We start from the raw sequence: 549101 nt of genomic DNA, 5'->3' as shown, positions 1-549101 counted from the left end.
TGCTACAGAGACACAGAGAGCACCTGAAACAGGAACAGAAAGGACAGAACGTGGCACTGAAATATTTTTTATTTCAAGCCATAATCAAAGGGGGAAAATAAACAAAAACAAAAACACACAAAAAAAACCCCAAGACAGAAACAGAGGTAAAGTTTACAACAAGCGAGCACAAAGGTTTAGAACAAACAGACCTAATTATGCTGTTTGTTCTCCAACCTGAGATAAAAATAATCCTTAACATATTAACAGGACTCTTCAGTGATACTTCAGATATTCCTCCCAGCAAATCGCTTGGTGGAAGTATTTTAGGAAAAACAGCTCCCACCCAGGTTTCCTTGTACATTTAAGATGGAGGGGACACGGAGAAAAATGTATTTTAATAAACTTCCATCTGAATTTACAATTATATGCTAAAATAAGGAAACCATTTACTGTACAATTATTTAAATATATTTCTTTACAATATTTGGCAGACAGCATGAGGTCACATCTTCTGTACAAGCACAGATAGCTGAAGCTTTAATAATGACCTGCCCTAGGAAGGTGAGCCAGGTTCTGAATGGAAACAGGAACAAGTCCCAGCAGGATGCACAGACGTCAGCCAAGGTGACTGCTCCATTCAGAACTGTCTCACTTGTATTTTGAGAAGTGTTTCACTTACATGAGCCACTGCTCCACCCCGGGCAAGCCTGATCCCAATTCAATTAGTCACTGGCAGCAGCAGCACTGCAGTAAGTAATTACCCTAAGTATCATCTCCCCTTTCCCAGAATGTAATTAGGATCACCTCCCCTCTCCCAAACAGGGACATCCAGCCACATTTCAGCACTGGGCTCTCCCTGCTCACCAACAAGCTGACCCCCTTGAACAACAGGCTGTCCAAAACACAGAGAACACATAAAAGAAGTACTGATCTTAAGGACAGCCAGGTTTTACTGAAAGTTCTCACAGAAAAGCCTGACTTGGCCTGTTTCCATGTTCTGAGAGCTCAGCTGGACAGGCAGCTCCTGTCCCAGGTGTTGGAGTGCCAAAACAAGACACAAGGTGGGAAGGCTCCCACCTTTTCTCTCTCAGCAGGTTTTGTAAGAGGCAAAGGCGAACTCTGGCACTGGGGCTCTGCTGGTCCTTCCGTCCTTAGAGCTGGCTTGGGCTGTGAGTTGTGCACAGAGCACACAATCCTTAGGGACAGGAAAACCCTGGAGCTGCTCCAGCCCAGCCCTCAGCCCTGCAGGGCACACACAGGGAAAGCAGCACAGCAGGGCAGAGGGAAGGAGCTCTTCACCCACAGTCTCACAGAGCACTGAGGAACTGGTCAGAAACACTTTTACACAATCCTTCCAAAATTTCTAGCAGGCCCTTAAAAAAAGTGTAAAGCTCTTTTAAAATTCAGCGCATAGTAAAAAACCCCAAGGAAGCAGCAAGGTCCCCTTTGCTTCCTCACCTTCTTTTCAGGCCAAAACACATTGCACTGACATTGGATTTTGGCACGGCAACATCTAAAAAAGTCCTTGACGAATATAAATTCCTCATCAAATTATATTTGATGGCAATAATAGGCATCTTCTATTTTCAGTCCTAGGAAAAAAAAATCAGCAAACCAACATAAAGGCATTTTACATCCCCTGAACTCTGTGGCCCCCACTTTCTTATTAAGAGGGTTTGAGGTTAATCAGTTTAAAATTGCATTGATTTATATAATCATTTTGATTTGGTGAGGGAATAAATTGAAATGAATTATGAGGTACATCTTAAGTGTGTGCTCCATTTTGCTGCTTGCTCAAGATTTGGATATAATACAAGGGAAAGTAACACTTATCCCACAAAATTCTTATGGATCTATGGCAGTCCCAGTGCCAAAGATGCAAAGCAAAGTCTCTGAAATAATATTTAAGACTGAGGGAAGATGTCAAAGAAAAACTGAATTTATCAGCAGTTTATAAAGAGAATTAAAAAGATTAAAAATTAATACAATTCCTCTTAGTCCTGTTGTGTTCAGTAGTGGAAGTGAATTATCCTGGCACTACCATAATCCTCCTCCCACAAACTTGTACTCTGAGATCCCCTCTCTCCCTTTCAGAGCAGAAGTTATTCTGGAGAGTCTAACTAAAGTCCCACTTAAAAGCTGATTTTAATCAGCTGCTTTGCTAAATGGAGAGGAATTTGATTAAAGCTTTTTTAAGCTACTCTGGGGTAGTACCTTCATAATCTCTTCAGAGGATGGGACTGACTGGGCTTTAAGGTCCCTTCCCACCCAAAGCATCCCAGGATCCTGTGAACTCTGGCTGCAAAAGTTTCTGTTTCAAAAAGCAGAATATTTTTGGTGTGCTTACACAAACATTACTGCAGCATAGTAAATCCAGAAACATTCATTTCTTTGGAATTAACACTAATGGCAGTTGAAGACAAAGACTTTAAAGATTTTAAAAAGGCCACAAGTGACCCTCACTCCCAGCATGCCGGTACTGCTTGAAAAAGCCTAAATTATTTTCCATATGCCTCGTGGCTGTATTTTCTCATGCAATTGGAAGCTTTGAATTTCATTGAATATAGATCCCAGTCTGACTTTTTTTTCCCATCTGCTTTTATTTTGGCATCAGATTGGATTCCTGAACAGACACAAACACAGCACAATCTGGTCATTTCCCCAAGCCAAGGCGTACCAGGGCAGGGAAGCTGAAGTCCCTCCTGGTGAACACCTTTACACTGACAAACCAGAACCTCCTCTGCCCTCCTAACTGGCTTTGGTCTCTAAAAAAGAGCCAGCACACACTGAAAGGTTGCAGAAACAGATTATATTTTTAAAGTGCAACATATTTTTTCCTCTGATTCAAAACAGCAAATGTTAAACTTAAAGACTCTTCCTAGTGCATGTTAGTGACAGGCAAGGCTCCCAGAGGGGTGACTGCCTTCAAAGACAGGTAAATGAGGGCCCATATAAAACAGCCAAGTATTGATGTTGTAGTAAAATTCAAGAAAAACACATTGGCAGACAAGTAAATTTGTCACTAATAATTTAATGTAATTTCCCTAAAATGGAGGTAATAGGTACTCAGGGAATACACCTCCAGGGTTTACATCAAATGTGCCGGTGGAAAATTGTGAAATAATATTTTTTTTAAATGTAGATGCTTTGGCTGACATGTTGGTTTATGATGAAAATCACTCTCCTGAAATGATAAAGGGGAGGGGAAAATAGCAGCTCCCAAACACACCCAACCTGTATCTCCCCACAAGAGCCCTGGGAGCAGGCAGGACCTGATCCTTAATTTCAGCAAATGCAGAAAGCAGAGGTAGAAAAGATAAGGTGGGACACACCTTGGTGTTTGTAGGAAGGGAAGAATTAGGCTACGGATTGCTTAGATTGGCTTTTCCCCAGTTTTACTGTGAAATGACTGAAGAGGGATCAAATTCTAGAATAAAATCTGTGAACATAATTGGAAAGAACCGATTTATAGTCCCACAAAGTGATAAAAAAACCAAGCAAGCCCCCGCCCCAATTCCCTCCAAGCCCACAAACAGCAGCTTTCTCTCAACATCACAGTGAGCACAAAGAAGGCCCCAGATGATCGATCCCTCGGCTGAGGCAGCTGTGGGCAGTGGGAATCCCACTGGAAGGGGAGCAGGGCTGGTGCTGATTCCCAGGCAGCACACACAGCACAGGAGCAACCGAAGCCCTGAGAATCAATGGGAATTGAAATCTTCCTCTCCCATTCACTGCCACTGACTGTGCTGTGCTGCTCTGTTTGAGCACAGAGGATAACTCCAGCACCTCTCAAACACAAAATACCCACTAATTCCTGAACAGACAGAAAAAACGATATTTTTTCTCTTCTCTGTTGCTATTTCACTTTGGAGTATTGAAACAACAAACAATACAGAGAAAATTCCCAGCTGTTTTGGTGAGAGCAGGGAAACCAGACATCCAGATTCAAGAATTTTTCTTCTTCTGTGAGAAAACGTCTCTTTAAAATTGCATTACTGGCATTTATGATTCATTCTGCAAATAGTGAGACTTCCCTGTATAAATCCGAAATTCACTTCAGATATTTTGAGTTTAATAAGAATAAAGGCACCCCATTTTTCATAACAATAAAGAAAGATGCACCTGCCAGGAGCCTGAGCAGGAACGGACTGGGAAGATATTTGGTAAAGTTAAAACCAGAAAAAAATATGCATTGATACAAAAAAGAGAGCTCATCTGTCATTTCATACCAAAAGACGCATGTCATATGATGAATTGAAAACAATAAAAAAACCTGTTGTTTTTGCTTCTCCAGCTTGGGAGAATCAGTGGAGCAGCAACAGAGAAGGGATTCTGTGAGCTGTGATAGGCGACGAGGGGCAGCTCAGGTGTGAATGGGCCCTGCCAAGGCTCTTGGCCAACAACCTTTATCTAACCAGAAACTGAAGTGTTTTGTAAGAGTTCATAAAATATTTAATTACATTTTTGCAGCAACAGATTAATTAGTCTTAAATGTGACTTGCCCTTTGCGTCTTTCACCTGCTGATTTTCTCTCCTATTTCCCTGCTCTCCTGAACAGTCTCTCTTGCAGTAACTCCCTGGAGCACATCACGGGCACCCACATCCTTCCCAAACCTGCAGTCCCTTTCTGTCCTCCCCCTGCACCACCAGGGCCATGGGAGCACTCCAAATTCAGAGTAAATCAGAGTAAGGCCTCCTCTGCCAGGAGGCTGAGGGGGAACACGCCATCATGATACAACTCCTCAATACTCAAAGGCAAAGCAAAGATAGAAGAGATTATAAACTCGAATTTTAAGTAAGCCACAAGTGACGAGCCTTTTGCTTACAGCATTTCAGTTTCTAAATTTTGTTGCTTACTCAACAAAACATTGAGGCAATTTAGGTTAATATGAAACTTTGTCGAGTATTTAATTTCTCCTCTGACTGTTCTCTAGTTTTCCATAGTATTTTGTGTATGATTCCTTCCCAGAGATGAAGATTGTGCAACAGCAGCCTTTGAAACACAGAGACACCAGCCAGGAAATTGGAAGTCCAGGCTGAGCCTCGTCCTTCATTTACACCACAGCTGAGAGGGGAAAGCAGAGACACCGAGCTACAGACAGGGAACAGCTTAACTTTTAATTTCCTGGATGTTATCATTTTAAATAGGAGCCTTGCTGTTATTTAAATCTGTCAGAGAGAGGCAAAGGGAGCTAAGAAAAAAGAAATAATATGATTTCTTTAAGCAACAGGAGTTGGATAGTCCAAGTCATTTGCTCCAGAAGAAAAAGCAACCTGCAAGCCAACCAGGCACAGAGGCCAGCCCCAAGGGGCACTGGTTTGCTGGAGTTCTGCTGGCCGAGGCCAGGGGGTGTCAGGCAGCAGCTGCCAGCCCTGAGAGGGAAGCTGAGTGCCAGGTGGCACTGCAGGGACACCCAGAGACCTCCGTGCCCAGCCCTCCTTAGCCAAGGGCCTGCTCACACTGCTGACAGCCCTGACTGAGCCAGCAGCACATGCAGCACCTCTGCTCAGCGTTCTGAACAACACACAAGCCAAATACTGAGCAAACACCCCAGACAGGAGCCAGCCCTTGGGAACCCCAGTGTGCTGCCATCCCCCAGTGGATGCTCACGTTCTCATAGGAAAATCTCCACTAATGCTGATGTCTGCTCAGCAGCTGCCCCCAGCTAAGGTGCCCTGGTGTGTGGGCAGACTGAGTGACCACCAGAGTCATTTGCTGCCCAGCTCGTGATGGTCTGGCCTGAGCAGAGCTGAAGGCTCTCCCATGAAAACAGCCCATGTGTGTTTAAAACTCTGAGTAGTTGTTACTCATCAAGGGTTTCAACACCCCAGACTCACAAGAGAATGAAGGATGTTCATTTGCAAACTAAACAGTTACAGAAATTGTCTCAGAAAAAAGTGCAAGAGATTTTAAAGGGAAACTTTTACACTTGATCACTGCATTTACAAAGTGAAATAAGGAAAGCAGGAAAAAGGGAAGGAAGCCTGACCAGCGTTGCATGGACCTCACAGTAGCTGCAGCAGGTGAAATGGGACATTGGAGCGCCAGCACAGGGAGATAGTTCAGGCATGGCTCTGATTTATTTCCTTCTCCTGCACAGCAGTGCTGACATACATCTCAGAGCACATTTGACATATGAATGTACACTAGACCATTTACTCCACAGGTAATTGTACAATTTCCACTGAAGACAATCCTTGAGACTTGGTGAAAGGACACTTTTAGTAATGGATGACACCTGAATAATTAATTATTCCTCCCCATTCTACCTGTCTCAGATCCAGGAGCCAGTTTCTCCTCGAAACACTTCCTGGTATTTTTCAGAGTTCATCTTTGTTATTAAGTTGATTTTCTGGATCCTATTGTATAAACATAGTATCTTTCAAAGGGTAGGAATGTTTCATGTCCTGAATCATGAGAACATGGAACAGTCTGTACTTCTGTCCAATAAAATGGACATGGAGAATGGCAGAATCCAATGGCAATAAAAGCTCATCAGTGTAGCTCTGATGTGGCTCCTCTACATCAGCCAAATGAGAAGTTTATCAGGAAGACTTATATCAAGAAAATGTAACAAAAATCATCATCCCACTTCGCTATGTGGCCTTTGATATTGCATTTTATTCTTTGTTTATCAGCAGCAATGGGCGCACAGAAAGCTTGACTGTGGAAAGAAATACAGCATGTTATGTGCAGAAAACTAGTTACACCATCGTGGTGTCACCATTGCTGAAAAAATGCACGAGCAGATATAGGAAAAATGTCCTTCCTTGCTCTGCACGTAGAGAGGAGAGGCAGGGACAGCAGGGATGGGAAGGGATAACAGGAAGGTACGTGGGAGCATCTGACATCTCACACTGAGAGAGCACGAGCACTTGAGGACTCCAGCCAGTTCAAATCTCCAACATCCATGCTGCAAAGCAAAGCTCCCAGACATCTCCTACCACTCTCTTCCTGAACACAGAAAAAAATGTTTCCTTTTCATCTCCAAGGAAGGTGATGCCATCAAACCCTTCTGTGCCCCTTTTCCAAACCACCCTGGTGCTACTGGGTCCTCAGTAGAGTGAATTGGTGTGAAAGGAAATACCTGAAGTGCCACTTCTGAGAAGTGACACTTCTCTGAGGACAACGTGTGGTGGAGAAAAGTGACCCAGGGCAGAGCCCAAGGACAGGGCAGTGGGAGGGGTGAGCTGGAGCAGCTCACTGCATCACTGCATGGCAGGTAACACAGGGAATGACCCCATGAGAGAGGGGGTGTGTGCTGTGCCCTGACCCACCCCTGCTGTCCCCAGCTCTCCCCAGGGCTGCACACGCTCCCAGGACACCCACGTGAGCTGTCACCAAGCTGCACTTATGACCTAAAGCAAGTCAAACAGCAGCAGGATTTCTGAATGAGCAGGATGACGACGATGGGAACATTTGTCCCTAACAGAAGGCAAACTCCCCCACACACCCAGCAAGGTTTATTTCTACCAAGGCAGCTTTAACTGGCACTTCAAGCAGCACAGCCATATTTAGCTCCTGGCTTTGCACTAAGAAACACTGTCCAAAGGAATTGGCATTGGAGAGCAAAGACAAACCATAGAGCGTGCTTGGAAAACCTCAGCATCTGGTTATAGTAATAACCTCATCAAGAGAGAATTTCAATGACCCGTTTCCTTCCGTCATTCCAAACATGAAGAGCAGAGAGATAGATGTCACCAAGCCTTTTTTAGTCCTTGAACACCAAGGACCCAACGGATCAATGAGGCACAAGGTCCATGTCCTCAGCTGCTCCCTGGGAACGGGGGGCACAGCATGGGAAAAGGGCTTTGTTGGCCTCCACCAGGGACTTCTGAAACAGAAATGACAACTTGTCCTGATCATCTGCAGCATTCAGCCTCACTGGGACAGTGACATGGACATGGACAAGCAGGAGGAGAGCAGAGCCAAAGCTCCTTCCCAAGGACACACAGCCCCAGCTGCAGCAGCCACAGCTGCCACGACAGACACTCCTGTACAGACTTTCTTTCTTAAATACATAGAAAAGGATTTCTAAACACACCTGAGATTTGCAACACTGGGGTTCCCACCTGTGGCAAAACATTAGAGATATCAACAATTCAGAGAAATTTTCCAGCAATAAGGAAAACTGTGTGCTCAGCTCTTGTCATAGCACTGCAGCACCCCTGAGGCTGGGATTTCAGCAACTTTTTAGCATTTTAAATGTTAGTGATGGCATTCCCAAGAAAAACAGCCCTTTATTTGAGAGCAGAGGCCAGAGACTTCACAGCCTGAGAGCTCAGGAGAATCCCAGGGTACACAGCCATGGGGAGAAGGTTTCTCTTTTCACGCACAGAACAATTAAGTCAGTGGTTTTTATTTAAAAATAAGTCCTGTATATTTTTCAGTACCAATTTTACAATAAACACCTATGCATAATTTGCAAAGGGGGATTCTGTGCAGTTACTAGGAAGTCCAACTGCTGTTAGCAACATTCCTAGAAATTTGCTTTTTTGTATTTTGATGCTCTCCACCTCCACTAACCCTGTGTTCACCAGCAGCATTTCCCTGGTTTCTGCTTTCACTTTGAAAGACTCAAGAAATTGAAGACTGCTGGTACCTAGGAAAAGAGTCAGCCCTTTTAATATTGTCTGTCTTCCACAGAACCGTGAACAAAGGAACCCATGCAATAATCTCTGCACCAAATGCACATTTCTGCTTTAGCTGTTCCAGTGACACAGGAAAAAACCTTAAAAATATCCAGCCTTGAAATTCCAGGCATCCAGTGACAGGGATCACAGGATCTCTAGAGCTGCTGTTTTAGCAGACAAGGACACGTGCTGCAAAAAACACACATCTTTTATTTATTTACATTATACACAGACCAGGCTCCTACTCTTTTTCTATTTTCACAGCTTACAGTTCTTTATTTTTTTTTAAATGAGTGCACAACTTTGGATTCTCAAGTATTAAAATTTACATTAATGATAAAAGATGACCTTAAAAATTATTTGGGTTTGTCACTAAAATGGACCTGGGCCCATCATTACTTTACTTTACAATAAAAAAATAGATTTTTTTATTATCTGCAGGTTTGCACAACTCTTTCATACCTTTATGATTAATGAGTTGACTCTTATGTGATTCCAACTAGACCACAACAGATCTAAGTTATGGGCTTTTTTCTTTTAAGTTTTCTATGTTCTCTGTGAATTTTAGAAACAAAGAATTAGTTCCAAAATTAAAACTAAGAATTTAAAATTTACTAAGAAAAGGAAAGCAATCTCAGTTGGAGAATGATGAAATAAAGAAAATGCCATAAGGTAAAATTCTGATCCAATCAAAATCAATGGCAAAACTTTGCTCCATTAAGGTGACAGAACCACCCCACAATTCCTTCCCTCCATGTCCCTGGCAGAGTCCAAAGGCAGGACAGGCACTCAAAGGCTTCACTGAGATCTGCTCACATTTAACCCTGACAGTTACAGTGATTTTTCATTCTTTAATTTAAATATCTCCTTTTTTTTCTACCGATATCAACCAAATAATTTACGTCTCCCTCAGGACTCTGTACAAGCCAAGTGGGAAAGTTCAGCTTTTTCTGTCTGCATCGGTCCTTTAAACTGATTTTTTATATTTTAATGAAAAACTCCCTCCACAAGTTAATTTCTGGATAAGGGTTTGGCTCTCACATGAAAGGAGCAGCTCGGTGCACCCAATAAGGGTCCGTGTCATCCTCACAGAGAAATTTTGGACAAGGAACAGAAGATCTTTCTGATGTACCATGAATCTTCAAAAGCGGATCACAAAGGAAATTCTTTTGAAACTGTAAATTCCCAGGTACGACAAAAGAACAATGTGCATTTTCTCAGCTTGTCTGTGGGCAAAATAAAAGCTTTTTATGAAACAATAAATTCTCAAGACAATTCTTGCACACCGGTTTGCAGCACAGAAAATACCAGAATGTGAGAATATGCACATCCTTGGTACTGGGCACTGAGGGATTCTCAAGAGACTCCACCAGGTTTTCCAGCAATGATAAATAAATGGGATTTTTTATATGTTTCTCTATGTATGTGTGTCAAGAGCACACCCACCCACAAGTGCTCTCTCCGTGCAGAAAAGCAGGACTGCTTCAAAAAAAAAAAAAAAAAAAAAAAAAAAAAAGAGCTGTTTTTTCTTTCTGACAAACGGGCATGAAATAAGAGGCCGACATCTGCCTCTGCAGGTCATTGCAGTCAGGCTGCTGCGTGTCACAATTCCAACTGCTCCATCCATCAATGGCAGCCCAAAAATTAACGCAGCCTGGAAACTCTGCAGCAAGACAGTAACAGCCCAATTGAAAGGCTGACCTTCGCAGAGCGCCGGGCTAAGATGGAAAAATTATTTCATGCCCTGTACCAAAGCCAGCACCACAGTTCATAGGGATTTGCAGTTAATTTTTTTAGTTAGAAAATCTGGTTTGCTGGTGAACAGCAGGGAAACTGCAATACCAGATAAGGAAACTGTTAGAAAGGCTTTTAATTTCAAAGGCATTATCAATTACATCCACAGAGATGCACTTCCGTGCCGTTCAGGATTTTAATTTCTCTGAATTACTGATTAATATATTTTTTTAAAACATAACCTACTCAGTGTTATAAACAACACTATTTTCTCAGTGATTGATTGGGTAAAAACTATAGTTGATTAGCCTGAAGAATTTGATTGAAACAGGTTGCAATTTTTGCCAAATACACACTTTCAGGTCCAATTAAACCAACGAGACAATCTGTTTTAAAATAAATCCTCCAAGTTGCTGTACTGAGCTCTTTTACCCAGGAGTCAATCACAGAAGTTATTTAATAACCAGAGACAAACAGGTCAGCCCTGGGCCTTTACCCTCCCAGGCTCTACCCCAGACCACGGCAGGGATTAATCCTCTGTTAAATCACCTGCTAACACCCTGTTAATTGCTCCATAAGCTAATTGAACTGGAAGCTTAATAACACACAAATAGCAGAAATACCATATAGCTTAAAACTTCAAGTAGTTCAATAAAATTGAACCAATTAAAAAGAAAATTCAAATAATCCAATAAAATTGCCAGATCACATTTTAAATGTGCATCCCAAACTTTAGAAAGTAATTTATTTTTCCCAGCTCTTTCTCTGGAGATCATTGAAATAGCTTACTGAGCGTTTTCTTCCCTTATAGAGTTTTTCTAATGTTACAAAATATTTTCCTTCTTACACAGGTAGGTAGGTAGTTCTGCAACAGCATCAAAGGCACCAAGAAATCCGGATGATGTCATGAAATACTAGGACAGAACAGAGAGCCTCAGTGTCCGAGTTTGTCAAAACAATGACACATGTATATTTTGTTTTATACAAAACAGAAACAAGTACTATCCTGTTTAGACTGAAATATATTTAATGGCAAACAAAGCCCCCAGAGTAGTCACAGAGCTAATTTCTTTCACCATGGTACAATGATACAGAAGAATTCCAGGATTTTGAACGACAACAAGCACCCAGATTTTAGCTCTGATGAGATGACAGTTTTGGTTGACAGTGTTGGGAAGGACAGAATGAAAGCTGCTCCCTTACTTTTAGTACAATAAAAGATTTCATTAAGCCATTTGCACAATAATGTGCAGAGGCAGAAAGGATGCAGAGCTTTGGCCAGAGCAGCTGGGGCTGCCCCTGATCCCGGGCAGTGCCCCTGGGCAGGGTTGGGAGCCCCTGGCACAGGGGAAGGGTCCCTGCCATGGGATGGGATTTAGGGTCCTTCCCACACAACCCACTCTGGGGTTCTGTGACAACGAGCTCACTGACAAATCTAACATGTCCTGGCCTGGGAAGTGGAAGAAACTCCAACACAAAGATTTCCTCTGCAAAGTCTGAATGGTGAGGGGAGAAGAGCTTCTCCTCCTGGAAACAGCAGCAGGAGCTGAACCAGCACAGCATGGGCTATTTAAACACAGAGTTAAGGCTCATACAGAATTAACAGGGCTCATTTTAATGGCACACACGAGCCAGGATGTCAGGTTAGATGGTTTCACACTCCTTCCAATCTATAATCAATGAAAGAACCCATCAGCTGCACTTCAGAGCTCCTCTCATGTTCTTGTGAAGGAGCTGGTGGCCAGAGCTTCACTCCCAGAGTGCTGCTCCCTGTTCCTGAGCAGGGAACGAGTCCCTCCAGAGAGCAGAGGGGGCTGCGGAGCTCACTGCAGAGTTCATCACAAACCATCAGCAGAGCTGCTGCACACACTGAGAAACTGCAGAGTTCAAGTTACTCCAGGCCATCTGATTAGCAATTACTTTCCACATTCTCTCTTCAGCTGAAAATTGTTGGTTTAAGCATTAAAAATACCTAAAAAATTAAAAATCAGTTGTTTTGTGCAACAGTTTTAACGATTTTCAGTGACTATGCAGACCTGAGAAAACCTTCTACTTTAATAATTATGATTGTTTACAGTAGTAACAACCATATGGTGTTCCTTATAGTACTCTAGAATATTATTCTTCAAATAAACTGTGTAATTATAACACACTGGAAAAACTCTGCCGTTATCTCATTTCCATTAGACTAATGGAAATTATTTACTCTTTTTTTTTTTTTCCCCCCCACAGAATTCATGCACATGATGAACTATTTTTAACTAGTCTTGAGACTTAATAATTTACACTCAGTTCCCAGATTTCTTGCCAATGAATTTGATTAATGAAGTCCAGCAATTTTAAGGGGAAATGTTTTTAACAATCATTACACCAAGGGAAGGTATGTGGAACATCCCCTGCTTCTTTTGAAGTGACAAAAGCTGCAGCCAGTGTCCTTTAAAGGAAACTCTCCAGACTTTAATGTAACTGAGTAGGACTATTCCAAAGCAAGGTTTCCTAGCTTATCATACCTGAGGGACCCTTCCCAGAGGAGCCATGGGAGGAGCGTGTCTGGCTGGGGAAGCCCCCCCAGTCCCAGACCAGGAACAGCCTCACATTTGCTCTGCAGCAGGGCAGTAACCCAGGGCACAGGCAGGGAGGAGTGGCTCAGGGAGACCTGCAGAAGGGGTTCTTCTGTTGTACTGCACGTTATTCCAGACACAAACAGGGATGCATTCATTCCAGGGAGAGCAGCAGAGCCCCGTCTGTCTCTCCCTCCCCGTCACACATACACTAACCCAAGTTTATATGCACCTTCAGTAATAATTACAGCTACATACACTAAATGTTAGTGGTATTGTGACTAGAAACAGGGTTACAGATAATTGTTCTTTTAATTGGAAGTTTGGAGATTGGGTGGGGGAACAAGGGAGGCTGGTTTGCACTCAGTATCAGATGGGAGAATTCCTGGGCTGCATTATGGTGAAAAGCAGTGACAGCTCCCAAGTGCAGCAGAGACAGAAAGGGCAGAAAAGTGCAAAGACCCAGAGGAACACACAGGGAAACACGGGAGAGCTGCCTTGGCACAGCTCCTCCATGGCTGGGTGCTGGCTGCCCCGCAGCCATGGCCCTGGCTCAGCACGAGAGCTGGGTGCCAAAGGCACCAGGGCAGCAAGACAGAGCTCCTGGGCAGGGCCAGGGCAGGGCCCTGCTGCCCTGGGTGTGTGGGCACTGCCCATGGCCAGAGCAGGGCCCTGCTGCCCAGCTGGGTGTGTGGGCACTGCCCATGGCCAGAGCAGGCCCTGCTGCCCGGCTGGGTGTGTGGGCACTGCCCATGGCCAGAGCAGGGCCTGCTGCCCGGCTGGGTGTGTGGGCACTGCCCATGGCCAGAGCAGGGCCCTGCTGCCCGGCTGGGTGTGTGGGCATTGCCCATGGCCAGAGCAGGGCCCTGCTGCCCTGGGTGGGTGGGCACTGCCCATGGCCAGAGCAGAGCCCTGCTGCCCGGCTGGGTGTGTGGGCACTGCCCATGGCCAGAGCAGGTCCTGCTGCCCTGGGTGTGTGGGCACTGCCCATGGCCAGAGCAGGTCCTGCTGCCCTGGGTGTGTGGGCACTGCCCATGGCCAGAGCAGGGCCCTGCTGCTCGGCTGGGTGTGTGGGCACTGCCCATGGCCAGAGCAGGGCCTGCTGCCCGGCTGGGTGTGTGGGCACTGCCCATGGCCAGAGCAGAGCCCTGCTGCCCGGCTGGGTGTGTGGGCACTGCCCATGGCCAGAGCAGAGCCCTGCTGCCCTGGGTGGGTGGGCACTGCCCATGGCCAGAGCAGGTCCTGCTGCCCTGGGTGGGTGGGCACTGCCCATGGCCAGAGCAGGGCCCTGCTGCCCCAGCTGGGTGGGTGGGCACTGCCCAGGTGGCCCCAGCGTGGCCGTGGGGCCGTGCCAGCAGCCAGGCCGTGGTGCCACCTGCAAACCCACCCTGTGCACTCTGAAACATTGCAGTGTTTGATTGTTCCCCTTGACAGAGAGCAGGGCTCCACTGAAAGCTCATTTAATAAAAATAATGCAATGCAAATGAACCTGAATCAGAAAAATTAGATTGATGGAAGTAGCTCGGTCGCTGTAATTACACAAGGTGTATTATTTCTTAAATTCTCTTTGCATTAAACATATACCATACATTTATCAAACATAATTAGCAGTTTAGGTGACAAGGATTTGATTTTTCTCCTGCAACAAAAAAATCCTTCTACGTGGGTATATACATCTGAAACAGAATATGAACGTTTCCACACTATCATCGTTTGCTCCTCAAAGAGCACAAAATCAAAGAATCAGAGGGCAAACACTGTGTGGACTTACAAAGCAGAGGATGAGGAAGATGGCCAGGTCAGCCTTCTGTAGATTTCATGAGCATAAAACAAAATTAAATCAGTCCCGGCTTTTAAGGCTGTTAGTCAAATAAATCATATTTGAAATCAAAATAATTGATGACACCCCGGATTTCCCTTCTAATCAACCTTTACTTTTTTCAATCATCTAAATAAATTGATGACAAAACAGCAAGATAAACAGAAGCTGCAAAAGAAAGTTGACAAAGTTGAATTTCCAACACAACTAAGATAATCCAGTTTTTCCCTCTCTCAGTGTTTCTTGGGGATTTTGGACTAATGGGGGGCTTTGTTTAGGTTTTGGGTAGTCTGGGGTATTTTTTAAACAGCTTCACAGAAAATAACTGTATCAAAATAATGGCAGAAAGCACTTTCATTTTTTTCTCTTCAAATCCCCATGGACTACGTGGGGACCTCAAGTCAAAAACCTTCACTTTAGAACAATAAATAAATAAACCTGCTAAACCCTTCCCAAGGCTGGTCAACTGTAGCATAAGTAATGCAAGAGGCTGAGAGATGCCAGATAAATTTGATTACTATAAAAGATGGGAATATGTTTCTTTCCTCAGAGAATTCACAAAAAGGGGTCAAAAACAAAGCAGCACTGAAAGCCAACAACTTCATTTCTCCAGCAACTCAAGGCGAAAATACAATACAATTCCACGGGAACGTTTTATCACATCGGTGCAGACACCTCCTAATCTTCTATTTCTGAAAAAGGGAAACAGCAAAGATAGAGTCCAGGCAAAATGGGGCTCTTCTTTCTTTTCTGGAAAAGGCACTCTAATTAGTATATCAATTTAGCAAAGAGTTCAAGAACTGTTTTCCTCTTTCACCTGCTACCAGTGTCATAGAGGCTCTAACACATTTCAGTTGGAAAAAAAAAAGTAATCTTACACTTCTTGTTATTCTTCCAATTCGTCAGATTCCCAAATCATTTATCTCAAATGCATTCAGGAGCACCATCAGGAGAAATGACCCATCGTCCTTTCCTTGTTAAAGGAAAACAAAGTCCTGCCTCAGTGTTAATTGTTCCAGCCCTGAGTAATGGTGAGATCCAGAGATCCCCCTGCCCTGTCCCCCAGCTAGGAGACAGTCCTGATTTCACATTTTTCCTCTGGAAATAGATGAGCTGCTGTTACCACGGCACCAGTATTTTGCAAACCTCTCTGGAATTACTTTTTCCTTCGTGGGTCTGAGAGTGGCACTTGATTTTTTCACATTGTGTTGGTGGCACAGCTGTACCTCAGTCGGTTCCTGGCTCCTCCTCCCAGAAACAACTACCTTTCCAGCCAGCAGAAAAGCCATTCTTACTTGAATCTATTCAATTTCACCTTATTTTCATCACTTCCTCAAAGTCATCCAGTTCTTCCTATTTAACATCCCAAACTCCTGCTCCATTAACAGCATTTCCTAGCACTGGTTCTTCAGCCCAGTTCCAGTAAACCACAGGTAACTTATACAGAACAGTTACAAATAATATGTAGAAAAGAAGGTTGATCTTTGAAGAACAAGTAACTTCCAGACAGCCTAATAAATTCACTTTTGTCACACAAACTTCTTGCACAACATATCTTACAAGCAATCTGCTGCAAAAAGCATTTTCCACAGGCTGACAGCACCAGTTGCCCTACAGGATTCAAGAAAGAACAGCTTGCAGCACTTTTTTGTGGGTATATTCTTCAGAGACTAAGATCCACACCCAAATTTGGTAAAACCTGTTCAGATTCAGTATTAAGTGCTTTGCAGTAATCAGAGTCCTTTACTGTGTCACACAATTTCAGTTGAAACAAAAAATTACTATCTGGTTTATTCATGCTATGGCTTCTTATTTTATCATGGTCTACTACATAATTGCTCTGCAAACATCATGTAACTCCTTATTTCCTTTTTTCCATGATGTATGCGATCCAAACCCCTCCATTTCAAGTAAAGCAAAGTCTAATTAATATTTGTAATAACACATACAAAAATACTACCTACAGTAAATTATCATAAAGGTAACACCTTCATTTTCAACTTCAAGGCCAGAAGATGCCCATGGCCAGGAAGGAGGAGCTGTTTGCTCAGAAGAACCAACCAAACACCTCAGCAAAGATCCCCAACGCAGAGGCCTCCCCCAAGCCCCCCGGCAGGACCCCAGACAGGCTGGAAGCAGCCAGGGCCAGGGCTGGGCTCCTGGAGCACACCTGGGGACAGGGAGGAGCTGTGAGGGCACACCTGGGGACAGGGAGGGGCTGGGGAGCTGTCAGAGCACAGCCAGCACCAGGAATTCAGGGCTTTCTTCACCACTTCCCTGCCTCTGCACTTCTGCTCTGACAGGACAGCTCACCAGCAGGGAAATTCAGCTGCAGGATCAGTCAGGCAATTCAGAAGCCCCAGCTACTGAATGAAGGAAACAATACTGAGGAGCTAAGAAAAGGGCAACTCTGGCTATCACGGCAACAAACAGATCAGCTGCCGGCTTTAAAAGCCATCTATATACTGCTCTCTTATCCTTTTTCTTTCTGACCACTCAAAAGCTTGCTTGCATCAGCACAGCGCAACAGCAGAGTGGAAGGAAGTCTGTGCTTTTAGAGAGCAGAAACACAACATGAATGCGACAAAAAACCCAAACCAAAAACAAACAAACAAACAAAAGAGAGAAAATCCACCAAAGCAGGATTTATGAAAGTGTTCTCAATTTCTTCAGACACTGTGTTGTCCTTTCTAAAGAACATGATGGCATAATATAAAAACTATTTCTCTTCCACTATTGTTTTCAATAAAAACATTAAAAATCCTGACCATCAACAATTTAAAAACACAACAAAATCCTCTGATAAGAGACTTAAATATGCAAAGACTACACAGAAAGGGTGCTGAAAGGGCACTTCAAGAATATCTACAAAACTAAAATGCAAAAGTATATGCAGTCACCTGTGCACACATTCCTTAAACTCTCACAACTCCACTTGCAGCCTGGCACAGATGTACCAAACTCCATTGCCAGGAAATGCAGATGTGTGACTAACCAGGATGCGGCTGCTCTGGATCCCTGTGCGTCTGCTAGAACTGAAACCACCTTAATTCTCCCTACAGGAGCCACACCATGAGATGCAGGAGAACAGTTTGGGTGACTAAGCTGGAACCAGAGACTGTTCTGTCTCATTGCTGCCCTGCAGCTCCTGCTGGGTCTCAGCCACACAAACCCATCCTTCCCCAAACCCTGCACTCCTGGCCTTTCAGCTCGTACTCTGCTCCAGCTCCTAAACCCACTCTACCTCTCAAACAAACCACTGGGCTCCTGATCTTCAATCCCATCCTTCAAGTTTTAAAATTCTCACTTTAGGACAGTTCAAAGCATCCTCACCAGCACCCTCACACACACGTGGCATTCTGTAAAGTAGTACTGCTCAGGCTCAGAAACCCACACAAACCTAGGAAACTGCCTCAGGATATGTATTGATGCACCATCTTGAAAGCTTTTTCTAATGAATTTTATTGCTGTGAAAGACTTCTGCCTTTCAAAAGTAGAAGAGTTTTATTAAAAATATTAAAAGTTGGCATTTCTGAAATACTATTAGAAAAACTTGAACAACCTGGTCTAGGGGAAGGTGTTCCCATGGCAGGGGGGGGAACGAGATGATTTTTGAGGTTCCTCCCAAGCCAAAGCACCCTGTGAGTCTCTGAAATAGGCTCTGCAGCAGCGATTTCACAGACATCAATGGCTCTCCTCGCCCTGTGCATCAGACAGGAATTTTTCATTTCATACATCATTTAAAACTCACTGCAGTGATTCCACAAACCTGTCTACAAGCACCTTCTTCTCTCCCAGCCCCCTCCAATTCAGGGCATTTTGGCCAAAAGTGAACACACAAGCAGACTGCCATAACTCTGACAACAGAGAAGCAAAGCAGCGCTTAGCACCAGATAACGAAGAGAAAGATCTCATTCTCTCAAATAATATCGCATCTTCTATTTGAATACATCAAAATAAAATTACACTGACTACACCATCAGCAAACTTACCCCAAACATTCCCCAGCGAGCAACTAGCATTAGCACACAGGCATTTCCGTATTTTTAAACGGAGATTTGCATTTATATCACATTTTCAGAAATCTCTCTCCCAGGACACTGTAAGAGTGTGGACAAAACCTTCTCTTCCCAAAACCACTTGTTCAGACCTCTGTGTTCTGGAGCCATTCACACAGACAGATCATTGACTGCTGCAGCTGCCCAGATAAAATAATAAGATCACAATTACTGCTACATTTATTCGTTCTGGAATAGGCCTTCAATGCTCAAATATAGAGATAAATTCTGAAAATACAGAATGCCATAATCTCCATTCAAAGACTTCAACTCACACTGCGGCCACAATTCACAAATCTCCAGACTAAGAGCTGAAAATCAGACAGCTTTCACCTAAAACTCAGTGTGGAAATCCAGAGAGAGACGGTTACTCACCATTTCTGAAGGACTTCTGGACTGTAGCATCTATCACAGGACACTCACTGCCTGGGTGTTAGTTCAGTAATTCCTCTTCTTGTTCAGGATAAATCCAGAAAGTAGCTGGCACAAAGAAATGGAAAACACACATTTAGCTGGGGTTGGATGTGAACAAACAGAATTTTGTCTTGTCCACATGACTAACAAAAAATCTTCCATAACATCCTTCTTTTTAGTCAACACCAAAACATTTCTGTAAGCACCGGGAAAAAAACTTTGATTTAAAGTAAATTAAAAGACAAGGTACATTGATTACCTGAATATCCCTAATACTTTTAACATGCTGGAACACATGTGAGTTTCAAAACGTGGTAAGTCCTAGCACTCAAATGTTCTTGAGCCAGGAGAATGTTTGTGCGTAGCACAGCATGGGAACACAAGGAATGTTATAAAATCTAAGACCACTCAATGACAGTTTCTGGAAAGCTTCCCAAATTACTTGTCCCCACTAACCACCCACACAATGAGAGATTCTACTAACCAGGAATAACCACAACGGGTTCTCTAGCTGCATTTGTGCAGACAGCGCGTGAAGGTGCCAGGGTGGTGCGGGAACGTGCCAGGGCAGTGTGCGGAGGCGCCAGGGCAGCGCGGGAAGGCGCCAGCCTGTGTTCCCAGCTCAGGACCTGCAGAGGCAGAGCCAGGCCAGGGCAGAGAGCCCCAAGGGCACCTCCAGCCCTGCTGAGGCCGCCAGAGGTGAGGCAGATCAGGGAGCAGCCTCTGCTGCACAATCCCTGCACAGCTCCCGCAGGCTCTGCTGCACCCTCAGCCACAGGCTCCCCACCCTTACACACCACAAAGTAAAGATCCATAGCTCTAAACTGTTCCACTTCATCATGAACTTCTCAACTCACCAATCAATACAGTATTGAGCAATAAACAACAAGCCAGAAATATTCTTGAACAGAAAAACCAAGCCCACCCTTTTTCAGAACTGTGAATTGTGCAGCTCACACGTTTTCCAACATAAGTTCAGGAAATAAAAATCTCATTAAAGCTTTAGCCAAAATTTCTAATTCATCAAAGGACCATGTTTTGAATACCAATGAATTTCATGAAAAAGAAGCGCTTTTTTGTCTTGTCTGCATGTCTGTAAAATCTCTCTCAGGTTACAAAACCAAATCTGATGACACTGAAAAGTCTTTCAGGAACAAAGACAGACGAGTTAAACAACCACGAGATCTCTTTAATTCCATGCAAAAGTGTCAACAGCAAAATCACTGCATCTCTGCCATAGCAGAATATTAAATAGTTCATTAATATCCATTTTCCCTTCTTCTCTTTTCAGAGGCTACTAAAATTGTTTCTGTTTGATTTTACATGAGTGAAACTCCTCCCAAATGAAACAGGTACAAGGATCTTGAAAGAACACTCAAGTGCACATCACTCAAGCCCTTGGCAGGCCCTATCTCTGCGAAACAACAATAGCATCCCACTAATAACAATGACTTGCTTAACTATTCATTTTGGTAAATAATGGAACTGAAAATTATCTAGTGATGGATTTACACTTTTACAATGCATCTCGGGGATGAAAATGAATAGGGACAGAGAAATTATGTGTGTTACAATGGCTGACACCACAACTTGAGATCCAGCCTCACTCCACAGAACAACACCAGCTGAAAATGTGGCACTGCAGTTTGGAGCATTTTACCTTTGTCTAGTTCTACTGTGAGACATCCTATCTATATTATTTGTATTACAGAAGCGCTTACAGATGCCAATTAAAACCCAACACAGCTGTAGTAGGCAGAAATAGTATGAAAACTACAATAGGTGTCATAGCCATTTTAATTCCAACCACAATAAATCGCCCATTGCTCAGATAATCCTTCTTTTATCAGTTACCACAGAATTTAACACACTATATGTTATGAGGGAGCACTAACAGAATGGCCTAGGCAGCCTTTCTTTTTTAAAAATCATACTAATATTTCCAGTGGAGGCCCAGAGGGAGAAAGCCTGGTGACACAAGGCTCACTCTCCATCACCTTCCTCAAGAAGCACATGGAACTCCAAGACCATGTGGACCATCAAGTGCAAAATAAGAATATTTGGAGGCAGGAAGCTGACAAAGGCAACAACTCTTCTGGAAGCGTTTCTAAATGAGAAACGCTAAGTTTCTCTTTAAAAAGTTAGAGATTACTTTGTGTTTAAGTTAACAAATGGCAAGTGTTTACCTGTGACTATTAGTTCTCTCCTAGGGAGTTTATTATAAACAGTATTTCAAACACAGGACTTTAAGAGACAATGTATAAATATTTTAAATGGTAAAATATAGGTGCTGGCTTTTTTTTGTACTATGTCCAGAAAATTTGCACAAACACATCAAATTCTCCACCTAGGGAATTTACTTTATTGTTAAGTTTGCATTTAAAACAAATGTACATGACCTATTTTGGGGCTAATATAACTAAAAGGAGCCTATTTGTTGTTTATTATTTATAGAAGATTCACTTCAGATTAGGCCTCTTGCGGACGTGTGTATCTGTGTGGCATCACAAAGCATCTCCAGATCTCCCCAGCACTAAAACACACGAGGAAATGACAAGTTAGGATGTATCCAGTACATAGAGTGTTTTATAAAAGCCAAGATTAAAAGCTGGTTTTTCCCTCCTCAGAAAGGCCACATGAAAGAGCTGCTACCCTGGGTAATGCATTGACCTTCTGGGGCTGATAATGACAAGTTCAAGTTCCTGGAGTTGGGCAAGATGTGGAACTAAAGTAAGTGCACTCAAGCAACGAGTCCATCTGCTCTGTTAGAATCCCACTCACAAACCAGCCTGTGCAAAGAAAGAGGAAAACAGTTTAATTTCTTTTATTTATATAACCCAGGAGTTTTTCTACACCATCAGCATGGCTCAAAACTGCTTTCTTAGAGGCTTCACTCTAAGGCACTGATTATTTCTTTCCATTTTAATAGAAAACTTGAAATTATTTCATATAAAAGGTGTCAAATTTATGAAAATAGAGATGCAAAATTGCCACTCGTCTAAAATTTGGCATTTTCAGTTTTTTCTTGTAAAAAGAAAAAGAGTAAAACACAGTAAAATCATATCTATTCTGTAAGAGATAAAACGCCTCTTTTAAAACTTCTAGAAAATTAGAAATGCATTTTTATACAACAACTAAGAAAACCCAGAGCTGACCCAAAGGCCCTGCTCTGGCAGTCATTGGTGGTGTAGTTTTGTGGGTCCCAGTGCCTGGAGCTCTGGGGGTCAGAGTAAAACTAAAACTCCCCCACGACGCTGCAGGCAGGACTGAGGCACGGCAAAGCAGCTCCAGAGCTGCAGCCCCTCCACACTGGCACTGCTAAGGGTGCATGTGCTGCTGCTACCCACACGCAACTCACTGCGTGGTAGCACATTCTGCATTTTCAAATATTTATATTTCAAATTACACAGAGATATTACAACCTTTACATCTTTGTTTAAGTTATTTAAGACAAAAAAATAAAGGCTAAAACAAATGCTATGACTCCAGTTGGTGTAAATCAACATGTACATCATCAGGTTTTAATCATCAGCTCATGCCAAATGGTTTACATTGAAAGATTCCTGCCAGGACAGGCTGTGAGCGCAAAGGGAATAAAATCGTTCCAAAATAAATTCCCTTTTAAATTTTGCTCTAAAACAGTATTTCTAATTTCTTTCTCCTCGCCCCCAATTCAATCTCATCTCAGAAACATTAATTTATTTAGAAAGAGAAATTAATCACAGGCATCTCTAAAGTCCTGGGTGATTCCAGTCCAGTGAATTTTTGCAGATTTTTGCCTCTCCTTAGAAAACACGGTGATATTAAATACAAAACCCCACACATTGAAAGAACACTAACACTTCTGGAACAAGGTCTCGAGCTGAAGTTAAGAAATTGCTATAATTAAACTTGTCCAGGAAGACAGATTAAGGTCAAATATGTCTATTAATTTTGGGTATCCAGTCTAAGCCACCTTAGACTTGATGTTTTTCCTTTGAAGCAGAGCGTTTCCCAGCATTTAACTGGTTGCTGACTGATTTCCCCGGGGTGTTTTCCAGCCCCAGGCGGCGGAGCGGGCCCGGGCAGGAGCGCTGCGGTCCTTGGGGCGCTCCCGACACTGCTGTCCCCGGGCGCAGCCCCGGCTCGGCGGCCCGCAGCATTCACTCCCTGCCCCTCCCGCAGCCCCAGCACGCCGTGGCTCTCTCCCTGGCCGGGAACTCAATGTCCCCCCTCACGGAGCCCTCGCGGCGCTCTGAGAGCGCCGGGCCCCGACAGCGGCACCGGAACGGCCTCGGCTGGTGGCGACAGCCAAGGGAGTCAAAATTCAGTCGCAGGCAATGGTTTGGGTGGGCCTCAAAGCACATTCCATCCCATCCCATGCCATGGCAGGGACACCTTGCACTGCCCCAGGCTGCTCCAGCCCCAGTGTCCAGCCTGGCCTTGGGCACTGCCAGGGATGCTCTGGGCACCTGTGCCAAGGCCTGCCCATCCTGCCAGGGAAGGATCCCTTCCCTCTCTCCCATCCATCCCTCTCCTCCGGCAGCGGGAGCCATCCCTGCAGGCCCCGAGAGCAGGGACACGAGGCTGCGGAGCCACAGACGCTGAAGGGAGAGCGGCAGCTCCCGGCGGAGGGGCCCGGCCCGGGCCGCGCTCAGCGCTGAGCCGGGGAACGACCCCGCACATCGCGCTGTCCCTGAGAGGGCAGTGACCCCGCACACCGCGGTGTCCCCGTGCCGGGCAGTGACCCCCGTGCCGCTCTGTCCCGGGGCCGGGCAGTGACCCCCGTGCCGGGCAGTGACCCCTGTGCGGGCAGGGGCCCCCGTGCCGCTCTGTCCCGCACCGGTGACGCGCTCGGGGCCGTGGGGACGCCCCGCTCTCCTCTGGTTCTCATCGCGACCTTCTCGCTTTGAACAAAGGCGCCGCTCCCGCATCCCGCACCCCACACAAAGGAGCCAAACGCGGCACCGCCACCGAGGGCAGCCAGGGGTTAAAAACCGAGCTCGCAAACAAATGTTTCCATAATCAACACTTACCGCAAGCAATGCTCACAAAACTACAAGTAAAAGAATAATTTTCTGCAAATAGCAGAAAAAAACGTTTTCTTCTTCAGGGTAAAATATCCCTTTTTTCAAGTATGTCTTAACATTTTCTATTTCAGGTTAGCTTGGAAAACAGAAAGGGCTACCTTGAGTTTTATTTTTAATCTGACGCATTAAAATATGAAATACCCCTCTGAAAATCCTAGAGCCTGTGGCATAACTTCTTCATTTAGATAAATTCTAAAGTAGCTGTTATTTACCCAGAAACCAAAGAACAATCTGTGTTATTAAGATTTTTTTCTAATACATAACATTATTTGTTAACATTCCTAAATGTTCATTATAGGAACACACAGCCTTTAAAAAGCTGATTGTTTTTTCATTAAATTTGGATACTTGGGAGGATTCTGTACACCAGTTAAATAAACAGATATCTGGCTAATTTTCAAGTGAATGTTTAAAATACAAATAGTATCAATCAGGACAAAGGCAGGTGCTCCCTGTCTCAGCCCCTCGGGGAGCCCACCCTTCCCCTCCCAGCCCTGCTGGACCTGCAGGGAGCTCCTGAGTTCTCAGCAACTCTCTCAGAGGGAAAACAAAAGAATTTTGCTGGTTCGGAATCTTTCCTTCTTTTGAAGTTCCATATCCGTTTTTTTTAAGTCACACCCTCCTTCCCCCATCTTTCTGTGACATGGAAAATGTCACACTTTGTCCAGACACAATTTCAACAATTTCATTGATATCAGAGGGTGCTTATTAGTACATTTATTTCAATCAGATACTTATCTGCATTCAAAGTTACTGCAAAAAAATTAAGTACCAGAAGATTAATACAGTGCCTTAATCTGAGCATAGTAAACTAGTAAACTCCAGGAGCTGATCTTGAAACTCATGCTCTGAGTTTACATGTTGACTTTCTACAACCATACACAAAAATCAAGTAATTGCAAAAAAAAGAGAAAGGATATATTTACAGCCTGAGCCAGACTGTTCCTACCATTTGTAGGAACAACTGCTGAGTTCACACAAGAAAATAGTATTTAAAAACAATGTCTGAGCCTACATCCCTTCCTTAAAGTAATTTTTAATGCAAATGAGTCCTTCCTAACCTAGATGTGGTTTAAGCCAAGCCAGAGCTGCTGGCCACCGTGCAAACCAGTCCAGCAGAGTTTTACCGCCAGAGGAGATCGGGTCAGAGATGGCTCCTGGTGTCAGATCAGTCACTGACTGCCTCAATTACCTTTGGCAAACCATTTAACCTTTCTGTATTAATGGTTTCCTGCCAGTAGAATAGTTCTTCATCATGGTCAGGAGGAGTTTAGCCCATTAATTAATAAAAATAACTATAAAAATACCCTTTTTTTAAATCCAGGAGCTATCTGTTCTCAGAATAATACTGAAACTCCAAACTCCTTTGCACATTAGGCAGAAATGAGCTATTTGTAGGTAAGTGGGTGCTATTTCAGAGCAGATTTTCAGCATCCACACTCTAATGGCTTCACAAATTATGAAGAACAAGGCTCAGGGTTTTCTTGCAGCTCGTGACTAACAACAACAACAAACAGCAGTTTGTCCTGAACTAACAACTTGCATGGTTTAGAGCACTTCCCTGAGTTTTAATGAGCTAAATGAGTTTAAAAGGTATCTGTTATGAAAATGGCCTTGATCTGAAAGCTTCCCTGCCTTGTTTCAGTCCAAACAAACTTTGGTGCCTGGAGAACAGCCCTGGCAGAGGGAGCCTCGCAGGGAAACAGGGACAGCTCGCAGCTCCACTGCAGCATCCTGCCAGGGACCGCTGCAATACAGTCTACTCCAGAATCATTTTTCTTTTTATTATTTCATTAAGTTGTATCTCACTAAAGTTCCTCCTAGGATCTCTCTACAGCACCAAATTTTTCATTGAGAAAACTATAAATCATAGGCCTAAATTACAATTTAATTATAAACGCCTTCCCTTCTAATGCTGCCTGGGACCTTTTACCCTCCTACATAATTCTAAAAAATGACCCCTGTCATAATTTCCTTCACTAGAATAATATGCAGAGATCTAATCCTGAATCCTGCTGTCTTATAATTTAATATAAGAGGTAATTATTATTCAAAAGATAATGTTGCAGATATTGAAAATATTCTGAAGTTTAAGTCTAAAAAAAAAACCTTCCCTTGGTATGTAAAATCCTCTTATTTGACTCTTGTAAGAAAGGAAATAAATAAAAAGGTTTTAAGACTATGCAAAATGTTAGTAATATTATTTGTAGCTGAGATTTGTCAACTATAATTTCTATAACCCTTGAACTACAGAGAAAATACTCACATGCAGCAAAAGCAGGAAGGCACCAGACCATTTATTATTGATCTCTGCTTTTTGCCATAGGTTAGACAGACAGCTCTGGACTGCTGATATCCAGCTGAAAAATACAGCTCAGGTGGCTCCACATTTTGGAACACAAGGAAATCTAAGGTGAGCCAAAGTCAAAAGAAACCCAAATCAAACAAAACCCACCATCATGAAACCACCTTCTTACAGCTCAAATTTTATTTCAAATTGATCACATCAAAGGCACAGTTACATTTATTCAAAACACTCCTGTGAAGAAGTTAAATTATAATAAAACCTTAAGGAATTCGTTTTCCTGGTACATTTTAGTACTAGGAATTAGTACATTTTTCCCTAAGTCAGAAAAGCAAGGAGTAACACCATTATGTCAGTTCATCTTGCACAAGAGACGTGGATTTAATCTCAGCCCAGGAACACGGCTGTTACTGCCTGGCTGTTCCCTCTACATAGGAAGGCTTTGACCTTAAAGCCCTTTTCTCTAAAACTGGGATTCATCAATAAAAATGTGTTTTCTTTCAAGTTAACTCTTAGGGTATGCAAGAATATCTACCACAGAGGGGAACTGAGTGCAGCTGGAGCAGGAAAAGGTGAGGACAAACACAAGGAGAGAGAATTAACAGAAATAATTCAAGTATAGTAGAGTAAAATTCACAAAACTGGAATGTTTTCCCTGTTTCAAATTCAGGGAACAAGCCCTATTTTTTCAGGTAAATGAGATATCAAATGAGCTTTATTGCTTCTAACCATATCCAGCTCCATCAGTGAGAACAAATAAAATCCCCTAACTGACAGATTCAACATCCTGAAGAGGGAGAGGCCGGGGAGGTTATCAGAAAATGGGGTTCACAAGCGGTAATTATAGCCTGTGCTCACCCTGCTTAGGAGAGGCAGAACATCACGATACAGCTCCATAAAAATCAAACTATATAATGCAGAGGCACCAGTTTACTGCTCTCTTTGGTTTTGCTTTGGGAGCAGTTCATTTAAGACATAATAAATTGAAGGTTTTTTCTTCCTGTCCCTCCATAAATCCAGGGACAGTGCAAATGAGGAGGTGCTCATTATGGACAAAGGAAAGGGGCTCCCCAGACAGTGACACGAGCTGGGAGCACTGAAGCTCTCATTAAAGGGAGCCCTGTGCTTTTTTGTAATAAGGAATATTACTTAACAACACTCCAAGCATGGTTCGCTTCATACTGCTGAAGTGAGCTTTTGGGGGGCAGTGAAGGGGAAAAGAGGGAGCATCCACAGTGCCACAAACATAAAAACAGAGATGGAGTTTTGCCTGTAACAAATTAATAATAAGTAAGGAAGTGTCACTGACTGCCTGTAACTGAATGGCTTCATGCAACACACAGATTCAAGGATCCTAGGGGGAGTCATGGAAGGTGTTGGACTTTACTCCTAAATAAACAAACAAAACCACGCTAGAGGGACGCGGGTAGAAAAGTTAAATTCTCAAAGCACAAGGATTAAAAAAGTTTGAAGCCACCACCAGGGCAATTGGCCAAGAAACCACTACTATTAACACATTACATTCTTTGTGCACATGACCAACTTTCCCTAAGAAGATCCTGTGATTGTCCCTACAGAATTTAATTCTGGTTTTGCCAAACCATCACTCCCACCTGTCAGATTACTTTCAGTTGTGCAGCTATCACTGAATGCAGTCACTAGCTCAGCTTTCTGTTGTCCGAAAGCTCAGTAAATATATTTCCTACTCTGTGATTCAGCTCATTAAAGCAAACACTGCTGTGACCCAGGGACAGGGCAGACCCCTGCCAAAACTCAGTGTATACCTCCTTACATTCTCACAGTCATAAGTTTGCTCTAAATATAATTCTTCAACCTGTTCTACACCACTCATCTCAACCAAATTTCCTGAGCTTGCTGATAAATAAAGTTGTGTGAGGAGTGTCAAAAACCTCCCTGAACTGGAGATCTACAACAGCAAGTGCTCCTTCCCTGCCCACACTTGTTACTGTGCTATAGAAGTTATTGTGTTGCTCAGACAATATTTTTTCTGTCAAGTCTGTGTTTGTTATTCATTCCCTTGTCATCTTCCAAGTGCTCACAAATAGTTTGGTTGCTTTTCCCAGAGTTTCAGCGGGAACTGGAGGTTACCTGACTGGTCTGTAACTCCTGTCTAAAGTCAGGACACTGAGCTGTCTTCCAGCATTTCACCTTCCCTGCACAAGTCTTCAAAACAAGCCACTTCTAGTTCTGAATTTATTTTGGCTCTACATATTCTTTTAATGAGTTTTGAAACCAACAGTTCTGACAACAGCTCTCTTGGACACTTCAAGCCGTTTCTTCTCTCTCCAGGACTCAGATCTCACCCCTTTGGCAAGGGCATTAATTATGGTAACTGCTGTCCCATGGGCAGCTTCAAAAGAGATGATACAGGAACTTTTGGCTGTCTCAAAACTCTCTTTGCTCTCCACTGAATGGTGATCGTACACTTCTCTTTATTTTCCCATTCCTCATGCTCTTAGCAGCCTTATTCTTACTATTTTGACCCATCTTGCATTTTATTTGATGATTTGGCCTCTCTGGTTTTATCACTATGTGCTCTGCACATAAGTATTTTTATACTTATGCCAGTCTGCAAGGTGGTTCCTTACACCTGGCATCCATCCTCTGCACTAGAATAGTTTGATATAAAGGTCCCATTTGATAATAATTTGATAAAAAGGTCCCATTTATGTAATTATTCAGATTTCGGGTCTGAATAATTCCCAATAATTGCCACATTAGGTGTCCAACACTGTCACTGGTTATTCTTAGCTTTAATTGCCTGCTAAACTCAAATCTTGCTGCCCTTTGGCCTGTGATGGCCCAAGCACTTTTGGCTTGGCCTTCTGCCTTCCTTTGGCACACCTGCCCTACGTTCCAGCAAGTGTTTAAGTTTTTTACTCTACTGGTATATGGGGGACTAACAATATTGTCACTTTTTCCCTGTCTGTAACTGGAGGCCATGACAAAGAGAAAAATCAAGGCCAAGCTTGCAGTCATTGCTGCTGGCAGCACTCACTCACGGTCCAAGAACATGCATTCCTCCAAGTTTGCAGCAGTACTTTTGCAAATGGAAGCCAGCCCCAGCACATTGTCTCTCCCGTTTAATAGGCTGCCCTAAGAGCACGTTTGCTCAGTCCCCATCAAACACGGGTAATTGACAGCTCTCCACCCCCAGCATCCCCACTCCGAGAGGGCCGTTTCCCCAGGAGCCGCCTCAGCCAACCTCAAACACTTTATTACTGCTCAATTTGGGTCTGCTGCCCACTGTAAGTGGCAGTGCTGAGGGTCTCTAACTCTCTCTTGTCTGGCTAATCAATATAAGCAGTCACTTCCACGGCATTTCCCTGCTACTCAGCAAGAAGGACGAGAGAGTGCCACGGGTTGTAAATAGCAGAACAGCCTCAGTGCTACATCACAAAGTTAAACTTCAGAAACGGGAGCCTGCTTTTATTTTGGACTTTTGGGCTTCTTTTGGGATTTTCTCTGTTTTGATTCTTTCCAGGCAGAGCAAAGCACCGCACTTGGTTTTATGCCATTCCCACTAAGAGCCTCCTCGGTGGGGAGGGTCACAGTTACCCTCCCAGGAACAAAACTTCTCTGGGAGCAGCACGTGGCTGGACACAGCACCAAGAAATTCCATAAAGTGCCAACCACAGCTTTACAGTCACCGCGTTACGGGTATGAGAAAGTCAGGATTAAACAATTATTGCCTGGAACTAAGGCAGTAAAATTTGTTTATGAGGTAAATTTTAACAAGAAACAAACAGTTAGTGTTGTTTATAAGCAAACTCAAGCTGTAAAATGCAGGGAATGCTTTGTAAATGCCCGTCCATGGGCCAGGTGAGGTCCTGGAGGGAAGCTCCCTGCTGCTTGCAGCTGGCTCTCACACACACAGTGTGACCAGCTCCAGGTGACATCAGAGCCAGTGGCTGTGCCCAAGGATGGCAGGGACAAAACCTCCACTTGCTGCTGAAGGTATTTCTTCTCACACGTCTTCCCTTCCACTGCACAGAACGAGCTCCCTGTCCTGTCCGTACCCGAAACAGCCACAATGACTATTCACAGTATTCTGGTGTTGTTTGGGTTGGAGAAGGCTTCTAAGCTGCTCAAGTCCAACCATTAATGCACCGCTGCCAAGGCCAGTGCTAAACCATGACCTTGCCAAGAGATGGAAGGGCAGTCTGTGACCCAGCAGCAAGCAAGCCAAGCAGAGTCTGCTCGAGGTCCCTCTGGCATAGAGCAGAGTACTTGGATCCAGTCCTAAATTCAGTACACTCTGGTTTCCCACTGCCACCTTGGTTAAGAGGAATTGCCCATAATTTTACTGAGCACTGCAATGTAGTCTGTTTTAATGAAATTATTTCCTCAGGCTGAGCCCCAGGAGGACTCAGGGTTCCCCTGCAGTGCAGCCTGACCACACCAGTAACACCAGCACTACAACGAGGAGCAGCCTCCCCAAGCTGACTCCAGTAGCAGGGCAGCAGAGATGGAGCATCCACACTTCCACAGCCCAGCACAGCATGGCCCAGGGATGCTGCAGATGTGAAAAGTAAAGACCAGCCCCCGAGAAGCCAGAGCCAAAGGCTGCTGGGGAACGGCAGGGACACAGATGTAGGGCCAGAGCAGTCCCTGCACCTGGCTCCACAGCACAGCCACCCTTCCACCTCCACGGCCACCCAGTGAGCACACACTGCCTGGGCACTACGCAGGAATGCTACTACTTTCATTAAAATCCTCTTGGCATACTTTGAGGAAGGAAGTCCACCTTTGCTGGTCCCACTTTACTCTTCCACAACAAGAAAGAAATAAAAAACCCGGGGGGGGCGGGGGGGGATGTAACATTATTCTTTTTACTGCACGTACACACGAAAAAAAATCTTTTAAAGTGAGTATCTGCCTACTGCAAAGTATTGAGGTGAAAAGGGAGGTGTTATCATCCCCGTTCCCCCAGGATCTCTTAGAATGTGTGTGTTTCTGTGGTGGTTGGCTTGTGGTTTCGTTGTTCACTACAGTTTCCCAGAGCCCTATATTTTACTGAAACATAAGTACAGGCCCACCAATTTGCTGACAAGCTGATCTATTGGCTCTAGGACACTGAGGGGAATTATGCTCCTGCTGCCCTGATGCTCTCCTTTGTTTAGAAAAAGAAGAGAGAAAGAGAGAGAGTGAAAAAAAAATCCTCAATCGTTTAGTACAAGTCATTTTACATGCTGGGATAATGAAGTATAAAAATGCCTTCAAAGGACTGATTTCCTACTTTTAACTCACTACCAGCCGAGCTCTTTGTGAGGCCCTCTGGAACATGCATTCCCAGCCCCACTCAAACAAAAGAGCTGCGAATTCATTAAACTATTTAATTATGCCTTTTTATTTTTCTCCATTAGCAAGCCCTGCCAGTACAAAGTAAATAAAGCCACCATGGTCTTTCCCCAGCAGACACACTGACTGTTTTTATTCTTTATTCAGTTTACAATATAAAGGGCTATTTTTCCCCCCTCCTCCTATTCTTGGCGAGTTTCCTAATACAAGCCCTACAAACAGAAGCATCCAACTGTACATGCGACGCATGGAAGCCAGGAGCAGCACTCAGCATTGCGAGCACATACCCCAGACAGCTTTCAAAGTAGCAGCAGCCAACGGCAGCCTAGCAGCACTTTGCAGCCAACGCGGAAAAGATATTAGCTTTTTTTTTATACTCTAGTAAATTTGCTTTTTACATCTATTTCTTTTCAGAAGGGCTTGTTATTGAGCTTACTGTCCACAAATTCCATTGATCTCAGGCTGTGACTCAATCCATATGCTCACGCTTTGACACCAGCACAGCAAGCAAGCGATACAAATCCTGTTCAGGCTACAAACTTATTGATTTTATAGATTTCCCCCAAAGTTGTGATAATGATATATCATTGTTAAATTTGGTAGAACAAACTGCTTTCCCAATCTGTCAATGCGAGCATGAAAACCAATTCACAGCCTTGTTTAGAAGGCTTTCCCTTCAGAAGAATAACTACTGCTGGCGGAGGCAGATCACCAACACCCTGCCGCTGGCAGCGGGGTGATGGATGTCACCTTTCCAGTTGCCCTTTCCTGACCCACAGCCCGCTGCGTTCCCAGACTTGCCTCCTGGTTATGAGAACCACCCTTATTTTTCAGAAGCCTTTCTCAAATTCATTATTTAAAACTTGCAGTAGATGTAAACCGTAATAATAGCTTTTAAACATATTTCCTTTAAATATTTTAGATGCATTAAGATGACATGAGAATTATTGATTTTAGCAAATCACTTTTGCTTGTTCTGTTCCTGGGCTCAGATAAATGGCAAAGCCGTGCTTTTCCCTTCCATGAGAGGGAGACAGAACACTGGCTTAAAGAGGAGTGGCCTCACTCCCTGCTCCACCATAATTCCTCAACCTCCCAACAGTGGGAACAACGGAACATGTTCCTTCACAGACTGCCCTGCCAAACCCACTCGGGCGTTTTCCTCGTGGCATCCCACTGCCAAAGCAGAAACCTGATCTGCCACATCTCCCAACCAGCAAGCACGGGGCCGTGCCAGAGGCATTAGGAAGACGAAACTCAAGCTGTTTCTCAGGTTCTGAGAACGCGACATGAGAAGCTCATCAGTCCTTCTGTGCTTATCACAGGACAGAAAGGCTCTCATCAGCACCACATCTGCAGGGTGCAGGAGATGGACACAAACTGTAAACAGCTGTTGTGTTTTTAACAAACCATGAAATAGCTCCAACAAAACCATTTGCTGGAATGACAATGTCAGCTTTCATTCCCACATTCTCCTCCAGCTCAGAAGCAACTATTAGGCCTCCAGAAGGACACCTAGAAATCATGAACAAAACACTTGCCAAAGAAACGGAAATTAATAAAAAGGCAAGACTTACTAATTTAAAAAAATAAATTTAGGAAATCCATGCAAATAAATAGTTTCTCTTGAAAACCACCTCTTTTCCATCCCAACCTTTCCATCTGTTATTTATCCATCTTCACTCAACATCCATCTCTTAGCACTGGAAAAGCAGCTTAACTCCTCCGACATGATGTCACAGTTCAACATGCCCCACACCGTGAGAGCCTGACTGTGCTCTCCCCAGCCCTGCTGGTGACACATGTCCACATCTGGCAACACAGCCCCGAGCATTTCACCGTGTTCCTGGGACAACAGCTCGGAGACACATTTGGAAGGGCTGAACGTCTCCCACCAGTGCCTATCCTTTCACTTCTGATTTAATTCAAGGTGATAGGTGCTGAACTCTTTTACCTACCATGGCTTTTTCTGAACTTGCTGAATGCCCTTTCCAAATATGTCTTTGCAAAAAGTCTTTCTGAACTTCAGGGCACTTGAAATTCAAGCATCTGCCTGCGGTTTCTCTTCTTTGTCTTCCAACTCTGATAAGAAACAACAACTCTGATATACTTCTTATTCATCTGTGGTATTTTTACTGTTTCCTCACTGAAACAGCAATGTCAGGCTAAGAGAAAGGTGACAGGACAGCACAAATTCAGATATTTTATTATCATGTCACTGAAGAGCTGTGTTTCATGCTTCTCTTTCAGAGCACAAAGGGTCTCACAAGAACAGACTGTCTATTTGCTGGGCAGAGGAGCTTCTATCAGTAACAGAATCAGCATTCAGCTATTGCTGTTGGAAGAAATGAAGACCTTAACCCAGGAAGTGTCATCATGAACTCACTCGTGTGATGGGAGAACTGAGACTTGGTGAAACTGTAGGGCTTGCCAAAGGCCTCACAGGAAACCAGTGGTAAGGTGGTGCCCAGAGTTGGAGACCCTCACCCACTGTATATTACACCTGTTCTGGATCATGTCAGCACATGTCTTCTTCAAGAAAAGAGATTCACAAAGGGAATATTCTCTCATATTCCTCATTATTCCTTGTTTACTGGACAAATAATGACTTTACTCCAGCCAGTCCATGCAGTAGTACAGTCATCACAGGCTCCTCCTACATGGTTCCTGATGACCCTCTATACCACTTGATATTGAATTTATATGATCCCCACAATAGGAGAAACCTGTTCTTGGTGTTCCCACTCAGGGTAACAGAACATGGGGGAGGATTAACATTGTGGTTCCAGATGACGACAGAAGGGAACTGCTGTCTCACAAAAATTTAAGTCTGAATGTGTAACAGGAATCTAAAGACATCCAAAGAGTACAAGTACTTCCAAAATTATCTTAATTCCTTCCTTGCTCTGTGCCAAAGCAATCTGTTTGGACAAGCCACAGAATCTCTGCCTTCAATTTACACTTCTGGAAAAATAAGTCTTTCCTTTCTCGCATCCCTCTCTTTCTCACTTTCCACCCCCCCAAAAAAAAGGGAGAGAAAAGGGGAAAAAAAGCCCTTCCTGATAATTGCACTGGTCCAAATGTGCAGGGCTTTCATACAGAATGATGGCTTCCCTTGTCTCCTGCATTTGTTCATCTCCTTTGGGAGGAGCAATTTACAGAAAGCATTATCGATTTTTGCCATAATAGGTACAGAGATGCCTCACTGTCCCCGCTCAGCCAGCTCACTCTCTGCATCACAACTGTCAGGCCAGTTTGTGAAGACCGTCATTATTTTTTTTCAAGTAAATCCATCACAGGAGTGGGGGAAAAGTGATGAAAATAAAATTATTTTCACCTTGCCATAAAAAAGAATGGCCGTGTTCCCTAACAGAAATAAGTGCAAATGCTGTCAACTAAGAGAGCGGAAGGGAAATTCAAAGCAAATAAAAGTGGGCTGGGGGGAGGATGGGAAGGGGGGTGCGAGGAGCCATGGCAGGAGCTAATTTACTTTGAACACATTCTGGAATTTTCCTGTTAAAGCCGCTATTTACAACTCTTCCAGTTGTTCTTCATGTTCTCATTTCTCAGGAAGTGCTGAAATCTATACTTTGTACAGATATTTACTTTGGCTTTTAGTGAGTAGAGGAGATTGCGGGTTTGGGGATGCAGTTATTAAATATTATTGGTCTGGGGGATGAAATGTGCCGTGAAAGCTCCCTGTGAATGCAGACCACCCACCCGCCCTGGGATTACCACTGCTCTCGCTCCTTTGTGCGGGGCTGGGGGCTTCTCCCACTCCCCATTCTCTGGGGCAGGCTGAGGCCACCAAACTCATTCTGTCCCTGATCAGCATGTGAATGTTGTGGGACACTTACTTCAAATATTTCTGAAGCTAAAAAAGCCTTTTAGAAATCACATCTAAAAACAAACAATTCCCCCCTGCCCCTCGCCTGCATTACTGACTCTCCGACAAGCCCTTTGGTATTCATCCCTCCTCCTTGATTAGTTTTTGCTGTACCCTTCATGTTGGTCACTTATCTCACATCTTGAAGGTCACACTCTGTACTCCCCTATTCCACCAGCCCTGGCTTGCTTTTTATTCCTGAAGACAGCCTTGTTTTGGGCTCAGAAGGTTTAATCCAAGAATTGGCTCTGGATCTAATTCCCAGATCCTCAGTTCATTAGCCATGAAAAGTGATAGCTGCTTAAGATTTTTATGAGCCATTGTTCCAAAGCGGGCCACAGAAACGGCACAATTACCCAGTGCAGTGCACAAAGCCCTGGCTGCCTCTGGCACTGACACGAGGAGCTCGATAGCAATCAAACAGCTTAATGAAAAGCAGCAAGTTTGCTCTCGGTAAGGAGTGAGGGATCTGTGAAGTTTGTTTCCACGTGGTGCTTTCTGTATGGACACTTGTTAGGACAAAATTTAAATCACCCTACCCATCCTTCAGGAGCATTGGTGCTAAAGGAGACACAACTTGCCTTTTTGACCCTTCCACACAAGCACTTGTGAACATCACAGAATCCTTTGGGTTGAGAAAGGATTTAAAATCATTAAGTCCAGCTGTTTCCCCAGCACTGCCAGGGCCACCACTAACCCATGTCCCCAAGTGCCACATCCACACAGCTGTTAAATCCCTCCAGAAATGGGGACTACACCACTGGCAGCCTCTGTCAATGCCTGCTCATCCTTTTCATAAAGAAACTCTGCCAGATGTCCAACCTGAACCTCCCCAGCACAGCTTAAGGCTGATTCCTCTTGTCCTGTCCCTTATTCCCTGGGAGCCGGGAGGAACCCAGAGAACAACTAGATTTCCTATTACCTCCAGCATTTAAAGCTTATCTGTCCTGTCCCTCTGGAGTCTGAAGCAGATTTACACATTAATATTGAAACTTGAATTCATTGCAAAGGGATGTCCCTGTGCCTGCATCTGCCCCCGCCCCGTTCCCCTAGGACAGCCCCTTGGTCTCCAGCACATCCCACTCGGCTGCAAACCAAGCCAGCTGCTCCTGGCAGAGGGAAGGTCCCTGCCCTGGCACTGCCCACCCAGAGAACCAGCACCAGGCCAGCTGAAATCCACACCTCAGCTTACTCCAGAGCGACTTCCCCATGAGAGCCCTTCAGGACTGAGGGCAAGCAGCAGAGCCTTGGCACCTTGTGTCCTTGGACCCACAGTCATCACAGCAACAGCTTTGTGCTCTGCAGATATTTCTGGTCCATTTCTCACTAGACATGTTTATATAAAAACCCCCTACATATTAAGAAAATGAAACATAAAGCAATAGCTGGGTCATCCTAGCTACACATGTATGAACATGAGATGATGCTGCTGCTCTCAGTAAACAGCCAGCACCTTTCATGGTGGAGCTGGGCTGCAATGATCCTTGTGGGCCCCTTCCAGCTCAAAATACTCCATGAATCTGTGATTTCATGGGAAGAAAGGGAGAGCTGGCAGAGCAGCAGTGATGGGGACAGCAGGCACAGACAGGCTGGCAGTGCTGCACTCTCCCTTTGGAGCTCCACCACCTCCAGACCCCACAGTGACACCCCACCCACGGGCTTTGTATCTGCCTCAGGTATCTATGGGAATTAAAATCCTGGCTTCTCACTAGAAAGCAAAAAATAAACTTTGTCATACAGATCAAACATATCAGGACAGCTTTGCTAGTTTATTAATTGTATCTCACACTCTCTGCTGTGCAAACAACAGGGCAATCCTGTCAATGAATTCCCATCTTAGACAAAACATTAGTTGCAATTAGTTTAGTTTGTTCCTTTGCTCTAAAGAGCGCATGTGAGATTGTAATTGTTTCTAACTCTCTGCTCACTCTGCCCACACCGAGGGCCATGTCAGGGCAGGTGGCCACTTCCTGGCTCTGTCATTTAGCCAATACTGAGCTGCACTTCATTCCTACATATGTTGAGACACAGCCATCCCCACCCGGAACAGATGTACCCACACATTCACACATATGTGGCTGCTGGTTAATGCAACAAGCACAGTAAAAACAGGAGGACTGGGAAAATTTGGAAAACAGCCTGCAGAAAAACAGCTTTCATTTAACTTTTTAATTTTAAACTATATTAAATTAACCATGATCACAGGAGGAGTAAGTGCTAAAACCAGACGAGTTCAGGGGTTTGATGCCAATGTTTACATTTGGGAACAAATGGGATTTCACTGCGGACATGGAACACATGCAGGCCCACCCCTCTTTCTTCCAGCTGGAGCATTAAGTGTCGCTTTTCTTTGAAAAATCACAAGAGACATGGCAACTTCATACTCAAAAATTCCCTCCCCATGTGTAAACACTGTCAAGCCCATTGACTTTAGTGACAAAACAGCTATTTGCCAAATTTTTGTGATCCCACGTCATTACAGATAGTAATAAATGTATAGCAGTACTCATGTCAAATTCTCCATGTTCACTGAGCTCTCATCAGTTCTAACTGAAGGGGCAAAGAGAGGGACAATGTCCAGTTCCAAAGACACACTCACATGGATCTTACCAGAGGTGATCCACCTGCACCAGTGCTTGTTTTGGCCAGACAGTATTTGCTGGCATCTCCCAAGGCTTTTCTTTTTCCATTTTTTTTTGTTAAGAGACAGAGAAATTAACTTCTCACATGTCCCTCCACACTCCCTGGGTTTGTCACTGCTGGCAATCCAACTGTTGTCAAACCTGTATTTTAACAACTTTGTTTCTTTTCATGTTTTGTTAAGTCTGGCAGTGTCATGTCAGACAGTTCTCACCTACACTTCAAGCACGCTGTTACCATTAAACAAATAAAATATAAAGAGAAATTAGCAGAACTGCTCATCTTAGAGTTAAATAGAACTGGGTATCTAATTTGAATGGATATTTAAGTGAGCAAATAGGGTGAGTGATGTGCTCTCCTTGCAGATAAAAACACATGCATCAAATTTCCATGGGTTTGGTGGCCCACAGAGTAGAAGTTGGAAGGAAGAAAGAAATATCTCTGGTTTTTGGGTGGAATTAAACTAGGAAGGGAGTACATAAGAAAGTGGGTTATTTGTGGAAAAACACTAGGGCAGAAATTGAGTCTGCTGTGCTGCTTTGTGCTCAGCCTCTGGCTGTCCAGCTGGTAACCAGATCATGTGGAACACAGGCCTCCGAAAGGTGGAAAAAGATCTGAAATATGAAGCACTGCTGTTTTACTGCTAATTCAATAGGGAAAAAACCCTATAAAATATTAAAGAAAGTATTTAAAAATATATTAAACACAATTTGTACCATAATAGCTTAACCTGACATCAAAACACAGCTTACAGCTTGTTTGTGCTGAGTTCCAGAGTGAGGCTAACGGAATCACAGGCGGAATGTTCCACACAGCCTCCAGCGCTCGACAAAATAGGATTTGGGCTTCGTTAAAACAAATTCCAGGTGGAAAATTGGGCATGCTGATAAAAGCAGTACAGGAAAGAGTGTTAGCTCTGATAGGGTAGGATGGGTATTGAATTCACTCTTAACATTACAAGACTTAATTAAAGAGGTTGACCTGAGGACCCCAAGCGGCGCCGAGCTAAGAGAGCCATTCCTGCTCCAGCGTGGTGCTACCAAAGTTAATTCTCGTTAATATGACTCCAACTGGAACGTGTAGAGAAACACCCTAATCCAGGAGTGAAGGCTGCATCACTGCTCACCAACAGAAATAAAGAACACAAAAATGCTTCAACAGCAATGTATTCAAATGCAGTTATCATCCAGGGAAGACTAATTTTTATTTCTGGATCAGAATGTTACGTAATTTCCCACGGACATAGACAGCATTTTCTTTCAAATGACCCTTCTTATTCCAAAGGGGACCAAAAGGATAGCATGAGGGCTCAGGAACACCCTTGGTCTTGGAAGCTGTGGCTCGCTGTGATTCAGTGATGCTGACTCTCAGCAGCAGCCAAACTGGCTGCCACAGCATTAACATTATTCTTAAAGAAAAGTCTAAACTAATGGGTATTTTTGAGACAAATTCTTCTGTGATGAATTTTTTTTTTACTGAATGTCAGTCATGCCAACAGCCATGCCTGTGCTGGACATTGGCACCTGCTGTCCCTCACACCTCCTTCCACTCACTGTCACCCATCGCTGTGCTCAGGGAAACCACAGATTCTTCAGTAAGACAAGGAGAGCAAGAGACTTTTGAGAGGGGCAAAAATCCTGGGTGACAGGAAGGCATCCCTGCCTTCATGCCAAGGGAAGATGAACTGTTGAAATTCTGCGTTTGAAGGCCACCAGCGTCAGACCGCACTGGGCTCCTAACACACTTCCAAAGAGGTTGTTTTGCCCTTGGTTGTGCCTGGTGTTGGGACAGGAGGAGATGGGATCAGAACACACCCATGGCCCCTTTCTCACAGGGATGGACCTAGAGCTAGAGATGACATTTTCTGCCAGGGAGAAAATTTTCAGCTGAGAACATTCAGCTTGTCACCCATCACCTCTGCAGACCCAGGATATTTTATTTCACCAAACTAAAGCAAAGATGTGCTGAAAATGTTGGAAATCATAGAACTCACAACATCTGCAGAAGTTAAGGTGCAACAAAAAAATTTATTTCCTCCTTTGAGAACTTCCTCATGCACCAAACCAGGCCCCCATCAAAATCTACAAAAAGAATTTCTGAACAAAACCACAGTGAGCCTAAACAACATCTGGCCAATCAAATTTACAACAATAGAAAAAGTGCAATAAAAGTTTACTTCTTTTGAAGAAGAAAGACTTATTTTTAAAAGCTTTATATACAACCCTGAAATTAAGGTTTCTAAACCAAGACTCTCTTCAGCTGCAGGACTGGACAAAGACAAAGAGCAAATGAGAATCAGCCTCTAACTGTGCTCTGCCCTCAACGTTAAAACCTTCCTCTGCTAATCCTTGGAAAGACCAAGATGAAGAACACTGCCAGCAAATTGAAGGCCATTTCTCGTCACGTGCCAATCCACAGTGATGCTCTGAGAGCCTCCTGGATGGCCACCACCACCACTGTGATGGGCCACCTGGGGCTGGGGCTAGAGCCCAAGGAGCTGTGAGCGTGAGAGCGTCATCAGATCTCTGCTGTGATCACTCCAATTCATCACACAAACAGCACTGAGCTGCAGCTTTGCTCTCCCAAAACTACTGCAGGGAGGAGAGAACACCAACAGTTGCCCTGGGTCCCTCCAAATGTCCACTTAGACCCATGTCCAGCATCCAAGAGCCTTCAAAGATGAGTATTTACACTCCTGGAGGAGCGTAAATAGAGCGGGCAGGTGATGGGAGAGCATGCGCTCCCCTCAGCAGGCTGTGAGCCATTCCCAAGGGAGCTGCATGGGAGCTCACCAGGAGCTCAGCCATTGCTGACTGAGGCTTCAGTGGGCATCGAGGGGCTCAGGAGAGGTGAAAGGAGGGAGGGCCGTGTCTCTGGGCACTCACGGTGCTTTTCTCACCCTTTAGTGACAGCATGGGAGAAGGTGCAAAAACACTCATCAGAAAAATGAGTAATTGAAAAGGATGTGGAGGGTGGGCCCCCACCTTGAACCACACCGGAGAACTGAGCCCTGGCAAAAGCGCGAGGGGATTGAAAGAAAGACAGAGCTCTGCTGGGTGCAGTGGAGCCAAGGATGGGCTTAGCCAGGGCTGTGACACCGCTGCCCAAGCAGATCTGCAGCGGATCCCAGAGCCGCAGCCGGGGCCAGGAGCTGGAGCGGGCGATGGCTGCCCACGATGGGGCTGGGCTCCAGGAGCAGGGACAGTGCCCAGCCCTGACACAAAGCAGAGCCTGTGGCTGCTGGGCCACACTTACAGCCACACTTCCCATAGCACCTGGGGGTGTCTCGAGAGCAGAAACAGCCACACAACATGAACAGTGCATGAAGCACCATTTGGCACAAAATTACCACCTCTGCTTTACGAGAACATCTCCTCTCCCCACCCCTTGTACCAATCACCTGGCAGTTTCCATTTGTCCCTGCATCCAAGCAGACAGGAATTTTCTGCCCACAGTCCTTGATCCCTATGTTATCTGTAGAAACACAGCTGTTAACCACACACTTTAACCAAGGCATCAGATCACACGTTTTCCATATAGATTTGGACCTTCTTTTGTGGCTTGGAAGCACACACAGGTATTGGGAGCAAGTTTATTCCAGAAAAAATTCACTAGCAGCTTAACTCTGAAAGATGACTCCCACTAAAAAGATGTTAAATCTTGTACCTTAAGTTCAGTTGGTTTTACAGAAGGTCCAACACCATAAATTTTCTAATCCCCAGTTTTGGTCTCTTCTTTCAATCCTCAATCCTGCTACTGACTGCCCATCCAGGATTTTCCAAACAATTATCCTTCTCTCAGGCCTTTGCAAATGTCTGGAGAGCCCAGATTCCAGCACGGACCCTGCAGGACACACTGTGCACCAGCCCCCTCCTTGAGACAGCCTGAGCTGCTGCCTGAGGCTGTTGGAGCTTCCCTGATCTCCTCTGAGATGGGCACAAAGCACACATCATTCCCTCTTTAAGGGAACCAGCTGCTGCAAAGACAAGGGTTGGTCCAACCCCTGTGACTGCTGGTTCACCTCGTGCCTAGCTTCACTCCTGCACTTCAGCAGAGGGGATGAGGTTAAGAACCAGCTGTTTCCTGGCTCTTGCCTCTCTGATGTTCACAACTCCCTGACATTCAAGGGTATAAACTTCCATTTAACGCTACTTTGAAACAATTCCTTTTTCAGAAATGCTGCTGCTACCCCAGAAGCACCAACCTCCCACCGGCAAGGCGCAGCCAGCACACCCCATGGACACGGATATTTACACAATTGCTTCAGAAAACAAGCAGGAAAATATTAAACATCTTGGGCTTTTCAGCCTTGGGTACAACAAGTCAGAATGAACTTCCATTTTCCCAAAGAGCCTAGTGCAGGTCAGGCTGCCACGGGGCCATAAAATGGTTTGGCTTAGGAGGGACCTTAAACCTGATCCTGTTCCACCCCTGCCTTGGGCAGGAACACCTCCCACTGTCCCAGGCTGCTCCAAGCCCTGTCCAACCTGGCCTCAGACGCTCCGAGGGATGGGGAGCCCACAAACACTTCGCAACCCAAGGGAGAGCAGCTCACCATGGGAACACTGGATTGTCTCTCCTCTCAAAAAGAAACCCAAGCCCCACACCAAGGGCCCAGGGAGGAGCATGAGCAGGTACCACCTGTGAGCCAACCTGTGCCACCCTGGGCTCAGCACAAAGCACCTCTCGCTATAGGTGTCGCTGTGGACCCATCCAGCACCTGGAACGCATCTGTGTGCGAGGGGAGAAGAATGAATACTTGAAAATTAATGATGTCAGCCTGTCTTCATATATCAAGCTAATTTGAAAGGGCTTTAATTTTCTTAAAGGATAAAAAAAGGTTTCTTTGCTAGATTAAACTTGCAATTGTCATTCATATATTGTTTATAAGGTACTCATCTCCTCACTCGCTATTTTTTTGTTTTTGATTTTGTATACTAGTTAGCAGTGAAGACTTGTCTGCGTGTATCAGAAGGAATAAAGAGAGAAATGTCCTTAACTGTCAGTTTTAATAAGAGGAGTCAACATGCCTCTATTCAGGTTAAATATTGCCCTGTCACATTTCAATAGAGTCAACAGATTTTTTAAAGAAAAGTCAAAAGCACTGTGTTTGCAAAAAATAATAATAAAAAACCCTACCCCCCACCTCCTTGTCATAGAGTGTCAAAGCCCTTCTTTATTTGGGGGGGCGTGGAGGTAGGACAGAAAATTCTTTTGTAAAATGTGAAAAATTACTACTCATAATTGGCACTGACATGAAAAAGGTTGGGGTTTTTTTGTTCAAAAAACAAAGAAAATCTCTAATTTAATAATCACCTGCAAAGTGTTATTGTGATGGGAACAAAAAACACACAATCAAAGTCATCTCTTTTAAGTAACTATAGTGTTTTTAAGCAATCACTGTGCTTTACTGCAGCTCACACACATAAACCGATGATGTGCAAAGTATAACACGACACTCCAAATTCCTCAAGTAAAGTTTCTCAAATAACAAGTGACAACCTACACAGAGGAAGAGCAAGAAAGGATCTGTCAGGTAAAAGGCAATCACCAAAAGGATGTAAAAGGAGGAGATTCCACAGCAATTGATTCCATAAGAAAACGTGCAAGAGTTGACTCAATCGCCTGGGCAGAGCCTGCCCGTGCCTGCAGCCTGGTCAGGAGGGTCCTCGTGACCTTCAGATGCAAACTCATGTGGGCTCATCCTGCCCAGTCAAGACTGGTCTAACCCTGTGGAGGAAGATGAGACACAAAGCAGATGTCTCATAGAATAAAATACAATTTCAGAGTTCCTTATACACTTGGAGTGACAGTGTTTGAAGCTCAAGACCATTATTTGGAGTTACTTGTCTTTACTTCCTTTGTTGATGAGAAACATTGTTTTAGAGCCAGTTCTTGGTATCTGCTGCCTCGATTGTTCACAATCACTACCTAACGACAGTCATAAGTCAGCAGAGCACACAGACCTAGGGAACTCACAGAGCCCCAGAACTGCACCAGCAGGGATGAGCACAGAACCACTCCCCAGGAGTGTGAACTAATTCACAAGTCACCATCTGTCCTTGTGGTCACCCAGGTCCAGGGGCTGTGCAGGGATGGACAGCTGATCCCCACTCCCCTCCCATCGGACCCCCACAGTCTCAACCAAGGCAGCTGCTCAGATGAGCTGTGAGAGCCCCATAAATCCTCTGGCTGCATGCGAGCCTTCTTTTTCACGGGGCAATCACCAGGGCGACACCACGTCCTGCATTTGGGGAACACACAACAACCTGGACATCTGTAAAACTGGTTTCACGTGAAGTTTCCAAAGCAAAGCTCACACAGGTCAGCGACACCAGAAAGCCTCCTCTCGGTTCAGGTAACCCACACCCCTAAAATCCAGGTGGTTCCCAAGATTTTGTTTTACAAGCCATCTACCAGATGCTTACATTTCATTTTGCAGGCTGTCTAATTTTCGTGCAATGGCCCCAAGATTTATTCAGTGAAACCGAACCCTGCTGTGCGCGGAGCCGGGTGAGGCTGAGCACAAAAGCAGAGCTCGGCTGCTCCGTGTGCTCCTGCACAGGCACGGGCCCTGCTCGGGATGGCTTTTCCATCCTGCCTGCTCCCATGTTTACCAACCCCATAAGCTGCACCTTCCCCTCTGACTCCTGCCAAGAGAAACCCTGCAGGGGCCCAGCAGCCTCCTGCAGCTGGAACTGAGGACAAAGGCTCAGCCCAAACCATCCCACCCCTCCTGTGGGACACCAGCCTCAAACAGCTTTGGGCACAGTGGGACAATGGTCCCATGGCACGCTGCGCCCCAGGAGCACAGGGCACTTGGAAATACCCATCCCAGCTGCCAAGAGCCAAACTGGGACAACCAGGAGTTTCAAGAAAAACCCAAATAATAGTCAAAAGAAGTGTTTCATTAAAAAGAAATAAACTAAAAAAATGAGTGGAAATTGATACACCAATGTCACACACAGATCATCAGTGAAAAATCCTCCATCAGTAGAATTGTCTTCCCATGAAAATAACTTTTTTTGAACTATCCCCAAGTTTATGGAAACATGCACTAAAAAAGTATTGGAATTTCCAGTGAAAAGAGCTGTTTACCTGAAACCAGTTAACAGTTCAAGTAAAGCCACCAGAAAGTCAGAAGATGGATCTATCAACACCAAGATGGGGTGAGGTTGGTGGCTCTGGTGTTCAAAGAGTTCTTCATTAGAACACTCACTGTAATTAGACTGTCTTGCTTTACAGCAACTTGTGGAGAAATAAAAAACAACTGCTTATCATGGAATCATAAAATGGTTTGGCTTGGAAGAGACCTTAAAACTCATCCAGTTCCACCCCTCTACTGTGCCCTCTTCCACTAGACCAAGCTGCTTCAAGCCCCATCCAACCTGGCCTGGAAGACCTCCCAACAATGGGGCAACCACAACTTTCAGGTTTTATTGGTTTTTTACATATTCTACTTGCTGCCAAGCTTCTCCTATACACTGTTTTCAGCTTTGTATTTCCTGCACATGAAGTAAATCTGGTGGAACTGGCAAGGGTATCATCCTCCTGCTTGTTATCTAACGTCTCCCAGCAGCGGAGGATGTTTCACGTCAGAACGTTTCCCATTCCTGCAGGATGCTCTGTCATTCCTGAAATCATGACCTGATGTCACAGGAAGTTAATTTTTCTTGGCGTTTCATGTTTAAATTCAGCCGCTTGCACACACTGTGCTGAAGTGGACAGTGCCAGTGTGACTTCATAGAAACAGACAACAAATATTTCATAAATTAATCTTTGCAAGACAGGGTTCATTAATCTGTAAAAGACTCTGGTTGTGTGTGAACCCAAAGGGCATAACACTGGAATTCTGTGATGCCTTCTGACATACAAAAGTAGTTCCAAATTTGCAGTCATTATCCAAATAAGCCTCTTGATAAGTCACAGAAATCAGACACTTGGTTTGGGGAAAAAAACCACAAAGAAATTCCACTAAATCTTTATCTTCACAGGTAAAACACATTTAATTGCACAGCCTCACAAAGTGGTGTTTAATCACCATTTGGATTTTTGCTCAATGTACATGGGCATTCCAACATCTCTGGCAAAGCCCACAGTGAAACTGCAGGACCTAAAAATATTGAGTATCCAGTCCTGAAACTCTTCCAGAGCTACATCCTCAGCAATTAAAAGATGACACAAAGGATATCCGAGTCCTTCCACTTGTTTTATCGGAATTAAAATGAAAAATGGCAGAAAACAGCCCAAAATTTAGCTGAACATCAATTAAATCCCTTACTTGCAGACGTGCCCAATTGGCTTGCCCATGGCCCACATTTGCCAGCCACAGGATGTGTGCCAGTAGTTTCCTCTGTGGTCACTGCCTGGGGATGCCAGTGAGCCCAAATGTTCCCTGTGTGGGTGCCCTTAAGAATCCCATGAAAATCTGGACCCTACACATCTAAAACTGCCCTGTCTCACAAAGCCTGGAGCCTTTTCCTTCCCATGCCAGCACTGTTCCCCTGAACATCACCATTTTCCCCTTTTTTCTCCCCGCACATATCTATTTCTAACTTTGGAGCAGTACTTTCAACTCTTGCAGGAACCTAAAATGCTTCAGCAGGAACAAAACTTTTCAGTGATTACTGTCCACCCCGGATTAAATCCCGCAATCAGGAACTCAATTTGCATTCTCAAAGTGAAATCCATTGTTATAACCACAGCCACAGTTGACACAGTAGAATAAGCCATTGTTGAAGTAATTCCTGCAAAAGGTCAGACACTTAAAGCCTTCAATTTTACTTGACAACCTCTCAGAAAAGAAAGGCACAGCTGCTCTGGGTCCAAATAAGCCACACTGACCACCCTGTTTACTTGAGCTTGGACTGTTCTCACCCATCACAGGCTTTCCTGGCTGTAAAACATGCTTTGGGACATTTGGGAGACCTCAGCATCCACAATCCTGAGAATATTTCACTCTCTCGAGGACCAGCACACAGCAGTTCTGCCTCTGCAGCTCTGAGGGTGCCATGCAGAAGGGATGCAGAGCTCCCAGTTCTGCGCTAGAGCATCACCATGGCTGGACAGCATGACCTAAAGGCCCTTTCCAACCCAGATCATTGTCCTATCTGCTCAGTGCAACAAGAGTGTGTCTTGTCCAAACCAGGACTTTTGCCAGGCTGGTTACCCACCCTAACCTGTATTTTCCTTATGTGGGCTGTCTCTGCTTTGGGTGGGGAGGCCCTGGCACAGATTGCCCAGTGAAGCTGTGGCTGCCCCAGCCCTAACTCCTGTCTCAGTAAAAAGGCTTTTACTTTTTTACATTTTTAAAACCATCTATACTGTATTTTACACCCCTTTTAAACCACCATTTCTGATTGCTTGGTTGGGTTTGGCTGATGGGTTCATACAAAATTCTATTTGGTAGCAAATGCGATGTGTTTGTGGGTATTGTTGTGATTCATACAATTAACCTTTTTATTTAGCATAGCTTTAGTCAGTAAAGTAGAGGAGAATTTCATAGAATATCTTCAGTGCTGCTACCATGAGTAAATAATGTTGTCAATAGCTTGGAACTTAAAGTATTTTTGTGAAATTAATATTCCCTCTCTCCAGAAAATCTGACTAACCTTGCCAATGCTGCTCCTTAGTGCAGAACTATTGGGTTTAGGGCCACACCTGCTGGTGTTAGTCCCAAAGTGCTTTAAAGCACCCTCGTGTATCCCCACTCACCTTGGGCCGGCTTCACCCCCGAGTGGGGAATCTGAAGGATTTCTGTTCCCACTCAGGTCTCACCAATCACAGAATCCATCTCACACTCGTGTGCAAGTCAGAAACCAGAGAGGCTCAGGAACAAACCACAGCCAAACCTGGCTGGAATGAGCCAGTTTGTAACAGCTGAATTTGGGGATCGGGCAGTCACAAAAGACAAAACTCTCTAAAGACTCAAGGAAATTATATTTCATCCAACTAATACAACTTTAATTATATCAATAAGCAGAGAGAGAACCAGACTAGTTTTTGGGATAGGATCTAATGTATGCATAATTTTTTGTGCTATTTCTCCACTGCTTTTAAAGAACATCCAGAAATTCAGTATGAGCAAATCCTTGAGGCAGAATTTTAATAATGTAGCAACATCATATAATATTTAATGTGTCTTTCCTCAATGAGGAAAACAGTGGTCAAGCATTGGGCATTTCTTCAAAACAATTTCCCACTTGCAGAAGATTGCCCCACTTGGATGAAACATGCTTTTAGGTATAAACTTCCCAGAATGCTTGAATTAAATAGGATAATTTTTTTTAAGTCCAAAGAAATCCACAAATGGAATGCAATTAAAACATATATAATGTAACTAATAGGTCTGAGTTAGGTGTGTAATTATAAACAAACTCTAATTAATTTCCTACCACATCTTGGCTATTATCCCTGTTTCACATGAACCCATTTATGTTCATTTGCAAATGAGGAAGGGAAAATAGCTGATGCTCTCTAAGGTGTTTGTTTTGTTGTCTCGTGGCTCTGCCCCCACACAGACTCAGCTCCACCATTCCTGCTGCCTCCCAGGGACCTTCAGGGAGTGAAGGCACCAATATTTGGTACCAAAATCTATGTTCTCTGTCAAAATGAATATAGTCAGCCAACCAAAGAGAAGCCCAGCTCCCTCAGCCACAGACTTTTCCACCGGGGCTTGCTCTGAGTCTTCCTAAAATTCAACCCAAACTTGGAGAGAATGAGAGTAAGAGAGATGCTCCTCACCCTCCTAAGGAAAATACAGGTCCAAACACTGGAGCAGCCACACTATGACCAGCCCTATGGCCCCTGCAAGTTTTTTGAATGCTCTCACTTTTATTTATTACACTGAAATCAGGTTTTTTTTTTTCCATAAAGCTTCAATGGATGAGAACACAGGATTTATTTTCATTTATTTTCTCAAGTGATCAAAAAGTAACAGATTATTCAGTCAGTGCACATGGGGAATATATTTACTAGTGGATTAAATGAAACCATAAAATTTATTAACCATTCCTTAGCTGCCACATGTCCCAGGCAGTGGAAGCAAATGGCACAGAGGGAGAGGAGAGCTGCCCCAGCCCTGGAGCCACGGCCCTGAGCTCCCTTCCCTCGGCCAAGGAGCTCAGCACTTCCCAGGGGATCCATCTCCTGCCATGCCTCCCTCTCCCTGACACACCTTGGACAGGAGCACACACCAGCACACCCACACAGGGAAAACCACTGACACTGTGATTGCAAGGGGATGGTTTGATTGAAACCCATGACAGGCCCTTTTCTGATTCATTCCTTTGGGCTAAACATCATTTTTGTACCTGAAATAGATTTCTTATTTCTCTGGGCTCCTAATTGCAAAGTTAGCTTCTGACCCACTAGAATTTCCTATTTCTGATTTTAAGGCCAATCTCAATTATCCCTGTTCGATTTTTTTTTTTTTTTTACTAGAATCATGAACAGTTTGAGTTGGGAGGGACCTTAGAACTCCTCTGGTTCCAACCCCCTGCACTTCCACTGGACCAGGCTGCTGCAAGCCCTGTTGGGGTTATCAGCCTGGTAGCTCCAAAGGCAGAGCACAAGTTTTCCTTTGGAGCTCCTTTGTTTTTGCCATTTACCAAGAACTTCCATCAATGGACCCAGCTGCTGTGAGTCCCAGACAAGCTGTGAACCCTGATAAATCAGAATAGGAAAACAAAAACCAGGATGGACCAGTGTCTCCAATATTAACAACATGAATGTTTATCAGGTATTTACATTTTAGCTTATTCCATTTCCATGCCACACCAGGAACCCCCAAACCCAGATGTTTGCCAGCACTGCTGGGTCCTGCTGCACCTGCAGCATCTCCACTGCTGCTCCATGGGAGCTGGGTGGATTTACCTCAGGATGTACAAACTGATCCCATTTCTCAGCTCAGGAAAATCAGATCCTCTGCCTCCAAACAAAATAAATAATTGCACTGTAAGCAGCACGAACATTCCTGTGCAACCAGGAGGTTTAAGATAAAAGCACTCAAAATAAAGAAAAAAAAAGAGTAGGAAATAAAAAGGCATCACTCCCAAGGACACCCAAACCCAGCCCCACATCTTCGGGGGGAAAATAAAAATCTATAAGTACAACTGAGGCTTCTTTATTGCTGTCAAGTGGCAGGAAGGAGGCTTTTTGGATTGGAATATCATCGAGATAAAGAGCAGCCTAGAACAAAAGCTTTCTGCAGCAAAGGGCAGTGTTTACTCTCCTGTCTGAGTGCTGTCTGAGCCGATCTCCCTCACACATCACCACCCCTCTGCACCCCACAAAGATGTTTTTAAGGACACTGATGCCCAGCTGCCTTTTCTCCACTCTGCTGGACCCTTGGGCAGCACTGGGTGGGGCAGGAGGGGCCAAGAGGCAGGATAAGGTTTGATGCCCAGTGCCCATGTTCAGCCTGTCCTTTCCACCCAGGAAAAGGCAGCAATGCTCTGCAGCACCCCCAGCTCCAGGGGCTGTTGGCACAGCAGGGCCATTCCCAGCCGGGCTGGGACCCTCAGGAGGGATGTGCTGATCTGGGCTCACCAGAGCTGCTGTCCCTGCCTCGGCTACCTGGGCTGGGGCTGCACTAAGCCCCCATTGTGTTCAGGCAGCAGAGGAGAAAAATAGGGATATTAACCTCTAACACTGATGAAAATAATAGCCACAATAAAACCAGATGAAAGCCACAGTGGCAGTAATTATTCTGCTCTCATTTACCCAGGAGCAAGCAGAGCCTGTAGGAATTCCTGGTCCCTCTGGCCACGCACAGGGCACAGCAGGGCTGGGGGACCCTGCCCTGCCACCCACGGGGTCAGTGCCTCCAGCTGCTCTGTCTGGCAGAGCCCACTGTGGAAAACCTCCTGGGCTGGATGTGGGAAACCCAACAGCAACGGGCTGAGTGTGCTGAATTCTTGCTTTTGAGTCGTGCTTTTAAATTCCTACAGACCTGACTTAGCAGACAAGGGGGGGCCATAAAAGCCAGCCCGTGAAAGCAAAACAGACCTTTCAGGATTTCCCATGTGCACACAGCAGGGAAACCAAAACTCCTTTTATTTGTTCACCCCTTGGTGCTCCTGGTGCACCCGCATCCAGATCATGGATAAGGGCATAGAACCAAACACCAAAGACAAATTCCCAAGGATGGTGTGCAACACAGGCTTTTGTGGGGACAGCTATAAGCATTGCTATTTAAAAAGCAACTGTTTCTTCTTTTCTTCCCCACACACACTTTTTTTTTAGATTCTCCATGTCTGTAATTAATTTTTGACATAAATAGCACAATTCCTTTCTATGAGTGATCTTAGTTATTCTCAGGTTTAAATGTCACTCTTTCTGTGAAATCTTCTCATTCAATAATCAAGTTGCAGCTAATAAAAAATTCAAAGATGCATCTAATAATAATGAAATAATAGCAGCAAAAAACATGCACCTGTATTTATGCCAATGAACAAGGGATAGAAGAGACAAAAATGTAGGGAAAAAAGAAATTAGAGGGAAAATCATGATATTGCTCAAGTGCTGCTCTCACACTAAGACCAGGGGGATTGGGATAACGCTAAAGTTAATTGCATTTCCAGATGACAAACCTCTCACCTCTGAACTGAATGGCTCTTTATAAAAGCTATCAGTAATAAACTGTAAATCTCAGCTATGATTGCAAATAAAGGTCATCCCTTTCATGCTGCCACTTTCCTGGGCCTTATTATATTCCTGTCTGAACCTTTCTTACTTCTTAAGGTGTGCTAGCTACCCATATAAGCAATCAGGGAGGCTTTTTGATTTTATTTTGAAAGACACAAGGCAATGAGATTTCCATTCTGGCACTGCACTGATCCAAAATGGAAAATCACTGAATTCTGACAAGCAGACAGAATCCTGCTAGCAGAATTAATCTTCATCTTATATTAATGCAAAGAAAGGCAATCCCTTCCCCTCCTTCCCTCCACTCCTGAAATCTGTATTTCCTCCTTCACCAGTACCAACGGGCATCTCCAATTTTCCCTTAGCCAAATGTGAAGATTACTGTGGTAATACCCAGGGGCTGAGGCCACCCTGCTCCCCATCCCCAGCAGCTCCTGCTGTCACTCAGCCCATGCAGGTGCTCCTGGACTTGCCTCACCAGACTCTGCAGGGATGTGTGGGATGCTGGGCCCTGACTGCCTATTCAGAAAGCAAATTCTCCATCAGAGATAAAATTTACCTCAGCACAAACTCTCCTGAGTAATTTTTGTCTGCAGAATACTCCATATTTGCGAGCACTAAGATTTCTGATACAAAAGAATCCACCCCTCAAACCTGCTACTGTGAGAACACAGCCTGTTCATTACAGAGGCTTCAATCCAAGCAGGAAAAATATTAAATAAAGAGTGTGATGAATCTGGGAACATCATTTCCACTCTGTACCATCAGGTCACCACAACAGTTCGTTCCTCACAAGTCCTTTTTGGATGGCTTGGTGCTGGCAAGTCCAAACAGCAGGAATGTCAGGGAGGGAGGGAGGGCAGCCCATGGGACAGTGCAGATCTGGCTCTTGTTCCAGTGCCCCGAACTCCCGGGTCAGAATGCAGAAGCCAGTCCAGGCACTGTGATTTCAGACCCACAGGGAATGTTCTGCACGACCCTAAAACACGAGGATGGTCCTGTGGGCCTCAGAGATGGGACAAAGCCAATGCCCCTCTCCTCCTGCCCATCCCACTGAGCTACACCACAGCCAGACTGAGCAGCATCTGCCTCATCAGCCTGACCACGCTTAGGGGACACTTGCTACATCTGTCAAGCAGGATGGGAGCCCAGAGATAGCCAGGGACCAGCACAGCACATTCATCTGCAGATCTGTGAGGTGAATGGGCACCTGGGGAATCCAGGCAAACTTAGCTTTACCAAATGTTTATGTTTGCAGTATATGCAAATAGGGAATCTATTTGAGCAGCAGCCTGGAGCATCTATTGGACCCTTTAAATAAGGAGAAAAAAAAGGAGATACTCAAATTGCACAGCAACTGGTGTAAGGAACAAATAGACTTGTCTATGGGATGGGATAATTGTCTTCCACATCTTCAGGCTCTTGGAAAATGTGACAATGGCATCTCTGAATGAGGCTTCTGACAAGTCCCAGATGCAGCCAGGTTTCATTTAGTTTCGCTTTTAATTTCAGCTGCTCATTTGAAAGTGATACACTGATAGCTCTAGTCAGAGGCAGGAAGGATGCACTTTGGTACAGCACCTCAGCAGCATTCCTACTCTTAAATTACACCAGCCCCAAAGCATCATCCCTCCAGCCCTACATGGTCCTGCCAAGGTACCACACTCCTCATCCTTTCCATCCCTGAACACCAGTCTTGGAAAGACAAAAGAGAGACCTGTGATCAAAGGACTGCTGCAGCATACACCCATTTCCTATGTGTTTTGTTTGTTTGGCCATTTTTACATGCACTGGGTAATTTGTGCAGAGAGAAGCAGCTCCTGGTGAACACCTGGCCCCAGCTGTGGCCCAGGGTGGGCACAGCCCCCCAGCTCCTGGGGCACAAGCTGGAGACAGCCATGGTGCTGCTGGGGACTCAGTGCTATTTATTGTTTCCACTTTTTCTTTGATCTTTAAGACAAAGCCCTGGGTTTTCCCAGCAGATGGTGAGTGGGGAACCCTGAAGTGGCACTGTGTGGAAACAGCAGCCTCATGCAGCCAGAGGCAAATGCCTTCCCCCATCTCTGCAGGCCCCAAGCACCATCCACCACGTTTCACCTCCTGTGTCTTCTCACAGCCAGGAAGTCACATCTTGTTCCACACTTCCCACTCAACCTTCTGTCTAGATGCCCAGAAAAATCAAGCAAACCTTGTGCAAATAATGCAAGGCATTAACACTCTGTAGCACATGATAATTACCAGCCTTCCTCGTGTGGGAACATCCCTACCCTGGGTGTGCTCTCCAGCTGTAACCCTGAGGAAGAGCTGGGTTGTACAGAACACATTCAGTAGCAATTCTTTCACAATACAGCTGCTTGCAGGAGATCTCCTTCAGCACCCATGCAGATGCTTACTCATCCCAGGAAAAACAAGAGGAATGTGGTTTGGGAATTGCCACTTGACTAAGGATGTAGGATTACAGCTACACCAAGTTTTCAGGGGGAACTGGAGAGTTAAAGGAGGATCTACTCTCCAGACATCTCCTGAGCACATGGTGCCCATGCCAACCGACCCTGCCCCAGATTCCTGCTGGGAGCACCCCTGGGCAGAGGCTCAGGCAGGGATCAGGCCTGGGGGCTCTGGGAGCGAGCCAGGGCTCATTCCTGCTCAGCACAGACTCGCCTGAGGTCCTTCCACTGAGGACAACAGGACGAGCACCTGGGCAAACAGGCTTTGAAACCTGACTTGGCAATGAGATGTGACTGTCTCTGCTGTGTCTAAGGCCAAATACTCTTGACATGGAGGAAAATTAATTTGAGGTCTTGCTGCAAGAGCCACAGCCTGAGAGGCTTCTCCTGGCAATCCCTGTCTTTCTGCACGTTTGCATCCTGAGGATTAGAACAGCTCCCAGGCACCACATCAGCTGCAGGACCTCCATGGTGAGCTGGGCTGGGTCAGGATCACCACACCGTGCCCAGAGCCTGGCACAGTTGTGGGAGCAACCCACACATTTCACCCTGGGCTGCACCAACAGCACCCAAGGCAAAGAGGAATCATTGCACATGACAAGATCAACTTTGACTCCAGCAAAAAAGCCTCAGAGAAGGGTCCTGCCTGCCAGGTCCACCTCCCTCCCTCTCCTTGGGATGAGGCCCACAGAGGCAGGAGGAGCTCCCTGTCCCCACGGCACCGATGGGGCTGACAAACCCTGCAGGGAGAGGGCACTGGGCAGCCCTGGGACGCTCCCTGGGCAGGAGCAGGGGGCTGCAGGGACTCAAGGGACCCGGCACCTCTGGTCAGTCCCCAGGACCAAAGGGCACCTCTGCTTTGACACTGGCTGGGCACATCATCCAACACATGTGCAGCTGTGTTTACTGCTATTATTAAAAATAACTACAGCACACAGCAACCATGTAAAACTGAACTAATTGCTTGAAATAGAATAAAAGTTCCATTGTGTGGATAATGCACACACGTTACCAAACCTTCTGAATTCATGGGATCCCAAAGAATTATTTTAAAATTGCTGGTATAATAAGTATATATCAAGGCAGCAGCATCCAACTCAAATGCTGAAACAATCAGTCAGCAGAATATTTTTTTAAGGTTAAAAATACTCCCTTTCTTGAAAACGGACACTAAACCCCTAGGCAATGTAAGCACCGCGGTTTTACTACAAAATACATTTCAAAAGAATGGCTGAAAGACTTAGGAGCACAAGAGATGAAAAAGAAGAAGTAAACAAGCCTTATTCCACCATTAAATGATAAATTAAAAGCAGTATTTTGCTGTTCTGCCTCATTTTTTAATTTTTTCACAGGGCTCTAGATATGGTGGTGTGAGCTCTCATCAAAAAGCACCTTTTACTGAAGGTTTACAATTTGACATAGCCATCATCTGTCCCAAAAAACACACAGCCAGGTAAAAACCTCATTCCAAACCTAAATTTTCATTAAGTTTTCAGAAAAAGCACCACAGGCTTGACATTACAGGCAGAGCCACAAATGCCCCTCACACATGCCCTTTAAAAATTTGAGTAATTTCAGAATGCAGGCTTTCAGAATTTTAAGAATAATAGAGGAGATACTGGATGTGCTGTTGTTGCTATCAGATAAAAAGCTAAATCTTAATCCTCCCTGCTATCTTGCCTCGGTGCAGATTATGCCGCAGCCTATCTCTGCAAAATGCTGGAACAAACACCAGCCAGCCACTTGCCTGGGAAAATGGAGATTTACAGAGTGAGAGGCAAATGGGGCTGGCTTTATAGTCTCTTGCTCATTAATTTGTTTACTAATTAATACACAATTTGGTTTTGGTCCTACTGTAAATCTGTAAGAGAAGTACCAATGAAAACATCTGGAGCTGTAAATCCATTCCTACATTTTTGTAGGCAGACATGATGTGGGTGACACCCAAAGGCACTCCCAGCCCCCAGCAGCTGAGAGGACCTGAGAGTTTCCTGCCCATCGCAGCCACTCTGTGACCCACCATGGCTCATCTGCTCCCTTCTGGAAACAGCCACACCTGCAGGGAGCACTGTGAGCGCTGCTGGGAGTGCCAAGGTTACAATGGGAATCAGTTAGAGCCAACACCCTGCCCATGGCAAAGTGTTGGAACGGGATAATCTTTAAGGTCCCTTCCAAACCAATCCACGATTCTATGACATTTTGTTCACAAAGTGTTCTTTTGCTTTTACTTCCCCCAGAATAAATCATGGAAATGCAGACTGGTTTGGATTGGAAGGGCTCTCAAAGCCCATCCTGTTCCACCCCCTGCCAGGGGCAGGGACACCTTCCACTAGCCCAGCTTGCTCCAAGCCCCGTCCAACTTGGCCTTGAACATTTCAGTGATGGGGCAGCCACAGCTTCTCTGGACAAATCAGCAACATTAAATCACCGGAACAATGAGAGGTGAAAAAGACAACTGTGGACAAAATAAAAAGTAAAGTTCTATTAACACTAAACACACTTTCCCCTTTTGGGTTTACACTACTGCTCCTGTAACTGTTTCCAGATGGTTCAGCAGCTGTCTGAGCAGCAAGCTGGGAACGGCCTGCACCTCCTCAGCACCAAGGGGCAGAATCCTGCACAGAAACAAGATTTATGGTTTTGATAAGCTCAAAACAAAGGTAAAGACACACTGAGATGAGCAGGAAGCAAAATTTAAAATGCATTCAGAAAATAAGCCTCTGGCAGCTGAAGAGTTAAGCACAACCTTCTCCCTTTTAACACAGCCTTCTGCAGTAGCTAATGAAGGTAATGAAATATGACATGTAGTTTGGCCCCTGACCACAGCGAGCACCTCCCTCCCCTCTGCCGGCGAACAAAGCCAGACCAGATGGAGCTGCTGCGGCCGGGCCAATGGCTGTGCCACGGAGCTGAGCAGCGGGCACGGCACGGGCAGCGCTGCCAACAGCCAGAGCCGCCCCGCAGCGCCAGTGAGACCTGCACTGCCTGCCAGCCTCCTCCACACCCAATTCCCACACCCAATTCCCTAACACCCTGCTCCTTCTGTGCAAGTAATCAACGTGCAATTCTAGTGGAAGGTGTCCCTGCCCTGGCTGGGGGTGGAACAAGAGGGGCTTTTAAGTTCCTCTCCAACCCAAATCAATCTGTGATTCCATGAATATGGGTTTTATGTGCCCAAGTAGTTCATCTACTGCTAGTCTAAGTATAATTTAGCAAAATAGCACTACCAGTAAAAAGGAGAAGACAGGGTATTGCTTGGGCAGGGACAGGCTTCACGTCCCAAATTATCACCCTCCTACCTCAGGGAAGTGACCCACCACAAACATGGCACTCAGCATTTCATTAGCACAGAGCCAGGGATAGAAAAGGCATTTTTAAACACTTTTAAAAGAAGAAGTTATAAATTCACAAAGTTCTTTCCAAAGGTCCTCACGCTGGCTATCAGGCAACAGATTTAACCCTGCATACTCTGGGCTGATGCAGCTGCCAGGAAATAACTTTGAGCAGGTACCAGGTAAAAATGTGTGCCAAGAGGTACCACACAGACACCTCATCATCTAAAGATTGGGAAGCTCAGTCACAGCTGCTGGTTAATGGCAAATACATGGATAATGATCCCTGCTGGACCAGTGACATCAGCGCCTTCTCTCCCTTGGCTAAGCAACAGCTGCACCAGGGATGTGTCGCTCTTCAGGGTTGAGGTCACCCATCTATCCATCCATCTCCCTGAGCACCCAGCAGGGTTTGGGGGCACAGAGGGGTGCAGGCAGGGTGGGCTGCTGTCCCCACTGAGACACCCAGCTCCTTGGGAAGTCTGATTTCAGCAGCCCCTGCTCGGTCACAGGAGAGGACCATGTGGCACAGGATGGCCAAGGCCACAGACAAACAGCTCCTTGGGGAGGGGCAGGCAGTGCCCTGACCCATCTGAGCCGCTCCCTGAGAGAGCTCATCTGTGCCCACACGGAGCCCTGAGCGCTGCTCAAACAGCTGCACCCAGCTCCACTGGCAACAGACACCACCCAGGTGGCACCTGCGCCCTGCCACCACCCCTCTGCCAAAGGACAGGCACCCCAACTGCTCAAACTGCCAGAGACCTGAGACAGCAAAACTCCAAACACAGCCTAGGAAACAAAAGTGTCTGGGGATCATGAAACCTATAGACACAGCAGATGAACAGAAAGTGTTCTCCAGCCCCACAGCTGATGGGCCAAGCCAGCTGAATCAGCCACCTTCCCAGCATCCACACTGGGAAGGTGTTACCTCCATGGTAACCACTGGCTTTTAAGGCTTTTAAGGCTGCCCCCTCCAGGAATTATGCACAGTGTTTATGTAAAAAAAAAAAAAAAAAAAAAAAAAAAAAAAAAAAAAAAAAAAAAAAAACCCACAAAACTATATATAAAACCTTTAAGTTGCAAAAACAAGAAAATACCATCATTAAATTTACCTATTCGCCCTTAATTTGTCCCTGTGTTACATATGCACTATTACATGTGCCTGAATTGTATGCTAATTTGTTATCATTGGCCAGGAGCCTGACCCCATTTAATGAGCACAGCAGGGTGTGCTATGGGGTGCTGCTGAATCACCAACCAAGTTCTCTGTTGGTTGCAGACATGCAGCCTTTTTCCAACAAAATTCAGGTACAAAACTCCTGCACAGGACCCTAACCATGGCAGCTCTGCTGCCTGTGTGCAAAAAGGGCTTAAAAGCAGTTTATTTTGGCTTTATACGATATGATAACAGTATTTCACAAGGAAGTGTTGAGGGTATTTTCCCAACTAAGTCCAATGCCACTCAACGGGTGATGAATTGAGAAGGAAAGAATAAATTTTGGAGCCTGTGTGTTGTTCAGCTTGTCTACATGACTAACGCAGAGGCAGGAGCAGGGGGGAAGGAGAAGGTGGGATGTTCCCACCATCAGCACCTGTGTTCCCTGTGCCCACATCAGCCAAGGCCTCCCCAGGAGGAGCCCCACAAACCAATGGCATTTCAGGCTGGGTCAGACACATCCACTCAGGGAGGGCAAGTCAGGGTTTTGTGCAAAGTTGAGCACTTCCAAAAATTTTCACTTCATTGCTTGATTTTGAAACCTTATTGACTTATGGGCACACAAAGCTTTGAACAGTAACGTGTGAAATCAGCCCTGCAAAGGAGTTTCCTGGGCCAAGGGTGGTGCCACTGCCAGGCTCCACTCACACGGCAGCTGCCCCTGGTCCAAGGCAGGAGCCAGCAGAGCCAAAAGCAGGGCCAGGCTGGGAGCCAGGAGGGATCTGCTCCCTCCCAGGCCCAGGGCTCGGCAGCAAGGGGAGGCAGGGCCCTGGGAAATTGATAGCCTGTTCCAGGCATTATTTATCATTCCCAGCACAGACACTGACATGTGCCTTTTGAAAGGGGATACTGTACCTTTAACCTTGACTCTGAGTGTGTTGGTAATTTGGGATGCGAGCCCAGGTTCAAGCGGGGTGACCTTTTGGGGGGAGGGGAGGGACTGCATTTATTTATGAGGCAGTTGGAAATTTTTGACATCACATGCTAGTCCCATTATTCACATGTTACATGACACAAGATTGGCCCTTTTAATGCAACAACATCACATCAAAAAATTTGATTTTCTGCTCTGACAGCAGGCTTGTCCTCTGCAGCTCCCCAAAATGTAATCTGTAAGGGTTAAAGGCCACAGGAAAGTGATTTAAAAATCGCACAGAACGTGGAAGAACAGGTCCTGGACCCTGAGCGAGAGCAGGGATGCTCAGGGGCTGGAAAGAAAGTCTGGTAAGTGCAGAAGCCCAGCTGTACCCGAGTGAGGGGAGGCTCCTGGTGTGACCCTGGGATGTGGTACCTGGGGGCCTCAGCCCAGCCTGGGGGGTCCCAGCATCACTCCCCTAAGGCTGCCCTGTGGGGAAATCCCACTTTTCCTCACTCTGTCTCCGCTTTCCAGAAATCCAGCCTGGGCAGTATTATGGATACACACACAACACAGCCACCCTCCCAAACAGCAGGAAAAGCCTTTGCAGCACAGAACACCATGAACACATTTAGAAGAAAAAAATGGAGTTCCCGTCATTAAAAAAAAAAAAACACAAACAAAAACCAACAAACATCTATTAGGTTATGTTTTAATTTTTTAGGTTTATTACACTGATAATTTAATTTGGTAATAATTGTGTTTTCTATGCACAAACTTCAAAACTTCCCTTCCAGGGCTGTGCTATATATACACTGAAGTGTTTGCTAATCCAACTCTGGAAGAACGTGCCCACACTGTGCAAAAAGCTCAAGCTCAAAACTACACTCCCATTTTCATGGAATTTAAAGTATCAGCTAATGCACTTAAAGCTAATGAAATATATTTCACAATAATGCATCACAAAGCACATATATTAAATTACTCATCAGCTAATTCCACAGAGAGAAGAAAAGAGTTTATATGTTTAATTTTTCTAAATATCCTTGGTTGAGGGCAGGCAAAGAAGGAATCTTGATTTATATCTGGAAAAGCTTTGCTAAGATTGCTGTAATTTCTTTTCAGAAATATCACATGATGGTGATGATGAGGCTTATACTAAAATAACATGTAAATAAAACAGGCTAATTTTATCAATATTTTTATCAATTTAAACACAGTGTTTTCTACTGTGTTCATGCAATGAGAGCAACAAAACCCAAAAACACCCAGGTTGGATGGACGGGGTTTGGAGCACCCTGGGATTGTGGAAGGTGTCCCCAGCCATGGCAGGGGGTGGAACAGGATGAGCTGTAAGGTCCCTTCCAAAACCATTCCATGAAATTCTGTGATATTAAGAATAAATACCTGTCTCTTACAGACCCAAAGTTCATTCTACTCTTGCAGCAGAATTTCAGGTGCATTATTCACTTCAAAGGAATCAAATCAATGGCAGGACGGGCCATCCCCAGCCGAGCCAACAGGAGGGGAAGGTGAAGTGGGCCAGAGCAGGCAGACCTATGAGCCAAAGCTCAAACACCTCCAGGAAAACCCTCCTCCAGGAGCGGGAGGAAGAGGCTCCTAAGGCAGAATTACATTTTTACAGATTTATACGGGTTTTGAAGCCAAGTCCCAAGACTGGCAGAACACAGAGGGGGAATTATTTTCTTCTTATTAAAAGAATGAAAAGACCCACCATTGATTTTGTCCTTCATGACCACACAAAAACCTTCCCAAGCACAGCGAGGATGACGGTCTGGATTATCACAACGCCGTAAATCAAAGTGAATGTATTTATTAGGTCGCCTCTCTTTGTTGCACATGTGTGTGCTGTTTGTTGGCCCATACTGTTATTATTTTAATTTACGGTTTGCTTTTTCCACTCTTTCCTCTCCCTCACAAGACTGGAGCCTGTCTACAAGTTCTCCTCATGCCAGTTAAAATCAGCATAATGAAATGTCACGGCCAGATCCCATCGCTGTGCAAGGACGGCCCAGGGATGCGGCCCTGAGCCCGGCGAGCTCCGCCGTGCGGGGCCGGCTAACGAAGCCCACAGCCCTCCCCAGCTGCTCGGCAGGTCTGCCTGTAATTAACTGCGCTAAGTTTAAGCAATTTGCAAATCCCACCTCATGTCTCCTCCTGTGACAAGCCCGATCTCTCTCCAAGTGAGCCGTGGTGCCAGGGAGCTGTGCCGGGCAAGGGGAGCTGGGCTCAGCACCACCTGCCACCCCCAGCTGGGGCAGCCAGGACAGCCCCACCGTGGGATTCACCGGGCACACAGACACTTCCAGGCATGCAAACTCACACCTGGGTGCCTGGAAAGCATGGGATTCCCCCCAGAAACACCCACTTCAAGATTCTTATCTAAACTTCTGGGGTGATTTGTTTTAATCCTTTCTTGCAAACCATGAAATTTTAGGCTCTTTTCCAAGAGTCTCTGGAGAACTGCAGGAGTGGACAGAGCAGAGACCAAGTCAACTTCCAGCTGTTGGAGCCATGGCAGCACAGCTCAAGGGCTGGATGGGAAGAAGACCCTGTTCCTTCCCACTTCAGAGACCTAAAGACTCTGGAAGTATAATATCCAGAGGAGTCAGAGAATCATAAAATCATTAAGGTTAGAAAATACCTCTGAGATAATCAAGTTGAACCCTCAGCCCAGCAGCACCACCACCATGTTTAGCACCAACCCATATCACAAGTGCCACATCTACACAGTTTTTGAACACTTGCAGGGATGGGGACTCCAGCACTGCCAGGGTTGGACAGCCCTTTCCATGAAGAAATTTTCTCCAGTACCAAACCTAAACCTCCCCTAGTGTAACCTGAGCCTGTTTCCTCTTGCCCTGTCACTCGCAACCTGGGCAATCCACAGAGCTGTGAGAACAGAGTGCAGGAGTTCCTGTCTGCCAAGGCTTCACTCAACCTTTTTAATTAGAAGCTGGAGATTGTACCAGTGTGACCTTAGGGTGTCAGTCCATGTGAGCTGAAGGACTTGATCCATCCCAGCCCTCCACCCACACTGAGGACAAGCTGAGAGTAAGAACCGACCGGGTGTGAATAAAAAGCATCTTTGGGGAGGAGAGAATTTTCAAGACATCCGAGTAAACACCAAACTGAAAGAGCAGCACAAAGCAGCGCAGGACGCTTCATCCCCAGTATTACTGAAGTTCCTCTGTAGGTGGTTGTGCCTTTGGTGTTCTGTGGGCTTGTCTCAGGGCTGGAGCTCCTCCCCTTCCCTCCCGCCCCAGGCTCGCTCCCAGAGCCGCTAATCCACTCAGATGCTCCACGGCAGAGCCTCGAGTTTTCACGGATTTATGCCCTGCGCTGCTCCCAGCTCCATCTGTTTCACGGTTATTGTTCTCACCAACTCTACTTCATCATTTAAATTATTAACAGCAGAATTACACCAACTGAGAGCTGGAATGGGCAGCTTTAACATACAAAGGCTTGTGTGTAACATGTCAGTACACATCCGGGGAACAGAGAAACTGGGGGAAATTCAGATATAGGGGTCATTGCTTCATTTCACTGCTGATCAGGGGGAAGTTAGGATGAGAATACCAGTGAAAAAAGCTGGAAAAGCTGCTTTAGGTGGTCACCCACAGATTGACACTCATGTACCTTCACTCAGTGAGCGGCCTGGAGCTGCCCAACAGAGGACACATCACCTTCATTACTGCCCGGACCCTCCAGGCAGTTGGGGCTGGGCAGGTGGCCCCAACACCTTGGAACAGCACAAACCTCCGACTGAGAGGAGCATGGCTTCCTCCACCAAGTATGACAATGCTTGCAAAGCACACACCTTGTACAACCACAAGCAGCAAAGATGTAAATTACACACTGGTGTAAATCAAACCCCCAGAGAGAAAACCACAGTGACTCCAGAAAGTGAGAGGAGAAAAGCAGGACAGGAGCAGCAAGAACTTTGTGGGTTCCAGCTCACTGAGGTGTTCTCCTTAGGAAGACAAAATAGCTTCCTACCTGTTACACCCCTACTGCTGTCACTAACTATTCAAAAAAGAAAAATCTAGTGTCATAACTGCATGAAGTCTCAGTAAAGCACAAAATCCCAAGCAAAATCACTTCTCTCCTTTAACTGCATTTTTCCAAACACAGCACATGGGAAAGGGTGATGGTGAAAAGCCACTTCTGTTCCAAACCCTCCAAGCCCCACCTGCTGCCCCTCAACTACCTCAAGCAGTTCTTCCTGGCCACCAGACGCTGCATTCAGGGGCGACTCCACATTGATCCCAGACTTAACAATATCCATTAATAACAGACCAGACAGTGCCCATGTTCAGCCCAGCCATATGGTTTGAATCCAGGGAATTTGCTTTTCCCATGCACTGCATTACATATTTATACCAAAATAAGAGCTTTTCCCCCCCTTCCCACTTCTGGGGTAATTGGCAGATGGATCTGATTCCAAAAAGGGTAATCAATGCACTCAAAGTGCCTCAACCCATGCTGCTCTGCCCCAGCTTCAAATGCTTTATTACACAAGGGTCTGTGGACATTTTTTTTAAAATTAAAGTTCCTGCAGCTTTTCATGGGAGATTTTCTTCTAAAAAACTCCAGCCTGCTGCAGCAAGTCTCCCTGCAATCAAGTCAAAAACCCAACACAGCTTTCACAGTATTAATAATGAAAGTCTTATGTGCACAAATAAGTTCCTTTCAAGTAAAAACCATGTGTATTTTTGTTACATCATATACCCAAACCTACAATATTCCACTGGACACCCAGCAGGAGCTGCAGCTGCACACAGTTCAAGGTGGTTTCACAGCCACCAGGTAAGTGACACCTGAGCACATAGCCTACATTTCAGACAGCAACAGTGAAAACAATACCAGGAAAAAATCATAACTGCATGGGGAAGGAGACAAAGCAGGAGCTTGAGGGGGACTTAGTATCAAGATCTGCCAGGATGTGCTCTCTCACTAGAACAAGGCTCAAGAAATCTTAAGTCCCAGCTGCCCTCAGCCCCACCACACAGGTCTCCCGATGCCTCCTCAACACAGGGACCACAAAGCAGCACTTCAGCACTCCAAACACAATGGACAGGCTGGCTGAGAACAGCAAACTCCAGCAGAACCTTCCCTTCTCAGGTTACTTACATTGCACAAGGGCATTTCATCAGAGACACTTAGAATTAAAGTTATCCTGTGACTCCTACAAGTGCAGAGAAGCTCAACCAGCAAACCAGAGCAAGAAAACTCAATGTACCTCAACTCCTCTCAGAGCAACTCCTTCTCCCAGGACTCCTCAGAGCTCTCACCTGCTCTACCCTTACATATATCCTCTCCCTCCTGCCCACAGGACACCTGTGCTCCCACTCCTGAGCAGGACTGGGTACTGATGCCACCAACGAGCCACAGCTGATGCTCGTATGGTCACACACAGGGACCAGGTGTAGCCCGTTACCCTCACTCTTGAAGCAGCCCTTTGCAATTAAAAAAACCCTAAAAGAATCAGCAATAAACCCAGAGGAATCCTTACAGCCCTGAGTCCAAAATAAGCTCCTTTATCAAAAGGCTCCCACAGCAGAAGTGCACCAGAGAGGCCTTAAACAGGATTCTTTCAGAAAAGAAGACTTCCCTTTCCTCATTATTCATAATTAGACACCTGACCCCAATGACCAACCCTCCCCACTCAGATCTAGCAGGGATGGGCTCTGGCTGCCTCATGGAGCTGCAGCTGGGCACAGCATTCTTCCTCCTAAGGCAGAACAGGTCCTGATGACACTTCCCCTTGGGAAGAGCTGGCTCTGCTTCTTGGAATAAATCAACCCCGAGACATGATGCTGCAAAAAGGGGACTACAGGGTCACAGAGCCAAGGTTAGAAGTCATGTCTGCAGATCATACAGTCCAACCCACCTGCTCCAGCAAGGCCACACAGAGCAGGAGTCCAGGACCATGTCCAGATGAAAATCTCCAAGGATGGAGATTACACAATCACTGTGAGCAGCCTGTGCCAGAGTCTGACTGCCCTCACAGTGAAAAAGGTGAAAAAGGCTTCTCTGGTGTTGAAATGGAGCTTCCTGGGTTTCAGGCTGTGCCCCTGCTCCCCATTTGAGGGCTCACCAAGAAGACAGGACAGGTGTAGCAGCAGATCTCCCCTCCATGGCCTGAGCACTCCCTTAGCAGCAGCTCCCAGGCTGGGTTACATTTAGTACTACCTGGGGAGAGCTGAAGCTGAACAATTCATTTTTGTCAGCCAGACCTGCTAAGGGCTGCAGAAGCTGTTTGGTACAGGCAGGATTTTATTCAAACAAGCATCGCCACACAACCCTTCCCCAGGCAGGTGGTTATTGTATGGAAAATGTGCTGGCGATGTTGGTAGGCAGCCACACAAGCACTGGCTGGGTGTGAGAGCTTCACACATGGCAAGAATTCACCATGAGAAGCATTTTGAAGTTTATCTGTGTATTGTTCCCTTTTAGATCAATTTTTTCCCAACAACACCTATAACCAGAGGGGTGATAAGCAGTCAAGACACATTAATCCAGCTAATGTTCCCTATACTCGCCATGACTGTGAGTTCACAACAAAAACTGTGCCTGAGTTGCAGAGGGGAGGTGACCTCAGCCATGCCCCTTCTGCCACGGCCACGTCGCCCAGCCATGTCCCCCTGGCACATTTCCCAGCCACATTGCCACACTGCCATGGGGGCCCTGCTGCCACGGGGGCCCGTCTGCCACGGCCACCTCCCTCCTGCCTCACGGGCTCTCCCAGCCCAGGATCACCACAGAAAGCATTAGACATGCTCTGCAAACCCTTTGCCCAGCTGCTCATTAGGACTGCATTAGTCTGTAAACTCGAGCACAGAACGCCTAGTTCAAGTTGCTCTTTCTTGATGTACTTGAAAGGTCCTGGGAATTTATGGCAGGATAATGCGGAGCACAGCACCTATTTATGAGTTGATCATTTGTACAAAACCCCTCTCAAAGCACCGAAGGTTACCATTCGACCAAGAGCTGCACTTAGCTGCTCAGAGGGCAAGAAAGCCAAGTATATGAAAGTTAAAAGCATTAATAAAAGTGTGACTTATAAATTACTTCATCTTTGTCACCCTTTTTGAAATGGGGTGAGAGAGGCCAGGGTAAATTTATTTTTTAAGTGCTTTCTGAGACCTGCAAGGGTCAGCCCTGAAATGCTGTACTCTATAAATCATTCCATGTGTATCTGAGAGATGCGAGTGCATCATAACATTAACAAATATTGATTTATTTATCATTTGCAACTGTTTATCGCTAAACAGCCGCCTTTATACTCTTGGTAGGGAGAAGAAACTTTAATCCCTGAGCATGCAGAAGAGAAGCTGCCTTGGCTGCAGAAAGAAAGAGCAGCCCCCATTACCCTGTCACCCAACTGCCGGCTCAGTGGACGTGTTACTGTGGGATTATGAAACCAGTCATTTCACAAAATGACTGAAATTTCCAGGCGTTCCAGGGAACCGCTCGTGTCGCTGCTGAGAGACAAGCGAAACCTCGCATTAGGGGCTTGGCTGAGTCACAGCACAGAGGCAAAGCAGAACCAAGGATGCACAGGGCCAAGGATGCACAGGGCCAAGGATGGACAGGGCCAAGGACAGACAGGGCCAAGGACGGACAGGGCCAAGGATGCACAGGGCCAAGGACGGACAGGGCCAAGGACAGACAGGGCCAAGGACAGACAGGGCCAAGGACGGACAGGGCCAAGGATGCACAGGGCCAAGGACAGACAGGGCCAAGGACAGACAGGGCCAAGGATGGACAGGGCCAAGGATGGGCAGGGCCAAGGACGGACAGGGCCAAGGACGGACAGGGCCAAGGATGCACAGGGCCAAGGACGGACAGGGCCAAGGACAGACAGGGCCAAGGATGGACAGGGCCAAGGATGGACAGGGCCAAGGATGCGCAGGGCCAAGGATGGACAGGGCCAAGGATGCGCAGGGCCAAGGATGGACAGGGTCAAGGATGGACAGGGCCAAGGATGGACAGGGCCAAGGATGGACAGGGCCAAGGATGGGCAGGGCCAAGGATGGACAGGGCCAAGGATGGGCAGAGCCAAGGATGGGCAGCACCAAGGATGGGCAGGGCCAAGGATGGACAGGGCCAAGGATGGGCAGGGCCAAGGATGGACAGGGCCATGGATGGGCAGAGCCAAGGATGGGCAGCACCAAGGATGGGCAGGGCCAAGGATGGACAGGGCCAAGGATGGGCAGAGCCAAGGATGGACAGGGTCAAGGATGGACAGCACTAAGGATGGACAGGGCCAAGGATGGACAGGGCCAAGGATGCACAGGGCCAAGGATGGACAGGGCCAAGGATGGACAGAGCCAAGGATGGACAGGGCCAAGGATGGACAGGGCCAAGGATGGACAGGGCCAAGGATGGACAGAGCCAAGGATGGACAGGGTCAAGGATGGACAGCACTAAGGATGGACAGGGCCAAGGATGGACAGGGCCAAGGATGGACAGGGCCAAGGATGTACAGGGCCAAGGATGGACAGAGCCAAGGATGGACAGGGTCAAGGATGGACAGCACTAAGGATGGACAGGGCCAAGGATAGCCGTTCCTCCCTGCTGGAGCAACCTCCCCTCCTGGCACAGCTCCAGCCAGCTGTGCCATGCCATGCAGCCCTTCCCACTGCCACCAGCACCCCTGGCCCCAGGCTTCAATGACACAGGAGTGAGAATCAGCCCCTGGAGCCCTCCAGGCTGCCCAGCAGGCACTGAGCACCATCACTGTCACTGGTGTCCAGCCACTGCTCCACAGCAGGAGGCTGGAATTAGATGATCTTTAAGGTCCCCTCCAACCCAAACCATTCTGTGACTCTGTGACTCTATGAACTGACCTCACATCATCAACCCTGCCTGGTTCTAGACCTGACAAAACATGGAAGCATCAGCTGGTCTGTGTTCTCCTTCATTTAATATTATACAGTGGGTTTTAAATGCAAGGAAGATACCTGGAGCAACAGGAGAAGGTTGGAGAAAATTTCAATAAAAATCTCATTACCCTAATGAGGGAGACAAACTATCTGGCAAACCTCTTCCCAATGCTCTACATCATTACGTATTAGGTACAAACCAAACCCTTTTATTAAGCAACTACAATAAAAATAGGTTGTTTTCTCTCCCCTCCTTCTTTTCAACTCTCTGATTTTCTTTATTTTTGGAACTAGGCTCAATAACTGATTTCTCCACAGAGCCACCCACCAACAAACTTCACTAAGTGGAAACTTGCTGCATTATCTGTGTCCACACACCCTCACTCACCAAAGCTTCAGGGAGCTCCAAATGAAGTATTTGGTGATCTCCCTGAGAGAGGGTTGTACTTTATTTGCATTTCTCCCTGTCTGTAATTAAACACTGGTAAATTTGCAAAATCCAGATGTTTTATAAGTCTGTTTTTCTTCTTCAGGCTTAGTTCCCAAACCATTCTTGTAATAAAGCAGCAAAATCAAGTGCTTTGGAACACAGAGCAAAATCTGGAGGTGCCACAAAGCACAAGGACATCCATTCCCCACCTGGCTGGTGTCTCCTGAGAGAGCATCCAGGGGCTTCTGAGCAGCAGAATTAAGACCTGGGTTAGATCTGAACAGCAACTCTAGATCATCTAGAGATGGTTTCCTCAAGTTCTATCTCGCTCTGCTTGAGGAAAATGGCAGCATGAAGTGACGGCTCCATGTCTGAGCTGGACCCCCAGCAAAGCTGGAATTACCATTTTCCTCGGAGGCCTGGGACTGTTGCTGGCACAGCAGGTTCTGGGAAGGGCTGTGGAGCTGGCCCCTGGGCAGGCAGAGCCCTGCTGGGCCGGGAAACTCAGCAAGCCCCACTCTTACCAATTACAGGGCGTCAATATTGACTATCTGAGGGATTTCCATGCTCAGGAAGCAAATTAGAAACTCAATACCTGAACTATTCCTAAATGCAGTTATCAACTTCAGAGTTTTATCTCATAAAACCAATTCAGCTTAGAGTTTAATTCTATTAAATTAGGGCTTAGAAATAAGATTTGCTCGGAGAATGAATGCATCATTAGTTTTAAAATGCAATATAGTGAAACCCAAAATGTGCGGCATTACAGTTTGAAGAATAAATGAGTAGAGGTGGCACCCAAATGTACTTCTCCCTAAATATATTTACCAGAAAAACCCACGCACTCATTAGGACAGTGTTTTGGTGTGGGAAACATCCACATTCCTTTGGGAATCATAATCCTCTTGTGTCTCCCCTTGGCACAAGTTTTTTCTTTGTTCTTAAAACCTTCTTATTTCAGCAGCTGACAGAGAAAAAAGAATCAGCATCCTCTTTCTTAATAAAAATGCCACAATGAGACCCTGTCGGGCCTGTGCCAGGCGTGTCAAAGGAGCAGGGACTAATACAGGAAACCTCAAGAACTCCCCGTTTTGTGCAAGTTACAGTACAGGGAAGAGTCACGTAGGGCTGGGTTTTAAATCAGGTTTCCAATAGATGAAAAGCACCCTTCCATGGGGTGCATGTAATCTCTGAATAGGGCCCTTAGTTTCCTGTGGTATTGTATTAGAAGGGATGTTTGATGCAATAACGTGGGGATAGAATATGCTCAAAGAGGGGGCGGGGGCCCAGCCCCGCGTTCCGAAGCCGGCGGCTCTTTGATGGCCGAGCCAGCCCAGCCATACCTGCAGCACCAGCAGCAGCCTGGGGCTGGGGAAAGGCCACAGAAAGGCAAAGCCACGGCGAGGCACGCCAGGGCCTGAACAGAAAGGAGCCCTTTGGGTGAGCCGCGTTTGCCGCCGTTTCCTACTCAGGATGTGGCGGCTCTGACGGTCCGATGAGAACAGCAGGTGCCTCTGCAGCCAGGCCGCACACTCAGCATCTTAAAAAGCTCCTTTTGCAAAAGGAAGCTACACTGTCCCCAAACAGGGCTGCAGAGAGAGTCACAAACTGTGAGGTGCCGCCACAGCATCGCACAGTAATTGGCAGCCCACTGTCTCTCACACTGATAGGCTGGGTTAAAGCTTTAAAGATGTATTTTAATGTGTGTTAATTTCCTACTTTTACTTAAGTAGACTATAAGAGTTTTGTTCTTATTAGAAGTACAAAATTAAAACCAATTGAAATGATCTAATTATAATTTTTGGGAGCAGAAGAGTCATATGGAACAACCCAATTGACTCTATCAAGCCTAAAATACTCCCCAGTATGCATTTTAATGTGCCAATTCCCTTGAAAATGCATGCAGAGCTGTGGGAGAGCAAAGACTGGAATGACAAATGTGAGATATGTCCATGTCATTGTTGTGCAGCAGCTCTGGGGGTGCTGCCCACACCCTCACCCCGTCTTCAGTCAGAGCTTGATTTTACAGTCATTGAATTCTCATATTCAAAAGGGAGACAGAGAAGCACAACATGGTCAGATGCTTGTGGTTTGCCATATGATCTTCCTCTTCCTTAATTTTTTTATTCTATTTAGGTCAAAACAGTTCTTGTATTTTTCATGAATGCAAGCCTCAAACTTTCCCTTTTCTATCCCACCCTCAAAAGCAGAGAGGCCACCGCCCTGTGTGCCAGGCCACAACTACAAAATGTTGTAGTTTTGCTACAATTCACGTTTGCTTTTGGTTTTCATTGAGTAAAATGACTTTATCTGTTCCAAACAGTAAAGCAGAGCAGCTCAGCCAAGATGCTACAGGCCTGCTGACATTTGGAATGCTATTTTCAGTCCTATTTTACATATGCTTTCAAAATGTATCCTATGAAAAATAAAAGTCAGATACAAGAGGGGCTGATTGGTGTCTCTGGCAAAGCAGATGACCTACTTCCACCATAAAGGTGGGGAAAACTCATGGATATTGGCAGGGAAGGGAAGGGAAGGGAAGGGAAGGGAAGGGAAGGGAAGGGAAGGGAAGGGAAGGGAAGGGAAGGGAAGGGAAGGGAAGGGAAGGGAAGGGAAGGGAAGGGAAGGGAAGGGAAGGGAAGGGAAGGGAAGGGAAGGGAAGGGAAGGGAAGGGAAGGGAAGGGAAGGGAAGGGAAGGGAAGGGAAGGGAAGGGAAGGGAAGGGAAGGGAAGGGAAGGGAAGGGAAGGGAAGGGAAGGGAAGGGAAGGGAAGGGAAGGGAAGGGAAGGGAGGAGTCAGTATCAAAACCTGTGCAAATGTCCAAGGAAGAAAAATCCAGCCTGGAATGGGGCACTGGAGGGAGGTGGTGCCAGCATGAGGCCATGGACACTATGGGCACAGCAAACTCCCTTCTTCCTGATCCTGGCAACAGACAAAAATAAGCTGGGAAACAAAATGGTTTGGTAAGTGTAACCCAAGAGGGAACATTACCTTGCACACCTTTTAACACTGAGATTCCCAAAAATTCAGCATGCTCCCTCAAAAGGGGGAACAGAACCGCAACATTCTTCAAAATGGAAACAATTTTTTTGCAAAGAAAACCAGAATGAATCAAGGCACCACCTGAGAAAGCAGATTAAAGGGAAAAATAAAATAAAAAGCTGTTAAAGTTATTAAAAATACCTCTATTTGAGGCCAAAGCAGCACCTCTCAACTCCTCCCTGATACTTCCCATTCCATGTGGCTCTTTCTGCCTATAAACAAATTGTAAAAGATGGCAACAGCTAATTTAAAAAATAAAATGCAAAGTGTTGCAGCAGAGTCTAAATTGAGTCTGACAACCAAGGTCACATAACTTTTCACTCTTATTTAAAGGCATTGCCTTGATTACTGAAAAATATTGCAAGATATATAAACACAAATCTGGGGGGAGACCAGCCCGCCTCCGAGGACTACAGCCACGGCTCCTTATTCTTTGCTTGAAAAGGAACAACAGGAATAATTTTTTAAAATGGCCAAATGTTGTGTAATTATCAAATTGTAGAAAATTTTCAGAAATCATCGATATAATTTTTGGAATTATGTTTTCAGTGTAAGCAGTATGTCCTAACCTGTCCTGTTATACCTAAATAAATTTCAGTTATTTCTGGAAATTTTAAGAAATGTTTGCTGCTTTAATTCCTGTAAATGCAAAAGCTTTCATTATGCCTTTGATTTCTTTTAATTGCATTTGTAGCGTTCTGGGCCATTTCCTGTGAGCTCTGAGCAGACTCTGGTGAGCAGAATCTGGTTCTGAGTCTGGGGAGGAGCAGGGAGGCTGCAGCACCCGGGGCTGGCTCTGAGGGACCCCAGCTCCCCTGGCAGCCCCCTGCTGCCCTGGGCCCAGCAGGGCAGCACTCACAGCTCACTTTGAGAGAAAATACCCATGGATTCTGAGGAGAACCAGAGCCTGTTTGATGTTCTGCCTCTGTTGTCTCCAGGCAGATCTGAATGAAAGCTTGGAATTAAACTGTCTTTGAATATAATTTTCATTGCAAGTGATCTAAAATAAAACAACCTGGTTTCCACACCCAGGTTTCCAGAGCCAGCTGCCACATTCCCCTACATTCATTCACAGGAATTCCTAAGTTATATTATTTTAAAATTAGCATATAACTTTGTCACAGATTTTTTTATTATTATTAATTAAAGACAATAATCAGCCATTTTCCTTTCCTTTGTAAAAATTCCTTTCCAGGACCCAGAGGTTTCCCTGTCGCTCCCCCACTGCAGTGCCCAAGCACCCTCAAATGTTCACTCCTGCTCTGGTCTGTGAGAAATTCCTGATGAAGTCATTTATATTGCCTTTAATTAGGAAACTAATGTAAGGTCACTGATATCAAGTGATTAGAAGCACACAGGTGGACTGCACCAGTTCCTCACTGGAGCCTCAAAAGTAAGGACCTAGACCCCTTGGAGTGAGTTCAGAGGAGGCCACGGAGCTGCTGCAGGGCTGGAGCCCCTCTGCAGCCAGGCTGGCAGAGCTGGGGGGGCTCACCTGGGGAAGGGAAGGCTCCAGGCAGAGCTCAGAGCCCCTGCCAGGGCCTGAAGGGGCTCCAGGAGAGCTGCAGAGGGACTGGGGACAAGGGATGGAGGGACAGGACACAGGGAATGGCTCCCAGTGCCAGAGGGCAGGGCTGGGTGGGATATTGGGAATGGATTCCTGGCTGTTCGTGCTGCAGGAGGCTGTGGCTCCAAAACAGGGGAGACTGGGAGTGTGGGGGGAAAGGGCAGAAGAACCAGCCCTTTCTTCATCCTTTATGGTCTACCTGGAATTTAGTTCACTGTAAATTTTATTTCAAAGACAAAAAACCTTGTGCCAAACTCACCTTGGCTAAATATAATTAACTGATTTCTAACAAAGATCTGATCCACTTTCACTTGCAAAACACTTTGTCACTGGTTTATATGCACCACTTCCAAAGAAAGGAGAGAGAAAGGAGAGATTTTTAGGTCAAATGATTAAGGAGAAAAGGGATTTAAACCAACAATTTTTTTTAAGTTCTAATTGTTTGCTTATTGACACCAATTTACATGGAGCCACTTAGTGAATAAAGGTTTTCACAGTACATGGCACTTCTTTATGTCAGTTTTTAGCCATCATGTCACAGCCTGGCTTGAAAAGAAGAAATGCTGAAAACTCGTAGGCCAGAAATGAACAGCCTATTAAGATCTGAAAAGCTGTCATCCCCGCTGAAAAGACTTGCGTCAGCCACTGAGGATATATTTTAAACCGCCTGTCCGCAAGAAAACTTTAATAATGCAGCCTTGCTCTAATGTCTTGTGAGAGGAGAGGCAATTTTACTTCTTCTATTAACCCAACGTGATTACAATGGCTTATTTCATGGAATATTAAGTTCAAATTCTGCTCCCTAGGAGGACAATAAAAAAAAAGAGTGTGCTTATGACATTGCCCGAAATAGCCACAAGGACCGCAACTCCTTGGTGCTTTTAATGCATCCAAGCCATAATCCACCTTAATTTGCTAATGGTTACGTAAATTAGCAACAAAATAATAAACCACAAAAAGGTATCGACACAGGAGCAAAATGCTTTCCTCTCAAAAATATTAAAATAACAAATTAATGTTTTCCTAAGGATTGTCGTGGCCTTTCAGTCCTCTCCCTCCCCCTCCAGCCAGCTCAGAGAAAGCAGACTCCTTGTGCCGGGCGGGCTTTGGCCATGGGGTGATCAGAAGGGAAGGGGTTTGTGCCCACACCACAGCTGGGGTGGCTTTGTGCAAACAGAGCCATCAACAACCTGCCCCAAGAGCCCTGCACAAACACCCCAGAAATGGGGTCCCCGAGAGCGGGGTGCTCGGCTGGGGGCACAGTGCTGCTGCCATCCACTGCCTCCAGCTGGCCAGAACATGGGCATGCCTGTGCCGTGGGGCACCTCTGGGCCATGGGGCACGCCCGTGCTGTGGGGCAACCTCCCATCACCCAGCAGCACCCCTGGGCCATGGGGTATTCCTGCACCACAGGGCCTACAGATGTCAGAGCATTGTCAGTGCCCATCGCCACCTCCAGGAGGCTACTCTGAAAGTGCTGGCTTTAAACACCATTTGCAGGCTGCCCCTTTTTGAGCACTTGTTTAGGCCTCATCCTGACCATAAAAACCAGCATTAGAAAGGTGAATTAAAGCTGCAAATGGCATTGCCACTGTCGGTAATGCCAGTGCTAGGGGTGCAGAGACTGAGACCAGCACAGCCCTGGCTGTGGCTCTGTCAGCCCTGGCACTGACTTGCAGTCCCATAGCTCAGGAGCTCTGCACTCGGCACTGGAGCTTGTTCCATGGGAGAAGGAAGGGGAGAAACAGCCCAAAACCCCAGCAGGAGAAACCTCAAACACACATTTTGGTTTCAAACAGATGTTGGATGCAGAAAAGGCCTCCCCATTCCCCCTTTCTGACATGGCCTTCCTACACCTTTTTTCCTTTTTTATTTTTCCAATGTGGAAAAAAAAAGGAAATAAATTTTTCTTTTAAAAAATTAATGCATGCAAATATCCAGTGAAATTATAAATAGCCACCATTAATTTCTTTTTCCTAGTTCCAAAGCAAAAAGGGAAAAACTTAAATAAATACATTTAAATCTCCTGCTGTGTAATAGTAAAGAGACTCCATAAAACCAGAACAATATTTATTTTTCCTTTTCGGAGCAGCTCCCTGGTTTATTAGGCCCGTGCTCCCAGCGATCTGATAAGCAGGAGCGAGGCTAAATGGCAAATGGCAAACATCCCAAATCCCAACCTGATGTATTTCCACAGCCCTGACCTTCAGATAAAAATCACACAGAAATCTGCAAACCCACCAAATATGCAGCACCACACGCTTGTGCTCAGACACAACAGTCGGGCAAAAAAAAAGAACAGGGAGAAGGGCGTTGCTATTTCCAGCCCTGAGCCTTCCCCTCCCTTCAGATCTCAGGATCCTGCTCAGATCCCTGAGTTCGAGGGGACGGGGACACACCCCACCAAACCCAAGGGTTCCTCACACCACCCAGGGCTCGGAACTGCCTGGCTGTGACCGTCAGGGAAACACCAGAGAGAACAAATAATCCCACTCCCACATTCTGTGCATATTTAGGAAAATACTTCAAACAGAAAAAAAAAATTTTTTTGCAGTGTGAAATTAGCTACAATTATGACAACTGCAAGAAAAAAATTATACGGGCAAAATTTGGGGCTGCTGGAAGAATTCTTTGATGTCTGGATTCCAATTTAACCCCGACTGAGTTCTGAGAATCAAATGAACAAAGTCTATCACACACCCCAAGTCTGCTTGTCGGTGCAAGGCATCATTCCCGCTCCATTCTTCCCAGGCACGCGTATTTCCAAGCCCCTTGCCGACATCTCCTCCCTCCGCACTGCAGACCGCCACTTGCCCGACACATTGGAGCCACAGCCCAACGGTGTATTTCTTTATCCATTAAAACACAGGCATTAGTATCAATAAATATGGATAACAGTATTTCCCTGCACAGGCCGGGGCTCAGGCTGGGGCTGTGTGGGGAGCACAAAGAAATAGACCATATTTCATGTAAGTATTTTTAGGCAAAAGACTGTCACAAGCACTGTCCCTGTACCTTTACATCGCGGCTGGGGAGAGCAGGAGTTTATTAAATAAGACTATAGGTGAATAATAAGGCCCTGATAAATGCCCATGAATATTTGGCGTAGCAGAGCAGGGAGGTGCTGCTGTCGCTGGCTCCGGGAACGTCACCTCTATTTCATACCGGGGCGTCAGCACGGAGCCTCCACGAGCCACACGGATCCCAGGCTGAATAAATAACATAATCCCCACCATTGGGGTGCTTTGCATATATAAAAATCACTTTTTCTTCAGGTACTGAACCACTGCATCGTCTAAACCTGAACCGAGCTGCCGGATTTTTGAAGCAGTTGTAAAACATTAATAATATATCTGGGTTGTTTAAAGAATATTTCCAAATAACATGAAATATTTAGTCCATTCCCCCCCTCACCCCACCCTCAGTGCTACCACCACCGTAAAAAGATAAGATTTATCATGAAATGTTTGAGGGGTAATCAGCCATTTTTGGCCAATATATTTTAATATTTATATACCTGACATAGCTGAATATAAATGATACATCATGATTTTCCATAGTGCATGGAATTTATACAATTAACGGAGGGATCCAATGGCTTTAGGGCACACAAGGTGCAAACAGTGTTACAGTCGGTTGCTGATTATTGTTATAAATCTCACAAACCATAAAGACATTAAGGTGCATTTTGTTTACCCCATTTGTTTTCAAATATTATGTACAACAATATTATTTATCATTAAAAGAGTTACACTTTCCCAGTGCATTTATTTCATGAGATACATTTATAGAACTATTTTAAAAATACAGCTGGCAAAATGCATGGCTGAAACAGGCAGGAAAATGGGATCATTTTCAATTTTTTCCCCAAAGATGATGGCTTTTCATTCTAAAATCGAGAAGACATTTAAGCAGCAGCTATATCTGCAATGTCTCATTGGAAAAGCCGCTCAGACGAGGACGCTCCCGCGCAGCCCCGCAGCCGGCGCTGCCGCAGCTCCGCCGTCCCTCCCGGAGCCGCCGCCGCTCCCGCGCACCGGCGGGGCCGGCGCCTCGCACCCCGAGCTGCAGCACCCAAACCAGGCGCTGGGCAGCTCACTCTGCCACTTCCCAGAGAAAAACACTGCCAAACACGCAGCCCTGGATCCTCCTAGGGGAGTCAGTACTTTTCCTGGCAAGAGCTACCTCCCTGCTCCGTCTAGATGCAGCAGAACTGAGCGAATATACTCACAAATACAAATTCCCCCAAATGTTCCCAAGTGGGTATAATGTCCCGGGATTGTTTCAATTATTCCCCTTTGGGCTGGCCGGGTTTGAAGTGCCGGTTTGAGCCCCCGAATGTGAAACGTGAGCCGGGAGCGGGGCAGAGCCCCGGCAGCGCCGGGGTGTCCCCGGCAGCACAGGGACCCGAGCGCTGCAGCTGCTCATCAAATCAGGTTTATGTTCCTGAAATGAGTTCCTGCTGCTGAGCCTGAATTCACAGACAGTCGGGGGAAAAAAGAGATGCATACAGCCCCAAACAACCCCCCTGGAAGCACGTCCAGGGCACGGCTCTTTGTGCCCCAGTGGAGGCAGCTGGGGGGATTTGTTTTATACCGATGGAAACACGACGTGCCAGCTCCATGTGTGTATCCTGTATAGAAAATCCCCCAAAAATACACGTTAGAAAGGCATTTTATTTGCTTTGCCAGAAGTAAATGAGTCCTTTCCCTTTCTCTTGCCTTCCTGCAGCACTGGCGAGGAGGTTTCTCAGCGATATTTTGCCATCCAGGAGGTGCAGCATCATTTACTGAACATGATCCCATTTCTTAAATTTATATTATTTCAGGTAAACCAATTGGAGAAATAAAAAAAGTCAAATTTTACCATTTGCTGCCCTTTTTCCAGCGCCAACAAAACCCCAACCCAGGGAGTTACCCAGAATTTGCCTTTGTCTTTAGGCCCGCTCAAAGGTTGCTTTCTAAGGTACATAAAATAGAGAAACAGGGGGGAAATGTGGGAATGTACCGAACTGGCTGTTGACTTCAGGCACGGGAAGTGTTTTGTTGAGAATTCGCAGGTGCTAAAACCTCATCAATGAGTGGGAAATGGTGCTAAATACGAGCTCTGCGAACTTTATTTTTAATGATGACTTTAAAACCCGGGGATCAGCGAGGTGAATGTAAAAACTGTTAATCTTAAATTTCTACAAACCCGAGTGTCAGGGCAAGCATGTCTGGTGCATCAAGCATAACAAGATGAAAACGAGGAGGTGTGGGTGAGGAGGGGGTCCGAGACACTTGCTTTTCTTGAATCCCTCTGAATACATTTCACAATTCATCAGTTTTTGTCTTCCCTGCCACGAGTGAGGACAATCAGACCAGACACCCATTAGATTTTTCATGCAATTTTTTTTTTCTTGTTCATGACATGTTGGCAGGGAGGATGGCAATTCTGAAATCTTACCAAATGAGAAAAATGTCAGAAACTGAACTGACAGCTGGTGGTTACTATGGTGATAGGTGATATTGAAAAAAAAAATAAAATAAGACTCAGTTAATTCAAAAGGAATCAAGTTCAGTATTTTTAAGCCAGTTGATACAGATGAAAACTTAATCCCGATACTGGGGTGTTTTCCTGTTTAAGTTAAGAGCCAAAGAAACCATTTGCTTGATTAGATAATTAACTAGATAAAGCTAAATATCCAATGAAAATTATAGTGAAACAAAAAAAAAAATTAACAAATAAGCAGACTGGGGGAAATCTTGTGTTTTTGTGTGTGAGCAATCCAGAATTGTCCTCTCCACAATCACAATTACCGACACGGGTCTGGTTTTCTGCCATCGGTTTGAGGGAGAAAGAGTAGCTTCGCTCTGTGACAAAGACAAATCAGCTGGAAGGGAGGGAAAGCTGCTGACTGATGGCTTCAATCGAGGGAAGGCTGCGCAGGCAACTTCAGCAGGAACCTGGATATCTCCATATTTGTGTTTATGTATTTTATGGGCTTTTTAAAAATTCCCAAGGGATCTATTTCTGGGGCCCGAATACCGCGAGATCTGGTGTTCTCCTGGCATTTCCATCGAGGAAGTGAAATACTAAAATACCATGAGAACATCAGATCTCCTGTTATTTCGGCTGCATTAATGGTTCCCTCAGGTATTAACAAAGCCCCTGAAAAACAAACAGAAATATTTGAGGCAGAAACAGAAGTGCTGGAATATCTACCCCCCCACCCCCCCAGCAACCCAATGCACCCACACAAAAACCACCTCATTTTTGTGATCTCACACTTCGAGGAACAAATTGTACAACCATACACGTATAGAATTAATATTATATGGAAATTATTTGGCCACCACCTCTGTCTTTGTGGCAGGAATTGAGTTTGTTCCCCAACAGCCCAGAGGAGGATGATCTCCATATAAATGCAGGTGGGGTTTAGGGATATTGTTATAGAACACAACGTTTGAATGCAAAAGTCTCCAAACAATTTGAGTTGTGCCCGTGCTCCCTTGGGCGGGGATGGCAGAGATGAAGTGGGATGGGATGGGATGGGATGGGATGGGATGGGATGGGATGGGATGGGATGGGATGGGATGGGATGGGATGGGATGGGATGGGATGGGATGGGATGGGATGGGATGGGATCCCAAGGGCCCGAGGCGGCCCCGCAGTGCCGGCCCCGCGTGTCGGACGCTCGGGAAGGCTCCGGGCGCTCCCGCCCCACGCGGCCGCGGCGGAGCGGCTGGGGGGGGGGGCGAGGCGGCGGCGCTGCGCGGGCGGCACCGCCCCCTGCCGGGCGCGGCGGGAACGGCGGGGAATGCCCGACTGCGGGAATCGCCCGGCCCTGGCACCGGGATCACAACACCGGGAATCGCCCGGCCCTGGCACCGGGGCCACAGCACCGGGAATCGCCCGGCCCTGGCACCGGGGCCACAACACCGGGAATCGCCCGGCCCTGGCACCGGGGCCACAGCACCGGGAATCGCCCGGCCCTGGCACCGGGGCCACAACACCGGGAATCGCCCGGCCCCACCATGTGCTCCATGCTCTCTGAGGGCTTTTCCAACCGAAAAAAATCCCAGTTTTGGTAACAATGCGGGAAAACCATCCATCGTTATTTCACAGATGGGGACGCAGCTTCTCCCAGCTCCTGGACCCAGCAGGCAGGGCCTGTCCGTGCTCTGTGCAGCCAGGAGGCTGCAAGCACACAGACAAGGAGCTAAGAGTCACTCAGGACCAGGGACACCACTGCCACCATCCATGGCCTTGGCCACCTCACCTCCCCCACCTGCTGCTTGCCCACCTCCTGCAGGAGTTCATCCCTGAGGCCAGGGCGGGACAGCAGGAGGCAGGTCAGGCAGGAGAGGACACACGAAGAACTCCACAGTGGGTCATGGTGCTGGAGGTGGGATGGGATGGGATGGGATGGGATGGGATGGGATGGGATGGGATGGGATGGGATGGGATGGGATGGGATGGGATGGGATGGGATGGGATGGGATGGGATGGGATGGGATGGGATGCGAGGGGATGCGAGGGGATGCGAGGGGATGCGAGGGGATGCGAGGGGAGGCGGGTGGGTTCCCTGGGCTGCAGCTGGGCTCTCTGGGCTGCTCCATCCCTGGGCAGTGCTGAGGGTCCCGTGTTCATGGCAGGCAGATGCAGCTCATGCGGCTGCAGGAGGCTCTCCGGGCAGGGGAGGTGATGAGCAAGGCCAGGATGAACAGAAGTGGCTCTGCTGCCCTTGTCCCACACAGTTCCATGCATTATCCCGGAGTGAGAACGCGGCCCCATTGTACCCAGAGCAGCCCACACTCAGTGATTATGTCCCTAGTGCAGCAAACCTGCTTTCTGCTCAAAAACACAGGACAATGTCCACAAAAACAGTGGCCTATAAACAGAAATTGCTTCTGGAACAGTTTAAGCCCAGATCCACGACAGCAAATTTCACTGCTCCTTACAGGAACGGAGACAGTGCCTGCTTGTCTGAATTCCAAGCATGGGAACAGACAATTTGGGAATCTTCCCCGTTTGACTGCACGTATTGCAGTACTGAACTGCTCTGGGGACAGCAGCAAAACAAGTTCCTCAATACTCGCAAGAAAAAAAACTCTTGTCTAAACAACACGATTATATTAAAAGTAAAAAATTACCATTTTAAATAAATACAATTGCAAAAAAGGCTCTGGGTGATAAGGGAATGATGAGGTAAATAAAGCAAAACCAAAAGACTCAGCAAACCTCATTTCAAGATAAAAACCAGCATAAATAACTGGCTTGGACTGTTTAAAATATTGTTATAAATTACACCTTCATTATATATGAAAAGTAGACACTGTTTAAAATCAAAGCCTATTGAAACAGTGTAAAACTGCTTCACTATATATATTATGTATAACTTAGAATATGTTAAATTCAGTGAAATATTGAATTCCACAGGGTTTAAAAGAAGTTTGTCTTCCAGCCACCACACCAGAAAATCTGTAAAATGACCATATGTAAATACCCACAGATCCTGAATCTACTTTTATATGTATTTCTACAAAAATCAAGTTTCTTTTTTTAAAAATGTGGTTACAGTGTCCTTTGTACTGGGCACGGAGGTGGGGATAGCAGACAGCTGATGTTAACTAATAATACAGACAACTAAGAATAACACCCTTCATTCTTGACCCCTTTTGCCTTTTGAAAAACGTTGATAGAGAATTAAATTGTGATAAAATTTCCAGTGGTTAATGGGATGATTGTTTGTCCCCGATATTTTCAATCAGAAGCCTCCCGGTGCGTTTTTGTTGCAGCACAGAGCAGAGCTGGGGCTGTGGAGAACAGGAGCGGGCGCAGTCTGTGGCTCTGCGCGTCCCCCAGGATGTCCTGCGGTCCCTGCAGCTCCCCTCAGAAACAAGACGGGTTTTCAGGCGGGTCTCAGCACACACATCCCCTCATTCCGAGGGGAATGAGCCCTGCCCGGGCTGTCCCTGCCCATCAGGGGCTGCACAGCTCAGCGCGGCGGTGCCCGGGCTGCGGAGCGGGGAGCGCTCGGTCTGTCACACGGCCACGGAAACTCTGCAAGTTCGCCTTGGCCGGCCGAGCGGCTCCGCCGGGCTGCTGGTGCGCACCCGGGACTGCCAGGGGCACAGAGGGGCTTTCTCCCTGTTTCATTTCGGGAGAGAGGCGGCCGTGGGCGATCCCCAGCGCGGCGGAGCTGCCGCCGCCGCCCCAGGCTGTGCCGCTCCGCAGCCGCGTTCCAGAGCTGCCGGCCCCGCTCAGGGCTCGGGCTCGGGCTCGGGCTCAGGCTCAGGCTCAGGCCCGTGTCGGGGACACTGCTGGGCCGGGTTGGTCACACCTGCAGCCCGGGCAAGGCCCAGCCCGGCTGTGCTCGGTGCCCTTTGGCTGCCAGCCCCTGCACAGGGGCTGCAGGGAACACACAGTGCTGCTGTCCCTGTCCCCGAGCCCCGCAAAAGTGCTTCAAACAAAACCGCCTGAAACACCCAACTCTAAAAGTTCTGCAGAAACACCATCGCTGGACTTCACATTTAGGAAGAATTAAGCTTTTAAAGAATTTTTTCCACTGAAAAAAAGCCTTTAATGGGAGTTATCCAGGTGGCCCCTGGATTTATTGTTGGATTTCTCTTTGACTGCTCTGGGGTTCCCAAGGGGACTATTACGTCAACAATTTCTAAGGCAACATTTTATTCCAGGTGAAATTCCTTAGCAGATGAGAGCTTTGGCTTGGAGATTCTGGGATCCCATTTGAAATCACTCACACTGACTACAGAAGAATTTTTAAAATAAATTACTGCATTGCCTCCTGCTTTCAGATGCATCTATCATCTCTCTCTATATATATGTATAAACATTCTTTATAGAACAATTTCAAATGTAATTCTCCTGAAGCTATTAAAACTCCCTATTTAATTACATTCATAAAAAAAGTTGTCTGGAATACAGTCAAAACTGACCACTTAATTCAAGGTGTATTCTATATTAACATACTTTCCCATTCTGAAAAATTAGTGATAGGGGCTGTTCTGTGCATGGAACTCCCATCAGAGTCAGTCAAGAGCCTTTATTTATAAAGTCAGGGGGCTTCTGAAGTCTTTAATGACTATTTTTGGTCAAACTTGAAAGAAAGAGACAAGACACAAAGATCTCCCAGTTTCCAGTGTAAAAAGAATCTATGACCAGTAGGAAAAGCTGAGTAGGGCCTTCGATCCAGACTAAACAAATTTCAGCATCAAATGATAAATGAATCAAGGAACTTGCACTCTCAGATCCTAAATTATATTAAGTCACCAATTTTATGAAGCCAGCAAAAGGTCATCACACGATACTTATGAACTATGGTAAATAACTAAAATTTATGCAGTAGGATGATTTTAATCATTGGTATCCTTAAAACCTTAGAAATAGATACAAATTGTAACAAATCAGAAAAGTTAAAGGGAAACTATAATTGTTCCTTTTAAGACCTATTATGTGTAATATCCATTGGCCATATTTGTTCCACAGGTCAGGTACAAAAATAAGTTTACTGTATTTCTTGCATTTGATTAACAGAAAGAGCTTAATGATACGTGTCCACATTCCTGTCTCTGTGCTAGTGTCTATTGGGGCTTTCTTGCCTAAACTGAAAACCATCTGTCATAAATACAATAATGGCTTTTAAATCCGCCCCACCTAGTCCTCCTGCTCACCAAAAAGGGGCACATCAAGCATGGGCTGCTCCTGAAATATTCCTTCCAAGTTGCTAAGTGGATATAAAAGAACACAGACCTAAAATAATCTGCAAATAACTGTAACATAAGCCCTGAAAAATGCTTTTGGAGCCAGCGCGAGGAGGGAGAGACGGCGTCCACTGAGCCGAGGCCAACGCAGGGTCCGGGCAACCCGGGCAGGGAAACAGTATTGGTCACTGGAATACTTTGTAATTGTGAAAGATTATTACAGCTCTTATTGAAATCAGGTTTCCTTTTGAGTATTTTCATCTAATTGGACAAGTGTTGAGCTTGCCAGGCTGTCACAGCTGTTACAGGACATGAACCACGCTTACAGTAACAGCTTTCGTTCCACATTTTTGTGGAGCAGTTTCCATAGCACTCAGATCAGGGCTTGCATATTTTTATACCACTTGCATATTGAAAATAAACTCTGATGTTTAGCTTGCTTTCTCCAAGTGCATGTGGTACTCAAATTCCCTGAAAAACAAGCTGGCAACTCTGATTGAAGCCCAAGCAGGCAGGGTGTGACACCTTGGTAACTTTTAAAAAGTTATTTTCAGCCTTCCTTTCCCCTAAACTTCATAGAAAATGGGATGATAGAGATGGGAATCTGGCATTTATCTTAACTGCCATTCCTGAATTTAACATTGGGGCAAACTTTTCCATTGACAACAATATCCAAGATAACCAGATACTCTGCCTGTGAGGATGTGCTGAGGAATTGCCTGTGCCTCGATGAAACGTTTCCCCCGTTCGGAGCAGATAAAAGGAGAAGAGCTCAGGAGCTGGAGGGACACAAGCTGCAGGGGCCAGGTGGCCCTGAGGCCCCTGGTCCCACACCAGGGGTGAGGCTTTCAGGCACCCCGGAGCCCCGGGCAGGCAGAGCACGAGCCCGTTGGGAAGTTTATTCTTGGTAAAAGAGTCACTTTCTAATGAGAAGAATAAACAGGATGTTATAATGTGGGATTGCAAAGTGCAGCCAGTCCAAGCCCTCTCTGGCAGCGAGGCCGGGGCTGTGCCTGGTGCCTGCTGTCCCCGCCGGGCCGTGGCACTGGCCAGGCTTTGTCCCACCGAGCCTGCCGTGTCCCCGCAGCCCCTCACCTCCTAACCCCCTTCCCAATTAGCAGATTGAAAATTAGCAAAATACAGCCCCTGCTTTGCACTTTAAATTTTAATAAGAAACAGAGACATCTCTCTCTTTCTTCTGCTGTTCCTCTCTCTCCTCCAAGAACAGAAGGCTGCTGGTGAAAGGAATGAAAATCTGGAAAGAATTTGGGGTGGACTGGCCAACCCCCTTTCATTTCCTTCAGATGTTTACAATCTAGCACCTTTCTGAAGACAAAGATGGGAAAAAAGCTATTTTTCCTTTTGACTGAAGGGTGAGACAGGGGGGTATTAAAAACTGATCAATGTAATTTTTTTCACAGAAGTATTTGCACATCTGTGAAATAATGTAATTTATGAAAAAAAATCTTTTTATATGACATCCATGATTATAGCCTGATCTGGAGAATTATTCAAATATAAAATTAAATACTCAAAAACTCGCTGCGCTGTGGATGACTGAGCTTTTACCAGCTGTGCATCACACTTCTCTAATTCTATTAAAAGTATAGAAGTGAGGCTTCCCAAGGATGTCTGAATCCCTTGTAAAAGGAATGTTACATTTCTAAATGCTTTATGATCAGTTGCTTTTTGTTTTTTCTTGCTTATCATCCCAGTTGTTGGATGTTTTATCTGACTGTACCAAATAAAAGAAGAGAGGAGGAATGCATACCCGTGGAGAGTGCTCTATAAATTATATTGTATTTTATTATCACAGGGCTTAAGGAAAAATTGGCTCTTAAGAAAGGTTAAAAACCGTTAAAGTGAATTCTTCTGTTTGGTTAAAAGTACTTTTGATTTAATATGATCCATCTGCAATCTGGGCCTGGCCTCCTCCCCCTTGGGGAACGGGGCGATGCCCACGGGACCAGGACAGGGCAGCGATTTCTGCCTGAACAGGACGAGTTTGGGTCACCCCGTGCCATCTTCCCTCCCAGCAGGGGACCAGCTCACTGTCTCCTCAGACAGCAATTCCCAGATTTTTAAACAATTCATCCAATTGTTGGGAAAATGAGCGGGCACGGCTGCTCCTGGGGGTAGTTTCACAGCCCAGCGTTGCTCCGCAGGAGCAGCCTTCTGAAGGGAAAGCTCAATCCTATTTTCCAAGCTTAAATGGAAGCTTTGGTACAGATCCTGCACTGCTTGGACATTATCCACAGGTTACAGACGGAATCACCGCGAATTCGCCGTGCCTCCCCCCATGCCACAAGGCAACACTAAACTCAAAGGGAAAATACAATTCCCCAAACCAACAGAAACACCACGGTACAACCCAGCCACTGAAAGAGCCCCAAAACAGGTCACATTAGTAAAAGCACGTTGGAGTTTAGCAAAGAGGGAGACAAAATAAGGGCTAAGCCATTGTTTCTGCTGCCGAAGACAGACGGACTTTAATAACACTTAACAGAATGATGCACATTAACGATCTCAGAAAGCACTTCTTATGCCTCATCCATCATGCGGAGGAGAAAATGAAGCCTTCGACAGCATTAGGAATTATTCTAGATCTTGTCAGTAATTCGCAGCTTCTCGGTAGTATCGTAACACAAATTTGTGTGGATGAGACACTGACCATTAATCTAAGGGGGTTTTTTTCACTCGCTGCAGCGTGGGGAGAATGTATCAATTGTTTCATGGAGAAATTTTACAGCTGAAACCTTACTAAATAAAACAGGGGTGAGGAAAGAGATATAGACAGAAACATAAACAACTGCAACGTGGAGACAAATCATTATCTTTAAAACAAAACCTACCATAAAATCACCATATGTGTGCTTTGTGAATGGGCAGTGAGCAGCCTCCTGCTCTGAAAATCCTCAGAACATGCTGATTATAAAGTTATGTTCGTACATACAAACACACTTAGATTTCATTTTCTGGGAGGCTTTTTTCCCTTTTTTTTTTTTTTTTTCTGGAGTATAGGCAAAAAAAGCCTGATTTCTCCTCCCAAGAGAGCCTTGTATTTTTTGCAAATAGTAGCAAAACAAATTTCAAGACAAAATGCCACGCAACTAAATAAACAACAGCTTTTGGCAACCTCTTCCCTAAGTCACAAGCTGCTGCTCGTCGTGCGATAGCTGTTGCCACTGGAATCTCTACTACAAAGGAAAAGGTCCATAAATATTTGTACAGCAAACTCCACAGAAAAAAAAGCCTCCCCAAGTGAGCTCAGAATTCATTTCTATACGTGCGATGTAAAGATGAAAGCTAATGAGTTCTGTGGAGTTTATGATAAATTAAAAGTGCGGGGCTCCCCACCCCAGCTGCGTGTTTACACGGATCTGATCCGCTGCTCCCCAACAAAACACTTGTCAGACAGAATGAGGCGAATTCGCCTCCGGATGTGGAGGAGCTGGATTGTCTCAGGGACAAAAAAACAGATAGGATTTGATCAAATACTAATCAGGCAGCAATAATGTGGTATCCTAAAACACACCCTACTTTATCTCCAATGAAATAGTGACATCTATCCAAAAGTCCTCAAAGAAACTTGGGTTTAGGTAATATATTGTGATTGCAGCAGATAGGCAGGATTAAAATCAGGCTTGATCTTCAAAGAGAATAAGAATGCATAGTTCTGTTTACTGCACACATATTTGTATATAAAAGATATGACAAATATTTCGAGTTCTTTAGAAACCTGTATTTCTGTATTTTGAATTTTCACAGACCCAGTGCTGAGAATGGGATTTGACAGTCCCAGGTAATAGAGGCAAATTAGAGATTAAACTCATTAGAAATTATAAACACTCATATAGTCTGTTAAACCCCCTGACAAAACCTGGAAATTAGAAATCCAATAACACAGCATCAATAGGGTCTTTAACGGCTGGACAGATGTTTAAACTGCGCGATGCTCATGTGAGGAGTGAGATGGAACAGTCGGAATCAAGGTTTGCATTAAATAACACGGCATTGATGTCGGATCAAAACATTCATGTGAACTGGTTTGTTCCCCTTTTTTGCCATTTATTTCCATTCTCCTGTTATGGTCTAAATTCATTATTAATTTTGCATAGTATAAAACATTTTTCTTATTTGTAAATATGCAGATGAGGGAGGCAGCTCCGGAAGGCACCACACAGAGCAGGGCTGTGTCCAAGGGGCCACTAACCCCTGGGGCTGTCCTCCAAATAAAAACACTTTGAAAATAAAATATTATCCACAAGCTTTAATTTTTTGGCCTAAATAATTAAATCACAGAGGGAAATACTGTGAAAACAATCATCTCACTAAGCACAACTCAATAAATCCCAAGGAACGGGCACTGGGATAGCAAAAGCAAAATTGTTTGCGTTCCCAATGTTGGGTCTGACCTGGAAAGGATAACAAAAGAATCTGGCATGAATATGTATTTTTATAGGGAGCGCTGCTGGTAAACAGAGCGAATAAAAGCGAGGGGATTATTTGAAAATAGTTTCTCCTAAACTCTCAATATGTTTAATCTGATGATATGAAAAACCATCCATAAAGCAGAAACACAATCAGCCCCCACAAAATTCTGTACAGAGAAGTGAAAAGGGTTTCAGCAGAAGAAAACAAACAAACAGCAGCAATCCTGCAAAGCCGCGGCATCTCCCCACGCCCGCCTGCTCTCCAGCGCCGAGATAAAGACCCAATCTGCTCATCAAACACCTCCGGGCTCGGCCATCTAATAGGAACAAATTGGCAATGACTGCCCAAGCAAGTAACACAGGCCCACTGATTTGTAGATTGATACTGATGCCTAATGATCCCCTTGGGCAGATCAATAGCAACAATCCTCATCCCTGCCTTTCTTCTTTATTGGCACGGCGGAGCGAGCGCGGGGAATGGTGTGTGCGCGCACGGCTGCAGGTGCCGGCCGAGGGCCGGGCACCCAAAGGGCCCCTGAGCCCACACTGCCCTGCCCTGTCCTCGGGGTTGGCCTGCCCACGCTGCCCCTCGGCAGCCACACGGTGCCCTTGGCACTGGGCTGTGCCAGGTGTACCCCAGAGTGCGGTGCAGCCAGGACGGGCCTGCGCCACAGCGAGGGAAAGCACAGAAACTGGGATAATGAGAGAAAACCTTCTGAGAGCTGAAGGCCAGTGTGGCATTTGGGTGGCAGGGCCATGCGGGACACTGGGCGCGCTTTGGAGAGCAGGGCACGCAGGCAGGTGGTCTGTCCTGCTCGAACTGGGTTACACGTCTCTCCTGCTCCATCTCTCGCCTTTTCCCTCTTCTCCCCTCAGCTGATTCCTTGTCTCTTAGTGCACTACACTATGATCAATCAGGCACTATCAGCACAGGGGTTTTATTCAGTTACCCTGGAGTCACTTCCATCTGCTGCTTCCAGCCCCACATCTCGAAAGAATTAGGGATTTGCTATTTATTTATCAATCTAGTGAATACGGTTATCCCATTAGTAGATCCTTTTAAAGTCCCTGGTAGAACCTAAGAAAAACTAATGGAGTTGATTTGCATTTGGTTTTTTTCCCAGTGAATTAATGCCAGTGATGTTCTGCAGAACCACACATGGTCACTGCCACCTCGGGGTGCTGGCAAACATCGCCAGCAGCACTCCACTCCCCTGAAAATCACTCTCTGCATGGAATAACCACCTAGAAACCTAAGACGTGATCAGGCGTACCCAAATCACGAGGTCGGCAAACAGAGGGGAAGGAAAAATGTCCCACAAAGTTTGTGCCTCCTGCACATGAAATATTAATTTTGCATTAAGGTGTGTGTCGTCACCGCAGCATCCCCCAGCCCGGGAGCACAGCTGGGGGTGCTGCCCGTGGCCTCGCCAGGCGCGGGGAGCACAGGCACCGATTTTAAATCCTATTCAGATTCGAGATCTGCTTTGTTCAGCAATCACCTGGCTACTCTTATTCTTCGTGGCTCTTTTATTAAAATGTGGATAAAGCAAAAGGCAAAGGATAAAATTAAATTCCATTGACTGTAAATTTCTAAATCATCCCTCCAATAAAGGATTTTCCTTTAATAACAAAAACGCCTTTCCCATCTTTTTGCCGATCTCGGCGTATACTCGCAATAAAACAGGGCTGCGTGAAAACCTTTGTAACTCGACCCTTCCAGTGCATAAATTAATCATTTTCCAAATCCTGTATTTTCTTTCCTTAAGTTCCCGGGCGCGGGGGTCGTGCCCCCGCCCAGCCTTGACCATCGCAAGATTCAAATTCCCACTAATGATGAGTGTAATCATCGCAATCACCATCACCATCATCATCGCCAGGAAAGCCGGATCCTGTTGGCCCCTGACATCAATCAGCGACGGGGGGGAGCCAGCCCCCCCCCCCCCCGCCGCCCCCCGGCAGCGATCGCGTCCGTTCCCCGCGTGTCGGAGTCACCCCCGCTCCATCCCGGCCTCGCACCTCCGCCGCCGCCAGGGCGGGACGGGACGAGCGAGACGGGACGGGCGGGACGGGGCCGGTGCCCCCGATGTCCCCACGTCCCCCCCAAGCCCCGGGTGGGAAAGGAGCGGGCGAGGGAGGGGAGCGAGGGGAGGGGGAGCAGCCGCACGTGTGACGCGCCCGGCCGCCCATTTGCATATTCACATCAGCGCCGCGCCCACTTAAGCAGCGCGAGGCGAAGGTGTCTCCTCCACCCACCACCCACCCACCACCACCCAGCTCCCACCTCCACCTTCCCTCCCGCTCCCCACAAGCCGCGCTCCCAGCCCAAAAGCGAGGGCGCGGGGGGCCGGCAGGAGGGTGGGCGCGGGCTGCCTTACCTCCGCTCCCGCGCTACCAGGGATTCCCCGTGCTTCCGCCAGGAATTTTGGAGATCCATCCTTCAAGGGTTTTTAGTTCTGTCTTTCTCTCTCTTCCTCCTCCTCCTCCTCCTCTTCCCGTGTTGTGACTGGGTTTATAAAAAAAATAAAAAAAGACAACTCCATGTAAGCTCGCAGCCAGGGCACGGCGAAGTCTGGGGCTCCGGGGGGAGGGAGCAGCGGAGGGAGGGTCACAGCTCCATGCCTTACAAAAGGCAACCCAAAGCCTGGATATTTTTTTTTAATATCGTACACAAAACGCCGCCGCACATATACACGTAACACAGGCCCCAGACCTGGCGCTAATTAGGTTTTTGCCAAAAACTGTCGAGGTTCAGCCTATGACACGAATGAACGCAGCGGGGCTGGGACTTAGGAGCCCTCACCTGGCCCGAGCCCCCCAGCGCTCAGCCCTCGCCTGCCCGAGCCTCCCGGAGCGGGTGCCCAGGAGGGCGAGCGTTTATGGGGCGCGTCGAGAGCTCCCACGGCGGCGGGGACCCAGGTCAGCCGTAACCACGCGGCACCGACCTGGACTATTTCAACCCGAGTGCTGTTCCAGGGGTATTTTTGCACAAATTAATTTTACTATTTCACAGCTCCACTCACAGTGGGGAAAAGGAAAAAAAAAAATAATAATGAGGGTTGTGTATCCCCTTGCAAACGTCACAGAAGCAGCATCGCGTGTGCCGGGATGGGTCTCCAGGAGCACAGGCCTATTGTTCTAAGGACACGGCTTTTGTGAGCGGGGCAGCATAGCCGGGCTGGAGCAGGAGGAGGAGGAGGAAGAGGGGAGGGAAGCCCTTGCACAAGCACACCGTGCACCGCAGCACTGTTTCACACCCTCGCAGTAGATGTTTGCTGAAAATACACGGTGCACACGTGTGGCACTTTTTTCCAAACATGTCATTACCGGGAATGATTAAGGGCTTCGTTGCTTCCCAGCGCAAGGTCTCGGCTTGGATTGCTGACTGATGACTGAATTCCCCAGTACACCTGGCAACATGATTTTAGTGTGAGGACGGGGGAAAAAAATGCACTTTCTTGACTGTTTTTTTGTACGTGGAGTATTTAGGAAAGAGTCGATTTTAAATTTGCAATTGGCAGAAGCAAGTGTGATCCTAAGCTGAAGCGTCGAAGGCATGTTTCACCCCGGAGTACATTTTACGGAGAAGTTCCACGGCCCTGAAATAGGCATGTGTGTCAGAAAGGCTGGGATGCTCAGCCCGGGCTGGGGCGTCCGTGCCCCAACTCCATGAGCGAGGGGAGCCGGGGCCGAGGCAGACAATGGGAGCTGGAGGGGGTCTGCCCGGCCCCCCCGGCCAGGAAAGCAGGTCACTCCTTATCAACTGGGTAAGCAAACGCCAAAACAAAGCGTGGGGCTGGATTTTGACGAGCCAGACACGTTTTCTTACAAAAAATAATTTCCCTGCCTTTGTTTCTCCTCTTCTCATTCAAAGCAAGGAGAAGAGCAGGCTGCTGTGTTCACACTGGCTTTCCAGGGGAAATAAAGATGATTTTTAAGAATCTGTCCGCCAAGCATGAGTTACTCGTTCTCCCCCCTCCAAAAAGAAATAAGAAAAAAAAATCCTCAACAAGACTCAAAGGATTCCTGAAATGAAGAAGAAAGAAAAACATCCAAAACATTAGACACAGAAACATTATATTTCAATATTATCATATGAATTAAATGTAATCCTTGAAGCGACTCGTCCCAGGGGTCACATATTACGCCATTTTTTTCTTTTTTTTTTTATTTAATAGAGGTCACCCAGGCTGAAAAGCAGAACCCAAATGAAAAGCATCTTCAATGTGGTTATAACATGAGCTGGACGAGGTCAGGCAGTGTCTTGTATGGCCTCATAAAAAATACATAACCAGACAGCCTAATAGTATTTCTTTGCATTCATTTTTGGATGGGAGCTGGCGGGTGGGGGAGGGGGCCGGGAGAGGGCCACAACCGCCTGTGCATTTCCATAATGGGCAGCTTCTCCTACGTTCCAGTCAGGGAAAAAATGAACATTCCTTTTAACACATCCCTGGGTTAGCTCACTTTAAAGAACCATCCTACAGACAATTGCTGTGGCCTCGAGAAAGTGAGAGGAGTGAGGCATCGCCCATCTCTCTGCCTCTCTCTCTCTCTCTCTCTCTCTCACACACACACACACACACACGCACACACACGTGTTCACTGCAGACATGCTACCGTCATGCTTAATTGGGAGTGCAACCACCTTGGGCTTGCTTTCATCAACACTGGCTTATGGATGTTGTTATTTGTCCATACACACGCCCAGGCTGATTAATTTGAATTATTTCTCTTCTGAAGAGAAGCAGAGGAGCCCCCCATTCCAAGGAGTCCCTCTATCCACACTCACCGGGGAGGGGTTTGCCCACCACCAGGATTTACACAGGTTTTGGGTGGCAGAGGGGGTGAGAGAAAGGCAAGGAGTAAAAGGGGAAGGGGGGGGGGGGGGTGTTAATAAAAATAACCAGTGCTAAAAATGCCGGGTGAGAAGAGAATCTGTAAATCTCGCCTCCCTTCCCCCTCCCCAAATGCCGCCTGGAGCCGGGTGACCCTGCGGGGAGCGGAGCCGCAGAGGTGACCCGATGCTAACCAGCCTGTTAGAACTAATAAGGTGTGCGCCTAAGCCAGGGGCTGACACTGGGGCATTGTGGAAATAACTCTCCTTGTTATTGCCCATCCTCAGCTTGAAATTTACTGCTCCTTTGCATTATTAAAGAGACAGCTTGCGTGCGCGATGGGGGAGAGGCTGGGCAGGAGGAAGAACCGCGCACGCTTTTTTAATGGTATGTTTGTGCTCTCTCTAGTCTTTAGATTCAGATTCGGAGCATTAAAGCATGCTGGGTTAATGGGTTGTTATTTATTATTTGAATGAAATCTCGTTTAGAAAAATAAAAAAATACTATTTTTTCCCCCACTATGGGCAAACGGTCAGAAAAAAGGAAAGGTGTGAAACAGTTAAGATCAGGCTGAGGCCTTGTGGGACAAACTCTTCCCCAAACGTTTCCAGTAGCACTGCTCCACATTTACATCAGATGTGAGCAGAGTTGAAAACACCCAACATGGTGGATAACAGGGACTGCATGATGGAAACACAAAAGGACCTGCTGCATTGTGGGGCCATCCTCAGCAGGGCCACGTGAAATGGTGTCAGAACACCTGAAATCATTGCAGGATTCTGCGTTCTGTAAATACAGAGACATTGGGTACCTTGGGGTAAAGATGAACACGGTGGAAAAATTTACTTTGTCTCGATCCCTGCTCCCACTGCTCCTGCAGCACACACCCTCCACCCTCTGAGCTGATTCCCACAACATTCCCAGGATAACAGGTGAGACACCCCAGAGAGGGTCCCCGCCAGGTCCCGCTGGGCAGACACACACCATACCCATGATGTATGTTGGCACCTGAGAGATCACATTTTACAGAAACTGAGCTGAGCTGCTCTTGCAGATGCGCTTGCCTTCTCTGAGTCAGTTTTTACGCACAGGCATTTTCACCTTGACTTCTGAGGGTCTGCAGAGCCCATCTGGCACCAGCAGGGCACAGGCAGAGCCTGCAGCTGCTGCTGCCAGGGGAGCCCTTACCAGAACTAGGACTCAAGTATTACTAATTTTCTTCAGCAAAGCAGCTGAATGCACATGGGAGACATTGCTGAGAACGGGGATCAATGATAAATAACATCCTCAAGGTAAATACAGAACAGGATTGAGCCGTTCATGGCAATTGGCCGAGCCAAGGGTGGCTTCCACGGAGCTCAGCTGAGGGGGTGGGTGGTTTATGGTCAGGGATTCACAAAATCAGCTACTGGAGGGATTTGAGAGAATTCTTAAGAGCACACGAGAGCCACAGCAATTCTTGAGCTGTCCAAGGCAACTGGGCTTTCCTGCACATTCAGAGACATTCTTGCTAAAGGTTAATGTGAGCAGCTGTTGGTAAGGCAGTGGGAATCAGTGAAGGAAATTTCATGAGATGCATGTAACTGCCATTACACACTGAAACAATGTAAATTTTATACATATAGTGCTGAACACTCATGGATCAGAGGTGGGGCTTGAAACGAGACCCTCAGAGCACACCAAGCTCTCTCTTGGACAGCCAGCATGTCCCACAGCACCTTGAACAGGTCCCAGTGTGAACATGTCCATTGCTTCTATCCCACACCATCCTGTCCCCATCACAACCAGCCAGAGTCAGTGACATCAGTGCACAGGGAAGGCTGAAATATTTACTAAGCGTGGTGGGGGAACAAATCACAAACAAAAAGCTTCAGAGCAAGGGGCAACTGTCAGCTAAGGCAAGGAAATTAAATCTAGGTGTTTGAAAGGCACCAAATATAAACAAGGAATTAAAGCTGACACCTGACAAAGAGGTAGAAACAAAGCAGAAAGCCTTGCTGCCCCCTCCCAGTTATTCCCTTTCTGGCATCCTGATTTTGTGAATCATCTGAAGTAGCCAAACAGGTCCTATCAGCATCTGAACATACAGACATTTCCAACTCCTCCATCCCCAAAGGGTGAAGTAACTTTTATCAGTACATTATTATGTGGCTGAACTTGCCTACACTGTACTTGATCATTTTTGCATACACATGTTTTTAATCCTATCCCTCCTATAAGTAGTAATAACAGCAAAAAGCATGATGCTCCACATTTCAGTTGGAATATCCAAATGTTTTAGGGTTAAATCAAAGGTGTGGAGACTCAGAGGACTGTGTTAAGCAGCTCTTGTGCTCAGCCTTCAGGTGGTAAAGCTTAAGTAACAAGAGTATTCGAACCGTGACAACACTCTACTGGATTTAAAAATACAATTTTCAGAACTGATTGCCAAACTCTGATCTCATGTCCATTTTTTCAGTTCTATCAGCTGATCCCATATAAAGTACTATTTCTCCTTAGGAACCCAGGCAAAGCCAGGCTGCCAGAGAGGAGAAGGTGGATTGGAGGGTTTCTAATCCCCTGCAGCTCTCATAGCAATGTCCTCCTGAATGGACATCAAAACCACACAGAAACAAAAGCCCAAATTATTCCCTGCGTAAAGTCCCCCCATAAGGCCCTCTGGTGTTTACCTGCCTCACTTCTTGAAACTCTTCAAGGATTCTCTTGCCATTTTGGATTCTCTGGATTATAATGGAATCACAGAATCACAGATAGTTCTGGGGTGAAAGGGCCTGAAAGCCCATTCCATCTCACCCTCTACCATGGGCAGGGACACCTTCCACTATCCCAGGGAGCTCCAAGCCCTGTCCAGCTTGGTCTGGGGCACTGCCAGGGATCCAGGGGCAGCCACAGCTGCTCTGGGCACCTGTGCCAGGGCCTGCCCACCCTCACAGGGAGGAATTTTTTTCCAGCATCTAATGTAAATCTACTCTCCTGCAGCTGAAAGACATTTTATTCATTTGCTATTAATCTAAAATCTGCTTCTCCTGCCTTTGTGGTGTCTAACACACTTGGAATTGTTGGTTGTGAGACCACATTGTCGCTATGGTTTTGCACTGGGCAGAGAGCAGGTGGAAGGTGCTGGGTGTCACCTGCCACTGAATTCTGCTCCAGTTATCAGTACATCCTGAATAAGCATGTTCTCATTCCTAAATCTGTAATTCCATGATGTGCCCATCCACAGAGTCCCAACAGGCAGGACCACAACAGGTAGGAGGCACTGAGCCAACAGCCCCGTTCTGCCCCGGACTCCCTCAGCCTTCTGCCTGAACTCTGGTTCTGCCCTCCCCTGTTCCCAAATATCCCAGCGACCCACAGCCACCTAAAACAGCTGCAAAATGCCAGAAAATTCTGCAACTAATCCTGGAACTTCATTATATCCATAACAAATATACAGGTGCATTTTAAGGCATTCTTTTGGGAAACGGAAAACAACCCAACTGTTGTACAGAACAAGACTCGCCGGCTCAATTTTCTAAGCTGTATCATTCTCAGTTACTGAAAAGCAGCTTGCAAAGCTTTTAGCACCCAAAACCTGATACTTAAATATATTAAGCCCCTGCATGTGTCCTCTGAAAAGTTCTGAATGGGTTTGGGTTTTTTGTTCATTCTGGTTTTAGTGTAGAACTGGTACAGAAGGCCAAGGTTCCTGTGCTGAAGGTGTGGTTCAGGCCCTGGACACCCCACCTGCTGCATTCTGGGCTGTGAATGGTTCCTCAATGCTCCTGCAGCATGAGGACAGCAATTTTCCCCAAGTCCCATCTGTTGTAGCTATTTAAACTAAAACTCCACAAGACAGGGAGTGAAATTTTAGCTCCTCACAGCCCAGTGAGTTTGGCTCACTCCTTATAAACACACACGGTCGGTTAAGCAAGTTCAGGTGTCTGTGTAGTGAAACCCTGATCTGGGCTGTGGTGTCTCAGTGCTTTTAGAGTGCTAAGAATAAGAATGTGATGGTCTATCCAGGACTACACTGCAGCCACAGAAATGCAGGGTCTCCGTTTTCAGTCATCTGAACACTGCCAAAACCATCTACGCAGAAAAACACCCAGGCAGCAATCCAGGGCGGGTGATCAGGGAAATGCTTCCTCCTCTCCACTTACAGCCAGCAGTGCTGCATCCGTGTGGAAAACAGAGCAGGAAAGCAGAGATCACAACTGGGATTTCAACCCCGCAGAGAACTGCATTAGGAGTGAGAGCTGCAGAGAGCAGTCTTTCAAATGAGGCTGTTCCAGGGGGAAACTGTGCCATGGGACTCGAGGAGGTGAGAACAGAGAAGCCTCGGGGTGTTTCAATGTCTGCATCACCTGGTTCAGGAGAATCCTCTGCCTCACAAGAGGCTCCTCCATGAGCAGCTGGCAGTTCTGCATGGAATAGAGAAGGTCCTGGAGAAGACCATGATTCCCACAAAAGGACACAAAAGGAAGCCTATGAATCATTAAATAAATCCCCACACGTGACTACAACTGAGAGTGATATGGAGGAAGATGCTGAATTTGTCTCAGTGATGAAACTTGCTCCATTTTAGACTGATTCTGGGAAGATATTTCAGTGCCTAAAATACTTTGTTCTTAGGGGAAAATTGAAAATATTCAGCTTTTTTGTTAAGGATCATGCTACAACTCCAAGCTGTCATAAGCACAAAAATCTGGTTTCTGAACATCAGAAAAATAGAAACTCATCCCCCCCTCAATGGTCAGTTGATGCAGAATAATGGCATTACTTTTTTATTGCTGTTGCATAAGAACTTCAGAATCATATAGTCAATATCGCAATTTAACTATTAAGAAATTGAATGAGTGTGCCTGTCTTTCAAAATTGAGATCTAAAATATTCTACATCATCTTAATATTTGTGTCATTCTCATTTCTTAAAGGGTGTGGCTCTGCACTGTAAGAGGTGCAGAGTAATTCTGATTGGATTTCCTTAATGAGTTGGGGGCCTATGTTAATAAAAACCAAGGCATGAACTTTAAACATACTCAGTTGTAACTCCCCAGATGCCCTTAACTTGGAATAAGGACATCTTTATTTTATTCCATTTAATGGTTCTTAAAGTTGGGACCAAGAAACCACTGCCATTAGTGGAATTCCTTCGAGTCACCTTGCACAACCACACAGAGCTGACTCATTCATAAATTTTACTGCTTAATGGAATTCTAGAGACTACAGTTAAAGAGCCAGTGGTTTGGAGAAGTTAAACTAAGCCAAAAAAGCCAATTATTCTGGATGTAGTGATCATGAGTAGAAGTATACTGGCACAGGAGGTATAACCTTCCTGCATCAACAGGGCCTGAACAGCTCAACTCCTCCTGAAGCTCAACGGCCTTTGTGTTCCTAAACTAGACATTTTTGAAGAGATATGCATCCATTTGAAAAATAACAAAATAAAAGTGAAAGAAATAAAAGATTGTAAAATTATCTGGGTGAAAATTTGGAGTATGAAGCCATGAAACTGAACCTACATGCTTCTGTCTCAAGCTTGCTCCTCACCTCCCTCTGCCAGGGACTAGATATATATGACATAGGGAATAAACAAAATCTCTTCCAGAGGGATCAAGAAAGGCATTGTAAGAACACACAGTCAATTAAATATTATCTGCAATTCTTGTGCCACATCTTTAAACAAGAAAGCACAAAGCCCATTCCCTTTACCAGCAGCTTACTCATGTAAGTGCCAGCTGACAAGTCTCATGCACGATGAAATAGATATTCCTACTAACTCCCTGATTATTCCTGGAATTGTAAATACAGGGGGTGTTGGCACTGTGACTTTAACAAAAACCACAAACTATACACGCAGCACAGACGTTCTGCTGCACAGTTTAGATTTAATCTCCAAAGTCGTGGCATATGGTGCAGGCAGTTTTTATACAAAGACACAGAAATGTACACAAAGAAAATGTACTCCAAAATAAGGCAGTGCAGGCCCAGCCCTACCCAGGGCACGTTTGTGTTCATTAATTGAGAGAGAATGAGCCCAGCCCAGCTGCCCCTCAGTGACTCCCATCCATGGAACGCAGATCTGGGGCCAGCTCCAGCGGGGCTCCTGCGCCTCGGCCCCGGGACCATGACTGAGACCTCTGCATCCAAAGCCATCAACTCACTTTGGAAGGGGTGATCTTGGAGGAACAGCTCAACTGGACGCAGCTAATTATAACTTAATTAGGCTTAAGAGAAGTTTTTCCTTCAGAAGAATTAAAAACCTCGGCTGGTTTTCAGCAGAACTGTGGATTTTGCCAGGTGAGCTAAGCTTATCCCTCACTCAGTCAATCAAAAACTCTGCTTGTGATTCCAATCCCACCTCACCACCGCCTTTGCTCTCTGCAATGCCTCTGGGAAGGAATTATCCCAAATGTCACCATTGCTCTACTTGATATCATCAGCTCAATCTCGCAGCAGGAGGCAAAAACAGCTGGACTCTCAAATAAGATTTTGAATTAACAAAATTTAATTATTTGAATTAAAATCAGTCTCTTCACATTTTTCTACTCTACATTTCATTGTTAAATTCAGATCTGAAATTACAGTTTCCTTTGCTAGTTTTATACCCTTCTTTCTACCCTAAATTTCAGATAAGCTATTCAGAAAGGAGAATGAGTTTTTACAGAAGGCACACAGAATAAAGGATACATGGTTTAGCACCAAATAATTCCCATCTGGAAGTCTAAAGCCAGGGCTTCAGGAACTTTCACCTTTTATTTAACCTGCTTATGCTGATCACAGTTCCAAAGTACTTGGACATGGTATTTCCTAAAGCACTGAAAACTGATCATAAGGAAGGATTTAGGGGGGAAACAACCCAAACCACAAAAGAAACATAATAAATGTCTAAAAAGACAACTGGACAATGAAGAAAGGTGACAACTTCAGCTGAAAGGAATCTTGGTTTATTAGTGGTATAAAGTCAGCAATTAAAATAGAAAACCCAGATGACAAATGGAAACAAGGGCAATAGGTAATGAGTAAAATGAACCAGAAGCTGTGGGCAGCAGCACGTGAGTGGTGGAGGCTGAAGAGAGCAGGGAAATGGTTACAAAGTTGGGATACTCAGCTCAGCTACTCAGCTTGTAATTCTAGAAAAACACACAGAAGTCATAGTTCTGATATAAAACCACAATGAGATGATGATGGCAAAATGGAAAATATGAAGTAGAAAATGTAGAAATCTTCACAGTTCTTACTTCACAGAATGGATTTTGAGAAAGTTACCAAAGAACCATGAAGCACTTAAGAGGTTCGTAGTGCTGAGCTCTGGTGAAATTAAATAAGGCTTTAGCAACTGGAAGGAGAATATTGGTCAGTTCTGGGCAGAGCAGATGTTCTCCAACACCCACAGCTGGCTGAGGGTCAGGAGGCTCTGGAGGGTCCACCTGGGAGCAGTGATGGTGGGCAAAGAACTGATCCCTCCATGAAGAGCACAGACCAGCGTCTGCAGGACTGTTCCAGGCACAGCCTGTGGCAAGAGTTTAAGAATCCTAATAATAATAATAACAACAATAATAACAACATTATTGATGGTTAAGATTACATAGAAATCTCAGAATCAGAGAACCACAGAAGGGCTTGGAAGGGACCTTTTAGAGCTCTTCTCATTCCACCCCCTGCCCTGGACTTGGACACTTCCAGGGATCCAGGGACAGCCCCAGCTGCTCTGGGCAATCTGTGCCAGGGCCTGCCCACCCTCACAGAGAAGGATTTCTTCCCAACCCTGCCCTCTGGCAATAGGAAGCCATTCCCTTTGTCCTGTTCCACCAGGTCCTTGCCCCTCTATGTCTTGTACTTAACTGTAGGAAAAACAATGATCTGGTGATGAAGTTAGAAGACAACTCAAAGGAGAATCAGAGGATACACTTCTCACCACAACTGTAATTAATTTCTGCAAAATGTTTGGGTAGGAGGGCCTGATTCTCCATGGGACAATTCTAACCCTTAATTCAGTGCCATTCTTGAGCAGAAGCCTAGTAAATGTCTAGCTTTGGACTAGAAAAATCAGTAATTAAGAAAAACTCAATTTCTAGAGAGGTTGTGCAGCCCAAGACTTCTGCGGCTTTACATTCCAAGGTGGAAAGAAAAGGAAAAGGGAAAAAACCCCAACCCAAAACCACAACAACAACAAAAATGCTCTCAGAGTACCCTTATCAAGTCAAGCCCAACCATTCTAGTGTCAGCACTCTCTTGCACTCGGGGTACTTCTCTGCCCTTTTTCTTGGCAGTAAAGTGGAGCTGGCCAGAAGCGCAGGGTCTGGAGCATTTCTGCTCTTTCATCTGAAGGATGAAATGAGACTTTTAACATGTTTGTTTTGAAGCACAATTTACAGCAAGGATTTGGGCTGAAACCACATCCCTGTGCTGGAGAGGGATGAAAGGCCCAGCAGGGAATAAAGCAATAGAAATATCATTACAATACCCCAAAGTCCAACATGGGCAGTGCAGTGCAGGGCAGCACAAGGCATGTGTCCCTCAGCAGGGGCACACAGGGCTCACGGGGCATGGCCCATGTTCTGCCTTCTCCAAAGCACCAGCTCAGCCTGGCTGCTGTCCTTGCCACTGTCCCCAGTGGTGCCCTGTGCCATCTCCAGCAATCCCAAGGCCGTGCACACAGGTCACATGGGACAGGATGGCCCCTTGCCCAGTGACCCCCTGCCACCAGGCAGCTTTTCATCTCTGCCCCTTGGAAGAGAGTGCAGGGAGTGAGAGCGCACAGATTTGAATTCATTTTCATCCTTATCAGCTCTGAAAGATGCAGAAAAAGGAGAATTTCTGGGGAGCTTTGTGCTTGCAGCCACCACGCAGGTTGGGTAAGGACACGCTGGTAAACGTCTGCTGGAATATCTCTTTTTAAATTAGGAAAAAAGGTGGGGGGCTTGGAAAGCAGGTTTTAGTGTCCCAATGAAAGCACGACAGCAACAATTTATAATTTTCTGCTGTCCAGTTCCCTCCATATTTCTCCCTGGCTGCGCACCGCTCCTCTCCGCTCCCCCCACATCCATCCTCCATTTCCCGCTGACTCCTCGGCACACACTCCAGCCTCTTGTGAAATGGTGGCGTGCAGAGGCAAGGCAGGAAGAGAGGGAATAAGAAAGGGGCTACGGTGGGGAGGGCAGGGGAAAGAGATTGAGAGAGACAGAGAGAATGTCAAAGCTCAAATCTGGCATTTGCCTATTTAAATTCAATCACGCAGCCCTCGCCGAGCTGGAAATGGATGGCCTGCGTTATGAATTTCTGATCAGACGGCTGATAGGTTATGAGCGGGGACGTAATCCCATTGAGGAAGGCTTTTTCCCAAGCAAGGGCAAGCAATAACTGCCCTTCCGAGATGGCTCTTTGCTTTGCCCTTTTAAATTTTTTTTTCCTTTCCTTAAAAAAAAAAAGTCCAAATAAGCATTTTTATGATGATAAATGTGTAATAATGATTCACTGTGCCTGCATCTGAAATGGGAGATGCCTTGGTGAAGCAGACATGCGCTCAAAATAAACTGCCATATTTTTTCTTTTTTAAACCTAATCAGAATTCTGGCCTTCGCTCAGCTCATTTTGTACCAACAGTAGTGATCTAAAAAGAAAGTGAAAGGAATGAACACGTGCATTGAGACCAGTATTTTTAATACCCTGCAGGGTTTTTAATGTTTTATAGTTTGCCTTTTTTAACACAATGTGTTTACATAAAAGGATACAAAAAAATTTTTCTTCAACTGGCAAGAACTGCTGGCACACAGTGAGGCAAGCCAGAAGTCAGCTCAGAAGATGTTTTCTTACATCTACCCACGTGATGTGGTCATGTTGTACTGAACTAATTGAAATAGCTGAGGACACTGGCAGATTTGCAGTAGCCAAATTCACCAGGCAGAGAGAGAGCAGCAACCAAGGTGGTGTGTGCCCGCCCCAGGGCCTCCACCATCTCACACACAACTTTCGTACTATCAAAAGCAGAAAACAGGGAGTTTCCTACTTAAAATTCAAGATCTATGGGCTGAAACAACACCCATCCCAATGTGCAGGGACTGGAACCAGTCCTGGGGAGAAGGACATAGGGTTAAGACTGCACTGACAGGGCTGGAGCTTCTGAAAACAATCCACAGAGAAAAAATACCTTCTGCGGGCACAGGGGAGGAGGAGAAACATTTCAGGGTTAGTGCTAAGCAGGAACTTGCTCTTGGAGTTGCATCTCTAAACATGTTTCAAAGTGCAAGGAATGTGGGATCACAGAATCCCAGAATGTTTTGGGTTGGGGGGACCTTAGAGCTCATCCATTCCAACCCCACCATGGGCAGGGACACCTTCCCCTATCCCAGGTTGCTCCAAGCCCCCTCCAGCCTGGCCTTGGGCACTGCCAGGGATCCAGGGGCAGCCACAGCAGCTCCAGGCAGAAAGAGTCCCCTGGAACCTGGGATTTAGCAGCCACCTCCCATCAGTCAGGAGCCAAGTTTAGGCTCACAAATGCAGCTCGTTCAGAAGATCACAGCTACCAAAGTACAGACTTTGCATGGTTTTCCTCATTTTGCTCAAATCATCATCTAAAAAGCAGAGTGTTGTGGGGAGTGTCCCAGGCGTGCTGGGCCAAAGCACCACATCCTGCCATAGTGCAGCCCCTCAGGTGACCAACATCCCACCCGTGCCACCAGCACAGCCAGCATGGGCCCATGGGGGAGAGGCTGGGACAGCTTCTGACACAATAGCCTAATTTTGTCTTTTAGGACATTACATTGGGATGAATTTGCCTGTATTTAATTGCCAAAGCTCTATGCACAAAGTGAAAATTGTTAAGCAGATGCATTAAAGTGATTTTTTTTTTACTCTTCTGATGACATCATAACTGCAGAATTTCTGAATTTACACATACCAGAAAGGAGGATCCCAGGAAACCCTGGCACTGTAAGGGACTGTTTTTCCTGAGGGACATAAAAAGCTGATGATTCAAGTGGTTTCCAGCGTTCACATACCTCAAATGGTTAATTTTGCTCAGTATCCACCACAAATGGGCCAGAAACCTGCAGCTGATAATTATGAAACACAATGGCCACAAGGGAGTTTCCTCTCCAGCACCATTGGTTAGGGATCATCATATGTCCTGGAGCTGTCAAATTTTGATTATTTAATTGAAATTACATATATTAGCATGGATGTTCTCATTAGCCATAAAATAAAACATCTAATATTTTCCATCTTGTTGCATCAACATCTGGTGGTGATGAACTCTGAGAGCTGGAAGCCCAGAATGTGAAAACATCAGTTTTTAAATTTGTCACCTTTTAGTGTCACTGGCTTCTTGCATAAGAAAAAGATAAAGGAAAGGGAAGGAGTGGGAAGGAAGAATTGCATAATATTAGCCTTCTTTATTTTCTTTTATATCATAAGCAGAACAAAAAATTTGCTCTAACTGAGGTGGAATTGTCAGTTATCCAGCATATCACAGAATTTATTTGCAATTACAGTTTCTAACTATCTTCCATTACCAGATCTTAAACCCAAGTGTTGATATTCTTCTTCAGTTCACAGGACTGATCAGTTCCCAGCAACCAAGTGAAACTCCAGAAAGATTGTTTTTTTATTATCTGTGTTCTAATCAAATACAGGAATTCCTAAGCTGGTGATTACAGCAGTGCCACTCGTATTTGCAATCTCCGCTTTACATGTTTATTTAGTAAATCAAAAATAGATCACAGATGAAGAAGCAGCCTAAAATAATAAAGCATCTTCATGCAAAAAGCTTTGAGTGGTTTCTCTAACTTATCATTAAATTTAAACTCATTTTTCCCGGTTTCCACTTCTGCAGTTAATAACTTTCATACAGCCATCCTATAATTACATTAACAAAAAAGTAAATTTCCCCCATTTCTCACTACATTACCAGTATTACAGCGTTAAAGGCAAATTAACCAGTAAACCTGCAAATTAAGTCAACTCATCTTCCTCTGATAGGGCAGGAATCTGTAATTTAGGCAGGCTGGAAGTTTTCAGTGGGTTTTTAACTATTGTCAACCTTCTGCTTTTCCCAGTGTACCAGTGAAAGGCACCCAGGGGCCATTGCTTTGTTCTAATCACCACTCAGCCCTGTTCAGCTGTCTCCAGAAGCAAGGCCAGCACGGAGGTGTGGAGAGAGAGTGACCCGCGGCATTCCGCCCTGGCACACGCCCGGGGAGGTGGGGACACACGCGGTGCCAGCAGTGCCCAGAGGCAGCGACACCCCAGGGCTGTCCCACAGAGACCTGCTGAGTGCTGCCCTGCACCGTCCCTGTGCAGGCAGGGCACACGCTGGAGTGCCAGTCAGGTCCCTGCTGGGCTCTCCATGGAGCAGCAGTGGGAGCACCTCCTCCTCAGCACGTGCAGCCCTGAGCAGCAATGACAAAGCCCTCAGTGCGGCACAGCTTGTGGAACACCTACTGCAAGGAATCCTGGAATGAGCTGGGTTGGAAGGGACCTTAAAGCTCTTCTCGTTCCTTCTCCACCATGGGCAGGGACACCTTCATTTGTCCCAGGGTGCTCCAAGCCCCCTCCAACATGGCCTTGGACACTTCCAGGGATGGGGCAGCCACAGCTGCTCTGGACACACCAGAGCCTGACAGGGAAGGATCCCTTCCCAATATGCCACCTATCCCTTCCCTCTGATAGTGGAAGTCATTTCCCCTTGTCCTGGCATTCCAGGCCCTTGGTACATGTCTTGTATTTCAGCTCCAACTATGGTGTGTTGGGATCCTCGGCCAACCTTCCGTGCTCCTGAGCCAAGAAGGAGAGGGACAACACAAACTTGGCATAAAATGAACAGAATTTCAATAACAGCAAAGATACATCTTTGGAATATTAGATTTATGCAGTGGAAAGGAACCATCAAAACTGTTCCATTTCAGAAATATAAAGGCTTCCTGAGCTAGTGAAGCACAACAGAAACACTCAGTGATAAAGGACATCACAGCTCTTTATAAACTGAACCGGTGGTTTCCCAAATTTAATATGCATGAACACTGCATGTGAGTCCTCTTAAATCCAAGTACCAAACCCTGCCTGTTTAATAAATCTCACCAGTCCTCCACTATTAGACAGGGGATTAAAACTAATCTATCAATCCCAAAACCAAGCACAGAGTGGATTAAAATGCAAAACACATGAGAGTATGAAGATGCTTAATGCTAAATAACAAACATTTCAATCACAGAAATCATTTTTATCTTCTTGTTCATGCTAAGTAGATACTATTAGGCTTAATATCTGTATTAGCACAAGTGGGGGAAGAAACAGTTTTAAGGAGACCTAAATACTTGAATGCTACTGGATTGCTGTGAGCAGAAGCTCTCGTGGTAGAAGTGAGCACACCCCAGCGTTTGAAATCATGTTTACTCTCTCAGGCCAGCTCAGTGGTGCTTGACCTTTTTCCTATGTTTTTAACCCAAAGCAGAACACCCGGAGGGTCCTGACAAAGCCAGAACTTAAACCTGCTATTTGCATTAGACATCTGAATATCCCTTTACCCCCATTCCACTGTTGCCACAACACCGGCCTCACACCCAGATGCTCAGGGCTCGTTGTCACCCCTCTGTGCTTTGGGTGTGGGTTTTTGGGGTTTTTTTAGGAGTATGTGAAAAAAGCTCATCCTACCATAAGAAAAATTTAATAAAAGATGGAGCTGTGTGTGCCTGTATGACACAGGGAATGACCAAATGTGAGTCACACAACAGCTCCCAGTTCACCCAATAATTCACTTTGTCATTGTATCTCTGAATCCCTGCAACAGGATGATCCCCCTTTCTGGCAGGAAGTTATCCATCTACATCTGCACTTGTCTATCTGCCAGGCAGAGATAAGGATTTGGGAACACTGCACCCAGCTGTGGCAGGAGAAAGCACTCAGTGTTTCCTTCACGATTTTAACTGCTGGGAAATGCACAATGTTTGCTTGGACTCACATGAGAGCATCCCAAAACTGCAGAGCTGGACCCTCTTCCTTGGTATCCAAGCAAAAACAATGCACTGAATCAGAGGAATCATAAGATTTGACATGAAATAATGTCCACCAGAGATCTGTGTGAGGCCACCATCACCCACATCTCGCTCACCAGCACATGGGGTTGGGGGGGATGTCACACACCAGACATGAAGCTGCTGCATTAACCCCTGCATTGTCCCAGCAGAATGGTTAATGAGGACGGGGGGCTGTCTGGCCCAGCACAGATGTGCAGTGGCCCAGCACAGATGTGCAATGGCACAGCACAGAGCACCAATGCCTCGCTCCACAAAGGAAGGCATGTCCAGGCAGCACTTCTCCATGTCCCTCTGCCCTAGGGAGGCTCAGGAGCTGAGTGTAGAGGCACGGCAATGTGCCAGGTCCTCTCTGTCCCCTGCGGACACCACAAGCCTTTCCTCTGCCTCTCTTCCCATTCGTGGTCAGTATCATCACTCCCCAAAGGCCCAGAGTGGTTCAATTCTGGTCTTTCCTGGCATTTCCACTTTCCCTACTTAATCTAACACTCAGCACCCAAAATGCCAAGGAGGAGGTGAGAAGTCAGGATCATCACACTTTAACAGCTCACAGGTGTTAGCAAAAGCTGTGCAAAATAAATAAATTACTTTATTGTCAGTAATTGTGGAAGCACTCATTAAAATGCCATTTAGAAAAAGGAAATACCTTGGACAAAGACAAAATACCTGGGGAAAAAATTGGTCTGTTGCAGGGTGGGACTCAAAGAAACATGTGGGCAGGACAGGAAGGAAAATGGTACAGAAACTATCTGAACTCAGGGAGCAGCTTTGTAGCAATGGGAAGCATCTAAAGACCCATCCAGCTTCTCCCAGTCTGGAGGAAAAGCACGTGTGTCTGGGGAACAGTCATGTTCCCCTCTCAGTCTCCAACTTCCACCTTTCTGTTCCTGCATGTGGCAGGGGGCTCAGCTGCCCCACAGGTGTGGTTTGGGTACCACTGTCAGGAAAGCACATCACCACTCAGAAATCACCCACGGCCTTCCCAGGACCCGGATCAGCCCTCCCTGCACTGGGCTCCCTCTCCCAGCCAGGGCTGCCCTGGAACAAAGAGGGGCAGCCGGGCCCCCGCACCACTGTTTGATGGATCAGAGCCCTGCAAGTGTGGAGAGGTTTATAAGATTAATTCTTATCTCTCTGGGCAGTGGGTCAAGTCAGAACCGTCATTCAACGAACTCTGCGGATAATCTCCCTTTATTACTTTCAATCAAACTAAGTGTCTGCAATCTGCAGCATGGTTACTAATTTAGTGAAAGAAATTACCTGTAGAGCTCGATTATATAAGAGATGAAATATAAAATAGTCCGGGTAAGCAGCCATTCAGTTTGTACATCCCTCAGTGCAGAGCAAAGCTGCTCCAGCCTGGCTGCATCCACACGGGCACCTGCTCCATGGGGGAAAACACCCAGAAAGGAGTGGACAGTGCATTTGTCCCCTGCCTAATTAAACTAAGAGAAAAGGAAACTTAGGGCTTACGGCTACACTTGGCATCAAATCTAAAAATTTGCTGCTTGCGAATATTTAACAAATGCGTTTTGTGAGAAATCAGATTTCCAGCCTATTCCAGTTAATGGAATTCTGCTGCAGCCTCTGGACAAAACAATGTAAAGCTGCCTGGCTTGTGGAAATCATTCTCCTCCAGTGATGGATAATATAGCATGAGGTTTGCCTTGGTTTGATTAATTTCAGAATATTGCAGAGAAGCTGCATAATCCCTAAGATAGCAGAGAGAAGGAGCAAGACACGATGGAGCAGGATAAAAGCGCGCAGCAACGAGCACAGGCAGTTTCATACATATATTATATAGATATTAGAGCAAGGCTCATGAACTCAGGGGTCTGGGCAAGTGGTGACCACAATAAGGGGCAACACTAAAAGCAAAAACCACTAAACATTTCTCTGGCTATGACCAGAGACAGAACACAAACAAGAAAATTCCCATTTCCTTTTTCCATTCACAACAGCCATTATTTATACAAGCCCTGAATATGAAAAAGGCTCTAACAAATTTACTGTGGGGTTTGGATGGATGAGGATGACGAATGATGGATGAGGGAGGTAGAGGATTCCCTTATTAAAGCATCAAATCTTTCCCTAAATATCAAACAGACATCTCAGCCTCAACCACTCAGCTCAAACCAAAAATTATGCAAACCAAAGAAGCAAAATATTGCTTCTTGATAAAAACTGAGAATTTGTCTTCCATGTTACAAAATTTTCACTACGTAACTTTGCAATTTTTATGCTGGGTTTTTGAAAGATTAATTAAAAAAAAAGACAAATGTGACAACACAAAACCCCAAAACATCAATGAATTTCAGTACAAATCAGGCAATTGGCATGATTACAAAATTGCCCTGTTTGGCAATCCAGGGAAACAGCTCCAACACCCAGTCCCCAGCAGCCTTTCCCAGTGTCACCAGCAGAGCCACCACGACAGGAGCATCTGGTCGGAACCTGCTGGGATCCTGCTGGGCACTGGGCAGGCAGAGCCACAGGCAGGGCCTGAGCCTGCAGCCCCATCCCATCCACACATAGTGGAAATTTATTAACTTCCACCTATCTCCGTGTTGTCTAAAAACCCAGCCCTTCCCTTTCCCTTCTCCTTTCCCTTTCATTTTCCATCTGCACACATGAAGACACAAAAAAAGAGCTGCAGTAACAACAAAGGAACACAGTGGTGGAGCCAGGGCTGCCCAAAGTTCTCCAGAGAAATTGGCACTGGCAGCAGACTTTCCCTGTCACCATCACAGATGCTGGTGGCCACGTAGCCCTGGGGCAGTGCAAATCGGGAGCAAGATGGAGAAAGAGCATTGCCTCAAATCCTCCCCTCTGCGGCGCCCAGCCCGTGGGTGAGCATGGCTGCTCTGACTGTCCAGCGTGTTGCTGCTGCGCACACGGCAGGCGCGGCCATCCCCACTGTTCCAGGAGACAGAATGGAGAAAGGAGAAGCAGCCTGAGTCCTTGAGTGAGAAGAAGCTTCCAGCACTGCAGAGCAGCAAACCCAAGGTTCACAAGGGAGAGAGAGGAAACAGAGCAGGAAGACGACCAGTAATACAGGAATGAAACGTAGCACATGGAAATGCAATATTTTCAGCTGCAATGTACAGTAGTGACCATCCTACTTCCAAAATCATATTGCACAATTAGAGATGATTCCCAGCAAACTGCCAGGGATGATCAGGGATATGGAAAATCTCTTGTACGGACAGAGTGAAAGATTTTTTCTCCTAATCTTAACTAGGCAATAAATAAGAAGAGACATAACAACAGTGATAAGATAATGAACAACCTACAGGGGGTAGATCAGCGGCTTCTGGGCCATCTCATAACACAAGTACCTGGGCATCCTCCATGAAATTAAAAGGCGGTGCATTTGAAACCAGTCAGGGGAATTTCTTTCCACAAATGCAAGTCAAACCTGGGGACTCCCTGACACTGAACATGCCAAGCAGAGGAGCACAGACAGATGCAAAAATGGAGTGGACAGTTCTGGTAATGCTAAAATAATATTTTAAAAATCCAATTGTAGTTGTTAATGACAACAATTTTAAAAACCCAGCTACCTCATACAATTCACTTTCTAATTATAGGGAATCAAGATGAAAAACACCTCCTTCATCTCTGCAGTCCCACAGCTCCCCAGGAAGTCTCACACTGCACCCACCAAGCTGGTTGTAGATGTTATTCTTTAAAATGCCCCAGTGTTTCCCTCTTCACTACAGAGTAAATGCATTGGATGAAAACCCAGACAGCTCAGGTCCTAGGCTCAGCATCCCAGGAAATGGAATCCACATGAGAAAACATCCCCTTAACTGCATTTTTATTAAAGCTTGTCACAAAGCGCATTCTCCCATTTTCATGTGGGAAATAAACCCACCCCAGTACATTTCCACAAAGAATTGTTTGACTCAGTTTAATCAAAAAGAGAAACTTTTTTTAAAAATCTGCTTTCAAAGATTAGTTGGTTTTCATGTTAAAAGTCCAAGATTTTCAATCAAGACAGATATTTAGGTGAAAAATTCCATTTCCTTACTACATCATTTTTAGCTGTGAAAAAAGGGCGAGTGTAGCTTTTTTCAAACATGTCTTGTTCCTCAGCATAATCAGAGAATCCCAGAACAGTCTGGATTGCAAGAGACCTGAAAGCTCATCCTGTTCCACCCCCTGCCATGGGCAGGGACCCCTTCCACTATCCCAGGCCCTATTCAAGCCCTGTCCAGCCTGGCCTGAGACACTTCCAGGGATGAGGCAGCCACCCTTCTTGGGACAATTAATTAGCTTTATGTTCTTTGTCCCCAGGGTTCAGCATGGGACAACAGCAGCCTCCTGACCCCCACACCACAGTCACTGCTCAGGAACTCACTGTGGGAAGGGGAGCCACAAGCATCTGTAGGGATGGGACACTTGGACAAGTGTCTTTGCACTAGAATTTGGTCAGAGCTTTACTGAGAAATACACAAGAAAAGCCAGGCAAGAGCTAAAACCTACTCTCACCAGTTGCATGATGGTCTGTAGTCCCATTTTTGCATCAGCTGCTAGAATTCCATGCAGTGTGTGTTTTTTCCCAGTGAATGCAATTTTTTAGCCCAAAAAAGCAATAAATAAATAAATAGTTGGGTAAAGCTGCATTTACATTCAAAGGAGAAGAGGATCAAAGTGAGGCAGCACCAGAGAAGGCAACAGCCACAACCAGATTAGGCTGCAAACACCTTTAACTCTTTCTTTATTACTGCACCTGTTAGATCAATTTTGAATGATTTTTAACCTTGTAATTTTATATTTTAAGTCTCTAATAAATCACATTTCCCTGCCTTGGGTGAGGCGTTTTGATATCGGGTTATTTATTCACTTTAGAGCCTGAGTGGCTGTGTGGCAAGGGAGGTGCTCACTGGGGGCACCGGCACTAACACAGGAGAGCCGGCAGCACCAAACAGGAGCCCAGAGTCTCCGGGCCACTGAATCCTGTTTTCTTTCTGGAAGTGGTAGGGGCTCAGTTGATGCCTCCGATTCCCTTCCAACCACTGCATGTGATTCCCACTATCTCCTAAAGCTGAGGAGTTTTAGTCCTCATTTAGTCCTTCAAACAGGTTCACGTGACCACAGAGCAAAAATGATGGGCTAATGTTGTGTTTAGGGTTCAGAGGAAAAACCTTACAGCCCTGAAAACAGGACACATGTCAGCACAAGCTCTTCAGGACAGCAAACCCTCAGCTGCAGCTCCAGGTTTTATTCTGGATGTGCTCCAAGGACACAGCAAACCGATCCAGCACAAGTATCACAGCTTTTCAACACACAACACATCCAAAAAGGCTCCTAAATGCAGGAAAACAAGTCTATAATTACATAATTGAGCAGATGCACTGCAAGTTTTCTTTTTTGTTACTCTTTAGATTTTTCAAAGGCAACAGGACAGCACTGTGCTAAAAAGCAATAAAGCATGGGTAATTTAATACGAAATTACATCCATATTGAAAAGTTTACATGAAGTTGAGAGCAGGCAGAGGTCAGGTTTGCAGCGGGACTGTCTTTAATTGTGGCCATCAGGTTTAGCAATCCAGATCTCTGGATCAAAGACAAATAGAAGGCGTTTCCTCACCACTGACTAGTGAAAGCCGACAGTGAGCACAGCACTGTCTTGCACCAAAAGGTCATAAAAATGATTATCTGAGGGGGAACACGTCTCACTGTTCAACACGCACCTTCACAAAGGCACTGTGGATTTTTCTAGCAGATTTTTCAGCAATTAGGAGCTTAAATTAAAATTTTACTATCAGTTTTCAGATGTAAAGGGGTTTTCTTGCCCTCTAAAAAATGTTTCATCTTTGTGTAGGTCTTTTTTAATATTTTTCAGTTGCTTTCAATCATCCTCTCAGCCCGGTGAAACAATTCCTCCCTCCTTAGGGAAGAGATGTGAGCTGAGACACTGTTTCCTTTCTAAGGTGGGGGGAAAAGAAAAGGAAAAAAAATCAAATGAGGAGTAAATTATCAGCAAATCAGATAGAAACAAGCTCCCCAGATCTGCAGATCCATTGTACAAATGAAGCAATTTCATCTCAGCTCGCTCTGGGGGTGGGATTTTAAGTGGCCAAGGGGGACTGGAGCGGGATGCTGGCAGCCGAAGCATCACAACATTTGCATGCACAGACCACTCAAATCTGCACCAGGAGACTACTTGTGAGAATCCATCTTTTTTCACTTAACAAGATACAAAATATAAAACACATTTGCCTCTTATTAAGCCTCTCTTGTAAGTGGTTCCAGGTCCACCATTTTTAAAGAGGGGGAGAGGGGAGCCTGGATGCTCTCTTGGGAATTTCACAGGAGTGACTGGAGATGAGGTACAGGCTGGAAGCCTTTATTACTCTTTCTTTTTTTTTTTTTTCTTTTTTTTTTTTTTCCCTTGTCTCTAAAAGCACAGAAGGAATAACATTTTAAATCATTAGCATTTACTTTAAGTAGCACTTTCTTCAACTCAGCTTCCCTTCCTGGCCCTCACCCTGCTCGCACGGAGGAGCTGCCCCGATGGAATTGCCTTCTGGTTTTGGAAGGCAGAAGGTGCTTTTTTTAAAACTCTGGCCTCCAAACTGAGGCAGCTGTGAAAGAAACCCTAATCTTGTTTTTCTTTAAAGTGTATTGAGAACAGAGTTCTTGTGTTTATTAGCACCCAGACCTGTGAAGCATTTTGCCTCTTAGATTTCCTTTCGTGTTCTTGGAGTGGTTTCTGTTTTGGTTTAAAAAACAAACCAACACAAAAAGCAACAGCAACCTCTGCAAAAAACAAGGATTTTTAGCAGCCTCAACCCAATTCACAGTCCTATGTCACACATACCATAGCATTTTCATCGTTCCTATGCTTGTTAAATATTAGATGTAATATTAAAATATTGAAGAGAAAAAAGAAGGCTGATGGCAACAGCTTGAATTTATAACCCAGAAAAAGCAATCGGCACGGTGAGTTATGAAAGGAGTTGTGGATCCTGCATGTTTGATCACATTACAGAACAGAGTTATGAAATATCCCTCATTCAGTGTTCAGAAAGGAAGAAAAAACAAGTGGCTCCTTTACCTAGAAATTAGGTCTTAATGAGAGCTCTTCAGAGGTAAAAATAGTCTAATTTTCACTGCAAAACAGACTGTGTGTTCTCCCTTACCATTTGTCTGCAAGGAAAACTGGGCACAGGTGCTTTGTCTTGAAAACTGAAGATTTCTAAGAAAATGGCCTGTTTTTCAGGAACGGGGCGAGAATTTCCACATATAGGAGGAGGCAGAACTTCTGCTGGAAAACAGCAAAAGGGATGGGAAACAGAGCATCTGTTGGAAGAGGAAAAAACACTCAAACCCTCGTTTGTATTGCATTTGGAATCGAAACCCTTTAGGTATCTCCAACATGTATTTCCCAAGTCCAGCAGTTGCCACGTTTCCCCTAAATCTCCCGATTTGCTACTAAAGCACGTATTGAAGAAGCCCTTGCGTGGTGAAAAGTTCAGTCAGCAGGTTCAGTCCCTGGAGCAGCTGTGCAGGCAGTTGAAGGTTGGGCCCAGCCGTGGTTTGGGGCAGCCCAGAATGTGAGAGAGTCTCCAGCTGGATGCACAGCTCACAGCAAGGGATGCATTGGCACCACAGGGTCCTTGGGGTGAGGGGCCTGGTGGGGCTCGCAGGTCCCAGCTGAGCCCTTCAGCAGAGTGGTGGCACCCCCAGCCCAGTCCCAGAGATGCAGAGGCAGACAACAAAGGCTGCGAGCAAAGCACAACCTCTGTCACTGTGACAGCAGGAGAGGGCACACAGGTGACTTGTCTCTCACCACTTCAGCACACACATTCATCACCCAACACTTGGCCACCTTGGCTGCCCTGCAGCCAGAGGGGACACCCACTTTTGCACTCCAAGCCTCTGAAACACACTCCCCAGCATCCCCTATCACCACCACCAACCCTCTTCCAACCACTGTCCCTGGGCTGACACTGTGGTAGGACGGGAGGCAAGCCCAGCTCTGACCATCCCAGCAACAGCCACAGCTCAAAAGGTCCCTGCTGAAAGGTGGTGTCTACACCTTCTGCTCAGTGAAGGGACCTCCCAGGCACTCCCAGGGAAGGGCTGGTTTCTTTAATGGTTACATCAGGTCTCAAGATTTAAGAGACATGAAGCCTGTTACTAATCACTAATTCTGGTGGGACATTTCATCTCCTCTGTTTGTAGGTTCTATGGTCTCTGTTCAGGAAAGTCCCCAGTCAGACCATTCCCAAGACTCCTGAGCAGTCACACTCCCAAGGCCAGAGACTTTCACTGCTGGGACCAAAGCCTCTCCACAGTGGTGGCTCCAGTGACCCGATGGGTTCTGCTTGACCTTGATGAAGGTGGTAACTAATGGATAAAGGAACAGACTCCAAACAGCTCAGCTGCCCAACAACTGTCTCCCGTGTGTCATCCTCAGAAGTGCCCAGGACCTCCTCTTGTGATGTCACTGAATCATCAAGGCTGGAAGAGACCAGCCTGAGGGATAAGATGGTCCCTCAAGACCATCCAGCCCTCCATTTTTGGCGTGCTGGCACATCTACGGATGTCCAAGGTTTTCAGACAGGAGGACCCTGACCTGGGTGGAAGATACAGGGCTGAGGATTTAATCTCTTTGTACCTCAGTCACCTAATCCATAAAACAGGTACAATAATGCTTGCTTATCTCAGAAGGCTTTGATTATTTGTTATGATCATCAAGAACTTAGAAGGAAGGCTTTAATGACCTGCAAAGTCTATTAATTATTTTATCATCATTGCTGACAAATTGTATGATTTTCCTCCTTTCCTCCTTCCTCCACTGAGTCCTTTAGCTTGGGAAGGTTCAAGGTGAACCCCTAGGCCACAACACAGCTGAAGTCCTGGGGTATTATTACAACAGATAAGCAGAGCTTTATGGGTAAATTCTTCAGCCCAAGGTTTCTGTCCTTCTGTTTATCTCAGAGTTATGGAGAAACAATGAAAACAACCTGGCAGAACGCAATGCTGTGGTTAAGGATGAGGAGTGAGGAGGCGCTGCACTAAAACAAGGTACAGTGAGGAGAGTGCAAAGTCAAGCAGTGGAGATCCAACCACGTCCCCAAGTGAATCCTAATGAGGCATTGTCATAAAAACCTATGGCTGTTTATCACTGCTAATACCATGACAACTGCATGTTTAATAATGTAATATATGGAATCATATTCAAACGTGTTTGTCTACACATGAGTTCACTGATATTTTCTTTAATTCATTTGACCCAAACATCACTGTAACTCACTGTAATAATGCTCATTCTTTATGCTCAAAGTCTTGCTAAAGCACTCATCAGGCAAGTTTGGGTGGTAAGTTTCTCACCCTGTCCAAGATATAGACAGTGTGGGACAAGGAGTTCACCAGCTTTTTTGGGAATTTCTTCCAGTGGCTAACTGGTATTAACACATCTGTGTCATATTCCCTGTTGGAGTTTGGTGATTAGAAGCTGAGCCCACTCCACAAAAAGGGCTGACTTCTCTAATGTGCTTTAGGTGGTTCCTTGCATTCCTACTTTTTTGCATTTTTTAGACGCAGAGAATGAGTAAATGTTGCTTGTCAGCAAAGCCAACCCCGGGCAGGACTACTCTGATGCTCTAGAGTAAAGATTTTTTATAGAATCACAGAATCCCAGAATAGTTTAGGAGGAAAGGGACCTTAAAGTCCATTTCATCCCACTCCTGCCATGGGCAGGGACACCTGTCACTATCCAAGGTTGCTCCAAGCCCCAGCCAACCCAGCCTTGGATGCTTCCAGGGATGGGGCAGCCACAGCTGCCCTGGGCACCTGTGCCAGGAACTCACCACACTGACAAGGAACGATTTTGCATGATTTTGGCAGTATTTGGTCAGACCTGAAAGATTAAACTGTCTAATATCAGTAAGGAGAGATATTTCATGGCTGGTGTATTAGGAGGAAGAACATCCTGAATTACCTTAATTCACATTTCATCTTTTTACCTCACAGGTCCCAGCTTCTCAGAGCAATGAACATACAGCCAACTGAAATGGTGCCAGAGCACAAAGGGAACACACTGGGACTGGGACCAGCAGTCTGCATGCACACAGATAACCGTGTGCATGGATAACCATGGAAGGCTGTGGGCAGGGAGGGGAAGAGTTCCTTTTGTTATGGCCTCAGGACACTGAGCTAGAATCAGTCTAACAGGAAGGTGAAAGTTATTGAGCCACAAGCTTTCTCTCAGATGGTTTTCTCTTCAGAAGTTTACTTTACCTTCCAAATTAAATTTTTAGGTAATATTCAATGCCTTAAAAAAAAACCATCAGGTTGTAGAAGTGTGTCCACAGTTATTTATTACCTGCCTCGTGGTCTGAACAAATATGATTTTGTTATTCTATGTTGTCAATAGAAAAAGCACATATGGTTTTGGTTGACAAAATTATGATAAAATTCACTGTATCCTAAAAAATGATTGAAAAGTTTGCAGATGGTTTCTGGGCATTCTAGGGAGGGGGGAGGATTGAATTTCAACAAAAGACGTGCCAAATTTTTTTCTCTTCTTACTGTTCACCCTGTTTCCACATCCCAGTTTTCTCCTTATTAGATATGAGGGTAAAGCAGGTATCCAGCCCAGAACTCATGTGTTTCTCTTTAGCTTTTGGCATTCCATCACACTTGGTCATGTTCACATGATGTTATACCCAGGTCCCTTCACAGATAAACATGAAATGACATCATAAGTCTCAAGTCCCAAACAGCAAAACCCAATTACAGTAATCTAAAGAATTTTGCACACCAAAAATTTCATGTTTGATGAATATTCCTGATCTGAAGGTTTTCAGTTAATCTGAATCTTGTGATCTGCTTTTTTTTTTTTTTTTTTTTAACTAAGTTCTGATCTTCTCAGTTCTTTTACTCCCCAAGGGACAAAAAATTGGGGAAAGGGCCAGAACTGCCAACCCAGATTGGCAACTATCTTGTTTGGTTTGAACTGATAACCCCTTTTCCTCAGCGCTGTTCACACAGGCAGGGCAAGCCCTTAGTGGCTTCGCTACAGCTGCTTGCAGAGCTTTTGCACGTTCTGTAAAACAAAAGACCTGTGTAAGCTCCACTTTGTGCACTCCATCTCCAAAGTACCTGTAAAAAGAGACTTCACCCATCATTGCAGAAACACATCTTCCTTCTACTTCATCTCTCTGGGAAAAATACTAACTTAACTTTCTGCTTGTCCCTAGAGGCTGCAGCGACAGGAGTCCTGTGCTAGCTGGGTGGGCTGGCAGTGGGACAGACCCCTAGGGTGCTGAAGGGAGGAGGGCCTGGCAAGCACAGGCTGGAGGTCTTGAATTAACCCCCACGCACTGGGACCAACCTGCTCTGCGAAAACAACTGGTGGGGAGCGCCTCTCACCTTCTCATGCTTTCCAGTAATTTGGGAACAGACTTCAACCTGTCATGGCAATTTTTCTCTCCATGATGCTCATGGTAGTTGATGATCTGCTACATCAACACCTCTAACAGCTGTTACCATGGTGTGCACACTCCACAAGGTGATCAGTAGGGACTGGAAGAACACAACCTGGGCAGGAGAGTCCGCTTTCCCCAGCAGAGGGTGAAGGGATGGTGTCCTCACTGTGTCTGAACAAGAGGCGAGTTCCAAATTCCATCCCCGCTCTTTCTTTTGAGCCACATTAGTGATGGATAACCCAGAACACTCGGAATTTATTCAGCTTGCCAGAATATTTCCACCTCTGCCAAACCTGTCAGTGGCCTTCAGCGGCTGTCATCCCGCCTGCCCAGGATGTCCAGGGAGTAGCAGGCCAGCCTGGAGCAGATGGATAATTATTGAAGGGAGAACATCTGGAAAGTGTCACCGGAGTGTTAGTAGCTCTCCCTGTCTATGAGCTATGCCCAAACATGTCGATAAGTTTCCCAACATGGAATTCATTTTTTCTAACAGGATACATGTGGAAGTTCACGTTTCAGCAGTGGCCAGAAGTGGCTTTCTTCCTCTTCAAAAAGATTTGTGACCTCTTCTTCAGGCTACTGTAATGTGATTTATTCAGGTCTCCTCTCAGAGAGCACTCAGGGGGCCCAGTGGAACAGAAGGCAGGAGCACAGGCTCCCAGCTCCGAGTTACAGGGAGCTGTGCTCCCTGACTGCACCCCTGCCCACGGGCCACGAACACACTGACACCGCACAGGGGGTGCTCCATGCCAGGGGCCGTGTGTCCGGAGCCACCAGGATATGCAGGGCAGGCCAAGCTGGGTGAGGACAGCAAGACTCCGGTGCAGAGCCAGTGTGGGACTGCAGGACACAACAGAGGGATGTTTCCCATCCCACACCTGCACTCAGCAGCTGCAGCCAGCTTTGGGCACTCTCTGTGCTCTATAAACATCTGCAACATGAGGGAAAACAGGACATGTGCCTGGTACAGCATCAACCACAGAGACACAGGTGTACAACAGTGCCTCCTTCCTAGAGCTGCTTTGATGCTGGAGGGGATCCCTGGGACATGGAAGGTTCCAGCCCAGCACCCAGAAATGTCCACACCCACTCAACTGTACCTGTTCAGTCCAAGGTCCCTGTCCTACAGTGCTGACACACCTTCTCCATGGGCAATAACTGCATTGTGCACAGGAAAGATTTTGCAAAGCCTTGAGCAGTGACCAAAGAGGGAGATGCTCCCCATGCCTACACCTGCTGCCAGCTGAGAATCAAATCTTATCTAAAACTATTTTCTCATTCATGATGTCTCCAAGCACGTATTAAAATAATCAGTTTAATGATCACAATGACCCCAGACAAACACAGCAGCTGGAAGATCCATAGCAACAACTCAAACAACATCCTTCCAGAACACAGCACATCACGTGGCTCTCCCAACACCACACCTCTGAAAGTACTTTCTCAAAGCAACCATGGGAACAGCTTGGACAGAGAGCAGCACACTTTTATGCCTTGTCTGAGCTGCCATTCTCTGCCCAAGGCCCTAAGAGGCAGGCTCAGCACTCTGCATCACCGCAAGTCCTTGGTGTGATGCTTAAACCTCTAACCCACCAGTTCAGAGGGAAGAATTCTACCCAATAAAGCTTCCTGACATGCAGTAAAATAACACATTTATTTACTTGCTTGAACCCACCAATATGCTGCTCATTTCAGTGATTGATAGAATTGGGTTATAATAAGCATACTTTATTATTGAAAAATTTAATTTAAGGTTTAAACATAAAACAAATGGTATTTTCAAATCTATTTTAATGGAGACTATCAAAACCATTCCATTGCCATAAGGGAAAAATTCTGTCTCCATATCTGTTATGTATATATGCATAAAATCTTCAGCCTACAAGTCAAAGTCGCCTGTCCTTCTATCAATCCATCATTTTGAAAATAGAATACAGAAAGCCTTATTTTTTCACTTAATTTTCATTAGATTCTTGAGGGAATTAAAATAACACAATAATGGGCAAATGCTGCCACCACAAATCCAAATGATAGCAATGAATCTACTTACGGACAGAATTCGGCCAAAACTCCAGCTTAGAGCGCCAAGTACAGAGCAGCCACCCATAAAAGTACCCTTAGAGCTCGACTGTGTCAGGTAGGTAAATAATCTACTTCAAATCCAGACAAGAATACACATTCCTTCAATTCCAGGCTGGTGTTGCCTGGTGCTCACAGCGACAGACTCACCACGTCCATCCTCATCCAGGCTTTCCCTGCCCAGGTGTCAGCTGGGCAATCCTCACAAGCACCGTGTCAAAGGACCCAGTCCAGAAACCTGCCAGGACACCTCTGGCCCTTCAGCAGGACTGGAGAGGCACCAGGTGTGTGGGGTGACTCTCCCTTTCTTTGTGCATCTTGTGCCATTCACCTCTCCCCACAGATACACTTGGAAAGATATTTGACAATGTATTGAGAGAAGACCTTCATAAAGCTTTTCCCTGGCACTTTCCAGAGACCTCTCCATAGCCAGTGAAGACCTCAATAGGTCCCATCTTTAAAAGAAAAAATTGCAAAAAGATATTGTCACGGCAGCAGCAAATCCTGAGCTCCTTCCCTTCTCCTTCCCCTCTCCATCTTTCCCCATGGCTGCAGGTGCCTGCTGTGTGACAAGTTTCCAGCATGGTCTTTCAGCTCCGTCCTCTCAGCTGCCTGGCTGGAAGGTATCTCTGCCCAGCTGGTGGCCTCTGAAAGGCTCCCCTGCAGCCCCAGCCAGGCTCATACCCTGAGCTAAAAGCACTCAGGGCACCACAGCTCAGCAAAGCACCATCCTGGGGTGGGGAAAAACAGATGCCCACTGCTGACTATGGCAGCGCCACTCTCCTCAAACCCTTGCTCTATTCCTGTTGTTTATTTGTGGACACAGGCATCATGTGTTTTAAATTTGAATACATTTAAATAAAGTGCAATGTGGCTGCCAGCTTGTTGTTGACCAGCAAGCTCAGCTGCAGCCACGTGCTGAAGCTCAGGTGGAATTTTCTCACTCATGTTTTCCTTGCATTTTCTTAAAGCACCTCAAACCACAGCACCACATGAAAAGGCACAAGGTGTTGACTGGATTCTTTTTTGATAATTTTTAAATTACTTAAATGATGGTCTATATTCTAATGCGGTTTGCCCACTGCCCTAGTAAGTCCACAGCTTCACCTCTTCAACAAGTCAGACCTTTGATACATTTTGCCTTGCTGCAGGAAAGAAATTTATCTTTTGCAATGACTTATTGTTTCCCTGGATGTTCCTTTGATGCAGGTCTATTGTTTCAGGGGAAAACAAATTTATTCCTTTAGCAGGTTTGTGCCTTCAGTGGAATTTGTCTAAGGAGGTTCCACTGCACAAACACAAAAAGCCCTAATAGATGCAGGTTGGGGCTGCCGCACGCAGGCACATGTCAGGTCTGATGACTGATGGTACTTATACAGATTTACACAACAAAAAGTACATTAAAAGGACGTTAAGATTGTGAACCAATGTCACAAAAGCGTGGAAATTCACATTTCAGGATTTAAACTTCCAATATTGACATGGAATGCTGAATATTAAAACGGGCTCCCATTAGAGTGAAGGCACTGAATAATTTTTAATATAGACTATTAATTTCCTGAAATTTGTTGTTCTCTCTGCCTCTTAAGGCTTTCACATTTTTAATTAACTTTTTGTTGTGTCCTTGTCTTGTAATTTCTGAGTTGCTCCTCCAGTATAATTACATAATATATGCGGCACATGTGATAGCTTAATTGGAAATATTAACCACAATATGCACGGAAATCATAAAAAGCTTCACAAAACTTTGAGAGTAAATGTTTCTACAGCTTTAGTGAGTTTATAAATGGTTGCTTCCAGTATTATTCTCTAATAAAAACAATTACACCTAATGCCAGCCCAACCTGCAGTAGAATTAGGAATAAGAAGAAGAATAATTAGTACCTACAGAATCCCTATCACCACAGTGTTATTGGTTTCAGGTGGAAAAACAGATTTAAGCACAGACAGCCAACATTAACCCCCCCCCCCTTTTGATCCCCTGACCCCCTCCCCCTGGGTCTGGCATTATTCCTACAAACCCCTTTTGGATCCAAACCTTTCAGATGTTGAATTGCTCTTAGGAGATGGGGAGCATTAAAATAAATAGGAACCAAAGGTGCTTAGAAACGTGTGCAGCCTGAAGGATGCAAAGCTAAAAACAGAAAAGTAAATTGCATTTTGGTATTTTTTTGAAGCATTCAAAAAGATTATTCCCAACTTCATGCCAGGTCTTATCCTGCTGTCAGCTCTTACAGGCTATTTTACAAGACTTCCGAGGAAAAGCGCGAGAAAACCCAATGTGCTGTAACTTTAACTCGCAGCCCTGCTGCAGAAATACGAAAGTTAAACCACTGGATAAAAAACTCTCCCCATAATGACTACTTGCTCTGCTCTGGAAAGGGGCTGGGACAGAGGGAGGGAGAGGAGGACAGGGAGAAAAGCAGAGTGCAGTGAGATAAAGCAGAAACTGCTATTTTGAATACAATTTATGTTTGCTAATTCCATTTCTATCCCTCCAGAAGTGAGGCTCCATCTTAAAGCACACTGCAGCCATTTTACCTTCACCAAAAAGGAACAGAAAATAGGATTCTTCCTCCAATAACCCAGAATACTGGTTCATGGGCTGATGGGGCCTAAGCAATGGCTAATGGATAATTAAGGCTGGAAAGATTTAAAACAAGGAATTTTCTTAGTATCTCAAGACAACTCTGTAACTCCAAGGCCAAAAGAGCTGCCTGAAGTCCTGTCTCCAGAAGTGCCCCCACATTTTGGTGTTAAACCGGAATTGCAATTCATCAGCCCTTAGACCCATTATTTCAAAATACAGTCGTTTATTGGGTTCCATATTTGTTGAATGTGGTTTCCTGCCTGCAGCAGCTTCAGTTCAGATGAGCACAGTGTCTCCATTCCCTTTCAAAGGCAGTGCCTGGGAGCCTGCCATCCTGTCAGGGCACCGAGCGGCAACACCGAACACGGACCCCAGCACAGGACAGAGAACAGGGAGGCAACACATGGAAGACAACACAGCCCAGGGGAAATGAATGCCTCAGTGGTCAACAGCAGAGAGGCAGAGGTGGGACAGCATGTAGAATATGAAACATGTCTTGCAGAGAAATGTGTCTGTAATGCAGGACATTACAGAGGCTCTCCAAGGTGCCGGTGAAAGAACCTGCACCAGGCACATGCTGTCCCCACAGAGAAGGACATCACTGGCACAGCCCCTCCTGACATTGGCCGGAGTGTGGCGAGGCATTTTCCAGAGCCTGAGGAAAAGCATGTATACTCATTTATCTGTGCCCTGAGTGGATAATGAATGTACAGGTCTGATGTACTCCGGAAAGAATCTCAGGTTCTGACAGTGGCTGGGAGCGCATCAGAGATAAGGCTGCTGGTAAAACAATGGACTTTTCTGGCCATATTTCATGTCCCTGGATCAAAGTCCACTATTCTTTTTCAGGCCCTCCTAAAAGTGGGGATTTGAGAATCAGGAGAAGATCATTTCTACTGAAGGGAGTTGTCTAAGGCGTATCTCAGGTGGTTGAGCATTTTTGTCCCATCAGAAAGTAAAATGGGGTTATTAGAAGGAATTGTTTTCCCCCTCATAGACAAAACTACACACACTGAAATTTGGACACAAGATAATCCAAGATGTGACAGAAAACAGACAAACACTCCAACTAGACTGTCTCATCACTGTATGGCCCTGTTTCCTTGGAAGCAACCTGCCAATCCTGACCTGAGCAGCGCCCAGAGCTGAAGCCTTTAAGGGGTTTGAAATTTGGGGTTATCCCAAGAAACAGATTTCAGCCTCCACTCTGACTAAAGCCAGCGTTACCAGAACAGTGGCAAGTGCTCGTCATAGTGAGTTTCAGCAGAAGACTACTATCAGTAATGCTAAAAGCCATGCTGTATGAGACAAATTGTTATGGCAGAGCACAGTGGTGTCTCCCAAGCGTCCCCACACTGTCCAGCCCTGCGTTTGGCTCCTTTCCCACACCGCCTCCGTGTCCCAGCCGGCAGACACCAAGTCGTCCTCCCCTGCAAGGCTGAGAGGGGCACTTTATTCTTTCCAGGTGTCCTGCCCTGGTTTATTTATGGGCTCACTTTCTTCCCTAGTGTGAGAAACCAGCTGGGAAGGATTGGCAAGGCACATTTGGAAGGGGAAAAAATTAGCAATGCTTTTTTCTCTCCAACCTTTGCTCACCTTATCAGTGGGGAATTTTCCAGAGCGTCAGCATCTGCCCCATGAGCAACAATGCACGAAGGCGTTGCATGCTGAAACATGGTCACATCTGATAAACCTGGGCTTTTGGTTAGGATAAACCTCCCATGAGGAACACAAAGGAAGCCAGACTGGTATTTCTGTTCTCCAGGGCTTTGGTAAAATCACAGCAAGCCCTACACAGCCCAGGAGCCATCACACCTCTTTCAGGCCTGATAAAGTCACCTTCTCCTGTTCCCAAGTCAGTGTGGTGGGGACAGAAAGGAGAGATCCCCTTGCAGTACCACATCAACCCAAAATAACATCCAGCATCTCCCAACAGCCCAGGAGCCTAGTAACCCTCCAGCTGGATGAATCTCATTTTTCAAATCAAAATGGCACAACAGAAAGAACCAGTTGTGCATCACCAATGGCTCCTCCAGCTGTAAATTCACACCAGCAGCAGGGAGTCTTTTTTTTTGCTGGGAAAGGGACACAGAGAACGTGTTGCAGCAGCTTCATGAAGCCCAGAATTCCTGTGGGACTAAACAAAAGTGAAGTTCAGCGGTGTTGGACAGAGCCCGCAGGCCCTGTCCTCATCACTGAGCTCCTGCCCTTGGGTTCTTGGTCATCAGAAAGGTGATGTGGGAAACGTGCCAGGAGCTCAGTTTTGAAACACAGAAGCATGAAGACCCTGGAGAAGTTGTTTCTTGAAAGGAAATTAATCTGGGGTTTATCAAAATGAAGTGTCAGATACCTTTATGCTGATGCGAGAAAGATCCTACCCTGCTTGGTTAATGGCAGGTTATTCTTTTTTCTATGCTGTCAACTATTGTTACTGATTGTTAATAGCATTAATATTTCCATCACTTAATTTATTTCATTAATCCCATTCAAGTTTACCATTCCCAGCATATGAACTGTAAATAGCAATAATAATGCCATCAAGGTTAATATCAGTGATGCTGAAGGGTATTATGTAAAACACAGGCTGTGAGCGGCAGCAAGACAGGCGCCTATAAAACCTGCCTACGCTAGCGGGGGGTGGGTTAAACAAAGGTCTCGCGCAGATTTACGGAATTGCGTTATCTTCTGGAAGAGGTGAAGATTTAATACCCAAAGCCTCCCTTAAATTTCCTATAATGTTCCTTTCTATCCCTTGACTGTAAAAATACAGCCAGAGACATCCATAAGGAATGGCATTTTTAGCTTAAATTATTAAAAGTCTAATAGTGGTTTCAGTTTGCTTCTAAAAGCAAAGGCAATGGCAACAGACAGTCTTTCCCCTTTTAAATCCTGATGTGCAGGTGTTGAGGTGACTCCAAGCAGTGCAAGGAAAAGGTCTGTAACAGAGCACAAACAAAATTATGGATGTCCCCTGAAAGCCAAATGCCAGGTGGGAAGGGGGAGGCAGCAATCAGGGGACCCTGACAAGCAAGGCACCCACTGTGCTGGCCACGGGGGGCCGGTTGCTGGACACTGTTCCCAGACAATTCCATGACACAACAAAGCCAGGGTTGCCCTGAGCACCGCACATGGTTGACTGAGAGAAGCAGCGATCCCATCAGCACTACCATACCTGCAGTATTTATTACCTCAAAAATGAAAATACCTCTGCTACCTAAAGGCTTATAAGCAATTGAAAGGCTAGAATACTTCTACAAGAACAAGCGTTCTCACAACTGGAAGGCTCGCGGCCCCAAGGGGACACGGGTCCTACGTGCTCATCACCGTCCTATCCAGGTAACCCAGCACGTCAGTGCCCCTTTTCCCATGGGGGCCAAGGCAGGAAGCAGAGGGGGACCCCCCAGGGACATCCCTGTTACAGAGCCAGCAACCTCAGGAAATATTTGCTAATGCTGCTTTGGAAAAAAAAGGGGTAAAAAAGATTCAAGAATGAGAATTTAAGTCGTACAAAAATTTTGGGAGAATAAGGGAGCTGCTGGTAAAGAGACCACGGAAAACAGGGGCTGAGGGGAAAGTGGGGAAAGGGCTCCTTTTGCCCCTCTGGGCAAATCCATCCTCTGGGATGGATTTCTGGTGACAATGAACACATTGGCTTCCTGCGCCCGGCCAGTAGGATTGAGTATTCACACCAGTGGATTTGGGAGGAATTTGTAAAAGAGCTGGAGCTATAAAATACCTTTCTGCTCCTTTTTCATGGGTGCTGCTGCTGAGGGTGCAGGAGTCTGCCAGGGCAGGGAATGGAAAAGGATGTTTGCCATGGAGGACGGCTTCGTCCTGTGCTGGGAAGTGGCCCATCCACACAGACCCTCCTTTCTTTGTTACATCTGCCATGCCTTGAAGAATTAAATTAGATATACAAGGGGGAAAGAGAGAGGGAGAGAGGGAGAGAGGGAGGGCAAGGGAGGGAGGGAGGGAGGGAGGGTGAGAGGAGAAAAAAGGCTCAGGCAGGAATATATTTCCTATGTCTGGATAAGGGGAAGGATTCGAGGTAATTGCTTGCTTTTCTCATTGTTCTCAGCTGCCAAGCAGAGATTCATAGAGTGTCTGCAAAGATCTCTCTCTTTTTTCTTTTCCTTCTAATTCTTCACCCCCCCGAACCCCCATCTGTCCCGATCCCTATCCCTCCCCTTCCTCCTGCTTATTCCACCCTAGGAGGAAGAAAAAAAAAAGTAATTTGTCTGTTTTATTTATGATGCAATGAAGGTATGCTGAACGCATCGGGATAACCTGACACTGGTCAAACTATCTGTCAGCAAAGAAGAACTGCCTTCATACTCCAGCGAGTGCATAATTTAACCATTTCTCTCCCAGAGGCCAATGCCAGCCCATCCATTCCCAACACGAGGGTTTGTCACTGCTCCCTCCACGATCAAACCCGGGGTTGTTGGCAAAAACCAGCATTTGACATGTTTTCAATCAACCCTTTATCTTCTCATTTTCGCTAGTCATATACAGATTGTCTGCATGTAATAAAACTTCTCCTTGGAAAAACAGAAAATTATTTAAGATATTCAGATCAAAGCCAGGTCCCAAAACAAGATGGAACACACAAATCTGCCAGCTAGGAAACCAATTCAGGATGGATTTAGGACCCAGATAGAGCCAGACAATTGGATGCTGAGTATGGGGAAGAAACAGTAATGCCTCAGGTCTGAGAGAAGTACAGCTAATCCTTTCCTCCTGATGCACGGGGAGCAACGGCTTCAGCTCCAGGAGAAAATGCAACCCATCCAGTGAGCAGGGTGAGAGGGAAACGGGAGATAAAGGAGGGACAAAGCCAGAGGGAAAAGCAGAAAATATTAGCAAATAATATTTTGGAAGATTAGAATGCAAACCCAGAATAAAAAATTAAAAATAAATAAAATTAACTGCATATGGTTTTGGTTTTTTTTAATTTTAAAAATTCCAACCAAACAAAAATAATCCACACATGCCCTGTTGAAATGGGATGAAGCAAAGAGGGGAAGGGAATTACTACTTTCATCCCACCATTATAAATTAGTCCCAATATCTTTCCATGACTCCCAGTATGGCGATGTGTGAGCACGCTGGCTGAGCCAGTGCCAAAGGGGCCATTTTCCATCACAGACTGTGCCGGTGGTTCCCATCCCCACCAAAGGGATGGGGGACTCCCAGGCAGCTCCCTGTAACCCCTCTGCTTTGCCAGGAGTGAGGGCAGCTCCTGGTATGAGACAGGAAAGGACTGGGTGAGTTTGAACAGATTTTTATATCACCATAACCACGGCCCTCAGGATTCAGCCCTGGCCGCGTGCTCCCACAGCAGGAAGCGCTGCCAGGAGGCACTGCCTGAGCCCGGGGCTGAGCACACCCGCAGCATTCTGATGTTTAATAAACGACAGAAGAAAGTATAAAATAAATAAGAAGAGATTTTGCCCTCTAATGCGATGCATGCAAGAGGGATCAGGGCAGAACTCCAGGAAATGAGGGCTTTGACGAATAGCTGCTGCTCGGGATCTTATTTATTCCTGATACACCCCAGCCCTCGCCGCCACAATCAGGAAAAGATTTTATGAATGGGAATATCTGTACAAGAGGGAATGTAACATGGAAGGGAGATAATAGAAAGGGTCAGGTGAAAGCCAAGAGGCGGCTCCTGGGCTGGGCAGTGACACTGCAGGACACCCCAGGGCCACTGTCCAGGCCACTGTCTGGGGCCAGCGCTTCCTCCAGTGGCCAGGCTGCTCACAAGAATCTATTCGGGAAGGAGGGATTGCAGATTTCAATTCTGGGTTTATTCTGCATCCCTGAGAAAACAGCAACTGGAATTCGCATATATTTTCCTTTGTGAGATTATTTAGGAGTCAGTCCTTACAGCTATTTGTGCACTTACCTATCAATATACAAGTATGAAACACACATTAAGATAAAAACAAATATATTTGGCAAAACATACAAACAGGCACTTAATTTGTTTATGGGGAGGCAATTTATAAAGGATGAGATTCTGCAGCAGATCTATCAAAATCAGGCACACGTGCTGTTTCTCCTGTCATTCAGGAAATCCCACATCCACAGAAAAATGATGAACAATCACATTTTTCACACAAAAATTGCTCCCTAGTAATTAGTATATTTGGGGATAGAAAGGAAGTCCTTTTTACTTTCTTGTTCACCTGTATTATTTCACTAGGGAACAAAGAAATACCATGAAATTACAGGCAGCCACACTCCTTTTCATTCACGATAATTTTAAATATTAAAATACAAGTGGAGGTCAAGCCAGCAGGCACAGATTTTATTGTTAAATCACAACTAAAACCAAAATTAGTTAAAACAATTTAATTTTGTTCAGAAAAGGTACAATGAGACTGAAATACTCTGTGCCAATACAGAATATTTCTTAAGGCTGAGTCCTAAACCTGTGAACAGGATACCCATATCTAGCACAGTTACATTAATGTAAAGGCAGGAGCCCCAATAACATTATCCTAATTCCAAACAGGTTGAGTCACCTCCTTAAGTCCGCAGGTAAAACCTAGAAATAAAATTCCGAGTCTTTTCGACTGACAAGGAACTGCACCATTCTGAACACTGATTTCTGTTTGGGATTTGGAAGTGTTTGGAATTTGTGTTGGCCAGACCAGCCGGGTTATTCCAGCGGGGAGATGAGATCTGCCTGAGGTTCCTACAGAAATCTGACAACCCTCCTCCACGAGCCCCTCATTCAGGAACTACTCCACCATCTGGGGTTGCTTCTTCACCTGACTTGGCTCCACAGAATTCAAACCATGCATTTAAAAATTGATTGGAACATCCCGAAACAAAATTTGTTATTAACAATAATTCTCCCATCCGTCCTCCCCATAACACTGAGCACAGATACACCGATAGGAGAAAATTTACTTAAAGCAGTAATACTTTAACCAGTAACTTAGAGCAAATAAAAATCATACTTCATAAAAATCATACTTTGTAAATTATGTTTGTTTAAAATGTTTTGTAAAAAATCATCCTTGGTAAAATAGAAGAACTCTCATTCCATTTCAAAATGATCGATTTTTTTAAAAGAAAAATAGAAAATATTTGCAGAGAAAAAAAAAACTAACAAAAAAGACTAAAACAGGTAGCGAAAAGAAACTTTAAAAATAAATTCACAATTCTCATCAGCAATGTAAAAATTCTCTGGAAGATGGATTTCTACGACATCCAGACCTACATTTGCAGAGCTGGCTCTGAGGATATTTTTGTTTACGTGCTCCTTTGCTGTAATAAAAGCAAATAATAAAATGCTAGAGCTATTTACTGGAACACATCCATGGGGGTTTTTCCACCTCAGATGAGTGATGGCATAGACGGTGCCAGACCATTTCTACCCGGGTTTAAAATAACCCTAAACAATTTCTATAATCTGTTTTCAAGGGCAGCTTGTTGGTAATATGAGATTTTTTTCCACAAACTCCAGAATATTTAATTCCTAAACTGTTTTATCGTTTGGCTGCTGAGTATTTCTTTCTCAGAGATGTACTTCAGAGCCTCGCACGGAGAGATCCCAATACTTCCCTGGCTGAGCTCTTTGTAAATCTGTCCCTTTCCCATACAGAAGCATGGAAGAAGCATACGGAATAAAGGCTGCTTCCCAGCGCTGTGACAGCCCACGCTTGGGGCTGCAAACCAAAAATAATTCCCTGTATTTGCCCCACTCTGTTGGCTTTTTCCTTTCTGGGATGTTGCCTTAATTAAGGTTTTTTCCGCTCTCATCTCCATTGCTAATAAATTTTAACCCAGACACGCAGCTTTTCCTTTTTCCACCCCTTTTATGATTCACGTTACTGCAGCCCCTGGCCCCCCACGTCCCTCCAGCCTCTCGCTCCCCACATTGTATTTTTTCCTCCTTAAATCTCAGGCTCTTCCCGCTGGCCTTGTGCACTACCAGGGAATCATTTGCTTTCATAATTTACATTTTTTTCTCTCCATCTCTCAGGGTTTGGCAGGGGATGCAGCCTCGCTGCGGGTGCTGTTCATGGATGGCGAGTGCCCTCTGCAGGAAAACACCCCCAACCAGGAAAAACCCTTGGAAATCAGGGCAAACAGGAGCAAAGAACTCCTGCTTGATTATGATTTTTACTCATTTCATTCTTACACATACCATCAGCACTGCTGGTCCCTAAGATGAACTGCCCCAAGCAGCTCCATCCCTCCCAGCCCCACAGCCCCATCCCAGCCCATTCCATTTGGAACCAGATCCAAGAAGGGTTTTCCTTTCTCAGGTAATGTTTTCTGGCAAGCTCTAAAATCTCTGTCATATTATTTCAGAACACAGACGTTCCTGCTTTTGCTGCAGCAAAGCTGTGCAGGATGGATTCTTTATTAGTTTTTCCCCAAAAATAAGCTCCTTAGGAAATTCCAAATAAAATCCTGCTCAGACCCTGTCCAGAATGACAGCCTCTGCTGTGGGTGCCCTGCCCGCTCTCCTTCTTAAACAGCAAATTCTGATTAGGTTTTATATATATATTGATAAAATCAATGCAAAACATTGGCTGGGAGAGAGCTCAAGTGGCAGATTAAAATCAAATACAAAATAAAATAACAGTTTTAAAAACACAACAAAGAGAACACTTTTAAAGCAAGTCTCTAACGAGGGCCTCCTGAAAGCCTTTTAATCAAAGGCCAGGTCCCACACAGGGACGCCACTGCCATGGCCATCCCCAGCCATGACTCCATCGCCAGCCACGACCCCAAGCCGTGTATCTTGTGGCAGAGGGTGGGATTAAGAAAAAAGCCCTTCTCTAAAGGAAAAGCATTTTGAAAGACCTCGTCCTTTCCAAGAGCTAATAATGCCTGTGCAGCACAATAGGCATCGCTCACCGTGCCACGGGCAGACTCCCAGGCTCCTTTCTCTGTCTCCCCCTTTTTTAAGGATATCACTTATGCAAACCTCACCCGGCCTCTGCCTCGAGATTGTATATCAGAGCAGCAGGGGGGCTGATGAAGTGCTCATTTTTTTACATCAGTCTTATAAATTGCTCTCCCCATTAATTGTTTCCATGGAAACAATACATTTGGCTTGGATGGGGATCCTGAAAAATTTTTAATGGGATTCTTAAAAATGTGCAGGAAGCAGGTGGGGGGTAGAGGAGGTGCTCCTCAAACACCCTCAAAATAGATCCAGCCTAAGTTCTACTAACATGTGCTGCTAATTACTTGTGGCCCAAAGCTGACGAGCCTGGAGTCAGTTGAGGATCTGAAAACATTATTCAAATGACCAGGAAAAAAAGCACCAAAAGGGCAAGTACAGATTACGTGACAGCAGAGATGAGAATTTCCAAACACCTCCTGGCAAAACACAGCCATGAGACCATGACCAAATAACAATTCTTTAATGTCACAGCCTTAACTAATAATTTAAGCATGAGCAGTCCTTGATAACCCATCAGATCCTCCAGCGAACGCGGTGCTGCACGCAGAACTGCCGTGCTGACAGGGACAGCAGTAGTGACATGGCCGTGCACACCCACCTTCCCCTTCCCCACTCTTCCTACGCCTGAGAGGATTTTTCTTTTAAATTTTTTTTCCCCAGCAGGGAAAGTATTTGTATTACAGGGTATGAAACTAGTCCAACATGCAAGCTTATTTAATTTGGAAAATGTGTGGCTAAATGCCACTTGTTATGGGATTAGTTAACAGCTGCAAGTCTGCTACTGTGGAAAGAATTTTTTTCAAGGAAAAAAAAAAAAAAGAGAAAGAAAAGGATTTAACTGCAAGCTGCTATGTGCTGTCTCCCAGCGTTCTGTTTGGATTTTTGAGCTCCATCGGGTGTCTCAGCTCTCGGTGGGGTTGTCCTCACTCCACTGTCAGCTGAAGCCATCTACACTACTAGCTCCTCCCAAGTAGCTCCAAGTGTTAGCAGCGAGCCTGGAACCCAACGCCAGAGCTGCCCAGCATGTTCAGAGGAGCCAGCCCAGCCCCACGGCGTGATCAGCAGCAGCTCTGGCCTCACTCCGGCTCAGCCCAGCCACCCTCTGCCTCCAGTCACAGACACCCACAAGCGTCAGGTTACTGGCAGCTCTCAAGTTATACCTCCAGCTAATCCCACAGTGCAGACAGGCTCTAAATTACTTGTTAAAAATCCTGTCCTCGCCCTAAGTGTCCTCTGGTGTCCTCCATCAGAGTGCTGCTAATGAAGGAGCAGATCATCTTTAGCACATCAGTCACACAAGCCAAACCCACCAGTCACTTTATTTCCCATGACCTCCCTGCATGACCAGAACAGACATTTCTATGCAGATGCCAAGAAGCAAGTTCCTAAATCATAACTTGCTCTTCCCAGTCCCAGAGGGCTTCTCATTAGTATCCCATTGCTGTCCTCTTTCCTACTCAGGAATACCTTATCTTAGAGTCATGGAATGGTTTGGGTGGGAAGGGACCTTAAAGCTCATTCAGTCCCACCCCCTGCCCTGTGCAGGAACACCTTCCACTATCCCAGGCTTCAACCTGGCCTGGGACACTTCCAGGGATCCAAGGGCAGCCACAGCTTCTCCAGAGCTGAGGCCCTTTGTCAGCCCCAATTGCTGAGTATTAACCACCAATGTGGGACATGGTTCCATGCTCAAGGAAGGACACGGAGCCACTCCAGGAGCTGAGAGGAGCAGCCACCTCCCAGGGAAGAAGCCACCACAAATCCTCGCCTTGGAGAGGCGTGAGGAGGAGGATGGCTGGGAGGGGAGGAAATGCACTGCTGAGCACAGCGGAGGCTGCTCAGACAGTGTCGCTTCCCATTCCAGGCTCTGCATCTCACTGCCGTTCAACTTACAGCGCAACAGTCCAAAAGGACTTCATGGCAAAAGCTGCAACAAAGGAAATAAATCCGTTTGTCACCTCCTATGACAGATGTGACCCAAATTATCTTTGCAGAAGATGTATTCTAGTGGATCTACTGCTCGGGGGGCAGGAGGACTTTGTGCTTCTGGGCACAAAATGCTCAAGGCATCCGAGTAAGCCACAGCAGGGAGGGGGACAAAGGGGTTGGCATCAAACCCCTGAAAAATTGCCTGTGCCTGCAGCTGTCTCAGATCAGTCATCTCTGAGCAAAAGGCAATGTGTGCTTTCCCAAGGCTTTGGGGGGCTCTTTCCAGCCCTCAGACCTCTGGAAGTCCATCTCTCCACCTTAGAGCTTCTAATAAAAATGTCAAATGTGGGTTTCTTCAAGAATAACTTGAAGAAGGTGCTTTGCAGCCTGTCCTTGCAGCAGAGGAGAGCCTGTACAAGGCCTGAGCTCACCAAACCCCATGTATTAGCTCCAGCCAGTCTCTGCAGAATTGGTGCTACATATCCTAGCTGAAATTGTTTCGATCCTGTATTTATTCCCATAATGTTGAAACAACACAAAGATATTCACATCACACGGCAGGAAAATTCCTCTTTGGCTGTTTCTTTTGGATACCATAACCCAATTACTTTCATGTCACATGCACACAAATGATCACACTGTGCTGACACACACCCTGCAATTATGTGGACACAGATGGATGTCACGTGGCATTTTTCTGCTGGAAGTGATACCCTGAAAGGGGGAGGACAGAGGTAACTGGACCGTTTCTTAAAATCACATTTCTCTCATACCAGTACCAATTCCTTGGCCACAGCCTGAGCCAGTGTGCATCTGCTCAGCACAACCAAGAGCAGACTGTGCAGGAAAAGCTTTTTACTTGCTGAAGATCACCGAACCTGAGGTCACAGCCAGGCTCGCCGGTGGCTGCACACTCCTGAAAGGGAGGGAGTGCAGGATGAGGGGTGTGGTGGCTGCCCTGGCAGCATGTGCAGGCAGAGGCTGTGCCTGCAGCTTTGTGCTCAGCGGCCCCAGCAGACTTGTAATACTGATGAGCACGTTGTGCTGAGACAAGGTACCAGCAGAGGGGCTGGGAAAGGCCTTTGAAAGATCTTTAGAAAGCACTGGAGATAAAAGCTACACACACACTTTTTAAGTGTATCAATATCTCACTCACAGTGATGAGCAGCAAACTAGCCCAGGGTTCCTGGTACTTTACAGGGCTACATAAGCTGGATTTGCCATTTCAGTTAACAAATATAATCCCCCCTAATAAAATTTTAAATAAGTGGGGTATATGACTCTTCACAAGCAAGGCTCCCAAAGTTACGTGTGAGTGTTCACGCAAGCAGCCCCAGCCCTGTGCTCCTGGGTACGTCACGGCACAGCACAGACAGGGAGAGTCTCTGTCCTGGAAAGAGCATCAGCAAATCAGAACTTCAGGCACATCCCCCGCTCCACTGGGACCTGCATGCTGCAGATGCTACAAGTGGAAAGCAGCATGCAGAAGAAGACTGTTATTTCCTTCATTTCCTTTATCTTAAAAGGGCCCAGACTTGGTAAATTCCAAAATTTTAGTTTTCTGTGATTCCTTTTTAAAAATGACAGAACAAAAATCCTTATTTCCAAATCTGGAAGTTTGCAGCCTCCCTTCCCCAGGTGGGGCTAGTGAAGTTTTTTTTTCCATTTGTCCACATTTAAAGCTGGGTCTACTTTAAGAGAAACAAGTGAGCATTGGGTTGTACCATTTCAAAAATGAAAGGTATTTACCCTCAAGACAGTAAAAGATCTTTTAAACTTTGCTGATGCAGGGGAGGAAATGGGAAGTTTACAAATGTAAAGCTCCAGCCCTGCGCAACGAGCCCCGCTCCTGTTTGGGTGTAGAGTGAAATTGATAAAATTTCTCACCAGCACAGTCACACCTCAGAGTTCCCTATCTGCATCTTTTATCAATGCAAAAGCTGCTTTCAAGAAGAAAACATTCTTCACAGCAAATTCAAAGTTTGCCCAGTTTAAAAATTATTTAATAGAATCATGGAATGGTTTGGGTGACCACACAGCCCACCTCATTTCACCCTCTGCCCTGGGCAGGGACACCTTCCCCCATCCCAGGGTGCTCCAACCTGAGCCCTGTTCAACCTGACCTTGGACACTTCCAAGGATGGGGCAGCCACAGCTGCTTTGGGCACCGTGTGCCAGGGCCTCCTCACCTCACATGGAAGAATTGTTTCCCAATAACCCATTTAGCCCTGCCCTCTGGCAGGGGGAAGCCATTCCCTGTGTCCTGTCCCTCCATCCCTTGTCCAAAGTCCCTCTCCTGGAGCCCCTTCAGACACTGGAATGGGCTCTAGGGTCTCGCTGAAGCCTTCTCTTCTCCAAGCTGAACAATCACAATTCTCTCAGCCCTTCCTTGAAGGGAAGGTGTTCCATCCCTCTAAATATCATGGTGACCCTCTTTTCTCCCACCTCCTGAAGTCACACAAAGCAAATCCCAACTGCTCCCCAGAAAAAAACAAGAGGTATTTGCTAAAGCCCTGATAATGTTTAAAAATATATAGTCAAACATCATGCTAAGTGGAGGTCTGATAAACGAAAGTCCATCTCTTACACTAACCTTCAAGGTAAAATTAATAATTAATTAGTAAAGGCAGGACATGGAATGATTGCTATCAATATTTTAATGCTTTTACTGCTAATTTCATTCTCCCTCCATATTCTGCTGCTGGAGAAGCAGAAGAGCTGTGTGTGCGCTTTCAGTGTGGTCCCTGCCTTAGGGCCAGTGCTGGAGGAGCAGTGTCACCCACAAGGGTGCCCCCAGACGTCCTTGCTGCCAGAACCCAAACCCAGTGTCCATGCTTTGTTACATGCGTCCCGCACCAGCCTTCCACAGTATCAGCTCCAAGCCAGGGCCACTCCCATGCAGCGAGCAGGCAAAACTAGCGGGGGTTTAATGAAGATAAGCACAATTCAACTGCAATCTTCCCCAAGCATTAGGAATATCTATTCTCTTTCCAACAACACAGCAAGGAAAACTCTGGCCCAAGAGGAAAACTGCTGGGAAAGTTGTGAGGAGGTGACTCCAGGCGGGTGCCAGGGCCCTGGAGCCAAAGGAAGGGAAATGAGTGCTGCCCTCACTACTGGAAGGCAAAGTGTGTCCTGCCTGCTTTATTTACTCTTTATTAGTCTAATGAGGCTGTTTCCTGGGAGTTTAATTACCATAATAGAGACAATTCCTTTCCTAACCCTCTTTACAGCCTGGAAGAGAAAGAGCCTGTGACAGAGGAATGTGGAACACGAGCAATGCTGTGTTTGCACCAGCCCGAGCAGAGCCCCCAGAGCCCCGGCAGCTCAGGCACGTGGCCACAGACCTGCCCCCGTGGGGGGGTCCCTGCCACGGGGGGGTCCCAGCCAGGCTCCAGTGCCCACCCTCACCCAGCACGCCGTGAATGGCCGAGCTGCAAGGCAGCACTGCAGAGCTCTGCTGCAGAAAAATTAAGAGCACATGATTAATGCTACTTAAAATGTGTGGGTTCCCAGCCCTTTGAAATCATACCTCTTCATCATTTCCATTTATAGTTTACTAATGAAATTAGATATGGTAAAGGGTTCCTTTCTTTCTTTTTTCCCTTAAATTGACTGTACATTTTTTTAGAGTTAAATCAACATATTTTCCATTCCATATTCAGCAAGAAATCAGACAATTAAATGTGAGGGGTTTTTTCTGCTGCTGCTAAGAGATATTTCCATGGTGTTGCCATAATACATACACCAATTTACTGTATTAGACTTACATGTCTGTTACTCTGCACAACAGAGACAACAGATCAGATTAGAAAAAGGTAAAGAGGCAGCAAGGATGAAAAGCACCAGACCTAAGAGAAGAAAACACACAGGCTCTGAAAAGCCACAGCAGAGCTGTGCTCACCCAACCACAAGGCTCTCCCAGCCCACTTCACACACAGTTACACAGTCCAGACAACACACTGTAAAAGCAATTGCTAAACCCAGAATAAACCCGTGCCAGAGTCCAAAATCCAAACAGAAAGCCCCTGCCAAATTTTCTTCTAATCCAGCCTCACAGAAGGGATAAGGCATGAAGTCCTGATTCCTGGGCAACACGGCGTTGATGACAGGAAGCCATTAAAGCATCACTGCGAGGTCACAAATTAAATGAGGCGGGAGACAAGGGTCATGCTGGTGTGACACGTGCACAGTGTCCAGGAGAGTTACACACGTGCTGTGCCCAGGCGTGTTACACACGTGCACTGTGCCCAGGTGAGTAACATGCTGTGCCCGTGTGTGCTACACAAGCCACGGCCACTGCAGCCCCAGCTGAGTCCCTCCCAGCACAGCTCTCTGGCATTGCTGGCCCCTGGGACCACTCACTGAGCACTGTCCAGCTACCATCGGCAGGGAATTCTCAGATTCTGCTCTTTAAAAGCATGGGGGGAACGGGTGTTTACACAGCTGTTACCTTAACTAACACTGGAACTGTAAAATGCAGGTGAAATGAAATAACTAAAGGCATTTCCCCTGAAATCCTCATTGCAGAGTTGGCCTGAGAGCAACAGGATTTGGGAGCCCCGCATTCTGATGCCACATGTTTGGATGAACACTATCTTTTCTGCAGTGCAGTTTGAAGGTTTGGGCTTGGCAGTAAGAAACTGCACTCTCACTAAAATTCATCCATGGATATCCCCTTTGAACGCTTCTTGGATGGTTATTTTCACTAACATTGTGTTTATTAGCAGAACAGAGGGAGGACTGTAAAGCAGGATCACGGGAAAGTTTGATTTCCAGGCAGTGATGAATGGCGGGGGAGGCCAGGTCACCCGGCCGCAACATCAAAGGGGCGACTGAACCAGCAGCACACTTGAAGTTAGTTAAAATGCCATCACCATTTTCTGAGTTTTGCTTTTTTCTTACATTTAAAGAAATTATATTCCCTAGTGCTGGCCTCAGTCATTATTTCCAGGTCTCTGATGATACCCAGGACTCTATAAAGGCATTACCTGCTGGTGTGCCAAGGAGGATTTGCCACATGGTTTAATTGTGATACAATGCACTCCTGTCCTCGCCATGTCATTTAAAGAGCTTCAACAACGTGCTTTATGCACCTTCCCGTGGGCCTGCCCCATCCTAAAGCACCAGGATTAAACTGCCAAGCAATTTGTGTGGGTCTGGCTCCTTTTGGACTAAAACTGCTCAGATTCTTTCAGAGCTCTGCCCTTCTCTGTTCCTCTGAGTGAGGAACCAGGTGTTCTTGGGGTAGCAAATAGCAAGAAAGGCAAGTCCTAAGCCTTGGAGCTGAACCAGACACAGGCTAAGGAAATACAGTTGTCTACTGTATACACATTTACAGCTAGCAATTTGATGCTAATCACAAGATATGCCAGACTGCTTTGGGTCGGACGGGACCTTAAAGCTCATCCAGTCCTATTCCCTGCCCTGGGCAGGGACACCTTCCACTATCCCAGGGTGCTCCAAGCCCCATTCAACCTGGCCCTGGACACTTCCAGGGATGAGGCAGCCACAGCATCTCTGGGCAACCGGTGCCAGGGCCTCAGCACCTTCACAGGGAAGAATTGCTTCCTACTACCCCGACTAACCCTGCTCCCTAAAGATATGCATTCAATATTCCTAAATAATTAGTATGTGCATTGAAAGAACCAAATCCTCAGTGAAGTCTTATTAAAGGTGGGTGGAACACAGAAAAGACCTGTGATAGATCACACACACCTGCTGGGGCCTCTCCTGAGGACGGCCCTTTCACTGGCTCCTCCGTCTGCCGACGCTCAGCGGGGCTCTGGCTTTCCCTGGCGGGTCCTTCCTGCAGAAGTTCTCCTGCCCTGGAGAAACGGACCCGTCCTTAACGTGTCCATCTTTTTCCATCGTTACATTTAAACTGTAAACGTCGGTGATATTTGTAATTAAGCGGCTCTTTGCGCCACGTTCCCACCGCACCGAGCCCGCTCCAGCGCCGACCGCTTTGGGGCGGCTCGGAGCGCAGCGCGTGCCCCCTCACCGAGAGCAGTGCGTGCCCCCTCACCGAGAGCAGCGCGTGCCCCCTCAGAGAGCGCAGCGCGTGCCCCCTCACCGAGCGCAGCGCGTGCCCCCTCAGAGAGCGCAGCGCGTGCCCCCTCACGGAGCGCAGCGCGTGCCCCCTCAGAGAGCGCAGCGCGTGCCCCCTCACGGAGCGCAGCGCGTGCCCCATCACCGAGCGCAGCGCGTGCCCCATCCCCGAGAGCAGCGCGTGCTTTCCTCATCACTCACACACACACACACACACACACACACACACACACACACACACACGCACATAGTGGCACACACACACGCACTCACCCACTCACCCAGCGCTGCGCGTGCCCGCGCTGTGCGCTGGCGCGGGGGCACCAGGGGGCAACCTCGGCCCGGGAACCGGCGCGGCCGGGCCGGGCCAAAGGCGGGTGAGACAAGCCAGGATGAATAAACACGCAGTAAACACACGGGCCCCGCGGCGGGCGGCCGGGAACGCCCCGGGTGAACCATGCGCACGGGCACGGCTGCGCCCGGGCGGACCGAGCGGAGCGCTCAGGGCCGGAGGCTGCGGGGACCAGTGCGGCATACGTGGGATGCTTCAAGGAACGAGGGCAGCGGGATCTCGGGAAGGGGGGGAACGCTCGGCTCTCTCCTTAATAAATTTTACCTACTATTAATACATCAACAGTATTAGGAAGGAAAAAAAACCACAAGTTTTTAAAACCCCAACCTCCACTAAAACGGCTTTGAGAGTCTCAGAATCCCAGAATGGTTTGAGTTGGAACCCAACCATTAGAGTTAGGTTAGATTTCTTCTCATTCTACCCCCTGCCGTGGCAGGGACACCCTCCACCATCCCAGGGTGCTCCAAGCCCCCTCCAACCTGGCCTTGGGCACCGCCAGGGATCCAGGGGCAGCCACAGCTGCTCTGGGCACCTGTGCCAGGATTTCACCTCCCTCACAGGGAACAATTCCTTTCCAATATCCCATCCAACCCTGCCTGGAAGTGGGAAGCCATTCCCTGTGTCCTGGCACTCCAGGCCCTTGTCCCAAGTCCCTCTCCAGCTCTCTTGGAGCTCCCTTAGGCAGTGGAAGAGGCTCTGAGGTCTGCCTAGAACCTTCTGCTCTCCAGGTCATTGCAGAACCCACCCAGGAACAGGCTGGGTTTGCCCGGAGTGCTCTGCTTCACAGCGGGTACATCATAGGGATGCTGAGTCCTGTTGGATCACTGGCTTTCACGGATCACAGGGGGAGCACAAAGTCTAGAAGACGTGCCCAGGCCGTGGTGTAATGCTGGACATTCCTGCGAGTCAGGCTTTCCTAAATTATCTCCTGGGTAAACAACCTAAAACCAGCCTCTGTGCTCTGACGTACACCGCCTTGTTTCCCTGGGCATTTTGCCTCGGCGAAGAACCCGGGCCTTTGTCCCAGATTTTTATCTGAAGAATTGCATATATTTATCCAGGCTGGTCCAACCTGACCCGGACTACAAGGGCCCAGCCCTGCCCCTGCAGCCAGACCTTCCCCCCTTCTCCTCCCTCTCTGCAGTGACAACAAATCCATCGCCACCGTGTTCACCCAGCATTATCTTATCAAACAGAGAGGGGGCATAATATTGATCCTTTCCTCCAATTTTAAAAAGAGGGTGAAGGGGAAAAAAAAGAAAAAGCCCAAGAAGGGGAAAGCAGACAAAGAGAGGCGAAATCAAACCCATGAGCAACAAAGGAAGAAAACCAGGTGGAAGACGGGAATTGTTTTCTGAAGGCCAGCTAAGTGGAGAATTGAAACGAGAGAGGCTCCGCGAGAGGACTGGGGGATGAAAGGGAGCAAGGGTAAGAAACACAAGGGCTATATAAGTCTGAAAATGGCTAGAAAGAAGAAGGGAGAGAGGAGACAAGAATGAAAACCTCTGATGTTGGCAGGAAATGTTGTGATTCTAAAGATGAAACAACTTGTGGGGAAAGAAATTGGGAAAAAATACCCCTGTGTATTTCCTAGGGTGAACTTGAGCAGCAAATGAAGCGCGGCAGAGGCAGCTGCCGGACAGCGCTCTCCTCTGAAGGAGAATTCAGGCTTAGGAAATTACATCTCTTCACAGGGCCAGGGGTTTGCCAAGCCTGCTCCAGCTGCAGCTGCAGATGTGGCTTAAAAGCCCAAGCAGGAGGCCCGTCCCCTGTGGCAGGACTATTTATTCCATGGCCACAAGATTATGGCCATGAGGGGAATAAGGAGAGACAGGGCTGGAGAGATCCTTAAAACTGCCAGACTCATCTGAGAAGCGTAATACGGGACATACGTGGAGTCCAGGAAGAGAAACCCGAGGGCTTTCTTACTTATCTAGGAAATGATTACAGAAAAGTTTATCGTGCGTATTTCCACTGTCCCCTGCATGTTGGGGGCTCTAATTCCGCTGGACGGGCGCCAGTGTGTTAGGAAAAAAATGCTGGGGAGAGGGAAGGAATAGATTTACTAGAAAAAAACTGCATTCCTTCCAACCTTTCTGCAGCTTCTTAAAAACATACAAAAAGCCTCCTTCAAGCTGCTCAGTGCCATACCAATTTCCTGTGTAGACCTGGATATTAGTATATGTTTTTCTGTGTCTCCGAAGTTTCCCAAGTTACCTAATGCACGCTCAGCATGGAGCATTTTTAAATGAGTTAGTCTTTATTGAATTATGATTTCCAGCAGTCACTAATAACAAAATTCAAATTGCTCCAGCAGACGAGGATTTGAAGAATGCTGAGAAGAAACTGAGTTTTTAAGAGACTCTAGAAGAGCCACCCACTGCTTGTGTATAGTAACCGTGAGCCTCTCAACGGAATACTTCAAATAGTTAATTAGATTTGCTAAAAAAATAATAAAAAATCAGTCATTAGGCGTTCCCACTCTGGAGACGCTGAATAAAGGCTGTTACTGGCACACCTACGGCTCTGGCAAAAAATGAAGCTAAAAATAGGGGGGGTTTTAAATAAAGTTTCAGGTTTTCTTCACAGTGTCCCTGCAGTGGGCATGATGCAATTAGCAACACATCTAAAGGAGAAAGAGGAACTTTTGTTCCATTAGGACTTCTTTTTTACCTCGGGAATTTCTTCAGGCTGCTAAAGAGGCATTTTTCAAGCAAGGAATAATAGGGAAGCTCGGAGCCCATCCACAGCACGCGGGGCTGGGAACTGCAGCTCACCTGCAAACTGAATTTGCTCTATTTTGTTAACCATTTATTTTGTCTTTACTGGCTGTTCAAAGGGAAGTGTGATAATCCCACTGTTCCTCACTCGCTCAGCGGGGAGTTTAATCTAATAAAGCTATTACAGCCGAATGGATTAAAGCAATGTGAAGCATTAGTAATTTGAGGAGCAGTTAAAGAATGTTAACGCTGAGCCTCTGCGCGGATTCTTCTCCAAACACGATCCCAGAGATGAAAGCAGAGCTGCTACTCAATATGTCATTTTTCAGGCACAAAATTTGATTCTTTCAGCCTCCTCATCCAGATGTTTATAGTGAGGAGCAAGAGCCTGCCCATTACTGATCAACTGCTGAAACCAGAGGCTGACCAGAATGGGAAGGCTTTCAGTCAACCCAGTTTTCATTAATCCTTCTGTTACAATAATACCTTTTTTATAAAGACAGATACATGACCAAAGTCATCTGATATGATGTATTAGGATGAGCTGCAGTATTAAAAGCTGAGGGACTTAATAATGTTCCCTGTGTCACCCCCGTGGTGCAACAGACGTGGAGCATCACTGCCAGGAGGGCTGAGAGCCATGGCATGGCCAGGCAGGGATGGGATGGAGGGAGGGATGGATGGATGGATCTGGAAATGGAAATTAATACATTCAAAATTCCTCTTCTGGTCTTCTTTACTGTATTTCCCATGAAAAAACCCAGCTCCATGATGACATATGCATCAATACATAGCAGTAAGATAATTTCTAGGAAATTCAGAGGGAAACTTGGAAACTGGACTTGAAACATGAAAGTAGCTAGCAGCTTAACTATGAAAAAATCTATTGTCTCTACGTGATGCAAGTTCCACTTAATTCAGTCACTGGTTAATTTGTTTCTTTGTTTAATATGATAGAAACCCCAGGGATCGAATAATTCATAATAAAATTATATTAGTACTTTATTTTTTGTCATTTCTGATTGCTCTGAGCAAGCATTATTGAATAGTTTGATCGTGGGATACAGAAAGTTACCATTTAATTAATATGAAAGGTGCCTAAATTTTGAATAATATTGAAGAAAAAAAGCCTTAGGACGTGGCAGGAGACTCAGTGTGTTATTAACTCTCTTGCTTTCTGTGCCGTGTTGGCTGTCAGCTTTGGGTGCCCTTCGAGTCAGGGATTTAATCTCCAATGCCTGGAGTTGCTCAGGACGCTGCGGTCAGCACCCAGCAGCTGGAATGACACGATGGATCAGACAATGGGTGTGAGTGTGGGTGGGTGCCAGGGGCCCCTCCTGCCCCTCGGGGTCCTTGGATTTAGGGGTCACTCATCAGTGACAACCAGCTACCAACTGGGTGAGCTCAGCAACCATCAACTTGTTCCTGAGACTGGCAATAACCACCAAGGCTGGGGACACATGGTCACACAGAAAGTCACACAAAAAATTGGGGTTTTTTAAAATTGAAATCAGCAAACTCCACTTGCCTGGTGCTACCATAAGGCAAAAAGAAATTTCAGGACTTAAAGGGGCTCTGGAAGCTCCCTAAGCAGAAAAAAAAAAAAAAAAAAAAAAAAAAAAAAAAAAAAAAAAAAAAAAAAAAAAAAAAAAAAAAAAAAAAGCCCCAAATTTGTATGAAAGAAATGAAAGAAGGAACAAGTAAAACCTGGTCTATGGAACATTTAGCCAGGAGGTTTCACATCATTCCTAAATCTGTGGCCCACCTTTTAACACTCATATAGTGGGAGGCTTTGTGGGACACCCTGGCCAAGTCGCCCTTGGCACACAGTAAGTTTATGCTCTTTAATATGGTTGGTAGAAAAGGTAACAGTTAATTAGCACAGGAGAGGATAGTGAGGAAAAAGGGGAATCACCAACACAGCTGGCAATGAAAATCGATGTTAATAAGCAGCAGGAAATGTATACTAGAGGCAAAACTAATGTATTTATAGACTCAACAATATCCCAGATCAACAGGGTCAAAACAAAACATGTTTCTGTAACACATCCTGTTGGAGTATCCCAAAGGAAGTCACTGCAGACACCAACACAGCCAGGTTAAATCAACAAGATTTCCTAATTAACTCTAAAAGGGTTAGAATGATATTTTAGAGTAGTACCCCAGGGTTTCTGTCAGTCTTTTACTGCTGGAGCAAATAAGTGACACATTTTGGGGCGAGACTGTGGGGCACCAGTGTCCTCTGAGATTCTTGGGTTTTCCCCTAGAAGATGCAAGAACCCTTACAGCCAGGGATGAGGAAGAACCAACAGAACAAAACAGACTCTGCTTTCCCTCAGCACAAAGTCACATTAGTTTGAAATCCCAGAGTCTCTGATTCAATTTGGGAGCTGCACTGGCGTCCCCTACAACGCAGCTCATCCATCTTACACTGTTTATGCTGCTGAGCCTCTTTGTGGCTGGTGAACCACCCAGCTCAGCTCTGCAGCCTTCCTCTCGCTGTGCACACTGCCCAGGATTGCACCACACAGGAATATTTAAGGACACTTTCTACTCATGTCTTTGAAAATGAGGCTTTCTATGCACACATCCAGATATTGTGATTTGACATTCCCACAGAAAACTCAATTTTCTCCCCACAGGAACAGGCCACTGACGGTATTTATAAAGACATCAGAGCTCATTCTGCTGCCTTCTGTAAAGACTGCACATATTCCTTAATAATGTTTAGTATAATAATTTCAAATGCAAATTATTGGGTCTTTGTTGATATGACCACAGACTGGGAGCTGGGATGGAGCCTGAGAAGTTTGCATAAGTTTCTTTCTGTCATCACTATTTCCAACATGCAAAGGCTTTTTCGTTGCTGGGAGTAATTGAATAAATGTTCAGGTTATATCTAATCAACCCAATCTCCATTTTCAGTTCTTAAGCAGCTCGCCACTGCATTGGCCAACAAACACAGGATGTTGCCATTCTCCTCCTCTCCTACCAGACGCAGAAATGCTGCTTGTTATCAATCAGCTCCCTGAAGAGAGGGTTACAACTTTAATAGTTCTCATTTCCAAATCCAGCTGAAGCATTTTGGAAAGTTCCTGGTGCTCATTACCCATCACTGCCCAAAGGCCATGGATGCCTGCTCTTCCCAGACCCTCTTTAACCCAGACCTGCACGCAGAAGGTACTGGAATGGCACCATGAGAAAACCCAGGACAAGCTGGTTAGTTCAATATTTCTCTTGGGACAGTTTATCCAGTAGTCCCAGTGGATTAAACAGGATCACCACCAAGGGGAGTTCCTGTTTGGCTGCAGGAGGCTGAGCTCCTTGGCTGATTCCAACATTGCCACAGCCTCCCTGCAGCCAAACATGAACCGGCCACACCAGCGCCGCGTACCTTACCAAGGCACATCTTCTGTCAGCTCCTAGCACCCAAGAGCTGGGACACCTCCTGAAACGTGAGATTTGGATGCCCTGGAATGTGTATTTAATGCGTTTGGGAGCATTTAAGTTATTCCTCCCAACATCTCCACTTTCTTGCTTTGCTGAAATGTTTGGCTCCAAAGCCCCTCAGGACACATTGTCTCTGGACAGAGGGAAGGTGAGAAAAGAGCTGGGGCCGGTTCTCTTCCCCCCTCCTCCCAGACCTGCTATTCCTCCAAGACCTCCAGCACCATCCAGCAGAGTGTGGAGTCAGCCATGTGCTAATTCTGCACTTACTGCTGGCTAATTTAATCGCTCCATTTCCAGCCCTGTAGCCAGCAGAAGTTGTTTCTCTCCGCTAGAATAACCTTCCTGCTCGGCCTGGGTGCAGCACAGCTCCGGCAGCACTTGCTGGGCTGTCCCGGCAGAAGGGCAGCCACCGGGGAGGGCAGCAGGGACCAGGATGGAGCCCAGGAAGGTGTGTGCTGCCCGGGGTGCCCGCAGGTCCCAGAGCAGCAAAGCCTTGGCAGGCATTAAAAACACATTATTAAAACATTTTAATGATGGGTGGCCAGCCGAGAGCAGGGCCCGTCCCAGCGTGTTCAGCATCCCAGCTCTGGCTCCTCTGGCTCTCCCTGGGCCTGGGGCAGAACAGCTCGATCTTCCAGCTCCTGCTGCAGCAGAACTTTGGCTTTGATCTGTGCTCTGTAGGGTGATCTAATATAGATCATCTATCTAATATAGGACCATGGGAAGAACCCACTTCACTGCAGAACAGGCACCGAGAATAAACCTGCCTAAAGTGATCCCTTTCCGCTTTGCCCTGCTCCAGCGTTACCTAGACCCTCCCCGGGAGCAAATGCCTTGATCTTATCTAAACATTTCTTTTGCCTCTTTCACCACCTTCTGTAGCCGTGCATTACTTGTTTGGCAAGTGACCATTGCAGCTTGAACAAGTGCAAAAGCAAAACCCGCCAAGCACCTGCTGGGAAAATAAACAGAAACTGACTGTGTTTGTAAAACTTTTCCTCTTTGTTTTGCCAGATATTCACAGCAGGGGATATAACTGTCCTCCTTGCAGGTCCAGCATAAACAGTTCTTTTCGTCAAAATTAAAATAATCAGTGTTTTTAATGCCTGTCAAGGCTTTGCAAGTACAAAATGCTGGAGGCTACAGAGGACAAAAAAATAAGTCTACAGCTGAAAACATATATTATAACTGGTCCCTTAAACCCTGGTGTGGGATCCTTTTATCATTCCTTCATTCCAAGGTTAGTAGGTTATTAACCTGTATCCTGAGGGAGAAAAGATGCACATCAATTATATCAATTGAATAGACAAATGAAAATCAAATTAAAAATTTAACACGTGCCACCATAATTACAATACAGACCTACTATGAGGAATTTCAGCTGAGGAATGAAACAGAGAAATGCTTCCCAAATGCAATTTACAGGAGCAGGAAAAGTAGCCAGAGACGAGAATTCTACTGAAACTAAAGCCCAAACAGGAGGAAAATTCTTTTCTAAATCTGCCACCCACTGAGAACTTTTGATTGCAATTTTAGGCTAGGATGCAAAAAAAAAATTAGTTCATTTAAGCAATTAACTGTGCTTATATTGTGTAATTATATGTATTGACATTGGCATATTGAAACAATTAAATAAACAATCTCAACACTTCAGCTTTTCCTGGTATTTACACAACCCAACAAGTTGCAGCCCCATGAAGCTTCCAGCTGGCAAAGTCCTTGTGGGAGCACGGGATGCACCAGGGGTCCCTGGCCACAGCCAGGCTGTCACCTCCTGTGGCTGCAGGGGCAGCTGGTGGGGAAGAGACGAAGGGAAAGGATCCATCCAGCATCCCCAGGGGATGGCACAGGGCAGAGGGGAGGCTGGACAGAGCAAAGCACCTGGAGGAGGACAGGCAGGGGGGGAGGTACCAGCGGTGAGGCAGAGCCTGTGTCTGATGTGTCTGTAACACACTCAAAGGCAGCCTTTGGCCACATCCCAGGGACTTTTAGTCATCCCAGGGGCCTTTGGCCCCATCCCAGGGGCCTTTGCCCAACATCCCAGGGGCCTTTGGCCATCCCAGGGCCCAAGGATAACACAGGATACAGGTCCAACAGCTGCTTTAAAATGCTACAGGAGCCATTCAGAGGTTGTAGAAAATCTCTGCCCAGGTTGCAGCAGTAAAGCTCTCCAGGCCTCCCTTGGGGCAGCCAGAGCCTTCCTTTGGGGACAGCCCTGGCCAAGGCCCTGCGTGCCCAGCCCTGCCTCCTCCTCGCTGTGCCATCAGCCAGAAACACCTTCCTACCAGAGCTGGGGGAGGCGGCCTGTGGCTCTGCACATCTCTGTAACTCCAGCACTCCATCACTTGTGGCTGAGGCCAATTCCTCGGAATCAAACTGGGAACAAAGGCGGCGCCGCAGCGCAGCGCTGCCATTTTAATGCTATTTCTGTCTGTATAAAATCTTCTGTAATTTGTTTACGACTACCACATTCCACAATAGTGTGCAAATGCAAACCCACTTATGTTAATGTCCTCTCTCGCTCTCTTCCTCAGATCAGATTCTGAATAAAAATTAGGTAAATACTCTGTTTGAAAATATATAAGATGAGAACTGGTTGGGGAGGGAGCAAGAGAACCTCCAAATGCACCGTCCTATCAGCCACATTATTTTTTTTACTTAATAACTTAAGTGTACTGTTAGTGAAATTACAACCTGCTTGTGACACAATAAATTTACAACAAAACTCATTCCATAAATTATTCAATTCGCTGACTCCAACGATGCTGGGAAATATCACCATGAGCAGATGATTAGCATGTGAAAGGAAAGCCATCTCCAGCCTGAAACAATCACTGTCACACCTCCATTTGAAGATGCCTGGTGGAGTTTTGTAAAATTACCATTAGGAATACACATTTAAGGCTTTGTAGTTTCTATAAAAGCATTAAGTATTTGATTTACATTAGATTCATTTGTTCTTTCTTCAACTGTCTCTTTTTCCTACAAACCACAACCATTTGGATAAATGCTGGCTCAATCAAGTGTGCATTAAAACAAAAGAATTTAGGTTCAATAAAAGTGATGAATCAGAACTAGAAGCCAACCTTTCCCTTCCCTTCTCTTCCCAGGCCACAGGATTGCTCCAGCAGGAGAAATGGGCAGGTTTGGGAGCCTGGAGAGCAAAATATTCTTGTCCCACATGGACATGTGTTCCTGAAGAGATAACCCAGGCCCTGCACCTTTGGTGTGGAGTTGTTGGATCAAATGCCAAATCCTGCTCAGTGGTGGGAAGGAGAGAAGGTTGGGGATGAAGAAATATTTCTATGCAGGCAAACAGTGGAGAACTCAGTGGACAATGTTGGCATTTCCCAACCTAACCTCAACCACAGCTTTTTGGGGAGCCACCAAATGAAACTTTTAGCCAAAATTCAGCAGTGATGTCAGCACATTCCCAACTACAGGGAATAAGACTACTCAGTGTAACAGATGCCCAAGCATCAGCAGCAGCTGCCACAAGCATGAGCAAAACCACTGGAAATGTTCTTCTGCAGCCATCCCTTAAAACTGTTCTGACAGAGCAAGGAGAAGATGAAACCCTCCCTCTGTGCTCTGCTTTTAGCCTAATTGTCTGAACAATGGTCTTTATTCCTTCTGTGGCTCTGCAGACACGTGTGACCACTGATGAACAATCCACACCCAGCCACGGCCACGCTCCACCAGGGAGAGCAGGCTGAGGGGGGAACTTGCAGCACAGTTTTCTCAGGTGACATAGATGAGTTACCAAAATGCCTCCACACAAAAGACCCTTTGGATCCAGGCCCGGGTAATGTAAACATCTTACCCATCAGAGGTGTTGAAAAGGCTTCCAGCATCTTCTGCCTGCTGGATTTCCCAGGCAGAGGAATTCAAGGGGCATAGGTAAAGAATTTCTTTCTCTAGAAAGGAGGAGGAAGGAGTCTTCTTCTTCTGGGAATCAAAATGTTAAATTTTCATAAAATACTTTAAAAAAGAAGTCCAACAGCAGCAACTAAATGATTCAAGAGTCAGTGCCATGAGAAAATCCTCTTCCACAGACCAGAGTATTTTGAAATAAGAGCTGCTGGTTTTAAGCTGCATAATGACACCACTGCGTCAACTTCCTCACCAGCCCTGCCCCTTGTATTACACAAATCAAAGATTGTTCTAGAAGCAGCGACTGCAAGAAAAGGAATTTTTGCTCCTTTACCAAGAAACTTTGTTGGCTGTATGTGTGGCTGCCCTGCCCCATGCAGTGACAAACTGCTGGTTCCGAGTTCATTACCAGCACTCAGACTCATTCCCTAACTCCTTCCCCAAGCCTCTCCCATCTGAAAGCAGGAGCTTACATTATTCATAAGGATAATCAGAAATATGCAGGGAGCTGTAGCCATGTAATGGAGAGGCTGGCTTGCATCCCATCCAAATTCCACGCGCTTCATGGAGCTTATGACTTTCCCATAAATTTTTGCAGCATGGGACTTACCTCCATTCTCAGCCACTCCAGCAGTCCCAAAGCAGGGACAGCTTTGGGAAAAGTTCTCATGCTCCCCCATGGAGTTTTATTACTTCTGAAGGAAGGAAATCAAGTGGAAATCTTGTGCCACCTCCCTGTGGGTTCTCCAGGGGATGTGTTTGCCTACACACACTGACTGCACAGACAGAAGGCACAAACAGTGCTCTGCTCTGAAACAGCATTCTGGAAATTCTGTGGAAATAAATATTTTCAAGACCACAAGAACAGCAAAATCGAGTTACTGCTGTTTGCACTGCCTCCATGAAAAGGCAGGGAAGGGCAGTGCCTGCTCAGCATGGGCAGCTGGCAGCCAACAGGAGGGCAGGTCCTTAGGCAGCTTCTGAGGGACGGTGATGTGGAGACATTTCTGTCTCATCTGCCTGCAAGAAGCACCTGAGGCAGCCACAGCAATGGCTGTGTGAGGGAGAAGGGAGACGTCAAAGTCCAGTCAGCCTCGAAGAAGAAAAGAATTAGATATGTCTAACTCTGGGAGTTGGAATGATGTTTGCAGGAGAGATTATGAAATGAGGACAGATGGGAAAGGTGTGGGACCCTCATAGCAGTGCTATTGGAAATATCCCTACTCCTTTTAGACAAGATTATTAAATATCAGTAATAAAGTAATAGATTAAGAAAATGGAGGTACTTCTAAATCCCTCAAATCTAAGACCAAAAAAAGATTCTTTCCCTTAAGCTTCAAACCCATCCTGAGCAGATCCATGTCATCGGAGGCAGTCCAGTGAGGAAGCAAGAGACAAGGCATTCACAGCCACATTAACAGTAATAACTGTAACTTCAGCAGAAGACAGAATTATGGAGACATTAATAAGTGATGAGATCACAAAACATCTGGAGAAACGTGAGCTGATACAAAAAGTTGCCAGCAGAGTCTTATAAAGGGCAAATCTTGTTTGACAAATCTGCTGGAATTTTTTTAAGAGGTAACACAGACTCCAGACAGGAAGAAAACATGGGACATAATCTATTTGGATTTTAAAAGGTTATTTGACACATCACAGCCTGCAGGCCAGTGTATTAAAGTACATCAATCAAAAAATGCACCAAGTTGGAATGGAGCAATGAAATGAAGGAGTTCACAGCCTGGTGGAACCATCAGCACAGACCAGAGGGAGCAAAGCGGAGCCAGCTTTGTTCTGGGCATGGAAGGTGGAGAAGAAAACATCATAACACAAGCATCCCTCCAGCTGGATCACATCTACCCACGACATGGAGGACATCAATTAACCCACTGTAATGGCCATGGTGTTCATTTTAACTGGGAAATGGGGATTTTTCATATTAGAAGCCTTACATAATGGTGCCTTTGGAAGGAACTGGGAGAACCTCTAGGAATAGCTGCAGAAGGTTTCATGATGGGCAGGAGGCTGACAAGACTGATGGAGCCACACACAACAGGGAAAACTGAGCCCTGCATGGACAATGCTGTGGAGAAAGAGCAGCCCCCACTCCTGCATGGATGGCCAAGGCAAGGACTGACCCAAGAAGCAGCCCTGGTGTGGGTCCTTCTCAGGTAGCTCCCTGGCAGGGAGGGAGATCTCCAGCCTCTCTGGACACTGCAAATCAACAGCAAGCCAAGCACTGACCAGCCAGCAGCAAGGAGATGTCCTCTTCAGCAGCAGGTTCCATTCATCTCTGACAGAGGGGAGCCGTTCCCCCTTGTCCCGGCACTCCAGGCCCTGTCCAAAGTCCCTCTCCAGCTCTTTTGGAGCCTCCTTGGGGTGTGACCAAACTGGTCCAGAAGTGCCATAAGACACAGCACAAAGTAGGAGGAAAGCATGACAATGGGAATGTGCACCCTGGAAGGGGAGGCAGGACCTTATTGCCAAGTATTAAATGTTTTCTAACTGCAATACAGAGACTTAAAGTAATTTCTACATAGGCTTTCTGGGTAAAAAGCACAGTCAGGGAAAAGTTACACTAATTTAAACAAAATTAATAAAGAAATGTTCTGCTTCTTTTTATCATCTTTCTACCTCTCATCATTTATCATGCAAATTAAATTGCAGTAATAGAAAATGTAAAGAAAACAAACTCTGCAGTATATTGAAACCTCTATCCAGCAAGAGATAAGGTTGAGTATTAGAAGGAAAGGTGCAGAAAATTAGCTGTCCAGACAATAACTGGGAGGGAAACTGGTTTATTTAGCCTGGAGGGAATTTTGTTGCAAACTGACTAAATTAAAATCCAGACTATTATACCCAGTATCACACCAGAAAACGCCTTTTCCTTGCACTTTTAGATAAATTTTCATTGATCTCATTTTATGCATGATTACATTTTTAATGAGATGTACAGTATTTCGAAGCTAATTTTAAATGCCTTCTCCCTCTCCTTCCTCTGCTCCCCTCCCTCCTCCCACCACATACACACTTATGCTTGTTGGATTAACATTTCTGATAAATTGCTCGGCCAGAAAGGAACATTACCGAGAGGAAATAAATTACTTCCATCTTTCGCAGCTCCAGCATAGCAAAGTAACCTTTAAAATGGCCACTGTCTCATTCTGCCACCTTGCAGTTCCTTCCAAAAGCGATCATTCTATTCCATGGAATGTTGTATTTGTTGTTGGTCACACTGAACAACACATGGAGCAAGGGAAGAAGTCACTTCCCTCCACTGGCAGTTCTGGCCAGAGGAACCAGCAATGCCTTGAAACTCAAAACTCTCCTGAAATAAAGAATTTTATTGTCGGGATCTTTGACTCTTGTGAATAAAGTACAAAGCAGGTGGAGGTGGGTGAACTGGCCTAGTGCCAGAGCATGGGGGTCTCGCCTTGAAAATACTGGGCAATAATTGATTTTCAGCATGGAAAACTTGGCTTGCTCCAAGAAGTTTTCAATTTTATTTTCTTCCTTTGACTATTTTTGGTAAAGTCACACCCTGTAAAACAAAGGGGGAAATTGCAGGGACAAAGTATGAAATAAAACGCTGCCTCCAGCCCATCATTAAGGACCCAGCAGTTTATTTCCCTCTTTGATTTCAGGCTGCTTTTTGTGAAGAGGGGCCTGACAGTCCTGCCAGTTTCTCTCCAGTCCATGCTCAGGAAGGGAAAATAAAGGAATTAGTAAATATGGAGGCTTGGGTGTTTCCTAAATGAATTCCAGCTCAATTTGCAGACGTTTTGCAAACCCTCCAAGGTTGTTTGGAATTGCTGCCTTGCCCTCCAGAGGAAGAAGAGCCTCTCCCCTCCTTCCTCTGCCAGCCCTGGCACTGCTGCATCGCTCCCACAACCCATCTGCATTTACCAGAGTGCCCTTTTGTGCCTGCCCTTGTGCCCGAGCCTCAGCAGGGGCCAGGAGCATCCCTGGCACTGCACCTCTGGCTCTGCACCTCTGGCACTGCATCCCTGGCACTGCACCTCTGGCACTGCACCTCTGGCTCTGCACCTCTGGCACTGCACCTCTGGCACTGAACCTGCAGCAGGAGCTGTCTGGTGATGGGGAGGAATTGGGGCTGCCAGGTGGGACAGCCCAATAAAGCAGCAGTGGAGAGCAGGAGAAAACTGGAGAGGATTGCAGGGGAAGGGAACAGGGCTGAGATGGAGCCTGGGCTCTGAGAAGCACGGAAATGAAGGAGCAACGGAGCAGTATCAGCTCCAGCTGAAGCATCAGGAGAGGGGATTAGGAGTTTAGACTTGGGACAGTGGAAATGAAGCTGAGTAAAGTGTCCCACAGACAATGGGAGCAGGAAAGAATCTTAAATGCAAATCCACGTTTCACAAAGGATTTATCGTTATCCAGCAGTGCTTTGAGAATTAAGTGTTTCCATCAGAATTCTTGTCCCAGTGCACTGACACGACGGACGGTGTGAGCCTTTCCAGATGTGGCAGTGCAGATGGGCTCACAGCCCACAGAGCACAATCTGCCCCCTCTCCCCAGATGGATGAGTGGGGCTGCTGCACAGCCTGGGAGGAATTATCACTGCTGAGAAAACAGCGCTACAGGAACAGACAGTGGGATCCCCAGAGCAGAATCCATGTGTGAAAACACACAAAACGGGTCCAGAAAGGCAAACAGCTGAAGAGAGGAAATATAGATCACTGAGCAAAATACAGCCCTCAGGCTGCACCCCCAGCTTTTATTATCAGAGAGCCAGAGAATCCCAGCCACTCTGGCTTGGAAAGGACCTCAGAGCCCACCCAGTCCCACCCCTGCCATGGCAGGGACACCTTCCACTATCCCGGGGTGCTCCCAGCCCCATCCAGCCTGGCCTTGGGCACTGCCAGGGATCCACAGCTGCTCTGGGCACCTGTGCCAGGGCCTGCCCACCCCCCGAGGTGGTTAAATTGTGTAATTATTAATTTGTAGGTGTGACGGTTAAACAGAATCAGAGTTTTCCATGAATAAATGACAGGTCTCTGTGATGAAATAAAAAATGTAACATTTCCACAGCTAAATGACAGCAAAGAACTGTTACTCCAGGTCAGTGGGTACCTCAGGCGAGCACAAACCCTCCCCACAGAGAAATAGCATTTTAGTGTTTCTCCCACCAAAAGGTTTTTCTGGTCCCAGCTGCACCCAGAGCCAGCATTTTACCCCACGGCAGGGTGGATCTCAGACTGGGGCTGCTTTCAACAGAGCATATTTTCCAAATAATCCCAGATGTTTGACAGGGAAATTGCCAAAGCTGCTTGGAGGCTGGATGTAACTTTTAACACTTTTAACACACAAGGCAATTCCTGCCTTGGTTTCCCTGGCTGTCCAGAAGGATCCCCTGGCAGTGGGAGAGCCTGCACCACCCCAGCATTCAGGAACGTGAACTCCTGGGCAGGGCTGGATGGAAGGCTCAGCCCTGGGCTCCCCTGCACAGAGGGCAGCCCCTGGCTGGGGACAAGGCAAATATCACACACAGAAACGCCTTCTTGGGACCAGGCTCAACCAACTCCCCCCTGGAATTGCTGCTACTGCTTTATTAAAATGCATAAAGCAGCCAGAAGCAAAGACACCAATAAATTCTTCTGTAAAAGCAGAAATGTTTTTTTCAAATGGCTCCCCTAACACTAATAATCACAGCTCTCTTATGTGTACTTGACTCTGGTTAACCTTTTTCTGGCACTTTTTAACTTCTCCAAGTCAGGTACTAATATGGAACTAATGTGGGGTTTATTTTCCCTGTAGGAATAGCAGAAAGAGCACTGCACATTAGCGTAATCACGCCGGCTCCTTGCAGAAACTGCAGGACTTTACATCAAAGCAGCCGCATTATGGCACAGGAAAAGAATTTAATAACAATTGGGGGACTAAGCATTTTTTTAATGTTAAGGGGGTTTTATTGAATATTAATCCTATAAAATGCTCCTGAAAGTTGGCAGAAGGAAAACTGATGTCCCAAATAGTTATCGTGGCCTTCCACAGCACCGGCCTGCAACTGCAGTGTAATCAGAATTCATCATGCCATTAGCAGAAGGACAACAGGAAAGGAGACACTTCCTCCTGCATGCTGGGGCTTGATCAGCCAGAGCTGTGAGAGCAGGCTCAGCATTGACAGCCAAGCCCTCAAAGCTTGCATGGTTTTGGGTTCAGAGCTTGCAGTTTCTTTCAGTACAATTTGATATTTGCACTCTCGATTCTTTCTTCTGCTAAAGATTTCCATTATATTTTCCTCTCTGAGGGTGTCAGAGGTGCTGGAAACAGGTCTGTAGTGGAAAGGAACAGGAAGCACCCAGAGTATTTTTCCCCCTATTTGTAAGTGCCGGATACTTTCCTTTCTCTTTTCCTTTATTTTTTTCCAGGAGGAGGTCACTCCACTGCCCGGCATGGCCGCAGCCATGCTCCAGCCACATTAATCCCTGCCCTGCTGAGCTGCTGGAGAAACAGGAATTCATCTGGCACCAGCAGGGGAAAGACAGAAGGAAAAATGAAGGGGGGAAAATGAATAAATAAATAATTCAGGCAGAGGATGAATACTTGAACAAAGCAGGGCCTGTGTGCAGGGGAATGCCTGGCTGCTCTGGAGCAGAGAAGAGCACAGCACACAAAGGTGAATGTTTATCCAGCAGAATCAGTGCTCCTGAGCAGAGCTGTCCCCACACACACCGTGCCCAGGGTGGGACCTGCCCCACCTTGGAGCTGAGGGCCTGGCCCGGACCCTGATGTGGGCACATGCCCAGGTTGGTGCCAGCCAGGCCAGCTGCCCCTGCACAGACACTCGGCACAGCTCCTTTCCTAAGTGTCTCACGGTCCCCATTCAGGCCTTGGGATTTCCAGAGTGACTTCTGAGGGCTGGGCAAAGGACCCACATGTGGAAAGGCCCTGTGCTTTAACCTCCATCTCAAATACCCCTTTTCTCTCCTCTTCTCGAGCCAGGTTCTGAGGGGGTGGTATTTTCCCACTGCACATGCCAAAGCAAGGTCAGGAGCACAGAAAGCACTTGTGCAGATCCTGGTGCTGGAGGGCAGGGCAGCACAGAGCCCACAGGGCCCCCCACACTCACACAGTGCCCTAAGACACACTTGGTGTTAGTTCCCTGCTCTGGAATGCCTCCAGCTTCTCCTTCACTGGGAAAGGAAACTCGTTCATTATGCATCACAACAGTGTGTTAACAGCTCAGGGCCTGACATGCAGCAGGTGCAGAAAACACTTTCATCACCGTTTGTGTCTCCATCTCCTCAGCTGGGACTTCCCTGGCACTCAGGGAGGCGTTTTCCCCCTGTTCACCAAACAGATACCCACAGCAACGAGAGGAAGAGTGGCTGACCAGGTGCAGTGCTGGGGATGAGAGTTCCCCCAGTCCTGCAGCCATGGTCAGTGCCATGAGCCACTGCTGTCACCATGAGCCCTGCTCACCATGAGCCACTGCTGTCACCATGAACCACTGCTGTCACCATGAGCTCTACTGTCACCATGTACCCTGCTCTCACCATGAGCTGCTGCTGTCACCATGAGCTCTGCTCACCATGAGCCCTGCTGTCACCATGAGCCCTGCTGTCACCATGAGCCACTGCTGTCACCATGAGCCCTGCTCACCATGAGCCCTGCTGTCACCATGAGTCCTGCTCACCATGAGCTGCTGCTGTCACCATGAGCCCTGCTGTCACCATGAGCCACTGCTGTCACCATGAGCCACTGCTGTCACCATGAGCCCTGCTGTCACCATGAGCCCTGCTCACCATGAGCCACTGCTGTCACCATGAGCCCTGCTCACCATGAGCCGCTGCTGTCACCATGAGCCCCGCTCTCACCATGAGCCCTGCTGTCACCACGAGCCACTGCTGTCACCACAAGCTCTGCTCTCACCATGAATCCTGCCATGGTCCCTTTGAGCAGCCCTGCTCCCACGGTGCTGACTGACCTGTCGGGAGCATCGAGGCCGGGGCACGGCAAAGAACACATTAATAAATCTTGGTATCAGTGTTTTATCTATGTGGTCTTGTAAGTTTACGAGCATTTGGCTTTGTTTTACACCAGACAGCTCCACGCTGCTCTGGAGCAGGCTGCCAGATGTGCAGCATTCCCCTCTGCAGCCTCATTGCTTGTGACAGGCCGAGTCCAGCAGGAGCCTCCTGGCTGCTGCCCCTGCCCCACAGCTCCTCTGGGCCCTGCTGTCTCAGCAGGCTGACCACACTTGGGACCTCTGGGAGCTACTGAGCAGACAAGGGGCTGCTGCCACCCAGCACCTGGGCCTGGGATGCAAAATTGTGCTGGAAACTTCTGAAAGCCCAAGGAGGAGGGTACTGCAGGGGGGAGTGAAGGTGTGAACTCCATGGGGATCCCAGGAGCTGCAGAGCCATTTCCATTCCTATGCATGTGCAGTTTCTCAAGATAAAAATGTGAATCTTGCACCCATGCAATATCAAAAAAAAATCTGTGTGCTGTCAGGTGCCCACAGGAATCTCTGCACATTTGGCATTTGGGACTGGTGGGAACATCAAATGGGTTCTCAGCAGCATCCAGCAACCCAAAGGCAGGCATGTTATTGTGGTGGGGAAAAAATCATCCACAAGGTGATTGCCATCTTGGCAATCTGTTACAAAACCCAGCCCAAGGGAGAGTTCCTGCCCAAGTCCCTGTTTCATGTGCCACACAGCCCAGCTGAGTTACAGAAACAACAGACCTCAAAAGCTGCCGACAGCTGAGTAGTTTAAAGTTGCTGTAAGGCATTTTTTTGGCAAGTGGTCATATAATTGTTTGTTCTGGACATCTGCATTGACTGCAGGAGCAGTGAACACAAAACTGTAGGAGTTTTGCTAAAATGTGGAACAGAAGGCAGTGAATGGCCTCTGTTCCCTAGCAGTCTGTCCCAGCTTGGGCTCAACCACAAGAAATCTCTATTTTCAGAAATAAACTTCAGTCTTACAGCAGGTGGCTTAAGGCAAAAGCAGGTGCTGACTGTTGCCCTTTTCGTGAGGCCTCCAGAGATGCCCAATGCCAGGCTACTGAAAACCTCACGGAGAGGAGGGGGCTCTTGGGTTGGCACATGCTGTGAGCAGAGCCTGGGTACGGGCAGGGAAAAGCCTCCATGGATATCTGCATCCATGGAATGCCAGCATCTCCAAACTGCCCTTTCCAAGGACTGCTCTAGACCAACTTCTGTTACACCTTTAGTTATACCTCCTTAGGTTAGAAGGAGAGAAAAGAAACAGGATAATAGAGTTGTGGATGTTTGAGGTGTCAGTCAGACAGAAGAAGGCAGGTATCAAAGTCTCAGCTGCCCAGACTTTGTGCAGCAAGGAGTGTATTCGATGTACTAGGACCAAAAGAAATTCCAAGAACTGGTTTATTGTTGGGTGGATATGATTATATTATTAATAAAGAAGCAGAGACAGGGCAGAAGTGGTCAATAAACATTTTGTTCGGAAACTCAGCCAGTGCACTCAAATCAGATGAAGACCACGAACCCATCAGAGAATTTCTAGGCACAGGGAGCATTAAACAGTCTGAAATCGAAGAGCCTCTGGGTGCCTCGTGCTCCTACACTGTAAGAGAATTGCCAGGAGAGATCCCTAATCTGTCAATAGGAATGGAGAAAAGTTACCAGAGCAGGAAAATCGTGGAATTCTGGAAATGCTGTAGATTATATCCCCACTCAACCACAGCAAGCAGGACGTGTAACTACAGGTTACTTAACCTGACATCAATCTCAGCAGAAAGTCGGGGAAGTTAATATAGAATTTGATCAATAAAATATTAGAGGATGGGAATAAAATTAACTCAAGTCACAAATGTTTTGTACGGAGTCTTGTTGAGCAAACATTGATTTCTTTTTTTAGGTTTCATAGTGTTGTTTCAATTGACTGACTCAGAGTCAGAGCCTTTGGGCAAACAGGGCAGCTCCACACAGCAAACTCCTCCCAGGATGTTCCCTGCCCTGGCCCCAGGTGAGCAGGGACAGCAGGTGACTGTCCCCAGTGCAGGGGCTGAGATGTGGCCACCAGACAGCATGGGGCTGGGTTGTGGCTGGGTTTTCTTAAATTTAAGATCATTTTCTGATGCTGCAGGGTTATACAGTCATTTAAACCACAGCTCTTTCACTGCACCCACCATTGCCAGTCTATCTGTAAATTATTTAATAATAAAAAGAAAAGAACTCCTCTGCAATCTCCATCCCTTCATTCATCCCCTTCACCACCAGCCTGACACAAGACACCCACTCCCAAACAGGCACAAACCCCCACAAAACGAGATCCAGCAATTGTAGGATTCAACTTCAAAGGCATTAAGAGACATAACATTTTATTTGCCTTCTGCTTTTTAACTTTTGGGGTCCACTCAGGTAATGCTTTTGAATTTTTAATTAAAAATAAAAGCAAAGCTGCTTCTGCTGTCATTTCACTTTGAAGTTGGACATTTAAATATAAAATCTGTTACCTGAAGACTCTGCTAAAGCTATGAGTTTAGGAAAACTGCCCAAAACATATGTCTCAGCAGATCTGGACACTTATTATGGTTTGAGCTGGTTTTATTTTGCCTAAAACTCTTCCTGTTCATTCTTTCAGCAATTTTAAAGTGATTTTGATTTCCATGCAGTTTTTCTTTTTGCATTTTAAATTTCAATCAGAATCATAGCATCACAGAAGGGTTTTTGTTGGGAAGGGACCTTAAAGCCCATTCCATGTCCATGGGCAGGAACACCTTTCACTATCCCAGGCTGCTCCAAGCCCTGTCCAACCTGGCCTTGGATGCTTCCAGGGATGGGGCAGCCACGGCTGCTCTGGGTACCCTGTGCCATAGGGAGGGATTTCATTACATTCAGAGCATGAATTTGGTGTCATGGGGATGATTTGCCTCCATTTCCATGCAGTCCTGACCCCCTCCTCGCTCAGCCCCTTCCCGCTGTCACTGTGACAGCTCACATGTCCAGGTGGATCACTAAGGAGACCCCAGATGGATCACTAAGGAGATTCCAAATGGATCACTAAGGAGGCTCCAGGTGGATCACTAAGGACACTCCAGGATGATCACTAAGGACACTCCAGGTGGATCACTGAGGAGCCTCCAGGTGGATTCACTGAGGGGACTCCAGGATGATCACTAAGGGGACTCCAAATGGATCACTAAGGAGACTCCAGGTGGATCACTAAGGAGACCCCAGGTGGATCACTGAGGGGACTACAAATGGATCACTAAGGAGACTCCAGGATGATCACTAAGGAGCCTCCAGGTGGATCACTGAGGAGCCTCCAGGTGGATCACTGAGGAGACCCCAGGTGGATTCACTAAGGGGACTCCAGGTGGATCACTGAGGAGACCCCAGGTGGATCACTAAGGGGACTACAAATGGATCACTAAGGAGACTCCAGGTGGATCACTAAGGAGACTCCAGGTGGATTCACTAAGGGGACTCCAGGTGGATCACTGAGGAGACCCCAGGTGGATCACTAAGGAGACAGTTCCATTAACACCTGGGAGAAGAGCAGGCCCCGGGGCTGTGCTTTCCCCACACCTTGGCAGCCAGGTGGGATCGGTGCCCACCCTGACAGAGCCCTGCAGGTCCCGTGGGCCCTGCCCAGGCCAGCAGGGCTGCAGCTGTGGCTGTGAGAGCGAGCACGAGCCCCCAGTGTTCCTGCTCCCTCCCGAGCATGGCAGCACCCCGCTGTAATGGGATCCAGCAGCAAAACCCTCATTCTGCTGCAGGACTGCTGTGTTTCATTGCTGAAAGAACTCAGAACTTCTGAAGCCTCTCCTTAATTTTCAATGAAAAGCATTTGGTTGCAGGGTGACAGACGAGGCTCTTAAGAGCTGTTACCACCTGAGGTAATTATAAAATGACGGAAGAGAAGGGGAGAAAAGCAGGCGAGTGCCAGATTAACGCTCGGTGTGCTTGTGCAGGGCTACAAAGGCACTTGCACGGCTGCCTACAAGAGCTGGGCCACAACAGCTTCCAGTTGGAAAGAAAATTGAAGGAGGGTGGAAGTGAGGAAAGAAAAAATTGCAATTAAAAACTGAAATGAATTCCAAAGTAACATATGAACTGGAACACTACAAAATACTTTCAAAATAGAAAAAAAAAAGGAAAAAGGAGACTTTTATAGCAAACTGAAACCAGCCCAGATTGGAAAGAAGCGTCAAAAAAACTCTTGTGCAAGCTTTGGGCTGGCTCAGGCCCCAGGAGCTGGAGGAGGGCTGTCCTCTCCCTGGGAAGCAGGTAAATCTCAGCAAATTGGAATTTCACTTTTGACACTTCACTTAATATACTCTATGTATAACTAGGGGAAAAAAAATAAAGCTAGACAAAACCAGGCAAACAGGCTGAGCAAAGCCCTATGAAATGAAATGGTTCCAGCAGTAATAATTAGTTCTTTAACTACAGAATCCCAGAATGGTTTAGGTTGGAAGGGACCTTAAAACCCATTCTGTCCCACCCCTGCCATGGCAGGGACACCTTCCACCACCCCAGGCTGCTCCAAGCCCCTCCAGCCTGGCCTTGGGCACTGCCAGGGATGGAGCAATGTGGTGAAACCCAGTGAAGCAAGAACACACAAACCATACAAAGAACATCATGTAGAGGCACAATTCTTTGGAAAGAGATAAAACACAGCAGCTGTCAGTGGGGAGAGGTGAGCCCAAGGTGGGACCGTGCACTGAGTGACTGAACGGGGCAGAAGCAGCAGACAAGGGGCATCACCAGGTTCAGTAGCCTTCAACTTTGGATACCCTGCCCCTAAATCTAAATTAAACCAGAATAAAATGCAAGGTTACTAGCCTATAGGTCCACATAATAAATTCCTCCTGAGTTCTGGCTCCTGCCAGCAGTGTTTGTAGCAGTGCATGTGGAAAGTTTGGAGGTTCCGTGTTGTGAGTGGCCTCGCCCTGTGCCAGCCCCAGTGCCAGGGACACCAGCTGTGCCCACCCAGCCCAGCCCAGAGCGGTGCACAGGGGCTGATGGCAAAGAAAGGGCCTTTAATAAACCAGCAGCATAATCCAGGACTCTGTCCTCTTTATTTTTTAATAGAAGCCTTTCACTATATGGAACTAATTATCGCCATCTGCCGTCCCCGGTCTTATATTTCCTCTCTCACAGCTCATTCTTCAAAAACTCAGTAGCTTCCTCCCCTTACATTTGTAAATGCTGTTGACTATGGATAAAATCCATGTTTACTTTGTATTCAGGGCCCATAGGAAAGCTTGTTTTAATCATCAACAGATGTTACATTCTGCTCTACTGTGCTTGGCACACAACTTCAGAGGGAAATAAAAGAAAAATCTTTATTTTAAATTTAAATTGTAGATTGTTACAGACTAAATAAAATGCCAAATTGTTATTGGAAACAACATGGCCACTGTAATAACTGTAACTGACATTTACTTTTTACAATTAGGGTTTTTTTTCTGGTGCTGTATAACACAAGATGGTTTCCACATTTTGCAAAGGACTTTCTTTCCCTTTGCTCTGAAATGATTTGCAATCAAGCCACAGACATTTGTAATTTATTTTTATTTAATACTTTCCTACGAGCTTATGAAATACTGGGATTATTATGCTATATACAGTAGACAGTTTTTGAATACGCACTCTCCCTCCGGACTCATATTTCAATACACATTATCCCCTTGAACTCATTTATAAACACCCATTATTCCCCCAGACCCCGCTATAAACATGGGATATCTCCACGGACTGCTCCAGCCTTATGGTCCTTTTTATCTCTGGCTTCTTTCCTATTTCTGTTCACCTTTGATGTGTGCTCTGTGCTCCCCTGGGGGACGCGGTGCCCTGCGGAGCCGCGGGCAGCGGGACCCTGGGTTTGGTCACTGCGGCTGCTCCCTCTGGTTCCTGCCCCAGCTCTGGCTTGGGCACCTGCTGCCCGCCTGGGGATTGGCATTCCTGCCCCTGGCATCCTCTGCTGCCTGCCTGGGGACTGACATCCCTGTCCCTGGCATCCTCTGCTGCCCGCCTGGGGATTGGCATCCCTGCCCCTGGAATCCTCTGCTGCTGTCCCATCCCTGTGTGAGCAGGGGCAATGGGATCCTGCAGCCTCCAGGCCTGAGCGTTCACTCCTCACCCAGTCACCAAACCGGTGCTTTCTTTGCCTGTTAACTTCTCGTTTCAGTTTCATTTCCACACCACTAATTACGAAGTTATTTAGGGGTTTGGTAACTCAGAAGCAATGGAGTAAAATGTTTGAACAGGAAAAACTGAAATATTAGGCAGGAAAGTTCTTCATTGTACCTTATTATGAGAGTGATTGCAGGGGGACATCTTCCACTAGACCAGGTCACTCCAAGTCCTGTCCAAATTGGCCTTGGACACTTCCAGGGATGGAGAAGATGGATTTCATGCAAAAAGATGTTTTAAATGCAAGCTTTGTGCATTCAGGAGCTTATCCATCAGTGTGTCCAGGAGTTTTTAGAGCAAGTTTGTAAGGGAGCAGAAGGAGCTGTGCTAGAGCTGGATGACATGGTGGCACTACTGGGGCTCTGAAGGATCAGAGTTGGGGGCATAGATGTTAGAGAATTCATTTACAAAAACACAACGATGCACACCAAGGGCAGATGTTGCACATATTTGGGCAAATCTTAAGCACAAACAAGTTTTTAAAATTTTCCTCATGAAACTTTGTGATCTAACAAATAAATCTCAGGAGGAAATAAATCCTTTTCTTTTAGAAATTGCAAACTCCAGCACAATGCAAACCAGCTTGGAAAGCAGCAGACGGCTATTTTACATCGCTGGCGAATACTGTTATGAATTAACAACTCATTAAGAAAAAAACCTTTGCAAACCATGAATCTCAAAAGAAAGTCTAAGAAACTGTCATCTGCAATCTCCAGTGTGTGAATAAATCTAAAATCCATCAAGGGACGGAGCTCTTCCGAGAGCCAAACAAACAGGTGTCCCCTGGCCTCCCGACCCCAGCATCAACAGCGCAATAAAACTCTTCCCAGCCCAGGACCAGAGCATTTGGTACCAGTACTTGGGATAATACCTGCTCCTTAAAACACGGAAACACGGATAACAAATGCCTCCAAAGCCCCAGAAGAAACAGAGACGTGCACTGTGAAGTATCCCCCCAGGAATCCTGTAAATCATACCCAAATTTCACTTGTCCTGGAACAGGTTTGGAAATCTGTTTGTGGTTTCTCCTACATATTTTGAACTGTATCTGGTCAGTTCAGAAATGAAAGAGTCCTTCAAACTCCAGTGGAAAGATCTCTGTACGTGTTATTTTAAAATAGCCTTAAGAAACTGCAGACAAATTTGTTCTGCAAACTCAATTATTTTTATGGTTTTAAAAAATTTACTCTTTTTTTATCACATTTGATTGATCTGTACAGTCAAGTGCCATGACTTCCTCCATTCATCCCTCTGTGCCAGATTTGTTCCTGGTGGCACCCAAAGGGCAGTGCTAGGATGGTCCTGGGTTATTTTCTGCTCCTGAGCTCCAGCATTCCCAGCACAGCTCAGATCATCTTCAGGCAGCTGAAAGCACCACGAGCTTCTCCCATTGGCTTCCATGGGCCTGGTCCCATCTCAGCACCAGGGGGATGAAAACCTCTGCTTAGGCAGATGGTGACCCACATTAATTCCTGTGACGGCCTTGCCACCCATCCATTGATTTCTCTGCCCTTGAGATGTAACACCAGCTTGGAAAGCTCTCCCAGGAGAACCTTCAGTGCCACTTCCAAAATCACTCCAGCCCTGTATCACACCACGTGTGACAAGGGGTGCCACCAACACATAAAGCATGGGAGATTCAAGAGAAAAACAGATAGGCACATGCAAAAAGGCAGAAACATCAAGGATTTTTTTCATTATGTTTTCCTGACAGCTCCTCTCATTTATTTTCTTTGTTTCACCACTGAAGAAATCCCTGTTCAGACAATTCACAACGATGGACCAAAACATCATGAAAAACTCAGGCTGGTAGGACTGAGATGTTCAAGAAAAAGGAAATTATTAGAGATGTTGTTTATTGAGAAACAAAAGTGCCTTGTTAATCCACCAGACTCAAGGTAATGTGATTATTTGATCCAATACTTTGCATAATACAGGCCACTGGAATTTTCTGTATTACTTCCAGTTTAAAGCTTAATAGTTGCACTTGAACTACAGATTTAGAAAATCATCTGCTCTTGATGCTAAAATATCCACCATAACACCATTAAGTTGTTCCAGTGATTAATCACCTTCCCTGACTAACATGTACATTATTTCTAGTCAAATTTTTGTCTACCTTTAATTCCATTCACTAAATCTCTGTATTTTTTTCTTCTACTCTTAAGAGCTCTCTATTTGCTAATTCTTTTTGCCCGTGTAGGCTCTTATTGACCAAGTTCAACCACCTCTTTAGTACCTTTCTGATAGCAGACGAGTTATTTGAGATTATTTTTTTAATCTGTCACCATAAGATTAATTTTTCACTTCTTTAATTCCCTTTGTGCATTCACTTTGAAAATCCACTTTGTGGATTTTCAGTGCATCTGTTTCAGTGCCTTTTTCCAAGTGTCAGGCCAAGAAATGGACAACAGCACATGAAGGCACCAGAGGAGCTGCAGGGACTCCCAAGATTAACTAAAGGGAAATTATCACCATACAAAAACTTTTCAGCAATTATTTTTAATTTTTCAAAAGAGCCATGTACTTTTAAAGTGCATTTCAAGAAAAGGCAGTGTCGTTTGTTTTATATAAACAGACAACTTTGAAATGCATTCTCTTTAAAAATTATACCACTTCTTCACATCTTAATTAATGCCAAAACTTGATTTTCTTTCTTAGCAGTGTATTAGAAAACTGCTATTAATGTAATTTAATTTTTGTAAGAAGCAGCATTTGTTTTCTATTTTAAAAAAAATAGGTGGTTCTGAAATGTTGGTCTGTCAACATCACTTAGAACATTCTCATTCCCTGCCTCTATGTAATAAATTAAATCAGAGTTTTAATTGTGCCCATGCTTTGTGGTTCCTGGCAGTACAAAAAGATCTTCTGTGAATTCACGTCCCAAAAAGTCCTACTGAGTGATTAATTACTGGTCTGGAAGATATAAATATGCTTTTCAGGGAAGTCAGTACGGACTGCTGGAAGCTTTGGTCTTATGTACGGCTGTAGGTGTCTCTCACCAGCAGACATCCCCCTAATTCAAACAAGATTCCAGTTCCAATATGCACTGGCAGTACAAACCCACATGCCCTGTTTAATTAACACAAGATTATAGATCTGAAAGCGAGGAACACGAGGTGTGTTTATTTCCCTTTCAGATTTCCCTGAGTTTTCCTCTGCCTCCAGCACGGTGTCCTCAGTCCTGCATGTTCAGGACAGTGACTCTCCCCCAGAGCACTGTTCCATCAGCACGGCAGCAAAGCCCAGCCCGGCTGCTGGTCCCAACCCTTGGGTCACTCTCCTCCCCACCACTCAGGGCTGTCACAGCCGGTGGCCTTGCTCTCTCCTCACACTCTGTGTGCTCCAAGTCGTGGCTTTGCTCTCTCCTCACACTCTGTGTGCTCTAAGTTGTGGCTTTGCTCTCCTCACACGCTCTGTTGAGCTCCAAGCCATGGCTTTGCTCTCTTCACACGCTCTGAGTGCTCCAAGCCATGGCTTTGCTCTCCTCACACGCTCTGTGAGCTCCAAGCCATGGCTTTGCTCTCTCCTCACATTCTCTGAGTGCTCCAAGTCGTGGCTTTGCTCTTTCCTCACATTCTCTGAGTGCTCCAGTTGTGGCTTTGCTCTCCTCAACCTCTCTGAGTGCTCCAAGCCATGGCTTTGCTCTCTCCTCACTCTCTCTGTGAGCTCCAATTGTGGCTTTGCTCTCCTCACACTCTCTGAGTGCTCCAAGTCAGTTCTCAGGGCAGCCCATGGAGTTTGCAGTCTGCTCCCAGAGTGCCATACACCAAGCACACAAGGAGAGGAGCTTTATTTTCCTTCCCAGCAGAGCACCATCAATATTGAAACCAAAACCATCCCACCTGCACATCTGGAGCGAGTCAGCGCCACCTCAGCCAAACCAAGGGGTCCAGCTGGAGCTTCCATCACCCGTGGGGAACATCTCCCAGCAGGTGAGGAGCAGCAGGAAGGAGATCACTCAGCAAAGGGAAAACTGATCAAAACCAGCAGAGATTTGAAAGGACCTGGAACCACTAATGCGACACTGAACTCCTCACAGTCGGGCCACCACCACAAGCGCAAGCAGCCTGAGTGCAGATTACTGCCTAATGGCCTGGCAGAGGCAGCTGAGGGATCACAGCCCAGCTCCTTGCTGCAAGGAACTCCATTTATGTCCCTACAAGCAGGAACACGACAAACAAAGACAAACAAAGACTGACTCCATCCTTCCTCTTTGAAAAGGTCTGTCCATAGTCAAGGAACAGAGTGAAATGTGAGACAGAAATGTGTTCCTGTTTGGGGGATAGAAGACAAGAGCTTTGCAATCCTCTGAGCACCAAAATTCACTGAAATCACCAGGGCCATTGTGATTGCTCATTAACAATACACATCTTCCAGCTGACATTTTCCATTTGGACCTTGTGAAAACCACAAATCAAACATACATAAGAAGGTAGCTAACTTCAACCGAGGAAAGGTCTTTAAAAAACAAGAAAGAAAATAAACCTTTGATAAAATAATTGCTTCTACTGTTATTTTTTTGCTATTGCTTCAAAAACAATTTCTCTTTCTTTCTTGTTCATCTGTCTGGTGTCCTGCTGGTGTGCAGATGAAAGGTCCAGTCTCTTTAAAATTTCATGCAGGGCTCTTCAGAACATCTCAGTTTTAAATGCCCATGGCAAAGACAACAAAATGTACCAGTAAATGGAAGCAGATGAAACCCCTGTTTGTACACTCGGTAAAGGTAGCGTGTGTGACGGGGACTGTTTTCACACCCACGCACGCTGCCAAGAGCCAGCCACAAAATCACTAACCCACGTCCCTACACTCACCAGTACTGACCACAGCTCAGCTTCCCAGAAACTGCCTGGGACTCAGCAAGCCCAGGTGGGTACAATTCCATCACCTGGTAAGGAAAGCTTTTTCTCTTTCTGCCCTCCCAGTACCTGACAGAGATGATTACAAGGAGTGACAGGACCCAACCAGAGGGCAGGGTTGGGTGGGACATTGGGCAGGAATTCCTGGCTGTGAGGGAGGTGAGGCCCTGGCACAGGGTGCCCAGAGCAGCTGTGGCTGCCCCTGGATCCCTGGCAGTGCCCAAGGCCAGGCTGGACAGGGCTGGGAGCACCTGGGATAATGGAAGCTGTCCCTGCTGGTGGAACTGGGTGAGCTTTAAGGTCCCCTCCCAACCCAACCATTCTGGGATTCTGTGGTATAAATGACATTTCCTTCCAGTGATTTTGCCACTCACTAAGAGCGTGTTCTGACCAAATTCAAGACAACAGATTCTCGCAATGTACTTCAGGTTCCTACGGCTCATGAGCCAGCATGGTAACCCCCACAATTTAAGGCTGCAGCGTTCAAGTCTGACAGGTTTGTGTGGGTTTGTAGCACCTTTTTCCATCTAATAAGTCTAAAGTATTTTGCCAGAGCAGTCACTGAATTTCCAGCCGGAAGCCACAGCATCTGTTTCCCATATCTCTGCTGTTGCTGCTCTCATTTACAGTGTTCACAACTCCGAGCACTCATGAGGAGACATTTCTCAGCTCACTGTGGAGCTGAAGCAGATGATTCACATCTGTGGTGCTGAGGCAGCTTGGGAGAGACCAGTGGACTCCCTGCCCAAAAGTGGGAATATGTGTAATCAAAAAAAACCAGAATAAAACACAAAAAACCCATCAGAGGACCCAGCTGTCAAATACTGAGACACTTGAGGAAGAGCAGAAATTTATTGACTTTTTTTCAGAGAACTGTTCCAACATCTCATGGCAATCTAGATTCCCCTTAGGAATAGGGTAGTTTTAGGTGCATAAACTCGTTATGAGTGGAGTTATGTTTTGTACACTAACAATGAAAAAAACAAAAACTGTGTCAGAGTAGGTGAGATGGAAGGTTTGGACTCCCAGCATCCTGACACAGAAAATCTTACCCTGCAGGAGTCACTTGTTAATCAAAGCACTCTGGTGTGATCTGCACATTGAGAACAAAACCCAACCACTCCGTGGGCCCAGTGTGTGATGGGGATGGCTCAAGGTGGGGATGATTCAGCCACAACCCATCTCTGCTGCAGTCTGGAGGTTCAGTTTGGAGAGCCCTGCGCATCACCCACAGGAAACTCCCCAGCATCTCCAGAGCTGCTGTCAGCAGGCTCGTCCTGGATTCCCTTGTGCCAGGGATGCCAAGGACACGAATCCAAACCATCAGAGGTTCAGCCCTGTGGATGGAGGGCGGTATCAGAGACGCACAGTGAGTCACTGCAGCAGTGAGTCATGGCTCAGGGAACGGGCTGGCTCCGGCCACATCCCTTTGTCACTGCTGCTAATGAGACCAAACCCCCTAACTGCATCAGCCACGCAGAGGAAATGACAAAACTCCTTCAGCCAAGCCTGAGCTGCTGTCCAGAACAACGCCACCCCAGGCTACTGTACAATGAAGGTGAAAAAGCCCAGAGAGCCCCAACTGGGAACGAGCCCATTGTGATCTGCTCCACAGGATGTAATACACACAGGTCCTGCAGAACCATTCTCAGGAGGCTCTGCCCCAGCTGGGGTCACACACTTCACTCTGGGCTTTTAAGGCTGAAAATAACACAGGTGATTTGACATGATAATCAGAGAACTGGTGCAATATTTCCACCCAAATGGCATCTGTATGACCACAATAGAAGATGTAAGTGAAAGGAAATCTCTGTTACTCATCCCAGAATTTAATCAAATCAGGATAAACTGTGTTTTCTTTGACAATCATGTCTATGGTACATGACCTGCTGTCACACCAGAACAACCTTAATACACAATGAAGAACTCAGGCTATTTTCTGTAAGTAGAGAAGTAACTTGGGGTTACTTTTAGCTTATTCATGCCTTATGGACTTAATAGCTCAGTCTTGGTTCTTCATATGTTACTATTAATTGGACAGGGTGTAGGCAGAGGCAGAAAGCAATCAGAAGCAGCAGCAAAGATCCAGAGTCAATGTGTCCCCTCCACAGGGCCCTGCTCATTCCCAGCTGGACCCTCAGTGCCTCTGACTGCCCAAGGGACACCCTGGCCATAAAATCAGTACAAAACCTCTGCTACCTGGGCAGCCTTGGGCCAGGAGCTCACTGCCTGCAAAGCTGCTGCTCTCTCTATAAGGGAGCCATGCCAGCAGCTGTGCCTCCAAAGTCCCACAGCTGCAGTTCTGAGCTGCACATCCCAACCAAAAAAGGCTTCTCTGTCCCCACTGCAGCACAGCAGCATCCCAGAGGGGTGTGAGCCCCAGCAGGGCCCTGGTTTTGGTATTAAGGGTGGGCCCAGGTCTGCAGCCCATCATTCCCCAGGGCACAGAGGGACAATCCCCAGCCTCGGGACACCACAGGTGCCGCTGGAACCAGAAGGGACCATGGTAAAATTAATTAATATGTATTAAAATACCACAGACTCCATCCTGTGATCCTGAGCTGTTCCATGGTTCCTAGTCAGACTGTGGCACCAAGGACCAGGCCAACGCTGTGCCAGTCCCTGTGCCCAATCCCTGTGCCAATCCCCGTGCCCAATCCCTGTGCCAATCCCTGTGCCCGGTCCCTGTGCCAATCCCTGTGCCAATCCCTATGCCAATCCCTGTGCCAATCCCTGTGCCAATCCCTATGCCAATCCCTGTGCAAATCCCTGTGTCAGTCCCTGTGCCCAATCCCTGTGCCAGTCCCTGTGCCAATCCCTGTGCCAGTCGCTGTGCCCAAGCCCTGTGCCAATCCCCGTGCCCAATCCCTGTGCCCAATCCCTGTGCCAATCCCCGTGCCCAATCCCTGTGCCCAATCCCTATGCCAATCCCTGCGCCAATCCCTGTGCCCAATCCCTGTGCCCAATCCCTGTGCCAATCCCTATGCCAATCCCTGTGCCAATCCCTGTGCAAATCCCTGTGCCAGTCCCTGTGCCCAATCCCAAGCCCCAGCCCAGGGCTGGCAGGAAGGCAGCAATCCAGCCCACCTGGGACAGCCACCTAAGCCAGAAGCATCCTCATTAGAATCCTCATTAGCTGCTCCGTGTAATTAGCTCCAGGTAGTTGAAAGCACATTTTTGCTCAGCCTTCCTACATCTGTGTTTTACCCAAAGACTTAACTACCTGGTTTAATGCTCAAACACTAAAACTCAGCTCTCCTTCCATAAAGTATTTTAATCTAAAAATAATTTGAACCATGTTTATTTTTAAGAACTTTTACTCTCCCAAAAATAATGTTTAAAAGAAAGCAACTTCAACCATGAATACAGAGTAAATAATTGCTGTTGCTTTCCATACAAATAAATCACTTTTACTCTGATTTTTTTTAAAAAAGATCAAAAGTAACATTAATCATGCTGGCCAGGGAGCAAAAGGACATTCCCAGACATTAACTGCCTTCCAAATATGAAAAACATATTAAATATCTCTCTAAAACAAGATGTTTTCCTCATGTTTCCTTTGAGGGAAGGCTGCTGGGCACATTCCTGCTGGGTTGGCTGGGGGCACCTGCAGTGTGGCCCCCTGGGCACACCTGCCCACAGGCCTGGCATCAGCAGGGGCTGGATGAAGGGGTGGAGGTGCCCTGGTGGCATCAGGCCTCCTTGCCTTTGCACAGGAATTCTGCACTGACCCCTGTCCTGACTGTGCAAATTGATTTGTTCCCAAACTTCTGCAAGACAGCACACACGTGGAAACTCCCCCTCATGCGGCTGCCACCGTGGCACACGTAGATCAAACACCCCAGACTGGGCATTTGCTGTGATTTCTGCTGCGCTGGATGGGAGGCACGAGGGAGAGAAGCCCGCCTGGGCAGGGTAGGGGAATACGCTTGATGTCGGTCCCCAAAACGACCAGGAGAGCTGTTTTCCCTCAGCCTGGCTGGCCCAGCATCCCAGCACAGCCCCAGCAACCCTGAGCCAGCAGGAAGGGGCTGGCTGAGCCCACAGCTCCTGTAGGAACCCTTAACCCCAGAGCCTGGGTTTGTCACTGGGCAAAGGCAGGGGTGGCACCCAGGGCTGGGCATTGCCCGTGAAGGGCACCACTTCCACAGAGGGGTTTTATCCTTCCCCCTCCACCTCCAGAGGCTGTTTAGTGCTTTAAAGGCACATTTAGAAAACAGGGGTGCTTTATTCCCTGAACAGGGAGCTGAGTGTCCAGTGCAGCCCCAGGCTGGGACACAGCAGGTGCTGGCCCCAGGCACTGCCCACGGGAGATGCCACAGGCTGGCACAGCCACTGCCAGTGCCATTCCAAACCTCAATGCCCAGTTCCTGGCACAGCCCCTTGCCCTGATCCTTGGAGCAGACGCGTGTTAGACCTGCCAGGCTGCCAACCCACACCTCCATGGTGAGCTGCTCCTGTTCCTGCCCCCAGAAACAGAGCTCTGCCCAAAAGGACAGGGATGAGCTTGGTGCCCCAGCAATAAAGGCTTCCCAGCACCTTCAGTAACTCCTCTTGCCCTCATCTCCCTGCTCCCCCCCACAGCAGGAGGGACACACAGACAGGGAGGCTGCGGAGCAACAGCCAAATCTCTCGTTGGATTTGCTGTCTGGGTTTCTTTGTTACTGAAGTCCCCCTAATTACTTTGAAAGTCTGTGGATTCTGGTCGCAGCAATGAGGGGTTTCTGTCAAAGCAATTTTCCAGAAGAAGCTGTTTCTCTGGAATAAGCTTCTCATCTGCTAATCCACCAGTGCCGCAGCTGCTGGCTGGCCCAAAACAAAGGAGTAAGGTTTTCCTCCCAGATACCCTAAGGAAGAATTTTATTAGCAGCACATATGTATGATTAGAATAACAGAAATAAGAGTTTATTTATGAAAGAGCTGACATCAAACCAATACCCAAGTCCTCTGAGGACAGGGCAGATGCCTTTGAGCAAGAAGCTTTTAAAAGACTACCAAAAAGCAAACAGGTCCCTCACTTTTTCCATTGAGTTTCTTCTCTGTGTCTTACTAGTATCCTTTTCTTTTAAAGCAATAGTATTTGAACTGGTACCAACTCCTAAAAAGTAGGATTTTACATGTTTATCATCTCTCATAGGAAGAAATTCCCACATATCCAAGTGGCAAGCAGCACACAACACAAAGCGATAAAACTTGGCAGGAAGTTCATAACTGAATCTTTGAAATGCTTCAGGTGAAAGAGGTGACAATGCAAAAGCAAGCACAGTGAGTGAGCACGCCAGGACTGGTGAATGGAAGCTGTTCAGTACGTGATACCCAGCGTCCCAGGGGCTGCTGGAGCAGGAATTGGCTGTCCTGACTCACCTGCTGTCCAGGCGGGCTCTGCTGTCCCCGTGCCAGGCGGTGAGGGCGGCACCGGGCAGCGAGGGCGGCACCGGACAGCGAGGGCGGCACCGGGCGGTGAAGGTGGCACCGGGCAGTGAGGGCGGCACCGGGCGGTGAAGGTGGCACCGGGCAGCGAGGGCGGCACCGGGCAGCGAGGGTGGCACCGGGCGGTGAAGGTGGCACCGGGCAGTGAGGGTGGCACCGGGCAGCGAGGGTGGCACCGGGCAGCGAGGGCGGCACCGGGCAGCGAGGGTGGCACCGGGCGGTGAAGGTGGCACCGGGCGGTGAAGGTGGCACTGGGCAGCGAGGGCGGCACCGGGGCTGCTGCAGCTCTCACAGCCTCCAGGCTCCCTCTGCACCCCCTGTTCCCGCTGCTCCGGGTGGCACCCGTGGACCTTGGGAGGTGTTTGGGATCTCAGCAGCACAGCCTGGCAGTGCCCGTCCTTGGCTGGGTGAGAGCCCAGTCCCGAGGGTCCAGCCCAGTGCCCGGGCTGCTGAACTGGAGCACCAAAAAAGGAGCCTACAGAAATTATTGTTTTCTGATTCACTCCCAGACTAACATTCAAAGATATACAATCTCAAGTTGTTTTCTAAACTTCAGGAGTAGAAAAAACAAATATTTAATAAATTGATTAAACTTGTGCTGAGCAAAAATACTTCAGAGCGTACCCTGAGCTGTGGGTGTGTCTGGGCCACCCCCAACACTGCCAACAGACCTTGTGCAGAATTGGTAGAGAAAAAAAAAAAAAAAAAAAATATATATATATATATATAAAAACATGAGGCTTCTCCTGAACCTGTTTTCCTTTCCTATGAAGGAGACAGTTATCCCTGCTCCAGGAGGACGGAGATAAGCACACACAGAATGCCCACAGGCTACAGTTTTTCATTTTCCTCTTGGCCGATCTACAACTAAGCTGCCAAAATAAACAAACTTCGCCTTCCAGTCAGGCTCAAAATGAACCAAACTGAATTTTTATATCATAAAAGGAAGCAAAAAAATAAGCAGGAACAGTAAAAATGCTTAAAATATCAACACTTTTTTCCAGAAGGGAAAATAAATTTCTGAAGACAAGCTATTAAGCACTGATTTCAGACACTAATTACACCGTCCCCAACACATCCAACGCAGTATCTCGGTCACAGCTGCCTTCCTAAAGTCAATGAAGTGAGAAAGTTTGGCCTAATGACATCAGGGACCAAACCCAGACTCTTTAGGTCAGAAGAGGACCAAGCACATATTTTGACAGCTACCTCATCTAATTTTTCTTTGCAGAACAACAGCTTCATTAAATGACAAGTTTTTTTGAGTGACATTTTTGTGGCCCAGTAAAAGCTCCAAAAAGAACTTGGAGAGAAATCCAAAGTTTAGAGCAGTGGGGATGCCCCAGGGTCACCTGAGCAGCCAAGAGCCAGCTCAGAGTGCTGGTATTCATTTTCTCTGGAGACACTCAAATTTTTCTGGAGGATCGAGAATACTTTCAATTTTAGACCTAATATGAGCTTTAAGTTATTAAATGTTTCATTGCATGCTGAAGACCTGAAGGATGAGCTTTTCTAAAATGCCGAAAGCAGAATGAGCAGTGTGAAGAGACAGACTCAGAGAGGACCCACAGGCGTGCCATGCTGCCATCAGTGCATTTCCCAGGGCTCTGACCCAGCTCTGCCTCTGGCAGCCCAGGAACCACCAGGGTCAGGTACCTGTGCTGGCCACTCCAGCAGGATCTGAGGCACAGACACCTCAATCCACCACAATGCTCCATTAAACAGTGCAAAAATACCTGTTTCAAAGAAAAGCCCATTTTGTGACTCACGTAGACAAAAGTACAAACCCCAAGTACCTGCTGTGTCAAGCAAAATACATAAAGCACAATCAGGAAAAAAAAACACTGAAAAATGTGCATGCCACTCAAAGCAGTCTGGAAGAGTAACTTAAAATGACTGATGGGCTGCTTGTCACTTTTGTATGTGTTCTTACCCTTCTTCCACTCACCACACTCATTTCCCTTTTTTTAAAACCTGTTCCCCTTATACACTGTCTTTGATCCTTTCAGAGCATGATACAACACTAATAACAGAGGTAGACAAACATCCAGACCAAAACAGAGCACGTCATCTATCACACTTGGTTCCTCACAAAAGTACAAGCTTCACCTGGAATTTGTGCGGCCAGAAAGACTGAATTATCAAATTAATTCACATTTTGCAATTATTTTTCCTTGTTATTGTAATAGCAAAAAAAAAAAAAAAGAGAGAGAAATTATTTCACAACAAACATCTTATGGCAACTGCAGATCCAGACCGAGAGCGTGCCAGGAGGCTGGGGAGCACCAGCCTGAGAGAGCAGCCCCACACATGCAGCAGTGGAGCCATTTGAAGAGCAGCCTCCCTTGTTTTTGAAGCAGGTGGAAGAAGCAGCAGTGGGAGCTGTGCCAGGAGGGACCACGGTGGCTCCTCAGGGGTGTCAAAAGCTTGGAGTCGCACAGTCAGGATTATTTCCTATTTAATCTCATGGACATTCCAACTGACCCCTGCTCCTGACATTGCCATAATTAGAAGCATTTGACATTACACTTTAACAACATTCTTCTTGGTTGGCATTTTTGTGGGCAATTAATAACCTCAACTAAAAATAAAATGTATGTATATATAGGCTGCGCTATGGAACCCACAATATTTTAAGACGGTGTTTCATCTGAATGCCTTCTTGTGGTCATGTGGAGCATCCACCTCTTTATATGGATAACTAAAGCAAAGAGGAATCTGTCGTGATAACATGCAAATAAGTACGGTGCATTCATACGAGACCAAACGCCAGAGTAATAAAAAGGAAGGAAAACTACACAGCAGGACAGATATTTCCAGCATTAATGTAGCATTTTCACCTGCTGTGCAGACACAAATTCTGTGTACATGAATTAACACTTGCTCTTATTTGTTTTCTCACCTTCTTTATAGACTGGAAGCCCTATGTGCATCTTTACTTTCAACTAATATTAAGAAGCATCCATGGCTGCAAAGATTATTTCCATTTATTCATGTGAAAAATGGGGCTGTTGTGTACACTTCCTGAAGAAAAAAATTAAAGAGTTATGCCAAAAACTAAGACAAAAAGTCTGTTAGACTCTCATCATTTATCACCGAATACCTTTAAAAAATGACTCTTCCATCCAAGCAATGGTCACTCTGTTGCCAATAATAAGGACTAAATCAATTTAATCACAGAGCTTCCGTGCTTTGCTCGTTGAGCAAAGCTCAGCAGGAGCTCCTGGGCTTCATGGAGGCCGAGACTGCCCTCTGATTTCTTATCTTAATGTTTTACATTAACATTCTTTTAATATTAACAGGAGCCTGAAAACTGTGTGTGCAACTGGATCATCTGCTTATTTCCATCAGTGTTCCTCTCCCAACCAGCTCCTTGTAGATAAAATTTCTAAAATAATTAATACTTCCATGGAGCCAGCTATGTTTTAGTGTCAGAGACACGCAAGGAGATGGCTCTGAGAAAAAAAGAGTCATCACCTAAACAGGTAATTTTTACTGAATTGCTGAGGGGCTCCAGCGCACGGAATTCCCTCGGCTGTGCTGCATGTTTGCTACCAGAGCATACACACCTCACTCAGCTTGGCTCATAAAATCCGAGTGTGTTAAATCTCTGGTGATAGAACAGTCCTGATTGCCTTTGTTCTGCTAATTAGCAGGGAGAAAACCCCTTGGAACAAGTTCTTCCCAGTGAGTGCATTAGGGCACACACGGTGCAGTAATAGCACCACAAGAAACTTGTGTAACAGAGAATTCTGGCTTCCTGCTTTCTTAAGCCTGACACAAAGCTGGAATAATTAGGGTGATAAAGTCGAAGCAGCCCGAGTAAATTCAGCTAAATCTGGTATCACCACAGTTGGGACACTTATTTGCATGTTTAAATTACTCAAGTGACTAATTTCATAATTTCCTTTTCAATTGCTGAATGCCTTACGTCTCAAACGAGTCCCCTGGGAGGCAGAGGCACAGCACACGGTGTGTTAAACTTACGAACTTGTTATACTGCACCAGATTAGCATAATATTGCATACGTTATTCCTTATTTAATAAAAATTTAATTGTGCATATAATTTGATAATTCAATACCAATAATTTGTTATACAAATCTGGAATGCACTCGTTTGGTTTCTTCCTTGGAAAAAAGTTACCTCTGAGTTCTCTGTGGCTAAACATTCTCACTACAACTCCCAATTTTGCCATATTTTACCTGCAGGCTTCCTAAACAGGACACAGCTCAGAGCCAGGGAAATCAAAGCCTTTTGCTGGCACTCAAATGTCCTTAAATGCAGCCCCGGGCTTTGTTTGTGTGGAGGATGCAGAACAGTGAGGCTGTTCGGTTTGCCATGTCCTGGAGGGACACGGTGATCTTGGGAACCTCCTGATGAGAGTCAAACTCACTCAACGGGATCACGGGAATGACAAATTCATTCTCTTCTGTGGAAATTAGCAGAAAATATCTGTCTCAGGTGTTCTGCTAACGTGTTACTCCTTCCCTGTTTTCCAGCTTGGCGCTCTGGAGCTCATGCAAAGCTGCTGACACCAAAAGGAGGGCAGGCAGCAGCTGTGCAAGCCCAGGGCATCCCTGGGCATTGAACACCCATCCAGCCACCCTCTCCCCTGGGTGCCAACGCCGAGTCCCAGCATTTTAATTGAGAGCAGTCACTCTGCTAATAGGGGAATGCCAGAGAATGCATTCCTCCATTGAAAAAAAGTCCTAATAAACAACACCTCCACACAGGTGTTAAACCCATCAACCCCACAGCTGAGAGAGGAAAGGATTCTTTCTCTGACATGAAAGCAAACTTTTGGAGAAGGCACTTTATTTTTGTCAGAGCTGCATTACCACCCTCCCACGAGGGTGAGTGCAGCTCAGCCTGGAGCCTGCTGAGGAACCCTTCACATCTGCCAAGCCTGTGTGCAATCTCAGTGCAACACACAGGTCACCTTCCCAAGCTCCTCTACCTTCTCTACCTTTAAATTATTAGTATCATTTATTTAAATTTCCAACTTGCTGTGGAGTATTAGCATATTGAAATTAACTTTGCTGGCTGTAATCACTTTAACTTATAAAACAACTTACTAAGGCAAATTTGATAAAATTATAGTACCTCCTTGTGGTGTTACCTTTGTGCCCCAATATAACACCTTTTTAAATTATGTTTTAAAAAATCCTTTTATATCAAGCTCAGTGGAGAACTAATTAGCCTTTTCTAGAATGCAACAGGAGCAAAGGGAAGTACAGGGACTATCACTGGAATCCAAGGGTGGATGAGCTAGAACGCCACTCTTCCCTGAGCCAAGGGAGTAATGTTTACTAAAACTGACTCATTTTTACATCAACAAATGCAGCTTATGACACTTTCATATGAAAACATCACTTGGGCAATTGTCTCCCTGATGTAAAATCAGTAAAGAATGATTTCCATTAAAAAACCACCAAACTCACAGCCAGAACACTTCAGCCCAATCAGCTTACCAGTTAAACGGTAATTTGGGAGTTCACCAGTGATTATACCCCAAGGAAACGCCCCCCAAACTGTCCACACAAACCTCAGGGGTGCCTCCTTATAGATCCAGAATATCCTGTACCACTGCACTGCTGCTTCCAGCTCTATAAAAACTCATGTGAGACAGCTTCAGTGCCCAGCAGTCCAGAACCTGACAACATGGGAATGTGGGAGCATCCAAGAGGCTGCCAGTGGAATTGCACAGGCAGGGAGCCTTGCTGGGACAGCCTGGGCACCACTCACAGCTACTTTAACCCACCACCCACAAGCACAGCCACAACCTTCCAGCACAACACTAAATGTTCCTGTCTCCTCTTCATGACAAATGGAGCTCTGCGGAAACAACCTTCCCAATATTTGGCTGCGGTCTAAGAATGGAAAGGAGAGCAAGTCTGGCAGAAATACACCTGAGGAGATTTTATTCAGGGAAGGGAGGGCCTCCTGCTTCACACACACACACGAGCCATGAAAAAATTTACAACCAAATCATACAGAGCGTGTTCCTTCTCCCTTCCAGCAGCCCTGATAAAGGAGCCTGGCTTGGGCTGGATGTGTTTCCTTCTGCTCCAGGACTCAACTCTGCCTTTCTTTTTCTTACTGCCTTTCTGAAATTCTGGAAAGCCATTGTTGTTAAACAGCAGTGAGTGTTACTCTCCCAGCAGCACACACTCACAATAATTCAGCCCTGTGTCAGGGGAGGCTGTGGGTTCCTAGCTGAATTTATTTGAAAAATAAAGTTTGTTCTTTTTCTCCAAGATCTTTCCTTAAGCCAGCATGGAACTCTTGTAAAAGAAAAGTGCCTCTAAGTACCAACTACCCAAGAAACAGCCTTTTTATTTTATTTTTTTATTCCTTGCTCACCATGACAACATAATAAATGAGCCCTGAGAGACTTGCAGTGCTTAACTATTTAAAATTGTGTATTTTATCTTTCACTGTAGGCTTCCAGACATAACATCCATGATCTATTTTCAAACCCTCTTCAGTGTCTCTGAGTGAAATGCGCCAATTTCCACCTGCAATAGGCAATGATCAGAAGGACACCTTGAGCGGGGACTCTGGTAACACTCTACAGAGCTACTCTTACAGTATTTTTGTGATCTATTAATAATTACTCGCTCCCGTAAAAGAAAGGCAACAAGGCAATAGTTTCACCATCTGCTTTTTCCATTTTTGTTTGGAATTCTGCTGGATGGCTCTGTATTCTTTCATACATGACTAATAGGAAAGATACAAGACTAATAGGAAACACAACTGCAACTTCACTTAGGGTTGGTTTCAGTTAACAGATGGGCTTTAAACTATCCAACATAAAAGCATTCATTTCAGAAAAACTGACCCCAAAACTGCTTCATAAAATGAAGTATTTCCATTTTTTTTTCCCCTCAAAGCTTTAGGATCTTTCATGACACTACAGTATAAGAGGCCCCTGGGTTAAAAAAAAAATAGCACACACACACACAATTTCTGACCTTAAATATCAGAGACTAAAGGTTTTGCAATAAAAGCATCAGCAGTAACATACACGGCTCTACAAAAAGCCTTCAAGACCACAGCTTTTCTTGCTAAATTTCAAGTGCCAACATAAAATTACAGGAAAGAGATCTCCAAAATCCCTTTTTTTTCTGTCAAGTGAAGCTCTTGTTTTCCACCAGCCATAGAGCAGCTGTGGTGGGGCTTGGTGCTGTTGCAGCAGCACTTCCCTGTGGATGGATGAGTGACTCCTGTGAGGCAGCCACGGATGGACACGGGTGGACACGGGTGGACATGGATGGATGGATGGATGGATGGATGGATGGATGGATGGATGGATGGATGGATGGATGATGGATGGATGGATGGATGGATGGATGGATGGATGGATGGATGGATGGATGGATGGATGGATGGATGATGGATGGATGGATGGATGGATGGATGGATGGATGGATGGATGGATGGATGGATTGACGGACACGGATGGACGGACACACGTACTGGGGCAGCAGAACCAGTCCTGCTTCCAAAGCCCGGGATGTAGAGCATGGCTCATGGAAAACTGCTCATCCCACACACCCCTGGACTGTTGGACAGCCTTTACCCAGCATTAAAAAATAGGTTTGTCCAGATCCCTGGACATGCCCGAGGCCAGGCTGGAAGGGGCTTGGAGCGACCTTGAAGCCCAGTGTGATGCCAGCTTCAATCCCAACCTGGAGCCTTCAACACCGGAGCTTTCCCAGCCTCCTCTTCCTCAGGCTCTGGCTCCAGCCCAAGCCACAGCACACCACTGGCAGCAGCTTCACACGGGTTTACACTCACAATTGAAGGTGTTCAGAATTGTACTCTACAGTATTTTTTGCGACTCGGTTCTCCTGTTTTCTGCCCAAAGGAGCCAGCACAGCTCCCTGGACTGCTGCAGCTCCCCAGACCTTCCGGACAGAGCCCGCAGGTGGCGGCATTTTCCATTTTCCATTTTCGTGTGGAAAAACCAGAATTCCCTTTTCTACAGGCACTGCACAGGCATGTTCTGGGCCCGTCGGGGACAGGCAGAGATTGTCCCCATCAGCTCCTGTCCCCATCGGGCTGGGCAGGGCCCACAACAGCAGCAGCATTTCCCTCTGGACAGAAGCCCAGCTTCTCTCTCCACTTCTCTGAGGAGCAGCATCCCAGGAGTCACCAAGGCACACGTTTGGAAGCACAGGAAGCAAGTGAAGCTTTCCAAATCTCACCGTACCCCATGAGCATGGCTCCTCATTTTGAATACTTTTATTACTTCCTAACCAGAATTCTCTGAGCTTTGCAGAGAGATATATAGAATCACTCAAAAAAATAATAAAGAAAAAGAACGCGCCAAACAAAACTCCTTAAACCCTGTAGTTTAAAAAAGGCTGTTAAAATTTCATACAAGAATTAACAATGGGGAAAAGTTAGCAAATAGGACAAAGCAGAAAGTAAGTTCCTGTGTTTCCAGCAGTGGCTTTGCCAGATGCATCATCACATCTGCATGTGAGCGATTTTTCATTATTTATAAATGCATAACAGGAGCACGGCCAAGCTGCAAACCAAGGAGTCCAACACACATTTAAAAAAAAAAAAAAAAAAAACAAAAAACTCCCAGGGAATGTGTCTTGGTTATAGAACAAAAGAATTCATTTTATCACTTGGCTTTAGCGCTGCAGAAAATGGCTCCTGGTGCGCTGAACCCCGTGATGAATGTGCCCCCTCCAGATCTTTATTGCCCCTGTAAATCACCGCACTGACAGCACTTAATAAGAAAGCTTTGGAGTGGGTTTGAAGTTTTGCTTTGTACAAATAAAATCTCATATTAAAGAATTTGCTAGTCCTCAAGGTGTGGAAAAATAAGTATGACTAGAACCTGTTGTGCTTGCTTTTTTTCACTGTTTGTTTCCACTATTATTTTTTAAAAATATCTTTGTAGCAAAGGGACCAGGAAAACGGTCAGTATTAAAATAAAAATTAGAGCCAGGACTTAGTTATTAAAACCCCATATTTCTGATGTTTCTATATCCTGTGATGTCTGGACAGGGCAACAAAATCAGAGGCATAGAATATAAAACATTAAATATCGTCCATGGTGTGATATGACATGTTGACAATTCTCCTGGTTTTTAACTAAAGAAGGTGAGGATTTGATGTCCACAGTTATCGGTAAAAATTGCACTCTTTGAGAGAGGGCAGGATTATCTGAGTCACCTGCTGCCCCCCAGGCGGGAACAAAAGGGTTTCAATCCCTTGGCAGCAACTGCAACAAAATTCACAGATGTGGTCAGTAACGACTTCCTCATTGATATATATATGTATATATATATAATTTTATGTATTTATACACACACAGCTTTGGTCAAGCACCCTATGGGGATACAGAGAAATAAATTACTACACCACAAATATTTAAAGTTCACATCAGAAAGTGAATAGACTAATCTATAATTAGAGATGGCATTGTTTGCTTTAGAGATGACATTCTAGAACAGGTACTTGAGGGGGGAAGATGCCTATTTGGAGGTGTTGAGAAGCAAAATGCAGCTTGGCTCAGGCCCTCATGCACTGATAGACAGTGTCAGCACATCACTGAATGACACTTTAACCAAAATAAATCACAATTCATGTGGTGGTGGTGGCTTTCTGTTCTGCTCCCATGACTTGTGTTATCCTTGCTCAGTTCCAGGCAGCATCATTCCCTCTAAACCAGTTTATGGTTCACCCTGGCTGAGGAAATCTTAACAGGAAACTACAGTTATTTGGACAAAGCTAAATGTATTTATAGGGAAATAAATGTATTTCCTGTTCAAACTGGGAGCGCAAGGGTATTATGTGACAGACTATCAACAGGTCTGGAGGGTAAAGCACATTTGGGGAGGTACCTCAAGGAAAATACACATAGTGGGCACGGTCTGTAAGTGCAGGAAAAATAAAGGAAGATTTTTCTAAAAACAAGCCCAACCAGTATTAAAGCAACACATCAGTAAGAGTCGTTTAGGATTGGGATGCAAAGTATCAGGGGAAGGGAAGGGGAAAGGGAATGGGAATGGGAAAGGGAAAGGGAAAGGGAAAGGGAAAGGGAAAGGGAAAGGGAAAGGGAAAGGGAAAGGGAAAGGGAAAGGGAAAGGGAAAGGGAAAGGGAAAGGGAAAGGGAAAGGGAAAGGGAAAGGGAAAGGGAAAGGGAAAGGGAAAGGGAAAGGGAAAGGGAAAGGGAAAGGGAAAGGGAAAGGGAAAGGAAAGGAAAGGAAAGGAAAGGAAAGGAAAGGAAAGGAAAGGAAAGGAAAGGAAAGGAAAGGAAAGGAAAGGAAAGGAAAGGAAAGGAAAGGAAAGGAAAGGAAAGGAAAGGAAAGGAAAGGAAAGGAAAGGAAAGGACTGCAATCCCTGGGAGCCGGCTCCATGTACTCCTGCATACACAACACCAACACCCCAAACTCCCTGAGAATCCAGAGAATCCAACCCCAAACACGCCAAGCTCCAGAGTAATTTCAATAAAAGCCACAGTAGGTCATTCCAACGCCCCTTAATCGTGCCTGCACGGCTCTCGGAGCTGCCCCTGCCCCCTGGCCCCGCGGGGGTTTTGGGGCTGCTCCGGGACAGCCCCTGGCCCCGCGCCCCCCGTCCATCTCCCCCTGCCCCCCGGCACTGCCCGACATGATTTAACAACTCTAATCCCTTATTTAACGATGTCAAAGGTTTTTAGGAAATTGACTGTATTTCACCAACGATATATTTCTTCTCGATGACAGAGTGGTTAAAATGATTTTTAAACCAAGACAGCAAAATAAAGCAGTAATAAAATCAATAAAAGGTGCTTAAAACATTCCTTCTATTAGGTAATGGCATTTAAAATATCCGTAGCTTGTAATGGCACTTAGGATATGCCCGAAAATCAATGAGCTAAATTACTTATTGAACTAGTTAATTTGAACATTGAGTTTTATATGTATATTGATAAAACAAGTTACAAGAACCCTGGCTGTGTTCGAATTCCACGGTCAGATATCTCCCTCTGCCGGGAAAAAAACTCAGGAAACTCCACTAGAGACTTTTTTTTTTTTTTTTTTTTTTCCTTTTTTTCTTTTCTTTTTTTTTTTTTTTTAAGCAGGAACACCAAAGGCTGTAACAACTGAAAACTCCACGAGAGGTCTCAGACTCTGCAGGTTTTGCAGGGTTTGGAAATTATTGTTGTTTTTGCCAAAATCTCCGAAGTTTTATGATGCTGAATAGCAACACAAAACCTTCAATTGCACCCAAAATACCATTTGGTATTTTGAAATACCAAAATATTACCACTATGTACAGAAATATACAAAAACCATGTGGGAACAGTGAAAAAAACAAGGGGATATAATAGCGCTTTTAAAACTGTGAGATCACCCTCAGCAACTTTGATATTTTTCATATTAGTAACTCCTCCGTGTAGACTCTGAAGTAACAGCCTGGTGTTCCTTTTTTCACTTTTTATTTTTGGGGGGGTTTTTGCTAGAAATAAAGGGTGAAAGACAAGTTCCGTGCCAGCTGCTGCCCCTGAGGTGCAAAAATGGGGAGGGGGAAAAGGCGTTTTAAAAAGCGAGGAAAAAGAGGAGTTAAAAAAGGGAGGGGAGAAAGAGCAGAGAGGAGCGAAAAAGAGAGAAAGGGGGTGAAAAAGAGGGGAAAAGGGGAGGATAAAATGAAAGAAAGGAGGAAAAGGGGAGGGGAAAAGGAAAGAAAGTGGGGAAAGGGGGAAAAGGCGGGCAAATAAAGATAAAAGGGAGGAAAAGAAAGGGAAAAGGGGGGAAATAAAGAGAAAAGGGGGAAAACGGAGGGAAGGGGCGGGGCCGCTGCTGAGGGCCGCCCCTTTCCCGCCCTGTCCCCGCCTCAGGGCGGAGCAAGGCCGCGGCCCAAGATGGCGGCGGCGCCCTCCCAAGATGGCGGCGGCACCGTGACACGATGGCGGCGTTACCTCCTGAAGATGGCGGCTGCCGCGTCCCGCCGTGGCCAATCGATCTCCTCCGAGCATGGCGAGCGCGCCTTCCCAAGATGGCGGCGGCCCCGCCCCGCCGGCGCGGCCCCGCCCCGCGCGCTGCACGCCGGGCTCGGGGCGGGCTGAGGCGCGGCGCCGGTCGGGCCTGCTGCGGGCGCGGGCGGTCGGAGCGAGCGGGGCCGGGCCGGGCCGCGCAGGGCGGGCGCCATGCCGGAGCTGGCCGTGGACAGGGTGGTCGTGCACCCGCTGGTGCTGCTCAGCGTCGTCGATCACTTCAACAGGTGCGGGCGGGCGGGAGCGGCGCCGCGGCGCTGAGTCACGGCCGGGCCGGGAGCGGGGCTGGGCCGGGAGCGGGGCCCTGGAGGAGCCCGGGGTCGGGAGGGGACCCGGCGGAGCGGGAGCGTCCCGGGGCCGGGAGGGGACCCGGTCCCTCCGGCACCCCCGGTGACTGGGGCCTCATCCCGCTCCTTGCCGCCGATGCCGGGCGCTTTTAGGGCCAAAAATAAATCCCGGATCCCCGGAGGCGGCCGAGCCCGCGGTGGGTGACACTGGGTCGGTCGCTGTCCCCGTGAGTGAGATCGGCTCGTCCTGGGGACACGCTTTGGTTCCGAGGGCAGCGGAACGCCCTTTTGTGGCTGTAAACACAAGCAGCGATAGCACAATCATAAACAACTCCCCTCTGCCATTCCACCCCCGCTGTGTCACCTCCGACACGGGGTGCGGGCCCCTGCTCCCTCCTCCCCGTTTGTGGCAGGACTGACAGTCGTCTTTCCTCTTAGGATAGGAAAAGTGGGAAATCAGAAGCGAGTGGTTGGAGTGCTGCTGGGCTCCTGGCAGAAGAAGATCCTGGATGTGTCCAACAGTTTTGCAGGTGAGTTGGGGTGTCCTGCCCTGCTCCAAAGCCAATGAATGATTTAGTGGATGGACTGTGTTGTGGGTTTGGAAGAAACCCTTGATCCATCCATGTACAAATCACCTCATATCCACCAACAAATGCAAACTGCTGCCAACACCCCTAAGTAAACCTCACTCACCTTTAGCAGCCAAAAATACCCAGATCCAGAGCATTTCAATAAACATTTTAATTCAGGAAGTTGGATTCTTAAACGTTGGTGTTTTGTTTTACTTCCAGTACCCTTTGATGAGGATGACAAGGATGATACCGTGTGGTTCCTGGACCATGACTATCTGGAGAACATGTATGGAATGTTTAAGAAGGTCAATGGTGAGTTGAAATCTTCTGATAGTCAGGGATACGCTCCCAAAAACTTTCAGGGCTGTGGAAAGGGGAATTCCTATCAACCACAGAATCCTTAAGGCTGGGAAATACCTATAAGATCATCAAGCCCAACCATCAGCCAGCACCATGTTCTCCACTAACCGTGTCCCACATCCACATGGTTCTGAACACTTCAGGGATGGGACTTGCACCTCGAGATGTCAGATGTGCAGGCTGTCAGACCCTGAGAGCCACACAATTAACAGAAGCTGTTAATTACCAGGAGAAAAGCTGTGGGTCAGTAATGGTCAGTGCGGTCACTGCTCGAGCCGTGGCCTTGTAATGCACTTCCCTCTCCCCCACACAGATCAGGCTCTCCCCCTCCATCAGCCCACCCAGTCTCTGCCCAGGTGTCTCTGCTGGGGCCTCCCCCAGTTCTGATTCCCAATCCTTTCTGCTTTTGCTCAGCCAGAGAAAGAATCGTGGGGTGGTACCACACGGGCCCCAAGCTGCACAAGAACGACATCGCCATCAACGAGCTGATGAAGAGATACTGCCCCAACTCTGTAAGTGGGGCCACCTTTGGCCTGTGGGGTTGTTCTTGCCTCTCTTTCCCTAAAAGGGGCATCTGGGAAACCTCGTCCCGCACCTTTTTTGCTGGTGACACAGCTGTGAAGTGATTGAGGAACTGGGATCAGGAGTTTTTTGAATCATTGTCTCAGTGCCTGAGGTTACACCTCTGAGCAGCCTTGTGCTGGTGCTGAGGAGGGAAGAGCTGGCTTGGGTATTTTTTTCCTACTCCTCGACTGAAATCCAGTTCTCTGCATGTTTTCTTTCTCCCCAAGGTGCTGGTGATCATTGATGTGAAGCCAAAGGACCTGGGACTGCCCACAGAAGCCTACATCTCCGTGGAGGAGGTCCATGATGTGAGTGTTCACTCTGAGCTGGGAACTCTTGGAGGCTGCCCCTCGTGGGTGGCACTGGCTGCAGGTGCTCCCAGGTGTGCCCAGTCACTGTGGGCCTGCCCTGAGCAGCTCACACAGACAAACAACACCCAGCAGTGACTCACTGTAATTGTGGCATTTAAATTATTCTGGATGTGTATAAAATATTGCATCTTTTTGCGTTTTTGAGGCCTTCACTGCAGAGCAGGAGCTGCTCTCCCAAAGTACAATGAGGTTGGATCAGGGAAGAGAGAAATAACTGTGATATTTAGATTTTCCATTGCTCCTCCCCTGGGCACAGATCAGCAAAATGCAGAAATGGGAAGTCAGCCAGAGCAAGAGAGATTGCTGGGGCAGTCAGTGACACTGATTAAATCAAGGAGATCCCAGCTCAAGCTGTTCCTCTCAGATCCTTGTGTAGGGCTGCTTTTCTGGTTTCCTCAGTGCAATCCCTCATCCCCTGGCTAAAATCCCCCGTTTGTGTGTCCCTTCAGGATGGCACCCCGACCTCCAAGACCTTTGAGCACGTGACGAGCGAGATTGGTGCTGAGGAGGCCGAGGAGGTGGGAGTGGAGCACCTGCTGAGGTGAGGGGACAGCTGTCCCGGGCCCTGCCACGCTCCCCGCGGCGTTCCCACTGCCCGAGGAGCACATCAAACACATGGCACAAATCCTGGGAGCCCGGGGGCCATCAGCCCTGCTCACACGGCTGGAGAGGCACAAGGGCTGAGGTTCTAATCCCCATTCTCTCTGGGTTTCAGGGACATCAAGGACACCACGGTGGGCACGCTGTCCCAGCGGATCACAAACCAGGTCCATGGCTTGAAGGGACTGAACTCCAAACTTCTGGACATCAGGAGCTACCTAGAGAAAGTAGCCCTGGGCAAACTCCCCATCAACCACCAGATCATCTACCACCTCCAGGACGTCTTCAACCTGCTCCCAGACGTGAACCTGCAGGAGTTTGTCAAGGCCTTTTACCTGAAGACCAACGACCAGATGGTGGTGGTGTACCTGGCCTCGCTCATCCGCTCCGTTGTGGCCCTGCACAACCTCATCAACAACAAGATTGCCAACAGGGATGCGGAGAAGAAGGAAGGACAGGAAAAAGAAGAAAGTAAAAAGGAGAGGAAAGATGAGAAGGAGAAGGACAAGGAGAAGAGTGATGGCAAGAAAGAGGAGAAAAAGGAGAAGAAATAAAAGGTGTAGCTTTTTTATTTGTAAATTAAAAATCTTGTAAACTAAATCCCTGGTGCTGGGGTCTTGTATGATGTGCTCAGCACTCTGCTCCTCCTCACCCAGGCAGGGTTGGGGGCAGCCATGTGGAGGCTTTTGATGTGATTATGCTGTTAGACAGCACTTCTCCTTCCCCCAGTGTGTCTTTGGGGGTGTTGAGTCCTCAGCTCACGCACACTCTGCTCTCACTGAGCATATTCCCATGTTCCAGGGCTAATCCTTTGCCATCGGCCAATTTTGTGCACCACAGCCATCCCCGTGTTTAACTGGCTCTGTGCCCCAGCCCCTCGGGGTGTGGCACAGCTGGGATGTTGTCACTACTGTCACACCTCTGTGCCTCCCTGGGGACAGTGCTGGTGGCCCTGTCACCCCTGGCCAGCCCTAGGGGCTGCAGGAGCCTGTGAGCCTGGGGAGGCACTGGGTGCCTGACACAGAGCAGGCAGGGACAAAATCCATGGGATTTGTGATCCCAGTGCTGAGCTCTGGATGCCATTATGGCCCTGGGGCCCCAGCCCTGCACAGACCCCACCCTGGGAGACACACACTGACCCAGGATGTGCTGACCCGGGGCACACAGAGGGACCCAGCACACAGGCACACCTCGGCAGCTGCTTTGTCATTTATTGCACACGAAGCCGCGCGGGGCCGTGCGGGACCGGCCGTTCCCCGCCCGGAGCCGTTGCGGGTCCTGTCCCCACAGCCCCCGGACACACGGACACAGACACGCCGGGTCTGTCGCCCGCACACACGGGGAGGGACACAAGTGACAGCCAGGTGATCCTGCCCTCGCCGCAGAGGGGACACAGGAGCGTGGGCAGAGCCCAGGATCTGAGCAAAGGCCGGCAGGGCCCCGGCAGTGCCCGGAGCCCCCGGGGCCGCTGTGGAGCACCAGCTCCGAGCAGAAACCACATCCTTTAAATACAACTGCCCAGGGGCCACGGGCTGCACGTGGGGACACGCCAGGCTCTGGCTCCAGTGGCTGCGGATCTGGCCTAGCAAGGGGCTGTCCTGGTGCTCAGATGGAGCACAAGAGCCCCTCAGAAGCATCGTCTTGGGGGTCCCTGTCACTGTTGCTGAATGCTGGCTGCAGGATGGGGCCCAGAAGTCAATCTGAGTGTCATTTCCCCCTCACCTGCCACTACCAAAATGCCATGAAAAGGCAGAAAACACGAGGGGGAAGAAGAGTATCCACCAAACACGTAACTGTGTCTGTGGAGAGGGCTGGGGAGCCCCGGTGCTCCCCGTGCTGCCCCCCAGCCCCTCTGCGCCAGCCCGTGCAAGCCAAGCCCTCGTGTCCTCCTCTCCATCACAGCTCGGATTTCCTTAGGGAGGGAAACACAGCCCTGTTCCCCCGGGGCCGTGTCAGTGCAGAGCTCGCCCAGGAGCAGAAGCCACAGTGTCCATAGGGAGCACACCCCGGGCAGGGCTGGGCCCTGGGCACCGGCCGGCAGCGCTCCGGGAACGCCCCACAGCTCCATCACTCCTGTCCAAAGCCTTCCGTCTCCTCGATGGCGTAAAGCAGCTTCTCCTTCAGCTGTTCATAGCTCTTGTAGGGAGGGAGATCCAGGCGGTTGAAGCTGGGGAGAGAGCCGAGGCTGGGCAGGCCAGGAGCAGCAGTCCCACCCCATGGGATGGAGCCCCGAGCAGCCCCGCAGAGTCCCCCCTGTCCCCACACTCCTGCCAGGCCCAGGGGCAGTCACTTACCACGTGTGACTCCGTGGCAGCCACGTCTCTTTGCCAACTTTATCGATGCAGAATTTCTGGGGCCCGTTGCTGCCTGTTAATGAAGAACGCAGCAAAGCTCTTTACACGATGAGGAGCTGAAAAAGAAACCCCTCCCACACACACTGAGATCTACCTCATGGCCTTACGATCCCAGGGTCACACAGGGCATAAATCCCTGGCAGCAACCCCTGCCTGTTTGCAGAGAGGATGTTCAAAAAACAGGAGAAAGCAAAAAGCAGCACAGAGAGGCAAGAGCACCACCTCTGAACACGATGGTTCCATACCAAGTGCTAAAACTCATTGATCTGTAAACCCTGAGGATTGTGTGAGTCCATCCAAGAGTTTTAAAGGACCTGGCACAGCAAGTCTGAGTCACTGAGGTGGCTTTTTAACACAGTGGGAATGCTGGAGAGATTCCAGGGGGTGGAAAAAGCTAATATGCCAGCAAGAACAACTGAGTGGGTTAAGCAAGCTGGTTGGCTTAACACAGATGCCAGGAAAGTCAGGGAAAGGCTGGTATAGGCCCCAAAAAGCAGTAAATTAAAGGAGGAGTGGAACCACACTGTGGTTTTCTGAAAAAGAGGCTTTGTCGCACAAGAATGAAAATTGAATCAGAAATCCAATCTCATTCAGACTGAGATCACAAACCAGCCCAACAAAGTTAACCCTGGTGGGACCCTTTGGTCACGGCCAAGGAACGTGTGTGGAAATGGCACAAGACCAGAGCACCATGCTCAGATCTCACAGCTGCTCTGTGCTGCCGTGAGCTCTGTGTGGGGACAGGGACAGGGACAGGGAGGTGCCACCCCCAGGACACACCGATGAGCTCAGCAAAGCCCCCAACGGGCAGGCGGCAGGTCCCCGTCACGAACTGCAGCAGCCGGATCCTCTTCTCGTTGTCCATCTCCTTAACCACCTGCAGCAGGAACGCAGCAGCTGAGTGGGATCCTGGTCCCACCCTGCAGGATGGCTCCTGCCCGGGCACCCCACGCCCTCAGCTGGACTCACACTGACCTGCCAGAACCACTGGATCTGTTTGCTGTTCTTGGTGTAGTGCCTGTAGATGGTATTTTTCTGCCAGTCGTTCATGTCGATCTCCTGCATCCCGCACAGCATCAGCTGGGGACAGGGGACACTCAGCAGGGGACAGACAGAGCCCTGCACCTGTGCTCTGAGCACCAACCCCTCTGGTGCCAGCCTTCACCTGGCCCAGGTGCCAGCACTGAGGTGTCTGGCACTAATTCCTCCCATCCAACGGGATGTTCTCTTGCCAATGGACCCAATGAGCCACCCCAGACCCAACATCCGGGGCTGTCATCAGCTGATGGGCACAGAGCATGAGCAGGGTCACCACGTGCTGCCTCCCACCCACACCCCCAGCCCAGGTGCCAGCTCACCTCCAGCTCCTTCTCGTCGAAGTAGCGCAGCCACTCCAGCGGCACCACCTCGTTGAAGCCGTCCAGGAACGCCTTGGTCTGCTCCTCCACGCCCCGAGTGAACCTCCAGTCCGTCAGCAGCCTGGGGAGGCAGAGGGGTCGGCACAGAGCCAGCACCGCTGGCCTGGCCTGGGGAAGCCCAGGGTCCCTCCCACCAGCAGGGAGGGCCCCGGGAGTGTGGGGAATGGGAGAGGGGCTCCCTCAGAGCACCAGGGCTCCCCTCAATTCCCACTGCTGGGTTTCTGTCTCTGCCCCCAAACCCGTGAGCAGCACTCAGCCTCGAGAGTGGCCTTAGGAGCTCCTGGGATGCAAACCACATCCCCTGGCTGGAGCTGAGCTGGCCCTGGCAGCCCCCAGGCAGGCAGGGGGAACAGCCACGGGATGGGAAAGCAGCCTCAGCCTCTCTCCCCTCTCCTTTTTCCTGAAAGTACTGGCAACTGCCCAGCCCTCAGCAATCCAGACCGCAGCAGAGCTCGGCCAGCCGCGCCAGCCCGGGCCTGTCACAGCCACGTAGCCCAGGGAAGCAGCCACGTCCCAAGGCCCACGGTCCCACCCCTGCAGCCGCTGGGGGCGGGTGCCTGACAGGTCCCTGGGGACAGCCACTCACATGATGTACTCCTCCTTGTTCTCCTCCGTCACACGGATGCTCTCACCGCCCTCCTTCAGCTCGTGGGTGGTCACCTTGCCCAGGATCTCCATGTCCTGGATGAAGTACAGCTCCAGGCCGCACTCCTCCAGGCTGTTCTCCCTGGGGGGACACTGGGATGAGATTTCTGCTGGAGGCACCCAGCAGCAGGGAGGGGCTGTGGGGAGAGCTCTGCAGGAGGGAGGGCAGGGCACTCACTTGGTCCACACGATGGAGTTGTAGAACTCGGGGTCGATGGACTCCAGGTCCTTCAGCGTCGGGCGCTTGTTCAGCATCCGTTTGTAGAAGGGCAGCGTGAAGCCGGTATCGATGAACTTCCCGTGGTACAGAGCCTGGGCAGGGAGGGGACACCAGGTCACGGGGAAACCTGGGACACAGCCCTGGGGCAGACAATGCTCCACCCCAGGCAGCCGTGGGGCAGAAGGGACTCATGCAGGGCCTCCTGAGCTATGGCACTTGCTCCTGGCTGGCACACACGGAGGGCAAGGGTGGGCTGCCCCCACAGCACTTCCCAGGCCGGGTGGGCTGCAGCCACTCTCCCTCCCCACGGCAAATTCCACTGCATCTCCCTCTCCCCTCACAGCTCTATTAAGAGCACTTGTTTAAACAGAGCTGTGCTGTGGCTTCCCTGAATCCCTGGCTTCCAGGAGCCCCGAGGCAAAGGCAGCCAAAAATAATGCAGACGCTTGTCTAGAACGGCCCAGCGGTGAGTAATAGTCTGGGGTTTTATTGGTATCCTGCGAGGCGGGGCAGGGCAGGACAGCGGGGCCGGGGCCGCCCCCACACACACCCTGCCCGTGGGGCTGCGGGCCAGGGACCCTGCCCGGCCTGGGGGAGCCCAGCAGCCCCCCTGCCAGCCCGGGGCACACTGGCCTTGAGCAATCCCACACAAACGGGAGGAGCTGCTCTGGAGCTCGGGCAGCTGGAAAATCTCACACTGCTGGGACTAAAAATAGTCCCTGGAGCTGCAGACCCGACAGCACCTGGGGTGACAGCCAAAGACCTGGAGCCATCCATCCCCGCCACAATCCTGGGAAACCAGGTCTCCTCTGGCCCCACAGCCTTTCAGTGGATTTAAAATGCACCACCCCACGGCACCCCCTTAAAGGCCCATCTCCCACTGCTCCACACGTGGGCAGGAAGGGGCTCAGGGAGGGCAGCAGTGCCAAGCCCAGCACAGCCACGGCACACAGAGCTGCCCCATGCCCTGCTCACCACCCTGTCCCCTGCTCTGCAGGGGGACACAAATCCCTGGTGCCATCTCCCTGACACACCCCTGGTGCCATTCCCCCCTACAAACCCCTGGTGCCATCCTGGTGCCATCCCCCTGACAAACCCCTGGTGCCACCCCTGGCTCTCACCATGGCGATGAAGCGACCGATGAAGCGGAAGTAGGTGAGGTGGTCGGGGTTGATGGAGGAGGCAGGGTTGATCTGCAGGCAGTAGTTGTTCTTGCCTGCATATTCAAAGAGGCAGTACATGGGGTTGAGCACCTCGTGGGACAGGAGGAAGAACCACTCCCTGGAAGGAGACAAGGGGAACACGGTGACAAGGAGCTCAGGGAGGGGACAGTGCATGTCCCTGCACCAGTGGGTGCCCACCTCAGGCAGGTGCTGGGCACTGGTGTGACTGGGCGAGGCTGTTCCCCTCCCCGGGGTGCTGTGTGGGGTTTCTGAAGTGTTTCTGGAGATGCCAGCTCGCTGCAGGCCCCACTCAGAGCATCGGGAACCTCGGCAAGTGCCACACACAGTCCCAGCTGGGCTGTCCCCCACACACACACACCCTGAGTGCACCCAGTCCCTCCACACGCACTGCCCTGGGAGCCCCACGCCAAGCTCGGGCCAGCACCATCCTGGCTTTGCTCCCCGGGCCGTGCAGGCAGACAGGAATCCTCAGACGTGGAGGCAGCCCCGGCATCCTGTCCGTGGTTCTACCCTGTGGTAGAACAGCATGACGTAACCTACCATAGGGTAAAACCACTGGCAGGACACGGAGAGAGGTGGAGCAGGAGCAGCAGCCGGGGTAGCAGCCCCATGAGGGGCAGCAGGTGAGCGTGGGGTGGCAGCGGGCAGGGACACGCCAACCCAGCTCCAAGGAGATGTCCCAGGTGAGCCAGAGGGGGCTCACAGGGACACAGGATCCCCTCTAGCCAAGCCACAGCCCATGCCCTGTGGTAACATCATCAGGGCAACAGCAGGGCTGCAGAAACCACATCACACCCTGTCTGCCCTGGCACACACTGACTGTCTGGGAACACCAGGGCCTGTTTGCTGCAGGGAGACGAGGCCACTCAGCCTATTGCCCCCACAGCTGGGGGCAGCAGGGGAGCCCCAGCTGGGGGGCCTGTGCTCTCACTGCAAGGGACAGGCTGGGGTGATCCTTTCAGGGTGTTCCACCACTCCTAAAAGCCAGTGCCCATTTGAATGCCCCTGGATTCCTGTGCTCCGGGGCTGGGAGCCCTGAGTGCAGCTGCCTTATGCTGCCCCACAGGATACAGGGCACAGGCAGGGCTTGGCCCTGTGGCCCAGCAGGCCACGCTCACCTGGCGATGCCACCGTAGTCCAGACCCTCCTCCCCGCGCATGATGATGTACAGCCGGCGCCGCAGGTCGTACGGCTTCATGTTCATGATCTGGGGACGAGCAGGGCAGTGTCACCATGGCTGGGGCCAGCTGCACTCCTGCAGGCCAGCTGCACTCCTGCCCGGCTCCACGGCCCCAGCACCTCCCTACCTGCTGGAAGGAGTCCTCGAAGAGCGTCTGCCGAGACACGCTGATCTTCACGTGGCTGGGCAGCGCGTTTGACTGCAGGCAGGGCAAAGGGCAAAGGGCTGTGTGAGGCTGGCACGGTTCTCCTCACCCACACCTGCCCACAGGGCTCAGGGCACCCACACAGCTGCCCACAGCAGCTCTACTCACGTGGCAGAGGAAGCGGAACTGGTGGTACTTCCAGCGAAAGCTCCGGTCGTAGGCGCCCGGGGAGCCGCCGTGCTTGCTCCTGCCAAAGCAGCAGGGCCCCGGTCACACCCCGTGCTGCCCTGCCCCGAGCAGCCCCCGTCAGGAGCCAGGTGGGGTGAGGGTCACTGGGGCGCAGCTCTCCTCGGTCAGAGCCCACAGGAGCCCCAGAGGTGCTGCTCAGGGCTTACCCCGACTCGAAGCCTGGGCGCGGGTCCTTGAAGGTGGTGGTGCGGGTGTTGTGGTCCACGAAGTAGCGCACGCTCTCGTTCGTGTACTTCATCTCCCAGCCCGGCGGCAGCGGCGGCTCCTGGATCATCCTGCTGGCAAGGGAGGGCTCACCAGACAGGCCTTTGGGGCCCTCCTCAACTACAGCTCTGTGCCAGGCACAAGGCAGGATCATGGCATGGGACTGGGGAGCGACTGTCCACACCCCGGGAGAGGAGTCCTGCCTGGGCAGCACTGCGGCCACGGCACTGTCAGAGCTTCTCCCTCCCTCTGTGGGACACATGGCCTCAGTGCAGCCAGTCCCTGGAGAACTGCACCTTCCCAAACCCTGCTTCCCCACAGCCACCTACCCCTGCGTGCGAGGGTCTTCCCACTGCGTGGTCCGGGTGTTGTGGTTCACGTAATACACTCGCCCATTGTCCTGTCTCTTCTCTAGGAGAAAAGGCAGAGAAAGCGTTAGCTGGAGTCCTGGGAACAGCCCTCCCCTTCCCAGCTCAAAGGAAACTTGTCAGCTCCCCCATTCCACCTCCCTGGCTCATTTGGAAAAGGCAGGATAAACCCCACACTCCTTCTGCGTGCCCGAGCTGCCTCAGCCCGGCAGTGCCAGCGTGCAGGAGGTGCCAGGGCAGAGGCCAGCGCTGCCACCGTGCTGCCAGGCCAGGGCAGGGGCTGTGCTCAGCCACACACCCTCATGGCACACACAGCCCCTCCTGGGACACGCAGCAGTGTCCCTCACATGGATCCAAAGGTGCTTTCCCAAACTGCCTGCATGGCCCTGCTCCAGTGCACACGTGTGTGAACACACACACTCCCTCCTTGTGTGCACACAGGCACAAAACAGCTCCAGCACACACCCAGCCACCCCTGCACACACCCCCTGCCTCCCTGGCACTGTGTGTGCCCCACACCTCCTCCTCGTCCATGTGCTGCGTCACTCACCCATGCTCAGCCCCGCACCATGCAGGTAGGGACACCCTGTCACCTCCCTGTCCCCTCCTGGCCAGTGCCAGCCCCTCGCTCCATCTCACTCCTGGACTGTGGGCAGCAGCCCCCAGATTATGGCCAGGACTGCACCCACCCCAGGGATCCCATCCATCCTGGGAGCCCCCACCCCACGGTGCTGTGCCTGCCCAGCTGGCACTGGGGACAGGTCCCTTCTCCTCGCTGATGGAGAGGGGACACCCAGCAGGGGCTCCACCACCACCCCCATAAAGACACTGCCCCTGCAGACTGCCTGAGCAGCCTTGGCCCCTCTGTCCTGCTCCTAGCTCCCACAATTTTAACCCTTCTCCTGCTCTCCCTGGCTCAGCACAGCCCAGCTGCACCCCCAAGCACCCCAGCCTGCCCTCTCCAGGGATGCTCTCACTATGGAGGGGTTCTCTCTGTCCTGGGGGTGGCACGGGGACTTTTCAAAATGTCCCAGCACACAATGCTTGGGCCATTTGGGGATGACCAGCTCTGCTCCTGCCAGCTCCCAGCCCTGCTCCAGAGCCAGGCAGAGCATCCCAGGAGGCAGCACAGCAGAGAACAGATCCCTGCTCATCAGAGGTTGGGTCCAGGGACATGCAAGGACTTCCACCCCCAAATTGGGGATCTTCCCCATCCCAAAGAACAATCACAAGCACTTCTGCATTCAGCAGCTGAGAGAGGCTGGGAACTCCTCCAGGAAAAGGGGAAGGCAGGGGAAGAAAAGCTGAATTTCTCATAAGAGATCATGCTAGTCACAGGCAGAGTCAGTCCCACGTGCAGCCCAGCACAGGAGTGCTAGTTCCATGACCACTCTTCACCCTTCCCAGTACCGCAAGGCACGGGATGAGGGAGCTGCTGGCATCCCATGGGACGGGCAGGGTCCTGGTCCAGTGACAGGAGTGTCCCCGGGGGCCATGCAGGGCCAGGTGAGGCAGAGCAGTACTTACCCCAGCCGGGAGGAAGGGGCCCCAGAGGATCATTGTCGGACGGGGCTCCGGAGGACTAGAGAGAGCAAAAACACGGAATAAACCCCAGAGCCGGGATGGCTGGAGGAGCAGAGCACGGAGGTGAGCCGGCCGGCCCCGCTTCCACTCGCCTCTCCTTGGCCCACTGCTCCCAGGGAACTAAAAAAAAACTTGCACACTCAAGGGGGGTTAAAAAAAGAAACAAAAAAAAAGCAAAAGCAAATAAAAAAATAAATTGGGGGAAAAAAAAAAAAAAGCCCAGAAGCTCAGCCTAAGCAGGGGCTGGGCAGCCAAGGGGCAGCGGGGCAGGGGCAGGGGCTGCGCCGGCCGAGGGCAGCGGGACGGCCCGGAGGGCTCCGGACGTGCGCGGCTGCTCGGCGTCCCCTGCACATACACCTCCAGCCTCCTCCAAGAACCACACACAAGAGGGGAAAAAATATCGCAGGCCTTTCCAATGAAATCATTCCCACAAGCGCTGTCCACGCCCCGCGCTTCCTGGCGGGCCGGCGGCCCCCTCCTCCGCGGGCCGGGCCGGTGCGGGATGCGCCCTCCGAGCCCCCGCCCGGCCCCACAAAGCGCCTTTCTGGGGCACCGGGACTGCCCCGGCCCCACAAAGCGCCTTTCTGGGGCACCGGCCCCACAAAGCGCCTTTCTGAGGGCACCGGCACTGCCCCCGGCCCCACAAAGCGCCTTTCTGGGGCACCGGCACTGCCCCGGCCCCACAAAGCGCCTTTCTGGGGCACCGGGACTGCCCCGGCCCCACAAAGCGCCTTTCTGGGGCACCGGGACTGCCCCCGGCCCCACAAAGCGCCTTTCTGCGGGCACAGGCCCCGGGGCTGCACACCCCGCCCCGGCCCTGCTGGGGATGGAGGGTCCCCGGGGCCCGGGGCAGGAGGGGGCTGGAAGTGTTTTTAATGGTTAAATGAGAAACGCATCATTACCCAAAAGGTAAAAACCCATCTGCTGGAGAGGGGCTGTGTCCCAGCTTCCCTCACAGGGATGGATCAGAGTCACCTGGGCACAAGGAATGCACACACAGCCAGACCCAGCCCTGCTGCCTGCAGCCCTCGGGGTGCCAGGGCCCCCCACTCCCAGAAAGGCACCAAAGCCTGGGTGGGTACAGCTCGGGGCAGCCAGCACCCGGAGGATGGCCTGGCACAGTTTGTGCCCCTCTCCAAGCTCCGTCTCTTGTACCAACCCCCTGTGCCAGGACTGGTGTGGCCAGCACAGCTCAGACTGGGGCAGTGTCTGCTCCCTCCCTGCCAGGACAGGCTGCCCACACAGACAGCTGAGTGTGCCATGGGGTACCACCTCACTGGCACCTCAAAACAGCTAATGAAAGCTACCAGGGCAGAGCTCCTGCTGCTCCCCACAGTCCCTGGGAACAACCTGTCCCTGTGCCAGAGACTCTTTGTGCAAAGGATGTGGCATCTGCCGGGAGAGCAGTCCCTGGTTCCACCTGAGCCCCCCAAATTGTGCCTTTCCCAGGCTCTGCCCCACTGCTTATCAGCCCCCTGCCATGCCCTCCAGCAAGGACAGAGGGATGCTGGAGGCAGGACCAAGTCAAGCAGAAAACCCCTGTGGGGCAGGAGGCAGAGCAGGAGCCATCACTGCTGGCAGCAGAGCTCCAAACAAAAAGTACAATCGTTTCATCGGGCTAAATTTGGAGCCTGAGTCCCTCCCTCGGCGGAGCGTGGCCAGGGCGAGTCGCAGAGCCTGGAGCAGCTCCAGGCTGGGCTGGCAGGGAGGAGGGACAGCCCTGAGCCCTGCTGGTTACGGTGGGAGCCCTCCCAGGGGAGCCCCTGGTGCAGGCAGGGCCAGCACAGCACTGGGGTCCAGCTCTGCCTGTGAGGCTTGGAACGGTTGGAGAGACATCCAGGGAGGGACAGGCAGGGGACAAGGGGGCTGAGCTGGCCCTGGCTGTGTCCCACACTGACAGCACTTTGCACTAATCCCTTCCCAGAGAGCAGCTGGGCTCCTGGATGGATCCCACTCCAGTGCCAGCTGGGACTCCTGGCTTTCTCTGGGGAGGTAAAAGTCAGTGAGAAGTTGGTCCCTGTACACTGTCCACCTTCCCTCACAGCTGTTCAGCTGCCTCTGGCTCGAGTGCAGGTTCACCCCTGCATAGAGCCGGATCACTGCTCCAGGAGGCAGAGCTGCTCCAGCCTGGCTCTGTCCCAGGCACTGCTCTCCCTGCAGCCCACAGACACCAGCACCACACCACATCCATGGCGAAGGTATGGCCAGGACAGGTGTGGTCCCTGCCCAGGAAAAGAATGGCTGAGACCATTCCCTGAGCAAGGAAATGCAAACACTCAGCCCAAACCAGGAATGGGGGAAGCAGCAAAGGAAGCAGGAGGATGGTGGCAAGTCCAGCTCGTTCCCTGCACTCTCTGGTCCCTGGCTCCTGCAGGCCTCTCCACTTGTACCCCGGGCCTGCAGCTCCAGGACCCAGCCAGGCTGTCCTTAGCCCAACAGAGACCTGGGGAGTGATGAGCTCAGGCCCCAGAGCCTCCTGTCCTGCCACACACCAGGCTCCCTCAGCTCCCTCATCTCCAACAACAGGTTCTGCAGCCCCAAAGGTCAGCAGCAAGGCTTGTCTGATGGGAGCCACAGCAGATCGTGTGGCTGGCCACACTGGCACTGGAGAAACCTTGGGGACAGGCTGCTGAGGACACCTCCCACCACCCTTCAGGGCCATGCAAGCTGGTTTATAAAAAGCAGCAAGTCACTCCCCCGAGGCCTCTGCAGGCAGCTCAGAGCCCGTGAGCTCCCACCCAGGCACTGCTCTGAGCTCACACAGACCCCACAGAGCCCAGCGAGCGCCTTCCCCGCCCCGCGGCTCCCAGGCAGGTGAGAGCCTGGCCCTCACCTGGTACAGGAACCTCTGGCTGAAGTGCTGCATGGCCCCTTGCAGCTGGTTGCGCTGCGACTGCCACTGCTCGTAGTTGCGGACGTACTCGGCCGTGGGGCGCTGCCATGTGGTGGTGCGGGTGTTGTGGTCCACGTAGTAGTACCTGCCCCGAGGATCCACACGCTTCTCCCACCTGGAAGCACCAAGGAATTGTCACTGTGGGGCTCACGCCGCTCGGTCCTGCCACCCTCCGACACGAGGGCTCCGTGCCCAGCTCCACAACCACTGCTCTCACACCTAAAGGGGCTCTTCCGGACCAGGACCCACCAAAAGGAAACACACAGCATGAGTAACTGCTCCAGTGGCTCCTGCAAGGGCACACGAAGCCTGACAGGGTGCTGGGACAGCAGTGGAGCTCCCACCAGGATGCCATGAACACCTCTCTGAGACAGCGACCGAGCCGAGGCCTGGAGCCCCCAGCCCCTTACCCTGGAGGAAGGGGTCTCTCCCACGTCGTGGTCTTGTTGTTGTGGTCTACATAGTAGACTCTCCCATTCGGCAGCTCCCGCTGCTCCCACCTGCACGGAAAACAAACTCATGAGGCGGGGGTACTGCTGGCACCAAGAACATGCAGGTGCTGCCCCTGCTGGGTCAGGGAGCCCAGGCCCTCACACCTGATCTGGCCTTTATCTGATAGCTCTGCACGGCACGTTCTCCTGGATGGAGACTGTGAGAGGGGCTGCAGCACTCTGCTTCCTCAACAGGCATAACTGGAGCATAAACTCCTAATTTCCCCCAGAAAGGTCAGCACAGCATTTCACAGAGGGTCAGTTTTATGCCCTGTGTTTCTGATGTTTTTGTTTGGTTTCTCCTAATACATCTTCAAAGGGGAGTGTTTGAGCTGAGGCTGGGATCCCTCCCTGCAGCCCTGGGCTTGCTGCTGACAGCCACAGCTTAAACACATGTGTGGCCACGGGCTGGGGTGGCCCTGAGGACAGCCCAGGTGACAGCAAGCCTGGCTTCACAGGGCCACGCTGCAGCCATTCTTTGTGTGAATTCATTCATGAATTCTCCCTGGCAAAGGTGAATGCTCTGTGCAGCCCATGCTTTCTTGTCAGCTTTTATCCTGCAGCAGAGGAGGCGAGCCAGCAGCTGCTGACAGATAAAGTGTTCTCCTGCCACACTTGTGCTCCCACAGGCTCTCTCCCATTCAATCATCTGTCTCAATTAATCACCACAAAAAGCTCTAGGAAATTAATACACCAGCTTCTGTGTGGCAGCAGGGGAGCCAGCCCAGGCTGGCAGGCAGCAGGCAGCCCTAGGGATGGAGCTGCTCCCAGTGCTGGTGCCCCACAGCCTGGGCTCATCCCAGCTCAGCCCCACAGCTCCAGGGACAGCAGTGCCATCACCACAGCTCCAGGGACAGCAATGCCATCACCACGGACAGGAGAGCAGTGCCATCACCATGGACAGGACAGCAATGCCATCACCACAGCTCCAGGGACAGCAATGCCATCACCACAGGACAGGTGAAACAAGAGTGAAATCTCTAAAGGGAAAATCAGCACAGCTGGGGTGCCCTAAGACATGAGCAGGTCTGCCCCGTGAGATGGATGGCAGAAGGTGTCCAGGCACTCTTAGGGCAGGGGAACTGCCCTGGACAGCCCCTCCAGTCTCATTAACAACAGATGCTCTGATCCATGCAGCTCGGAGGACTTGGAAGGTACCATTCCCGCAGCTGTAGAGACCAGAATTCCCATGATGGGAATTCCTCCAGGTTTCTGGATACCTCTGGGTGCACTCACGACTGCAAAGAGCCACGTGGGACTGGGGAGAGCTGCTGGGGGTGGCAGCTACTGCCTGATGTCCCCTGTCCCCACCTCACCCCCTGTAAAAACACTGATGAGCTGACAAAGTGCTCACCAGCAGCTCCTGGGTGATGTGAGGAGTGAATCTGCTGAGGGCTGGCTCACTCACTGAGCCTGTGGTGATGAACTGTGGTTACTGCTGCCACTCAGGGATGGGGACACTGGGGACAACCCATCCTTGCTCAGACCACCTTGCCCAGCTCCACACAGCCCCCAGCATGGGAGATCCATGGTTTTGGGAGTGCTGGACAGTGGGAGCTCTCCCCACAAGCAGCACCAAGCACCCAGCATGCCAGTCAGTCCCTGCCAGCTCTCCTGCAGCTGCCCACAGGCTCTCGGTGGCCATGGATGCAAGGAGGCACAGGCAGTGGAAGTGGCAGAGCTGAGGCAGCCCTGCAGTCCAAACAAAACGCCCTCCTTACGTAAGAAACCACAGCCCTGGGCTGTGCCAGCAGCATAAAGTGCCTCTTTGTGCCTCACACCCGCGGCCTGTCCCACACGGATCATCCCTGACAGGACCCACAGCCAGCAGCCCCCTCCCCTCCCTCGGTGCCAATCCAGCCTGGCAGCCCAGCAGCTGGGACCCCCAAAGCACCACACACACTGCTGGCTCCACAGGGAACACTGCCCAGGAGATGAGAGGGAGCCTTTGGGCACTGGAATCACTCAGAACTCCTTCCAGCCCCTAGGACAGACTCCCAGTTGTGTGAGGGATGCCTTGGAGCCGCCACACCTGGGGCAGATGTTGAGACACAGAGATCTGAGCACAGCAAATCGCTCGGGATCCCCACATGAACCCAAGTGTCTGTGAGAGCCCAGAATGAGCAGGGAGGCTGGGGCCACTCTCCAGAGTGCTCCCCACGCTCCCAGGGAAGGAAGGAGACACTCAGAACAGGGCAGGGGTCGGGAGGGAGGTGCCTGGCAGCTCTGCAGGGGACTTTGCTCCTGGAGGGGCAGGGCAGGAGCCACCCCCATGGGCCCTGCAGTGCTCTCACAGCCAGCCCAGCAAGGGGCTCTCCTGCAGCCCCATCTCCCAAGCTGGGCCCCAAACCACCAGTCAGAATAATTCCGTGGTGAGGGGAGCCCGCCAAAAACCAACCTCCCTGGATCAGGGCTCAGAACTCCAGCAGCTCATTTACACCACCCCAGGGACACAGTGCTGTGCAATCCCGTTCAGCAAATCCCCGTTAGCCCAGGACCTGCTCTGGCAGCTCCCTGGAAGGGCTTACACGTGGAGACCTCAATGCATTCAACTCCCTGCTGTCCTTCACCTGGGAAGCCCCTGATCTCTGCTGTCCCCTGCCCAGGCCAGCACAGCACAAGCACAACTCATGCTGCCCTCTTTGCCCCTACAGATCCCACAGTCAGCACAGAAGGTGCTAATCAAAGGTGTCTCCAGAGACCCAGGAGCTCAGCCTGGAGAATCTTCACTATCCCTTCAGTGTTCCTCTCCATCCAGCTCCCAAAGCACAACAGCTTTATCCTCCTCCCTGCTCTGACACACCCATTCTCTGGTGTGAGCTCCACAGGAGATGGGCAAGGAGGACAGGGCCACCTTTCCATGTGGCTGGGCCAGGTAAACCCAGGCTGGTGTGTGTCAGAAAGCAGTGCCTGCAGCCTCTGGAACCCAGAGCTATCTGCAGGCTTCCCCGTCCCACAAAGAAACAACAGCCTGTTTCCAACCCCAGGTGGGGAGAAGGAGACCTTCAGTCTACCTGGTAGGAGCAGAAAGGGCCATAAGCTGTGGCTGGAATAAAGGCCTTTTTGAGAGCACTGGACTTTTCCAGCTGCCTGGAAACAGGAAGCGCCCAGGCCAGGAGAACAGAACCCCTCACACTGGTGCATAAAGGCACAGTGAGCCGTTAACCCTAATTACCTGTGACTGACACGCGAGCGGGGCCTGACCTTCCAGGCATCGCCCCAGCCAAAGCAAAACAAACAGCTCCCTTCATCCCCAACACAGCCCGTTCCACCCCCCAGAACGCTCTGACACACGGGGAGAACGGTGCAGCTGCAGCACACGGGGGGCTGAACCAGACCCCAACTGCTGCCCCCCGCCCCCAGCCAGCAGCTCCCACTCCCCTCCAACCCCTTCCCAACGTCCCCTGGAGGAGGAGGAGGATGAGCAGCATCTGCACCAGGGAGAATGAGCGCCACAACTCGAGGGTCCTGTCCCCAGCAGTGGCCAATGCCTCTGTGGTGTCCCCAGAGCGTGTCTGTGCTCTCCTGCTCAGTGGGAGTTCCCTCAAAATCTACACTCAGTGTCCTGTGCGTTTCCCTCTGACTGATCCCCTGAGAGCAGAGGGCTCTGCTGTTCCACGGGCAGAGATGCCACCCCAAACTGTTCAGTGCCCCAAACACCCAGTGGGCACAGGCCAGACCCCAGCCCAGAGTCCTGGGCAGCAGGCAGGACAGGGAGCACCAGCTGTGCCAGGAAAGGGGCACAGGATCCCCAGCACCTGCCCCAGACCCTCCCCGTTCCACTGAGCACCAGCATCTCCAGCAGCTCCTGGGGCAGCTCTTTCCCTCCCTCAAACAGCCCCTGCTCCCAGCACACAGCAGTGCCCCAGGCAGAGCTTACCCGGGGGCAGAGCTTACCCGGGGGCAGAGCTTACCCGGGGGCAGAGCTTACCCGGGGGGCAGAGCTTACCCGGGGGCAGAGCTTACCCGGGGGGCAGAGCATCCAGGGCGAGCACGGCTGCCCGGGCCGGGGGGGCGCTGGAGCCCGAGGCCGCCTCCTCTGCCTCCCTGGAGCCGCTGAGGGCAGGAGGGGCAGGAGCAGGGGAGCCCTCGGCCGTGCCAGGCGCCGCCGGGCTGGGAACGCTGGGCCCTGCTGCCGGCCTGTCCTCATCCATGTCCACGGCAGCCACGGCGTCCCCGTTCACTGCGGAGACACAGGGAGCAGGTCAGCACGGGGAGGGCACCAGGGCTGGCTGAGCTTCCCAGCAAACAGAGCACGTGGTGGGTGACAAGCCAAGCACGGCACTCTCGGCGCTGCCAGCCTGCAGCAAAGGCAGCACCTGCTTCACCCAGACCCCTCTGGGAACCACTGCCATCGCCTCCATCCTAGGATGGTGCTTTGCATTTGTGCCCAGGGTCTCTTCTGTCATTGGAAATATGCTGCATCCCAGATGGGAAATTGGGGAAAGAGCAGGAGCTCCAAAACAGTGGGTACAGCATCTCCCCTGAGGCAGAGTGAAACCCAGGCTCCACAAGTCAGCAGCACTGCAAAGAGCTAAACGTTGCTGGATTCCACCGAACCTTTGGAAAAGGGAAGAGACAGAGCAAAGGAAAACTACAAAGAAAACTGTTGAGGAGGAAAATGCAGAGCAAAAAATTGAAAGAGAATTTTTTAGAGGAATATTTACTGGATACCAAAACCCTGAGACCTGGCAGCCCAGCTGAGGAGGACCTTTGGTACAAGATATCCTGGCTGGAGTGGTAAAACAAAAGCTTTATAAAAATCCACGAACAAGGAACAAAGGAGTGAGGGATGCAGACATATTTACAGAAGCTAGAGCTGAGAAAGGTAAAAAACTGTAAGGGAAGGCCAAACATTTAGAAGCATCGTAGGAAAAAGCAGTATAAACCCTCATGGAAGGGAGAGCAACAGATGCTCTGTAGAAGAGACAGAATGAGAACCACCAATGCACAGGGACAAAATTCCTGGGCACTACAGGATGCATTACGAATCTCAGCACTCATTTTCTCCCCAGTGAATATCCCTGAGCTCTGCCCCCACCTCCCATGGTCACCTGTGCCATTGGCCATGCTGGTGGCCGTGCCGCTGGCCGTGCTGGTGGCCGTGCCGTTGGCCACGCCGTTGGCCATGCTGGTGGCCGTGCCATTGGCCACGCCGTTGGCCACGCCGTTGGCCATGCTGGTGGCTGTGCTGGTGTGCTGCGAGCTCTTGGGCTGCTGCCGGTGCCGGCTCCTGGCACTGGGACTTTGCTCTCCGCTGCCCGCGTTTCCCCGCGCTGCTCCGGCCGCATGTCGGTGCGTCCTGCAAGGGAGGAGCACAGCAGGTCAGAGACATCACATGGGGAACACCACCGCTGCCTTTTCACCTGGGCTCCTGCTGCTTCCACCCAGCACAGCCACCCGTGTCCCCTGGGAAGGCCAGGATATGGTTCTGTGCCTCTGCTCATGCTGCCTGCTCAGACCTGCCCCCAGTCCTGGCACACACCCGCTGGTGGCAGAGAGCCATGGAGGGGTCACCTGGGTGTCACCACCTTGCTTTGTTCACAGGTGGGCACTCCACATGCCAAGGAGTGACCCTGGATGCTCACAGCCAGACAGCTGCTCACCAGAGAGGATCCCAGCTTGCCCCATCCCAGGAGATCCCACACCAGCCCCGAGTCCTGCACCATGGTGAGGACCCTCTCCAGTGCCTCGTGCCTGGCTCCAAGCCTCGCCCAGAGGCAGGTGAGGAAGGTGCTCCCAGGACAGCTGTGGCCTCCAGAAAAGGAGGGAACCAGCAGTCAGGAAAGGTGAGAGCTGAAATCACAGCACGAGTTGTGACCAGCTCAGGTGCAGCTGGCTCCATCTCCTGGGGTCACTGCCACCCTGGAGCTCACCTGCCACCATTCTCCATGGCCAGGGCAGCCCAACCTTCCCTGGCAGAGCACCTGCAGCTCCCCCAAGCAAACTCACTGCCTTGGACCATCCAGGACCCCCAGAGCAGCACAAAGGCACTTCTGAAAAAGCTGGGTTTCACCTTAAGAATTCATTCCTGTGAGCAAGGAAGGGGACAGGGCAGGAGGGGAGATGCTGTCATCCCAAATCTGGGGGGTCTGAGCAGCAGAGGCAGAGCCCAGGCACCTCCAGCCAGGCTGGCAGCCCAGGCAGCAACCACAGAGGGTAGAGACTGCAGGGAAAAGGACATCAGTTTCTCCCAGCCAAAATCTACCTTAAAAGGGCAAAACCCACAGACTGTCCCCAAGTCTCAGGGCTGGTGCTGGGAGGGGACAGCAGCTTGGCAGCTACAGGGCACAGATCAGTCATGCCACTCTCAGCAGCTCCAGCAACTGGAGCCCTCCCACTCGCTCCAAAGCTCTCTCCTTGGGGAGCAGCTCATGGCAGGGCTGGGACTGGGAGGAGACATGGGAAAGCAGGAGAATTGTTGAAAATAGATTACATGAGGGCCACGAGCAGAGCAGGAGCTGCTGTGACCACTTGAGTGAGGCACAGACCCCCAGCCAGGGGCTCCTGGAGGTGCTCCTCAGACAGTGAATTCCCTGAAACCCCAGCTGGCCCCCAGACACAGCTCCGTGCTGGGGTTTGCTTTGGCCACCAGCACCCAGCAACACGGGGCATCTGTGGGGACAGAAGAGGCTCCTCTGCCCCATTAGGAGGTGAAGGGGGCCCCTCACTGCCAGGGCTCAGCAGAGCACACTGGTACCACCCACCTCCCTCCCAAAAGCTGGCTGGGACCTCTCCCCACATTTCCCCCCATGGGGAGGCCGAAGGCAGCACAGCCCCCCGAGCCCTGGCCACAGGAGAGCAGGCAGGTGCCACCAGCCTGTCCCACTGGGAGCAACCTTTCTAGCATGGGATGGGCTGGTCCCTGCCCTCCTCAGCACAGATGAGCTCAGAAGTGTCCAGGGAGTTTTTAGAAACCAAAACAGGATGTTTCCAGGCTGCCAGCCGGCGGCACAGGGTTACCAGCCTGAATTAGCCAGCCCAGCCCTCCTACAAGCGCTCCCATCTGGGCATTGTCTTTTAATAGACACTGGAAACAAACCCAGAGAGGCCACAGAGCACGGCGGGATGGGAGCGTGTGCTAAAACAGGAGCAAGGAAAAAGCCAGGCAGAGCACGGATGGAGCACAGGGTGGGATGGACAGGGGTGTGTGGATGGCAGCCCCTGCCCCACACTGGGGACAAGACCCTGCTGTCCCCCATCGACTCTGGGACCTTGGCTGGCTGCCCCACTGCCCCTCCTGGGCTGGGGCAGATGATGCCAAAGAGTAAAGTGGCATCAGCCAGGTGACATCAACCCTTCCTCTTCCCCTTCTGCCAAGGCAGAGTCCCCTCGCCATGGTGGCCAACACGGGCCCCAGCCAAGAAACTCAGGAATGGCCAGATCTGCAGCTGGGATGGCCAGAGGGTCCCTCAGGAGATGCAGCAGAGGTGGCAGCCTGTCTCAGCCTCACTCAGCACATCAGAGCCCAAGCTGTGGCCGAGGAGGAGGAGGGCAGAGCACAGGCTGGAGCCAGCACTGGCTCTGGGGAGCAGGGCACCAGCTCTGGGATACAACCAGGAGAGCCTCAGTGCCATGCAGGCAGCGAGAGCACAGCCCCCAAAACACAGAGCTGAGAAATTCCCCCTGTCCCTGCCAAAGGGGGGAGGCAGGCACATCCCCCAGCACCCAAATGAGACAAGCATGGAATAGTTTGGGTCCCAAGGGACCTGAAAACTCATTCTCGTTCCAGCTCCTGCCATGGGCAGGGACACCTTCCACCATCCCAGGGTGCTCCAAACTCTGTCCAACCTGGCCTTGGGCACTGCCAGGGATGGGGCAGCCACAGCTGCTCTGGGCACCCTGTGCCAGGGCCTCCACAAACAGGGGCTGTGGCACCCATGGCCCAGCTCTCAGCCAGAGCTCCCTCTCTCCCTGCACAGACGGCTGTGGAATTTCACACCCAATCACCAAGATTAGCAGCAAATCCCAAGATGACATTTGTTCAGGAGAAGAAAGAGAAGCCCTGACCAAGCAATTTCCCTTGCAGGGACAGTGTGGAAATAGCTGAGGAGCAAAGAATGCCCCTTTTCTTCCCATCCTGCCGCTGAGCGACTTTGCCAGCATCCATCACCAAGCCCAAGAAAATAAACACGGCTCTGTGTATAAACACAGCAACCATCAAACAACATTCCCAAGTGCAAGGGACCCACATTCCACCCTGGAGCGTGCAGCTGCCTCCTCTGTGGGTACAGAGAGCAGTGCTCTGCCCCACGGAGCAGCACCACATCAAACTGAGTAGGTATGTCCAGAGCAGCCCAAATTCAGGTAGTACAGCATGGACTGAGAGCTCGCTCAGAGCTTTGCACAGCAGGGCTGCCAGGGGATATGGCTGATGGCAAGCACACCTGGCAGGTGTCCCAAGGTGCCCTGCACAATCCTGGCCAGACCTCACCACACTCAAGGTGACAGCTGAGGCACAAACTCCTCACAGCCGATGGGCAGGCAGTGGGGAATGGGCAACAAGCAGTGCCCAGGCTCAGCCTCCCAAACTAGAATTTTCTTTGCAGGTTTTCTGGCACCTCCTGAGAGCTGCTAAGGGCCTGCCAAGCCCAGCTCAGCCGGGTCACTGAGCACTTCCCATCCCTGGGGAGGCTCCAACACCTGGACAGCAGCAATCAACAGGAGCAGCCACCACAAAAGGGTGTTCACAAACTGTGTGTTCACAAACTGCTCCCGATTCCCATCCCTCTCCCTCCTGGGGTGGGAGGTGAACACACAGCATGGAAAGACAAGGTCACTTTTTGAGCCAAAAACATCAACTGTGGTGTGTGCCCAGCAGATAAAGAAGGAGCAGAAGAGCTTGAGGTGTGAAGCTGGTAGCTGAGAGTGCTCCTGAGCCTGGGCCACGCAGAACCTCCCAGGGACAGGCTGCAGACGCCCTCTCCACAGCCACACTCCTACCCAGAACATCTGCACAGGCTGCTGGGCCACTGCCATGCTCTGGAAATATAAATAGGTGTTAAATTCAACTGCATGTTGACAGTGTGACACGTCTCTCAGTAACCACAGCTCCAAAAGGAGCAGCCTGAGCCACTCCAGCCCGGCAAGGAGGCAGGGCAGGGCAGGGCACGGAGCCAGCTGAGGATGGCCTGCTGCCCAGGCAGCTCACTTCCTTTGGAAGCAGCTGTTATTTCCCTGCAGCTCTGCTCATCCTGCTCTCCCTGGACCTTTGTTAGCATCTCCCTCTGGCCATTGCCTGGAGGGGCATCGAGCTTCCCAGCCTGGCCAGGGCTGTGCTCAGGTGCTGGGGCTCCCATTATCCCTATTTAAGGGATCCCACTTTGCTGGTTTGTCTCATCACAGCCTGCCCTATTCTCAGACAGATCATTTTTTCAGCTGCCAGTGGAGCAACTGGTGGAAACTCTCTGAGCCATCACAGACTTGCTATTCCTTGAGACACCACACTTTAGGAGAGGCTCAGGCCAGCCCCAGCCCAGCTGTACAGTCACTCTCTGCACTCCCAGCTCTGCTGTCCCCAGCACAGCCCTGCCGTGTGCTGTGCGACAGGGGCTCACTGGGAGATCTGGAGTGGGGTGCACAGCACAAGGACAATCCAGACACAGCCACAGCAACTCCCAGCAATGGACACACAGCATGGGACCCTCACCTTGGTCTGCTGCCAAAGCAGTTGGTGCTGGGAGCTTGGTGCCGGCCCTCCGTGGCCACAGCTGTGCTGCTGGGGTCCCGTCCAGGCACCTGGGACCCTGCACGGGGGAAGAACAAGGGGTGAAGAAAAGGGCTGAACCACCTACCCTCCTTCCTTCCCTCCCTCCCACCTCCCAGAAAGGAGCCCCAAAAGCACAACAGCCCCATCCCCTGCAGGACAGATCCCCAGCACCCAAGGACCCCCTGCCTCACACCACACAGCCCGGCACCCCTGGCAGAACACAGGACTCTGCAGAGCTGGCAGTGCCAGGACAGCACTGCATCCACAGCTCCCAGATTTCACAGGTTTTGTTTTCCAGAGACAAACAGAAGGAGCCAACGGAAAGCAATGCACCAAGCCTTGTTCTGTACAAGCTTTGCTCTCCTGGCAACCCTGAGAGATCAGCCACCAGCCCATGACCCCACAGATGCCCTGGCACGGGGAGCTCTCGCGAGTGGATCAGCAGGCACTGACACCATTTCCCCAGCCCTCCCAGCCAGGGAAGGGGCTGATGGGTGTGGAAGGCTGGAGGAGGGCTGCGGAAGGGCTGCTCCTCCCCGGCTGCAGGGGAGGCTGCTGGAAGCCCGTGGCCGCTCCCATTGCACTCCTGCACCAGCGGGAGCCCACGGGGCTGGGCAGGGCCTCGGGGGGCAGAGGTGGGTGCTGGCCCGGGGCACCGGAGCTCACCCTGCTCCCCGTGCTCACACTCACACCCACACTCACCCTCACGCTCACCCTCGGAGCCCGCACTGCCGTCGGGAACAACGGGAACGCTGCCCAGAGCAACAGCCGGCCCGTCCAGGAACACCGTCAGCTCTCCGCCCGACACAACGCTGCCTTTGTTCTCCGTCTGCAGGTCCAGGGTCAGCTGCCTGTTCTCCACTGCCACAGACAGACATGGGGAGAGAGAGACCCCCATCACCACCGGGGCACCGGCCTGGCAGGGGTGGCTCCTCTGCCCCAGCCCCGTGCCAGCCTCCCGGGCCTCCCCATCCCAAAGGACAATGTGCCCACACCCTCAGGGCCCCCAGTGCTGGCCCCACACCTACACACACCTACCAGCCCTGCCAGAGGACCCCGGCCAGTCCCGCCACCCGCTCCTGAGGAAGATCCCTCTGCACCAGCCCTCAGGATCCCTTCACCCCTTTAGTGGGGCTGCAGCTGCCCCAGGGGCCCTGGCTGTGACACCCAGAACCCCATCGTTCACAGAGCCAAGAGCTGGGGCTGCAGGGCAGATCCCAGCAGGAAAGCCAAGGGATTTCACAGAACCACCAGGCTGGAAGAGACCTTCAAGATCATGAAGTCCAGCCCATGCCCTAACACCTCAACTAAACCATGGCACCAAGTGCCACATCCAATCTTTTTTTAAACACACCCAGGGATGGTGACTCCACCACCTCCCTGGGCAGGCCATTCCAGAACTTTATCACTCTTTCCATAAAAAACTCTTTCCTAATATCCAACCTAAATTTCCCTTGGCATAGCTTAAGGCTGTGTCCTCTGGTTCTGTCAGTGCTGCCTGGAGAAAGAGCCCAACCCCATCTGAGCACAGGCACCTTTCAGGAGCTGCAGAGAGTGATGAGGTCAGCTCTGAGTCTCCTTTTCTCCAGGCTGAGCACCCCCAGCTCCCTCAGTGGTTCCTCACAGGGTTTGTGTTCCCAGTCCCTCTACAGCCTCATTGCCTCCTCTGGATGCACTCGAATGTCTCAAAGTCCTTCCCAAACTGAGGGGCTCCTTTAAGATGACACAAGGGGCAAGAGGGGCCCTGCATGGTGGTGAGCATCCCTCCATCCACATCCCTGTGCATTGACTCCACTGAACAAAACCAGCACAGAGGGCTGTCCCCAACCAGGAACACTCTGCTGCAGCACTGGACAGCATTCCAGAAGGTTCTGGAGAGGGTGCCATGGGAGAAGGTTCTGGGAGGCTCCTGGAGACAGCTGCCAGCTCCACTCCCTCCTGTGTGAGCCAGTCTGACTTCACCACCGTGGCTCTGCTGGTCCCTGGGGGCAATGGGGGCACAGCACAGCCCTCAGCACCCACCCCACCACAGCAATGCCTGCCAGTGCCAGCCAGACTGAAACACCGTCACAGAAGGCCAGAAAAACTTGGCTGCACCAGCCTGGGACACTAGCCCAGACGCTTCCTGACTCATTTGCTCAAATAATATTTTTATTATACACGGATTGCTCATGACACAATGGCACCATTTTTTAGCAACCTGCTTTGTCCCGGTGTGACGCGGGGATGGGGTGCGGCTTGGGCAGCAGGAGCAGGAAGGGAGCACACCCCCATAGAGCCCTTGTCCCACCTCTAGCTGCGAGCTGTCCCACACGGGGACTTGAACTTCCTTCTCCAAGGCCCCCCAGAATGCAGTGACATGGGGTCTGCAGCGACACGGGGCTGTGGGACAGGCAGCACTCACGGATCTGAGGCAAGTTTCCAGTTTTTAGTGCCAAGAAGGCAGGTGTCACCTGCACAACAGGGGCACAGCTCTGTCACTGATCACCATCATCCAACAAGGGATCCTGCTGAGCCTGGTCTGCCCCTCTGCCTCACGGAGCGGCACTCCACTTGCTTCCATAGGAAACCGACCTCACAGACAGTTTTAAGAGCCGGAGACAGAAGATGCTACTGAGCACGGCCAAAACCCAGAACAAATCCAGACCCTGTTTCCCCCCTGGCTCCTCCAAGCCGTAGGAATCCACATTTTCTCCAGGGTGCCTCCATCCCCCTCCGCGCGCGCCGCGCTCCGGGGCCGCACAAGCGCTCATTGTGCGGGCGCCCGGCTGGGGCGCAAAGACAAGGTGTCTCCAAGTGGAGGATGTGAACATGAACCTCCCAGCCGGCTTCCTTCTCTCCCCTCCACCCCCCTCCAGCTTTTTTAAAGAAAATAAACACTGGCAGAACCTTCCCCTCCCTGTCCCCGTGCAGCGTGCGGGACGCACAAAGGGACATTGCTGCTGCTCCGACGGCGGGTCCCCCGGAGGGCCCGGCACAAAGGCTGCCTCTGTCCCAGAATGGCAGAGGGATTATTATTATTTTGGGAGGGGGTCGGGGGGTGATTTGGTCCTGAATAAGGTCTCAGTTCAGCTACTTCCAGTGCCCTGCACGCAGCATCAGAGCTCCCATTTAGCAGAGGTGAGCTGGAATTCCCACCCAGCCCATTAAGCGGATTTACGGTTCCACGAAACGAGGGCGGAGCAGCCGGCGTGATAACGGCCCCGGGCTGAGCCCCAGCCCTGAGAGCCCCAGGAACCACACGTGTCTGACCCCAGGGAGCTGCCACACAGGATGGGCAGCTCCTCTGGAACACCCTGTGTGAGATGGCTCCATCTCCACAGCTGCATCCCAGATTTTCAGACAAACAGCCAAAATGAGCTTCCCAGTGTCTCAGCTTCCCAAACCTCGTGCCAAGCTCTTTGCCCAGTCCCACTGGATGCATAGGCCAGTCCCCTTTCCAACAGCTCCATGTGATCATCCAGGTTTTGTCTGGGATGAATCAAAGCTCCCTGGTGCCGAGCAGGTGAAGACTGGCTCAGCCTTTGTGCATTCCCATCCATGCCGTGGCTACAGTCCCTCCAGGAACAAGCACGGGGCAAGATAAACCTTCTACAGACATTCCCAAACCAAGAAGGAACACAGACTTTAGGGGAAGGGATCATCTTTAGTGTCCCATGAAAGCCTCCCCAGGGAAGCTTTTCCTTTGCTGCTGATCCAACCTCAACCACCAGCGGCTTGGAGACAACAGTGTCCCACTCCATTTATCTGCCAGGGATAACCAGGAGGGCCTCATGTTTCTGTACCTTTATTATCTGCATCACCTTTCTTTCCTCTAAAAGGTGACATGGGGTGGGCCCTCTCCAACCCCCCTAGTGACCTATTGGCTGGATGGCCAGTTTTGTGGGATTACACCCTGGCCATGCAGAGCCAGCTCACAGAGCTGCTGGGACATGCAGCACAGCACAGCACAGCACAGCTCCTTGGCATCACAGCCACCATGGGGTGGAGCTGCAGCTTTCCAGAGGCTGGGAATTGCTGCTGGTGTCCTGGAGGACCCCAGGAGGCCACAGTTCCAGCCACTCTGCCTGGGGCACCGCAGCAGGGATCCCTGAAGCCCTGGCACGCGGCGCCACCCAGCACACAGCAGGCCCAGCAGGGGCTCCCCACAGCCCGGGATGCGGGGCTGGCCGGGGCCGGCAGCTCCCGGAGCCCGGGAACAAAGAGCAGCCTCTGTCCAGGGCCGGGGGCGTGCCACGGCAAACGAGCTGTTTTATGGGAGCCCTGGGAGCAGCCCGGCTCCTGGAAGGCTCCAGCCCCTGCCGGTGCCTGAGCCGGCCCTGACCCACCTCCACACGTCCCCGCCAATCCCCGGCAAGGCGGGAGGGGCTGCGGGCCAGCGCAGGGGCCGCAGGAAGCACGGCCGAGCCCCGGCTGTCCTGCACGGCCAGGCTGCCACTCCAGAGCCTCTCACGGCAGCTCAGGCCCCATTGCTGAGCTCTTTTCCCGTGCTCCAGCCCTCAGAGCTGGAACCTTTCCCCCTGCAGTGAGGCACACCTGGCAGGAGGGCTGACAGCAGCAGCCTGGCACACGCTGCCACAGGTGTCACCAGCAGTGAGGACACTGTCCTGCCCACCGAGGAGAGCCACAGGAACCCAACCCAGGGCCACAGCTACACTCACAGATCAGCACCTTTCATAAAGCCTCACCATAACAAACCCAGCTAAGAGGGGTTGCTGCCTGGCAGAAGCTCACTCTTGGCACAGCACCTCTCAGGATGGAGAGGAGGGCCAGGCCCCTCTAGTGACAGGGGCACACGGATTTCACTGCCCTTCACATCAAGTGCTGACTCAGGATGGCTTGAAATCCCAGATGCCTTCTGCCTGACCCAGCCCCTTCCTCAGGCTGGCAGGCAGAGGGAACACACTCCCCTATTTCCAGGAGGACAGCAGCCCCTGAGGAAAGGATGTCCCAGGCTCCCATGGGACCCCCGAGCAGCCTCTGGCCCCCTCAGACCTGCAGCAAAGCCTAAAGGCCCAACATGAGCCCGCAGAGAACAGGAGGGAGCAGATGCCTGCCCAGACAAGGAGGGCAGACAGGAGCAGAGGGGCAGCACCATCCCAGGCAGGGAGGGCAGGCTCTGCAGCTTTAAGAGTCCTTCCTCCCTCCCTCCCAGCCCGCAGTGTCAAGGAAAAATCTGACACGTTTTTTCTGGGGGATGTTAACAGACAAGCTAGAACAGCCAGTTGCCTTTTCCATTCATTTTCCACACAGCCTCCCGGGATGGCTGGGAATGAAAGAGCCAATTGTGCCCCCGTGGCGGTGCAGGTAGGGCAGGAACCGCGGCGGCTGCGGGAGCCCAGCACGGCCCCTGCACACCTCGGGAAATGACGGCTGCAGGGGAGGCTGCCCAGGGCTCCCACAGCTGTGGGGCTGTCTGGCTGCTACACCCCAACAGCGCCAGCCCCAGGCACTCGTCGAGGTCCCCACAGGCCTCGTGGGAAGACAGCAGTGGCAGCACAGCTCCCGTGTGTCCCTCACTGCCACAGCACCCGGTGCTGCGGTGGCACAGCAGGGACACCGGTGTGGCTGCAGAGCTGGCGGCACCAGGGGAAGCAGCTCAGCCCAGCCCCCAGCACTGGGGAGGGTCTGAAGCAGCCCCGAGTCCCTCGGGGCGCAGGAGGCCCCTCTCCCCCTCAATACCAGGTCTGTGTCTCAGCAGCTTTGCTTGGAAGAGACAGAGGCAGCCTTCTCCACCCCGCGCCGCCCCGGCCCTGAATGGCCGCCTTTATGTGGGAGCTGCTGTCACGAGCCCCGCTCTGGCAACCGCAAACGGCGGCGAAAGCAGAGGGGTTTGTGTTCCCAGCCCGCCACGGTGCCGCTGACGCAGGTACGGCTGCGGCACGCCCGGCCCGGGGCGCACAACGGCACCTTGTTCCCTGCCGGGGGCAGCGGCCAGCACGGCCACCACGGCCACTGCTGCCCCGGGCCCTGCTCCGTGCCCTGCCCAGGCCCTGCCCCGAGCCCTGCCCCTGCCCCGTGCCCACACTCACGTTTGCCGCCGCCCTTGAGCAGGCTGCCGAGGCTGACGGAGGCGGCGCCCAGCAGCTCGTTCCTCAGCGTGTGGCAGATCCACACCTTCAGCTCCAAGTGGCTCTGAGCCGTGACATTCCTGCACAGAGGGAAAGGGGCTGTCAGCATGGTCTGCTCCGTGCTTGGGGAGCCAGCACTGCCACAGGCAAGGAGCAAAGGGAGGTGGGCAAGGACACGGGGCAGTGGGAGACCCCCCTCCCAGCACCCTGCCAGCCTGGCTGTCTCTGGCAGTGTCCCCTGCAAGGGAAAAAGCTCTGTGACACCTGAGTGTCCCCAGCCAGTGGCACAGCAAGGCACACTGGGCCGGCCCCTGGCCAGCCCCACAGCAGCGCTCACACACACTCACAGGGTGAGGATCTCGTTCCACAGCAGCTCTGAGACCCCCATCTGCTTCCCCGTCTTCTTGGTCTCGCTGGGCAGCCCGTCACCGGCCACCTCCACGTAGCAGTTCATGCGTGCCGGGCGGCTCTGGGCCTTGGGCTTCACAGACACAACTGGGCAGGGACAGGCACAGGGTCAGGCCTGCGAGACACCCTGTCCCCTGCCCTGTCCCCCAGCCCACCCGTGCCAGCTTGGGGTGCCACGACTCACAGCAGCGTGCCGGGAGAGGGGCAGCAGGGAGCAACGCTCCTGGTGGCAGCGATGGCAGCACCAAGGCCTGACCAGGACTGTCGCTGTCCCCAAGGACACCTCCCTGCCCCAGGGCACGGGGCAGGACGGGAGGGGGCAGCCCCAGGCCGGCGGTGCCCGCGGAGGAGCAGAGCGGGACGCGGCTCCGAGGGGACGGGCTCCGGGCGCCGGGAGCCATCTCGCGGCCACGGGAGCACCAGCGCGGCCCCGCAGCCACGTCCGCACGGCACGGGCCCAGCCCGGGGCACACAGGGCCAGGGCCAGCCCCAGCCGTGCCGTGTGTGCAGGCAGAGCACACACATCCCTGGCAGGGCAGGCAGAGCACACACACATCCCGGGGCGCAGGCAGAGCACACACACATCCCTGGCAGGGCAGGCAGAGCACACACACATCCCTGGGGTGCAGGCAGAGCACACACACATCCCTGGGGTGCAGGCAGAGCACACAGATCCCTGGCAGGGCAGGCAGAGCACACACATCCCGGGGTGCAGGCAGAGCACACACATCCTGGGGTGCAGGCAGAGCACACACACATCCCGGGGTGCAGGCAGAGCACACACACATCCTGGGGTGCAGGCAGAGCACACACATCCCGGGGTGCAGGCAGAGCACACACACATCCTGGGGTGCAGGCAGAGCACACACACATCCCGGGGTGCAGGCAGAGCACACACACATCCTGGGGTGCAGGCAGAGCACACACATCCCGGGGTGCAGGCAGAGCACACACACATCCCGGGGCGCAGGCAGAGCACACACACATCCCGGGGTGCAGGCAGAGCACACACACATCCTGGGGTGCAGGCAGAGCACACACATCCCTGGGGTGCAGGCAGAGCACACACATCCCGGGGCGCAGGCAGAGCACACACACATCCCTGGCAGGGCAGGCAGAGCACACACACATCCCGGGGTGCAGGCAGAGCACACAGATCCCGGGGTGCAGGCAGAGCACACACACAGATCCCCGGGGTGCAGGCAGAGCACACACACATCCCGGGGCGCAGGCAGAGCACACACACATCCCGGGGTGCAGGCAGAGCACACACACATCCTGGGGTGCAGGCAGAGCACACACATCCCGGGGTGCAGGCAGAGCACACACACATCCTGGGGTGCAGGCAGAGCACACACACATCCCGGGGTGCAGGCAGAGCACACACACATCCTGGGGTGCAGGCAGAGCACACACATCCCGGGGTGCAGGCAGAGCACACACACATCCCGGGGCGCAGGCAGAGCACACACACATCCCGGGGTGCAGGCAGAGCACACACACATCCTGGGGTGCAGGCAGAGCACACACATCCCTGGGGTGCAGGCAGAGCACACACATCCCGGGGCGCAGGCAGAGCACACACACATCCCTGGCAGGGCAGGCAGAGCACACACACATCCCGGGGTGCAGGCAGAGCACACAGATCCCGGGGTGCAGGCAGAGCACACACACAGATCCCCGGGGTGCAGGCAGAGCACACACACATCCCGGGGTGCAGGCAGAGCACACACACATCCCGGGGCGCAGGCAGAGCACACACACATCCCGGGGTGCAGGCAGAGCACACACACATCCCGGGGCGCAGGCAGAGCACACACACATCCCTGGGGTGCAGGCAGAGCACACACACATCCCCGGGGTGCAGGCAGAGCACACACACATCCCGGGGCGCAGGCAGAGCACACACACATCCCTGGGGTGCAGGCAGAGCACACAGATCCCCGGGGTGCAGGCAGAGCACACAGATCCCGGGGTGCAGGCAGAGCACACACATCCCGGGGCGCAGGCAGAGCACACAGATCCCCGGCAGGGCAGTCCCAGCGCGGCAGCAGCACCCACCTTTCACGGACAGCGGGGACTTCTCGCAGGGCGGCCCGGCCCTGGCCCTGCTGGAGCTGGCAGCGGCCATGGCATCACCCCCAGCTGCAAGCAGAGACAGGAGACAGCTCAGCCCCGCTGCCAGGGACCCGGGGAGCCCAGACACAGCCCCGTGTCCCTGCCAGGGCTGGGTGAGCCCCGGACACACGGGCTGGGCTCCCTCTCCTGATGAACCCCCTGCACCAAAGGCAGCGCTGTGTCCCTGGGAGAGCAACCCCTGCACGGCAGCACCACGGGCTGAGCTGGGCACTGCCACCTCCAGACACACCCCCTGGGCACCTGAGCCCCTGACTCAGGGCCAGGGCTGCTGCGGGACAGGGCAGCCACCAAAGCCTTGCCCTGGGGGACACAGGCTCACCACACATCAAGGACATGGCAGTGGCTGCACACAGGGAGCTCTAGTCACAGCATGGGCACCACAGGCCTCAAGGGCAGCCCTGGTTTCACTATGGTACCAGATCCCATGGGATCACTGAGGCTGGGAAAGGCCTCCAAGGCCATCGTGTCACCCCCTGGATGAGGACACTCTGTGACACCAGGGAGGATGGCAGGACACATGGCCAGGGCCGGTGCCCAAAGCAGCAGCCGCAGAGCAGAGGGATGAGGTCACACATCCCACAGGAGCACGAGACACCCTGGGCCTGCCCCAGCCTCCTCCTGCCGTTGCCAGGAGCTGCAGAGCACGGGGGCTAAGCTCACAGCCCGGCCCAGAACTGCCTGGCCAGGGCACTGCCAGCCCCCCTCCCCAACCAGGGGAAGCACAAAAACAGAGCAGCAGCTCCAGCCCCTGTCCCTGTGCAGGAGCCTCCCCCCTGCCCTCTCCCACACCCTCCTTGCACCATACCGAGCTCCATCCCACGGCACATTCCCTGTGAAATCCCCTCTGCCAGGGTCTCTGCTCTCTGTGCCAGCCCAGCAAACCTGCCTGGCACCCAGGGCCTGCCTGTGCCCCCACAGCCCCAGCTCTGCCTGCTGGGCACTGCCCGAGCACCGTCCTGGCTCCATCCCGCAGCAGCCAGGGCTCCGGGGCACAGGCCAGCCTGCTGCCCTCGCCCTGAGGGCTCGCTCGGTGTCACACTCACTGCCACACGCTCGCTGTCACACTCACTGTGACACACTCACTGCCACACGCTCGCTGCCACCCCACGGGTCACCCCGGCCTCCCCGAGGCCATCGGGTACCCCTGCTCCTCAGGTCCCCACCCCACCCGGATTCCACCGGGGCCGTGCCCCTCCTGTCCCAGTCCGCGCCCTGTCCCGGCTGGGCTGTTTCCATCCTTCCTCCTTCACATCCCGACTCTCTTCCTTCCCCGTTCCCTCTTTTCCTGACTCCACACCATTTCTCTGTCACTCATCTGACACCCCTGGTCACGCCAACAAACGCCTCTGGCCCCCGGAACCCCTCGGTGCTCGGTGCCGCTCCCCGGGCACAGCTTCACCGCCCGGACACCCACAGCCCTCAGCCCAGCGGGGCCGTGACCGGGCCGCGACCCCCTTGGCCAGGCCGAGGCCTCCCTTCCTCCCCCGCTTCCCGTTTCCGACAGCTCGGCCCGGCCCCCCGGAACACCGGCGGGGCCGCCGGCCCGGCAGCGAGGACCGAACCCGCCCCGGGCCCGGCCGGTCCGGCCCCGCAGCCCCGCACAGACCCGGCCCGGCCGCTGCGGGCACCGCGCACAGGAAGCGGCGGCCAAGGGCCCACCCCGGCCCCGCCGTCCCGGGCCGCTACCGGAACCGGCTGAGCGGCGCCGGCGGCCGGAGCGCCCCACCAGGCCGTGTCCGGCGGGCGGACGGGAGCACCCGGGCTGGGCCAAGAAACGACGCCGAGCCGAGCCGAGCCGAGCCGAGCCGAGCCGAGCCCAGCCCGGCCCGGCCCGGCCCGGCCCGGCCCGTCCCGTCCCGTCCCGTTACCGGCGGCCGCTCCGCTCCCGCTCCCCGGCTCCAGCTCCCGCCGTCATGTGACCCCGGCCCGTCACGTGATCGCGCCGGCCGGAAGCGCTCCCGGGGCACGGCGCCGCTCCCGGCGTGCCCCGGCTGTACTACAACTTCCGGCGTGCCCCGCGCCCGGACCACAATTCCCGGTGTGCTTCCCGCGGCGCTTCGACGGCGGCCGGGGTGGGCCATGGGGCACGCAGACATGGCGCGTGTTCCGCACGTCGTGGCCGACACGGGCGCGTTCCTGAGCGCGGTCCCGCTGCAGGTACCGGGGGAACACCGGGGAGACACCGGAGGGACGGGGAGGGTGGGTCAAAGGCTTACGGGCCGGTGTGACGGCGCTGCCCACAGGACATCGCAGACGCTCTGTACACCGTGCCCGAGGTGCTGGCCGAGATCCGGGACCGGCCCACGCGCCGCCGCCTCGCCGCGCTGCCCTGCGAGCTGCGGGTCCGCCGCCCGCGCCCCGAGCTGCTGCGCCTCGGTGAGTGCCCGGCCGGCCCCGCCACCGCCTCCTTCCCCCGCCGGAGCGGCCCCGCCCGGTTCCCCCACCCCGGCCCGGCCCGGCCCGACCGCGCCGCTGCTCCCCCGCAGTGACCGAGTTCTCCAAGAAGACCGGGGACTACCCGAGCCTCTCGGCCGCCGACCTGCAGGTGCTCGCCCTCACGTGCCAGCTCCAGGCCGAGATCGACGGCCCCGGCTGCGTCCGCTGGGAGCCGCAGGACAAGGTAGGATGGGCGCGGGGTCCCGGTTCCAGCGGCCCGGCACGGGTCCCGGTTTTAGCGGCCCCGCCGACGGCCCGTGCTGCCCCCCAGGTGCGGCTCAGCTCCACCCCGCGGCACCCCGAGGCCCCCCTGCACCTCGCCGGCTTCCACCTGCCCGCCAAGGTAAGGCACGGCGGCAGGGGAGGGGGCTGAGGGGCTGAGGGCTGCCGGTGCCCTGTCTCAGCTGAGGGTGCCCGTGCCGTGCCCCGGCTCTGAGGGCTGCCCGTGCCCTGCCACGGCTGAGGGTGCCCGTGCCAATCCCTTGCTGAGCGCTGCCCGTGCCGTGCCCCCAGCACAAGCCCGCGGGGAAGGGCCCGCACCAGCCCAGTTCCAGCCCGGCCCCGGTGGAGAGCGATGAGTTCGGATCCTTCCTGTATTGGCGGCCGCCCCTGCCCAGCATCGAGGAGGAGCTGCGGGAGCTGCTGGTGAGAATCCTCTGGAGGCTCCTCCCTGCCCTCGCTCTGCCTTTCCCGACCCCTCGGTGCCACCCTGATCCTCTCCTGCCCCCCGGCCCAGGCCATCACCAGCAGCCCCGAGCCCCCTGAGCAGCACCGCAGCTCTGCAGACGGGGCCAGCGCCGGTGAGGAGGAGGAGGAGGATGAGGAGAGCGATGATGATGATGATGAAGGCTGGATAACTCCCAGCAACCTGAAGGAGGCCCAGCAGGACATGGGGCACTTTGACACTGCTCCCGTGGGTGTCCAGGTGGGCTGTGTCACCACGGACTTTGCCATGCAGGTGGGTGCTGGGCTGCAGCCGGGCTCAGGCTCTGGGCCAGCTCCGTGTGTCAGAGCAGCAGGGTCTCAGTCCCAGAGGCCTCCCAAAGCCTGCGGGGCTCTGAGTGCCCCGGCTGGCAGGTCCCAGGGTCCCGCCGTGTCCCTGCTCTTGCAGAACGTGCTGCTGCAGATGGGTCTCCACGTGCTGGCCGTGAACGGGATGCTGATCCGCCGGGCCCGCAGCTACATCCTGCGCTGCCACGGCTGCTTCAGGTGCTGGGGCTGGGGCTGAGCCCGGGCTGAGCCCGTGTCCCACGGCCCCAGGAGCTCTGAACCCCCGTCCCATCCTCGCAGGACCACCTCGGACATGACCAAGGTGTTCTGCCCCCACTGTGGTAACAAGACCCTCAAGAAGGTGGCAGTGAGTGTCAGCGAGGACGGGAGTCTCCACATGCACTTCTCCCGCAACCCCAAGGTGCTGAACCCCCGAGGGCTCAGGGTGAGTACCTGGACAGAATCCCAGACCCACTGAGGTGGGAAAAGACCATCAAGGTCATCGAGTCCAACCTGTGAGCAATGCTCACGTTGTCAGCCAGCCCAGAGCACTGAGTGCCATGTCCAGTCAATTCCTTGCAAACCTCCCACGATGGGGACTCCACCACCTCCCTGGGCAGCACCTTCCCACCTTTAACAACACTTTCTGTGAAGAAATGCTTCCATTGGGATCCCAGGGATGGGAGCCGAGCCTGTGGCTGGCAGGTTGGAGGGAATTAAGGCAAACTGAGAACATTGCCCAGATACTGTTGCACTTGGACCCCAGGGCTTTCAGGCTTCCCTGCTCAGCTCCCCAGGGCATCTGGGAGCCGGGGCTGATCCCTTCTCCCTTCTCCCCGCAGTACCCGCTGCCGGCGCCGCAGGGCGGCAAGCACGCCAACAACCCGCACCTGGTGGAGGACCAGCGCTTCCCGCAGCAGCGCCTGTCGCGCAAGGCCCGGCAGAAAACCAACGTGTTCGACCCCGACTACCTGGCCGGGGCGTCCCCGTTCGCCGAGAACGACGTGCACAGCCGGGCCGCGCACCTGCAGCTGCGCGACGCCGCGCTGGGCGCCGGCCGCCGCCGCCTCAACCCCAACGCCGTCACCAAGAAGTTCGTCAAGAGGAGGTGAGGGCGGGACGGGCCCCGCCCGCAGGACCCACCTGCCCAGGTGTGCTGGGGGCTCTGCCGGGGCGAGGCCTCTGCCAGCACCTGGGCACGGGCCGCGCCATCCTGTCCCCACTGCGCGGTGCCCGGAGAGCCACCGTGACGGCGGTGATGGGGTCTGGGGAGGCCCTGGCACGGGGGAGGGTGGGTTGGCTTCTCCGGGCACCCCTGGACAGGGGCCGTGTCACCCAATAAACACCAAACCCCAAAGCCCTGTGACTCAGTCCCAGTTCTGTGGCTGCCTGTGCCAGGGGGAGCCTTTCTCTGAGCCTCGAGGAACGAGGGAGGGAGGATTTCTTGGGATCGTTTGTGCCATGGGATAATGAGCTCCAGAAGGACAAAAGCCCAGGGCAGGGAGTTGTGTCCCACCCTGGCATTGGGGTGAAGGGGGCGACTCTGGGGTAAAGCTTTGTGGATAAATCTGCTGAAATCTTTCACAGCTGACTCTTGGGCCCAGCTCCTGCTGCAATTTCCCCTTAACCCTGCTGAAATTGTTCAAAGTAAGGAAACACCTGATAGCAGCTGTGGCCCCTGGTGCTGGGGAGGTCACAGGCTGCAGAGTGGGAGCAGGAAGGGGGAACACACCTGGGCCTCCCCAGCCCCGGGGCACTCTGAGTGTGCCAAAGCTGCAGATAAAGGGCATTGGGTAAGCACCCACACATGCTGCTGAGGCCATGGTGACTTCCAGCATCTTGGCTTTGGACTCCTGGGGCAGCCTCTGCCTCCCCCCCAGGGTTACTGGGGTCCCACACCACCGAGTCAGTGTGATTCTTCCCAAGGACCTCTTCCTGCAGCACCCTCTGGACATGCCCTTGGTAAAACCACCACAAGACTTTACAGTGTAAAATGAAAACTTTTCATCGTTTATTCTCGACTGCAGCTGTTTACAGAAATATAGTTGCGAGTATACAAATGTCCCAATAGAAGCAAAATATTTTGTTTTTTTTAATATTCAACAAGTTATCACAGGAGAGCTAAAAACATAGATGCAAATAAAATATCCCCTCATAGACAAACTGAAAACACCAGGAATCAGTGCTTGGAAACCCACCTACGAAAGCCATATACACAGACTGCACGAAGGATATCTGGTGCTACTTTCACACTGCAGGACACACAAGAGGCAGCTCAGCGGTCGAGGGTGCACCCAGAACATCTGGCAGGCAGGGCAGAGCCCACCCGAGGTGCAGGGACAGAGACAGAAGCTCTGCTCTGAAGGGGTTGGAGCTTAACTCAGCATCAGCTCAGGTGGAAATAATTCAAATTGCCTCCTTTTACCCAGAATAAAAAAGCTCCAGGAATGCTACAGGCTGTTAAGGGTCTGGAATGGGATCCCAGCTCTGCAAGACCCAGAGAGCCACTTCCCAACAGGAACCTCCCCCTGGACACGTTATCCCAAGGGGCAGCTCCAGGGCCTAAACAAAGCCAAGGCCATTTCCCTGTCAGGGAACACAGGAGCCCTCCCTCATCCCAGGCCTGGAGCTGCAGTGTCACAGAGGGCTGCTGGTACCCTGGAACCTGAACAGGGGTCAGTGAGCAGGGGATCCCTGGGATCCCTGCCCTGCCCCTACACAGTCAATGTCACCGGGCAATTTGATGTAAAGTGTAACAGCAAAAATGACACATCCCTGCAAAAAGCAGAGTTCAGCTCTGCAAACTCCAAGAGAACAAAGGAGGACACTGGTTCTCAGTGTGGTGGGGGTGATTTAAGGGGCCCGTACCAGGATAACACTGATCCACTCAGGACAAATTCCAGTGGAACACAGATTTGGAACTGAAAGTCATGTTGGACACAATATACATTATTGAATGTATGACCTGATTTAAAGGCTGGAGCTGTGCCAGGGCAGGTTTAGGTTGGATTTCAGGGAAAGGTTCTTCCCCCAGAGGGTGCTGGCACTGCCCAGGGAATGGGCACAGCCCTGAGGGTGCCAGAGCTCCAGGAGAGTTTGGACAATGCTGCCAGGGATGCCCAGGGTGGGATTATTCAGGTGTCTGTGCAGGGCTGGGGTTGGACTGGATGATCCCTGTGGGTCCTTTCCAGCTCAGGATATTCTATGATTCTTAGGGTTTAATTCCTCACACAACCTGCAAGAAAGAAATCAGCACGAGTGGTGGCAGGTTCCTCACAGACAGAATTCAAAGGGAGCTTCACTGGCTTTCAAGGAATTCTCTAGATTTTGATTGTTGCACTAATGAATCAGTTAAAAAAAAACAGTTTACAGACTGCTGCCCTCATGGGAATAAAGAGAAATGGCAGAGGAGCTTCCCCTCCTACCCAGCAGAAGCAGGGACCTTCTGCTAACAATAAGATCCCACATGTGGGCTGCTGTCAGCCCAGCACCACCAACCCCTGTCTGCACAGCTGCTGCCACCCTGGGCATGGAAACGGCGCTGAGGGAAGCCCAGGGATGCTCAGGGCTGCAGGAAGCCCAGCCTCAGCCTGGGTGCCAGCTCTATCCCAAACCACATCTGCAAGTACGAACTAAAAGATGTAAAACCCCAAAAGCAAGGCACAGATCCCAGCGAGGTTCCCAAGCAGAGCAAGTTCTGGATCCGTGTCACCAACAGGACACACGTCTAGGACTGAGAGACAGCTACTCGTGAGTTACTACAAAAACCTCCTACCGAGGAAAAGGAGTATTGTTTCATGTTTATAAAAATGTAAATATAACAGTATTCTAATGCTGTGTCTACTATTTATATATAATAATCTGACTCCTCTATATACATATATATAATCCTAGAATATACAGGCAGTGCATATTTACATCCCTATACAGACTGGGGGAGGAAAAGCCTCTCCTCCTGTGTGACCTCCCAAGTTCCCTTTGGCAGGAGTTCACCCCCTGCTGCATTTCTCCTTGTTTCTAACACATTTACCCCATTCCCAACGCTGACCCTCGGTGCTGTGGCACCACAGCTGGCACAGCTGGGCTGAGCAGGAACACCAAGAGCTCACAGGCTGCCCCAACAGGCTAAACCAGCCCAAATTAAAGCAAAGCCCCTGAACAAACACAGCATCCCTCTGCTGTCTGCTTTTAGCTTCTATAGAACGGAGCTGCCCCGAGCCCCCTGAACACAAACCCCCCCAAAACCATAAAATTCCATTTTGCACTAATGAGCAGTGACCAGTGACCAGAACTCCCTGTTCTTGCCTTCCACCTGCAGCTTGGAGCAGGCCACACAATTCCCTCTGCTCTCTGCTGCTCCCCTCACTCAGATCCATGTCTGTGCTCCCTCTGCTCTCCCACAACGGCCCTGCAGAAGGAACCCAACCGTCTGCCAAGCAGAGGCACAACAAAACAGGAATTAAAATCCATTCAGACCTATTTTCCTTTTAGAAATGAGATTCTAAATCAAAGTATCAATGGAAACTTCAAAAAATAAAGTTCAGCTTATGCAAGTGAGGGGAAGGTCCACTGACACAGCTGACCAGTAAAAACCTGCCAAGGTTTTGTTTAACTGCTCGTGCCTTGTTTTATCTCAAAACTACATGGAAGCAGCCACCCTGTCAGTGATCAGAAGAAATCATCATCACTGATCAGAGAGAGGGGACACCCACTTCAGAACAGCCAGCCTGGAATTATTTCTTGAACTAGATTTGTGTTAAAATAAGAGCAAAGCGTTTGGCTTGCAGCAAGACCGGGCAGTGAGGAGGCAATTAATACCAAAGCTACTGTTAATTAAGCACAAAGCACCAGTGACTCTGCCAGAGATGTTCAGCTCAAGCTGCACCCAGTGTGGCTCTGTGGTGTCTGGGTGGGCTCTGGGCACGCTCAGGGTAAAAGCTGAGGGGATGTGGGGGGGGTTGGCAGCTCCATCTCCCTCAACCCTCACCTGTGCCCACAAATGGGTGCTCTGGGACCCCAGGGATGCTGGACTGACACAGCCTGGCACCTCAGGGTCCCCTCTGTCACACAAAGGGCCCGATGGGACACGATGGGACACAGGGTCACAGAGCAGCTCTGCTGCCCAACCTCAGTGCTCAGAATTGCCTGTTCAGGGTCCTGGGCAGACCCAGCCGTGGCTCAGGCTGTGCTCCCTGCCAGGACACCCTGCAGCCTGCCCTGAGCTCCTCTGGGGCTGCTCCAACCCCTCCGCCCCAGAGCCGCCGCCGAGCACGCGCCAACCGCTGAGCGACCTCTTCAGTCACACAAATACTTCTTGGAACCAAATCACATGTTCAAAGTGTTGTACATTTAAACATTGACCTAAAATGAATGGGAAAATTTAACACGAGGAAAGGAAGGTGTTTCCAGAAGGGAAAACTGGGATAGCACAGCCCTTGGTTGGTTTTTTGTGTATGTTTTTTTCTCTCTTCTCTTCACGAGTGACCTCAAACACGCCCACAATTCAAACATACCCTTTTTCCCTGGAGCTGTGGCAGGCTTGGGATGAGGTTCTCTTCTGGGCACTCATCCTGTTCCACGGAGAATTGGTCCCTGGTGACTTGGCACTGACCCACAAAGGATAGAGCCCTTGGGAACAAGGAGCAAACTGAAGCAGCGCGCGCAAATCCATCGTTCCTGTCACTCCTTCCATGTCCCAACAGCTCACCCTGGGACACACATCCTGCAAACACCACCAGTTCCTTTCCCAGCGAGTGCCTATGGACTTCCACGGCCCTCTGGACGTTGTTGGGTCCATTGTTCTCAGCCTGAGCAGCCCCACACAGCAGCTGGGCACTGCTGTGGGCTGCTGCTTTCGTCTTGTGAACCGTTACAAGATGTTGGTAATGTTTTGTCTTAGCAGGGGAAAAAAAAATAAAATACAGAAAGAAGAAGTCTGGGTCGGGGTTAAAGCAGCTCTGGACATGATGCAGCGGGGAATTCTTTCTGTCCTGATTAAAATTTCCAACGTTTGAGCATAATCATAAATTAGGAGTTAAAACACAGAGGCGCTAATAATAAAATATTAAATAGGCAATGAGAGTGGAGAAAAGCTGAATGGCTCATTCTGAGGGAAACCCCAATATTTCATGTTTTATATAATCCTAAATGCCTCTGGGTTTCCTGGCTAGGCTGTGAGTGAGGGACACACCAAACACAGAGCGAAGCTTCTCGTGGCCAGCTGGACCAACACTGCCTGATGGAATGGCGAGAGATGAACACGTTATTTATGTTGCAAAAAGTACTTAAATACTCAATAAAGACATAACAAACCCCACCCCACCCCACTGTTATCAGACGCCACGTTGTGGTAGAACATCAGACAAACTCACAAATTTACCACAAAAATGTGTGGCAAAAAGAATATTTTATATATATGTATATATATAAATTTTTATATTTATGCCAATGTACTCACTCAGTACAAATAGCAAAATAGTTATACCATTTCCTAAATACAAAATATAGCTTTCCAAAAAAATGAAACACACATTAGATATAAACCATCCAAAACTTGAACGATTGAAAACTGTATTCAAAATTAAATGACCCAGAGCAGGTCTCTTTCTGAAAAGTTCCCTTCATATCGGCAAGAAGCCTTACTACTGAAAACGTAATTCAATGCCTCTCAATGAGAGAGAGAAAGAGAGAGACAGAAAGAGAAAGTGAACGTGGGACAGACCAACAAACGGGGAGATCCAGGAAAACCAAGGAAAACTCTACACGGCTCAACTACGCACACGAGTTAAGGGGAAAACACACAGTAAACAGACTTGAGGAACTTAAAAAAAACCATTTACAGACTGTTCCTTTGTTATTTCAAATAACAAAAATGAAGAATGACGTGATACCAGCTACACTCTACCGAGGCGGAACGGGCGCCGCGGGAGCGGGAGAACACGGATCTCGCGAGGCCGTAGTGAGAGATCACACACTGTCTGGAGAGTTGAAGCACCCAAAAAATCCACAAGCCTCACAATACACCTGCACGGTCTGGAGTGGGTTGTTTTTACATTCGGTAACATCAGTCGATGATTTATTCCTTAATTAAACATGACAATCTAGAAACCAGACTTGGGGCTCGGTGGTAGAAAAAGGAAAAATCACTTCAGAACTGCGATGAGCTTCATGTGCTACAAGGATGCAACAGCTCGGGATGAAGTGACCTTTTAAGAAGGCTTTAAAATGATGCAATTTGCCCCCTACTTGGAGTAAAGCCAAGCTGAAGATTTCCATCAGTCACAGCTGGAAGTGGCGGGTTAAGGGGGATTCCTGCAAATACAAGGTGGTGGAGAAATTGCTTCCTCTCTCCTTACTCCTTGATTATTTGTCAAAGCTTCTACTGACTAAGCAATTTACTGCCAAGGATTCCTAAAAGCTGTTTCTTTAGCTTTAAAGCCAGTAGGATATTTATGTCTTTTTTTAAAAAAACAAAATACAAAACTGAGGGAGAGAGGGAAAACCATGGAAAGAATAAAAGGGAGAAGGCTGGTTTGGGAACAGCTCATGAGGCTTCACAGAGCTCCAACACATCAGTCAGAGGGAGAGACACAGAGGAGCCCCTTCCTCAGCCACACAGAATGTTCTTTTCAAGCTGAAGGTGTTTTAGAGAAGATTTTAAGATCAGCTGGAAGTTCCCCTTCATTTCTTCAATTTTGTAGAGCCACCAAACCCTTGCTCTATGTACAGCTCCACGTAACTCCAGCTTCCACAGATGTGGAAAACCGTTTAATCCCATTCTCAGATGGGAACTGGTTATTTACAGCAGCAATTCTCTGCTTGGTTATTACAGTTAGCAATACTTTCAATCGATGAAGGGTGGGCCTGGCTCTCCCACTCCGTGTCAATGGAGAGATCCCTTCACTGACCGACAGCTGAGTCAGGCTCGGGGCACAGGCAGCTGCTGCTCCTGCTGCACGAGCTTCCCGAGGGGAAAAAGGGATGGGCAGAAGGAATAGCAGGGAAAAAGTAAACGTAGTAACATGGATTACCTTCCAACAACAATAATAACTGACCAGATATGCTTTAAATTCCAAGAGCCCCCACTGTAATGAGGTTCACGAACCTGGTAACAGCCCAACCCCACGCCCCAGTAACACAAAGCATAACTCCTCAGCATTATTGGCACTGTGGAGCCCACACTCCATGGTCATGGCCTCAGGTCTGCCACTGGCCACGCTGTGCTCTTAAAGAGGCCACTTTTCCACAGAAGCAATTGGTTCCACGCAGCCTAATCCAGAGTTGGAAGGTCTGAGAGGATCTGGGAAATCGTCGCTTTTTTTTCTCCATGGAATTTCTGCATGAGAGAACAAGCAGAGAAGTCAGGCATAACTAACCACAGTCCCCTCCTCCTTCTGTGCACTGGCTTCATCCTCAGGGCACTCCTCATGAGCAGGCACTGAACTGGGGGCGAGGAGCAAGAGCAGCTCTGGAGAGACTCCAAACTCCACATACAAACCCCTTTAGACTCGGGAATGACGTGCATCACTTCAGTGAACACTCGGGGGGGATTTGGGACAAGACCACCCCAAGTTACCACAACCAGCACTGGACTCCAGAGTCCTCCTGCCTCTTGGTGCTCATTTGTAGTCAAAGGCTCTTCCCCCTCTGAAAAAGGCACCTTCTAAAAGCAGAATGTCTCCTAGCAACAGCTGATGCTGTTGGCTGTTTCTAACACAGCCTCAGCATGTGGCACACTCAGGAGCCGCCACATTCCTCCAAAACTTGTTTTCACATTACGTTATTGTAACCCAGGGGAAGAGTTCAGAACAGTTCAAAAACAGTTCAAACCTGAGGTGTCATTTACTCAGTAAGTCTCAAGTTTTTTAACCACAGTCATGTTTCATAAGGTTTTGATCTGCCAAGCTGCCAGTGATCCACTCTCCTCCCTAACAAAGAACCCGACTCTCACGGCAGATGACAAAATGCAGGAAAAATGAACAAGACGCAGTCTTCAACTGTTTCATACAACTTCTGACTGCTGACTGGTTTTAATAACTTCATTCTGGTATTATAGTCTTAATTCAGCCTCACTGGTGCTTTAGCTGACCTCTTAAAGCACAGTCACACACTGCAAGGTGTAAATGCACCGAACAAAGCCCCTGCAAAGAACCCCGAGACCCAAACTCACCACTCGCCTCGTTAGAAGGAGCCAGCCATGTTGTTGCCCTGGTTCTGCAAGGACACGAGCAGGTCGTCGATCTTCTCCATGTTCTGGTTGGTGGCCATGGCCGGGGGCAGCGGGGGGGTCTCGGGCAGGGGCTGGGGCAGGAGGGCGGGCACGGGGGGCTGCGCCTCGCCCTGCGCCTGCCCCGGCTGCCCCATGGCCATCAGCTCCTCCGGCAGCGCCGCCGGCCCGGGGGGCAGCAGCTGCCCGCAGTCTGGGGACACAGGGACAGCTCAGGGTCCTGGCACGGGCCAGAGTGCCCGCAGCAAAGCCACAGCCCACCGCCACCAGCTGGGCACCCACCCTGGGAGAGCTGCTACAGCCTGGTGTGGGCAGCACCTGCACCTCTCACTGCTCACACAGCTGCTACAGCCTGGTGTGGGCAGCACCTGCACCTCTCACTGCTCACACAGCTGCTACAGCCTGGTGTGAGCAGCACCTGCAGCCCTCACGGCTGGGACAGCTGCTACAGCCTGGTGTGAGCAGCACCTGCAGCCCTCACTGCTCACACAGCTGCTACAGCCTGGTGTGAGCAGCACCTGTGCACCTCTCACTGCTGGGGCTCACAGGCACCCACAGAGCTCTGCACACAGAGAAAGGCTCTGCAGCCCACAGAACTGGCCATGGAGCCTGGGTCCAGAGAGGAGACAAGGCAAAGTGCAGGTTTGTACAGCTAGTACACTTTAACAGACACTCCTCTGGGCTCTACAGCTTCTAAAATCCTCGCTTTCCTTCAGCAACATGAAGAGAGGCAACACATATATTGTGGAAATAAAAAAAAATGCTCTCTTAGGAGAGCACAATCATTCCTAGATTAGATATTAGTGAGAGACTCTTCCCTGCGAGGTGGGCAGGCCCTGGCACAGGTGCCCAGAGCAGCTGTGGCTGCCCCTGGATCCCTGGCAGTGCCCAAGGCCAGGCTGGACATTGGGGTTGGAGCAGCCTGGGGCAGTGGAAGGTGTCCCTGCCATGGCAGGGGTGGCACTGGAGGCGCTTTAAGGTCCCTTCCCACCCAAGCCATCCCCTGTTTCTATGGCAGCTCTGCCACGGCAAGCTCAGGGCGGGGCACTGTCACTTACTGTTCTGGATGCCAAACAGGAATATCCCCGAGGTCTGCTGCGACGAGGCAGGGGAGTTCTGCAGCTGGTTGATGGCCCCTCCTGCCGTGTTGTGGAACAGAGGAGCCTGCTGCTGGGGAGGAGAAGCAGTGCCTGGCATTCCTGCCATGCTGTTCTGGGAGGAGTACATGGGGGACTGCTGCAGCTCCGGCTGGCTCATGCTGTTCTGCAGGGCAGACATGGAAGCTGAGGAGATGAACAGGGTGACTTGCTGCTCTTGAGAACTTGGGGACCCTTGGACCAGCTGAATCTGGGGCGAGTTATGGAAGATGGCTGGCTGCTGTGCTTCAGCCTGGTTGGAGCCAGGATTCTGGAGAGAAGACACTGTGCTCTGACTCTGGAATTGCATGGGCTGCTGCTCCTGATTCATCGAGGCCATGTTGGACTGTGGATGAAAAATGGACTGGCCTTGTTGCTCCTGATTGGTGACTGGGTTTTGGTTTGGATTGAAAATCATGTTCTGCTTTTGGGGGGCCATTGTACTCATTGCATTTTGATTGCTGAACATCATGTTCTGCTGCTGCTGCTGCTGCTCCTGAGATGGAGGACTGCTCTGGATGGCAACAATCGAATGCTGAGGCTGGAAGATGGCTCCTTGTTGGTTCTGAGGGATGGAGCTGGACTGGATGGAGCCCAACGACACCTGGGACTGAAACAAACCCTGCTGAGCTGGCTGAGTCTGGGGCTGCTCCTGGGGAAGCATGGAGCTCTGGATATGAGAGATCTGCGTCTGCTGCTGGAAAGAAGTCTGCTGTTCAGTGTTTGTTGCTGTCTGAAGAGGAGAAATGGGGTTTGGGCTTGTGAAGAATGACATCTGCTCTTCCTGAGTGGCAGGGTTGCTCATGGAACTCTGAGAAAGGAACATGTTGGCAGACTGCTGGTCTTGAGGCACCGAGGAGCTCTGCAAGACACCCATGGCATTCTGTGAGTGGAACATGGGGGGCTGCAGTTGGTCAGAGGAATTAGTGTTGGTCTGGTTGTGGACAATGGAATTTGAGCTATGAAAAAGGGATCCTTGCGTTTCCTGGGATATATTCTGAGTGTCACCAATAGGGTTCTGAGAGTGGAAAAGCTGAGCTTGTGAGTGTGGGGACTGTTGGATGAAGCTTCCTGACTGAATGGACATCATTTCTCCACCTTGCTGGAACAGAGCCCCGCCCTGCTGCTGAGTCCCACCGGCCTGGACACTCATCATGGTCTTTGTGGATGAGAAGAGATTAACCTGGGACTGACTTTCCCCACTGTGCTGCATCTGAACCATGGTCTGAAACACAGAGCTCTGCATCTGCTTGCCCTGGCCCGAGGCCTCCTCTCCCTCTGCAGAGCTGCTGGGCTGGAACATGGCAGCACCGCTGCTGGACACGGGCTGCTGCGCGGGGGCGGCCGCCTCGCCGCCAGACACGCCCGGGGACGAGGAGAAGAGCTCGCACTGCATCTGCATGTCCTCGCTGCTGGACAGGCCACCCATCATGTGCGACGCCTGCTGGTACACCGGGGACTGCTGCAGGGCCCCGTTCCCCGCCGTGCTGGACGAGAACAGCTCCGACTGCATCTGCGTGGCCGCCTGGCACATGTTCTGCTGCATGCCCATCACCATGGCCGCCGAGGTCTCCATGGCCTGCTGCTGCTGCTGCTGCTGCTGCTGGCCGGACAGGGCACCCTCGGGCTGGGAGTGGACGCTCTCAGCTCGGCCAGGCAAAAGGTTCTCGGCTCTGGAATGGACAGCTGTGTCTGAGGAGGAAAACATCCCGGGGTTCTGTATCTGGCTGACCTGCTGAAAGATGTCTGCGTTCAGCTGATCCTGGACATCCTCGCTGCTGTCTGAGCCCGAAAACAGAACGGAAGATAACTGCTGCTGAGCTTCCAGAACCTGCTGCACCAAGTCGACGTTCCTGCTGCTGCCCGTGGCGGTGTTGGTGGGGAAGTTCCCAGCCTGGAGCTGCTGGATGGTGTTCTGGAGCTGACTGACGCCGCTGGCCGACGAGAAGATGCTCGAGGAGATCTGCTGCTGCAGGGCCTGGGCCGGCTCCGGGAGCGTGGGCTGCTGCTGCTGCTGCGAGGCCTCGGCCAGCTGGGACAGAGCCACCACGGTGCCGTCCGACTGCAGCACCTCGCGGGGCTGCGACTCCCTGCCCGGGAACTGGGCCGCCTGCTGCAGCAGGGCATCGCTGCTCTGCAGAATGCTGCCGGGCTGGGAAATGTCCTGCGGCTGGATGGTGCTCAGGGGCTCTGCGTTGAACACCTTGGGCTGCAGCTGCTGCTGGCTTTCGCCTTCAGAAGGTAAATGGGAAGCAGAAGTTGATATGCCGGGCATGCTGTTTTCCAATGTTTGCTGAGTTGGTCCAACCACATTCGAAGCCTGAAAAGAGCAAGAGATTCGGTAATTTATAAACTTACTGGGGTTATGGAAATACAATTTCCCAAAATCCCCCGTGTCCAGGGAAGATCAGAGCAAGATGTGAGATGTGAAACCCAGACACACCCAAACCAGCAAACAAATGATCAGCAGCACAAATGCTACTTCAAGGATGGAATCATGGCACAGCTCAATGAAAGCAATGCTAAGAATTGATTAAAAGAATACTCTTACAGTAATTTACCAGCTCTGCGTCACAGGATAAAAATCCCCATCACAGGGTCACTAACCCATCAATCTGTCTGGGGGCAGGAACCAGGTGAGTTATTAAAGGAAATTGTGTGTTTTACTCATGCTCTGTAACTGTGTTTTGCCCAGACTGATCCTGCACATGGCACTTTCCCTGTCTATTCCTCTTCTCCACTGCTAAAGCACAGACCAAGGAGCTCCCCCAAACTCACCTGGAACACGGGGGGAGAGCATTTTTGTGCACTTACTTCCATTGGAGCCACATCTTCACTCTTGATCATACTGCTTGGCATGAGTGGAGTTATCAAGGCACTAGGAAGAATGTTCACCTTCTCCAGGTTACAGCCCGTGGCCTTCACTGCTGCAGCCACAGACAAAACCACAACAAGAGGGGCAATGGTAAAACCATTCCAGAACTCCCTTTAAGTACATTACAGAATTACTCTTCAACGTAAAGCAACAGATCTCCACACCCTGAGCAAATATAAATCTTTCAGTAAGGCGGCAGTAAAATTTCTGCACATGTGTACAGAGTGAGGAAGGACAGAACACACCAAGTGCATACAGCAAACAAAATTCTCTGACCTCTGGTTCAGAGTCAGCCTGGAGCACAACAGGTACAGGAATGAAGCATCAATGAGGAGCTGACACAGAAACCCCCATGAGAGGGTAAATTCAGATTTACTGTATAAATTAACTGAGGACATGAAGGAACAGCAACAGCACACTGTGTTCCAAGGAGCAGCAGCTGTTCTCCTGGAGCAGTTGGGATCTTCCCTCAGTTAAGCTCCACACTAAATTAGATGGATGTCAGGCTTACCCTGTGTATCAGTTTATATATTTGCTTAAATTAACACTACACAGTTTCTAATTCTTTGTATTATCTGCAATCCTAGGCTTTTTTTTAATTCTTCATTTGCAAACAGACTAAATAAAGATTAGACTGCAGAGCCTGATGCATGAATTTTTTTTTTTAATTAGTCTTATTTTTTGCCTTTTTTTTTGTTCCATATTAGCTTGTGCTAAAATATACTGATAGGAATTTTGTTATAAAGTAAAAGTTTCAGAGTCAGAAAACAAACCTCCCTGTAAGAATAGGGCCAGATTTTATAAGCACAGACTTATCACAGGATGTCTGATTCATTTCACCAAATCTGGGTAGGAATTCATAGTTAAATTATTAAGAACACTGATAAGAATCAATTTAGTACCTTTTATAGCCTCTTCAAAAGAACAATGTTGGGCTGGGCTGGAGATTTCCTTCTTCACATTAACATTCAGAGTCCCAGCTGCCGAGACAAAACACATTGAGAACTTCCTTACGTTAAATCAGCAAACAAGCCAAAAAAACACAAAGCACACCAAAACAATTCCTTATAGCTTAAAGAAATTCAGTTCTTTGAAACCCACACAAACCTTTGCACTGTCTATTGTGGTACAGATAAATAAATAAACTGAAATACATGAAGTGGGCAAATTGCAGCTTTCCTCAGGATAAAGCCTGCTGGGATTTCTTGGTTATTTGGTGCATTGTATGGGATATGTTGATTTTTTATCCTGCTCAGCTCCATTTTGATCCTTAAACTAGAAATGGATGCTGCTATACAAGAGCTGTCACAAGACAGCTGGAATTTGAGGTATTTGGCACATAAATGAGAAAAGCAGCGTGTTTAGATTTTATTATTCACAGAGCACCACTGTCCAGCAAGAGGGGTTTGGGAAGATGCACTTTGCTGAGCAGGTGAACAGGCCCTGCTCCCCCAGGGCTGCCCACACACCTGGCTCTGGAGTGTAGGTGAAGGGCTGCACGTCGTGAGATCTGCCAGCGTTGGTCACCACGTAAATTCCCACCGAGACAGCTGAGGTGATTTGCTGGTCGTGATATGGTGGCACCTTCACAATAAGGTGATTCTGCAAGGCAAAAGCACCACGTTCTCTTACCACTGATCTTAATTCTACTTACTTACATCAAGAGACAGAAACAGGCTGATAAACCACCATGAATAAAATCCCAGGGCACTGGGGGCAATGCACATGTGGGGTACTGCCCTTGATGGCACTTTCCTGACACCATTTGCAACCAAACAGTCCATAAAGACACTTATTGTGTCAAAAAGATTAAATATTCCATTAAACATTTCAAAGTGGAACAAAACTCAGCCAGTTATAAAGACTATGCTGTACACACAATCTCCTTCCATGGAAAACTGAATTAGAACTTTTAATTTCATTGCATGTAAGGGCAAAGACCTGCTCAGCAAACCCACTGTGGGATCCAAGCTCTCATTAGACACTGAACAATTTCACTGGTGTAAAAGCCAAATTATATTCCACCGGACTCACAGATGACCTTATGTGAAAAAAAATATTATTATTCCTAGAAATGCACAGAAAGAGGGAAAGGCTTGATTAATTTTTCCTTGGAAACAGACAGTGTATTTTTTAAATTAAAAATATAACAATAATAATAGTAGTAGTAGTAGTAGTAGTAGTAGTAGTAGTAGTGACAATAGTAGTAATAATAAAAGTAATATATTAAAATAATACCTGATGAAATAATTCCATGTCAATTTCAGCTTCTGCCTTCCAAGAATTCTCATCTAAATGACAATTAAAAAGCCTGGGTTAGTGCACATCCTAAAATTGCACAGAGCAATTTGTTTCAGTGCCTTTGCTCCTCAGTTTGCTCTCCCTGACTGAGCTTTACCCAGCAGTGAATCCCAACCCCAGGCTCTGCTCAGCACCCCAAGCCAGCCCTGCTTTCACACTAACCGGAAACATTCTCTTGGAAAATCACTTTTGTTCCCTTTAGGAAGTTCTTGCCAATCAGAAAAACTTCCTCTTCACCCTTCACTGAACAGCTGTGGAGACTTTTCTTTAGGATCTCTGGGACTCCTGCTGGCTGCGCTGCAAGGGAAAAAACAGAGTCTGGAATCAAGAGAACATCAACATCCAAACCAAAATACTTTTACTTACAGGGTTATGAAGGAACAACTAAAACTCCTGAGCTTCTTTCTTTATCATGCATTTCATGACAAACTCTTCAGAACATAACCATTCCTATTATTTCCTCACCAAATGTAATGAGCTCGCAGAAAGCACAATAATCACTTGTTCTGCTCTGGAAAAGAGTAGAAGGAGTAATCCTCCTATTACCTGGGGGGTTTTGCACAGATTTTTTACATGCCACAGTTTTCTGTCAGGTGCAAGAACTAACCCAGGGCTTGGAGCAACCTGGTGTCCCCTGGCAGGGGTGGAATGGGATGAGCTTCAAGGTCCCCTCCAAACCCTTGCAAGACTCACATCTCTGGGATGGTAATTCTAGCAATTTGAATCGAATTAACAAGCCAAGAGGATGTGATTTTACAGACACACATGCCTGGATGCCCCTGTGCCAGAGGTCCAGATGATGATTTATATCATTCTTATCATAAACTGCCACTGCTGCAAACCATTCCTCCTCTTCTTAAACCTTAAATCAAATAGGACCACGTGTGCTAAATACAAATGAGCTAAATGCAAATGTGCTAAATGAGTAGACAATTTAAACAGAGATACATTTTAAAATAATGTGTTTTGACACGTTCAATATAAAATAATTCTGGTTTCTAACAAAGGTTCCTCAACCACCTTTTCTCCTCACACACCTCCCCAGGGCACACACCCAGACTCGTGTTTCTGCACTTGCCTGGCCCACTTTGAGTGTTTAATAACAATATTCTCTGGGCTTACTACACAGCAGAACACACATCCTGTACCACTCCAAATTATTTAATGACCTTTCAGAGAGGATTTTTCTACAACTCTGGCTGCAGGTTCCCAGGCAACCGTTACGCAACGACTGAATATGCTCAAGGCACATGAAAAGAGTAACTGGATTTAGGTTTGCTAACAAGTTAACAAAGCCTATTTAAAACACAGCCCTCAAATAAAGAGCCTGCAGCTCCTTAATGCCTTCTCTAAGGTTTCAGGAACATTATAAAACACAGTGTGAACAGGCTCTCATGAGCGTAAATGCAAACCTTGTTGCGAAGGTACATTACATACCTGCAGTAAGCAAACTAACCCAGTGTAATGCGCCTGAGGAGATGATTTATATTCAATAAACAACACATTTCATGCCATTTTGATCAGCCAGTAGCATGTGCCAGCACTATTTGCTTGGCCAAGGTCTACTGCAAGTCCCTGTAGCTCTGGCGTGAGTTAAGAAAGAAGCAGAGTCCTGGAAGGAGCCTCAGGAATTCCCCTCCCAACCTTCACACCATGATCAGTTTATTCACATACTCCCCAAAGACACAATTCTGACCAGAGCATTTTGTTTCTGTGATCTAAGACTTCCAGCAGTGGAGACTCTGTAGAATTCCTGGGCAATCTCTTAGCAACTTACACAATTGAGAATATTTTCTTAGCAAGTGACCAAACCCCAGCCTGCCAAAAACCAAACCAATTTACTCTTTGCATCAAATACAGCTTTTTTTAGCTCAACAGCCTATTTTAAAATCAGTCTCTAAATGCTTCATCTCAGACTTTCAGCTTCCACTCACAATAGTAAGTTTTGGACTGTTAAAGAAAACATCAGGTGACTTTCACTCCCTTTGCTTCTATGGGTAAAATAATTTTATCTTTAACCAGAAAGTTACAAACAAAAGACACTCAGGAATGGTTTTGAGATTTTATAGAAAATGGTTTTACCTTAAATCTGAAAATTACTATCAGATACTCCATTACTGTGAAATACCACCATGGTCTACTGAGTGGAATGGAGCTGTGAAGATGACTGTACTTCTAAAAAATAACCCCAAAAAATCATTTTTATACCATGGAAAGAGCACAACACGAGTGCCCAGGAGCTTCTCTACTCTCTCCATGCACAGACAAAGCTCTCCATCCCACTCATCAAGATAAGGGGTGGAACAAATGAGCTTTAAGGGCCCTTCCAGCCCAAACCATTCCATGATTCCACAATCCCCTTTTCCCTGTTGGTCAGAGGAACCTCCCCAGCCAAGGCAGCCATCTGTGCTCGTGCTAAACAGAGCAGTTTAATAAAGAGCTATAAAAAGTTTTGTTCTTGCACTGAACCAGAACAGATTCAGCCTCTGGCCCACACAAGGACCACAGCTGGGAGAGCCAGGCCTGCTGACTTACTGCAAGTCCTGGCTAGCGCTGAAAGCTGAGGCACGAATGTGACAATACAGAAGAGACTCAAAGTACTAACCATCGTTTCTCAAAGCAATCATGACAAAACCAGTGAAATCTTACGAGGCAAAAATTCATTGAACTGAAGATCAGGAACTGTATCACTATTTTTCAACACTGGACAATAATTTTAACTATTACCCCACCATAAATAAAAATCAATCCACTTGATTTCAGACACAGCAATTCTGAGATTATGACAGATTAACACAGGGCTGGTTTTCTACACCCAAGGTATTTTGACAGCATCACAGCATCATTTAGGTAGGAGACCATGCAGCCCAAGCTGTGCCTGATCCCAGCCCAGAGCACTGAGTGCCACCTCCAGCCCTCCTTGGGCACCTCCAGGGCTGGGGACTCCAGACCTCCCTGGGCAGCCCCTGCCAGCGCCGGACACCCCTTCCATGCTGAGATCACAGCAAAGCCCAGACCCCCTGCTCTCAGCCCGGTGGTGTGACACTCACTGCACAGAATTGGGGAGGAAGGCGTCTGCAGCGTCAGCGTGGAGCCGTCCTTGCGCGTGATGTTGACGCGAAAGACGAGCCGAGCGCGGGTGCTCTTCTTCTTGGAGCCCGCAATCCCTATCCTGGCTTCCACATCAGCATTCCTCAGCTTCAGGATTCCCACACAATCCACCCTGACAACACAAAACAGAGCACAATTTCATAGTTTAGTAAGTTCAGCAGCTTTAACAGTCTCTCAAGTAGTTTCATAAGCCAAAGTCAAAAGCCTTGAGGTAATTATGGAAACGTTATTAGATTTCTTTTTATTTACATGAAATCTATGACCTTTTTCAAGTTTTCATTCAACCCTGCCTAATTTGGATGATGAATCATGGCAGAAAGGCATATGAAAGCATGAATAAAACAGAAAGTGCAATATAATTCTGGTAAGCATTCAATTTAGAATCACAGCTCTTCATTCTTCCATCCCCAGGGCGAGATCTGTGTTTGCAGGATTATTGCTTCAAAATATTCTGCATTCACTTAAAGAAAGCAGGAGTACAAAAAAACTTACTGTAGTCATATTATTTATGTTCAGTGGGACTTGGAAGTGACAGATAAGTCCTCCCTTAAGTGTGGTCCTAGGGGAGATGTACAGGGCCAGGTGAGTGATGCAGAGGTGGCTTTCAGACAGGCTCCATGCAAAATGATTTAAAGCAAAAAACAGCCAAAAAAACCAAGAACAGCAGCAGCAAACACAGCCTGATGTGTTAAAAAGAAGAATACTGCAATTGACCCAGGATTTTGGGTTCTGTGTCCCAAAAGCACAGGGACCACCTGCTATCTGCTGTGAGTACACTGAATTACAAGCAAGAGCGGAGGAGCAGAGGGAGGAGAGCGCCGAGATGTTCAGACTTGAACTGTACCCCATCCAACAGAGGCAATCAGTTCCCAAACCCCAGCTGGTAAAGGCAAACACTCCTGCAGGAGCTACTCACGCCAGTGTCATGTTGTTGCTCGGGTCCAGCCCCACCTCGATGACGGTGGTGCCCTCGATGTCCACCTCCTTGCAGGGCGTGGTGTTCCTGCCCGTCACCCGGCAGGCCTGGTAGAACCCGTGCGGCTTCACGCGCCCCGAGTCATTGCCCACGAACACCTGCAGCACCACGGGCTCGTTGTGGCCTTCCAGCTGCAACACCCAGGGGGAAAATTAGCACGGGAGCACTGCTTTAATTGTTATCATTCATAGCTGGCTTCTAAAGCAGGCTCAGTACTGCCTGCCTTCAGACAGAATCATCCCAGCTGCGACTCTCATGTCTCCTACAACCTCCCGTTCCCACCCCAACTGTGACTATTCCCCCTTCCCCCCAGCATCTACACCCAGCAGCCAGCCAAGAAAGAGAACATTTCCTGGGCTGATTCCAGAGGTGAAGAGGTTTTGCTGCTCAATATGTGCATTCCAGGACCCCACCTTCATGCCAGACACATTCTGAAATCCTTGTGAAACCAGATTAGAATTTTCCAATAGTTGCAAAACCCCTGAAGGAATCAGAACGGGATGAAAGGGAAGCAGAGGGAGAAATGGGTGATTGAATGGTGCAACCATCCAACTGCATAAGCTCAGCTTTCCTTCAGACATCAAAATAAAAATTAAAAATGGTAACCTGACATCTCCTATTTAAAAGGTAACAATGTCAGGATTCACTGAAATGCTTCATGAATAAGAGCAGGTCAGACATTTTAACATCCTCCTGCAACGTCATGTGCAAGCCAAAATTATCCCAGAATTTGTCAGCAAAAAATACAATCATTTCTGTAACTTCAACACCCTGGCATGAAATGGTTTGTGGCCTCTTAATGGTTTTTTATTAGTGGGATCCCACTGGTGCCACAGATAAAAATACTCTGAGGTAAAAGAAGTCCTGAAGTAAACTTGGACATTGCATTACAAAGGAAATTCTTCTTTTTAGGAAATAGTTAACAAAAATACTCCAAGTGAAAAAACCATTAGATTGTTGCCAAATTCGCAGGCCAGAGATGGAAATTCCTTGCCAGAGCATTCTAGGAGATAAAATGAGTATTTTAGTGTTTCCACTGAGACACATTTGTTGCTCAAGGCCTGGAAGCTCAGGCAGCACCTTTAGAAAGAAGCTCCAGGTTCAGTAGTGAGAGCAGAATCCTCTGCAGAATCCCTTGGGGAATTATTCCCTGACACACTAAAAAATGTAATTCTGAAGTTTGTAGTAAGTTTGAATAAAGAAAAAAATGAATAAACCAGCAAATACTGGTAAGATCACTGTGTGCTCATGTCCAAGAAGAGCAAATAGCAAATGTGACTGTCACAGATGAGCAAAGCCCCAGGATCTCTGGAGCTGGCCCAGCACAGGCATCCACACGGGAACCAAGGGCACAGCTCACAACAAAGGGCTCAACCCTTGATTAAGGCTTGGTTATACAATTTTAATGTTGCACACTGAGTGTTCTAAGTCACCAGGATCAGTTTTATTTAAATGGCCACTGAACCTGCTTCTCCTCCTCGGCCTGTGTCAGGGCCACGCGCCGCAGCCGCTCCCAAGCCCAATCTCTGCTGAGCACCAGCATCTTTACACTGCTCCTCCCCACCTTGAAACCCCACAAACTAAACAAAAAACTCCTTTGTCTGTAATGTATTTTTTTCCCACTAGCTCAGATTTCCTGAAGATTCACTGACTCATTTGTCTGTGCAGCCCTGGCAGAGTTTTATCTGCAGGGTATGAACTCCTCTGCCTACTGGTAAAGCAAACTGGAACTTCCAGGAATTCAGTAACATGAGACTCTTCCAAAGAGAATTTTCACTGATGGGTGCTAGAGGGTAACTGGGAAAGGAGTTAAAAGGAAATTCAGATGAACAAAGGCCCATTAAGAAAATCCACATAAATGAGCACTAAATCCCCATAGCAACAGGCCGATATGAATGGATTCTTTTCTTATGAAACTTTACTGGAGTTCTGCATTACTCAGGAGGACTGAGTGAAGGGCTGCTGGTGTTCCTAACACTGCTGAACAGGACTTTGAAGATAAGCCTACTTCTGTATTCTGTCAGCAGCAGTCAGCACAAATTTATGGGCTGTGTCACAAACATCTCCTTGTGGACCTGGTTAGTTCGGGTTGAGAACTGCTTTGCTGCTTTCTCAAAGTGACATAACTAAGAAAAAATATTAAAATGTCTTTTGCCTTCCTTATCTATATGATAACAAACCTATCTGTCTACTCACTCAACCTGCTCGCCACACTCCTCCCAGTATGCCCAGTGTGCCATGTGCCACGCTGCCAGTGTGGTGCTGGCGTGGTGACTCTCATAATCACTTGTGGGAGGATATTTAACATCAGTTCTTCTGTTTGCCACCTTAAGTCAAGCCCAGCCTTGCTCCTGGTAAGCCTCTCTACCATTTCCATCAGGAAACCTTCCCAAGCCCTCAAGTTCTCCAACTGCTTTCCCCGGGCTACACGGGAAAGAAACAAGACTTGGAAATTCCCACTCTGTGCATTCATGTGTAATCCCTGAAGGGACAGCCTCAGTCCTTCCTGAGCAGAAATGTCAAAGATCTCCTTGTAATCTTCTTGTGCTTCTCCTCAGAGCAAGAGGCCTCCAGCACCTGAATTTTAAGCATCAAAGTCCATAGAGTAAACAGGCTGCAACTGTCAAGTGTGCACATAAATGCTGCCTCATTCCTTGCCCCCATTCTCCAGTTCTAATCCACATCTACCTCCACCTGTACCACGCTAAACACACTGAGCAGTACGGACTGTAAAACACACCTCAGTGAGATCTCCATGACTCACTTGAAAGTCACAGTACACAGCAACTCAGACACTGCTGAATTAACAACAAGAGCAAAAAACACCAAGCAATTGAAAAAAAAATCCCAATCAAAAAAAAACAACAAAACCCAAACATCCCCTTTACAATTTATTTTTTAATGAAAACTGTTTTTATGTCTTTACTACCACTGGACAATGATGGCCCACTGTCACCAGCCATCAAACAGCCAGAGCATTTCACTATCTCACTTTTGTAGGTATGGAATGTCTCTGCATTCACCCAGTCCATGGAACTGCAGCCTAACAGGACGTGCATCCCAGATTTTAAATCCCTGCCTTGCCATGCAGCTTCCCTCCTGCTGTAACTCTGTGATGCCAGCAGGACTCGTGAGCTGCAAGAAGAGACCCTGTGCAGCCCTGCAGTCAAGCCTGCCCCTGAGCACTGCAGAGCCTGCCCTGGGCAGGCAGTGCCCCTGGCCAGCCTACCTTGACGGTGGGAAAGCCCTGCTGTGTCCGGTCCTTGACGGAGCCCCGGCTGCCCTCGGTCAGGTACCGAGCCCTGTGCTGGGTCTCCGGCTGCACCATGATCTTCAGCTCCTTCCCCTCACTCTTGGTCGGGTACTGACCACACAACATGGGGGTCTTCTTCCCTCCAGCTCCCTTCTGGTTCTCTGATGCTCTGAGAAGTCAAAACACACCATCAAGAAGACGTGAGAAGCAGCTCCCCGGTAAAAACACTCCAAATCACAGCAAAGCTACAAAGGCAAAGAGTGCGTATTAACTGCTGGAAGATTTATAGTTGGGAGCAAACTTTGGAATTCTCTTTCTGCCAGAGGAGACCTGCAGGAGGAAGAGGAACAGTGCTTCCCTGCCTCCTCCATCCAGAGCACGTGGGAACTGCTTTTCAGAGAGCAAACATAAAGGAAGGGAAAAGCAATTAGCATTAAACGATGTTAACAAACAGAAGGAGGTTCATAACCTGCTTTTTCAGAGTCTATGACACAGCCTGAGCAAGCTGCTTTGCTGCTGTGACAAACACACACGTACACACACACTGGATGGATTTAAGGTTAAATGATACTTCTTTAAACAGGAAAATAGCCTCATGCCTGTCTCCACCTCAACCTGTACATCCATGCAAACTCCAGCTCCGACTGCTGTCTAAACAGAGTGACCAGTTCATGCCAAAACCCAATTAGTTATTGTTAATGCTCTGGCATAATTGCACCAATGTTAAATCAGTGTATGCACAAGGCCTTTCTTTCCAGGTGGGTTTCATAGGATGTAGTGGCTTGTTCTCAGTTCCATAATTAAAACCAGGATGAAGGAGCCCTCCCAAGTCTAGCAGCACATGTTGTATTCCCTTTAGAGCACAATGGGAAATAACCCTTGATCCTGCTCAGACCAGGATTTGGTAATGAACCTGAAGACCATGAAACTCCTTTCCCACTAGGAAATGTGAATTTGCCACAGTACATGATGCAGGCAGGGAAAGGGCTCCATGATTCATGCAAATGTCATATTCTTTCCTCCTAGCAAAAGACGGTTTCTAACAGCTAATGCCTGGGAAGAAAGCAGTTTTAAATAACAAGTGTGGATTGCTTAAAAAACAAATCCTGTTTCAACGTGCAAGTTACTGAAGTAATCTATCCAGGATTTTTTTCCTTCTCAAAAAGGGTGAAAACGTTTTTTTCAAAATTGTTCCCTGGGAGCTTTGCCACTGCATGAGGCTCTCCCTGACCTTCTCACCTACCAGCTGACAAACACGATGCAGCCCCTTCCTAGAGCTCTGGCTGTGCACACCAGGAGCCCCTCACTCCAGCCCTGCCCCTTTTCCTGCCCAAGAAAGCTCAGGCACTTTGCCCCCACAGTCCTAAAGCCATGGAATCATCACACGGTGTGGGTTGGGAGAGACCTTTAGAGATCATCCAGTGCCACGCTGCCATGGCAGGGACACCTCCCACTGCCCCAGGCTGCTCCAAGCCCTGTCCAGCCTGGCCCTGGTGCTCTGGGCACCTGTGCCAGGGCCTCCCATCCTCCTTGTAAAAAACTTCCTCCTTTGACCTACACTAAATCAACCCTCTTTTAGTCTAAAACCATCACTCTCTGCCTAATGCAACACATCCTATTTGTCACACTCCTATTCTCATTAAGCCTTCCAAAACCTTTCACCACACATAAAAAGGGGTTAAAACAGAGAGCGTTGGTGCTTTGGATGACTTCCATTCCCATTTTCTGTCCATGAAGGTCAAGCACTTCACTGTGGACAGCCCAGCCACAGCCCTGGCTGCCTCCAATACTTATCCTCAACCAGTACCCAGCAGAGGCAGGAACTAGATAAACACTAGCATAAAACCCTGCAAAATAACGTTAATACCATCTTACAAGAAAACTATCTTCCTGCCAAGCAGTCCTGATTACTCTGCTCAGTGTAGTCACTGGGCAGACTGGGATATAGGTGAATTTTGAAGGAAGATGTTGGAGAGCTGGCCATCAAAATGAAATTCACCTTTACCACTCTCAGTGCCACGTTTCAGCAGTGACATTAACACCGACCTGTCCAGAACTATACCCTTAAATCCCAACTACCTTAACTGTCAGCATATTCATACTTTATCATGATCATATTTATGCAGAGAGATGCTCCTCACAATTATTTTGGTCTTTTCTCTAGAAACGTAATCATTATTTTCAGACAACTAGCCAAACCTGGAGGCAATTTAAACCCTTCACCAGAACTTCTAAGTGGTCTTTCTCCTCAAAATACAGGATGAATCACTTAAAACATCCTTTCAATTAATGAATTCATTTTAATTCAGTTTATTCATACAGCAAGTATTCACACTTGTACATTTCATATGCACACATGATAGTTACCAGACAAAATGTCATCTAATCTAGCACTTCTATCTCTTAAAAGGAATAAATGTAAGTGGCAAATGCCCAAACAGATCTCCTGACTTTGGCCTGGTCCTGTTCTCAGGGCAGACCTGAAAGTGAAAGTGAGACCACGGAAACCTGAGTCTGCCCTGAATCACCACCAATTCATCCCCTTCTAAAAAGGCTCTCACAAATTCCAAGTTTCCACAGGAATATATTCTTTCTCTTCCTGGCTTTTGACAACAACTGTCTCTTTAGGGGCAAATGCCATTTCCATTCACCACGGAGCACAGGAGTTTTCCTTGCTCTTTTCTTTAAGCCAAAAGTAAATGAACTCCCTTGGCTGAACTCCACCAGGCTGGGAAGCTTTAAAAACTCCAGTCACTACGGTGACCCAGATTTGTACGGCCAAGTCTCCATATTCCAACAGCAAAATTAAGTTTTCTAAGACCTTGGCCACTTCTTACCCCACAGGTTTATTTCCAATGACAGTTCTGTTACTTGGGAGTTTTCCTGCAGTTTCAGTTTGGCCCGAGACACATAAGGAAAAATATTCCACCTTCTTCCCCTGTGCACTCACAGAACCCACGGATTTCCCTGGTCAGCCCAGTGGTTTTGGGGAATCTTATTCTGTTTTCAGACCAAGATCTCACATATATTTTCATGGTTTACAAAACCTCCCTGAGATCACGCTTACAGTGGCACAGCTCTTGTCTTTCCATCAAGCTTTTCCTTCTGTAAGGACCAGCCTGGTCCCTTGGAGTTGGGGGAGGCACCTTCCTCATCCCAAGCTGCCCAGGGTCTACCGGGTACTAATATTTCACTTCATGACCATTGATTTTGGCTGGTGAAAACCCCGAGGCCAGAGGCCACCATGCCCAGGAAGCAGCAGCACACTCAGGACATGTTCTCAGAACTGCTTTTCACAGTGAAATTTTAAGTATGGAACTGCACTGACCCTGGGAATACAGACTCCAGGCTCTTTCCCTTTGGGATATGAGAAGTTCATCATCTTTGCCATCAGTCAAATTTTAATATTCACCGTTGCTGTGATGAACGTCAGAACGTACTGCAAGCACAGACATAAAAGTGAAACCAAAATGCACTCCTGCCCCCAAAAAAGCCCAAAATAAAAGAGCCAAATCTATCCATTTGACCCCTTTAAAGGTACTAAAGAAGCAGCAAGTTAAAAAAATAAAATAAAAAAAGAAATGCATCAACACACTCTTGCAAACTGATGGAACTGTCCTCTTTGAGCAGCTACTGGAATGCATTTAGTGAACAGTGTGAAGTGGGAGATGAGGGGCCACCACCCAGGTGTGCCCAGGCAGACACACGCACACGACCCAGAAGCACAGAGAGAAACAGCATTAGAGATTTATTTCTGAAAAAATCAAATACAGTAGTGAATTCACATGGAAAAACCAAAAACTGGTTCACCATATTGTCTTAACATTTCATAAAAAAGTAAAGCAAGTGATAATTTAAATGATGAGAAATCCTAATGAGACATTAACCATTAGCTTCTACTCCCATCCCTATCTCTATTTGACAAATAGAGCAGCAGGTGAAGTGTACAGACTGAAATCCTCACATAAAATCCTGCAAAAAAACATTCAGGGTGCACCAACTCCTGTCTTTCTTTTTAAATACATTTTCATTGCCATTTTATAAATGGAATTGTGTGGCCTTTAGGGAATTTCACTTAAAGAACAGATGAGCTCATCAGCGCTGCATTTAATTGCTGCAGGAGAGTTTAGCTTTATCTTCTAAATAAAGATTAACAAGTCTAATGAGAACTTATCACAGAATCATGGAGTGGTTTGTGTTGAAAGGGACCTTCAAGAGATCTAGTTCCACCTTCTGCCATGGGCAGGGACAATTTCCACTATCCCAGGTTGCTCCAAGCCCTAATGTCCAACCTGGCCTTGGACACGTCCAGGGATCCAGGGACAGCCACAATTCCTGGGGGCAGGAAGAACTTATCCTGGGCTAGGACATGACAGGAACAGCAGAGAATGGAGGGGTTTATGTGAGAACCTAAGCAGAACATTTGCCAGGGCAGGGGGGCACTTTTATTAGTTTGGGTTTACATATGGAGATAGAATGTTTTCTCTTTAAAAAAAATTAAAAAAAAAAAAAAGCAGATACCAACCCATTTCCTGCTTTTGAGTTGCTTTTGCTGTCCGTGCTGAGCTGAGAAAGGACATAGTGAGGCGCTTTGGCACTGTCGGCATCAAAGATATCCATGTTGGACTCTTCGCAATCTCGGCGTTTGATCCCTGGCCTCTGCTTTGGGTTGCGCTTGCGCGATTTACGTGGCACCTCAGTGTTATCATTGTAGGAACTGGTACTCATGTTACTGAAGTTGGAGGGTGAATCCTCCATCCACATACTGCAGCTCTGCTCTGACTCCAATCCACAGCCCTCATCCTGGCAGGACATCCGGCTGTTGTCCAGCAAGTCCTCGGGAGGTGGCGAGATGTAGAGGACAGTGTGGCGCTTCGGCGTGGCCGCCGGCGGCGGGGCTGCGGTACCGGGAAGCTGCTGCTCACTTACCCCTCGGCTACTTACCCCCACGGCCGCGGAGCAGCTCTCCACTTGCATAGCCTTGCTGTCGGTGACTGAGGTAGAGTAAATGGTAGGGCTGGAAGAGGTGGTAAAGGAGCTGCAAGCACCGCCCATGGAGGAAGAGGAGGGAGCTGAAGAAGCATCTGCGGTGTACAATTCACAAGTAAATACAGGACCCGTGGCGCGGCGTGCGCTGGCTATAGCAGTCCCAGTGAGATCAAGGTGATTTAGGAACCGATTGCTTTCCCCCAAGAAATGTTTGGAATTTGGTTCGGTTTTGGAATGGAAGTGCTTAAAGCAACACAGCCTGGCCAATGCTTTGGAAATGTCCAAACGAGTCTTAGCACGATCCACCGGAATCGAATTTTTCTTTACGACTTAACGTTAATTTGTACAAATGGCTGCGAGTAAACAGAGCTTTCATTGCCTCAGCTGGACTAATTATTGGTGTAGAAGCCATTTCGTCTAAAATAGCCCCAAAGCAAAGTGCTTATAATCCACATTCAACGCCAATTAAACAATTTATTGTTGGAAATTTTTAATTTTTTGTTTTTGAAAAAGATGGGACTGTGCTTAGCCACAAAATATTAAAATAAGTTTCTAACCTATGAAGCAGAGAACTACAGGTCATTTTTAATGCAGACACTCCCTGCTTCAGAGGCAAATCCTGGAATAAAAATATGAGAAAATAAATGAGAAAAAGAGCTGCTGATTATTCCATCATAAATGAGAAATAAAATATAAAATCAACTGAGTTGGTAGGCAAAATGGAACTGGTATCAGTCACTACGAGCGAGCTGTTGATTTTGAAGGTTCAGAACAGGGATGAAATATCTGTGTTGGAGACACGCTGGTCCAAGGACTGGGAATTTCTGTAATTTGACTTCTTCAGTCACTGGGACCAATTTCTCTCAGACTTTATTGGTCCCTTCCACAGAGATGGCTTGGGACAGACCTCTGAAAAATTCACATTAAACAGGAGATGTCCAACACTGTGACTACAACTTCTGCAGAGGTCCCAGTGCTCAATTTGGTTTAGAAACATGAAAATTATTACACCAAACCCCTGAAGATTTCTGGAGAACACCATTGAAGAATTTTAAAGGACAAATCAATGGCATACCTAAGTTAAATATCCCAGAGGAAGCAGGCCATTCAAACATTTGTATTTATTTCAATCAGCTGTAGCTCACTGAGGAATAACTGAATTTTATAGTCAGATTTTAGCTTTCTGTGGGGAGACCCTGTTTTCTGTATTTCTGCACTGCCACCCACACCTGATAAACCAGAAGCACTGAAATAACCTAATTTTGGAAACAAATTGTGCATTAAATATATACATAATAATCCAATATGTTTGTTGAGCTACTTACTGCTGTCATACAGGTAATCTCAGTTACTAAGAGGAACATTTCCTTTTTGCTGCTTGGGATTTTTTTAAAATCCAAAATATTACAACAGTCTTTCTTTCTAATTAAAAGATTTAGAGACTGCTGGACTGTTAGTCTATACTGTATAGTCTATACTGTTTTAGTTATTTAAAAGTAACAGAATGAAGCATATTCAGTCATGATACATACATTTAATTAACAGTAAAACTCAGCCAACTTGCCTACACTGGGAATTACTGGGAGTATCAATGACTGATAATAGAGAGTTTTTAAACCACTACCGCTTCCTACAGCTTTCCTGTCCTAAATGAATGTAAAAGCAAACTTACACCACTTCAGATTGTCAAATTTAGAGGTCATTAGTTTATCAATAAACTACTCTGCCTTCCCTGAGCCTCCCAGTAAACCAGGAGCAGCTGAATGATACCAGTTCCATTTCCCAGCTTGTTCTTTGGCAAATACAGTGGCTGAAACTGGAGAATTCAGTCACTTTGCATTCCAATTTAAAGGCAAATTTCTCCTTTCTATATCATGCATTAATTCAATGCTTCTTTCAAAAACATTTATAGGATTGGCAAGAACTATCAAATCTAGGTATTCATTTCAGTGACAATATTTAGAGCTGATTTGCAGCCACTTTGAGTTGAGACAGCCCGTCGCTGTTTGGGATGTTTGTTTTGGTAAAGAGGATTGGTTTCCATCCACCATTGATACCTCAGAGAAGCAGAAGTGAGTGTGCCCAGGGACCCCTGGAGCACAGGAGCTGCAGGGCTGGGGCTGGAAAGGCAGAAATGAACTCGGGGCAGAGCCCGAGGCAGGGACAGGGACTCGGCCATGGAATCTCTGATGGAACACACAGGGAACAGGCAGCAGGGCTTCGGCTGCAGGATCCTCCTCCAACAGATTAAAGGCACATTTACACAACCACACCAATCCTGGGAGTGTAAGGAAACCTTGGACACTCCGGGCTCAGCTCTGCGTGGGCCACGGACACCAAGCACTGGGCTCAGCTGGGGCTTCAGTGCATCTCCTGGCCAGGAATGCAAAACCTGCACTTTTCCCTCACTTTCCTAGGGAAAAAAATAAATATATCACTGAACCAAATGCTTTTCAGCACAAAGCTAAAAGAGCTGGTGATGGTAGTGCTGTTTTAGGGTGCAGCATTGTGAAATATTATCATTATGGCAATATCATCATTATTGCTCTCCAAAACAATTTCTCCTCGTTTCTTTTTCTATAAGTTAAAAGCACTTATATGTATAAATACATGTATGTGGGCTTTTATACTTTTAAAAAGTAAATAAACATTGTCCATTATAAATTGGTTACACTCTCCTCCATTTACCAGAGATGCCCCTGTGCAATGGTAAGATTAGATTTTGGAATAAACCCAAATTCAACAGTAATGGCAAGAAAACCTCTCTTTAGCCTTATATAATAAATCAATGCCATTACTATCCATACATAAAGTATGATAAATATTACAGCAAATTGAATAAACTGGCTGTATTGGAACAGTCAAATACACACATTTAAAAACTCTTGGAGGCATAAATTAGAAAAATTAGTAATTGCTTCAGTAACATTTTAAGTTATGAAAACAGTAAGAAACAGTGAAATCTGTGTTTCCTCAGAGTATGCAGGCCTTGAGCCAACTCATCTTCCTTTGAACTAATAAATAAACTGGGTCAATCAAATAAGAATTCACCACGTTACTGCAATGAATAAAGAGTGCTTTACATGGCTCCCATTTGGGTCCATCATTTTATTCCAAAGCCAGTGACATTTGTATCTGACACCAACAGAGATTTCTTGGATGAACATGCTGCATTTTGGAAAACAAGTAATTCGGTAATTTTAACTTGTGTTGCTTTACAAGGTGAGAGCACACACACCTTCCCCAGCTTTGAGCAGTCCTTTTATTTTACTTTCTTTAGACACAGGTTAATGGGCACAGGTGGCTCATGGTTTGCAATTTATACTTTGCAATTTAACAGTGCGTGCAATGACAAATACATAGATGTATTTTTAAGTGAGTAGGTACATTTTGAAATAGAAGACTGAATATATTTCATTTAACACAGTCTCAAAATCAAACTTGCTTTCAGAGCAATGACACTAACAGAAGCCAAGAGCTTATCATGGCAAGTGTGCAGCCTCAGGAATAGAAATGAAATGTGCATCAGCATCACAAGGTGGGGTTTTTTCTCATTTTTTAAATAAAAAACAAGAGAAAAGAATATTCCACATTAGAGCAACTGTGATCACTGTTGAAACTAAACCTCCTGAAGCTCTTCACTGCCATCACTGTGACATCAAAGGGAGCTGGAAGAAGTAATTCAGATTTTGTTGCCTGTGCTACAAGTTTTTCTCCCCTAAAAGAGGCAGAATTGTACCAATCAGTCCAGCACAAGGACTAAAAGTAAGGGAGCACATAGAAAAGAGTGTCCCTGTGAGTAAACCAGGGCAGGCTTTTTCTTTTCAGTACCAAAAAACCAAAGAAAATTTATTACCTCCTGCATTAGCAACCAAGGCAATGACATATTTTCTATATCCTATTCTCCTGTGAAGTCAAACAAGGCATTCAGCCTCTAAAAAAAGGTTTGGAAAGGCAGGAGAGAGAAAAAAAAAATCACTACTTGGCATTAAGGGAGTCTTTTTAGGTAACACCTCTGTGGAGCCAGTCCTGAAATCCTTGTTCACTCTTTTCAAATACCCTTAAACACAACAAGGATTACCAAGTCCTCAAACAGAAACAGTGTCCTGATGACTTTGCTTTTTAATTGCAAAAGCAAGTCATTTCCCAGACTGGAAATCTTAAGATTATATAAACAAATAAACTGCAGATATTTTTGGTTTCACAAGTTTTCCAGTCACCTGTGCATGGACAGCCAGGACAAACAAAAAGCCATTAAAGAGCTAATTTCTTTCTTCTGAACTTCCCCTGCATTCCAGGGTATCCTCTACGTTCTGTGCAGAAAACAAGTGTCAAAAATAAAAACTCACCCACAGGGTGAGGATTAAGTGGTGTATAAGCTTAATATGTGAAGTATAACTTTGATTAAATGTGTTGATTTATCTAACATGTCATGTCCTTGGTAAGATTTTTTTATGTTAATTGGTTTATTTGAACCCCTGGACACAGAAGAACAATTTCAGGACCGACCCAGAAGGAAACTGCAGAATTTCCACCATCAACCTTTGTGTTGTCAAAGGTTTCAAAGGTAAAACCCAGAACTTACAAAGTGGCTGCAAACCTGCTTTCAACACCTCACATGCCAAACTTGGGGTTCTACTTTTCTTCTTCTTGTATTACTGATGTCATGTCAAAAACTTTTCCAAAAAGTTTAGTTTCAAATCAGTATCAATCCACTATTCAGAAATAAACAAAAAAAAAAATTTAAAAATTAAAAAAAAAAAAACAAAAAAGAAAGAAAGAAAAGAGACTTATGAAGAAGTCTGAAAACAAGACCGACCTATACCCTGGGTGAGATTGGATGGGTTAAGTGTCTCTGGCACTATTTGTCTTCACTATTGACAGACACTGTCACACAACCCACCACTCGATGCCTGTCTCTGAATGGCGAAGCTAGAATGCAAGTTAAGTGTATTAATAGAGAAAAAAACTAGCATCCCAGCAAATATCATAAAGCAATCCAATTCACCAGTTATTAAACACACTCAGATTCAAGATAGGTAGGTTAATTTAATTTACATTAAGCCCAACAGTGTAAATTCCCCTTTACATTCCCATGCTGACCCAAGCAGTGTATTATTATACTTTGGGTAAATACATCAATCAATGGATTTGTTATGACTCCCATAATTCAATTAACACTCAAGTTTAGGTATCTAAGGAGGACTTTTGTTTGTTAGTGGCTCACACACACCAATTCCATGGATCTCAGATCCTTCCCACTCAGTGTAAGGGCTGATTCCAAGCCAGCAGAACTCTGGGACCCACAGCTGCTCTCTCCAAGCCCTGCCTGCCCTCAGCACCTCCCCTACAGGAGCTGTTGGATCAGTGGGTTTGGCCAAGAACACCTCCATTCAACAAACAGACTGAAACAGTTTGATCTTTTAGATACAGGGGTGGGTTTTCCCTAAGAAGTCAAGAACTGCTCTTGGCCCTCAAGATGCTGCAACAGGAGGAGGTGCCCAAGCCTTGGCACAATAGGACTCATCTTGTCCCTCACAACCTTGGTTTTCCATTATTCCTTATGGAACACGGAATTCTCCTGCCACAAAGTAGTTCCCAAGTCTTTCTGATCTAATAACAGCAGCCATTTAATGCAAGAAATTGCTGTAAGAAAAAAACCTCACGAATGATGAAACAGTTTTTGTTTGATTGAGCAGTTCCAGAAAATTGGGCGCACTGACTGCATGAAATCCATGAAGACTGAAAATGAATTTAGAAAAAAGATGGGAACTAGATGTGAAATTCATGAAGACTGAAAGCATACTATGTAGGAAAAAGATAAGAACTAGACATGAACACCAATACAAATGTGGAATTCTAAGGGAGCTCACAGATCAGGAAGGCCCTCAACACACATGACTCTGTACAACTGGAATATTCCAACTCAATTTAGAGAGAACACACCTAAAATGTTTCCATCAAATGGAAACAGTAAGAAAAATCTTTATCTCTGGCATTTCCCAGCAATGTTGTCTCACCAGAAGACCCTCTGGAATGATGAAGGAACCTCTCCAAGCTGAGCTGACCCTCACCAAGCCTGGCCTGTCCAGCCTGGGCTCCAGCACGGCTCCTTTGGGCCACGAACTTGCAGAACAAACACCTAAACCCATGCAGAGCAGCAGAGGGTGAGTTCTGAATGAGCCTCAGGGCCTGCCTGAAGCTCAGCGTGTAACACAGGAGTATCTGGTGACTGCAGCAGGCAGGCTGCAGACAGAAATCCCCAGAAGATCCTCCTGGAAATGACAGGAAGGCACTTCCAGCTGCCAGGGCGGTGGGAAGAGGAAGGGAAAAGCCTACAAAGAAATGGAAGTTTTTATACAGGCATCGGGGACCAACTACAAGGAAGAATCTTTTTTTCTGCTCATTTGTTTACAATCGTAAGCCCAGGATAAGAGAACTGGGGACAGCACTGAGATCCCCTTTGAAATGGCTGGTAATTATTTCTGTATCAACAGGAAAAACTGACTAATGACACCAGGAAGGATGACAACTGGACAAAATATTTTCAGTAAAAATAAAAATGAGGAAGCCTGAGAAGCCACTCAGGGAAAACCAAACCAAAACAAACCCATCTCCATTTTGAGGCCTCATCAGAACCTTCCATTGGAGAAGGATGAAAAAGCCTTATTTTGGCAGCAGAAAACATGACCCCTTAGCACCAATCTCTACCCTACAGGCAGTGCAGGTATCTTTATCCGTGTCTCTAAAGCAGCAATTCCAAATCAAAGACTGTATTTTCATAATTAAAATAACCAAAGATGCTTATGGCAACACTTCAGTTACAATTCCAAACAAAAAAAGCCGATTACATCTGTTTGGGCAAGTAGATTGTCCCTTTAATTAAAAATAAGTATAAAAAGAAGCATAAAACTGATCACAAAAAGATAAAGCTTCATCATTTACCTATTATTTTCCTAGAATGTAATCACAGGTGCTTGGGAGCCAGCAGACTTCACTACATCACAGATTTACAGCATCCCAGTATGGAGAATGCAAAAGAAGAGATCAGTAAATACATTTCAGTAGCACAAAACCTGTTCCCCTTCTGCTGCAGCAAGAACACCACTCTGGAGAATTCCACTGGGGAGTAAGAACTGGAAACCAGACAGCAATGCAAAAAATATGGAAATATATATATATATTTGCCTCTGTGGGAAATGGAAAGCAGCTTGAGAGATCATCAACGAGATGAAGTATCTCATTCCAAGTCCTGCTGCAGGAAGAACAAGGGATGGTGAGAAGGGAAGTGAGTTGCTGTAACAGTTCACTGGGGTTCAGAAGGGTCGAGCATTCCTGGCACTGGAGATAAAAGATGAAAAAGCAACACTCATTTAAAGGATATGGCTGAAAATACTCCTGATCATTCTCCAAGGACAGGAACCATGTGCTACCCACAAGCTGGAGAGACTCCTTTGAGAAAGGACTCAAATTGGCAGAGTGAATTTGAAGCATTTTAAGGTTCAAGGTGCCTTGATCAACACCAAAAAATGTTCAGGCTTTTAGAACAACTGAGGAGGGACTCAAGCACTGCTCCTCACAAGTGGAGCTCACAAGCACTGGCAGGAGCACTGGGAAAGCTCCAGGCTCATTTATTTCATGTAAAATCTCCAGGCAGAGCACACAATGACATTTCTCAGCATGACACCCTCATGCATTTCCAGAGTCTGGAGATGATTCATATTTAATGTGTTTATGGTGCTGCACCAGGCAAAATCCTCCTTTTCCTGTCCCCTGAACAAAGACACTGGAATTCAAGTAGCAAGCACAGAGAATGGTTTCCAGGGGTAAAAACAGATCTGTTCCCTCCCTTCTGTTTCCCAGAACTACAGAATTAGAAGCTTGAGATAGCAGCTCAAAATCCCAGAGTTCTATGAAATCACACTTGTCTGATATTCAGAGTGGGTAATGCCTCATATGTCTGGATTAATGAATAGGAGATACACATTTATTAACCAATTAATGAATATCCAATCAGCAACATTCCATTTTCATACTCTTACAACTGTTCTGTAAATCATGAAATAAATTTCCAAATGGAAGAAGAACTAGAAGTCTGTCACTGTGAGGTCATCACTGCTAAAACCAGCCTATCCTGCTCCTCCAAAAAAACCAGGAGTTAACTGCAGCAGTATTTCCAGCCTACAATATGATTTATATGGGACAAAACCCCACAGCAAGGTGACAAAAAACTCTTGAGTAAGCTGAATTTCAGCCAGGTATTGCCTTACTTTGTGTTTCAGGAAGCAGAGAACAAGCTGTGTGAACTACTAGAGGAGTAGGGAAAAGCTCTGAACACTTTGGATCAATCCCTGTCACGGAATCCTCTCATTATCCACAGTAATCAGATCTGTAGGGGAATTCTACATGTTGTGGCTAACTGTTCAAATTAGTCCTTCCTTTTAAAAACAAGAGTAAATGAGATTACATACAGCCTTATGCAGACTGAACTATCATTTCCCTCTCATTCCTAAAAAAGGAGGTTTTAAGGCAAGTAAGACCAGACCAAAAAAAAAAAAAAAAAAAAAACTGACACAAAAAAGGGAAAAAATTCAGATACAGAACAAGAGGTTGCCAGTCCTTCCTCCTTACACTGTTTTTGTACAGCATCCGCTCCCCAAAAAATCTGCCTGCAGTCTGCTATAAAACATTTTATGTATGCAAATGATAGTCAGTCTTAATCTTCTGAAATGTAAGTATAAAATGTATGTGTGGTTCCCTGTATAAGCACCTGGTTTGCACAAAGCTCAGGATAATTTTCCTGCAGAGAAAGCCCAGCCAGACCTCTCATTAATACTCAAGGCAGGGTAAGAGACTGAAAGTGTGGTGGAATTCTCAAAGATGCTGCAGGAATCCCAAAACAATTAAAGAAAATAGTAAACCACCCTTTTCTCTACCAAGGGGGCACAGCTACAGAAAGAACACAGAACGTGCCATGTTCAAACCAGCAATGGAAACAAAACGGGTCTTTGCTCCTCTGGGGTTATGTCTTGTTGGGTGAGGCAGTTTAAACAGAATTTTTAACAACTGTCTCTCCAGGCCCTTGTCCCAAGTTCCTCTCCAGGTCTCCTGGAGCCCCTTTGGGCACTGGAAGAGCTCTAAGGTCACCCTGGACCCTTCCCTTCTCCACAGTGAACAATCCCAGCTCTCAACTTGCTATCAGCTCAGTCTTTGTGACCCTCTGTGGTCTCTGACATTGAACAGTGTGGATATGTGAATGATCAGGTCTTCTTTCACTTTTAACAAGAAGCCTCAATATTCATTTTTTTAAACTTTTCATTCCAGAAACTTGTGCTGCAGTTTAACCCAAACACACCCAATGAATGCATCTCAGGTTTTTTTAAGGATCTGGACTGGCTGCTGGCAGATGCCAAATACCTGGAGGCACCAGACTTTTAGTTCCATTCAAGTTTAAGTCTTTTCTGTTAGGTACAGAATTAATTAGCAGTTCAGGCCTGTCTGTGGATTTAGAGTGCAGCAGGGTTTGTGGGCTGGTTTTGTTCAGTTGTTTTGAGGATACAAGTTTCTACAAGATTTGGTTGCTGCTGTCTATGAACCAAACCCATTATTCAGCACCTTGACTTTAGAAACAGATGCCCAAATTATTTTTTTAGTAAGTGATATAAAAACATCAAATCCTTTTGATATAATAAAAGCATCAAATTCTTTCAATGACCAAGTTCCACTGTGCACAGTTAAATCCACAGGTTCTCAGGAGAGGTCTGGCAAAACATGAATGGTGAGCAGTGCTGTAAAGTTTCTCTGACAAACCTACAACCACTTCAGGTTCTGATCAGGATTCCAGGACCATGCAAATCTGGGAAACGTTCTCACACAAACATTTAATGCATATGAACTTGGAGAGAGAGAAACAGGAATAATGCAGCTACCTGAATCCTCACCCTATAGCCATTTTTTTCTAAAGCAAAAATTTAACGCCAATTAGGAAAGTGGAACATGACCTTGTAAAAAATACAGGGACCAAATTATGAAAAAACACCCTTATCCACTGAAGGGAGACACATCTATAATGGGTAAAATTATCTTTTTTTCCCCATTGCACAGATGTGCACTAATATATACAAGTTACTGACAAGAATCCCAGATGAAAGCCAGCACTGAGGCTTATCTCCCAAATCAGAGCTTTGCCCCTAGATCCTCACTTTTTTATGTTTAATGAAGATCGGTGATAGTCTTTAAAGTCTAGAATATGGCTGGGAATAAGAAATGGATGCAGATTAAAAGGTCATGCCTCTTTTTTATACGTTGTCAATTGAAAAAATAACTACACTGGTCTTTTAGAGTTCCAGCTGATATACATTATATCCTCATGTATCTGAGGATCTTTTACCACTCCACACTAGAGATGTGTGTGAAAGGAGTTTAAATTCTACACTTCCTCAGGGCCCAATGGAAAACATGACCTTTTCTTCCTCCTCACATTTTGGTAAAAGCTTCATGGCCCAAAATGTCATCTCCCATTCCATTTTTATCCTAACTAGGATCCACTGGCTTAGTCAGTCAGCATTCCGCCTTAGCTCCAAACAGGGATTTTATTCCCTTGGAAGACAGAGTGCATTCTAGGAGTTAATTGCCTGTGTGGCATAACAGAACAGAGGAACAGCTAATTTACTGCTTATGGAGATGCATGTATGAAACACAGCAACTCAACATAAAATACCTGACGCTTTTGATCGCCCAGCTGAGCTACACCACCTACATTCTCCTAGAATGAACTCTGCTACTTCTCCACAAGCTCTTTTGTACACTCAGAACTTTGCCAGCACTGTTCATGTTGGCCAGAACGTGACAAACCTTAAGAAAACAGCAGAATAAAGGAGAGTCCTTACCAGCAGCAACTACAGCTGGAGGCGGCGAACCGGCCTCACCACCGCTTGTTTGGCTCATGGATGCTATGGATGTTTCTCTGGAAGGTGGTAACTGCAGCTCCTTTGGGAGAAGGTCATAGACAGATTCTGTGGAACAAAAAGAACTTGATCAAAATGTCACCCGTGCCCTACACAAGGAAAGAAATAATGTTTTTGCCCAAAATATATGAACTATAACCCAACCCTTTCAGAACCTTTGGGCAAAGTCACAGTAAGTGCTTGGAAATAACAGCATGGACTAAAGTTATTTCAGAAAACAAACAAACATTAAGATGCACATTCTGAAGACTGAAACAAAGGACACAAACTTGTTCAAACAAAGAAATAATTCATAAACTTCCAGAGAAACTGTTCTCATCCAGAACGAAGGGCTGAGGGCAGCACATCATGTGAGAATCTGAGACAAACCTGTTTTCAGAATTCCAACTGTGCAGCTGACTTCCTAAGGAAAAAAAGCTTCATTTGGCACCATCACCCTAACAACATCCCTTGGAGTCTTAGAATCACAGACTGGATTTGGGGGGGAAGGGGCCTTAAACCCATCCAGTGCCACCCCTGCCATGGCAGGGACCCCTTCTGCTGTCCCAGGTGCTCCCAGCCCTGTCCAGCCTGGCCTTGGGCACTGCCAGGGATCCAGGGCAGCCACAGCTGCTCTGGGCACCCTGCGCCAGGGCCTCAGCACTCTCACAGCCAGGAATTCCTAATTCCCAGTATCCCATCTAGCCCTGATCTGTGGCAGTGGGAGCCACTCCCTGTGTCCTGTCCCTCCATGCCTTGTCCCAGCCTCTCTCCAGCTCTCCTGGAGCCCTTTTAGGTGCTGGAAGGGGCTCCAAGATCTCGCCTGGAGCCCTCTCCTCTCCAGGTGAGCTCCCCCAGCTGTCCCAGCCTGGCTTCAGAGCCAAGGGGCTCCAGTCCTGGGATCAATGACCTCCTCAGGGCTTGCTCCAGCAGCTCCTTGTCTTCCCTGTGCTGTATTAACCCCGTGGGTTTGATCTCTCTTCCTCCTTGTGTGTCACCCAGGAGACCTCCTAAGGCTCCCTCCTAAGAGCTTGCTCCATCCTCACCTATTTCCAGCTCTCAAGTTAACTCCAGCCTCCTGTACACCTGCAGCCTTAGGGGTGCTCACCAGGGGCTTCAGGGTAGAAGCTGGGTGTTGTATTTTAGACCACATTTCAAGTACCTTGGTCTTTATCAATGAAGCATGAAGTTAAAGATTTGCTCTTAATGGTCTTGTGATCTTTGGGAATGTGCTTCAATTCTAATGCTGCCTTTTCCTTCCCTCCCTCTTTATCATATCGTTGGAATTACTCACAAAGATTAGAATTGTGCTGCTTGTGGATTACTGCAAAAATCATGTGCTCCCTGAGAAAAAATTATCCTGTGGGAGTCTGAGATGTAAGCATAACTAAAGCAAAAGGCTTCACAGAATCTTCGCCACATTGGAGTCAAAAATAAATTTCTTAAACGAAAAAATCCCCAAGAATCAGCCCAAGGAGACAAGCTCTCGATTACCCAAGAACTTGGGGTTTGGAAAGGAGCTTTTGTAGTCAACTCTGAATATCTTATGAGTCATGACAGATGACGATGACAATTCACTCCTCTCAGAGGATTTCTTGAGGAGAAAGGAATGGAGGTGTGTGTATATACCCAACTTACACATGAAATATAGAGTCTCTGTATTTGCCTGCAGACACACTGCTGCAACCCCTCATTTTGGAGCCCCTCACTGAGCATTTTGAGCAGCAGCAGCCCTGAATTTTCCCAGCCTGTGATTCTCCTGTCCTGCTACAGGTAGAAGTGCCAGTGCCAGCTGGAGTAAAGGCTGGTGCTCACTTACAAGGGCTTGTACAAACTGCTGCACTCATCTCTGAGGAAAAGCAAATGCAGCAAATGCTCCTTGAAGTACAACAGGAACAGAAGTGAGAACAAGTGTTACCTGCCAATCCCTTCCAAACCATCCTGTGAATCTATGAACTCATGGCACAAGGTGATGGTCAAATCCAAGCTTTCAGAAGGAAAACAACTCTCCTGGCTTTTCTTGCACCAGATGCAGCCTCACAGTCTAAAACACACCATTACTGAGCTGCAGTTCAACACTGTCCAGAGAAACCCCAAGTGCCTGGGTACCTTTAAGAACCCTTGCTGCCACAAACCTACTCCACACACATCAGACTTCAAATGAAACTTTGTGTTTTCACCTAAACACAGGCCAATGTTTATATATGCTGAACTATAAATAGCATTAAAGCAAAAACTGACAAATTCCAGAAACATGAGAGTTGTTGCAAGGAAACCCATTCTTCCCCAGAGGATACAGCTCCTCCCTGCCTCACACTGCCCCAAGAGCTGAAGCTTCTGCCCAGCCCCTCTCCATCACCAGTCTTACACCTGTGTGCACTCACCAATACTGAGAACATCACATTTCCTGCTAGAATTTTACGTTGATTCATGCAGAAAACACCCACTAAAGGGAAAGGCTGCTGCAGAAATGCAGTATTACATTTGGAGGCTAAAATAGCATTTCAGCATCATTACGTGTTTCTACATAATTAGCGAGAAAAAATGTGTAGACAGAATTCCTGCTTCCAGCAGCCAGCACTGAATCAGGGAGGAAGTTTAAGCTGTCTGACAGCACTGAGTGTCCTGCAATTTATTGCTGATTTCAATTCCTTTGATGAATACACTGGTTGATCCCAAGTTTCTAGGGTTTTTTTCCTGGAAGTAGCTCCATTTATACCCAACATTTAAACACATTTTCTCTCTCCCTACAGGAAGCAAGGAACACGTGTTTCAGGATTAGTGTTATTATGAAATATAAACAAGATAACACACAAACCAGATAACCAAACACTAGTGAAACAGCCAGAAGTCCCACACGCTCATTCCACGACACAAATCCTCACCTGTTAATCAGTCATTAGACTTTATCTACAGTAAACTTCCAAATCTCTTATCTTGCCTCAAAATATCTCGCCTAGACAAGCCCAGCTTCCCAAATTCTCCTCCCAAGACCAAGGACACACAGGGACAGGCAGATTTACAAAAAGTATTTTAAGTTTCAAATTTCTTCAACTGCCCTTTATCCGATTATCCTGTCTTTATAATCTCTCATCTGAGATCAGCTGCTTGGAACTTTGATCTTCCTGCCAGTTGTACTGAGAGTCCAGAAAATTCTATTTCACATGGTTATATGGATCAGAACCACAGCAAACATGGGATCAGGATCCAACAACACAGCACTTGGAATCGGGAAAGACAAGATTTTTGTTGTGTGCTACTTGAACCTGCACACGACATTCTGAATTTATATATCAATAAAAAATAATAAAAATATTTAGGAAGGAATTTTTCACTGGCAGGGTGGGCAGGCCCTGGCACAGGTGCCCAGAGCAGCTGTGGCTGCCCCTGGATCCCTGGCAGTGCCCAAGGCTGGGCTGGACAGGGCTGGGAGCACCCTGGGATGGTGGAGGGTGTCCCTGCCATGGCAGGAGTGGCACTGGATGGGTTTAAGGTCCCTTTCAACCAAAAGCATTCCAGGATTCTCTGGAATTGGGTCATTTCAAGTTAAAATAACTGCACAAAAGGTGTCTGTGGCAGGGCCGGACACATGACCACCAGTCCACACAAAATACATCCCTGGGTCAACACGGACCTGGATCAGCCCCAGCACTGGTGACAGGACCTCTGTCTTCGAAGCGGAGAGGAAAGAGGAAAGATTCAGGAAAAATAATGCTGAGAAGGTACAAAAGGCAGCATGTGAAACTGATGTGGCGATGCTGCAGCAGGAGTGCAAAAGGCTGGTGGCTTGTGATGGCAAACCAAATTCTACAAGGTCCTTCATTTCCTGTTTTACTCACTTCCCCTCAGTGCACACACACAGCTGTCCTTTTCTAGGAATGATTTTGGATTTCTGCACACAGCCTAACCAGTTTGAGTTACAGACCTGGGCAACAGCAAAGTCCGAGTGCTGGGCCATCCCCAGCAGCAGCAAATCCCTCTGGAATTCCCAGCCCATCCTCATCCTCACAGCACCAAGGGACCTTTCAGAAACACAGCACACCTTGTGACCTGCAACATCACCCTCCTCACTCACTAGCACGCTGTGATTCCATTTAAACTTTATTCTTAGGAACAGAGCAATTAAGCTTACAGGAGCAAAGAACACAACACAACCGCTTCCTGTGTGGGAATGCTGAGACAACTCCAAGATTCCCCGAGGAGCTTGGACATGTCCCATGCAAAGCCCTGCTTTTCCCAAAGAGTAGGTATTCCCTTCTTTTGGGCCATGAATCCTCCATGACTTTCTGGCTGCACCTACACAGACATTTCATTTCACAGAATAAAAACTGTGATTTCTAGAAATTTAGTGCCCTGTTATCTTGTGCTGTCCTATTACTGGCTCAGGGTGTCACAGAACCTCTCTGCCCTCAAACTTCTGTGACACAAATTGAATTGAGATCCCTCTGGCTGGCTGACCAAATTGTGCTACCTGTAACTCAGCACCTGGTGATGCCGGGAGCATAGAGGCAAGGAAGAGAGCAGAGAATACCCAATTCCAATGTTTCAAACAACAGCAGCTCATTCAAGAGGAATGCAGATATCCTCAGTTTGCAAGGACTCCCAAACACTTTAAACATTATGGAACTTTCTTTACATGGAGAAAAGATACCCCTAAGCTTTGCTGCTCCATATCAAAAGCTAAGCCATGTTACCTGGAACTGCCACAGCTGGGAGCCAAGCCACAAACCTGACAGAGAAGTTTGCTCATAACTAAAGCAGAGGGCCCTGGCTGCAGCTCCAGCTCCACCACCACTCCTCCAGGCTGTTCCCAGGCCCAGCCTCGAGCAGGCTGCTGGAATTCTCCTCCAGAGAGAGACCTGTCCCCCACTGACACCTGCTCCTGGGAGATCTGTCCCACACTGTCTGTCCCACACTGACTCCTGCTCCTGGGACTTCACCCCCTGTAATGCCAGGGGCTCCTGCAGCAGCATCCCTTCAATCCCCACCCCTGGACTAACAGGTAATGGCAGGTTTCCTGCTCCACAAAAAATGTGGAAAGCAAGATCAATACATGGGAGAAGGCGAGAAGCACCTGAATTATCTTTTCCACTTGCTGCTGACATTTTTTGCCCTTAAGGAAAGGTACATCCTGGAAATCCCTCACCACTTCCATGACCTCATGAACAGCAGCCAAGTTAATCCTTGTCTTTAATAAGCTCCCTGCACTGAGTGGCTGCCCATTTGATCCCCACGGATACTCCTCTCCTCCACATGGTTTAATACCCGCACAGATTTGGCTGCTCCTTCCAAAGCCATTTCCTTGCTGCAGCACATGACAGTCACACCAGAGATTAGACAAAACCTTGGTGTCCTCCTCTAATCAGTGGTGGCATCGGAGCAGAAATCTCTTCTAATGATGGTCACTAAGCTGATCAAAAAAAACAAGCAAGCAAACAGGCCAAGAGAGTCGTTTATATGGAACTGAGATTAAAAAACAATTAGAAATCATGAAGTAGCAAGCACAGCCCTTGCTACACTAGGGATGTCAATGAAGTGAAGTGAGCACTACTCAGCAAATTAACAATAAAGGAAAAATAACAGTATCCATATTCCACCTCACCCCCCACTAGGGATGCAAATTCAGTTTCAGAGCACCTGCACACATATAAAGGTCCTGTGATGCTAATCTAAGACACAGTTTTGTGTATTACCAAGAATTACCAAAATGTCACATTGTCACTCCTCACTCCAAAGGCCACTGCATTTTATGGAAACAATACGTGTGACTTAACATACTTCAGAAACTTTTGTGGGTAAGGGATGCCAAAACCAGAATCTACTCTAGGCCTAAAAAATCCAGGGCTCTGCCAGAAGACCTTGTGGTTGGTTTATCTGCTTATCCTGAAGTTCAGTTCTACTCAGAATTTCAGTGTCCATAACCACAGCTTAGTGGTTCAGCTTATTGCAGGCCACTGATTACACCACAATATCTTAGTTCACAGAGTTTTTAGAGAATGATGAGGAAATGAGGGAGTTCTAAATAGCCAAAATCTAATCAAAGCTTCACTTTGTTAAAAGACATTCGTATCATATGGCCCTCAGGGATTTTTCTGTACACAAAAGAGTGTGGGAAGACTTTGAAGCAGATTACTTTGCCCATCAGGAAGAGCCTGTAAGAGCCAGCTGAGGAACCCTCTGGCTCTTCACCCCAAGATAAACAGGTTTTCCTGCAGACCCCAGGAACAGCACTGACTGAGTTTGGTAATTACAACACAGCATTCAGAGAATCACAGAATCCTGGAATGGCTTGGGTGGGAAGAGATCTTAATGCACATCTCATTAAACCCCCAGCCATGGGCAGGGACCCCTTCTGCTATCCCAGATTGCTCCAAGCCCCCTCCAGCCTGGCCATGGGCACTGCCAGGGATCCAGGGGCAGCCACAGCTGCTCTGGGCACCTGTGCCAGGGTCTCGCCAGTCTCACAGGGAAGAATTTCTTCCCAATACCACAAGAGAATTCAGGATACATTTCAGAAGACTTGGGCCACCCCACCAGAGAGAGCTCACATCTCACAGCAGGGCTGCTCTCCCTCCCTAAAGCCTGAACCAGGAGAAGCAACCTCAGGACCCAGTGGAGAACTCCTGCGGTGGAAATACAACACTTCAGCACCCTTCAGGATGTGAGTGAGCAGACAAAACTCCAGCTGCTCCTCCAGCTGCTCTGGGACAGCACACCCAGAACCCTGACAGGGATCTGTCCCAGCCCATGGGATGTTTCAGGCATTGAGACAGCAATGCTGATAACACGGCTGGCACAGGGACCCAGCAGAGGGCACAGGGACAGCGTGGAGGGAAGCCAAGGAAGGATAACAAGGATCCAGTAAGAAGCTCAACAGAGGAAGCTCTGAGAGGCTGAGAAAGGAAACTAGGAGAGAGACAAAGCTCAGTGCATAAACCAGAAGAGAAACAGACTGAGACAGGCACAGCCCAGACAGATCAGTGACCACTAAAGCACTTCCTACTTCACTGCAGACGCTTTGTTGTTGTTGAGGTTTGGGCTTTTTCCTTTTTCTTTGTTTGGTTGGTTTTTCTGAGTACTCCTTAGGTGATCCAAACTCTCACTTGCAGAAGTGAGAATCACCAATGACAACTGCAGGCCGTGGCAGCTCTGCTTAAGGGACAGCAGAAATTTTTACAGTATAAAGTTACAAGAAAAATTATTTGGAAGACAGAAAGAATACACAACAAGGAGTAAATCAGCTTTTGTACTGTATCTGTCAAAAGAGGATTTAGGACATACTACAGACTATCACACTCCTGCATTTCCCAACATCTTTGCAACTCCATTGATTTGACATCACAAGCTCGGCAGTAGGGAAAACAAGTCCTGGAAACAGGTTTAGGTTTCATAGAGAGCAAAAAAAAGGACCCTGCTTGAGCATACATAGAATAGATAAAATACAGCAACTGTTCAAACAATCACAGAATCACTAAGGTTGGGAAAGATTTTTAAGAACACCAAGACCAAGCGTTAACACAGCACTGCTAAGTCCCAGTGAACCACAGAGATATAGATTTGGATGGGACATTGGGAAGGAATCCTTCCCTGTGAGGCTGGGGAGACCCCAGCACAGGCACCCAGAGCAGCTGTGGCTGCCCCTGGATCCCTGGCAGTGCCCATGGCCAGGCTGGAGGGGGCTTGGGACAGCAGAAGGGGTCCCTGCCATGGCAGGGGTGGAACAGGATGGGCTTTAAGGTTCCTTCCCACCCAAACCATCCTAGGATTCTTGTGACATTCTGTGACATAACTGCATGGCAAAAGCCAGAGAGCAAGAAGCAGCCCATAGGCAGCGAGGCCGAGCAGGAGGAGAACAGACACCCTGAAATATTTCACACTAATCACTCCTATTTTTGCAAGAGTTGAAGCTGAGTTGTAGTAAGATCCTAACTCACAAGACTCACCGTACTATCTGCCTTACCCCAGTGCCAAATCCACCAGGTTACACCTACTAAAACATTGATTTTATTTCATATCTTTGAGTCTGTCTCAATACAATTAAACAAAGGACTCAATAAAAATTTAGCATCCAACCTAAAATACATAAAGACTAATTAGCACGTTCTTCCTAATTGCCCAACGCTGCCCATGGATTTGCACAATGCTGTCAGATGCAGTCTGTCACCAGAGCTGCCATGCTGTCCTGACAGAGGAAATGAACAGCAGAGCACTGTCCCCTGTCTGTGCCACACCACCCTCGGTATCTGTGATGGTGGAGCAGGGCAAGACTGGAAGCAGGTCCTGCCGCCAGCACCCCTGTTATTGTCAGCCCTGGCAGGGCTAGATTGCTGCTACAGCAACAGTGGCAGCTTTTCAAAGAAACTGCAGTGTATACAAGGATGTTTTACACAGCCAAACAGAAAATCTTCCTTCCAGTTCCCCCTGGCTTCAGACAAAAGCAGCAAACCCTAAATCAACAGGCTTCAGGCGCGTGGAGGGAAAGGCAGAGGCCGTGGTGCTGCCTGTGCTAGAAAACTTCAGGATTAAAGGGCTGCTGCTGGTGCAGCTCCCCTCTGCACAATCCCCAGGGGATCCGAGTGCTGTGATGTAGCACTGGGCACTAAAATTCAAATCTTCAGGATTAAATTCAAACTTCAGGAATAAAGAGCTGCTGCTGGTGCAGCTCCCCTCTGCACAATCCCCAGGGGATCGAGTGCTGTGATGTAGCACTGGGCACTAAAATTCAAATCTTGCCTGCAAATGCTGCTACTCCCTGAAATGCACATTCCAGTGTGTTAGTGACAGAGAGAGCAGTGTTCTGAAAAGCTGCTGTCTCAGAGAAAGATGACCAGTAATATATTCTTAATGATGATCAGTAATATATTATTCATTATAAAGTCATTAACATTTGATCACAACTCTAATATCACAGAATCCCAGGTTGGTTTGGGTGGGAAGTGACCTTAAAACCCACCTCATTCCAACCTCCTGCCATGGACATGGATATCCTCCACTAGTCCAGGTTGTTTCAAATCCCATCCAACCCAGCCTTGAATATTTCCACAATATCATTATTTCTTGTACTTAAAAATAAAAATTTAAGCTAAAAGTGGTTTCCTGTATTTTTCCAAAGGACAGGTATTAATACCAAAAATGGCAGTATTAAATAGGCAATTTTGCAAGCAATTCGTAACCAGCTCCTGCACTATATCCCACCAATCTTCAGAAAATTTGCTAATCTCAATATTCAGGATTCTGCACAGCAGGGTAGAATTGAGAAATTAATCCTTTTAAAGTTGAATTTCAACAACTGACAAAGGCATGTGTTAGATGAATTCTATTTATGGCATCCATCCAAATATCAAATAAAGCTTTCCTGGCTGTGTTTCAGTCATCCCCATTCACAGCTCAAAGAGGACTTTTATAAATGTAGACAGGCAGTATAAATCCTGGATCTTGTTTGCATCCAATTTTACACATCTCAGAATGAGAGAACAACATTATTTAGGAATTGTCACTTCAAGGAACAGACCAGTAATGACTTACTGAGACATCTATCCCATGTGGTTGTAAACTGCAGACAGAAACCAAAGATGCTAAAAATACTCCTAAAATACCACCGTGGACAAGGCAGAGCAGCAGGTACACGAGCACAGAATCACAGAACCCCAGACTGGCTGAACTCGGAAGGACCTTAAAGCTCACCTCACTCCACCCTGCCATGGGCAGGGACACCTTCCACCAGCCCAGGCTGCTCCAAGCCCCGTCCAACCTGGCCTTGAAATGTTTAAAGAAACCCAAATACCAAGCGATCAAAGAACATCAGTAATAGCTATTTATCAACCCCTTTAAAGCACCTGTGTTGTTTCAAAAATCAAAGTTCACCAGAAACGGAGGTAATCAGGCACTTCCTCAGGAACAACGCACCACCTGAATTCAGGGACACACAGAATTCACCTGACCCACAGTTTACTGTTGCCTTACAACATCTCTCAGCCTGTACAGGTTTGCACCATTTTTTCTGATGGGGTTATTTTTGTCATCTCTTACAGTTGCTGTGAGCAAGAAAAGCAGCGGCAGCAATGAAAGGCACAAGATTCTTTCTTCTGAGGCTGTACCACAATATTTAAGGTGAAGAACAAAAGGCATTCTGACAGACTTCCAACACACTGTGGCCACCCCTTGGGTTTAGTATGTGATTACCAAGCTGGATGTACAGGCTGTGCTCCTGGGACCTGACCTGTCCTAGTAACTCTCTACAGGACACTGAGCATCTCCAGCCTCCCTGCCTTTGCTCCCATTAACAGGAGTGTCCTTCCATCATCACCAACACTGAGACATGGCTGTGCTTCCCACCATCCCCTTGCTTTCCACTGCCACTCAACTGTTTGCTGATAAACACGGCTCTTCAAAGCACAGGGGATGCTCAATACAGAGCTCTGCTGAGTCTGACACCTCTCACACCCCGAAGGGACCGACTCATGCTCAGGAAACCTGCAACAACCACTGCACCCGCAGGGATTCCTCAGGGAAATAACGATGGAGAAGGCTTGGGGGGATCTCATCCATGTGTGGAAATTCCTGACGGGAGGCAAGGGAGGCTCCTCTCACCGGCACCCCGTGACAGGACAGGAGGCAATGGGCACCAATTAAAGCACATTAAATTCCATCTGAATTATCTTACCCACGAGGACAGCCAAGCACTGGCTCAGGTTGCCCAGGGTGGTTGTGGAGTCTCTGTGAGGACAGTCAGACCCTGCTGGGCACGGTCCCAGCACTGATTCCATGAGCCCCAGAGGTCCCTGCCAGCCCCAAGGGCTGAGACTGAAAGCTGGCACTGCTTCCACAAGACTCACCCACATCCTCTCCCACCACCAGAACATCTGACTCTTTTCAGAACTTTAACCTAAATCAGATTCCTGGGCTCTGCATCATTTACTTGTGAGATAAAAACCAAGACTATTAGAAACTGTAATTATAAATTCCTCAGTAAATCTCCTTTAATAGGGATACACATTCCAAGCAAAGCTGCCTTTTTTACTCCCTAAGAAACAAAGCATACTCAATTATTAGCAGACCTCCTCATTCCTAAACTGAAAAGAGAGTAAACTTTAAATTACATACAAGTCTTTCTCCACCACATATACAACCAGACTGTGGGATTTCTTGCTGAGTCCAAAAATGAATGAATAGTCAAAAAAAGAACTAAGTTAAACACTAGATACTCCTATTCTGCCCCAAATAGTAAGGATTAACACATCTCCATGCTACAGGATCCTCGCTGCAAAGGCAGAAAACTGCCAGGTACCAGGAGCTCTGGACTCTGCAGCTGATGATCCCCAATCACCCCATGGTGCCCCCATCCAAACTCACTGACTCCTGCGGAGGGAATCCACATGCACAAAAACCACCAGGCTCCACACAGGGAGGGACTGAAACAACGGATGTGGTGTCAGCTCTTCCGAACAGGAATGGAAACACCAGCATTTGGAAACCTTTTAGGACCATTCTTAAACCTCTCTCTTCCATATCTTCACCCTCCTGGGCATTGACAGGAGCCCTGTCCATCTTCCCTGCCTGCCAAACCTCCCGACCTTCACCACAACTCAGCCTGCTTTTATTAGGGTCAGAACCTTGTGTTTCTTCAGCACATCACTTCAGTTTCATACACTTTGTAAGAGAACCCCAAATTCTTTCTAGTTATTTACAAAGCAACCATAAAACCTTTCCAAATGCTGAAGGACGAGTGATGGAAGGGAATGAAGAACAACTACAGAGTGTATTTACGTAAACAGTGACAACATTCCTCAGTCTGGTTAAGTGATATTCACCTCACAGATGCCTCAGGGCTATACAATATAGTAAAATAATGTACCTGAAGTTGGACATTTACATTTTAAACACTGCTAAAGCACTGCTTGCTTTGCAAACAGCAGTTACTGGAGATTTTAGTGCATGTTCATTAGCACTTGCTATTACTACACAGCTCAAAGCTGGATCTGAGACTTTGTTCAAAGCTGGATCTGAGAGTTTGCTTCAGTCAGTTCCTAAAACAATTGCTAATGACAAAGTGGCCTGACTGCTCAGCCTCATCAGTTTACTCTCCACACAGCCACCGAAATAACACACATGATAACTGCAGAGACATGACCACACACCTTCCTTCACCTGCACTCTGGCCACTCACCAACTCCTGCTGGTGTTCACTTCAAAATTAGCTCAGGCCATTGCCTTTTTGTATAAAATAAAGTATTAGTTCTCTTTCACTTTCACCATCCCTGGAGGTGTTCAAGGAGTGAGTGTTCTTGTCTGGTGAACAGGGTGGGGATCACACAGAAGTTGAACTCAACCTTAGAGGTCTTTCCCAAGCTAAATGATTCTGTGAAATACATTTCATATACGCCTGTATAATCTCTGTACCAGTGCAAAAGTCAGATCAAGGCTCCAGGACGCCAACCATTTTTAGTTACAGATACCAAAAGGTAACTGTGCTGTTGAAAATTTATAAATAAAAGGCCAGATGCTTCATAAAAAAATGAAAAAAATTAACTTACAACCTCAGAAATGTATGATGAGAAAATTCTACTTCTTGACAACACTAATCTGCAATACAGAATCATAGAACCATGGAATGGACCTAAAGTTCATCTCATTCCACTCCCTGTCATGGGCAGGGACACCTTCCAATAGACCAGGCTGCTCCAAGCCTCATCCAGCCTGGCCTCGGACACTGCCAGGGACAGAAGAATGGGGCAATGTATGGGGATTCTCTAATAGAAAAAACAACAACTGTCAGAACAGGACAAAGTACCCAAAACAAGTAAAGCTGACAATCAAAGCCTCCAACCAGCCTTAGAGCCAAAGCAGCACACACTCCTCCAGGGACAGGGCTGCCCTGCCTGCCCAGCCTCGGCACAAGGGCTACAGAAGGCTCAGCAAACACTACAAAGGCACAACACAAGGAGCATTTCTGTCCCTGGCAGAGCCAGCTCAGCAGTTTCAGCTCATCTGCTCCCACCTCCACCACCTGATCCCAGTGCCCCAGAGCCCCCCTTTCCTGCCGGGACACCACTCCTTGTGCAGCTGCACAGTAACCACAGCAGGAAGCAGAACAATGTGAGAAAATCCCATCAGAAGTACAATATCCCCATTCTAGATCAGCTTCCCAACCCCATTCATCTCCCAACCACAAACAACAATTGTGCTGGCAGGATTCAGAGCACAGTCCATGGGTGAGAACAGACGGTGAGGAAAAGGGGCTGTTCAGACAGCTCTGCCACCGGAATATTCAAATTACACCCTGCAAAGCTGTGAATTCAACGTCCTCCCCCTACCCCCAGCACCACACAATCATCGTGCAGCAACACATTCCAGAGTTTTGTTTTGAAAGCCAATAAAGGAGGAAGATTCCAAGGAGGAAAGGACATTTAAGGAAAGGCTGACGCACAAGTTAAAGAACTTTGGTTGAATCCATTTTGGTTAAGTCAGAATGTCCTGGGGGCAGCTGGCAGAGCTGCAAGGGGTGGATGGAGGGATCCATCCCTCACAGAACACTCAGCACGGCACAACCACCGCGGCACCTTCTACCGGCTACAAAAAGAAGATAAAAATTGCTACAAGAAGAAGCCAAGTCTGATTTCTATTCCTACAACCTGCTAGTACTAGTTCTAATGTTATACATTATTTTTATAAAGCCTCTTTTCCAACCCTGTTTGATAATTTAGTCACTGTCTTACTAGACTTATCCCTGGGATCACAGAAGGAAAGAGTCCTGGTAGAGAAAAAGAAAAATCACCAAGCCCCATGTGTTGTATCCCAATTCCCAGCAAACACAAGTGGATTACAGTCAGTTCACATTTACGCATGAAGAACGTTTGAGTTTTGGTTATATGACGTTTTTAGGGCAAAAGAGCTATTTATCAGAATACTAACATTCTTCTTGTTGCTACCAAATTCCAGGAAGTCTCTCAGTTTTACAGCCACTCCATTGTGGAAAGCAAAATGCAGGACATGAATAAAAACTTGTAACTGCACTTGTGCTACAGTGCAAAAATGCCATTTTATTAGTACACACACATTATTGGGCAACTCAAAGTGAATGTATTAGCTAAATTAATCCCATGTTTAATCAGATTTAGTCTCTGACATCTGATGAACTGCTTTAATTACAGGTTTTCACCTCTGCCTGCTGCCAATGAAGAGCCAACGTTGCTCTATTTGAATTCTGCAGATGATATTCAACCACAGGACAACCAGCCTCGAGGTTTTAGGTTTTATGCTCCAGTGATTTTTCTACTACATTACTAATCTGTATGCACATTTGGGTTGGTTTATTCCAAAAAGGACACTGTGTTATGTAAAGATGGGAAAGAAACATACTACAGCCTAAATATTTTCGGCATGAAGTGATGCATATTTTTGTTTATATCTTTAAGTTCTTAGCAGGAGATATCATCCTTCTGCAACGGTTACAAAGCATTTCTTAATGATTATACATTATTTAATATCGACTATACATTGAAAGACTGGTTTTAGTCCTTCACACAAGTCTGAGGATGAGCTCCAGCAACAGGCCCAGGAATCCACACTTCCCATTTCTTTCACTTTTAGCAGCTACAACCAATATATGAAACATTTAGAGATCCTGTTGCAGAGACCTGCAAGTTCAGTACAGTTTCACTATCATTTTAAGCCAATATTAGCTGCTGAAAGAACTAGTCCCACCTTTCCCCAAGGCCAGTTTCCACATGTCCCTTCCTTGAGTCAGCACAAGCCATTCATGGAGACCCACAGCAAACACGGGACACTCACCCCATTACAAACCAACATTTCTCCTCCCCTTTTCCTTCGGGAAAGAAAAAGGGAGAAGCTGAGTTAATTTTAACATGATCAGCTCCCCAGCCCAGCTCAGTGTGGCCACGTCAGAGCTGGCGTGAGCAGAGCCACGAGGAAAAGAGGAGCACACAGCTGCCTGAAGTGTGCACGTGGGAATGCACTGGGGCTGGAGCTGCTCTGGAAACACCTACAGGGGCAGAAACTGCAACAGAAAGCACTGAGATACTCAAAGAAAATACTCTGCGTCCCAAGATAGGCATAAATGAAATTACTGGAATGAGTTATCACAGCAGAGTTTACATTATGGACTCTCACTGCAGGGTGAGTTTATATTACCCACTCACGCTCACCTGAGGTGTGGCGGCTTTCTGAGTTTTGTTTGACCTTTTTTTTTTACAAGAATGTGAACACGGAATTCTTAACTGAGATGGTGGTGCAAGGCAAAACTTTTAACACATGGTGCGGGGACAGGCTGATGACATCAGTCAGTTTGTCCAGACTTCTCTGGAATACGGGAGAAAACCAGAAAAAAAAACACACGCTAAAAACTTCAGTCGTTGGGTTTCCAAACGTAACTTCGCTTTTGTCAATCACTGCACGCAGACTGGGCCACTTTAACTCCACCAAACCAAATCTGCTCTGTCAGAAACCCCAGCAACTCCTTAGATCACCCCAAGCTGAGTTTCCCCCAGAACCTCAGAGCTCCCATCAGGGAGGCTCCCAAGGCCGGGATCGCCAGCCACAAGCACTGGGAGCGCAGGAATGCCACTGAGAGGAGAGCGACTGGTCCAGTTAAACCTGGGGCTGGATCCCACCCGGATTGAGAGGGACTGGTCCCAGTTAAACCTGGGGCTGGATCCCACCCAGACTGAGAGGAGAGCGACTGGCCCAGCTCAACCTGGGGCTGGATCCCACCCGGATTGAGAGGGACTGGTCCAGTTAAACTTGGGGCTGGATCCCACCCGGATTGAGAGGAGAGGGACTGGCCCAGCTCAACCTGGGGCTGGATCCCACCCGGATTGAGAGGAGAGGGACTGGTCCCAGTTAAACCTGGGGCTGGATTCCACCCGCGGGGTGGCTGCACTGCTAAAAGCAGAGCAGTTAGAAGAAACTACTCACTCTAACACACCCTCATCATAAATGCATATTTGTGGTTCTCTGACTGTGTTCAGACCTTTCTCTTTATCTCATCAGTTGTACTTGTACCCTGAGCCAGAGCACTTGTCCACGGGATAACTTATCTGTATCTATCTAGGGAAAAAAAAAAAGTACACTGGAGCATGTTCTGATCACATGTTAACACCTTCTCCTAAATTTCAGCTAAAATCGTACTCACAATCACTTTGCTATTCATTCTCAAGAAGTATATTCATTAGTTCTAAAGTTTAGATTGCATTTCAACTTATCGTCTCCTTGATCTTTTGTTGTGACAAAACATGAAAAGCAAAACTTGCTTTAACCTCTTTATAACCCCTCTCTGTGCTCTACAGCTCTGCCGTGGCATCTTGCTGGGATCAAGCAGCTCACTGTGACCACAACATCCTTCCCTCGACCTCTTCCAGCTCTGAACCCACATCTCTGCACCGGAAGAAAAATACACTCTTGATTAATCAGTCTGAGATTTTTTTCCAACCTGAAACACTCAACCATTCCATTAAATACAAATGAATAAAAGAGAATTCATAGTAATATCGGGCAGTTCAGAAGTTCTGTGCAATTAACAAGTCCTTGAAGTAATTTTGTCACTTTCACAGAACATTTTTATTTTCAACATGTTACAAACTAACAGTGCACACTTCTCAAATTTCCAGTAGGATAAATCATAACCTCAATGGGGTTTATCACCGGTATTGATAATTGAATTACTCTGTTCCAAAATACCCTTCCTACTGCCGGCACAAGGACTGAAACCAACCAGAACACATTGTGCTGGGCAACCAGAGAGCCTTAAGCCCCTCTAGTAACATCCTAAAAAAAACTTACAAGCGACCAGCGATAATTTTAAAGAGAGAGACAATGACTCTGAGCAGTTTGAGAGCTTCCAAAATATACTTTAATTCATTAAAGTCTTTATATTTCTTATACTTTCATCTCCTACCAACACACAACTCAAAGTTAATGACCATATTACAGTCCTAAAAAAAAATAAATCTTTACTGTTAACCATGTTAATGCTGTAACAGCATTAAACTGGTTTAAACCTTCAAATCAGGGTAATAAGAGACTTTTCCATTTATTTGGTCGTACATCCCCAAAATTGCTCCCTTCACCAGCTGTACTGTGGGCAGGTGTGTGCAACAAACTACTAGTGAACTACTAACTGCTACTTCTAGTATCACAAACTAATAGTACTGGCTTTCAAGTCTTTTAAACACGAGAAAATGAGTTAAAAACTCTGCAGTATGTAACACTTGTCCTCATGGACTTACCCATGTTCACGTGCACTTGTCAGAGCTCAAATTCGGTGTTATGAAAACAGAAATTAATCTAATTTGCTTATAAACGCACTCCGTCCCCTCGGAGTCCAGCTCCCCAGACAACGCTGCTTCACCCCGGTGCTTTGGATAACGCCCGGAGATGCTCCGAGCTCCGGGCACCGGGACCCAGCACGCTCGGCTCGACGGGCGCCGCTCCCGTTCTCACCCCGAACCAGGGCATCCCGAGCGCTCCCGTTCCCCCGAGCCGCGCTCCCGGGAGACTTCCCTGAGCAGCTCGGGGGTCCCCGCCCGCCCGCGCTCCCCGTTAGCTGCCGCTCCAGGCCGGAGCGTGTCCGTGCCCGAGGCCGGCAGAGCCGGGGCCGGGCGGGGCCGGCGGGGACCCGGCAGGGACCCCGGGCGGGCCGCAGCCCCCCGCCGCCGGCCCCGCCGCCGGAACCTGTCGGGACACATTCTTGCGGCGGCCGCGGCCGGGCCAGGAATGCGGCCGGGGGAGCCGGGGCGGCCCCGCGCGGCCCCGGGGCCCCTCCGGCCGCGCATCCCGGGGCGGGGGCGGCGGGCGATGCCCCGCGGGGCCCGGGCCGGCCCGGAGCGCGGCCCGGCGGTACCGGCGCTGTCCCCCCACCCCGCCACAGCCCGCCGCGGTCACTCACCCTTGGAGTAGAGCGACTTGGGGGACTCGAGGTCGAGGTCGGCGCTGAGCAGAGAGATGAAGTCCGAGGGCATCGCAGCTCCGCGGCCCGGCGGGGGCGAGGGGGCGGCGGGAGGAGGGGGGGCCGGGCCGGGGGGGGCGCGGCTGCCTCCGCCGCGCGCGGAGCGGAGCGGAGCGGAGCGGACACACGGGCCGGGGAGCGCGCGGTGCGCACGGCGGGGCCGCGGTCGGCGGGGCGGGCGGGCGGTCGGGCCGGGGCTGCGGGAGCGGGCGGCGCTCGCAGGGCCGGTGTGCAGCGGAGCGCGCCCGACGCCGCTCCGAGCCCGCTGCGCCTGCGCGGGGCACGGGAGGGGCCGGCGGGGAACGGCGGCGGTGCGGCCGCTCTGCGCGTGCGTGAGGGAGGCCGGGGACCGGCGGGGGCGGAACGGGCGCGCGTGCGCACGCGGGGGGGCGCGGGGGAAGAGTCTGGAAGGGATGGGGGGGCGCGATGGAGCCTTACGGGAGAGCCCTACCCTGAGGGGAGCCGGGGTGAGGGCAGCCCCTCAGGAGAGCCCCCGGGATCGCGGAACCGGGAGGGCCCTTCAAGGGCAGCCCCAGAGTGGGCTCTGAGGGGAGCCCCCGCGGTGAGGGGCCGGGCTGGTCCCTCAGGGGAGCTCTTCTGGGGAGCGCCCCGGCGTGAGGGCAGCCGGCATGGACCCTCGCTGGAGCCCCCGGCATGGAGCCCCGAGTGAGAGGGCGGCAGCAGCGGCTGCCCCCACATCCCACGGCTGGGGCTGTGCCTCAGGGGGCTGTGCCCGACCCTCCTCGCCCGGTGCTGGGGGTCGTGATGGCACGCCGAGGGTCAGGGCGGGCTGTGGTCCCACCAGAGCTCCATCGAGCCGCAGGGCTCTGCCATGGAAACCCACAAGGTAGAGCTGCCAAACCCACTGGCGGTTATTGTCCCAAAAAAACAGCTATTTCCAAAGAACGTGAAAATGCAAAAGTGGTGTCTACAGTGCGTTATCATTGACACGGATGGCAGCTGCCTGAAGACACAAGTGCCCCACATGTGGGGAGTTGGGGAACACGAGCACTGAGTCCTTGAGAGGGAGTTTGGGAGTTTCTTTCTCTGAAAAGTGTAAGAAGGGGGAGGAGGTGTGGAAAGGTGTCCCGCACAGACGTACGATTACTTTTCCAAAGTGTCCAAAATCTGCTTTGAAAGTGGGGAAAGGATGGGAAAATAAGACGGGTTGTGTGTGAGTGGATGGAGGTGCCAGGCGAGTGCTTAAGCTGTGAAAAATGGAGGCGGAAGGAGCTGTGAACAGCTGCCGCGTGCCTCCGGCGCCGCACAGGGTCCAGTTTCCCTGGGACACCAAAAGGTTGGCTCCCGTCCCTCCTGCTGCCAGCTCCTTGCCAGTCCGCGCTCGGATCCCAGCGAAATCTCCCTCTTAAAGCACTCAGTAGCTGCCATGCCCTCGGTGCAGCCCGAGAGCCAGTGGAGACCCCTTGAGCCCCATGCCCTGCTGGTCAGTCGGTCACTGTGGAATGGTCACACTGGTGTCCTCACCAAGCACTCGGCCACAGTCCCACGCTTGTGACACCACTGAGCTGGTCCTCGGAGCACTGGCGCTCTGTCCTGCCATGTTACCCTGTTCTGCCGTGTCCCCTGCCCACAGAGTGCCAGGCAGTGCCCATGGTGTCAGGCTGGGACACACGTTGTGTCCCTGTCTCACAGCCCTGGCAGGGCAGGGGCAGCTGCACGGTGCGTGGTTGGTGGCATTTGAAGTCAGTTTCTCTTTCATCCCAGACAAGCTGCTTTAATTCCTGGAGCTGTCCTGGCTTTTCATCTCCTCCACCTGACTTCATTCATGGCATGGCAGGAGGGCACAGGACTCCAGTACATCTGTGGATTTCATCCTGTCCATCAGCCATCACAGCTGGTGACCAGCCCCTGCCCAAGGTGTGCCATGGAAGTCTCCAAGACCCTTCCCTGGGCAGTGACAGCTGGTATGCAGCCATCCTGGTCCCCAGGAACACTCAGTCATGGCACACTGCAGTTCTGCTGCTGTCTCAGCGTGCTGAGCACAGCATTGTCCAAGCCAGGCACGAGTGTCCTCCCTAGTTAAACGCCTTCCAAAAGGGTTTGCTGTGATCACTGATCCCCTCAGCAAAATGTCCAGGAATGGGGCAGTCACAGTTTCCCTGGGCAACCTATGCCATGCCCTCACCACCCTCTCAGGGAAGAATTGCTCCCCAATAGCTCATCTAACCCTGCCCTCTGGCAGTGGGAAGCCATTCCCCCTTGTCCTGGCACTCCAAGGTCCCTCTCCAGCTCTTTTGGAGCAGGCATACTCAGGAGAGCTGAAGGGAAAGGTTCCCCTTTGGCAATCTCAAACCTGATGACTTCAGAAGGAAAGGGAGATTCACCCGTGCCAGGCAGGGATTGCCCTGCCTTGCAAGGGAGGGAGGAATGTCTGTCCATCAGGGGAGGGAGAGCTACTGCTATGCTGGCACTACAGAACTGAATTGTTTGGGAAGCATCCAGGGAAAACAATATAAGACTGTGCTATACTCACCTCCTGTCTGAGTGTTGAGGAAAACAGAGGCTCCTGGAGAAGGTGCCACCAGCAGACGGGCTGTGGTGGGGAAGGAAAACAGACCTTAGTCCTGAAAGGGAAGTGGCAGAGGGAGCACTGAGAGACAGAGTGCTCAGGGATGGAGCAGCTCAGCATAGAGAAGGTGCCTTGGGGAGGCTCAGGCATCCATGGCTGGGCAGTGACAGGACAGCACTGAAAGCACTGCTGGCCCAGCAGGAGCAGCTCCACGACAGCTGCTGGAGCCTGTTTGGCTGTGAAGGCCTTTGCAGAGTCCTGGGAAGGGCAGAGCTGGGACGCCACAAGTAACAACACAGAACAGGGGTCAAAGCTGAGAAAAAAAGAATCCTGGAGCTCCATGGAGCAAGGCAGGAGCAGCCTGGTTGTGCAATCCCACCTGTGTTCCCCCAGCCTGGGGGAACCTCTAAAGCTGGAAAGGAGAGAGGCCCTGCTGCTCCCAGCATTCCAAGACAGGGAGGCAACGGGCAACGGCCAAATTTGGAGAAAGAATTAATAATTTGGGTTTTTGGGAGAACCAAACAGTCCTGGACAATAAGAATTTAAAAGGACTAAATAAATGATGAGTCAATCCATGGTGCAGCACAGAGCAGCAGGACTGAGGGGAATAACCATACTGAGGCAGGTCAAGAAAGCACACGTCCAAGATTCCCTGGGATCCAGTCAGAGCCATAAACTCCTCTTGTTTTGTGGGCCCCAGAAGATGGAAAAGCCGTGGGAGCAGGCTGCAGCAGTTCTGTGTCATTGAGGTATTTTCTCTCTTTATTATAAAGTTCCTCTTCCTGCAGAAGCAGCCGGAGAGCAGCAGGTGTGAGGGGGAAGGAGCCTAAAGCGGGATCGTGGGGACAAATTAGCAGGTGCCTGCAGAATATCACTAACCCCGTCTGCGATTCCGGAGCCGACGTAGGTGTTTTATTTTCTAGCGGTGTTAGAAAGACTGTCAGAAAATAATTAGGCTCTGTCAACAGTTCCCCTATTCCCAGATTACTTACGACTTCCTGACTCATTAGAGCTGCCGAGGCTGGCAGGAAACCTGTTTTATAGTAATTTCTGTTAGTGGTGTCCCTGGAGGAGAGACAACACGGTGCGGGTGACACCAGCGTGTGACACCAGCGTGTGACATTGGCGTTGGCTTCACCCTCGTGATGGAGGCACCGGGGCTGTGCAGGGTGGTTACTGCTGGCAGGAGGCACCGTCCCTCTGTCCCCGTGCTGGTGACAGGGAACAGGACACTTGGCTGCGGGGCCGAGGCTGGGCAAGGTCCAGCTTTAGGTGCACGGGATTTGCTGGTGTCCTGAAAGCATTCCTGGTTCGTGAGCGTTTTAAAAACAGAGGGGACACGTAAATCCCATTAACGGGGTGCTTCCATTTCATCCTGGAATAAAGCCACCACAGCCTCCCTGTCCAGAGTGGGAGCTGCCGTGTGCAAACACAAGTTGGCTGTGTCAGGACTCTTCTGGGGGCCTATTGGCCCCTGAATTTTACCAGCTCTGTCTCAGACACCCTGCAAATCCTCCTCAGCGCTCGGAGGAGCAGGACCATGCGCAGAACTGACCCTGCAGCGCTTGAAAGCAGATTTAAAAATAGTTCTGAAATCTTGTTTATTTCTCTGATTTTTGGATCCAATTCCTCTAGATCAAAGATAAATAAAGTTTACAGTGAGACGGTGCTTGCCAAGAACACAAAGCCCAACGTTCCTCCCCAAAACTTGCACTTCCCACTCAGTTCATGCCCTTTTCCCCTACATTATCTCAGCTGAAATCCAGGACCAAAGCAGATATTCCCATTGATTTTCCATGCCCTTTTCCCCAGTCAGCACCTTGCTGACCTCCAGCTCCCTCCTGTGAGGCTCCAATCAGGTACTGCTGCCCTGAGGCTGCCTATGGTACCGTGAGATCCATAATCAGGCAAATTTCAAGAGCCTGATTCTGCTGACAGCCATGGGAGTGGGATGTTACATCCTTTTATAAGCAGACATGCAAATAGGACACAAAATCTATGGTCTCCATGTCACCTTTCCATTGAAAACAGCCCTCCTACACTCTCTTCTCGTGGAGGTGTGAGTGGGGGAGCCCTGGGACCACAGGGCAGTGGTGCCACCGTCACACACCATGTGGGTTCTTCCAGAGAAAACCCATGCCCATGGCTCTGCCACCTGCTCGTGGCCCTTCCAAAGGGGTGATTGGGATTATCAGGGTGATGCAGGGAGCTGCCCTGCTGCAGATTTTGAAACTCCCACTGTAATTACAGCATGGAATATTGTATGGAGACTCAGGAGCTGCTTGTGCAGAGCGTAGCCCCAAACTGCTGCTTCCCCAACACCCACAGGGACCATGGGTCACTCAGCCACACATGGTGCTATCATCCTTGGCACAGGCTCAGCACCAGCTTCTGCCAAGGAGAAGATTCTTCCTCTACCAACAGGAAGGCAAATCCCTTGTCTGCCACAGCTCACCAACACTGGATATTTGAGCCCTGCAACATGGGGGTTACACATTCCACAGTAACAGGGATGGAGTTACTAAACATCCCACACCTGGGGGAAGACAAGGTCCTGTGCCTGTTTGTTTATAATAATGAGTTTATTGAACACACGGAACACACAGCCTGGCACCTCCTGCCAGGCAGACAATCTCCAGGTACAAGAAATGGCATTTAGTGGGTGCCTGCATCACGGAACATGCACCAGCTCCCCCCAGGAACACCCTCAGACCTCCCACCCGTCCTCCACAAACCGTCAGCCCAATTAACAGTTACATTCTGCCAGCCCAATTAGCAGTTACATTCTGTGTCACCGAGGAACTCGGGGTGGTGGAGAGGCAGCAAGGGCCGCACTGCACTCCCAGGCAGCCCTAGCAGGCTCACATTAACCACAGGAGCTGCCTGTGCTCGCATTTGCAGCTCCTCACTGAAGCTCTCCTCCGCAGCACCTGAAGGGAGCGGAGCACAGCCCAGATTGAATTCCACCCACAGAGGTTCCTGCGGGGTGAAAGCTGAGACGGCTTTGTCCCGGCTTTGTCCCGGCATTGTGCGGAGACTGGCGGCAAACAGGGGCTGTGCGGGTTCAGCGTGGGGCCAGAGCTGAGCTGCCTCTGGAATCCCGACACAGAGTGAGGAAACAGGCTCTGCTCTGCCTCCCTCACTGCCAGAGCCCTTTCACACCTGTGGGAGCCATCCCTGAGGCAGGAAGGGAATGAGAAAAGGCAGCCAAACCACCACACCAGAGGACACCTGGAAGCACTGGGCTCTCTCCAGCCGCCTCCACCCCAGACATGCTGCCCCTTGTCATTAATGGAGAAGGGAGGAGACTTCGATGTGGCTTCTGCAAATGCATCTAAGCACCCTGAGCTCTGTGAGGAGCTGGCACATGTGCAGACAGAGGCTGCTTGGGGTCCCACAAGGCACTGGACAAGAATCTTACCAGCTCCAAGAAGCCTTGGAACAAGACTGAGAGTCTTCCCTGGGAAATTAATCCATTAAGAGGAAAAAAAGGTTCCATAACATATGGGAATGGACAGGCAACTTCCTCAACAGTGGAGCATCAAGAGCTCAGAGCAAGGGTCAATAATGGCAAGAAGTTCTTTAGAGCAACCAAAATGCAACTGAATGTAGACCACTGCCAGGAAAAGGGGATTAAAAAAAAGTCTAAATCCAGGTAAAAGTGTTGCCTATGGAGACAACAGGTGTGTTTCCAGCATCACACCTGCCCCCTTCCTCAGGCAAGCCTGGTGCTCCTGGATCCAAACCAGCTGACCTTTGTGGAATCTTGCACTGCCCTGAACAACCTCCACTACTCAGCAGGGTGATACTGTTGCCAACATGTGCCTTCCAGCTTCAAAACCTTTCCCTAATACAGAATCCACTCTAAACTTCCCCAAACTGAGTTCACGGTTCACAATTTTGTGTTAAATGTGAAGCCCCGGCATTGCTCTTACTCCAAGTCCCTGGCCTTCAGTTTTAAAAAGCAGAGTGTAGGTCTACATCCCAGAATTTCTTCTATACAACCTTTGGAGAACATGGTAGTTTTGTGGAAGAGAGAAGAATCCCCATAACCCATGGGAGGTTTTCCCAGCAGGACCCCAGGATATCACTGCCCTTTCTGCTGCAATCCCAGGGGATGATCAGCTGTGCTGGGGTCTGGATTGGGAGCCAGTGTCGGTGGCACAGCCCTGCTGAAGACCAGCGGGCACCAGGACACCACTTCCCTTTATTTAGCAGATCCCAAAGCCCAGATCAGTGTGCTGGAAGAGCTGGAAAGGTTCCTGCCTCAGCACAGGAAGCAAACCGTGCACTGTCTGCACTTCAAGGCCGACTGCACAACACACAAAAACAGGGCAAGAGGGAAATACTCTCCTCTATTCCCAGACAAAACCAGCATTATCCACAAATCCCAAATGCATTTCTTTTCCCTTTTCATTTTGGGAGAAGAGACCAGATTTAATTGTTGTCCCCATCTGGTGCACATTCACAGTACGTAAGAATGAGTTTGTTTTCCCATACATGTGTCAGATCATGACCTCAGGGAGAAAGAAGAATCTGCATTTCCAGAAGCCACACGCCAGTTCCCACTGGCTCTGCCACGCACAGCACAAAACACCCAAACCAACCAGGATTCAGCATAAGTTGTTCACAGGATATACATTCCAAAGGGACAAGTACAAATATTACAAAATGAACGGAATCACTTTTAAAATCCATGTATTTGTTGAACCGTTAAAAACAGACAGGAACAGAAAGAGGAGGCCAACCCAACAACTCCGCAGCTCCAGCTGGTGCTGCCTGCACGCTCTGGGAACGTTCCTGCAGAACCAAACTCTGGACATCCTTGCTGGCAAGGGCTGGAGACAACTGGCAGATGGTTCCTGACTGTGTGAAGGGCTGAGGCAGAGCCACAGGCCCGGGGCAGCTCTTTCATGGTGTCTGGCTTAACGCAAAGGCATTGAGAGAAAAGGTTGTCTGGGGTAATGTCAGAGAGCGAGAGAGAGCGAGAGAGAGCGTGAGGGACACCACGCCAAGGGCAGGGAATAACAGGAGTTCCTCTTTCCCTGCCACGGCAAGAGGGAAGTACAACAGATCTGTGGGTCCCAGAGTTAGGACAGAGTTTGGAATTAGCTTGGTCCCATGGATATCAACATCACTCGACAGACTCAGAGCTAAAAGCAAGGCAGGAAGGCTAAGGGCAGCAGAACTCCACGTGTTGCACACACACACACTCTCTCCCTCTTCTCAGGCTGTCTGAGGCCCCAGCAAGGCCAGCTCAGGAGCTTTTCCCATCTGCCATGTAATAACGATACATTAAACCTAAAACCAGTGCTCCAAAGATGGGGATCAGCCATGTTGACCAGGAACTACAGGGAGAGAAAAAGAAACAACAAACTAAAACGTGCACACCACAGAAATCAGAAGAAAGCACCTAGTTAATAATCCATCCCCAATATTCATCCCTTGTTGCACATCCAGGGAATGCCTGGGAGCTGTACCCACAGGCTGGCCCCCTAACCATGGCCACAGCTGGGGCAGCCCCACTGTCCCCAGGCACAGGCTCTGCCAGCCCCCAGGAGGCCCAGGAGTGGCCTCGTGCCTTATAAAATAGCAGCTGGGTGGCTGCAGTTTCCAGCTTGGCACATCCAGAGACCAGTGGGGGGGGTTTGTTGTTGGTTTGGTTTTATTTTCCTTAAATAAGTCAGGCTGTAATTTGTGTTGTACAAACAACACTGTTGACTCAAGGATGGCAACGGCTACAGCTGTGCCCCAGTAAATCTGCCTTGCTCACACTCCAGAGGCTCACCCTCAGCAGCCTCCTGAACAAAAACTCCTGCACGAGCTGCAGGAGAGCAGGGCCCTGAGCTGGTTTTAAGGATTTTCATCTAGACTGGGCCGATCATGGTAAAGTCCTCCAAAAACCCACCCATCCCTGTGTTGTGCCACCCCTGGGCCCACAGAGAGCACCCAAACACCCCCTGTGGTTACAGAGATGCAGCCAGGGCCAATGAACACCAGCACAGGGGGCAGAGAACTCCACACACTGGCACGCTGGCTCTGCCCAGCACAGAGCCAGGCTCACATCCAGCAAGGGAGGTGCACGCTCTGGCACTTGCTGTGGAGGATCTGCTTGCCAGGACACTGCAGCACATCCCCAGGGACTTGCCTGCCCTTTGGAGTTAACGTGCAGCTCTACAAACAGGCTCCCAACCCCTCCATTTCTCACCCTTGTTTTCAGGAGATACCGTACCTGGTTTGGTCTGAGGATGTCCTACTTGAATTCTGGAGGAGGAAAGAGTGAGTGAGCAGGGGAACAAAGAACATTAAATGTGTGCTAATAAGACAAGCCTGAACGTGTGATTACAAATACAGAGGGAAAATCACCCTCCTCTCCCAAACACCCCCTGTCACCAGCATGGCTGCTTTTGGGGATGTCTGCTGTCATCTTCCTGTTCCTTCCATCAATCCAATCGGTCCCACCCAGTCACCAGCTTCATGCTGGAACTTGCACCCCTCTCAAAATAAAGCCTTGCTTATTGCATCACACTCTTACAGTTTTGGGGTGGTTTTGTGCTTCCCCCTTATTTATTTGTACATTACTGAGTCTCTCTCTTGCTGCCATCTTTAAATTACACCAGAACCTCCTTTAACACAGATGATGCACTCTGGAAAGAGCCCTAAGCTGTGCATAACGTGCTGGACTTATTGATCAGAAGAGAAAAATACTTGAATAAAGTATTTAACTCAGATCCAAGAGAGCTACTCGGATCATCATTGTTTTCTGTGCACATTTTCAGCATGTGCTTATGAATTGGAGTTGAATGAAACAATAAATTTTAAGGTGAATATGTACATAATCACACAGCTCCTTATCTAAGAATAGGCTTTACCCAGCCTGAGTTATCCTTGATTTCTCTGCAGACAGTTCCCTTCTGGATTCCTGCAAGTGGTCCTGCTCAGAGGAACATCTCCTGAAAGCCTTGCTGAAGGCAGAGCTGTGCCCTGTGCAGGCCTCCCAGCCCAGCCAGCTGCAAGGCACATGTTTACCTCCAGCTGGGATTCTATTTATTGCCTTTTCCCTCTCCCCATCCCTTCCAAAGGCATTTTTGCAACACTCTGCCCTGTTCTAGTCCAGGAGTACCTGAGTGTTAAGCAACACCACTGATCCCTGAGGCAGTTAACAGAGAATTCCTGTTTGCCAGCCAGCCCCTGCTGCTGCCTCCTGGCCTGGAGGGAACAACAAGGAAACCAGTTCCGTGGTCAGGACCCAGCCAGAAATGCAAAAAATGGTCTGTGGCTCAAGGTGTGGAAAAAACATCGCTGCTGCCAGCAGAGAAAGGGCACAAAAACTCACTCCCAATTCCACACTGAGGTGCCCACTGAGGTTCAGAACAAAAACAAAGGTAGAATTTGCTTGGGAAATTTATTCGTGTGTAGTCTGCGTAAACACAAAGCCACAAGCTCCACAGGAAAAAGAGGGGGGGAAAAGCCTCCAAAAGACGTGACATTAAATAAAAGCAGAAAACTGAAATGCTAGAGCTTACCTTAGAACCTTGCTTTTCACGATCACTCTGTCAAGCGGAAAAAGAAGAAGAAAGAGGTAAGTGCTGACTTCAAAGGGAGGCTGCAGCCTTTATGAGGGAATTGTTCTGTACAAAGGTAATTGCCTGGGCTCAGTTTTCAAACAAGTCCTTCCTTGGCACCCAAAGGCAGGCAGAAAGGTGTCTGTGCCCCTGGGAACTCTCACACTCCTGAGCTCAGATTTACAAGGCAAAGGTGGATGATGCTTCCACCAGCTACAGAGGGAACCCATGGATTCAGCTGAAGTGCCCCGATTTAAATGGAGTGAGAAATCTGTTGTGAATAGTGGAAGGACAAGACTAATTTAGTTCAGCTTCCCCAGCAGAAACCCTGGACAACACAGGGACTGCCTGAGCCCCTCAAGTACTGACTTATTTCCCAAGGCACAGCCTGTATCTTTGTCTGGGGGCTACACTCACCGGTGGGGGCACTCACCGGGTGCACCTCTCCGATGTAGTACTGCTTCAGCATCTCCCTGGCATCTGTGGAATGCCCCACGTCTTCAAAGCTCTCAGTGGCATCTCTGCCAGCTTGCTCAAGCAGCACCTCTTCTCCACCTGGGTGCTGGAAGGGAAGAGAAGAGTCCAGGTGAGCCCAGGGCTGGATGCAGAAAGGCAGTGAGGATGTCACCAGCCTTCCTCCCAGCCCCACTGCTGGATGCCTCAAGGAACACCATCAGTAAAATCTGCCAGAGGTTCAACTGTCCAGGCTCTCCTCAGGAATTCACAGGAAAGGATATTCTCCTTCTTCAGGTACTACAGAAATGATGTTTGGCTGACTCTGCACACGGGTGTGCAATACTGAACTTGATCCCATGTGCAACCACCTGGGGGAGGAAATCATGAAGTACCACAAAAATGACACTGTTTAATATCACCCACTGATGTCAGAGCTGCAGAGCTACAACAGCCAAACCCCCAAAGCTCCACAGTGCCAGTGCCACTGCTGTGGGGGGCAGCAGTCAGGGCTGAGTCTCAGGTGGGATGAAGTGGCACAAACCCCGGGTGTGGCTCTGCTGGCTCCATCCCCTGTAAATGTCACAGCTCCAGGCACAGCCTGGCAATGGAACCACAGACCTGGCAAAGGCCAATCCCTTTACAGGCTGAGTGTGAACCACCAGCTAATCCAGCTACACCAACAGAGTGGTCACACATCCCAGGGCACCCACAGGACTAACCCAGCGCTCCAGGGCTGCAGGCAAACAGCCCTGAACTGGAGAAGAGATGCTGGGCCACATTTCAGATCAAAGGAACAACACACCTGCTTCTCTCTGTCACATCCTTCTCCTCCCCACAGACACAGAGCAGTTGCCACCCCCCTCTTCCTTCAGTTTGTCTGCTTTTGCTGCCAAAGTCTGAATATTCCCCCCAGGCCATCCCCCCTTGTACCAAACACAGGGGGACACAAAGCAGCCCCCCTGATGGCTCCAGTGGGCTGCTGCAGGCAATCCTGCAATGCTCCTGTCACAGCTCTTCAATTGGAATTGTCCCTTATTGTCCAGGTATGTCACCAAACCAACACAGAGCTTCCTCACAGCCACAAAGGGCAACGTGGACGGGGGGACACAGTTTGTCACAGGCTGAGCTCCTTGGCTCATTCCCCGTGTCCAGCTGCAGCTCCCCTGGCTGCCCCTTCTCCCACACCAACCCTCAGCTCTCTGATCCCACAGGAGTCACAGCAGGGACTGCTGGATGTTACCTGCTCACACTGCTCCGAACAACTGCCCAGTTTCCAGCTAAGATCCACTGAAAAGCTGCCCATTTATCTGAGAGTTTTACAATTAACTCCTCAGGGTTGCCTCATCAGAAGTCTCATATTTCAGACAGGAAAATACCTGCATTTTAAGCAGACAATCTTCTTTTCCTAATAATTCACCCTAGAAGGACAGACAAAACCCTGCAGCAACAGGGACATGCAGTGGAGCTTTCAGTGACATCCAGTCTCTCCACAGGCAAGAGACAAGAGGAAGGAGAAAATTCAAGAGAGAAGGAGAACAGTAAAGTTCACTCTTCTTTACATCTCTGCCTCTGAAGCCTTTCTCTGTACTTGCTAAATCCACAATTTTTTATTTGTGCACATCTGTCTTTCACTGCAATCTCCAAGCCTAAAAGAAAAAGACCTTCAAAATATTTTGGCATCTCCTATTTCTGAAGGGCTCTGTCCTCCAGACAGCAGCGCTGCAGCCAAACAATTCCCACCTTGTCCTAGCCCAGCAAACACAAACCCAGACTATTTGCACAGGAAGTGATGGACTGTGCCACAAACCTGCCCAAAGCTGCAGGAAAACACGGAAACAGTGGGGCAAACTGTGGGGGGAGGAAGACTGCTTCAGGGGAAACAATGGCTGGAAAATGTCCCTTTGTGACAAGAAACTGCCCAAAGCAAACCAGAAGGAGAGAGGTGACAATAAAACTGGGTTCTCTGTGTCACTGGATCCTCAGCACACACAGTAACAGTGACTGGGAATGAGGGCACGCAGCAAAGGCCACCAAGAGCACATCCCCTGTTTGTCCCCTCCCCACAAACCCCAAAACCTGTCCGCAAATGTCTGGCTGGGAGCTGCTGGTCCAGACCTGCTGGAGACACAGAGGAGCTCAGCAGCCACACTAAGCTCCAGGACTAATTAGATCACTGTGTCAGGTGAGAGATAACAACACCAGGCTGAGGAGGGGTGAAACTTTCATCCCTAGTGCTCAGAGTCAAAGAAATAAACCAGGAGAGGGAAGGGTTATGCTGTGCAATGATCATGTCCAGCACCATCCAAGCCAGACCCAAGGACGAGCAGTCACCTGGAGGAATGCCCCACACATCCTGCACAGTGCTGGTCTAAGGCAGGGAAAAGGTTCTCCAAAAACACCTCTGCCAAGCTGGGACAAGGCAGCAGGAGGAAACTCAGGTGCCTGGTGCTCCTCCTTCTCCTGACGAACACTATCCCTGAAACCAACCGAGCCATTTGGGTCAGGGCTGTCACAGCCCAGGCTCCTTCCAGCTGGGAACTGGAAACGGATTCCTGCTCCACTTATCAGGGGGATCAGGAGCAGCAGCATGTGCTGAGACACGGAGCTGTGGGGGCTGCTCTGGCCTGTGGGCTCAGATAACAGACATGAGAGCTTCCTGGAGAAACCTGCATCTCCACACTCCCTGGTCATATGTGAAAATGGACAGGAACTCTATCTCTCCAGCAGGACCCTAAATAAGTCTCTTACAGATTGTGCACAAGTCAAAAGCTCAGATTTTGATACCCTGGTGGTGAAGTGTGAGCCCGACAGACCCAGAGCTGCTGCAGGAGGTACAGCTGCCTCCCTCAGCCCCCAAGCACACAGCCTGCTGCTCCAGCCACAGCCTGCACGTGCTTACCTGCACCGCTGCAATAACAGCTGTCCTGCTGTGGTCACTCACCCAGATCTGGGACAAAACACATCACCAAGAGGCTCTCTTAGATTGTACATTAATCCCATTTCATTTCAGGCCCTCCCAGGCTCTCTGAAGCACAGGAGATTGCATCTCCCAGGAACACCTGCAGCACTTCAGCCGCTGCCTTTGCACATCTCCTGGATTTGGATTGTGTTCTTACAATTCAGTGAGTGTTGTTATGTGACAGATGTCCTGTTACTCCTCTTACACATAATGTGAACTGGGAACTTTGACTGGCCCACACTTCCAGCAGCACACGGATTTCGGGCTGGCTGACCTGCAGTGTGTAATTTGCAGGAACTGTGAAGCCAAACTCAGCCTTTCAGCAGCGACTTCCTCAGGATTGCACAACCCCACCCACGCAGCGTGCCAGCACCGCCAGCCAGATCTGTGAGCAAAGGCCAGCAGGGGCACCCACAGCTGCTGCTGCAGTGACCACACGGGGCAGGGGGAACACTGAGCTCTGCAGCTCCAGCTGCCCAGGGAACTGCAGCTCCAGAGCACACTGGCACTGCTGGGCAGCTCCAGAGCACACTGGCACTGCTGGCTCCAGCACTCTGCAGCTCCAGACTGGCACTGCTGGTTCCCAGACTGGCACTGCTGGTTCCAGGGGCTGCACAGCACTCCCCAGCACTCAGAGGGTAACACACACACACACACACACACACACACACACACACACACACACACACACACAGAGAGGATTTTTGCCAATAAATGAGGCCTTGATCTCCAGCCCCCCTGTGTCACTCTTGCCACAAGGGCTGTGCACAGCCCAGCGCTGTGTCAGCCACGCTGGCACGGCCCAACAGTGCCCTCATTCTTCTCCCTCTCCCTCGTCCAAGTGGGTCCTTTCATGTCAGGAAAACGCAAACGGGGAAAAGGGCCTGGAAAGGCCAGAGTGAAACACCATCCCAGGGTGGAACACCATCCCAGGGTGGCACCCAGGGCACTGCTAACCTGCCTGGGACTGAAGTGTTTGTCTGGGCTCACTTATAATTGCAAAGGTGCCCCAGGGAGCAGGTCCCAGGCTCCATCTTAGGGAGAACATGGAGGTGAGGACTCAACCTCCCTGCAGTGTCCCCACTCTGAATCACAGCAGAGGCAAGTGTAAGACAAGATTCACAGCTCCTGCAGCTGCTCCAGCTCCTTCTGGCTCTTCCTAAACCCTAACCCAGCATTTTCATACTCAGAAACCAGCTGTGAATGGCTTTTCCAAGCTTTTGCCTGGTCTTCCCCCGCATCTGTTTGGCCTTTGAGCACCCACAACTCCCTCCCACCCAACTGTCCTGCCTCCACCTTGCACATCTCATCCCCCAAACTGCCCTGCCTGGAGAAAAGGAGGCTCAGGGGACCCTCTGCCTGTGCACTGCTCCCTGACAGGCTGGACATCAGCAGGAATTTCTTCATGGAAAGGGCTGTCCATTGGCAGGGAGGGTTGGGGCCCCCATCCCTGGAGGTGGCACTCAGTGCTGGGGACAAGGTGGGCATTGGGCACAGCTTGGACTCTGTGGTCTGGGAGGGATTTTCCAGCCTGGACAATTCTGTGATTCAGTCATTTTCTGGACCCAAAGAAGAAACCAGATGTGTCCAACTTCATCAATAAATGTTGAGAGCTGCAGAGCAAGGCACAGCCTGGAGCTGCCAGTGATCAGCCCTCCTGCCTGATGCACAGGTACCCTCTCCACAGCAGCTCTGTCACTGCACAGCACACAGCTTCAACCGTGTGGGCCTGAGGGAAACCAGAGCTGGGTTCAGTCCAGCAGAGCCAACAAGCTGCAACAAGTGCATTTCAATGAAGTGTCTTCTTTGGAGCTGGTTCAGCCCAACCTTTGTACATTGCCCTGCAAATGCCACGAAGTCTCTGCTGTTATTTTAAACTGGGATAAACCCCTTTGAGATTTTCATAGAACCACAGAATCACAGAATATTCTGAGCTGGAAGGGACCCACAGAAATCATCAAGTTCAACCCCAGCCCTGCACAGACACCCCAACAACCCCACCCTGTGCATCCCTGAGGGCATTATCCAAATTCTCCTGGAGCTCTGGCAGCCTTGGGGCTGGGACCATTCCCTGGGCAGCCTGGGCAGTGCCAGCACCCTCTGGGGGAAGAACCTTTCCTGATATTCACCCTAAATTCCCCCTAGCACAACTTCATGCCCTTCCCTCGGGCATTACTGTTTTGTTATTTTATTTCCACTCCATTCCCAGCTCTCACCAGTTAGGACACCACTCTCAATCTTCAAAATCAGAAGACAAATGCAGTGAGTCTGGAAGGATTTTCTGTCCCCTCGGAGCAGAGGCGCGGCCATGAGGCCCGGTGAGCCCGCACGGCCCGGCCCGGCGCGGGGAGCTGCCCCCGGGACACCGGCACCGCCCCGAACGCGGCCCGGGCCGGCTCGCCCCCTCCTCTCGCCCCCGCCCCTCTGGGCCCCACAGAGCCCCGGCTGTCCCCGCTCCTCTCAGGGCCGGGCCGGGCCGGGCCGGGCAGCCCCACTGCAGGCCTCACCTCCTCCAGGAACCGGGTGACATCGTACACGCGCCCGTGGATCACCAGCCAGGCCTCACGGCTGGAGTTGCGCTTCGCCACCTCCTCCAGGGTGAACACGGGCGCGGGCCCGTCCCCGGCCGCCGCCGCCGCGGCCTCTCCGCGCCGCCCGCCCTCCATGCTGCCCGGCGCGCCTCCGCGGAACGCGCGCCCTGACCCGCGCCGGCCGCCGTAGCGATGGCAACGCCCCGCGCGGGCTCCGTTGTGCTCGGGGACCAATGGAGAGCAAGCCAGAGGGAGGCGCTGCCGGCGCAGCCAATGGGAGAGCGCGGCGGCGGGCGTGAGCCAATGGGGAGCGGCCGGGGCCAAAGGCGGGAAACAGCGCGCGAGCGTCGCCTCTGAGGCCGCACCGGGACCGGGACCGGGATCGGGATCCCAGCCCCGGGCCCGTCAGCCCCGGAACCTCCCTCAGCCCCGGGCCCGTCAGTCCCTTTTCTCCCCTCAGCCCCTGCTTCCCCCTCAAACCCCGCTCCCTTCAGCCCCCGTTCCCCCATTCCTGGCTCCGAGCCGCCCCGTTACCCCCGTGCCCGTCACCAACCCGCCCTCGGCTTTTCCCGTGTCCCTGGCCGTTCTCCCTGCATGTTTGTAAAGCAGGTGTGAGCCCACAGCCCGGAACAGCCGGTGCGGTGCAGCGCATCCCCAGGCCTGGCTCTGCCCGGGTTCCACAGCAAAGCTCACAGCCGGGCCTGAGGGGAAGCGCTGGGGAATCCTCTCCTCCCTCCAGGGTCAGAGGCTGCTCAGAAGCTCAGGGACCCGAGGCACTCCCGAACCCGATGGTGGTTTCCCTTTGTGAACGGGCATTTGTGGGATGTGTTCCCTTGCGCTCGCAGCACAGGTACAGGCTGGGCAGTGCATGTTTGTTTATCGAGTGCCGAGGAGGCAGAAGGGCCGTGCTGCCAGTGCTGAGCTGGGAGCAGCACTGGCCGAAGGCTGAAGCTGTGAGCAGGGAGAGCCCAGCCGGTCACGCATCCCTCTGAAGGGAGCTCAGGTGAAGTTCTCCGTTTGGACAAGGCCGTACATTCACCTACCCAGATACTGGGATGTAAAAGGCTCAGCCTGTTCTGAAACCTAGTCAATATTAAATGTTAAATATTGAGCTGTTGCCCCTTTTGATCCTTTCTGTCTACCTTTTCCCAGTCATCAGGGCTGTTTCTCTGGTTCTGTGTGTAATCCAGGGTTTTGTGTGTTTCCAGCTCCTTGTAGTGCCAGGCAGCCCAGCTCTTGGCACCTCTCTAAACCAATGTCTTTCCTTCTAGATCCTTCCCTTTCCTTCTAGATCAGCCCAGTTCCAACAGGATGAGTTACCTTTGCTCAGATTGGTTCAGAGTTTCTGTAACCTACTTCATGGGTTTCTTAGTAAGTGCCTTTATGCTTCTTCCTCTCCATTCCTCATGCCTGTAGGGTTTCTCTGTGGTTTTCAAAGAAATCTCATTACCCTCCTCCACATTTCCCTTGTCCCCTGTTCCACTGCTCCCTGGTTTTCTGTGGCTCTCCACTGCTTCTCTAAGGCCAGAATGGTCCTGGAAGGGACCTTGGAGCTCCCCCAGTGCCCCCCAGCCCTGGCAGGGACCCTTCCCCTGTCCCAGGGGCTCCCAGCCCCAATGTCCAGCCCCAGCTGCTGTGGGAGCTGCTGTCCTGCCTGGTGCTCCAGCCGAGAGCCTGCTGAGCAGGGGCCCTGGTGCTTTTCCTGTTCTGTTTCCTGCTCTAACTCCTCCTGAAGGATGTGACAGGCACGGGACCACGGCCACATGCAGATCCTGTTCCCTGGAATATTTTCTTTCATCTGTAATCACTTCATCAAAAGCCATAAATCAGTGAGGGGAGGCTCCAGTGCACAGGCACGGCTGCAGTTTGTGCCTTCCTGCCCAGTGCTTTGTTTGGCACGAGGAACCCCAAAGCTTTTCCTGATGGTGACACCACAGGAGGACTCAGTGAAACTGGAAAGTGAGGCACTGCCACTCCTGCTCCTGCTTCCATCACCCCTGCTTCCTCTTTGTTTATTGGAGACGATTCAGGGAGCAAAGCAGTGCGTTCATTTTTGCATTTTCTCTGGAATTCACTGTTCCAGCCCTGTTTTCCAGCCCTGGGTGCTGTTACCACACTGCTGGCTAAGGCAGGCCCTGGAGTGGTGAGGGAGGGAAGCCTGGACTGGGTGCCAATGCTGTGCCCTCCCCACTCCAGAAACACTTCGGGAATTGTCACCTTGTCCAGCTCTGCTCTCGTGACATCTGTCACGTCACAACCCCATCCAAACCCTGCAGAGACCTTGGGATCTCATGGGAAGCAGGTCTGCCTGTGGGTGTCACATCCTTCAGGGCATTCCAAGCGTGTCCCGCTCCCACCCTGCTCCCCAGGGCAGCCCCCGCCCCAGGTGACCCCTCTGCCTCACACACATTATTATTTTTATCTTCCTTTGTTTGCCAATAAAAATCCCTCCCAGTTTTTCTGTTTTCCGTCTGACACACGGATTTTTCCCATGTGTGTTTCCTCCTGTCCTGGCCTGGGGCAGAGGGAAGGGAGGATCCCAGATCACCTCATGCCAGAGGAATTTTCACGTGCTTTTCCATCTCAGGTGAGAGAGCCTGCAGGCCAGAGTCGGCAATGTCCCCTGGGCCGAGGAGCCACCCCGTGATGCCGAGGATCAGCTCCAGGCCCCAGTTCTGTTTGGGATTTAGGGAGCTCGCTGGGAAGACAGGGCTTGGAATTCATTACCCCAGGTCTGAGTGACTGTGGGACAGCCCAGGCCCCAAAATCCTGCCCAGGGACCCGGTTTGCTGTTCCAGGTGAGGGGGACCGGCAGGAGGCTGGAGCGCAGAGCACAGGAGAGCGGGGGGTGTTCTGAATTCCAGAAAAAGGCAAAAACCCAGGCGTGCCCTGGCAGGGTGGCACTGCCAGCTGCGGGTGACACGAGTTTAACACAGCCAGGCCTGCTCAGGTGACACATTCGCTCAGGGGCCCCAGCACTTACAGGTGGGCGTTTCACTGCTGTGGGTGCCGGGGGACGGGCAGCGGGCCGACCCCGAGCCCGCAGGGAGCGGCTGTGCCCCCGCCTGTGCCCCCGGCTCTGCCCCCGCCCGCGCCGCTCCCGCTGCCCTTCCCGCCGGGACCCGCCATTCCCCTCCCGGCCGCCAGACGGCGACAACGTTAACCGGCGGCTTTGGCGCGGGGCACGCCGGGAGCTGTAGGCGTGGCTGACTTGGAGCGGGGCACGCCGGGAGCTGTAGGCGTGGCGGCTTTGGCGCGGGGCACGCCGGGAGCTATAGGCGTGGCGGAGTTGGCGCGGGGCACGCCGGGAGCTGTAGGCATAGCGGAGTTGGCGGTATGCACGCCGGGAGCTGTAGGCGCGGCGGAGTTTGTGCGGTGCACGCCGGGAGCTGTAGGCGCGGCGGAGTTGGTGGGATGCACGCCGGGAGCTGTAGGCGCGGCGGAGTTTGTGCGGTGCACGCCGGGAGTTGTAGGCGAGGAGGCCTCTACATAAGGCAGCGCGCCGAGAGTCCCGTGGTGCCGCGTTGGTGTCGTCACTTCCGGCGCGCTGGGGCCTAGCGGTATGGCGACGCGACGCCCGGCGAGGCGGGAGCGGGACACGGAGCGGGACCGGGACACCGAGGGCGACCGCGACCCCGAGCCTGACCGGGCCGGGATGGCGGCGCTCCCTGAGAAGACCGTGAACCGCTGGGTCCTGCAGTTCTACTTCCACCGGGCCATCGAGGCCTACCGCTCCGGGCGCAACCGGGATTTCCGCCAGTTCCGCGACATCATGCAGGGTGCGCGGGACCGGGCGGGGAGCGGCTGGGCCGGGCCCGGGGGTGCCCGCGGCTCCCGGAGCGGGCCGCAGCCCTGACTAGCCGTTTGTCCCACAGCGCTGCTCGTGCGGCCGCTGGAGCGGGAGCCGGACATGGCGCAGATGCTCCGCATCATGCAGCTGCTGTCGCGGGTCGAGGAGGGCGAGAACCTCGGTAGGTGCGCGGCCCGTTCTGCGGCCCCGGTGCTCCGTGCAGCCCCGTTCCTGCTCTGTGCAGCCTGCCCCTGCTTCCCCCGTTCCATGTCCGTGTGCCCGCCGCTCCCGGAGCTGCCCCTGCACAGAGCTGGGCCCTGGGCTGGGGCCGTGCGGGTCCCCGCGAGTGAGGAGGGGCTCTCATGTCTGTCTGTCTGTCTGTCTGGGGGACCGGGAGCAGCGACCGGGACTGGCAAACCCACCGGGCTGGTGACTCTGCTTTGTCTCGGCTTCCGAAGTGCTGCCCTGCCTCTTCCAGATTGCACCTTCGACAAGGAGTCAGAGCTGACCCCCCTGGAGTCGGCCATGCTGGTCCTGGACTTCATCCGTGAGGAGTTCTCTGTGGCAGACAGGACGATGGAGGCTGTGCAGAAAATGGTGAAGGAAGCTGTAAGATCCTTTCCTTTCTCACTAAATACATGGTGCAGTTTTTGTCTCGTGTGGGTGCTGGTGGGAGCTGCCTCACGTGTGGGGTTCTCTCACTGTGTGCAAGCTCCTCCCTGCAGTGATGGGGAGTTCTGAGTGGAGCTGGCACTGAGCTGCTCTTGTGCCTGCTTCAGTCTGTCCTGTTCTTGTTCTCATCTGCAGGCTGTTGTTGTGTGTATCAGAAACAAGGAGTTTGAAAAAGCTTCTGACATCGTTAAGAAGCACATGGGGAAGGAGCCCAGGAACCAAGTGAGTCTGTGCTGGGATGAAGTGGGAGCTGCTAGTGTGTCCAGAGGGGGTCAGATGTGGCCTGGGAGGTTTGGGATGAGAAGGCCAAAATGGAAGCAATCCTGCTGGAGTGCTGGTCCCTCAGTCCCCCAGTGCTGCCTGTTTGGGTTGGCACCTTGGTTGTCACCCCTGTCACTCAGCTTTCCTCACAAGCCCTCCAGGCATCACCATTTATCCCTTGATGAGCCTCCAGCTCAGTTTCCAACAGGTTCTGGGCACAGCAGGAGTCCCCATTCCTGTTCCTTCGGGCAGTAGGGAGCTTGGGCACTGCAGGCAAGGAGAGTTCCTGAAATAAGGTGGTTCTGCTGCTCCCGTCCTGTTCCCCTGGCCTTTTCCCAGCCTCATCTCGGTGTTAACTGGCTGTGCCTGGAGAATGCCCAGCAGGAGAGGCCCATCCTTGCCCACACCCTTGCTGTGGCTGGCACTGATTGCCCTGTCCCTGCTCAGTGTTCTCACCTGATCCTATGAATCCTTCTCCAGAAGAAGAGGAATGAGTGGCTGGCTGTGATCCGGGAGAAGAATCTCTCTCATCCAAAGGTCAAGAACTTCTCCTACGAGGAGTTCCAGCAGAGCATCTTTGAGTTCCTGCGCAGCTACATGGACGACTCGGAGCCGGCGCTGCTGACGGTGCGTGACCTGCAGCCCTCTAAATCCAGCCCTTCCTAAGGGGCTCATATGGTCAGACAAACTGTTCCATCCATTGAACACCCTTGGGAGGGGTTGAAATGGAATGGGAGCACAAGGAATCGTGTCTGTAATGTGCTGTGCTCTCTCTGTTTTCAGTTATTGAAAAAGACTTTGGACTCTGAGCACGCCGGCAAAGCAAAATCCTCGCTGGGGACCCCTGAGCCTGCAGATGGGCTGAAGGACCAGGCAGCAGCTCCAGAGAACGCAGCCAGGGCAGAGGGCCCAACCAACTCTCTAGAGGCCTTGGCAAGGGCAGAGGGCCCAGCCAGAGCTCCAGAGCTTGCAGGAGCAGCAGAAGACCTGGAGGGAGCTGCCAGCCCAGCAGCTCCCACAGCAGCTCCAGAGATGACGGAAGAAGCCGGTGGCTCTGCAGCAGCTGTGGAACCTATGGAAGTAGCCACTGACCCAGCAGCAACACCTGAACACTTACCAGCAGCATATGAGATCCTGAAGGGCACTCCAGAGCCCATGGAAGTAGCTAAAGAACCAGCAGCAGCCCCTGATCCCCCCAGGGTGTCCACCAGGGAATCACCAAGGTGGGCACAGCACTCTGCCTCTGGATTGTGGATGCAGTTGGCCTCAAGGTCTCTTCCCAGGGGTAATCCCCTGTGTCCAGGCAGCTCCTAATTCCCCAAATGCCTGCCCAGGCCAGCCCAGAGGTGGATCCTGGGAAGGTGTTGAGGTGGTTTGGGTCAGTTGCTGAAGGAAGTGCTGCAGTGACATGGAGCAGCACTGGGAAGGGCAGGAAGGCGTGCTGCCCACACCTGGGGCACTGTGCTGTGTGGGAGGGAGTGCTGGAGGGTTGGGAATGCCCCTTTCCATGGATTTGCACTGCAGGGCCAGGAGTTGGGGATGCCAGTGGAGGGCAAGGCTGCATTCTGGGCAGCAGAGCTCCCTTGGCAGTTTCCCTACAAGCCTCCTGGTTGTGTTTATTTTATAGGCAGCCCCCTGGAGCTGTAACCTCGTATGGGATTTCTGTTCTGAGAGAAGCTTTCAAGATCCTGTCGGACTCCGGGGACTCGGACGCCCTTTTCACCAAGCTGGACCAAACAGACTTGCCTTCCCCCAAGCAACTGTCTCCTTCTGTATCCCACAGAACCAAGAGATGCAGAGAAGTGGAGAATCAAGCTTCTGAGACCTCAGAGCCTCCTGAAATACCCCATAACATCAAAAACTTGTTCAGCATAAGCAATCTGATCGTGGAGTTGGACGGCTCGTCCAGCAAGTCGAGCGAGTGCCCCGACTCTTCCCAGGAGCACGTGGTCTCTTCTGCCTCCAAACCTGCTCCCAAAGTGCCTGAGGAGCCCTTGTCTGCCCAGAGTGAGAAGTATGAAGCCGCTCTCGTGTGCTATTGTCTGCTCTGCCCCCAGACTTGTCTTGCTGGTGTTGGTGGCCTGAGCACCAAACCCTTGCCCTGTGTCTCCAGATGAGTGTTGACCTTGCCCTCCAGCCCACGTGGAACTGGGCACAGCAAACCCTCTCTTGCCCTTATGTTTGGCTTTAAAATTAATTCTGGGTTAACGGAGAAAATGTTCAGGTCCTGCTGCTAGTGAGGTGCTGCAGCTGGTCCTGGCAGGTGATTCCAGTACAAGGAACACATGTTTTTCCACACTTCTCCCACTTTCAGCATCCCTGGCCAGTCTGTAGGACCATCCTTCTCTTGCTTCCCACCTGTTAAGAAATACAGTGTCCAGGGGCTGGCTCTGCTTGCTTGGTGGCCCTGCACCTGCTCCCCAAAGCACCTTTTCCTGAGCCAGTATAGTAAAGTAAACCCTCACCTGATTTCAGGTCCTTCCAAGGAAGGTGGAACAGCTCCTGTGGCACAGAGGAGAAGGACAGCTGGAGTGATGAGGAGGAGCTCTTTGCAAATGCAGGTATGAGAGTCTCCCTGGCAGGGATCACCTGTGCTAGGCCTGGCAGGGGGTCACTCACAGGGGTCCTGCTGCTGCCTGGGGGGCTGAATTTTGAAACCAGAAATCCTGTGGGGAGGCTGGCATCAAGGAATTGGGGTGTATTGCTGTCACAGGGTGCTCTGACTGCACAGCTCAGCAGTTAGGCACACGGCAGCCTCTCAGGGAGGTCTGTACCTCCCAAATCATAATGTAACTCTCTCCCTTGTTTTCCAGCATCACTTGGGAAAAGCAAAGCCTCCAACAACTCTGGCTCCAAGAAACAGGTATGTGGAGCCTTGGGTGCTTGCAGCAGGCCCTGCAGTCTCCATGATAAGAGAGGCTGGAGCTGGGCCTGTCCTGCCTGCAGGGCACTGGGAATGTGCCTCAGGTCCCTTTGGTTAAAGCAAGGTTTGCCAAGTTCCCTCATGCTGAGAGGTTGTTCAGGTGAGGGACACACATCTGGCAGCTGTTAGCCAGGAGCAGGTCCCACATTGGTGCCACCAGGACCTCTCCTGGTCCCTGGGAAGGCAGCTGCTGCACATCTGCAGTGCTGGGGTGTTGTGTGAGCTGCCAGGACCTGTGTGCCCTCCCTGCTGCTCCTGGCACGGGTGATGAGGGCAGCAGGCTCTGCCACGCAGCTGCTTCCTTGCTCTTTGCAGAAATGGACCATGGAGGAGAGCGAGTGGATCAAGGAAGGGGTGAAGAAGTACGGGGAAGGGAGGTGGAAAACCATCTGCCTCAAGTTCCCCTTCAGGAACCGCACCTCTGTGATGATCAAGGACCGCTGGCGGACCATGAAGAAACTGGGAATGCTCTGAGTTGGAGCCACAGGACTTTCTTTTGGTTTTTGGACCTCAGTTTGTGTTTTGGAAGCTGGCCCAGGGTGCAGTCTGTGCCAGTGTGGGAAGTCCCTCTGACAGCAGAACCATGACAGAGAGGAACCAGGAGCTTTGTGCTCCAGCTGGCTCTGCAGAGATCAGCGTGCTGCACATGGCAGGGGCTGTGCAGCCTCCCAGCATGAATCTAGATTGAGACTTTTGTCCACCTGGCCACTGCAGCCTCTGGAATGAATCCCAGCTGTCTGCTCTGCTCAGGTGTGAGGATGGTCTCGTAGGTGACCTTTTTTGTTTGTTGTCTGTTCACTGAATCACTTGTCTCACCTGTTTGCCATCACTCCCTTGTGGAACAGGCAGCACTGAGTCCCAGCACTTCTGTGGAGAAGAGATCCAGGCAAGAGGATCTATTTGTTGGGTTTGTTTTTTTCCCCATTAATGGGGGACTAACGTGTGAGGAGAAATTCCTTCCTTCCAGCTCTGAGGCTTAAAAAAGCTAAAATTACTTTGTGCTTCAGTACTTGGATCTATTTGGTGTTTCCATGCTGAAATTTTTATTTTGTCTGACTTTGGTCATGTTTTCTTTGGACTTTTCCTGGTAATACCCTTGCTGTGTGTGAGCTCCAAGGGTGCCACATGTTCCTGCCTTCAAGTGCCAAAGCTGGAACAGCTCATTTGTAAAATAAAGCTCCTTTCTTGTTTAAGAACACGCTCTTGTTCAAGAGTTGTGAAAGTGTGAATTTCTGCCTTGTGGGTGGAAATGCTGGGGCAGAAGCAGCACTGCCCTGGAGCTGTGACATGCTGGTGCACATGGGAACCAGGAGTTTCTGGGTTAGGTCAGGTGTGATACAGGGGCACTTGCTAAATTTAGTTTTTAAGTTTCTCTTGGCTGCTGTTCAGCAAAGCCAGGGCTGGGAGAAGTCTTGTCTAGGACCAGCTGCTTCCCCCTCTGTCCTTCAGCTGCAGGTGCTGCACTGAGTGTCCCTTGTCCCCTGGCTGTGGCCACGCATTTTCCTCCCCTTCCATAAATCCCTTCCCTGGAGAGCTGTGGGCAGCAGGAGCACCAGTCAGAGATGTGGGGCAGTGCCAGTTGGTGGTGCCCCATAGGCAGGAGCTGTGTCCTGTTCTTGCCCTGGCAGTGCAGGTGTCGGAGCTGCAGCTCTCTCAGATCACCTTGGGCCACGGCGGCCGTGCTGTGGTTAATGATTACCCCGTGCCTCACACTGCCCTGCCCTGCCCTGCTCTGCGTGGGGAGCCAGTGCTGCAGCCCCGGGGAGCAGGAGGATGCTGCTGCTGCTGCTCCTGGCTCTGCTGGGCCCCGCTGGCTGCCCCAGGACAGAGCCCCTGAGTGGTGGCTCCAGCCAGGAGCCGCTGTTCCGCGGCGCCGACCGCTACGACTTCGCCATCGTCGTCCCCGCCGGCACCGCCGAGTGCTTCTGGCAGTTCTCACACCAGGGAGGAAACTTCTTCTTCAGCTACGAGGTGGGTGCTGGGCACGTGGCCTGGGACATGGCTGACACAGCCAGGGGAAGGCTGGGCTGGATCCAGCCCGTGCTGCTCCTGTGGCACCTCAGGGACTGTGCCTTTCTTAAGGCAGTATCACGGAACTGTTTGGGTTGGAGGGATCTTAAAGCTCATTTCCTTCCATCCCCTGCCGTGGGCAGGGACACCTTCCATTTTTCCAGATTGCTCCAAGCCCTGTCCAACCTGAGGGTTGACAGTTGCAGGGATGGGACAGCCACAGCTGCTCTGAGCACCCTGTGCCAGAGTCTCCCCACTCTCACCTCAAGAAAGAATATCTTCCCAATATAACCACCCTAATCCCTATCCCTCATCAATCCCATGCATTTTTGAAACTACCTGATTTAAGCTCATGAAGAGGTGCTGGGAGCTCTGGCACTGTTGGAAGCTCTGCCCTGCACTGCCTGGCCAGAGGCTGTGGCACAGCCTGGCATGGTGTGTCCCTGAGCCCTGCCCCCTTCCCACAGGGAAACTCCAGCCCTTTCATCTCCTGTTTACACTGGGCTGCCTGAAGGAGAGCCAGGGCATGGCTGTGCCTGGCAGTGGCAGCTTTCCCCCAGCTCTGTGCAGCCCCACAGGAACACGTCCTCAGGGCTGGGCACAGCTCCATCCCCACCCAACAGGACCCACAAATCCCCCTCGGGTGTCCCCTGCCTCCAGGTCCAGCGGGCGACGGGGATTGGGAACAGCAGGAGCATCCTGGTGACAGCGAGTGACCCCAATGGCTTCCAGCTGGGAGTGTCCCAGGACGTGCGAGGACAGATCAACTTCCTCACCAAGGACACGGGTGAGCCCCAGCCCCTACAGCAGCTCTGAGCCTGCCCAGCCAGGGCTCCCCAGAGCACCCACTGCTCCTGGGGGGCTGAGCACTCGGGATGTGTCTGCCTGGGGCCCTTCCACCAGGGACCAACAGCCCCCTTCCCTCTGCAGGTTTCTACCAGCTCTGCCTGGACAACCACCAGAACCACTTTGGCTTAATGCAGGTGTATCTCAACTTTGGTGTGTACTACGATGACTTCAACATGGAGCACAAGCAGCCAGCAGAGAAGAAGGAGCTGAACGACACCCTGGAGGCGATTGGGGTGAGGGTCAGGGTGTCCCAGCAGAGCAGGGCTGGGCATGTCCTGAGCAGGGCCTTTGCTCGGGCTGAGTGCAGCACTGAGCCCCTGGGGCAGCTCTGAGCACGGCTCTGCCTCTCCTGCAGGCGAGCATCCAGAAGCTGCACATGCACACCTTCCACATGTGGCGCTTCTACAACTTTGCCCGGATGAGGAAATGGGCTGACTCCTTCCTCCTGGAGTCCAACTACAACTACATCAACTGGTGGTCCATGGCCCAGAGCTGTGTCATTGTCCTGTCCGGGGTGCTGCAGCTCTGCTTCCTCAAGCGCCTCTTCCATGCCCAAACCTCGGGCAGCCAGAGGTGCTAGAGCAGGGCAGGGATGCCCTGCAGAGCCAGGTGACCTGGCTGCCACTGTCCCACCACAGAGTAGGAGCAGAGGCTGGATTCTGCTTCCAGGAGGAGGCTGGAGAGTTCCCCCTGCTCCTGCCTCAGCTCTAGCCCTGGCATCACCCCGAGAAAAGTCAAAGGCCATGCTGTCACCTGAGTTCTGCGAGCTGTGTGGGTTTGTCACATCCCTACCCACTGTTGGTGTCTTAAGGGGCTTTTTCTACCAGACTCCCAATAAAGGAAGCCCTGGCAGAGGCCGGGGAGCAACTACTGCCTGCTAAAGCCATCCAGCCTCTGTGAGACTAAAAGCTGCTGGTCCCTCCCTCCCTCCCTCCCCTGAAGCTCATCCTCCCTCTGAGGCTCCCCCCAACCTCATCAATCCCCCCAAACACACCCCAGTGTGTCACATTCCCCACAGGAGGAGCAAGGACTGACTCCCCCCGAAACTCCACACCAGACAACAGGCACTGAAAAAAGGATCAGGCTTTATGTGACAGGGCTGGGGCCAGGGCCCGTCCTCCCGCACTGGAGGCAGCCCCCTGAGGGCTCTGTGCTGGCAGCTCCCCACACTTCCCTCCCACTCTGGGTGGGCTTCCCACACCCACGGTGCAGGACACAGTCCGTGCCAGCCCAGAACACTCACACACAGAGCACAAGGGTCCCTGGGGGTCCCCGAGGTCCCTCATGTCAGCGTGTCCTCGTTCCGCACGTACTCCCCAACGTCGGCTTGGTGGAACACCACGATGGCCAGGGGGTCAACCTTGCGGCACTCCTGCGTGGACTTGGCAGCCACCCCGAAGCCCTGGGGGTGAAGGGGATGTGAGGGAGGGTGCCCCATTCCCTATCCCCCCTCAGCTCCGGCGGGGCCCGGGCACTCACCAGCGGGACGTCGGCCATGGAGTACACCACCACACCCTGGTACTGCGCCGTGCTCTCCGTGATGCGGCCCAGCCCCGACTTCAGCACGTGGTTCCCATAGAGGAAGGACTGCTCGGAGCCCGGCTTCACCCACACCTTGTACTGCGGGAGAGGGGCAGGGCTGTGAGGGGCCGCAGGGTGGGCAGGGGCCGTGAGGGGCTGTGAGGGACCACTCAGGGCTGTAAGAGCCACTCAGGGCCACGGGGCTCTGAAGGGCTGTAGGGCTGTGAGGGGCTGTGAGGGGATGTGAGGGGCCATGGGGCTGTGAGGGGCCATGGGGCTGCGAGGGGCCGGGACCCACCTTGGCGTAGGGCGCGAGGTAGTCCAGGGCCGTGACGCTGAGCCGGAACTTCTGGGACTTGGTGAACTTCCCGAAGCAGGTGCCCGGGGCCACCAGGCTCTCCCGGGGCACGCTGGCCGCCAGCTTCAGCAGCTTCTCACTGCGGGAGCGGGGCAGTGCTGGGCTCGGCCGGGCCGCACCGGGACCGCCCCGCTCCTCGCCCTCCCAGCACTCACCTCAGGTAGTACACGCGGTCCCGGTGCAGGCGGAAGCAGTAGGTGCCATCGGGCCGGTCCACCAGCAGCTGGATGTTCTCCCCGATGCTGCAGGACAGACCCGTGAGCCCGGCCCGGCCCCTCGTGCCGCGGGACAGCCGGGACCCGGCGCTCCCGCTCCGCCGCCCGATCCTCGGTGCCACCACCCCCTTGGTCCCCCCGGTCTCCTCCTTCCCCAGGATCCAGCCGGCCCAGTCCTCCCGGTGCCCATGCTGTCCCCGTGCCCGATCCCCGCATCCCGCCGGCCCAGCCCTCCCGATCCCCTCGCTGCCGGCCCCTCACTATTTCCCGAGCTTCTCGAACACCGCCCGCGTCTCCGCCTCCGTGAGCGGCCGCATCTCCCGCGCCGCGCCGCACACGCGGGGCCGCCCGGGCCGGAAGTGACCGGACCGGAACCGGCGGTAGCGGAAGTGACGGATCCGGAACCGGCGGGCCCGGAGGTGACGCGGCGGCGGCGGCGATGGCGGCGGCGGCGGAGGAGGCGCGGCTGCTGGCCTGTCTGCGCGGCCCGGCGGCGCCCGGCGGCCCCGAGCTCGCCGCTTATGTGTCGGAGCTGGCGGCGCTGGGGCTGGCGGAGCTGGGCCGGGAGCCGGCGCGGTTGGCGGCGGAGCGGGAGCGGGTCGGGGCCGAGACGCGCCGCCTCGCCTTCGAGCACTACCGAGCCTTCATCCGCTCCGCCGAGTGCACCGGCCGCGCCGGCCGCGGCTTCGGCGGCATCGAGAGCCGCCTCGGCAGCCTGCTGGAGCGGCTGCCCGCGCTGCAGGAGGCCTGCCGGTACGGGACGGGCACCGGGCACGGGGAGCGGCGGGCAAGGGCCGGGACTGGGCTGGGGAGCGAAACGTGCGGAGCCCACTGAGGGTCGGGCCGACTGGGAGCGGCCGGTATGGATGGCAGGGTGCGGGGACCCACCCGCTGCAGGGAGGGCTCTCTGCTGATGCCACCCCGGCCCGCAGGACCTTCATGCGCGATGCCGAGGCCATCGCCTGCAGCCGGCGCATGAACAGCCTGACGCTGAACCGGCACACGGAGATCCTGGAGATCCTGGAGATCCCGCAGCTCATGGACACCTGTGTCCGGAACGGCTACTACGAGGAGGCGCTGGAGCTCACGGCCTACGTGCGCAGGCTGGAGAGGAAGCACAGCAGCATCCCCGTTATCCAGGTGAGCCTGGCACTATCTGTGCCCTGTGACTGAACCCGGTGTTGTCCCACCCTGCGATCCAGGTGACCCCCGTGCTGCCCCGTGCCTGTAGCTGCCTGAAGGCTCTGTGTTCCCCAGGGCATCGTGGACGAGGTGCGCCAGTCGGCGCAGCTGATGCTGAACCAGCTGATCCAGCAGCTGCGCACCAACATCGCGCTGCCCGCCTGCCTGCGCGTCATCGGCTTCCTGCGCCGCATGGACGTGCTCACCGAGGCCGAGCTGCGCGTCAAGTTCCTGCAGGCGCGGGACGCCTGGCTGCGCTCCATGCAGGCCTCCATCCCCGACCACGACCCCTACGTGCACATCACCAAGACCATCGAGGCGTGCCGCGTGCACCTGTTCGACATCGTCACCCAGTACCGCGCCATCTTCTCGGACGAGGAGCCGCTGGTGCCGGCCGAGGCGGCGGCGCCGGGCGAGGGGGCCATCTTCCACAGCTGGGTGCTGCAGAAGGTCTCCGAGTTCCTGCGCACGCTGCGGCGCGACCTGGAGCGCGGCGTGGGCGGCCGGCTGGACTCGCTGCTGGGGCAGTGCATGTACTTCGGGCTGTCCTTCAGCAGGGTGGGCGTGGATTTCCGCGGGCAGCTGGCCCCCCTCTTCCAGCGCGTGGCCGCCGACGCCTTCAGCAAGGCGGTGGAGGAGGCGGTGGAGAAATTCCGGGAGGAGATGAATTCCTACACGCTGATCTCGGCCCCGGCCGTGCTGGGCGGCGGGGCAGGAGTGCCGGTGCCCACAGCCCAGCCTGGAACGCTGCAGCCCCCCATGGTGCTGCTGGACTTCCCACCCCTTGCCTGCTTCCTCAACGGGCTCCTCGTGGCCTTCAATGACCTGCGGCTGTGCTGCCCCATCGCCCTGGCACAAGACGTCACCGCCTGCCTGGACAGTGCCCTTGGTGAGGTGAGTCTGGGGAGGGAGCTGGGACTTGTCCTGGAAGATCATGGGCTGGGTTTGTTCTGCATGGGCTGGGAAAGCTCTGAGATCATCCAGTCCAACCACTCCCCCTGCACTGCCAAGTCCACCCCTAACCCATGTCCTCAAGTGCCACATCCACGCAGCTGCTAAATCTCCCCAGGGATGGGGATTCTACCACTGCCCTGTGCCAGGGCTGGACAGCTCTTCCCCTGAAGAAATTTTCCTCATATCCAGCTTAAACTTCCTGTAGCACAACTTGAGGCTATTTCTTCTTGTGCAGTCCCTTGTTCTTTGGGAGCAGAGCCCAGCCCCACCCTGGCTGCCCCTTCTGTCAGGGGGTAGTGGAGAGTGAGAAGGTCCCTCTCAAGCCTCTTTTTCTCCATGGTAACCCCCCCCCCAGCTTCTCCTTGTGCTTCAGCTCCTTTTCCAGCTCCATTCCCTTCCCTGGATACACTCCAGCCCCACAACATGTATCTTAGTGTCCCAGAACTGACCCCAGGATTCCAGGTGTGGCATCACCAATGCCCAGCACAGGAAGATGGGCGCTTCTCTGGGCCTGTGGCCACGCTGCTGCTGGTACAAGCCAGGTGCCATCGGCCTTCTTACCCACCTGGGCACATGGCTGTCATCAGGTGACCCATCTGCCTCTCTCTCTCCCCAGGTGACCAAAACCATCCTGGCTTTCCACCGTGCTGAGGAGGCGGCTTTCAGCGGGCGGGAGCAGGAGCTCTTTACCCAGTTTTGCACAGCCTTCCTGGAGGACCTGCTGCCTTACCTGAACCGCTGCCTCCAGGTGCTTTTCCCTCCAGCACAGCTTGCACAGGCACTGGGTGAGATCTCAGGGTTTGGTTTTCCTTGCAGGGGAAGCTCACCCATGGCTTCCCCCTGGCACTGAGCGGACCCTGTCCTGCTCTTGCCCCCTCTGTGGGGTCTCGTTGCCCACAGAGCCCCTGACCCCTCTCTCCCCATCCCCAAGGTGTCCCCCCCACGCAGCTGCAGCGTTTCGGCCGCCTGGGCCGCATCGACGTGGCCGCTCTCAGGGAGCCGCTGGCTTTCCTCCTTCCACCGGCACCGAGCGAGGAGGAGCTGCCCACGGAGACTGTCCCGGACCCGGAGGGGGAGCACGCGGCCGTGCCCACTGTGCCTACCGAGCCCGGGGAGAGCCCCTCCGGGGAGGCTGCGCTGCCAGATGTCCCGGAGCCCACGGGGTAGCGGGGCTGCGCTGCCGGGTGTCCCGGTGCTCACGGGGTAGCGGGGCTGCCGTTGCCCGCCCGTGTCCCCGCGGGAGCGGCCCGGGGCCGCCAGGGGGCGCTGCGGGGCGCGGGTGCGCGCGCACGCGGTGCGCCATGGCGGCGGCGGCGGCGGCGGCGGCACGGGCCCTGCCGGGACGGGCCCTGCCGGGACGGGCCCTGCCGGGGCTCGCGCTGCTCCCGGCCCGCGCCTGCGGACACGCGGCGGGCTGGGACCGGCGGGAGCGCTCCTACTGGCGGGCGCTGCGGCGCCGGGTGCTGGGCCCGCCCGTGCCGCCGTTCGCCGCCCCGGTGCAGGTGGGAGCCCCGGTGCTGCGCGGCGCCGCCGCCGCCGTGACCCCGGAGCAGCTGGGCGGCCCCGAGCTGCGGCGGCTGGCGGCGGCGCTGGCGGCAGGGCTGCGGGGCCGGCCGTGCCTGGGGCTGAGCGCTCCGCAGCTCGGGGTGCCGCTCAGGGTGTTCGCCGCGGAGCTGCCGCCCGCACGCTGCGCCCGGTACCCGCCGGCGCTGCGCCAGGCGCACCGCATCGAGCCCTTCCCGCTCCGCGTCCTCGTCAACCCCGCCATCCGCGTCCTGGACACCCGCCTCGTCACCGGCCCCGAGGGCTGCGCCAGCGTCCACGGCTTCTCCGCCTACGTCCCGCGGCACTGGGCCGTCCATGTCACCGGTACGGACCGACCCGCCTTGTCCCGGCTGGGACCCCGCACCTGCCCCTCCCTCACACGGGTCCCTTAATTCTCTGATGGGTTCCCTGTTCTCTCACGGATCCCACCAGACGCAGGTCCCCCACTCTCACACAGTCACCCTGTTCTCTCACATCTCCCCCCACGCTCACACGGGTGCCCCCTTTTTCCCCTAATCACCCCCAACCCACCGCTACGGGCGCAGGCGTGGACGAGCTGGGGGTGCCGGTGAGCTGGGAGGCGTCGGGCTGGGCCGCCCGGATCATCCAGCACGAGATGGACCACCTGGATGGGATCCTCTTCATCGACCGCATGGACAGCCGCACCTTCACCAACGTGGGCTGGATGGAGCTGCTGGACTGAGCCTGGGCAAAAACCAGCGCGGCTCCGGGGGCTCCCACTGAGCTTTATTGCAGCCAATACAGACCTGTGGCCTCAGCCTGGCTCCGGCCCTTCCTGCCCCGGGTGGGCACGGGGAGGCAGCCGGGGTCCTGCCCACACTGCCCTGGGCACCGCGAATTCCTTGTGGGTCTAGGAACATCCTGCTGCCAAGGCTCTGCAGGGGAGGGGCAAACAGGGGATCCTTCCATCCTTCCCTCTGGGGTTTGTTTGGGGCTCATGGGCACAGCACAGAGGGCACCAGGATGGGGCAGGGAGGCTGAGGGGAGCCCAGGGGCTGCACAGCAGGACATGGGCTGTGGGCAGCTGGGTGCCATCAGCTGGTGGCTGCTCCATCCAAGTAGCTCCCTGGAGGCACAAATCCCTGTCTGGGAAGGCTGGAGTGCGAGGGACCCCCACCCCCTTGGGACAGAGAGAGGCTCAGGGTCATTGCATTTTGGGGAACAGGAGGTGGGGCTGGGCTGAGCCCCCTGGTGTGGGCAGAGCTTTGGGGAGTGGCCGGGCACTGGCTGAAGCACTCAGATTGTTTTTATTTTCATATAAACAAGACAGAACCCAAAGCAGCATTAAGTTAAAAAATAAAAAAGAGCAGGAAGAAGAGTGGAGCGCAGCCAGGAGGGCCCCGGCTGCCCAGGCCATGCTCAGACCCAGCCCCGTAGTGTGAGCCCCGGGCCGTGTCCCGCAGTGCAGTGGGGCAGGAGTGAGAGAACACCAGGCGGTTTGGCACCGGGGAGGGGGCGCAGCGGGGCCTGAGCTGCCCCAGCCCCACAGCCCCCGTGCCCCCCCTCAACCTTCCTGTCCAAAGTCCTCCGTGAATTTCTTCACTTTGAGGAGATCCTCGGCATTGACAGTGGGGCGGGTGGTGGCCAGCGAGCGCAGCATGTCTGACTGCAACACAGGTGGGTGGGACATGGCTCAGACCAGGCGAGGCCGTGGGACAGGGACCCCCATGGCAGTGAGGCACCTTTGCCCCATGGCAGCAGCGCTGACCACAGGTGGGAGCTGCCTGGCAGACCCAAGGCCCTTTCCTGTCACCCAGCCCTCCTCTGGGGGGGTAAACCGGGGGTTTGTGTCCACCCCAGGAGCCACAGCCCTGCCTGGCCCTTGGCTTGGAGGATGAGCAGGGAAGTGGCCAGGCCAAAGCCACAGAGGGGACACTTACCATGCAGACAACAGGCTCCATCAGCTTGTCACTGGGCACCTCCATCCAGGTCATCTCGTTGGCCCCAGGGTCCCCGGGCGAGCACGGCGTCAGGAGATCATCCACGATAGCACCGGGGGTGGTGCGGGAGGGACCACGGACCTGCACGGAGCCAGCGCCACGTGGCACGGAGCTGGGGTGGGGACAGCAGCCACAGTGCCCTCCCCTGCCCGGGACAACCCCCACTCACCTTCTTGAAGTGCGTGGCCGACTGCACCTTGCGCACGGGCTGCATCAGGGCGTCCCTGACGATGATGCTGATGTCGGCCCCCGAGTAGCCGTCGGTCTTGCGGGCCAGCTCCTGGATGTTGGCGTCCGTCAGGGAGTGCGGGGTGTTCCCCAGGTGCAGCCGGAACATCTGCGCCCGCGCCGCCTCCTCGGGCAGGGGGATGTAGATCCTCTTCTCGAACCTGGGGGCACGAGGGGTGAGCCCCAGCTACAGCCCTGCTGGGGGGCTGCCACAGGGGCCGCGTGTGGGGCTCACCTTCTCCTGATGGCCGAGTCCAGCACCCAGGGGATGTTGGTGGCACCCAGCACCAGGATCCCGTCGCTGCTGTTCCCCACACCTGCAGGCAGGCGGCTCAGAACAATCTCCAGGGATTCTGAGTCCCCAGAGAATCCTGCTCCCACCCATCCCCGGCACAGGCACCCACCCTGCATCTGCACCAGGAACTCGGTCTTGATGCGCCGCGCCGCCTCGCTCTCATTCTCGTTGCGGGAGCCGCACAGCGAGTCCACCTCATCGATGAAGATGATGGAGGGCTTGTGCTGCCTCGCCAGCTCAAACAGGTTCTTCACCAGCCTGGGAACAGAGCAGGGGATGGGGTCTCTGCTGAGAGACCCTCCTCAGCAGCACCAGGGCAGCCCCACGTTCCTCCCTTTCTGAGAACCCCATGCTGGCAGCAAGGGAAGTGCCACACCAGGGGCTGTGCAGCCCTTCAAGGGACTGTGCTCCCCCGTGGGACCCTGCTGGGGATTAAAGTAAATCTAATTACAGGGTATCAGAAATTAATAATGTAGAGTTAAGTTTAATTGTGACTTGCTCACAGCTTGGCAGGAGTGGGCTCTGCTCAAAGCTTGCTCCCCTTCCCTCAGATGGGAAACCTTCAGGTAAGAGCTGCAACTCTGGAGGGCCCCAAAGCTGCCCCAAGAAGGAGCATGAGAGCAGTTAATTAACACAAGGAGAAAGAATCCAGTAAAGTGTTAGAAGACTCCAGCTTAAAGCCACTGTTGGACTGAGAGGTCTGAAAAAATGAGGGGACACAGGTTGTGAGGAAGAGGCCCAGGGACTGCTTTGCTCAGACTCCCTCTCTGAAGGCAGCAGCTCCCAATTCTTTAACAGCCCTGTTACTGGGGTTCCCTGAGCTGGTGATCCCTTCTGTACCCTGGCTGTCGGAGCACCAGGAGCCAGGCTGTGCCATGTCCCTGCTGCCAACTTACTTCTCACTCTCCCCCAGCCATTTCGATGTCAAGTCAGAGGAGGACACAGAGAAGAAGGTGGAGTTGTTGGCCTCGGTGGCCACGGCCTTGGCCAGGTAGGACTTGCCGGTGCCAGGCGGCCCAAAGAGCAGGATCCCGCGCCAGGGCGTGCGCTTCCCTGCGGCACAGACCGGGCTCAGCCCCGTGCTGGGGTCACCCACAGAGGGGTCACCTCCTGCACGGCCCCTTCCCACCCCCACGGCCTCACCTGTGAACAGGCCTCACCTGTGAACAGGTGTGGGAACTTGATGGGCAGGATCACGGCCTCCTTCAGGGCTTCCTTGGCTCCCTCCAGCCCGGCCACGTCGCTCCACCGCACGTTGGGCTTCTCCATCATGATGGCACCTGTGAGGGTGTGACTCTGCTGCCATGGCCCCACCGAGATGGGCACAGTGAGAGCCAGAGTCCCACACCCCCAATCCTGCCTCCCCTGAGCACAGCAGGTGTTTGGGGTGAGCAGCCCACAGGAACACACTCCTGGGCCCCAATCCCACAGCCTGTTCCCCTCCCCACAGCCGCCCCAAACAGGGCTGTCAGTGAATCCCTCCTAACCCCAGAGCATCGAGCCCATCACAGCCCCTCTCACCCATCAGCTGCTCCTGCAACTTCTTCTTCTCAGGGTTCTCGCCCTCGCTGTCACTGTCACTCCTGGGGACAGGGGACAGGGTTCAGGAGCAGCACTGGCACTGGTGTGGCAAGGGGGGTCCTGCCAGCTCCGTGGCCAGACCGGGGATCCCTCGCCCCCCGTCCCGCACGCACCCCTTGTTGTCATTCTGTGCTTCCCTGACAGGCCTCTTGCCGTGCCGGTCCTTGCCCCGCAGGTACTCCTTCAGCTTCTCGGCGCGGTCCAGGTACTGCACGCACTTGGCTCGGATGCTCTCCTTGGCCTTGTCGCTGTGAGCCTCATCTGCGGGGAGCCGCGGGCGTTACCGGAGCCCCCCGAGCGCCGGAGCCCCCGCGCCCCCGCCGCCGTGCCTCACATTTGATGGCGTGCAGGAAGTACTCCACGGCGTGCTGGTACAGCCGCAGCGCCTCCTCGTAGTTCTTGGCCCTGTCCTCCTCGGTGGCTTTGGTGACCAGGTCGATGGCTTTCTGCGCGGGGGGAGCGCCGTGAGCACCGGGCCCGCCGGGGCCCTCCCCGCCGCCAGGGGCCGGGCCGGGCCCGCCCGCACCGCGGCTCTTCCGCCGCGCCCGCCTCCCTGCCCACCGCGCCGGCACCGGGGCTCGGCACGGCCGGGCGACCTCAGCGGGGCCCGGCACCGGGGCCGGGTGAGGCCTTTCCCCGGCCGGCACGGCGCCGGGCCCCGGTGAGGCCTGTCCGCCGGGCCGAGCGGAGCCCCGCGGGAAGGGGGCGCGGTGTCGGCGCGGCCGGAGCCCCAGCCCCGTCCCGGTGCCCGCGGTCGGTACCTGCAGGGTGGACGTTGTCATCGCATCGCCCGGTGCGGCCGCTCCGGCGGCCCCGGGACGGCGGCGGCGGCGGCGGCGGCGGCAGCGACTGCGGCTGCGCCCGGCAGCGCGCCCCCTGCTGGCGGCACCGCAACCTGCACCGAGGAGCGCCCGGTGCGCGCGGGGAGTCACGCCCACCGGGGGGCGTGGTTTGATGAGGACCCGCCCCAATCTATTTCTGTATTCGTGTGGGCGTGGTCTGACGTGGGCACGCCCACTGAGGCCCCGCCCCGGGGACTCGGAGTGCGCGGGAATTCCCTAAAAACACGTGAATGTGGGTGGGGGGTTGTGTGTGTTCGTTCATGAGTGTTTGCATGTGTTTGTGTGTGTTCGTGACTGTTCGTGTGGGTTTGTGTGTTTATGTGTGTGTTCGTGAGTGTCCACGTGTGTTTGTGCATGTCTTCTCGATGTGTTTACATGTTCTCATATGTCTGTGTTTGTGTGCATATTCATAAGCATTTATGTGGGTTTGTGTGCGCGTTCATGAGTGTTCACGCGTGTTTGTGCATGTGTTTGTGTGTCTGTGTGTGTGTTTACATGTTCACATGTGTCTGTGCGTGTGTGTGTGTGTGTGTGTATTTTCACGTCTGTGTGTGTTTACATCTTCACGTGTGTGTGCGTGCCCAGGTGCACACCCCTGTGTGCACGGTATTTGCACGATATTTGCACACACACTGCAGGTGTGTTCGGTACTTCAGAAATCCCCATAGAGACCCCGCCCCAGAGATCCCCCCACTCTTTCCAGAGACCCTCATTCCTCCCCCCATCCCCACACCAGACTCAAAATGAGACCCGGAGCCCCTGGAAAAGGCAATCTGATATAAATAGCGATTTACAAAGAATACAAAAATAGAAGGAGGGGGCAGCACCCGAGCCAGCAGCCAGAGCACCCCAGAGCTCCCCGAGGCAGAGACCCGTGCAGGAGTTTGCCCGGGGGCTGTGGGGGTCCCGGCGGGAGGGGGGAGCCCTGGAGGTCCCACCTGAGCCCCCCAGCCCGCAGGGTGTGGGAGCTGCCGCAAGGGGAGGGAAAGTACAAAAAGCGAAAAGTGCATCAATCTACATGTCCTGCCCAGGGAGGGACAGCCCCGCGGGGTCCCCGCGGCCCCGGCACAGACACGGCGTTTGTTCAGCCTTTGGGAGATCCGGGGGCACTGCCGGGGGGCACGGGGGGAGGCCAAGCCCCAGGGACCGGCACCGGGACCAGAGCACCCCCTCTGCCCCCCTGAGTGCCCCCTGTAAGACAAACGTGTCCCCCCACCCTGAGCAGGGCACGGGGACCCTGTCATGCAGCAATGGGGGGTCCCACAGCCCCAGCCCTGCCCCAAATGGGGACAATGTGACCTCTTTGGGGGAGGCCCCAAGGCAGGGGGACGCTGGTTCCCCTGGAGGTGAGCGGGGGGCACCAGGGGTCCCCCGGGCAGGGGGGGCCGGGCTGGCCCCGCTCCAAGGCACAGGCGGTGAGATCAGCGATGGCTTCAGCCCCGGGGGGATTAAAGCTGGTGTGAGTAACCCAAGCCCCCCGGGCAGCACTGCCTGGGGCAGGAGGGGCTCAGCCCCGCAGCCTCCCGCGCTCTCAGGGCAGCGATCCCAGTCCCAGCAAGGCACCGATGGGGCAGGAGAGGTTGGGGGGCCCTCCGTGACCCCCAGCTGGTGGTGACAGGGCGAGGGGCTGGGGCACCTATGCCAGCAGCCCCATGCGGGTGACTTTGGCCGACAGGAAGGTGTGCAGCACGAAGACGATGGGCTTGGGGCAGGAGTGCAGGTCCAGCGCCTGGGGGGAGATGGAGAGGGGTGTCAGCCCCCCACATCCCACCGGGGACTGCAGGGCTGGGGGCTCCAGTCAGCCAAACCCAGCGGGTGTGGGCAGCCGGGATGGGCAGGGATGGGGGAAAGCAGGAGGAAGCAGCGGGTGCCCCAGAGCAGGGGTCAGCCCTGCTGCCCCCTCCTCACCAGCTCGCCCTCAGGGCCCCCGAAATCCAGGTAGAGGGTCCTGATGCCGTCATCCGCAGACATCTTCAGGCGCTCGTAGGGGTAGCGGAAGAGCACGCGGGAACCCGGCTCGTCCCGGGAGATGGTGAAGCCGCCCTCGTAGTGGATGGAGAGCTGCACCTCCTGCCCGCCCAGCGTGCAGCCTGCGGGCACAGCCGCGGCCGTCAGCCCTGGGGGGGCCTGGGGACACTGGGGACAGCCGTGGGGGCCCGGCACTCACCCACGGTCACCTCCTTGATGAGCTCGGCGGCGGCGTGGCAGCCCTGCACCAGGACGCGCGTCCAGGCCGACAGGTCGCGGTGGGTCTCCACGCGGAACACGTGCATCTCCACGCCCTGGCGCGAGCCCGTCCGCGTGGCGAACGTCAGCTCCGAGCCCAGCGCGGGCGAGCGGCGCCCGGAGCCGGAGTGCACCAGCCTGGAGGGGAGGGCATGGCCGGGCTCAGAGACCGGCACCGCGTCACCCCACGGGCGCTCTGGCGCCGCATCCCTGCCCCGAGGCGCGGGCACGGCCCCCAGCCCGGCTCACCTGGTGGCCACCAGCGGGTAGCTGTGGCAGGGCGAGGCCCAGGCGTCCCTGGTCCAGGGCATGCCATCGTAGAGCAGCAGGTCCTTCTCCGTCACCGCCATGAGCACCGGCCGCCACTGCTGCCGCCCGCCGTCCAGCCGCGCCTGCCGGGCACCGGGCACCGTGAGGGGGAGCCACAGCCCTGGCACCCGGCCCTGAGCCCACGGGCAGATGGAGCCCAGGGCAGCGGCTCCTCATTGCCAGGGAGCATCCACAGCACCCACAGGGATGGGCACAGAGAGCAGTGAGAGCCAGAGTCCCGACCCACATCCCCAGTCCCACATCCTCTTTGTTTGCCATCCTGGCAACCACGGAAGGAGCAGCCCCCAGGGATCCTGCCTACTACACTGCCAGGCTGGATACAGCTCTCAGGCAGTGAATTCAGGGAATAGGGAGGGTGTGATGAGGGGTTCCATCTGGAAATTCCCAGTGGGAGAAGGGGCTGAGGGCACAGGAAATGCTGCCACCACCGGGGCACAGCTGGATGGGAGAGCAGCACAGCCAGAGCCCCAGCCGGGCTCTCTGGCTGCATCCACAGCCCCGGTGGCATCCTTGGCACATCCCTGGCACTGCTGTCTCTGGGAGCACCCCACACACCCCATCAGCGGTACCTGCTCGGCCAGCCAGGCGATGTGCTTCACCTCCCGGCCCCCGGCCGTGGGGCTGCCGGAGCCCAGCGTGGCGTTGAGCTCGGCCAGCACCTGGGGCAGCAGCGCGGTGATGTTGGCGTGCAGGGCGCTGAACCAGGCGTGCGCCGTGGCCGTGTCCCGGCAGCGCAGCACCAGCGTGTTCCGGCTGTCCGGGGAGTGCAGCTCGATCAGCCTGCGGGGACAGGGACAGAGTGGGACGAGGACAGGCCCAGGGTGGGACAGGGACAGGGCCAGGGTGGGACACCAGCACTGCCTGGGCCCTGCACTGCAAACTGGCTGCACTGGTGTGGGGCTTCTGCTGTGCATTTCCATCTGCCAGGGCTTTCAGCCCTCGTTTTAAGGCAGAGGGGCTGCCAGGGGGCTGGGAGGGAACTTGGCATAGCCCTGGCCCCGGCCAAACCCTCTGGAGTGCCCTTCCACAGCTCAGGGGGCGAAGCAGGGCTCATGGCCTCAGCGAGGGGCAGCCCCAGCTGTGCCCAGGGTGTCCATGGGGTGCAGGGTCCCTCACACTGGCACTGAGCAGACCCAGTCCTGTCCTGGGGGTCTCTGGGGAGCAGGGTTACCCCACGGCACCCAGTGCCCTCACCTGTTCTCCAGGTCGGGCATGCTGAGGTTCCGGGCAGCAAAGCACATCTTGAGGGGGATCACCTTGCGGTCACGGGGGCCCTGGTGCTGGGGGGACCCCGAGTCCTCGCTGCCACTCAGGCTGGGGGACTGCGGGGCCGCCCCCTCCCAGGGCAGGTCTGACACCAGCGACGGCTTCTTGATGTAGGGCGTCACCTCCCGCATGAACTTCACTGTGGGGAGGGGGCACAGTCAGGCCCGGGAGGGTCCTGCACCCCACACCACAGCCCTGTGCCCCGGGATCGGTCTGACAGGGCAGCGTGACCCTCCCACAGCAAGGCTTGGGGGTCCCACCCTGTCCGGGTCAGGGATGTCCCGAGTGAAGGACAGGGTGACAGCTCATCCATCCCGCTGCCGGCGCGGCTGTAGGAAGGGGAAGGCGCCACAGGACAATGGTGCTGGGCGGGAGGTCAGGCTGCAGCCCATCCTGGCCCATCCTGCCCAGCCAGGGCCGTGCCCGCCAAGTTTCCAGCCCTGCCGGCGATGCAGGGCCGGGGGAGCAGGGTGTGCAGCCAAGCCATCGCGGCTCCCCGCGCCTCTCCAGGCCGGGAAGGAAGGAAGGAGGCAGCAGCTCAGCCCCTGCTCCCCCCGGAGCGTCCCAGCCCAGCACCGCCCTGCTGACAGCAGCCCTGGGCCCCCGCCCGGCCCGGCTCTGCGCCGAGGGACAGGGATGGGGCAGCGTGAGGGAAAACCAAACCCAACAGCAAATGGGCTGCTCAGCACCGGGAAACCAGGGCTGAAAGGATCCCGGAGCCGGCACAGTGCCACAGCCAGGCCCTCTGCAAGGGGAGTGACACCGCTGGTGGGGCCCAGGCTGTGCTGCTGCCAACGCTTCACTGCGGGGCTGCGAGCAAGGGAGGGACGGCAGGGATGGAACCGGGCGGGAGACACCGGCCCCCGCCTTCCACCGGCCCTGCTGAGCCACGAGGCGCTTGCCCTTGCCGTGGGCAGCACAGGAGTTAATATTAGCTGCTGCCGGCGCGCTGATCCCGGGATTACCGCGTCCCACACCCCTAATCCCGCTCCGGCCGGGCGGGGAGCGCCGGGCAGCAGCGCAGCTCCCGCTGCGGGGCCGCTCGGCAGATGTTTGCCAGATGTGGGCAGCTGCCTCCAGCGCGGGGAGGGAGCTCAGCACGCGGGGCTGCGGCTCACAGCGACCCTGCGGGGCAGGCACCGAGCCGGGGCAGCCAGGAGGGTGAGGCCAGGCTGGAGCCTGAGCGCCGTGCCAGGGCGCTGCCAGAGCAGTGTGGGTGCCCCGTGGTGACCAGCGCCGTGCGTGCCCATGGTGGGGCAGCAGAACCGGCTCTGCTTTCAGCGGGATGCATCCAGGCGCAGGCAGGACACGGAGCACCTTGTGCCAGAGCTGGGGGCACCTGCAATCCCCCCTCCTGCTGCTGCCGAGGCTGTGACCAGCACAGAGCGGCCCTGGCAGGGCCAGCACCACCCCCGGCACCGGCGCTGCCGCCCCACCCACGCTCACCGCAGAGGAAGCCCAGCCGTGCCTGCACCCCTGGCCTGTCCCGCCGCAGGAAGGCGGCAGCTCCGGCTGCACACCGGGGCTCACCGGCCTCACCGGGGCTCACTGAGCTCCTGCAACCGGCAGGGAACACCGCCAGCTTTCCCAGGCTTGTGCTCCGGGTCTGCACTGCACCCACAGCTCCATGCGGGGCGGAAGGGCTCCCTTCCCCCAGGGCCTGTGGGTGCCCGGGGAGGTGCTTGGCGTGGGCCCCGAGGCCAGCCCAGCCTCAGCACGGGTGACACAAACCCCACGGAGATGCCGTGCAGGGCTGATGGTTTCCCTCCAGCACTGGCACGGAGCCCGGGAGGAGCTCTGGCACCTGCCAGGGTGGTCACAGCTCCAGGCTGTGAGGAGGGATGGGCTGGGTGGCACGGCCAGTGTCCCCCAGCAGCTCCTCCGTGGGCTCTGCTGAGAGCAGCTGGGCACGGGGTGGTCCCACCAGAGCCACGGAGCAGCTGTGCCCAGCACAGTGAGAGGGGAAAGGAAGGGAAAGGAAGGGAAAGGAAGGGAAAGGAAGGGAAAGGAAGGGAAAGGAAGGGAAAGGAAGGGAAAGGAAGGGAAAGGAAGGGAAAGGAAGGGAAAGGAAGGGAAAGGAAGAGGTGTCAGCCACAGCACCCACGCCCGTGGCGGAAGCGAGGGACAAACACAGCACGGGGCTGGAGCTCCTGTGGGACAGGATCAAACGGCTGGGCAGCAGGAGGAAGGACGGGCAGCAGGAGGAAGGACGGGCAGCAGGAGGAAGGACGTGCTGAGCCGAGTGCAGGGTCCCGTGGAGACCCTCACTGCGTCCAACACCAGCCCCCAAACACAGCACCAAGCCTGACCCTGCTGTGGCGCCCCAGCCGTGCCCAAGCACCTCGAGCCAGCTGTGCCCTCACCAGGGAGCCCAGCCATGACCCCTCAGCCACTGCAGCGTGCCAGGGGCGTGTGGCAAGGCGGCAGCACCGTCCCTGTACCCAACGGGCGCCGTGCCCATGGAGCAGCCTCACCCAGCGGGGGACAGATGGACGTGCCAGGACACCAGGACTGTGTGTGCGGCACCACAGCGCTGTGGCACAGCCCCCCCCGACCCACGGCACCGGTGGCCTCGCGGTGCCCCCTGGCACGAGCCCCGTGCCGCCCCACCGGGCTGGGCAGGTCCTGCCCGAGCTTGTCGGGCTGCCGGGAACAGGTCGGGCAGGAGCCGGTGGCTCTGCCGGGCCAGCCCCGAGCCGGCTGCGCTGGGCACAGGGCCCGGGGACACCGAGCCCGCGGGGGCTGAGCCGCAGGGACAGGGACAGGGACAGAGCCTGACCAACGGCCCGGGTCACAGCCCTCCCTCGGGACACCCAGCCAGCCGGGCATTGTCACCAAGGATAGGGGACAACCTGTTCGGGGGGACACCACAGACAGGGGACAACAAGTCCGTCCTGGGGGACCCCAGATCTGTCTCTGAGGGACCCAAATCTGTTCTGGAGGAACACAACCAGTGATCACAACCCTGTCCTTGTCCCCAGCTGTGAGGGGTCCCCATCCTGCCACAGAGGGAACAGCCCGAGCCGGGGGGACACCGCAGCGCCTGTCCCCGTACCTGGGGGCCCCCGTGGCTTTGGGGGGACACAGAAATGCGCCAGCACTAGGGCGGGGGAGTGGCGTCCCACACCCGGAAAAGGGACCCAAAGGCGGGCCGGGAGTCCGGGGACAGCGGCAGGGAGGTGTGGTGGGAGCCGGTAACGGCGGGGGAGCACCGGGACGAGGGACAGGAGAGCACCGGGGGCCCGTACCGGGGATTCGGGGGGAGAGGAAGGGGTTGAGGCGTTACCTTCAAGGATGACCTCCCTCCCGGCTCTCTTCAGCGCCTGCACAGCTTGATCGTGGGTGGCATCGCGGAGATCGACGCCGTTAACAGCGAGGATGGCGTCGCCTAACCGGAGCGCTCCGCTCCTTTCCGCCGCCAATCCCGGGAAGATCCGTGAGATCAGCACCGGCATCCGATTCTCCCGACCTCCCTTAATGCTGATCCCGAGCCCTCCCGCCTCCGCTTTCACCACCCGCACCCTCCTCACGCCACCGGGTGCCGCCGCCTCCGCGCTGCCGTTCACCACGCCGTTCACCACCGACGGATCGCCGGTGCCCGGTTCCGCCGTTAAGCTCAGCGTTTCCCCGGTCAGTTCCGCGGACACGCGGACCCAGCGCTCCCGCAGGAGCAGCTCCAGCAGCCCCGTTTTACAAGCCCGGGTCCACACGGCCATGCCGCCGCCGCCGCCGCCGCCGCCGGTCACCGGGGAAGGGGCGTGGCCTGGCGGAGGGCGCGGTTTGCGGCCCCGCCCCCGCCCGCATGGCGCGCTGCGGTAGGCTCGGGGGCGCGGGAGGACGGGGTGGGGCGGCCCCGCCCCCACGGCCGCAGCCACCAATCAGAGAGGTGGCGGCTAAGCCGCCGCCGCTGTGATTGGTCGCGCTGAAGGGCGGGGCCGAAGAAGCCACGCCCCCGCACGCCATGTCTGGCGCTGAGATTTGTTTGGCGCGCTGCGATTTATTTCACGAGCTGCGCTTTAAATCTGCCGTGTTCTCCGGGGATCCCCGATTTCCCTCCCTCCGTCCTCGGGGAATGACGCTTCCCTGCCCCACGCAACACCCCCACAACCCCGCCCTTAGGGAATGAGGCTGCCCAGCCCCAGGCAGCACCCACGGACCCACATGATCACTGGGGAGACAGAAGCCAACACTGAGATTAGACACTGCGAGGGAAAGGGGATGGAATTTGGGGTGCCACCTTGTCCCTGCCCCGGGATGCAGAACTGGAAGGATATGAAAATCATGATGACATGATGGTGGTGTGACAACAGGAATGAACCCTGAGCCTGGGCATGTACACAACAGTGAGGTTTTATTCCTAAAGCACCTTAAGAAAATTCTTACAGTGCCTCAGGAAGGCAGCACAGAGACAGTTCCCGAGGTTGGAGTGGCTTCTTCTGCTCTCAGGTGCCAAACTTCTTCTGTTGGACAGGCAGAGGCAGCTGGGTTTTGAAGTCCATGATGGGTCGCTCCACCACAACCAGGCAGTTCTTGTCCAGCAGATCCATGAAGAGCAGTGGCTGCAAGGCAGGAGATGGGAATCATGGAATCAGGGAATGGTTTGGGGTGGAAGGGATCTTAAAGGATCTCGTTCCACCCCCTGCCACAGCACGGACACCTTCCACTGGCCCAGGTTGCTCCAAGTCCTGCCCAACCTGGTCTAGGGGCAGCCACAGCTGCTCTGGGCACCTGTGCCCAGGCCTGCCCACCCCCACAGGGAACAATTCCATCCCACTATCCCATCTAACCCTCTGGCAGTGGGAAGCCATTCCCTGTGTGCTGTCCATACCTTGTTCCCAGTCCCTCTCCAGAACCGAGCACCTCCCTGACCCCGCTCCCCAGCACCATCACCCACCTGGAACTTCTTGCAGATCTTGAAGGCGTGGAGCTGCCTCTTCCTGGCGGTCTCTGGGAGTTGTTTGAGGGTGCTCTGGTTCATCAGGAGGGCACTGTCGTCGGGCAGGGGCTGCGGGAGGGCAGTGGGCACAGTGTGGGTCAGGCTCTGCAGGAGCCCCCCGGGCACCCCCAGCCCTCCCACCCTCCCGCCCGCTCACCAGGGACTTGTCGAGCACGCAGAGCAGGTAGGTGTCGTGGAGCAGGATGTGAGAGGGGTTCTTGGGGTTGAAGGTGATGTGGGTGATGGGCGAGTCCCGCTCCAGCCAGGCGCGGTGCAGCCCCCGGCTCTGCACGGCGCGGCTCCAGCTCGTGTACTGCTTCTCGGGGATGCTGAACTCAAACAGCTGCAGGGAGCACAGTGGGGACACGCTCAGGGCTGTCTGCTCCTGCCAGCAGCTCCAGGCAGCACAGCAGGGACACGCTCAGGGCTGTCTGCTCCTGCCAGCAGCTCCAGGCAGGGCCCCGAACTGACCTGGCAGCCCTGATGGCACAGAGACGGGCACAGGGAAGGGAGCAGGGCACGAGAGCTCGGCTAGCAGAGCTCCTACCTGCTGGTCTGAGTAGGCAATGACGAGGTTGTTGGTGCTGGGATGGATGGCGAGGGCAGATACGGCGCAGTCATAGTTGGGCACCACGCAGTGATGCTGCAGGAGGGGACAGTGCACTGATGGGATCCATCAGGGCCAATGCTGACAGCTCTCCCACACACCCATCCCAAACCAGAACCTCCAGGACTGCCTCTGACCCCTTTCCCACACAGCCACCCCTGACCAGAACCTCCAGGACTGCCTCTGACCCCCTTTCCCACAGACTCACCCCTGACCAGAACCTCCAGGACTGCCTCTGACCCCCTTTCCCACAGACTCACCCCTGACCAGAACCTCCAGGACTGCCTCTGACCCCCTTTCCCACACCACAGCCACTGCAGCCCTGCTCCAGGGATGCAGTGATGGCTCCCAGGGGGGCAGTGCATGCTGAGTCCCCCATCCCGTGTCCCCTGAGGCTGGGGGGGTCACTCCCAGGCCCACCTTGAAGCATTTCAGGTTGTAGATGTGGATGGCCCAGTCTCCGCTGACGGCTGCCAGCCAGTGCCCGTCGGCGCTCGGTGCCAGCAGGTAAACGGCCTCGGAGCAGCCTGCAGAGAGCTCGGGCTCAGAGGGGTGCTGGGAGCCCCAAACCCCAGAGACACCCAGCCCCACGTCCCCCTGACTGCCCAGTGCCACGCACGAGGGCACAAACACCCCCGGGATGGACTCCCACACCCCTGAGGGCAGGAAAGGGGGACACCCCTGTGCACCCACAGGGGAGGGGGATGCAGGGTCAGAACCCCCAGCCCAGCTCTCCCCAGCCCACACCTGAGGGCGGCCGCAGGGTGTGCAGGTGTTTGCAGCCCCCTGGCTCCAGCAGCTGGAAGACATGCACAGACCCTCGGGCGGAGGCCACGAAGAGGCTCTGGGAGTCGGCGGAGAACTGGAGCTGGTAGGCTGGGGGCAGCAGCTTGGGCACCTTGGGGACCTGGCAGCGGGGAGAACGCAGCTCTGGCAGCCAGCCCACTGCCACCCACGTGCCCATGAGTGACAGTGGCCAGGCCAGCCCCCCAGCCCCGCAGCCCCTGACCTTCCTGAGGCTGACGCCGTCCCCGTCGCAGCGCACGCGGTACAGCTGGAAGCGCGAGGCCGTGGAGTAGCCCAGCCAGGTGCCGCAGGGTGAGACGCAGCTGCAGTAGATGTGCTCCGGGCCCTGGGGACACCCAGAGGGGCTCAGGGGGGCCCGAGGAACCCCCAGAGCCCAGCACACACCCCCCAGCTGCCCCGGGGGCACCCCAGCCCGCTCAGCCCTACCTTGCTCTTGAGCTGCACCAGGTGCTCGGGCATCCGGCACAGGGGAAGGACCTCGCCGTCCTTTCCTGGGAATGGAACCACACAGACCACCAGTGAGAGTGGGGAAACCACACGGGGCTCTCTGAGCAGCTGGGGATTCTCAGGGAGTGCCCAGACCCTTCCCAAAGTCCTGCTTGCAGCCCGGGCTCTGCCAGGGAGCTAACCCCAAAGAGCTGCACCTGTGACTCACCGGTCTCCTCAGTGGAGCCAAGTCTCCAGAGCTCCAGGTACTGGGAGAACTGGAAGAGGAGCAGCCGGGCTTTCCTGGCGCAGGAGACGAGGCGGCGCTGCGTGGAAAAACAGGCAGGATGTCAGGGACACAGAGCCTGGCACAACGGGCTGGGGCACAGCCGGAATGCCCTGGGGTGCTGGTGACTCCGAGCGGGGGAGAGCAGGGAAATCAGGTCCGTGGGATGGGAGCCTGGAGATGGAGACCCAGCAGGACCAGCAAGACCAGCCCGACAACTTGCACTGCTCCTTGGCAGAGCCTCCAGATGTACCAGGAAAGGAGACACAACAGGGCAGAGAAGGGAGCCAGGCACAGGGAAGGAACCCTGGCAGGGCACCGAGGGCACCTAGAGGGGCAGGGAGATCCAGCCCTGCCAGCCCCAGCAGCTCCAAGACACCACTCACGTGGGGGAAGGTGAATTTTCGGAGCACTGCGTCGTAGTTTTTCTTCTGCACCTTCTCCATCAGCGGGCGGATCACCAGCTGGGCGTCCAGGCCTGGAAGGCAAGCACAGATCAGCCAGCAGGTACCGGGAGGGCAGAGCCTGCCCAGCCCCGGTGCCCCCGGCGGTCCTACCCCCGGAGATGAGGGCGGTGGGGCTGTGTGCCACGGCCCGCACGTCGTGGCTGTGGAACTGGAAGGGCTTGGTCCGCACCCAGCGCTTCTCCAGCCCGCCCAGCCTCACGGGCAGCAGCTGCAGGTGGTAGGTGGCCCCGGTGGAGGTGCCCACGACCATGCTGTCCTCCTTCTGCAGAGGGAAACGGGGCTGTGGGAGCAGGCTGGGAACAGCAGGAGGGCACTGCCAGGAGGCAGAGTGCAGCAGCTCCTGCTCCCTGTCACCTGAGGGTGTCACCCACCCGTGACGCGGCCAGGGGGACCTGGGGGTGTCACCCACCTGTGACACGGCCAGCGAGAGCACAGCCGAGGTGCTGACGGTGTGGGACTCTGCCAGCGTGCCCTGCTCCCAGTCCCAGAACTGCACCCTCCCAAAGGAGTCGGCGCTGACCACGGTGCCGCTGGACAGGAGGGCGATGGCCCACACCACGCACTCGCGCTTGGCCTTCTCCACGTGGTGGTTCACCATGATCCTCTGAACCGTCTGGCCTGCAGCGGGGGAAGGCTGGGGTGGCTGCGGGATCCCCTGGGGCATGGCGGGGCCGGTGGTCCCAGGGGATGGGATGGGATGGGATGGGGTGGGATGGAATGGGATGGGATGGGGTGGGACGGGGTGGGATGGAATGGGATGGGATGGGATGGGATGGGATGGGATGGGGTGGGATGGGATGGGATGGGATGGGATGGGATGGGGTGGGGTGGGGTGGGGTGGGATGGGATGGGATGGGATGGGATGGGATGGGATGGGATGGGATGGGATGGGATGGGATGGGACGGGGTGGGATGGAATGGGATGGGGCTGCTGTGGGACAGGAGGTACCTGAAGCGACGTCGATCACACGGAAGAAGTCAATGGAGCCAGCCACAATGTGAGTGTCCGAGGGGTGCCAGGACAGGCACAGGACACGGCCTGGGGAGGGAGGGGAGCTCCGTGTGAAAGCCTGTGGGTCACAGCCCCACGGTCACCGGGACACCGGGAGGGACAGAGGGACAGTGCTGCAGCCAGGACTCACCTTTCCGCCTGTCCAGGTTTCGCTCGAACTGGATCCCGCCAGGAACCACTTGGAAGATCTTGACAGAGCCGTCCTCGCAGCCGATCTGCGGGGACCGGGATCAGCGCGGGCTCAGCAGGACCCCCTCCCCGCGGCCCCGGCGGGACTCACCGCCAGCTGGGTGCCGCTGCTGTTGGCCACCATGCTCCAGATGGGTCCCCCGCCGCCATCCAGGCCGCGGGCCGCGCTCAGCCCGGACAGGTCGTACTCGGTGATGTCCCCGCCGAGGCCGGCCCCGAAGAGCCGGTCCCCGGCCGCCCAGCACAGCGACTCCACCGACCGCGCCTCGTGCCCGGGGATCACCTGCGCAGGGACCGGGTCACGCCGCGGCACCGGGACCACCCGGTACGGATCGGCAGAGCCAGATAACGCCCGGTACAGCCCCGGCGGGGCTCGACACAGCCCCGGTACAGCCCCGGTGCGGATCTCTAAAGCCTGGTCCCGGCTGGACACGGCCCGGCTGGGCTCGGTACAGGCCCAGCACAGGCTCGGTGCCGATCGGAAGGACCAAGCAAGCCCCGTACGGGCTCGGTACGTGCCCGGTACAAGCTCGATAAAGCCCGGTGCGGCTCAGTACATCCCGGTACGGCCCGTACCGGCGGCCTCACCTTCTCCTGGAAGTAGTTGGCGGCGAAGTTGTACACCTCGACGGCGCCGTCGGTGCGGGCCAGGGCCAGGCGGGAGCCGCGGGGGTGGCAGGCGAGGCAGCGCACGCCCGCCGGCACCAGCCCGAAGAAGCGCACCCGGTGCACCTCGAACTCGCCCATGGCGCTCCGCCGGCCCCGGCTCCGCTCGGCTCCGCTCCCGCTCCGCCCCACGTGCGCGCGGCGCGCCGGAACCGGAGCTGCCCCGGGGCCGCGCCGAACCGGAAGCGGAAGCGGCGGCGGCGCGGCGGGAGATTCGTGCGGGGCCGGCGGCGGGTGCGGGAGCGGGGCCGGGCGGCGGGGCCGGGGCGCGGCGCGGGGCGAGCGCACGGTGCGGGCGGGAGGGACCCGGCCCCGAGAGACCCGGCCGGGCCGCCCCGGGCCGTGCCCGCCGCACCGGCGCCGCTGGAGGGCACCAGCGCCCCGCGGGACCGGGCGGCGGCAAGGGGGGGCACAGGGCCCACGGGAGGGATCCGGGCCCAAGGGTCTGGGGGAGGCTGCAGGGCCCGCAGGGGGGTCTGGGCCTGGGGGGCGGTTTCTGGGGGTCTCGGGGACGGGAAGGGCCTGGGCGGCTCTGGGCATGGCGAGTGCGGGTGCTGGGGCTGGATCTGGGGATCTCAGGGGACCTTGGGGGGCTGGAGGGCCTGGGGACATTCTGTAGGGGCCGGGGGGGTGGATCTCAGGATCTGTGGGGCCAGAACGGGGTCTGTGCATGGGGGATCTGTGGGGCCCGGGGGTGCAAGTTCATCCCCCCAGAGGGGAAGGTCCAGGGGCTCCTGCTCCCCTCCCCGCTGCCCTGCCCTGACCGTGTCTCTGCAGGGCCCAGCATGGTGCAGATCGTCATCTCCAGGTGAGCCCCAAGAGTCCCCATGCCCCCTGGTCCCTGTGCCCGCTGGTGCCCAGGTAACTCTCCCCATGTCTCCCCAGCGGTGGCACCGGGGCCCTGGCACAGTGGGTGCTGCTGGAGCTGCAGGGCGAGGTGGAGCCCCGGCAGAGCGGGGACCTGGCCGGGAGCCTGCTGGGAGACCTGCACTACACCTGTGAGGTGAGGCCAGACACCACTGGGACCTGCCGGGGACAGCCCAGCCCAGCCTCACCCTCCGCTCTCCCCAGGGCGTCCCTGTGCTCATCGTGGGGCACCACATCCTCTACGGGAAGGTGGTGCAGCTGGAGAAGCCGTTTGCTGTGCTGGTGAAGCAGGGAGGAGCCTCCCAGCCCAGCCCCGGGGAGCCCCAGGGCCACTACACCGTTACTGCCCTCATCAAAACCAAACTGCTCTTCAAAACCCGCCCCAAGCCCATCATCACCCACGTGCCCAAGAAGGTCTGAGGGGAAGGATGTGGGCTACGAACTCTGATCTGCTGATGGAAAAAGCAGCAGGCACTTGGGGAGATCCAGGAGCTCACCCCTCTCCTGCACAGGGACACTGGCACTGCTGGGTCCTGTGTCTGGGTCACTTGTCCCCCCCAAAATGACTCTTTTCAGAGAGCAACCAAGCTCTTGGCCACAGACCCCGTGGATCAGCCCGGGGCCATGGCTCGTGGTAGGTAGGGACTTCCTGTGAGCTGGGCAGGGGTGTCCCACCCCGGGGCTGCCCACAGTGTGCAGAAGACCCCAGGGATCCATGCAGGTGCCAGAGTGGAGATGTCTCCTTCCACGCCCTCCCTGCAGCTGTGGGGACATCAGTGCCACGCAGGGACTCAGCACCAACCTCCCTCAAGTCGGGCAGGGGGCTCAGGGACCCTCCCCAAAACACACCATGTGTCCTCACTTCAAGTCTTTATTTCCACAACTCCATCAGGATATAAAAACCAGCCTTTTCCACCCGAAATATGGAAAAAAATTCCCCTGGCAGGTTCAAAAATAAATAGATTTACAAACCATCTGCAACAATACCAAAGAGCTACAAAAGTCTTCTAAAAAACCTCGTATTAAATTAAACAAAAAACAGCTAAAAGCTCCGTCATAGAAAGGGGTTTTTATCCAAGTCCTGAAAAAAGGACCCACAGGTGAATTCCCTGGGGAGGGGAAAGTTGGGAAGCACCTTGCCTAAATCCCCATCTCCCCACTGCTGGGAAGGTTTTGGGGTGGGAGTGACAGGGCCGTGGGGTGGCCAGAGCATGACACGGCCCCAGAGGGTCTCCAGCAACGCCCCGGCCGGCACACAGCCCCCCAGATTTCCCAGTCTCTCCATGCCAGGATCCCCCCTTGGCTCTTTGGCAAAGCTGAAGGAACCTGCTGCCCTCCTGGAGCAGCCAGACCCCCGAGAGGCCTGGGGGCTGCCCGTGGGTACGCGCCCGCACGCAGCCGTGGGGCAGAGGCAGCGCAGCCAGCAGGGCTGGCACCGTGCTGACCATGGGTGTCCTGGGCTGGGGAGTGCTCTAGCACCACGGAGGAGGGACGGGAATCCCTGTAAAAGCACCGAGGGGTGGAAGGTTCTGGAATGGGGTGTGGGAGCGCGGCCAGCAGCGCTCCACACCGGGATGCTCCATAGGGCACAGCTGGGATGTCGCTGGCAGCACCTGGCTGGGTGATGGGCAGCCCTGGCTCGGCTTCTCCGTGGCCAGCTTGGGATGGAAAAAGGAAAGTATAGGAAAAGTTTGCACCTCAATAAAGAATAAAAGCAAGATTTCAAGATCTGATGAAAGTGCCAAGGGTTGGGAGCGCTCAGCGCTGCCCAGCAGCTCCGGGATTGGGAAAAAGGGGTCTGGGGGTGTTCACTCCAGCACAGGGGATCACCCCAGCACCTGGTGGTTCCGGGATGGGCAAGAGGGGACAGTGGTGGCTACCCTGACACATTGGATGGCCGTGGCACCAGGGACCACCCCACGGTCAGACCTCAGTGAAGACCAGCCCACACTGCTCCTGCCTCTTGCCGCAGCGGCGGGCAACGATGGCCAGATAGAGGGTGAGCAGGGCCACCCAGTAGCAGGCGTATAGAATGGCACCCGAGACGAGGAAGGCCACCTCGGTCTCGCTGAAGAGGTCCTGGCTGTAGGCGGTGTAGGCCAGCCCGCCCAGCAGCACCGCCACCCACACCGACACCGGCAGCAGCCCCACGAAGTTCACCACGATGGTGCGGCGCCCTGAGGTGCCCCAGCCCGACTTGTTGATGGTGGCAATGGCGAAGATTTTGGCGGGCAGCAGGCTGGACATGTAGAGGAGGGCGTAGAGGGACATGAAGATCATCTCGGCGCTGCCGCGCAGGAAGCAGGCGTAGGTGGCCTTGATGACGCCCACCAGCTGCACCGTCAGCAGGAACAGGAGGATGTTCCAGACGCGGCCGCGGTAGAAGAGCTGGATGACGGTGGCGATGAGGAAGAAGGGGAAGAAGCCGGTGACCACCGACTCGTAGGTCATCCAGAGGTGGTGCTTGTGGAACCAGAGCGCGTTGTAGAGCCACTCGCGGAAGTAGGACTTGCTCCAGCGGGTCTGCTGGTTGAGCCAGCGCAGGTAGCGCGTGGGCGTCTCCGTCAGGCACTTGGAGCGAGCCGTGTACTTGGTGCGGTAGCCCAGGCTGAGCACGCGGTTGGTGAGGTGCCGGTCGTCGCCGAAGCTGCACTTGCTGCCCAGGAAGGTCTGGTGGTACCAGTCCTCGAGGAACTGCTGCAGCAGCGCGTTGCGGTACATGCCCAGGGGGCCGCTGATGCACTGCACGCACCCGAAGTACGACTGGCACGCGCGCTCCACGTTGAAGGCCATCCAGTACCGCACGCTGCTCAGGAAGGACAGCCACGAGTCGTACTTGTTCAGGATCTGGGGAGGGGACGGACGTGAGCCCCGGCAGCGCTGCGGCCCCCGAGGCCCCAGCCCTGCCCTCCCTCACGCCGGCGTACCTGGACATCGCCGCCGACGCCGCCGACGTGGGGGTCGGCCTCCAGGATGCGGAGCATCTCGGCGGTGCAGGCGGGGTCCAGCACGGTGTCTGAGTCACACACCTGGGGGCAGAGGGAACGTCGAGCCCCGCTCCCGCCGCCCACGCGCGCCCGGCAGACGGCCCAGCCCACAGCCAGGCAAGCCTGAGCCACGGACGGCGAGACCGGGCAGAGCCCCGCAGACCGGCAGGCGATGGAGGGGAGCGGAGCAGCCAGCGGTACCGGGGCACCGCTGCCCGGGACACCCTTCTCTGGCTGCTGGCACCGAGGGAGGACCTGTCCCTGCCACCACGTGCGGGGACCTTGCACCCCGTGCCACACTGTCCCACGGGATGACGCCACAGCAGGCCATGTGCTGAGGAGGAGCTGATGGGACACCCATGGGCAGCAGTCAACACCTCAGTTACCCCAAAGCCAGCAGCCCCCAGCCCTGGTGGCTCTAGGCCAGTGCATGGGGCCAGATCCAGCCCTGGGGATTCCCGGGGCCGCTCCCGTTGCACCCACAGCCCCCGTGCCCGAGACGCCCGCTGCCCACATCCCCCAGCCCATGCACGCACCTGGATATAGTCCACGGAGTCTCCGAGCGCCCGGAAGGCCGTGTACATCACCTCCCGCTTCCCGCCCCACTTCTGCAGGATGCAGGAGTAGGTGTTGCTGCGGACCAGCGCCTGAACTCGAGCCAGCCCTTCCCGCAGCCCGGCCTCCGTCTCCCCCTCGCCCCAGGCGTGGAAGTTGCTCCTCCAGATGTAGCTGCCGCAGCGCTCGGAGCCCATCACGTCGCGGAAGATGTCCAGCATGTAGGTGTCGTCGGGGCCGTTGCCGTCCACCACCATCACCACTTTGAGGTCGGGGAAGGCGATGCGCTTGACGGAGCGTAGGCACTTGGTCAGGTAGTCGGGGTCCTCCTGGAAGGCGGCGATGCACAGGGCCACGGAGCGCCCCGGCCGCAGCGGCTGCCCCTCGCCCCGCATGCGCCGGTGCTCCAGGAAGGCGAAGAGGCTCTGGATGAAGAGGTGCAGCCCCAGGATGGCCCCGTAGAGGCCGAAGGAGAGGTAGTGCTTCTCCGTGTGGATGAACTGGTACCCTGTGACGTAGGCGGCCAGGATTCCCCCCAGCACCGCCACGGCGAAGAGGCTGGTCCCCACGACACGCAGGGCCGTGGAGAGGCTCCCTGGCATCTGGGGGGACACGGGGCGCCGTCAGGGCACGGGGACATCCTCCCCATCAGGTCACCCGGCACGCAAAAGCGGGGTGGCCCTGCTCCCCTGCTGCCCCACTGCCACCCTGTCCCTCACCGGTCACTGTTTGGGGGTGACACCTTCCCGGTGCCTCCGCGGGGCCAGAGGAGGTGCGGGGGTGCCCCGCACCCCGCTGTGTGTGTGCCAGGGGAGGTGCAGGGTCCCAGGTGCCCCACCGAGCACGGTGCCAGCTCCCCCATTCACCCAGGCAGGAGCGCGGCCGCTCGCAGGCGATGGCTGGGCTGGAGGACAGGGAAGGGCACGGGGATGGCAGGGACCGGGTGTCCCCGGGGGAATCGCGGCCGCGCAGAGCCCTCCCCCCCCCGAGCGTGTGCAGGGACCCCCGGCTGCGGGGAGGCAGCGGCGAGACCCCCGCCCGCCGCGGGCTGGGACGGGCGGCGCGGGCAGGACGGGACTGCGGAGAGGCACCGGGAGCGGGCAGGGGGTGCGGGCGGCTCGGGGTGCCCGAGCACGTGCGGGGCGCGGAGCCAGCCCAGGGACCCCCGGCGGCACCTCCCGGGCAGCCCCTCCGGCTCCCCCCGGTCCCGCCGCTCCCGGCTCCCCCCGGTCCCGCAGCCCCCGGCGCTCCCGGCTCCCGTTACCCCCGGCCCCGCAGCCCCCGGTGCCGCCGGGCTCGCAGCGCCGCGGGGGACCCCGAGCCGGCAGCAGCGGGCCGGGAGGGAGGAGGAGGGAGCGGGACTCACCGTGGAGGTGCCGGTGGCGGTGCCGCCGCTCCCCACCCGCCGCCGCCGCTGTGCGCCCGGCCCGGCCCGTGCGGCCCCTTTATACCGCGGCGGGGCCGGCACCGCCCGCAGCCCGCGGGGGCTCCGCCCGGCACCGGCACCACCGGCACCGGCACCGCCGGCACCGCCCCCGGCACCAGCACCGGCACCGGCTCCAGCTCCGCCCGCAGCCCCCGGGAACCCGCCCCGCACCGGCAGGACCTGGCACCGGCCCCAGCCCCGCACTGCGGGAGCGATGACCGGCACCGGCGGCACCGGCGGCACCGGCATCAGCAGCGCCAGCGCTGCACCGGCACTGGCACCATCACCGGCATCACGGCACAGCCGCTATACCGGCGGCACCGGCAGCGGCTCCGGTGCTGCACCGGAACCGGCATCACCATCACCCGGCACCGGCAGCAGGCGCGGGCAGGGCACGGAGCCAGCCCCGGGGACCCCGGCAGGCGCTCGGGGTGGAGGCAGCACTGGGAGGGGGTCACCCTGTCACCCCCAAAGCAGTGACCGGTGAGGGACAGGGACAGCCGCTGCATCTCCCCCCGCCCCGCTCTTGGGACACCCCCGTGTCACCTTCCTGTGCCACCCGCGGCATAAGCCACCCGTGTCCCCCTGTCCCCGTGGCCGCTGGGTGCCAGGGCAGGACCAAGGGCATGCGGGGACAGCAGCGCCTTGTCCCTGCGCTGGCCCGATGGCAGGGGACAGCCAGCTCCTGGAGGGGCCATTCTGAGTCTGTGGGAGGCACAGCCTCGAGTCGGGGCTCAAATTCAGCACTTTTGGGTTTCTCAGCCCGGCCGTGTCCTGCTGTGCTGGGAGCTGGGTGGGAGGAAATGCCGGGGTTGGCTCAGAGACCCGAGCACCAGGAGCTGGCAAAGGGGATCCCTGCAGCAGGAGCACCCTGGATGGGGACATGGCCAGGACTCCCAGCCTTGCAGGGAAGGGGGTGCTGGACACCCCACCCTTGGCAGGACACAGGGCAGCTGGAAATGGGGCTGGGGAGCAAGGGGGGCACCAAGCTGGGTCCCTGAGGACTGTGCTGCCCCACACTGTGGGTGTGCAGGAATGGGGCCCTTGGGGCTGCAGCACTCGTGGGGACTGCCCTGCCCAGAGGGAGGAGGTGACTCTGATGTTGGGGTACCCCTGAGCGCACAGTGGTGAGAGGTGGTCCCAGCCAGGTGCCCTGTAGGGTCTCAGCCCCTCCTGAGGGTCTCTTGGTGCCACAGCAGAGGGGCCCATGCTCAGACCCTGCGGTGAGGGAGCCCCCGGACTCTTCAGCGTTCTTGTGGTGTGAGTACAGTGCCAAGGAGGGCCACAGAACTCCACTTTGGGAGCCCCCCTCCCTCCTGACTCCCCTCGGGGACAGCCACACATTTGGTGCTGCCTAGCCAAAGGGAGCCTGAAGCACTGGCTCAGGCTGCTTGCCCAACTCAGGGCTCACCCTGGGGGTGTCACAGGGTCTGGGACATGACCACAGTGGCACCCCTGAGCTTTGCACGGCCCCACAGACACCACAGACACGGGGATTAGCACATCTCAGTTTAATCCCACGCCTCATCCCAGCGAGGTTCCCTGCCCCCGACACCGCCAGCGGCATCCTGCAGGGCACAGCCCTGTCCCCAGAGAGGAGCAGTTCATGTCCAGGGGCTCAGCCCCGCTATGGCAGCACCACGATCTTCTTCTCCAGGCTCTGTGGGGGGAACAGGACCCTCCTCATGGCGGCGTCCAGCTCCTCCAGCGCCAGCTGCGCGTGCAGCACGGCGGCGGCGTCGCGCTCGGCCGCGGCCACGTGCTTCAGCAGGCGGTACAGGTCCCGCAGCACGTCCCGCAGCACCTGGGCACGGCACGGGGCAGGGATGGGCTCAGCACCGCCCCCGGGCACGCTGGCACTGCCCCGTCCCCGGGCGCCGACCCCCCAGCCCCCCGTGACTCAGTTTCCCCGCAGCACGCTGTGGCGATCCCGCAGCCCAGGGCACGGGGGCGTGTCGGGATCCCGGCCGCGGGGATTCCCCTGGGGAACCGGCTGCTTCCCCCGCGGGAGCTGAGTCCCAACACGCTCGTTACTGGGAACTGCGGAGGGAGGCCGCAGCGTGCAAAAACCGGGCATTTCCAAGGCAAATCAGCGATGAACAACTCCCACAGCTCCCCAGAGCTGGCACTGCCCCAGCATGGCGTGGCACTGCCCATGGCACAGCCCAGCAGCTCAGAGGGACACCCCACAAAGCCCCCCTTCCCCAGGATCTGCTGAGGGAACCCTTTAGTGGGGTTTGCCCAAACTGGGCATCTCAGTGCCTCGGGACTTGCTCTGGAAGCCGCTTGGGAATGAGCCCTGCAGCCCCTACAGAGCAAGGGCCGTCCCCAAGGTGTGCCCAGGAGCCCCCTGGGGGCTGTCCCTGCCCCAGGGACCGGCAGGGGCTGACCCACCTCAGTGACCTTCTCACTCAGCCCCCGCAGCAGCAGCACCACCACGTGCACGGCGGCTCTTCGCACCTCAGCCTCGGGGTCTGTGCGGGCTATGGCTGTCACACAGCAGGTCACCTGTGGGGACAGGGCAGGGGGCATCACCAGGGCCTGAGAGATGCAGGGGATCCCATGGAGCAGCCACCGACGTGCTGGCAATGGCCCAAGAACGAGGATGGGACCCCCGTGCCCTGCTGGGTGCAGGCTCCCAGCAGCTCCCCCAGGGCCAGGCAGCACATGGATGCTGTACAAGAGTCTGTATAAAAATCAGGCAGAGCCAAAGGAATCTAATTAAACCCCAGCAGTGACAGCCGGGAGAATTAGCAGAGCTCGCACCTTCCCAAAATAGCAGCGTGTGGCTCACTGGCATCACATCAACTGCCGGGATCCACCGGTGCCGAGCGGGAACGGAGCAGCCCCGGTGCCAAAGCCACGGTGTCTCACTCCAGGAGCACCGGAGGGGCCCAGGGTGAAGCTCCCGTGGGGCACAGACCCATGGCTCCAGGGCTGCTGGGCCCCTGGGGGTTGGGCTCACCCCACTGGGGTCTCCCAGCAGCTCCCAAAGCCAAATCTCACCCACAGCCTGCAGCCGGGGCGGGTGAGGGCCAGCTCCTGATACTGATGATAACCATCATGATAATTAAGATAGAGTAACAAGGTGTCATTAAGCGGGAGGTGTCTCTGGCAGGCACCACTTGTGCCCCCAGGTCTCCTCTGGCAATGGCTGCCATGGGTGGAGCAGGCACCAAAAATTAGGGCCAGAAGGCTGGAACCTCCCTAGTGTTTGCCTCAGGCCCCGTGACTCTTATACCCCACAATATCAGCAATTATCACTCCTGTCCTTAATGGAAATGTCCCGTTTCCATATGGAAAGGCCCCGTTTCCACGTGCCCAGCAGCCCAACCATGTGCTAACAAATGCAGCATTAAGGAGAGAGCCGATGCTCCCCAGGCAGGGTGAGGGTGAGGGTCAGGGCCAGGATGGGGCCGTACCTCGTGGATGATGGATCCCAGCTGGAAGCCCAGGTGCTGGCAGAGCTCGCCCAGGTTGGAGAGGCTGCTGGCCCTCAGGGCTCCGTCGGGATCGCGGGCCCCCCGCAGGAAGGCGCGGATCAGCGGCTCCCGGTGCCGGAACACCATGTCCCCTGCCAGGGAGCAGAGCCTGTGTCACCCTGCCTGCCAAAGCTCCTCTGGGAACAGAGGGCTGGGGCAGCTGCCTCGCAGCACCGCTCAACAGCTGCACGCAACATCTGGAGTGTGGCTGTGCCCCCCAGCACACAGAATCCCGTGGCACAGAACCTGGGGCTCTTTGGCACATTCCAGTCCTCCCATGGGGTCACTCACGGTTCTGCAAACACATCGAGTGTGAATCTCAAATTCTGACACCATCCAGACCCAATCCCCGGCCCCAATTAGCACACAGAGGTGCTGTGGATGTGTGAGCTGCTAATGAGAGCTCACACCCGTGCTCAGCATCCACAACCATCCCAGGAGTGTGGTCACCCCACAGCAGCTGTGAGCCCCACGGTGTGGACACACCTCCTGCCAGCCAGGGCCTTGAGGGCTGGAAAGAAAGCTCCAGAAGGCCAGCTGGCCTGTAAATTCTATGTTTTTCCAGCTCTCTCAAGGTCTGGAAACTCCTCAGACAATGGTGTCCTGCAGCAGATGGAGGCACTGGGGTGGATGCTTGGGATGCCCCAGGGTGTGGGGACAGGAATGATCCTTGGGGCAGTGGAGCCCCCATCACCCTGCACGTGGGGCTCAGGCTGGGGACTGGCACAGGGTGGGGGAGCACAGGGCAGCCCTGTGATGCCAAGGATTTGCTGGGGATGTCTCATGCTCTGTGCCTGCATTCCAGGACATGGAATTACAGCAGTATGAGCAGGGCAGGCTGATCTGAGCGGGATCCCCTGCACAGCCAGCAGTGCACCAGCCTCTGTACCAGACGGCTACAGAGGGGGCATGCAACATTTCCTTTCCCCTCCTAGACAGGGAAAGCCACTCCAGTGGGACAGAACACAGGGCTGGGGACAGGGCAGGAGCGGGGCACAATAGTCCCTTGGCAGAGCAGGAGAGCTCAGAGCCACAGAGAGCTGTGGAGGGATCCTGGAAACCCTGGATAAATCCTTGCTCTCAGGTGCTGAAGCTCTGCAACAGGAACAACCTGGTGCAATTTGTTCTATAAATACGCTGGCGAGCTGGGACGCGCCGGAGCAGCTCCTGCGGCACCGTGGGGAGAGCCAGGGCAGGACGTGCCACTGTCCCTGGGGCAGGACGGGCCACCATACCTGGGGCAGGACATGCCACCATCCCTGGGGCAGGACGGGCCACCATACCTGGGGCAGGACGTGCCACCGTCCCTGGGGCAGGACATGCCACCATCCCTGGGGCAGGACGGGCCACCATCCCTGGGGCAGGACGGGCCACCATACCTGGGGCAGGACGTATCACCATCCCCAGGGCAGGATGTGCCACCATCCCTGGGGCATTATGTGCCACCATCCCCAGAGCAGGACGTGCCACCATCCCCAGGGCAACTGCCAGGGACAGCCTGCACCCAGCCAGACACTCGGGCACTGCCTGGGGAGCTCTGGGACTGAGGGGCTCTGAGCTGGTCGCTGGAACCCCACAGGACACAGTGGGATGTCCTGAACCCATCCCAACAGTGAGGATGGACGGTGGCACAGCCTGGCACCGATGCCACAGCTGGCAGAGCCCAGGGATGCCACTGGTGCGAGGGAATGTGGCACAGGGGCATGCCCAGCCAAGGCACAGAGTGCCCACCCAGTGACCAGGGAGCTCTGCCTGGCTGCCCCAGCACCGTGGGCACTGCTGCCACCTCCCTGGCCATGCACAGCTCCAGCTGTGTGCTCTGCTGGCCAGGCCTCCTCCACAGAGGCAGACAAGGCATTTTAGGACGTGTCCCAACAGCAGATGCCAGAAAGGCATCATCCAGCTTCCACCTCTGAGCCCGGCGTGTCCGGGCGCTTCCCGGCAGTCTCCAAGGCCGGTGCTGCCGACCAAGGGGATGGGGGGCAGCTGGCAGGACCCCTCACCCTGCTCCTGCTGCTGGCAGGACCCCTCACCCTGCTCCTGCTGCTGCCAAACCCCTGCCAGCTTCTCCTGGGCTTTCACACTCTGTTCACCTTCTCACAACAAAAGTCCCCTGTGGGCTTTGCCCTGGTAATGGTGAGGCTGAGCAGCGCTGTGGCTGCTGGCAGCGGGCAGTGCCATGCCCACGGCCAGGGACTCACCCAGCGCCCGGGTGACACGCATCAGCACCTCGCCCAGCTTCATCCTCGTGACAGCAGCCATGGTGTCCTCCTTGCCCTGTGCTGGGCGCTCGTACTGTGCCAGCAGGACGGGCAGAATCCGCTCTGGATACTCACTGGAGAGCAGGGCAACGCCTGCAGGGGAGAAAAACTGGAAAATCAGTAATTTAGCAGTTGGCAGCAGGTGTCCTCTCCCTGCTGCTGGGTATGTCCTTTGACCAGTGAGGACTTGATGGGCACTGCAGCCAATGCTTGGCACAGGGTCTGGTCACTGCTCCCAGCTCTTGGCCATCAGCACACGGTGCCAGCGTGTCTCTGTCCCTGCTGGATTTACCTGGCCCAGAGTGGAAGCAGGAGGCAGTGTGTGCCTCCCTGGGGCTGGTGAGAGACCACATCCCAGATACAGGGATCCATCCATTCTCCAGCTCCAATGCCCTCCCCTGAACACACTCCAGCCCCTCAACGACTGTCTCGTCATGAGGGGCACAAAACTGACCCCAGGATTGCAGGTGTGATGTCCAGCACATCAGGAATACACCACTGGAGTCTGGCCCCACGAAACCCAGCAGTGCCACAACCCCTGGCTCAGTCCCAGCCCTGCTGCTGTGCCAGGGAGCAAGTGGCACATGGGGACCCATCTGGCACAGCCCCCAGGCCTGTGCTTGGCACGGCACGGCTCGGCAGGGCACAGGTGCCAGTGAGTCAGTGCTGCAGGAACCCACCAGGGTTAATCATGGCAGCTGCAGCGGCGTTAATCACTGCACGTTAATCACTGCACGTTAATCACTGCACGTTACAGCCTTTGTGCTGCAGCCCCGGGCAAGGACAGGCCCGGCCCTCTCAAGACCGTACAGGCAGGGGAAGCACGGCATGAGCTCCTTTCCCAGCTGCTGCCAAAGGTTACCAACCCCACGGCAGCGGTGCCAGCGTGGCTGCGGGCCCGGGGCATGGCACACATCCCCTGCACGGAGCCCAGGGCACTGTGACCATGCAGTGTCACACAGGGCACACACAGCCACCGCTGCAGGAACACCTGCCTGCAATCCCACGGCAGCCAGAGCTGTGGGGCTGTGCCGAGCGTGCTGGGGCAAGCGCTGACCTGAGGGTTTCCTAGGAAGGGCTGTGAGTATTCAGCAGCTGCCACCTTGGCAGAGCCCTCAGGAAGCACCAGTGGGTGCCCCATGTCCTGGTCCTCTGCCAGCCTCAGCTGAACAGACCCCTCCGTGGGTGCTGGGGCTGTGCCCACGCTGCGCTGGAACTGCAGTCCCAGCCTGTGGCACAGACCTGGCACAGGGATGGAGACCAGCTCCAGGGAGTAAGAATAACTGGGAGATGAAGTCTCCAGCTTCGGGAGCTTGGCATAGAGCCCACATGTGGCCCCAGGCTTGATGGAACAGCACAAAGCCACAATCTGGGAGGGCAGGAGATGCCGAGCCCTCAGCCTGGCCATGGCTCTGCTGCCCTCCACTCCCAGGGCACAGCACAAACCCTCCCTGACAAAGGGCTGGCACTTGCCCAGACAGGCACTGCTCACCTTGGATGGCTGAGAGGTACACGAAGGCGTCCTCGTGCTGCACGTTCTCCAGGAACACCTGGAAGGAAGGAAGGAAGCAAAGTGCCACTAGCAGCAACCCAGCAAGGCCAGAGGGCTCCAGTCATGGTGACCATCTCCAGCCTGATGGCCTGTCCAGCCCCAGCTCTGCTGGTGAGGACACAGCAGGGGACAGGGACCGAGCAAGGGACAGGGACCTCAGCAGGAGCCCGGTACCTGCAGCAGCTTCTCCTGCAGCCGAGCTGCCTCTGGATCCCTCTGGGTGACCAGGCTGGCGAGGCGGCGCAGGGCAGCAGCCCGGGCGGGGGGCTGGGGGTCGCAGGCTGACTCCAGCAGCTCCTGCAGCCCACCCGGGGCCGGGCTGGGGGCTCGGGGGGCTGCGGAGGCACCGGGAGCACGGGCCCTGCTCTGCTCCGTGCCGCTGCCGTCCCTGTGAGCAGGGGGGCCGGGGGCTGTGCCCGCAGGGCTCCGTGCCGCCGTGCCAGGCTGCGTGCCCAGCAGCCCGTGGGCAGCGGCGCCCAGCGAGCCGGGCGAGCAGGCGCCGTGGGTGAGGATGGCGATGCGCAGGTCCGAGGCCAGCTCCTGGGTCAGGGGCTCGGGGTAGCTGCGGGACAGCTCCTCCAGCAGCGGCACCAGGCGCTTCAGCACCGCGAAATCGCTGGATCTCAGCTGGCAGGGAGAGGGGCAGCGCTGGCTGTTAGCCACGGAACCAGGGCTCGCTCCCTGGCATGCTGCCTGGAGGGTGGGCACGGGGGTGAGGAGCCCCAGGTCAGGAACCTGGCTCTGGGCACCACGAGCCCCTCCTGGCCCAGTGCCAATCCCAGCCCTGGCAAGGTGGGAAGCACGTGAACCTGAACAACAGCAGGGTCTGGGTATGGGGACCAAGCCAGGGACATCCCTCCCACCAGCTCTCCAGCACAGCTCCACACAAACCAGTCTCCCTGTCCCGTGCAGCTCCCCAGCACAATTCCACACAAATTCAGTGCCACACTTGCCATCAGTCCTGCCTGGAAGGACGCTCCCAGCACAGCAGCTATCACCTGTCCTGAGCTGGAGAAGCTCTTGCCCTAACCTGGATTTAACTGCTAAAATCTGGGATGTGAGGCCTGAAAAAGGGTGCTTCAGCAGAGATTTTGGATGGTTGCATAAAACCCCTTGCCTGCTGAAACCCAAACAGCTCTGCAGCTCCTTCCAAAACCTTTCACATTCCATTTTCCAAATTATGTCACTCCCATTAATGCAAAAGTGGGAGGAGGAACTAGGCTGGGAGGGGCCCACTGCAGCCACAAGACTCTGGCTTTAACTTCTCTTCAACTACAGTTCTTTTCCCAGTATTAGAAATTTAGCAATAAGAGACAATAAATAATCTTTTTCTGTTAACAGCTGGATCTTCCTTAGGGCAAATCCAGGGATGAAACAACCCCAGCAGCTCCGTGATGGCAGCACGTTAATGGAAGTGCCATTGCTCCCCATGGCAGCTCCACTGACTGACACAGAGCTCACATATATATACAGGCATTACAAGGTAACTGAGAGATATAAATAACAATATAAATATGTATAAAATGTAAATATAAAAGTATAAGGGGATTTTCAAGGGTACAGCCCACGTGGGAAGTTCACAACGCTCTGCAGCCAGAGTCTGCGACCGTGTGGGGATGCAGAGGGTGCAGGGCTGGTATTTAAAGATGCTGTATGCAACTGCACTGTTCTGACAGTGCCTTTTTAGGAGAGATTATCAATTAGTTAATTGGGCTCTTGGGGGGTGCCATGCTCTGATTGAATCCTTGGTCGCACCCTAGCACTGCCCCAAGGAAAAAAATTGTATGTCTGTGTCTCTAGATGTATTTACAGGCTGTGACCGAGCAGGGACCCCAAGCCAGGGCATCCAGCCGTGCCACTGCACCCTCAGCTGGCCATGGCAGTGCCAGCCCCACACCCCACAGCCCACACCCCTCACCTGGACGGCCCCGCCGAGCACGGCGGCCACGAGCCCCATGGCCATGGCGAGGGTCTGCGCCTCGGCCGCCGCGCCGGGGCCCCGAGCAGGGTGGGCACAGGCTCGCTGCAGCACGGCTGCCAGGAACTGCTGCACCTGCCAGGGAATGGGCATCAGCAGCAGGGACAGCCCAGGGCAGCCCCCGCAGCTCCTGCTGCCTCTGAGCACAGCCCAGGGTCCCTGTCACACACAGTCCCCAGCACAACCCCACACAAACGAGTGTCCCTGTCACACACAGCTCCCCAGCACAATCCCACACAGAGTACCCCCATCCCACACAGTTCCCAGCACAATCCCACACAAACGAGTGTCCCTGTCCCAGAACGCCCCAGCACAATCCCACACAAACAGCACAATTCCACACAGGTCCCCAGCACAATCCCACACAAACAGCACAATCCCACACAGGTCCCCAGCACAATCCCACACAAACCAGCCTCCCTGTCACATGTGGCTCCCCAGCACAATCCCACACAAATTCAAGGAGTGTTCTGACTCTGCTCTCAGGGATGCACAGGGCTGCATTACTGGGGTGTCCGTGCAGGGCCAGGAGTTGGACTCAATGATCCCTGTGGGTCCCTTCTAATTCAGAATATTCTGTGATTCTGTAATTCCGTGAAACCCTTCCCATTTTCCTCCTGCTGCTGCTCAGCCAAGTCACATCCACAACTGGGACAAGGTGATGGTCAATCTGGGGGGGTCTCTCAGCTGCAGAAGCCCCCCTGGGGCTGGAGGAACAGAGGGATCCCAGCTCCATCCCTGCCTCCTGCCTGGCTCCACCATGGGATGGAAGCTGGGATAGTCCCAGAGGGGAGCTCAGGGTGGGTGTGTATGCAACTGCCCTAGGTAAAGGCTTGGAAATCCCAGAGCCAAGGAGCTCCAGCCCCTGTCTACAATCCTCCACACCAGCCTCCCCCTTATCCTGCACAGCTGACACCCCAGCTGAGCCATTTCCTGTGTTCTCACTTACTTTGGGATCTTTCCCACAATATTTTTATTCCACATGTAACCATCCTGCCTGGTTGGCATTGGCCTTCTCCACACTTGGCACCAACACCTCTGATCCCACAGGCGTCCTGCCTTCCTAACAGATCCTGAAATGAGGGAGTTGATGTTCTCCACGCCTTATCTTCCCCCAGACAAGCCTGGGAAGGGTTTGGATCAGGGTCACTCCTACCTAACAGGTGTGTTGCAACAGAGGAGAAACTCTTGTGCTCCTCTTTCAGAAAACAAAGCATGAGGGCGACAAGGTCCTCTTGCACCAAATTCTAAACTTCCACCCCCAGGGCACTGGGTGCAGGCAGGATTTCCTCCTCAGCTGCCAGATTCCTTGAGCAAGGAGGGAGGCTGTGGGAAAAGGCTTTGCAAAAGGCTGCATAAAAGGCTCAGGTACCTGCTGGGATAATTATTCCAGAGAAGAAATTCCATCAAATAGCAAGCAAGTAAAAAAAAATTGAATATTTGCTCTCACAACACAGTGACACACGAGCTGGAGGGGTTGAAGTTATATTTAATATTTAAAAAAAAAAAGGAAAATTGTGAATAAATTAACAGTGGATTGCAACTGCAAAAAAATTAAAACTTAAAAAAATAATCTAGGAAAAAAAACTTTTTTAAAGTGGGAGGGAAAAAAAGAAAAATAAAACACTGGGGCACAGCTGTGTCTCAGGCAGGAGGAGAGAATCCTTGGTGCAGTGAGGAAATCAAGCTGACCTTGATTATAGAGGAGAATACATAAATAAAATAAATGTGCAGCTGGGGGGGCACAGCAGCTGCTTCTCCTGGGCTCCCCCTTTGGGAGGATGGACCTCACTGGTTCCCAGCCCATTAGGGCCCCCAAACACCCCAGGGAACCCCTGAGTGCAGAACCTGCTCAAAGCCTGTCCCTGCCCCAGCCCGGGGCCTCGCTGAAACACAACCCAGGCAGGAGGATAATGGATCTCTTGTCTGCATTTCCTTGGTGGTGGGTTTGCATCCCAGACTCCTGGCTGGACCCTGGCAGAGCCCTTCCCCATTTCCCAGCGCCTCTGGGCCCGGCGGGTGGGTGTGATGGAGGCAGGTGGGGACAAAGCTGGGCTGGCCGTGTCCCCTCTGCTGCTGGAGCACACAAAGGTTCCTTTGTCCCGCAGGAAACGTGAGGAAACCTGCCTGAGCCATCAACAGCCCTGCCCACGGCAGCACGGGGAGCTGGCATGGCCGGGGCGCTGGGGAAACAGCAATAAACCCAGCAGGAGAAGCTGAAAGGCACAGGACCTGCAGGGATCCAGAGGGGAGTGCCAGGCTGCCCTCGGTGCCAGCTGCCTTCCAGACTGACCCCATCCAGGGCACGCTCAGGGGAAAGATTGTAAATATCCTTTTTGGGGCCAAGGGGCACCAGTGGCCTTTGAAATTACAATATTTCATAAATTTGGCACTGCCCACTCATGAATGTAGGAGCACGGTTGTGCTAATCAGATTGCTCCCATCCCACCTGGCCATGGACACTTCCAGGGATGGCACAGCCACAGCTTCTCTGGGCAACCTGTGCCAGGGCCTCACCACCCTCACAGGGAGCAATTTCTTCAGTGTACCCCTTCTAACCCTGCCCTCTGTCAGAGGGAAGCCATTCCCCTTGGTCCTGTCACCCCCTTGTACAAAGCCCCTGTTCAGCTCTCTGGGAGCTCCTTTAAGGGACTGGAAGTTTCTCTAGAGGTCACTTTGGGCCCTCCTCTTCCCCAGGCTGAGCAATCCCAGCTCCTTCAGCCCTTGCCCCTGGCAGTGCTCATTCGATGCCCCCAGGCTCTGCCCACCAACCTGCTCGATGTCAGTGAACACGGTGTCCGAGACGCCCTGGCACAGCGCAGCCACCAGCTGCAGGACCAGCAGCTTCCTCCCCTGCCTGGCCTGCTCCTGCTCCAGCTCCAGCAAACTCCCTCCAGGCTCCACAGCTGGGTTTGGAGCCTCCTCATCCTCCGCAGCCACCTGAGTCAGCTCCTGCCGGGAAGGGAGGGCAGGCAGGGGTTAAACACCGGGCCAGCAATGCCAGGTGAGTCCTCACAGCACCACCACCCTGCAGCTGCTGGATGAAGGGTTCTGAGAGCTGTCCACAGCTCCTGGGTGTCCCATCCCTGTCCCCTCCTGGCACTATGGGCTGGAGAACAGAATCCCAGTCCAACCCAGGCCTGGGGGGAAGCGTGGGGGCTCCAAGGGAGATCAAAGGAAGCAGGTATGGATGGGGCCCCTCTTCTGGAGCCAAGGAAGCAACAGGGATTATTCCCAGCCTCCAACACACTTCAGACATGCTCCTGTAGTTAAAACAGCCCAGGGGGAGGATGAGGGTTAACCCCTTCAGGGATAGGGCTGCTCCCACTCCTTGCACACAGGGCTGCCCCAGCACACACAGGGGATGATCCCCCTTTTGCCTTCTGCTTGTCCAGGGAACCCCTTCCCACAGGCATGCCCCAGCCAGGGGCTGGCTGCCCTCACCTTCAGGCAGTGGATGAAGAAGTCTCCAGCCAGACCACTCTTCTGGCAGTGGGACAGGAGCTCCACCAAGCTCTCCACATGGCACTGCTCCAAGGAGATCTTCTGGTACAGGGCCTCATCTTCGTCACTGGAACAGGGTCAGGTTGTGCTGCATCAGCAGCACAAACGCCCCCAGAACCCCCTGGCACCCAGCCTGCAGGGCATGGTGAAATCCCAGGCTGAATTTCTCTGGAAGCCTTCCTTCCCAGCACTTCCCAGCACAGCCTGGAGGCAGCTGAGCCACACACTGCCCAGGTCATTTGGGCTCTGCTTATTAACTAACCTGCACTCATTAACACAAACCATGAGCCCAAAACATACATTTCATCCAGCCCATAAACACCATGATTAGTGCTGGGGAAGTCAGGCAGAGCTGTGGCAGCAGGGGCATGGGCAGAGCCAGTATGGAACACGTTTAAAGCAGTCCCAGTTTAAGCAAGGCAGGGCTGCTTCTAATTCTGGCCCTGCAGTACCTAAAGTTTGTAAAAAGGCTGGAGAGGGACTTTGAGCGAGGGCATGGAGTGACAGGACAAGGGGGAATGGCTTCCCACTGACCAAAGGCGGGTTAGATGGGATAATGGGAAGGAATCCTTCCCTGTGAGGGTGGGCAAACCCTGGCAGGGGCTGCCCAGAGCAGCTGTGGCTGTCTTATCCCTGGCAGTGCCCAAGGCCAGGTTGGATGGGACTTGGAGCACCCTGGGATAGTGGAAGGTGTCCCTGCCCATGGCATGGGCAGAACAAGATGAGCTTTAAGGTCTTTTCCAACCCAAACCAGTCTGTAATTCTAACTCAGGCCAGGAAAAGCTTGAAAAGAAGCCAAACCAAACAAAGGTATTTGTGGGGATTTTACTGCAGGTGCCCCCATCTCCCAGCACACCCCTGGCACAGCTGTGCCCCTGCCTGCCCCCAGTGCTGCCCTGGCAGCTCACAGCCCCTCTGTTCAAAGCTGGGCATCCCAGCCTGCGTGGCTGGAGACTAAAGGCTGCAGTTAACTCCCAGCATGGGCAGCTCTGCCTCCACTCAGAGGCCATCTGCCCACACCAGAGGAGCTCTGTGACGCTGGCACCGCCACCGCCTGTGCTGTGACCGTGCCACCTGTGCCCGAGGGACTCTGCTCACTGTGCCACCACGCAGGCTGGGGCTGGGGGCTGGAATGTGGGGGGTGTTGAGACTGGAAAGGCACATCCCCTTCCCAGACACTGCACAGCAGGCAGGAGTGCACAGCAACGCTCGGGTGAAGCGTGATGCTTTGTGCAGCTGGAAGTCAGAGCTCTGCACCACGTCCAGGGAACCTGGGGGCTGTGCTGGCTCTGTGGGCTCTGTGTTAGTGTCACCTGCCTGAGCCTGAAGGGATGAGACCCTGTGGGATGGCTCTGGCAGCCCCTGCTTTGCCCGGGCTCTGTGCCAGGAAAGCCCTGGGTGCCCAGTGGCTCGGGGACTGCCCCACAGCACTCACCTGATGGTTTCCTGCACGACGATGGCAGCACCGCCCTCGCTGCCCACCTGGAGCTGGCACCGTGGGTGCAGGGTGGGCACGTGGCTGCTCAGCCCAGCCAGGCCCCCCAGCACAGCCAGGGCCTGCTCCCGCTCTGCCTTCTCCAGGAACCACAGCAGGATGTCCTGGCACGGGGAGCTGCCAAGGGGAAAGGAGCCAGTGGTGACACTGCTGTGCCCACTGCACCCTCCCTGCACAGCTTTGGGATGAGGGACGTGGCTGGAGCGCCCTGGAGCAGCCCTCCCTGGGATGCTCCAGCTCCTGGCTCTGGCAGCTGAAGCATTTGTGCCTGTTCTAAGGGAATCAGCAGCACATCCTGCCCTTCTGGTGCTCCCAGATGGAAGGATTTGGGTTCCTCCACACTTCAGGCTGGCAAGGAAGCGCTGTGAACACCCTTGGCACGCCCTGCCTGCGCCTCACGCCGAGGTGACAAGGGCTGGTGGCAGTGCCAAGGGAGAGGAGGAAGGAGATGGGAGCGCTGAGGTGGCACGGGGAGCCCTGCCAAGGGAAGAAGCAGGTTAATGAGGTGGAGCAGCCACATTGAGCCGTGCCAGGGGTCTGGAAACCCGAGCACTTCCAGGCAGCTGTGGGTTCAGCCATCCCTGCCAAATTCCTGAGCAGAGGAAGCAGTGACTGCTGGCCCAGCAGCAGCAGCTTGAGCCTGGCGTGTCCCACAGCCTGTCACAGCACTCACTGCTCTTTGGGGTGATTAACGAGGCCTTTAATATTAAACAGCACAGGCTGTGTGTGCACACACCTTTTAGGGAAAGCCTGCACATGCCAGCATCACCAGAGCACTGTGTAATCCCACCAGGAATGCTTTCACCAGGCTGGTCCTACCTGCAGGGACAGCCTGGGGGGACCAAGGAGAGAGGACGGCCAGCACCGGTCACCCCTGTCCCTGTCACAGCTGGCACACGTGGTGCTTCATGGTACCAAGGAGAGAGGACAGCCAGCACCGGTCACCCCTGTCCCTGCCACGGCTGGCACGTGTGGTGCCTCCCACCAGTCACGGGGAGCTGGGCACGGTGTGGGCATCAGCTGCCAGGATTGCACCAGAGCAGTGATCCCAGATTGGAGAATGATCCTGTACTGCCAAGAGGCAGTGCTTACACTGTTTTCCCAGTTTTTATGCCATTTGTAGACCCCTCCATCCAGTTTCCAGCATCACTCCCTCCCTCCATGGACAACCACAATCCCTGCTCCAGGCAGAGCCACCCTGTGCTCTGAGGGCACGCTCAGCTCTACACAGAACACCCTGGCTCCAGGGAAGACAAAAACTAACAGAGGACAGGCTGCCAGTGAGGCTGTGTGCTGGCCTGGGGTTGCTGCCTGCTTGGAACAGAGTGCTCTGGGGTGAGGAGGAGGATCTGTGCTCCTGCCTGTGCCCTGTGGCTGCTGCAGAGGGAGAGCCCAGCAGATGAAACCCCAGCGGAGCACAAAGGCTCCCTTACCGTAAGTATGACACATTCTGCCTGGCGAAGGAATAGAGGGAAAACACCACTCCCAGCACTGGCTGCAGGGATCCCAGCAGCAGGCTCGAGCTGTCATTGCCAACCACAAACACCTACAGAGGGAGAGAGGGGCACAGGGAGGGGAGTCAAACACCTGCAGGGCAGAGGGGAGCCCAGGAACACATCTGAGCACAGGGCAGCTGCCAGGCAGGATGGTGGAGGGCTCTCAGCCTCTTCCCTCAGTCTGGAGGCTGCCTTCCCTGATTATGCCACATTCCCTATTAAAACCTGCCTTCAGCACCACCTTTCTCTAGGAATCTGTTTAACCACAGCAGGGCTCCAAGCTACAGGAAGGCTGCAGGCAGTTTTCGTGAAGTCTGCTGCTCAGGAGTAAGGTCCTGCCTCACCCAGGGATGCAACAGGTCCCCTGGCATGAGCAAAACCTCACTGAATGACTGCAAATCTCAAACACAGAGATCAGTCACCAGCAGGGCAGCGGGGCTGGTGGGTGCTGAGCTCAGGCTCTGGGGGGACTGCAGAGGCTCTGGGAATGTTGTTGGTGCTCAGGGGAGCATTACAGGGGCTCTGGGGATGCTGTGGAGGCTCTTGGGGGGCTATAGGGGCTCAGGGGTGACTGCAGAGCCCCGCTCCTCCCCTGCACCTCACCCAGCACCCTCCCCAGAGGCTGAGAAATGGTCCCCAAGGGCCCTGCCCTGCTGCACTGCTGCACACAGAGCTGTTTTCATGTGCTAATCCCCACGGAGCCATTCCTCCTCCCCAGACCCTTGTGTACACAAAGGCTCCCGATGAAGCCCCAAGGATGGTTTCTCACTAAGCATCAAATGACACTTATTAGGCAAGAAACGCCCCCCCAAACCTGGGGTCCCCTCACTAATCTGGCTGCTGTCAGGCCCCCAGTGCTCTGCCATTAAGGAGGGACCTACCCCAACCCCCCCAGCACTGCTCTGGGAGGGAGCAGCCCTCCAGACCGGTCTCTGCCTGCCAGCCAGTTACAACAGATCATTACTGGGAAAATACACAACAATCCCAGCATTTAAGAGCTTAGCCTGCCTCGGGGCATGCCAGGAAGCAAGTCACCAGCTCCTGAAATTTGAATTCCTGGAGTGGAGATGTCCTTGTGGGCTGGAACGTGCAGCAGGAAGCTGCTGGAGCCTGCAGGATGGCACTGGGGTTACTGGGGGGATGGCAGGAAATGAGTTATGAGGGGAGCTGTCACAGGAGACACCTCCACAAAGTCCCCACCCTTCTCAGGAAGCACAAGGATGGACCTCACCATCCCTCAAGGCCAAGATCTGTGCTCCAAGGAAAGCTCAGAGCTCCTCACAGGGCCTAAGGAGGCTCCAAGGGGGCTGGAGAGGGACTTTGCACAGGGGACAGAGTGACAGGACAAGGAGCAATAGCTTCCAACTGCAAGAGGATGGGCTGAATGGGATACTGGAAGGAATCCTTCCTGTGAGGTGGTGAGGCCCTGGCACAGCCCATGGGGAGGCTGGGGTCCTCCTGCACACGAAGACCAGACAACTGAGCACGACTGCAGGAGACACTGACTGGGTCTGTGTGGCCCAGCACACACTGAACTGCTCACCGGGTCTCAAACCAGCCTTTTCTCACCCAAAGCAGACATGGTACCTTGAGCACATCTTCCACACAGCTGCCCAGCTCTGCCTCTGGCACCAGCACGGCCCCTGCTGTCAAATCCTGCAGTGCCAGCTCTGAAAGCAAAGGGCACACACATGAGCCCCCAAAACAGCCCAGAACTGCACTCCCTGCACCCCAAAGCACTCCCACAGCTCCCTTCCCTCCCCATGGGAACAGAGCAGCCCTTGTTAGCCATCCTAATTGTGCTGAAGTGTCATAAACCCCCGAGGAGACAGGGAAATAACACAGACCACAACTCCAGGATGGATGATCCCCCAGAGAGCTGCTGGCCCGCGTGAGGAACCAGCAGCAAGCCCAGAACAAGGACGTCAGACTGGGAGAGGCTCCCAAGGAGCACGGGGCAGAGCCAAACTGCTCAGCTGCCACGCTGCAGCGACTGCACTCAAACAGGGGTAAATATGGGTTACCCAGACAAACTGACAGGGCCAGCACACGCAGCTGGGCTGCCACGCTGCCCAGCCCGGCCTGAGAAAACTCGGAGGGAGCGACAAAAACCAGTGAGGAGCAGAACCAAAGGCTTGCCCAGCCCAAGGAGGTACCTGCGGCCTCGGAGCCGCGGCGCAGCGGCGCCAGCAGGGGCTGCAGCAGGAGCCTCTCTGCCAGCTGGGGCTGCTCCCTGGCCATGCTCAGCACCGTGCTGGTGGCCACGCGCTGGAACTGCCGCGCTGACACCTTGTCCTGCACGTGCAGCAAGTCCAGAATCTGCAAGGAAAGAGAAACAAGGATCAGCAGCCCCTCGGAGGGGACAGCCCGGCGCCTCGCAGCAGCCAAGGAGCCAGCCATGTGCTGCTTTGCTGGCAGCTGGCATGACATTCCGTGTGGGGAAGAGCCAGGGTCCTTCCACCCCACCCAGGGCACCTCTCTGGGTCAGAGCAGGAGCCTGCACCACTCCCAGAGCCAAAGAGCTACACAGAGAGCTCTGTGTAGCACAGTGACAAGTCCCTGTGTGATCAGACATCATCACCCAGCATTTCAATAAAACATGGAAAATTCAAGAGTGGAAACGGCCTATTGCCAGGAAACCATCTCCACGTTGTGCTGGCTTGAGCCAGGCCACACTAGAGCAAAAGGAAGAGCCCCAGCACCCTCCAAGCTGAGAGCTGGCTCTGCATTCCCCAGCAGAGGGGACAAGGGACTTACCTGGGGGCACACCTGTCTGTAGTAGTCCTCGAGGGACAGGCACTGCTGGGGGCAGGCAGCCAGGATCTTCCCAACTGCATCACATTTCCTCCAGTCCAGAGCTGCTGCTTCAGCACCAGCACCACCTACAGCAGCAGCAGAAATCCTGGGTCAGCTCAACCCACGGCCAGCTCTGGCTGCAGCCAGGTGTTCCTAGCCAAAAATTGGATTTTGGGTTTTTATTGCTCTTTCAGGAGACATCTGAACTAAAGGATAGAAAGGGGAAAATTGCTGTGCAAGAGCCCTGATAATGGAAAGCAACTCCTACAGCCAGGTGGGTGAGCCAAAAGGTGGAGAGAGGTTGTGCTTGGGTGGTTGGAGTTGGCCAGATGAGATTTTGGCACTAAAAACTGTGGGATCCAGCTTGTGGAGAGCAACAGCTTCCTTCCCTGGCAGGACATGGAGAGCAGGGGATGGGATGGGTCTCACTGTCCCTACAGCTCTCACAGCCCAGTGCCCAGCGCAGCTCCCACCACACTGGCACTGGGACGGGGCACTCCCCAGGACTGATCTGGACACACACACTGTGTGACCCCATCGAGGCGCAAACAGCCTTGGAGCCTGCCAGCGTGGCCCTCTAACACATGTGTATGCCAAATCAGAGCAGTTTGGGAGCTCAGTGCAGTCAGAGGCACAGTCTGTGCGTCACCATGCCACCTCAGCCTGGCACAAGCCAGCCCCTGCACCCAGCTCTGTGGCTCTGCTCTTCTGGGGTGAACTGTCTCCAGACACCTCTGAATCTGTGATGCTGGGGCCCAGGGCCGCCCACTCACCGTCTGTGCCCTCCAGGACACCCCGAACCACAGCCTGCACCCCGCTGGGCCTCAGCAGCCTCTCGGAGAGCAGGTGCCCGCAGAGCCGCCGCAGCCAGCCCGGAGCCGCCCCCGGGCACCTCTGCAAGGCAGCAAAGGAGCAGGTGAGGAGCCTGCCTGCACACACCTGTGCCCAGCCCACCCTGGGCACAGCCCATGCTCTGACAGAGCACAGCACACAGGCTTTGAATTGCTGCTTCGTGCAGCGGCACAAAGCAAATCGGGAATTAACGAGAGATCAGCCCTCAGGTGCTTAGCATGCTATTCCATCTCTGCAAGTGTCCCAGGCCAGGCTGGATGGGGCTTGGAGCAACCTGGGACGGTGGAAATTGTCCCTGCCCATGACAGAGAGTGGAATGAGATGAACTTTGAGTTCCCTTCCAGGCCAAACCATTCTGGGATTCTATGATTCTATTACAGGCATTTTCCCATGGGGACTTTCCTAAAACAACACTTAAGAGATTCCCCATCTCCTCCTCCCCAGGATGCTTTGGAACAGCCGCAGAGAGCAGCAGGTGCCCTGTGTCATCCCCTGAGAGGGAAGGGCGAGGTTTGGAGGAGCAGGAGCTGTGCTTGGCCGGGCACAGTGGATGTGGGTGCCAAGCCAAGGTGGCACGTGCGGCGATGACAGTCCCTGGCACACCCACACTCCGCTCCTGCCACACACCCAGCAGCCTCCAGCGCTCGCGGACTGGTTTTTAAGGTGTAAGAACATTTCCAGCGGAGCAGCATCCTCGGCGTGCGGTAACCACGGGGTAGGGATGCTGAAAGCCCGGTGTCGGGGATGGCCCCGGGTACCTGCTTGGGCTGTCCCTGCAGGACGAGCAGCTCCTGCACGGCCAGCGGCTGGTAAACACGGTCCAGGATATCCCCCAGGGCTTCCCGGCACTGCGCTCGCTCCGCGTCCGAAACGCCCTGGAACAAAACACACCGGGGCTCTGATAAAACAGCTCGGTCCGGGCGGTGTGCCGGTGCCCCGCGGGCTCCCCTGGGCGGGCTCCGTGCCTCCTTTCTCTGACACGGGGCAGGACACGGGAGGCACCGCGGGAGGAGCGGGCTGGGACACGCACGGCACCCCCGGGGAGCGGGGCACGGGCTGCGAGTGCGGCACGGACCTGGCAGAGGGCGGCGGGGCCGTGTCCCAGCGCGCAGAGCCCGCACAGCAGCAGCCGGAGGTGCCGGGCGAGCAGCGGGGCGCCCAGCGCGGGCAGCCGGGCCAGCTCCACCAGCGCGGCCACGGCGGCGAACAGCCGGGCCCCGCGGCTGCCGGGCGGCGGCCCCAGCGCCGGCCCCGGCCCGAGCCCCGGCGGCAGGTGCGGCAGCAGCCCCAGCCCCACGGCGGCCCGCAGCGCCCGCCGCAGCGCCCGCTCCTGCCCCACGCTCAGCGTGTCGGCGCCGGGCGGCGGCGGCGCGCCGGGAGCGGCGGGGGCGGCGGGGGCGGCGGCGAGCGCGGCGAGGCGCTCCTTGAGGCACAGCAGCAGCGCCAGCAGCCCGCAGGCCGCCGCCCAGCCCGGCTCCGGGCCCGCCACCCCGGCCGCCAGCGCGGGCGCCCGGGACAGCACGGCCGTCCGGAGCTGCCGCAGCGCGGCCCAGCCCGCTGCCCCGGACAGCCGCTCCTCCAGCGCCGCCGCGTTCCTGCGCAGCGTCTCCGGGCTCAGGGCGCGCTCCTTGCCGGGCTCGGCGGCGCTGTCGCTATCAGCGGGCGGCCCCAGCAGCAGCTCCAGCGCCTCCAGCACACGGGCCGGCTCCGGGCCCGGCTGCGCGCCGCCCGCCATGTCCGGAGCGCTGTCGGTGAGCGCCGCCATGCTGCGGAGGGCAGGGAATGGGCGGGGCCGCCGCCGGCCGCCATCTTGGGGAGGGCCGAGGGGCGGGGCCGCGCCGCTGCCGCCATCTTGGGGAGGTCGGGACGGGAGGAGGGCACGGCCGGAGAGCGGGGCGGGACCGGGAGCAGGGTGAGGGACGGGAGCGGGGAAATGGCTGCCGCTGCCAAAGCGCGGGGTAGGTGCGCTACTGGGGAGGAACGCTTCTCACTTGAGAGTGCTGAGGCCCTGGCACAGGTGCCCAGAGCAGCTGTGGCTGCCCCTGGATCCCTGGCAGTGCCCAAGGCCGGGTTGGAGCAGCCTGGGACAGCACAAGGTGTCCTTGCCCGTGGAGGATGGAGTTCAATGATCCATAAGGTCTCTTCAAACTCCAACCCTTCCATGGTTCTTCTTTCCCTATGGAAGGGGCCATGGCCACACCTGCACAGCAGGTAAAGCCTTTGAGCACCGGCAGAGCCTCACACACAGAAAAGTGGTTTGGTTTTCTTAAAACAATTTATTTCAATTTTATATAAAAACCATACAATCAACCACTTGGCCACTGCTGGTTTCCCAGCTCTCATCAGACCCTTTTCCCATGATAAAAAATACAAACCGTGACGATAGCTAAACACAGAGGTCAGGATTTTGGGAAAGCCCTTTGATTTTGGAAAGCACCTTTCAATGACTAATTACACCTGGCATGACAGAGGAGGAAATCAATCCATAATCTGGGGTACAGAAAAATAGAAATCTGCCTGTACACAGTAGTATTAAATACAATTGACAGTCATGGAGCATTCTTTGGTCTGTGCTGATCGAGTGCCTCATTGCACTCTCCATCACTAGGTTCGTGATCTGAGCCTGTGTGGGGCTGGCAGCGTGAGGTATTTTGGAGAGCGCCAGTGAAACCCTTTTTCCCTTCATGGAAAAGGGAAGAAGGACCCAATCCTGCCCCCCACAGCTGGGAGCACCTCAGTTCCAGGATAGGGAATGGGCTAAACTGTTCCATGCCCTGGAGCCAAGGGGGCCAGGAGAGGCCCAGACTACCCCAAAACCCCCCATCCCCACTGAGCCTGAGCTGGGGCCGCTCACTCACTCAGTGAGGGAGACACGGCCACAGGGTTCAGGAGGGGTTTGGCCACCCCGGACAGGGAGCGACGTGTGTCCAGACGGGTGAAATGAGGCGGCAGCAGCGGGCTGGGGGTCCCTACTCGTCCTCCTCGCCGCCACCGTAGAGCTCGGCCAGCTTGCGGAAGCGGCCGCCCCAGTCGTTGAGGTAGTCGTAGTCCTGGTCGCCGTCGGAGGCGGAGGAGTTGAGGGAGCTGAGCGAGGTGGCCTCCGAGCCGCTGCCCTCGTAGTCGAACACCAGCAGCGAGTCGTAGGGGGGGGCCGTGGGGTCCGTGTCGGCCGCCTTCAGGTTCTGGGGGGGGCACAGGGGTCAGCGCCCGCGTCCCCCGAGCCCCTGGGTGGCAGGGACGTGTGGCAGGGACGTGTGGCAGGGACGCGTCACCCCCGGGCTCTCAGCACTCACCTCGTCGATGAAGTTGCCGATCTCGTCGGGGTTGGCGGGGCGGGGCCGGTACTGGGGGGCCGCCATCAGCGGGGGGGCCACGTCATTGCGGATCACCTCGGGCCGCGCGTCCAGCCCCCGGTGCAGCTGGCTCAGGTCGTAGTCCTGCGGGGACAGGAGGAGTCAGGGCTCGAGGGACAGCCATGGGCATGGCCACCACCCCTCCAGCAAGCGCAGCCAGCCCACCTGGTCCTCCTCGCCACCGCCCTCCTCGTCATAGTGGTACACGTTGTCCCTCATGTCATCCTCGGGTGGGAGCAGTGGTTCCTTCTCCACCTTCCTCCTCCTCACGAAGAGCAGCAGCAGCAGCAGGAGGACTGCAGGCACAGGGATGGGTGTCAGGGCAGCAGGGAGGGGGTGACCCACACTCTGTCCCTCCCATCCCTGTCCCGGGTACTCACTGAGCAGTGCCAGGATGCCCCCCAGGATGCCCAGGATGGCGGGCACGCCCATGCCACCGGAGATGTAGGCTCTGCGCTCGCAGTTCTTGGCTGGCCCCTCGCAGCTGCACACCTGGGCTCGCACTGCTGTGATCTGATCCTTGCCCTGTGCATCCAGCAGCTTCAGGAAGATGCTGTACTCGCCCGGCTCCAGCTCCTTCTTCATGCTCAGCTTCACCTCGTCTTGGTGAACCACAGAAGCATTTGGGTTGGTAAAGGTCCCCAAGATTGAGTCCAGCCATCCCCCAGCACTGCCAAGGCCACCACTGACTCATTTCCACAAGTGCCATGTTTACACAGCTCTCAAATCCCTCTAGGGATGGGGACTCTACCCTGGGCAGTCTCTTCCAATGCCTGAGCACCTTTACCATGAGTGAATTTTCCCCAATATCCAACCTAAATATCTCCTGGCACATCTCGAAGTTGTTTCCCCTTGTCCTGTATCTTAGGAGCAGATCCTGACCCTCACCTGGCTGCACCCTCCTGCCACTAAATTGTGGAGAGTGAGAAGGTTCCTCCTGAGCCTCGCCAGCTGCCTCAGCCACTGCTGGTGCTCCAGCCCCTTTCCCAGTTCTGCTCTGGGAACACCCTTGGCACTGGCACAGGATTTTGCCCCATGGCAGGTCCCCAGCCTAGCACTCATTGCAGGGCCAGCACCAGAGCAGGCGGCACCCACCTGGTTGCACCACGCTGGCAGTCCAGTTGCTGCCAGAGCCGTGCATCAGCTCTGCCTTGAAGGGGTGGGTGTTGGGGGGCAGGTCCTTGTCGATGATCTTCAGGATCTGCTCCTCGGGCTGCCGGTTGCAGATGTCGAAGCTCCGGGGCTCCGGCACGGGCCCGTTGTCATTCACATCCCCAAGCACGAGGAGCAGCGTCCCCGTGCCAGTGGCATAGTTTGGTGACCCTGTGGGACTAAGAGTCAGCGAGGCACCTCCATGGGGGGACATGGAGATGGGCACGGGGCAGCAGCTGGGCACCCTCACCGTTGTCCACGGCCAGGATGATGGCCTTGTAGGTGCTGTTGATGGCGTGTGCCGACTCCCGGTCCAGGGCCTGGGCTGCCGTGATGATGCCGTTCTCACGGTCAATTTCCAACCACCCTGCGGGGTCACTGCCCATGCGATACCTGGGGGCAGCCAGGGGTCAGCAGGGGGAGAGGAAGGGGCACACGCTGCAGCACGGCCCCTCAGACATCCCAGCAAAGCCCCCGCCACCATCACCCTCCACTCACGTGATTTTCTGCCTCTGGTCCTTGTCGGGGTCCTGGGCTGTGTAGGAGGTGATCTGGTATCCCACTGGCACATCCTCCCTCACCTCCACCTGCTTGACTGGGGGTATGAAGATCGGGGCTTCATTCACGTCCCTGACCACCACCAGGACATTGGCTGTGGCAGGATTCAGGTCCACGGTGAAGGGGGCCTGGTTCTCCACTGACACCACGAGCTTGTACCGGTTCTGGGACTCATAATCCAGGCCCTGCGGGTGGGAGAGAAGCGGGGTAGTGCCAACAGGGAGTCAGCAGGTGCTGAGGCAGCCGTGAGGCAGCAGGACCCACCTTGGCAGTTTTCAGGATCCCGTCGTTGGTTTTGGGGTCAGTGGTGATCTCGAAGTCGCCCTGCGGGTCCCCGCTGCGGATGTGGTAGACGGCGTTCCAGGCCGGGGAGCCGGGCAGGTCCTGGTCTGTCACATGCAGCCGGGCCACCATCACCCCCACCTCGTTCTCGTTCACTGACGACTCATACTGCAGGATGGGACAGGGACAGTCACCGGTGCGGCCCCAGGCACCCCAGGCAGAGCTGGTGCCACGATGCCCGGGGAGGGCAGCGGCTGGGGCTGCGTGGTACCGTGGCGGGGTCGAACACGGGAGGGTTGTCGTTGGCATCGGTGACTTTGATGATGGCGGTGGCAGTGTTGGTCAGGCCAAAGCCTTCCTGGTCTGCAGCCTGGATGATCAGCGTGTAGTTGGGAGTGGTCTGCAGAGCAAAATCATCCCAGTTAGGGCTGGAGTGGGGACTGGGGTGTTCCCCTCCTCCAGGCATCACCTGCCTGCTCCTCCACCCTTCTCCAGCCTCGCTGTTTCCTGCTGGCACACAGGCAGCCGATGTCCCAGCTGCCCGCCCAAGGGGCTGGCACTGTACCCACTCCAGGGCTCAGCAAGGCTGGGGGCTCCTGGAGGGTCCCCAGCATAGCTCCTGTAGACACCCCTGCAGCCAGGGACAGTGACCCAGGGGTGGCATGTCCCAAGACCAGATGGACCCCAGGGCTGCAGTATCCCTTTCTCCCCACAGCACATCCCGCTGTGGGGCAGCCCAGGTTCCCTTGGGCTGTGACAAGGTGCCCACCTCCCGGTCCAGTCCCGTGCCAATGACACTGATGATGCCGTTGGCGGCGTTGATGGTGAACATGTCCTGTGCACCCTTGGGCTCCTCGCTGAGGATGGAGTAGCCGATGATGCCGTTGTTCACGTTGATCGCATCGTCTGCATCCGTAGCGTTCACGGTCATCACCGATGTGCCTGGACATGGGGACAAGCCAGGGAGATGTTACTGATGGGACAGAATCCACGGGCCACCCTGGCACTGCTCACGCTCAGGGCTCTGCGTGGGCCCAGCTCAGAGTCCCCCACGTACCCGGCTTTGCGTTCTCCTCAATGTAACCAACAAAGACCTGCTGGGTGAAGACGGGCCGGTTGTCGTTCTGGTCGGTGACGGTGATGATGATCTCCATGGGGTCTTCCACGGGCTGCCCGTTGGCCGACACGGCGTGGGAGAAGAGCTGCAAGGGCACAGTCAGCGTGTGTGCAGTGCCCACCACTGTCCCTGTCCCGCCACAGGTGTCCCCTCACTCACCTGGTATTTGTCCTTCTCCTCGCGGTCCAGGGGTTTTGTCACCTCCAGCCACCCCGTCTCCCGCTCGATGATGAACACACCCACGGGGATGGTGTCCGCCCCCTGCCCCGTGATGCTGTAGAAAACCTTGGTCTCCTTGTCCTTGTTGGATTTGATCTGGCAGCGAGGCAGGAGGAGGAGGGTGAGCCGTGCCCCAGGGATCCCTGTGGGCCCTGCCCGGTCCCCACGGGCACACCCACCTGCACCAGCTTCTTGGGGAAGGGCCCCCGCTCGTTCTCGGGGCAGTTGATGGGGGGGATGACCCAGTCCCTCTTCTGCCGCCGGAGGCCGTGTCCGTGCTCCGGGAATATCAGCACGTCTGGCACTGTGCCCTGTTGGGACAGTGGCTCTGCTCAGGGCCAGCCCCTTGCTGAGCCCTCTGCCGCAGGGGCAGGGGCTGCTGTGACCCAGGGAGTGGGACTGTGCTTCACCTGCTGCATCCGCTCGTGGTGTCGGTGCTGGTGCTGCCGGGGGCGCAGCGTCACCTTGGCTGAATGCCTCTTGCCCACGGTGTCCCAGGTGTGCACAGCAAAGGTGATGTCCCGCTGCTGGAGCTGCAGGGGCCGGGTGGCAGTGACGATGCCATCCCTGCTCACCTTGAAGCGCGTGTCATCCGGGAGGAAGGCGGCGCGGCGCGACTCGCCACAGTCCACAAAGCTCACTGGGGACAGGGGACAGAGTGGCAGAGGGTTCTGGGGACGTGGGCACACACAGCACAGCCCTGCCCCGGCAGCCTGGGCTGTGGGGTCACAGCAGTGGTGGGGATGCTCCACACACAGTGACACATGCCCTGCCAGGATTCCATCCTGGGCACAACACACGGTGCATCCCTGCCCTGGCTTTGGTCCAGCATGGGACATGGCAGGACCTACCGTGCCACAGGATCCCAGCTAGACAGTGACAATGGGGCAAGTGGCACCTGGCACAGCATGTTCCAGTCCCCAGCACCATGTATGGCATGGCACCAGGCACAGCACATCCCCATATGGGTGTATCCCTGTGGCACAGCACATCCCCAAGCATGGCATGCCACCACCACTGTGCCTATGCTGCCCCAGCAGCTTTTCCAATAAAAACAAGGGCAGCAGTCATCCACCTGCACTGGCACCCAGTGCCCTGGCAGCCAGGCCCCTCAACCTGCCCAGGTACCTCCGGGACCCCAGCGCCGGGGGCAGGCGGGGGCCCGGTGCCGCTGGCTGGGCACAGCAGAGCTGGGCCGCCACGAGGCCGCGGTCAGCGGGCATCACATGAGCCGTGCCGTGCTCCCGAACAAACATCCTTTGTTTGGCACAGTTATTGGAGCCAGCGGCACCCGGGCTCCAAGCGCTGCCTCCACCGCCCCGCCGTGACCCGTGCCGGGGTGGGCGGCAGCGCCGAACGGATCGGAACGGAACGGATCGGATCGGAACGGGGCCCGTGGGTTACGTCAGCCCACGAGCAGCCCAGGAATCCGGGCTGGCTGTGGGACGGAGGGGGAGCGATCGCTGCCCGCTGCCCACCACGGTGCCCCCGAGCCGGCCCAGGAGCAGCCGCCGGCGCGGTGCCAGCCCCGCTCAGCCCCACGGCGGGACCCCCGGCCGGGGCAGGCGGAGCCGGTGGGGCCGGCTGGGCAGGAACGTGCCGGGGCAGGCGGGGAACGAGAGGCAGCCGCGGGCGCAGCCGCCGTGCTCGGCCCTGGCCCCGGGCCCGGGGGTGCAGCGGGGGGCGGCACGGAGCCCCCAGCCCCACACTGGGTGCAATGAGCGCTCAGCCCGCACTGGGTTCGAGGAGAATGCTCTGAACCCGCTCCCCCCTTCCCCCTCTCCCCCTTTCCAACTCCCCCCCTTCCCACCTGGCTGTGCACAACCTGTTTTTCCAGCTTGGCTGAAGGAGGGCTGGCCCCAGCGCTCCTCTCCCCGGGGCTGGCAGCTGGGGGGGTGGAGGGGGGCCCTCTCCTGGGAATGATGGGGGTGGGAGAAAAGGAGAGCTCAGGGAGCCCTACAAGGGGACCCTCCGGCTTCGGTCCCCCACCACCGCCTGCAGGACACCGGGGCAACCAGACCGGCACAACCAGGCTGCCAAGCAGGGTGTGGGGCTGAGACCCCGCACAGGGGATCAGGGCAGCCCCCCAAAGCCACCTGCTGTGCTGTGGGGGCTCAGTGGGGCCGGGCACAGGCAGAGCAGGGTGTCCCCATCCCTGCAGTGCCACCACCCCGTGTGTTACACACGCAGCTGTGCCAGGGCAGGGGGCTCACCCCGGGTGAAGGTGCTGCGGGTGACACATCCCACTGACGTCACCCCAGTTTCGCTGTGACCTCAGACTCTCGAGGTTTCTCCACCCGGGACTGACGGGCACTGTGCCAGCCCCCACCGTGTCCCCAGCACCCCCTGAGCCCCCCGAGCCCCCCGAGCCGAGCCCTGGCGACGCCGCAGCCCCACGCGGGTGCTGTTGTTCCCGCTGCCGTTCGCCGCCCCGGCGCCGCGCGGGGCCTGCCTGGGCCTGTCACAGGGAAAACATCGCGCTCAACTCATCGAGCTAATTACAGGCCGGCTTGTCAGCCCTGCCACAAGCTGCGGGCTGCTCTGCGACCCAGCACGGCCTGGCATCCACCAGGCTCGGCCACCCCACGGCTGGCATTGCCCTGGCGCAGCCGTGAGTCACTGGGTGCCACACAGGCCTCAAGGGCAGATGGTCCTTTCCTTCCTCCCACGCCCTGACTGTGCCCGGAACCCAAACTGAAAGTGCTGGTGCCAGGACAGAGGATTTCCAGCAGGTCTGTGCTGCGGGGAAATCAGCAGGGCTGCCGTCACCCTGGTATCAGGCCCAGCCCTGATGGACATCGGTTTGTGCTCATTAATGATCAACCACAAGGCAAACAAACACAATTCCTGGGATAGGGGCAGGGTCCAATTCCTGCCTCTCCCAGGCGAAGCCGTTACAGAGCTGAGGATGTTTGGGAGCCCTGGTGCATTACTGGGTGCTCAGTACCCCTCGGCCCTGTGCCCCCCAGCCACTCTGGCACACACACTGCGGTGCCAGCACCACTCTCTGCCATGAGCTGGTGCAGATGGTGACAGCCACTGCACACAGCCCCAGAGCCCACAGTCCCTTCTGGGAGCCCAGAGTGGCAGCAGGTCCCCAGCACAGGGGTCCCCAGTGCCCCCTTGCCACACCAGAGCAGAGCTTTAGTCCCAACACAGCGAGTGGGACACCAACATCCCCAAAAGCCCAGGAGCCCATCCTGGTGCCCGTCCCCACGGCACCCCTGGGAGCGCACACAGTGGGTCCAAAGGGGGCTCACCCCGGTGAACCCAGGGTGCCAGGTGAGGCACGGGGCAGGGAGGCGCCTGCGTGCCCCACACCCCGGCCTGCCGGCCCCGACAGGTCCGCGGCGCCTGAGTCAGCGCCGCCCGCGCCGGCGCGCCCCGGGGAGCGGCTGCCGCTGCCCCCGCGCCCGTTCCGCCGTGCCAGGAGCCCGTTCCGCCGTGCCAGCGCCGGCTCTGCCCCCGGTGCGGCGGGTGCGCACGCCAGGCTCTGCCCCCCATGCCACTGCCACCCCACCGCCACAGTGCCATCCCCGCCGCCACAGCACTGTCGCCACGCCCGTGGCCGTGCCAGCGCCCCTCGGGCACGGAGCCACGGCTTTTTTCGCCCACTCCCGTCCCACCCACCCCCCTGTACACGCAGTCCCGTGCCCATCCTCACAGTCCCTGTCCCCCACGGCCCGTTGTCCCGGTGTCCTTACCCCGGCCCAGGGCCCGTCCCGCCGCCACGCTGTCCCGCGGCACCGTCAGGGCGAAGGTCTCGGCGGCGAAGCCGGGCTGGCACGACGCTGCCCGCTGGCACAGCCGCTGCCCGCACTGCCCGGAGAGAGACGTTAGCACCGGGCGGGGTCCCGAGCGAGGTCCCGCGGCCCCGGCAGGGTCTCGGCGGGGTCCCAGGCGGGGTCCTGCCGCCCGTTCCGTGCCTCACCTGGAGCAGGAGCAAGAGGAGGCAGAGCGGGACCGAGCAGCCCGCCCGCCGCCCCATGGCCGGAGCCGCAGCCGGTGCCGGTGCCGGTTGGTGCCGGAGGGATCGGGCGCTGCCGCCGCGGAGTCGCAGGTGCGTCCGGTCCCCTCCCGATCCCTCCTCGCAGGTGTCGAGCCCTCGGAGAACCGCCCCGTCCCGTCCCGCCCCGACGGGAGGCGGTCCCGCCCCGCCCGCGCCCGGATCGCCGGTATTCCCGGTACCTCCGCCGCCCGGTGTCCCGGAACGCCCCTCGGTACCGGTGCGGTACTTCTCCCACGGTGCCCGGTGCCGTGGTACCCCCGGTACCCCAGCAGCACCCGGTACCCCAACAGCCCCGGTGCTCTGCCCGTCCCGGGCACCCCGGCTCCCCGTGCCTCTGATATCCCAGCCCCAGGCACAGCCCTCGAGCTTTCCGTGCCTCCCCGTCCAGGGCAGTGCGAGCAGGGAGTGCTGGGGGTGACAGGAGCCAGGGGCACCCCAGGGTGCCCCCACAGCACAGCCCCAGATCCCAGCTCTGCAGCAGGGGACAATCACCGTACCCAGGGACCCCTCGGGCAGGAAGGGCCCTCAGGATGCTGCAGTGCCCTGTGCCCCTCTGTCCCAAAGCACAGCACTGGGGGTGACCCTAGGGGAGGGGGCTCCAGTACCATCAGCTGTCCCCACCCCATGTTTCAGGAGCTGATCCTGGAGCCAGTGGGAGACCCCCAGAGCTTGGGGTCCTGCCAGGGCCAGAGGCTGCTCTACCCACCCATGCCAGCACCCATGGGCATCTCAAGGGGTTGGGGTGGCAGCAGGGCTCTGGCTGCCCAGGACAGGAGAGATTTAGCACCAGGAATGCCCAATGCCACCAGTGTCACTCCCGTGAAGGACAGACATGTGGTCAGTGCCCTGCCCGTGCCCATCAGCACCCTTTGTGGGGCATGGGCACTGCCCTTGCATGGGTGACACTGCAGCTGTGCCACAGGTTCCACACTGCAGTGAGCAAGGGGGGACAGGGCTGGAGCGGGGTCACTGCAGGGCTGGGGGCAGCACCAATCTCCAGGGCACGAAGTGACACAGAGCCTGGAACGTCTAAAAAAACCAAATCCTTTATTAAAACTGACCCAGCTCCCATCCCCGTGTCCGCAGCATCACACGCCATCATTCCATACCTTAAAAAATAGATAATAACCACAAAAACGCAGGCGAGGAGGTGAGGGGGCTGCGCTGGGGTGGGGGGCACGGCAGGGGGAACCCCCAAGGCACAAAAGCAGCAATAAGGCAGGGACAGCAGCGGGCTGGGGGTCCCTACTCGTCCTCCTCGCCGCCGCCGTAGAGCTCGGCCAGCTTGCGGAAGCGGCCGCCCCAGTCGTTGAGGTAGTCGTAGTCCTGGTCGCCGTCGGAGGCGGAGGAGTTGAGGGAGCTGAGCGAGGTGGCCTCCGAGCCGCTGCCCTCGTAGTCGAACACCAGCAGCGAGTCGTAGGGGGGGGCCGTGGGGTCCGTGTCGGCCGCCTTCAGGTTCTGGGGGGGCACAGGGGTCAGCGCCCGCGTCCCCCGAGCCCCTGGGTGGCAGGGACGTGTGGCAGGGACGTGTGGCAGGGACGCGTCACCCCCGGGCTCTCAGCACTCACCTCGTCGATGAAGGTGCCGATGTCGTCGGGGTTGGCGGGGCGGGGCCGGTACTGGGGGGCCGGCAGGAGGGTGGGGGCCACGTCATTGCGGATCACCTCGGGCCGCGCGTCCAGCCCCCGGTGCAGCTGCCGCAGGTCGTAGTTCTGGGGACACACACACACATGGAGAGGGGCAGAGTGAGACAGCCCACGCTGTCACCAGGCCCCTGACCCCCACACCCACCTGGTCCTCCTCGCCGCCACCCTCCTCCCCATAGTAGAAGATGTTGTCCCTTGTGTCATCTTCGGGCAGCAGCAGCGGCTCCTTCGTCACCTTCCTCCTCCTCACGAAGAGCAGCAGCAGGAGCAGGATGACTGGGGGGAAGAGTGCCATCAGCAGGGACGTGTGTGCCCCGCTGTGCCCAGAGCTGGGCTGTCCCCACAGCCCCAGGAGCCCCACTCACGCAGCAGGGCCAGCAGCGCGCCCAGGGCGGCGAGGACGAAGGGCAGGGCGGTGACAGGCTGGGACCTCTGGGGACAGCCCTGTGCCTGCCCCTCGCAGGCGCAGACCCGCGCGGTGACAACGGTCACTTGGGCTCTGCCCGGCTGGTCCAGCAGCCGCAGGTACACGCTGTAGGTGTCGGGCTCCAGCGGTGCCACCAGCTGCAGCGTCACTGTGTCACCTACGTGAGATTGGGGGCTCAGGGACGATGCACCAGGAACGCAGCCGTGGCACGAGGAGCCCCCACGTGACGTTCGGCCCCCTGCAGTACCTGTGTCCCCCACCTCCACAGCCCAGCTGTCCCCCGAGCCGTGGGTGAGCTCGGCGCGGAAGGGGCCGGTGTTGGGGGGCAGGTCCCGGTCGGTGACGGTGAGGAGCTGGGGCTGGGGGCTGCGCTGGCACACGGTGATGTCCCGTGGCTCGGCCTCGGGGCCGTTGTCGTTCACATCCAGCAGGGTGAGGAGCAGCGTGCCCGTGCCCGTGGCCGGCGGTGAGCCTGGGGGAAACAGTTCTGGAGGGGGGACCCCAAACCCGGGACCCTCATGGGGACATGGGTGACTGAGCAGGATGGGGACAGGGGGAGCCTCAAAGCCAAGATGTTCCCAGGGACAGAGACTCTCTGGGCAAGGGTGGAAGAGCGAGGAGTGATGCTGGAGGGGGCAGTCCCAAACCCAGGATCCTCAGGGGGCTGGGGTGCCCCGGGCAGGGGTGGGGCCACGCAGCCCCAGCAGGGCTCCATGCTGGAGCTGGGATGCGTTTCCTGGTGATGGCAGCACGTGCCCCTCACGCGGGAGGGGGAACAAGGGCCCTTTCATGTCCCTCACCATCATCCACGGCCAGCAGCACGGCCACGTAGGTGCTGTTCTTGACGAAGGGGGACTCGCGGTCCAGCTGGTCCCGCGCGGTCACCAGGCCGTTCTCGGGGTGCACGGCCAGCCAGCCCGCCGGGTCGTGCCCCACCAGGTACCTGGGGGCACAGGGGAGCTGGAGCTGCGGCAAGGGGCAGCAGAGACCCCCCCAAAGCTCCACTCCAACCCTGTCCCCGCTCACTTGATCCTCTGGCCCTGCGCCTTGTCGGGGTCCTGGGCCGTGCAGGCTGTGAGGGTCTGCCCCGGGGGCACATCCTCTGACACCGTGGCCAGCTGCACCGGCGGCACGAACACCGGGGCCTCATTGACATCCTCCACAGTGACTGTCACCGTGGCAGTGGCCATGGGCAGCTTCACAACGAAGGGGACCTCATTGGCCACTGCCACGTGGAGCACAAACTGCTGCTTGGCCTCATAGTCCAGACCCTGGGAGAGGAGGAGACACGGGCAGTGAGAGCGGGACGGGCAGGACCCCACCTGGCAGCACTGGGGTGGCAGGGGTGACACAGACCTGGGCGGTGCGCAGGACGCCCTCGTTGGTGGCAGGGTCAGTGCTGATGGCAAAGGCTCCGCCGTCGTTGCCGCGCAGGATGGAGTAGACGGCTCGCCAGGCCGGCGTGCCGGGCTCGTCCAGGTCGGTGACAGCCAGCCTGGCCACCTCCCGCCCGGCCACGTTCTCCGGCACGGCCGCCTCGTACTGCGGGTCAGGGCACCGTCAGCGCCGCGGCCCGGCGGGCACCGGGGCTCACAGCCAGCGGGGGGGCCCACGTTACCGTTCTGGGGTCGAACTCGGGCGCGTTGTCATTGACATCAGCGATCTCGATGACGGCCAGCGCTGTGGTGGTCAGGCCCTCCCCATCCAGGTCAGCCGCCTGCACGGTCAGCGTGTACTCCCGCACGCGCTGCGGTGGACAGACAGACAGACAGACACCGTGTCAGCCCCTGCCCGGGCTGGGACCCTGCCCCCGGTGCTGCAGAGCCCACCTCCCGGTCCAGGCCGCTGGCGATGACGCTGAGGGTGCCCGTGGCGCGGTTGACAGTGAACATTTGGGGATGGGGCTCCCGCGGCTCCTGGCTGAGGATGGAGTAGGCGATGACACCGTTGTAGGTCTCCGCTGCGTCGTCCGCATCCGTGGCTGTCACCTGCATGATGGAGGTGCCTGCGGGTGTGGAAGTGCAGGTGAGGGGGATGTTGGGGGGCACAGTGCCGGGGCTGTGCCCCAGGAACATGGCTGGTACAATGCAGAGCTTCCCCAAGGCACGGGGTCCTACCTGGCAGAGCTCCCTCTGGCACAGAGCCCCTGAACACCTCCTGTGTGAACTGGGGCTTGTTGTCATTCTGGTCTGTCACTGTCACAATGATCTCCATCGGCTCCTCCACTGGCTTCCCGTTCTCAGATACGGCGTGGGAGAAGAGCTGCGGGGTGGGGTGTGAGTGGGGGCCCTGGCAGAGCACCCCAACATCCCCCTGGTGTGAGTGGGGCCCTGGCAGAGCACCCCAACATCCCCCTGGTGTGAGTGGGGCCCTGGCAGAGCACCCCAACATCCCCCTGGTGTGAGTGGGGCCCTGGCAGAGCACTCCAACATCCCCCTGGTGTCCCCAGGCAGGAGGCACCTACGTGGTACTTGTCGATGTGCTCGCGGTCCAGCGGCTGCGTCACCTTCATCCAGCCCGACTCCTTCTCAATGGTGAAGATGCCCTCGGGAGGGGCATCTGCTCCCTGCCCTGTGATGCTGTAGAAGATCTTGGTGTCTCTGTCCCGGTTGGATTTGATCTGGGAGGAGGTGCAGAGCAAGGGATGGGCTCAGCATCCCCCAGCACTCAGCTCCCCTGCCCAGACCGACTAGTGTCATACCTGAACCAGCTTTTTGGGGAAGGGGCCCCTCTCATTCTCAGGAACCTTGATGGGGGGGATCACCCAGTCCCTCTTCTGCCTCCTGAGAGCAGCTCGAGCCCTGGGCAGCTCCTGCGGGCCGGGGGTGAGTGAGGGCACGGCCGGCGGGGGCAGCAGGGGCGGGGGATAGGCGGTGCAGGGTTACCTGGGGGGAGCGCCCGCTCTCTGCGGGAACCGGGGCAGGCTCTGGCTGGCCAGCGGCATCCCGGGGGGGCACGGCGAGCGCCCTGCCCACCGCCGGCAGCCGCACGGGGTCCCCGTCCTCCCGCTCCCCGACATCGGGCTCCTCCGCGCCGTTCGGCCCCGCGCAGCCTCCGGAGCGCCCTGCGAGGATGAGGGGTCAGGGGGACGGGGGGAACCGGTCCCCGACACCCCCGAGCCGCAACCACAGCGCCAGGAGCCCGCAATCCCCCGCAGAGCCGGGGCGGAGTGGGGCGGGGGGCGGTGGAAGGGGCGGAGAGGGCACCGGGAGCGGGGCAGGAACGCCGAGAGCCCAACGGGAGCGCGGTGGAAGTTTCGGTGGAAGTTTCGGCTTTGTTTCACTGATGATGGGAAATTCCTGGGCGGGCAGAGCCCTGCCCCAGCCCCCTCCCGGTGTGTCACCCCCTCGGGGCTCCCAACCCCCCGTGGCCACTGAATGTCCCTCCCCGCCTCCCACGCTGCGTCCCTCGTGCCGGACACGGCCCCGGCTCCGCACCCCCCGGGCAAGGATTAGGGGATTAGCGGGGCTGAGCCAGCTCCGGGCGGGGCCGGGGGGGCTGCGGGAGGCGTGCGATGGGGCAGGATGGGGGAGCGGTGCCCCACGGCCGCTCCACACCGGAGGGACCGAGCCCGGGGGCGGCGGTGGGGCCGTGCGGGGAGCAGCAACCGTGCCCCGAGGGCAGCACCGGGGCCCCTCCCAGTCGCGATGGCCGCGATAAGGGACTTCAATGGGGCCGGAGGGGCATCATTCGCCGGCAAACGGGACACGGGGGGCCCGGGGAAGCCCCCAGCCCCTGTCACGGGGAGCCCCCGGCCCCGCTCCCCAGCTGTGGCCGGGTTGCTGTGCCCTCCGAAGGGCGGGCGGCACAGGGGGCACCCCGCCCTGTCCTCGGGGGTCCCTCAGGGCACCGAGCCCGCTGGGTGCCGAGGCGGAGCCGCACGGTCACTGCCGGGGCCGTGAGCTGCCCACCGAGGGGGGGTCGCAGTGGCGTGGGCAGACCCCCGCCCGTGCCCACAGCAGGGGCCTGGCAGCGCCCACCGCCAGTCCTGGCAGGCTGAGCTGATGGAAAAGGGATGCGAAACGGGATGTGGTGTCCACAGCAGACAGAGGTCGAGGCCCCTCCCTGGCACTTACCGCCAAGGAGAGCTTTTAGCGCTCCCGCGGCCATTAGAGGAGCGCTGGCTCCGGCCGCGTTCCCGGGCAGCCCCAATCCCCCGGGAGCCGCCGAGCGAGGAGGGCACCGGGCCCGGGCCCAGCCCCGGCACCGAGCCAGGAGCTGGCAGCAGCGAGACCCTGCCCGGCCTCGGGCCGGCCAGAGCCCGCACCCCGCGGCCGGAGAAGGGGGGCCCTGGGGCTCCCAGCCCCATCGCCAGCCCGGCGCCGGCCGCCCACCCTGCGGGGACCCAGCCCTGCCCGCAGCGGGTGCCCACGGCTGGGCCAAAGGCGCTGGCATCAGCCGCCTCCAGCCCAGGGAGAGCAGACGGGCACCGCCAGCCCCGCGGGGCACAGCCAGCCCCACGGCCGAGCCCCACAGCCGGGGAGGCACAGCCCTAGAGCACAGGGCACAGCCAGCCCCACGGCCGAGCCCCACAGCCGGGGAGGCACAGCCCTAGAGCACAGGGCACAGCCAGCCCCACGGCCGAGCCCCTCACCCGGGGAGGCACAGCCCTAGAGCACAGGGCACAGCCAGCCCCACGGCCGAGCCCCTCACCCGGGGACCCCCGCCAGCCCCACAGCACCGCGAGGTCCTCCCGAAAAGCAGCGGCCCCACCGCCGGAGGCAAAGCGATCCCGATCCCGGCGGTGAGGGAGGCCCTCCGGCCCCCCGGTGCTCGGAGCCCCGTTCCGGTCCCGATGGCGGCCCCAGCCGGTCTCCGCGGTGTTCCGGGGGTCCCGGTGCCCGCGCCCCGACGGTGCGAGTTACCTGCGGCGGGGAGCGGCCCGCGGCGCAGCCCCGGGAGGGCGCACGGCGGGGCCGGGAACCGGGCGGCCGCGGGCAGGAGCGGGGAGAGGAGGAGGAGGAGGATGGAGAGCGGGCAGAGCCCGGAGCGCGGCCCCCGCATGGCCCGTCCGTTGCTGCCGCCGCCGCCGCCGCTCCGGTCGCCGCCCGCCGCGTCCCGCCCCGTCCCGCCCCGCAACGCCCCAGGTGAGGCGGCGGCCGCGCAGGTACCGCCCCGCCCCGGAGAGCGGCCCCAGCGCGCCCCAGGCATCCCCCGGCAATGGCCCGGACCTCTCCGTTACCCCGGGACCCTCCTACCGGGGGCTCACCCCCTACAACACCCCCGGCAATCCCCGTTACACCGCGGCGCTCCTCTGGAAAGCTCCGGCAGCCCCCGACACAACAGCCCGATACCACCGGGCACCCCCGGTATTCCCCTGCAGCCCCACGGCAATCCCAGCACCCCACGTCACCTCCCGGTAAAAATCCAGGCACAGCCCGGTACCCCTCGGGCACCGACCGGTGCTGGAACCTTCCATGCCCTCCGGGCACACCGGCACCCCTCTGAAATGCTCCTGGCGATCCGCAATCCCTCCCGGGAGCCCTGGGGCACCGCCTGGCAGCCTCTTGGCACGCCCTGGCAACTCTCGGCAATCCGCGATACCTCCCCGGTCACCCCGTTACCCTGCGGGCACCTCCCAGTCTGCACCCATCGGCATCGCTTTGGAGCCCCCTGGCACTCCCCGGTAGGGCCTGGCAATGCTCGGGCACCGCCCGCTCCCCGCCGGGCACCCCCGCTCTCTCGGTGCCGCCCCCCGGTGCCCCTCAGGGCAGCCCGGTGGGCACGCTCGGGCATCCCGGTATCCCTGGCACCCTCGCGGTGCCGCCGTCCGTCCCTCCCGCTGTTCCCGTGGCACCTCCCAGCACCGCCCCGCAGGAACAGCCCCCTCCCCGTTCCCCCGAGCCACCCCCGGGTGCCTCCTCCCCGTTTGCCGCCCATGGGTGCGCTGGAACTCCCGGGGGGGGGCCGTGTGTGCCCCCAGCCCCACTGCACTGCGGGTTCCCACCGAGGGACAGCCCCGGGGGGCTCCTGGACCCCATCGTCCCCCCAGCCGGAGCAGCATCTGCTGTGCTGGGTCCCCCGTAGGGCGCCCCCAGACCCCCCCGGGCTGGCAGCTCCCAGAGCCGGTTCAGCCCTCCCGGCCAAGGTCACTGACGCAGCAGGGAGGGCTCCCAGCAGGCACCTGGGGAGCCGCCGGTGCAGCTGCAGCCATGGCACCCGGCAGCTTCAGCCTCCTCCTCCTCCTCCTCCTCCTGCTGGTGGGACCCTCGCGGTGGGGCCGGGGGTGCTGCACGGCCGTGCCCCGGCGGGTTCGGGGCAGAGCTGTGTCACCGAGCCGTGTCACCGAGCCCTGCAGCGTCTCTGTCCATCCCACAGGACGTGCTGACCTTGCCGGGGCACGGACACGGCCTCCGGCGGCAGAAGAGGGACTGGGTCATCCCCCCCATCAACTGCCCCGAGAACGAGCGGGGGCCCTTCCCCAAGAAGCTGGCGCAGGTGGGTGTGCCCGTGGGGACCGGGCAGGGCCCACAGGGATCCCTGGGGCACGGCTCACCCTCCTCCTCCTGCCTCGCTGCCAGATCAAATCCAACAAGGACAAGGAGACCAAGGTTTTCTACAGCATCACGGGGCAGGGGGCGGACACCATCCCCGTGGGTGTGTTCATCATCGAGCGGGAGACGGGGTGGCTGGAGGTGACAAAACCCCTGGACCGCGAGGAGAAGGACAAATACCAGGTGAGTGAGGGGACACCTGTGGCGGGACAGGGACAGTGGTGGGCACTGCACACACGCTGACTGTGCCCTTGCAGCTCTTCTCCCACGCCGTGTCGGCCAATGGGCAGCCCGTGGAAGACCCCATGGAGATCATCATCACCGTCACCGACCAGAACGACAACCGGCCCGTCTTCACCCAGGCAGTTTTCCACGGTTCTGTGCAGGAGGGAGCCAAGCCAGGTGGGAGCACTGCCAGCCCCTGGCAGGCAGCGCGGGAGGGGAGTGTGACAGGTCAGCAATAACCACCTGCTCCAGGCACGTCGGTGCTGAGGGTGCTGGCCACCGACGCAGACGACGCCGTGAGCTCCAGCAATGGCGTTGTGAGCTATTCCATCCTGAGCCAGGTGCCGGACAAGCCCCAGCCCGGGATGTTCACCATCAACAGCCGCTCTGGGCTGCTCTCTGTGGCCGTGCCGGGGCTGGCGGCAGAGGTGAGCCCCGGACTCAGCCCCCACCCTCGGCAGCTCACCCTGCACTTGTGGGTGACACAGCCTCTTGCCACAGCTGGTCCCTGAATACACCCTGGAGATCCAGGCTGCTGACCGGGAGGGATTCGGGCTGCGAGCCACGGCCACCGCCCGCGTCAGGGTGCAGGTGAGAGGCTGGGCCTGGCCCCGGTGCCCTGGTGGTGCAGAGGGCAGGGCCAGGCCGGGCTGAGGCCGGGGCAGAGACAGGGCCAGGCCGGGGCAGAGGGCAGGGCCAGGCCGTGCTGAGGCCGGTGCTGGCCCCTGACAGCCCCACGTGCCTGGCTGCGGCAGCAGCAATGTGCTCCAGGTGCTTTCCATGGTGGGAGGCGAGACTGGGAGGGCAGCCGGGCTGTGGCTCCTCCCGGCCCGGTGCCCCAGCCTCCCACCAGGCTCTGGGCCGCTCGCCCCAGGGCCCCAGCCTGCCGGAGCGTGGGTGCCAGCGGCGCTCCTGGGAAGCCGCCCGTGCCGGCTCAGCCCAGCCGGGGAGGAGCACCCTGTTCTGCGGGAGCCCCGTGCCAGGATAGCGGCATCCAGCCACGCCAGCTCCACCGGGAGAGGCCGTGGCGCCAGGAAGGGAGGCCAGGGATGGCGTTTTGCGTGGGGGCACCGGCCACAGGTCCCTGGCCCATGAGGGGCACACAGGAGAGCCAGGTAAGCTCGCCAGGGCACCTCTGCAGCACCCCCTCGTCAGCCGGTGCTGGGCTGGCAGGGGGAGCTGGTCCGGCTCCAGAGAGGCTGCCTGGTCCTGCTGGCTGCTGGGGCGCAGCCCCAAACTGTGCTCCCACCCCAGCCTGGGAGCTGCAGGGGAAGAAGGGGCCTGGCTGCCCCCAGCAGTGCTGACCTTGGCACCGGGCAGCTCCAGAGAGCCGGGCAGGGTCAGTGTCCGCCCGCACGTGACACCGTGGGCAGGGATGGGGCTGCTGGGACAGGGCTGCTTCCTCCTCGGGTCCAGGCTGGCTGCTGTGCTGTGCTGAGCCCCACCAGACAGGCAGGTGAGCAGGGGGCACAGTGCTGCCATGAGCCCAGAGCCCTGCATCCCGGTGGGAACCAGCTGGCACCCACACGGTGCCTGGGGCTGAGCACCCTGGCGTGGGAAGGACGTGGGACTCCATATCCCAGCTCCGGGGAAGAGTGAAGTGCAGGGGCTTGGCTGCAGCACGAGAAGGCAGATGGTGCTGCCAGGACAGGTCCCAGCCCTGCTCTCCCCTCTCTGCCACAGGCTGACGGCACGTCTGAGGTGGGAAAGGGCACCCTGACCACCCACGTGCTGAACACGGCCACGGGGCTGCCGGCAGCCGGCCTCGGCGTCCGCCTGGCCCAGCTGCAGGAGCCAGGGCTGCAGTGGATGGAGCTGGCACACAGGTACGAGGGCTGGTGGCACCTGTGGGGCAGGGACACTGCTGCCATGCTCCGTGAGCTTGGCCAAAGGCTCCTGGCACAACTGGCTGCCCAGCCTTCACCTGGGGTTTGTTTGCTGGTGGCAGGGCTGGTGCTTGGGGGTATGGCCAGGTTCTGGGGTGGGGCAGGGCTGTGTTTTGGGGTACAGCAGGACTGCCTTGGTCTGGTTTCAGGCACACGGATGCAGATGGGCGCTGCCAGCCCTTCCTGGCACAGGGACAGGCCAAGGCTGGCACCTACAAGCTGCACTTTGAGACAGCTGAGTACTGGCAGGGACTGGGGCACACCAGCTTCTACCCCTTCGTGGAGGTATGGAGAGTGGGGAGACTGGGACAGGTGACACAGCATGTCTGAGGGCTGGGCCAGGCCCAAGGGGCTGCACTCCCCTGGGCCTCACTCTAGGAGGGGGATTCCCACTGCTGTCTCCTCACTCTCCCTCCCTCAGGTCGTTTTCATCATCACTGACCCGGCACAGAAGCTCCACGTCCCGCTGCTGATCAGCCCCTACTCCTACACAACCTACAGGGGCAGCTAGAGGGGCACAGCCTTCCCCTGGGGACGCAGGAATGATGCCACAAGGCCATTAAAAACTCCAAACAGCACCGTTTGTCTCAAAACATCACCTTCCACTTTTGTGGGAACAGAATTAGCCCCAGGGGCAGCATGGTGGGGTGGGTGGGATGCCTGCAGCCCTCCAGCTGTGGTCCCCCTTGGCAGGAGAGGTTCCTGAAGATGCTCACTGGCGTCTGTTTAAAGACATGCAGCAGGAAAAGGGCACAGCCCCACTGCCAGTGTGCCAGTGGGACCCTCCGTGCTGCCAGCATCAGGTGGGCACTGAAACGAGTCCAGCAGGGCCCTTCCCCAGTTCCTGCCCCGGGAGGGGGAAGGACAGTGGCTGGAAACCCAGGTTGTCCAGGGGGATGCCAAAGGCTGTCAGCTTTGCCTCGAAGGTCTGCAGCATGTCGTTGTGTGCCTGCCAGGAAAGGGTCCCTGTCAGCCCCTCTGCCAGCAGAGCAGAGCTCCCTGCAGCCCCAGCCTCATTGCCCACCCCCAAGCCAAAGCCATGGAATCACAGAATCGTTTGGGTTGGAAATGCCTCTAAGATCACCGAGTCCAACTGCTCCCCCAGCAGTGCCCAGGCCAGCACTAACCCACGTCCCCAAGTGCCCCATCCACAGGGCTCTTAAACCTCCCCAGGACTCCTCCCTGCCCTTACCTTGCAGACTCTGGCCAGCTGGATCTGCAGGTCCTGGATGGTGGCATTCTTGGAATTGAGCACGTCCTGCAAGGAAGGGGAGGTTGGCATGAGGCTGCTCTGCCCAGCCCTGGGGACGCTCTGGCCGTGCCCTGGTGGCCGTGGCGTGGCAGAGCACACGAGGCAGCCCGGCCTGGCAGCTGGCCACCACCCTGCCCCCTCTGAGTGGCACTGCCAGGGACAGCCAGCCCCGGGCAGGGACAGCAGCTCTGGATGAGCACCACAGCCATCGCTGTCACGGGGAGCGCTGGCAGCACCTGCTCTGCTCCAGCAGCACCTCCCTGCTGCCACGGCGGCACCCCCGGAATTACAGGGAGCCAGGCTGCCCCAGGCAGCTGAGAGGAGGAATTCAGGGACCCCGGCAGCTGCAGGAGAGCCCGACGCCAGCGATGCCATCCCAGGAATGTGTTTTGTCCCACATGCTGGGAGGTGACACATCCGCTGCCTGTGCCATAGGCCTGGTATGCATGCCAGAGCATCCCAGAGCCTCCCCGACTGCCCCTGCCGCGGGGACCTGGCTGGGGACACGCGGGAGGGCACCAGGTGGTGGAGCCCTCGTTCCCTGTGTCTGCCCAGCCCGCACAGCGCTGCTGCCGGCTCCAGCTGCGGCAGGCTGCAGGAATGTGGGTCTCCGGGCTGTCTGCAGAGGTATTTTTAGCACGGCAGGCACCGCAGAGCCCCAGGATCCTGTCTGCACCGTCCCCATGGCCAGGCGAGGCTCAGCAGGTGCAGCCCCCCCAGCACAGAGCCCCTGGGTGCCACCGGACCCGCTGGCGGTCGGCTGGCTGTGTGGCAGCACAGGGTGCCAGCAGTGCCATGGAGCCTGCGGCCATGCTCCTCCAGACAGGCCCCAGCTGAGGGACAGAGCAGTGCCAAACTCCACCACCCACATGCTCTGCTCTCGAGGCAGAGCCCAGTGCCCCGGGCACCACACGTGGCCTGGGAGCGCTGGCAGTGAGTGACAAGTGACGTGCCACCTACAGCCACCCATGCAGGATGGGCACTGGTGCTTTCCAGGGGCAGCAGGCACCCCACAGTGGGCTCTGCCCCCCAAATGCAGCCCTCGCTGGGCCCCAGTACCTCCAGCTTGTGCGAGACCAAGGAGAGAGCGCTGGGGTCGAGGTCGGCGGCTGCAAGGATCTCGCTGAGCTCCACCTCCTTCTGCTCCAGGAGGGAGAGGAGGCTGTGCAGCTTGTGCTCCAGGAGCAGGTTCTTGTAGCCCGTTTTTTGCTGCACCTCGTTAATGGCTCTGGTGAAGTTCTGGTAGAGGTCGTCCCGCTCCGACTGGACCTGCTCCGGGGGGCAGCACAGTGTCACAGCTCCCTCAGGACCTGGGGCCAGCACAGTGTCACAGCTCCCTCAGGATCCCGGGGGACACGGGGGTCTGTGCGAGGCTGGCTGGGGTCTGCACAATGGAGTGGAGCACAAACACAGCAGGAAACTGGTCCAGCAGCTCAGCCCAGCCATTCCCCACGGCACCTGCAGCCCACAGGGAAGGCAGGTGCTGCAGCACAGCCTCCCCCCCTCCCCTCTTCCCTCCCTCTCTCCCTCCCTCCGTGGTGCAGCACCTGTGCTTCTCCCTCCTCCTCCTCCTCCTCCCCTCCAGGCACGGAATGCCCCAGCAGGCTCCCTGCAGCACTCATTCAGACCCCAGCCAGGGCCCCCGGCACATGGGGGTCTCTCCTCTCATCCCCACAGCTGGCAGCAGTCCCTGGCTCACAGCTAGTTAATAAGTGTCCTAATTAGGACACAGCCTCTCCTCCAAAGCCTATTTCTGAACGCTCTGAATCTGGCGCTGTCTTAATGATGGATTGTTAATGAGGCCTCGGATCAATGTTCATATTCCTGGGGATTTCTACGAATTGCAAATGAGCTCTCTCCTGCCTCATAAGATTTATCTGGGTTAGTGGGGGGGAGCACTCGCTCTGCAGGGCTGCTCCCCAGCACCCCAGAACGGGAGGGAACAATCCTGGAGCCCCGGCAGGAGGAGGGGCCCGTGGCAATGCCCCCATCCAGCTCTGCCCCACGCAGCCCAGCAGCCTGGGGCCCTGCTGGAGCGTGCATGACTGCTCAGCAAAGGACAAGGCCAGGCCTGTCTGCTGACCGTGGGAGAGGCTGGAGCTGGGAGCAGCTTTGCTGGGAGCAGCGGTTATCAGCCGACTCAGGATTAACTTTGCAAAGCCCTGGGCTAAGCAGAACCTCTGCTGAGCCCCACGCCCTCAAATCCTCAGCTGAGGGTTTGCAGAAGGTTTGGGGAGGGGATGGGATGCCCAGCCCTGCCTGCACGTCTCACCTGACTGAACCGCTGCTCCAGCACCTCGTGTTCGCACTGAAGGTCCTTCAGCTCCTTCTGAGCGATTTTCAGATGGGCTTTGGAGTTCTGTGAATGGGAAAGGAGGATTAAAGAGCACAGGATTATCTGAGAAGTGTTGGAGATGTGTTCTGGGAAGGGAGAGTGAGCGGCAGAGAGAAAACCAGGCAGCAGGCACACCAATCCCTGCAGTGGGGCTGCTCTCCCTCCCAGTCTCTCTTTGGATCCCCGTCTGAGATCCCACAAACACACAGCAAGCAGAACAGGACTTGCTTTGCCCAGCAATCACAGCACACCAAGTGGCAGAGCTCAGTGTTTTCCCTCCAGGAACAAGCCCATGGAAGGACAGGGCTGGGCACTCACCACCAGGGCCTCCTTGTCCCTGTAATAGTTAACCAGCTTCCTCTGCAGCTCAGCCACCTGCTCCTGGGCCTCGTGCAGTGGCTCTGCCAGCCCCTTGTTCTCACGCAGCACATCTGCCTTCTCCTTTTCCAGCACAGCCTGCTTCTTCTTCAGCTCTTCCACCTGCTCCTGTTCTTAGGAACACAAGTGCTGGCTCGGGGGACTGCCCAGCCCCTCAGAGTGCCCCACACCCTCAGGACACCCTCCCCACTCATGTAGAGGCCACCAGCAGCACCCACAGTGACACCTGGAACTGCCAGACCCAGCTGACACCCTGGCAGGGGCAGTCCCTGGGTGCAGGGGTGGCACAGGGACAGGCAATACCTTCAGGAGGTTGATGAGGGTCAGGTTTTTGGGCAATACCTTCAGGAGGTTGATGAGGGTCAGGTTTTTGGCGGTGATGTCGTTGTAGTAGTTCTTGATGGCACCAAAAGCCCCCTCGTGGTTCCCTATCAGCTCGCTGATCTGGGTGTTCTTCCTCTCCTCCAGCTCATGGATCTCTGTCTTCCTCCGCAGGTCCAGCTCGTCCCGCAGTGCCTGCATCCTCCTCGTGTACTTGGCCTCCATCTCTGGGGGGAAATTGTCAGAGATGGGGAAAAACTGGCTGAAACTGGGGAGGAAAAGTGACCAGAATGGGGAAGGGAGAAAAAACAGCCAAAACTGTGTGGGTTGGGACCAGCTGGAATTAGAAGGGAAAAACCAGCCAGAACTGGAGGGCAAAGTAGACTGATCTGAGGAGGAAAACCAGCTGGAACTTATGGGGAAAACTGACCAGAACCTGGGGGGAGGAGATCAGCCAGAACTGGGGTGGGAAGCTGACTAGAACAGGAAGGAAAAATGGCCAGAAGAGGGAAGGGGAAAAAGGTCCAGAACTGGGGAGAACCTGCCCCCATGTGCTCAAGGTGCTGCTGGGGAACCAGGAGCAGCTCTCCCCGTCGTGCTCCTGTGGGATGTGCTCATGGCCTCACCTTTGGTCTGCAGCTCGAAGTCACTGCGCAGCCGGGACATCTCCTCCTCGTGTTTCTGTGAGGAACAAACTCCGTGTTGGATGAAACAACCAAATCCCAAGCCAGCCCATCCCCAGGGACTCCCTCCTGCTCTTTGGGACAGGATTCTGATCCCATGTTGATGCAAACAGGGGCTTGTAGTTTCTCCAGCTGCTGTTAGAGCTCCCCACTGTGGGAGAGGGCTCACCCAGGAATCCCTTCTCCCCATTCCTGCACCAGAAATCCCATCCCACCCCACCCCACAGAGAGCCAGGGAGGTAAGATCCCACTCCTGCTCCCATGCTAGGGATGAGGCACCTCACAGGACACACCAAGCAGAGCTTTGAGATGGCTGCTTCATTGGCCAACTCCTGCTCCTTCATTCTTGCATTCAAGGAGTGCTTCTCCTTCCACATCTCCTCCTCCTGCTCCCAGTGATCCTTCTGGGCCTTCCTCAGGGACAGAACTCCCTCTGCCTTCAGCTCCGTCAGGTTCTCCTGCTGCTCGTGCAAAAGGTGCTTCACCTTCTGCTTGTACACCTAAGGACAGGCCAGGGACAGGTGAGGGCTCAGCAGGACACACCTGGAACTGGGATGCTGGTGAGACATCCCTGGATCGCATCCTGCCCAGCTCCTCCTCCTCTGGTCCAAGGAGGAGGAGGAGGAGGAGGAGGGGCATCCCCTGCCCCAGGCCCACCTTGATCTCCAGCTGGTGCCGCTCCTGCGCCTCCTCCATCTCGCGGTCCCGGGCGCGCAGCTCCGCCTTCCTCTCCTCCAGCTCGCGGCGGGTGATCTCCCAGTAGCCCTGGATGCGGTTACACTCCAGCTGGAAGGAGTTCCGCTCCTGCCGCTCGCGGTCCAGCTCCTGCCGCATCCGCAGCATGTGCTGCAGCAGCTGCACGGCCAAGGGAGCACACGGGTGAGGGGCGGGCACAGGTGAGGGGCAGGCCTGGCACAGGTGAGGGGCAGGCAGGCCTGGCACAGGTGCCTTTGGAGAGCCCCTGTCCCAAACCCGCAGGATGTGCTGGCTGTCACCGTGTGGGGCTGTGGAGGTCCTGACTAACCCAGCAGCTTCTGGGAAAGGAGACACAAAACCTCATTGCCCAGGATGGGGCTCTGGCTGGCAGTGTCCAGTGACACCAGTGACACCAGTAACAGTGACACCAGTTACCACCAGTAACAATAACACCAGTGACACCAGTTAACAGTGACACCAGTGACATCAGTGACAGTGAATCCAGCGACACCAGTGACAGTAAATAACACCAGTAACAGTGACACCAGTAACACTAGTAACAATAACACCAGTAACACCAGTGACATCGGTGACAGTGAATCCAGTGACACCAGTGACAGTAAATAACACCAGTAATAGTGACACCAGTGACACCAGTAACACCAGTTAACAGTAACACCAGTAAGAGTGACACCGGTAACACTAACACCAGTTAACAGTAACACCAGTAACAGCATTCCCAGGTATCAGAATAAAACAAGCAAGGCTCCATTTCCTTCATGCAGGAAAGGCCCAGTGTTTATTCACATAACTCATTTTACACAGTTTTCACACACCTGGTGTGAAACATCTGCTGGCAGGCAGTTTTTTACCACTTTGTTTGTTGTCAGAAGGTGATTTGTGTGTACGTGCTGAGGTGCAGGTTGTTTGCATTTTCTTTTGTGGACTCTCATGGAACAGAGCTAATGTTTATGCAGGTCCCCTTATTTCTCACCCAAGAACATGTTGTTATGTTAGCAAACTATTCATTCCAAGTTAGTTTGTGCATGGGAACTTGCAAAGTACCAGCTGCACTCAGAAGAAGTGGCAGGCTAACAATCAGTTTCACAGAGCAGGCCTGTTTTATGAGGCCTTTCTTTTATAATTCTTCCACCTGTCACAACACTCAGGTGCTTGGATACTTCTGGTTCATGGAACTGTTTGGCTTGGAAAAGCCTCTAAAATCAAGTTTAACTGTTCCTCCAGCAGTGGCAATGCCAGCCCTAACCCCTGTCCCCAAGTGCCACATCCACATGAGTCCTAAATCCCTCCAGGGATGGGGACTACACCTCTGCGCTGGGCAGCCTGGGCCAGGGCTGGACAGCCATTTCCAGGAAGGAATGTTCCCAATATCCAACTTCAACCTGTCCTGGCCAGACTGAGGCTGTTCCCTCTCCTCCTGTCCCTGTTCCCTGGAGCAGAGCCACCCCTGTGGCTGTCCCCTCCTGTCAGGAGCTGTGCAGAGCCACAAGGTCCCCCCCTGAGCCTCCTTTTCTCCAGGCTGAGCCCCTTCCCAGCTCCCTCAGCCTCTCCCTGTGCTCCAGACCCTTCCCCATCTCCATTCCCTTCCCTGGCCATGCTCCAGCCCCTCTCTTGTCCCGAGGGCCCCCAGGATTCTCAGCAGTGCCAGAACCTGGGGCAGGCGAGCAGAGGGAGGGCTGAGGCGGCCGCTCCTCCCCAGGGCAGCGGGAGCAGCCCCAGGCAGGCGCCAGTGACACCAGCCCGGCTGCTGGGCCCTGTCACCCTGTGCAGCTGCTGTCCCCGGCGCCGGGCACGGTCCCCGAGCTGTCCCCGAGCTGTCCCCTCCCGTTCTCCCCCGGTGCCGCTCACCTGCTCCTTGGTCATTTCCTCCGGGTCCAGGCCATCCACCACCGCCAGGCCCTTGCCCCCTTTCCCTCTCCTTCTGGGTCCCTGGGGACAGAGAGCCAAGCGCAGCAGGTGAACGGGTGAGGAGGACACGGCGCTGCTCGGGGCCCCGGTGCCGGTCCCGGAGCATCCCCGCTCTCACGGCAGGGACCGGGACAGCGGCGGCACCGAGCCGGGAGCAGACCCATGGGCGGCCACTGCCGGCCCGGCTCCGCGGGGAACCCCGAGGCGCCTGTACCCGACATAACGCCCGAGCGGCGTCCCCGCAGTGCCGGGCACGGCGCCGGGGGCCCCGAACCCTCCCCGGGAGCGGACCGGGACAGGACGGGGCTCGCAGACACGGGAGCGCGGGGCTCCACCGCCCTCCCCTGCCGCAGACCCCGGCTGCCAGACACCCGTCAGCAGCCGGTGCGGTTCTGCCCCGGCCCCGGTTCTGCTGTTCCCGGTGCCGGTCCCGGCCCGGTCCCGCTCTCACCATGGCGGCGGCACCGGCGTCTCCGAGCAACGGACGGCAGGTCCCGCGAGAGGACGGCGAGATCTCGCGAGAGCGGCACTGCGTGAGACACGCCCCCTAGCAACGCCACGCTCCGCCCTGGCAACGGAGGCGGGGCCAGGGGGAGCGGCGGGGCCGGGGCGGGGGGGGCCGGGAGGGGACACCGGGGAGAACCGGGGGACATGGCGGGCACCGGGCGGGGAGGGGGCGCCGGGGGGCCGTGTGAGGGAACCTGGGGACCGGGGGAACCGGGGAGTTCGGGTAGGACGGGGGGGACAAACCCGGGGGTCCCGCTGTGCCCGGCCCAGGCTCCCCGACCCCCGCGCCCACCGCTGTACCGGGGCTGTCCCCACAGCTGCAGCTTCCCGCTGCACCCCCGGTCCCCGAGCTCCCCCGCTCCTCCCGGTCCCCTCCGCGCCCTCTCTTGTCCCGCCGGTGCTCCCGCCCCTCGGCCCCGCCCATCCCGGTGTCCCCGCCCCCGGTGTCCCCGCCCCCGCCGCGGCGGGCAGGACCGTGCGGGCTGCGGGCTGGCACCGGGCCCGCCCAGCACCGGCCCGGCACCGGCACCGGCCCCGGCATCAGCCCCGAGCCCGGCGCATGGCGGCCCCGGCAGCGGCCGGCACCGGAGGTGAGGGCAGGGGCAGAGCGGGGAGGCTCGGCGGGACCGGCACGCCCATCGCCGTGGAACCGGGCCGGGCCCCGCGGGGCGCACACGGAGATGTAGGGCGGGGGTGCGGCGGGAGGAGCTGCGGGGGCTGCGCTGGGGGGCAAAGGGGGCAAAGGGGCCGGGCTGGGGGGGCCCGGCTGCCGGGGAGGGACTGGGGGGCGGGGACCGGGAACCGGGAACCGGGGGGGTCCGTGCCGGGGGAGCCGAGGACGGAGGGACAAAGCAGTGGGGCACCCAGGGAACGTGGGGGGACGCGGGGGTGTTCGGGGCGCTGAGGGAGCCCTGGGGTGCCCCGGGGGTTTGGGGGGCCGGGGGTGCTCGCAGGACGGGGGGTGCGGGGCGGTGACAAGGGGAGGCAGCGGGGTCGCACGGAGCAGGGGAGCGCACCGGGCACCCGGGCTTGCAGCGGGTGCCCCGGGAATGCGGGGGGACACTGGGGTGCCCGGGGTGCACAGGGGCGGGGGGGGCTCACGGGACATGCTCACAGAACTCTGGGGTGCCCGGGGGAGCCGGGGGTACCTGCGGCCACCCCGCACGGCTGTGGCAGTGCCGGTGTGCGGGGGGCTCGGGGACAGGGAGGTGCCGGTGCCGGTGCCGGTGCCGAGGGGGCCGCAGTTCTGGGGGGCTGCACCTGGCGGCAGAGGCGGTGCCGGGGCTGCCTTGCCCGCCCGTCCCTCCCGGTGTGGCCCGCACAGGACCGGGCCGTACAGCTCGCACGAGGCAGCCCCGGCCGTGGCACCGGGGCAGCGGCGGGACACCGGGCCCGGGGGGGGACGGTGCCCCCGGGGCGGGCCGCGGGTGCCGCGGGGTGCCCGGTGCCGCGGGGTGCCGGTACCGGCGGCCGCCCGGCTCTGCGGTCGCCGTGAGTCAGCAGCGCACGGCGTGCGGGAGGGAGCGATCCCTGACCCGGCCCCGCTCCCGCCAGGCAGCCGGTGAGCCCCGGTGACACTGCCGGTGACACGGCCGGTGGCACGGCGGGACCATGCAGGCGGAGGCCAGAGGGGAGTTCTGCAGCCGGGAGCAGCGCCCCGGTGGGTGCGGGCGCGGTGCGGGCAGGGGGCCGCGCTGCTCACGGTGGCACGGCACGGTGACACGGCACGGTGACACGGCACGGTGTCACCCACCGGGCTGGGCAGGCGGCGGGAGCGGGCGGGAGCGCGGGGGGATCCGCTCTGCCCTGCCCTGCTCTGGAGCGGGATGAGGAGCGATTTCCCGGGATGAGGAGCCCTTTTCCCGGCCCGCTGCTGTCCCGTGCTGTCCCGTGCTGTCCCGTGCTGTCCTGCCCCTGTCCTGCAGCTCCGCGCAGCAGGAACTCCCCTTCCCCCGTGGGTTGGAGGTCTCTGTCCCTGCCCCGCTGTCACCGTCCCGGCGGGAGGGAGGCGATGCCATCCCTGAGCCGTGCCACCCGGTAACTCAGTGCTGGCACGGTTCGGTGGTGGCACGGGGTGCACTGACCTCGGGGACAGGGCACAGTGTTCCCCCCCCGGGCACACAGAGCCTCCCCGGTGCCCGCTCAGCCCCGAGGCACGGCTGTGCCCCCGCCGTGTGCCACGGCCGCGGGCTGCTCCAGCGCCGTGTGCCCCGGGACGGGCCGTGCCGCGGCCGCCGTGTCGCTGCGCTCCCCGCGGGGACGGTCCCAGCACAATCCGCCCTTGTCCGGGCCCGGCACAGCCGCGCTTTGTCTCCCGACACAAAGGGGCTGGGGGCGGGGGCGGGGGGCTGCCGGCCCCGACGCGGGGGGCTCGGGCAGCGCTGCCCGTGCCCGCTCCTCCCGGGGTCCCGCTGTGCCCGGCCCTGAGCCGGGCACCCCGAGGGGAGCTGCCCTCGCTGAGGCAGAGGGTGCCGATGTGGCAGAGCTTGGCAAGGAGCCGCTGGTCCCGGAGCGCCCCGCAGGGACCCCCACGCACGGCCCGGCCCAGGAGCCCCCCCGGGTGCCCGCGGAGGAGCAGGGGGGCATCCCCATCCCCAGCGCCGGCCTGCTGCAGGTCACCGAGCGCCGACGTGAGTGAGGCCCTGAGCCCGTCCCCGCCAGCTCCTGCCACCCCTGCTTTGTCCCTGCCGCGTCTGCCCGCCCACAGCGTCACCTGCCTGTCCCCAGCACCTCGGCTCTGCTCCGGGGTGTCTTGCCTGTCCCCGAGTCCTCTGCCAGCCCTCGGGGCGTCCCGATTGTCCCCGGTGTTCTGTCATCCCCTGGGGTCTCCTTCCTGTCCCTGGGGTCCCCTAGGATCCCCCCTAGGGTCCCCAGCCCCTCACACCCCCAGCTCCCCGGGCCCCAAGCAGCCACCCCCGGCTCCCCGGTGGGCACGGCGGTGGGTGCCCAGCCGTGCCCCGTGCCCGCAGAGCCGCTGAGCAGCGTGTCCTCGCTGGAGGTGCACTTCGACCTGCTGGACCTGACCGAGCTGACCGACATGTCGGACCAGGAGCTGGCCGAGGTCTTCGCCGACTCCGACGAGGAGAACGCGGCCGGAGAGACGCCCGGCGGTGAGCGGGGCTCCGGGGCCGCCGCTCCCGGCGCGTCCGCCCGCCCCGGGGCGCCGCTGACCGCGCACCCGGCCGTGCGTCCCGCAGGGCTGCAGCCGCCGCCGCGGGCCGGGTACCTGCGCTCGCCCTCCTGGACCCGCGCGCGGGAGCAGGGCCGGGACAAGAAGCACCTGAGTGACCCCGAGCTGCCGCCGGGACCGCCGGGACCGCCGGGAGCCCCGGACGCCTTCCTGCCCGCCGAGCGCCCGCGGGAGCCGTAGGGACAGACCCGCCGGGGACACCGGGACGCGCCGCCGCCGGTCCCGTCGGTACCGATGGAGCCCGGCCCCGGGCGCAGGACTCCCGTTAGCCCGCCCGGAGGGCACAGGCGGCCCCGGCGCCGCGGCGGGGACGTACCGGGCTGCCCTCGGCCGGTGGCCCCGGGGGGAAACCGGGCCGGTCCCGCCGGCCCCCGGGAGCGGCGGAGGGGGCGGCACGGGACGGGTCGCACGGCTCAGCGCGGCCCGACGGAGCGCGGCCGGTGCCGGTGCCCGCCCGGTTCTGATGTAGCAGTGCTGTGATCCGGTAAAACCGACCGACCGACCGACCCACCGCCGGCCTCTGCCCGTCTGCGCCGCCGCTGGGGGAGCGGGAGGAGCTGGGGGCACGGAACGGCGCGGGAGCAGCGGGGAGGGGGTGCCCGGCCCTAGCGGGTACCGGGGCAGCGGGGCCGCGGCCGCTCTCGATGGGCGGGAGACCGGCGGCGGCCGCGGCACATCCCGAGCGGCGCAATTCCACCCCGCGGACCGGCCCGGGGCTGCCGGAGCTCCCGGGCTGCCACCCCCGGGCGTTGGCACCTCCTGCCCGTGCCCCCGGTGCCCCCTCGCCGCCCAAAGCAGGGACACGAGTGCTGGGTTGCGCAAAGAGGCTCCTTAATGCTACAGAAACACCGGCAGAAGGGGAGGCAGCGGCTCCGCACCGCGCCCGGTCCAGCCCCGGAAGATCCCGCAGCATCCCCCCGGGGCTCGGCCCGGTAACGGTGGTGCCGTGGGCTGGGGAGGGACCAGAGTCCGGTACTGCGTGTGGGAGGGACTCGGTCCCACCGCGGTGCCAGGGCCGAGCCCTCCTGCCAGCGCCTGCCACTGCAGGACAGCACAGCAGCCCCAGCCCTGCCCGCAGCCCGGCCCCAGGCAGGAGCCGCTGCGGAGCCTTTACCGGATCCCGGTTAACCCCATCCCGCCCCTCCGGTGAGGCTCTCGGTGCTCCCGGGAAGGGCTGGGCTCCAGCGGAGATTCGCTCCCGGCAGCGCTGCCACGTCCGTGAGCACGGGATCCCAGAGCCAGCCCCAGCCCAGTCCCCAAACCGCTGCTGGGCTGATCGTGTCCGTCCCAGCGCCCTGTGCTGGGTGGGGTGGGGGCAGCCTTGGGGCTGAGACCCCACAGTGGGGGCAGACCCCCTCAGGGCTCCCCCTCCGTGCCGGAGTCCTGGAACAGGGATTGCTTCCGCAGGCTCAGCCGGGCGCAGCGGGGACACGTGGTGGAGTTGTCGTAGTAGCAGTCCCTGCAGAGGGGGGAACGGTCACCCCCTGCCACCCCCAGAGGGGCTGGGTCACCCCCTGCCACCCCCAGGGGGCCCCACAGCCCGCCCCAGAGCGCCACGGTACCTGTGGAAGACGGCGGAGCAGTCGGCGCAGACCGAGGTGTGGCTGTCGAAGGGGAAGAGCACGTCGCCCTCGCGGCACAGCTCGCAGACAAAGCCCTTGGCCTGGCACCGCTGGGGAGCGGGTGACAGCGTGACCCTGCCAGCCCTCCCCTGGCCCCACGGGGGTGTCCCCACAGCTCTGCCCCCCAGCACGGGCTCACCTCGCAGTCCAGCTTGATGTGCTTGGCAAAGAGCGTGTGGATCTCGGTGAGGGAGCAGCCCAGGCGCCCGGCCTCGATGTCGATCAGGTCCTGCAGCGAGTACATCTCGTCGTTCTCCACAAAGTGCTGCCGGTCCTGCAGCTGGGGGGGAAAGGGGCGCTGTGACTGCCACCAAGGTGTGACCATCACTGTCGTGTGACCGCCACCAAGGTGTGACCGTCACCAAGGTGTGACCATCACTGTCATGTGACCGCCACCAAGGTGTGACACTGCTGTGTGACTGCTACCAAGGTGTGACCGCCACCAAGGTGTGACTGCCATCACTGTGCGACCACAATCAGTGTGTGACCACCACTGCTGTGTGACTGCCACCACAGTGTGACCACCACTGCCACGCCTGGCCCCGGTTCCCGCCTGACCTGCAGCAGCAGCCGCGCCTCCATGGCCTCCTTGCAGGTGATGAAGTAGGGCTTCATCAGCAGGATGTCCTGGCGCAGCTTCTGCAGGGGACACAGTGGGAGGGGTGGCAGTGGGGACAGGAATGGGTGTGGGGCAGGGATCCCAAGGACAGGACAAACAGCAGTGGCAGGGGCAGGATGGGGACAGGGTTGTTAATGGAGCACGACAAGAAAAAGCCCAGACTGGGTGAAGTTCATCCCTGTTACAGTCTGGGCACCCTCTGGGCCGTACCCCCCACCCCACCTTGCTTCCTCTCTGTGGGGTGCCCCCGGGGTCCCCCCACCTCCTGCTCGCTGCACAGGCCCCTGTGGTGTCCCCTGCCCTTGGGGTGCCCTCCCCAGCCCCAGCACTCACCCGGATCTCCACCAGCTCCTCCACGTAGTTGAAGAGCAGTGGGTTGATCTCCCTCAGCTTCAGCACCGGCCGTGACACCATCAGTGCCAGGTACCTCATGCTGCACCGTGACACCTGCCAGCGCCGCCAGGGCCACCTCAGCACCTGCCAGCCCCGTGCCACCACCCACGGACCCCCTGCCCCCGTGACCAGGGCTGTGGTCTCCCAGGTGACATCTACACAAGGCCACGGTCCCCAGAGACATGCAAGATCAAGGATGGGATCCCCCAAGTGACCTCTAACCAAGGGAGATACCCCCAGGGACCCCCTGACAAAGGACACAGCTCCCAAGCCACCTGTACCCACGGAGGCACCTCCCAGGGACCCCCACAAACAAGGACGTGCCCCCCGGTGGCCTCCACTCAGGGGTTCTGTCCCAGGGTGACACCCAGGTGTCCCCAGCCCACCTTGCGGGGCTCGAAGTCCCAGTTGTGGATGGCCTGGGCGGGCACCACGGCCAGGTCGTTCCAGTGGCAGCTGGAGCAGTAGTAGAGCCCGGTGTAGTCGCACTGCCGGGCCTCGCTGGGCACCCCCCCTGCGGTGGCACGGGGCTGGCACGGGGCTGGCACCGCCGCTGCCCTGCCCTCTGCGCCCCCACACCCTGTGCGTGCCCCCGGCACACCCAGCAAGGCCCGGGGACACGGCAGGGCCCCGGTGTCACCTTCCCCAGAGCCCCATCACCCCCAGAGCCCACGGTCAGCTCCTGCCAGCCCCACACACCTCCCAGCCCGCAGCCCCTCACTCTGGGCTCCCCCAGCCCCACAGAGCCCTCCCAGCCCCCTCATCCTCACAACCCTCAGTCCCACAGAGCTTCACGAACCCCCCAGCCCTACAGCCCCAACCCCACAGAGCTCTCAGCTCATCCCAGCCCCACTGAGCCCCCAGCTAACACAACTCCCCAGCTCCCCCAGCCTTGCTTTCCTCAAGCCCCATTACCCACAGCCACCCCAGCCCCCCAGCTCCCCCAGTTCCCCCAGCTCCCCCAGCCCCCCCATCTCCCTCTGTCCCCCCAGTTGCCCCCATGTCCCCCATGTCCCCCATCTCCCCCAGCTCCCCGTCCCCCGGGCAGCAGGGGCTCACGGAGGGAGATGGGCGCCCGGCACTCGGCACAGCGGTAGTCCTGGCTGTCCAGGCCGCTCTCGGGGCAGATGCTGAGCTGGTACTCCGCCTGGTGGCTGACCTGGGCCCGCACGCACGGCCGGCTCACCAGCGGCAGGCACTTGCTGTGGCAGCGGTAGTAGCAGCCTGGGGGCACGGCCGGCCGTCAGCGCGGGCGGGGGCAAGCGGGGACGGGCGGGGTGTCCCAGACGCACCTGTGCAGGTGTACCAGGTCTGGATGAGTCCCCAGATGATGGTGCTGCACTTGTCACACATCTGCTTGACGCTCTTGCTCTTCTCCTTGTAGAAGCGGTGCTCCAGGACCACGCGGATGTTGGGCTCATCCTCACCAGGGTCCTGCAGGGGGAAAGGGGGTCAGGGAGCTAAAGAATCACGGAATGGCTTGGGCCGGACCTTAAGGGTCACCCCTTCCACCATCCCTTCCCTGCCACGGACGGGGACACCTCCCACCACCGCAGGATGCTCCAACCCTCCGGGGATGGGTGTGAGCACGGAGCCCCAGCACAGAGCCCCCGTGTGCGCGGCCCCAGCCCCACCTTGAGCTCCTGCAGCTTGAGGCGGAGGTGGATGAGGCGCACCACGGCGTCCTTCTGGCGCTCCGAGTGCTCGGGCAGCGCCAGGATCGCCCGCTTGCACTCCTCGATGGCGCGGCGCAGCTGCGGCACGTCCGACGCCAGGATCAGCCCCTGCCGGCACCCCGAGGGGCGAGAGGGGGGTCAGCCGAGCCCGCCGTGCGCCCCCCGCCCCACAGCGCCCGCCGCACTCACCACGGGCCGCGAGAAGTGGTCCTCGGCCAGCCCCAGGTCCAGGGCGCCCTCGGGGTCCCCCGGGGGGGGGTCCGGCTGCTGGGCTGCAGAGGGGGAGCGGGGGCTCACGGGGGGCTGAACGCAGCCCCGAGCAGGGCCTGGGCCCGGCTGCGCCCCCCGTGCGGGACAGCGAGGGGCGGGGGGGAAGCGGCACCCACCTGGGGCCGGGGGCTCCCCCTCGGGCCGCTCCGCCTGCTCGGGGCTCTTGTTGAACGGGTTCAGGTGCGCCTGGCGGAACCGGGCCAGCCGCTCGTCCGACGCCATCGCCGCCGTCCTGCTGCCGGGGGACACGGCCTCAGTCAGCCCAGCACGGGCAGCGGCACCGGCACGGGCACCCTGGCATCCACAGCCTGGCACGGGCACCCTGGCATCCACAGCCCGGCACTAGCACTGGCACCAGCACCCCAAATGCCATCAGCACCCCGAATGCCATCACCACCGCCCCGTGACGGGCACTTGCACGGCATCGCCAGCACCCACACCCTGGCACCAGCAGTCACCCCATGCCAGGCACCAATAGCGCCTCAGCAGCACCGGCACTGTCACCAACACCCTGTGATGGCACTGCCACCTCAGCACCGGCACCTCCCCAGGAGCAGCAACACCCCGGTACACCCACCGGGGGTACCGGCCCTGGCACCGGCACCCCAACAGCAGCGCTGAAACCCCGTCACGGGCACCGGCACTGGTACCGACACCTCCTCACTGCCACCGATACCCTGATACGGCCGCAGAAACCCCAGCACTGCCACAAACACCGACACACCGGCACCGACACACCGGCACTGACACCGACACACCGGAACTGACACACCGGCACCGGCATCCTGTCACAAGCACCGCCACCCCAGCACCGTCCCCGTCCCCGACACGTCGTTGCTGGCACCATACCCCGTCTCCGCTCCCGCCCCTGTCCCCGTGTCCGTCCCCGCGGACAGACGCGTCTCTCCGCCTCCCACGCCCGTGCCCCCGCCCTGCCCCGCCGGCACCGCCCGCTTCGGCCCGCGGTCACACGTACCGGCACCGTCCACGCATGGCGGCCGCCCGAGGGCCCCGCTGTCCCCGGCTGTGCCCCGCTGTCCCCGGCTGTGCCCCGCTGTCCCCGCTGTCCCCGCTGTCCCCTCCCGTCCCCGCGGCCCCTCCCGCGCCCGCCAGGGGGCAGCGCCCCCGCCCCGCTCACCGCGCGCGCCGCCGCGCCCGCCAGGCCCCGCCCCCTGTATGGCCCCGCCTCCCGCGAGGCCCCGCCCCAGCAGGCTCCGCCCCTCTCGTCCTGCGTGCTGTCGCCCCCTGTCGGCCGGCAGACCGCACTGCACCCGCCGCGCCCGGGCGGGGCCGCTCCGCGACAGCCGCACTGTCCCCAGCGCGACATCTGCACCGTCCCCAGCGCGACAGCCCCACTGTCCCCAGCGCGACAGCCCCACTGCTGCATCCCCACCGCGACAGCCAGCCCCACTGTCCCCACTGCTACTACCCGCACCGTCCCCACCGCGACATCTGCACCGTCCCCACCGCGACAGCCCCACTGCTGCCATCTGCACCGTCCCCACTACGACAGCCTCAGAATCCCCAGCTCGACCATACCTTGTCCCTACAGCCCCCATCCCCACAACCCACAGCCTCCATCCCCACTGTCTCCACCCCTACAGACCCCACCCCTACAGTCTCCGTTCCCAGTGTCCCCATCCCCACAGCCCCCAGCCCCAGTGTTCCCATCCCCACAGCCCCCAGCCTCACTGTCCCCATCCCCACAGCCCCTGTTCCTATAGCCCACAGCCCTTCTGGCCAATGGCCTCCAAAGCCAGGGGCTCAGAGCTAGGAGTGTCCTGAGTGCTCCACAACTGGGCACACACTGAGCTCTGGGGAAACACCCTGGGGTCCCCGGGGTCTGTGCTACCACCTCAGATTGGGGAACAAAGGGCCAACTGTGTCCTGGCACAGGGCCACACCCCCCCAGCATGGAGAAGGGTGACAGTGGGGACAAAGGCACAGCCCGCCTGGGGCAACTGGATCTGAGGGGCAGAAGGGTGGGGGGCACTGCATGGGAGCTTCCCAAACGCCTCCTCTGCCTGGGAATGGCTGGGGGGGCTGAACCGTGTGGGTGTCCCCTGTCCCCCCTACCCAGCAGGCACACACAGGTACTACCTGGACAGCAATAAATTTATTAAGTATTCAAAAAAAATAATAAGACACAAACCAGTAAAAAACGAAAAGGGGGGAGGTAGGAAGGGGGGCGAGGGGCCGAGCCGGCTCAGGGGGGGCCGGGGTCAGGAGACACTGAGGGGATGGCGGGGGGCAGCACCGGGGGTGCAGCAGCGCGAAGCCGGGGGGCCGCGGGCAGTGCCGGGGGCGGCGGGCGTCACTTGGCGCCCTGCGCCTCCGACTCCTCCTCGTCGTCCTCGTACATCTCGCCCTCCTCCTCGGCCGTGGCGTCCTGGTACTGCTGGTACTCGGACACCAGGTCGTTCATGTTGCTCTCGGCCTCGGTGAACTCCATCTCGTCCATGCCCTCGCCCGTGTACCAGTGCAGGAAGGCCTTGCGGCGGAACATGGCCGTGAACTGCTCCGAGATGCGCTTGAAGAGCTCCTGGATGGCCGTGCTGTTGCCGATGAAGGTGGAGGACATCTTCAGCCCCCGCGGCGGGATGTCGCACACGGCCACCTTGACGTTGTTGGGGATCCACTCCACAAAGTAGGAGCTGTTCTTGCTCTGGATGGCCAGCATCTGTTCATCCACCTCCTTCATGGACATGCGGCCACGGAAGACGGTGGCCACGGTGAGGTAGCGGCCGTGGCGGGGGTCGCAGGCGGCCATCATGTTCTTGGCGTCGAACATCTGCTGGGTGAGCTCGGGCACGGTGAGGGCGCGGTACTGCTGGCTGCCCCGCGCCGTCAGCGGCGCGAAGCCGGGCATGAAGAAGTGCAGCCGCGGGAAGGGCACCATGTTGACGGCCAGCTTGCGCAGGTCGGCGTTGAGCTGGCCGGGGAAGCGCAGGGAGGTGGTGACGCCGCTCATGGTGGCCGACACCAGGTGGTTGAGGTCGCCGTAGGTGGGGGTGGCCAGCTTGAGGGTGCGGAAGCAGATGTCGTAGAGCGCCTCGTTGTCGATGCAGTAGGTCTCGTCCGTGTTCTCCACCAGCTGGTGGATGGACAGCGTGGCGTTGTAGGGCTCCACCACCGTGTCCGACACCTTGGGGGACGGCACCACGCTGAAGGTGTTCATGATGCGGTCGGGGTACTCCTCGCGCACCTTGGAGATGAGCAGCGTGCCCATGCCCGAGCCGGTGCCCCCGCCCAGCGAGTGGGTCAGCTGGAAGCCCTGCAGGCAGTCGCAGTTCTCACACTCCTTGCGCACCACGTCCAGCACCGAGTCCACCAGCTCGGCGCCCTCCGTGTAGTGCCCCTTGGCCCAGTTGTTGCCGGCACCGCTCTGCCCTGGGAAGAGAACAGAGGCTCCGATGGCCGCCGGCCCCCCACGCCCACAGCCCGAGGGCACCGGCAGAGGATCGGGGCCGGCCCAGCCGCTGCCGCCGGCAGCACCGGCAGATCTGACGCCGGGGCGGGGTGGGAAGCAGGAACCGCAGAGGTTTGGCGGCGAGCCGGCGGTGCCGGGCCCCGCGGCGCGGGAGGGGTGTGCCCGCCCAGGGCCCCGGGGACGGCGACCGGCCGGGCGGGTCCGAGGGCGCTGGGGCTCGGGGAAACATCGGGGGATGGCTCACCCCTCCCTCCCCGGGGACCTACCAAAGATGAAGTTGTCGGGGCGGAAGAGGTGGCCGAAGGCACCCGAGCGCACGCTGTCCATCGTCCCCGGCTCCAGGTCCACCAGGATGGCGCGAGGCACGTACTTGTGAGCTGAGAGAGACCCCGTGATGGGAGGGGACCTGTGCTGCCCCCCATCCCGCCCCAGAGGTGTTCCCAGCGCCCTGCACGTTCTACGGGGCTGGTACACAGGTCATGTCCTCCCCACATCACAGGGGCTCCCGGTGTGGTGCGTGTCTCGTTACCCCCAAACAATGGGGGTCACATGGGGTGGGTGCAATGTCTGCCCCCATTCCCCGTGGGCTGGGGGATGTTGGTGCTTTGTCCCTCCCTCACCACAGGATCCTACAGGGGGAGCACAGGTGTCCCTCTCTCCCCAAACCCCAGGTTCCCATGGGCTGGGTGCGTGTGTGGTGTCCCCCTCCCATAGCACAGTGTCCCGCGGGGGGGGGGTACATGTGTCATGCCCCCACCCAAACTACAGGGTGCCATGAATTTGGGGGCCCCTGTCCCCCCACAGGACAGGGTCTGAGGGTTGGGTGCACATGTCTGCCCTCCCGGGATCCAACAGGGCTGGGTGCAGGTGCTGTGTGTGACCCTTCCCAAACTGCAGGGTCCCGTGGAACTGGGGGTTCACCATTTCCCCCTGCCCCAAACGAAACGGTCCCACGGGGTGGGTGCACCTGCCTGCCCACCCCACACCTCCAAGGGTGGGTCTGTCTGTCTGTCTGTCTGCCCCCCTGCCCACCCCCGCAGCCCCAGCTCCTCCTGCACTGTGGGGTCACACCGGGGCCCCTCCCAGCCCGGGGTGGGGGTTCCGGGCTGCCCCGCCGGGGGGGTTCCCAGGGGGGGTCGCTTACAAGAGGCCTCATTGTAGTAGACGCTGATGCGCTCAAGCTGCAGGTCCGAGTCCCCCACGTAGTTGCCGCTGGGGTCGATGCCGTGCTCGTCGCTGATCACCTCCCAGAACTGGGGAGGACAGGGAGCTCAGCGGGGTGGGAGGCACTGGAACATCCCCAGAACCCCGGGCGAGGCACGGGGCACCGGGATCCTCCCATCCCTCGGCAGGGCTGGGTGGGGCAGGAGGCACCGGGACTCCCCAAACAGTGAAATCGCCGGGCAGGGACAGGCGGGGGGCACCGGGACTCCCCAAACCGCTGGGCAGGTCCCGGCGGGCACCGGGATCCCCAAACACCCAAAATGCCGAGCAGGGAGGGGGTATCGGGACTCCTCAAACCCCGGGACGGGGCTCGGCGGAGCGGGGACACGGGGATGCCCCAAACACCCAAAATGCCGAGCAGGGCGGGGGGCACCGGGACCCCCAAACGCCGAGCGAGTCTCGGCAGGGCGGGGGGCACCGGGACCCCCAAACGCCGAGCGGGGCTGGGCAGGGCGGGGGGCACCGGGACCCCCAAACGCCGAGCGAGTCTCGGCAGGGCGGGGGGCACCGGGACCCCCAAACGCCGAGCGGGGCTGGGCAGGGCGGGGGGCACCGGGACCCCGGGCGGGGCTCGGCGGGCGCTGTCCGCGGTGCTGACGGACAAAGGCGGGGGGCGGGGGGCGCGGGGGGGGGGCGGGGCGCTTTGTCCTCCCGGTGCGGCGGCGGGGGGGGAGGGGAGCGGCTCTGCCTTTGTCCGCCGCCCGGCTCCGCCGCGGCGGGCGGGGCGGGGCGGCGCCGCCGTTACCTTGGCGCCGATCTGGTTGCCGCATTGCCCCGCCTGGATGTGGACGATCTCCCTCATGGTGCGGCCGGGCCGGAGCGGAGCGGGACGGGACGGGAGCGGGCTGGGGCCGGGAGCGGAGCGGCACCGGAGCGGAGCGGCACCGGGAGCGCGGGGGGCGGCGCGGCCAACGCCGCATCCTTTATAGGCTCCCGCCGCCGCACCGGGCCGGCCGCTGACGTCACCGCGGGCCGCAGCCAATCAGCGGCCGCCGCCGCAGCGCCGCAACAGCCCTGCGGCACGGGCACCGCCCGCCACGCCCCGCCCGGCCCCGCCCACGGCCCCGCCCCGCCGCGGCGGAACCGGGACCCGGCACGGGCGGGGGGCACGGCCCGGGGGGCGCCCCCGGCACCCGAGGGGAGCGGGGACACCCCGGGACTCGTGCGGGGACCCTGGGACCGCCCGGCGGCGGCGGCGGGAGCATCCCGGGGCGGCGGCGGCGGCGGGGCGGGGGGACACACGGGGGACACCCCTCCTAACAGTGTCCCGGAACGGGAGGGGTAGGGACAGGGTACGGGAGGGCCACCCTGGGGGTCCTGGTCGGCGGTCGACCCCGCGGGAGCGGGCGCGGTGCCGGTGCCGCTGACGAGGTGGGCGGTGGCGGGCGCGGCCCGAGAACAAAGGCGACGGTGATGGGCCCTTTGTCCGGGGGCGGCCGGGACCACCCCCCGCCTAGGGTCAGCCTCCCGCCGCCCAGCCGGTCCTTCCCGCTTCCCGCCGGGACCAAGTGACCCTTGACCGACCGGCGGGACCGGGAGGGACCTCTCCCCTCGGGGCTCCCCGGGGCCGCCCGATGCCAGCCACAGCGTCACTGCAAAGAGCCTTTATTGGCAACCGCGAGTCCCTCGCCCGGACCGGGCGCCCCGCGGTTCGTCCCGTCCGTCCGTCAGTCCATCCGTCTGTCCGTTTCAGGGTGGGGGTGGCCGTGCCGGTACCGTGTCCCGCTGCCTACCAGGAGCACGTCACCACCTCCCGCAGCGTCCGCCGGAGCTCCTGGCTCCGGAAGGCGTAGATGAGGGGGTCAATCACCGAGTTACAGATGATGAGGATGAGGAAGAGGTTGAAGTAGCTGAAGAAGCAGGTGCAGAAGGGGTTGGTGGGACAGGTGACGATGAGGATGAGGTGGAAGAAGAAGGGCCCCCAGCAGATGAAGAAGACGCCCAGGAGGATGGTGAGGGTGACGGCGCCCTTCAGGCTGCCACCACGATGAGCAGTGGGCGGCTTCTGCTGGCTGGAGATGCTGTGCAGGTGGTGGCGGGCCAGGGCGAACATGTGGATGTAGAGCACCAGCATGAGGACCAGCATGAAGAGGAAGAAGCCGATGAGGCAGAGGAGGACGGTGTTGCTGCGGTAGTAGGCGATCAGGACGGCGCTGGAGACGGTGCTGGCCAGCCAGACGCTGGCCATGGTGACCACGGCGCGCTGCAGGGTCATGATGCTGTGGTAGCGCAGGGCGTAGAAGATGGTGATGTAGCGGTCCACGGCGATGACCCCCAGGAAGGAGAGGGACGAGACCACGGAGCTGCAGATGAGCGTGTCGATGACGCTGTCCATGTGGCGGACGATGCTGGGGCGCATCACCAGCAGCCCGTGCTCCAGCAGCAGCATGAAGAGCATCTCCGCCAGGTTGCTGATGCTCACCAGCATGTCCGACACCGCCAGGCAGCAGATGAAGTAGTAGGTGGGCGAGTGCAGGTTCCTGTTCTTCAGGATGGCGGCCACCACCAGCAGGTTCTCCACCAGGCTCACCAGCCCCAGCGCCAGGAACAGCTCGTTGGGGATGCCCAGCCCCTGGCACCAGCCGCCACCGGCCCCGACCGTGGCGTTGCTGTGGTTGCCCTCGCTGGCATTCGAGGGCTCGCGCAGCAGACGCAGGGGGGCCAGCGTCGACATGAGCCCCTCCTCAGCCCCGGGGCCCCCCGCGGCACCCGCACGGCCCCCGAGCCCCCGTTGTGCCCCGCCAGTTCTCCCGCGGCGCCCGGCGGCGAGGCCCAGGGGATGCCGAGGAATTGGGGACGGGAGGCCTGGGCCGTGCCGGGGGTGCCGTGTGCCCGCCGGGACCCTCGGGCGCGGCTCTCTGTGCCAGCGCTGCCCGGCGTCCCACGCCGCCAGCCCAGGGTGCAGGGGAAGAAAGGGCCCTTTCTCTGCCCCACTTTAAAGCGGCTCCCGCAGCTCCTCCTCCGAGGAGGGTGGGCACCTGCGTGAGGGAGGCACCCTGGCAGCGAGGGGGCCGCTGCCGAGGTCAGGGCTGAGACACCCCCCGGGTGGCCCTGGGGACCCCGACTTCTCGGGATCACCGTGTGCCCAGGGGTCTCAAAGGCCCTGGGGTGGTCCACGCACCCCTGGGGTCACGCACCTTGGGGGTGCTGCCATCGGGGTCCTCTGTGCCCTGGGGAACCGCGCACCTTAGGGTCCCCATGCGTCCCGAGGCCCTGTGTCTGCTGGGGGGGACCCCTGAACCCTGGGGGCCTGCACATCTTGAGGGGTCCCCCATGCCCTGCAGGCCTGTGTGTCCTAAGAGGGTCAGCGTGCTCTGTGGGACTCGTGTCTTGGGGGGTCCCACCTGCTGTGGGAGTCACCCACACCTCCTGAGCTGTCCATGCACCTCGGGGACCCCTGCAGGACCCTCTGCACGGCCCGATGCAGGCTGTCCCACGCACTGGCACTGGGAGGGCCCCATTCCCACGGCCCCAGGGGAGATGCTGTACAGCGGGGCGGGCACGGGACGCCATTGGGATCATCCAGAGCACGGTTAAACGGGACACGGCAGGCACGGCGCCGCGGGGAGGCTGCGGGGACAGGGCCCAGCTGACCATCATGTGCCTTGGGTTGATGCCTGGAGCCGCGGGCTGCCAAAGAGCCATTCACAGCTCCGCGGGCAGGCCGCTCCCACGGGTGCCCGCTTCCGCTGGGGAGCCCTTCCCTCCGGCAGGGATGGAAACGGCTCAGCTGCATCGCACACAGCGGGCATGGGGGCCAGGACACAGGGATGGAAACGGCTCAGCTGCACACACACACTGGGCATGGGGGGCCAGGGCACACACCGGGCACAGGGGCCAGGGCACAGGGATGGAAACGGCTCAGCTGCACACACACACTGGGCATGGGGGGCCAGGGCACAGGGATGGAAATGGCTCAGCTGCCACACTGGGCATGGGGGCACAGGGCACAGGGATGGAAACGGCTCAGCTGCATTGCACACAGCGGGCATGGGGGGCCAGGGCACTGGGATGGAAATGGCTCAGCTGCCACACTGGGCATGGGGGCACAGGGATGGAAACGGCTCAGCTGCATTGCACACACCTGGCATGGGGGCCCAGCTGATCCAGTGCCAAATTACGGGGCTGGGATCCCATGGGATTTGGATGTGCCAGTGGGGAACGGAGCCAGGCTGGGCTGGCTCGAGACTCAGGGTCTGCACACCCAGCCCAGCTACATCCCCCAGGGAGGTAATACAGCAGGAACAGGGATTTATTCCATGCATTCACCATTACTCAGCAAAAAAGGGAAAAAAGCTTTACGGGAAGAAGGATGAGTTAAGGTTTGACTGTGGCTTGCCTCGCTCCTTGCTCTAGGTGAAGGGATAAAGGAGAGACAAACAAAGAAGGGGGGAAAGATTTCTTCTCCAAACATAAATAAAAGGCTGAAAAAGCTGCTCCTTGCACAATTGTAGTGGCACGGGGGACTCTCAGACCTTTGGAAGGTTCAGTGTAGTGAGGGTGCAGAGTATTTTGCGGAGGGAAGGAAGCTCCAGGCCACGGGAAGCACAAAGGAGCTGAAGAAGAGGGCAGTAAAAGCCCTCTGGGAATTAAGGACAAGAGGCAGGAGAACAGGGAGGGGAATGGGATGGAAATTGTGTGTAGAGGAGGCCAGAAGGGGACTAAGCTGCCATGGGGACAAGGGACAGCTGCTGTTGATTAGCTCGGACATGCTCAGACCGCCCTTGTCCCCTGTTGAGTGGGGCCCTGGACAAGGCCCATGGCTGTCAGCCCCCCTCCCCGGATGGAGACCACGCCACGGGTGCAGCCCCCTCCCCAGAAGAGCCCATTGCCAGGGCCAGTCCGTTTCTGTGACTTTATTGGAGCGCGACGCAAAGGGGGGTGACAGAGAGGCCCTGGGCAGGCAGGGACAGCCCGGCTCAGTCCCAGTCGCCGTCGCCCTCGGGATTGTCCTCGCGGGGCGGCTCCTGGAACTGGATGTTGGCCAGCATGTCCCGCATGGCCGCCATCAGCCGGTTCACCCCCTGGTTGAGGTCCTGCGCCGCCCCGGCCTCGTCGTCGCCGTCGTGCCGCACGTCCCCCTGTGAGAGCAGCACGGTGGTGGCACGGACAGGGACAGGGACAGGGACAGGGACAGCGCAGGGCCAAACCAGCAGCAGGCTGCTGCCAGCAGTGGCTCCTGGAGCAGGAGCACCATGGGGGAATGCTGCACCCAAATCCCAGCCTGCACTCACCTGCAAGTTAAAATTTGGCAACAGCGAGCGGAAGAAGAGGGATAAAGTGCTTTCATTGGAGGGATGGCTCGTCCTGGAAGACACAAGTGGCACCATGGTGAAGGTACAGCCCGGTTTGTGACTCCTCACTGACATGTGGGTGGTGCTGGAACCAGCCCTGAGGGAGGGAACTGGGGAGTTCCAATGGGATTCTGAATCCAGGCAACTCTGAGAAACAACTCTGAGCAAACCAGTCACTAAGAGCACAACCAAGGCCAGGTTGGAAAGGCCTTGGAACAGCCTGGTCTACTGGAAAGTGTCCCTGCCCATAGCACGGGGTAGAATGAGATGAGCTTTAAGGTCTTTTGAATCCAAACCATTCCAGGATTCCATGATCCTACCAGCTCTGCTCTGAGTGGATTGGTGTGGAACACACACATGGCCCCACCCCAACACCAGGACTGGCTGTATTTAAATTTCCATTTACCCCCAACCCTCCCAGTCAGCCACGACCTGGGTTTTCCCTGGCTTTTGCACTATGGCTGGCAATGGCCAGTGGTGACCACCATGGGAAGCAGCAGGACCAGTCCAGCCTGCAGCTCTGCCTGCCTGGAGCACCACAGCTCTTCCTCTGCCATGGAGGAGATGCCAGCCCTGAGTGCCCAGCCTGGCCTGGGGCTGAGGGCATGCAGGGAACACGGCTGGCTGTGCCAGAGCAGGAGGTGGTACCTTTCTGGGCGGGTGTAGGAAACAATGGAATCCAGAGGAGGGAGGGGGTCAAACCCCATCACTGGCTGGGAGGTCACCTCCTGCAGGGAGAGGAGAAAGGAGGGATGAAGGAGAGAGGAAGGGATGAAGGAGAAATGAAGGAATGAAGGCTGCATCCAGCAGCAGCAAACACGGGCACCCACAGAAGCTGTGAGTGACAGGGGTTAGGATGGGCCCAGCAGGGACACAGGTGCCACCACAGCCCCTGTGGCCCATCAGGCCCTCACCAGGGGCAGGGCTGCCGTGGCCTCCTTCATCTCCGAGAGGATGATGTGCCGGTAGATGTTCCTGGGAGCGCTCTGGTACCGGATCTTCCTCCTGAGACAGGGAGGGACAGAGCAGGGAGCCTAAGCAGGCACATTCCCATTTCTGCTGCTCCAGGCGCAGTGTCAGCAGCTTCCCTGGCTCTGGGGGACAAGGCCATATTGGATGGAGCTGGCTTAGAGCGAGCCAAAGGGGCTGGGAGCTGCTGAGCTCTGGAGAAAGAGCAGAGAGCTCAGGAATGAGCAGATTGACCTTGGTTTAGGACACCTGACAGCTCTCTCCTGTTTCTCAGCACTGTTCCTAAGCTCTCACCTGCCCTGCGTGGCCATCCCTGCCCTTCCAGGCCACCCCTCCACCCGCTCCAGGATGTTTGCAGGGTACAGGTGACAGCCAAGCCTGGGGAAGGCAGTGCAGGACATGCAGTGCAGGTTCAGCTCTACATTCCCATTTGTGAAAAGCATGGAAGGAACCACTGCCTTCCTGGCCCCATGCTGTGACCTTGGCATCAGAGCAGCACCCGTGGGGCTCTGAGCCCTGTCCCAGACAGGGAACTGCTGCTGCCCAGGACAGACCCTCTGTCCCCCTCTGTCCCTGGCACAGGAACCCTGCACCCTCTGTGCTCACTTGTGCTCAGCCTCCTGCACCAGCGCGTTCCGGGCGTCCACCATGCGCAGAACCTCGTGGACGTGGGGCTCCAGCCAGGCCATGACAGCCGGGTCCTTCCACAGGGCGTGCGTCCTGCCCACGTACAGGGACGTCAGCTGGTTCAGGGCGGGCGACTGGCTGTGGGACAGGGCTGTTACTCACGGCACCCTCCTCCTCCTCCTGCTCCTCACGGGATGGCCAGGGCTCAGCTCTGCGCTGCCCTTTGGCGTGGGAACATCAGAGGCAGGCTCCCGCCTGGACACTGCCATCCACCTCCACCAGAACTTCTGCCTCCATCTATTTTTAGGCTAAGCAGAGCCATGAAATGAGGGAACGCTGCCCTGGCCTGAGGGAGAGCCTTCGCACGCTGAGGAAGACCACGTGTCCAGGAAGGCAGACTGGTTGGAGACAGCCTGCCCTGGGAGGACACACGCGTCACCTCCCTCCCTGCACACACCAACAGGCTCTGGGCTGAACTCCTGACCCGTCCAGCTTGAGCTGAGGTGGGTCTGTCGGCCCCATCCAGAGGCCATTATGGAAATCCATTATCAAAAGGATTATCAAATGAGGCATTACCAAATGAGCCTGCTCAGGGAACCCAAACAAGCTCTGCATTAGCTGTCTGAGCATGCAAGATCCCCGCCGCCGGCAAAATCGATCCCTTCCCCTCGCTGAGAACATCTCCAGGCCTTACCTGATCTGGGCATTCAGCCCAAAGAAGGGGTGGGAGGCGACCCTGGCATCGGGCTGCACGCTGCAGTGATCCAACAGCGGCATCAGAACTGCAACACAAAGGCAGAGAACTCGTCTGGACCTGCTGGTGAGGGCAGTGTGGGGTGGGGTCACCCTCCGGGGCACCAACAAGGACACAAGGAGGGGGTGAGGACACTGCTGGTCCCTGTGCTCTCAAGGGCATTATTTCAGTCACCCCAACAAACAGCCTAAAAGATGTTTCCAGCCCCCACAAACTGAATCTCTGTTGGAGAGCTGGTTCTTCCTGCTGCACACACCCTCCCCTGGGCCTGAGGGCTGTGTGCTCCTTTCATGGACAGCAGCACCCACGGGATGAAAGGGAGAGTGATGGGCACCCATGGGGAGAGCACATCCCAAACAGAGCTGTGCCTCGGAGGGAGAGCCAAGGAGACTGGCTTGTCCTTGCCCCGGGCAGCCCCGGGGAGGTGAGACATCTCCCTGCTCCAACATTCCAGCTCTCAGCCTCCCCCAGCCTGCTCACCCCTGACCACTCTGCTGGAGGAGCATCAGCTGCTCTGGGGAGGGTGGGCAGAATCATGGAACCACAGAACTGAGAGGCTGGAAAAGCCTCCAAGATCACTGACTCCAAGTATTCCCACAGCGCTGCCAAGACCACCCCAAACCCGTGTCCTTGGGTGCCATGTCCACAGTCCCTGCAGGACTGGGGACTCCACCATTGCCCTGGGCAGCCGTGCCAGGGCTGGACAACACTTCTGGGGAAGGAATTGTTCCAAATACCAAACTGAGGCTGTTCCCTCTTTTTCTGTCCCTGTTCCCTGGGAGCAGAGCCTGACCCCCCTGGCTGTCCCCCTGTCAGGGGGTTGTGCAGGGCCAGGACCCCCTGAGCCTCCTTTTCTCCAGGCTGAGCCCCCAGCTGTCTCAGCTGCTCCTTCTGCAGCTGCCTTTCCCAGACAGGCTCCAGCCGCTCGGTGTCTGTGCTGGGGTGAGGAGCCCAGAGCTGCCCTCTCCCCACCCCGCTGGGCACAGGCAGTGCTTCCGCTGTGACTCAGGGCTGCCTCCCCAAAGGCCCCTGGCAAATTCCTGCCGGGAATGCAGCCCTGCCTGCCGGGAATGCGGCCCGGCTGTCCCAGGAGGACAGTGACAAAGCCCTGCCCAGGATGGCCTCACCAGAGGGGACAGACTCACCGCTTGGGAACATGATGAGCGCGAGCTGGATGAGCCGGGCCGCTCGCTCCCGGGCCTGGCCCCGCTCCAGCTCTGGGCGCTCTTCCTGCTGGCTCAGGAGGAAATAGGCCAGTGGCACCGAGAAGGCAAAATTGGGCAGCTGGGACAGATTCCGGTGACTCTGCAGGATCAGGGACACAGAGGGACCGAGAAGTGATGCTGACAGCAGAGCTGGCTGTGCGGGGCTGGGGCTAAGTGAGCTCCCAGCCGCTGGCTCCGTGCCCCCACAGCTGAGTGAGCAATTCTGAGCTCTCACAACCATCTGCAGGACCCAAGGGTTACAGGAACCAGCAGCCCAGCCTTTATGGATCATTCCAGTGCTGCTGGACTGGCAGCTGGGCTGTGAGATCCCCTGCAAAGGGCTCACCTGGTGGGGAGCAGCCCAGGCAGCCATGCCCTCACCTGCTGGCCACTCACCTCCCACTCCTGGAAGAGGCGGGTCAGGAAGGAGTATTCCCGGGCCCGCAGGGACAGGAAGTCGATCAGCAGCAGCACACAGAGAGGGTCATCCTCAGGATCAAGGCTTGGGAGCAGGGGGAGAGAACAAGCTCAGTGTCACAACAGCTGAGAGAGCTGCCCTGATTTCTGAGCCAAACAGCCTCTCCCAGTGACATCCAGTGACTCAGCAAGTGGAGAGAACAGGAACACATCCTGCACGGCCAGCAGGATGACAGAGTGGTGCTCTGTGTCCCTATAGAGGGGACAGTCCCCTGCCACCAGCCAGGAGGACAATCAGTGGCCACAAACTGAGTGGGCTGAAAGCACTGCCACACTTTGCTGTGCTGAGCCTCCAAACTCAGTCTGGCAGTCACGGGCCAGCCAGGGCCCCTCCTCACCCATCACCTCTCCACGGGCACCAGCACATCCCAGCACAGATCCATGCAGCTCTAAGGGGGGGAATGAGCCCATACCAAGCCCAGAAGCAGCAGAACCTGTCTGGGGTGACTGTCCCCCCCCAAACCCAGACACTCCACCCTCGGTGGAGGCACCCACCTCAGGATGAGCTTGCAGAACTCCAGGGCTGTGCGGGGACAGCCCCTCTTCTCCAGGAACATCAGGTGCTTGAAGAGAGCCAGGAAGAAAGCCCTGCATGGGAACAGCAGCAGGACTTAGAGGCCAGACGTGGAAAGAAGTATTTTGTGCCACTCAAAATAGGGGACACAGTCATCAAGAGCTCCACATCCCCAAGCATCACACTGTGGTGTGGCATGGAGTGCCACAGGCCCCCCCATGCTCCCATCTCTTGTTTTTGTTATCTTTTTGTGCAAGAACAGGGACAGAAAACTCACAACCTGCTCTGGAGACTGGGACCAACGCTAGTAAATCCCCCAAGACCACATCCTGCCCTGTCCCAGGGGTGTGGGGACAGGGACACAGAGTGGGGAGCCCCAACACCTGAACTGGTGATACAGGTCACTGATGGCACAAAGTGTGTCAGCCAGAGGGGCAGAAATGTGAGCACCCTCCAGGTACAGCAGTTTGGGAGAGATGGCTTGGGTCAGCTGACTGGAAAATTCCCAGAATAAAGTCACCTTTCCCAGCAGCTGCAGAGCTGGAGTTACATAAAGATCCAGGCTGGTAGGAGTGTGAGTGCTGGGGGTGATGGCTGGAGACACACAGCGAGGATTTCCGTGACCATTTTGGGCTGAGGGGTACTAATGGCATGAGGAGGGTATGACAGGGAGGGACAGTTCCTACTGCAGCAGGGAATCCCTCGGGAAAAGGGATGCTTTGTGCAGAAGCTTCCATGCACGAGCTGCCTGTGCTCCAGCACCATCCCAGGAGCCCCCAGCAGACAGGGACTCTCAGGGGTGTCCCTGGGTGAGCAGCAGCGGGGATCGGGGTGACTGTGGCCAAAGGGGCTCCAGCTGAGCCCCCCTGGTGCCCAGGCAGCCCTGCTCACCTGTTCTCTGGGCGCCGGTAGTCCAGCCTGCAGGCGCCGCTGGTGAGGCTGAACACGGGGTGGAAGGCGCACTCCAGGCTGTACAGCGCCCGCTCTGGGGACAGCAAGGGCAGTGTCAGGGACAGCACAGGACACCAGCCCAGCACAGCACTCCCTTTGGCCCCAAAGAGAGGAAACCAGCTCGCTCCCAGCCCAGCCGGGCACAAAGACACTTCTGCTCCTCACCTGACGCTTACCTATGAGATCCCGGGCCATCTCCTGGTCCTCCTGCATGCGGCACACGTCGCTGAGCTGCAGCAGGGAGTCCACGTGGTAGGGGTTCATCTGGAGCAGCAGCTGCACGAGAGCATGGCAAACACTCTGTGTCACCAGCAGGGATTTGGTCACTGACCCAGGGACCTGCCAGCAGCCAGCTGTGACACACAATGCCAAGAGCTCCCTAATCCCACCCTGCCACGTCCACCCCGAGCTGGAAGGGCACGGGGAGCTCTGTCCCCACCACGTGCAGGATGGGAGCCCTCAAAGGCAGCCTCCCCTGGGCAGCTCCCTCCCAGCTTCTCCAGCAGAGCCCATGCCAGGCCTTTGCTCATCTTCTCTGTCCTCCTCCAGAGGTCTCCCAGCTCCTCCACTTCCTTGGAAAGGAGACAACGAGATGCAGGCACTGTTACAGGTTTGGGGTTTTTCATCTATCCCTTAACAGGTCTGAGCATTTGTTCAGGTTTTGCATTCTCTGGAAATTGAGAGGACATTTGGACACATCTATTACAAATCCAGGAATCAGCAGTAGTAATGGATAATAATAATAATAAATAAATACCTACTTCCGGGCTTCAGAAGAGAAGTTTAATCTAAAAACTCTCTCAATTCACTAATTATATTATAAATAAGCTTTTCTCAAGTACCTAAAACCTCAGTTCAGTAAAAAATACTGAAGCTACAAATCTTCTCACAGTTTAGTCTGGGGATTTTTTTTCCTCCTAAAACTGAAAAAATAAAGGTTCCAAAGCTCCAAAAGTTTCCATCTGCAGGGTGGGGACCAGTGGGACCACCAACAGCACAAAGACTGGATGTTCCAGACTGGCCCAGCCCAGCCTGGAGCCACTTGCCTGATGCTTAACCTCTTCCTTAAGGGGCAAAACTCTTAAGCTCCTTCCCAGTCCACTTTTGGGGGGACATGGAGCTCTGTGATGGGAAAAAGCCAAGAAAAGGTCACCAAGGGTGACCTTTGAACCTACCAGCAAGTGCAGAAAAATCACTCAGTGAACAAAAAGCTCCCCAGAAGTGATGTTTTATGTGCTGAAACCACAGCAGCAAGGCTGAGCTGGGCTCCAGCTATGCCAGGACTGTGGTGACCATGGACAAACTGTCTGGAACTGCCAAATCCATCTGTTAGATCTTACCCTTGGCAGAAAAGAGGAAGACTTCAAGCTGTACAAATGTCCTCAATTATAGCCCGACCCCCTAAGAGGGTCAGAGCATCCAGATTAAAACACCATGGAAAGCCTCTCCTGTGTGAGGGACTGAGCTTGAGCTGTCCTTGGGACACTCACTGCTGCACAGGAATTACTTTGGCTCACTTAATCCAAATCCCTCAATCCAGGCAGAACTGCTGAGCTGGAGAGAGCCCCACGGCCCTGAGCCGAGGGTGGGAAAGCAGAAGGAAGTAAACTTTATTTAGCAGACAATGGGCTCTTTAAAGAACATCTCCAGGGCATGTATCCCAGCTCATGTGGCCGGACCTCTCAGAGAAACATCCCTCAGTTATGGTTTAGTTGGGTGCAGAGCAATTTTGCTGTTGCTTATCACTCCAAACTATAAATGTTACCATACAGCTTAATGAGCTCGGACACGCATGAAGGACTCCCCACACAAAAGGCTGTTTTGCTGAAATACCAAGAAAAGACACATTTTTCATCCTTGCAGGAGTTTATAAATAGCACAGCTGTTAGTTTGGATTGCCAGTTCACCATGGGTTTATACAATATTCCTCCTTTCCCAGCTAGGAGCTGAGACAAGCGGGCTTTGTTCCCCCCCTCGCAGCCAAAGGGACAGTTCCTGTGGGCTCCTCTCTCAGAAGGTGACCTGGCACGTGCTTGGCACAGCCACCAAGGCTCTGCCACCAGACCTCCTCTGCACCAAGGAGGTCACTGCTTAACCAGGTGACAGCCCAGCTCAGCACTCAGTGCTGCCTCACCCCACACTGAGGGACACAGGGCTCTGCTCTCCAAACAAGTCCTAACAGCCCAAACAAGCCTGTAAGTAAATAATCCAAGGCTCTGCAGAGAGATCTGGTCAGGATGGATCAAGGGGATGAGGCCACAGGTATGAAGGACAACATGGTGGCGTGCTGGGTCCTGCTTGTGGGTCACACCAACCCCATGAATGAAACAGGCTGGGGGAGAAGTGGCTGGGAAAGGACCTGGGGTGCAGGAGACAGTGGATGGACAGGATGCCAGGTGGGCACCTGGCCTGTGTCAGCCAGGTGTGGCCACAGCACCACGGCACTGCCCATCCCCTGTGCTGGCACTGCTGGGGCACTTCCAGCCCTGGGGTCAGTTCTGGGCCCCTCACCCCAACACAAACATCAAGGGGATGGAGCATGTCCAGCGAGGGGCAATGGAGCTGGAAAAGGGTCTGGAGCAGCAGAAACAGCAGAGGGAGCTGGGGGGGGCTCAGCCTGGAGAAAAGGAGGCTCAGGGGAACCTTCTGGCTCTGCACAGCTCCTGACAAGAGGGGACAGCCAGGGGGGTTTGGGCTCTGCTCCCAGGGAACAGGGACAGGACAAGAGGAAACAGCTTCAAGCTGTGGCAGAGGAGATTCAGGTTGAATATCTGGAACAATTCCCTCCCCAGAAGTGTTGTCCAGCCCTGCTCCCAGTCTGCCCAGTGCAGGGATGAATCCCCCAGCCTTGGAGGAGTTTAAAAGCTGTGTAGATGTGGCACCTGGGGACATGGGCTGGAGTGGCCCTGGCAGTGCTGGGGGAACAGCTGGCTCAGAGCCTTTCCAACCCAAAGGATTCCACTGGAATGCAGCAGCCCAGCCTCCCAGGGAAAGGGGCTGCAGGAGCACGGGAGGGAAGAGCAGGACCAAGGCAACGTACCACGATGTTGTTGGGGTCCATGGACTCCACGGCGTCCAGGAACTTGAACTGCACCTGCTGGTACTCACGGTGGTGCTCGAAGGTGAAGTGCTGCACCCCCCTCCGCGTGTCCAGCAGCTGCATGCTGATACCTGCAGGGAGCAGGGGACACCTGGCTACCCCAGAGACCCTCCTCTGCTCTCTCACACCATCACTGGGTCCACAGACACACGTGGTTTTGGAAACTCCCAGAGAATTCCACTCTTTTCCCCTTCCCCATGAGTCCAAATCTCAAACCCACCCAAAAAGCCCAGGCTGCTCACTCTCCCCAGGGATACTCCTCATTATTCACCAATTCTGCTGCTAAAATGGAAGCACCCACGCTCTGCTACCTCCAAAAGAAGGGGAAACAAACCCAATCATAAGGTACAACTCCACAGAGCTCTCTGTTGAGGCAGAGGTGTATTCCACCAGCTGAGGAGCAGTCCCTCTTTTACATTGCATGCCCTGAGCAGCACCCATGGGGCCAGGGGCTAAGGGGGCAGCAGGCAGCCCCAAAGAGGGCAGCAGGCAGCCCCAAGGCCTCACCTGTCTTGCTGTAGCGTGGCCAGGTGTTCTTGGGAGCTGTGAGCCACATGCTGCGCACGTACTGCCGCTGCCTCTGCCTGGGCCTGGGGAGGGAACACACAGCTCACAGCTCCTCTGCACCGACAGCAGGAGAGTGAAACCATGTTAAAGGGAAAAATGAGGTCCTATTTCATCCCCACAGAGAGTTACACAGAGCTGTGCCCAGAGCTCAACGTTTGCCTCCAAGACACAGCACACACCTGCGCTCAGGCTTTGCCATGTGTGCACCATCCGGGCCAGCCAGTGCCTGCAGCAGCTCCACTTCCAGAGCTCCTCTCCATGCTCTTATCCCTGCCAAACCCTCAGCTGCCTCTGTGCAGCTTCCCAGGTCCAATGAGGAGAGCCCCACATCCCTCTGACTCATCTCTCTTCCCAGCAGGGCCTTCAAATGTCCACTGGATTAGTTTAAGCTGTACTCAAAAATGCACAATTTATTGGCTGAGGAGCAATTGTGGATCAAGGCTACTCTGAGGGAGCCACACCTCCTCAGAAAGGGATCATAGACTATCCTGAGGTGGAAAAGACCCACACAGATTATTAAATCCAACTCCTGGCCCTGCACAGGACAATCCCAAGGAACTGCAGTTTCCTCCTCAAGCACCAAATGCTCCTCCACAGAGTCTCTCCCTCCTTCAGCTCAGACCATTCTTGGTTTTCCAAGCGATTTTGTGGATGACAGTGAGCACGAGCAGTGGATAAACACAGAGACATCACACCCAGGGGGCAACAGGCTCCCAGGGCCCCTGGATACAAGGGGCATGAGATGCTGAAACTATTCAGGATTCACTTTCTGACCAGAGGCTCTGGAACTGCAACAAGGAATGAATGGTGGAAAAACACACAAATCTATGTGCCTGCACTCTGTGAACTTGAGTGAAAGGACTTTGAAGGGTGGTTTGGAAATAAATGAGAGGGGAAAGGAGCAAAAGAAAAAGCAAATGCCAGTAAAAGCCTGGAGAAGTCTTTCCCCACCTTGCACATATCACTGAAAATATTCCTCTGCCCCAATAAGCAACTATTAAATGAGTAACACACCCTGAGCCTGGGATTACCTGCCCAGGTGTGGCACTGGGGATTCCATGAGCCCTGCCAAGGGCAGGAGAGACACACCTCCCCAGATCTGGAAGGGGTTTAACACCAAATTCTGGACTAACCTCTGGTCCCCGAGCACAGCACGAGCCCCAAAGTATCTCTTCAACTCATTCTCTGGATTCAAGTTTCTGAGAAGGTGGAAAGAAGAAAGAAAAGCTCCATCAGTTTAACAGTGCCACACTCAAGTCTCTCCATCAACACCCAGCACCCCAGAGTGCCTCTGGAAAACCCCCAAACTGTCACACACTCCCCACTGATCATACACAGCATGGAGAAAGGAGACTGAAACTGCCAGAACTGGAAGGGAAAGCCCTGTTCCATGGACAGGCTTCCTTCCTGCCCTGCTGCAGAGCTGGGGATTTCTGCTGCTGCCCTCTCCAGGGCAGCTGGAGCCTTGGCTGGGATGTTCCTGGGAGCAGCCAGGGCTCAGGAGCACAAGTGAATCCCATGGCAAGCTCTACACACCAGGGCTACTGGCACCTCTGCAGAGGTTCTGAGGCTGGAAGGTCCCTCTGGAGACTAACCTGGTCCTGCCACCACTGCAAGCAGGCCTGGCAGCAGGGAATCCCCATCAGAACCAAACACAGCTCCCAGAGGAGCAGAGATGTGCACAACCATCCCAACCCTTTCAATCACGGTGCGGAGCTCCTGGCCTGGTCACACTGGGAGGGTCCCAGCTCTGTTCCTCAGGGAGCAGCTGTCCCTCAGAGCAGGCAGGGCTGGGAGGGAGGGAGGCAGCAGTACCTGTGCCCACAGCTGTCCCTCAGAGCAGTACCTGTGCCCACAGCTGTCCCTCACACCAGGAGGGAGGCAGCAGTACCTGTGCTCACAGCTGTCCCTCACACCAGGAGGGAGGCAGCAGTACCTGTGCTCACAGCTGTCCCTCACACCAGGAGGGAGGCAGCAGTACCTGTGCCCCACAGCTGTCCCTCAGAGCAGTACCTGTGTTCACAGCTGTCCCTCACACCAGGAGGGAGGCAGCAGTACCTGTGCTCCACGTAGAGCAGGGGCCGGCTGTCGGTGCTGACCCCGCCCTGGCTCTGCGGGGCCAGCCGGGGATCCTCGATCCTCTCCAGAAGGCTCTCGATGTCCTCCAGGTCGTTGTCTTCCTTCAGAAAGGCAAAGTCACAGGCTGAGTCACAGCAGCCTGCAGGCCACCCAGCACACATCACACCCAGCTGCCTCCCTGGGTCAGGGGCTGTGGCTCCTCAGAGAACCCAGAGAGGTTTAGGTTGGAAGGGACCTTAAAGCTCATCATGTTCCATGTCCCATGGCAGGGACACCTTCCACTGTCCCATGGCAGGGACACCTTCCACTGTCCCAGGCTGCTCCCAGCCCTGTCCAGCCTGGCCTTGGGCACTGCCAGGGATGCAGGGGCAGCCACAGCTGCTCTGGGCACTCTGTGCCAGGGCATCACCACTCTCCTCACAGGGAAGAATTTCCCTCCAATATCCCATCTAACCCTGCCCTCTGATAGTGGGAAGACATTTCCCCTTGTCCAAAGACATTTAAACATTTAAATAACCAGCCTTCACCCTCTACTGTCCATGGAAACACCAAGTTACTGCTGTGAGCCTCATGACAAGGTCTCAAACACCCACATTACTTTAATCCAAGTCTCCCATTCCCCATTTTCCAACCACCCTAGGAATCCATCCAGCTGCTCACATCCAACAGTTATACAACACTTGAACCCTGATTTCCCTCCATTTCCCCCCAACAAACAACAAGTGACACATTTCTTACGTGCCTGTTGCACATCCTCCTCATGATGTCCATGGGTGGAACACAGAATTCCATTCAGGACACCCAAGCAGCACTGCCAGGCTGCCTTTTCAAGCTAAATTTAGCCCCTGTGTGTGGAGTGTACACAGGAAAGGGATAATGTGCTCTGCATGGAAGTGCTGGAACAGAGGCTGTATTTGTTATCCCTCACTGCCTGGGTCTGGGTGTCCCCCCAGCCTCCAGCTGGCACGTATCCCCTGCTGCTCAGTATTGCTGGACTGGGAAAGGAAACAGGCTCTCCAAGAGGGTTCTCCACCCCAGAAACTCATCCCTGAGTGGCATTCCCAGGGAGGAGGGATCAGCATCCCTGCTGTCATGGCTTAGCCCTTCACTCCAGAGTCCAGTGGCTCAGGATGCTGACCAAAGACTCTCCCTGGACTGAACAGGGAGGTTGGACTCCACCATCTGGGAGGTCTTTTCCAACCTTGAGGATTCTGTAATTCTGTGCACAGTTCAGACTCAAACCTCACCAGAAAAGCAGCTCCCACCTGAACCTCACTCCTACTGAATGAAGGAGATCAATGACTTTAATCCATCTGCTATTTCCAGATCTGGGGTCCCCAACACTGGTCTCCCTAGCCATGGAGGGGGATGCAATGAGATGAGCTTTAAGGTCCCTTCCAATCTAAACCATTCCAGGATTCCACGATCCTGAAGAGGCTTCTTTACCTTTAAATTTTGAAACTGCTTTTTTTGCCTTGACTCTCTCCTACAGCCCCCTCAGAATTCCCAGTGTGCCAGCCCCACTGGAGGAACCAGCCAAGCCCCTGACTCCGAGCACACACACAGACATACCACAGTCTCTCCTGCTGAATTTTTCTTGGTTTTCCTTTTCTTTTTTTTCTTCCGTGGCTTGTTACTCGTTGCCAGCTGCAAAGACAAAGGGAAGAGCTGTCAGCATTCCCAGGGGTGCCAGCTTCAGGGGAAGAAGAGCATTTCCCACAGGGATCAGCACACTGAGGGTCCTTAAATGAAACCAAAATTCACCCTTTAGTGTTTGTTAGCAGGTGGAAATCAAGACACATGGAGGAAATGGAGGAAAGCACCAAAGATTCACAAAGGGTTAAACCTCAGCTGACTTTCACATCAATATTTGAGGCTATGAAATCAGGAGAGAAACAAGTTTAGCTGTGCCAGGTGTGGAGGAAATGCTTCAGCCTCTCTCAGTGCCCAAGATAAGCTGTATTTCTGCTTTTCCAGGGTGCAGGACAGTTCCCAGTTTCACTCCCACTTCCACAGAAGCCAACACCTGACAAAAGTCCCAGTGCCAGAGTTCCTCTCCCCACAGATGCAGCTGCTCCAGCTCAGGATGCTGGGGGCATTCCCCAATCTGCCTGGCACAGCTGGCAAGCACATTTCCAGGGTTTAGCAGGTAACTCAGCAAGGGACCACAGCATCATGGAATGGTTTGGGGTGGAAGTGACCTCAGAGTTTACCCAGTTCCTATCCCCTGAGGAAGCAGGGACACCTTCCACTAGACCAGGCTGCTCCCAGCCCTGTCCTGGCTCTACCCAGGAGCAGCAGCTGCCTGCCCAGGGCTGCCATGTCCTACCTGGAGCTCTGGGAGCAGCCACAGGTGTGTCCCTGCAGTGCTGGCACAGCCAACTCACCAGTCAGGACCCCTGGAGCCACTGCTCTCACAGGGACACACTGCCCAGAGCACCCACAGCCCCTGGGCTGGCAGAGGCCACTGGCACAGCTGGAATGCACACAGAGAGTGGACTTTGCTGCCCTGCCACCAAAACCAGGGACACAACCCCCAAATGCACAGCAAACAAGTGAGACCAGGGGCCAAGCCCCTTTGCTCCCCCAAGCCTCTTCTCTGGTGAGATCTGGGCAGGCCTTGCCATGGGAAATTGTTAATTAAATGCCCCTTTCCTTACAGAATCCTGCAAGGAGACACTTCTGGGCTGATACAGACCACAGGAGCAATCCTGATATCCAATGACAAAAAATCACTACAGGCAAGAAGAGGTTCAGCATCCAGCTGACACTGCCTGAATTCCTCACATCCCCTGCTCCAAAACAAATGCCTCCTGAGACCACTCCTCCTCAGTGCTCACGTGGACACAGCACAACATGGACACAGCACAACCTTCCTGGGGTGCCTCCTCCCTCTCTGCAGCTGGAGAACCCCTCTGGGTCCCCCTACAAACCCAGCCCCCAGCAGCAGCGTGCCCACCCTGCCCAGGGGTGAGTCCCTGGCAGCAGTTACCGTTCTGTCTGGCTGCTCAGCCTCCTGGCCCTCTCTCTGTCCATCCCCGCGTGTCTCCGAAGGTGTCACAGCCCTGTCCTGGCTCCTGTCCCTGCTGCCCTGGGGGCTCCCTCCCGCCGGGTCCTGCTCGCTCAGCCGCTCCTCTCCGGCCGCCGCCTCATCCTCCGACTCCTCAGCTGGGATCTGCAAACACAGGGACGAGCTGCAGGGACAGAGCTCCCCAGGGGCCTGCTCCAGCGCTCCTCCTGCACACAGACGGAGGTCTGGACACCCCTCACGTCCAGCATGTCACCCAGGGGCTGCCAGCACAGTGCCACACATGTGGAGGGGAAGACAGGACCCCCATGGTGTGTCTGTCCCCTCACACCACAGACTCTGCTCCGCCCTGGGAGAGCTTCCAAACCCAGCGTGGCCCATGCTCACACAGCCAGGCCTCGGGGAGGGACAGGGAATGGCTGGGGCTGGAGAGGTGTCTGGAGAGCAGGATGGGGCTCTGTCACCCCAAGGACCCAGCAGGGCCCATCTGACATCCAGCACTGGGGTCCTGCAGTGCTGGGAAGGTGGCAGGGATGTTCCTAAAAACATTTTCACCAGTCCAGCTCTGACAGCATCCAAATCCAGCCCTCCCAGGCCTCTCTCCCGTTTCCTCCCAGTTTAGCACCAGTTGCTGCCCCCACCCTTCCTACCCACCACCCAGACCCATCACTGCCACCCCAACCACTGACCCCAAACCACTGTCACCCCTGCCACCCCCACTGTGAGCCCCCCTCAGCCACTGCCCCCTGTTCCCCCCAGTGACCCCCAAAGCCCGTCAGCCTCTGCCCCCAGGTCAGTGTCACTCCAGCCACCCCCAGTGACCGGCACCTCAGCTGTCCCCAGGTAAGTGTCCCCAGCAATGTCGCCGACTGCGCACCCAGCTGTCACCCCCAGTCACTGTCCCCCAGTTATCCCCCCAGCCACTGTCCCCCGAGTCCCCGCCATGCCCGTCCCTGTCCCCCCAGCTGTCCCCACCGCTGTACCCCGGGCTCCCGGGCTTTGCCCCCCCTCACCAGCGCGAAGCGGTTGCTGACGGCGGCGCGGGGCGGCCCGCGGGGCCGGTTCCCGGGGGCTGGCGGCGGTCCCCCTTCCCGGGCGCGCTCCGGGCCGGGGTCGGTGCCGAGGCCGAGCTCGCCCAGCCCCGGCCCCTCCTGGCCCCGCTGCTCCCCCCGCAGCCGCCTCAGGGCCCGGCGCGACATCGCCCCCGCCCGCTGCGCGCCTGCGCCCGCACTGCGCCTGCGCGCCCGCCCCGCGCCGGGCCCGCCCACTCACACCGCGCGCAGCCATTGGCTGATGCTAAGCAGGCCACGCCCCCTGCGCACAGCGACCTCCGTGGCGCTCCGGGCGCGAAATGTGTCCCGGGGCGGGGAACGGGGACACGGGAACCGGAACACGGGAACCGGGGCGCCCGTGGGTACCGGCGCACAGGCTGGGCTGGGCCCGCGGCTGGGAGCGCTCGGGAGTGGAGAGCGCGGTGTTCCCACGGTGCCGTGCGGGGTCACGGGTGGGCACAGCCCGGGGAGAGGAGGGATGGCGGTGGGAGATGCGCGCGCTGAAACGGAGCGCCCCGATCCCCGATCCCCCCACGGCCCGCAGCACCCTTACCCCGCTCCCCCGCGCACTCAGGAGCAGCCACGCGGCCCCAGGGCAGCCCAGCGGGTTTATTATGGAGGGGACGTACAGAACAGCCATGCCAGCCCAGGGCACCGGGCACCCCGGCACAGCCAGGGCTTGGCACAGAAGCGGGGAAGGAACGCGGGGGCTGCGGGTGTCCCACGGCAGGATCCGTCCCCCAGGAGCCGCCCCGCAGCAGGATCCGTCCTCCCGAGGGCTGCGGGTGTCCCACGGCAGGATCCGCCCCTCGGGGCTGGCGGCGGGGACACGGGGGCATGGCAGGGACAGCGGGAGCGGCTCCTTTGGCCCCTTGGTCCATAACGTATATAAATATAGAAGCTGTGTGTATCCATCCTATGTATATATGTACATCGGGGGGCTCTGCCGGCCGGGGTGACCGGCACCCCCGCGGCCGCCGTCACCGGGGCTCCCGGCCCTCGCTCCCTTCACGGGAGCCACGCGTCGCTGTAGAGGGAGCGCGCCTTGGCGTGGCGCCGGTTCGCGGCGCTGGCGTGGAGCACGGCCACGCTGCGGCGGCTGGAGCTCACCACGTCCGTCACGAAGCCGGCGCAGTCCGAGCAGACGTCGCGCAGGACCGAGCCCTGGGCGTAGATGTGCGGGAATTCCTCCTCCACCCGGCGCCAGCACGGCCCCGAGAGCGAGCTGCGGCACAGGGCACCCGTCAGCCCCCGCAGGAGGAGCAGGACGAGGAGGAGAAGGAGGAGGGATGGGGAGGAAGGCTCGGGGACTCACTGGAAGGGCTCCCTCCGGCGCAGCGGCGGCGCCTTGGGCAGCAGCGAGCCCGGCAGGCTCTCGAAGCCCAGCGCGTAGACGGGGATGTGAGCCAGCTTCTTGGAAGGCATCTTCATCTGCGGGACGCGGGAGTCAGGGCGGGACGGGACAGCGACAGGGATAAGGGCACAGAGGGGTGGGGATGGCTCAGAGATAGGTACAGTGACAAGGCGGGACAGGAGTGGAGTGGGATGGGGCAGGAACAGGCAGAAGATGGGGCAGGACAGGGACAGGGTGAGGGGCAGGACAGGGACACAGTGGCACTGCCCAGAGCCCGTCCCTTACCTTCAGACTGCAGGAGCTACACACAGACCTGGGGACACAGAGAGAGGTGGGTGAGAGGGCCCATTGTGGGGACCCTGCTGATGCCCTCCCAGCCCTGTGACACGGCACAGCATGGCACAGTTTGGCACAGCATGGCACAGTTCAGCGCTCACCGCTTGCAGAAGAAACATGACGTGGGCCAGGAGAAGAGAGGAAACTTGGCCCTGCAGCAGCAGCAGACCTGTGGGCAGAGCAGGGTGAGCTGGGGGTGGGTGGGGATGCATGACCCCCAATCCCTCCAGCCCCCATCCCCATTCCCACCTTCCCCCTCCGCAGGCTGCTGTACAGCTCCTTGCTCTGCAGGAACTTCTCCATCTCAGCCTTGACCAGCACCCTGCGCACGTTGATCATCTCCTCCACGGTCAGGGCCAGGCTCTCCACAGGGTGGCTGAACTCCTGTGGGACAGGGTGGGGTGTCACACTGCACTGTGGCACAGGGCACCGTCCAGAGCACTCCGATCCCTGGGCAGAGCATCCCTGACACAGGCAGAATATCTCTGGCACAAGGATCCCCAGCCACCATGTGTCCTCGTGCCAGGCTGCCCTGTGCCCACGGTCATGCCTGCCTGGTGTCCCCAGCCCCAGTGCTGCCTGCTGGTGTCCCCAGAACCCACCAGCCAGAGGTGCTTGGAGCTGCTGGCAGGGGCAGCGCTGGATCCATCCTCTGGCCTCTCCTCCACAGCTCCAAGGGCAGCTCGGGGCCTGGCTGGGCCATCTGGCAGCGAGTGGCAGCTGGCAGGGACAGAGCCTGCAGGAGGGACAGTGAGGCTGTGTCAAGGACGTGTTGCCCGGTGCCACCACCGCTGCCAGGCATGGCACAGACCCCTGGAGATGCCCGGTGCCACCACCACTGCCAGGCATGGCACCGACCCCTGGAGACAGGGACACGGGGACCCCCGGCAGTACCTGAGCGGGGCCGGGGCTCAGGCTGCAGCGGCTCTGGGTCCCGGGGCACAGCCTGGTCCCCCCCCAGCTGGCTCTGCAGCTGTGCCAGGTCCTGCTCCGAGAAGGAGCGATCCCGCTTCAGCGGCACCTCCGTGGCTGGAGAGTCCTCGTCCTGCAGGACCACGGGCACCGTGTCACCGAGGGCACCCCGGCACCCCCCGTGTGTGCCCACCTCTGCAGCTCTCCCTTGCCTCAGAGAGGTTCATCTCCTCCATCTCGGCCAGGGTGGGTGCCTTGAGCAGGACGCGCGGCCGCGGGCGGGCGGGGACGGCGCTGGCCGGGCACAGGGACAGCTCGAGGCAGGAGCTGGAGCTCAGGCGGCCGGCGCAGGCGTGGGGGATGCAGGGCAGGGAGCTGTACCCTGCGGAGAGATGGGCTCAGCGCAGTGGGCATGGCACACAGGTGGCACAGCACAGCGGGCAGAGGACGCCGGTACCTTTCTGCTCCACGGGCCGCAGCTTCCGCTCCTGCCTGATCTCCTCCAGGATCTTCTCATGGAGCGTCCTCTGCTTCTGGGGCAGCGGCCGCAGCCGCCGCTCTGAGGCCTGTGCCGTGCACAGATGGGACCTCAGGCGTGGCTGTGCCTCAGGGATGGCACCCATGGGACCCCCCAACACTGTCATGCCAGGGAGGTGGCCCGGTGCTGGCACTCACCTGCTTCAGGGGGGGCCGGGAGCGGATGAAGTCCAGGATGAGCTCGTGGGCATCTTTCTTCACGCGGGGGGGGATGTCTCCGTCCACCTGGGGAGGGCAGGGGCTCAGTGCCGGGCTGGAGAGGGGCAGGATGGAGGGTGAGGGGCTGGCATGGTGGCCACACTCACCATGACCTTGCGGAGTTTGTAGTTGCGGGCACGGATGTCCTGCATGAGCATCTCGAAGGGCGTGAGCTGGTACTCGGTGGGCAGAGGGTTGAACTGCTTCTCCTGCACCTTCTTCAGCTTCACACCGTGCCGCAGCTCCCGCATCAGCTGCACCCACAGCCGGGCCTGGGACACACGGACGCAGGGTCGGGACGCACGGACAGGGGGTCAGCACCCCCCAGGACACACCGACATAGGGTCAGCACCCCCCTGTGCCCAACATCCCCTCGTGCCCAGCACGGCCCCGTGCCCAGCCACGCTGCCCTACCCAGTCTGTGTTGCGCAGGTTGCCCAGCTCCGCCGCCGGCCGCTCCTCCTCTTCCTCATCCTCCTTCAGCTTCTGCAGCAGCTGTTGAGGCACAAGACGCTGTCACCTTGCGCCGGCGGCGCTGAAGGTCCAGCCAGGGCTGTGCCATGGAGTGCAGCACTGAGGTGCGCCCCGACTCCTGATTGCAGCCAGCACGGCGGGCTGGGAGAGGCTGCGCGGCCAAACGGCGGCGGCCCCGGCTGGACGGGCAGAGCGGGCACTGCGGCCTCGCCGGCCCTTTGTCACCGCCGGCGGTTTCCTGGGCAGGGCCGCGGTGCCAGCGGGCACCAGGCTCACCTCCTTGGCGTCGCGGATCTTGGCGAGGAAGGCCATGAGCTCCACGGTCTCGGCGAAGAGGGCTCGGCACACGGCCTGGTAATGCGCCGGGGCGCCCGCGGGGTCGGCCAGGCGGGCGGCGCAGCAGCGCATGGCCTGCCCGAAGGTGCGCACGGAGCGGGGCTGCCCCTCGGCGCCCTCCTCCTCCTCCTCCTGCCCCCCATAGCCCTCGTCGGCCGTGGCGCAGCCGCTGTCCTCGGAGTCGCTGTTGGTCATCAGGTCGATGAGCTGCTCCAGGCGCGGGCTCAGCTCCCGCTCCTCGTTCTCGTCCAGCCCCCAGTCCAGCGCCCGGTACACGGCAAAGCCCAGCGACTGCACCATCTGCGGGGACAGCAGCGGCGGGGACGGCAGGCGCGCTGGCACAGCTGTCCCGGCCCCTCCTCGGTGCCGCGAGCCCCGGGTGAGGAGGGCCGGCCGTGCCCTGGCCGTGCCCAGCTCACCCCGGGCCGGGATGGCACACGGGCCGGGTCACCGGCCCCCACGTACCTGGGCTTCGGCAGAGGGCGTCAGCAGCGCGGGCACGTCTGGGGAGGAGGGCAGAGTCACCGCACGGCCCCGTGCTGAGCATCCCACCCCGCACCACCCCGGGATGTGGTACCCACCCATCCCGCCTCGAGCTGCTCACACCACCCTGCTCCTCCTCCCTTCCCCGGCTCGTCCTGTGCCGTCCTGGCCCCAGGGCACGGCTCCAAGGGACAGTGGGCACTGCACACTGAGCCCTGCTATTGACAGGCTGGCACAGCCTCCCAAAGGGCACGTTGAGGGGGCACAGGCTCCCACGCACCCCTCACGGCGAGGGCTGGAGGGAGCTGAGAGCTCTGTGTGCATGTGCACCCCTGTGGGATGTGGGCACTGGCAGTGTGGGCAGCAGGAGTGTGGGCAGCAGCAGTACAGGCATGGCAGAGTGGGGACTGGCAGGCACAGCTGGAGCATGGCACACACAGGGAGCCCAGGACACGATGTGGGCAGCTTGAGCCCTCCTGGCAGCCGCAGGGAAAGGAGCACAAGTGGCCTCTGCAGTGTCCCCAGGGCTCCCGGCTCTGCCTCCTTCAGCTTTAGCTCTGCATTGAGCTGATCAATGCGGCAGCCACCAGGATGTGCCAGCCGTGTGCCAGCCGTGGGCAAGCCAGGAATGGACAGGAAAGGCAGCACGAGTGGTGCCCTGCCATGGTACCACAAACAAACCCATGAAAAACCATGTCCTGGACTGTGCCCGGCTCCCACTGCAGTACCAGCCCCTGGGATGCCACCCAGTGAGTCCCAGCAGCTCCTGCCCGTCCCTGGGACACAGCTGAGGGGGGATTCCCATAGGATGGGGGGCTGGAGCGGTTCCAGGGGGTGCTGCTGGCTCACCCAGCCCCGATCCAGCCCCGTGCCCTGGCAGAGCTGCAAAGCCATGTGCCAGGCTGGTGCCATGCCTGCAGTGGCACCCAGGGGCACCCGGAGCCCTCCCAGCCTCAGGCTTCACTGCGAAGGCTTCACTGCTTCATCCCTGGGGAGGTGGCTCAGGTTGGCACAGAAGCACAAAGTGGCACAGTGGCACTGGCAGGTGGCACTGGCAGGTGGCACTGGCAGGTGACACCGGCTCCAGCCCTGCGGTGGCTCAGGGCAGGGCGTGGGCAACCCCCATGCAGGACCAGCGCAGCCGGTGTGGCCACGCCGTGCCACGGGCACGTGCCCTGCCTGTGCGTGTCCCTGTCCTGGGCACGGAGCCACCTGATGCTCCCCGGTGTCTGCCCAGCCCCGGCACCGAGGGCACACGGTGACCCCGCAGTGTCCCTGCCCGGCGTGGGCGAGGCCACGCAGCCACCCCACGGCACCGGGAGCCGTCCCCGCTGGCCCTGCCGCGGGGTGCACCGCTGCCCGCGCTCCCGGTGCTCCCGTGGCCACCCGGTGTCACTGCTGGCAGCCGGCCCGGTGCCACCCGGAACCGCCACAGCCACACCTGGCAGCGCAGCCACCTGCGGGAGGGCAAAGGTGGGGACGGGGCTGTCCCCGTGCCACTCCCGGGGCCCGGAATGGGGACAAGGTCCCTGCGGTGCCCGTGGATGTGCCGTGGGGGTGTCCGTGTGTCCGCCCATCTGTCCTTGCCGTGTGTCCTGCAGCCCCACGGTGGGTGCCAGGGCCACGCCAGCACCCACACCTGGCTCCAGCCTCCCTGGGTCACCCAGTGCCAGCGCCCTTGTTGGTGCCAGTGCCGGGGCAGTGCCACCCCAGTCTGACAGCAGTGCCCACCCCCTCCCCCGGGGTACTCTTGCACCGGTACCGGCAGTGCTGCTGTCAGTCCCCTTGCCGGGACCGGGGGCTCACCCCCATCCCTGCCGGTGCCACCGTCCTGCTCCCCGGTGCCGGGACCGGCCCTTTTCCCTTTTCCCTGGATTCACAGCCTCTCCGGTGCCCCCCTGCGCTGCTCCCTGCTGCCGGTGCCTCGATGCCTGACCCCTCTCCGGTGCCACTCCTGCCCATCCGCCGCGCCGGTACCGGCTCTTCCCCGCCGGGGCCTCTGCGGGTGCCCCCCCGCTGCCGGTACCCCCTGGCCCTCCGCGTCCCCGGCGCCGGTGCAGCACCCCCTGCCGGTTCCGGTAAATCCCGGTGCCGGTAAGTCCCCGGTCCCCGCTCTTTGTGCTGGTAAGTCCCGGTGCCCCGCGTCCCGGTGCCGAGAAATCCCGGTGCCGGTAAGCACCGTGGGCTGCTCCCGGTGCCAGCAAGCCCCGGTGCGGGTAAATCCCAGCGCCTCGCTCCTTGCAGCAGCGAGCCCCGGGACCGGTAAGTGCCGATATCCCGGTGCTGCTTGGCCCTGGTGCCGGTAAACCCTGGTGCCCCCGTGCCGGTAAGTCCTCGTTCCCCGTTCCTTGTGCTGCTAAGCTCCGGAGCAGGAAAGCCCCGGTGCCGGATCCCAGTGCCGGTAATCTCCGGTGCCCTGCTCCCGGTGCCTCGCTTTCGGTGCCGGTAAGCCCCGGTGCCCCGCTGCCAGCGTCGGTAAGCTCCGCTAAGCCCCAGTGCCAGTACGTCCCGGTGTCCCGGGTGTCGGTGCCGGTAAGCCCCGCTAAACCTCGGTAAACCCCGGCGCTCCGCCGTGCCGATAATTCCCAGTGCCGCCAAACCCGGGTGCCCCGCTCCCGCTGCCCGTAAGCCCCGGTGCCCCCGGTAAGCCCCAGCAAGTCCCGCTGCCCGTAAGCCCCGGTAAGCCCCGGTAAACCCCGGTAAGCCCCGGTAAGCCCCGCTAGGCGGTGCCGTCCCGTCCCCCCCCGCGCGGGCGCCGCCCGCTCCCGCCCCCCCCGGCGGCGGCGGCCCTCACCGTGCGGCGGGGCGGGCAGGCGGAGGGAGCCGTCGGCGCGGAGGCGGATGTCGGCGGTGCGGAGCGGCGCGGGGGCCACGGGGGCGGCGGCGGCGGCGCGGCAGCCCTGGAAGCAGAGCGCCCAGGCCTGCTCCTCGTTCAGCGGCTGCTCGTAGCACTTCAGCACCTCCTCCAGGGACAGCTCCCGCGGCGGCCCCGCGCCCGCCCGCGCCATCGCCCCATCCCGCACCGCCGAGCGCGGGCGGGGCGCGCCGGGCGGGGGAGACGGGGCGGGGCCACGCGGGGCCACGCCCACCGGGCCACGCCCACACCGAGCCCATCGGCGCCGCTGGGAGCGGCGGGGGCGGGGCCACCGAGGGAGGGGCGGGGCGGTGAGCGAGACCACGCCCCCCACACCGGCACCGGCACCGGCACCGGGCCCGCCGCAGGCGCCCGCCCGGAGGGGCTGCGGCTCGCCGGGGGCACCGGGCGGTTCGGGATGGTCCGTACAGTAACGGTGCGGTACGGCACGGCGCGGCGCGGTGAGCTCGGTACGGTCTAGCACGGCACGGTGTGGCAGGGTGTGGAGCGGAACGTTACAGCACGGCTCGGTACGGTGTGACACGGCTCGGTATTGTTTGGCACAGCTTGGCACACAATGGGGTGGAGCAGCAGAGTGTGGCGTGGTATGGTGTGGTATGGCTCAGAATGGCACAGCTCGGCTCGGCATGGCTCGGCAGGGCACATCAGAGCGCAGTGCCGTGGCACAGTATAGCTCAGAATAGTATAGAACAGCTCGGTACCGATGGCATGGCTTGGCATGGCATGGTACGGTACAGCACAGCCCAGCACGGTGTGGCACAGCCCAGCACAGCCCAGCACGGTGTGGCATGGCCCAGCACGGTGTGGCACGGCCCAGCACGGTGTAGCACAGCCCAGCACGGTGTGGCACGGCCCAGCACGGTGTGGCACGGCCCAGCATGGTGTGGCACGGCCCAGCACGGTGTGGCACGTCCCAGCACGGTGTGGCACGGCCCAGCACGGTGTGCCACAGCCCAGCACGGTGTGGCATGGCCCAGCACGGTGTGGCACGTCCCAGCACGGTGTAGCACAGCCCAGCACGGTGTGGCACGGCCCAGCACGGTGTGCCACAGCCCAGCACGGTGTGGCACAGCCCAACACGGTGTGGCACGGCCCAGCACGATGTGGCACGGCCCAGCATGGCACGGCCCAGCACAGCTCGGCCCGCCCAGGCTGCAGGCTGGGAGCAGGGCAGGGTTGCACCGGGTCAGCCGGGTGCACAGGGCAGGGTTCAGGGCACACAGCTGGGCACAGGGCACAGCCGTGCATTGCGGGTGCGTGACAGGGGCAGTGCCAGCGTGGGCACAGAGCAGTGCTGGGTGACACCCGAGGGACACGAGGCCCCCAGAGGAGCAGGGTGGCCCTGGAGGGTGGCCCTGGTGCGGGGCTCAGCCCCAGCCTGGCTCGTGCCCCATGGAGCCCATGTGCCACGTGTGGGGCAGCACACACAGGGACACGATGGCACCAGGGTCACCTGGGGACACTCCAGCAGGAATCAGGGCAGGAGCACAGGATGGCACAGGATGGCACAGAATGGCACAGGATGGCACAGGATGGCACAGGTTGGCACAGGATGCCAGTGCCCACGGGCACTCCTGCCACGAGGAACCTGCCTTGTGGGGTGTTGGGGGAGCCCTGGGCCATGGCTGGGATGCGGAGCTGGCACAGGGAAAGGGTCAGGCTGGGACAGGAACACTTCCTGGAGGGAAGGAGCAGAGCTCCAGATGCCAGAGCGTGGTTTGGGCATGGCCAGGAGCAGCAGGAGCTGGGTGAGGGTGCCAGGATGAGCCGGAGTCTCTAGGGAGACAATATCCCACGGGAATATGGTGTGGGGTGGCATCCCACAGCCACTGGGAATGTCTGACAGGAGAGCAGGACCAGCTTTGGGCACACGGGCAGGGCAGGATGGTCCTGACAGAGCAGAAAGGACAACCAGTGCATGGGAAAGGTCAGAGGGAGCAAGTGAACACTCTCCTCATGATGAGCCTCCCATTTCCATGATGGAAGGAGAATAAAGCCCTGGCTCAGCTCCATTAACCGATGAGCATAAACTGGGATCAATCCCAGAGCCGTGCTGGCAGGGCTGGGACAGGGACAGAGCTGGCACACGGCTGCTCTCCTGTCCCACACGGCCAAAGAGCTGCTCCAGGGCTGGAGATGTCTGTCAGAGAGCCTGGGATGGAGCAGAACAGCCCTTCCCAGGGAACATGGACAGTGCCAGCTCCATCTGTGGGGCAGAAACTGGGATAATGGAGCTGGGATAGTGGGAAACACAGCCCTGCGTGGGTTTGAGAGAGGGGAGAAGGGATTTAGGTGATCCAAGGTGCCCGTGCCTCTCTGGGAATGCTCAAATGCACCTTGGGCAGGTGGGATGTGCTGCAGGAGTTGGAGCACAGTGCCAGTGGCATCTCCAGCTGGATCCACGTGGGATCCTGCCCAGCTGCAGCCCCTGGCACCAACATCTGGCTCTGGATGGAATCACAGAATCACAGAATCACAGCATCACAGAATGATGAGGTTGGAAGAGACCTCTAAGATCATCAAGCCCAACCCACGCCCTCACACCTCAACTAGACCGTAGCACCCAGTGCCATGTCCAGTCTTTCTTTAAACACATCCAGAGACGGTGATTCCACCACCTCCCTGGGAAGAGCACTCCAGCGCTTTGTTATTCCTTTGGTGAAAAATTTCTTCCTCATATCCAACCTATCCCTCCCCTGATGTAGCTGGAGACTGTGTCCTCTGGTTCTATCACAGACCGACCCCACCAGTCTGCAGCCTCCCTTCAGAAGGTGTAGAGAGCAATAAGGTCCCCCCTGAGAGAGCAATAAGTTCTCCTCTGAGCCTCCTTTTCTCCAGGCTGAGCACCCCCAGCTCCCTCAGTGGTTCCTCACAGGGTTTGTGCTCCCAGCCCCTCTCTCGTTGTCCCCTCTGGATGTGCTGAAGCATCTCCACATCCTTCCCGAACCGAGGGCCAGAACTGGACACAGTGAGAGGTTTGGATGCCTGGTTTACCCGGAATCAGCCCTTTGGAGCCGAGAACAAAGCCGTGCCGAGCCGTGCCGAGCCGTGCCAGCTTTCCAGCGCCTCCGGCCACAGCCGGGGCGGCACCGTCGGGGACGGGAGCGGGAGGACGTGCGGCGTTTGAAGGAAAAGCCGCCCTGCAGGATTCATGGGAGGGCATTTGCATGATAAAGCGCGGAGCCCTTTGCTTTGGGTAAATCTGTAATTAATACTGAATCGCTGTGTAATTAAAAGCTACCGGCATGGAAAACGCAAACAGAAGCCAAGCGTGTGTGTGTGGATGAGGGAAATAGAATTAAAAGCCAAAAGAAATAGGGGGAAAGGAAAGATGAAGTGTTTGGGAAATGGTGTCAGAGCGCTCTGGGAGGGTTGGAATTTCTGGCTCTGCAGTGTGGAAGTGGGGTAAGGTGGGGAGCTGGGATGGAGAGCAGACAGAGCCCTTCCCCTGCCGTCTGCAGCAGGGCTGTGCCCCTGTTTGTCCTGGGTAATCCATTCCTGTTGCCTCGTGGGTAATCCGTTCCTGTTCCCTCGTGGGTAATCCATTCCTCAGCTCTCATATGCACAAAAAATTCCTCACAAGGCACAGGAGCCGGGGATGAGCGTGCAGAGCACCTGTGGGGTGGATGTGCCTCTCCTGCTTTCCCTCCTGCTGCAATAAACTGGGAACATGGAAGGAGGGAGCATTGTACTGGGCAGTTTGTTCCTGCTGGGTGCTGTCCTTGGATGCGGCCAGAGGTTGAGGAGGACACTCTGAGAGAGACCCTGAGGACATTTGTGACCACTCTAGAGGCATTTTAAACACCTTTGGGGACCTCAGGTACACCCTGGGGACCTAAGGGACACCATGAGGACCTTAAGGTCACCCTTGGAAACTCCCTGAAGACCTTGAAGGCATTGCAAGGACCTTGGGGACGCTGGGAATGAACTCTGGGAGCACTCTGGAATGCCAAGCTCCCACTCAGATGCCTGCTGGGACCAGTCGTGATGAGGGATCCCAAAACCTGGGGCTGCCACAAGCTTGCAGATGGCACTGGGGGTTAGGGTGGCTCGGGAATGTGGCCTGGCCAGGGTTCCCAGACCCGGTGGCACCCCATGGCACTGTCCGTGCTGGATCTGCTGGCACTGCTGGGAAGTTCTCCCTGCTCCTGGCATCATGTGCTGCTGACTCACACCCAGCACTGCAATAAACCATCCCTGGCCAGCCCAGCAGGAGCTGCTTCCTGGTGCTGGACACACCCCGGGGACTTCATCTTTCCATCGGGAATCACCCCTGCTGCTCCAAGCCATGGTGGCCAACAGCAGCGGCTCATCGTCAGGAGGGATCAGATCAGAGGGGAAAATCCCTCTGGGAATTCTGCTCTGCTCCCTGTGACACTTCGTGGCCATCCAGGACCTAAAGAGATCTGAGGAAAACCAGGAGAGGGGTTTTGGACAAGGCATGGAGTGCCAGGACAAGGGGAATGGCTTCCACTGCCAGAGGGCAGGGATGGATGGATACTGGGGAGGAATTCCTGGCTGTGAAGGTGGGCAGGCCCTGGCACAGGTGCCCAGAGCAGCTGGGGCTGCCCCTGGATCCCTGGCAGTGCCCAAGGCCAGGCTGGACAGGGCTGGGAGCACCTGGGACAGTGGGAGGTGTCCCTGCCATGGCAGGGGTGGCACTGGATGGGTTTAAGGTCCTTTCCAGCACAAACCATTCCCTTCAATCCAAACCATTCCGCAATTCTATTATTTATTCTCCCAGCAACGCCGGTGATTCATCTCTTGGGGAATTCCAGCCGCTCCTGTCTCCTTCCCTGGCTGGGATCAGGGTCAGCAGCATCCTCACGGCTCAGAACCGGCAGGATCGGAGCTCCCCACCGTGTCCCACACATTCCGAGCTCACAGCCGCTGCGCAGCGGGTCCCCTCACCGTGCCCGTGCCCCGTGTTTCCCCCGCACTCCGTGCCCCGCTCCCGCCGCTGCCGCCGCCCTTCCCAACATGGCCGCGCCCACCTCAGCCACCACAGAGAGGGCGGCAGGGGGCGGGACCACGCCGCGCCTTCAGCCAATGGGCAGAGGCGGCAGGGTGGGCACGGCCTCTGCTCCCTTCCAGCCAATGGGCAGAGGCGGCAGGGTGGGCGCGGCACGGCCTCTGCTCCCTTTCAGCCAATGGGCAGAGGCGGCAGGGTGGGCGCGGCACGGCCTCTGCTCCCTTTCAGCCAATGGGCAGAGGCAGCGGGGTGGGCGCGGCACGGCCTCTGCTCCCTTCCAGCCAATGGGCAGAGGCAGCGGGGTGGGCGCGGCACGGCCTCTGCTCCCTTCCAGCCAATGGGCTCGGCGGGCCCGGCCGGCGGCAGCCAATGGCGGCGCGGGCTGGCGTGGCGGGAAGCGGCGGCCGCGATGGCGGGCGCGGGCGGGAGGAGCTGGCGGGACCTGCTCGGTACGTGAGGGCCGGGGCGGGCCCGGGGCGAGCTCCGAGCCGGGCGCTCCCCGCGGTGACGGCGGGAGGCGTGAATGTCCCCCCTCTGCCTTCGTACACCCCTTCTGTACCGGCACACACCCCTCCCTCTGCCCACGTGTCCCGCTCCATGCACCCCGCTCTGCTTTCCTCAAAGCCGCCGTGCCCGGGGACACAACACCTTGTACATCCACCAGTCCCTGCCCTCATGGCCCCCGTGCCCTGAGACACAACCTCTGCCCTCGTACATCCCCTCTCCCTGCCCGTGTGTTTCCCTCACACCCCGCTGTGCCCCCATCCCCAGCAGCAGGAGCAGGAGGTGGTTTTGGGGTGCTCTGGGCACACGCTGTTCAATAAACCCAAACTCCTCAGCAGGGAGAGCCAGGAAGAGGAGAAGCCCCTTTGAGAGCACAGCGGAGCTCCAGAGAGCGGCACTGCAGCTGCTGGACCAGCGCCAGAACCTGGCTGAGCTGCTCCTGGAGGTAGGAATGGTGGATCAGCACCAGAACCTGGCTGAGCTGCTCCTGGAGGTAGGAATGGTGGATCAGCACCAGAACCTGGCTGAGCTGCTCCTGGAGGTAGGAATGGTGGATCAGCACCAGAACCTGGCTGAGCTGCTCCTGGAGGTAGGAATGGTGGATCAGCACCAGAACCTGGCTGAGCTGCTCCTGGAGGTAGGAATGGTGGATCAGCACCAGAACCTGGGGGTGATCAGCACCAGAACCTGGCTGAGCTGCTCCTGGAGGTGGGAATGGTGGACCAGCACCAGAACCTGGCTGAGCTGCTCCTGGAGGTAGGAATCGTGGATCAGCACCAGAACCTGGCTGAGCTGCTCCTGGAGGTAGGAATGGTGGATCAGTACCAGAACCTGGGGGTGATCAGCACCAGAACCTGGCTGAGCTGCTCCTGGAGGTAGGAACAGGACAGCTCAGGGGTGTCGTGGCCCAGGATCACATCTGGATGACATGGCTGTCCTCATGACAGCCTTATCTTGAGCCACTGTTGTGATTCAGCTGTGTTCTCCCTCTCCTCACGCACTGATTTTACACTTACAACAGATAATGCAAATATCTCCCACAGTTCAGGATCTGTCTTTCTCTAGAGAATATTGCCCTTTATAAAAAGAAAAAGAGGATTTGACTAGAAAATGATCCAACATTTGGACACGTTTCATCAAATATTTATGGCCACACGGCTTCACAGAAAGATGAGGATTATAGAAATTCTGCTCCTGGTGCTGCTGCTGAGCTGTTTGGTCCCTGGAGATGAGGAACTTTGTCCTGGATCTCCTTTTTTATGAATAAACTGACAATAACTAAACACACATCTCTTGCAAGGTGAAATCTGTGCTTTTCCGTGTGGGAGCTCCGTGTTAATTTCACTTCAGTTGCTCCGGCAGTGCAGGGATGGGTTTGTAGATGTGTGTGACAGACATCTAAGTGTTTTATTTGGTTTGCAGGTGGGAGATTCAGCCAAGCCAGGTGTGCAGGATGGGGCAGAGCACCAGGGAGTGTCACCAGAGTCATTTATAGGTGAGCACCCACCAGGCCAGATGTGGGGGAAGAACCCTTCCTCAATATTCAATTTTTGCCTTTATGTGCAACCCCAGTTTTGCTTTCTTTTCACTGTTTTGGTCCTGTTTCTTGCTTGCCTGGTGATGACAGCCTTGTGCCTTGCTGTTCAGTCTCTGTTCTGCAGGAGCAGGCCTCAAAGCTGGGTGTGCCCACAGCGACCTTGGCAGCCAAAAATGCCATTGCCAAAATGGAGCAGATCTGCCAGGATCCTGCCAGCCCCTCCAGAGTCCCACTGCTGAACTCGGACCAGAGAGTAAGGGGAGAGCCTTATCTTTAATTTAGCAACAGAACAGCCCTGCTAGGTTTCACTTTAGGCCCAGTTTACCTGCTCTGATTCAGCCCCAAACACGAGTGGAGTGGACACTCATTCACTGAGGTGCTCGATTTGCTTGCAGAAGTACAAGATAAATAAGAAGAGAAGTTTAGGCCTTTCCCCTGTACTCCCTCCATCATTTGACCCTTTAAAGAGGAGCAAACAGGGCAAAGCAACAATCTGGTTTTTTGAGAGTGTGTTATTCACAAAGGGAATTATTTCTGCTTCATTTCCGGGGCGATGCCAGAAGAGATTGACCTGCCTGCTTCAGACTGTGAAGGATCTGCTGGCAAACAACATGTTCTGTCGCTCCCTCTTCTGCCAGGACATGTGGAAAATGAAGGTGAGAGCTCATGGAGGAGCACTGTGGTGTTACACCCCATGAGGATTCACCCATGGGATGTGGCATCTCTGAATTCCTGGGAACGACTTGTTTTCCTGACCTTCCAAAGGCATGAGCTGAGTTACACATGGTGGGGCTTTTTGGTTGTTCTGTTTATTTTGGAGCAAGTTCAGTGGGAACTTCCTTGTGTCTGCAGTGGGATTTGCTTTTTCAGTTGAGGTTTGGAATGATTTGAATTATTGGAAACTGCCACAAAAGGTCACTGACAGCGCTGTGGTGATCAGGTGCTGCTTCTGGGGTCCTGTGCAGAAACCCCCAGCTGACAGTGGGGTGACACAGTCCCAGAGCCCTTGTGTGCTTTGCTAGCAATATTCCAAGTGCCTTTGGCATCCTGGCTCTCTGCTTTGTTTACCTGGGAATGGTGATAAGGCAAAGTGAGGGCACAGAGAAAGAAACCAGATAGCAGATAACAGCTTGTGCTGCCTGACAGATGGGATGTCTTGATTTCATTTGGTGTATTTTGTGGAGACAAGAGGTGCTGTGAGTGGAGTCAAGGGCTTTTTATGAGTGGGAGGGCTCTGATTCCTCCCTGCTCCCATGGGAAAGGAGGAAAGGCTGATCTGGCCAGATAAAGGGCTGTGCCCTGGTCTCAGATATCCTCTGCTGAGCTGAAAATAGAACTGTGTGTTTCACAGGCTGATTAGCATCTCCTGGTCCTGGGGCAGACATGGGATAAGGCAGAGATAACTGTAGCTGAGGGTGTTACAGTGAGAATTAGGTTGTGAAGACAAAGGGTGTGAGGCAGCTGCTGGTCATGGCACAGAGCTCCTGGGGCTTTTCCCTGTGCCCAAGGCTCCCAAATGCCTCTTCCTTCTCAGGGTGGGGAGGTTTTGTGCAGGTGTTGGTTGTGCCTGCAGTGATCAGAAGCTGCTGCTGCTGCACCTTTCCCCTGCCAGGTGCTCCCTGCAGGGCTCGGGGCTCCCCTGGACGTGGGCAGGAGCTGGAAGGGATTTACAGGGCAGCAAGTGCATCCACACAGGGGCAATGCCTGGTGCAGATTTTTGTTCATTTTCCCTTTGTGTCCATCAGCCTTTCCACCTGCACGATTGCAGAGTCTCTCCCTGTGGTCTCCTGCAATCCCAGCTCTGTTGGGATATGGACTTGAGAGTGGCAACCTTATTCCACAGGGACTAATAAACAGTTAATAGACTAAAAGACAATTCTCTGATCTGGATCTGGATCTGGATCTGCATTAGCAAAACCTGAACCTGAGTCATGTTACCTGTTTCCTGGGGTATCCCTGCTCCTTTAAATCTGCAGGATCAGCATTATTCCAGAGGGGAAAGATGAATATATTCATTACTTGTCCACGAAAATTTAAAATGATGATGCATCTACAACCCTAAACCTCTCAAAACTTCTAGATAATGCAATCTCTCATCACCAGGCATTTGCTGTGTTGTCAGTTTTAATGCTGGGCGGTTGGAATAAGCAGAATTGAGCTTTATTTCTCCTGTACCATGTGCAATAACCAAATGCTGAGTGCCCAGAGCAGGCTGTGACCTGCTGCTGCTGTGTCCTCAGGAGCCCCTGGTGCTGGAGGCCGTGTGGCACCTGCACAGCTGTGACATCGTGGGCCTGGCAGAGCTGCTGGACAGGTGAGCAGGGCCCTGGGGGCTGCAGATCCCCCAAAGCCTATTGGGGCATAATCTGGGATTAGTCATGAGTATTCTGGAGGGAGGATATGGTCAGGTGCTGCCCAGGGATCAGATTAGCAGGATTTAGGAGCTGCTCTGGGCTTGGGGGGTTACTCTGGGGTGATGAGCCCAGTTCAGGGCAGGGGCTCCTTGCTGGTCACCAACTGGATTGAGAAGGTCTTGCTCTGCAGAAGGTGGGTGCCTCCATCTTCACCAAATCTTACACTTTTTTGGTCTGGCAGAGTTAACCTCCAGAGAACTGTTAGTCTTAGAATTTTGGTTTTTTGGTTTTTGCCCCCCAACAAATGTCCAAGACCGAGTTGGGCAGGGCTTGGAGCAACCTGCTCTGGTGAAAGGTGTCCCTGCCCAAGCAGGGGGTGAAACAAGATGAGCATTAAGGTCCCTTTGAAGCCAAACCATTCCATTACTCCACGATTCAGAGCTAACAACTCACCCATTTGTGGAGTTCAGGTTGTCTCCTTATTGTGTCCCAGTGATTTTCTAGGCTTCTGGTATTGGTTAACTTGTCTGTTCACAATGAAAGCAATTTAAGGGAACCAAAGGCATAGATTAATAATTTGATTTCCTTTTTGAAGGATTTATATCTGAGTGTCTTAGAAATTGGAACTGAAATTCTTCTAGCAGAGGTTTCCCAATGGAAACTTTCATGTCAGGGATGGGGAAATACTTGGATGCACAATTTCACCCACATTTTTCCTTTGCATGTGTGTGTTATGGGGCCTTTTTATAAAGCAAATAATATAAAAAAGCAACTGTAAAGCAAATGTGCTGGTCCAAATTAAATAAAGGAAGTGGCACATTTAGGGCAGAGGGCACAGGTGGAGACAGCCAAGCCTTACAGAAAACAGGACGGGTTGAACTGAAGGTGCTTTTGTGTTGCAGGAGCCCAGCAGGCCCAGCAGCAGTGGAGTGGCTCTGCAGCAGCCTCTGTGGCCTCTGTGAGCAGGCTGGGGACACCTCCTGTGGGGACACCTCCTGTGGGGACACAGAGCTGGCACAGAGAATTCTCTCAGGCAAGGCCCTGGGCTGGGAGCAGGGCAGAACCTCAGAGATGGAACAGCACAGGCCTCACTTTGTGTTTCCTTACCTCATTTCTCTGGGGAATGTATTTTTTTTTATGTTTAGCAAATTTAACAAATTTTCTCCCTTTAAAAAATGGTTGGTTTGAATTTTTCCATCCCTTGGAGTTAAGGTAACTCAAGGAAGTGTAATTGTGAGGGGTGTGGTTCAGGGGTGATGCACTGGCACTGTGACACTCAGCAAAGCCCAAGAGAGATTTTGGGCCAGAAATATTTCAGAGTTCCATTCCCCCCCTGTCCATTTCTGTTATTTATTTTCTTAGTTTAGTTAGGAAAAAATCCCTGCAGTGTCTGAGTGTGGACCAGTGCAGCTGGTCAAGTACAGTTCTGCAGAGGTTGCGGAGCACAACTGCAAATTCTTTAGGCTTTGAAATCCTTGAAGTTCTGGATTCTTTCTCCTGGGAATGATTTTACTCCAGGACAGTAAATGATTGCTGTTAGTGGGGACTGTTGGGACAGGTGGGAGGGGAAGGAGGAGGTGACCTGTGTGCAGAGGGAATGCTGGAACACCAGTTTTTGTCTTGGTTTGCAGACTTTGCCATCGTGTTTGTTCAGCATGGCTTTGAGCAGCCCTCAGAGCTGGGAAGGAAGGTGGAATTCCAGAAGGTTGCCTACGTAAGGACAAATGAACCTGGCTGCAAATGCTGCTTTAATAAAGCAATGCCATTGATGTCTGGCTCTTGCTGAGTACAAACAATTCAGGGCTTGGAGCTGCAAGGGGAGGGTGCTGGTACAGGTGCAGGAGTGGGGGAAATGGTGAAACCAGAATTGAGATTTTTATGTATGGAGAATTGCTCCAAGGTGGCACATCAAGGGGTTTTTTAACTTCCTTTCACCTGGATTGCTTGGTGTTCCATTTGAATATGAGACATGGAATGTTGTAAGTTTGGAAAGGGCTGCCCTTCCGTCTATTTTATCTGTTCTATTGCACAGCCTAAGGTCAAAGTGAAGCTTTAAGAGGGGCAAAACTCTTTGAGTCAATTTACTTTTTCTGCATTGAACTGCAGCCCTTTGAAACTCTAAATCCATTAATTTGTCCATTTTGAACAGATCTGCCGTGCTGTCTTACAGAGGATGCTGGCGTGTGAGTATTGCTGTGGTCCCAGCTTTGTGCAGCCACTGCTGCCTCCAGGACTTCCATGCCTTGCTCACTGCTGAATCCCTGAGGAGAAATCCTTTGCCTGGCTGCTTTGTCTGTGCTGTTGTGCATAATATTTATGTCACTGATTTTATTTGCCTCTGCTTTCCCTGTCGTTCTCCTGAAGTGTCTCCAGACACTGCAGGTAATTTCTTGCATTTTATGCTACTTTGTTTTTCTGCTCCCAGCTGTAACATGATATAGATACCTGACCTGATTTCCTGATTTTTAACAGGTTTTTGGAAGCAGGTGGAGCACAGAGGTTAGGCCAGGATCAGCTTTGCTGCTTGGATTTATTTTTTTTTTTTCTACCTAGTAAATTAGACTTTGAGTTGCCTTTTGCTGACTCACCGTTTGGATTTGCAGACCAATGTTTTCTGAAACCTCTATTTTTGTGCTGAGCCAAGACATCTGGTGTAGGTGTGGATTCTTTAAACACCAGTGTTCATCAACTGCAACGTGCCTGCCCTGGCCTGAGCTGCCCTGGTGCCTCTGCTGAGGGCTCAGCCTGGCAGCAGCTCCTGATTTACCGGCAAATCCTGGTGCAGGGAGGCTGAACTCGCTCACATGGGGTTATTTTTGTCCTGTGTCACAGCTGATCCTCACGGGGAGATGCTGTAGCTGCTGCTGTCCTGTTCCTTACACACCCCTGGCTGGTGTCACCTGCCCGTGCAGCTGCTGTCGCTGCTGTCTCCTTAGTGACAGCGATTCCTGCTTTCCCTGCTGCCTCCTTTCCTGCTCGTGCTGCTGCTGTCTCTGCTGTAAGGGGACCCCATCCAGGCCAGGGCACCTCCCTCCACCCCCGTGGGCACTGCCAGCCCCATCCCCTGCCCCAGGTGTCACAGGGAGCGCTGTCTGTGCACTGAGGTGCTCACAGACCTTGTGAGTTCTTCTAAAAAGCTGCAAGAGAAGTGCTTCATTATTTAATATGCATGAATCCCATCTCAGGTGGCCCTTTAAGAGTTGAAAACCAGCCCTTGTGAGCAGAGGAGTAGTGATTTTGGAGGAGGAGGAGGAGGAGCAGGCTGTTGGCAGGCAGACAGGAGTCTGCATCCTGCTCTTCATTTGCCCTTCCCGTTTGTGCAGCCTGCCTGCCTGCAAAATGCATTCCAGCAGGTTTATGTAAGATATTTTATTAGTCCATACTTTGGGGTCACCTCTGAGGGGTCCCACTTCATTAATCTCTGGAGAACATTAGGACTTTTAATGTAAAAGAATTCCCTATTAGTGAAGACCTTCCCAGGAGGAGAAGGACAGGCTGGCAGTAGCAAGGGAGCAATGTGCTCACTGCAGTGATCTGGCAGGGCTGAGCTGCTGTGCCTGAAGATAAGCTGAGTTTATCTCCTTTGCTTTATTCTCCCCTACTTAACCTTAGAGTATTCCTCAGCAGGAGAGGAGAGTGTTACATCCTAAAGCCCTGGTGGCATGTGAGGGGCGTCTGCTTCGCTGCCCCTGCTCAGGAAATTTCCTTTTCAGGGTTTTTTTTTCTTGACAAAATTATTTGAATACACAAACCGAGCTCCTGTAGCAGTGAAAGAGGAGGGTTTTCAAGGCGGGGCGGCACAAAGCAGAAGTGCTGCTGCAGCAGCCTGCAAAGCAAAGGCTTTCCCAGGCTGTGGGCTGGCAGAGGTGTGGGCTGAGCATCGCCAAGACAACCAAGCTGCCAACCTGTCTGATCTCCGCCCCGTTCCTTTTGGGGCAGATGGAGCTTTTAAAGGAATTCCTGCCATGCAAATGGCACATTTACAACGCGTGGCCCTCCCCCAGGCTGCCCTTTGTCTGGACCGGGCTTGGCAGGGTGCTTAATGCAGCTTGTGCAAATCCCAGACAGGCTGCGCGGTGCTCGCACTCACTGGGGCTGGGTTTGGGAATGAAACCCTGATTTACATGCGTTTTTAGATGGCTTCGTTATTAGCATGTTCTTTGGAAAGGTTTTAAATTGGTTCAAGGGCAGTGGTAATAGTTTCTGGGTCCCTGTGTCACTTTGGAGAAAATCTGAGAAGAATTTAGCACTGCTGAGTGGCTTCTGCACATTTCCTTATGGGGTCACCTTTGCAAAGGGGCACAAATTGCTGACCCTGTTAATTCCCATGTGGGATTTACACACTTCTTTTTGTCACAGTTCTTTTCTCATTGGGTTTTTGTGTGTTTTGGGGTCCAGGGGTGCTTGATGCTGTCGGTAAAGAGAAGCAGGAAGATGTTTCCATGGTGCAAGCTGTGAGGTTCTGGTAAGAAACGTTCCAAACCTTGTCAGGAGGAGTTTTTTATCCACTGTTGCACTTCTTACTGAAATAGGAGCAATGCTGTGGGGTGTTTTTTACTTATTTACACACACCCCCACATCTCCCAGTGCTATTTGTGCTTGGTATTCTCCTCTAATAAAATATGTGCAGACAAAAGTGCTTGTAAAAAAGATAAGTGCAGGAACAAAAGTGGATTCTGGCAGTGCTGGAGCCAACCCTGGACCTCCCTCTTGTCATGCCAGAAATTCCCCATCAGGTTTCCTCACTGCTTCTGAGCAGGAACACCTGGAAGGTGAAATCATCTCCAATTCCTGCTTCCAAACTTGTTTTATTTAACTGTACATGTCACCTTCAGCCCCATGCAGGGATACCCCTCAGACTCACATTTAATCTGATGGCTACAGAGTGCTGAGTAACCATTCATTGTTTTGGTTTTTTTAAATACATACCAAAAAGGATGTGTTTATGGCAATTTGAGAATACGGATGTAGGATAAAAATCAGTAATTCCCCCTCAGCAGCAGCTGGCTGTTCCTATTTCATCAGCAGCTGGTGGATCACATATTATCAGTACCTGGCTGATCATAATGAATCAGTGCCTGGCTGATCACCTGGCTGACAGTGTTTCTGGTATCTCCTTGTCCTTGCAGGCTGAATGTGTTCCACGTGCCCCTCTATGGAAGTGTGGCTCACCCGGATTCCTTGAGGCAGTTTTTCAGACACACCCTGACTGAGGTTCTCACCTACAACCCCGTGCTGAAAGGTGGGAATGGCCAGGGGCAGGGCTCTCCAGGTGTGTCCAGGGGTCCCCAGGTGTGTCCAGAGCTCTGCCCCACACTGAGTGGAGGATCCAGACCCCGAGCAGCCTCCAGGCTTCTCAGCTCCTTCCTGGGGTCTGTGTAAGCAGGGTGCCAAATCAGGCAAAAAAAAAAGTCACCTGAGGGTCATAATTCAGGAGGAGATTTTGGGCAGGAAGGTTCTAATCCTGGGTCAGTGATTGTGGAGCTTGATGTTTTTGGGGAGAAACCTGTTTGAGCTGTGAAATCTGCTGTGCAGTCCCCAGGAGCTGTGATCTGGAGCTGCTCGTCTGTTGTGTGGGAGAGCTGTGTCATTGCTGGCTCCCAGATGAGAGAGGTTAATGAGGGAAAAGCTGATTCCCTGCTGGTTCTGGGTGCATGTGCCATGTCAGCCCACGCAGGTGGGATCACAAAACAGCTCTGGGGTGACAGAGCCACGGAGGAATTGCCCAGTCCTTGTGCCACAGACTGATGGGGGACAGAATTCCACTGGGCGGTGTGTAAAGGGAAACCTCTGTGTTTTGGGTGTGTTAAAACCTGCTGCTGGGGTTTTCTTTCTGTGGGTGCAGTGTCTGATGCCATCCAGATGCAGAAGGAGTGGAGCTTTACCAGGACCTCTCCCCTGCTCACGGCTCTGTATCGCAAGGTACCTCTGCCTGGTGTCACCCAGAGAACTGTGTTATGCTGGGTTTGTTTCCACTGGAAAACCTGACATCAGGCTATTGGAAATTAGTGCAGCATTGTCCAGTTGCAGCATCCAAACCAATCACCAGAAGCTCTGGGGGGAGGAAGCATGAAGAAAAAGAGCAACAGTGAGATTTGCTAGTGCAAAGCAATTAATGAGAACAAAGGTGCTGATTGGAGATGTGAATTTTCAGTGCTGCAGTGAATGTGGAGATGTGAATTGTCACTGGAACAGTGAATGTGGAGATGTGAATTTTCACTGGAACAGTGAATGTGGAGATGTGAATTTTCACTGCTGCAGTGAATGTGGAGATGTGAATTTTCACTGCTACAGTGAATGTGGAGATGTGAATTTTCACTGCTACAGTGAATGTGGAGATGTGAATTTTCACTGGAACAGTGAATGGAGAGATGTGAATTTTCACTGGTACAGAGTAAGACACGAGCTCTGAGAGAATGGGAATTTTACTGTTTATTGTAGCTGGTGCTGGTTCCAGTCCAGGCTGATATTTGGGCCTGGGAAGCTGATCCAAAAGCTGCAGGACAGCTTGATAAAGTCAGAGGAAAGCCTGTCAATCCTGTGTGTATTTCCCTCTTTCTTGTGGCTGTATGTCCCAGTTAACAGGAATTTCCCTCCCTGCAGCTGCTGGTGGCATTCAGTGTGAAGGAATCCGTGTGCCAGCTGCAGCAGGTGCTGGAGACCCACGAGGTGAACTGGCAGCACGTGCTGTCCTGTGTGTCCACGCTGGTGGTGTGCCAGGCTGAGGCTGGGCAGCTCTTCAAGGGTAGGTGGGCACTGCCAGCCTGGGTGTGCCCCTGCTGCTGGGGGGCAGCACACTGGGTTCCTGCATGGCAAAGAGCAGCAGCACAGCACATCTGCTTTTCCATCAGACCCCCCATGTCTGTGGGGATGGCAATGCCAGTCCTCGTGCCTGCCACTTCTCCAGCTCTGAGTACAGCCCAGGGTGGTGGTTTGGTAATTACCTTCATCATTAATTGGCATGGTGGTTACTGAACCTTAGTTCCACCTTTGCTAGCAGAGCTTGTTTGTGAGAATTCCTTACTAATTATCCCAGTGCTGGACTCCCTGCAGGGAATCCAAGTGTGTTTGACACTTGAAAGGGCATAAAAACATAAAATCAGACCCCAGAGGTTCTCCAGGCTGCAGTACATGTCCTGCCTCGTGTTTTATCTCAGATATTTGTCTTCGTTTGCTGCAGAATACCCAGCACTGTTGTCAGGAGCAAAGTGTGAGGTTATTGTTTGATGTTCCTAGATCTCCTGAGCCATCTCCTGCTCAAGGCCTTTGGGAATTATGACATGGAAAATATGATCACTGCCTTCCTGATCGCCCGCCAGGCTGCTCTGGAGGGCCCTGCTGTCTTCATGCCTTACTCTGAGTGGTTCAAGGTGAGACTCAGGGAGGCCTGGCCTGACTGGGAGCTTTGTTTTAATTGTGTCAGGCAACCTGTGCATGAGGAATGCTCTGCTGCGTGGAGAGAGCCTTGTCCCAGACAGGATAGCCAGGAATGAGAAAGGGGAAGAAAAATAAAAACAAAAAATACAAGGGATTGTATTGATATTAGGAATGATTGAATATTTATTACTGCCTTTGTGTCTGCAAAGAAGAAATTTATTTGGTTTTCCCCAGTTTTTTTTTTCTTTATGCTTCAGAGTCCCTCCTTTCATCTTTTAGGTCCACCTGGCCTGTTGTAGTTATTTGCTAGGAATGCAGACGTGTAATTGCTGTTATTATCATCCCTTGGATGGATGGCAGTGTCTTGATAAGCAGCACTGTTGTCATTGCACAAGCTGGGGGTTATGGCAGAGGAAGCATTGCTGTTTCCTGGAGGTTTGCATGCAGCTGTAATTGCTGTGTTTGACCTTACAGATAATTGCTTGTTGCTTTTAACTTAACCAGGTGGGTGTTTTAGGGATGCAAATCCCCACGCAAATTCTACCTGGAAATTCCTTTGTGTGAGCTTGCAAATGTAAGCTCAGCTTTGGCTGATAGAGTGTCCAGGAGGTATCAGGAGGTAAACTGGTTGTGTTCCTGTAGTCCCAGACTGGTTGTTTTCCTCAGAATGCCCAGATAAACCCGTGTAGAAGCCTGCAGATTTGTGCTTCCCTTATGAATATCAATCTTCTGGTGCATCTCAAAGGTGCCTTGTGTGAGTGTTCTCATGGCAGCAAACTTCCTCAGAGACTTCTGTAAATCACCATGATCCAGGGAGAGCTCAGAGCCCCTAAAGGGGCTCCAGGAGAGCTGCAGAGGGACTGGGACAAGGGATGGAGGGACAGGACACAGGGAATGGCTCCCACTGCCACAGATCAGGGCTAGATGGGATATTGGGAAGGAATTCCTGGCTGTGAGGGTGGGCAGGCCCTGGCAAAGGTGCCCAGAGCAGCTGTGGCTGTCCCTGGATCCCTGGCAGTGCCCAAGGCCAGGCTGGACAGTGGAGCTTGGAGCACCCTGGGATGGTGGAGGGTGTGGCAGGGGATTGGATCTAAATGGTCTTTAAGGTCCCTTCCACCCAAACCATTCCATGATCCTGTGAACTTTCTCTGGAGATTTCTCTCCAGAAGGGTTCTCCTGGCAGAAATGGGATCTTTGGGATTGGAGTGCTGGGTTATGGCACTGCTTGGATGAGGTTTCTTTCTCTCCACACTGAAAGGTTCTCTTGCCATGTTCCCCTGATCCAGGCCTCCTTTGGGAATGCTGGTGGCTACCACGGGAGCAGTAAGAAATCTCTGGTCTTCCTCTTGGAGTTCCTGTCAGAGCTGGTGCCCTTTGAAGCTGCCCCGTACCTGAAGGTGAGCAGGTGCTGACGGAGATGGTTTAGGTCCAGAGCTGCCCCAGAGTCACTGCCCTTGTGCCTGCCAGTGGGTTCAGCTCATTAGAAATGTTGTCATAGCAATTGCATTACTTCTGTTCATTATTCAAACCCTTTTCTTCCTGCAGTAAGGAGGGACAAGATGATTTTATTGACGGGGAGAATTCCTTTCATGGGATTAAGTTTGAGCGCTTCGCTGATTTTGTGTGTTTGTTGTTGTGAAAGATTATGTCAGTTGCCATGAAAATGATGTATCCTTAACCAAGCAATGACACCTTTGGGGGGTGTTTGAGGTGCCCATCAGCGAGAATGAGCTGGAATTTTGGCAGTGGCAGAGCTGTGTCTCTCCCCTTGCAGGTGCACATCATGTTCCCCCCGTGTGTGCCCGGCAAGCACCGCGCGCTGCTGCTGGAGTACATCACCCTGGCCAGGACCCGCCTGGCTGACCTGCAGGTCAGCACAGCCCAGGGAGGGGCTCCTCTGGCTCTGTCCTGCCTGCAGGCTGTGACCTCTGACCTCCCCAGGTGGCCATCGAGGACATGGGGCTCTATGAGGACCTCTCTGCCCCCGAGGAGGCCGTGCAGGTACTGCTGCTCTGTCTCAGATTCATCACCGCTCATCCCTTTCCCTCTGGAAAAGCACTGGGGTTATCAACCCTGCTGCCACTCCAAGGCTGAGTGTGCTGCCAAGCCTCCAGAGGTTTTGGTGGCCATCAATACAGGATCTCTGCACTTTTCATGGAGTCACATTTTATAGGCATCTTGATTATTTTTGGTGGAGCACTCCATCTCAGTGGTGTGGGACCAAAGGGTGGGTATTCAAAGGAGATTTGGGGGTGGATTCTACACTCTATGGCTCATGATGAATTTTGGGTAACAACAATAATTTATAAGGAAGTGTTTGGCTTTATTATTCCTTCCTACATTTGGGTCAGAGGAAGAGGCCTCACTCACATGATTACATGAAATACAGGCTGGAGGCAGGGTGGCTGAATATAATGCAAGAAACCCAGTCCTGTGGTGAACTCACAGGCATAAGTGAGGATTTAATTTAATTTTTCCAAGTCTGGTCCGGTTGTCAGCTGAGAAACTTGTTGCAGCTTGAGGTGTGTTACTACTCAAGGCAGAGGAACCCGGGGTGTCGGTGCCTCTGCCTGCAGGCACAGGCTGCAGGTGGGGATGCTGTGTCCTGATCCCACACGTACAACTGACATAGAATCACCATGCAGCACATTGAGAGCAGAAAGGGTAAGTTCATCACCACCCTGGGTTCCTCACATCCTTCTCCCCTGTGAGGCAGCCCCAGGCCCAGGCTCTCCGTGATGTGGAAAAGGCCCTTCAGATATTTGAGAGCAGCAGGAAGATCCCGACCTCTGTGATAGAAGCCAGGTACTGTGTGCTTCTCAGCTCCCCCCGGGCTTAGCTGGAACAGTAATAATGATAATAACAATAATTGTAGAAGCCAAGTCTGAATCAAAGTAAGGAAACAAGAAAAATTGAGGATGTGAGCAAGGGAGGTTTGGGGAAGTTCTTCCCACTTCCTGAGGAGTCATCTCAATAGAGGATGTTTGTGGGGAGAGTGAAAAGGCACATTCCCCTGTGCAAAAGGAATCCAAAATGATCACAATAAAAAGCAAAATGAAAGAAATGAAAAACCATTGGCTAATCTGAACCTGGTTTGTCTGTGGTTATGCACATGAGCATGTTGTATTTGCAGGAGCCAAATTAACTCCTGAGGAATGGAGATAGCACTTTGGACCCTTGGCATGGTTAACACTTTGCTCTGTTTATTTCCCAGCATTTTCAGACGACCATATTACACTTCCTGGTTCCTCCCAGCCCTGCTCAGGCCCCGTGTGGTCAGTATTTGGCTTTTTTCTCTCCCTTCCCATCAGCTCTGTGTTTGTACACAGATCATTTGCCCCTGCCCTGCCTTTTCCTGTCTTGCAGCTCCCAAAAACCCCAGATGGACGAATGGCTTTTATAGACTCCCTGAAGAGGTATTCAGAGCTCCCAGTGTTGTTTTCTGTGCTGCTGGGCTTTCTGTTTGGGACATTTGATATCAGATTATCAGAGGCTTTGACACCTTGGTTACAACCAACCTCTTGGCAGGGCTTGGTGCTTGCAGGCTGTGCATGGAGGAGTTTATCTGTGCAGTCTTCAGGTGTGTAATCAGTCCTCTGGCCACTGTGAAATCATTATTTAGGAGTCCCTCTGGCTCCAGGTACATTTTTTATGCAAATCTTGAAGGACACAGCTGAATGTAAAATTTCCCCAGGAATTCTCCCTCTGTGGAAGGCTCTTTGGGAAGGGATAGGGGGGCAGTGAAAGATGAGACTGAAATGTCTGCTAATGCTCCAGGGGCACCAGGGTGATGCCCCAGGAGGACACAGCTCCTCTCAGGACTCCAGCTTGCCCTGCCTGCATGGTTCAAAGTGCTTTTCTGCAATGCAGGGGCAGCTCAAGTTTACATCCAGTAGTTCCTCTGTAACCTCTCATGAAGGAAGAATGTTTGCAGCACCGCCTGCAAATGAGGTGCTGGGCCCTGCCTTGTCATTCCAGTCTGGCTCTGAAGTTAAAGGCTGCATCACTTAGTGAAATTAAAGTGGTGAGGGAAGCAGCTGAGTTCTGGGGAGCCTCCTGGGACGTGCCCTCAGCTCTAAATGCTGCCCTGCAGAGGGGAGGTCACACCTTGGTCTCAGCACGTTCATGTTTTACATCTGTGAGTGCTGCATCTCACAGCCCACACTCTTATGGCATCTTGGACGTCAACTAGACATGAAACGGGCATGAAAAAATTAATTAATAGCACATACAGTACTGGGTTTGTGTGTGCTACGTGTGTGCAGTGCTTTCTTTGAAACTCTGGGTAGAAATCTCTGCCCCTCATGTCAGATGATTAAAAATGCTTCAGATGCTCTTTATGCTTCAGAGTCCCTCTAATTACATTTCACAGAAGGGCTGTTGTTTGTGCTTATTTAATAAAGGCAGTTTGTGGTTATGCAGGGTAATAAATCTCCTCTTTTTCACAGAGCTGACAAAATACCCTCAAACTTGTACTCCACATACCTGCAAGCCTGTCATGCCATGAAAGAGAAGGTGTTACAAGGTAAAAAATGCAACATTTGCTTATGGATCAATGTGAAATGGTAATTTTTCCACCGCTGCCCTCCTGAATTGAGCATTCTCAAAGATTTATGGCTGAATAGGTATTTAATCCATATAAATAGGTGTTAATGCTGTAGCGAGCTGTCCAATTCTCACTCCTGCGATGACTTTTTCTGCCAGCCCTGCCTGGGTGGGATTTTTTTTGCAGTGCCTGGGAGCCCTGTGCTGTGCTGAGGCTGCAGATGCTGCCTGAGCCTGAGCTGGCTGAATTCCACCCCCAGGACCTTTCCATGAATCAGCACTGCAGCCTGGGCTGGGGATTGCTGTGCTGGGAGCTGCTGTGCTGATCCCCTGTGCAGTGACTCTTGTGCTGCCCTGGCGTCCTCCTCTGAGAGGGGATTAAGGAGATCTGAGGGGCAGGGAGAGGATTCAGCTCCTGCTTTGCACATGTTTGGGTGGGAGCTGAGCCCGGGCCCCATCCCTGCAGCTTTACTGGGCAGGGCTGTGGATGCTTAATGAGGATATTTAATGAGGATATTTAATGAGGATATTTAATGAGCTCTGCTGCTTCTGTCAGCAAGTGGGTGCTTCAGACTCACCTTTCCAAGGGTTTGCACACAATGCAAAGGTCAGGCTGGGTGCAGGGATGGTTCCCAGTGTCAGTGTCAGCCTTTGCCATTTGCTGCTCTTGCTGCTGGGGGATTCACTCCTGGCCCCTGTGCAAGGAGCTGTTCCTGCCTAACAAACCCTGGGGGGTTTTGGGGCTGGGGCAGTCACTGCTGGTGTCTCTCTCTAGTGGGAAAAGGAATTTCCTTTTATTCCTTCTCTTGAACAAGAAGCCAGAGTAGCATGGGACTTCTGGAGAAGCTGATGCTGTAGCCATGCTGTAATGTCTGTGTGCATTCTGACCCCAGCCTTGAGGACAGAAAATGTTTCTGTGGGGGGCAGAGCTAAAGGAAGTGGGAAGAAAACTCTGAAAACAAAACTTTTTTGCCTCTCGCCTTTAAAAAACCGAATTCCTTTTTGCAACTAGGCATAAACCCATAAATTATTAATTAAATAGCACATTCCGAGAGTAGAAACAAAGCTCTGTGTGTGGCAGACTGACAGTTTGGGGTTTTGTAAAAGTAAATTCTGCTCCTGCGGAGAGTGCAGGCAGAGATTGCTGAGTGCATTTCCTCTCCTCCCTGTCCAGATGCCTCCAGAGCAGAGCCCAGCCATCCCAAGGAGCCTTTGGAGCAGCTGGAGGCTGAGCTGGCCGAGCTCAGGACCCTGGTGGTGCAGCAGGCTCAGTGGGAAGGTATGAGGGAGTGATTCTCATTGTCTGTCCCAAAAGTGCCTGGATAAAGCGTGGCTGGTGCTGGCAAAGGCACAGCAGGAGCTACTGACACCTGGTAATCCTTCAGAGCTGATAATCCTTCCAGCTGTGAATATGTATGTGTTAATGTGTGGTGTACTCCAGCCTCATCTGGGGCTTATCTTTGTGATAACCACACCAATCTGCTGCCCCACTCCTGGGGCTCACCTGGTGACAGGGCCCCCTTTGGAAAGCAGTTTCCCCTCTGGTGTGAAAACTGCTCCTGGGGTGTGCTGGTAAAAAATAATGCTGAGGATGCTGATCCACCATGTCCCAGCCAGCATTTTTGCTTATTAAAGCTTTTCCTAACATCCTTTAGACTCTGATTGATTAAAGTTTACATTTTGCTTGCTCTTGGTGCTGTGGGCGGTTGTGAATGTTTCACACCTCCTCTCCTGTCCCCCTGTGCCCCTGTCCCCACAGAGGTGGCAGCGCAGCTGGCCCTGGTTTCAGACAGGCTCCGCGGTGCCCTGGGGGACAGCAGCGAGGACAACGAGGCTGCTCCTCCTTGCAGTTCCCGGGTCAGGGTGGCTGTGCCTGCCCCGGGGCTGTCACCCTGTCCCCAGAGGGTGAGTTCCAGCTGCGGGGTGGGGCTGGGCAGGGAAATGCATCTGCACGGCAGGCGGGAGAGGAGGCTGCTTTGTCTGCAGGAAATGCACTTCTCTTGTCTCCCTCATCCTGCCCTGCACAGCCTTTTTTCTGTGTTTTAACCACCTGGAAGTTGCTGGATGATGGGATCTGGGGATGTTCTCTAAAAGGCTTTCCTCAGCAGCCTTGCCTGGGTGTTTGTTGTGTGCTGGGCTCATTCCTGGGCTGTTATGGGCTTCGTTTTCCATCCTTAGTGGCAGTGGATCTGTGTCGCAGACATCTTTTCATGTAAAATCCTTTCTTTAGGATTTTTCCTCCTGAGAAGCTGAGAGGCCTCAGGGACAAAATGCAAACAATGGTTATCTGCTGCTGTGGAATGCAACAGGTGCATCTGGGATTGGTCTCATGTGGATGTTTGGAATTAATGGCCAATCACAGTCAGCTGACTCCTACTCTCTGTCCCAGACAAACAACAATGAAAACAAACCTTTGTTTTCATTCCTTTCTATTCTTAGCTTAGCCAGCCTTCTGAGGAGAACTTTTTCTTATAGTCTTTTAGTATAGTTTAATGTAACATATATCATAAAATAATAAATCAAACCTTCTGAAACATGGAGTCAGATCCTTGTTTCTTCCCTCGACCTGAGACCCCTCACAGATCTGTACAGCTTGGAGTGAATCTCATTGACCAATTTGTTTCCTTGTTCTCATGTCAGGAAATGTAATACACACAAAGCAGAAATCTGGGCTCAGGCATGCAGCCTGGCAAGCAGGAATCAGCAGTGTGGGTTTTATTCCAGGTTTATTCCTGGTGCTTTTTATTTCAGGTTGTTGATCTCCTGCTGACATCATTCTGCCAAACTCTGCTAGCTGCTTCCTCTTTCAACCCTCCTGACAGGTAAGTCCAAGAGCAGAGAACCCAAAGTGGGTGATAACCAGAATTCCAGCCCTTGTGCAGGGCTGAGGAGGGACCCTGGCTGTTCACAGTGCCAGGCTGGCAGTGCAGCTGAAGTGTCTGCACTCCCAGAACCAGGGCACTCTGAGGCACATCAGTGAATAAACCAAGTTTCTCTGTTGTCGCAGGTCCCTTCAGCAGAGTGGCCTTTGTCTCTCTGTGCTCTGTGCCAGGGTTTGAACACCCCCAAAACAGAGCTGGGTGCTCTGGCTGGGGGATGGCAGTGGAGCCAATGCCTTTGGTGCTGGAATTCCCTCCTGGCAGGGGCTGGGTGGGCTCTGGGTGGGCTCTGGGCTGGCTGAGGAGCAGAGGCAGCAGTGCCTGCCCTGGAGCTGCAGCTCAGCTCCTCCTCCTCCTCCTCCTGGAGCAGAGCCTGCAAACATCATGGGCAGCGTGTCAGTGCAAAATCACTTTGATGGGCAACAAGGGCGTGCTGAGGAGCTGGCTGTGCCTGGGCAGCCAGGGCATCCTTCCCTCTCTGGCACTGCTCACTGCTAAAAACCTGGCTGAGAACTCCCTGTGACAAACAGAGTCCCAGGAAATGGTGTCTGAGCACAGCTCCCACCTGGCCTGCTCTGAGGGTGGGTTTTTCTTATCAGGGCCTTGTCACAGCAGTTCCTTCCTGCTTTGTGTTGTGATCCCATTTATTGCTGAGCCCCAGGCAGCTCCTCCTGTCCTTGTTGCCCCCTCAGAGGCCACTTTGGCCATGGGAGAGGCCAGCAGGGTTTGAGATGCCCACAGTGCCATCCTTGTGTGAGCAGGGCACTGCAGGGTTCTGTGCCCAGCTACCCCAAAGTGCCCTTGCTGTGAGCCCTGTGTGGAATGATAATTGTGCTGTGTTTACAGACAGGCCTGGAGCAGCTCCAGGCTGTTTGAGCATCTTTAATTAGCTGTTGCTGTGTTGGGGATGGGTTTAATGAGCTTGTGGTTTCCCGTGCTGCAGGCAGGGCCCGTGCCTCTCCCTGCTGGTGAAGATGATGTGTGGACACAGGAATCTCCTGCCTGCACTCCTGGCCAGGCTCTGCCAGCTCCTTTATCACCAGGTCAGCTCTGCAGCCAGCAATCCTGCACAATTCCATCCTGCTCCATTTCCTGACCTGGGGGCATGGACCTGTCTGGGCTGTGCTGTGGGGAGACTTTACTGCCCTCCAAAAAAAAATACTCCTCAAAAAAACACCTCTTCCAAAAAAATACCACCCCAAAAATACCCCTCTGAAAAAATATCCCTCCAAAAAAACACCCCTCAAAAAAAAAAAAAAAACACTCCCAAAAATATCCTTCAAAAAAAAATACCCCTCCGAAAAAATAGCCCTCCAAAAAATACCCCTCCAAAAAATACTCCTACAAAAATACCCCTTAAAAAAAACCTCCAAAAAATACCCCTCAAAAAATACCTCCAAAAATACCCCTCAAAAAAAATACCCCATCCAAAAAATATCCCCCTCAAAAAAATACCCCTCAAAAAAATACCCTTAAAAAAAAATAGCCTTCCAAAAAATACCCCTCCAATAAATACCCCTCCAAAAAAATACCCCTCAAGCAAAAAAAACTCCAAAAAATACCCCTACAAAAAAAAAAAAACCCTCCAATAAAATCATACCCCTCCAAAACAATAATACCCCTACAAAAAAATACCCCTCAAAAAAAACCCCTCCAGAAAAAATACCTCCAAAGAATAAATACCTTCAAAAATCCCCTCTTTTGTCAGGGAGTGTGAAGCTGCCCTCAGGAACATGAGGAGAATTTTCCTCTACAGAAATATTGCTCGTGGAAGGTTAATGCATTCTGAGACATTTGAACAGAAGCTAAAATAGGCAAGTTTAGGGAAGAGACAAAAGAAAAATGGTAGAATGCTTCACTCCTGAGCTTCCACGTTGAATAATTCAGTTGTAAAAGTTTAAAAATAAAACTGAGATACCCCTGTCTGGGCTGCAGGGTTTGTTATTAAAGAATTGCTTGGTTTACTTCCTTTGCCCTGTGATATTGCAAGGGTGAAAATAACAGGCTGATAGATGAAATTAGCTGTCAGAGAGGCTAAAAAGCCTTGAGAATCCCCAAACCTGAATTTACAGTGAATTATTTCAAGTTGCTGTACTACAGAAACCTCCAGTTCTGCTGTGGGTTGTCTCTTATTAACCCTGCTCAGTTTTTGCTGCACTGCTGGAGATGAGAAACAATGCTCTGCTCCTTCACTAAGTCTGAGTATTTTCTGAAAGGTGTTTTGGTACAAAAAAGGTGTTTCAGAAAAGTGTTTTGGTACACAAAAAGGTTTTTCAGAAAGGTGTTTTGGTACAAAATGTTCCAATAATACAAGTGAAGTATCACAGTATCAAAGATGAAAATTTAAAATGCTACAATGAGTCAAAAGGTAAGAATTTTACCAATGAAATATTACAAAGTTACCAAAAATATCTTTCCTGCTCTTCACGTTTTTTGCCTCGCAGGGTCCTTCCCTCGGTGCCGCTCACATTTTGGGACTGGCAGCTTTTGTGATCCACTTAAGTGAATGCAGAGCTCTAATTCCTGCAGTGGAGGCCGATTTTGGGCCCTCTCAGGCTGTTCCTGGCAAGGCCCTTTCTGTCTCAGAGTACTGGAGCTCCTTGCTGCTGTGCAGGACAGAGGAATCCTTTGTCTTCTGCTTGAGGTGAGTGGGGCATCCCCTCCATCCCTGCTCCCCCAGGTGTTTGGGATGTCCCCCTGGAGCATTTCCAGAGCTTTTGGAGGTGTTTGACCCCACCAGACAATGGGATTCTTTCCTTTTCCCTCCCAGGTTTTGCACTGCAGCAGCAGCTTACCTGATGTGCAAGTTTTCATCCTGCTCCCGTGAAGAGTTTTGTGCCTTGGTTCCTCCTGGCCTGATTAAAAAGGTAAAAGGGAAAAAAGTTGTGCTGTAACTTGTGAGAAAGTTCGGTCTCAGCCCAGGTGCCTGTGCAAGTGTCACTCTCACCAAGACAACAGAGTAGAAATAAATCTGTGTGCCCTCCCCTCTTAGCCCTGGGTGCCTCTGCTCCCTGGGCAGCTGCACACAAGCAGAGCTGGCTCTGGGGTGGTTCTGGGGCAGACACTGTGCTTTTATTCCAGCTGCAGCCCCTCCTGCTTTTATCCCAGCTGCAGCACCTTGTGCAGGATGTGCTGGATTTATTCCAGCTGCAGCCCCTCCTGGTTTTATGCCAGCTGCAGGTTTGCTGGTTTTATTCCAGCTGCAGGTTTGCTGGTTTTATTCCAGCTGCAGCCCCTCCTGTTTTTATTCCAGCTGCAGGTTTGCTGGTTTTATTCCAGCTGCAGGTCTGTTGGCTTTATTCCAGCTGCAGCCCCTCCTGCAGGATTTGCTGGTTTTATTCCAGCTGCAGGATTTGCTGTTTCTGTTTTATTCCAGCTGCAGTTCCTGATGCAGGATTTGCTGGTTTTATTCCAGCTGCAGGATTTGCTGTTTCTGTTTTTATTCCAGCTGCAGTTCCTGGTGCCGCGGCTGAGCTCGGAGGCTCGGGCAGTGCCGTGTGAGGAGGCCCAAAGTGCCCTGAGCTGGAGCTCCCTGTCCTGCCCCTCTCTGAGCCACAGGAGAGCCAGCCTGTGCCTGTGGAGGCAAGCAGCCTTCCAGGAGCTCTTGAAGGAAAAGGCATTCCAGGTACGAATCTTTTCCATCACCCACATTCACTCTCTAATTCTCTCACTTTTTTAGATCTGCCCTTTGCAGTTTCCTTATTGGTGATCAAAAGCTTCTTGTAAGAACTGGGTGCCTGAAAGTAAGGACTGGATACCTGAAAAGTTGTCTGGCAGCTGAGTCAGGAGGGCTGGGTGCTGTTTGATGGGGATGATAAGGTGGAGAGAGGAAACCAGAGGTAAAACTTTTGTGTCCTACTTCTTGGAAAGGCTTGGCAAGCCAGGAATGCAGAGCAAAGGCCTGGCCATCACCCTGCTCCCTCTGTGCTCTCTGGGAAGTGGTGGAGAGGCAAACAACTGGAAATCCTTGCTTTTCTGGTGCTTTGTGTGTGATGGCAATGTTCCCTGAGCCAGCCTGGCTCAAACCATCCCAGCTTTTCCCTTTGTACCACCCTTGCAAAGTCTCTGATTTGACAGTGTCTCTTTTTATAACTACTTCCTCCAGAACCAGTTTGTCTTTGTGCAGAGGGGTTGGGGTGTTCCTGGAATGGCTCCTGGTGCCTGGCTCAGTGTCCAGGGCTGGGTTCCAACCTCCTTTTGGTGCCCACCCTGTCTGACTGAGGGGCTTGGCTCATTTTGCCTTCATTTCTAATAACACACAAGTTCATCCTGGTGCCTGGGCCTGCAGGTGCTGAGTGTGTTGGGAAATGTCAGAAGTGAGGGTGTGAAACAGCCTTTATGGGATCCCATGGAGTTTTGAGGGCCAGCAGGGATTTTTAGATTTTTTTTTAATATGAGGAACAGCACAGGAACTTCCTTGGGTTGATGTCTCTTGTTTCACGTCTCTCAGTCCACGTGGGGCTGTGTCTGGAGGTGGAGTGGAGTGGGTTTTGTGCTGGTGCCTGCTCTGCACGAGTCATTTCCCTTGCTGTGCCTCCCTGCTCCTGAATCCTGGCTTTCCCAGCTGTCTTTCAGAGAGTGGCTGCTGCTGGAGCTGGAGGTGTGCCCTGACAAGGACATTCTCTCTGCTGCAGAGAGGTGAGGCCGAGGGGCTCTGCTGGGGAGGGAATGGCCCAGGAGTGTCCCACCAAAATTAGGGAAGAGCTCTGAGGATCAGGGAGTAAATGAGCAGGTGCTGCAGGGTACAGATGCCTGATGCCTGCTGTGGTTTGTGCTGAGCTCAGGCCCTGCTGGGATGAGGGGTGTGTGTGTTTTCATTTGGGCAAGGCCAGCCTGGGGCAGCCTGGCCTGGTGGAAGGTGTGGGAGTGGATGGGCTTTGAGGTCATTCCCAACCCAGACCATGCCATGGTTCTGTGGGCTCACCCTGCACGTGCAGCCCTTCCAAGCCACTTGTCACAAACCCTCCCTGACCCTGCAGGAGCTGGGTGGGGTCTGCTGGAGGACTCCTGGTGTCTGTTCTCCCCTGGAGCTTTATCTGAGCTCGCATCACTCGCCACTCCTGCTGTGTGAGCTTCCCTCTGCATCAAGGGAAGGGCAGCATGCCAGCATTTCCTGCTTTCCCCACTGCAGACAGGATTTCCATCACTGGGCCATCTATCAGAGGTACCTCCCTGCACCTTCTGCTGCTGGTGGCTGTGATGGAGACCTGGAGAAGGCCTGTGGGGTCATCCTCAATGCCATCCTGGACTCCTCCCACAGGTATTCAGGGCCATGCCTGCCCTCTCTGGTTCCTGCCCTGGGGCTGGGGATGCCATTCCCTGCTGCTCTGCTCTGCTGGAAGGGGCTCTGGGAGGTGGCCCTGGGTGACTCCCAGGCCCTGCTGAGGGTGGCAGAGCTCTGGGGCTGCAGCCACAGAGGGGCCCTGTCTGGCTGTGCGTTTAAAGCTGACTTTGTACTCAGCTCTGTGTGGCCAGACAGGCAGCAATGCCCCCGGGGAGTGGCTGGAGCTGAGGCCCAGGAGGGAGCTCAGAGGGGAGCCACTGTCTCAGCCACAGCTGATTTATGGCACAGTGTTTGAGCTCTGTGTTCCTCTGAAGCATCTGACTGTGCTGAGCTGTGCTTTCCCCTGGGCCAGCAGGGGCAGTGCCCTGTGTGTCCCCAACTGTCCCCAATTCCAGGCTGGAGCTGGGGGGCTGTGCCCACTCGAGGACGTCGCTGAGCCCTGAGATCCTCTGCAGGCTGCAGGTGATGATTCCACACCCTGGGGTGGCTGTTTGCTCCTGGAGCCTGACCAGAGTATCCCCTCATGCTCACTCTGACCTGTGGGGACTGAGAGGGGTTTTTCTCGTTGCTCTCTGGTTGCTCCAGAGGATCAGAGGGGGTTTGGGAGCAGCCTGGTGCAGTGTGGCCCTCACTGTTCCCCATCCCCTGTGCAGGAGCTGGTGCTGGAGCTGAGGTGCAGGCCAAAGCTGCTCCCTGGCTGCTCAGCTGCCCAGAGACCCTTGGTGCTGGAGCTGCTGCAGGGGAGGCTGGCAGGCACAGAGCCAGAGCAGGGATCTGCCCTGGGCCAGCAGCTCTGGAGGCAGCAGGAGCTGCTGCTGCACAGGAGGTGAGAGCAGCACTGGGGAGGCCTCCAGGGCAGCTGGGCTGTGCAGGGCCCTGCCCTCTGCTGCCACAGCAGGTGACAGTGACACTGCACGCCTGGGCACAGCCCTGCAAGGGACACTCATTCCCTGGCACCCACTGGGATTAGCTGTGTGCCTATTCCGTGTGCCATCCTGGGCTGCCCTGGGTGCCACACACCTTCCTGGAGGCTGATTGTCCCCCTGGCAGTAACCCCAGCTCTCCTCCTTCCCTGCCCAAGGGTTCTGCTGGGGCTCCCTGCATCCACCCTGGTCACCCTGTGCTGGAGAGGGAGCAGAGCAGTGCTGGACTGTGACAGCTTCTTCAGTTTTGTGAACTCTGAGCTGGTAGGTGCTGTGGGCCAAATGGTGATTGCTCCTTGCTGAATGTGCTCCAGATAAAGATTCAATTTGAATTTAGGGAAGGAGGTCACATCCAGACTGCCCAGAGGAGGTGTGGCTGCCCCACCCCTGCAAGTGGACCAGGTTGGAGCAGCCTGGTCTGTGGGAGGTGTTCCTGCCCATGGTCCCTTCCAAGCCAAATCTCTCCACGATTCTGTGACTCCATTTGGAATTGTGGTGGCATTTGACACTATCGAGAGCAAATCCTTGAGAGTCCCTTTGTTTGGTGAAGTGGGTTACAGACAATCTTACAGTGCTTCTTGGAGGCCTGGGAGGGGCTGAGCACGAGCCCTTCTCCCACCCCTCCCTCGTGCCAGGGCCTTGAACTGTTTTGCTGTAGAGTGAGATCCTCCCCATCCTCCTGAGAAGCATCAGGGACATCCCTGCAGCTCTCTGGGAGCTTGTTTGGCTTGCAGGCCCCTCAGGAGCCTGCTCTGTGCTCCATGGAGAGCTGATTTCTATTTATCCATCCTGGCTGGCCTTTCAGGCCCTCCTGAACAGCCAGAATCCTCTGTTCCCCCAGGGCTGGATCCATCTGCTGCTGCTCCCGGGGGCAGGGGCTGCCAGCCCTGCACACAAACCACCTCACCACCTCCCACCAGCTCAGCCGATGCTCCCCAGTCCCAGGGGGCTCCTCTGTGCTGCCTGAGCCCCTAAATGCTCTCAGGAGATCCTGTTCCAAGGGGAGGGAGTGATGGTTTTGCTGATTTTGTTTCCCTGCCCTTGTGTTCCTGCAGAAGAACGTCAGCTCCAGGGGCTACGCGCTGTCCTTCGACATCACCGCTCACTTCTTCAGGGTAATTAATGTGCTCCTGTCCTCGGCCTGCTGGGCCTGACAGAGCTCTCCTGTGCTGCTCCTGTGCTCTGCTCCTGGCCCTGACAGAGCTTTCCTGTGCTGCTCCTGTCCTGTGCTCCTGGCCCTGTCACAGCTCTCCTTTGCTGCTCCTCTCCTCTGCTCCTGGCCCTGCCAGAGCTCTCCTCCCGGCACACGGGGTGCAGAGGAGCTCTCCTCCTTTGCACCCTCCTTTTGAGAACTCCTGATTAATTCCCAGAGGAGCAGGACCCAGGGAGGTGAGGGGGAGCAGCGGGAGGAGGCGGTGCTGGAGCAGAATTTCAATACAATGCAGCAAAGCCGTGCGGGGAGGAGCTGCTGGTTGATGTCGCTTTTGCTGAGCCGTGCTGACCCCTAGAGTTGTCTCTGCTTAGTTTCCACAGCTCAGCGATGGATTAGAGCAGCACACAGGGATGTGCGGAGCCATCGTGTCCCTTGTCCTCCTGCAGGGCCTGCTGAGTGCCAGCCTGGACTGTGAGGATGCAGCAGAAGGGGTCAGCGAGGCTCTGGCCACGTGTCAAACCAAGTGTCCCGTGGTGCTCCTCTCTGCAGCGGTGACTGATCTCGTTGTGGGGCTCTGAGCTGGGGGAAATGCAGCTCAGAGAGCTGGTGTAAACACTATCCACCCGTGTAACATTCAACAGAAACTCTCAAAGCCTTTGGAAATTGTGTTTCCAGGGTGTTTTTGAGCCCTGGGTACCTCTGGTCCCAGCCCTGGGCTCCTGGGTGCTGCCAGGGGCTGTGTCAGATGGAGCTGGGAGGTTTGTCCTGGTCTCTGGTGCACTGTGTGGGGTGTTTGTTACATCCAAGCAACCAAACTGCCCCAAATCCCAGGTTTTGTTCTCTGTCCTGTGTGTAACTCCCTGTGTGCAGTTTTCCACAGGGAGTCATGCTTTGGTGCATGTGCTGAGCGTGGCCATCACCCTGTGGAGCAGCTCTTTCATTCTGGCTGTTCCTGCAGAGCAGTCCCAGGGCACTGTGGTGTGACCATGGTCACAGCTGTCCCTCTGCATTTCCAGGGTGTGAGATTTCTCCATTTCTGATGTGTGCATGCACAGCTTGGGCGTTTTCACTGGGGAGAGGGGAAGATCCCCTTTCCCTGAGGGCCTGGCTGTACCTGACTGTGAGCACTGAGCCCCCCACTCCAATGCTGCTGTCCCCATCTGTGTCCCCAGCTCTGGTGGCCGAGGCTGGAGCCAGCGCTTTGCTGCCAGTGGAAGAGGCTCTTTGGGGCTCCCCTTGCAGGAGAACTGGCCAGGCTGAGGGGCTGGCACAGCTCGGGCACCAGGTGGGTGTGAGGGACGGGGCAGGAGCTGCTCTGTGGGCTGAGGCTGCCAGGACAGACAGACAGACAGACAGACAGACAGACTCCTCTCACTCCAGAGGGGTGAGGATGGCTCAGTCTGGCCCTGTGTGTGGTGTGGGTCACAGTGCTCCCCCCTTTGCTGCCTGGATTTGGGGACCTGGGCTCCTGCAGCCGCTCCCTGGCTGCTGCCTCCTGTGCCTCTCCCTACACTGTCAGTGCCCTGCAGCTTTTCTGCAGAATTGGGAATTTGTGCAAGGATCTCCTGGCAGGTTATGGCAGGTGATGATCACTTGCTGCTGTAGTGTGGAGTCACTGCTGATAGAAGGGATTGGAGAATGCCTCTGTCTGCTTCTAGACCTTGGCTTTTTTACAGCTGTCTCCATGTAGCATCACTCTCCAGAATGAAGGGAATTATTTATTTTCTTGTCCCAGTCACAATTTACACCTTTGCCCGAGTTCCCAATTTCCTCCTCGTTCCCAGCAGGACTTTTCCCATTTTTCCCTGCAATCCCATGCCATGTTTGTTCTGTTTGCAGGTTCCTCTGCTCAGGAGCAGCTTTCCCTGCCTCTGACCCGCCCTGGCTCTCAGCTGCCTTCCTGCACGGGGCCCTGCTGCAGCACTCACCACGAGGGACAGAGGCACTGCACAGGCTGGGCACTGGGGCACAGCAGGCAAGGCTGGGGGCTCTCCATCCATCCATCCATCCATCCATCCATCCATCCATCCATCCATCCATCCATCCATCCATCCATCCATCATCCATCCATCATCCATCCATCCATCATCCATCCATCCATCCATCCATCCATCCATCCATCCATCCATCCATCCATCCATCATCCATCCATCCATCCATCATCCATCCATCATCCATCCATCCATCCATCCATCCATCATCCATCCATCATCCATCCATCCATCATCCATCCATCCATCATCCATCCATCCATCCATCCATCCATCCATCCATCCATCCATCCATCCATCATCCATCCATCATCCATCCATCCATCCATCCATCCATCCATCATCCATCCATCCATCATCCATCCATCATCCATCCATCCATCCATCCATCCATCCATCATCCATCCATCATCCATCCATCCATCATCCATCCATCCATCCATCCATCCATCCATCCATCCATCCATCCATCCATCATCCATCCATCATCCATCCATCCATCATCCCATCCATCATCCATCCATCCATCCATCCATCCATCCATCCATCCATCCATCATCCATCCATCCATCCATCCATCCATCCATCCATCCATCCATCCATCCATCCATCCATCATCCATCCATCCATCATCCATCCATCCATCCATCCATCATCCATCCATCATCCATCCATCCATCATCCATCCATCATCCATCCATCCATCCATCCATCCATCATCCATCCATCCATCATCCATCCATCCATCCATCCATCCATCCATCCATCATCCATCCATCCATCCATCCATCCATCCATCCATCCATCCATCCATCCATCCATCCATCATCCATCCATCCATCCATCATCCATCCATCCATCATCCATCCATCCATCCATCCATCCATCATCCATCCATCATCCATCCATCCATCCATCCATCCATCCATCCATCATCCATCCATCCATCCATCCATCCATCCATCCATCCATCCATCATCCATCCATCCATCCATCATCCATCCATCCATCCATCCATCCATCCATCCATCCATCCATCCATCCTTCCATCCATCATCCATCCATCATCCATCCATCCATCATCCATCCCTCCATCCATCATCCATCCATCCATCCATCCATCCATCCATCCATCCATCCATCCATCCATCATCCATCCATCCATCATCCATCCATCCATCCATCCATCCATCCATCCATCCATCCATCCATCCATCATCCATCCATCCATCCATCCATCCATCCATCCATCCATCCATCATCCATCCATCATCCATCCATCCATCATCCATCCCTCCATCCATCCATCCATCCATCCATCCATCCATCCATCCATCCATCATCCATCCATCCATCCATCCATCCATCCATCCATCCATCCATCCATCCATCCATCCATCATCCATCCATCCATCCATCCATCCATCCATCCATCCATCCATCCATCATCCATCCATCCATCCATCCATCCATCCATCATCCATCCATCCATCCCTCTGCTCTCATTTCGTCCCTCTGCACCTGAAACCACAAACAGGAGGTCTCTGCCTCAGAGGAGCTGTGCTGAGTTAGTGCTGCACCCCTGGTAACCCCTGCTGGGAAATCTTGCTGCTGGATAGTTGATGAAAGTGCCTGTAAATTGCCAGGTGCTAAATTCTTATCCTCGAGGCAAAGTTGTTCCAAGCTTCAGCTTTTACCTCAGACTCTGACTCCTGGGAAGGCTGTGAAGGCTTTTCAACAGCTGCTTTGAAAACTGGAGCTGGACAGAGCCCTGCAGAGAGGGAGAGCTCAGTCCATGGTGCCAGGATTGCCTCTCCCTCCAACAGGAGCAGTCCTCGTGGATTGTAGATCTGGGCTGGGAAGCTGAGGAGATGCAGGAAGGTTGTGAGACAGCAGTGCAGGCATTTTAGGGCTCTGGGAAGTGCAGGGAATTCTCTGGAAGGGGAATTCTCTGGAGGGCTCTGCTGAGCAGGAGGCTGGGCTGCTGCCCTGCTGGTTTCCAGGGAAGAGCCAGGGTCAGAGCTCAGCCTGGGGGTGTCCCTGTGCCAGAGGGACACAGGTGACAGTGCTGAAGCAGAACCTCAGGCTTGCTCTGGGTGTTTCATTGCTGCAGGCAGCAGCTCCCCTTCCTGTTGGGATTGTGCTGGGCTGGAGCCAGAAGGTGCCAGCCAGGACCTGGTGTCACTGAGAGCACACAGGGAGTAACTGCAGCTCCCACCTCAGCATCCCTGCAGGGTGAATTGAGTTCCTGCCAGGGGCAGTGAGAGCCGTGGGAGGGCTGGGGATACCTGGGGTCTGTGGTCCATCAGTCCAGGCTGGGAAGGCACCTGGAAGGTGAAATGTTTCCACTCCCTGATGGAAAGGCCGAGTTCCAAGTCACCATCACACTGACAGGCAGCCTCTCCTCTTTTCCTTGCAGCTCCTGGTTGCTCTGCTGTTCTTCTCAGTGCTGGATCTCATCTCAGCCAGAATAGCACCAAAGGTGAGCTCAGCCCCAGGGAACTCTCCTGGCACTGCATGTGTCTCATCAGCTTGGTTTGCTGCCCAGAAATGCTTTGTGGGGAGGCTGGGAAGCTGGTTCTGCCAGGAGGAAGGGATCAGCAGCACCCCAGACAAGGCTGCTGAAAGCCCTTCTGTTCCCATCAGATTCATCCTGCCTTTTCCTCTCTCCCTGATGTTATCTCCCCTTTCACTGCTTTTATTCCTGCTCCTGGCTGACTTATTGTTTCCAGTTTGCTGTTCAGACTTTTCACCTCCCAGGTAGTGCAGGAGCCTGGTGTCTCGCTCAGCCTCTGTGCAGATCTCACATCTGTCAGATGAGGTTTTCCCTCAGGCATGGCAGAAGGGCTGCCCAGGAAGGAGCAACAGCAGTTTCCAAATGGTTTAAAGCTGTTTGTGAAGGAGCAGAGATGACAGGCTGCTTCCAGAGCTGCCTGTGGAGGCTTGGTCCTGTCCCTGTGTGTCCCCTCAGCTGTGGAGTGCAGCCATTTGGGGAGTCACCTCCCAGATGGGCTCAGGGAGCAGATTCAGGCACAAGGAACCACCTGGTCTCAGTCTGCCCTTGGGAGAGTCTGGGGGAAGAGCCAGGGAGGAGAGAAACACCCAGGGCAGGCAGAGCTGGGGTTAATCCACTGAAATGAGTGATGAAAACAAACGCCACAATAACCCCGGGACATGTCACCAGAGGGGTCGGGGGGCACAGGGCTGCTCCGTGGGGTGGGTGCAGGATGTGCAGTGGTCTCTTGGCTAATCCAGCTGGGATGGGGTTTGGAGCAGCCTGGGCTGGTGGAAGGTGGCCCTGCCCACGGCAGAGGGGTGGGATTGGATCTTTAAGGTCCCTTCCAACCCAAACCACTCCATGGTGCAGCTTTGCCCTCTCTCAGCCCTTGGTGAGGAGGGCACTGCCTTGCTCTGGTGCCCAATTCCCTGGGGGAACCCAGGCTGCAGGTGAGGGAAGTTTTGGGGTGAATTCCTGGGGTCCTTTGGCAGAGCCCTTTATGTGCAGCCCCTTGTGGGGGCTCCTCCCTGCTCTGATGCAAGCAGAGCCCAGCAGCAAGGAGAGCTCTCCTGTCTGACTCCCAGGAAGGAGTGGATTTCCAGACCTCCCTGGAACGGTCCCTGCAGATCCTGCAGTGCCTGCAGGGCAGGGGCACAGCCTGGCCCCTGCTCTTCCACTCAGCAGAGGGAGGTGAGTCCTGTCCCCAGGGTTGGGGTGTCCCTGGGAAAAGGGGCTGCTGGGCCTTTGGAAGCAGCACAAAAACCACTTGTGTGAAAGCTGAGAGCATCCTGCTCCTGTCCCAGAGTGTGGCAGACCCAGCTGATGGTCAGGAATGCCTGAACTCAGCCTTGTCAGGCAGAAAACGCCTGAGGGGACAACTTCCCTCTCTTGCTGTCACCACCCCTGAGCACCGCCTGCATTTATTGTGGCCTGGAAGGAAGCTGTGCAGCCCCTGTGCTGCTGCAGGGGCAGGAGGGCTGAGGTGGGGCTCTCTGAAGGTCTCGGTGTCCCTGCTGTCCCCTCAGTGCTGCTCCTGTCCCCGCAGCCCCTGGGATGTTCCACGTCCTGCACAGAGCAGCCTCACAGCGGCACACCCGGCTCCTGCCCCTGGCCTTCTACAGGTACTGACCTGCCGGGCTGGGAGGGGCGTGGGGGCACGGCTGGCACCCCCAGCAGCTGGCACAGGGGTACCAGCACTGCTGGCCTGTGCCTGAGCACAGTTACCCCTTCCCTGAGGCACAGAGAGCCTCATCAGGCTCGGTGCTGTTTGAGGAGCCCTGTTCCTTTTGCTAAAGAGCTGTGCCAGAGGTGTCCCTTCAGCCCTGTGCTCCAAACACCAGGTTTGGGAGCTGCCTTTGCCTCCTGGGATGCCATGGCACTCAGGAAGAGCAGCAGCTGTGTGTGCCTGGTGCCTGTGTGTGTGCCACGGCCCCAGCGCTAACAGAGCCCATGTGTGACCCCTCCAGCCTCACCCCCAGCTTCCAGCAGGAGCTGCTCCAGCAGGAGCCCACCTTCCTCAGCGTGGCTCTCCAGATGTACATCCAGCTGCTGCAGCTCTTTGTGGAAGGGCAAGTCCTGCCACAGTCTGATCAAGACCGCACTGAGCACGTAAGCAAAGCCTGGACTCTCTTTTCTGTCATACACTCCCTGAATGGTTTGGGTTGGAAATGACCTTAAACCTCTGCCTGTTCCACCCCCTGCTCTGGGCAGGGACACCTTCCACTGTCCCAGGGTGCTCCAAGTCCCATCCAACCTGGCCTTGGGCGCTGCCAGGGATGGGGCAGCCACAGCTGCTCTGGGCACCTGTGCCAGGGCCTCTCACAGAAAAATTTCATCCTAATATCCAGTCTAAATCCACCCCTCTCCAGCTCAAAACCTCTTGTAACTGATCATGTTCTTCAGCTCTTCCCTGCAGCAGCACTTGCAGCATCTCTCTCGTTCCCACCTTCCCGTGCAGAGCAGAGGGAGCTCCTGCAGGTTCCTCCTCCCCTGGGACAGAGAGAACTGCCAGGGCTGCTCCCACACCCCAAGCACCCCCTGCCCTCTGAGCTGTGACAGCCTCGGCTGTGGGGTTCTGGCTTCTGCTCCTCTTCTGGAGCAGGGGCTGGCCTGAGGGTGGTGTTCTGCCTCCATTGTCTCTCCCCTGTCTGCAGGATCCCCTGGAGCTGATCTCTGCAGCCCGGCAGTTCCTGCTGGGAGCCATCCCCCAGTGCCCTGCCCGGAGCCTTGGCGACATCCAGCCGGTAGGAGCAGTGCTGCCCTTTGCTGCCAGTGTGAGCTGGGAGTGCTGCTGCAGCTCCCTGGGCACTGATCCCCCACCTGTGCTGAGCTCGTGCTCCCCTGACCCACCTGGGGATGCTCTGTGCTGCTCTGTCTCACCTGGGAGCAGGGGCACACCTCGTGCCCAGCCATGCCATGGCCTCCTCCTCCACCGTTCCCAGCACATCCAGCCCTGCCCTCGTGTGGCCGTTCCCGCTCGGTCCGAGGGAATTGTCAGACACAGCCACTGCCATGAGTGGAGTTTCCCCCTCCTCTGCCTGTGCTTGGCTGAGAAGGCAGCAAAAGGCCCCGGTGCTGCTGGAACTGGCCTTGGGGAAGCTGGAGCAGCTCTAACCTGGCTCCCTGCCCTTCCCCAGCTCCTCAGCACCTGTGAAGAACTGGACCCCGAGCTGGCAGCCACCCTCCAGCACTTCTGCCGGCCTGCTGTGGACGTGGAGCTGGAGGAGGAGCTGGAACTGTTCTGAGGAATGGACTCAGCCCAACACCTCACCTACGCCTGACACAAGGAGCCACCTTTCTCACCTGGGCCATTTTTTTTCAAATTACTTTGTAAATAATTTATTACAAGCATAACCATGAAGCTCTTGTTACAATAAAAAGTAGGTTACAAATTTTCAGTTTAGACTTGCTTTGGGACTCATAATTATGTTGTTGGTTTGTTTTGTTGGTTTTCTTCTCTTCCAAAACAAAATGTCTCCTTGAAGTTGTCCCACTGTCCTCTGTCCCCCTGGAGCCCCCAGGGGCACCTCTGTGCAGGCAGGGGGCAGTTGTGGCCAACTTGGTTTGCACAAGGCGTGCGTGGGGCTGGGGACAGGGCGGTGCTGCCAGTGTCCCTCCCCGGGGTTGGGCACTCTGAGTACAACACTGCTGAGTCAGACGTGAGCAAGGCAATCACTGCATGAGAACAAGCCTTTCTGAGCAAGCTGAAGCTAATTCCACCGAGTTCTTTGGGAGACTAAAACGTAGATTAAAAATCTCCGGTGCCGGATCGGCTCCTACGGGGCTGGGATGGCCCGGGCTGGGACGGCTCCTGTGCCCTCAGGTGGGCTCGGGCTCCGCAGTCACTTCTGGCTTCACCGCCTGGCCCTGCGCAGTCCCTGCAGCAGCGAGCAGCACCAGGGGCTCCGGCTCCAGCGCCTTGCCCTTGTCCTGGGCCTGGGTCAGGGGGTGCACCATGGACATGTGCACGTTGAGGTTGTGCGCCTTCTCGAAGCGCTTCCCGCACTGGTCACAGGCGAACTCCAGCTCGGCCTCGGCTTTGTGCTTGGTCATGTGGTACTTGAGGGAGGCGCGCTGGCGGCACTGGAACCCGCAGATCTCACACCTGCGGGGCACAGGGGCTCAGCACAGCCTGCTGCTGCCCCCTCAGCCAGGAGAGGGGCTGGGAATGGGGCTGGGAATGGACACCGAGCCTGCTGCTGCCCCCTCAGCCAGGAGAGGGGCTGGGAATGGACACTGAGCCTGCTGCTGCCCCCTCAGCCAGGAGAGGGGCTGGGAATGGACACCGAGCCTGCTGCTGCCCCCTCAGCCAGGAGAGCTGGGGCTGGGAATGGACACCGAGCCTGCTGCTGCCCCCTCAGCCAGGAGAGGGGCTGGGAATGGAGCTGGGAATGGACACTGAGCCTGCTGCTGCCCCCTCAGCCAGGAGAGGGGCTGGGAATGGACACCGAGCCTGCTGCTGCCCCCTCAGCCAGGAGAGCTGGGGCTGGGAATGGACACCGAGCCTGCTGCTGTCCCCCTCAGCCAGGAGAGGGGCTGGGAATGGAGCTGGGAATGGACACCGAGCCTGCTGCTGTCCCCTCAGCCAGGAGAGCTGGGGCTGGGAATGGACACCGAGCCTGCTGCTGCCCCCCTCAGCCAGGAGAGGGGCTGGAGCAGGTGTTGGGAACGGACATTTCCCTGAATCACTGAATTCTGGCACAGTTTGGGTGGGAAGGGACCTTAAAGCACATCCCATCCCACCCCCTGCCACTATCCACATCCCCCACACCTTCCACTATCCCAGGCTGCTCCAAACCTCGTCCAACCTGGCCTTGAACACTTCCAGGGATGGGGAGTCCACAGCCTGTGTCAGGGCCTCACCATCCTCACAAGAAAGAGTATCTTTCCAATATCCCATTTAACCCTGCCCTTTGGCAGTGGGAAGCAATTCCCCCTTGTCCTGTTACTCCAGGACTTTGTCCCAAATCCCTCTCCAGTTCTCCTGGAACCCCTTTAGGCCCTGCAAGGGGCTCTAAGGTCTCCCTGGAATCTTCTCCAGCCTGAACCCACCCAGCACTCTGAGCCTTTCCTCACAGCACAGGTGCTCCATGACCCTGCCCTCATTCATTCCATTTAAGTGATCCAGGCAGGCTGCTGCCAGCTCCAGGCAGGGTCTGCACCCCAGGATTCCCGTGCCAGGGTCAGTGACTGCCCCCTCCATCCCCCCTGGAACCATCACTTACTGCAGGGGCTTCGCTCCCGAGTGCCGCATCTGATGGACCGAGAGGTGTTTGCGTTGCTTGAAGGTCTGCCCACACTCATCACAGATATAGTTCCGTACCTCTGCCACACAAACAGGGAGTCACGGCTCTGCTGAGCTCTGGGATGTGCCCTGCACGCCAGCTGCCACGCTCCCTGTGCGAGTCTGAGCCCCTCCCCTGCCCAACAGCTTGTTCCACGTTCACAGGCACACAGGGAGCCCTGTGCCCCCTTCCCCCTGGCCTCAGCACCCCCCAACAGGGCACCAGGGGGTGTGTGTGCCCTGGCAGCCGTGGGACCCACCCGTGTGGATGAGCTTGACGTGCCGCTGCAGGTACCGGTCGATCATGAACACCTTGTTGCAGCCAGGGTGAGGGCAGGGCCGCTCCCGCACCTCCTCGTGGTGCTCCTTGATGTGTTTCTGCAAAGCAAGGAGAGCTTCTGACAGGGAACAGCTGGATCCCCAAAAAACACCGAGAACACCACGTGCAAACCCAGGGTTTGCATCCCAACCCTGCCCCGGCAGCAGGGGCTGCAGCTGGACACAGTGCAGCCTGTTCCTGCTGTGAGCCTGGGGCAGGCTCCAGGACAGGAGAAACAGGGGAGCCAGAGCCTGGAAAAGGCTCCAGGACAGGAGAAACAGGAGGGCCAGAGCCTGGAAAAGGCTCCAGGACAGGAGAAACAGGAGAGCCAGAGCCTGGAAAAGGCTCCAGGACAGGAGAAACAGGAGGGCCAGAGCCTGGAAAAGGCTCCAGGACTCCCTGCAGGCTGCTTTTAGTGGCTCACTGCCTCCTGCAGAGCAGGGTGGGGAATTAAACCCATCAGGGATCCTCTGCTCAATAAAAGTGGCTGCAGAGTGCTGGGAAACACCAGTGTGGGACAGGAGCAGAGCCTGAGCTCACCTTCATGCCATCAGCCCCTCTGTAGACAGCAGTGCAGCCCTGGTAAGGACACTTGTAGATGGTGGGCAGCTCCTCCCTGCAAGCAGAGCTGTGTGAGGTGTTGTGGCAGTGGGGCTGCAGCCCAGCCCAGCCCTGATGGTCCCTCCTTACCGTTCACATTTGATTTTTTTTTTCCAGCCTGGCTTAGGACCCGGCTTCTTCCTTATTTTGGGCTCTTCCGCCTTCTTTGCTTCTTTACTGTCGTTTTTCTTGCCAGAAACCCTCCAAGAAAGAACCAGGACAGTGGTTTAAGACTTGATCTTGGTTTTAGAGCCAGCAAAGTGTCCCCAGCTGTTACACCTGCTGTGACCTGGCAGAGCAGGAGCACACACAGCCCCAGGTACACGAGCCAGGCTGTGGCTGTGGCTGTGCCAGGCTGGGGGTGAGGGCCCAGCCAGTTTAACCCAGTGGGGAGCTTGGGGGCATCTCTGTGACCCCCAGGCAGGAAGAGAGCCCTAAGGAAAGGCATGTCAGCCCCACGGGGGTGGGCACCAGCCCCCCACCCACCCTGAGAGCCCCTTACTTCTTCTCGGGGTAAGGCTCGAAGGAGTCGTCTGAGGATTGCACGTTTCTCTTCTCGCTTTCATCGTCGCTCAAGAAGTCCCTGAGAGGGAGAAGCTGCCCTTTACCAAGGTGACCTCGGGCTGACCCTCAGCACCAGCACTTCCCCATTCCCAGCACATCCATCTCCCCCAGGGCACGTGTTCTCCTCCCCGTCCTCTCCCCAGCGCCGGTGAACGCAGCAAGGACCCAAAGCAGGTCCTTTTAGGGCTAAATCTCTGCAAGAATAATCAGACCACTGTCAGGAGAACAAAAAAACGGCTGTTACTGAAAGGATCTATTCATGGGTGAGGGATGTGGCTGCTGCTTCCTCTACTGGGAAAAGGAATTTTGTGGAGCAAGAATGTCACATAATTGTCTGGCGCAGGTTAATGAAGCTGTGGGTCATTCTGTATTCCCTCAAATGTAACAGCCACATTTGGACTTTCCTTTTCCCTCCTTTTAGGCCTTAAGCCATACAAGAAGCAATTAATTCCTGAAGACAGGAAATAGGCAATAAATCCTTGCGGCCCTTTTGATGTGACAGCTGACAGGCTCAGCTGACTCTGGAGTCACTCTGCACTTGGCCCTTTAGACTGGTAATGCCTGGATTCCTGTATTTACAGCCCCATTCCAAACCCCTGTGTTGGACTGAGCCAAATCCTCTCTCACAACAGACTGCAGAGCTGCCAGGTCCCTCCCTCTCCCATTTCCCAGTTAAAGCAAACAAGGTGGTTTCTCCACGTACCACACCATGCCTGCATTCCCGCTCCCACTGCTCTCCCACAGCAGCTCCTGCTCCTTCCCCAGCAGAGAGGGGACAAGCAGGGCCAGGATTGCTGGGAGCAGCCCACAAACACGGAGCACACGTGTGTGCAAACTCCCCAGAGCACAGGAGGGAGCTCAGAGTCCCCGTGCCATGAGCTCTGTGGTGGCAGAGCCACAGCTCCGAGCCCCTGGTGCTGGTGGAGAAAGAGCTCTCCAGGCTGGGGGTTCCCACTGGCAAAGAAGACATTTAGGCTGTGTTAAACCCACTCTTCTCTCACCCCTCAGAAAGGTCACTGAACTCGTCTTTTACCCGCTCATCCGACGTTGCAGACAGAACCTGCTTCCCACTCAACTGGCCTAGGGAAGGAAGGAAGGAGAACACGGTGGGTTACAAGGAAAAGCAGCAGAGCCCTGGTGGCCGAGGAGGAGCCGACTGCTCTGGCTGCACTCGCGTGGTCACACCGTGGGGAACACATGCCCCGTGGCAATCAGGGATTGCTTGAACCAAACTGTCCCCCCTGCCCAGAAACGGCTCTCCCTGAGCTCCACCCTGACCCTGCAGCTCCCAGGAGCAGCTCTTGGTTCCTCCTGTGACACCTGTAACTGAAAGAATTGTCCCCCAGCTGCCATTCTTGTGTCCAGCAGCCAACATCTCCCGTGAGGGCTGGAGCTAAACACGGCCCCACTTCTGGAACTCAAAATGGGTGTTAATTCCTTGCTTGTGTTAGTGGTGTTTGTGGCAGTGCACCCAGCCCAAACCCACTCAGCAGTTTTCCTTTAGGGGCAGAAGGGCCTCCTGGGATTCAGCATCAGCTGCTGCACAGCAGGGAAACCCAGCTTCAGGGTCGAGCCAAAAGAAACATCTGGCAAACAGGGTGCTGAGAGGAACCAGTGACCATTCCATTTCCCCAGGAAGAGCCTGGCAGCAGGGTCTCCCCTCTATCAGAATGGGAACAGCAGGCAGGGACAGGAGCATGACCCTGTGTTCCCGTCCCTTCTGCGTGGCTGAGCATCCTCCACCCCAGTCAGAGGCCAATCTCTGAGCCCTTCCCAGAAGGATCTGCGCTCTCCTTGAGGAACAGCAGTCTCCAAGGAGAGGGCCCAGCCCCTCGTCACTCCCTGCGCCACCTCTCCAGCTCCCTGTCCTTCCCCTGAGGCTAGGACAGAGCTCAGGAAGCAAACCCCTTACCTGTGGCAGTGCTCAGAGGGGAGACAGGCTGCGGCAGGGCCTGCTCCCGGACGGAGGCGTTGCCGTCCAGCCGCGAGGGAGACGGATCCCTGTCCCGCATGGGCTCCTTCTCCACACAGCCCGTGCTCCCCGCGCCGGGGGGCTGCTGGCCGGGAGCTGTCCTCGCTGCAGCCTGCTGGGCTCTGGGGGCAGCAACGGCCTCGGCCCCGTTGTCAGTCAGGCGCTGCTGCGCCGGGCCCTTGCCCCAGTCACACCTGAGGGCGGCGGCGGTGTCGAGCAGCGCGGAGCCGCGGTCCGGGCCCGTGTCCATGACGTAGTCGTGGCCGTCGGCGCAGCCCCAGGAGGCGCGGAGCACCCCGCAGTACTCGGAGGAGAGCACGCCGCGCAGCGCCGGCACCGAGGCGCAGCCCCCGGCGTGGGCGTGCGCCCAGCGCACCAGGCTGTGCAGGCACTGCGGGCTGGACGTGATCAGCTCCGCTGCCGGGGAGAGGAGGGGCAGCGCAGTCAGGCCTGGGCACACGGGCATGTGGAGCTGCTTCCCCGCCCAGGGATGGTCCACAAGGCACGCGGGAACCACCCCGTTTCCCCTCCCAAAATTTCATTTCATTCACCGGGGCAGTGCCAACGCCTGCTCCTGATTCCTCACAGAACCGCTGAGGATGGAAACAACCCCTGAGATCGCCGAGTCCAACCCATGAGCAAACAGCACCCTATCCACCAGAGCACTGAGTCTTTCCTTAAACACCTCCATCCAGTTTTTCCCTAAACACCTCCAGGGACAGTGGCTGCACCACCTCCCTCCATCATTCACAGCTCAAAGGGAATTTCATATTTCCAATTGTTACCAGTGTCCAACACCAGCTGGGACAGGCCTGGCACTGCCACCCAAATCTGCTCTGCCTGCTCTTCGCACCCCCAGGTGAGCCTCTGCCTGTCTGGCCCAGCTCAGGAAGGTGAAGATACCCCTGAGCAGCCAAAGGGAGGAAGGAGAACCTTAACCAGCTGTGTCAAAGCACACCAGAACCCTCCCAGACGCCCTACCACCCATCATTCCTCCACTGATGCTGAGGCAGAAAGAAAAAGAGGGTGGGCACTCACCCAGGCAGGAGGCACCTCCTTCCATACCCGGCTGTGCCTGGACCCCGCTGCTCCTGCAAAAACCAGAGGGGCACAGTGGGGTTTGGGGGTTACGGAGGGATCGTGGGGCAGCACGGGGAAACACGGGGCAGAACGGGGGAACACGGGGCAGCACGGGAGGCGAGGAAGGCCACGTACTTTCCTTTGGCCTTGGCGTGGCCCGTGGGCGAGGCGTTCACCCTCTGGATGAAGGCGCGGAGCACGCTGCGGCACTTGTAGAACTGGGCATGGCATTTCTTGCAGACGAACTGGGGCAGCGCGGGGTCCTGGCGCACCGCCACGCCCACCAGGCGCTGGAAGTCGGCGAAGAACACCTGGTCCACGCGGCGCTGCTTCTCCGAGCTCTCGCCCAGCACGGGCACCTTGCCGAAGGCATGGCGCAGGCTCCGCGAGGAGAACTTGCCGTGGCACAGGCGGCAGTAGCCGGTGCTCAGCGCCCGGCCGATTCCTGCCCGGGAGGAGCAAACGCGGCTGCTGAGGGGTGGCACCGAGGCAGCCAAAGGTGCTCCCCTCTCCTCCAACCCAGCTGCCGCCCTAGCCCTGCACGGGAAATCCAGGCAGGAAAAGAACAGCAGCTGACCCAAAATCAGCCCTTCTGGCCCCACTGTGCCGGCGGCAGAGCCCGCTCTGTGCTGTGGGGTTCCCAGGACTCTGCCAATGCCATCCCTTGGTTCCAGCAGCTCTTCCCGAGTGTTTATCTCCCAGGTATTTTGGCACTGTGTCCCTTGGCTGCCCCAGAGCTGGCTGTCCCATCCCTCAGCTCCCCAGCAGCGCCCTGGCGTGGGGCAGTGTCACCCAGCAGTGTCACCTGCGCCATCCCTGTTCTCTGGGATGATCTCCATCCCTCTGCTGATCCCAGGTGTGACGGGAATCCCGAGCACGGCCTCTCCCAGCCCTGATCCAACCCAGCCACGCTCAGAACCCGGGGGTGGAGCAGGCTCCCAGGACAGCTGGGACAGGGTGGCGGGACAGGGCAGCACCTCGCGGGGGAGAGTCTTGGGTGGCTGAACCCCCCGTGCCCCGCGTGCCAGCCGCTGTCCCGGGGCAACGCCGGTGTCCCAGCACCCACGGGAGCCGTTGGAGATCTCGCTTATCTCCTGCCCCAGCTGCAGCACACCCGGGTATCGGCCACCCCAAACCCCGAACCGGGATGGCGGGAGGCTCCCAGCCACCCCAAACCGTGATGGAGGGAGGGTCCCGGTCACGGCCAAACCGGAGCAGGCAGCGGCAGAGCACCCCGAGATAGCGGGAGGAGCCCCCGCTCTCCCTGCCCGTGCGCCGAATTGCTCCTTACCTTGCCGTTACCGGCACCGGGATGTTCCGTGTTTCAGGGAGCAGAAACTCCACACAAACGGGCAAATTCTGACCTGCCGCCCGCTCGGTACCGAGCCCCGGGACGGAGGCTCTGACCCGGCCGTGCGGAGGGAGCCCCGCCACACCGAGCCTCGCCCGTACCCGGTGCCCGCAGCCCGTGCCGGTGGCGGCCGGTCCCGCCGGTGCGCAGGCGGCGGTTCCGGCCCCGGGGAAACGGCTCCGGCCGTGCCCCCGCTCCCCCCGCCCCGGTCCCCGCGCTCGGGCCTCACCTGCCTCCGGTGCGCAGGCGGCGGCCGCGGGGGGCTCGGCGGGCTCGGAGCTGCGGGCGGCCGTGCCGGGGGTCCGGCGGGGCGCGGGGGGGGGGCCGGGGGCCGCCCGGGGCCGCCAGGAACCGCCCGCGCCGATCGCGCTTCATCGTCCCCGCCGGGCCCGGCGGCTCCGCCCGCCCGCAGCGCCCCCGCCGGCCGGGGGGACCCGCCGCGCCCGGTCCGTCCCGCCGCGCTCCGGGCGGGCCCGCGGCCCCAGCGCGCCGTTCCGGGCGGCCCCGCGGCCATGGCCGCGCCGGGGGGCGCCGAGGGGCCCGCGCCGGGCCGGGGGGGCCGCGGCCTGCAGGGAGCCATGAGGGCGGCGAGCGGCGCCCTGGGCATGGACAGCGCCGGCCGGACCAGGGTGAGCGCGGGCACGGCCGGGGAGGGACCCCCGGGTTCGGCCGCAGCGCCGGGACTGCACCCCCGGGGCTCCCCCCGCTACCCCGGGCTCAACCCCCATCCCCAGGGCTGCATCTGCGGGTTCTCCTGCATCTCGGGGCTCCTCCTGCATCCCGGGGCTCCCCCCGCATCCCCGGCTTCTCCTGCATCCCTGGGCTTCCCCCGCATCCTTCGGCTTCCTCCCCGGCCTCACCCCCATCCCCGGAGCGGCACCCCCGGTCTCATCCGGCACCCCGGGGCTCACCCGCATCTCGGGGCTCCCCCCGCGGCCCTGGACTCACACCCCGCTGCCGGGGCCGCATTCCCGGGTTGCCCCCGCATCCCCGGGCTGCCCTGTACCCCGCTGGGAGCCGGAGCTGCGGTCCCCCGAGGCCGGGGGGGTTCCCGAGCTCCCCTGCCCGGGTCCCTGCTCAGCCCCCGCCTTGGCAGGAGGCGTACGTGGAGTACCTGAAGAGCATCACGCTGATCGCCCAGGCCCTGCAGGAGGAGGCGGCAGGGACAGGTAGGGCAGGAGCCCGTGTGCCCCCCGCCGAACCAGGGCGGTGGGTGCAGATCCTGCAGTGCCCTTAGCACGCCCTCCCCACAGAGAACAGCGAGGGGGTCACCCCTGACACCCCCAAACTGCTGAAGCTGGCGGAGCAGTGCCTGGAGAGGGTGAAATCCATCGCGGCGGCGCTGGGTGAGTGAGGGGTGCGGGTCCCGTTTTGGGGAGCCGGGTGTCCCCGCAGGGCCAGGCCGGTGGTGGGGCACAGCCCGCCTGTCCTGCCCCCTCCCCAGGGAAAGCCCAGGTGAAAGCTGCCGCACAGGAGCGGGGCGGGGGCCCGGCGCCCCTCCCCAGGCACCGCCGTGTCTGCTCAGACGAGGGGGGGAAGCTCTCACCGTTCCTGCCCCCGGAGATCTTCCAGAAGCTGCAGATCGCCGAGGCACAGAGCGCTCGGAAGTACGGGGGGCTTGGAGCTGGGAGATGGAACATGGGGCAGGGTCACCGGGCTGGGACACAGAGTGGTGGAGGATGGGGGCTGATGTGGGCTGGGATACAGAGCAGGGACGTGGGAGACTCAAACACAGCGAGATGGACATGGGAGTTTCAAACACAGCGGGTAGGACATGGGGGGTTCAAACACGAGGGGTTTGGGACACGGGGTCTGGCAAGAACTGCCGCACAAGGACTGGCGGTGGCCCCGTGCCCGCCTGCGGGGTCACGAGCAGGATGTGGTCCTGGCACGTGTCCTGTGCCCTCTGGCGAGTGCTCAGGCTGTTCCTACAGGGAGCTGACCCCGCTGGAGGAGGCCTCCCTGCAGAACCAGAAGCTGAAGGCGGCCTACGAGGCGCGGGTGGCGCGGCTGAACCCAAACCAGGCTGTGCAGAAAACATCCCTGGCAAGTGGGGGCTGGGGAGGAGCTGGGAGCCAGGCAGGGAGAGGGTCCCTGGGGGATCCCCACTGGTGTCCATGAGGTGTGGGTGGATGTCCCCAACTCCCCTCCTGCTCCACAGACGCTGTCCCTGCAGCGGCAGATGATGGAGAACCTGGTGATCGCCAAGGCCCGGGAGGAGACTGTATCCTTCCCTGTGGGATTGCTCCAAGAGCCCCTGCCCTGTCCTGGCTGTCACCCACTCCACGCAGGGTCCCAGCTGGGGGATGGAGGAGGGAGAAGGGCAGTGGGTGAGCACGCTGGTGGCTCTGGGCCCTTAACTGTGCCTGGCCCAGCTGCAGCGCAAGATGGAAGAGCGGCGGCTGCGGCTGCAGGAGGCGGCCAACCGGTGAGTGGGGATGTCACTGTGGGACCCTGAGCTCCGGGGACACCCAACAGTGCCCTCACTGGCCCGGGCTGTCCCCAGGAGGTTCTCCAGCAGCGTGGCACTCACCCCTGAGGAGCAGGAGCAGCGAGCACTCTACGCTGCCATCCTTGAGTATGAGCAGGACCATGTGAGTGTGTGCCAGGGGCTGCTGGCAGGGCTTGAGGCTGTGCCACGGGGCAGGAGGCTGTGCCATGGGGCAGGAGGCTGTGCCACGGGACAGGGTGCTGCACCATCCCCCTGACCAGCCCTGGACACTCCCCAGGACTGGCCAAGGCAGTGGAAGGCGCAGCTGAAGCGGAGCCCGGCGGATCTCTCCGTGGTGTCAGGGCTCTTCTCCTGCCTCCTGAGGTACTGCAGGGGTGGGCACGGCCCTGCCAGAGCGAGGGGGCTGCGGCTGGTGCCGGTGCCCCCTGCCCATCCCCTCCCTGTGCCCGCAGCTGCCCCGAGCACCCCATCTCGCAGCTGCTGCGGCGGCTGCAGTGCGCGGTGTACGCCCGCCTCTACCCTGCCGTCAGCCGCGGCCCCGCCGACGCCTCCCCCGGCTCTCCCTCGGCCCTGTCCTTCCTGTCGCTGGACGCCGGGGGCTCCTCGCTGCCCGCCGAGCCCGGGGGCCGCCGGCTCCGAGCGTCCCGCAGCCTGCACTGCATGTTCTCGGTGCCCGAGCACGGCCCGGCCGCGCTGCGGCACAGCCACTCCAGCACTCCCCTCGCCGACAGCGGCGCCCCGGGGCCCGCCGAGCCCCCCGAGCCCCCCCGGGAGAGCTCCTTCGAGGACCTGGAGCGGTTCCTGGCGTCCCCCGAGGGCTGGGCCCCCGCAGAGGCCCCGGCCAGCTCCGGGCAGGACGCGGCGCTGCCGGAGCTGCTGAAGGGCGTCGTGAGGGACATCCACAACGCCATCGGTGAGGGACAGCCGAGGGAGCGGGAGCAGGATGGGGGTCCCAGTGTGGGTAGGATGGGGGTCCCAGCGTGCTCTGTGTCTCACCTCTCCCAGACAGGCTGCTGGCTCTCACTCTGCTGGCCTTCGAGGGGCTCGGCACCGCCGCCGGCAAGGACCAGTGCCTGGCCTGCCTGGAGGAGGCTTTCTTCCCCCCGCTGTGGGCCCCGCTCCTGGCCCTCTACAGGTACCACGACCCTCTTTGGGGGTTCTATGACCCACTGACCCCTTCCTGGCCCCCTCCCTGTCACCTCCGTGCCCGCAGGACCGTGCAGCAGCGCCGTGAGGCGGCCCTGGCGCGCAGCATGGAGCGGCACCGGCACGCCGGCCCCGCCGACATGGGGCTGGCCTCGCGCCTCTTCCCGCCCGGGCCCGGCCGCCCCGCGTACGCCTCGGCCGTGCAGGACCTGCGGCTGATGGCGCTGGAGAGCTGTCCCCGCAGGAAGCTCGAGTGCATCGGTGAGCGGCGCTGCGGGCGCGGGGCAGGGGCCCAGGGTGGCGATGGTGGCCCTGACGCCCGCCCTGTGCCACAGTGCGGGCCCTGCGCGGCATCTGCGAGTGTGCCGAGGAGTACTGCGGCTCCCGCGACGGCCGGAGCCTCGCCACGGCCGCCATGTGAGTGCAGGAGCCACGGGGAGTGAGGGACCGGTGTGGGGCCTGTGCCCAGCGCGGTGTTGGGGTGCCAGTCCCTGTGGCCAGCACGGCTGACAGCCCCTATTGTCACAGCGGGGCAGATGACCTGCTGCCCATCCTGTCCTACGTGGTGCTGCAGACCGGGCTGCCCCAGCTGCTGTCCGAGTGTGCGGCCCTGGAGGAGTTCATCCATGAGGGGTACGTGCCAGGGTGCTGGGCATGCAGGCACCCCTGGGCTCAGGAAACCAGCGCCCTCCTGGGATGGGGCTGTGAGGGTGGGGAGTGGGTCAGAATAGCAGCAGGGCTGAGGGGCAGTGGGTGTGATGGTGTCCTGGTCATGGCGGTGCCCCAGCCACGATGGTTCAGTGCCCGTGGTGGTGTCCTGGTCATGGCGGTGCCCCAGCCATGATGCTGCATTGCCCGTGGTCGTGTCCTGGTCATGGCAGTGTCCCAGCCACGATGGTTCAGTGCCCGTGGTGGTGTCCTGGTCATGGCGGTGCCCCAGCCATGATGCTGCATTGCCTGTGGTCGTGTCCTGGTCATGGCAGTGTCCCAGCCACGATGGTTCAGTGCCCGTGGTGGTGTCCTGGTCACGGCAGCGTCCCAGCCGTGATGCTGCGGTGCCCGTGGTGGTTCTTGGTCATGGCAGTGTCCCAACCAAGGATGGTGCAGTGCCCGTGGTGGGGTTCTGGTCATCCTGGTCACGGCAGTGTCCCAGCCATGATGCTGCGGCGCCTGTGGCGGTGTCGCGGTGGTGACGGTGCGATGGCTGTGGCACAGGTACCTGATCGGGGAGGAGGGGTACTGCCTGACGTCCCTGCAGAGCGCCCTGTCCTACGTGGAGTCGCTGCAGTGAGGAGGGGGCGGCGCGGGACCCCCAGACCCCGGGCAGGTGCTGCGGCCGCTCCGCGGGTCCTCCCGCCCGGCAGGGGGCGCTGTGGCGCGGCCCCGCCCCGGGGCGGAGCTACGGGCGGCACGTGCGTTCCGGCCCGGTGCGCGCGGAAGGGGAGCGGGGCGGGGCGGGAGCGCGAGCGGCCGGGAGCGGCAGGTGCGGGAGAACCGGGACCGGGGCGGAACCGGGGCCGGCCGGGAACACCGGGAGCCCTTGGTGGGGAGGGGGGGAACCAGGGCCGGGGAGTGACGCTGGGGGGACTGGGACCAGGGAGGTGCCCGGGAGGCCTCGGGGGAGCGGAGTTCCGCATCCGAGGCTTTGGCGGGGGATCTTCACGGCATCGGGCGGGGGACCCGGGGGACGGGGGAGGGGTCTCACGCTGCCGTTCCCGCAGGATGTGTGCGGGCTCGGCGCTGCGGCAGGAGCAGCGGCAGGACTTCGGGCAGGAATTGCGGCAGGAGTTCCACCGGGAGTACCGCCGCTCTCTGCAGCGGGAGCTCGGCCCCGCCGGGACCTGCCCCGGCCCCGCCGTGGCGGAGCGGCTGCGGCAGCGGCTGCAGCAGGAGCCGGCGCTGCTGGAGGCGCTGCACGAGGACGCCCTGGCACTGCTGGCCCGGGGGCTGCGGGACCACCCCGACCCCGGGCTGGCGCTGCGAGGCCTGGCCGGCGCCTTCCGGCTGCTGGAGCTGGCGGCCGTCAACCTCTACCTCTTCCCGTGGCGCCGGGAGTTCGGCAGCATCCCGGTGAGGCCCCGAGGTGGCGAGGGGATGGTGTGGGGGTCCCCAGACACCCTCAGCCACGCTCCCCGCTCTCCTTGCAGACCTTCTCCGGCGCCTACGTGCACCTGCTGCGCCCGGCGCTCCCCGAAGCCGACCTGCTGCGGAGTTTGGGCCGGCTGGGCTACGAGCGGCGGGAGCGGCACCGCCTGGCCGTGGGCCGGCTGCCCCCGGGGCCCGCGCTGATCGCCGCTGCTGTCGGCTTCCTGGCCTGCCGCCTGGAGTGCGAGATCCTGGCGGAGCGGGCGCTGCAGCTGCGACAGCCCCGTGCCGAGGAGCTGCTGGAGGCACGGCACCGGGCTGGGAGTGCCAAGGGATGGCTGGAGATGCTGCAGGACCTGGGGACACAGCGCAGGGTGGCTCCCGACTGTGGTGACAGCGTGGATCTCTACCAGGAGAGGCCAGACAGCCCTGAAGACACGGGCAGCAAGGACACAGCCCCCCCAGCGCTGTGGAGGGACCCTCAGGACATGCCCGCGAGGGGCTGGGGCCGCTGCAACAGCACGCTGGGGCCAGAGCCTGCGGGCAGCGCTGATCCGGACACCTCCTCTCACCTGTTCCCGCAGCCAGAGCTGGTGGGGACCGGCACAAGTCCCCAGGTGCTGGGGGAGCCCCGGGATTCCCCCCAGGCTGCGCCAGAGCTGCCCTGCTACCAGCTGCACTCGTGCCTGCAGCGGGGCATGCTGCCCTCGTACTGCTGCAGCACCTGCCGGCAGCTGCACGGGGGCGGCTGCGCCCTGGGCCGCGCCTGCCGCAGCCAGCACCGCGGGCAGGAGCTGCACGGGGAGCGGCAGCAGCGCCTCTGGCTGCAGCGCAGCGAGCTGGACATGCTGCTGGCCCGGGGCTCTGTGCCCCCCTCCTGACACAGTGCCCAGAGCTGGACATGCTGCTGGCCCGGGGCTCTGTGCCCCCCTCCTGACACAGTGCCCAGAGCTGGACATGCTGCTGGCCCGGGGCTCTGTGCCCCACTCCTGACATGGCCCTGCTGCCCGGCACAAGGACCTGGACTCATCAGCCCCCGAGACAGCGGTGCCAGGCCCTGCTGCCACCCCGGCACTGCTGCTGTAAATTATTCTGTGCATCAGTAAAGTGGCTGCCTCAGCATGGGGTGTTCTGTCCTGGTGAGGGGGAGCAAGGTGCCTGGTGCAGGGGTGCAGGGATACCTGACAGCACAGCGCCCTGCAGGAGCAGCTCCTGGCTCCCTGAGAGTGGGGACCAGGATCGTCTTAGAGGGGGACAGAACCTGGGGCATCGTGGAGGTATCCTTGTCCCCAGGGTGACACAGAGGAAGGAGAGCAGAGCCACAGCTTCTCCCACTCCTGCTGGCACCAAAGAATCACCTCACTCTACACAACGTTGCCACTGCCAGATGCTTTTATTGATGGCAGAGTCGGGGTTCCCCCCACAGACAGCACAAACCAGGACCCGCCTGGGACAGGACTGAGCCTGCCAAGCCTGGGCATCCCCGGGCCCCATCTCTCCTCTCTCCTGGCTCTGGGGCCCTGCTGGCCCGGCTGCAGACCGGAGCCTGCCCTGTCCTGCACGGGCAGGTGGATGGAGGAGCCGTCCCCGTGGCGCTGGGACTGCTGGGCTGAGGGAATCCTCCTCAGCCAGGACACGTCAGGCTGTTCCAGGGCACAGCTCAGGGCTTGCTGCGCTTGGCCTGGCTCTCCAGGGCCGTGCTGGCCGCCCGCTTGTTCCGGTGGTGCGGGAAGGTGGGCATCAGCTCGGGCTCACAGGCTGTGGGGCACAGACAGGGGTCAGTCAGCAGGGCCAAAGCCCCCCAGCCCTGCCCTGCCCCAGCACGGCGAGTACTCACGCAAGGGCTTCTCCTTGAAGTAGGAGCTCTCCAGGCAGTCCTTGGCCGTGGCCCTGCGGGGACAAGGACAAGTGGCAGGGACCACCCCAGGCTGGGGGACAGCGTGGGACAGGTCCCGGCCCTGCCCACCCCACATCCTGCCTGGCTTTACCTTTTCTTGGGGTCGTACATGAAGAGGAAGTTGAGCAGTCGCAGCCCAGCCTCCGAGAGCCAGGGGAACCTGTGCTTGAGGTTGTTGTAGGGCTGCTTGCGCAGGGTGTACTGCGTGGCCAGGGGCAGCTTGGAGAAGCCCTGGGGGAAACAGGGTGTGAGGAGGGGCCAGGGCAGCTCCAGGGAGAAGGGACAGGGGGAGAACGGGCAGGGAGCTCTCACCGGCCAGATGTTCTCGTTGGGTGTCCCCAGGAGCTGCACGATCAGGTCGATCTGGTGGATCTCAGAGGTGCCTGGCAGCAGTGGTTTGTGTGCCAGCAGCTCGGCCAGGATGCAGCCAGCAGCCCTGCGGAGCACAGGAGCCCCTCCAGTGATGCCCCTGCAGTGTGCAGCCCTCCCCAGTGACCCCCCTGCAGCCCCCAGCCCCCCTTACCACATGTCAATGCTGGTGGTCTGGGTGGTCATGCCCAGCAGCAGCTCTGGTGCACGGTACCTGCACAGGGGACACTCTGTGTCAGAGCTGGCACCACCTATCCCAGTGGGACACCCACCCTGGCACTGCCACTCACCACAGGGTCACCACTTTGGGGGTCATGGGCTTAGGGGGCATCCCGTAGGTGCGTGCCAGGCCAAAGTCAGCTGCAAGAGAGAGTGGCAGTCAGGAGGGAGCCCAGCTCTGAGCCGTGCTCATGGCACAGAGCAGCCAGGGCCCAGTGCAGGTGCCAGCACTCACCTATCTTCACACAGCCCTTGTCGGTCATCAGCAGGTTGGAGACCTTCAGGTCCCTGTGGGAAACAGCAGCTGGAGCTGAGAGACGACACAAAAAATCCAATCCCATCGTTCCATGGCCTCCCTGCCCTGCCGGTGCTGCCAGGACGTGGGAGGTGTCCCCAGACCCCCCTCTCTCCCCCACTCCCACCTGTGGATGATGTAGTTCTCATGGAGGTACTGCAGGCCCCTGAGCACCTGCAGGATGATGCACTTCACCTGGGGACAGAGGACAGGAGCTGTCACCTCTGTGGGAGCAGCACTGAAGGCACAAAGCCACACAGCCCAAACCCACTGGGGTGTCCTGCAGTCCCTCCATCCCTGTGTCCTCCCAGGGGGTTCTGGGCGGGCATTTTCTCTCAGCTCTGTTTCCCTGACAGTTTGTTCCAGCCCCAAACCCAGCCTGAAAATTCCCTGAAAATCAGCAAAGCCCAGCTCCATCAGAACCCCTGGAATCCCCCAGATCAGGGTCTAGGGAGCCCTTCACCATGCCCACATGGAATGGCAGCACCCTCCCAGGGGTGCCAGACCCAAATCCTGCCCCAGCCTGTACCTGAGCCTCCGAGAAGGGCGTTTGCATGTTCTCCAGGAGACTGGCCAGGTCCTGCTCGCAGTACCCCATCACCAGGAAAATGCTGTGGGACACAAGGCAAGGTCAGAGCCTCCCCCAGCACAGCTCTGGCTGCTGGGGCAGCCCAGGGCTCCAGGGAAGGTTTGGGAGGCACAGGGAGGACAGAAAGGGGACTCTCACCTCTCCAGGTGGTTTCCCACAACCACGTCCTTCAGCTCCACAATGTTGGGGTGCTGGAGCTGCAGGAGGAGGGTGATCTCCCGCAGGCTGCTGATGGGCATTCCTGGGGCAGAGAGGGAGGGAGGGACACAGTGCTGCAGAACGGCCTGGAGGCAGTGCCAGGACAGAGCCAGCCCTGCTCCCCTCCTCCATTACCATCCTTCTCGTTGTCCATCCGCACCTTCTTCAGGGCCACTGTCTCGTTGGTCAGCGTGTCCCGGGCACGGTCTGGGGACAGAACAGGCCGCCTTGGCACCAGGACACACACCTGGCATTGCCCCCGCCTCACCTCAGCCCCCCTGCCCAGCCACAGGGGGAACTGTGGGGGCTACAGGTGCCTCCCGACACAAACCGCGCTGGGATTCCACAGGGGAATGGCTTCCCGAGGGCAGGGATGGACGGGATGTCCGTAAGGAACCTTCCCTGGCAGGGTGGGCAGGCCCTGGCACAGGCACCCAGGGAAGCTGCAGTGCCCCCGGATCCCTGGCAGTGCCCAGGGCCATGCCGGACAGAGCAGCGTGATCTGGTGGAAGACAGCCAGCGGAAAAGCCATCCCTACCCCGGGCAGGGAGCGGAATTAACCCCGGGGGCCCTGCCCTGTCCGCACAGCCGCCCCCAGGGAGGCCCAGCCCGCACTCACACACGATGCCGTACGTGCCCTCTCCGATCCGGTTCAGCTTCTCAAACTCCTTCACGCTGCGGCACCGTCCCAGCTGAAACCACAAACGGCGTTCAGCCCCGAGGGCTCCTCACGGGAACCCCCCGGCTCCCACACCCCGGGACCCGCCGCACTCACCCGATCGGCCGCCGGGACCTCGAAGAAGCCGTCTCCGCGCAGCCGCCGCAGCCGCAGGGGCTCCAGCTCAGGCTCGGCCGGTCCCGGTGCCGGTTCTGGTGCCGGTTCTGGTCCCGCCTCAGCCGCTGCCATGCCCGCGATGGCGAGTTCCGCTCTGCGCACGCGCGCTATTATCCCGCCGCAGGCCCCGCCCACCGGCAGGCCCCGCCCACACGCGTTTAGGCTTTGGAAACCGTCGTTAGAGAGGGACCAATAGCAACCCCGGCCCGGGAAAGCTCCGCCCCATTTAGCCCCGCCTCCCTTTGCCCCGCCCTCGGCCCGCACCGCACCGGATTTTTGGCTCCGCCCCCTCCGCCCTACGCGCCAATGCTTCCCGCTGCCCACGTGACATTCCCCAACCCCGCTCTCGCGAGACTCAGCGCGCGCATCCCGGAAGCAGCGGCGGCGTCCCCCGGAAGCGGCGGCAGAACCCGGAAGCGGCGGCGGGCAGGATGGACGGTACCGGGGGTTGGGCGGTACCGGCGCCTCCCGGCGGGGCCGGGGCGGGGCGGGATGGGTGGGTCTGGGGGTGAGGGTCGGAGCCGGGACTGGCGGCCGGGAAGCGTGGGCGGGGTCGCCGGTGACCCGCTGCCGGTACCGGCCCCGTCGCTGAGTCTGTGCTCTCCTTCCTTTCCAGACACGCTCTTCCAGCTGAAGGTGAGAGCAGCGGAGGCCCTTCCCCTCCTTTCCGTCCCGTACCGCCGGTCCCGGGGGAGTCCCGAGCCCGGTTCCGCCCGCTGGCTCGGCCTGACCGGGGCTGGTCCTGCGGGGGGACCGGGACCCGGCCCGAGGGGGTGGCCGGAGGTGCCGCGGGCAGGGGGTCGGGCAGCGTGGCCAGTGAGAGGTGGCAGGGGTGGGACAGGTGGGCACTGGCACGGTGGCACAAAGGGGAGCAGCTCCCCAGTGCCCGAGGGTGGGGTGGGGTGGGATGGGATGGGATGGGATGGGATGGGATGGGATGGGACAGGGGGCAGGGATTCCTGGCTGTGAGGGTGGGAGGCCCTGGCACAGGTGCCCAGAGCAGCTGGGGCTGCCCCTGCATCCCTGGCAGTGCCCAAGGCCCGGCTGGACAGGGCTTGGGGCAGGTGTCCCTGCCATGGCAGGGTGGGGCTGGACGGGCTCTGGCCGTCTCTCACTGTCCCTCACTGTCCCTCACTGTCCCCGCTCTGCCCCGCAGTTCACTGCCAAGCAGCTGGAGAAGCTCTCCAAGAAAGCCGAGAAGGACTCCAAGGCTGAGCAGGCCAAAGTCAAAAAGGTGTGTGGGGCCCATCCTGGCACTGGAACCCCTTCTGCCCCCGTGTGGGGCCCATCCTGGCACTGGAACCCCTTCTGCCCCCGTGTGGGGCCCATCCTGCCGGTGCTCGGCTCCGTGGGGCAGCTGCCATCCCCTCGTGCCTGCTGTGGGACCAGGGCAGGGCAGACCCCACTGGGGAGGGGGATGTGGCCCCTGCTGCCCCACTGGGGGGGTTTGGCTGGCTCTGGAGTCATGGCAGAGCCGTGTCCTGCTGGAGCCCACCCAACAGGGCTGCTCTGCCCAGGGCTGTCTCTGAGCAGGCTCTCTGTGCATGGCACAGCCCAGGGCTCTCCCTGAGCAGGCTCTCTCTCCATGGCACAGCCCAGGGCTCTCTCTGAGGGGTCTCTGTGCATGGCACAGCCCAGGGCTCTCTCTGAGCACTCTCTCTCTCCATGGCACAGCCCAGGGCTCTCTCTGAGCACTCTCTCTCTCCATGGCACAGCCCAGGGCTCTCTCTGAGCACTCTCTCTGTCCATGGCACAGCCCAGGCTCTCTCTGAGCACTCTCTCTGTCCATGGCACAGCCCAGGCTGTCTCTGAGCACTCTCTCTCCATGGCACAGCCCAGGGCTGTCTCTGAGCACTCTCTCTGTCCATGGCACAGCCCAGGGCTCTCCCTGAGCAGGCTCTCTGTCCATGGCACAGCCCAGGGCTGTCTCTGAGCAGGCTCTCTCTCCATGGCACAGCCCAGGCTGTCTCTGAGCACTCTCTCTGTCCATGGCACAGCCCAGGGCTCTCCCTGAGCAGGCTCTCTCTCCATGGCACAGCCCAGGCTGTCTCTGAGCACTCTCCCTGCAGGCCCTGCAGCAGAAGAACGTGGAGTGTGCCCGTGTCTATGCTGAGAACGCCATCCGCAAGCGGAACGAGGGGCTGAACTGGCTGCGCATGGCGTCGCGCGTGGACGCCGTGGCCTCCAAGGTGCAGACGGCCGTCACCATGAAGGGGGTAAGAGCCCAGGGCTGCCCCTGCCCCGGGGGGCTCGCAGGGGCCTCGGCACCAGGGCACAGACGGGAGCTGACTCTGTGTTGGAATTAAATAGCAGTGCAGCCGGATGGACGGGCCTGCGATGGTGCTCACAGGGGTCGGGATGAGGGAAGGATCTGACTCCGTGTTTCACAAGGCTGATTCGTTATTTTATGGTATATATTACATTAAAACTATACTAAAAGAATAGAAGAAAGGATTTCATTAGAAGGCTGGCTAAGAATAGAATAGAAATGAATGATAACAAAGGCTCTGTCTCGGACTCTCTGTCTGGGCCAGATGGGCTGTGATTGGACATTAATTAGAAACATCCAACACAGACCAATCAAAGGTCCACATGTTGCATCCCACAACAGCAGATAACTGTTGTTTACATTTTGTTCCTGAGGCCTCTAAGCTTCTCAGGAGGAAAAATCCTAAGGAAAGAATTTTTCATAAAGATGTCTGTGACACGTTCCCGGGCTCGTCCGGCCCTTGCTGCTTGACCAAGGGTGGCAGCTGCAGTGCTTTCACCCCAGAGACACCTTTGGCTGGCTGGGTGTGTGGTGTTTCACCCCACAGACACCTTTGTCTGGCTGGGTGTGTGGTGTTTCACCCCAGAGACACCTTCTCAGGAGAAAAATCCTGGCAAAGGGATTGTTCAAAAAATATCATAGCTACACATCCCCTTGTGGAGCTTCCCCTCTCTGCCCCCAGCCACCCCCTGGCACTGTAGGACACAAAACAACGTGAGTGCACACACACACTGCTGCTCTCAAGGTGGAAAAAGGGAGGTTTATTTTCTGACTCTAACATTTGTAGATCTCCAAAAGTGACAGTGGATTGGAGGGAGAAAGTTCCACCTCTCCAATGACACTGGGCAAACCAACAGTCCGTCAAATTCCTCCTCCTCCATAAGAGAATGCAAAACAATCAGTTATTTACAGAAAGCGTGTGAGAAAGTTTGCTATAAAAATGTAAACATTAGGAAACTTAAAAAATCTTCAAAAATCAGGGTGACAACCCCCAGCGCCCCTGTGTCCCCAGATGACCCCAGCAGGGCTGGTGGTGGTGTCAGACCCCTCAGACAGGTCCATCCTACCTGGGATGGGTCAGGACAGCGCTCGGGTTTGTCTGCAGCCCTCAGGGCATCCCTGAGGGAATCTCCTCTTGCAGGTGACGAAGAACATGGCCCAGGTGACCAAGGCTCTGGACAAGGCCCTGAGCTCCATGGACCTGCAGAAGGTGTCGGCGGTGATGGATAAATTCGAGCAGCAAGTGCAGAACCTGGATGTCCACACGTCGGTGAGTGCTGGGCGGGCAGGGTGAGAGCCCTGGCAGGGCTGTGTCCGGGCAGGGGGACAGGGCTGTGTCTGTGCCAGGTCATGGAGGACTCCATGAGCTCGGCCACCACGCTGAGCACGCCGCAGGAGCAGGTGGACAGCCTGATCGTGCAGATCGCCGAGGAGAACGGGCTGGAGATCATGGACCAGCTGAGCCAGCTGCCCGAGGGCGCCTCGGCCCTGGGGGAGAGCTCTGTGCGCTCCCAGGAGGACCAGCTGTCCCGCAGGTTGGTGCTGTCCCTGTCCCTGTGCTCCCAGGGTCCTTCCCTGGCCTCGAGGGGAGGAGCTGCCCCTCCCTGGGGCTCTCAGGGGCTCCCTGGGGCTCTCAGGGGCTCCCTGGGGCTCTCAGGGGCTCCCTGGCCCTCCCTGGGGCTGCTCCTGCTGCCCTGACCCTGCTCTCCCTGCAGGCTGGCTGCCCTGAGGAACTGAGCTCTCCCTGGGGCTGTGGATGGCACTGCTGGAGCAGGACCCCCTCGTGCAGCCCCCCTGTCTCTGGACTGTTCTGGGGGGTGACAGCCCTTCCCTGAGCCTGCTGTGACCCCGGTGGGAACGTGGGAATGCTGTGCTGGATTCTGGGGGGCTTTGTCTGGGGGTGCTGCTGCTGGCAGGGCCCCACGCCCTGTCTGAGGGGAACACTGAGGGGATTGATTGATCTCCCTGCTTAGGGATGCTGCTCCCCAACCCCTCTGGCGTTCCCTGCCCGGGCCTGAGCTGCGGGCTGAGTTCCCCGGGGGCTGCTCGGGAGGAGCAGCAGAGCCTGCAGGGGTCCCCAATGCCGGCCGGGGCTGGGCAGCTCGGTGCCTTGCGGGAAGGGCGGTGCCAGCGGGTGTCCCCTCCCTCGCTGTCACCGGCGGGGTGTCCCCTCCCTCGCTGTCACCATCCCCGCGCCCTGTGCTGCTCCGTGTCCCCCGGCCACAGCCCAGCCCGTACCACGAAGTGCCCTTTGGAGCGCCCTCCCTGCCCAGCCCCGTGCGTGTCGATGCCCACGTTCCCCGGGCGCTGCCAGCTGGAAATGGTTACCCCGGCCCTGCCTGCACGGCGAGGAGCCGTGGCCAGCGCTGGGGGCCGTGGGGGCTGCAGACGCGTCCCCAAATGTCCCCCTGCTGGGGGGTGTGGCAGGGAGTGCAGAACCATCCCGGGACAGCTCTGCTCCATCCCTGTGCCTCGGCCCTCTGTCCCCTCGCTGCTGGCACCGGGCTGGGGCTGCTCTCTCTCCGTGTCCCCTCCCGCTGCTCACCCCTGTCCCTTGTCACCTCCCCGCGCTGCCCGAGCCGATTGTGCCCCTCCCGCGGCCCTGCTGGATGGCTGGAAGCTCTCCAGGAAGGAAGCTCCGTTTCCTTTGGGTGTCCCAGCAGGAACTGTCACCTCTGGGGGATGTCGCGGGGCCCCTGCCCGGCACAAACACTTCCTGCTGCGCTGGTTGTTTTTCCCGACTTCAGTGGCCTTGGAGCCTGTGGCTGGGGACACGGAGCCTTCCTCTCCACCGAGGAGGAGGAGGAGGAGGAGGAAGAGGAGGCAGCTTTGGGCTGCAGCAGAGCACTGGATCTTGTCCCACCTCCCGAGGGGCCGGGTGGGAAGCTGGGGGACCCTGGAGGTTTGTGCCTGGCTCCCTGCAGCCCTGGGGCTCCAGACCTGGCCCTGTCCCTCTCCTGGGCTGTCTCTGTGGTTTCATTGGTGGTTTGTTTTTTTAAGCTTGTCTTATTTGCCTTCTTTTTGCCCAAACCGTGTCCATGCCCTTCTGTGGGTTTAAATAAACAATCTCTGAACAGCCCGGTGTGTGTTGGGGGGTGGATGCACACGGGGTCTGTGGTCCCCCCCTGTCTGATCCCCTGTCCTGGTGCCGGGGGCTGCCCTGGAGCTGAGGGGGAGCAGGGAGGGGCTGCTCTCGTTCCCAGAGCCTCTGCCCATGCAGGAGCAGGGAAGGGGCTCAGGGTGCCCACTCTAGAAGGGTGAGGACAACCCCGTTCCCCAGGGCAGGGACCTGACCCTTTTGTGTGGCCAAACAGGGGCACCAGGGTGAGCAGGAGCAGCTGGAGCCCAGCTCCCTTCCCCTTCAGGCTGGGCCAGCCCGGCTCCCTGCACCGTTCCCAGCCCTTTTGGGGACAATCTGGGACACCGAGGGGAGACCCGGGCTTGTCACCGCACCGAGGTGGCACCGAGGTGGCACCACAGCCATGCTGCCATCAGCACCTGCCCACAGCAGCCTCGCTGGCAGGGACGGGGCGGAGGGTGCAGCCTTCCCTTCCCTGCTCCTGTTCCCGTCCCTTCCCTGCTCCTGTTCCCGTCCCTTCCCCGTCCCTTGCCGTGCCCGTGCCTCCCCTGCCCGGTGCCCGGCTGGCAGGCGGGCGCTGTGCCTCAGCCAAATCCCGAATGCCACAGGAAGATGATGGCTCCCCTTCTCCTCCTGCCTGTTCTGCCGCCTCCGCTCCCCAGACAGGCTGTTCCTGAATGCCAGAGGAAATTGCTAAGGAGATAATTAAGTAGCCAATTAATTAGCTAATGATTAATGGAAGCATCCTGCGGAGGCAGCTCGGCAGCCGCCCTGGCCAGGTGCTGCCGGGATGTGTCACTCCCGGTGCCGGTACAGCTTCCCGGGACCCCGCGGCTCTGCCCGGCCGGTGACACTGCCGGTGACACGAGGGGTGGCCGGGGACACGCAGGGTGACCCAGCATGCCCGGGCAGGCCCCCTGGCTGTGCCGCGGAGCCGCACACGGACCCACACTGGCTCGCTGCGGGCGCTGCTCGAGTCACGGATTTATTTTGCCGGCAGGTCCGGCGGAGAGGAGAGCGGGATCTGCCCCGCCCGGCTGCCCGGGCACGGTGCCAGGCCCGCGGTGCCAGGCGGGCGCTAGGAGAGCAGGGCCAGGAGCAGCGCCAGGGCCAGCGGCGGTGCCAGGGCTGCGGGCGGTGCCCGGGCGGGCACCGGGTCGGAGTAGCCGTAGCTGGTTCTGCACGACCTCTCCAGCTCCTCGAAGGCGATGGGGGTCTCGAGGGGAGCCGTGCCCTGCAGGCTCCTCTTCACCTGCCGTGGGCACAGCGTGGGCTCCCGGTGAGACGGGCACGGAGCCCCTGCCACCCCGCACGTCCCTGTGCCACCATCCCACACACGTCCCGGTGCCCCGTGTGTCCCCGTGCCTCCCTGTGTCCCCACAAATTCCTGAGTGCCGCATGCCCCGATGTTCCACCTGTGGCTGCTGCCCCAAGTGTCCCCGTGTCCCATCCATCCCCATTCCAATGCTCCCGGTGCCACTCGTGTCCCCACAGGTCCCCTTGCCCTGTCCCTCCCGTGCCCCGCTCACCTCCTCCACTCTGCTGAAGACCCGGAGCAGGTTCTCAGCCAGGGCTCCCTTCACCTCCTGCTCCGTCCAGTTCCTCGCCAGCAGCTCGGCCACCAGCATGGGATACTTGGAGACGTCCTCCAGGCCGGTGGGGACCCTGTGCCACCCCACTGCTCACAGCTGGGCCACCCCCAGCACCCCCAGCTGCCCACACAGGGTGCGGGGGGGCACCCCTGCTCCTCAGGATGTCCCCATGGTGGGGACGCTGTCCCATCCCATCCCATCCCATCCCATCCCAATCACCCCCTTTACCCTGAGACCCCGTCGTAGTCCCCCCCGAAGCCGACAGCCTGGGCACCGGCCACCTTCTTCACATAGTCCATGTGGTCTGTGGGGGGACACGGGGGTGAGCAGGGCAGGGGGGCACACTGGCACCCCCAGCCACCTGGGCACCCCCTCACCTGCCACGTCCTTCAGCTGCGCCTTCTCGCTGCAGGTCACGTAGGCGTTGTAGAAGTTGACCATCACCAAGCTGCCCGTGGAGGCCTGGGGAGGAGCAGCCCTGAGCCCCCAGAGCCCCAGAGCCCCCCGTGTCCCTGGCTGTGTCCCCAGAGCCCTCAGTGCCCCTGGCTGTGCCCTCAGAGCCCCCCATGTCCCTGGCCGTGCCCCCAGAGCCCCCCATGTCCCTGGCCATGCCCCCAGAGCCCCCCATGTCCCTGGCTGTGCCCCCAGAGCCCCAGTGCCCCTGGCCGTGCCCCACACTCACCACCAGCTGCAGCACGTCGTCGGGCACGTTGCGGCGGTGCTGGCAGAGGCTGTAGGCAGAGGAGTGACTGAAGATGACGGGGGCCTTGGAGATGTTCAGCACCATCTTCATGGTGTCCACTGAGACGTGGGCCAGGTCCACCATCATGCCCAGGCGGTTCATCTCCTCCACCACCATCTGCAGGGACAGGGGACAGGGCTGGGGGCTGAGGGGGACATGGGAGGGGTCCCCTCTGGGCATGGGGGGACAGAGGGATGGATGGATGGATGGATGGATGGATGGATGGATGGATGGATGGATGGATGGATGGATGGATGGATGGATGGATGGATGGATGGATGGATGGATGGATGATGGATGGATGGATGGATGGATGGAACACTGCGCCCAGCATGGTGCCAGTGGGTGCCAGTACCACATTCCTCCAATGCCACTGCTCCTGGGCACCGCTGATGTTGTTCCTCACCTTCCCAAAGGGTGAGAGGCCGTGGTGCACAGGTTCCTCATCGTTGGTGTCCACCAGCCAGTTGTCAGCCCTGCAGAACAGGGAGAGCATCAGAGTGGCCACCCCTCTGACCACATCCCCCCATGGCAGCGCTGCCACCGTCCGTGCCCCCGGGGGCCCTACCAGGGGGTGTTGCAGCTGTGGGTGAGGGTCATGTAGCGGGCACCCAGGCGGTACAGAGTGCGCAGGACGCCCAGGCTGCTGTCGATGGAGTGGCCGCCCTCCACCCCCATCAGGCTGGCCACCTTCCCGGTCCGGAACGCCTCCCGGATACCTGCGGGAGGGCGGGGACATCAGCGGGGCGGGCGGGACCCTCGGCAGCCCCGTTGTGCCTGTCCCCGTGGTGCCCATCCCCGCGGTGCCCATCCCCGTGGTGCCCCATCCCCGCTGTGCCCATCCCCGCTGTGCCCATCCCCGCTGTGTCCGTCCCCGCAGTGCCCGTCCCCGCTGTGCCCGTCCCCGTGGTGCCCGTCCCCGTGGTGCCCGTCCCCGCAGTGCCCGTCCCCGCTGTGCCCGTCCCCGTGGTGCCCGTCCCCGTGGTGCCCGTCCCCGCTGTGCCCGTCCCCGTGGTGCCCATCCCCGTGGTGCCCCATCCCCGTGGTGCCCGTCCCCGCTGTGCCCGTCCCCGCTGTGCCCATCCCCGCAGTGTCCGTCCCCGCTGTGCCCGTCCCCGCTGTGCCCATCCCCGCTGTGCCCGTCCCCGCTGTGCCCGTCCCCGCTGTGCCCGTCCCCGTGCCCGCTCACCGCTGCTGTCAGTGACACAGAGGAAGGTCTCTGGGTACAGGTCACACATGCGCTGCACCACGTCCATCTGCTCCAGCGTGCGCCTCACCGCGTCCTTGTTCTGCGTCTCGCAGGGCACGTACACCGACCAGAACTGCCCGGGCACCCCGTCAGCGTGAGCACTCCCCCAGCCCAGGCACTGCCCACCCTACTGCTCACCCCAGCAACTCTGCCAGTCCTGGTGCTGCCCCAAGACCCCCAGTGTTCACCCCGGTGCCCTCCCTGGTGCCCCTGCCCTCCCCAGAGCCCTCTCACTCTCCCTGGTGCCCTCCCTCATGGCCCTGCCCTCCCCAGTGCCCGCCCCGGTGCTCCCACCTGCCCGCCCACGTGGCCCTGGCGCAGTTTGGGGATGTTGGTGTGGGTGTCGTTCAGCAGGGTCAGGTTGGCTGCTGGCAGCCTCAGCTGGTTGTAGAACTTGCGGAGGAGCTGCCAGGGCAGGTCGTTGTGCCTGGGCAGGGACAGGGTGGGCGCTGAGGAGGGGCCAGACCCTCGGCCCACTCACCCTCAGGCTGCCCACCCTGCTGGCTGGCCACACACACAGTGCCCTCATCTGGATGTCATTCCATCCATCATCCATCCATCCATCCATCCATCCATCCATCCATCCATCCATCCATCCATCCATCCATCCATCCATCCGTCCATCCATCCATCCATCCATCATCCATCCATCCATCCGTCCATCATCCATCCATCGTCCATCCATCCATCCATCCATCCATCCATCCATCCATCCATCCATCATCCATCCATCCATCATCCATCCATCATCCATCCATCATCCATCCATCCATCCATCCATCCATCGTCCATCCATCCATCATCCATCCATCCATCCATCCATCCATCCACCCATCATCCATCCATCCATCGTCCATCCATCCATCCATCCATCATCCATCCATCCATCATCCATCCATCCATCCATCCATCCATCATCCATCCATCCATCATCCATCCATCCATCCATCCATCATCCATCCATCCATCCATCCATCCATCCATCCATCCATCCATCCATCCATCCATCATCCATCATCCATCCATCCATCATCCATCCATCCATCGTCCATCCATCCATCCATCCATCATCCATCCATCCATCCATCCATCCATCATCCATCCATCCATCCATCATCCATCCATCCATCCATCCCCAGTCCGTCTGTCCCCCCAGCTGTCCCCTCAGCCACAAGCCCCCCCAGCAGCTCCAGCCCGGAACTGGAGACAGGTCCCTCCCAGGTGACAGTGCCATGTGGGACCCCCCTGAGGACGCTCCCCTGCACCTTCCCAGCCCATCATCACCCTCACACCCAGGGGAGCCAGCCCAACACCCCCTCGGCAGGGATGTCACCGCAGGGACATCCTGGCCCACCCCACACCCAGCGGTGCTCCCGGGGACGTGGCAGGGTCCGGGCTGGTGCCACTTCCTGCTCCTGTCACGGTCCCACATCCCCGCTCCCCCTGCCCTGCTCCGTGTTCCACCAGGGAGAGCTGCAGGGACCGAGGCCTCCTGAGGCTCCCGAGAAGGGAGCGGGGACACCATCAGCATGAGCAGGAACTTCCCCCGGGGCAGCCCAGCCCCGGCTTCCCGTACCCTGCCCGCTCCCGCCGGGCTGCGGCGCCGGGGATCCCCTCGGTGCACGGACCGTGCCACGGGATCCGCGGGAAATCTGTTCCTCGTCCCCACGCAGTCCTGGGGTGCTGGCACGGGGATCCCCTGGGAAAGCTGTCCCCTATTCCTACACAGCCCTGGGGTGCCTGGCACGGGGATCCCCTGGGAAAGCTGTCCCCTGTTCCTGCACAGCCCTGGGGTGCTGGCACGGGGATCCCCTGGGAAAGCTGTCCCCTATTCCTGCACAGCCCTGGGGTGCGGGCACGGGGATCCCCTGGGAAAGCTGTCCCCTATTCCTGCACAGCCCTGGGGTGCCTGGCACGGGGATCCCCTGCTCCCCGTTCCCGCAGGGGGGCCCGGACCCGGAATGCCCCCCGGGCTGTCCCAGCAGGGTTTCCCAGCTGGGGTTTTCCCACGCGGAGGGAGCAGCCGAGCTCGCTGCGGGCCCGGTGACCTTTGCTCACCCGTCGATGACCGGCGTGGTGCTCATGATGCGCTCGGCCTCCTGCAGGTGCTGCTGTCCAGTGCTGGGCAGTGCCAGCGCCAGCACCAGCACCCACACGCTCCCGCCGGGCATCTTCTCCCGCTGGCTGCTGCTGCTGGGGACAAGGGGGGACCCGGCACCGCCGTGAGAGCGCAGGCACTGGGATGGCCGCTCCGCGCTCCTCCGTCCCCTCCCGCCGTCAATGAATAACCAGGAGCGTGGCGTTTCCCCTCCCTGGCTGCCCTGTGCCCGCCTGGCAGTGCCAGGGCTCTCTCGCGGCCTTCCCAGCCCAGCCCCGGTGGCCGGGCCGTGCCTCGGCCTCTCCTCCGAGCCGCGGGGACGCTCCCGATCCCTCTAATGAAGCCCAGACATTCTTCAGTTGGGAAAGTGCCAGTCCCATCCGCGCCTCAGCCTCCCCGGCACCCCCGGTTCGGCACTGGCACCCCCGGCACCCCCGGGACCCCCGGCCCCGCTCACCCCGGCCCCGGACACTCGGGCGGTCCCTGCCTGCGATGGCTGTGAATGAACTTTTCCGGCTTGCGTGCGGTGACGGGGCTGGGATGGGCTCCGGCCCCCCCAGAGCCACCCCCGCCGTGGCGCCGGAGCCGCCGCATGCCCGGGGGCAGCAGCGGGGTGGCACGGCCGGCGGTGGGGCTGCTGCTGCTGCTGCTGCTGCTGCTCCGTGTGCGCTCGGGCCCCCCGCACTCGGTCCCGCTGCAGCGTCCCGAGGGGAAACTGAGGCACCGCCATGCTGCGCATCCCTGCTGGCTCCAGCTGTGCCGTCCTTCCCAGCGAGGCCTTGGCTGCGCTTCGGGAATGGCTTGGAGCCACGCGGAGATGGCCGGTCCAGCTGGACACCTCGTCCTGGGGTGTTCCTGATGGCAACAAACCCCTCCTGCGGTGCCAGGCACGGGGAGCCGGGGTGGGCACGGTGTGGGGCTGGCATCGCTCGGCCTTCCCGAGGTGACGCGGCCCCCGCGTTTCCCCGGCTGCGGCGGTGACTCAGGAACGGGAGGATTCCCATCCCATCCCACCCTTCCCGTCCCATCCCGTCCCATCCCATCCCGGGTGCGGGCAGCCCCTGCCAGCCGCGCTCTCCCGGCGCTGGCCCCAGCGCGGATTCCCGGCTCCCCGGCAGGAATGTGCCGGGGGGTTCCGGCCCCCCGCCCGCCGGGGCCGCTTCCTCTTTCTGCGCTACTTAAGCGGCTCCCGGCGCGTCCCGCCCGGCCGGGCCATGGAGCGCATGGAGGTGACCGAGACCTTCGCGGGCATCGCCCTGCCCGGCCACCTCCACACCCAGGAGTCGCTCGGCTTCGCCGCCGCCTTCACCTTCCGCCCCAGCGACGTGCTGATCGCCACCTACCCCAAATCGGGTGAGGGGATGGGGGACACCGGGACAACGAGAGGGGACGGGACGGGACGGGGAGCTCGGGCTGGGGCGGGAGCTCCCCGGAGCTGCCGGGGCTGGGACACACCCGGACCGGGTCCCGCTGGATCTCTGGCACAGCACGGGCACCCCGAGCCCCTGTCCGGCTGCCCCGCTGTCCCCAGCCCCAGCCTGGTGTCCCTGGGGGCTCGGGGAGGGGCACACGGCGCTGCCGGCCCAGCCGCTGCTACGGGAGGGGTCGGGGTGGGATGGGACGGGACAGGGTGAGCCGTGCCTTGCTGTGCCAATCCCTGCTACCCGTGCCAGGGCAGTGCCATGCCGTGCCGTGCCGTGCCGTGCCATGGTGCCGCGGCCCTGCCCTGACAGTCACCCCTGCAGGCACCACCTGGATGCAGGAGATCCTGACGCTGCTCTTCAGCCTCGGCGACGCCCGGCCGGCCAAGACCATTCCCAACTGGGAGAGGGCGCCGTGGCTGGAGCAGATCTACTGCCGGGAGGCTCTGCGGGACACGGGCGGCCCGCGGCTCCTCACCACGCACCTGCCCGCGCCCGTGCTGGCCCCCGCCCTGCAGCGCAGCAAGGCCAAGGTCAGAGCGGTCCCGGGGCTCGGGGGGGCCTGCAGGGACATCCCGCACCCCCGGGGCTTCCCGCAGCCGGGAAACGCTGGGGGATTTCTGAGCGGGGTGCAGGGGAACGCCCCCGGCTGCGGGGTGACTCTGTGTCCCTCCAGGTGATCTACGTGGCCAGGAACCCCAAAGACGTCGCCGTCTCCTTCTACCACTTCCACCACCTGGCCAAGTTCCTGCCCGACCCCAGCTCCTTCGATGCCTTCCTGACGCAGTTCCTCGAGGGCACAGGTAGGGACGGGGCAGTCTGGGGGGGGGGGGCTGAGCCTCGGGGCTCCCCATCACCCCCCGCCTCCCCCCAGTGCACTACGGCTCCTGGTTCGAGCACGTCAAGGGCTGGCTGGGCCAGCGGCACCGCCTGGACATCCTCTATGTCACCTACGAGGAGCTGCACCAGGTGAGCCCCGCCGTGTCCCGTCCCGTCCCTGTCCCGGTGTGAGCCCCGCCGCGTCCTGTCCCTGTCCCGGTGTGAGCCCCGCCGTGGCCCCGTCCCCGGTGTGAGCCCCGCCGTGTCCCCGTCCCTGTCCCGGTGTGAGCCCCGCCGTGTCCCCGTCCCTGTCCCGGTGTGAGCCCCGCCATGTCCTGTCCCGTCCCCGTCCCCGGTGCCCGGTGCTGACCGCGCTCCCGCCGCAGGACCTGCGGGGCACCGCGCAGCGCCTCAGCACCTTCCTGGGGTGCCCGCTGGCACCGGGCACGCTGGCAGCCCTGGAGCAGCACTGCAGCTTCTCGGCCATGCGGGACAACGCCATGGCCAACTACTCCCTGATCCCCGCCGAGATCATGGACCACAGCCAGGGCCGCTTCATGCGCAAGGGTGAGCGGGGCTGGGGGCGTGCGGCGCCGCGGGGACACTGCGGGGACACCGAGAGCACAGGGACCCTGCCTGCCTGTGCCCTGTGTCCCCCAGGGGTGGTGGGACAGGGACAGGGACCCTGCCTGCCTGTCCTTGTGTCCCCCAGGGGTGGTGGGACAGGGACAGGGACCCTGACTGGCTCTGCCCTGTGTCCCTCAGGGGTGGTGGGACAGGGACAGGGACCCTGCCTGCCTGTGCCCTGTGTCCCCCAGGGGTGGTGGGACAGGGACCCTGACTGGCTCTGCCCTGTGTCCCCCAGGGGTGGTGGGACAGGGACAGGGACCCTGACTGGCTGTCCCTGTGTCCCCCAGGGGTGGTGGGACAGGGACCCTGACTGGCTGTCCCTGTGTCCCCCAGGGGTGGTGGGGGACTGGCGCAGCCACTTCTCCCCCGAGCAGAACGCGCTCTTCAACCGGCGCTACCAGGAGGAGATGGGGGACACGGAGCTGCCCACACAGTGGCCCATGGCCTGAGGCAGCCGCCGGGCTTTGGGGGGACGCTGAGCCCTCACCTGCTGACAACCACACGGAGACCCTGCAGGGCCCCTCCAAAGCCCCCCTGTGTCACCCCCCGGGGCCGGGGGTCTGGGAGCACCGTCCCTCCTCCTCCCTGGGTCCAGGGAGCTTTCCCGGCCCTGCATTGTGGCCGTCCCCGTGCTCCCGCTGCCCCGGCCCGGGGCTGTGGCCGTGACCCCTCTTTCCGCCCATCCCACCCTGCGGAAATAAATATTTATTGTTGTTCCCTGCGAGGCAACGATTCCCATGGGAGCGGGGCGGGAAGCGCTGCTGTTATCAGGAACAGCTGCCGTTATCAGGAGCACATCGGGGTGGGGACGCATCCCCGGGGCCCTCATTAACGGGCGGGGGCAATGACCGGGGGGGCAGCACGGCCCGGGCGGGGTCACAGCGTGGGGACAGGGCCTGCCAGCACAGCTCGCGGCACGGGGCTGGCTCCTTCAGCAGCACCCAGGGCCCCCCTCCAGTGCCCCCCGCCCCGTTACCCCGGCCGGGTGCTCTCCCTGCCCATCTCCCTGCTGGGGTGTTGGCACCGAGGGGCTCATTCCACCCCCAGCACCCTGGGGTGTCCCGGGCAGGAGCAGCCCGAGCCCCCAGCCCCTCTCCTGCCAAGGAATCGCCCCGTGGAGCCCCCGGGCAGCAGAGGCTCAGTCAGTGATCAACTGGCTTCCTCAGGGTGAGCAGGGTGGGGGCTCGGCCCTGGCACCACCAGGACCCCTGCCTAGGCCTGGCTGACAGGGGGGAGCCGGTGAGACCCTCCTTGGACTCTGTGGGACAGTGGCACCCGTGTCCTGCCACTCCTGCCCCCTGTGCCAGCCTTGCCAACCCTGCCCCTTGTGCCAGCCCCTCCTGCTGGCACGGACAGCCCAGCGAGGTGTCCCTGGACACTGCCAGCCCCGAGGGTCCCTCTGCACCCACCCTCCGTCCCCATGGGCAGGGGTGCCAGGGCAGCTCCTGCCCGCCCAGGAGCGGCCCCGCTGCATCCTCCCGGCGGCAGGTTTGGGTTTCCACGGCAACAGCCGGGATCCCGGCCCGAAGGGATGAATCACAGCTATAAATAGGGGCTGATGGGGGGGCAGGGACCGCGCCCCTGCCCCTGCCGTGTGCTGCCAGCGGTGCCCGAGGGCCGGCAGAGCTGCCCCGGACAGTGACACCCACCTGGGCCAACCTGGCACCTGCGCCCAGGGACGTGGCAGCACCCGGAGCCCAACTCGGTGGCACCTCAGGTGGCCCCCTACCCCGTGAGGCTGTGCCAGGCCCCAGTTTCAGTCCCTGTGGTGGCCTTGGGCACACCCTGCCCCTGAACATGTCACCGTGCCAGGAGCCTCTGCTGGCACCATGCTGGCAGCCTCAGCACACAGCACATGGCAGGAGTGTGGCACAGTGCCCAGCACGTGGCACAGCATGAAGCGTGGCACATGGCACAGGGAACATGGCACACAGCACGTGGCACAGGGCACACAGAACATGGCACAAAGAGCATGGCACCTGGCACAGGGCACACAGAACACATCACATGACAAATGGCGCAGAGCACATGACAAATAACACATAGCACAGGGAACATGACAAGGCACACAGCATCTGTCACATGGAACAGATACATGGAGTATGCCACACTGCATGCCACATGGCAGAGCACGTAGCACACGGCATGTGGCACAAGGAACACACGCGTGGGACACAGCACACAGTGTGGCACATGGGACATGACACAGTCATGTTACAGGTGACCGTGGTGCATGGCCCAAGGACGTGGCACAGGTTACACACACAGAGCACATACATGGCACAGGGAACACAGCTGGGGACACACGGGGTGTGGTACAGGTCATACAGCACATGGCATGTGGCACAGGGAACACAGTGCATGGCACATGGCATAGAGCGCATGCTACAGGGCACAGAGCACATGGCGTGTGGCACAGGGCACACAGCACAGGGCACACAGCACAGGGCACACAGCACAGGGCACACAGCACACACCACATGGCGTGTGTCACAGGGCACACAGCACAGGGCACATAGCACAGGGCACACAGCACATGGCACACAGCACATGGCATGTGGCACAGAGCACACAGCACAGGGCACACAGCCCATGGCACAGGGCACACAGCCCATGGCACAGGGCACGTGGCAGTGGCCATGTGCCGGGCAGCAGGGCCGGCTCCGTGGCCGCCTCTCCCCGCTCCGTGCCCTGGATTCGGGGCCGTGGCACAGCAGGGTGAGCTCCGGCCCTGGCACATCAAAGCCGCGGCTGCTCCGGCGCTCCCGGCTCTCTCCCGGCCACGGACACCGGGACGGGGGCGCTGCCCTCGGCTCTGGTCACCGCCAGGGGCACCGGTGTCACCGCGAGGGGACACGGCAGCGGCCAGGGCTGCCCACCCACCCCAGTGACACCCCGAGGGTGGGATCAGCACCCAGAGAGCAGGAGGGTGGGCACAGGGTGGTGCTTTATTGGGGGATCATGCAGTCTCCAAAGGTCACAGTGACAGAGAAGCGGGGACCGAGGGGACAGCGGGGCTGGATGGGCAGTGCTGGGGGCTGGGGGTGTCCTGCACTGGGGGGCCGGGACCTTCCCCGTGTCCCAGGCGGGGGTTGGTGGCAGGGCAGGGCCTGGCGGGGACCCCGTGTGTCCCCAGGGCACACCAGGACAGGGTGGGGTCTCACTGGGGCACATTAGACTGGGGCTGGGGGCCTTCACTGGGGCAGCCAAAGCTGGGGGGCACTGGGGGCGTCTCACAGGGGAAACTGAGGCTGGAGTTGGGCTGGGGGTCCGTCACTGGGGAAAAGCGGGGTCGGGGGTCCCTCACTGGGGAAAAGCGGGGTCGGGGGTCCCTCACTGCGGGGAGCCGAGGTTGGGCTCGGGGGTGGGGGGCCGGGGGCAGCGCGGGGGAAAGGCCTTGTAGCTGTAGTACTCCACCACCTGCTTGGGCACCTCCGCCAGCACGCACTTGGCCAGGGCTGTGGGCGACGCCTGCGGGACACCGGGACAGCGGGCTGAGCCGCGGGCACGGGGACACCGGGCTGAGCCGCGGGACACCGGGACACCGGGCTGAGCCGCGGGACACCGGGACACCGGGCTGAGCCGCGGGACACCGGGACACCGGGCTGAGCCCCGGGACATCGGGACACCGGGCTGAGCCCCGGGACACCGGGACACCGGGCTGAGCCGCGGGCACCGGGTCCTTGCGCCAACAGGGGCAGAGGGGAGCGAGGGGACAGAGCGGGACGAGAAGGGAAGGGATGGATGGGAGGGGGAAAGAAGGGACGGGAGGGGATGGAAAGGGGCGGGAGGGGACGGGAGGGGATAGGAAAGGTTGGGAGGGGAGGGAAGAGCCAGGAGGGGCGGGCAGGAGCTGTCGCTCCCCACTCACGTTCTTGAACTCGCGGAAGGGCACGAACTGGACGATGTCGCGCAGCACGGGCTCGCCCTTGGGGGAGCGCAGCACGCCGTCGTCCCCGTCCAGGATCTGCATGTCGGTGAAGTCGGCGTTGCCCACGCCGACGATGATGATGGACATGGGCAGGTAGGAGGCGCGCACGATGGCCTCCCGCGTGTCCGCCATGTCCGTGACCACGCCGTCGGTGAGGATGAGCAGGATGAAGTATTGCTGGGGGGACAGGGATGCTCGGGGGCTGCCCGACCCGCGCGTGCGGGGGCTGAGCCGGCCCCGGCGGGGCACGGGGACCCACCGAGGCCTCCTTGGTCCGCTCCTCGTCAGCTGCCACCCGAGCCACCTTGGAGATGATGGGAGCCACGTTGGTGGGGCCGTAGAGCTGGATTTTGGGCAGGCAGCTCTGGTAGGACTCCACGACGCCCTGGATGCCTGTGGGGTGTGCCAGGGGTGAGGGCCGTGCCAGCCATGGGCCCGGCCCTCTGGAGCTGCACTCACCCTCACACTCATCGTTGTCGGGGTTGAAGTTGATGGCGAAGTCGTGGGAGACCTGGAGGGAGGGAGGAAGAGGAGGGGGCAGCTGGTGCACCCCTACACGGCCCCCAGTGTGTGCCAAGCCCAGCTGTGCCACAGCCGAGGGCACCCAGAGGGACCAGCACAGCCCTGGGTCCCGCAGAGCCCTCACCTCGTACTTGGGGGGGATCCTGGCACCAAAGCCCAGAGCTGAGAATTTCTTATCGCTGCAAGGGAAGGGTGTGAGGAGCTCTGGTGCCAGCGCTGAGTGCCTGTCACCAGCAGATCTCACCCTGGGTGAATGTCACCGGTGTGTGTGGCCCCACCAGGGCCACCAACCTGTCATAGTCCTGGCAGATCTCCCCCACAGCCACCAGAGCCTTGAGGTACTCGTTGGGCTGGTAGGGGTTGATGTAGTGCAGGGAGCAGCTGTTGCGGGGGTCCCCGTTGGAGGCCGTGAAGTCGATGGCCACCTGGAGGGGACAGCGGGGTCACCAGGGTGAGCAGGGCCGCGGGCTGTCCCTGCTGGCCGGGGAGGGGACGCTGCTCACCGTGAAATGGATCTGGCAGCCGCCCATGATGTAATCCAGGAAGGAGTAAACCCTGTGGATCTTCCAGAGGGACCCGTGTCAGGTGGCTGTGCCCCACGGAGCCCGGCATGGCCTGGCACAGCCTGGCATGGCCTGGCACAGCTCCCAGGCGCTCACCTTCAGGTCCAGCAGCACCACGACCCCCGAATTCTTGTAGTTGCGCTTCTTGATCTTGTACTTGGGGTTCATGCAGTCCCACTGCACCTGTGGCACCGGCACCCGCGCTGCCTGCGGCCCCCCCGGGCACGGCCCAGCCTGGGCACCTCCACCCCGGTGCCACCGTGCCCCATGGGGACCCCCAGAACACTGCAGCCCAATAGCCCTGCACCCCCAGAGCCCCAGGGTGCAGCTGCCTTCCCCCCCTCCCAGCCACCCAAACCCAGCATCCCTTCCCCAAACAGGAGGGCAGAGAGAAGAAAATGACGCCGAACCCAGAGGAGGAGCTGGAAGGAGGCTGCTAGGACAGGCTCTGCTGGCAGCACACAGGGTGACCCCAGGCCATCCCCGTGTCCCCATGTCCCACCTTGTTCTCCCCCATGGCCTTCTGCATCTCCTCGAAGGTGGTGAAGAACTCCCCGATGAAGTCGTGCTTGCCCCGCGAGTCGTAGTCCCACACCACACACTGAGATGGGCACGGCTCAGGGGGGCACCGGGCGGCTCAGCCCCCTCCCCAGCACTGAGGGGTGCCCAGCACACCCCCAGGGAAGCTGGGGTTCAGATGCCCCCAGGGCAGGAATAGAGGTCCCCATCATTCTTCCTCACCCTCAGCTTCCTCTTCTCCTCACAGCTGCAGAGCGAGTTGAGGGAGACTTTGAAGGGCTCCCAGATGGGGCTGAGGTTGTTCTTCACCACCTGCAGGACGGGGTGGGGGCTCAGCGGGGCCGGGGAGCCCCCGGGGTGGCCGTGGGGGCCCGGTGCCACCGCAGCCCCACCTCGGTGCGGTACACCAGCTGCTCGCTGCGGTCGTCGTCGATGCGGTAAATCTCCAGGAAGGGATCTGACTTGCTGAACAGGTCCTGGGGGAGGAGGAGGATGAGAGAGAGCAGTGCCCACCCTGCCCTGTTCACCGCCAGCACCCAGCTCACCTTGTCATCCAGTTTCTTGGCACGGAAGGCGAGCTCCACGTAGCCGTTGTTCCCCGAGATCTCCTCCGAGATGATCTGAGAGGCAGCCGAGGGTGCTCAGAGCCTGGCACAGCTTTGCCCCCTGCCCACCACCTCCCTGTGCTGCCCTGGGAGGGGACAGGGCCCCACGTGCCTCCCTGGCACGGCAGGGACCCTCAGGATGGGCAGCAGATGCCATCGGGGACCCTGAGCCCTCCTCAACCCCAAGAGTCTGTGCCACCCTACTGATCCAGTCCAGTGCCACCCAGGAGTCCCGGTACCCCAGTCCTGTGCCATCCCAGGACTCCATTCCGGTGCCACCCTCTGTTCAGTGCCACCCCAGGGCCCCTGCTCAGTGTCACCCCCCCAGTGCCACCCCCATCCCGGGCCCGGTGCTCACCGTGATCGTGGACTTGCCCGCGAACTTCCCGTACTTGAGGAACAGCGGCTTCGTCACCCGTTTCTGCGCCACGATCTGCGGGAGCCCAGCGTTGGGCAGGGGACGCGGCCGGGGGGTCCCCAGGGGGTGTCCCCAGGCTCACCTGGCCCACGGTGCACTCCATGCCCCCCAGGAAGTCATCGTCGTGCGTGCCCACGCCGGCCTGGCCATGGCTGTCGTAGACCTCGAAGCGCAGCTTCTGCACCTCCTCGAAGTAGTAATCGACCGTGAAGATCTTGGCGAACACGGGGTTCAGGTTGCTCTTGATCACCTCGCTGCGATCCACCTGCGAGGGGGTGGCACGGAGCCTTGGGGTGCCAGGGCTCACTCGGGGGTGTGGGACGGGGGCTGTTGGGAGGGGAGGTGAAGGGATGGCACATGCCAGGCTGAGGGGTACGGGGAGGAGGGATGGGGCAGTGAGGGATGAAGGGACGGGGGTGCAGAACAGGGGATGCAGGGAAGGAGCAGCTGTGCCCGAGCGAGTGGCATTTGGAGGAGCCCCTTGTGCCCCCCACAGCCTCCAGCCCTGGGTGTGGGACGCTGCTCCCTGTGGTCATCCAAGGGGATACTCTGCCTCTGGCTGTGCTTTGCCACAGCTCTGCTGGAGCAGGAGCAAGGGGCTGGTGCCAGGACAAGCCTCTGTGCCCATCCTGGTGGCCCCAGTGGGCAGTGGGTGCCCAGCAGCTCCTGGCCGTGCTGGCAGCGGGTGCTGAGCAGTTCCGGAGCCTCCCCTGCACTCGTCCCTGCCAGGGGTGACTCAAGGGGACACATCCTGGCCAGGGCACCCTGCCAGCCCCTGCCCATCACTGCCTGCTCAGTCCAGCATCATCTGTCGAGCCCACACTGCTGCCACCCTGCCACGGCCACCTGTGCCCCTCCTGTGTGGGCACTGCCAGCCCCCCATTCTGGGGATGTGGCTGTGGGGTCCTCAGACCCTCTGGACCCAGCAGCAGAGCCAGGTTCAGGCACCTGGTCTGGGGGACACAGGCTGGCTGGGACAGGAGTCACTCCAAAAGGTGGCTCAGGAGGGACCCTCGTGCCTCTTGGAGCTGGCTGGTGTCTGGCACAGCACAGCCTGGAGTGTGGCACGGCACAGCACACAGAGCGTGGCACAGAGCGCTGTGGCACCGCCGGGTACAAGTGTTTGGCATGGCACAGCACACAGAGCGTGGCACAGAGCACTGTGGCACCGCCGGGTACAAGTGTTTGGCACGGCACAGCACACAGAGCGTGGCACAAGGCACTGTGGCACCGCCGGGTACAAGTGTTTGGCATGGCACAGCACACAGAGCGTGGCACAAGGCACTGTGGCACAGCCGGTACCAGTGTCTGGCGTGGTACAGCACACCGCAGCTGGCACGGTGCCCCTGTCCCCCCCTCCCTCCCCGGTCGGCGCTGGCTGGAGCAGAGTCGATGACACACCGAGGGATTTAGCGCTAAATCCGCCGGCTGAGCGGCCGCGATTAGAGCGGGGCTGTGGTGCCAGCCAGGAGCTCAGCACGGGGAGGGATGGAAGGAGCTGTGCCAGCCCCCGTGCCAGCCCCAGTGCCAGCATCAGCCCTAGTGCCAGTGTCAGCGCCAGCCCTCCAGCCCTGAGCCACCCCAGGGCGGCTGAGGTGTCCCTTGTCCCTGTCCCGGGGCACTGGAGCCACTCGCGAGCAGTGGGCACCATGCCCGCCCCACTCCCCGGCCCCACTGCAGCCCCATCCATCCCCACAGGCTGCCGGGTGCCCCACAGTGCCCTGCCCACCCTGCCTCACCCCCTGGACCCCGTTCTGCACCCTGCAACCTGTTCTGCACCATCTCCTGCACCCCTGCTCTGCACCCTCTACCCCGGTCTGAACCCTGCACCCTGTTCTGCACCTTGCACCCCATTCTGAGCCCTGTACCCACTTCTGAACCTGCTCTACACCCAGCAGCCCATTCTTCATTGTCTCCTGCACCCTGGTCTGAACCCTGCACCTCATTCTGAACCCTGCACCCTACTCTGCACCATCTCCTGCACCCCTACTCTGCACCCTGCACCTGGAATCCCTTTCTGCACCCTGTACCCCCTTCTCTCCCTTATCTCCTGTACCCTGCTCTGAACCCTGCACCCCTTTCTGCACCCTGTACCCCCTTCTCTCCCTTATCTCCTGTACCCTGCTCTGCACCCTGTACCCCTTTCTCTCCTGTACCCTGCTCTGAACCCTGCACCCTGCTCTGAACCCTGCACCCCTTTCTGCACCCTGTACCCTGCTCTGTACCCTGTACTCTGCTCCCCACCAACTCCTGCACCCTGACCCCCGTTCTGCACCCTGCACGTCGCCCCCCACCATCCCCTGCAGCCCCCTACATGCCCCACCCTGTGCCCGGGTCCCACCCTGCCCTGCCCGGCTCGGTGGGTGCCAGCGGTGCCCCCCTCCCTCTCCTACCTCCATCCACTGGCCCTGGGACTGCATCAGCAGCAGGACACAGGGGTCCGACTTGTTGAGGGTGTCTCGGTCCAGGAGGTGTTTGCAGCTGACCCGCAGCTCCACCTTGGACAGCACGGCCAGCGGGGCCTGCGGGCACGGCTCGGGCACGCCGCCCATGCCAGCCGGGCGCGGCGGGGCACAGGCGGCCCCGTGGGCGAAGGGCATGGCGGGCGGGCTGTCAGCGAGCCGGGCAGGTGCCCGTCATGCCCGGGGCACGGGGCCCGCGCTGCCGGGCACGGCCCCGGTGCCAGGCCAGGGGTCCCGGGACACCTCCGAGCCGGGGGGCGGCTCCAGCGCCGGTGGCTCCGCGGGGCTCTGCAAGGCACCAAAGCGCGGCGGGGTGAGCGGGAGCTGGCACGGCCCGGGTACCCCAGATCCCAGCCAGCACCGTGGGCACAGCCGTGGGGCTCACGCTGTCCTGCAGGGCCGTGCCCAGCAGTGCCCCAGCCCCACCCCAGCGGCAGGATGAGTCCCGAGGGGAGGGGGGCCCTAAGTGGGGTGGGGTGCCCACCCTGGAGTGCCCCGTGTGGGGCTGTGGAGCAGAAACCACCCCAATCTCTGTGGGCAGCACCCCCAGGCCGGGCAGGGCTCTCCGGAGGGGAGCGGGGACACCAACTCCGTGTGTGTGGCACCGGGTGACAATTCCCCCGTGCTGGGGACAGCGTCCATCCTGCCCCCGAGGCTGGCAGCACCCAGCCAGGTGACGGTGCCTGAGCGGGCAGCGAGGGGCTCTGCCGGTTCCGGCCCCGGTCCGGGGTTGTGCCCCCACCTGCAGGTGCCGGGGGCTCCAGGCTGGGGCAGGGGCAGAGCAGCCCTTGCCCAGCTGTGCCCTCCCGTGCCCAGCCCGGCCGAAGTTTCCTGGGGAAGTCATGCAGTGCCCAGGCCCTCCCCTCACATGGCTCCAGTGCCCCGGCTCCGGTGGGCACCGTCCCCCTCCCCGGGATCGCGGGCACCCCTTGGCATCACCCGCCGCTCAGTGGAGGGGACAGCGGGTCCCACCCTGCCCGTCGCCCCCTCACCTGGGTGCTGATGTCCCGGGCTGGGCACGGCAGGGGCTGGCTCGGGGCGTGCCCGCCGTGCCGGTGTGCCCGGTGTGCCCGCCGGAGCTGCTGCCGCTGCCACCTCCACACAACTGACTCAAGCTGCAGCTCGGGAGCGGAGCCCTAAGAGGGAGATGGATGACAAGCTCCGTTAACTGCCTCGCTGCCGGCTCCGGAGCGGAGCCCACCCCGCCGCGGGGCTGAGCGGGGTCCGCAGGGTGCCCGGCACCGCTGGCTGTGCCAGGGCAGGAGCTCCTGCTCCCAGTGAGACCCCCATGGCACAGCCACCGCCCCCCACCCGCCCCAGTGCCCCCCATGGGGTACCCAGGGCCACCTTGGTCCTGTCCCCCACACTCTGAGCCAACAGCCCAACCCCACGGTGGGGTTCCCCCAAACCCAGGGGGTGCCCTCCCCACATGCTGGAGCAGCCAGACCCACATTCCATGCACATGGAGCCCCAAGGGCTGAGTCCCCAGCCCGGGACCCCCCACCCACCCCTGTCCCCCCAGCACTGCAGCACTGTCAACCCAGCTTTATGGGAGATGATGTAATTAGCTCAAATTTGGAGGGATTAAAATGCAGATAGGGCTAACAAGCACGAGGGCACCCCAGAGCCCGGGCTTCAGGAGCTAATCCCCAGCCTGCCTGGCAGAAATAGGCCACCCTCCTTCCCACTCCCCCCACAGCCCCTGCACGGCTCGGTAGGGCAGGAGGCACCAACCTACAGCAGGACATGGGCTGGGCAGAGGGGCTGGAGGGACACCGTGGTGATGGGACACAGGCAGCACCTCACCAGGCACATCTCACCTCTTTGAGCCGCCCAGGAACCTCGCAGCTGTGCCAGGACTGCAGCACTGAGTACCCCATCCCATCCCATCCCAAAAATGGGCTGCGTGGGTGCTCCTGGAGCAGCTCTGATCCCACAGACCCATCCCAGTGACCCAGCAGCCCCTGTCCAGGGACAGGCAGAGCCTGGGATCCCCCCAACAGCCACGAGGATCAGCCAGAACCCCCCAGTTTCTCCTGAGCTCCTGTGGTGCCATTTAAAGTATCACAGAACCATTTGGGATGGAAAGACTCCCAGATCAGTTCACCCTCTCCGCAATGTCCCCAAATGCCACATCTACCATGGGATGGCCTTTAATCCATGAAGAAATGGCTAAAAGCGGCCTAGAACTGGAGCAGGGGCTGAGCCAAGGGCCAGGGCATGCAAGATGGCACAGCAGCAGTCCAGCCCTGGGACTTGGCTCCATCCAAGCCCAGCTGAGGGGCTGGGCCACACCTTGCTCCCCCTGTACCCCCCCAAAAGTGAGGAAAGCTCCCCATATGGACAGCACCTGAGTGTCCCCCACAACACCCAACTTGTACAGGCTTTGCCTCACACCGAGGTGTGGGAATCATCAAACCAGGAATAGGCATGGAAGGCAAGAAGGGGCAGCAGACAAAGCCTGGCACTGAGAGGGAACCCCCAAAGCCCCTCAGAATCAGAGCAGAAGGCAGCCCAGGCTGCAGCCCTGACAAGGCAGAGGAGTGGGCACAAGACAGGTGTTTAACTCGAGTTGGGGAATGTGGAGCCTCCAATCACAGCGAACGAGGCTTCCCACGCTGGAACACATCCCTGCACCGCCACAGGCACACGGGGCGGCTCCGCTCGCTCCATGTGCCCCAAAACCACAGCACACCGGGCTCTCTACGGCTCTTTATTGACAGTTCTGGGGAGAACAGTTCATTTCTTCTTCTCCACGTCCTGCTCCGCCGCTTCCTTGGCGCGCTTGGCGCGGATGCCGAAGAGGCGGGCGTTGGCCCGGGCCATGCGAAGGCTGGCAAAGGCCTTGAAGTTCTTCTCGTCCTCAGAGATGACACGCGCCTTCTCCCGCTTGAAAACCTGCGGGGAGAGTGCCAGACAGTCAGGCTGCCCCTCGGGGCTGAGAGCCTCAGGAGCTGCCCCTCAGGAGTCAGTTAAGCTGCCCCTCGGAGCCCAGGCTTCCCACCATGGTGTCTGTGAGAGCAGGGGGAACAGAGCGCTCGTGCCATCTACAGGCCCTGCCCTCTGCCGGGATCTGCCTTCCCGCGGGCTCCTCGCCGGAGCAGGAATGAAAACAAGCACCACGGGAAACCTGAGTCAGCTTTCACAGAATCACAGCATTGTTAAGGCTGGTAAAGACCTTTAACAGCGAGCTGTTAGCCCAGCACCACCATGGTTACCACCAACCTTGTCCTCAAGTGCCACATCCATGTGTTTTTTGAGCACTCCCAAGGATGGGGACTCTACCAACTGCCCTGGGCAGCTGTGCCAGGGGTGGACAGCCTGGCCAGTGAAGCGATTTTCCCAATATCCAACCTAAACCTCCCCTGGCACAGCATGAGGCTGTTTCTTCTAGTCCTGTCACTTGTTGTCTGGGAGGAGAGCCTGACACCCCCGTGACGCCCCTCCCAGCTCCACCCTCCTGTCAGGGAGTTGTAGGGAATGACAAAGAGGTTTGTGACACTACTGACAGCAGCTCTGGGAAGCAGAGAGGATTTAGGGACAAATGGTGACCACAGAACCTGCCTGAGCAGTCCCACCCCAGCTGAACCCAAAGCACCCACAATTTCACAGTTCTCTCAAAGACTTATTCCTGGTTTTCTCTTGATCCAGGATGGGCAATGCCTGGACACAGCCACCCTCAGCTGTGAGGCAGCAAGGACAGAACCATCTCTCTCTCCACAAGTCCAACCTCAATCACATCACACCCAGAACATGATTAAAGGACACTTACATTCTTGATGGGCATGACAGGTCCTGTGAGCTGCGTGGCCATCTTGAGTTCCTCTGGCTGCACAACAGAAGATGGGAATTTAGAAGAACAGAATTTAAACTTCTCTGGCTAAAACCTCAGCTAAAGCACAGCAGGTACCCAGCTTAAACATGGTGCTAATGATCCTGCCAGGAGCTGTAACACTGAATGGGAACAAAGCCAGCTTGGCACTGCTGAGCTGCACCAGCGACCCACGCTGTGCCCGGATCCGGCCAGAGCAGCAGCGGCCACAGCTCTGCCAGCTGGGACAGCTCTGACACCAACTGTGCTGCTCTCAACTTACACAGGATCATCCAGGTTGGAAAATACCTCCAGGATCATCCAGTCCAAGCTGTGCCTGATCCCCACACTGTCACCAGCCCACAGTACTGAGTGCTACATCTGTTTCTTCCTTGGACAGCTCCAGGGAAGGGGATTCCAAACCTCCCTGGGCAGCCCCTGCCAATGCCTAAACACCCCTTCCAGGGAGAAATTCCTGATGTCCAACCTGAACCACCTTCCCTGGCACAAACTGAGGCTGTTCCCTGAGCCTGCTTTTCTCCAGGCTGAGCCCACACAGCTCATGTACACCAAACACGTTCCTCAGCAACTCCTTCTCAAGTTGATTCCAGCTTCTTGTAAGAGCATGTCATCAGACAAAAATGACTGAAACGTTTACTGAATACAGCTGACTTCCAGCAAACACATCTGAATCAGAGTTTCAGCTCCAGGCTCTCTCTCCCTGCTCTGAAGATGGAGTTAAGCAGCCTGGAGCTGCCAGATTCTCCACAAGATGGAAGGACAGTCTGAACTCGCCCTTGTGTTCCCTGGATCTACTGGCAGCAGAGCCAGGGAACACAGCTCGGCTCTGATCCTGGAGAGGTTTTAATGAAAACCATTTTTGAATGTCAATAACAATTGCCTTCTGGAGCCTGCCTGGCACAGAGCTCTGGAGCCACTCACAGCCTGTCCCTCAGCCTTCCACTGCAGGACTGACTCCAAGGGGAATTTTCAGCCACTGTGACAATTTAGCTCTCTAAACTAAAACTCAATTGGCTGAGCAAGGAGCAAAGCTCCAGGAATCAGCACCTAAACAAGCCAGCAGCTGCTCAGCCAAATGCCTGGCTGAAGTGTCACTGCAGCCCAGAGTGCCCTGTTAGACTCAGCCCTGCCAGGCCTGGGCTGGGCTCAGAACCATGGGGCTCACACAGTGGAGAAGGCTGAGGAGCTCTGCCTGACTCCAAAGCTCCCAGAACAGGACACACTTCCAGCAGTGAGGTACTCACAGAGCTGTCTCCCTTCTTGGGCATGGCTGGCTTCCTGGGGAAGAGGATGAGCTTGGAGTGGTACTCCTTCAGCCTCTGCACGTTGGCCTGCAGGGACTCTGTGGACTTGTTCCGCCTCCGGGGATCCACGGAGATGCCGATAGTCCGGGCAAACTTCTTGTTGATGCCAGCGAGCTGAGAGAGAGGAGAGAGCGGTGTCAGCATCCCACAGCTGCCACCAGCCAGGCAGGGACCCCAGCACGGGGTGCAGGCTCTGGAGCAAGGCTGGGCATCAGCTCAGGGACCAACAAAGGGTGTCCTGCTGTATCTTTGTGCTTAAAATGTTGCTCGGGCTGATTTCTGCAGCTGGATTTCCCTAGAGGAGCAAAGTGCAACCCCTGCAGGACATGTTTAAACTTGGATTCACACAGATGTTTATGACTCAGCTCGTGGACAACTGTTTCACTGAATACTGGGAGCTCCATTAAATCAGGATTTTTTTCCTAGCCATCTGAAACAACCATTAAATAATGTCTATTTTTTTAGATTATCTTAAACAAAAAACTAATTTTCTGTTTGAAGACAAACAGCTGCATCCTGCTTTGTGTTCCACCATTACCCAAAAATTAAAAAAAAAAAAAGCAATGAAGTATTTGGCACCCAGAAGAACAATTTCCCTGCCTCAGTGCACCAACTGCAGTTATAAATGCTTTAATTAAGACACTGAGCCAGGCGCAGAGGCAGCTGGTGCTGCCAGTGAGCCCTGATGTGGAATCTGATCACAGAGACACAGTGGGTGGCTTTGAAGACCACCTTTAGCTGCTCAGCACAGCTGGGCAGGTCACAGCGACAGGGAACACTTCCCATTTTAATCCAACCATCTGGGCTTTAATCCAACTATTATTACTCCAGCCACTCCAAGATGCTGTGCTGAATGGTTCTTCCTCCTGGTACAACATCCTCTGCTAATCTTTCCATCCCTTGCCGTGAGCAGGAACACCTTCCCCTATCCCAAGCCCTGTCCAGCCTGCCAGGGATGAGGCAGTCACAGCTTTCCTGGGCACCGTGTGCCAGGGCCTCCCCACCCTCACAGGGAAGAATTTCTTTCATACACCTAAACTAAATTTCCACTATTTAAGCTTCATTTTCACAGAATTTTAAATTACATTCTCACCAGATAAACATTTACCTTTCAAAGCACTTTTCACAGCCCCACTCCACCATCACAGGTAAGACCATTTTTCCTTGCTCCCAGAGCCAGGCAATGCACAGCCCTCCCTGGCAGGTACCAACACCTGAGAAAGTCACCTTGTGCAAGACAGGAGAACAGCTCAGCTCAGACTTTATTTGCCTTTCTGAATGGATGCTCTGTGCTTACCTTAAGCTCCTCCAGGCTGAAGCCTCTGCCAGCACGGACCTTTTTGTGGTATCTGATGGTGGGGCACCTGACGATGGGCCGGATGGGCCCGGCCACGGGCCGGGGGGCGATGCGGCGAGCCTTGGCCTGGCGAGCCTTCCTCCTGGAAGGGCAGGGTCACATCATCCTTCAGCTCGGGAACATGGAGCCCAACCTGTGCCCGACCCCCAGCACCTCACCAACCCAGCCCGGAGCAGTGAGGACTGCACCCAGCCCCTTCCTGGTCAGCTCCTGCCAAGGCCTGACTGCCCTTTCCAGGAAGAAATTCCTTGTGATGCCCAACCTGAGCCACCCCTGCACAAACCCAGGCTGTTCCCTCTCCTCCTGTCCCTGTTCTCTGGGACCAGAGCCTGATCCCTCCTGTTAGGCAGTTGTGGAGACCCAGAAGGTTCCTCCTGAGTTCCTTTTCTCCAGGCTGAGACCCCCCAGCTGCTCCTGGTGATCCAGACCCTTCCCAGATCCATCCCGTTCTCTGGACATGCTCCTCAATGTCTGTCGTGCAGTGAGGAGCCAAATATAACACTGGAGCCCCAGGTGTGACATCAACACCAGTGCAGGGGACAGGCCCTGCCCTGGTCCTGCTGGTCACAAACCAGGTGTCACCAGCCTCCTGCCCACCTGTGACAGCCACGGGCTACACGGCATTTCTGCGACATGTGCCACTCCCGCCTCGCAGGGGGACACCTCCTGCCCTGCGATGGCTCCCGAAGGAACAGCCGGGCCGGTCCGGCTGCTGCTGCCCTGGGGCCGCCGCTGCCATCAGAGACCCAGGGAAGAGCGTTCATCACAGCGGATGCAGCGATTCCGGAGATGTCTCATCACTTGGCTGCGGCTGGCAGCGGCTCGCCCCGACCAGAGCGGGGGATGGCGGAACAGATCCCCGGAGTCCCGGCCCCGCCGAAGCCGGGCCAGCCCCTCCCGCGGCCCGCGGAGCTCCGGGACTCACCTGCGGAGCTTGCGGGCGGGCTGGTTGAACCAGGTGGCGACTCGGCGCTGCCAGTCCTTGTGGAAGTGGGGCTTCAGGATCATCCCATTGCGGCTGGGCGCCATGGCTGCGGCCTGCGGACACCGGCACAGTTAACGCGGGGACAACCCAGGCGCCCCCAAGCCCGCGGTCCCCGGCCCGGCGCGGCCCCATCGGCACCCCCGGGGCCTCCCCCGCGGCCCCGCGCGGGGCTGTGGCGGCGGCGGGCGCGGCCCCGGCGGGCGGATGGCGGCGGATGGAGCCCCCGGCCCTCACTCACCTCCCGCCACGACAATGGCGACCGGAAAGGAAGCGCTGGCGCGGCGGCGCCGGAAGTGCCGCGGCGAAGCCCAATGGGGAGCGCGGGAGCGGCCCGGAGAGGGGCGGGGGCGGCTGCTCCGTGCCCGCAGCAAAGATGGCGGCGGCTTAAAGGGCCCGCGCACCGTGGAGGGAACGGGGAGCGCGGACACGGGTAACGGGGCCGCAGCCAGCCTCGACCGGCAGCAGCGGCTCGATGCCCTCTCTCTCTCCAGCACCTCCTGGGCAGGACAATGGGACGGACACTGGGCAGGGGTTCCGCTGGTCCCAAATGCTGAGGGATCCCCATCCATCCCCAGAGCAGGATCCCGGCTCCCTGCTGCCCTTGTGGGGTAGCAGCATTCTCTGGCAGAGGCAGGAGAGGGATCTCCGTCCATCCCCCGGGCAGATCTCAGGTCCCGCAGCAGTGGGATCCCAGCCTTTGCCCGGGGGCAGTGGCACAGCAGTGCTGGCAGCAGCCCTGAAGCCACCAAGGAGCCTGCGCTGTCCCCACAGTGCACCACTCCCACCGTCACCCTCAGCTCCACAGAGCTGAATCCCCCTCCCCACAAAGGGTCTGTGAGTTAAAAAAAGAAAATCAAAGAAAACTTGAAATTGCATCTGCTGCTAGAAAAGGAAATTCAGAGTGAGACTGGGAAGAAACAAACAAGTTTGGAATTAAAACATCCAGGCAGCAGAGTCCAAAATGTAGAAAGTTACTTGTGTCCCTGAACTCCAGGGAAATCACTGCCTAGGCACTGAGAGACCCCAGGGACTGGGCTGGGACAGGGGAGAAGACACAGTGCAGAACATGTTCACATTCTCAGGGAGCAGGAGGCTCCCAGCTCCAGCCTGACCCGGGACAGGAGCTGGGACTGAGGCAAAGGCCCCAGGGCTGGGAGCTGTCACAGCCCAGGCTGGGGCTGGGGTCTCGCAGGTCACAGACAGTCCTGGTGGAGTAACTCCAGACAACAATCCTGCCTAAAAATGCAGCCAGCCAGGGCACTCCAGGCAGCAACAACCACTTTAATGCTTCCCCTGATGAACACCAGACAACCCTGTCAGCAGGGCGTGTTTTGCAACAGCCACGAGGATGAAAGAGCTTTTCCTGAGGATTCCCAGCAAACACACCTGCTTTTGCTGGACTTCCAAGAGCACCTGTGCAGCTCAGAACATCTTCCCATGTGTGCTCAGTCACCCTCTGCACAGTTGGTTTCTATGTCCCACTGCTCAGCTCTTTTTGCCTCAACTTCTGCTTGGGAAAAACGTGCTGTAAAAGCTGGACATAAATTATTGACTAGGGAGAAGGAGGCTCTTGTCCTGTACCACTCCACAGCTCTAATGAGCTTCATGTGTGCCAAACACCCCCGGAGCCTGACACATTGTACACACACAGCAGCACGTTGTGGGCAGTTTATTCCAGCCAGGGCTGTTTGTGTGTTGTGTTCAAAGGTTACACAAGAGCTGCAGCACCCAGCTCAGCCCCACAGGGGTGTCCCCATGCTGAGGGCACAGCCCTGCCCTCCTGCCATGGCACTGAGCACAGCCAGCAGTGGCTTACATGGGACTTTCCACCCATTGGAATATGTTCCCTGCTCCTGTGTACAAGAAACTTCCATAGCAGATCAGACTTACCCAACTCCTAATCACCACCACCCCGCTAGGAATCAACTCTGAAATCCTGAGGAGTTCTCCTTCCTGCAGGATAAAGCTCCAAGAGCTCACATAGCCATCCCTAAACCTGGGGTAGCAGCAGCAGCAGCAGCACAGCAATTCCCTGCTCAGCACCTTGGCTCTGGAGCTGAGGAGGCAGAGGCTCTGTGTCCAAGAGAAGCCCCCATTCCACATGGAGGGGGTTCACACAGGTCTCAGGCGTGGCTCCTCCTCCTCCTCGTGGCTCGGGGGCTGGGGAGGTGCCTCCTCCTCCCTGGTGTCCTGCTTGTCCCTCTCAGCCTGCAGCCAGCTCTGAGGAGCAATCATCTTCTTGGGCCCGTGGGGCGGGGGCCCGATCAGCGCCTCGATGTCGTCGTAGTTGATCACCTCCTTCTCCAGGAGGGCATTGGACAGCTGCAAAGGGGAGGGAGGCAAAATGAGGGATGGAGCCCCCAGAGAGAGCAGAGACCTGCCTCTCTGAGCTGGTCTGAACTGTCAGCTCAACTCAGCCCCAGCACCTGCAGCCCCCAGGAGCAGAGCTGGCTGTGCCCCCACAGATGGGGTGACCCCAAATTCTCCAGGCTCCAGCACCATTCCCAAGGGCACCTTTGGCCAGGAACACACAATGTGACTGCAGGCAACAAAGCAAGCTCCTGGGAATGATTTGCAATGAGAGCTCCGGGAACAATGAGAGAAGTGTCCCTCCTGCCACTGTCACTGCACCTGTGGCCCTGCCCAAGAGCCAAAGCAGCAGCAGGGAGATCTCTGGCAGAGCCAGAGCCCTCCCTGCACACACAGAGCTAACAAAGAGCTGCCTGTTCCTGCAGGCAGGGGCTGGAGGTCAGCACGAGTTCCTCTGCAGAAGAGTGGAATTCTCTGGCCCCTCTGGCAGCAGCACCACCCCTCTGGAGCAGCAGGTGGCTGTCCAGAGTGGAACTGCTCCATCCTGCTGAGGAGATGTGACACGCTGGCCTGGCAACCGAAACACTGACTCTGGAGATACTTTGGCTGCACTTTAAAGTTTTTCTGTGCTGAGCCTCTAGCAAACATCTGGCTGCTGTTACATGGCAGCAGCAGGACAGAGGAGCCTGCAGAGACACCCCTGAGGATCCCTGCTCCAGAGCTGCCAGGGCACTGTCCCGGGGACAGCAGCGTGTCCCAGCTCCCTCCTTACCACGCACTGGAGGCCTGGCACTGAGTAGCTGAAGGGGTTGTTGTTGTTGTTCTTGTTTGTTTAAAAAGAGGATTTAAGGAAAAGAATTGCTTGATTTGCAAAATAGGGAACATTCAGTTGACCCCTGGTCATTTTGGAAGTCACGGACTGGAATTCTGAAGGGAAGTCAAGGAGATGCAGAGGGTGCTGTGGCCCAAGCTTGGCTCAGCACTGGGCACAGAGCTCCTGGCACAGGTGGGGATGTGCCACGGTGTGTGACTGGTTTGGGACTCTCAGGACACAAAGGGGAGGAGGCAAAGCTCTGTCTCTGCAACAAGGATTCTTTGGTGCATCAGTCATTAAGGAGGTGAAAACTGCCTGGAGTCACCAGAAAGCAGGAACCAGCCCCCATCAGCCAAGGCACTATTTTCCTGCACCAAAGCCAGACACTGTCCACCTGATTACTGGCTTGGCTTCCCAAAAAACAGCCACTGTCAGCTCTCCAGAAAATTGCACTGCCAAGAGGCAAGCAGAGAAGTGCAGGTGAAGGACACAAATTCCAGCTTTGATCATTTCCACAGAGCACTCCTCCTCCTCTATCTACCCTGCAAACACCAGCTGGTGTGAGGAGGCAGACTACTCACTGCTGGGAAAGGCACACACATTCCTCCCGTGCCTGCTCTCAATCTGGGGGATACACAGTAAACAGTCACTCATTCCCAACACTCCCACCACAAGACTTTCTAGGAGAGAGACAACACTGCAACAGCTGAGCTACAGAGCACAGCAAGCAGCAAAACCACCAGTTAAAAACACCCAAACCACCCAACAAACCCCCACACAATTCAGCTCACGGTTTGCAGCTTGTCCCGGTTCTCCAGCAAGAGCTTTTCTGTGCGCCTGTAAGCCTGAGCCACCAGGGTTTTGGCTTCCTGGGAGAAACAACAAGAGGGAGGTGGGGTGTAGGTGGCAACAAACACAATGTGTGGCTAAACAAGGAGAGCGCCGAGGGATGGAATCTGCAAACTGAGCCAGGCAGAATGTGCTTCCCATGCACAGAAACTATGGATAAACTGGCTGGAAAAAGGCCCAAGGAGTGCTGGTGATGAGGGACAGTGAAGTCCTGCCCTAGCACAGCTCAATGGGAAATGCAGATGAAGGCTGTTCAGGAGCTAAAGGTTCAGCTCAGCACAAATCCCAAGGAAGCACAGCCATGGTGCTTCTGAAATAGAGCTTATTTGTTTCCAGCTTTTTGGCTTTTGAACTAAAGCAATGTGTTTTTTCAGCAACGAAGCCAAATTTCCTGTCAAAACAGGCTGATTTGCAGTCAGCTTGACCATCTAACCATTGGTTAGATCTGGTCTAGGAAGCACACACAACTACACTGTGACTTTAAGACACAGGTTTCTTGCCATCCCAGGCCTGCACAGCACAGGCTGCTGGGCTGAACTCACAGCCAGGTGGGATTCTGCCTGTTCTGCTGCCCCACTGCACAGCCCTGACACATGGAACAGGTCACTGCTCACTCACTGGCCAACAGCAAAATGCCAATTGTTTGGGTGCAAACCACTTGCCATTTTTCAGAGAAGTGCAGAAAGCAAAGGACAAAAAGGAACCCTTAGTCCAGGGTGGCCTTACGTGGTCCATCATCTGCAGCAGGCCCTGGCTGAAGGGGCGCCGGCCGATGCCAGGGGCACTCTCGGGGTCTGGGAAGGAGATCTGCCCGATGCTGGGCACCATCCCATACTGCTTCACCATGGCATAGGCTATCTTGGTCACCTTCTTCAGGTCATCCTGTGCTCCTGGGCAGGAAAGAGACACACACACTGCTGGCCAGCTCTCAGCTCAGTGCAGGGAGAGCACATTCTGCACAAACACACGTCCTACCAGGGGAGAGAGCAGAGGACCCACTGCAGCCATGGGGGTGAACACTCAACCCACTGAAGGACCTTCCTGCAGGTCCCAGGAGCGACAGAGTGACCCTTCTGTGGCCAGCCCACCTGAGTCCAGACCTGCCACTGCCCACAGAGCAACCTGGTCTAGTGGGAGGTGTCTCTACCCATGGCAAGGGGTGAAATGAGATGGACATTAAGGCCCCTTCCAACCCAAACCGTTCTGTGATTCTATTTGGATTTAACCAGTTGGAAACAGCAAAGAAAGTTCTAGGTCTTCTCAAGAGCCTCACCAGTAGCTGTAAATGTGGCTTTAAGCTTTGGGACAAATCTGAGACAAGACAGTGAAAACCAGCCCTAAGACCTCCATGCTTGCAAGTGTGACATTTCTTCTTGCCAGCACAGGAAACCTCCATCCCTTGCTCAGATCCCCTTGGACCTCCACCTGCCCATGCCAGGCTCTGGCTCCTCACCTGTGGTGACCCTGTTAAAGGTGATGGCCTCAGCCACTCTGCCCCCCAGGGCCATGCACATCCTCTCCAGCAGCTGCTCCTTGGTGAACAGGTACTGCTCGCGGGGCAGGATCTGCGCGAAGCCCAGAGCCGCGTTGGTGCGAGGGGCGATGGACACCTGCAACACAGAGCAGCTCCCTCAGCTCACAGACCTGCACGGCTCTCCCTGCAGCACCACAGGGAGGGCAGCAAGAGGCCTCTGCATTCCCAGTGAGGTTTGTCCATAGCCGTGGACAGGCTGGCCTGCAGAGACATGGGCAAGGACAGCAGCGTGTCCTCGTTCCTCTGCCTTCACACACAAACACACTTCCTGCTCAGGAAATCATCCTTAACAGCAAGTCACAGAAATCCTGAAATTTAGGAGTTACTTTGGAGTGTATAGGCCACACAGAGTTCACTGATTCTGCTCCAGAACCCCTGAGACTACCTGCAGAAAGACAGGAGCCTTCAGAAAAATAACAGCCATTTTCCCCACCCACTAAATGAGAGTAATTAACACCAGTTCTGCTTACACAATGGGTCATTCAGAGTGAATGTGCTGCTGGTAACTGGCCAAGGAGCTGTCACCCCTGTCATTTCACTCCCCACCTCCCCAGTGTCCCTGCTTTTGGAGATGAGCACAGATGACATCCCAGGGTGCCAAAGAGGCCTTTCCCTGCAGAGAAGGGCTTCGGGCAGACAACCTCCCAGCCTGGAAAACACATCTCTCCATCAGTATCAGGCTCCTGCAGGGGCCTCACGGCCTGCAACGTGCTGGGAAAGGGATCACATTTGGATGTGTGCGCACAAGGGGCAGCCTGGAAGTGCATGACTGAGCAGCAGCACCAGGAGACTCAGTTGCTTGTAATTTTTAATTGCAAGGCTTCTCCTATAGCTGTTAATCAGCTTTGCAGCAGCACTGTCATCAATGGAGCCTAATAATGGATTTCTCTACAGCATAAATTAGGGACATGGTTTATATAATCACAGAATCATTAAGGCTGGAAATGTCCTCCATGACCATCGAGCCCAACCTTCAACCAAATCCCACCAGCCCACTGAACCACACTGTGAAGTGCCACGTCCACTTGTTTTTGAACATTTCCAGGGACAGTGACTCCACCACCTCCCTGGAGTACCTGCTCCAATGCTTAACCAACCTTTCAGTGAAGAATTTATTCCTAATATCCAGCCTGAACCTCTCCTAGTTTAGTGGTGGGCTGGCAGTACTAAGCAGTTGGACTCAATGCCCTCAGAAGTCCTTTCCAAGGAACACGATTCTGTGATTCTGTATTTGCCGTTTACTTTTCTGCAGCAGCACAGCCCCAGGCTCACAGAGCTGAGCAGAGCTGCACACAAGTACCAGTCTTGGACAGGGAAGTCCTGGGAGTGCCCTCCCTGGAGGTGGAGGTACCTTCATGACAGCCTCGGTGTGCTCCAGCAGCCACCCAACCAGGGCATGCCCGGATTCATGGAATGCCACCACCTTCCTCTCTTCTGGTGACAAGATCTTACTTCTTTTGGCAGTGCCTGTGGGAACACACACCAGGGTTTGATAAGTTATCAACAGGTGCAACCAGTGGGGCATAACCTGGTCCAGCCCAGGGCACAGCCCGTGGCTGAACTGTTTGTGCTGACACTGGGGAGGACGAGGCAGCAAAACCCCTTTGGCTAAAATGTTTGGAAAAGGTGCTCCCTGGCCCTGAGAGGGAAAGCAATCCATGCCTGGGATTGCTTGAAAACCCTGGCAGAAACTTTTCCCACTTCACCTTACAACAGATTTAATCATTAGACAAATACTTTGACATTTGATTTGATCACAGCTCAAGAACCTTGTTCCCACGGTTGGATCTGTAAAAAGGCAGCTTACTTTCTTTTTTGTGCAGAAAAAATCTGAAAACAACACAAAAAATCACAAACAACAAAACCCAAAATGAGACTAGCTAGAGTCTCACACTCATTTTGCTGTTTTCAGTCCCTTAGGCAGAACAAGAGAGAAGAGAGATGTTGAATCATATATATGAGGTCCCAGTTGAGAAAATTGTGCATTAAGAGCGTTCAAATCAGCTAAAGTCCAGGAGAAGATACAGAAATCCTTCTCCAGAGCCTGGAAATGTCTCTGATTACACATGGCATGCTCCATATGAGCTTATTCCCAGGCTCCTGAGACCCAGCAAATGAAGCCATAACTCACACTTAACCCTTCCTCCAGGAAGGTGATTTTCCGAAGTATCTATTTTCCAACTTGGCACAGCAAGCTCAAAAAGGATTAAAAAAAAATAAAAGAATGGAAGTAAAACTTCTAGCACATAGGAAGAATAAGTACAGAACACACAGTGTGTCAGGCACTAATTACAGATCAGAATGTTGGATGCAAAAATGTCCCAGGATTTGCAGGCCAGAGTCCCCACACAGAGCCCAGGGCAGCAGAGCGGAGAGCAGCCAGTCAGAACCAATATTGCACCAAGCTTGCTTCATGCCTTGGAAAACAACATTCTATTAACATGAACTTTTAAACCAAGTCAAGGGTTTTATTAAACAAGGAAACAACAAAATTAGTGTGGCAGATCTGGTAAAATTACTGCTCAGGGACCCTGGAAACTGCTGTGCCCCGCCAGGCACGATGGAACAGCAGATTAATTGCAACTGCCTTGATTTCATCAGTCAGAGCCTTACCCTGCCCCCAGCAGAGTGTGAGCATGGCCCTGTATGGCTATTTCCACAGAAAGATGCATCTATTAATATAAATATATGTATATATATATATACACACACACATACACAGAGACACTTAAAAAACCCCTGCCAGCCCACTGAGGGAGGGACTGTGCCCTTCACAACAGCACACAGTGTGCCCACCAAGATTATTTCTTTTCCTCCATAATCTCCAGGCATGGAAGTGCCCTGAAAGCCTGTAGTTATCACATTCATGACACAAGCCACCCAGGAAACAACTCTGGTGCATCTCTGCTGGCCTCACACAAACCCCACCAAGAAAACAGGCTCCATTTTCTGAAGCCAAGCCCTAAAAGCCTCTGTGTGCTCAGCAGGTTTCTACCCTCACTCCCAGGAGACCTGACTGACTGCTTTCTGTTCCCAAACTAAAAACACAATGGGAACTACCACAGAGAAAAGTTCTTGCTCCTCCCTTACAGCAACACAAAGCTTTAAGGCTGACAGGGCCTCTGGACTTGCAGAGCTCCCTTTTGATTCCACCCCACTCTTATTAAAACCAGAAGCTCCTAATGGAAAGCACAGTAATATCTTCTTTCTTTCAAGAAAAGCTTTTATAGGAACTGAAATGCCCTCTGGATTGTGAAACCCAGAAGCATTCCTATGACATGGAAAGGGTACATTTAATACAGGGGCCTGGGGGGTTGTTTGGGGTCTTTTAGAATCTGTCTACAAAAAATAGCCAGTCCTGCTAATATGAGAGAATCTGATTAAGCAACAAAAAGACTCCGTGGCTTCCTACACACACCAGAGCCTGAGTGAGGCCAGGCAGCTTTGACTGCCAGAGCTCATGTCCTGCCATGCCCCAGCACATGGATCCCAGAGATCCCTTCTGCTGCCAGCCCCCACAGCCTTCCCTGCTTTTTGCTTTCTTTTCCCAGTCTGGGGAACTAAGGCAAGGCTCAGAGAGAAAAGGCAAGTGAGTCTCTACAAGTCTGGTGCTTGTGCTCCTGCAGATGGGAAAGTAGAACACATCTTTACAAGAGCATGTGGTGCCAGGACAAGGGGGGATGGCTTCAAACTGAAAAAGAGGAGGTTTAGCTGGAATATCAGGAAAAAAAAATCTTCCCTGTGAGGGTGGGGAGGCCCTGGCAGGAGCTGCCCAGAGCAGCTGTGGCTGCTCCATCCCTGGAAGTGTCCAAGGCTAAGCTGGATGGGGCTTGGGGCAACCTGGGATAGTGGAAGGTGTCCCTGCCCGTGGCAGGGGATGGAATATAGACTTTGAAGTTCATTTCCACCCAAAGCAGTCCAGGATTCTGTGATCTTTGCTGCAGCTGATGAGAATTTTTGTGCTACAACTACAGCTGCCTCCCTGTCCACTCTTGGGAGTTCCTGGGTACAATTTGGGATTTGTGTTTTTAACCAAAGCACTCCAAGGGTTTTGTTTTTCTGCAACAGGTGAAGCTGTGAGGAATTTCCTCAAACATCTTGCTTAAAATGAGGACTTCTCTGAGCATTTTCTGCTAAAGCAAACACTCAGGCCCTAATTCCAGGATCAGGAAATAACTGACCCAGCACAAACATCCTGTTCCACACGTTCCACTCTAAAGGCAGAGTGCCAGTCTGTGTGCCCAGGCTCCTGCTGGGAATGGAGCCTGGAAGCAGTTCAGTGTCTGATTATGAGAGCCACAGCTTGGCTCCAGGGCAGCTCAGCCCAAAACCCACCAGATCCAAGTCCCTCAGGTGAAGTCTATAGTCCTGGGAACTCTTTTCCCCTCCCTGCAATACACAGAGAAATCTCCAGAGGTTCCTCTCCTGGCAGTGGCACAAGCAGCAGGGAAAGGCCACAGGATGTTCTCAGAGGGAGAACAGTGCTCCACTGTCTTGCAGTTTATTCTGCCAATTCATCAAAGCCTGGGCTTGGAGGGCAGAAAGAAAAATCTCAAGTTTCTTGCTGGTGAGGATGCAGAGACTATTTGCTATTGATATTTATGTAGCAGGTGTCCAGAGCAGCAAGAAAAATTCAGAGATATTGTCACTCTTCTTGTTAAAAAATAAACCAAAACAACAAACCACAACCCACAACCCCCCCAACCTTCTAAACTGAAAAATTGACATGGATTAGAATTTTCCTCTTTATTATTTTGCCAGTGGCCATTTTCCCTGAGCTATGGGTTCAGACTCCTCCAGATTCAGGAAGATGGAGCCATTTTGGGTCTTTTCAGAGAACTTTCTGTGACTGTCATTGGAGACCTTCAGGCCAGAGCACACTCTGGACCCATCTGTCTTTCTGGGATGTAACCCAGTGGCACAGGTGCACAGAGCAGCCCCTGGATCCCTGGCAGTGCCCAAGGCCAGGCTGGGACAGTGCAAAGTGTCCCTGCCATGGCAGGGATGGCACTGGATGGGCTGTAGGGTCCCTCCCAACCCAAAGCAGTCCATAACTCCATGGAATGGCTGCAGCTCTCACCTGCAATGACTCTCTCCACGGCGTACTCGAAGTTGGAGGTGTCAATGGACTTGTGGCCCTCCCTGGCAGCGTGGAGAGCAGCTTCATTGCAGATGTTTGCTATGTCAGCTCCTGCAGACACGAGTTCACAAGAGTTACACTGGCTCTGAACGGGACACGGGACTCAGAGGAGGAACGGGCACAAACAAATGTGGAGAAGGACCTAAGGAAGCCAAACAGGCTGTGCTCTTTGTTCCTTGGGAACAGAGAGCAGCCCCAGCCCGTGGTGTTGATGTTGGATTTGAATAATACAACCGCTTTGGCAGGGAACACTGACACCACACAGAGCTCAGCAATGCAGAAGCAGGCTGGGGCCAAGGCTGGCTCCCAGGGCCAGGGCTGCTGTGGGCAGTGGGCTGGCACAGGCTGCTGCTCTGCTCGGCCTCGGAGAGCAGAGAGGGAACATCTGTTCCCAGTTTGTGTGGGTGGTGATGGTGGTGGGGGGTGCTGAGAGCAGACACGGAGAGGCAGCGTGCTGGGGCCTGGGAGAGGGGAAACCCAAAAGGACATTCCAGGAACTCCACATAAACAGGAACTCTGGAGCCCCTTGCTCAGCACTGTTTCAAGCTCCCAGGGACCCACCCTGGAAGCAGGCTCGATGCAGGAGCCAGGCAGAGCTGTCCAATTTCTACTCTGATCAGCAAAATAATTCCTACTTGTTCCTTCCATCACTTTCCTGGTAACATAAATCAATTTAACAATCTCTCCTCTGAAGTGCAGCACCTCCTCAACAGCTTTGAGAGGAGCATGACTGGTTCCTTCCCTTAGGAGTTAGGCACCTGGGCATCATAAAAGCGTGTTTTCAATACCTCCCCACCCTGCTAGTCCTGCATATTTCAGAAGATTGAAAAAAGTCATAAATTACTGCTCATCAGAGCTCACCAGGGAGCTGGTCAGCTTCCCACTATATTTTCTGTTTTCCACAGAAATGGAGAAAAAAAGCCATTTTTGACCAAAACTCCCTGTTAGACCCCCAGCACCCAGGGAGCGGAGCAGGAGCAGCCAAGGACACATCATACCACTGAATCCTGGGGTCAGCTCTGCCAGGTGCTGCGAGTAGAAACTGCCATCCTGGATCAGCTTCAGGCCCTTCAGGTGGTGCTCAAAGATCTCCTTCCTCTCCTGTAAAGAACACCAAGGCCAGGGGTCACAACGGGGCCCTGTGTCACGGCAGGGAGCAGGGTGGTGGCACTGCCGGCAGAGGGGACGGCGACAGTGCCGGCAGAGGGCAGGGCTCTCCTTGCAGAGCTCCAGCAGCCCCGATAAACACCCAGCTCTCACATTCCCAACAGATGCACGAGGCTCCCCCTGAGTCACAGCTTTCTCTCTCAGGGCCACTCTCCCCTCCTCACTGTCACTCTGATCTCTCTTCACTTCTCCCCCACCACACAAGCCCTCTCAGGAAGGAGCTCTGACTGCCTCGACCCGCACAAAGCACAAACTGCAGAGCCCATCCAGCAGCTCCTCAGCCTGCACCCATTTCCCAGATGGAGGTGGGGGTGAGATGCTGCTGGCGAGCAGCCACCAGTGACTCATTCAGCTGGTCCAGGAGATCCTGACTCAAACAATGGGCTCAGTTGCCAGGGTTTTTCCCCTTCCTCCTTCAGGGCAGCTGCACAGTTCATGCTTCCGGGGCCAGATTCTATCAGGCATTTAAGGTATTTTCACTGAAAACTCTGCGGAGGACAGTGAAGCACAGATGGGAGAGGAAGAGCCTGTGCTGGCACAGCACACAGATCCTCACTGCAGCTGAGCCTATTCCCAGAACTCTGCTACAAATGTCAACACAGCAGACATGGAAGACTCTTGTAAATGGATTTAAAAAGCATTCAGAAGGAGAAAGTCACTTAACAGGCTGCCTAAAGGAAAATGAGGAGCCTTACAAGGATAGGGAGGGCAATAAACCTACAGAACAAACAGTGCTCAAGGCACATGACAATTTAAGCTCTCACACCAGCCAATTGCCAATTAGGTGCTTCCCAATTTCCTGAAGAGAAGACACAAACATAACTCTGCATCTGCATGGCAAAAGGAACCTCACAGAAGAATTCACTGCCAAGGGTCTACCAGAGCAGAGACCTGCAGACCAGTGAGCTGTCACTGCAGAGGAGCAGGCACTGCATTAGCACCACAAATCCTTCATTCAGAGCACAGAGGCTCCACACCTCCACCTCCTCCAAGCTCAGCCTTGCCAGCCCAGTGAGACCAGCAGGGGCTGGGACATCCCAGTCACAGGAAGGAAAGGCAGCTGGTGGAACCTACCTGCAGTGTGGGGAGATCAATGAAGATGTGCCTGTCCAGCCTCCCAGGTCTCATCAGGGCGTTGTCCAGGACATCAGCACGGTTGGTGGATGCCAGCACTATGACGTGATCCGTGGTCCCCATTCCTGCCAAAAACAGGACCAGGGTGGGAGGTCTGCCCCACCTCACACTGCACTGCAGGCACACAGGGGGCTGGAGGCAGGGGATGGAGTACACAGCTTTACACAAAGCCAGAGGGTGTGCACAGCACCCTTTGGGCTGCTGAGGCTGAGTGTGCCCTGCAGCTTGGAGCAAAGCCAGGAAGGAACCTCCCAGGTGACCCAGGCCAGTCCTTGGTTATCATGGATATTCTGAAATCCCCTTTTCATTTATTTAAGTCTTGGCTTAAGACTTCAGTTTCTCCTTCCTATTGCCACACTTGGAAATTGCTCCAGCTAGAACCCAGAATCTCTGTTTTGATGAGTTCACAGATGCCTTCTCACCCCCAGGATAAGTCAATTTCTGAGCCTTTAGCTCCAGACTGTACAAGCAGCATTTCCTAGCTGAAACAGCCTTTTCCACAAATTTCCATGGAAAGCCCTTTCAATTTTTATTTATTTCAGCCTTCAGTCACAGACAGACCACCAGGGGAGGGACAGGCTTTCCTCTGAGCTGCTCAGAGAGAGGACAGCTTTGCCACCCAACAAGGGCCATGTTACAGCAGGAGTTGTTCTTTGCCTCCTCACCTCTTACAGGCACTGTGCAGAACCCACACCAGACACAAAACACAACCCAAGAGCTTTGCACTGATTACCAGCACAGAATTTGGCCAAGCCTCAACAGAGGCATCAAAGACAGACAGGGTTTCTGGAGAAGGGAAGGCAGGGCACTGGCAGCTGCAGGAGGGGAAAGAGGAGCAGACTTTGTGCTGCCTGGGTGAGGAGCCAGAGCTCCCATGGAATCACTGCCCCACACGGTTATTTAATGCAATCCCCCAGGTGCCTGCAGGCCCCTGGGCATGAGTCACCTGCTTCCAGCACATTCCCCAGCCCTGGCACACAGCAGCCTTCCCAGGGAAAGGACACCACAGTCCCATGTGCTTCCCTGTGCCAAGTCCCACGCTGTGGAGAGGCGGCTCCGTGCACGTAAGCTGGGCCGGTTTCAGCTCTCAGCTCCAGCAGAAGAGCTGCCAAATGTGTCAGCGTGCAAGAGCTCAGCACAGATCAAGGTTCCAGGTGAGGCAGGGGACTGGCTGTGCCAGCCTGTGCTGCAGCAGACCTGGTGCTCCCTCTCTGCAGGCTCCTGCCTAAATAAGCTGCCCGAGAGGATGAAGCCCAGCATCCTTCAGGCGTGTATCACACTGAACTCTGGAGTGGGATAAACAAGCAGACACTGGCAGGCACTCCAGGAATGGCAGGATTAGATGGCACAGTGCATTATCTGCCTTGCAGCTGGGAAGACTCTCTTAAAATAGGTCTGACTATTAGAACAAATAAAAAACCAGAAGAACTGAGAGCATCCTCCTCACATCAGCTTCTGCCCCACTTGCTTAATGCAACACCACCTGGCATGTCACAGGCAAAGATCAGCCAAAGGAACAGGCTACAAAAACAACATCTCATCACAGCAACAAATGAGAGACAGCTCTGAAAATGCAGCCTGAAGAAAAGAGTTCCTGCAAGGGTCACAAAGGAATCACTCCAGAAAGGAAAGGGAAAAACAGTCTACACAAGCTGCCCTGCTCCCACTGAGCAGCACACTGCTTGACGGGCATCTCACCTGCAGGGTTATACTGGGTCACCCTCCAAAAGCCTCTGGACATCTCCTGGGAGCAGTGGCACTGAAATGGGGCCCCTTCCTGAAGGAAGCCTCAGCACTGCTCAGGACTTGTCTGAGGTTCCAGGTGAAGAGCTGCTACCAAAAGAGCTGCTACCATGCTGCATTTCCATTCACAAACCCCCAGCTGAGGCCAGGAGTGCCAGAGCTCCTCTCAGAGCATGCAGAACAGAGGAGAGATTTGGGTCACATTCCTCTTCCGCTTGTCTGCGGTTCGAGAGGAAGATTCAGTGCTGAAAGCAGCACCTGCTCCGGCAGAGCCGGCTCCCTGCGTCACTCACTCCCTGCGCACAAACAGCCTTTGTGAGAGGCTCCCCAGCCCCTCCCCTGCTCCCGCCACGGCCCGTGCCTCCCCAGCTCACAGCAAACTGACAGAGGGAAGGAACCCGGGGCTGCTCAGGGAACATCCTCTGATTTCTCCAAAATGTGACTGAGCCCAGCCTGCACTCACCCTGAGTGCTCATGGGGCACTCAGCTCCCTGCAGAGCTCTGATCCTCCTTTCCTGGCTTTCCCTTCCCTCCAAGAAATCTCATCCAATCACAGAAATCCAACAATCAGTGGTGACTCACTGATCTGCTTTTGTGCATTTTATTTCTCCAATTAACACCCATCTCGGGTCTATGGTATTGACTTGCCTTCAGCCCTCAGTTTAAGCTCAACCAGAGCTCTCAACCTTCAACTCAAGGCTTCCTTACAAACACTCACCACTCCTGGGGCAGAACTGCTCCCCTCCTAAACAGGTCATTCTCCATCAACCTGGGAACTGTTTTGCTGTGCTGCACGTGGCACATCAGTGTTGTTTTAGGTGACACACTCCGTTAGGTAACACTCCAGTGACACGTGCCAGGATCCCTGCTGATCCCATGTTCCCAGCACCAGGCTGACATCCTTGCCAGCTGTCTCCTGTTTGACACTCTCAACTCCTTGCACTGTTTTTTTTAGTGTGTGTTTGATAAAGCACTGAGCAAAATGAAGGACTCTGTACATGATCTGTGTGAGACACGAATAAAGAATGAGATAATATAGATTTAAAAATAAACCAGCAGCACACTGCAAACAAGGGACTATAAAGTACACACTGAGGATAATATTTACCTTCTAAACTCACTTTCCAGTTGAGCTGAACCCTTATTTCTGCATTGAGACTCACCAGGAAAAAACTCTGGAAACCACACCTAATTTTTACAGACTGATGGAAATCAGACATTTTCATTTTTAGGCTAGAGATGTGGAATGTACTGACTACACAGTCCTGAATAGACATGCAGGCTTCCATTTCATTCAGAGGCCAGCTCACCCTAAAACTGTTAGGGGAGAAAAGGACCCACCCAAGCCAGGACTGCTGGGCTGTGTTAGCACTGGCCTCTCCTGTCAGGATCATCTATTCACTGGAAACACTCAGTACAGAGCCAGCAGCTGGAACCTGGGTCTGGGGATGTTTTTGGTGTGTGATGGCTTCTAGCTTTTCATATGAAGAGTGTGATGAGACAACATGACAGTCAAGCTATGAGTCACAGTTACAGTGAAGGGAAAACTGAAACAAACTCTTCCTCATGGGCAGAGAGTTGGCTATTCCTCACCCTGCAATAGTAAGATTTAGTAACAGAAATATTGCAAATTGCGTCAAGGCTGCAGGGGTGGACAGAGACAGCACTAAGGACTACCAAAGGAGCATTCTTTGTGTGAAGGTGTCTGAGCAAAGGGCCAATTCCAGGTGCACAACAGCCAGAAACCAAACCCAAGTGTGGCCTCAAACCAGGACTTGTTCGCAAAGCCTATCTCTCTCATCTCAGAGATCCTGTGGTCAAGGCAGACAACACATACATATGGCAGTGGACAGGAGAATTGATATATTACTTCACTCCTGTCCCTTTAGGACAGCTGAACTCTAAACTCTGACAGGCTTTAAACCACTACCTGCCTCAGACAGGATACAACAAGTATCCAACAACATGTAATGGCCAGCCGGACTGAAACTCAGGGGGTTACATTTTACTGGATTTAGGGACTAGTGATGGGGCACATGGGCTCAGACTGGTTCAGACTTCAGAAAGACAACACCACAGAGGCCAGGCAAGTTCAAGCAGGGCAAAGATGAACAGCCAACAGCTGGACCTCTGAGGAGAGAAGGGCAGGGAGAAACACTGACCATCCATCTCCACCAGCAGCTGGTTTAAGGTCTGCTCCTCCTCAGCGTTGGCAAAGCCAGAGACGTTGGTGGAGCGCTTCTTGCCCACGGCGTCGATCTCGTCGATGTAGACGATGCAGGGAGCGCGAGCCTGCGCCTCGCGGAACAGGCTGCGCACACGGGCGGCGCCCAGGCCTGCAGGGAGGGAACGCTGTGAGCCTGACAGCCAAAGCTGGCAGCAAAGCTGGAGAGCAGCACTGCTGGCCCTCAGTGAGACACCTGAGACCAGACAAACCCTCCCAGAACTCGTGTTTGGTCCTCAGGCTCAGTGCGTCCTGGGGCTGGGTTAAATGGGCTCCTAAACCTGCAGAGACTCCTACAGCTGCTGCAAGAGGAGCTTTGCTCCCAGCTCCCAACATGGCCTCCTGCTCCTCCCACAGCTCAGAGCAGAAATAGTCAACATTTTCCTGCATACTGACCCTCACTGGCTCTCAAGAGATCTGTGAGGAAGGAAGAAAAGGAGAAGGATGGAAATCCCAAGGCACAGAGAGGCCCTACTTTCCCCATCTGCATTTCCATACAAGGAAGGAAGCCTCAGTCAAGGGCTTTAATAATAGGTACAGGGAAGCCAGAGAGGATGCTTGCAGGTGAAGGACCACAGCTGCACTCTGTCAGAAAGCAGCAACCAGAAATGCACTTCAGATACTACATAATTAAGGAACTGCATCACTGAAAGCCTTTTATATCTTCAGCCTAAGTATCCAACCCATCCTCCCCATGCCAAGCCCTGTCCTTTGCAGGAAGCCCAGCCAGCTCCCCCCACCTCCACAACAGACAAAGAGAGCACCTCACCTCCAATCACCTCCACGAACTCGGAGCCTGCCATGGCCAAAAACGGCACCTGGGCCTCTGTAGCCACGGCCTTGGCCAGCAAAGTCTTCCCACAGCCTGGTGGGCCCAGCAACAAGGCACCCTTGGGCACCTTGGCCCCGAGCTGGAGGTAGCGATCAGGATTCTGCAAGGACAGCACAGCTGGGTCAGAGCCACAGCTCACACCAGCATCTGCACCACACTGGGGCTTCCCAGAGCTTCTCCAGAATGTTCTCAGCCTGGGCAACACTGAGCTGCCAACAGGGGCAGCTCCATATGCACTCCCATCGTGGAACTGGAGATACAGAGCTTGTTTCAACAGAGGCTGCCCAGAACCATGAAGGATGAAAAGGAGAGCATCCCCACCCCAGGTCACCCCTCTATCCCAGAAGGAGGGCAGCAAACATTTGTTTTGTTCTATTTTTACATACCTTTAAATAGTCCACAAATTCCTTGACTTCCATTTTTGCCTCATGCATTCCTGCTACATCCTTGAAGCCAATCCCTTTTCCAGATTTCCCATCCACAATGGTGAAACGAGCCATCTTCAGCTGGTTCTGGGGAAGGCAGAACAAGGACCAAACAACTGTGAACAAGGCAACAGCCTGGAAAGGCTGTTTGCTACATTTTGGGAGCCAGCCCAGCCCAGGGAGACAGCCAAGATGTCCCTACCAAACACCACTAAAGTCCTCACCAAAGCACTGGTGTTTAACGGATTTTTGCTCTGGAGAAAGTTCCCAGATGGATGGCTGACTCAAACCTTATTTATCCACATGTTGGGAAGAGACAGAATAAACTTGCAGTCATAGTCCCAAAACAATCCAGTTCAAACTCCATGTAGACCAAGCAGGAATGTTTATTAAAAACATGCAGATGTCCAAAACCTGATTTGGGATCTCCTCCCTGATTTCTAATTGCTCTGATCCTTAATACACTGGGACAGTCATAGTTCCAAGGAATATGTGTTGATGGCAAATAACTGTCAGTGGTAAATAATTGCCAATACTTATGAAAGCACAGACACTTTGCACAGTCTTTGATGTTGCTGCTGGTTTCTTCTGGAAACACCCCAGGCCAAAACTACAGGTTCTTAAACTGAACAGCCACCACGTTTCCATCTCCTGCTGCATGTGAAGCCACAACGAGAGTCAAAACAAGAATTCAGTTAAACATCCCACTCATAACTGCTCAGTATGTTCTACTCAAAGCAGCTACTGAGGAGGTTTTTTTCTTTCAGAAGAAAGTTTATGGCTTCTGAGGCCTCAGAAACATCCAAAGGAAGAGTTAAACTCAGGGCCTGGCTGTCCCCACTTAAGCAAGGACACAATCTAGTCCTCAAGGCCTCATTACTCAACACTTCTTTAAAATATTCCTTTTCTCTGAGCAGCTGCATCCTTTTGTTCAAAGAGAATCTCAAAGCCAAAAGAGAACTGCGGAGGAGACTGAGTGGGAAATCCAACAAGGGACTGAATTCGCTGTGTTTTCATCCCAATCCCTGCGGTCAGGGACAGAGCACCCCAGGCTGATTCCTACAGCTCCATCAGCTGATCCAGGCCAGGGTGGGAGAGGGGAGGAGGAGGTTTGCCTGGTGTTGCAAGCGAGGCATGCGGCAGGAGCAGAACAGGCCAACACATAATGAACTCCAGAATCTGAACATATTTTATAAATTGAGAACTCATTTTGCAGAAAGCAGCAATTCCTACTTCTGGCTGTATGGGAGGCATGTTGGCAGGGCCCAGTGAAAAACACCATCTGCAGCTGCAGCTCATTAGCAAGCTTTGAAAACAGCAAACTGGACTGAAATTCCCTGAGCTCAGCCCTTCCTGCCATTGGGAAGGGAAGGGACCTCGGCTAAGGCCAGTTAAGGTACCAGCCAGGGAGATGATCAGCACAGGCTGCAAAGTGTGGCAAGGCTGGAGAGTCCTTGGCACCAGTTCATCCTCATCCTACACTGACTTTGCTGGGAGAAGGGGAGGAGATAACCCAGCAGAAGCCAAGACTCCCCACAGGCTGCAAAGCATGCTCAAAGCCAGGCTACTCACAAAGGCGTTGAAGCCCCCGGCCCTGCTCGCCACCCTGAAGAGACGGAAGATGCTCCACAGCATGGACACGGCCACCAGGGTCACTATCAGGGAAAGGACATCACTGAAAGGACAAAGACAAGAACAAACTGAAGCCTTCAGCTTCACCTGGTCAATATGACCTGACACTACTTTTAAAGGACATTTAGGGTACAGTGCAAACTAGCAGACGTGATTAAGAACATGGAACTTTCACAGGTTGTTATACAGATATATAAAACCCATAACCCCAACCATTACATAACCTAAAAAGTTAAGCAGAGGACACTGGCAAACATTGCCTACAGCTGTGGAGGAAATTCGACCTCACCATCCACTTCAGAGGCATTTCTGCTTCTAAAACAAGCAGGACTTCCAGGCACTCAGATCACACGCGGAGCAGAATCCACTGGGGCTGGCAGTGCCTCCAAAGGGAGCTCACTGCAGAGGACAGGCTCTGCTAACAATAGGGACTGCAACCCTCCTAATCCTGGCAGAAATCACTCTGTGGGTCTCCCATTAAGAGACTGCTTGATCCTACTCAGGAGTACTTTATGCCAGAAAAAAAGTGCTCCAGCACCAACACTGTCAGTTTTCTGAATCCTTTGGAACACCCATTGCATTAGAAGGGAGATGGGGAGCTGCCATGACACCCCAGGTCTAACACAGTTACAGGACAAACATGCTGAGGACAAATACCCCGTGAGCTCTAAACAAAGGATGCTCCTAAGAGCAGGAAAAATGATCCTATGCCAGATGACAGGCTCAGATTGGTGGGCCCCTGTTCTGCTCCACATGCCTGAGGAATCATCCGGCCTCGCCACACTTTTGTGCTTATCTTTACACCAGGAACGTGTGTTCCACCTCTCACAGAGGGATGATTTACTGAAGCAAGGGACCAGCAGGAGTTCTATACCCTGCTGCATTTGTTTCTGCTCAGTGAGAGATGCAATGGCAACACTGAAACCTGAAAGTCACCTTCAGTTTGTCTGCTCTGCAAACAGGATTAATTCTGAAACACCCCGAGCGCCCACAGCATGGAGCGAGCTGAGCCCTGCAAAGGCTCTGCACCTCACAGGCTCCAGCTCCAGACTGAGACCAAATCCTCCAGACATTCATCAGGTCTTCTGAGAGACTTAACAGCCCATCACAGCTCTTAAAAAATGGTTTAAAATCTCTTTTGAGGAGCAGGGGAAACAGCTTGCGTTGGGGGCTGATTGTCTGTTCAGTCCTCTCTTCCTGTTACACGTAAGTCTGAAAAATTGGCAAGTTCTGAATTTGAACTGAAGGTCTCATACTGCATGATTAGTTAAAAAAGCTTATCTTCATATATTCAACTACATGTTAAAAACATCCAAATGGTGATGAGAGGACAAAATCCAGCCCAGGTATCCATTCAGACACAAATTTCACATTTTTACAAGGTGTCTGGGAGGAGGAATTACACACACTGGCCATCTCCAGTGGGAAAATCAAAGCATTATAATGAGGAAGGAAGGCTTAGTGCATCCCCAGCCTTCTCCACAGCCCAGGCTGTAACATCATTTATTGCCAAGATTTCTATCACACTCTGCACTTGGATAGTTGATTATGAGAACAAAAAGTGCTCAGCTGAACAAGAACTCAGTGACCCTGACCTGAAACATTTTGGCCTGTTGCATGTTGCAATTACAGAATTCTTAAGACCCTCACTTTTCAAACATTAATGTACATCTAAAGCACCTTATCTTCCAGAAACATTCATTCAATGCTCCAAATCCAAGCTCACTTTTCTGTCCTGTATTTAGATAACATTTAGCCAAAAGTCACTTTTTTCCAAGCAAAGGATGCTGTCACCAATACAAGAGCAACAGTAAGAACAAATTTATATCATACTTTCCATAAAAGCCAGGGTGTTTGTAGGAAATGGGGATTCTGTCTTTCTCATCAATATTCAGCTCATCCTCCACAGCTCTGAGCTTCTCTTCAAATTTGTCGATGTTTGCCACACGCATGGTGTAGAGCAGGGTCACGTTCTGGGGACAGGCAAGCCACAGCAGCAGGGAAATGTTATTTATTACATGTCAATATCTGCAAGGAGCACAGGGGCACAGCATGGACAGGTCAGGAAAAAATTAGCCTCGTGCCACACCCTTTGATCTTGCATCAATGAATACGGGAGCAGATGACTGACACCAGGGCTCTGAGTGAATTTAGGAAGCCTCTGGTCTTAGGAAAAAAGGCTGATGGAGTTTGACAGAACGCTCATGCCTGAAACCCAAAAAGCAGAAAATTTTTGAAACAAAATCCAGTCATAAGAGTTTACAATCTCCTGGATACCTTCTCCCATATCAGACTGAGCTGGTAGAGGAAAACTCAGTTTCTCCAGCATTTTAGACACACACTAGATTTTTTTTTTCCCCAGGCCATTAATAATTATTTTTGCAATTCAAACTGGAGGTCCAAATACAAGAAAGAAAAGAACTAAAGCAAATTTACCAGCTGGAGTTTTACTGACCACTAATTCAGTCCCCTTCAGCAGTATTATCTAAGCTCATTCCCAGCTGTAGGGAGTCACTCACAACTTGGCCATGGGGAGTTCCACCTGGGTGCAGATAAATCTCCACGATGTCACTCTCAGGCACCACCTCGATCCTCTGCACCTCCCCCTTGGCCAGCATCTCATTGACAAAGTAGTTCCAGGAGATGTTGGTCCCCTCCCTGTTCTCGCCGATCATGAAGCGAAGCATCAGCACCACGAAGGTGAGGATCAGCAGCGCCCGCAGACGCTCCAGGTGCATCTGGTTTTCCCTCCTCCTGCGTTTCTCCTCCTCTTTAGGAAAAAAAGATACCAGAGGAAAAAGAATTAGTGTGTAATCGTGGAGTTCTCTGACTCAGAGGGATAATTAAATGGCAAAGATTAACACAATGGTACTTTTGAGGGGGATTTTGTGCTGCATGTTTGGTTTCCCCTGAAGGACTGAGCTCCCATGGTCCTAGTGCACCAAACCCACTAAAATCCCACCAAAAATCACTCTAGGCTAAAATGAGACACTCTCTTGCCTGGCCCCATTGAGACAGAGTCAAATAAAGCCACAGGATCCTTGTTGCTAAAAATCAAACTGCAGAATGACTACAACTCATTTCATATACAACATGGCTCCACGGTGGAAAATATTGGGAGTAATCCCAGTGTCCCTGGTAAATCCCACAGCACATTATTGTTTCCAGGTGAGCTCTGATCTCCTGGCACCTGCACCACAACTCCAGCAATGCTTCCACCACCTCAGTAAATACCTGCATTTGCAGAGAGTGGGAGATAGCACAGAACACAAATACACTGCAAATCCATCTGCCTTAACCAAATTCCCTGGATTTTCTCCCATACAACTCACCTCATGTTTCAGAGGGTTTGATAACTTGCCCACATTAAGGATCTGTATCCAAGGGGGATTCCTATGCTGGATGTGCTTTCCCACACTTTTATTGTACTACAGCCACACTAAGGCAATGACACATGGAAAGGGATGTTTTACTTCAAACATTTGCCATCAAATATTTTTTATAGTCTCACAACACTTATTTTTTCTGCATCACACAGGCAAATTTACAATTCTGTGGGCTGTAAAGGGCTGTCACAGCACAGTTCAATGTCAGCTGCTGGCCAGTGTTTGAGTTGTTCAAATGACAACAAATATCTCCTCCTCTTTTCAGTCACGTGTGAGTGTTCCCAATATATAATTTAACACTTGCTCTTGATATACAATTTAACAGCAACAGCACCATGGCACACATAAATACCCTTCCACACCCAGAAATAAATTCATTCTGTGCCACTGGGCTCTAATGCACCGGTGCTGCAGCTCAGATTTGATTTATTTGCAAATTCATAACAAATGTCCTGACACCAGCATTTATCACCGGTCACCAATTAGGCCCTACGCACGCTGCAACAAAACCCAGGGACAAACATATGACCCAGGCAGCTGCTAAAAAAAGTCCTCTGTCCTTCAGAGGCACAGTCTCATTTTTCACTGCTTCCCAGCCCTGCTCCACTCTGAACAGGAAAGGCTTGTTCCTAAATAGAAACAATGCAGCTTGGCAGAGAAGTCATCATTTCAGAGGGCCGTGACAAGCTCAGGCTCCGTGTCCAGCCCATCCGCTTTGTTCTCTCCTGCCATCCCCTCACCAAGTGTTATCTGCTGCATCCAGCTTTGTTAGCACTCAGGAATTCATCCCAAGGCTGCAGGATGACATCCACTACGGTCTTATTAGGGAAAACTAAAATATATTATCAGAGTTAAGTCTGCACAACATCCTGGAAAGCTGAGCAGGTTCTAAATAAAAAGATTTTACAGAGAAAAGAAACTACTTAAGGAAAGTGAATGCTGATAGGAAAAGTCCACCTGTGGTTGTGCAAGTTCCTTGGAGGTGTCAGAGTCAGCTCCTGCTAGAGCACTTTCCTCTATTTCATTTCAGACCAAGTGGAGGCCCATAACCTGCTCTAAACACACACAGTCAGGGGTGTGATCACAAAAACACCACCCAGGGGAAAGCTGCCCATGAAACGTCCTGACACAACTTCTCCCATTTCCAGGAATTAGATCTTTCTAGGACCTTTAACCTGCAGCTGAATAATTTCAGGAGAGAACCCCATTTCTAGAAAGCTGCAAGGCAACAGCAAGCTTTCCTCTAGTCTCATTTAATCAAGTACAAAGCCCATCTATTTCTCAGCTGCGGTGAGGCGTGACAGTCTGTGCAGCACAACATCTCCCCTGCACCACAAGCACCCCACAGCACTCAGGAACCAGTCCCAGGGACTGATGCGACACTCGCAAGCAGCAGCTGTGGGAATACTTCCAGCTCCTGAGTCTCCACCAAGCAATGATTTGCCATTAACCCCAAATGTGAACTCTCTGATTAAAATCTTTGCAAGGGCTGCGGTGACAGTTTGAAGAGTTCTGTGCAATAATTACAGCAGAGACAAGTGTTCCCCTGGAGACACGGGGCAGCAGTCCCCTCCCAGAGCCAGGCTGTCCATTAATCACAGGAGGAGAGGCACGGAGCGCAGCGTGCTGCTGGGTACTGATGGGAACAGCTACAGCACTGCCAGGTGCCTGCCCAGCCATCCCCTGGCCTCACACACCAATTCCACACCCCAATCCTTCCCAGGACTCTGGGAGCTGCACTCACCCCCCACTGAACCCTTCATCCCCGTTAGCATCGAGGAAAATCCACTGCTCCTGCCACAGGGACACTGCAGTGACACCAGCCAGGCTGTCAGCAGCACCTGACCTCTGACTTCAAAAGCAAAAAATCCAGAAGAGTTCAATTATTAAGCACAACAAAGCAAAAGCCAAGTGCTCACACCATCTGATGATACCCAGGTAAAGGTTTAGAAAATAAATGACAAAGTTATATTACAGTCTGCAATGACATTAAGTGCCTCCCAACTTGCAGTACAAAGTTCTGGAGGCATGGCAGGGAGCTGGATGATTTTATGGGTCCTTCCAACCCAAGCCACTCTGTGACTGACAGGTTAAAACTCATTTTCAAAAGATTCTTTACATGCCTGGGGCTTAGGAGAGTAAGACATGGAAAAAAAAAAGTATCTAAAAAGACTGATTTAAAAAAGAAAAACCAAGAAAAATTAGTAACACTGCTAAGAGCTCTTTAAGGAATTTATATCTAAATTCTGTGGTTCACAAGAAGTAGGGGTATCTCCATATTGAAGGTAAGTGAAATAAAAGCAAATAAAACCAAATCCAGCTTAAATGACTGGGTTTAGTTAATACAAATTTATTAAGCCAAAATGCTGTACAACAAAACCTCCCCAAAACCCCCAGGTAATATTACTGTCCCCCTTCACAAAGGGGCAATGCCAAGGCAAACAGCAATGGGGAGGTTTGCACAGGAAGCAGAGTGCCCCACAAAGAGTCACTTTCATGATCTTTCATCCCCTGATTAGATATTAGGGGAAATTCCTTCCTGGCAGGGTGGGCAGGCCCTGGCACAGGTGCCCAGAGCAGCTGTGGCTGCCCTTGGATCCCTGGCAGTGCCCAAGGCCAGGTTGGACAGGGCTTGGAGCACCCTGGGACAGTGGAAGGTGTCCCTGCCATGGCAGGGTGGAACTGGATGGGCTTTAAGGTCCTTCCAAGCCAAACCACTCCAGGATTTCTATAATCTGCCTTGTATCTTCCAGTCCATCACCTAAACCAAAATACTCCTTCCAGCTTGTCCCTAGCCACAGGTTTGTACAGGGAAGCAGGAAGGAAGATCTTGCTCCCTGTGTTTCAGTAAACCCCAGAATTTCTGGTACACACATACCATCCTCCTCCTGTGGGGATTTCTTCTTGAATCCTCCATTCTTCCGGCTACTCCCTCGAGAGCTGGATGTAGCAAACCAGGCAGTGCTACCTGCAGGCAAGCTCAGGTCAGAGATTGTTTTGATGGCACAAGGGAAATAATTTGGAGGAATTTCTTTAGTACTGAACCATGGACACCATTCCCAAAGCACAGCCATTGCTAACACTGGTGAGGGCAGTTAGGAACAGCCTCACACTTGGGATTGGAAATGCTCGTTCAAGGAAATCTAGGTAATGGAATTAAATCATACTGGGGAATACTCCAATAAAAGCCCAAAAAGGCTACAAACCAAAGTCTAACAAGCCAGTACTTCTTTAATCCCCTGAGCTGCTCGTAGGAAGGTGCCACTGGTCATTCCTGGCACCAAACACAACCCTGGATCCCTGCAAACACCCCCAGCTCCCACATCCAGGAACAGAACCTTTGCTGCACCTTCAGGAATGCAGGGGGAAGGCGAGGAAAGGTCAATTCTCTTATGAAATCAGACCTTTTCCCTTCCTGCTCCTCAGGACTCACCCAGGAGATTCCAAAGTCTGACTGGATCCCGGATTATGAGTTGTTTTGTCAGGACTCCACCGAGACTTTGACGTGGTAGGGAAAGTGTTGGTGCCAGGAGGCTCTGAGGCAGGAGAGAAAGAAAAAACAAGACAACAATTGGAACAGCAATGTGGCTGCTGAAGCTTTGTGTGCCTCCCTGAGACTCGGATTCCTGAGCAGGGAAATGCTGTGGGTGAGTGTCAGGACAGCAGCTGGGAGCCCTGGAAGGGATCCCTGGCTGGGCACCTCCCACCTGACTTAGGAAATGTTTATAACCCAGAGCAAAGAAAGCACAAGTAGAAATAGACAACTTATCTTCAAAACACTTAATAGTTCATCTTTTCCCTCTCTATGTCTGTTGTTTTGGTTTTTCTTTTTTTTTTTTTTTTTTTTTTTTTTTTTTTTTTTTTTTTTTTTTGTTCTAAAGGCGTGTTGGAAAGCAGTTCTTAGAACGTAAAGCCTGGCAGTGTCCAAAGCCAGGCTGGAGAGGGCTTGGAGCAACCTGGGCTAGTGGAAGGTGTCCCTGCCCATGGCAGGGGGTAAGAATAAAATCCCTTCTCACACAAATCATTCCATTATTTCCACGTTGTTTCCCAAGTCAACCACCAACAGCGCTCACAGGACGAACCTTCGGGACGGCACAACCACAGGTCCCTCCCAAGCAGCCCGAACGCCCCTCTCCCCCGTTCTCCTCCTCCCCGGTGCCCGGTGAGGCCCCGCCACCGCCCCGTTACCTGCAGGCCGCGAACCCCGCCGAGGGCAGAGCCGCGGGGCCGGGCCCAGGCGGCGGCGGGCGGCCGCCAGAAGGCGCAGCGGCCGCGGAGCAGCCCCATCCGCAGCAGCAGCGCCATGTCCGCCACTCCCGCTCCCCAGAGGCGTCAGAGGCCGCGGCGGCGGGACGAGCCCGGGCCGGGCCGCGGCGGCTCCGCCGTTACCAGAACCGCGGCCGCGGCAGGGCCGGAAGCGCCCGCTGAGGGCCGGGCGGCCATCTTGGAAGCGGGGGCGCGCTCCGCGCTGCCAGGCCTTAAGATGGTGGCGGCGGCGCGCGGGGGCTGCCGGGAAGGGTCGCGCCGTTCCCGCGGTAACGGGGTGGGGGGGGCACGGTGTGAGGGGCCGCGGACGGCCTGAGGGCCCGGCCCCTCCCGCCGCTCCTCCGGCGGGCTCTGCGCTGCAGGCGAGCCTCAAACTAGGGCCAGCCCGCTAACATATCACTGAACAGACGATTCTCCACCGGCCCCGGCTTTCTCCGGCCTCTCCAGCAGGGCCAGGGCCCGGCCTTGGCCTGCACCCAAGTTATTTAGGCAGGAGAACAAACGGCTGGGAGGGGCGAGAGGGTCCCTGCAAGGTTAGCACAGAGGCTGCAGCCACCGCTGAGGGGGCCCTGATACTGGAGTCTGGTGGTGTCAGCACACAAGCAGCCCGGCTCTGGGATTTTATCCCTCCTAATCCCACGTAATTGTAATGCCTGGGAAAAGAAGGAACAGCCTCTGCAGTGTTAGCTTCAGCAGCGAGGAAAGAGAGCAGCTCCCTCCCTGTGCAGCTGTTGCTGAGGAAGGTTCCCCCTCTGACAGCACGAGGTAGGAGTGAGCTCTGGTAGAAAACAGCCTGGGTGTCTGCGATGGGAGTGAGGGACTGAACTGTGCTCTGAGGGAAAGGGAGTGAACAAATACATAGAAATTGATGTTTACTTTGAGGGTGGTGAGGCCCTGTTACAGGTTGCCCAGAGAAGCTGTGGCTGCCCCATCCCTGGCAAATTAATGTCCCCTCACGCCTGCAAATCTCTTTGTGTCACTGGTTGGATCAAACAGTTCAATTTACACACACACAGCTCGGTGCCAGTTAGTACATGAGGGCTGTTCAGAGGGGATATGGCAGCTGGGGGCACCTCCACCCACAGATCCCACATGGAACGCCCAGGGAGGCTACACTGATTCCCAGCTGGAAGATCCAGGCCTGGATGTGACCAAGCCGTGCTGAACTGGGAGTACTGGTTATTTACAGACACAGCACAGGGCTGGAGTTGACACAATTTCTATCCCTTTTTTCACACTGTGCTTCAAAGGCAACCAGATGACAGAGCACCAGGAAAGCTGGACAGAGCAGCTGTGGCTGCCCCTGGATCCCTGGCAGTGCCCAAGGCCAGGCTGGATGGGGCTGGGAGCACCCTGGGATAGGGGAAGGTGTCCCTGCCCATGGCAGGGGTGGAACAGAATGGGCTTTTAGGTCCCTTTCCACCTAAACCATTCCATGACTCCATGAAGGAGGGCTGGGGGTCTTTGCCTGGCTGGTGCCAACACAAAGTGGTGCCAGGAAGGAGAGCCAGGACGTTCTGCCCTGCGTGGGCAGCCCAGGCTGTCCCCTCTGAGCGTGCCAGAGGTGACCTTGGGAAGGTGGCCTCAGTCACTGCCCTTGGACTGGCAATATGCTCCTTTGGGAGTAAGCCAATATTCTGAGAGGCCAGATATAACCTGATCCAGGCTTGGCCTTGCTGGGATGTGCTCCAGCCATGACATCACCCAGTAATGCCACGTCTATTTACTACCGGGGAAAGGTGCTGGATTGGAGGCTGAAATCCCTGCTTTATCTCCTGAGCAGGTTAGGAGCAGGAAGCAGCATTAGCAGCCACAGCTTGTTCTTTTCAGGCCAAGAGAAGTCAGTTTCCATGGGAAACACAGCTCTGCTCGGTCTGACAATCCACCTCTTCTGTTTCCAGGCTCCCTGTAAGACACTCCTGCCCTCTGGGGCTCAGAAGTTCCTCAGCTCCCCAGCCCATCCCTGACTCATTTCCACACAGCACCTTGCCAGGGGGGTAAATGGATACCTGGAATCAGGTGGCCACTGCACCACCACAGACTTCTCCTCAATGAATCAAGGATTACATGCAGAGCTGAAGCTGCTGGAAGGTAAATTCAGCCCTTTCACAGGGTGCAGTTTCCCTCCAGCAGCTGAGCCAGGGCTTTGCTCTGGCAGGACAGACCACCCAGCTCCGAGGGCCTGGAGCTTCCCGGCATACCCCAACACCGTGCGTCTCTGTCATGCACCAGATGGGATTTTTTTGATTACTTCTTGGCAGATGACAAATCAAGGTCAAGGGATAGATGCTCCCCTTCAGCACATCAAGGCCAAGAGCTTTAGGGTTTTCAGCAACAAAGGATGTGCTTAAAAGACCACACGGTTTTCCCTCGAGCACAGTAAAACTCCTCACCAGGAAAGAGCTGCTCAGCCTTTTTCCATGAGCCAGTCCAAACCCATCACACCTTTTCAGTCCTCCAGGAACAGCTTGGGATCACAGCAAGTTCCAGGTCCATGGGCACTGACACTGCCCCTCCCTGGGGCACAGAGCCTCCCCAGCCCCGGGGCCAGCCTGGGACACGGCACTGGGGTACAAATCCATCTCGGGGTCACCTCTAAAGCCCTGGCAGTGTAAGACAGGCAGGTGACAGATGGCTGGAGGCAGGGGATCACGGGGACTCGGCCACCCCACAGCAGCCACCGTTCCGTCTGCCAGCCGGGGCTTAGGAACCTCTGGGAAAGCCAACATGGGGAGAGGGAGCAGCACTCTGAGAGGGGCAGGGCGAGGGGCAGAGCAGGGGAGGGAGGTGGCTGTCCTCAGAGCAGATGACTCTGCAGGGGTGCACTCCCCAGGGAGCTGCTGGAGTGAGCAGGGCTCGGCCAGGCCAGGAACCCATCTGTGTGCGGGAGGTGGCTGAAGCCATCTCCAGAGCCCTCAGACCAGAGGAGGTCACTAAGCTCCGAGTGAGCAACTGTCATTCCACACCCCTGAAATCCATAAGCAGCCTGGAAACCTAAAGCCTGTCATTAGGAATGATAAAAACAGTAATTAGAGCCGGGCTGTCAGGAGTTCACACCTGGAACATCAATAGAGGCGTTTACCCAGCAGCAGGAGAGCGCTTCCCCCAAATCCATCCTCTGTGGGTGCACCAGGGACAGAGCTCCACGGACCACTTCTCACACAGGCGTAAGTAAATCCTGCAGAGAGCCTTGCAAACAGGCTTTACTCACCACAGCAGCAGCTCCCAGCTTTGAGGGATCCAAAAATGCTGCTGTTACAGGAGCTACATCAGCTCCTGGGCCGTGGGCTCTGCCTGTCCTGATCCCAGTCCTGGTGCTTCACTGGGACTCAGCTGGGTGCTCAGTGGGCTGCACCAAGGAGTTAAACCTTCAAAACACACAGATCTGGGGGCAAACGAGCTGTGCCAAGGAGTTAGACCTTCAAAACAATGCAGATTTGAATATGAGAGAGCTGTTCCATGAACTTAGCCTTAATTTCCTCTTGTAGAGCTCTGAGCAGCCACCACACTATAAAGCAGGTGAAAACCCACACTTTTATTTCTTTATGGCATCACAGGTGGAACAGCTTAAGTTGGAGTGTCCTTAACAACAATAACAAGAGCAGAGAAATACAAGGATGGTTGAAAGCAGCTTTATTTAGTGAAACAGTCTGTACAGAGCCAGGGAGGTTCCTGCTGCAGTACAGCAGCTGTACTCCTCACTGCCTTCCCAAATGGCTGCTTGGTTTGCCAAACCCATTTCTCTTCAAATGTTAATAGATGACATTAATTAAAACATGAGCCAAGCTTAAAGGAAAGGTTTTCCTCATCAAAGCTCTTCTCAAGTTTTATTCTCTTGGCCTCTGCCATGTTGGCACTGACTGGTCACTGAGGGTTTACCCTGTACCAGCCATAAATCACACCTTGTTTCATCTGTTAAAGATAGATTGCCACCCCTCCATCCTGTGAGGAGCTGAATCAGCAGGGAGCTGCACCCACAGAAGCACAGCCCAGGAGTTTTTCACTTCAGGATTGGCCTGATGGTTCCTTCCCTCACAACGCAGCTGCTGAGGGACTCAGGTGAGTTTGGTCACCCACAGGTTGCTGGAGCAGGTGAGGGGCTGGCACAGGTGCCATCCCCAGAGTGAGCCAGGGAGCAGTGCCAGAGCAAGGAGTGCAGGGTCAGGAGCTCTGTCCCCAAAGTCAGTCCTCTTAGCTCGCTGGGACAGACAGAAATAGGCCTGAAAGCACATTCCCCAAGTGGCCTAATTTCCCTGCCCTCACACAATGTTCTCTTTCCTCCTCAGCACCAGGGTATTTGTTTTATTTTAGGATTTAAGAGCTTACAACCTTTATCAAAGGACAAAGGTGCTCAACAATTGACTGTAATATATTTTTTTTGTCTTAAGTATTGCAATTAAGGAGCAAAAGCCAGCCTAGGGTAACAAAGCCAGGCAGGTTAAACATCCCCATCACACAAGTCTCACCCAGAAAACCAGCAGAGCTGCCCCCAAGGAAATAATCCTCCCATTCCTGCTGTCAGCTTTCCTTCTCTAAGTACTTGAAAGTTCCTCCCTGAACCAGGCTGTTGTGTTCAAATAGAAAAAGGTCAGGGTGACACAGAAAGGGTTTAACTTCCTCCCCAGCACTGGATCTGTGACCTGGATGACATTCAAGGTTGTCAAGGAAGCAGTTACAGACAACTATATTTAGGAAATGAAAACATGTATTTCCCCTCTCCCGTGCTCAGAGGCCAACCCTCACCTGCAGCATTTGCAGGGAGCTGTCACAAGAAGCTTAATGGAAAGGAAGCCAAAAAAACCCCAACCCCTTTCTTTTCACTGGTTTAGTAGGTCTTACAGAGCAGGGAGATGGGTAGAGATAAAAAGACTAAGCCTAAGTGGAGCACAGGACCAGCTTAACAGGCTCAGAATAAACCTCTCTCCTGCTGTTATTTAACAGCAGAGCTGGCCACGTGCTCTGAGGCACTGCATGCTGCTGAGCCCAGCACACAGGGGGGGTTTGTTCCTGGGGCTGTGGCACCCCAGCACACCAGAGCTGTCCCTCAGGTGTGTGACCCCCTGCACGTGCCAGGGGAGACATCCCAGTTCCAGCTCCTGGCACAGGGGGGTTAAACCCAGCAATGTTCCAGATGAGGGCATGGCAGAGCTGCTGCCTGCAGGCTTCCCCATCCTGGCAACCAAAACAACGTGTGGTGACAGCTCTGCCACCCACAGCAGGGCTGGGACCTGCTCCTGGCCGGGATTCCTGCCTGGAATTGGGCTGCCTTGGTGACACACAGGGGCTGGGGCACTGGGTGTGGTACAGAGCAGGCACACAGCACAACAGGGCCGTGCTTTGGGCTGCATGAACCCCGAAGTTATCCTTTCTCACCTGCCACTGCCCCAGGTGCTCCCTGCCCCGTCCAGCTTGGCCTTGGGCACTGCCAGGGATCAGGGGCTGCTCTGGGCACCTGTGCCAGGGCCTGCCCACCCTGCCAGGGAACAATCGCTACCCAAACTCCGCCTGTGACCGATGGATCCCAGGCTGTCATCAACCAGCACCTTGTCAAGCAGTCGTTCCTGGAGCGCTCCAGGATGAGGGAATCACTGACGTTATCCAGCAGGAATGACCTGTTTGGGAGATGCTCAAAGCGCGTTTTTAGGAGGCACCACCCTGCACGTAAAAGCTGCACAAAGCATTTTGGTGTTGTGTGAAAGGAGCCCCAGAACCAGGCGTGGGCAGGAGCGAGCAGCTGGGCCAGCCTGTCCCTGTCCCTGTCCCGTGCTCTCCGGGGGTTCCCCCGGCTGTCCCCCACCAGGGCAGCTGTGTCACCCCTCACTGCCCTGCCGGGACACGGCACGCACGGCACCGGGAGCTGCCATGGGGATGTGACGGAGGAACGGGCCCGGAGCGGACCCGAGCGCTGTGTCCGTGTGCCGCAGGAGCCGGGCTGCCCCGGCACCTCCCAAACCGGCGCCTTGTCCCAACACCGATTTCCGGGTACACCGGTGCTCCAAGTGCCAACACCGGCAGCACCGACCACCGCCCGATGCCACTGCCAACCGGGAGTGCCCGTTCCGGTGATCCCACAATGCCGGGGCAGCGCGGCGGGCCCGGTCCCGGGGCCTAGCTCAGCCCGCAGGTCTCTGTGGAGCCGGTCCCGGAGCTCGGCACGTCCCTGCGGGCCAGTTCCGGTACCGGTCTCGGTCTCGTTCCCGGTTCCGGTCCCGCTCGGGGGGGGGGGTTCCCGGCACCTCCCTCCCCCGCAGGCCCCGCCCCGGAAGCGCCGCCCGGCGCGCGCAGCCAATGGGCGGCGGCGCCACCGGGACA

The 549101-nt window shown here is 54.4% G+C and overlaps 36 protein-coding genes and 1 long non-coding RNA gene across 51 annotated transcripts; 13 read left to right on the top strand and 24 right to left on the bottom strand.

Moving 5' to 3' along the window:
• The first annotated feature begins 187841 nt into the window (after positions 1-187841).
• Positions 187842-191090, top strand: PSMD7 (proteasome 26S subunit, non-ATPase 7). The gene is made up of 7 exons (XM_063168254.1): positions 187842-187963; positions 188462-188553; positions 188815-188907; positions 189370-189467; positions 189747-189827; positions 190340-190431; positions 190606-191090. Exons 1-7 carry the CDS (start codon positions 187890-187892, stop codon positions 191042-191044), a joined length of 969 nt encoding a protein of 322 aa, XP_063024324.1. The 5' UTR covers positions 187842-187889; the 3' UTR covers positions 191045-191090.
• WWP2 (WW domain containing E3 ubiquitin protein ligase 2) lies at positions 191042-223684 on the bottom strand. Of its 3 annotated transcripts, XM_063168251.1 has the most exons (24): positions 223621-223684; positions 221675-221758; positions 219553-219700; positions 219167-219285; positions 213837-213995; positions 213075-213171; positions 208480-208727; positions 207392-207608; positions 203345-203434; positions 202875-203049; positions 199985-200039; positions 198419-198500; positions 198032-198160; positions 197805-197883; positions 197619-197690; positions 197430-197518; positions 196249-196408; positions 195086-195219; positions 194849-194989; positions 194203-194323; positions 193820-193924; positions 193625-193721; positions 192785-192857; positions 191042-192657 (listed from the first exon to the last, which is right to left on the bottom strand). In XM_063168251.1, exons 2-24 carry the CDS (start codon positions 221742-221744, stop codon positions 192558-192560), a joined length of 2760 nt encoding a protein of 919 aa, XP_063024321.1. In that variant the 5' UTR covers positions 221745-221758; positions 223621-223684; the 3' UTR covers positions 191042-192557. The 3 variants fall into 3 exon arrangements, with proteins under 3 accessions (XP_063024321.1, XP_063024322.1, XP_063024323.1); XM_063168252.1 differs by lacking the exon at positions 223621-223684 and having other exon boundaries at positions 213849-213995; positions 221675-222406; XM_063168253.1 differs by lacking the exons at positions 213075-213171; positions 213837-213995; positions 219167-219285; ... (1 more) ...; positions 221675-221758; positions 223621-223684 and adding an exon at positions 209442-209586.
• Positions 223685-223824: 140 nt separating this feature from the next.
• NOB1 (NIN1 (RPN12) binding protein 1 homolog) lies at positions 223825-226544 on the top strand. Its single transcript, XM_063168250.1, has 9 exons — positions 223825-223909; positions 223996-224128; positions 224239-224372; positions 224460-224531; positions 224702-224833; positions 224925-225146; positions 225300-225397; positions 225479-225623; positions 226021-226544. Exons 1-9 carry the CDS (start codon positions 223832-223834, stop codon positions 226288-226290), a joined length of 1284 nt encoding a protein of 427 aa, XP_063024320.1. The 5' UTR covers positions 223825-223831; the 3' UTR covers positions 226291-226544.
• Positions 226545-227158: 614 nt separating this feature from the next.
• Positions 227159-282005, bottom strand: NFAT5 (nuclear factor of activated T cells 5). Of its 5 annotated transcripts, none has more exons than XM_063168245.1 (14): positions 281894-282005; positions 263935-264060; positions 252582-253140; positions 248033-248225; positions 244744-244934; positions 243767-243939; positions 240879-241013; positions 240654-240706; positions 239885-240017; positions 239318-239395; positions 238355-238467; positions 235463-237860; positions 234348-234597; positions 227159-233513 (listed from the first exon to the last, which is right to left on the bottom strand). In XM_063168245.1, exons 1-13 carry the CDS (start codon positions 281964-281966, stop codon positions 234359-234361), a joined length of 4464 nt encoding a protein of 1487 aa, XP_063024315.1. In that variant the 5' UTR covers positions 281967-282005; the 3' UTR covers positions 227159-233513; positions 234348-234358. The 5 variants fall into 5 exon arrangements, with proteins under 5 accessions (XP_063024315.1, XP_063024316.1, XP_063024318.1 ...); XM_063168246.1 differs by having other exon boundaries at positions 238355-238464; XM_063168248.1 differs by lacking the exon at positions 281894-282005 and adding an exon at positions 253603-253664 and having other exon boundaries at positions 263935-264066.
• Positions 282006-289164: 7159 nt separating this feature from the next.
• Positions 289165-298129, bottom strand: LOC134424453 (cytochrome b5). Its single transcript, XM_063168244.1, has 5 exons — positions 297971-298129; positions 292482-292610; positions 292010-292036; positions 290716-290747; positions 289165-289831 (listed from the first exon to the last, which is right to left on the bottom strand). The coding sequence occupies exons 1-5, from the start codon at positions 298127-298129 to the stop codon at positions 289741-289743; spliced, it is 438 nt and encodes a 145-aa protein (XP_063024314.1). The 3' UTR covers positions 289165-289740.
• Positions 298130-301547: 3418 nt separating this feature from the next.
• TERF2 (telomeric repeat binding factor 2) lies at positions 301548-306838 on the top strand. 3 transcript variants are annotated; one of them, XM_063168241.1, is made up of 10 exons: positions 301548-301773; positions 301870-301965; positions 302263-302393; positions 302592-302678; positions 303201-303344; positions 303501-303940; positions 304345-304731; positions 305193-305278; positions 305531-305580; positions 305956-306838. In XM_063168241.1, exons 1-10 carry the CDS (start codon positions 301557-301559, stop codon positions 306112-306114), a joined length of 1797 nt encoding a protein of 598 aa, XP_063024311.1. In that variant the 5' UTR covers positions 301548-301556; the 3' UTR covers positions 306115-306838. The 3 variants fall into 3 exon arrangements, with proteins under 3 accessions (XP_063024311.1, XP_063024312.1, XP_063024310.1); XM_063168242.1 differs by having other exon boundaries at positions 303198-303344; positions 304501-304731; XM_063168240.1 differs by having other exon boundaries at positions 303198-303344.
• A 459-nt stretch (positions 306839-307297) lies between these two features.
• On the top strand, positions 307298-309382 carry TMED6 (transmembrane p24 trafficking protein 6). Its single transcript, XM_063168243.1, has 4 exons — positions 307298-307611; positions 308311-308437; positions 308581-308732; positions 308855-309382. Exons 1-4 carry the CDS (start codon positions 307414-307416, stop codon positions 309077-309079), a joined length of 702 nt encoding a protein of 233 aa, XP_063024313.1. The 5' UTR covers positions 307298-307413; the 3' UTR covers positions 309080-309382.
• Positions 309383-309564: 182 nt separating this feature from the next.
• NIP7 (nucleolar pre-rRNA processing protein NIP7) lies at positions 309565-310964 on the bottom strand. Its single transcript, XM_063167587.1, has 5 exons — positions 310855-310964; positions 310534-310620; positions 310319-310457; positions 309979-310119; positions 309565-309901 (listed from the first exon to the last, which is right to left on the bottom strand). Exons 1-5 carry the CDS (start codon positions 310908-310910, stop codon positions 309782-309784), a joined length of 543 nt encoding a protein of 180 aa, XP_063023657.1. The 5' UTR covers positions 310911-310964; the 3' UTR covers positions 309565-309781.
• Positions 310965-311032: 68 nt separating this feature from the next.
• On the top strand, positions 311033-315052 carry COG8 (component of oligomeric golgi complex 8). Of its 2 annotated transcripts, XM_063168238.1 has the most exons (6): positions 311033-311346; positions 311526-311733; positions 311851-312669; positions 313346-313514; positions 313661-313868; positions 314848-315052. In XM_063168238.1, the coding sequence occupies exons 1-6, from the start codon at positions 311033-311035 to the stop codon at positions 314975-314977; spliced, it is 1848 nt and encodes a 615-aa protein (XP_063024308.1). In that variant the 3' UTR covers positions 314978-315052. The 2 variants fall into 2 exon arrangements, with proteins under 2 accessions (XP_063024308.1, XP_063024306.1); XM_063168236.1 differs by lacking the exon at positions 314848-315052 and having other exon boundaries at positions 313661-313989.
• Positions 315053-315523: 471 nt separating this feature from the next.
• VPS4A (vacuolar protein sorting 4 homolog A) lies at positions 315524-319181 on the bottom strand. The gene is made up of 11 exons (XM_063168239.1): positions 319101-319181; positions 318674-318785; positions 318453-318600; positions 318280-318341; positions 317919-318038; positions 317655-317811; positions 316868-317016; positions 316699-316780; positions 316405-316624; positions 316176-316316; positions 315524-315901 (listed from the first exon to the last, which is right to left on the bottom strand). The coding sequence occupies exons 1-11, from the start codon at positions 319119-319121 to the stop codon at positions 315800-315802; spliced, it is 1314 nt and encodes a 437-aa protein (XP_063024309.1). The 5' UTR covers positions 319122-319181; the 3' UTR covers positions 315524-315799.
• A 763-nt stretch (positions 319182-319944) lies between these two features.
• On the bottom strand, positions 319945-326807 carry SNTB2 (syntrophin beta 2). The gene is given in 8 exon segments (XM_063168235.1): positions 319945-320910; positions 321090-321271; positions 321349-321545; positions 321657-321799; positions 322307-322517; positions 322932-323142; positions 326290-326774; positions 326776-326807. Coding segments are annotated over 8 exon segments (1554 nt in total). The 3' UTR covers positions 319945-320817.
• A 530-nt stretch (positions 326808-327337) lies between these two features.
• UTP4 (UTP4 small subunit processome component) lies at positions 327338-332519 on the bottom strand. Its single transcript, XM_063168234.1, has 16 exons — positions 332322-332519; positions 331825-332016; positions 331675-331759; positions 331482-331571; positions 330942-331150; positions 330623-330794; positions 330452-330543; positions 330009-330105; positions 329780-329844; positions 329556-329678; positions 329294-329453; positions 328967-329073; positions 328487-328582; positions 328097-328282; positions 327898-328008; positions 327338-327562 (listed from the first exon to the last, which is right to left on the bottom strand). The coding sequence occupies exons 1-16, from the start codon at positions 332478-332480 to the stop codon at positions 327446-327448; spliced, it is 2061 nt and encodes a 686-aa protein (XP_063024304.1). The 5' UTR covers positions 332481-332519; the 3' UTR covers positions 327338-327445.
• A 597-nt stretch (positions 332520-333116) lies between these two features.
• Positions 333117-333897, top strand: CHTF8 (chromosome transmission fidelity factor 8). The gene is made up of 3 exons (XM_063168233.1): positions 333117-333207; positions 333285-333402; positions 333471-333897. The coding sequence occupies exons 1-3, from the start codon at positions 333185-333187 to the stop codon at positions 333684-333686; spliced, it is 357 nt and encodes a 118-aa protein (XP_063024303.1). The 5' UTR covers positions 333117-333184; the 3' UTR covers positions 333687-333897.
• Positions 333898-333902: 5 nt separating this feature from the next.
• HAS3 (hyaluronan synthase 3) lies at positions 333903-337410 on the bottom strand. The gene is made up of 3 exons (XM_063168232.1): positions 336790-337410; positions 336194-336295; positions 333903-336113 (listed from the first exon to the last, which is right to left on the bottom strand). Exons 1-3 carry the CDS (start codon positions 337408-337410, stop codon positions 335190-335192), a joined length of 1647 nt encoding a protein of 548 aa, XP_063024302.1. The 3' UTR covers positions 333903-335189.
• A 2320-nt stretch (positions 337411-339730) lies between these two features.
• On the bottom strand, positions 339731-359415 carry TANGO6 (transport and golgi organization 6 homolog). The gene is made up of 17 exons (XM_063168227.1): positions 358726-359415; positions 358409-358525; positions 357572-357692; positions 356760-356884; positions 356159-356321; positions 355590-355672; positions 353940-354052; positions 352447-352623; positions 350952-351078; positions 350280-350459; positions 347448-347582; positions 345704-346156; positions 345470-345527; positions 343918-344070; positions 341657-341808; positions 340629-340742; positions 339731-340038 (listed from the first exon to the last, which is right to left on the bottom strand). The coding sequence occupies exons 1-17, from the start codon at positions 359413-359415 to the stop codon at positions 339862-339864; spliced, it is 3138 nt and encodes a 1045-aa protein (XP_063024297.1). The 3' UTR covers positions 339731-339861.
• LOC134424443 (cadherin-1-like) lies at positions 359369-379596 on the top strand. Of its 2 annotated transcripts, none has more exons than XM_063168231.1 (9): positions 359369-359401; positions 376732-376851; positions 376935-377090; positions 377165-377309; positions 377385-377560; positions 377634-377723; positions 378816-378958; positions 379168-379303; positions 379440-379596. In XM_063168231.1, exons 1-9 carry the CDS (start codon positions 359384-359386, stop codon positions 379527-379529), a joined length of 1074 nt encoding a protein of 357 aa, XP_063024301.1. In that variant the 5' UTR covers positions 359369-359383; the 3' UTR covers positions 379530-379596. The 2 variants fall into 2 exon arrangements, with proteins under 2 accessions (XP_063024301.1, XP_063024300.1); XM_063168230.1 differs by lacking the exon at positions 359369-359401 and adding an exon at positions 376523-376613.
• LOC134424486 (cadherin-1-like) lies at positions 359907-369439 on the bottom strand. Its single transcript, XM_063168303.1, has 17 exons — positions 369402-369439; positions 368312-368748; positions 368036-368239; positions 364742-364971; positions 364511-364642; positions 364272-364427; positions 364053-364197; positions 363765-363937; positions 363267-363395; positions 362978-363163; positions 362654-362898; positions 362406-362548; positions 362099-362326; positions 361384-361605; positions 361169-361299; positions 360944-361087; positions 359907-360832 (listed from the first exon to the last, which is right to left on the bottom strand). The coding sequence occupies exons 1-17, from the start codon at positions 369437-369439 to the stop codon at positions 360620-360622; spliced, it is 3156 nt and encodes a 1051-aa protein (XP_063024373.1). The 3' UTR covers positions 359907-360619.
• On the bottom strand, positions 369369-375417 carry LOC134424099 (B-cadherin-like). The gene is made up of 17 exons (XM_063167592.1): positions 375067-375417; positions 374490-374905; positions 373971-374077; positions 373299-373477; positions 373115-373225; positions 372878-373033; positions 372531-372675; positions 372243-372418; positions 372032-372160; positions 371770-371955; positions 371440-371684; positions 371214-371356; positions 370661-370885; positions 370352-370570; positions 370132-370262; positions 369909-370052; positions 369369-369798 (listed from the first exon to the last, which is right to left on the bottom strand). The coding sequence occupies exons 1-17, from the start codon at positions 375415-375417 to the stop codon at positions 369586-369588; spliced, it is 3276 nt and encodes a 1091-aa protein (XP_063023662.1). The 3' UTR covers positions 369369-369585.
• Positions 379597-379599: 3 nt separating the features above from the next.
• On the bottom strand, positions 379600-387140 carry GAS8 (growth arrest specific 8). Its single transcript, XM_063168228.1, has 11 exons — positions 387064-387140; positions 386553-386633; positions 384645-384842; positions 384281-384487; positions 383931-383985; positions 383326-383531; positions 382924-383091; positions 382543-382629; positions 381330-381539; positions 380211-380276; positions 379600-379967 (listed from the first exon to the last, which is right to left on the bottom strand). The coding sequence occupies exons 1-11, from the start codon at positions 387064-387066 to the stop codon at positions 379818-379820; spliced, it is 1431 nt and encodes a 476-aa protein (XP_063024298.1). The 5' UTR covers positions 387067-387140; the 3' UTR covers positions 379600-379817.
• Positions 387141-387635: 495 nt separating this feature from the next.
• Positions 387636-390647, top strand: DBNDD1 (dysbindin domain containing 1). Its single transcript, XM_063167586.1, has 5 exons — positions 387636-387709; positions 388674-388779; positions 389603-389749; positions 390089-390229; positions 390317-390647. Exons 2-5 carry the CDS (start codon positions 388731-388733, stop codon positions 390487-390489), a joined length of 510 nt encoding a protein of 169 aa, XP_063023656.1. The 5' UTR covers positions 387636-387709; positions 388674-388730; the 3' UTR covers positions 390490-390647.
• An 877-nt stretch (positions 390648-391524) lies between these two features.
• DEF8 (differentially expressed in FDCP 8 homolog) lies at positions 391525-395938 on the bottom strand. Of its 2 annotated transcripts, none has more exons than XM_063168225.1 (12): positions 395866-395929; positions 395006-395124; positions 394809-394891; positions 394578-394727; positions 394236-394377; positions 394003-394167; positions 393330-393457; positions 392884-392997; positions 392490-392570; positions 392071-392211; positions 391872-391981; positions 391525-391768 (listed from the first exon to the last, which is right to left on the bottom strand). In XM_063168225.1, exons 1-12 carry the CDS (start codon positions 395880-395882, stop codon positions 391666-391668), a joined length of 1353 nt encoding a protein of 450 aa, XP_063024295.1. In that variant the 5' UTR covers positions 395883-395929; the 3' UTR covers positions 391525-391665. The 2 variants fall into 2 exon arrangements, with proteins under 2 accessions (XP_063024295.1, XP_063024296.1); XM_063168226.1 differs by having other exon boundaries at positions 391570-391768; positions 391872-391913; positions 394003-394102; positions 395866-395938.
• A 1048-nt stretch (positions 395939-396986) lies between these two features.
• TUBB3 (tubulin beta 3 class III) lies at positions 396987-400450 on the bottom strand. Its single transcript, XM_063168223.1, has 4 exons — positions 400289-400450; positions 399464-399572; positions 398586-398696; positions 396987-398279 (listed from the first exon to the last, which is right to left on the bottom strand). Exons 1-4 carry the CDS (start codon positions 400343-400345, stop codon positions 397204-397206), a joined length of 1353 nt encoding a protein of 450 aa, XP_063024293.1. The 5' UTR covers positions 400346-400450; the 3' UTR covers positions 396987-397203.
• An 822-nt stretch (positions 400451-401272) lies between these two features.
• MC1R (melanocortin 1 receptor) lies at positions 401273-402217 on the bottom strand. Its single transcript, XM_063168224.1, has one exon. The coding sequence runs from the start codon at positions 402215-402217 to the stop codon at positions 401273-401275; it is 945 nt and encodes a 314-aa protein (XP_063024294.1).
• Positions 402218-404384: 2167 nt separating this feature from the next.
• On the bottom strand, positions 404385-420307 carry TCF25 (transcription factor 25). Its single transcript, XM_063168222.1, has 18 exons — positions 420122-420307; positions 419073-419255; positions 417653-417727; positions 416060-416181; positions 415135-415200; positions 413942-414024; positions 413375-413505; positions 410511-410610; positions 410275-410368; positions 409365-409457; positions 408789-408894; positions 408333-408492; positions 407128-407215; positions 406413-406571; positions 405752-405842; positions 405486-405565; positions 404778-404850; positions 404385-404624 (listed from the first exon to the last, which is right to left on the bottom strand). Exons 1-18 carry the CDS (start codon positions 420305-420307, stop codon positions 404463-404465), a joined length of 2052 nt encoding a protein of 683 aa, XP_063024292.1. The 3' UTR covers positions 404385-404462.
• A 442-nt stretch (positions 420308-420749) lies between these two features.
• SPIRE2 (spire type actin nucleation factor 2) lies at positions 420750-427810 on the bottom strand. Of its 2 annotated transcripts, none has more exons than XM_063168219.1 (15): positions 427585-427810; positions 424773-424810; positions 424248-424607; positions 423912-423992; positions 423605-423769; positions 423438-423524; positions 423220-423328; positions 422975-423144; positions 422745-422895; positions 422453-422586; positions 422100-422234; positions 421952-422019; positions 421800-421827; positions 421476-421591; positions 420750-421385 (listed from the first exon to the last, which is right to left on the bottom strand). In XM_063168219.1, the coding sequence occupies exons 1-15, from the start codon at positions 427796-427798 to the stop codon at positions 421169-421171; spliced, it is 2073 nt and encodes a 690-aa protein (XP_063024289.1). In that variant the 5' UTR covers positions 427799-427810; the 3' UTR covers positions 420750-421168. The 2 variants fall into 2 exon arrangements, with proteins under 2 accessions (XP_063024289.1, XP_063024290.1); XM_063168220.1 differs by lacking the exon at positions 427585-427810 and adding an exon at positions 426597-426723.
• Positions 427811-433040: 5230 nt separating this feature from the next.
• Positions 433041-467084, top strand: FANCA (FA complementation group A). Of its 2 annotated transcripts, none has more exons than XM_063168217.1 (43): positions 433041-433086; positions 433480-433586; positions 434564-434636; positions 434789-434931; positions 435239-435334; positions 436919-436992; positions 437935-438065; positions 438664-438746; positions 439182-439215; positions 441431-441497; positions 442162-442274; positions 442878-442954; positions 443636-443777; positions 444269-444402; positions 445696-445806; positions 446184-446279; positions 446351-446410; positions 447126-447214; positions 447624-447684; positions 447776-447825; positions 448858-448934; positions 450129-450233; positions 450714-450859; positions 451706-451776; positions 452777-452876; positions 454278-454477; positions 454604-454700; positions 455282-455458; positions 456398-456471; positions 456965-457093; positions 457513-457579; positions 457771-457943; positions 458199-458304; positions 459096-459155; positions 459640-459744; positions 460366-460478; positions 461033-461168; positions 463604-463666; positions 464767-464872; positions 465228-465303; positions 465649-465790; positions 466336-466425; positions 466819-467084. In XM_063168217.1, the coding sequence occupies exons 1-43, from the start codon at positions 433047-433049 to the stop codon at positions 466924-466926; spliced, it is 4302 nt and encodes a 1433-aa protein (XP_063024287.1). In that variant the 5' UTR covers positions 433041-433046; the 3' UTR covers positions 466927-467084. The 2 variants fall into 2 exon arrangements, with proteins under 2 accessions (XP_063024287.1, XP_063024286.1); XM_063168216.1 differs by having other exon boundaries at positions 433046-433086; positions 433477-433586.
• On the bottom strand, positions 454195-454707 carry LOC134424435 (uncharacterized). The gene is made up of 2 exons (XR_010029420.1): positions 454629-454707; positions 454195-454436 (listed from the first exon to the last, which is right to left on the bottom strand). It is a non-coding gene; the product is annotated as an uncharacterized LOC134424435 (long non-coding RNA).
• On the bottom strand, positions 467005-474265 carry ZNF276 (zinc finger protein 276). Its single transcript, XM_063168218.1, is given in 11 exon segments — positions 467005-467786; positions 468907-469006; positions 469226-469343; positions 469825-469900; positions 469975-470085; positions 470387-470467; positions 471450-471528; positions 472361-472837; positions 473459-473511; positions 473636-474208; positions 474210-474265. Coding segments are annotated over 11 exon segments (1995 nt in total). The 5' UTR covers positions 474251-474265; the 3' UTR covers positions 467005-467500.
• A 1098-nt stretch (positions 474266-475363) lies between these two features.
• On the top strand, positions 475364-480285 carry VPS9D1 (VPS9 domain containing 1). The gene is made up of 16 exons (XM_063168215.1): positions 475364-475480; positions 475948-476020; positions 476105-476197; positions 476296-476458; positions 476786-476897; positions 477013-477075; positions 477227-477279; positions 477358-477445; positions 477581-477666; positions 477756-478216; positions 478309-478438; positions 478517-478710; positions 478785-478866; positions 478978-479082; positions 479665-479776; positions 480171-480285. The coding sequence occupies exons 1-15, from the start codon at positions 475364-475366 to the stop codon at positions 479738-479740; spliced, it is 1896 nt and encodes a 631-aa protein (XP_063024285.1). The 3' UTR covers positions 479741-479776; positions 480171-480285.
• SPATA2L (spermatogenesis associated 2 like) lies at positions 480147-481656 on the top strand (the record flags this gene model as incomplete). Its single annotated transcript, XM_063168338.1, has 1 exon — positions 480147-481656. A coding segment is annotated over one exon (1269 nt), but the record flags the coding sequence as incomplete, so codon positions are not given.
• A 252-nt stretch (positions 481657-481908) lies between these two features.
• On the bottom strand, positions 481909-484791 carry CDK10 (cyclin dependent kinase 10). 2 transcript variants are annotated; one of them, XM_063167585.1, is made up of 12 exons: positions 484721-484791; positions 484262-484308; positions 484042-484144; positions 483844-483925; positions 483442-483509; positions 483255-483307; positions 483091-483160; positions 482955-483014; positions 482744-482867; positions 482523-482662; positions 482372-482424; positions 481909-482292 (listed from the first exon to the last, which is right to left on the bottom strand). In XM_063167585.1, the coding sequence occupies exons 3-12, from the start codon at positions 484140-484142 to the stop codon at positions 482195-482197; spliced, it is 849 nt and encodes a 282-aa protein (XP_063023655.1). In that variant the 5' UTR covers positions 484143-484144; positions 484262-484308; positions 484721-484791; the 3' UTR covers positions 481909-482194. The 2 variants fall into 2 exon arrangements, with proteins under 2 accessions (XP_063023655.1, XP_063023654.1); XM_063167584.1 differs by having other exon boundaries at positions 484237-484308; positions 484735-484788.
• A 515-nt stretch (positions 484792-485306) lies between these two features.
• CHMP1A (charged multivesicular body protein 1A) lies at positions 485307-490281 on the top strand. The gene is made up of 7 exons (XM_063168214.1): positions 485307-485374; positions 485553-485572; positions 486093-486170; positions 487006-487152; positions 488347-488475; positions 488553-488740; positions 488921-490281. Exons 1-7 carry the CDS (start codon positions 485368-485370, stop codon positions 488940-488942), a joined length of 591 nt encoding a protein of 196 aa, XP_063024284.1. The 5' UTR covers positions 485307-485367; the 3' UTR covers positions 488943-490281.
• A 1081-nt stretch (positions 490282-491362) lies between these two features.
• On the bottom strand, positions 491363-496191 carry DPEP1 (dipeptidase 1). The gene is made up of 10 exons (XM_063168337.1): positions 495926-496191; positions 494162-494294; positions 493808-493940; positions 493187-493337; positions 493025-493094; positions 492559-492735; positions 492254-492338; positions 492105-492180; positions 491814-491949; positions 491363-491536 (listed from the first exon to the last, which is right to left on the bottom strand). Exons 1-10 carry the CDS (start codon positions 496036-496038, stop codon positions 491363-491365), a joined length of 1248 nt encoding a protein of 415 aa, XP_063024407.1. The 5' UTR covers positions 496039-496191.
• A 972-nt stretch (positions 496192-497163) lies between these two features.
• On the top strand, positions 497164-499433 carry LOC134424084 (sulfotransferase 2B1-like). Its single transcript, XM_063167582.1, has 6 exons — positions 497164-497318; positions 497711-497919; positions 498063-498189; positions 498261-498355; positions 498592-498772; positions 499169-499433. Exons 1-6 carry the CDS (start codon positions 497180-497182, stop codon positions 499282-499284), a joined length of 867 nt encoding a protein of 288 aa, XP_063023652.1. The 5' UTR covers positions 497164-497179; the 3' UTR covers positions 499285-499433.
• A 2329-nt stretch (positions 499434-501762) lies between these two features.
• CPNE7 (copine 7) lies at positions 501763-508008 on the bottom strand. Its single transcript, XM_063168212.1, has 15 exons — positions 507787-508008; positions 505476-505658; positions 505334-505408; positions 504916-504990; positions 504763-504846; positions 504593-504682; positions 504354-504452; positions 503948-504034; positions 503792-503851; positions 503580-503713; positions 503413-503467; positions 503226-503277; positions 503026-503159; positions 502707-502943; positions 501763-502306 (listed from the first exon to the last, which is right to left on the bottom strand). The coding sequence occupies exons 1-15, from the start codon at positions 507991-507993 to the stop codon at positions 502169-502171; spliced, it is 1710 nt and encodes a 569-aa protein (XP_063024282.1). The 5' UTR covers positions 507994-508008; the 3' UTR covers positions 501763-502168.
• Positions 508009-510555: 2547 nt separating this feature from the next.
• Positions 510556-515621, bottom strand: RPL13 (ribosomal protein L13). Its single transcript, XM_063168211.1, has 6 exons — positions 515572-515621; positions 515274-515386; positions 514289-514430; positions 512932-513105; positions 511628-511684; positions 510556-510753 (listed from the first exon to the last, which is right to left on the bottom strand). Exons 2-6 carry the CDS (start codon positions 515375-515377, stop codon positions 510595-510597), a joined length of 636 nt encoding a protein of 211 aa, XP_063024281.1. The 5' UTR covers positions 515378-515386; positions 515572-515621; the 3' UTR covers positions 510556-510594.
• A 1366-nt stretch (positions 515622-516987) lies between these two features.
• On the bottom strand, positions 516988-542853 carry SPG7 (SPG7 matrix AAA peptidase subunit, paraplegin). The gene is made up of 17 exons (XM_063168210.1): positions 542712-542853; positions 541957-542059; positions 541402-541491; positions 537657-537907; positions 536971-537110; positions 535078-535180; positions 533467-533592; positions 533018-533180; positions 532187-532360; positions 528222-528346; positions 526979-527081; positions 525921-526031; positions 522192-522307; positions 520760-520916; positions 520033-520196; positions 519249-519326; positions 516988-517655 (listed from the first exon to the last, which is right to left on the bottom strand). Exons 1-17 carry the CDS (start codon positions 542826-542828, stop codon positions 517446-517448), a joined length of 2331 nt encoding a protein of 776 aa, XP_063024280.1. The 5' UTR covers positions 542829-542853; the 3' UTR covers positions 516988-517445.
• Between the last annotated feature and the right edge of the window lie 6248 nt (positions 542854-549101).

This window comes from Melospiza melodia, chromosome 13, assembly GCF_035770615.1.
Source record: "Melospiza melodia melodia isolate bMelMel2 chromosome 13, bMelMel2.pri, whole genome shotgun sequence".
In the NCBI taxonomy this organism is placed as follows: Eukaryota; Metazoa; Chordata; class Aves; order Passeriformes; family Passerellidae; genus Melospiza; species Melospiza melodia.
This window is presented reverse-complemented; position numbering and strand designations above follow the sequence as displayed.

Excerpts from the sequence above, each read along its gene's own strand:
- VPS4A (XM_063168239.1), bottom strand. The coding sequence starts at position 319,121 with ATGACAACGTCCACCCTGCAG. Across the intron at positions 318,342-318,452 it reads GCACAGAATGACAACAAGGG|GAGTGACAGTGACAGCGAGG; the intron begins GTGCGTGCGGGA and ends CCCTGTCCCCAG. Across the intron at positions 316,625-316,698 it reads GACTCGGCCATCAGGAGAAG|GTTCGAGAAGAGGATCTACA; the intron begins GTGAGCCCCACA and ends TCGTGCCCCCAG.
- DBNDD1 (XM_063167586.1), top strand. The coding sequence starts at position 388,731 with ATGCAGGCGGAGGCCAGAGGGGAGTTCTGCAGCCGGGAGCAGCGCCCC. Across the intron at positions 388,780-389,602 it reads CAGCCGGGAGCAGCGCCCCG|AGCTTGGCAAGGAGCCGCTG; the intron begins GTGGGTGCGGGC and ends CCGATGTGGCAG. Across the intron at positions 390,230-390,316 it reads GGCCGGAGAGACGCCCGGCG|GGCTGCAGCCGCCGCCGCGG; the intron begins GTGAGCGGGGCT and ends TGCGTCCCGCAG.
- WWP2 (XM_063168251.1), bottom strand. The coding sequence starts at position 221,744 with ATGGCCGCTGCCAGCTCCAGCAGGGCCAGGGCCGGGCCGCCCTGCGAG. Across the intron at positions 219,701-221,674 it reads GTCCCCGCTGTCCGTGAAAG|TTGTGTCTGTGAAGCCCAAG; the intron begins GTGGGTGCTGCT and ends GTCCCTGCCCAG. Across the intron at positions 196,409-197,429 it reads GACTACGGTGGCATCGCCAG|GGAGTGGTTCTTCCTCCTGT; the intron begins GTGAGCGTGGCC and ends GTCTCCTTCCAG.
- TCF25 (XM_063168222.1), bottom strand. The coding sequence starts at position 420,307 with ATGTCGCGCCGGGCCCTGAGGCGGCTGCGGGGGGAGCAGCGGGGCCAG. Across the intron at positions 415,201-416,059 it reads CTGCTCTACGTGGAGCACAG|AAACTTGAATCCAGAGAATG; the intron begins GTACTGCTGCCT and ends CCACCTTCTCAG. Across the intron at positions 408,493-408,788 it reads GCCTCTTCCAGGAGTGGGAG|AGTCACCGGAATCTGTCCCA; the intron begins GTGAGTGGCCAG and ends CTGATCCTGCAG.
- NOB1 (XM_063168250.1), top strand. The coding sequence starts at position 223,832 with ATGGGGCACGCAGACATGGCGCGTGTTCCGCACGTCGTGGCCGACACG. Across the intron at positions 224,373-224,459 it reads GCTGGGAGCCGCAGGACAAG|GTGCGGCTCAGCTCCACCCC; the intron begins GTAGGATGGGCG and ends GCTGCCCCCCAG. Across the intron at positions 225,624-226,020 it reads TGAACCCCCGAGGGCTCAGG|TACCCGCTGCCGGCGCCGCA; the intron begins GTGAGTACCTGG and ends TTCTCCCCGCAG.
- SPIRE2 (XM_063168219.1), bottom strand. The coding sequence starts at position 427,798 with ATGGCGCGGGCGGGCGCGGGGCCGCCGCGGGAGCTGTCCCTGGAGGAG. Across the intron at positions 423,770-423,911 it reads ACCTGCGCAACACAGACTGG|GCCCGGCTGTGGGTGCAGCT; the intron begins GTAGGGCAGCGT and ends CGTGTGTCCCAG. Across the intron at positions 423,329-423,437 it reads CCCGGCCCCCCCTGAAGCAG|GCCTCAGAGCGGCGGCTGCG; the intron begins GTGAGTGCCAGC and ends TGCACGGCACAG.
- DPEP1 (XM_063168337.1), bottom strand. The coding sequence starts at position 496,038 with ATGCCCGGCGGGAGCGTGTGGGTGCTGGTGCTGGCGCTGGCACTGCCC. Across the intron at positions 493,095-493,186 it reads CACAGCTGCAACACCCCCTG|GGCTGACAACTGGCTGGTGG; the intron begins GTAGGGCCCCCG and ends CCTGTTCTGCAG. Across the intron at positions 492,181-492,253 it reads GCAGCTGAAGGACGTGGCAG|ACCACATGGACTATGTGAAG; the intron begins GTGAGGGGGTGC and ends GTCCCCCCACAG.
- TERF2 (XM_063168240.1), top strand. The coding sequence starts at position 301,557 with ATGGCGACGCGACGCCCGGCGAGGCGGGAGCGGGACACGGAGCGGGAC. Across the intron at positions 302,679-303,197 it reads GGAAGGAGCCCAGGAACCAA|AAGAAGAGGAATGAGTGGCT; the intron begins GTGAGTCTGTGC and ends ATCCTTCTCCAG. Across the intron at positions 305,279-305,530 it reads GGAGCTCTTTGCAAATGCAG|CATCACTTGGGAAAAGCAAA; the intron begins GTATGAGAGTCT and ends CTTGTTTTCCAG.
- NIP7 (XM_063167587.1), bottom strand. The coding sequence starts at position 310,910 with ATGCGGCCGCTCACGGAGGCGGAGACGCGGGCGGTGTTCGAGAAGCTC. Across the intron at positions 310,621-310,854 it reads TTCGAGAAGCTCGGGAAATA|CATCGGGGAGAACATCCAGC; the intron begins GTGAGGGGCCGG and ends TCTGTCCTGCAG. Across the intron at positions 309,902-309,978 it reads CCATGGCCGACGTCCCGCTG|GGCTTCGGGGTGGCTGCCAA; the intron begins GTGAGTGCCCGG and ends CTTCACCCCCAG.
- CPNE7 (XM_063168212.1), bottom strand. The coding sequence starts at position 507,993 with ATGCCCTTCGCCCACGGGGCCGCCTGTGCCCCGCCGCGCCCGGCTGGC. Across the intron at positions 505,659-507,786 it reads CCCAGGGCCAGTGGATGGAG|GTGGATCGCAGCGAGGTGAT; the intron begins GTAGGAGAGGGA and ends ACCCCCTCGCAG. Across the intron at positions 504,847-504,915 it reads CCAAGAAACTGGATGACAAG|GACCTGTTCAGCAAGTCAGA; the intron begins GTGAGCTGGGTG and ends CTCCTCCCCCAG.
- HAS3 (XM_063168232.1), bottom strand. The coding sequence starts at position 337,410 with ATGCCAGGGAGCCTCTCCACGGCCCTGCGTGTCGTGGGGACCAGCCTC. Across the intron at positions 336,296-336,789 it reads ACTCCGTGGACTATATCCAG|GTGTGTGACTCAGACACCGT; the intron begins GTGCGTGCATGG and ends CTCTGCCCCCAG. Across the intron at positions 336,114-336,193 it reads GCGTCGGCGGCGATGTCCAG|ATCCTGAACAAGTACGACTC; the intron begins GTACGCCGGCGT and ends TCCCCTCCCCAG.
- TMED6 (XM_063168243.1), top strand. The coding sequence starts at position 307,414 with ATGCTGCTGCTGCTGCTCCTGGCTCTGCTGGGCCCCGCTGGCTGCCCC. Across the intron at positions 308,438-308,580 it reads CTTCCTCACCAAGGACACGG|GTTTCTACCAGCTCTGCCTG; the intron begins GTGAGCCCCAGC and ends TTCCCTCTGCAG. Across the intron at positions 308,733-308,854 it reads ACACCCTGGAGGCGATTGGG|GCGAGCATCCAGAAGCTGCA; the intron begins GTGAGGGTCAGG and ends CCTCTCCTGCAG.
- LOC134424084 (XM_063167582.1), top strand. The coding sequence starts at position 497,180 with ATGGAGCGCATGGAGGTGACCGAGACCTTCGCGGGCATCGCCCTGCCC. Across the intron at positions 497,319-497,710 it reads CGCCACCTACCCCAAATCGG|GCACCACCTGGATGCAGGAG; the intron begins GTGAGGGGATGG and ends TCACCCCTGCAG. Across the intron at positions 498,190-498,260 it reads GCAGTTCCTCGAGGGCACAG|TGCACTACGGCTCCTGGTTC; the intron begins GTAGGGACGGGG and ends GCCTCCCCCCAG.
- TUBB3 (XM_063168223.1), bottom strand. The coding sequence starts at position 400,345 with ATGAGGGAGATCGTCCACATCCAGGCGGGGCAATGCGGCAACCAGATC. Across the intron at positions 399,573-400,288 it reads GCAACCAGATCGGCGCCAAG|TTCTGGGAGGTGATCAGCGA; the intron begins GTAACGGCGGCG and ends TGTCCTCCCCAG. Across the intron at positions 398,280-398,585 it reads CCCCGACAACTTCATCTTTG|GGCAGAGCGGTGCCGGCAAC; the intron begins GTAGGTCCCCGG and ends TTCTCTTCCCAG.
- MC1R (XM_063168224.1), bottom strand. The coding sequence starts at position 402,217 with ATGTCGACGCTGGCCCCCCTGCGTCTGCTGCGCGAGCCCTCGAATGCC.
- RPL13 (XM_063168211.1), bottom strand. The coding sequence starts at position 515,377 with ATGGCGCCCAGCCGCAATGGGATGATCCTGAAGCCCCACTTCCACAAG. Across the intron at positions 513,106-514,288 it reads TCAGCCTGGAGGAGCTTAAG|CTCGCTGGCATCAACAAGAA; the intron begins GTAAGCACAGAG and ends CCTCTCTCTCAG. Across the intron at positions 511,685-512,931 it reads CCAAGAAGGGAGACAGCTCT|CCAGAGGAACTCAAGATGGC; the intron begins GTGAGTACCTCA and ends TCTGTTGTGCAG.
- LOC134424443 (XM_063168230.1), top strand. The coding sequence starts at position 376,566 with ATGGCACCCGGCAGCTTCAGCCTCCTCCTCCTCCTCCTCCTCCTGCTG. Across the intron at positions 377,310-377,384 it reads GCAGGAGGGAGCCAAGCCAG|GCACGTCGGTGCTGAGGGTG; the intron begins GTGGGAGCACTG and ends CACCTGCTCCAG. Across the intron at positions 377,561-377,633 it reads TGCCGGGGCTGGCGGCAGAG|CTGGTCCCTGAATACACCCT; the intron begins GTGAGCCCCGGA and ends CTCTTGCCACAG.
- VPS9D1 (XM_063168215.1), top strand. The coding sequence starts at position 475,364 with ATGGCCGCGCCGGGGGGCGCCGAGGGGCCCGCGCCGGGCCGGGGGGGC. Across the intron at positions 478,217-478,308 it reads GGACATCCACAACGCCATCG|ACAGGCTGCTGGCTCTCACT; the intron begins GTGAGGGACAGC and ends CACCTCTCCCAG. Across the intron at positions 478,867-478,977 it reads AGCCTCGCCACGGCCGCCAT|CGGGGCAGATGACCTGCTGC; the intron begins GTGAGTGCAGGA and ends CTATTGTCACAG.
- FANCA (XM_063168216.1), top strand. The coding sequence starts at position 433,047 with ATGGCGGGCGCGGGCGGGAGGAGCTGGCGGGACCTGCTCG. Across the intron at positions 446,411-447,125 it reads CCCCCGAGGAGGCCGTGCAG|CCCCAGGCCCAGGCTCTCCG; the intron begins GTACTGCTGCTC and ends CCTGTGAGGCAG. Across the intron at positions 450,234-450,713 it reads GCAGCAGGCTCAGTGGGAAG|AGGTGGCAGCGCAGCTGGCC; the intron begins GTATGAGGGAGT and ends CTGTCCCCACAG.
- COG8 (XM_063168238.1), top strand. The coding sequence starts at position 311,033 with ATGGCGGCGGCGGCGGAGGAGGCGCGGCTGCTGGCCTGTCTGCGCGGC. Across the intron at positions 312,670-313,345 it reads TGGACAGTGCCCTTGGTGAG|GTGACCAAAACCATCCTGGC; the intron begins GTGAGTCTGGGG and ends CTCTCTCCCCAG. Across the intron at positions 313,869-314,847 it reads CCCTCCGGGGAGGCTGCGCT|CTGGGAGGCGTCGGGCTGGG; the intron begins GCCAGATGTCCC and ends GGTGCCGGTGAG.
- SPG7 (XM_063168210.1), bottom strand. The coding sequence starts at position 542,828 with ATGGCGCTGCTGCTGCGGATGGGGCTGCTCCGCGGCCGCTGCGCCTTC. Across the intron at positions 542,060-542,711 it reads GCGGGGTTCGCGGCCTGCAG|AGCCTCCTGGCACCAACACT; the intron begins GTAACGGGGCGG and ends CTCCTGCCTCAG. Across the intron at positions 528,347-532,186 it reads GCTGCTGGTGGAGATGGATG|GAATGGGGACCACGGATCAC; the intron begins GTCAGTGTTTCT and ends TGTTTTTGGCAG.
- UTP4 (XM_063168234.1), bottom strand. The coding sequence starts at position 332,480 with ATGGGCGAGTTCGAGGTGCACCGGGTGCGCTTCTTCGGGCTGGTGCCG. Across the intron at positions 331,760-331,824 it reads GCAGCGGCACCCAGCTGGCG|ATCGGCTGCGAGGACGGCTC; the intron begins GTGAGTCCCGCC and ends CGGTCCCCGCAG. Across the intron at positions 328,283-328,486 it reads TTGCCTACTCAGACCAGCAG|CTGTTTGAGTTCAGCATCCC; the intron begins GTAGGAGCTCTG and ends TGCTCCCTGCAG.
- NFAT5 (XM_063168245.1), bottom strand. The coding sequence starts at position 281,966 with ATGCCCTCGGACTTCATCTCTCTGCTCAGCGCCGACCTCGACCTCGAG. Across the intron at positions 264,061-281,893 it reads CAAGTCGCTCTACTCCAAGG|AATCTGTCTATGACCTTCTC; the intron begins GTGAGTGACCGC and ends TTTGTTCCACAG. Across the intron at positions 248,226-252,581 it reads AACTCAAAAGCAGGAAATGG|AGCATCAGAGAACCAGAAGG; the intron begins GTTGGTATCTGC and ends TTGACTTCTCAG.
- PSMD7 (XM_063168254.1), top strand. The coding sequence starts at position 187,890 with ATGCCGGAGCTGGCCGTGGACAGGGTGGTCGTGCACCCGCTGGTGCTG. Across the intron at positions 188,554-188,814 it reads TGTGTCCAACAGTTTTGCAG|TACCCTTTGATGAGGATGAC; the intron begins GTGAGTTGGGGT and ends TTTTACTTCCAG. Across the intron at positions 189,468-189,746 it reads AGAGATACTGCCCCAACTCT|GTGCTGGTGATCATTGATGT; the intron begins GTAAGTGGGGCC and ends TTTCTCCCCAAG.
- CHMP1A (XM_063168214.1), top strand. Across the intron at positions 486,171-487,005 it reads AGCAGGCCAAAGTCAAAAAG|GCCCTGCAGCAGAAGAACGT; the intron begins GTGTGTGGGGCC and ends CTCTCCCTGCAG. Across the intron at positions 488,741-488,920 it reads GAGGACCAGCTGTCCCGCAG|GCTGGCTGCCCTGAGGAACT; the intron begins GTTGGTGCTGTC and ends CTCTCCCTGCAG.
- DEF8 (XM_063168225.1), bottom strand. Across the intron at positions 394,378-394,577 it reads TCAAGCTGCAGGAGCTCAAG|GACCCTGGTGAGGATGAGCC; the intron begins GTGGGGCTGGGG and ends TTCCCCCTGCAG. Across the intron at positions 394,168-394,235 it reads GACCTGGTACACCTGCACAG|GCTGCTACTACCGCTGCCAC; the intron begins GTGCGTCTGGGA and ends CCGTGCCCCCAG.
- GAS8 (XM_063168228.1), bottom strand. Across the intron at positions 380,277-381,329 it reads TGGTCTCGCACAAGCTGGAG|GACGTGCTCAATTCCAAGAA; the intron begins GTACTGGGGCCC and ends CCTTCCTTGCAG. Across the intron at positions 379,968-380,210 it reads AGCTGGCCAGAGTCTGCAAG|GCACACAACGACATGCTGCA; the intron begins GTAAGGGCAGGG and ends CTTTCCTGGCAG.
- CHTF8 (XM_063168233.1), top strand. The coding sequence starts at position 333,185 with ATGGTGCAGATCGTCATCTCCAG. Across the intron at positions 333,208-333,284 it reads GTGCAGATCGTCATCTCCAG|CGGTGGCACCGGGGCCCTGG; the intron begins GTGAGCCCCAAG and ends ATGTCTCCCCAG. Across the intron at positions 333,403-333,470 it reads ACCTGCACTACACCTGTGAG|GGCGTCCCTGTGCTCATCGT; the intron begins GTGAGGCCAGAC and ends CGCTCTCCCCAG.
- CDK10 (XM_063167584.1), bottom strand. Across the intron at positions 483,161-483,254 it reads CAAGGGCTGTGTGAAGATAG|CTGACTTTGGCCTGGCACGC; the intron begins GTGAGTGCTGGC and ends TCTCTCTTGCAG. Across the intron at positions 482,663-482,743 it reads CCAACGAGAACATCTGGCCG|GGCTTCTCCAAGCTGCCCCT; the intron begins GTGAGAGCTCCC and ends TGTTTCCCCCAG.
- LOC134424453 (XM_063168244.1), bottom strand. The coding sequence starts at position 298,129 with ATGGAGGGCGGGCGGCGCGGAGAGGCCGCGGCGGCGGCGGCCGGGGAC. Across the intron at positions 290,748-292,009 it reads GTGAAAAGCAAGGTTCTAAG|AATTCAAGTAGGACATCCTC; the intron begins GTAAGCTCTAGC and ends TTCCTCCTCCAG. Across the intron at positions 289,832-290,715 it reads ACATCCTCAGACCAAACCAG|TTCCTGGTCAACATGGCTGA; the intron begins GTACGGTATCTC and ends CTCTCCCTGTAG.
- TANGO6 (XM_063168227.1), bottom strand. The coding sequence starts at position 359,415 with ATGGCGGCGCTCACCGACAGCGCTCCGGACATGGCGGGCGGCGCGCAG. Across the intron at positions 341,809-343,917 it reads GCGTGTCACCCGGGCGCTGG|GGGACATGGTGTTCCGGCAC; the intron begins GTGAGTCCCTGG and ends GCTCCCTGGCAG. Across the intron at positions 340,743-341,656 it reads TGGGATCCATCATCCACGAG|GTGACCTGCTGTGTGACAGC; the intron begins GTACGGCCCCAT and ends CTGTCCCCACAG.
- LOC134424486 (XM_063168303.1), bottom strand. The coding sequence starts at position 369,439 with ATGGCGTGTGATGCTGCGGACACGGGGATGGGAGCTGG. Across the intron at positions 363,396-363,764 it reads GCACGGGACTGGACCGGGAG|ACCACTCCCAACTACACGCT; the intron begins GTGGGCACCTTG and ends TTTGCTCTGCAG. Across the intron at positions 361,606-362,098 it reads TGCCAGCGTGGTGCAACCAG|ACGAGGTGAAGCTGAGCATG; the intron begins GTGGGTGCCGCC and ends TGGTTCACCAAG.
- LOC134424099 (XM_063167592.1), bottom strand. The coding sequence starts at position 375,417 with ATGCGGGGGCCGCGCTCCGGGCTCTGCCCGCTCTCCATCCTCCTCCTC. Across the intron at positions 370,263-370,351 it reads CGCGCTGCTGGCCCTGCTGC|TCATCCTGCTCCTGCTGCTG; the intron begins GTGAGTGGGGCT and ends TCTTCCCCCCAG. Across the intron at positions 369,799-369,908 it reads TCGGCACCTTCATCGACGAG|AACCTGAAGGCGGCCGACAC; the intron begins GTGAGTGCTGAG and ends GTGCCCCCCCAG.